This window comes from Synchiropus splendidus, chromosome 6 (genome assembly GCF_027744825.2).
Source record: "Synchiropus splendidus isolate RoL2022-P1 chromosome 6, RoL_Sspl_1.0, whole genome shotgun sequence".
Taxonomy (NCBI): Eukaryota; Metazoa; Chordata; class Actinopteri; order Syngnathiformes; family Callionymidae; genus Synchiropus; species Synchiropus splendidus.
The window spans coordinates 24,605,064-25,181,779 of NC_071339.1; positions in this window are offsets into that span (position 1 = coordinate 24,605,064).

Genomic DNA, 576,716 nt, shown 5'->3' on the forward strand with positions numbered 1-576,716 from the left:
CCTGTGGCGACCCCTGCTGGAAACTGGCGAGTCTGAGGAATAAGAAAAGTTAATGGCAGAATTGAAACTCTCCTGACTTTTGGCTGCAACCGGGATCTGTAGAGAGACGGGAAAGTGATATTTGATGCCTATGCTTCCTATTGTGGCTAATCTGAGGAAAACCACCAAGCTCCAGAAACTTCCCCAGGTACAGTTCTGACGTCAGGGATAACGTGGCAGATAGACCATTACTTTACTGCTCTGTCTCATGAGACGATGTCAAACAAAAACACATTTTTTAAGCCGGAGTTCGGACTGACTGGAACCGGAAGAGATCTTGGCGGGTGATGATCCTTAATTTTAGGCAGAGAAGAAGCGGACCCGATACCAAAGTAATGAATCTTATTTTTTTACAAGTTAGACTTTGGTTTAGATGTATGCTTTTAGATACAAAGCATACAGCAGAGGTGAGAGCAGCCGACTGGTCTCTCCAAGAGAAGCAGCGATGATCAGCGCGGCTATTATACGGTGTTCCCCCCGGGCGGCTGTCTGTGGAGGAGGCGCCGCGAGCAGAGCACCATGCCGATGGACTGTTGAATCTCTGGTGGACTGAGAGAGGTTCTGCGATGGATGAGCCTGTCCACGGAGCTCATAAGGAGTGCGATGATGTTCTCAAGCGCTATGAGCCGGTTGCCGACGGCTGAGACACCATTCTACTGCGCGATGGTGGCTCTGTCACGCTGGGTGTGATGGTCACTCCTCATGTGGGATGTCAAGCTCCAGGGGCGAGGGAATCGCACATTACGGCTGAGTGAGAGCGAGCGTCGTGCCGCAAAATCCAAACCCTCCACCTGGCAGAAAGCTCCGTACCTGACCACGTGCGTTCCGAGTGCCAGTGGAGTGTCAGAACTGCGCCGGGAATAGTCCGGAATGAATTGGACGAGCAGTTGATGTTTACCCAACAGACGGCAGTCCACACTCATTTGGGATTATATACTTTGAGTGTTGCGGGTACTTTAGCATTTCGAATAGTGAACTGCACTTCGGGGGGCAAAAGACTGCCTGCCAGCCTTGAAGTAGCCATGCTTTGAGGGGACGCCCCAGGATCAGAGGTCCGCTCATAATTTCTGCCCCGTGTTAAAGGACTGTTTGGGAGGGAGGCAGGCTCCAGGGACAGCTGGACACAAACATATTCCAGGAATATTACACCAGCCTTTCTACTTCACTGGAAGTGCCAGGGCACTCCACAAAATCTGATTGTGAAATTAAAGAGGCGTGAGTGAGTGACTCTGTAATTGTGAAATTACAGCCGGCGCATCTGGCACATCAAGAGAAGAAGAGGTGCGGAGCGGCTCATCTGAACCACGGAAACTTCATGCAGGACTGAAGTCTCATCGCAGTCAGGGGAGAACGATTGCCGCGCTTCCTGGCAAACCGATCCACTCAAATATTTGTGAAAGTGCTGCACCCCAAAAATGACTGCTAAGCCCTCTTTATCCAACTGTGAATAGTTTTTTTCTGCTGCTGTGGGTGTGCGCGAGGCATAACCCACAGGCTTTTCTGCTCCCCCTTCAGCCTGTGTGCCAAGACTGCCCCCACCCCATAAGGTGAGGTATCATATGACAGCAGTAAGTTTTTGTTCATCATAATGAACCAACACTTGACTGCTTTGTAGTAACTTCTTTGCCTGCTTAAAAGCCTCTTCTTGCTCAACCTCCCACCCTCCGTTTGTCATCTTTCCTCAGTAACTTGTGTAATGGAGCCGGCACAGTAGACAAGTTCGGCAAGTTATAAAAGTTTAGCAGACCTAGAAAAGCTTTAACCCTCGTATTATGCTTAGGGTCAATTTGACCGATATCCGTTTTTGTGTTCATAAAAGTAGTGGTTATCCTGACTTTTTCTTCATAAAATTTTGTGACTTTTCCTCATCAAGGGTAATGAACAGGTGTGTAAAATCTGGACACTTTGATGTCAAGTGGCATGTCTGTACAGAGCTTGTATACAAAGATGATGTTGCGGGTCATTTTGACCCGGATTCTTTAATGTGGGTAAGTGGCTGTTCAGATCCAAAATAAACATGTCTCTTTGATATACCTATTTAGACTGCCCAGCTATGTGTATTTTGATTGATTTGATTGTCTGAATAGCCATTCAGACCCAGCTGTGTGTAGAGGGATAACTTTCTCTCCCTTGTTCTTGTCAGTGTTCTCATGTAGTCTCTTTGACAAACCAAAAATGAGCTACAGAAGGTTTACAGTACATGCCCAACAAGCCCGCCAAGTATGGCATCAAAATATGGGTGGCCTGTGATGCAAAATCTAGCTATGCCTGTAATATGAAAGTATACGCTGGAAAGCTACCTGGAAGAGCACCCGAGAACAATCAGGGGATGCGTGTAGTGATGGACATGAGTGAAGGGCTTACATTCTATCTCCTTGGAGATGAACTTCAGAAGAGAAAGCTGGACAGCGGGAACAGTCAGAAGAAAGAAGCCAGACCTTCCCAAGGAAATTCTGAAGGTGCAGGGCAGACCTCTGCATTGCTCAATATTTGCTTTCAGTGACAAGGCAACAGTTGTTTCATACTGCCCAAAGAGAAACAAGAATGTTCTTGTAATGAGCACAATGCACAGAGATGCATCTCTAAGCACAAGAGAAGACATGCAGCCACACATGATCCTGGACTGAAACTGCACCAAAAAAGGAGTTGACAAAGTCACAGCAACATACAGCTGCCAGCGCAAGACTGCCCATTGGCCCTTGGTGATTTTCTGCAACATCGTTGTTGTGTCTGCTTACAATGCCTATGTCCCGTCACTCCCAAGCTGCAGAGTCAAGCCAGGCCACCTCGATGCCCAGCAACTGCTGCTGTCATTGACAAAGGTCAAGCTCACATCACCCTACCAATCTGCCAAGGATGCATTGGATACAGGTGTGAAGAAACGGAAAAGATGCGAGATCTGACAGTAAAACAAGTACCTGTTTTGTGAAATGCAAGAATTGCATCTACAAAACACACAGTTACAGTCTGTCCATCATGTGGAGAGCATTGAACATATTGAACATTGAAAAATGGGTCAAATTAAATGAAAATAAAAGTGTTTGTGAGGAGGGAAAAACTGAAATTGCTCTTAAATATAGGGTTGAAATTGAAAATGTGTTCTATGTCTGTTTTACAAATTTTTATATAATCTAAAATGAAGATGTTTTGAAGATTGAAGATTGGTTCAATCTGTTTTTTTGACTGTTTTGAGTGGATTTACACAGTGTGTGTCAAAATGACCCCCAACATAATCAATGTAATTTTTTTTCATCATAATACGAGGGTTAAGTTCACTTACAGACCGTGGCACCAGAGCCTCCTGGACTGCTTTGACCTTCGCTGGCATTGGATGCAGGCCTGTCCTGTCCACCTGATGACCCAAGAATGTTACTTTGTTTTCCATGGACTGACGCTTTCTCCGTTACAACTTCAGGCCTTTATCCTCCAACCTCTGCAGCACTTCGTTGAGTGTTTGCAGATGAGAGCTGTCATCTCTTCCTCTCAATAAAATTTCATGTAAATACACTGCCACATTTAACATACCTTGAAGTACATTCTCCATGGTGCGTTGGAAAATAGCAGGACTGGAGTTTACTCCAAAAGGCAGACGTGTATATGTTAAAAGACCTTTGTGAGTGTTGACACTCACAAAATTCCTTGATTCCTTTTCAAGGACTATTTGCTGATATGCTTGGCTCATATCGAGTTTTGTGAACTTCTGTCCCCCTGCAGGCTTGCCATCATATCCTCCATTCTTGGAATCGGATACTGTTCGGTCGTGGAGACTTTGTTCACTGCTAATTTATAATCTCCACAAATCCTCACACTACCATCAGGTTTGAACACAGGCACAATAGGTGCTGCCCATTCAGAGAACATCACAGGTTCCAATATTCTTTCCTCTGCTAGTCTCTGAAGTTCGATTTCCACTTTTCTTTTAATGGCAAATGGAACCGACCTGGGTTTGTAAAATAAGGGCGTGGCATCCTGAGCCACATGAATCTTGGCTGTGGCCCTTAATGACCCTAACTCTTCTTTGAATACCTTCTCATGTCGGGAGAGAACCTCTTGCAGGGAACTGTCCACCTCATCTGTTTTGTGGACAAACTGCCCCTCTATCTGGAATGCTTTCATCCTGCCTCTGCCCAGAAGACTTGCTCCTGAACCTTTCACCAACCTTTCAACAATGACAGGCAGCCATTTGATCTGATCATTGTGTTCAACCTTGACCTTAATTGCCCCCACCACTGGAACCTGATGACCTCCATATGTTTTTAACTTTATCTTGCAGTCCACAAGTTTAGTGTTAGTTCTGTTTTGTCAACCATCTGTTGAGCCATAATAGTGTAACTGCAGCCGGTGTCTACCTCAAAAACCACCTTCTTTCCATTTACCCTCAACGGCTCTACTCTAGGAATGTCCAGTTCCTCACTGCTGCATCTTCTTTTATCTGTCACTGTAAACATCTCTTCATTTTCACTGTCATCCTTCTCCTGCATGAAATTTGTTCGACGGCGTTGTACCTTTCCCCCTTTTTCTTGTTTGTTTTGTCTCCCTCACCTCTGTCATACTTTTACGTACTGTCTTTAAGTGATCCACTTTTCCACAGTTATGACATTTGACCTCAGCAAACCGGCAATCACTGGCCAAGTGAGTCTCTCCACCACATCTATAGCACCTTCTCGACTCCATGGACACTACTGCCCTCGTCTCTTCCACTTTGTTGACCGGTGATGATCCACTTCCTTGGAGTGAGTCCTTCACACCTCGTGGGTTCATCAAGTCTCTATCTGCAGCTTCCATCGCTAAGGCCACTTTGAACGCTCTGTCAAATGTCAGTCCATCCTGCGACAGCAGCTTCCTCTGTATCCTGTCGTCGTTGAACCCACACACCAAGCGGTCTCTCAGCATCACAGTCAGTGTCTCACCATAGTTACAATCATGAGCCAGTTCCTCAACTCCGCCACGTAGTCACAAACGGTCTCTTCAGTCCTTCTATTCTTCTTCCATCGTTGCATAATCTCACTCGGTTTCAGATGGAAATGATTCCTCAAAAGGATGACCAGTTCAGCATACGAACGATCCCCTGGTTTTTCCGGTCTCAACAGGTTCCTCAAATGCTCCGCATATGCCTGGGCCCCGACACTGCTGAGCAACACTGCGCGCTGTATATCCTCATCTTCAATGACGTTTGCAATAAAAAAATGCTCCAAAATTTCACAATAGTCCTCCCATGAATGCGAACTAGCTTCGAAAGGCATCACTGTACCCACAGTAGCCGCCATGATTATCGCTATGATGAACAAACTACACAAAAACGTTGCCGTCAGTTACCACAGTGACCGGTTTGCAAAAAGTCTCGTTCTTTATCCTCGTCGCTAACAGTGATGGCCGAAACTGAAAGGACTCACAGGAGGTATCAACACAGCAGGTTTTATTCACGATTCCAACTTCCAACAAACCGGATGGTGACACGGCAACATAACAAGAGCGCCCCCAAGTTGTGACCCCAAATAATCCCATGACACATCACAACACGTCCATTGAAGAACTTCTTCTCCGGTTTGCTGTGCAGTCTGAATATGAGGCCTGAGGCATTCTGAGGACTCATGCGCTGACTCCTCCGAGAGGCGCACTGGACCCTGGAGCAGAGGATGGTCCGATGTTGGCAGTCAGCTGCACCTGGGTCACCTCATCCCCCGGACAGAGTTGTCTTGAGAGCACAAAAAGGCCAAACTGTTGGCCATCGCTCTGATCTGTGCAGCTCCCTTCCCCCCATGCAGGTCCGGTAGTAGAGGGGAGCCGTCGTACGATCTCCGGACACTGAGAGGGTTCCGTCCCAGCCAGGTTTTGGCCGAACCCCGGCATCAGCGTGGCTCTCATTACGTCGGTGATGGACGTTGCACTTTCTTCTTACCCCTCAAATGCGCCGCCGGAGCCGATGCACCTGGCACATCAAGCGAGGGAGCTTGAGAAATGAAGATGAGCGGAGTGCCTCATCTGGACCACGGAAACTTCAGCTGAGACTGACGTCTCATCACAGTCATGGGAGAACGATTGCCGCACGCCGTGACGCACCGGTATTTCATAGCTCGTGATGCCGACATCCTCCTATTTAAGGGAGCAACGCCGTTTAGCTTCAGCCAAGCACAGAGGCATGTCGGACTTGATCGAGTAAACTGGATGGTCGCCATCTGCCTGTAAATTGTTACCGGTCACATGCGCCGCCAGAATATAGGCACGATTCACACTCTCATCCCACCCCGTTGAAGTAAGATGGAGAGAGAAGTGTTGTGATGGCTTTACAAATCACTCCCAATGTTTCAAAAGAAACTAGCCTCATAACTGTGCTGGATTTGAGATCGTAGAACAACCGATATGCTTATTAACGTTGTCTTTGTTTGGATGAACCGAAGGAGACAAGTGATCCAAACACTAAAGCACAGCATGGCACAAAAAGTGCAAGAAGCAACGCAGTCCTTGGCCACTCCGGGGCCAGGAGGCGATGAGTTAATCTCGTCCATCCTGCAGTGACTGGAATCCGAGTGTAGCCAGGATGAAGGGGGAGCTCAGGTGAGCAATCCGGAACCCATCCGGAACTCTGAATCACCCAAGAGGTCATCTTGACCACAAAGCTTAACCCCCAGCCTTGCAACATGGCCTGACCTGAGAACCATGGGCCGTCCAGACCGGAAGTCTGACTGGCACAGCTGGCTCTTTTGCCAGACTGCTGTCAATGAGATGCACGTTTTGCTGCACTGAACCGCCTGCAATGTCACCGGCGATGTTGCTTCGGTATGACGGACGGAGGTGAGGCCAGAGTCCTGTCGATATCTCGGATGGGCCATCTTATGATAGTCCCTACGCCACCAGCCTGTCTGTCCAGCCTGATTGAATGAATGGGTTGTGAAGATGTAGCATTAACAACCCCTCATACATAGAGTGTAATTTTACACTCAAGGTGGCAGGAGCTGCCGCCTCGCCTTTACCACTGAAAGCTGAAATAGAGGGTGGCGTTAACAACCCCTCATATATGGAGTGTAACTTACACTCTGGATCAGCAGGAACTGCGTTGCCCTCTTTTAGCCACGATACGGCTGAAATAGAATGTGGCATTAACAATCCTCCATACCTGGAGAGAAATCATTTACTGAGCAGCTGCAGTGAGGGTTTTAGTCTCAGCTGAGCAAGAAAGAGGGAGTTTATTCACAAATGAATAGACAGTTATGCAGGAATCCGGTGGATCTTGGGACGCTGCACACCCCACAGCAATGTAATGAAGCAGATACTGGTGTCCCAGAGCCAGTGCTGTCAATGAGGGACTATTCGTCGAAGGGTTCGGCTGCTCCTGAAGACAGAACGACATGAGGGAAGGAGGATGGAGACACATTAGACAAATAGTGGTGAGCAAAAGTCGAGATTGATGACCAAGAAGCTGCCTGGCAGATTTCTGCCAGAGATACTCCCTTGAAAGCAGCCACAGATGTTGCCAGGTCATTTTTCATGATGGCAATTCTAAGCCAATGCGACAACCTGTGAGGGGACAGCGCCTGCCCCATCTTACCATCTGCGACAGCCACCCACAGACTGTCCGTCTTTTATGTAGGGTGGGACTCGACCCAATTAAGATTTTAGCTCTCTCACCGGACACATTTTGTGTAAATGCTCATGCTCCTCGTCTGAATGGGGAGGAGGGCATAAAACCTTTCTTGAAAAGGAGCTGACCTGTGAAGAAGAAGAGAGTCATTTAGGTGCGATGGCAGGGTTGGGTCTAAGTGACACCGCCGAGTCATTGTCACCAAAAGAGATGCAATCAGGGCAGATGGAAAAAGAACTCAGCTCTCCCACTCTCTTTGGTGAAGCTAAGGCTATAAGATGAGCTGCCTTGTAAGCTGCTAGCTCCAGGGAGGCCTCATCGAGTGGCTCGAAAGGAGAGTGAATTGAGTACCAGCGGCAGGACCCAGTAGAGACATAAATGTCTTGAGGTTGGTCTAAGCCTTTTCACTCCTCTCATGAAACGGCTCACTCGACGATGCTCGCCAAAGGGGTGGCCGTCCAGACCATTGTGTAGCATGGAATGGGCTGCTACATAAACCCGTAATGTGGTGCAGCTCCGATCTTCGTTAACCAGATGCTGGAGAAAAGAGAGGATTAGAGAAACAGGCACCGATTCTGGGAAGGCTGACTGGGTTCCACACCATTGGGGAAAAAATGTGCAATTAGCATTGTATGCTCTGAGGGTTGGCAGAGCTTAAACGTTCTGAAGAGTCAATTGGACATCAGGAGGCAAGTGACTAATTCTTAACCCTGGAGAAGCCAAACCTTGAGGGGTTGTCCTATTATTGGCGGAGACCTCAGGGTTTCTGATGCTTGCAGAAGCGCTGACCTCGATGGAGAGAACTCCCAGGGGCCTTTGATCCCCATCTGACACATGTCCGGATACCAGCTGGAGCTGGGGCTGTTTAGATTAAGGCAATGAGGAGGAAAGGCATACAGGAAGAATACAGCATACAGAATCACAGACACACATCCTATCAGACGTTGCACGAGGGAGCTGAGAACCGAGCATGTCTGGCACGCTGCGCCTACTCAGTGTTCCTCTGAAGTGGTGACTTTCGCGGCCCTGTGGCGACCCCTGCTAAAAACTGGCGAGTCTGAGGAATAAGAAGAGTTAATGGCAGAATTGAAACTCTCCTGACTTTTGGCTGGTACCAGGATCTTTTGAGAGACGGGAAAGAGTTATTTGATGTCTGTGCTTCATATTGTGGCGAATCTGAGGAAAAACATAACGTCTTGGCTCCAGAAACTTCCCCAGGGACAGTTCTGGCGTCAGGTATAAGGAGGCAGAGAGCCTGTTACTATACTGCTCGGTCTCCTGAGACGATGTCAAACAAAAACTAATTTTTGAAGCCGGAGTTCGGACTGACTGGAGCCGGAAGAGAATTTGGCGAGTGAGAAACCTTTATTTTGGGCAGAGAAGAAACAGACCCGATACCAAAGTAATGCATCTTTTTTTCCAAGTTCGACTTTGGTTTAGATGCATACTTTTAGATACAAAGTTCTTCCTATGCTTTTGGAGGGAGCAGAGGTGAGAGCAGCCGACTGGTCTCTCCAAGAGGAGCGGCGATGATCAGCGCGGCTATTATACGGCTGTTCCCCAAAGCCGGCGGCTGTGTGTGGAGGAGGCCCCGCGAGCAGAGCACCACGGCGGCGGACTGTTATGTCTCCAAAATCTCTGGTGGACTCCATGGAGCTCTTAAAGAGCGCGATGATGTTCTCAAGCGCTATGAGCCGTTTGACGACAGCATAGACACAATTCTACTGAGCGATGGTGGCTCTGTCAGCGCCGGGTGGGATGGTCACTCCTCATGGGGGAGGTCAAGTTCCAGGGGCGAGGGCATCGCGCATTACGGCTGATTGAGAGGGAACGCTGCGCTGCAAATCCAAGCCCTCCACCTATTAAGCTCCGTACCTGAACACGTGCGGTCCTTCTGTGGAGTGTCAGAACTGCGCCGGGAATAGTCCGGATTGAATTGGACTAGAAGCGGATGTTTACCTAACAGACGGCAGTCCACACTCATTTGGGATTATATACTTTGAGTGTTGCGGGTACTTTAGCATTTCGAATAGTGAACTGCACTTCGGGGGGCAAAAGACTGCCTGCCAGCCTTGAAGTAGCCATGCTTTGAGGGGACGCCCCAGGATCAGAGGTCCGCTCATAATTTCTGCCCCGTGTTAAAGGACTGTTTGGGAGGGAGGCAGGCTCCAGGGACAGCTGGACACAAACATATTCCAGGAATATTACACCAGCCTTTCTACTTCACTGGAAGTGCCAGGGCACTCCACAAAATCTGATTGTGAAATTAAAGAGGCGTGAGTGAGTGACTCTGTAATTGTGAAATTACAGCCGGCGCATCTGGCACATCAAGAGAAGAAGAGGTGCGGAGCGGCTCATCTGAACCACGGAAACTTCATGCAGGACTGAAGTCTCATCGCAGTCAGGGGAGAACGATTGCCGCGCTTCCTGGCAAACCGATCCACTCAAATATTTGTGAAAGTGCTGCACCCCAAAAATGACTGCTAAGCCCTCTTTATCCAACTGTGAATAGTTTTTTTCTGCTGCTGTGGGTGTGCGCGAGGCATAACCCACAGGCTTTTCTGCTCCCCCTTCAGCCTGTGTGCCAAGACTGCCCCCACCCCATAAGGTGAGGTATCATATGACAGCAGTAAGTTTTTGTTCATCATAATGAACCAACACTTGACTGCTTTGTAGTAACTTCTTTGCCTGCTTAAAAGCCTCTTCTTGCTCAACCTCCCACCCTCCGTTTGTCATCTTTCCTCAGTAACTTGTGTAATGGAGCCGGCACAGTAGACAAGTTCGGCAAGTTATAAAAGTTTAGCAGACCTAGAAAAGCTTTAACCCTCGTATTATGCTTAGGGTCAATTTGACCGATATCCGTTTTTGTGTTCATAAAAGTAGTGGTTATCCTGACTTTTTCTTCATAAAATTTTGTGACTTTTCCTCATCAAGGGTAATGAACAGGTGTGTAAAATCTGGACACTTTGATGTCAAGTGGCATGTCTGTACAGAGCTTGTATACAAAGATGATGTTGCGGGTCATTTTGACCCGGATTCTTTAATGTGGGTAAGTGGCTGTTCAGATCCAAAATAAACATGTCTCTTTGATATACCTATTTAGACTGCCCAGCTATGTGTATTTTGATTGATTTGATTGTCTGAATAGCCATTCAGACCCAGCTGTGTGTAGAGGGATAACTTTCTCTCCCTTGTTCTTGTCAGTGTTCTCATGTAGTCTCTTTGACAAACCAAAAATGAGCTACAGAAGGTTTACAGTACATGCCCAACAAGCCCGCCAAGTATGGCATCAAAATATGGGTGGCCTGTGATGCAAAATCTAGCTATGCCTGTAATATGAAAGTATACGCTGGAAAGCTACCTGGAAGAGCACCCGAGAACAATCAGGGGATGCGTGTAGTGATGGACATGAGTGAAGGGCTTACATTCTATCTCCTTGGAGATGAACTTCAGAAGAGAAAGCTGGACAGCGGGAACAGTCAGAAGAAAGAAGCCAGACCTTCCCAAGGAAATTCTGAAGGTGCAGGGCAGACCTCTGCATTGCTCAATATTTGCTTTCAGTGACAAGGCAACAGTTGTTTCATACTGCCCAAAGAGAAACAAGAATGTTCTTGTAATGAGCACAATGCACAGAGATGCATCTCTAAGCACAAGAGAAGACATGCAGCCACACATGATCCTGGACTGAAACTGCACCAAAAAAGGAGTTGACAAAGTCACAGCAACATACAGCTGCCAGCGCAAGACTGCCCATTGGCCCTTGGTGATTTTCTGCAACATCGTTGTTGTGTCTGCTTACAATGCCTATGTCCCGTCACTCCCAAGCTGCAGAGTCAAGCCAGGCCACCTCGATGCCCAGCAACTGCTGCTGTCATTGACAAAGGTCAAGCTCACATCACCCTACCAATCTGCCAAGGATGCATTGGATACAGGTGTGAAGAAACGGAAAAGATGCGAGATCTGACAGTAAAACAAGTACCTGTTTTGTGAAATGCAAGAATTGCATCTACAAAACACACAGTTACAGTCTGTCCATCATGTGGAGAGCATTGAACATATTGAACATTGAAAAATGGGTCAAATTAAATGAAAATAAAAGTGTTTGTGAGGAGGGAAAAACTGAAATTGCTCTTAAATATAGGGTTGAAATTGAAAATGTGTTCTATGTCTGTTTTACAAATTTTTATATAATCTAAAATGAAGATGTTTTGAAGATTGAAGATTGGTTCAATCTGTTTTTTTGACTGTTTTGAGTGGATTTACACAGTGTGTGTCAAAATGACCCCCAACATAATCAATGTAATTTTTTTTCATCATAATACGAGGGTTAAGTTCACTTACAGACCGTGGCACCAGAGCCTCCTGGACTGCTTTGACCTTCGCTGGCATTGGATGCAGGCCTGTCCTGTCCACCTGATGACCCAAGAATGTTACTTTGTTTTCCATGGACTGACGCTTTCTCCGTTACAACTTCAGGCCTTTATCCTCCAACCTCTGCAGCACTTCGTTGAGTGTTTGCAGATGAGAGCTGTCATCTCTTCCTCTCAATAAAATTTCATGTAAATACACTGCCACATTTAACATACCTTGAAGTACATTCTCCATGGTGCGTTGGAAAATAGCAGGACTGGAGTTTACTCCAAAAGGCAGACGTGTATATGTTAAAAGACCTTTGTGAGTGTTGACACTCACAAAATTCCTTGATTCCTTTTCAAGGACTATTTGCTGATATGCTTGGCTCATATCGAGTTTTGTGAACTTCTGTCCCCCTGCAGGCTTGCCATCATATCCTCCATTCTTGGAATCGGATACTGTTCGGTCGTGGAGACTTTGTTCACTGCTAATTTATAATCTCCACAAATCCTCACACTACCATCAGGTTTGAACACAGGCACAATAGGTGCTGCCCATTCAGAGAACATCACAGGTTCCAATATTCTTTCCTCTGCTAGTCTCTGAAGTTCGATTTCCACTTTTCTTTTAATGGCAAATGGAACCGACCTGGGTTTGTAAAATAAGGGCGTGGCATCCTGAGCCACATGAATCTTGGCTGTGGCCCTTAATGACCCTAACTCTTCTTTGAATACCTTCTCATGTCGGGAGAGAACCTCTTGCAGGGAACTGTCCACCTCATCTGTTTTGTGGACAAACTGCCCCTCTATCTGGAATGCTTTCATCCTGCCTCTGCCCAGAAGACTTGCTCCTGAACCTTTCACCAACCTTTCAACAATGACAGGCAGCCATTTGATCTGATCATTGTGTTCAACCTTGACCTTAATTGCCCCCACCACTGGAACCTGATGACCTCCATATGTTTTTAACTTTATCTTGCAGTCCACAAGTTTAGTGTTAGTTCTGTTTTGTCAACCATCTGTTGAGCCATAATAGTGTAACTGCAGCCGGTGTCTACCTCAAAAACCACCTTCTTTCCATTTACCCTCAACGGCTCTACTCTAGGAATGTCCAGTTCCTCACTGCTGCATCTTCTTTTATCTGTCACTGTAAACATCTCTTCATTTTCACTGTCATCCTTCTCCTGCATGAAATTTGTTCGACGGCGTTGTACCTTTCCCCCTTTTTCTTGTTTGTTTTGTCTCCCTCACCTCTGTCATACTTTTACGTACTGTCTTTAAGTGATCCACTTTTCCACAGTTATGACATTTGACCTCAGCAAACCGGCAATCACTGGCCAAGTGAGTCTCTCCACCACATCTATAGCACCTTCTCGACTCCATGGACACTACTGCCCTCGTCTCTTCCACTTTGTTGACCGGTGATGATCCACTTCCTTGGAGTGAGTCCTTCACACCTCGTGGGTTCATCAAGTCTCTATCTGCAGCTTCCATCGCTAAGGCCACTTTGAACGCTCTGTCAAATGTCAGTCCATCCTGCGACAGCAGCTTCCTCTGTATCCTGTCGTCGTTGAACCCACACACCAAGCGGTCTCTCAGCATCACAGTCAGTGTCTCACCATAGTTACAATCATGAGCCAGTTCCTCAACTCCGCCACGTAGTCACAAACGGTCTCTTCAGTCCTTCTATTCTTCTTCCATCGTTGCATAATCTCACTCGGTTTCAGATGGAAATGATTCCTCAAAAGGATGACCAGTTCAGCATACGAACGATCCCCTGGTTTTTCCGGTCTCAACAGGTTCCTCAAATGCTCCGCATATGCCTGGGCCCCGACACTGCTGAGCAACACTGCGCGCTGTATATCCTCATCTTCAATGACGTTTGCAATAAAAAAATGCTCCAAAATTTCACAATAGTCCTCCCATGAATGCGAACTAGCTTCGAAAGGCATCACTGTACCCACAGTAGCCGCCATGATTATCGCTATGATGAACAAACTACACAAAAACGTTGCCGTCAGTTACCACAGTGACCGGTTTGCAAAAAGTCTCGTTCTTTATCCTCGTCGCTAACAGTGATGGCCGAAACTGAAAGGACTCACAGGAGGTATCAACACAGCAGGTTTTATTCACGATTCCAACTTCCAACAAACCGGATGGTGACACGGCAACATAACAAGAGCGCCCCCAAGTTGTGACCCCAAATAATCCCATGACACATCACAACACGTCCATTGAAGAACTTCTTCTCCGGTTTGCTGTGCAGTCTGAATATGAGGCCTGAGGCATTCTGAGGACTCATGCGCTGACTCCTCCGAGAGGCGCACTGGACCCTGGAGCAGAGGATGGTCCGATGTTGGCAGTCAGCTGCACCTGGGTCACCTCATCCCCCGGACAGAGTTGTCTTGAGAGCACAAAAAGGCCAAACTGTTGGCCATCGCTCTGATCTGTGCAGCTCCCTTCCCCCCATGCAGGTCCGGTAGTAGAGGGGAGCCGTCGTACGATCTCCGGACACTGAGAGGGTTCCGTCCCAGCCAGGTTTTGGCCGAACCCCGGCATCAGCGTGGCTCTCATTACGTCGGTGATGGACGTTGCACTTTCTTCTTACCCCTCAAATGCGCCGCCGGAGCCGATGCACCTGGCACATCAAGCGAGGGAGCTTGAGAAATGAAGATGAGCGGAGTGCCTCATCTGGACCACGGAAACTTCAGCTGAGACTGACGTCTCATCACAGTCATGGGAGAACGATTGCCGCACGCCGTGACGCACCGGTATTTCATAGCTCGTGATGCCGACATCCTCCTATTTAAGGGAGCAACGCCGTTTAGCTTCAGCCAAGCACAGAGGCATGTCGGACTTGATCGAGTAAACTGGATGGTCGCCATCTGCCTGTAAATTGTTACCGGTCACATGCGCCGCCAGAATATAGGCACGATTCACACTCTCATCCCACCCCGTTGAAGTAAGATGGAGAGAGAAGTGTTGTGATGGCTTTACAAATCACTCCCAATGTTTCAAAAGAAACTAGCCTCATAACTGTGCTGGATTTGAGATCGTAGAACAACCGATATGCTTATTAACGTTGTCTTTGTTTGGATGAACCGAAGGAGACAAGTGATCCAAACACTAAAGCACAGCATGGCACAAAAAGTGCAAGAAGCAACGCAGTCCTTGGCCACTCCGGGGCCAGGAGGCGATGAGTTAATCTCGTCCATCCTGCAGTGACTGGAATCCGAGTGTAGCCAGGATGAAGGGGGAGCTCAGGTGAGCAATCCGGAACCCATCCGGAACTCTGAATCACCCAAGAGGTCATCTTGACCACAAAGCTTAACCCCCAGCCTTGCAACATGGCCTGACCTGAGAACCATGGGCCGTCCAGACCGGAAGTCTGACTGGCACAGCTGGCTCTTTTGCCAGACTGCTGTCAATGAGATGCACGTTTTGCTGCACTGAACCGCCTGCAATGTCACCGGCGATGTTGCTTCGGTATGACGGACGGAGGTGAGGCCAGAGTCCTGTCGATATCTCGGATGGGCCATCTTATGATAGTCCCTACGCCACCAGCCTGTCTGTCCAGCCTGATTGAATGAATGGGTTGTGAAGATGTAGCATTAACAACCCCTCATACATAGAGTGTAATTTTACACTCAAGGTGGCAGGAGCTGCCGCCTCGCCTTTACCACTGAAAGCTGAAATAGAGGGTGGCGTTAACAACCCCTCATATATGGAGTGTAACTTACACTCTGGATCAGCAGGAACTGCGTTGCCCTCTTTTAGCCACGATACGGCTGAAATAGAATGTGGCATTAACAATCCTCCATACCTGGAGAGAAATCATTTACTGAGCAGCTGCAGTGAGGGTTTTAGTCTCAGCTGAGCAAGAAAGAGGGAGTTTATTCACAAATGAATAGACAGTTATGCAGGAATCCGGTGGATCTTGGGACGCTGCACACCCCACAGCAATGTAATGAAGCAGATACTGGTGTCCCAGAGCCAGTGCTGTCAATGAGGGACTATTCGTCGAAGGGTTCGGCTGCTCCTGAAGACAGAACGACATGAGGGAAGGAGGATGGAGACACATTAGACAAATAGTGGTGAGCAAAAGTCGAGATTGATGACCAAGAAGCTGCCTGGCAGATTTCTGCCAGAGATACTCCCTTGAAAGCAGCCACAGATGTTGCCAGGTCATTTTTCATGATGGCAATTCTAAGCCAATGCGACAACCTGTGAGGGGACAGCGCCTGCCCCATCTTACCATCTGCGACAGCCACCCACAGACTGTCCGTCTTTTATGTAGGGTGGGACTCGACCCAATTAAGATTTTAGCTCTCTCACCGGACACATTTTGTGTAAATGCTCATGCTCCTCGTCTGAATGGGGAGGAGGGCATAAAACCTTTCTTGAAAAGGAGCTGACCTGTGAAGAAGAAGAGAGTCATTTAGGTGCGATGGCAGGGTTGGGTCTAAGTGACACCGCCGAGTCATTGTCACCAAAAGAGATGCAATCAGGGCAGATGGAAAAAGAACTCAGCTCTCCCACTCTCTTTGGTGAAGCTAAGGCTATAAGATGAGCTGCCTTGTAAGCTGCTAGCTCCAGGGAGGCCTCATCGAGTGGCTCGAAAGGAGAGTGAATTGAGTACCAGCGGCAGGACCCAGTAGAGACATAAATGTCTTGAGGTTGGTCTAAGCCTTTTCACTCCTCTCATGAAACGGCTCACTCGACGATGCTCGCCAAAGGGGTGGCCGTCCAGACCATTGTGTAGCATGGAATGGGCTGCTACATAAACCCGTAATGTGGTGCAGCTCCGATCTTCGTTAACCAGATGCTGGAGAAAAGAGAGGATTAGAGAAACAGGCACCGATTCTGGGAAGGCTGACTGGGTTCCACACCATTGGGGAAAAAATGTGCAATTAGCATTGTATGCTCTGAGGGTTGGCAGAGCTTAAACGTTCTGAAGAGTCAATTGGACATCAGGAGGCAAGTGACTAATTCTTAACCCTGGAGAAGCCAAACCTTGAGGGGTTGTCCTATTATTGGCGGAGACCTCAGGGTTTCTGATGCTTGCAGAAGCGCTGACCTCGATGGAGAGAACTCCCAGGGGCCTTTGATCCCCATCTGACACATGTCCGGATACCAGCTGGAGCTGGGGCTGTTTAGATTAAGGCAATGAGGAGGAAAGGCATACAGGAATCCTTCTGGCCACCTTGGATGAGCCAGGGCGTCCACTCCCAGTGGAGGGTCATCGGATCTACGGAAAGAGAACCAGCGAGGACGTTTGTAGTTCTCTCTGCTCGCAAAGAGATCAGCCACTGGGTGGCTGAAAAACTCCAAGATCATATTTGCCGTCTCCTGAGATAAACTCCATTCAACTGGCAGTGGTCTCCGAGATAATCCATCTGGTGCCACATTGTCTCCACCTGGAACATGCAGAGTCCTCAATGAGGCTAATTCTACATCAGCCCAGAGAAAAAATCTTTCTTGCTAGGTTGTGTAACACAGACGACCTCACGCCACCCTGGTGGTTGATATAGGCCACTGTGGTGGAGCTGTCTGATCTCACCATAACGTGGTTCCCACTTAGATGGAGAGAAAGAGCCACCAACACTTTAAAAACTGCGAACAGTTCCAGCAGGTTAGTGGAACGACTTTTGGAACTGCTCCAGATCCCAATGACGCATGTTGATCATGGTGGCCTACCCAGCCTGACAGAGATGCATCTGTAAATACTTTTAAAGAAGTGTTTTGACAATGCAAGGATAAAGTGCGATGGAGGTTTGAAGCAGAGTTCCTAAACCTCACAATTGTCAGAGCTCGTGGAGACACTTTCACCAACCGTCTCTGATCCCGGACAGGTTGAAGATTGAGCGGTCGGAACCCTGACTGCAGACTTCGCATGTTCAGGAGACCCTGGCGGACGACGGAGTGGGCTGCTGACATCATGCCCAGGAGCCTCATAATCCATAAGGCTGGAACCACACGTTTTCAGAGTTATCAACGTTTTTATTTTTGTCGGACTGAAAACCACATTTTCTTGGGCTGAATACACTTTTTCTGCTCTATTCAGTCACTGCTTTGGGGGGACACAGAACATTAAAATTTCACCTGCAACTACAGGAAAAACACTCTTTGTTGTATGTTCAACACTTAATCTACCTTTCTGAACTGTATTTCAAGGGGTTATCAACTTTTTTTCTTTTTCCTGCTCTGAATCTGAGCTTCTCTCGGGCTGAAAACGCGTTTTCTGCACTGTTCACTTACTGCTCGGGGATGCCTCAGAACATGAAAATTCCACCTGAAACTATAGGAAAAAGGGGCGGGGTGAGCCCAGCTGTCCGGATCATAGACGTGCTGATCATCGCTGCTCCTCCTGGAGAGACCAGTCGGCTGCTCTCACCTCTGCTCCCTCCAAAAGCGTAAGAAGAAAACTTTGTATCTAAAAGTATGCATCTAAACCAAAGTCTAAATTGAATAAAAAATAAGAGCCATTACTTTCGAATCGGGTCTGTTTCTTCTCTGCCCAAAATTAGGGTTTATTACCTGCCAAGTTATCTTCCGGTTACAGTTAGTGCGAATTTGAGTGGCAGCTCTCCGGCTTCAAAAATGTGTTTTTGTACATACAGCTCTCTAGTGCCTCGCACCTTGGCCAAGTGTGTGGAGGTGGGGCTCGAACCACTAAGGAGACATGGTCTGCGGATTCTGACGTACTTGGACTACTGGTTGATTCTCACCAGGTCCAAACAAGAGTCATGAGCGCACACCGGCTTGGTGTTGGAGCACATTGTGTTATTGAGGTTCAGAGTAAACCTCCTGATAAGCGCGCTTATTCTCAGTCAGAGCACGACCTTTCTGGGGGTCATGCTGGACTCAGTCTCGGGTCAGGCCCGCCTTCCACCGGCCAGCGTTCTCCCCATCACACAGCACACATTGTTTGTTTTGAAGGCCGCCAAAAGGAGTTACAAATGTCCATGCGCGCGGTGATTGTGGCGTTGCGGAGAGGCAAAACTCAAGTGCTGATGGCTGTCGGAACTGATACCCAGCCTGCTGTGTCGCTCGACCGAAACCTGGGGGATACTGGAGGGACGACGAGACCGACAGCTGCTCATCCCGTTGCCACGGACGCTTCAGGCAGGACTTACATCAGAGGTGTCAAATGGATGTCGAGATAACACAGGTTTCATCCAGAGCTTGCTATGTTCTCCTATGTGGGAAGCTCACTATCCAGCTTATTCTATATGGATCAAAAGGATTCTGAAGGTGGGTTATCCTCTCCAATTCAGCCAGTGCCAACCTCAGTTTAATGGCATTCTGAGAATGCGTCAGATCCGGCAAAAAATGTCTGTCTTCAGAACGAGGTCAGTGTTTGATTGAGGCATGATTGAGTCAGTTACTCCTCAAAAGTCTCCTGAAGTGCATGCGTCATGGAGACTGGCTGACGTCCATCGACCTCACGGACGCTTATTGTCACGTGCCAATTTGGCCTGCTCATAAGCGATATCTCCACTTCGCATTGGACGGCCGACTTTTTCAGTTCCGGAGGCTCCCGTTTGGCTACTCTCTGGCTCAGAGAACCTTCTTTAAGATGGTCGACACATCCCTACAGTCCATGAGGGCAAGGGGCCTCAGGATCTTGTCTTACCTAGACGACTGGTTAATGCTCGCCAGATCGAGGGAAGAGTCGTTAGCTCACACCAGAATGGTGTTGGACCACGAAAGCCACCTTGGCTTTCCGGTGAACCAAGAAAAGAGTCAACTCCAGCCATCTCAGCTTACAGCTTTTCTTGGTGTACTTCTGAACTCTCATGAAGAGTGCGCTCGCTTGACAGACGAGAAGATACTTTCTATTTCAAATCTGTCAGCCCAGGTTCTGGCGGTTCGTCTATGTGTGGTCCCAGCCTAATGGATTATGACGCTCCTGGGCATGATGTCAGCAGCCCACTCCGTCATACGCCTGGGTCTCCTGAACATGCGGAGTCGGCAGTCATGGTTCAGCCGGCTCAATCTTCATCCTGTTCGGGATCAGAGACGGTTGGTGAAAGTGTATCCAAGAGCTTTGAGAGATGTGACTCTGCTTCAAACCTCCATCGCACTTGGATTGTAAGAACTCTTCTTTCTGGAGCAGTTCCGAAGGTCGTCACATTAACGTACTGGAACTGTTGGCAGTTTTTGGCCCTTTCTCTCCATCTTAGTGGGAACCACGTTATGGTGAGATCAGACAGCTCCACCACAGTGGCCAATTTCAACCGCCAGGGTGGCGTGAGGTCGTCTACGTTACACAACCTAGCCAGAAAGATTTTTTCCCTGAGCTGCTGCATTTAGCCTCATTGAGGGCTCTGCAGGTGCCAGGTGGAGACAATGTGGCACCAGATGGATTATCTCGGAGACCACTGCCAGATGAATGGAGTTTATCTCAGGAGATGTCAAATATGATCAGGGAGTTTTTCGGCCACCCAGTGGCTGATGTCTTTGCGAGCAGAGAGAACTTCAAATGTCCTCTCTGGTTCTCTCCCCGCAGATCCGACGACCCTCCACAGGGAGTGGACGCCCTGGCTCATCCAAGGTGGCCAGAAGGCCTCCTGTATGCCTTTCCTCCTCATTGCCTTCTTCATTTTCTTATGAGGAGAATTCAACTGTAGAGAGTGAGAATGATTCTCGTAGCTCCAGACAGCCCCAGCTCCAGCTGGTATCCGGAGATGTGTCAGATGCAGATCTTTTTCGATCAGCCCTGATTGCATCTCTTTTGGTGACGATGACTCGGCGGTATCACTTACACCCAACCCTGCCTTCGCACCTAAATGTCTCTCTTCTTCTTCGCAGGTCAGCTCCTTTTCAGTAATGGCTTTCTGCACTCCTCCACATTCAGACGAAGAGCATGAGCGTTTACTCAAAATATGTCCGGTCAGAGAGCTAAAAGCTTAACTGGATCGAGTCCCACCCTTCAGAAAGTCCGACACTCTGTGGGTGGCTCTCCCTGGTGGAAAGAAGCGGCAGGCACTGTCCCCTCAAAGGTTGTAAAATTGGCTTAGAATTTCCATCATGAAAGCCTATGAGACAGCGGGAAAACAGGCACCGGAATCCCTGAGAGCACAGTCGACGAGATGCCTGGAAACATCTGTTGCTGCTTTCAAGGACTTCTTAAAGAAAACTGCCAGGCAGCTTCTTGGTCATCAATCTCTACTTTTGCTTACCACTATTTGTCTGTTGTGTCTGCATCCTCCTTCCCTCTTGTCTTTCTGTCTTCAGGAGCAGCCAAACCCTGCGACCAGTAGGCCCACAGCACTCGCTCTGGGACACCGGTATCTGCTTCATTACAGTGCAGTGGAGTGTGCAGCGTCTCAATATCCACCAGATTCCTGCATAACTGTCTATTCATTTGTGAATAAACTCCCTCTTCCTTGCTCAGCTCAGACTAGAGCCCTGACTGTTGCTGCTCAGTAAATGATTTCTCTCCAGGAATGGAGGATTGTTAATGCCACATTCTATTTCAGCCATACAGTGGCTAAAAGAGGGCAACACAGTTCCTGCTGATCCAGAGTGTAAGTTACACTCCATATATGAGGGGTTGTTAATGCCACCTTCTATTTCAGCTTACGGTGGCAAAGTTGAGGCGGCAGTCCTGCCACCTGGGGTGTAAAATTACACTCTATGTATGAAGGGATGTTAATGCTACATCTTCACAACCCATTCATTCATTCATTCAGGCTGGATAGACCCCAGGTGTGGCGGTGGCCTCGGAACTGTCATAGGCCGGTCAAGTTTGAGGCCCTGGCCATCCGAGATATCGACAGGAGTCTGGGCACTCCTCCATCAGTCATACCAAAGCAACATCGCCGGTGACAATGCAGGCGGTTCAGTGCAGCCAAACGTGCATCTCATTGATGGCAGTCTGGCAAAGGAGCCAGCTGTGCCAGTCAGACGTCCGGTATGGACGGCCCATGGTTCTCAGGTCAGGCCACGTTGCAAGGCTGGCGGTTAAGCTTTGTGGTCAAGATGACCTCATGGCTGATTCAGAGTTCCGGATGGGTTTCAGATTGCTCACCTGTGCTCCCCCTTAATCCTGGCTACACTCGGATTACGGTCACTGCAGGATGGAGAAGTTGAACACATCGCCCCCTGGCCCCAGAGTGGCCAAGGACTGCATTGCTTCTTGCACTGTTTGTGTCAAGCTCTGCTTTTGTGTTTGGATCACTTGTCTCCTTCGGTTCATTCAAAGACAACGTTAATATGCATATTGTTAGATTGTTCTACTATCTCAAATCCAGCACAGTTATGCAATTATATTCCGGCGGCGCATGTGACCGGAAAGAAGAAAGTGCCACCCCCATCACCGACGTAATGAGAGCCACGCTGAAGCCGGGGTTCGGCCAGGCTGGGATGGAGCCCTCTCAGTGTCCGGAGATCGCAAGGCGGCTCGCCTCTACTTCCGGACCTGCATGGGGGGAAGGGCGGAAGGGAGATGCACAGATCAGAGCAATGGCCAACAGTTTGGCCTATTTGTGCACTCAAGACAACTCTGTCCGGGGATGAGGTGACCCAGGTGCAGCTGACTGCCAACATCAGACCATCCTGTGCTCCAGGGTCCAGTGCGGCTCTCGGAAGAGACAGCGCATGAGGCCTCAAAATGCCTGAGGCTTCATATTCAGCCTGCACAGCAAACCGGAAAAGAAGTTCTTCAATGGACGTTTTGTTATGTGTCATGGGATTATTTGGGATCACAAATTTGGGGCGCTCTTTTTATGTTGCCGTGTCATCATTTGGTTTGTTGAAAGTTGGAACCGTGAATAAAACCTGCTGTGTTGATACCTCCTGTAAGTTTTCCTTTCAGCTTTGGCTATCATAGGGCATGTCTCTTCAACCCACTTGGGAGAACGAATCAAATGTCTGGACCATCATTGAGCAGTGTCGCCAGGTTCGCGGACAGGCCCCCAGGCTACCAGGCCGGAGGAGAGGTTGAGGCCAAGGCGCTGGAAGGAGCGAATTCAATACGAATAATAATAAAAAAAACGCAAATGCGATGCTTCAAGCAATGCTTTTATTTCAAACAAGTTTTCCACACAAACAGAAATTTCCTCCGGTCTGCCGACTGCCCCGGGAAAAGCTGCTGTCAAAGATCCCGATGTCCTCCGGTCTCACGCTGAGTCTCCTCCGGTTAAATCTACTCCTGCGGTGATGTGACAAGTCTCTCCCGTGACTGCGACCAGACCTCAGTCCTGCCTGAAGTTTCCGTGGTCCATATCCAAATTATGAGCGGACCTCCAATCCTGGGGCGTCCCCTCAAAGCATGGCTACTTCAAGGCTAGCAGGCAGTCCCCTGCCCCCCCTAAGTGCAGTTCACCATTTGAAATGCTAAAGCACCCGCAACACTCAAAGCATATAATGCCAAATGGATGTGGACTGCCGTCTGTTGGGTAAACATCCACTGCTAGTCCAATTCAATCCGGACTATTCCCGGCGCATTTCTGACACTCCACTGGCACTAGGACCGCACGTGGTCAGGTACGGAGCTTAATTGGTGGAGGGTTTGGAGTTATGGGCCAGGGTTCCCTCTCACTCAGCCGTCATGCACGATGCTCGATGCCCTCGCCCCTGGAGCTTGACCTCCCCCCTGAGGAGTGACCATCCCACCCGGCACTGACAGAGCCACCATCGCGCAGTAGAATGGTGAATGGTGTCCGCAAACAGCTCATAGCGCTTGAGAACATCATCGCGCTCTTTATGAGCTCCGTGGACTCCACCAGAGATTTTGGAGACACAACAGTCGCCGGCTGGGGGGAACACCGTATAATTGCCGGGCTGATCATCGCCGCTCCTCTCGGAGAGACCAGTCGACTGCTCTCACCTCTGCCCCCTCCAAAAGCGTAGGAAGAACTTTGTATCTAAAAGTATGCATCTAAACCTAGTCTAACTTGGAAAAAAAATAAGATGCATTACTTTGGTATCGGGTCTGTCTCTTCTCTGCCCAAAATTAGGGTTTATCAGCCGCCATGTTCTCTTCCGGTTCCAGTGAGTCCAAACTCCGGCTTCTAAACTTTGTTTTTGTTTGACATCGTCTCAGGAGACCAAGCAGAATAGTAACGGTCTCTCTGCCTCTTTATCCCTGATGCCAGAACTGTCCCTGGGGAAGTTTCTGGAGCCAAGAAGTTATGTCTTTCCCCAGATTCACCATAATAAGAAGCACAGGCGTCAAATAACTCTTTCCCGTCTCACAACAGATCCCGGTTCCAGCCAAAAGTCAGGGAAGTTTCAATTCAGCTATTGACTCTTCTTATTGCTCAGACACGCCAGTTTCCAGCAGGGGTCGCCACAGGACCGTGAAAGCCACCACTTCAGAGGATCACTCAGTAGGTGCTACTTGCCAGACCTGCTCTGTTCTCAGCTCCCTCGTGCGATGTCTGATGTGATGTCTGTCTGTTATTCTGTTCTCTGCAGCCCTCCAATCCTCTCAGAGGCAAGCAGGACATCGTCATCTACAGAGTCATCTCTTTCTGAGGATGATTGGGCCAGTCCCTCGGGTCTCCATCTTAGGAGAATTGCAGTGTCAGATCAAGGTACACTGCAAGTTTGGGGAACCGAATTCCTCTGACGGCTCAGATGACAAAAGCGAGTCTGTTTTTGACAAACCAGACTTGAACTCACCAGAGGAGAGGGCGCAGAGCACCAACGACCCTTTCGTCCTTGACCCGCCCTGGAGGCCAGATCCGCTCCTGTGCTCAGGGCGCCTGTCTCCTCACCTCCACATATGGATTGAGAAAATAAACGGTCATTGACACGCCCTTCAGCTTCACAGTCAACCCCCAGGTTCTGCGTCACCACATGGACCTGAGTGAACTCAGAGAACGAGCGGTCATGTCTGATGGAGGAGGACCGCGATCTCCTGTCAAAGGAAATAATCGAGCTACTGCCAAAGCGATCCTCCTACACTGGGTTTTACTCCGGGTTCTTTCTGGAACCCAAGAAGACAGGAGAGAGGAGACCTGTTCTGGATCTCAGTCTCCTCAACCAATTCATGATCAGACAGCGGTTCCGGACTACCAGCAGATTCCTGGAGTGAATCATAGTGTGAGAGTGTATGACCTCCATAGATCTTGCAGACGTCTACTTCCACAACACGGTCTCTAGTGTCTAGGGCCTCGTTTTTTCGCTAAGTGCATGGAGGAGTGGCTCGAACTACGAAGGAGAGAGAGTCTGCCGATTATGACGTACTTGGACTGCTGGTTGATTCTAGCCAGAGTCCAAACAGGAGTCATGAGCGCACACCAGCTTAGCAGAAGGGGTCTTTCTAGTAGCTCCAGAACAAATTCAATTGCAAATTCAATTTTTATGTTTGTTGGTCTGAAAGCTACAGGTCCCTCGGGCTGAAAACCCATTTTCTGCACTGTTCACTCACTGCTCAGCGAAGCCTCAGAACATGAAAATTTCACCTGCAACTATAGCGAAAAAACTATTTAGAGTATATTCAACAGTAAACCTCTGCAAATAGGGCGCTGCGACTGGCCTACAAGCAGTCGAACCGTTCCACATTTTCTTCTTCCAAGCCATGGGATGAGTTTGACGAGTGCCAGGCGCTGCTATGAGTTGGATCTGTAGACTGTGTTCCCAGACTTGGTTGAGTTCCGTATGGTGGAGTCAGGTTCCTGCTTGATCTTCTCCTGCTCCTCATGTCATCCGCCAAAGTCGTATCGAAGTCAACTTCGATACGACGCTCTCTCTCCACCAGAAGCTCAAAAATCATCCCTCTTCACTAACGGCCAGCTGGCGTTGGATGGCGAGACCACATACAGATCACGACCGCATGTTGTCTGCCCACAACTGGAAGAAATCTGGACTATTCCCGGCGCGGTTCTGACACTCCACTGGCACTAGGACCGCACTTGGTCAGGTACGGAGCTTACTGCCACGTGGAGGGTTTGGATTGGCAGTGCGGCGTTCCGGCTCACTCAGTCGTCATGCACAATGCCTGATGCGTTCGCCCCGGGATCTCGACCTCTCCTCTGAGGAATGACCATCCCAACCACCTCTGACAGAGCCACCATAGCGCAGAGGAATGGTGTTTACGCCGTTGGCAACCAGCTCATAGCGCTTGAGAACATCATCGCGCTCTTTATGAGCTCCGTGGACCGGCTCATCCATCGCAGAACCTCTCTCACTCTCCCAGAAATTTTGGAGTTTCAACAGTCCGTCAGCCTGGTGCTCTGCTCGTGGCGCCTACTCCACACACAGCCGCTGCCCATGGGGGAACACCGTCGCTGTTCGAAGGGGCAGGGTGACCCTAGCAATCCAAATCATAGCCGTGCTGATCATCGTTACACCTCTTGGAGAGACCAGTCGGCTGCTCTCACCTCTGCTCACTCTAAAAGCTTAGGAAGAAAACGTTGTATCAAAAACTTTGCATCTGTAACAGGTCTGAATACTGTGACCTTGTCTACAGTTAAAAAGTGGTGTCTCAATGTGGTTAGTAGAACGCCGTCTGAAACAAAATGCGGACAGAGTCACACAAGGCTTCCACATGTGTCGATGGTGAGAAAAGTAATCCAAGGGATTCTTTTTTTTTCATTGTGGTAACCCAGAATACAATTAGATGTCTTTCTGACACCATCTGATCACTCACAAACATGTCACTTTGTCATACGACAAGTGTTAGACATCATGAACGACATGCATAATTGCTTTTCATCTGAATGTATAATTCTGCCATTAAACCTTTTGGCTAGTGTTGAGAAATAATAAAACCTTACTTTTTACCAAACACCGTTATTCACCACAAGCAAACTGAACTCCACACAACTCAATCACCCGTGCCATGTCAACGTCGGTTGTCAGTATTAGCTTACAAGCGCCACATCCACACAGAGCGAACTCAACGCACGAAGGAAAAACAGTATACTTAAAAATTGAGTCACCATCCTCACACTCAGACCCCAAATCAGTCAATCCGATGTGGAACAAACATTATAAAACAATGGATTTGACTAACCTGAAACTAAATGTAGACAGATTCACACGAGGCTTCCACATTTGGCGATGGGAAGAAAAGTAATGAAAAAAAGTGTCACTTCCTATTTACCCACACATCTTCAATGCCCAACCTCTGTCCTATCCTGCTCTCTACTGACCTAATTATATACCTGCCGGTTAATCAACTCCATGCTGAACAATTAAATGACATCTAACACACAATCTGTGACCACACATAAGTGGGCGTCACACGAGAAAGGCTCTTTTTCCTATAGTTGTGCGTGATATTTTCATGTTCAGAGGCTATTCCGATCAGTGAGTGAAGAGTGCAGAAAATGCCTTTTCAGCCCGTCAAAAGCTGGGTTTCAGACCACAAAAAAAAAAGTTAACCACCAGAAATCCCGTTCAGAAATGTAGGTTTAGTGTTGAATATACAAAAAAAGAGTGTTTATCCTATTGTTGCAGATGAAATTTTCATGTTGTGAGGAATCCCAGAGCAGTGAGTGAAGAGAGGAGAAAAAGTGTATTCAGCCCGAGAGAAGCTGAGTTTCTGACCAAGAAAAAAAAAAAAAAGTTGATAACCCCCTGAAATACAGTTCCGAAAAGTAGGTTTAGTGTTTATTATACAAGAAAGAGTGTTTCTCCTATAGTTGCATGAGAAATTTTCCTGTTCACAGGCATCCCAGAGCAGTGAATAAACAGTGCATAAAATGCATTTTAAGCCAAAGGAAAGGTAGTTTACAGACCGACAAAAATAAAATTATTGACAACCCTCTAAAAACACTTCAGACAGCTTAGATTTGTTCTGTAACTACTAGAAAACCCCTTTCTGCTATAGTGGAATGTGAAAATGTCATATTCTGAAGCGTCCCTGAGAAGTTGTGGCAGAATGCAGAAAACGGGTTTTCAGCCTGAGATAAGGTGGGTCTCGGAACGCCAAACATAAAAATGTTGATAACTTTCGAAAAGCACTTCAGACAGCTTAGATTTGTGCTGCAACTGCTAGAATGACCCTTTCTGCTATAGTGGGAGGTCAAAAGCTTCCCTGAGAAGTTATGGCACAATGCACAAAACGCGTTTTCAGCCTGAGATAAGGAGGGTTTCGGAACACCAAACATAAAAATGTTGATAGCTTTCGAAAAACACTACAGACAGCTTAGATTTGATGTGCAACTACTCAAAAGATCCTTTCTGCTATAATGGTAGGTGAAAATTTCATGTTCTGAAGCTTCCCTGAGAAGTTATGGCACAACGCACAAAACGCTTTTTCAGCCTGAGATAAGGTGCGTTTCGGAACGCCAAACATAAAAATGTTGATAGCTTTGGAAAAACACTTCAGACAGCTTAGATTTGATGTGCAACTACGAGAAAGACCCTTTCTGCGATAGTGGGATGTGAAAATTTCATGTTCTGAAGCTTCCCTGCAAAGTTATGGCACAATGCAGAAAACGCGTTTTCAGCCTGAGATAAGGTGGGTTCCGGAACGCCAAACATAAAAATGCTGATAACTTTGGAAAAACAATTCAGACAGCTTAGATTTGATGTGAAACTACTAGAGAGACCCTTTCTGCTATAGTGGGTGGTGATAATTTCATGTTCTGAAGCTTCCCTGCAAAGTTATGGCACAATGCCTAAAACACGTTTTCAGCCTGAGATAAGGTCGATTCCGGAACGCCAAACATAAAAATGTTGATAACTTTGGAAAAACACTTCAGACAGCTTAGATTTGATGTGCAACTACGAGAAAGACCCTTTCTGCGATAGTGGGATGTGAAAATTTCATGTTCTGAAGCTTCCCTGCAAAGTTATGGCACAATGCAGAAAACGCGTTTTCAGCCTGAGATAAGGTGGGTTCCGGAACGCCTAACACAAAAATATTGATAAGTTTGGAAAAACACTTCAGACAGCTTAGATTTGATGTGCAACTACTAGAAACACCCTTTCTGTTATAGTGGGTGGTGATAATTTAATGTACTGAAGCTTCCCTGCAAAAATATGGCACAATGCAGAATTCGCATTTTCAGACTGAGATAAGGTCGATTCCAGAACGCCAAAAATAAAAAAAGTTGATAACTTAGGAAAAACACTTCAGACAGCTTAGATTTGATGTGCAACTACTAGAAAGACCCGTTCTGCGATAGTGGGAGGTGAAAATTTCATGTTCTGAAGCTTCCCTGCAAAGTTATGGCACAATGCAGAAAACGCGTTTTCAGCGTGAGATAAGGTGGGTTCCGGAATGTCAAACATAAAAATGTTAATAACTTTGGAAAAACAGTTCAGACAGCTTAGATTTGATGTGCAACTACTAGAAACACGCTTTCTGCTATAGTGGGAGGTGAAAATTTCATGTTCTGAAGCTTACCTGCAAAGTTATGGCACAATGCAGAATTCGCGTTTTCAGCCTGAGATAATGTCGATTCCGGAACGCCAAACATAAAAATGTTGATAACTTTTGGAAAACACTTCAGACAGCTTAGATTTGATGTACAATTTCTAGAAAGACCATTTCTGCTATAGTGGGAGGTGAAAATTTCATGTTCTGAAGCTTCCCTGCAAAGTTATGGCACAATGTGTAAAACACGTTTTCAGCCCGAGATAAGGTCGATTCCAGAACGCAAAACATAAAAATGTTGATAACTTTGGAAAAACACTTCTGACAGCTTAGATTTGATGTGCAACTACTAGAAAGACCCTTTCTGCTATAGTGGGATGTGAAAATTTCATGTTCTGAAGCTTCCCTGCAAAGTCATGGCACAACGCAGAAAACGCGTTTTCAGCCTGAGATAAGGTCGATTCCGGAACACCAAACATAAAAAAGTTGATAACTTTGGAAAAACAATTCAGACAGCTTAGATTTGATGTGCAACTACTAGAAAGACCCTTTCTGCGATAGTGAGAGGTGAAATTTTCATGTTCTGAAGCATCCCTGCAAAGTTATGGCACAATGCAGAAAACGCGTTTTCAGCCTGAGATAAGGTGGGTTCCGGAACGCCTAACACAAAAATATTGATAAGTTTGGAAAAACACTTCAGACAGCTTAGATTTTATGTGCAACTACTAGAAACACACTTTCTGCTATAGTGGGAGGTGAAAATTTAATGTTCTGAAGCTTACCTGCAAAGTTATGGCACAATGCAGAAAACGCGTTTTCAGCCTGAGATAAGGTGGGTTCCGGAACGCCTAACACAAAAATATTGATAAGTTTGGAAAAACACTTCAGACAGCTTAGATTTGATGTGCAACTACGAGAAAGACCCTTTCTGCGATAGTGGGATGTGAAAATTTCATGTTCTGAAGCTTCCCTGCAAAGTTATGGCACAATGCAGAAAACGCGTTTTCAGCCTGAGATAAGGTGGGTTCCGGAACGCCAAACATAAAAATGCTGATAACTTTGGAAAAACAATTCAGACAGCTTAGATTTGATGTGAAACTACTAGAGAGACCCTTTCTGCTATAGTGGGTGGTGATAATTTCATGTTCTGAAGCTTCCCTGCAAAGTTATGGCACAATGCCTAAAACACGTTTTCAGCCTGAGATAAGGTCGATTCCGGAACGCCAAACATAAAAATGTTGATAACTTTGGAAAAACACTTCAGACAGCTTAGATTTGATGTGCAACTACGAGAAAGACCCTTTCTGCGATAGTGGGATGTGAAAATTTCATGTTCTGAAGCTTCCCTGCAAAGTTATGGCACAATGCAGAAAACGCGTTTTCAGCCTGAGATAAGGTGGGTTCCGGAACGCCTAACACAAAAATATTGATAAGTTTGGAAAAACACTTCAGACAGCTTAGATTTGATGTGCAACTACTAGAAACACCCTTTCTGTTATAGTGGGTGGTGATAATTTAATGTACTGAAGCTTCCCTGCAAAAATATGGCACAATGCAGAATTCGCATTTTCAGACTGAGATAAGGTCGATTCCAGAACGCCAAAAATAAAAAAAGTTGATAACTTAGGAAAAACACTTCAGACAGCTTAGATTTGATGTGCAACTTCTAGAAAGACCCTTTCTGCTATAGTGGGTGGTGATAATTTCATGTTCTGAAGCTTCCCTGCAAAGTTATGGCACAATGCGTAAAACACGTTTTCAGCCTTAGATAAGGTCGATTCCGGAACGCCAAACATAAAAATGTTGATAACTTTGGAAAAACACTTCAGACAGCTTAGATTTGATGTGCAACTACTAGAAACACGCTTTCTGCTATAGTGGGAGGTGAAAATTTCATGTTCTGAAGCTTACCTGCAAAGTTATGGCACAATGCAGAATTCGCGTTTTCAGCCTGAGATAATGTCGATTCCGGAACGCCAAACATAAAAATGTTGATAACTTTTGGAAAACACTTCAGACAGCTTAGATTTGATGTACAATTTCTAGAAAGACCATTTCTGCTATAGTGGGAGGTGAAAATTTCATGTTCTGAAGCTTCCCTGCAAAGTCATGGCACAATGCTGAAAATGCGTTTTCAGCCTGAGATAAGGTGGGTTCCGGAACGCCAAACATAAAAATGTTGATAACTTTGGAAAAACAATTCAGACAGCTTAGATTTGATGTGCAACTACTAGAAAGACCCTTTCTGCGATAGTGAGAGGTGAAATTTTCATGTTCTGAAGCATCCCTGCAAAGTTATGGCACAATGCAGAAAACGCGTTTTCAGCCTGAGATAAGGTGGGTCCCGGAACGCCTAACACAAAAATATTGATAAGTTTGGAAAAACACTTCAGACAGCTTAGATTTTATGTGCAACTACTAGAAACACACTTTCTGCTATAGTGGGAGGTGAAAATTTCATGTTCTGAAGCTTACCTGCAAAGTTATGGCACAATGCAGAATTCGCGTTTTCAGCCTGAGATAATGTCGATTCCGGAACGCCAAACATAAAAATGTTGATAACTTTTGGAAAACACTTCAGACAGCTTAGATTTGATGTACAATTTCTAGAAAGACCATTTCTGCTATAGTGGGAGGTCAAAATTTCATGTTCTGAAGCTTCACTGCAAAGTTATGGCACAGTGCAGAAAACGTGTTTTCAGCGTGAGATAAGGTGGGTTCCGGAACGCGAAACATGAAAATGTTGATAACTTTGGAAAAGCAATTCAGACAGCTTAGATTTGATGTGCAACTACTAGAAAGACCCTTTCTGCTATAGTGGGTGGTGATAATTTCATGTTCTGAAACTTCCCTGCAAAGTTATGGCACAATGTGTAAAACACGTTTTCAGCCCGAGATAAGGTCGATTCCAGAACGCTAAACATAAAAATGTTGATAACTTTGGAAAAACACTTCAGACAGCTTAGATTTGATGTGCAACTACTAGAAAGACCCTTTCTGCTATAGTGGGAGGTGAAAATTTCATGTTCCAAAGCTTCCCTGCAAAGTCATGGCCCAATGCTGAAAATGCGTTTTCAGCCTGAGATAAGGTGGGTTCCGGAACGCCAAACATAAAAATGTTGATAACTTTGGAAAAACAATTCAGACAGCTTAGATTTGATGTGCAACTACTAGAAAGACCCTTTCTGCTAAAGTGGGTGGTGATAATTTCATGTTCTGAAGCTTACCTGCAAAGTTATGGCACAATGCAGAAAACGCGTTTTCAGCCTGAGATAAGGTTGATTCCAGAACGCCCAACATAAAAATGTTGATGACTTTGGAAAAACACTTCAGACAACTTAGATTTGATGTGCAACTACTAGAAAGACCCTTTCTGCTATTGTGGGATGTGAAAATTTCATGTTCTGAAGCTTCCCTGCAAAGTTATGGCACAATGCAGAAAACACGTTTTCAGCCTGAGATAAGGAGGGTTCCGGTACGCCAAACATAAAAATGTTGATAACTTTGAGAAAACATTTCAGACATCTTAGATTTGATGTGCAATTTCTAGAAAGACCCTTTCTGCTATAGTGGGTGGTGATAATTACATGTTCTGAAGCTTCCCTCCGAAGTTATGGCACAATGCAGAATTCGCGTTTTCAGCCTGAGATAAGGTCGATTCCGGAACGCCAAACATAAAAAAGTTGACAACTTTGGAAAAACACTTCAGACAGTTTACGTTTGATGTGCAACTACTAGAAAGACCCTTTCTGCTATAGTGGGAGGTGAAAATTTCATGTTCTGAAGCTTCCCTGCAAAGTCATGGCACAATGCAGAAAACGCGATTTGAACCTGAGATAAGGTGGGTTCCGGAACACCAAACATAAAAATGTTGACAACTTTGGAAAAACACTTCAGACAGTTTACGTTTGATGTGCAACTACTAGAAAGACCCTTTCTGCTATAGTGGGTGGTGATAATTTCATGTTCTGAAGCTTCCCTGCAAAGTTATGGCACAATGCAGAAAACACGTTTTCAGCCTGAGATAAGGAGGGTTCCGGTACGCCAAACATAAAAATGTTGATAACTTTGGGAAAACACTTCAGACAGCTTAGATTTGATGTGCAATTTCTAGAAAGACCCTTTCTGCTATAGTGGGAGGTGAAACTTTCATGTTCTGAAGCTTCCCTGCAAAGTTATGGCACAATGCAGAAAACGCGTTTTCAGCCTGAGATAAGGTGGGTTCCGGAACACCAAACATAAAAATGTTGATAACTTTGGAAAAACATTTCAGACTGCTTAGAGTTGATCTGCAACTACTAGAAAGACCTTTTCTGCTATAGTGGGAGGTGAAAATTTCATGTTCAGAAGCTTTTTGCAAAGTTATGGCACAATGCGTAAAACGCGTTTTCAGCCTGAGATAAGGTCGATTCCGGAACGCCAAACATAAAAATGTTGATTACTTTGGAAAAACACTTCAGACAGCTTAGATTTGATGTGCAACTATTAGAAAGACCCTTTATGCTATTGTGGGAGGTGAAAATTTAATGTTCTGATGCATCCCTGCAAAGTTATGGCACAAAGCAGAAAAAGCGTTTTCAGCCTGAGATAAGGTTGATTCCGGAACACCAAACATAAAAATGCTGATAACTTTGGAAAGACACTTCAGACAGCGTAGATTTGATGTGCAACTACAAGAAAGACCCTTTCTGCTATCGTGGGAGGTGAAAATTTCATGTTCTGAAGCTTCCTTGCAAAGTTATGGCACAATGCAGAAAACGCATTTTCAGCCTGATATAAGGTGGGTTCAGGAACGCCAAGCGTAAAAATGTTGATAACTTTGGAAAAACACTTCGGACAGCTTAGATTAGATGTGCAACTACTAGAAAGACACTTTCTGATATAGTGGGATGTGAAAATTCGATGTTCTGAAGCTTCCCTGCAAAGTTATGGCACAATGCAGAAAACGCATTTTCAGCCTGAGATAAAGTCGATTCCGGAACGTCAAACATAAAAATGTAGATAACTTTGGAAAAACACTTCGGACAGCTTAGATTAGATGTGCAACTACTAGAAAGACCCTTTCTGCTATAGTGGTGGGGTGAAAATGTGATGTTCTGAAGCTTCCCGGCAAAGTTATGCCAGAATGCTTAAAATGCGTTTTCAGTCTGAGATAAGGTGGGTTCCGGAACGCCAAACATGAAAATGTTGATAACTTTGGAAAAACATTTCAGACAGCTTAGATTTGATCTGCAACTACTAGAAACACTCTTTCTGCTATAGTGGGAGGTGAAAATTCCATGTTCTGAAGCTTCATGCAAAGTTGTGGCACAATGCGTAAAACGCGTTTTCAGCCTTAGATAAGGTCGATTCCGGAACGCCAAACATAAAAATGTTGATAACTTTGGAAAAACACTTCAGACAGCTTAGATTAGATGTGTAACTACTAGAGAGACCCTTTCTGCTATAGTGGGAGGTAAAAATTTCATCTTCTGACGCTTCCCTGCAAAGTCATTGCACAATGCAGAAAACACGTTTTCAGCCTGAGATAAGGTGGGTTCCGGAACGCCAACCATAAAAATGTTGATAACTTTGGAAAAACACTTCAGACAGCTTAGATTTGATGTGCAACTACTAGAAAGAGCCTTTCTGCTATAGTGGGATGTGAAAATTTCATGTTCTGAAGCTTCCCTTAGAAGTTATGGCACAAGGCAGAAAACTCGTTTTCAGCCTGAGATAACGTGGGTTCCGCAACACCAAAAATAAAAATGTTGATAACTTTGGAAAAACGTTTCAGACAGCTTAGATTTCATGTGCAACTGCTAGAAAGACCCTTTCTGCTATAGTGGGTGGTGATAATTTCATGTTCTGAAGCTTCCCTGCAAAGTTATGGCACAATGCAGAAAACACGTTTTGAGCCTGAGATAAGGTGGGTTCCGGAACGCCAAACATAAAAATGTTGATAACTTTGTAAAAACACTTCAGACAGCTTAGATATGATGTGCAACTACTAGAAAGACCATTTCTGCTATTGCGGCAGCTGAAAATTTCATGTTCTGAAGCTTCCCTGCAAAGTTATGGCACAATGCAGAAAACACGTTTTGAGCCTGAGATAAGGTGGGTTCCGGAACGCCAAACATAAAATTGTTGATAACTTTGGAAAAACACTTCAGACAGCTTAGATTTGATGTGCAAGTACTAGAAAGACCCTTTCTGCTATAGTGTGAGGTTAAAATTTCATGTTCGGAAGCTTTCATGCAAAGTTATGGTACAATGCGTGAAACGCGTTTTCAGCCTGAGATAAGGTCGATTCCGGAACGCCAAACATAAAAATGTTGATAACTTTCGAAAAACAGTTCAGACAGCTTAGATTTGATGTGCAACTATTAGAAAGACCCTTTCTGCTATAGTGGGAGGTGAAAATTTAATGTTCTGATGCATCCCTGCAAAGTTATGGCACAAAGCAGAAAAAGCGTTTTCAGCCTGAGATAAGGTTGATTCCGGAACGCCAAACATAAAAATGTTGATAACTTTTGAAAAACACTTCAGACAGCTTAGATTTGATGTGCAACTGCTACAAACACCCTTTTTGTTGTAGTGGGAGTTGAAAATTTCATGTTCTGAAGCTTCTCTGCAAAGTTATGGCACAATGCAGAAAATGCGTTTTCAGCCTGAGATAAGGTCGATTCCGGGACGCCAAACATAAAAGTGTTGATAACTTTGGAAAAACACTTTAGACAGCTTAGATTTGATGTGTAACTGCTAGAAACACCCTTTCTGTTGTAGTGGGAGGTGAAAATTTCATGTTCTGAAGCTTCTCTGCAAAGTTATGGCACAATGCAGAAAACGTGTTTTCAGCCTGAGATGAGGTCGATTCCGGAACGCCAAACATAAAAATGTTGATAACTTTGGAAAAACACGTCAGACAGCTTAGATTTGATGTGCAACTACTCGAAAGACCGTTTCTGCTATAGTGGCAGGTGAAAATTTCATGTTCTGAAGCTTCCCTGCAGAGTTATGGCACAATGCGTAAAACGCGTTTTGAGCCTGAGATAAGGTCGATTCCGGAACGCCAAACATAAAAATGTTGATAACTTTGGAAAAACACTTCGGACAGCTTAGATTTGATGTGCACCTACTAGAAAGACCCTTTCTGCTATAGTGGGAGGTGAACATTTCATGTTCTGAAGCTTCCCTGCAAAGTTATGGCACAATGCGTAAAACGCGTTTTCAGCCTGAGATAAGGTTGATTCCGGAACGCCAAACATAAAAATGTTGATAACTTTGGAAAAACACATCAGACAGCTTAGATTTGTTGTGCAACTACTAGAAAGACCCTTTCTGCTATTGTGGGAGGTCAAAATTTCATGTTCTGAAGCTTCCCTGCAGAGTTATGGCACAATGCGTAAAACGCGTTTTCAGCCTGAGATAAGGTCGATTCCGGAACGCCAAACATAAAAAAGTTGATAACTTTGGTAAACACTTCAGACAGCTTCGATTTGATGTGGAACTACAAGAAAGACCCTTTGTGCTATAGTGGGAGGTTTAAATTTAATGTTCAGATGCTTCTCTGCAAAGTTATGGTATAATGCAGAAAACGCATTTTGAGCCAGAGATAAGGTCGATTCCGGAACGCCAAACATAAAAATGTTGATAACTTTGGAAAAACACTTCAGACAACTTAGATTTGATGTGCAACTGCTAGAAACACCCTTTCTGTTGTCGTGGGAGGTGAAAATTTCATGTTCTGAATCTTCTCTGCAAAGTTATGGCACAATGCAGAAAACACGTTTTCAGCCTGAGATAAGGTGGGTTCCAGAACGCCAAACATAAAAATGTTGATAAGTTTGGAAAAACACTTCAGACAGCTTCGATTTGATGTGCAACTACTAGAAAGGCCCTTTCTGCTATAGTGGGAGGTGAAAATTTCATGTTTTGAAGCTTCCCTCCAAAGTTATGGCACAATGCAGAAAACGGCTTTTCAGCCTGAGATAAGGTCGATTCCGGAACGGCAATATAATAATGTTGATAACGTTGGAAAAACACTTCAGACCGCTTAGATTTGATGTGCAACTACTAGAAAGACGCTTTCTGCTATAGTGGGAGGTGAAAATTTGATGTTCTGAAGCTTCCCTGCAAAGTTATGGCACATTGCAGAAAACGCATTTTCAGCCTGAGATAAGGTCGATTCCGGAACGCCAAACATAAAAATGTTGATAACATTGGAAAAACACTTATGGCAGCTTCGATTTGATGTGCAACTAATAGAAAGGCCCTTTCTACTATAGTGGGAGGTGAAAATTTCATGTTCTGAGGCTTCACTGCAAAGTTATGGCACAATGCAGAAAACACGTTTTCAGCCTGAGATAAAGTGGGTTCCGGAACGCCAAACATAAAAATGTTGATAAGTTTGGAAAAACATTTCAGACAGCTTAGATTTGATGTGCAACTACTCGAAAAACCATTTCAGCTATAGTGGGAGGTGAAAATAAAATTTTATGTTCTGAAGCTTCCCTGCAAAGTTATGGCACAATGCGTAAAACGCGTTTTCAGTCTGAGATGAAGTGGGTTCCGGAACGCCAAACATAAAAATGTTGATAAGTTTGGAAAAACATTTCAGACAGCTTAGATTTGATGTGCAACTACTCGAAAAACCATTTCAGCTACAGTGGGAGGTGAAAATAAAATTTTATGTTCTGAAGCTTCCCTGCAAAGTTATGGCACAATGCAGAAAACGCGTTTTCATCCTCAGATAAGGTCGATTCCGGAACGCCATACATAAAAATGTTGATAACTTAGGAAAAACACTTCAGACAGCTTAGATTTGATGTGCAACTACGAGAAAGTCCCCTTCTGCTGTAGTGGAATGTGAAAATTTCATGTTCTGAAGATTCCCTGCAAAGTTATGACACAATGCAGAAAACACGTTTTCAGCCTGAGATAAGGTCGATTCCGGAACGCCAAACATAAAAATGGTGATAACTTTGGAAAAACACTTCAGACAGCTTAGATTTGATGTGCAACTACTAGAAAGACCCTTTCTGCTACAGTGGGAGGTGAAAATTTCATGTTCTGAAGCTTCTCTGCAAAGTTATGGCACAATGCAGAAAACGCATTTTCAGCCCGAGATAAGGTGGGTTCCGGAACGCCAAACATAAAAATGTTGATAAGTTTGGAAAAAACACTTCAGACAGCTTCGATTTGATGTGCAACTACTAGAAAGGCCCTTTCTGCTATAGTGGGAGGTGAAAATTTCATGTTCTTAAGCTTCCCTCCAAAGTTATGGCACAATGCAGAAAACGGCTTTTCAGCCTGAGATAAGGTCGATTCCGGAACGGCAATATAATAATGTTGATAACGTTGGAAAAACACTTCAGACCGCTTAGATTTGATGTGCAACTACTAGAAAGACCCTTTCTGTTGTAGTGGGAGGTGAAAATTTCATGTTCTGAAGCTTCTCTGCAAAGTTATGGCACAATGCAGAAAACGTGTTTTCAGCCTGAGATGAGGTGGGTTCAGGAACGCCAAAAATAAAAATGTTGATAACTTTGGAAAAACACTTCAGACAGCTTATATTTGATGAGCAACTACGAGAAAGACCCTTTCTGCTATAGTGGGAGGTGAAAATTTTATGTTCTGAAGCTTGCCTGCAAAGTTATGGCACAATGCGTAAAAAGCGTTTTCAGCCTGAGATAAGGTCGATTCCGGAAGGCCAAACATAAAAATGTTGATAACTTTGGAAAGACACTTCAGACAGTTGAGATTTGATGTGCAACAACTAGAAGGACCCTTTCTACTATAGCGGGAGGTGAAAATTTCATGTTAGGAGGCTTCCCTGCAAAGTTATGGCACATTGCAGAAAACACGTTTTCAGACTGAGATAAGGTGGGTTCCAGAACGCCAAACATAAAAATGTTCATTACTTTGGAAAAACACTTCAGGCAGCGTAGATTTGATGTGCAACGACTAGAAAGACACTTTCTGATATAGTGGGATGTGACAATTTCATGTTCTGAAGCTTCCCTGAGAAGTTATGGCACAATGCAGAAAACGCGTTTTCAGCCTGAGATACGGTGGGTTCCGGAACGCCAAGCGTAAAAATGTTGATAACTTTGGAAAAACACTTCAGACAGCTTAGATTTGATGTGCAACTACTAGAAAGACACTTTCTGATATAGTGGGATGTGAAAATTCGATGTTCTGAAGCTTCCCTGCAAAGTTATGGCACAATGCAGAAAACGCATTTTCAGCCTGAGATAAGGTCGATTCCGGAACGTCAAACATAAAAATGTAGATAACTTTGGAAAAACACTTCGGACAGCTTAGATTAGATGTTCAACTTCTAGAAAGACCCTTTCTGCTATAGTGGTGGGGTGAAAATGTCATGTTCTGAAGCTTCCCTTAGAAGATATGGCACAAGGCAGAAAACTCGTTTTCAGCCTGAGATAACGTGGGTTCCGGAACGCCAAACATAAAAATGTTGATAACTTTGTAAAAACACTTCAGACAGCTTAGATATGATGTGCAACTACTAGAAAGACTCTTTCTGCTAACGTGGGAGGTGAAAATTTCATGTTCTGAAGCTTCCCTGCAAAGTTATGGCAGAATGGAGAAAACGCAAGCGTTTTCAGCCTGAAATAAGGTGGGTTCCAGAACGCCAAACATAAAATTGTTGATAACTTTGGAAAAACACTTCAGACAGCTTAGATTTGATGTGCAAGTACTAGAAAGACCCTTTCTGCGATAGTGTGAGGTTAAAATTTCATGTTCGGAAGCTTTCATGCAAAGTTATGGTACAATGCGTGAAACGCGTTTTCAGCCTGAGATAAGGTCGATTCCGGAACGCCAAACATAAAAATGTTGATAACTTTCGAAAAACAGTTCAGACAGCTTAGATTTGATCTGCAACTACTAGAAAGACCCTTTCTGCTATTGTGGGAGGTCAAAATTTTATGTTCTGAAGCTTACCTGCAAAGTTATGGCACAATGCAGAAAACGATTTTTCATCCTGAGATAAGGTCGATTCCGGAACGCTAAACATAAAAATGTTGATATCTTTTGAAAAACACTTCAGACAGCTTAGATTTGTTGCGCAACTACTAAAAAGACCCTTTCTGCTATAGTGGGAGGTTAAAATTTCATGTTCGGAAGCTTTCATGCAAAGTTATGGTACAATGCGTAAAACGCGTTTTCAGCCTGAGATAAGGTCGATTCCGGAACGCCAAACATAAAAATGTTGATAACTTTCGAAAAACAGTTCAGACAGCTTAGATTTGATGTGCAACTATTAGAAAGACCCTTTCTGCTATAGTGGGAGGTCAAAATTTCATGTTCTGAAGCTTACCTGCAAAGTTATGGCACAATGCAGAAAACGATTTTTGGAAAAACACTTCAGACAGCTTAGATTTGTTGTGCAAGTACTAAAAAGACCCTTTCTGCTATAGTGGGAGGTGAACATTTCATGTTCTGAGGCTTCCCTGCAAAGTTATGGCACGATGCAGAAAACGGGTTTTCAGCCTGAGATAAGGTTGGTTCCGGAACGCGAAACATAAAAATGTTGATAACTTTGGAAAAACACTTCAGACAGCTTAGATTTGATGTGCAACTACTAGAAAGACCCTTTCTGCTATAGTGTGAGGTTAAAATTTCATGTTCGGAAGCTTTCATGCAAAGTTATGGTACTATGCGTAAATCGCGTTTTCAGCCCGAGATAAGGTCGATTCCGGAACGCCAAACATAAAAATGTTGATAACTTTGGAAAAACACATCAGACAGCTTAGATTTGATGTGCAACTACCAGAAAGACCCTTTCTGCTATAGTGGGAGGTCAAAATTATATGTTCTGAAGCTTCCCTGCAAAGTTATGGGACAATGCAGATAACGATTTTTCATCCTGAGATAAGGTTGGTTCCGGAACGCCAAACATAAAAATGTTGATAACTTTGGAAATACACTTCAGACAGCTTAGATTTGGTGTGCAACTACTAAAAAGACCCTTTCTGCTATAGTGGGAGGTGCAAATTTCATGTTCGGAAGCATCCATGCAAAGTTATGGCAGAATGCAGAAATCGCGTTTTCATCCTGAGATAAATTTGATTCCGGAACGCCAAACATAAAAATGTTGATAACTTTGGAAAAACACTTCAGACAGCTTGAATTTGATGTGCAACTACTAGAAAGACCCTTTCTGCTATAGTGGGAGGTGAACATTTCATGTTCTGAAGCTTCCCTGTAAAGTTATGGCACAATGCGTAAAACGCGTTTTGAGCCTGAGATAAGGTCGATTCCGGAACGCCAAACATAAAAATGTTGATAACTTTCGAAAAACACTTCAGACAGCTTAGATTTGATGTGCAACTGCTCCAAACACCCTTTTTGTTGTAGTGGGAGGTGAAAATTTCATGTTCTGAAGCTTTCATGCAAAGTTATGGTACAATGCGTAAAACGCGGTTTCAGCCTGAGATAAGGTCGATAAGCTCAGACAGCTTAGATTTGATGTGCAACTACTAGAAAGACCCTTTCTGCTATTGTGGGAGGTGAAAATTTCATGTTCTGAAGCTTCCCTGTAAAGTTATGGCACAATGCGTAAAACGCGTTTTCAGCCTGAGATAAGGTTGATTCCGGAACGCCAAACATAAAAATGTTGATAGCTTTGGAAAAACACTTCAGACAGCTTAAATTTGATGTGCAACTACTAGAAAGACCCGTTCTGCTATAGTGGGAGGTGAACATTTCATGTTCTGAAGCATCCCTGTAAAGTTATGGCACAATGCGTAAAACGCGTTTTGAGCCTGAGATAAGGTCGATTACGGAACGCCAAACATAAAAATGTTGATAACTTTCGAAAAACTCTTCAGACAGCTTAGATTTGATGTGCAACTACTAGAATGACCCTTTCTGCTATAGTGGGAGGTGAACATTTCATGTTCTGAAGCTTCCCTGTAAAGTTATGGCACAATGCAGAAAACGCATTTTGAGCCTGAGATAAGGTCGATTCCCGAACGCCAAACATAAAAATGTTGATCACTTTGGAAAAACAATTCAGACAGCTTAGATTTGATGCGCAACTACTAAAAAGACCCTTTCTGCAACAGTGGGAAGTTAAAATTTCATGTTCGGAAGCTTTCATGCAAAGTTATGGCACAATGCAGACAACGCGTTTTCAGACTGAGATAAGGTCGATTCCGGAACGCCAAACATAAAAATGTTGATAACTTTCGAAAATCAGTTCAGACAGCTTAGATTTGATGTGCAACTCCTAGAAAGAGCCTTTCTGCTATAGTGGGATGTCAAAATTTCATGTTATGAAGCTTCCCTCGAAAGTAATGGGACAATGCAGAAAACTCGTTTTCAGCCTCAGATAAGGTCGATTCCGGAACGCCAAACATAAAAATGTTGATAACTTTCGAAAAACACTTCAGACAGCTTAGATTTGATGTGCAACTGCTACAAACACCCTTTTTGTTGTAGTGGGAGTTGAAAATTTCATGTTCTGAAGCTTCTCTGCAAAGTTATGGCACAATGCAGAAAACGCGTTTTCAGCCTGAGATGAGGTCGATTCCGGAACGCCAAACATAAAAAAGTTGATAAGTTTGGAAAACACTTCAGACAGCTTCGATTTGATGTGCAACTCCTAGAAAGACCCTTTGTGCTATAGTGGGAGGTTAAAATTTAATGTTCAGAAGCTTCTCTGCAAAGTTTTGGCACAATGCAGAAAACGCATTTTGAGCCTGAGATAAGGTCGATTCCGGAACGCCAAACATAAAAGTGTTGATAACTTTGGAAAAACACTTCAGACAGCTTAGATTTGATGTGCAACTACTAAAAAGACCCTTTCTGCTATATTGGGAGGTTAAATTTCATGTTCGGAAGCTTTCATGCAAAGTTATGGCACAATGCAGACAACGCGTTTTCAGACTGAGATAAGGTCGATTCCGGAACGCCAAACATAAAAAATGTTGATAACTTTCGAAAAACACTTCAGACAGCTTAGATTTGATGTGTAACTGCTAGAAACACCCTTTCTGTTGTAGTGGCAGGTGAAAATTTCATGTTCTGAAGCTTCCCTGCAGAGTTATGGCACAATGCGTAAAACGCGTTTTGAGCCTGAGATAAGGTCGATTCCGGAACGCCAAACATAAAAATGTTGATAACTTTGGAAAAACACTTCAGACAGCTTAGATTTGATGTGCAACTACTAGAAAGACCCTTTCTGCTATAGTGGGAGGTGAACATTTCATGTTCTGAAGCTTCCCTGCAAAGTTATGGCACAATGCGTAAAACGCGTTTTCAGCCTGAGATAAGGTTGATTCCGGAACGCCAAACATAAAGATGTTGATAACTTTGGAAAAACACATCAGACAGCTTAGATTTGTTGTGCAACTACTAGAAAGACCATTTCTGCTATTGTGGGAGGTCAAAATTTCATGTTCTGAAGCTTCCCTGCAGAGTTATGGCACAATGCGTAAAAGGCGTTTTCAGCCTGAGATAAGGTCGATTCCGGAACGCCAAACATAAAAAAGTTGATACCTTTGGAAAACACTTCAGACTGCTTCGATTTGATGTGGAACTACAAGAAAGACCCTTTATGTTATAGTGGGAGGTTTAAATTTAATGTTCAGAAGCTTCTCTGCAAAGTTATGGTACAATGCAGAAAACGCATTTTGAGCCAGAGATAAGGTCGATTCCGGAACGCCAAACATAAAAATGTTGATAACTTTGGAAAAACACTTCAGACAACTTAGATTTGATGTGTAACTGCTAGAAACACCCTTTCTGTTGTCGTGGGAGGTGAAAATTTCATGTTCTGAAGCTTCTCTGCAAAGTTATGGCACAATGCAGAAAACGCGTTTTCAGCCTGAGATAAGGTGGGTTCCGGAACGCCAAACATAAAAATGTTGATAAGTTTGGAAAAACACTTCAGACAGCTTCGATTTAATGTGCAACTACTAGAAAGGCCCTTTCTGCTATAGTGGGAGGTGAAAATTTCATGTTTTGAAGCTTCCCTCCAAAGTTATTGCACAATGCAGAAAACGGCTTTTCAGCCTGAGATAAGGTCGATTCCGGAACGGCAATATAATAATGTTGATAACGTTGGAAAAACACTTCAGACCGCTTAGATTTGATGTGCAACTACTAGAAAGACCCTTTCTGCTATAGTGGGAGGTGAAAATGTGATGTTCTGAAGCTTCCCTGCAAAGTTATGGCACAATGCAGAAAACGCGTTTTCAGCCTGAGATAAGGTCGATTCCGGAACGCCAAAAATAAAAATGTTGATAACATTGGAAAAACACTTATGACAGCTTCGATTTGATGTGCAACTAATAGAAAGGCCCTTTCTACTATAGTGGGAGGTGAAAATTTCATGTTCTGAGGCTTCACTGCAAAGTTATGGCACAATGCAGAAAACACGTTTTCAGCCTGAGATAAAGTGGGTTCCGGAACGCCAAACATAAAAATGTTGATAAGTTTGGAAAAACATTTCAGACAGCTTAGATTTGATGTGCAACTACTTGAAAAACCATTTCAGCTATAGTGGGAGGTGAAAATAAAATTTTATGTTCTGAAGCTTCCCTGCAAAGTTATGGCACAATGCGTAAAACGCGTTTTCAGTCTGAGATAAAGTGGGTTCCGGAACGCCAAACATAAAAATGTTGATAAGTTTGGAAAAACATTTCAGACAGCTTAGATTTGATGTGCAACTACTCGAAAAACCATTTCAGCTATAGTGGGAGGTGAAAATAAAATTTTATGTTCTGAAGCTTCCCTGCAAAGTTATGGCACAATGCGTAAAACGCGTTTTCAGCCTGAGATAAGGTCGATTCCGGAACGCCAAACATAAAAATGTTGATAACTTTGGAAAAACACTTCAGACAGCTTAGATTTGATGTGCAACTACGAGAAAGTCCCCTTCTGCTGTAGTGGAATGTGAAAATTTCATGTTCTGAAGATTCCCTGCAAAGTTATGACACAATGCAGAAAACACGTTTTCAGCCTGAGATAAGGTCGATTCCGGAACGCCATACATAAAAATGTTGATAACTTTGGAAAAACACTTCAGACAGCTTAGATTTGATGTGCAACTACTAGAAAGACCCTTTCTGCTACAGTGGGAGGTGAAAATTTCATGTTCTGAAGCTTCTCTGCAAAGTTATGGCACAATGCAGAAAACGCGTTTTCAGCCTGAGATAAGGTGGGTTCCAGAACGCCAAACATAAAAATGTTGATAAGTTTGGAAAAACACTTCAGACAGCTTCGATTTGATGTGCAACTACTAGAAAGGCCCTTTCTGCTATAGTGGGAGGTGAAAATTTCATGTTCTTAAGCTTCCCTCCAAAGTTATGGCACAATGCAGAAAACGGCTTTTCAGCCTGAGATAAGGTCGATTCCGGAACGGCAATATAATAATGTTGATAACGTTGGAAAAACACTTCAGACCGCTTAGATTTGATGTGCAACTACTAGAAAGACCCTTTCTGTTGTAGTGGGAGGTCAAAATTTCATGTTCTGAAGCTTCCCTGCAGAGATATGGCACAATGCGTAAAACGCGTTTTCAGCCTGAGATAAGGTCGATTCCGGAACGCCAAACATAAAAAAGTTGATAACTTTGGAAAACACTTCAGACAGCTTCGATTTGATGTGGAACTACAAGAAAGACCCTTTGTGCTATAGTGGGAGGTGAAAATTTCATGTTCTGAAGCTTCTCTGCAAAGTTATGGCACAATGCAGAAAACGCGTTTTCAGCCTGAGATAAGGTGGGTTCCGGAACGCCAAACATAAAAATGTTGATAAGTTTGGAAAAACACTTCAGACAGCTTCGATTTGATGTGCAACTACTAGAAAGGCCCTTTCTGCTATAGTGGGAGGTGAAAATTTCATGTTTTGAAGCTTCCCTCCAAAGTTATGGCACAATGCAGAAAACGGCTTTTCAGCCTGAAATAAGGTCGATTCCGGAACGGCAATATAATAATGTTGATAACGTTGGAAAAACACTTCAGACCGCTTAGATTTGATGTGCAACTACTAGAAAGACCCTTTCTGCTATAGTGGGAGGTGAAAATTTGATGTTCTGAAGCTTCCCTGCAAAGTTATGGCACAATGCAGAAAACGCGTTTTCAGCCTGAGATAAGGTCGATTCCGGAACGCCAAACATAAAAATGTTGATAACATTGGAAAAACACTTATGACAGCTTCGATTTGATGTGCAACTAATAGAAAGGCCCTTTCTACTATAGTGGGAGGTGAAAATTTCATGTTCTGAGGCTTCACTGCAAAGTTATGGCACAATGCAGAAAACACGTTTTCAGCCTGAGATAAAGTGGGTTCCGGAACGCCAAACATAAAAATGTTGATAAGTTTGGAAAAACATTTCAGACAGCTTAGATTTGATGTGCAACTACTAGAAAAACCATTTCAGCTATAGTGGGAGGTGAAAATACAATTTTATGTTCTGAAGCTTCCCTGCAAAGTTATGGCACAATGCGTAAAACGCGTTTTCAGTCTGAGATTAAGTGGGTTCCGGAACGCCAAACATAAAAATGTTGATAAGTTTGGAAAAACATTTCAGACAGCTTAGATTTGATGTGCAACTACTCGAAAAGCCATTTCAGCTATAGTTAGAGGTGAAAATAAAATTTTATGTTCTTAAGCTTCCCTGCAAAGTTATGGCACAATGCAGAATACGCGTTTTCATCCTCAGATAAGGTCGATTCCGGAACGCCAAACATAAAAATGTTGATAACTTTGGAAAAACACTTCAGACAGCTTAGATTTGATGTGCAACTACGAGAAAGTCCCCTTCTGCTGTAGTGGAATGTGAAAATTTCATGTTCTGAAGATTCCCTGCAAAGTTATGACACAATGCAGAAAACACGTTTTCAGCCTGAGATAAGGTCGATTCCGGAACGCCAAACATAAAAATGTTGATAACTTTGGAAAAACACTTCAGACAGCTTAGATTTGATGTGCAACTACTAGAAAGACCCTTTCTGCTACAGTGGGAGGTGAAAATTTCATGTTCAGAAGCTTCTCTGCAAAGTTATGGCACAATGCAGAAAACGCGTTTTCAGCCTGAGATAAGGTGGGTTCCGGAACGCCAAACATAAAAATGTTGATAAGTTTGGAAAAACACTTCAGACAGCTTCGATTTGATGTGCAACTACTAGAAAGGCCCTTTCTGCTATAGTGGGAGGTGAAAATTTCATGTTCTTAAGCTTCCCTGCAAAGTTATGGCACAATGCAGAAAACGCGTTATCAGCCTGAGATAAGGTCGATTCCGGAACGCCAAACATAAAAATGTTGATAACTTTGGAAAAACACTTCAGACAGCTTCGATTTGATGTGCAACTACTAGAAAGGCCCTTTCTACTATAGTGGGAGGTGAAAATTACATGTTCTGAGGCTTCACTGCAAAGTTATGGCACAATGCAGAAAACGCGTTTTCAGCCTGAGATAAGGTCGATTCAGGAACGCCAAACAAAAAAATATGATAACTTTGGAACAACACTTCAGACAGCTTAGATTTGATGTGCAACGACTAGAAAGACCCTTTCTGCTGTAGTGGGAGTTGAAATTTTCATGTTCTGAAGCTTCCCTGCAAATTTACGGCACAATGCAGAAAACGCGTTTTCAGCCTGAGATAAGGTCGATTCAGGAACGCCAAACATAAAAATGTTGATAACTTTGGAAAAACACTTCAAACAGCTTAGATTTGATGTGCAACTACTAGAAAGACCCTTTCTGCTATAGTGGGAAGTGAACATTTCATGTTCTGAGGCTTCCCTGCAAAGTTATGGCACGCTGCAGAAAACGTGTTTTCAGCCTGAGATAAGGTTGGTTCCGGAACGCGAAACATAAAAATGTTGATAACTTTGGAAAAACACTTCAGACAGCTTAGATTTGATGTGCAATTAGTAGAAAGACCCTTTCTGCTATAGTGTGAGGTTAAAATTTCATGTTCGGAAGCTTTCATGCAAAGTTATGGTACTATGCGTAAAACGCGTTTTCAGCCCGAGATAAGGTCGATTCCGGAACGCCAAACATAAAGATGTTGATAACTTTGGAAAAACACATCAGACAGCTTAGATTTGATGTGCAACTACCAGAAAGACCCTTTCTGCTATAGTGGGAGGTCAAAATTATATGTTCTGAAGCTTCCCTGCAAAGTTATGGGACAATGCAGATAACGATTTTTCATCCTGAGATAAGGTTGGTTCCGGAACGCCAAACATAAAAATGTTGATAACTTTGGAAATACACATCAGACAGCTTAGATTTGGTGTGCAACTACTAAATAGACCCTTTCTGCTATGGTGGGAGGTGCAAATTTTATGTTCGGAAGCATCCATGCAAAGTTATGGCACAATGCAGAAAACGCGTTTTCAGCCTGAGATAAAGTTGATTCCGGAACGCCAAACATAAAAATGTTGATAACTTTGGAAAAACACTTCAGACAGCTTGAATTTGATGTGCAACTACTAGGAAGACCCTTTCTGCTATAGTGGGAGGTGAACATTTCATGTTCTGAAGCTTCCCTGTAAAGTTATGGCACAATGCGTAAAACGCGTTTTGAGCCTGAGATAAGGTCGATTCCGGAACGCCAAACATAAAAATGTTGATAACTTTCGAAAAACACTTCAGACAGCTTAGATTTGATGTGCAACTGCTACAAACACCCTTTTTGTTGTAGTGGGAGGTGAAAATTTCATGTTCTGAAGCTTCCCTGTAAAGTTATGGCACAATGCGTAAAACGCGTTTTCAGCCTGAGATAAGGTTGATTCCGGAACGCCAAACATAAAAATGTTGATAACTTTGGAAAAACACTTCAGACAGCTTAAATTTGATGTGCAACTACTAGAAAGACCCTTTCTGCTATAGTGGGAGGTGAACATTTCATGTTCTGAAGCATCCCTGTAAAGTTATGGCACAATGCGTAAAACGCGTTTTGAGCCTGAGATAAGGTCGATTACGGAACGCCAAACATAAAAATGTTGATAACTTTCGAAAAACTCTTCAGACAGCTTAGATTTGATGTGCAACTGCTACAAACACCCTTTTTGTTGTAGTGGGAGGTGGAAATTTCATGTTCTGAAGCTTCTCTGCAAAGTTATGGCACAATGCAGAAAACGCGTTTTCAGCCTGAGATGAGGTCGATTCCGGAACACCAAACATAAAAATGTTGATAACTTTTGAAAAACACTTCAGACAGCTTAGATTTGATGTGCAACTACTAGAAAGACCATTTCTGCTATAGTGGGAGGTCAAAATTTCATGTTCTGAAGCATCCCTGCAGAGTTATGGCACAATGCGTAAAACGCGTTTTCAGCCTGAGATAAGGTCGATTCCGGAACGCCAAACATAAAAGTGTTGATAACTTTTGAAAAACACTTCAGGCAGCTTAGATTTGATGTGCAACTACTAAAAAGACCCTTTCAGCAACAGTGGGTAGTTAAAATTTCATGTTCGGAAGCTTTCATGCAAAGTTATGGCACAATGCAGACAACGCGTTTTCAGACTGAGATAAGGTCGATTCCGGAACGCCAAACATAAAAATGTTGATAACTTTCGAAAAACAGTTCAGACAGCTTAGATTTGATGTGGAACTACTAGAAAGAACATTTCTGCTATAGTGAGAGGTCAAAATTTCATTTTCTGACGCTTTCCTGCAAAGTTATGGGACAATGCAGAAAACGATTTTTCATCCTGAGATAAGGTCGATTCCGGAACGCCAAACATAAAAATGTTGATAACTTTTGAAAAACACTTCAGACAGCTTAGATTTGATGTGCAACTGCAACAAACACCCTTTTTGTTGTAGTGGGAGTTGAAAATTTCATGTTCTGAAGCTTCTCTGCAAAGTTATGGCACAATGCAGAAAACGCGTTTTCAGCCTGAGATGAGGTCGATTCCGGAACGCCAAACATAAAAAAGTTGATAAGTTTGGAAAACACTTCAGACAGCTTCGATTTGATGTGCAACTACTAGAAAGACCCTTTGTTCTATAGTGGGAGGTTAAAATTTAATGTTCAGAAGCTTCTCTGCAAAGTTTTGGCACAATGCAGAAAACGCATTTTGAGCCTGAGATAAGGTCGATTCCGGAACGCCAAACATAAAAGAGTTGATAACTTTGGAAAAACACTTCAGACAGCTTAGATTTGATGTGCAACTACTAAAAAGACCCTTTCTGCTATAGTGGGAGGTTAAATTTCATGTTCGGAAGCTTTCATGCAAAGTTATGGCACAATGCAGAAAACGCGTTTTCAGACTGAGATAAGGTCGATTCCGGAACGCCAAACATAAAAATGTTGATAACTTTCGAAAAACACTTCAGACAGCTTAGATTTGATGTGTAACTGCTAGAAACACCCTTTCTGTTGTAGTGGGAGGTGAAAATTTCATGTTCTGAAGCTTCTCTGCAAAGTTATGGCACAATGCAGAAAACGTGTTTTCAGCCTGAGATGAGGTCGATTCCGGAACGCCAAACATAAAAATGTTGATAACTTTGGAAAAACACGTCAGACAGCTTAGATTTGATGTGCAACTACTCGAAAGACCGTTTCTGCTATAGTGGCAGGTGAAAATTTCATGTTCTGAAGCTTCCCTGCAGAGTTATGGCACAATGCGTAAAACGCGTTTTGAACCTGAGATAAGGTCGATTCCGGAACGCCAAACATAAAAATGTTGATAACTTTGGAAAAACACTTCAGACAGCTTAGATTTGATGTGCACCTACTAGAAAGACCCTTTCTGCTATAGTGGGAGGAGAACATTTCATGTTCTGAAGTTTCCCTGCAAAGTTATGGCACAATCCGTAAAACGCGTTTTCAGCCTGAGATAAGGTTGATTCCGGAACGCCAAACATAAAAATGTTGATAACTTTGGAAAAACACATCAGACAGCTTAGATTTGATGTGCAACTACTAGAAAGACCATTTCTGCTATTGTGGGACGTCAAAATTTCATGTTCTGAAGCTTCCCTGCAGAGTTATGGCACAATGCGTAAAACGCGTTTTCAGCCTGAGATGAGGTCGATTCCGGAACGCCAAACATAAAAAAGTTGATAAGTTTGGAAAACACTTCAGACAGCTTCGATTTGATGTGCAACTACTAAAAAGACCCTTTCTGCTATAGTGGGAGGTTAAATTTCATGTTCGGAAGCTTTCATGCAAAGTTATGGCACAATGCAGAAAACGCGTTTTCAGACTGAGATAAGGTCGATTCCGGAACGCCAAACATAAAAAATGTTGATAACTTTCGAAAAACACTTCAGACAGCTTAGATTTGATGTGTAACTGCTAGAAACACCCTTTCTGTTGTAGTGGGAGGTGAAAATTTCATGTTCTGAAGCTTCTCTGCAAAGTTATGGCACAATGCAGAAAACGTGTTTTCAGCCTGAGATGAGGTCGATTCCGGAACGCCAAACATAAAAATGTTGATAACTTTGGAAAAACACGTCAGACAGCTTAGATTTGATGTGCAACTACTCGAAAGACCGTTTCTGCTATAGTGGCAGGTGAAAATTTCATGTTCTGAAGCTTCCCTGCAAAGTTATGGCACAATGCGTAAAACGCGTTTTCAGCCTGAGATAAGGTTGATTCCGGAACGCCAAACATAAAAATGTTGTTAACTTTGGAAAAACACATCAGACAGCTTAGATTTGATGTGTAACTACTAGAAAGACCATTTCTGCTATTGTGGGAGGTCAAAATTTCATGTTCTGAAGCTTCCCTGCAGAGTTATGGCACAATGCGTAAAACGCGTTTTCAGCCTGAGATAAGGTCGATTCCGGAACGCCAAACATAAAAAAGTTGATAACTTTGGAAAACACTTCAGACAGCTTCGATTTGATGTGGAACTACAAGAAAGACCCTTTGTGCTATAGTGGGAGGTTTAAATTTAATGTTCAGAAGCTTCTCTGCAAAGTTATGGTACAATGCAGAAAACGCATTTTGAGCCAGAGACAAGGTCGATTCCGGAACGCCAAACATAAAAATGTTGATAACTTTGGAAAAACACTTCAGACAACTTAGATTTGATGTGCAACTACGAGAAATACCCTTTCTGCTATAGTGGGAGGTGAAAATTTCATGTTCTGAAGCTTCTCTGCAAAGTTATGGCACAATGCAGAAAACGCGTTTTCAGCCTGAGATAAGGTGGGTTCCGGAACGCCAAACATAAAAATGTTGATAAGTTTGGAAAAACACTTCAGACAGCTTCGATTTGATGTGCAACTACTAGAAAGGCCCTTTCTGCTATAGTGGGAGGTGAAAATTTCATGTTTTGAAGCTTCCCTCCAAAGTTATGACACAATGCAGAAAACGGCTTTTCAGCCTGAGATAAGGTCGATTCCGGAACGGCAATATAATAATGTTGATAACGTTGGAAAAACACTTCAGACCGCATAGATTTGATGTGCAACTACTAGAAAGACCCTTTCTGCTATAGTGGGAGGTGAAAATTTGATGTTCTGAAGCTTCCCTGCAAAGTTATGGCACAATGCAGAAAACGCGTTTTCAGCCTGAGATAAGGTCGATTCCGGAACGCCAAACATAAAAATGTTGATAACATTGGAAAAACACTTATGACAGCTTCGATTTGATGTGCAACTAATAGAAAGGCCCTTTCTACTATAGTGGGAGGTGAAAATTTCATGTTCTGAGGCTTCACTGCAAAGTTATGGCACAATGCAGAAAACACGTTTTCAGCCTGAGATAAAGTGGGTTCCGGAACGCCAAACATAAAAATGTTGATAAGTTTGGAAAAACATTTCAGACAGCTTAGATTTGATGTGCAACTACTCGAAAAACCATTTCAGCTATAGTGGGAGGTGAAAATAAAATTTTATGTTCTGAAGCTTCCCTGCAAAGTTATGGCCCAATGCGTAAAACGCGTTTTCAGTCTGAGATAAAGTGGGTTCCGGAACGCCAAACATAAAAATGTTGATAAGTTTGGAAAAACATTTCAGACAGCTTAGATTTGATGTGCAACTACTCGAAAAACCATTTCAGCTATAGTGGGAGGTGAAAATAAAATTTTATGTTCTGAAGCTTCCCTGCAAAGTTATGGCACAATGCAGAATACGCGTTTTCATCCTCAGATAAGGTCGATTCCGGAACGCCAAACATAAAAATGTTGATAACTTTGGAAAAACACTTCAGACAGCTTAGATTTGATGTGCAACTACGAGAAAGTCCCCTTCTGCTGTAGTGGAATGTGAAAATTTCATGTTCTGAAGATTCCCTGCAAAGTTATGACACAATGCAGAAAACACGTTTTCAGCCTGAGATAAGGTCGATTCCGGAACGCCATACATAAAAATGTTGATAACTTTGGAAAAACACTTCAGACAGCTTAGATTTGATGTGCAACTACTAGAAAGACCCTTTCTGCTACAGTGGGAGGTGAAAATTTCATGTTCTGAAGCTTCTCTGCAAAGTTATGGCACAATGCAGAAAACGCGTTTTCAGCCTGAGATAAGGTGGGTTCCAGAACGGCAAACATAAAAATGTTGATAAGTTTGGAAAAACACTTCAGACAGCTTCGATTTGATGTGCAACTACTAGAAAGGCCCTTTCTGCTATAGTGGGAGGTGAAAATTTCATGTTCTTAAGCTTCCCTCCAAAGTTATGGCACAATGCAGAAAACGGCTTTTCAGCCTGAGATAAGGTCGATTCCGGAACGGCAATATAATAATGTTGATAACGTTGGAAAAACACTTCAGACCGCTTAGATTTGATGTGAAACTACTAGAAAGACCCTTTCTGTTGTAGTGGGAGGTCAAAATTTCATGTTCTGAAGCTTCCCTGCGGAGATATGGCACAATGCGTAAAACGCGTTTTCAGCCTGAGATAAGGTCGATTCCGGAACGCCAAACATAAAAAAGTTGATAACTTTGGAAAAACACTTCAGACAGCTTAGATTTGATGTGCAACTACTAGAAAGACCCTTTCTGCTACAGTGGGAGGTGAAAATTTCATGTTCTGAAGCTTCTCTGCAAAATTATGGCACAATGCAGAAAACGCGTTTTCAGCCCGAGATAATGTGGGTTCCGGAGCAGCAAACGTAAAAATGTTGATAACTTTGGAAAAACACTTCAGACAGCTTAGATTTAATGTGCAACGACTAGAAAGACCCTTTCTGCTATAGTGGGAGGTGAAAATTTCATGTTCTGAAGCTTCCCTGCAAAGTTATGGCACAATGCAGAAAACGCGTTTTCAGCCTTAGATAAGGTGGGTTCCGGAACGCCAAACTTAAAAATGTTGATAACTTTCAAAAAACACTTCAGACAGCTTAGATTTGATGTGCAACTACTAGAAAAACCCTTTCTGCTATAGTGGGAGGTGAAAATTTCATTTTCTGGAACTTCGCTGCAAAGTTATGGCACAATGCGTAAAACGCTTCTTCAGCCAGAGATAAGGTCGATTCCGGAACGCCAAACATAAAAATGTTGATAACTTTGGAAAAACATTTCAGACAGCTTATATTTGATGTGCAACTACTAGAAAGACCCTTTCTGCTATAGTGGGAGGCGAAACTTTCATGTTCTGAAGCTATCCTTCAAAGTTATGTGACAATGCAGAAAACGCATTTTCAGCCTGAGATAAGGTGGGTTCCGGAACGCCAAACATAAAAATGTTACTAACTTTCGAAAAACACTTCAGACAGATTAGATTTGATGTGCAACTATTAGAAAGACCCTGTTTGTCATAGTAGGAGCTGAAAATTTTATGTTATGATAATTCCCTGCAAAGTTAAGGGACAATGCAGAAAACGCGTTTTCAGCCTGAGATAAGGTGGGTTCCGGAACGCCAAACATAAAAATTTTGATAACTTTGGAAAAACACTTCAGACAGCTTAGATTTGATGTGCAACTACAAGAAAGACCCTTTCTGCTACAGTGGGAGGTGAAAATTTCATGTTCTGAAGCTTCCCTGCAAAGTTATGGCTCAATGCAGAAAACGCGTTTTCAGCCCGAGATAATGTGGGTTCCGAAGCGGCAAACGTAAAAATGTTGATAACTTTGGAAAAACACTTCAGACAGCTTAGATTTAATGTGCAACAACTAGAAAAACCCTTTCTGCTATAGTGGGAGGTAAAAATTGCATGTTCTGAAGCTTCCCTGGAAAGTTATGGGACAATGCAGAAAACAATTTTTCAACCTGACATAAGGTCGATTCCGGGACGCCAAACATAAAAATGTTGATAACTTTCGAAAAACACTTCAGACAGCTTAGATTTGATGTGCAACTACTAGAAAAACCCTTTCTGCTATAGTGGGAGGTGAAAATTTCATTTTCTGGAACTTCCCTGCAAAGTCATGGCACAATGCGTAAAACGCGTCTTCAGCCTGAGATAAGGTCGATTCCGGAACGCCAAACATAAAAATGTTGATAACTTTGGAAAAACATTTCAGACAGCTTATATTTGATGTGCAACTACTAGAAAGACCCTTTCTGCTATAGTGGGAGGTGAAACTTTCATGTTCTGAAGCTTTCCTTCAAAGTTATGGGACAATGCAGAAAACGCGTTTTCAGCCTGAGATAAAGAGGGTTCCGGAACGCCAAACTTAAAAATGTTGATAACTTTCGAAAAACACTTCAGACAGATTAGATTTGATGTGCAACTATTAGAAAGACCCTGTTTGTGATAGTGGGAGCTGAAAATTTTATGTTCTGATGCTTCCCTGCAAAGTTAAGGGACAATGCAGAAAACGCGTTTTCAGCCTGAGATAAGGTGGGTTCTGGAACGCCAAACATAAAAATGTTGATAACTTTGGAAAAACCCTTCAGACAGCTTAGATTTGATGTTCAACTACTAAAAAGACCCTTTCTGCTATAGTGGGAGGCGAAACTTTCATGTTCTGAAGCTATCCTGCAAAGTTAAGGGACAATGCAGAAAACGCGTTTTCAGCCTGAGATAAGGTGGGTTCTGGAACGCCAAACATAAAAATTTTGATAACTTTGGAAAAACACTTCAGACAGCTTAGATTTGATGTGCAACTACAAGAAAGACCCTTTCTGCTACAGTGGGAGGTTAAAATTTCATGTTCTGAAGCTTCCCTGCAAAGTTATGGCTCAATGCAGAAAACGCGTTTTCAGCCCGAGATAATGTGGGTTCCGAAGCGGCAAACGTAAAAATGTTGATAACTTTGGAAAAACACTTCAGACAGCTTAGATTTGATGTGCAACAACTAGAAAAACCCTTTCTGCTACAGTGGGAGGTAAAAATTGCATGTTCTGAAGCTTCCCTGGAAAGTTATGGGACAATGCAGAAAACAATTTTTCAACCTGACATAAGGTCGATTCCGGGACGCCAAACATAAAAATGTTGATAACTTTCGAAAAACACTTCAGACAGCTTAGATTTGATGTGCAACTACTAGAAAAACCCTTTCTGCTATAGTGGGAGGTGAAAATTTCATTTTCTGGAACTTTCCTGCAAAGTTATGGCACAATGCGTAAAACGCGTCTTCAGCCTGAGATAAGGTCGATTCCGGAACGCCGAACATAAAAATGTTGATAACTTTGGAAAAACATTTCAGACAGCTTAGATTTGATGTGCAACTACTAGAAAGACCCTTTCTGCTATAGTGGGAGGTGAAAATTTCATTTTCTGAAGCTTCCCGGCAAAGTTATTGCACAATGCGTAAAACGCGTTTTCAGCCTGAGATAAGGTCGATTCCAGAACGCCAAACAAAAAAATGTTGATAACTTTGGAAAAACACTTCAGACAGCTTAGATTTGATTTGCAACTACTAGAAAGACCCTTTCTGCTATAGTGGGAGGTAAAAATTTCATGTTCTGAAACTTCCCTGGAAAGTTATGGGACAATGCGTAAAACGCGTTTTCAGCCTGAGATAAGGTCGATTCCGGAACGCCAAACATAAAAATGTTGATAACTTTCGAAAAACACTTCAGACAGCTTAGATTTGATGTGCAACTACAAGAAAGACCCTTTCTGCTATAGTGGGAGGTGAAAATTTCATGTTCTGAAGCTTCCCTGCAAAGTTATGGCACAATGCAGAAAACGCGTTTTCAGCCTTAGATAAGGTGGGTTCCGGAACGCCAAACTTAAAAATGTTGATAACTTTCGAAAAATACTTCAGACAGCTTAGATTTGATGTGCAACTACTAGAAAAACCCTTTCTGCTATAGTGGGAGGTGAAAATTTCATTTTCTGGAACTTCCCTGCAAAGTCATGGCACAATGCGTAAAAAGCGTCTTCAGCCTGAGATAAGGTCGATTCCGGAACGCCAAACATAAAAATGTTGATAACTTTGGAAAAACATTTCAGACAGCTTATATTTGATGTGCAACTACTAGAAAGACCCTTTCTGCTATAGTGGGAGGTGAAACTTTCATGTTCTGAAGCTTTCCTTCAAAGTTATGGGACAATGCAGAAAACGCGTTTTCAGCCTGAGATAAAGAGGGTTCCGGAACGCCAAACTTAAAAATGTTGATAACTTTCGAAAAACACTTCAGACAGATTAGATTTGATGTGCAACTATTAGAAAGACCCTGTTTGTGATAGTGGGAGCTGAAAATTTTATGTTCTGATGCTTCCCTGCAAAGTTAAGGGACAATGCAGAAAACGCGTTTTCAGCCTGAGATAAGGTGGGTTCTGGAACGCCAAACATAAAAATGTTGATAACTTTGGAAAAACCCTTCAGACAACTTAGATTTGATGTTCAACTACTAAAAAGACCCTTTCTGCTATAGTGGGAGGCTAAACTTTCATGTTCTGAAGCTATCCTTCAAAGTTATGGCACAATGCGTAAAACGCGTCTTCAGCCTGAGATAAGGTCGATTCCGGAACGCCAAACATAAAAATGTTGATAACTTTGGAAAAACATTTCAGACAGCTTATATTTGATGTGCAACTACTAGAAAGACCCTTTCTGCTATAGTGGGAGGTGAAAATTTCATGTTCTGAAGCTTCCCTACAAAGTTATGGCACAATGCAGAAAACGCGTTTTCAGCCCGAGATAAGGTGGGTTCCGGAACGCCAAACGTAAAAATGTTGATAACTTTGGAACAACACTTCAGACAGCTTAGATTTGATGTGCAACTACTAGAAAGACCCTTTCTGCCATAGTGGGAGGTAAAAATTTCATATTCTGAAGCTTTCCTGGAAAGTTATGGGACAATGCGTAAAACGCGTTTTCAGCGTGAGATAAGGTGGGTTCCGGAACGCCAAACTTAAAAATGTTGATAACTTTCGAAAAACACTTCAGACAGATTAGATTTGATGTGCAACTACTAGAAAGACCCTTTCTGCTATAGTGGGAGGTGAAAATTTCATTTTCTGAATCTTCCCTGAGAATTAATGACACATGCACAAAACGCGTTTTCAGCCTGAGATAAGGTGTGTTCCGGAACGCCAAACATAAAAAAGTTGATAACTTTGGAAAAACACTTCAGACTGCATAGAATTAATGTGCAACTACTAGAAAGACCATTTCTGCTAAAGTGGGAGGTTAAAATACAATTTTATGTTCTGAAGCTTACCTGCAAAGTTATGGCACAATGCGTAAAACGCGTCTTCAGCCTGAGATAAGGTCGATTCCGGAACGCCAAACATAAAAATGTTGATAACTTTGGAAAAACATTTCAGACAGCTTAGATTTGATGTGCAACTACTAGAAAGACACTTTCTGCAATAGTGGGAGGTTAAAATTTCTTGTTCTGAAGCTTCCCTGCAAAGTTATGGCACAATGCAGAAAACGCGTTTTCAGCCTGAGATAAGGTCGATTCCGGAACGCCAAACATTAAAATGTTTATAACTTTGGAAAAACACTTCAGACGGCTTAGATTTGATGTGCAAATACTAGAAAGACCCTATCTGCTATCGTGGGAGGTGAAAATTTCATTTTCTGAAGCTTCCCGGCAAAGTTATTGCACAATGCGTAAAACGCGTTTTCAGCCTGAGATAAGGTCGATTCCAGAACGCCAAACATAAAAATGTTGATAACTTTGAAAAAAGCACTTCAGACAGCTTAGATTTGATGTGCAACTACTAGACAGACCCTTTCTGCTATAGTGGGAGGTAAAAATTTAATGTTCTGAAGCTTCCCTGGAAAGTTATGGGACAATGCGTAAAACGCGTTTTCAGCCTGAGATAAGGTCGATTCCGGAACGCCAAACATAAAAATGTTGATAACTTTCGAAAAACACTTCAGACAGCTTAGATTTGATGTGCAACTACTACAAAGACCCTTTCTGCTATAGTGGGAGCAGAAAATTTCATGTTCTGAAGCTTCCCTGCAAAGTTATGGCACAATGCAGAAAACGCGTTTTCAGCCTGAGATAAGGTGGGTTCCGGAACGCCAAACATAAAAATGTTGATAACTTTGGAAAAAACACTTCAGACAGCTTAGATTTGATGTGCAAATACTAGAAAGACCCTTTCTGCTATAGTGGGAGGTGAACATTTCATGTTCTGAAGCTTCCCTGAGAAGTTATGGCACAATGCAGAAAACGCGTTTTCAGCCTGAGATAAGGTGGTTTCCAAAACGCCAAACATAAAAATGTTGATAACTTTCGAAAAACACTTCAGACCGCTTAGATTTGATGTGCAACTACTAGAAAGACCCTTTCTGCTACAGTGGGAGGTTAAAATTTCATGTTCGGAAGCTTCCATGCAAAGTTATGGCACAATGCAGACAACGCGTTTTCAGCCTGAGATAAGGTCGATTCTGGAACGCCAAACATAAAAATGTTGATAACTTTGGAAAAACACTTCAGACAGCTTAGATTTGATGTGCAACTACAAGAAAGACCCTTTCTGCTATAGTGGGAGGTGAAAATTTCATGTTCTGAAGCTTCCCTGCAAAGTTATGGCACAATGCAGAAAACGCGTTTTCAGCCTTAGATAAGGTGGGTTCCGGAACGCCAAACTTAAAAATGTTGATAACTTTCGAAAAACACATCAGACAGCTTAGATTTGATGTGCAACTACTAGACAGACCCTTTCTGCTATAGTGGGAGGTGAAACTTTCATGTTCTGAAGCTTTCCTTCAAAGTTATGGGACAATGCAGAAAACGCGTTTTCAGCCTGAGATAAAGAGGGTTCCGGAACGCCAAACTTAAAAATGTTGATAACTTTCGAAAAACACATCAGACAGATTAGATTTGATGTGCAACTATTAGAAAGACCCTGTTTGTCATAGTGGGAGCTGAAAATTTTATGTTCTGATGCTTCCCTGCAAAGTTAAGGGACAATGCAGAAAACGCGTTTTCAGCCTGAGATAAGGTGGGTTCCGGAACGCCAAACATAAAAATGTTGATAACTTTGGAAAAACCCTTCAGACAGCTTAGATTTGATGTGTAACTCCTAAAAAGACCCTTTCTGCTATAGTGGGAGGTGAAACTTTCATGTTCTGAAGCTTTCCTTCAAAGTTATGGCACAATGCAGAAAACGCGTTTTCAGCCTGAGACAAGGTGGGTTCCGGAACGCCAAACATAAAAATGTTGATAACTTTCGAAAAACACTTCAGACAGCTTAGATTTGATGTGCAACTACTAGAAAGACCCTTTCTGCTATAGTGGGAGGTGAAACTTTCATGTTCTGAAGCTTTCCTTCAAAGTTATGGGACAATGCAGAAAACGCGTTTTCAGCCTGAGATAAAGAGGGTTCCGGAACGCCAAACTTAAAAATGTTGATAACTTTCGAAAAACCCTTCAGACAGCTTAGATTTGATGTGCAACTACTAGAAAGACCCTTTCTGCTATAGTGGGAGGTGAAAATTTCATGTTCTGAAGCTTCCCTGCAAAGTTATGGCACAATGCAGAAAACGCGTTTTCAGCCTTAGATAAGGTGGGTTCCGGAACGCCAAACTTAAAAATGTTGATAACTTTCAAAAAACACTTCAGACAGCTTAGATTTGATGTGAAACTACTAGAAAAACCCTTTCTGCTATAGTGGGAGGTGAAAATTTCATTTTCTGGAACTTCCCTGCAAAGTTATGGCACAATGCGTAAAACGCGTCTTCAGCCTGAGATAAGGTTGATTCCGGAACGCCAAACATAAAAATGTTGATAACTTTGGAAAAACATTTCAGACAGCTTATATTTGATGTGCAACTACTAGAAAGACCCTTTCTGCTATAGTGGGAGGTGAAACTTTCATGTTCTGAAGCTTTCCTTCAAAGTTATGGGACAATGCAGAAAACGCATTTTCAGCCTGAGATAAGGTGGGTTCCGGAACGCCAAACTTAAAAATGTTGATAACTTTCGAAAAACACTTCAGACAGATTAGATTTGATGTGTAACTACTAAAAAGACCCTTTCTGCTATAGTGGGAGGTGAAACTTTCATGTTCTGAAGCTTTCCTTCAAAGTTATGGCACAATGCAGAAAACGCGTTTTCAGCCTGAGACAAGGTGGGTTCCGGAACGCCAAACATAAAAATGTTGATAACTTTGGAAAAAACATTTCAGACAGCTTAGATTTGATGTGCAACTACTAGAAAGACCCTTTCTGCTTTTGTGGGAGGTGAAAATTTCATGTTCTGAAGCTTCCCTGCAAAGTTATGGCACAATGCAGAAAACGCGTTTTCAGCCTGAAAAAAGGTGGGTTCCGGAACGCCAAACATAAAAATGTTGATAACTTTGGAAAAACACTTCAGACAGCTTAGATTTGATGTGCAACTACAAGAAAGACCCTTTATGCTATTGTGGGAGGTTAAAATTTCGTGTTCTAAAGATTCCCAGCAAAGTTATGGCACAAAGCAGAAAATGCGTTTTCAGCCTGAGATGAGGTGGGTTCCGGAACGCCAAACATAAAAATGTTGATAACTTTGGAAAAGCACTTCAGACAGCTTAGATTTGATGTGCAACGACTAGAAAGACCCTTTCTGCTATAGTGGGAGGTGAAAATTTCATGTTCTGAAACTTCCTTGCAAAGTTATGGCACAATGCAGAAAACGCGTTTTCAGCCTGAGATAAGGTCGATTCCAGAACGCCAAACATAAAAATGTTGATAACTTTGGAAAAAAACTTCAGACAGCCTAGATTTGATGTGCACCTACTAGAAAGACCCTTTGTGCTATAGTGGGAGGTGAACATTTCATGTTCTGAAGCTTCCCTGCAAAGTTATTGCACAATGCGTAAAACACGTTTTCAGCCTAAGATAAGTTTGATTCCGGAACGCCAAACATAAGAATGTTGATAACTTTGGAAAAACACATCAGACAGCTTAGATTTGTTGTGCAACAACTAGAAAGACCCTTTCTGCTATAGTGGGAGGTGAAAATTTCATGTTCGGAAGCTTCCATGCAAAGTTATGGCACAATGCAGAAAACCTGTTTTCAGCCTGAGATAAGGTGGGTTCCGGAACGCCAAACATAAAAATGTTGATAACTTTCGAAAAACACTTCAGACAGCTTAGATTTGTTGTGCAACAACTAGAAAGACCCTTTCTGCTATAGTGGGAGGTGAAACTTTCATGTTCTGAAGCTTTCCTTCAAAGTTATGGGACAATGCAGAAAACGCGTTTTCAGCCTGAGATAAAGAGGGTTCCGGAACGCCAAACTTAAAAATGTTGATAACTTTCGAAAAACACATCAGACAGATTAGATTTGATGTGCAACTATTAGAAAGACCCTGTTTGTCATAGTGGGAGCTGAAAATTTTATGTTCTGATGCTTCCCTGCAAAGTTAAGGGACAATGCAGAAAACGCGTTTTCAGCCTGAGATAAGGTGGGTTCCGGAACGCCAAACATAAAAATGTTGATAACTTTGGAAAAACCCTTCAGACAGCTTAGATTTGATGTGTAACTCCTAAAAAGACCCTTTCTGCTATAGTGGGAGGTGAAACTTTCATGTTCTGAAGCTTTCCTTCAAAGTTATGGCACAATGCAGAAAACGCGTTTTCAGCCTGAGACAAGGTGGGTTCCGGAACGCCAAACATAAAAATGTTGATAACTTTCGAAAAACACTTCAGACAGCTTAGATTTGATGTGCAACTACTAGAAAGACCCTTTCTGCTATAGTGGGAGGTGAAACTTTCATGTTCTGAAGCTTTCCTTCAAAGTTATGGGACAATGCAGAAAACGCGTTTTCAGCCTGAGATAAAGAGGGTTCCGGAACGCCAAACTTAAAAATGTTGATAACTTTCGAAAAACCCTTCAGACAGCTTAGATTTGATGTGCAACTACTAGAAAGACCCTTTCTGCTATAGTGGGAGGTGAAAATTTCATGTTCTGAAGCTTCCCTGCAAAGTTATGGCACAATGCAGAAAACGCGTTTTCAGCCTTAGATAAGGTGGGTTCCGGAACGCCAAACTTAAAAATGTTGATAACTTTCAAAAAACACTTCAGACAGCTTAGATTTGATGTGAAACTACTAGAAAAACCCTTTCTGCTATAGTGGGAGGTGAAAATTTCATTTTCTGGAACTTCCCTGCAAAGTTATGGCACAATGCGTAAAACGCGTCTTCAGCCTGAGATAAGGTTGATTCCGGAACGCCAAACATAAAAATGTTGATAACTTTGGAAAAACATTTCAGACAGCTTATATTTGATGTGCAACTACTAGAAAGACCCTTTCTGCTATAGTGGGAGGTGAAACTTTCATGTTCTGAAGCTTTCCTTCAAAGTTATGGGACAATGCAGAAAACGCATTTTCAGCCTGAGATAAGGTGGGTTCCGGAACGCCAAACTTAAAAATGTTGATAACTTTCGAAAAACACTTCAGACAGATTAGATTTGATGTGTAACTACTAAAAAGACCCTTTCTGCTATAGTGGGAGGTGAAACTTTCATGTTCTGAAGCTTTCCTTCAAAGTTATGGCACAATGCAGAAAACGCGTTTTCAGCCTGAGACAAGGTGGGTTCCGGAACGCCAAACATAAAAATGTTGATAACTTTGGAAAAAACATTTCAGACAGCTTAGATTTGATGTGCAACTACTAGAAAGACCCTTTCTGCTTTTGTGGGAGGTGAAAATTTCATGTTCTGAAGCTTCCCTGCAAAGTTATGGCACAATGCAGAAAACGCGTTTTCAGCCTGAAAAAAGGTGGGTTCCGGAACGCCAAACATAAAAATGTTGATAACTTTGGAAAAACACTTCAGACAGCTTAGATTTGATGTGCAACTACAAGAAAGACCCTTTATGCTATTGTGGGAGGTTAAAATTTCGTGTTCTAAAGATTCCCAGCAAAGTTATGGCACAAAGCAGAAAATGCGTTTTCAGCCTGAGATGAGGTGGGTTCCGGAACGCCAAACATAAAAATGTTGATAACTTTGGAAAAGCACTTCAGACAGCTTAGATTTGATGTGCAACGACTAGAAAGACCCTTTCTGCTATAGTGGGAGGTGAAAATTTCATGTTCTGAAACTTCCTTGCAAAGTTATGGCACAATGCAGAAAACGCGTTTTCAGCCTGAGATAAGGTCGATTCCAGAACGCCAAACATAAAAATGTTGATAACTTTGGAAAAAAACTTCAGACAGCCTAGATTTGATGTGCACCTACTAGAAAGACCCTTTGTGCTATAGTGGGAGGTGAACATTTCATGTTCTGAAGCTTCCCTGCAAAGTTATTGCACAATGCGTAAAACACGTTTTCAGCCTAAGATAAGTTTGATTCCGGAACGCCAAACATAAGAATGTTGATAACTTTGGAAAAACACATCAGACAGCTTAGATTTGTTGTGCAACAACTAGAAAGACCCTTTCTGCTATAGTGGGAGGTGAAAATTTCATGTTCGGAAGCTTCCATGCAAAGTTATGGCACAATGCAGAAAACCTGTTTTCAGCCTGAGATAAGGTGGGTTCCGGAACGCCAAACATAAAAATGTTGATAACTTTCGAAAAACACTTCAGACAGCTTAGATTTGTTGTGCAACAACTAGAAAGACCCTTTCTGCTATAGTGGGAGGTGAAAATTTCATGTTCTGAATCTTCACAGAAAACTTATGGCACAATGCAGAAAACGCGTTTTCTGTCTGAGATAAGGTTGATTCCGGAACGCCAAACATAAAAATGTTGATAACTTTGGAAAAACACTTCAGACAGCTTAGATTTGATGTTCAACTACTAGAAAGACCCTTTCTGCTACAGTGGGAGGTGAAAATTTCATGTTCTGAAGCTTTTCTGCAAAGTTATGGCAAATTGCGTAAAACGCGTTTTCAGCCTGAGATAAGGTTGTTTCTGGAACGCCAAACATAAAAATGGTGTTAACTTCGGAAAAACACTTCAAACAGCTTAGATTTGATGTGCAACTACTAGAAAGACCCTTTCTGCTGTAGTGGGAGGTGAACATTTCATGTTCTGAAGCTTCCCTGCAAAGTTATGGCACATGGCAGAAAACGCGTTTTCAGCTTGAGATAATGTGGGTTCCGGAACGCCAAACATAAGAATGTTGATAACTTTGGAAAAACACTTCAGACAACTTAGATTTGATGTGCAACTACTAGAAAGACCCTTTCTGCTATAGTGGGAGGCGAACATTTCATGTTCTGAAGCTTCCCTGAAAAGTTATGGCACAATGCAGAAAACGCGTTTTCAGCCTGAGATTATTCGGGTTCCAGAACGCCAAACATAAAAATGTTGATAACTATGGAAAAACACTTCGGACAGCTTAGATTTGATGTGCAACTACTAGAAACACCCTTTCTGCTACAGTGGGAGGTGAAAATTTCAAGTACGGAAGCTTGCATGCAAAGTTATGGCACAATGCAGACAACGCGTTTTCAGCCTGAGATAAGGTCGATTCCGGAACGCCAAACATAAAAATGTTGATAACTTTGGAAAAACACTTCAGACAGCTTAGATTTGTTGTGCAACAACTAGAAAGACCTTTCTGCTATACTGGGAGGTGAACATTTCATGTTCTGAAGCTTCCCTGCAAAGTTATGGCACAATGCAGAAATCCTGTTTTCAGCCTGAGATCAGGTGGGTTCCGGAACGCCAAACATAAAAATGTTGATAACTTTCGAAAAACATTTCAGACAGCTTAGATTTGATGTGCAACTACTAGAAAGAACCTTTTTGCTATAGTGGGAGGTGAACATTTCATGTTCTGAAGCTTTCCTGCAAAGTTATGGCAAATTGCGTAAAACGCGTTTTCAGCCTGAGATAATGTTGTTTCTGGAACGCCAAACATAAAAATGGTGTTAACTTCGGAAAAACACTTCAAACAGCTTAGATTTGATGTGCAACTACTAGAAAGACCCTTTCTGCTATAGTGGGAGGAGAAAATTTCATGTTCTGAAGTCTCGCTGCAAAGTTATGGCACAATGCAGAAAACGCGTTTTCAGTCTGAGATAAGGTGGGTTCCAGAACGCCAAACATAAAAATGTTGATAACTTTGGAAAAACACTTCAGACAGCTTAGATTTGATGTGCAACTACAAGAAAGACCCTTTCTGCTATAGTGGGAGGCGAACATTTCATGTTCTGAAGCTTCCCTGAAAAGTTATGGCACAATGCAGAAAACCTGTTTTCAGCCTAAGATAAGGTGGGTTCCAGAACGCCAAACATAAAAATGTTGATAACTATGGAAAAACACTTTGGACAACTTAGATTTGATGTGCAACTACTAGAAACACCCTTTCTGCTACAGTGGGAGGTGAAAATTTCATGTACGGAAGCTTGCATGCAAAGTTATGGCACAATGCAGACAACGCGTTTTCAGCCTGAGATAAGGTCGATTCCGGAACGCCAAACATAAAAATGTTGATAACTTTGGAAAAACACATCAGACAGCTTAGATTTGTTGTGCAACAACTAGAAAGACCTTTCTGCTATACTGGGAGGTGAACATTTCATGTTCTGAAGCTTCCCTGCAAAGTTATGGCACAATGCAGAAATCCTGTTTTCAGACTGAGATAAGGTGGGTTCCGGAACGCCAAACATAAAAATGTTGATAACTTTGGAAAAACACTTCAGACAGCTTAGATTTGATGTGCAACTACTAGAAAGACCCTTTCTGCTACAGTGGGAGGTGAAAATTCCATGTCCTGAAGCTTCTCTGCAAAGTTATGGCACAATGCAGAAAACGCGTTTTCAGCCCGAGATAAGGTCGATTCCGGAACGCCAAACATAAAAATGTTGATAACTTTGGAATAACACTCCAGACAGCTTAGATTTGATGTGCAACTACTAGAAAGACCCTTTCTGGTATAGTGGGAGGTGAACATTTAATGTTCTGAAGCTTCCCTGCAAAGTTATGGCACAATGCAGAAAACCTGTTTTCAGCCTAAGATAAGGTGGGTTCCGGAACGCCAAACATAAAAATGTTGATAACTTTGGAAAAACACTTCAGACAGCTTAGATTTGATGTGCAACTACTAGAAAGACCCTTTCTGCTTTAGTGGGAGGTGAAAATTTCATGTTCTGAAGCTTCCCTGCAAAGTTATGCCACAATGCAGGAAACGCGTTTTCAGCCTGAGTTAAGGTCGATTCCGGAACGCCAAACATAAAAATATTGATAACTTTGGAAAAACACTTCAGACAGCTTAGATTTGATGTGCAACTACTAGAAAGACCCTTTCTGCTATAGTGGGAGTTGGAAATTTCATGTTCTGAAGCTTTCCTGCAAAGTTATGGCACAATGCGTAAAACACGTTTTCAGCCTGAGATAAGGTCGATTCCAGAACGCCAAACATAAGAATGTTGGTAACTTTGGAAAGACACTTCAGACAACTTAGATTTGATGTGCAACTACGAGAAATACCCTTTCTGCTATAGTGGGAGGCAAACATTTCATTTTCTGAAGCTTCCCTGAAAAGTTATGGCACAATGCAGAAAACGCGTTTTCAGTCTGAGATTAGGTGGGTTCCAGAACGCCAAACTTAAAAATGTTGATAACTTTGGAAAAACACTTCAGACAGCTTAGATTTGATGTGCAACTACTAGAGAGACCCTTTCTGCTATAGAGGGAGGTGAAAATTTCATGTTCTGAAGCTTCCCTGCAAAGTTATGCCACAATGCAGGAATCGCGTTTTCAGCCTGAGTTAAGGTCGATTCCGGAACGCCAAACATAAAAATGTTGATAACTTTAGAAAAACACTTCAAGACAGCTTAGATTTGATGTGCAACTACTAGAAGGACCTTTTCTGCTATAGTGGGAGGTTAAAATTTCATGTTCTGAAGCTTCCCTGCAAAGTTATGGCACAATGTTAAAACGCGTTTTCAGCCGGAGATAAGATCGATTGCGAAACGCCAAACATAAAAATGTTGATGACTTTGGAAAAACACTTTCGACAGCTTAGATTTGATGTGCAACTTCTAGAAAAACCCTATCTGCTATAGTGGGAGGTGAACATTTAATGTTCTGAAGCTTCCCTGCAAAGTTATGGCACAATGCAGAAAACCTGTTTTCAGCCTAAGATAAGGTGGGTTCCGGAACGCCAAACATAAAAATGTTGATAACTTTCGAAAAACACTTCAGACAGATTAGATTTGATGTGGAACTATTAGAAAGACCCTGTTTGTCATAGTGGGAGCTGAAAATTTCATGTTCTGATGCTTCCCTGCAAAGTTAAGGAACAATGCACAAAACGCGTTTTCAGCCTGAGATAAGGTGGGTTCCGGAACGCCAAACTTAAAAATGTTGATAACTTTGGAAAAACACTTCAGACAGCTTAGATTTGATGTGCAACTACTAGAAAGACCCTTTCTGCTACAGTGGGAGGTTAAAATTTCATGTTCTGAAGCTTCCCTGCAAAGTTATTGCTCAATGCAGAAAACTCGTTTTCAGCCCGAGATAATGTGTGTTCCGGAGCGGCAAACGTAAAAATGTTGATAACTTTGGAAAAACACTTCAGACAGCTTAGATTTAATGTGCAACAACTAGAAAAACCCTTTCTGCAATAGTGGGAGGTGAAAATTTCATGTTCTGAAGCTTCCCTGCAAAGTTATGGCACAATGCAGAAAACGCGTTTTCAGCCTGAGATAAGGTGGGTTCCGGAACGCCAAACATAAAAATGTTTATGACTTTGGAAAAACACTTCAGACAGCTTAGATTTGATGTGCAACGACTTGAAAGACCCTTTCTGCTACAGTGGGAGTTGAAAATTTCATTTTCTGAAGCTTCCCTGCAAAGTTATTGCACAATGCGTAAAACGCGTTTTCAGCCTGAGATAAGGTCGATTCCAGAACGCCAAACATAAAAATGTTTATAACTTTGGAAAAACACTTCAGACAGCTTCGATTTGATGTGCAACTACAAGAAAGACCCTTTCTGCTATAGTGGGAGGTGAAAATTTCATTTTCTGAATCTTCCCTGAGAATTAATGGCACAATGCACAAAACGTGTCTTCAGCCTGAGATAAGGTTGATTCCGGAACGCCAAACATAAAAATGTTGATAACTTTGGAAAAACACTTCAGACAGCTTAGATTTGATGTGCAACTACAAGAAAGACCCTTTATGCTATAGTGGGAGGTGAAAATTTCATGTTCTAAAGATTCCCAGCAAAGTTATGGCACAAAGCAGAAAATGCGTTTTCAGCCTGAGATGAGGTGGGTTCCGGAACGCCAAACATAAAAATGTTGATAACTTTGGGAAAGCACTTCAGACAGCTTAGATTTGATGTGCAACGACCAGAAAGACCCTTTCTGCTATAGTGGGAGGTGAAAATTTCATGTTCTGAAACTTCCTTGCAAAGTTATGGCACAATGCAGAACACGCGTTTTCAGCCTGAGATAAGGTTGATTCCGGAACGCCAAACATAAAAATGTTGATAACTTTGGAAAAAAACTTCATACAACTTAGATTTGATGTGCAACTACTAGAAAGACCCTTTCTGCTACAGTGGGAGGTTAAAATTTCATGTTCGGAAACTTCCATGCAAAGTTATGGCACAATGCAGACAACGCGTTTTCAGCCTGAGATAAGGTCGATTCTGGAACGCAAAACATAAAAATGTTGATAGCTTTCGAAAAACACTTCAGACAGCTTAGATTTGATGTGCAACTACTAGAAAGACCCTTTCTGCTATAGTGGGAGGTGAAAATTTCATGTTCTGAAGCTTCCCTGCAAAGTTATGGCACAATGCGTAAAACGCGTCTTCAGCCTGAGATAAGGTCGATTCCGGAACGCCAAACATAAAAATGTTGATAACTTTGGAAAAACATTTCAGACAGCTTATATTTGATGTGCAACTACTAGAAAGACCCTTTCTGCTATAGTGGGAGGTGAAAATTTCATGTTCTGAAGCTTCCCTACAAAGTTATGGCACAATGCAGAAAACGCGTTTTCAGCCCGAGATAAGGTGGGTTCCGGAACGCCTAACGTAAAAATGTTGATAACTTTGGAACAACACTTCAGACAGCTTAGATTTGATGTGCAACTACTAGAAAGACCCTTTCTGCCATAGTGGGAGGTAAAAATTTCATATTCTGAAGCTTTCCTGGAAAGTTATGGGACAATGCGTAAAACGCGTTTTCAGCCTGAGATAAGGTCGATTCCGGAACGCCAAACATAAAAATGTTGATAACTTTCGAAAAACACTTCAGACAGCTTAGATTTGATGTCCAACTACAAGAAAGACCCTTTCTGCTATAGTGGAAGGTGAAACTTTCATGTTCTGAAGCTTTCCTTCAAAGTTATGGGACAATGCAGACAACGCATTTTCAGCGTGAGATAAGGTGGGTTCCGGAACGCCAAACTTAAAAATGTTGATAACTTTCGAAAAACACTTCAGACAGATTAGATTTGATGTGCAACTACTAGAAAGACCCTTTCTGCTATAGTGGGAGGTGAAAATTTCATTTTCTGGAACTTCCCTGCAAAGTTATGGCACAATGCGTAAAACGCGTCTTCAGCCTGAGATAAGGTCGATTCCGGAACGCCGAACATAAAAATGTTGATAACTTTGGAAAAACATTTCAGACAGCTTAGATTTGATGTGCAACTACTAGAAAGACACTTTCTGCAATAGTGGGAGGTTAAAATTTCTTGTTCTGAATCTTCCCTGCAAAGTTATGGCACAATGCAGAAAACGCGTTTTCAGCCTGAGATAAGGTCGATTCCGGAACGCCAAACATTAAAATGTTTATAACTTTGGAAAAACACTTCAGACGGCTTAGATTTGATGTGCAAATACTAGAAAGACCCTATCTGCTATCGTGGGAGGTGAAAATTTCATTTTCTGAAGCTTCCCGGCAAAGTTATTGCACAATGCGTAAAACGCGTTTTCAGCCTGAGATAAGGTGGGTTCCGGAACGCCAAACTTAAAAATGTTGATAACTTTCGAAAAACACTTCAGACAGCTTAGATTTGATGTGCAACTACTAGAAATACCCTTTCTGCTATAGTGGGAGGTGAAAATTTCATGTTCTGAAGCTTCCCTGCAAAGTTATGGCACAATGCAGAAAACGCGTTTTCAGCCTTAGATAAGGTGGGTTCCGGAACGCCAAACTTAAAAATGTTGATAACTTTCAAAAAACACTTCAGACAGCTTAGATTTGATGTGCAACTACTAGAAAAACCCTTTCTGCTATAGTGGGAGGTGAAAATTTCATTTTCTGGAACTTCCCTGCAAAGTTATGGCACAATGCGTAAAACGCGTCTTCAGCCTTAGATAAGGTTGATTCCGGAACGCCAAACATAAAAATGTTGATAACTGTGGAAAAACATTTCAGACAGCTTATATTTGATGTGCTACTACTAGAAAGACCCTTTCTGCTATAGTGGGAGGTGAAACTTTCATGTTCTGAAGCTTTCCTTCAAAGTTATGGGACAATGCAGAAAAGGCATTTTCAGCCTGAGATAAGGTGGGTTCCGGAACGCCAAGCTTAAAAATGTTACTAACTTTCGAAAAACACTTCAGACAGATTAGATTTGATGTGCAACTATGAGAAAGACCCTGTTTGTCATAGTGGGAGATGAAAATTTTATGTTCTGATAATTCCCTGCAAAGTTAAGGGACAATGCAGAAAACGCGTTTTCAGCCTGAGATAAGGTGGGTTCCGGAACGCCAAACATAAAAATGTTGATAACTTTGGAAAAACCCTTCAGACAGCTTAGATTTGATGTGTAACTACTAAAAAGACCCTTTCTGATATAGTGGGAGGTGACAATTTTATGTTCTGAAGCTTTATGCAAAGTTATGGCACAATGCCGAAAACGCATTTTCAGCCTGAGATAAGGTCGATTCCGGAACGCCAAACATAAAAATAATGATATCTATGGAAAAACACTTCAGACAGCTTAGATTTGATGTGCAACTGCGAGAAAGACCCTTTCTGCTATAGTGGGAGGTGAAAATTTCATGTTCTGAGGCTTCCCTGCAAAGTTATGGCACAATGCAGAAGACACGTTTTCAGGCTGAGATGAGGTGGGTTCCGGAACGCTAAACATAAAATCTTGATAACTTTGGAAAAACACTTCAGACAGCTTAGATTTGATGTGCAACTACTAGAAAGACCCTTTCTGATATAGTGGGAGGTGAAAATTTCATGTTCTGAACCTTCCCTGCAAAGTTATGGAACAATGCAGAAAACGCTTTTTCAGCCCGAGATAAGGTCGATTCCGGAACGCCAAACATAAAAATGTTGATAACTTTGGAAAAACACTTCAAACAGCTTAGATTTGATGTGCAACGACTAGAAAAATCCCTTTCTGCTAGAGTTGGAGGTGAGAATTTCATGTTCTGAAGCCTCTCTGCAAAGTTATGGCACAATGCAGAAAACGCGTTTTCAACCTGAGATAAGGTCGATTCCGGAACGCCAAACATAAAAATGTTGATAACTTTGGAAAAACAATTCAGACAGGTTAGATTTGATTTGCAACTACTAGAAAGACCCTTTCTGCTATAGTGGGAGGTGAAATTTTCATGTTCTGAAGCTTCCCTGCAAAGTTATGGCACAAACAAGAAAACGCGTTTTAAGCCTGAGATAAGGTGGGTTCCGGAATGCCAAACATAAAAATGTTGATATCTTTGGAAAAACACTTCAGTCAGCTTAGATTTGATGTGCAACTACTAGAAAGACCCTTTCTGCTATAGTGGGAGGTGAAAATTTCATGTTCTGAAGCCTCTCTGCAAAGTTATGGCACAATGCAGAAAACGCATTTTCAGCCTGAGATAAGGTGGGTTCCGGAACGCTAACGATAAACATGTTGATAACTTTGGAAAAACACTTCAGACAGCTTACATTTGATATGCAACTACTAGAAAGACCCTTTCTGCTATAGTGGGAGGTGAAAATTTCATGTTGTGGGGCTTCCCTGCAAACTTATGGCACAATGCAGAAAACACGTTTTCAGCCTGAGATAAGGTGGGTTCAAAAACGCCAAACATAAAAATGTTGATAACTTTTGAAAAAACACTTCAGACAGCTTAGATTTTATGTGCACCTACTAGAAAGACCCTTTCTGCTTTAGTGGGAGGTGAAAATTTCATGTTCTGAAGATTCCCTGCAAAGTTATGAAAAATGCAGAAAACGCGTTTTCAGTCTGAGATAAGGTCGATTCCGGAACGCCAAACATAAAAATGTTGATAACTTTGGAAAAACACTTCAGACAGCTTAGATTTGATGTGCAACTACTAGAAAGATCCTTTCTGCTATAGTGGGAAGTGAAATTTTCATGTTCTGAAGCTTCCCTGCAAAGTTATGGCACAATGCAGAAAACGCGTTATCAGCCAGAGATAAGGTCGATTCCGGTACGCCAACCATAAAAATGTTGATAACCTTGGAAAAACACTTCAGACACCTTAGATTTGATGTGCAACTACTAGAAAGACCCTTTCTGCTATAGTGGGAGGTGAAAAATTAATGTTTTGAAGCTTCCCTGCAAAGTTATGGCACAATGCAGAAAACGCTTTTTCAGCCTCAGATAAGGTCGATTCCGGAACGCCAAACATAAAAATGTTGATAACTTTGGAAAAACACTTCAGACAGCTTAGATTTGATGTGCAACTACTAGAAAGACCCTTTCTGCTATAGGGGGAAGTGAAATTTTCATGTTCTGAAGCTTCCCTGCAAAGTTATGGCACAATGCAGAAAACGCGTTATCAGCCAGAGATAAGGTCGATTCCGGTACGCCAACCATAAAAATGTTGATAACTTTGGAAAAACACTTAAGACACCTTAGATTTGATGTGCAACTACTAGAAAGACCCTTTCTGCTATAGTGGGAGGTGAAAATTTGATGTTCTGAAGCTTCCCTGCAAAGTTATGGCACAATGCAGAAAACGCGTTTTCAGCCTGACATAAGGTCGATTCCGGTACGCCGAACATAAAAATGTTGATAACTTTGGAAAAACACTTCAGACAGCTTAGATTTGATGTGCAACTACTAGAAAGACTCTTTCTGATATAGTGAGAGGTGAAAAATTCATGTTCTGAAACTTCCCTGCAAAATTATGGCACAATGCGTAAAACGCGTTTTCAGCCTGAGATAAGGTCGATTCCGGAACGCGAAGCATAAAAATGTTGATAACTTTGGAAAAAGACTGCAGACAGCTTAGATTTGATGTGCAACTACTAGAAAGACCATTTCTGCTATGGTGGGAGGTGAAAATTTCATGTTCTGAAGCTTCCCTGCAAAGTTATGGCACAATGCAGAAAACGCAATTTCAGCCTGACATAAGGTGGGTTCCGGAACGCCAAACATAAAAATGTTGATAACTTTCTAAATACACTTCAGACAGCTTAGATTTGATGTGCAAATACGAGAAAGACCCTTTCTGCTATAGTGGGTAGTGAAAATTCCATGTTCTGAAGCTTCCCTGCAAAGTTATGGCACAATTCGTAAAACGCGTTTTCAGCCTGAGATAAGGTGGGTTCCGGAACGCCAAACATAAAAATGTTGATAACTTTGGAAAAACACTTCAGACTGCTTAGATTTTATGTGCAACTGCAAGAAAGAACCTTTCTGCTGAAGTGGGAGGTGAAAATTTCATGTTCTGAAGCTTCTCTGCAAAGTTATGGCACAATGCAGAAAACGCATTTTCAGCCTGACATAAGGTGGGTTCCCGAACGCCAAACATAAAAATGTTGATAACTCTCTAAATACACTTCAGACAGCTTAGATTTGATGTGCAACTACTAGAAAGACCCTTTCTGCTATAGTGGGAGGTGAAAATTTCATGTTCTGAGGCTTCCCTGCAAAGTTATGGCACAATGCAGAAAACACGTTTCCAGCCTGAGATAAGGTCGATTCCGGAACGCCAAACATAAAAATGTTATTAACTTTGGAAAAACACTTCAGACAGCTTAGATATGATGTGCAACCACTCAAAAGACCCTTTCTGCTATAGTGGGAGGTGAAAATTTCATGTTCTGAGGCTTCCCTGCAAAGTTATGGCACAATGCAGAAAACACGTTTTCAGCCTGAGATAAGGTGGGTTCCGGAACGCTAAACAAAAAAATGTTGATAACTTTGGAAAAACACTTCAGACAGCGTAGATTTGATCTGCAACTACTAGAAAGACCAGTTCTGCCATCGTGGCAGGTGAAAATTTCATGTTCTGAAGCTTCCCTGCAAAGTTATGGCACAAAGCAGAAAACGCGTTTTCAGCCTGAGATAAGGTGGGTTCCGGAACGCCAAACATAAAATGTTGATAACTTTGGAAAAACACTTCAGACAGCTTAGATTTGATGTGCAACTACTAGAAAGACCCTTTCTGATATAGTGGGAGGTGAAAATTTCATGTTCTGAACCTTCCCTGCAAAGTTATGGCACAATGCGTAATATGCGTTTTCAGGCTGAGATAAGGTCGATTCCGGAACGCTAATCATAAAAATGTTGATAACTTTGGAAAAACATTTCAGACAGCTTAGATTTGATCTGCAACTACTAGAAAGACCCTTTATGATATAGTGGGAAGTTAAAATTTCATGTTCTGAAGCTTCCCTTCAAAGTTATGGCACAATGCGTAAAACGCGTTTTCAGTCTGAGATAATGTCGATTCCGGAACGTCAAACATAAAAATATTGATAACTTTGGAAAAACACTTCAGACAGCTTAGATTTGATGTGCAACTAATAGAAAGACCCGTTCTGCTATAGTGGGAGCTGAAAATTTCATTTTCTGAAGCTTCCCTGCAAAGTTATGCCACAAAGCAGAAAACCAGTTTTCAGCCAGAGATAAGGTGGGTTGCGGAAAGCCAAACATAAAAATGTTGATAACTTTGGAAAAACATTTCAGACAGCTTAGATTTGATCTGCAACTACTAGAAAGACCCTTTCTGATATAGTGGGAGGTGACAATTTTATGTTCTGAAGCTTCCCTGCAAAGTTATGGCACAATGCGTAAAACGCGTTTTCAGCCTGAGATAAGGTGGGTTCCGGAACGCCAAACATAAAAATGTTGATTGTTTTGGAAAAACACTTCAGACAGCTTAGATTTGATGTGTAACTACGAGAAAGACCCTTTCTGATATAGTGGGAGGTGAAAATTTCATGTTCTGAACCTTCCCTGCAAATTTATGGCACAATGCGTAATACGCGTTTTCAGGCTGAGATAAGGTGGGTTCCGGAACGCCAAACATAAAAGTGTTGATAACTTTGGAAAAACACTTCAGACAGCTTAGATTTGATGTGTAACTACTAGAAAGACCCTTTCCGCTAAAGTGGGAGGATAAAATTTCATGTTCTGAAGCTTCCCAGCAAGGTTATGGCACAATGCAGAAAACGCATTTTGAGCCCGAGATAAGGTTGATTCCGGAACGCCAAACATAGTAGTGTTGATAACTTTGGAAAAACACTTCAGACAGCTTAGATTTGAAGTGCAACTACTAGAAAGACCCTTTCTGGTGTAGTGGGATGTGAAAATTTCATGTTCTGAAGCTTCCCTGCAAAGTTATGGCACAATGCAGAAAACACGCTTTCAGCCTGAGATAAGACGGGTTCCGGAACGACAAACATAAAAATGTTGAAAACTTTGGAAAAACAGTTCAGACAGCTTAGATTTGATGAGCAACTACGAGAAAGACCCTTTCTGCTATAGTGGGAGGTTAAAATTTCATGTTCATAAGCTTCCCTGCAAAGTTATGGCACAATGCAGAAAACGCGATTTCAGGCTGAGATAAGGTGGGTTCCGGAACGCCAAACTTAAAAATGTTGATAACTTTGGAAAAACACTTCAAACAGCTTAGATTTGATGTGCAACTACTAGAAAGACCCGTTCTGCTGTAGTGGGAGGTGAAAATGTCATGTGCTGAAGCTTCCCTGCAAAGTTATGGCACAAAGCAGAAAACGCGTTTTCAGCCTGAGATAAGGTGAGTTCCGGAACGCCAAACATTAAAATGTTGATAGCTTTGGAAAAACACTTCAGACAGCTTAGATTTGATGTGCAACTACTAGAAAGACTGTTTCTGGTACAGTGGGATGTGAAAATTTCATGTTCTGAAGCTTCCCTGCAAATTTTTGGCAAAATGCGTAAAACGCGTTTTCAGCCTGAGATAAGGTCGATTCCGCAACGCCAAACATAAAAATGTTGATAACTTTGGAAAAACACTTCAGACAGCTTAGATTTGATGTGCAACTACTAGAAAGACCCTTTCTGCTATTGTGGGAAGTGAAAAGTTCATGTTCTGTAGCTTCCTTGCAAACGTATGGCACAATGCAGAAAACGCGTTATCAGCCAGAGATAAGGTCGATTAAGGTACGCCAAACATAAAAAAGTTGATAACTTCAGAAAAACACTTCAGACAGCTTAGATTTGATGTGACACTGCTGGAAAGAACCTTTATGCTATAGTTGGAGGTGCAAGTTTCATGTTCTGAAGCTTCAATGCAAAGTTATGGCACAATGCAGAAAACGCGTTTTCAGCCTGAGATAAGGTCGATTTCGAAACGCCAAACTTAAAAATGTTGATAACTTTGGAAAAACACTTCAGGCAGCTTAGTTTTGATGTGCAACTACTAGAAAGACCCTTTCTACTATAGTGGGATGTGAAAATTTCATGTTCTGAAGCTTCCCTTCAAAGTTATGGCACAAAGCAGGAAACGTGTTTTCAGCCTGAGATACGGTGGGTTCCGGAACGCCAAACATAAAAATGATGATAACTTTGGAAAAACACACCAGACAGCTTAGAATTGTTGGCAACTACTAGAAAGACCCTTTCTGCTATTGTGGGAATTGAAAATTTCATGTTCTGAAGCTTTTCTGCGAAGTTATGGCACAATGCAAAAACGCGTTTTCAGCCTGAGATAAGGTCGATTTCGGAACGCCAAACATAAAAAGATTGGTAACTTTGGAAAAACACTTCAGACAGCTTAGATTTGATGTGCAACTACTAGAAAGACCATTTCTGCTATAGCGGGAGGTGAAAATTTCATGTTCTAAAGCTTCCCTGCAAATTTATGGCACAATGCAGAAAACGCGTTTTCAGCCTGAGATAAGGTCGATTCCGGAACGCCAAACATAAAAATGTTGATAACTTTGGAAAAACACTTCAGGCAGCTTAGTTTTGATGTGCAACTACTAGAAAGACCCTTTCTACTATAGTGGGATGTGAAAATTTCATGTACTGAGGCTTCCCTGCAAAGTTACGGCACAATGCAGAAAACACGATTTCAGCCTGAGATAAGGTGGGTTCCGAAACGCCAAACATAAAAATGTTGATAACATTGGAAAAACACTTCTGACAGCTTAGATGTGATGAGCTACTACTAGAAAGACCCTTTCTGGTATAGTGGGAGGTGAAAAATTTCATGTTCTGAAGCTTCAATGCAAAGTTATGGCCCAATGCAGAAAACGCGTTTTCAGCCGGAGATCAGGTCGATTCCGGAACGCCAAACATAAAAATGTTAATAGCTTTGGATAAACACTTCAGACAGCTTAGATTTGATGTGCAACTACTAGAAAGACCATTTCTGCAATAGTGGCAGGTGAAAATTTCATGTTCTGAAGCTTCCCTGCAAAGTTATAGCACAATGCGGAAAAAGCGTTTTCAGTCTGAGATAAGGTCGATTCCGGAACGACAAACATAAAAATGTTGATAACTTTGGAAAAACACTTCAGACAGCTTAGATTTGATGTGCAACTACTAGAAAGACCATTTCTGCTATAGTGGCAGGTGAAAATTTCATGTTCTGAAGCTTCCCTGCAAAGTTATGGCACAAAGCAGGAAACGTGTTTTCAGCCTGAGATACGGTGGGTTCCGGAACGCCAAGCATAAAAATGATGATAACTTTGGAAAAACACACCAGACAGCTTAGAATTGTTGTGCAACTACTAGAAAGACCCTTTTTGCTATTGTGGGAATTGAAAATTTCATGTTCTGAAGCTTTTCTGCGAAGTTATGGCACAATGCAGAAAACGCATTTTCAGCCTGAGATAAGGTCGATTTCGAAACGCCAAACTTAAAAATGTTGATAACTTTGGAAAAACACTTCAGGCAGCTTAGTTTTGATGTGCAACTACTAGAAAGACCGTTTCTACTATAGTGGGAGGTGAAAATTTCATGTACTTAGGCTTCCCTGCAAAGTTACGGCACAATGCAGAAAACACGATTTCAGCCTGAGATAAGTTGGGTTCCGAAATGCCAAACATAAAAATGTTGATAACATTGGAAAAACACTTCAGACAGCTTCGATTTGACGTGCAACTACTAGAAAGATCCGTTATATTATAGTGGGATGTGAAAATTTCATGTTCTGAAGCTTCGTTGCAAAGTTATGGCACAATGCAGAAAAAGCGTTTTCAGCCTGAGATAAGGTGCGTTCTAGAAAGGCAAACATAAAAATGTTGGTAACTTTCGAATAACACTTCAGACAGCTTAGATTGGATGTGCAACTACTAGAAAGACCCTTTCTGCTATAGTGGGAGGTAAAAATTTCATTTTCTGAAGCTTCCCTGCAAAGTTATGGCACAATGCAGAAAACGCGTTTTCAGCCTGAGAAAAGGTCGATTCCATTACGCCAAACATAAAAATGTTGATAACTTTTGAAAAACACTTCAGACAGCTTAGATTTGATGTGCAACTACTAGAAAGACCCTTTCTGCTATAGTGGGAGGTGAAAATTTCATGTTCTGAAGCTTCCCTGCAAAGTTATCGCACAATGCGTAAAACGCGTTTTCGGCCTGAGATCAGGACGATTCCGCAACGCCAAACATAGAAATGTTGATAAATTTGGAAAAAAACTTCAGACAGCTTTGATTTGATGTGCAACTACTAGAAAGACCTTTTCTGCTATAGTGGGAGGTGAAAATTTCATGTTCTGAAGCTTCCCTGCAAATTTATGGCACAATGCAGAAAACGCGTTTTCAGCCTGAGATAAGGTCGATTCCGGAACGCCAAACTTAAAAATGTTTTTAAGTTTTGAAAAACACTTCAGACAGCTTAGATTTGATGTGCAACTACTAGAAAGGCCCTTTCTACTATAGTGGGATGTGAAAATTTCATGTACTGAGGCTTCCCTGCAAAGTTACGGCACAATGCAGAAAACACGATTTCAGCCTGAGATAAGGTGGGTTCCGAAACGCCAAACATAAAAATGTTGATAACATTGGAAAAACACTTCTGACAGCTTAGATGTGATGTGCTACTACTAGAAAGACCCTTTCTGCTATAGTGGGAGGTGAAAAATTTCATGTTCTGAAGCTTCAATGCAAAGTTTTGGCCCAATGCAGAAAACGCGTTTTCAGCCGGAGATCAGGTCGATTCCGGAACGCCAAACATAAAAATGTTAATAGCTTTGGATAAACACTTCAGACAGCTTAGATTTGATGTGCAACTACTAGAAAGACCATTTCTGCTATAGTGGGAGGTGAAAATTTCATGTTCTGAAGCTTCCCTGCAAAGTTATGGCACAATACAGAAAAAGCGTTTTCAGCCTGAGATAAGGTGGGTTCCGGAACGCCAAACATAAAAAGATTGATAACTTTGGAAAAAAACTTCAGACAGCTTTGATTTGATGTGCAACTACTAGAAAGACCTTTTCTGCTATAGTGGGAGGTGAAAATTTCATGTTCTGAAGCTTCCCTGCAAATTTATGGCACAATGCAGAAAACGCGTTTTCAGCCAGAGATAAGGTCGATTCCGGAACGCCAAACTTAAAAATGTTTTTAACTTTTGAAAAACACTTCAGACAGCTTAGATTTGATGTGCAACTACTAGAAAGGCCCTTTCTGCTATAGTGGGAGGTGAAAATTTCATTTTCTGAAGCTTCCCTGCAAAGTTATGGCACAATGCAGAAAACGCGTTTTCAGCCTGAGATAAGGTCGATTTCGAAATGCCAAACTTAAAAATGTTGATAACTTTGGAAAAACACTTCAGGCAGCTTAGTTTTGATGTCCAACTACTAGAAAGACCCTTTCTACTATAGTGGGATGTGAAAATTTCATGTACTGAGGCTTCCCTGCAAAGTTACGGCACAATGCAGAAAACACGATTTCAGCCTGAGATAAGGTGGGTTCCGAAACGCCAAACATAAAAATGTTGATAACTTTGGAAAAACACTTCAGACAGCTGAGATTTGATGTGCAACTACAAGACAGACCCTTTCTGCGATAGTGGGAGGTGAAAATTTCATGTTCTGAAGCTTTATGCAAAGTTATGGCACAATGCGTAAAACGCGTTTTCAGCCTGAGATAAGGTGGGTTCCGGAACGCCAAACATAAAAATGTTGATAACTTTCGAAAAACACTTCAGACAGCTTAGATTTGAAGTGCAACAACTAGAAAGACCCTTTCTGCTATGGTGGGAGGTGAAAATTTCATGTTCTGAAGCTTTATGGAAAGTTATGGCACAATGCTTAAAACGCGTTTACAGCCTGAGATAAGGTGGGTTCCGGAACGCCAAACATAAAAATGATGATAACTCTAGAAAAACACTTCAAGACAGTTTAGATTTGATGTGCAACTACTAGAATGACCTTTTCTGCTCTAGTGGCAGGTTAAAATTTCATGCTCTGAAACTTCCCTGCAAATTTATGGCACAATGCAGAAAACGCGTTTTCAGCCTGAGATAAGGTGGGTTCCAGAACGCCAAACATAAAAATGTTGATAACTTCGGAAAAACACTTCAGACAGCTTATATTTGACGTGCAACTACTAGAAAGACCCTTTCTGCTGTAGTGGGAATTGAAAATTTAATGTTCTGAAGCTTCCCTGCAAAGTGATGGCACAATGCAGAAAACCCGTTTTCAGCCTGAGATAAGGTTGATTCCGGAACGCCAAACATAAGGATGTTGATAACTTTGGAAAAACACTTCAGACAGGTTAGATTTGATGTGCAACTACTAGAAGGACCCTTTCTGCTATAGTGGCAGGTTAAAATTTCATGTTCTGAAGCTTCCCTGCAAAGTTATGGCACAATTCCGAAAACGCGTTTTCAGCCTGAGATTAGATCGATTCCAAAACACCAAACAGAAAAATGTTGATAACTTCGGGAAAACACTTCAGACAGCTTAGATTTGACGTGCAACTACTAGAAAGACCCTTTTTGCTACAGTGGGATGTTAAAATTTCATGTTCTGAAGCTTCCCTGCAAAGTTATGGCACAATGCGTAAAACGCGTTTTCAGCCTGAGATAAGGTGGGTTCCAGAACGCCAAACATAAAAATGTTGATAACTTTGGAAAAACACTTCAGACAGCTTAGATTTGATGTGCAACTACTAGAAATACCCTGTCTGCTATAGTGGGAGGCGAATATTTCATGTTCTGAAGCTTCCCTGAAAAGTTATGGCACAATGCAGAAAACGCGTTTTCAGCCTGAGATAAGGTCGATTCCGGAACGCCAAACATAAAAATGTTGATAACTTTGAAAAAACATTTCAGACAGCTTAGATTTGATCTGCAACTACTAGAAAGACCCTTTCTGCTATAGTGGGAGGTGAAAATTTCATGTTCTGAAGCTTTATGCAAAGTTATGGCACAATGCGTAAAACGCGTTTTCAGCCTGAGATAAGGTCGATTCCGGAACGCCAAACATGAAAATGTTGATAACTTTGGAAAAACACTTCAGACAGCTTCAATTTGATGTGCAACTACTAGAAAGACCCTTTCTGCTACAGCGGGAGGTGAAAATTTCATGTTCTGAAGCTTCCCTACAAAGTTATGCCACAATGCAAGAAACGCGTTTTCAGCCTGAGATAAGGTCGATTCCGGAACGCCAAACATAAAAATATTGATGACTTTGGAAAAACACTTCAGACAGCTTAGATTTGATGTGCAACTACGAGAAAGACCCTTTCTGCTATAGTGGGAGCTGAAACTTTCATGTTCTGTAGCTTCCCTGCAAAGTTATGGCACAATGCATAAAACGCGTTTTCAGCCTGAGATAAGGTGGGTTCCAGAACGCCAAACATAAAAATGTTGAAAACTTTCGAAAAACACTTCAGACAGCTTAGATTTGATGTGCAACTACTAGAAAGACCCTTTCTGCTATCGTGGGAGTTGAAAATTTCATGTTCTGAAGCTTCCCTGCAAAGTTATGGCACAATGCGTAAAACGCGTTTTCAGCCTGAGATGAGGTTGATTTCAGAACCCCAAACATAAAAATGTTGATAACTCAGGAAAAACTCTACAGACAGCTTAGATTTGATGTGCAACTACTAGAAAGACCCTTTCTGCTATAGTGGAAGGTGAAAATTTCATGTTCTGAAGCTTTCCTGCAAAGTTATGGCACAATGCAGAAAACGCGTTTTCAGCCTGAGATAAGGTTGATTCCGGAACGCCAAACATAAGAATGTTGATAACTTTGGAAAAACACTTCAGACAGCTTAGATTTGATGTGCAACTACTAGAAAGACCCTTTTTGCTACAGTGGGATGTTAAAATTTCATGTTCTGAAGTCTCCCTGCAAAGTTATGGCACAATGCGTAAAACGCGTTTTCAGCCTGAGATGAGGTTGATTTCAGAACGGCAAACATAAAAATGTTGAGAACTTTGGAAAAACACATCAGACAGCTAAGATTTGATGTGCAACTACTAGAAAGACGCATTCTGCTATAGTGGGAGGTGAAAATTTCATGTTCTGAAGCTTCCCTGCAAAGTTATGGCAGAATGCGTAAATCGTGTTTTCAGCCTGAGATAAGGTCGATTCCGGAACGGCAAACATAAAAGTGTTGCTAACTTTGGAAAAACACTTCAGACAGCTTCGATTTGATGTGCACCTACTAGAAAGACCCTTTCTGCTATAGTGGGAGGTGAAATTTTCATGTTCTGAAGCTTCCCTGCAAAGTTATGGCACAATGCAGAAAACTCGTGTTCAGCCTCACATAAGGTCAATTCCGGAACGCCAAACATAAAAATGTTAATAACTTTGGAAAAACACTTCAGACAGCTTAGATTTGATGTGCAAGTACTAGAAAGACCCTTTCTGGTATAGTGGGAGGTGAAAATTTCATGTTTTGAAGCTTGCCTGCAAAGTTATGGCACAATGCAGAAAACATGTTTTCAGCCTGAGATATGGTTGATTCCGGAACACCAAACATAAAAATGTTGATAACTTTGGAAAAACACTTCAAACAGCTTAGATTTGATGTGCAACTACTAGAAAGACCCTTTCTGCTATAGTGGGAGGTGAAAATTTCATATTCTGCAGCTTTTCATGCAAAGTTATGGCACAATGCAGAAAACGCGTTTTCAGCATGAGATAAGGTCGATTCAGGAACACCAAACATAAAAATGTTGAAAACTTTCGAAAAACACTTCAGACAGCTTAGATTTGATGTGCAACTACTAGAAGGACCCTTTCTGCAATAGTGGCAGGTTAAAATTTCATGTTCTGAAGCTTCAGACAGATACTTTGATGGCGGCGCCTTGTCAGGCAGCGGCTACTGAGGGTCCCGGTAACAAAGCCAAATGTATGTATAATACAATGAAAATGAAACAATCAACGAACGAACGAACAAACAGTGGAAACGGCGCAATGCGTTTATTAGGATATGACCGGCAAACGATTATTAATCTGAGGGATTTCAACGGCTTTTATCCCGTTAGCGCGGAGACACGGACGACGCTACACGACCTCGGTCTGTTCCACCGGTCGGATCCAAGAATCTACAGCATAGCGAAGCCCCGCCAGTCAGATTCAGAGACCTACAGCACAGCGAAGCCCCTCCCCAGCAGCAGGGATCATCATCACGGGGGACATCGGAGGCGGTGCGAGAGGAAGCAGAAGCGCGGTTGCCGCGGCGGAATTAAGGCTAAGCTAAATGCTAACCCGTTCCGCTCGCCGCTCCCGTCGGTCCTGCTCTCTAACGTGCGCTCGCTAGAAAACAAACTGGACTATTTGAAACTGGACTTGAACACCCGAAGGGAGACACGGAACTGTTGCGTGCTGATCCTCACGGAGACGTGGCTCAACTCTTCTGTCCCGGACACCGCTATTAGCCTGGAAGGGCTAACAGCGTTCAGGGCGGACAGGAACCACGTGCTCACAGGTAAAACCCGGGGAGGGGGTGTCTGCATCTACATCAACAACAACTGGTGTATCAACACAACTCTGGTCTCCAGTCACTGCTGTGTGGACATAGAGTTTCTGATTGTGAAATGCAGACCCTTCTACTTGCCACGTGAGTTCACCAGCGTCACAGTGGTGGCCCTGTACATCCCTCCAAGCGCTGACTGCAAACAGGCCCTGAGTGTCCTCCATCAAGCCATCAGCGACGTGCAGTCCACACACCCGGAGAGTGTCTTCATTGTGGCAGGGGACTTTAACCAGGCCAATATGAAGACTGTGCTTCCAGCCTTTCACCAGCATGTGGACTTCGCTACTCGTGGGGAGAACACCCTGGACCTGGTCTACACCAACATCAAGAAGGCGTACAGAGCTGTCCCTCGTCCTCACCTCGGCTCCTCAGATCATCTCTCTGTGTTGCTGGTCCCTGCATACCAGCCCCTGCTCATCAGAGAGAAACCAGCAGTGAGGACAGTGAGAGTGTGGCCAGAGGGAGCCATGTCAGCCCTTCAGGACTGTTTTGAACGTACTGACTGGAGCATGTTCAAGGATGCTGCTACGGACTGTAGTCAGCAAACAGACGTGGAGGAGTATGCGTCAGTGGTGACTGGCTACATCCACTGGTGCATGGAGAGGGTCACAGTCAACAAGACCATCGTCACTCGGGCCAATCAGAAGCCTTGGATGACGAAAGAGGTGCGTGATAGACTGAGGGAGCGAAATGCTGCGTTCAAATCTGGAGATGGAGCGGCACTCAGATCAGCGAGGGCGAATCTGAACCGTGAAATCCGGGCAGCGAAGCGCGCCCACAGTCGGAAGGTCCAAGGCTTCTTTCAGAATGCCAGCAACACCAGGCAACTGTGGCAGGGCATCCAGACGGTCACAGGCTATAAAGCCTCTCCCCCTCCCTGCCGTGACGACATCAGCTTCCTCAATGAGCTGAATAACTTCTTTGGAATGTTTGAAGCTCTCAATACCAACCCTGCGAGGAAAGCTGCCCCCCACTCTGACGAACAGACGCTCAGACTGGACACCGCTACGGTGCAGAGAACTCTGAGGAAGGTGAACGCAAGTAAGGCTGCAGGCCCTGACAACATTCCTGGACGACTGATTAAGGAATGTGCTGACCAGCTGTCCCAAGTGCTCACGGACATCTTCAACACCTCTCTGACCCAGGCGGTCGTCCCTCCATGTTTCAAGTCGGCCATAATTATTCCTGTGCCCAAGAAACCGACCACCACGTGTCTGAACGACTTTCGCCCCGTTGCACTAACATCCACCATCATGAAGTGCTTCGAGAGGGTGGTGAAGGACCACATCGTCTCCATACTCCCCGCCTCATTCGACCCGTTCCAGTTTGCGTACCAGCCGAACCGCTCCACTGAGGACGCCATCTCCACTGCTCTCCACCTGAGCCTGGAGCACCTAGAGAAGAAGAACGCTCTGGTTCGGATGCTGTTCCTGGACTTCAGCTCAGCTTTTAATACCATCATCCCACAGGACCTGGTACATAAATTGGAGCAACTAGGAGTGGAGACCTCCATGTGCAACTGGCTGCTGGACTTTCTCACCAACAGAACCCAGTCTGTCCGAGTAGGAAGTAACACGTCAAGTGTTATCTCCCAGAACATCGGCTCCCCTCAGGGATGTGTCCTCAGCCCACTGCTGTTCACTCTGCTGACCCACGACTGTCGCCCCAAGTATAGCAGCAACCACATCCTGAAGTACGCGGACGACACAATGGTTGTGGGTCTCATCCAGGACAATGATGAACTGGCCTACAGGGAGGAGGTGCAACATCTGGTGGACTGGTGTGAGACAAACAATCTGGCCCTGAATCTCGACAAGACGAAGGAGATTGTCGTGGACTTCGGGAGATCAAGACACAGCCATGCCCCTCTTTACATCAACAACAGGGCTGTGGAAGTGGTGAGTACAACCAAATACCTGGGTGTGCACATCACAGACGATCTTAGCTGGTCACTCCACACCTCCTCCCTGGCAAAGAAGGCACAGCAGCGTCTGCACTTCCTGAGGCGGATGAGAAGAGCTTCCCTGCCCCCCCCCATCCTGACCACCTTCTACAGAGGGACAATCGAGAGCCTGCTGACCAGCTGCATCTCCGTCTGGTCTGGGAGCTGCAGTGCATCAGACTGGAAGTCTCTGCAGAGGGTGGTGAGGACAGCGGAGAAAATCACCGGGACCCCGCTCCCTGCCATCAAGGATATAGCAGATATTCGCTGCTTATCCAGGGCACAAAGGATCATCGCGGACTCTACTCATCCAAACTATGCACTGTTCTCCCTCCTGCCATCTGGCAGACGGTTCCGTAGCATCCGATGCAGAACCACCAGATTCAGGAACAGTTTTGTTCCTGGTGCTGTCAGGTTGCTGAACATGGGACAATAGCTGCAATACTGTTTATTTGTTCAATTGTACATCCTCTGGACTGGCACTTATCTGTTATTATTTTATTATTATTTATCTATCTATTTATTTTTGGACATTTCGTTTGTTTTTGGAAACTGGAGGCCTCAGACCGAAATTTCGTTGCCATCATATAGAAATATGTTTTGTGCAATGACAATAAAGAAAGTCTAAGTCTAAGTCTAAGTCTAAGTCTTCCCTCCAAAGTTATGGCACAATGCAGAAAACGCGTTTACAGCCTGAGATAAGGTGGGTTCCGGAACGCCAAACATAAAAATGTTGATAACTTTGGAAAAACACTTCAGACAGCTTAGATTTGATGTGCAACTGCTGGAAAGAGCCTTTCTGCTATAGTGGAAGTTGAAAATTTCATGTTCTGAAGCTTCCCTGCAAAGTTATGGCACATTGCAGAAAACGCGTTTTCAGCCTGAGATAAGGACGATTCCGGAACGCCAAACATAAAAATGTTGATAACTTTGGAAAAACAAATCAGACAGCTTAGATTTGATGTGCAACTACTAGAAAGACCCTTTCTGCTATATTGGGAGGTGAAAATTTCATGTTCTGAAGCTTCCCTGCAAAGTTGTGGGACAATGCAGAAAATGATTTTTCATCCAGTGATAAGGTCGATTCAGGAACACCAAACATAAAAATGTTGAAAACTTTCGAAAAACACATCAGGCAGCTTAGATTTGATGTGCAACTACGAGAAATACCCTTTCTGCTCTAGTGGGACGTGAAAATTTCATGTTTTAAAGCTTCCCTGCAAAGTTATGGCACAATGCAGAAAACGATTTTTCAGCCTGAGAAAAGGTGGGTTCCACAACGCCAAACATAAAAATGTTGATAACTTTGGAAATACACTTCAGACAGCTTAGATTTGATGCGCAACTACAAGAAAGACCCTTTCTGCTATATTGTTAGGTCAGAATTTCATGTTCTGAAGCTTCCCTGCAAAGTTATGGGACAATGCTGAAAACGATTTTTCACCCTGAGATAAGGTCGATTCCGGAACGCCAAACATAAAAATGTTGATAACTTTCGAAAAACACTTCAGACAGCTTAGATTTGTTGTGCAACTACTAGAAATACCCTTTCTTCTCTAGTGGAAGGTGAAAATTTCATGTTCTGAAGCTTCCCTGCAAAGTTATGGCACAATGCAGAAAACGCGTTTTCAGCGTGAGATAAGGTCGATTCCGGAACGCCAAAGATAAAAATGTTGATAACTTTGGAACAACTCATCAGACAGCTTAGATTTGATGTGCAACTACTGGAAAGACCCTTTCTGCTATAGTGGGAGGTGAAACTTTCATGTTCTGAAGCTTCCCTGCAAAGTTATGGCACAATGCAGAAAACGCGTTTTCGGCCTGAGATAAGGTCGATTCAGGAACACCAAACATAAAAATGTTGAAAACTTTCGAAACACACATCAGGCAGCTTAGATTTGATGTGCAACTACGAGAAAGACCCTTTCTGCTATAGTGGGAGGTGAAAATATCATGTTCTGAGGCTTTCCTGCAAAGTTATGGCAAATTGCGTAAAACGCGTTTTCAGCTTGAGATAAGGTTGATTCCGGAACGCCAAACATGAGAATGTTGATAACTTTGGAAAAACACTTCAGACAACTTAGATTTGATGTGCAACTACTAGAAATACCCCTTCTGATACAGTGGGAGGAGAAAATTTCATGTTCTGAAGTCTCCCTGCAAAGTTATGGCACAATGCAGAAAACGCGTTTTCAGCCTGAGATAAGGTGGGTTCAAGAACGCCAAACATAAAAATGTTGATAACTTTGGAAAAACACTTCAGACAGCTTAGATTTGTTGTGCAACTACTAGAAATACCCTTTCTGCTCTAGTGGGAGGTGAAAATTTCATGTTCTAAAGCTTCCCTGCAAAGTTATGGCACAATGCAGAAAACACGTTTTCTGCCTGAGATAAGGTCGATTCCGGAACGCCAAACATAAAAATGTTGATAACTCAGGAAAAACTCTACAGACAGCTTAGATTTGATGTGCAACTACTAGAAAGACCCTTTCTACTATAGCGGCAAGTGAATATTTCATGTTCTAAAGCTTCCCTGCAAAGTTATGGCACAATGCAGAAAACACGTTTTAAGCGTGAGATAAGGAGAGTTCCGGAACGGCAAACATAAAAATGTTGATAACTTTGGAACAACACATCAGACCGCTTAGATTTGATTTGCAACTACTAGAAAGACCATTTCTGCTATAGTGGGAGGTGAAAATTTCATATTCTGCAGCTTTCCTGCAAAGTGATGACACCATGCAGAAAACGCGTTTTCAGCCTGAGATAAGGTTGTTTCTGGAACGCCAAACATAAAAATGGTGTTAACTCAGGAAAAACTCTACAGACAGCTTAGATTTGATGTGCAACTACTAGAAATATCCTTTCTGCTATAGTGGGAAGTGAAAATTTCATATTCTGAAGCTTCCCTGAAAAGTTTATGCACAATGCAGAAAACGCGTTTTCATCCTGAGATAAGGTCGATTCCGGAACGCCAAACATAAAAATGTTGATAACTTTCGAAAAACACTTCAGACAGCTTAGATTTGTTGTGCAACTACTAGAAAGACCCTTTCTACTATAGCGGCAAGTGAATATTTCATGTTCTTAAGCTTCCCTGCAAAGTTATGGCACAATGCAGAAAACGCGTTTTCATCCTGAGATAAGGTCGATTCCGGAACGCCAAACATAAAAATGTTGATAACTTTGGAACAACACATCAGACCGCTTAGATTTGATGTGCAACTACTAGAAAAACCATTTCTGCTAGAGTGGGAGGTGAAAATTTCATGTTCTGAAGTTTCCCTGCAAAGTTATGGCACAATGCAGAAAATGCGTTTTCAATAAGGTGCGATCCGGAACGCCAAACAAAAAAATGTTGATAACTTTCGAAAAGCACTTCAGACAGCTTAGATTTGTTGTGCAACTACTAGAAAGACCCTTTCTGCTATAGTGGGAGGTGAAAATTTCATATTCTGCAGCTTTCCTGCAAAGTGATGACACCATGCAGAAAACGCGTTTTCAGCCTGAGATAAGGTCATTTCCGGAACGCCAAACATAAGAATGTTGATAACTTTGGAAAAACACTTCAGACAGGTTAGATTTGATGTGCAACTACTAGAAGGACCCTTTCTGCAATAGTGGCAGGTTAAAATTTCATGTTCTGAAGCTTCCCTCCAAAGTTATGGCGCAATGCAGAAAACGCATTTACAGCCTGAGATAAGGTGGGTTCCGGAACGCCAAACATAAAAATGTTGATAACTTTGGAAAAACACTTCAGACAGCTTAGATTTGATGTGCAAGTACGAGAAAGACCCTTTCTGCTATAGTGGGAGGTGAAAACTTCATGTTCTGAAGCTTCCCTGCAAAGTTATTGCACAATGCGTAAAACGCGTTTTCAGCCTGAGATAAGAACGATTCCGGAACGCCAAACATAAAAATGTTGATAACTTTGGAAAAACACATCAGACAGCTTAGATTTGATGTGCAACTACTAGAAAGACCCTTTCTGCTATAGTGGGAGGTGAACATTTCATGTTCTGAAGCTTCCCTGCAAAGTTATGGCACAATGCAGAAAACCTGTTTTCAGCCTAAGATAAGGTGGGTTCCGGAACGCCAAACATAAAAATGTTGATAACTTTCGAAAAACACTTCTGACAGCTTAGATTTGATGTGCAACTACTAGAAAGACCCTTTCTGCTATGGTGGGAGGCGAACATTTCATGTTCTGAAGCTTCCCTGAAAAGTTATGGCACAATGCATAAAACGCGTTTTCAGTCTGAGATTAGGTGGGTTCCGGAACGCCAAACATAAAAATGTTGATAACTTTCGAAAAAAACTCTTCAGACAGCTTAGATTTGATGTGCAACTACTAGAAAGACCCTATCTGCTATAGTGGGAGGCGAACATTTCATGTTCTGAAGCTTCCCTGAAAAGTTATGGCACAATGCAGAAAACGCGTTTTCAGTCTGAGATAAGGTGGATACCAGAACGCCAAACATAAAAATGTTCATAACTTTGGAAAAACACTTCAGGCAGCTTAGATTTGATGTGCAACTACTAGAAAGACCCTTTCTACTATAGAGGCAAGTGAATATTTCATGTTCTAAAGCTTCCCTGCAAAGTTATGGCACAATGCAGAAAACACGTTTTAAGCGTGAGATAAGGAGAGTTCCGGAACGCCAAACATAAAAATGTTGATAACTTTGGAACAACACATCAGACCGCTTAGATTTGATGTGCAACTACTAGAAAGACCATTTCTGCTATAGTGGGAGGTGAAAATTTCATGTTCTGAAGTTTCCCTGGAAAGTTATGGCACAATGCAGAAAATGCGTTTTCAATAAGGTGCGATCCGGAACGCCAAACAAAGAAATGTTGATAACTTTGGAAAAACACTTCAGACAGCTTAGATTTGATGTGCAACTGCTGGAAAGAGCCTTTCTGCTATAGTGGAAGTTGAAAATTTCATGTTCTGAAGCTTCCCTGCAAAGTTATGGCACATTGCAGAAAACGCGTTAACAGCCTGAGATAAGGTGGGTTCCGGAACGCCAAACATAAAAATGTTGAAAACCTCCGAAAAACACTTCAGACAGCTTAGATTTGATGTGCAAGTACGAGAAAGACCGTTTCTGCTATAGTGGGAGGTGAAAATTTCATGTTCTGAAACTTCCCTGCAAAGTTATTGCACAATGCGTAAAACGCGTTTTCAGCCTGAGATGAGGACGATTCCGGAACGCCAAACATAAAAATGTTGATAACATTGGAAAAACACATCAGAGAGCTTAGATTTGATGTGCAACTACTAGAAAGACCCTTTCTGCTATAGTGGGAGGTGAAAATTTCATGTTCTGAAGCTTCCCTGCAAAGTTATGGCACAATGCAGAAAACGCGTTTTCGGCCTGAGATAAGGTCGATTCAGGAACACCAAACATAAAAATGTTGAAAACTTTCGAAAAACACATCAGACAGCTTAGATTTGATGTGCAACTACGAGAAAGACCCTTCATGCTATAGTGGCAGGTGAAAATTTCATGTTCTGAAGCTTCCCTGCAAAGTTATGGCACAATGCAGAAAACGCGTATTCAGACTGAGATAAGGTGGGTTCCAGAACGCCAAACAGAAAAAAGTAGATAACTTTGGAAAAACATATCAGACAGCTTAGATTTGATGTGCAACTACTAGAAAGACCCTTTCTGCTATAGTGGGAGGTGGAAATTTCATGTTCTGAAGCTTCCCTGCCAAGTTATGGCACAATTCCGAAAACGCATTTTCAGCCTGAGATAAGGTCGATTCCGGAACGCCAAACATAAAAAAGTTGATAACTTTTGAAATACACTTCAGACAGCTTAGATTTGATGTGCAAGTACTAGAAATACCCTTTCTGCTATAGTGGGAGGTGAAAATTTCATGTTCTGAAGCTTCCCTGCAAAGTTATGGCACAATGGAGAAAACGCGTTTTCAGCCTGAGATAAGGTGGGTTCCAGAACGCCAAACATAAAAATGTTGATAACTTTGGAAAAACACTTCAGACAGCTTAGATTTGATGTGCAACTACGAGAAAGACCCTTTCTGCTATAGTGGGATGTGAAAATTTCATGTTCCGAAGCTTCCCTGCAAAGTTATGGCACAATTCCGAAAATGCGTTTTCAGCCTGAGATAAGGTCGATTCCGGAACGCCAAACATAAAAATGTTGCTAACTTTGGAAAAACACTTCAGACAGCTTAGATTTGATGTGCAACTACTAGAAAGACCATTTCTGCTATAGTGGGATGTGAAAATTTCATGTTCTGAAGCTTGCCTGCAAAGTTATGGCACAATGCAGAAAACACGTCTTCAGCCTGAGATAAAATAGATTCCGGTACGCCAAACATAAAAATGTTGATAACTTTGGAAAAACACATCAGACTGCTTAGATTTTATGTGCAACTACTAGAAAGACCCTTTCTGATATAGTGGGTGGTGAAAATTCGATGATCTGAAGCTTCCCACCAAAGTTATGGCACAATGCGTAAAACGCGTTTTCAGCCTGAGATAAGGTCGATTCCGGAACGCCAAACATAAAAATGTTGATAACTTTGGAAAAACACTTCAGACAGCTGATATTTGATGTGCAACTTAAAGACAGACCCTTTCTGCTATAGTGGGAGGTGAAAATTTCATGTTCTGAAGCTTCCCTGCAAAGTTATGCCACAATGCAGCAAACGCGTTTTCAGCCTGAGATAAGGTGGGTTCCGGAACGCCAAACATAAAAATGTTGATAACAGTAGAAAAACACTTCAAGACAGCTTAGATTTGATGTGCAACTACGAGAAAGACCCTTTCTGCTATAGTGGGAGGTGAAAATATCATGTTCAGAAGCTTCCCTGCAAAGTTATGGCACAATGCGTAAAACGCGTTTTCAGCGTTAGATGAGGTTGATTTCAGAACACCAAACATAAAAATGTTGAGAACTTTGGACAAACACTTCAGACAGCGTAGATTTGATCTGCAACTACGAGAAAGACCCTTTCAGCTAAAGTCGGAGGTGAACATTTCATGTTCTGAGGCTTTCCTGCAAAGTTATGGCAAATTGCGTAAAACGCATTTTCAGCCTGAGACAAGGTTGTTTCTGGAACGCCAAACATAAAAATGGTGATAACTTTGGAAAAACACTTCAGACAGCTTAGATTTGATGTGCAACTACTAGAAAGACCTTTTCTGCTATAGTGGCAGGTTAAAATTTCATGCTCTGAAACTTCCCTGCAAAGTTATGGCACAATGCAGAAAACGCGTTTTCGGCCTGAGATAAGGTCGATTCAGGAACACCAAACATAAAAATGTTGAAAACTTTGGAAAAACACTTCAGACAGCTTAAATTTGATGTGCAACTACTAGAAAGACCCGTTCTGCTATAGTGGGAGGTGAAAATATCATGTTCTGAAGCTTCCCTGCAAAGTTATGGCACAATGCGTAAAACGCGTTTTCAGCCTGAGATGAGGTTGATTTCAGAACGCCAAACATAAAAATGTTGATAACTCATGAAAAACTCTACAGACAGCTCAGATTTGATCAGCAACTACGAGAAAGACCCTTTCAGCTAAAGTCGGAGGTGAACATTTCATGTTCTGAGGCATTCCTGCAAAGTTATGGCAAATTGCGTAAAACGCGTTTTCAGCCTGAGACAAGGTTGTTTCTGGAACGCCAAACACAAAAATGGTGATAACTTTGGAAAAACACTTCAAACTGCTTAGATTTGACGTGCAACTACTAGAAAGACCCTTTCTGCTATAGTGGGAGGCGAACATTTCATTTTCTGAAGCTTCCCTGCAAAGTTATGGCACAATGCAGAAAACGCGTTTTCGGCCTGAGATAAGGTCGATTCAGGAACACCAAACATAAAAATCTTGAAAACTTTGGAAAAACTCTACAGACAGCTTAGATTTGATGTGCAACTACTAGAAATACCCTTTCTGCTCCGGTGGGAGGTGAAAATTTCATGTTCTAAAGCTTCCCTGCAAAGTTATGGCACAATGCAGAAAACACGTTTTCAGCCTGAGATAAGGTCGATTCCGGAACGCCAAACATAAAAATGTTAATAACTCAGGAAAAACTCTACAGACAGCTTAGATTTGATGTGCAACTACTAGAAATACCCTTTCTGCTCCGGTGGGAGGTGAAAATTTCATGTTCTAAAGCTTCCCTGCAAAGTTATGGCACAATGCAGAAAACACGTTTTCAGCCTGAGATAAGGTCGATTCCGGAACGCCAAACATAAAAATGTTAATAACTCAGGAAAAACTCTACAGACAGCTTAGATTTGATGTGCAACTACTAGATATACCCTTTCTGCTCTAGTGGGAGGTGAAAATTTCATGTTCTAAAGCTTCCCTGCAAAGTTATGGCATAATGCAGAAAACACGTTTTCAGCGTGAGATATGGTCGATTCCGGAACGCCTAACATAAAAATTTTGAAAACTTTGGAAAAACATTTCAGACATCTTAGATTTGATCTGCAACTACTAGAAAGACCCTTTCTGCTATAGTGGGAGGTGAAAATTTCATGTTCTGAAGCTTTATGCTAAGTTATGGCACAATGCGTAAAACGCGTTTTCAGCCTGAGATAAGGTCGATTCCGGAACGCCAAACATGAAAATGTTGACAACTTTGGAAAAACACTTCAGACAGCTTAGATTTCACATGCAACTACTAGAAAGACCCTTTCTGCCATTGTGGGAGGTGAAAATTTCATGTTCTGAAGCTTCACGGCAAAGTTATGGCACCATGCGTAAAACGCGTTTACAGCCTGAGATAAGGTCGATTCCGGAATGCCAAACATAAAACTGTTGATAATTTTGGAAAAACACTTCAGACAGCTTAGATTTGATGTGCAACTACTAGAAAGACCCTTTCTGCCATTGTGGGAGGTGAAAATTTCATGTTCTAAAGCTTTATGCAAAGTTATGGCACAATGCGTAAAACGCGTTTTCAGCCTGAGATAAGGTGGGTTCCCGAAGGCCAAACAAAAAAATTTTGAAAACTTTGGAAAAACACTTCAGACAGCTTAGATTTCATGTGAAACTACTAGAAAAACCCTTTCTGCTGTAGTGGTTGGTGAAAATTTCATGTTCTGAAGCTTCCCTGCAAAGTTATGCCACAATGCAGGAAACGCGTTTTCAGCCTGAGATAAGGTGGGTTCCGGAACGCCAAACATAAAAATGTTGATAACTGTAGAAAAACACTTCAAGACAGCTTAGATTTGATGTGCAACTACGAGAAAGACCCTTTCTGCTATAGTGGGAGGTGAAAATATCATGTTCTGAAGCTTCCCTGCAAAGTTATGGCACAATGCGTCAAACGCGTTTTCAGCCAGAGATGAGGTTGATTTCAGAACACCAAACATAAAAATGTTTAGAACTTTGGAAGAACACTTCAGACAGCTAAGATTTGACGAGCAAGTACTAGAAAGACCCTTTCTGCTACAGTGGGAAATGAAAATTTCATGTTCTGAAGCTTCCCTGCAAAGCTATGGCACCATGCGTAAAAAGCGTTTTCAGCCTGAGATAAGGTCGATTCCGGAACGCCAAACATAAAAATGTAGATAACTTTGGAAAAACACTTCAGACAGCTTAGATGTGATGTGCAACTACTATAAAGACCCTTTCTGCCATTGTGGGAGGTGAAAAATTCATGTTCTGAAGCTTCCTTGCAAAGTTATGGCACCATGCGCAAAACGCGTTTTCAGCCTGAGATAAGGTCGATTCCGGAACGCCAAACATAAGAATGTTGATAACTTTGAAAAGACACTTCAGACAGCTTACATTCGATGTGCAACTACTAGAAAGACCCTTACTGCTATTGCGGGAGGTGAAAATTTCATGTTGTAAAGGTTCCCTGCAAAGTTACGGCACAATGCAGAAAACACATTTTCAGACTTAGATAAGGTGGGTTCCAGAACGCCAAACAAAAAAATGTTGATAACTTTGGAAAAACATTTCAGACAGCTTAGATTTTATTTGCAACTACTAGAAAGACCCTTTCTGCTATAGTGGGAGGTGAAAATTTCATGTTCTGAAGCTTTATGCAAATTTGAGGCACAATGCGTAAAACGAGTTTTCAGGCTGAGATAAGGTCGATTCCAGATCGCCAAACATTAAAATGGGGATAACTTTGGAAAAACACTTCAGACAGCATAAATTTGATGTACAACTACTAGAAAGACCTTTTCTGCTATAGCGCAAGTTTAAAATTTCATGTTCTGAAGCTTCCCTGCAAAGTTATGGCACAATGCAGACAACGCGTTTTCAGCCTGAGATAAGGTCGATTCCGGAACGCCAAACATAAAAATGTTGATAACTTTGGAAAAACACTTCAGACTGCTTAGATTTGATGTGCAACTACTAGAAAGACCCTTTCTGATATAGTGGGTATTGAAAATTCGATGTTCTGAAGCTTCCCTCCAAAGTTATGGCGTAATGCGTAAAATGCGTTTTCAGTCTGAGATAAGGTCGATTCCGGAACGCCAAACATAAACATGTTCATAATTCTGGAAAAACACTTCAGACAGCTTAGATTTGATGTGCAACTACTAGAAAGAGCCTTTCTGCTATAGTGGGAGTTGAAAATTTCATGTTCTGAAGCTCTCCTGCAAAGTTATGGCACAATGCGTAAATCGCGTTTTCAGCCTCAGATAAGGTTGATTCCGGAACACCAAACATAAACATGTTCATAATTCTGGAAAAACACTTCAGACAGCTTAGATTTGATGTGCAACTACTAGAAAGACCATTTCTGCCATTGTGGGAGGTGAAAATTTCATGTTCTGAAGATTCCCTGCAAAGTTATGTCACAATGCAGAAAACGCGTTTTCAGCCTGACATAAGGTCAATTCCGGAACGCCAAACATAAAAATGTTGATAACTTTGGAAAAACACTTCGTACTGCTTAGATTTGATGTGCAGCTACTAGAAAGACCGTTTCTGCTATAGTGGGTGGTGAATATTCGATTATCTGAAGTTTCCCACCAAAGTTATGGCACAATGCGTAAAACGCGTTTTCAGCCTGAGATAAGGTCGATTCCGGAACGCCAAACATAAACATGTTCATAATTCTGGAAAAACACTTCAGACAGCTTAGATTTGATGTGCAACTACTAGAAAGAGCCTTTCTGCTATAGTGGGATGTCAAAATTTCATGTTATGAAGCTTCCCTCGAAAGTAATGGGACAATGCAGAAAACTCGTTTTCAGCCTCAGATAAGGTCGATTCTGGAACGCCAAACTTAAAAATGTTGATAACTTTGGAAAAACACTTTAGACAGCTTAGATTTGATGTGCAACTACTAGAACGACCCTTTCTGCTATAGTGGGAGGTGAACATTTCATGTTCTGAAGCTTCCCTGAGAAGTTATGGCACAATGCAGAAAATGCGTTTTCAGCCTGAGATAAGGTGGGTTCCGAAACACCAAACTTAAAAATGTTGCTAACTTTGGAACAACATTTCAGACAGATTAGATCTGATGTGCAACTACTAGAAAGTCCCTTTCTGCTATAGTGGGAGGTGAAAATTTCATGTTCTAAAGGTTCCCTGCAAAGTTATGGCACAATGCGTAAAACGCGTTTTAAGCCTGAGATAAGGTCGATTCCGGAACGCCAAACATAAAAATGTTGATAACTTTGGAAAAACACTTCAGACAGCTTAGATTTGATGTGCAACTACTAGAAAGACCCTTTCTGCTATAGTGGGATGTCAAAATTTCATGTTATGAAGCTTCCCTCGAAAGTTATGGGACAATGCAGAAAACGCATTTTCATCCTGAGATTAGGTCGATTCCGGAACGCCAAACATAAAAAATGTTGATAACTTTCGAAAAACACTTCAGACAGATTAGATTTGATGTGCAACTACTAGAAAGACCCTTTCTGCTATATTGGGAGGTCAAAATTTCATGTTCTGAAGCTTCCCTGCAAAGTTATGGCACAATGCAGAAAACGCGTTTTCAGCCTGAGATAAGGTGGGTTCCACAACGCCAATCATAAAAATGTTGATAACTTTGGAAATACACTTCAGACAGCTTAGATTTGATGTACAACTGCTGGAAAGAGCCTTTCTGCTGAAGTGGGAGGTGAAAATTTCATGTTCTAAAGCTTCCCTGCAAAGTTATGGCACAATGCAGAAAACGCGTTTTAAGCATGAGATAAGGTGGGTTCCAGAACGCCAAACATAAAAATGTTGATAACTTTGGAAAAACACTTCAGACAGCTTAGATTTGATGTGCAACTACGAGAAAGACCCTTTCTGCTATTGTGGGAGGTGAAAATATCATGTTCTGAAGCTTCCCTGCAAAGTTATGGCACAATGCGTAAAACGTGTTTTCAGCCTCAGATAAGGTCGATTCTGGAACGCCAAACTTAAAAATGTTGATGACTTTGGAAAAACACTTTAGACAGCTTAGATTTGATGTGCAACTACTAGAAAGTCCCTTTCTGCTATAGTGGGAGGTGAAAATTTCATGTTCTAAAGGTTCCTTGCAAAGTTATGGCACAATGCGTAAAACGCGTTTTAAGCCTGAGATAAGGTCGATTCCGGAAAGCCAAACATAAAAATGTTGATAACTTTGGAAAAACACTTCAGACAGCTTAGGTTTGATGTACAACTGCTGGAAAGAGCCTTTCTGCTGAAGTGGGAGGTGAAAATTTCATGTTCTAAAGCTTCCCTGCAAAGTTATGGCACAATGCAGAAAACGCGTTTTAAGCATGAGATAAGGTGGGTTCCAGAACGCCAAACATAAAAATGTTGATAACTTTGGAAAAACACTTCAGACAGCTTAGATTTGATGTGCAACTACGAGAAAGACCCTTTCTGCTATTGTGGGAGGTGAAAATATCATGTTCTGAAGCTTCCCTCGAAAGTTATGGGACAATGCAGGAAACGTATTTTCATCCTGAGATTAGGTCGATTCCGGAACGCCAAACATAAAAATGTTGATAAGTTTCGAAAAACACTTCAGACAGATTAGATTTGATGTGCAACTACTAGAAAGACCCTTTCTGCAATAGTGGGAGGTGAAAATTTCATGTTCTGAAGCTTCCCTGCAAAGTTATGGCACAATGCAGAAAACGCGTTTTCGGCCTGAGATAAGGTCGATTCAGGAACACCAAACAAAAAAATGTTGAAAACTTTCAAAAAACACTTCAGACAGCTTAGATTTGATGTGCAACTACGAGAAAGACCCTTTCTGCTATAGTGGGAGGTGAAAATATCATGTTCTGAAGCTTCCCTGCAAAGTTATGGCACAATCCGTAAAACGCGTTTTCAGCCTGAGATGAGGTAGATTTCAGAACGCCAAACATAAAAATGTAGATAACTTTGGAAAAACACTTCAGACAGCTTAGATTTGATGTGCAACTACTAGAAAGCCACATTCTGCTATGGTGGGAGGTGAAAATTTCATGTTCTGAAGCTTTCCTTCAAAGTTATGGCAAATTGCGTAAAACGCGTATTCACCCTAAGATAAGGTTGTTTCTGGAACGCCAAACATAAAAATGGTGTTAACTTTGGAAAAACACTTCAAACAGCTTAGATTTGATGTCCAACTACTAGAAAGACCCATTCTGCTATAGTGGGAGGTGAAAATTTCATGTTCTGAAGCTTCCCTGCAAAGTTATGGCACAATGCAGAAAACGCGTTTTCAGCCTGAGATAAGGTGGGTTCCAGAACGCCAAACATAACAATGTTGATAACTTTGGAAAAACACTTCAGACAGCTTAGATTTGATGTGCAACTACTAGAAAGACCCTTTCTGCTATAGTGGGAGTTGAAAATTTCATGTTCTGAAGCTTTCCTGCAAAGTTATGGCACAATGCGTAAAACGTGTTTTCAGCCTGAGATAAGGTTGATTCCGGAACGCCAAACATAAAAATGTTGATAACTTTGGAAAAACACTTCAGACAGCTTAGATTTGATGTGCAACTACTAGAAAGACCCTTTCTGCTATAGTTCAGAATCAGAATCAAATTTATTGCCATGGTCAGTGGGGAGCCCATTGACTAGGAAAGTGCCTTGGAATAAAGTGCAACAAAAAACAAATAAAATAGAATAAATAGAATAACATTACAACAAGGCTGTTCATGAATTTAACAGTCTGACGGCCCAGGGAAAGAAGCTGTTCCTGTGACGGGAGGTTCTGGTCTGGATGGACCGTAGCCTCCTGCCAGAGGGAAGAGGAACAAACAGTCCATGTCCAGGGTGAGAAGGGTCGGCTCTGATCCGACCTGCACGTCTCTGGGTCCTAGAGGCATACAGGTCATGAAGAGGTGGCAGGGTGCAACCGATCACCTTCTCAGCAGAACGTACGATGCGCTGCAGTCTGCTCTTGTCCCTGGAGGTGGCACTGTTGTACCAGACGATGATAGAGGAGGTGAGGATGGACTGGATGATGGCCGTGTAGAACACCACCAGCAACTTCGTCGGCAGTCGTAGTTTTCGTAGCTGCCTCAGAAAGGACATTCTCTGCTGGGCCTTCCTGATGAGGGACCTGATGGTTGGCTCCCATTTGAGGTCCTCAGTGATGGTGGTTCCCAGGAAGCAGAAGGAGTCCACAATAGGAATGGGTAAACCAGCCGACATGAGAGGGGACGGAGGAGCTGTTACTCTCCTGAAGTCCATGATCATCTCCACTGTCTTCTGAGCGTTGAGCTCCAGGTTGTTGTTGCTGCACCAGGACACCAGCCGCTCCACCTCTCTCCTGTAAGCCGACTCATCTCCATCTGAGATGAGCCCGATGATGGTGGTGTCGTCCGCAAACTTGATCAGCTTCACGGACTCGTGGCTGGAGGTGCAGCAGTTAGTGTACAGGGAGAAGAGCCATGGAGAGAGAACACAGCCCTGAGGAGACCCAATGTTGAGGGTCCGAGTGTCAGAGACAGTCGTCCCCAGCCGCACACGCTGACTTCGGCTGGTCAGGAAGTCTGTAATCCATCTGCAGAGGGAGTAAGGCACGTCCAGCTGGCCAAGCTTGTCTTCAAGCAGAGTTGGAAGAATTGTATTAAAGGCAGAGCTGAAGTCCACAAACAGGATCCTGGCATAGGTTCCTGGGGAGTCCAGATGCTCCAGAACGAAATGAAGGGCCTGGTTCACTGCATCGTCCACAGATCTGTTGGCTCTGTAGGCAAACTGCAATGAGTCCAGGTGAGAAGCAGTGATAGATTTCAGGTGAGAGAGAACCAGGCGCTCAAAGGACTTCATGACCACAGACGTCAGTGCCACCGGTCTGTAGTCATTCAGTCCTGTGATCCTGGCCTTCTTGGGAACAGGGATGATAGTGGAGGACTTAAAGCAGGCAGGAACATGACAGGACACCAAGGAAGCATTGAAGATGTCCGTGAACACTGGAGCCAGCTCAGCAGCACAATGATTCAGGATGGCAGGGGAAACTCTGTCCGGACCTGCCGCCTTCCGAAGGTTCAGCCTCCTGAACTGAGTGCGCACGTCTTGCTCCATGATGTCAAGAGAAAGAGGGGGGAGGTAAGGGGGTGGCTCATCAAAAGTGACTGTGATCTTTGCTGTCTCAGTGACATCATTGGTCTTAGTTGTGTCACTAAGAGACAGCACAGTCCTTTGTTTTAAAGTGTAACATGGGGCTGGAGAGACCACAGAGGTGTTGGTGCAAAATGGCTGCTCAAAGCGACAATAGAAGTTGTTAAGATCCTGTGCAAGAGCGAGGTTGTTCAGACTGTGGGGGGCACGTGGCTTGTAGTTAGTGATCACCTTGAGCCCTCTCCACACCGCAGCCGAGTCATTGGCTGAGAACTGCTGCGTGAGTTTGTCAGAGTATGCGGCCTTAGCTTTCTTCAGCTCCCTCTGAAACCGATACTTCAGCTCTTTGTAGCAGTTCCTGTCCCCACTCTTGCGAGCTGCCTCCTTCTCCCGTCTAATCTGGCTGAGTTTAGTTGTGAACCAAGGTTTGTCATTTGCATAACACACCTTGGTGCGCGTTGGAACTATGCACTCTTCACAGTAGCTGATCCAAGAAGTCACAGTGTTGGTGGGGAAAATTTCATGTTCTGAAGTTTCCCTGCAAAGTTATGGCACAATGCAGAAAACACGTTTTCAGTCTGAGATAAGGTTGATTCCGGAACGCCAAACATAAGAATGTTGATAACTTTGGAAAAACACATCAGACAGCTTAGATTTGATGTGCAACTACTAGAAAGACACTTTCTGCTATAGTGGGAGGTGAAAATTTCATGTTCTGAAGCTTCACTGCAAAGTTATGCCACAATGCAGGAAACACGTTTTCAGCCTGAGATAAGGTCGATTCCGGAAAGCCAAACATAAAAATGTTGACAACTTTGGAAAAACACTTCAGACAGCTTAGATTTGATGTGCAACTACTAGAAAGACCCTTTCTGCTATTGTGGGAGTTGAAAATTTCATGTTCTCAAGCTTTCCTGCAAAGTTATGGCACAATGCGTAAAACGCGTTTTCAGCCTGAGATAAGGTCGATTCCGGAAAGCCAAACATAAAAATGTTGACAACTTTGGAAAAACACTTCAGACAGCTTAGATTTGATGTGCAACTACTAGAAAGACCCTTTCTGCTATTGTGGGAGTTGAAAATTTCATGTTTTCAAGCTTTCCTGCAAAGTTATGGCACAATGCGTAAAACGCGTTTTCAGCCTGAGATAAGGTTGATTCCGGAACGCCAAACATAAGAATGTTGATAACTTTGGAAAAACACTTAAGACAGCTTAGATTTGATGTGCAACTGCTAGAAAGACCCTTTCTGCTATAGTGGGATGTTAAAATTTCATGTTCTGAAGCTTCCCTGCAAAGTTCTGCCAAAATATGTTAAACGCGTTTTCAGGCTGAGATAAGGTTGTTTCTGGAACGCCAAACATAAAAATGGTGATAACTTTGGAAAAACACTTCAAACAGCTTAGATTTGATGTGCAACTACTAGAAAGAACCTTTCTGCTATAGTTTGAGGTGAAAATTTCATGTTCTGAAGTTTCCCTCCAAAGTTATGGCACAATGCAGAAAACACGTTTTCAGTCTGAGATAAGGTTGATTCCGGAACGCCAAACATAAGAATGTTGATAACTTTGGAAAAACACTTCAGACAACTTAGATTTGAAATGCAACTACTAGAAATACCCTTTCTGCTATAGTGGGAGGAGAAAATTTCATGTTCTGAAGTCTCCCTGCAAAGTTATGGCACAATGCAGAAAATGCGTTTTCAGCCTGAGATAAGCTGGGTTCCAGAACGCCAAACATAAAAATGTTGATAACTTTGGAAAAACACTTCAGACAGCTTAGATTTGATGTGCAACTACTAGAAAGACACTTTCTGCTATAGTGGGAGGTGAAAATTTCATGTTCTGAAGCTTTCCTGCAAAGTTAGGGCAAATTGCGTAAAACGCGTTTTCAGCCTGAGATAAGGTTGTTTCTGGAAAGCCAAACATAAGAATGTTGATAACTTTGGAAAAACACTTCAGACAACTTAGATTTGATGTGCAACTATTGGAAATACCCTTTCTGCTATAGTGGGAGGAAAAAATTTCATTTTCTGAAGTCTCCCTGCAAAGTTACGGCACAATGCAGAAAACGCGTTTTCAGCCTGAGATAAGGTCGATTCCGGAAAGCCAAACATAAAAATGTTGATAACTTTGGAAAAACACTTCAGACAGCTTAGGTTTGATGTACAACTGCTGGAAAGAGCCTTTCTGCTGAAGTGGGAGGTGAAAATTTCATGTTCTAAAGCTTCCCTGCAAAGTTATGGCACAATGCAGAAAACGCGTTTTAAGCATGAGATAAGGTGGGTTCCAGAACGCCAAACATAAAAATGTTGATAACTTTGGAAAAACACTTCAGACAGCTTAGATTTGATGTGCAACTACGAGAAAGACCCTTTCTGCTATTGTGGGAGGTGAAAATATCATGTTCTGAAGCTTCCCTCGAAAGTTATGGGACAATGCAGGAAACGTATTTTCATCCTGAGATTAGGTCGATTCCGGAACGCCAAACATAAAAATGTTGATAAGTTTCGAAAAACACTTCAGACAGATTAGATTTGATGTGCAACTACTAGAAAGACCCTTTCTGCAATAGTGGGAGGTGAAAATTTCATGTTCTGAAGCTTCCCTGCAAAGTTATGGCACAATGCAGAAAACGCGTTTTCGGCCTGAGATAAGGTCGATTCAGGAACACCAAACAAAAAAATGTTGAAAACTTTCAAAAAACACTTCAGACAGCTTAGATTTGATGTGCAACTACGAGAAAGACCCTTTCTGCTATAGTGGGAGGTGAAAATATCATGTTCTGAAGCTTCCCTGCAAAGTTATGGCACAATCCGTAAAACGCGTTTTCAGCCTGAGATGAGGTAGATTTCAGAACGCCAAACATAAAAATGTAGATAACTTTGGAAAAACTCTTCAGACAGCTTAGATTTGATGTGCAACTACTAGAAAGCCACATTCTGCTATGGTGGGAGGTGAAAATTTCATGTTCTGAAGCTTTCCTTCAAAGTTATGGCAAATTGCGTAAAACGCGTATTCACCCTAAGATAAGGTTGTTTCTGGAACGCCAAACATAAAAATGGTGTTAACTTTGGAAAAACACTTCAAACAGCTTAGATTTGATGTCCAACTACTAGAAAGACCCATTCTGCTATAGTGGGAGGTGAAAATTTCATGTTCTGAAGCTTCCCTGCAAAGTTATGGCACAATGCAGAAAACGCGTTTTCAGCCTGAGATAAGGTGGGTTCCAGAACGCCAAACATAACAATGTTGATAACTTTGGAAAAACACTTCAGACAGCTTAGATTTGATGTGCAACTACTAGAAAGACCCTTTCTGCTATAGTGGGAGTTGAAAATTTCATGTTCTGAAGCTTTCCTGCAAAGTTATGGCACAATGCGTAAAACGTGTTTTCAGCCTGAGATAAGGTTGATTCCGGAACGCCAAACATAAAAATGTTGATAACTTTGGAAAAACACTTCAGACAGCTTAGATTTGATGTGCAACTACTAGAAAGACCCTTTCTGCTATAGTTCAGAATCAGAATCAAATTTATTGCCATGGTCAGTGGGGAGCCCATTGACTAGGAAAGTGCCTTGGAATAAAGTGCAACAAAAAACAAATAAAATAGAATAAATAGAATAACATTACAACAAGGCTGTTCATGAATTTAACAGTCTGACGGCCCAGGGAAAGAAGCTGTTCCTGTGACGGGAGGTTCTGGTCTGGATGGACCGTAGCCTCCTGCCAGAGGGAAGAGGAACAAACAGTCCATGTCCAGGGTGAGAAGGGTCGGCTCTGATCCGACCTGCACGTCTCTGGGTCCTAGAGGCATACAGGTCATGAAGAGGTGGCAGGGTGCAACCGATCACCTTCTCAGCAGAACGTACGATGCGCTGCAGTCTGCTCTTGTCCCTGGTGGTGGCACTGTTGTACCAGACGATGATAGAGGAGGTGAGGATGGACTGGATGATGGCCGTGTAGAACACCACCAGCAACTTCGTCGGCAGTCGTAGTTTTCGTAGCTGCCTCAGAAAGGACATTCTCTGCTGGGCCTTCCTGATGAGGGACCTGATGGTTGGCTCCCATTTGAGGTCCTCAGTGATGGTGGTTCCCAGGAAGCAGAAGGAGTCCACAATAGGAATGGGTAAACCAGCCGACATGAGAGGGGACGGAGGAGCTGTTACTCTCCTGAAGTCCATGATCATCTCCACTGTCTTCTGAGCGTTGAGCTCCAGGTTGTTGTTGCTGCACCAGGACACCAGCCGCTCCACCTCTCTCCTGTAAGCCGACTCATCTCCATCTGAGATGAGCCCGATGATGGTGGTGTCGTCCGCAAACTTGATCAGCTTCACGGACTCGTGGCTGGAGGTGCAGCAGTTAGTGTACAGGGAGAAGAGCCATGGAGAGAGAACACAGCCCTGAGGAGACCCAATGTTGAGGGTCCGAGTGTCAGAGACAGTCGTCCCCAGCCGCACACGCTGACTTCGGCTGGTCAGGAAGTCTGTAATCCATCTGCAGAGGGAGTAAGGCACGTCCAGCTGGCCAAGCTTGTCTTCAAGCAGAGTTGGAAGAATTGTATTAAAGGCAGAGCTGAAGTCCACAAACAGGATCCTGGCATAGGTTCCTGGGGAGTCCAGATGCTCCAGAACGAAATGAAGGGGCTGGTTCACTGCATCGTCCACAGATCTGTTGGCTCTGTAGGCAAACTGCAATGAGTCCAGGTGAGAAGCAGTGATAGATTTCAGGTGAGAGAGAACCAGGCGCTCAAAGGACTTCATGACCACAGACGTCAGTGCCACCGGTCTGTAGTCATTCAGTCCTGTGATCCTGGCCTTCTTGGGAACAGGGATGATAGTGGAGGACTTAAAGCAGGCAGGAACATGACAGGACACCAAGGAAGCATTGAAGATGTCCGTGAACACTGGAGCCAGCTCAGCAGCACAATGATTCAGGATGGCAGGGGAAACTCTGTCCGGACCTGCCGCCTTCCGAAGGTTCAGCCTCCTGAACTGAGTGCGCACGTCTTGCTCCATGATGTCAAGAGAAAGAGGGGGGAGGTAAGGGGGTGGCTCATCAAAAGTGACTGTGATCTTTGCTGTCTCAGTGACATCATTGGTCTTAGTTGTGTCACTAAGAGACAGCACAGTCCTTTGTTTTAAAGTGTAACATGGGGCTGGAGAGACCACAGAGGTGTTGGTGCAAAATGGCTGCTCAAAGCGACAATAGAAGTTGTTAAGATCCTGTGCAAGAGCGAGGTTGTTCAGACTGTGGGGGGCACGTGGCTTGTAGTTAGTGATCACCTTGAGCCCTCTCCACACCGCAGCCGAGTCATTGGCTGAGAACTGCTGCGTGAGTTTGTCAGAGTATGCGGCCTTAGCTTTCTTCAGCTCCCTCTGAAACCGATACTTCAGCTCTTTGTAGCAGTTCCTGTCCCCACTCTTGCGAGCTGCCTCCTTCTCCCGTCTAATCTGGCTGAGTTTAGTTGTGAACCAAGGTTTGTCATTTGCATAACACACCTTGGTGCGCGTTGGAACTATGCACTCTTCACAGTAGCTGATCCAAGAAGTCACAGTGTTGGTGGGGAAAATTTCATGTTCTGAAGTTTCCCTGCAAAGTTATGGCACAATGCAGAAAACACGTTTTCAGTCTGAGATAAGGTTGATTCCGGAACGCCAAACATAAGAATGTTGATAACTTTGGAAAAACACATCAGACAGCTTAGATTTGATGTGCAACTACTAGAAAGACACTTTCTGCTATAGTGGGAGGTGAAAATTTCATGTTCTGAAGCTTCACTGCAAAGTTATGCCACAATGCAGGAAACACGTTTTCAGCCTGAGATAAGGTCGATTCCGGAAAGCCAAACATAAAAATGTTGACAACTTTGGAAAAACACTTCAGACAGCTTAGATTTGATGTGCAACTACTAGAAAGACCCTTTCTGCTATAGTGGGATGTTAAAATTTCATGTTCTGAAGCTTCCCTGCAAAGTTCTGCCAAAATATGTTAAACGCGATTTCAGGCTGAGATAAGGTTGTTTATGGAACGCCAAACATAAAAATGGTGATAACTTTGGAAAAACACTTCAAACAGCTTAGATTTGATGTGCAACTACTAGAAAGAACCTTTCTGCTATAGTTTGAGGTGAAAATTTCATGTTCTGAATCTTCCCTGCAAAGTGATGGCACAATGCTGAAAACGCGTTTTCAGCCTGAGATAAGGTTGATTCTGGAACGCCAAACATAAGAATGTTGATAACTTTGGAAAAACACTTCAGACAGCTTAGATTTGATGTGCAACTACTAGAAAGACACTTTCTGCTATAGTGGCAGGTTAAAATTTCATGTTCTGAAGCTTCCCTCCAAAGTTATGGCACAATGCAGAAAACGCTTTTACAGCCTGAGATAAGGTGGGTTCCGGAACGCCAAACATAAAAATGTTGATAACTTTGGAAAAACACTTCAAACAGCTTCGATTTGATGTGCAACTACTGGAAAAAGCCTTTCTGCTATAGTGGGAGTTGAAAATTTCATGTTCTGAAGCTTCCCTGCAAAGTTATGGCACAATGCAGAAAACGCGTTTTCAGCATGAGACAAGGTCAATTACGGAACGCCAAACAGAAAAATATGATAACTTTGGAAAAACACTTCAGACAGCTTAGATTTGATGTGCAACTACTAGAAAGACTATTTCTGCTACAGTGGGAAGTGAAAATTTCATGTTCTGAAGCATCCCTGCAAAGTTATGCCACAATGCAGGAAACGCGTTTTCAGGCTGAGATAATGTCGATTACCGAAAAAGCCAAACATAAAAATGTTGACAACTTTGGAAAAACACTTCAGACAGCTTAGATTTGATGTGCAACTACTAGAAAGACCCTTTCTGCTATTGTGGGAGTTGAAAATTTCATGTTCTGAAGCTTTCCTGCAAGGTTATGGCACAATGCAGAAAACGCGTTTTCAGCATGAGACAAGGTCAATTACGGAACGCCAAACATAAAAATATGATAACTTTGAAAAAACACTTCAGACAGCTTAGATTTGATGTGAAAGTAGGAGAAAAACCCTTTCTGCTTTAGTGGGAATTGAAAATTTCATGTTCTGAAGCTTTCCTGCAAAGTCATGGCACAATGCGTAAAACGCGTTTTCAGCCTGAGATAAGGTTGATTCCGGAACGCCAAACATAAAAATGTTGATAACTTTGGAAAAACACTTCAGACAGCTTAGATTTGATGTGCAACTACTAGAAAGACCCTTTCTGCTATAGTGGGAGGTGAAAATTTCATGTTCTGAAGCTTCCCTGCAAAGTGATGGCACAATGCTGAAAACGCGTTTTCAGCCTGAGATAAGGTGGGTTCCGGAACGCCAAACATAAAAATGTTGATAACTTTGGCAAAACACTTCAGACAGCTTAGATTTCAGGTGAAACTACTAGAAAGACCCGTTCTGCTATAGTGGGAGGTGAAAATTTCATGTTCTGAAGCTTCCCTGCAAAGGTATGGCACAATGCAGAAAACGGGTTTTCAGCCTGAGATAAGATGTGTTCCGGAACGCCAAACATAAAAATGTTGATAAATTTGGAAAAACACTTCAGACAGCTTAGATTTGATGTGCAACTACTAGACTACTTTCTACTATAGTCGGAGATGAAAATTTCATGTTCTGTGGCATCCCTGCAAAGTTATGGCACAATGCAAAAAACACGTTTTCAGACTGAGATCAGGTGGGTTCCAGAACGCCAAACATAAAAATGTTGATAACTTTGGAAAAACAATTCAGACAGCTTAGATTTGATGTGCAACTACTAGAAAGACCCTTTCTACTATAGCGGGAGGTTGAAATTTTCATGTTCTGAGGTTTCCCTGCAAAGTTACGGCACAATGCAGAAAACACGTTTTCAGCCTGAGATAAGATAGATTCTGGTACGCCAAACATAAAAATGTTGATAACTTTGGAAAAACACTTCATACTGCTTAGATTTGATGTGCAACTACTCGAAAGACCCTTTCTGATATAGTGGGTGGTGAATATTCGATGATCTGAAGCTTCCCTGCAAAGTGATGGCACAATGCTGAAAACGCGTTTTCAGCCTGAGATAAGGTGGGTTCCGGAACGCCAAACATAAAAATGTTGATAACTTTGGAAAAACATTTCAGACAGCTTAGATTTGATCTGCAACTACGAGAAAGACCCTTTCTGCTATAGTGGGAGGTGAAAATTTCATTTCTGAAGCTTTATGCAAAGTTATGGCACAATGCGGAAAAAAAGGTTTTCAGCCTGAGATAAAGTCGGTTCCGGAACGCCAAACATAAAAATTTTGATAACTTTGGAAAAACACTTCAGACAGCTTAGATTTCAGGTGAAACTACTAGAAAGACCCGTTCTGCTATAGTGGGAGGTGAAAATTTCATGTTCTGAAGCTTCCCTGCAAAGGTATGGCACAATGCAGAAAACGCGTTTTCAGCCTGAGATAAGATGTGTTCCGCAACGCCAAACATAAAAATGTTGATGAATTTGGAAAAACACTTCAGACAGCTTAGATTTGATGTGCAACTACTAGACTACTTTCTACTATAGTGGGAGGTGAAAATTTCATGTTCTGTGGCATCCCTGCAAAGTTATGGCACAATGCGGAAAAAAAGGTTTTCAGCCTGAGATAAAGTCGGTTCCGGAACGCCAAACATAAAAATGTTGATAACTTTGGAAAAACACTTCAGACAGCTTAGATTTCAGGTGAAACTACTAGAAAGACCCGTTCTGCTATAGTGGGAGGTGAAAATTTCATGTTCTGAAGCTTCCCTGCAAAGGTATGGCACAATGCAGAAAACGCGTTTTCAGCCTGAGATAAGATGTGTTCCGGAACGCCAAACATAAAAATGTTGATAAATTTGGAAAAACACTTCAGACAGCTTAGATTTGATGTGCAACTACTAGACTACTTGCTACTATAGTGGGAGGTGAAAATTTCATGTTCTGTGGCATCCCTGCAAAGTTATGGCACAATGCAAAAAACACGTTTTCAGACTGAGATCAGGTGGGTTCCAGAACGCCAAACATAAAAATGTTGATAACTTTGGAAAAACAATTCAGACAGCTTAGATTTGATGTGCAACTACTAGAAAGACCCTTTCTACTATAGCGGGAGGTTGAAATTTTCATGTTCTGAGGTTTCCCTGCAAAGTTACGGCACAATGCAGAAAACACGTTTTCAGCCTGAGATAAGATAGATTCTGGTACGCCAAACATAAAAATGTTGATAACTTTGGAAAAACACTTCATACTGCTTAGATTTGATGTGCAACTACTAGAAAGACCCTTTCTGATATAGTGGGAGGTGAAAATTCGATGTTCTGAAGCTTCCCTGCAAAGTTATGCCACAATGCAGGAAACGCGTATTCAGCCTGAGATAAGGTTGATTTCGGAACACCAAAAATGAAAGTGTTGATAACTTTGGAAAAACAATTCAAACAGCTTCGATTTGATGTGCAACTACAAGAAAGACCCTTTCTGCTATAGTGGGAGGTTAAAATTTCATGTTCTGAAGCTTCCCTGCAAAGATATGTCACAATGCAGAAAACACGTTTTCAGCCTCACATAAGGTCAATTCCGGAACGCCAAACGTAAAAATATTGATAACTTCGGAAAAACACTTCAGACAGCTTAGATTTGATGTACAAGTACTAGAAAGATCCTTTCTGCTATAGTGGGAGGTGAAAATTTAATGTTCTGAAGATTTCCTGCAAAGTTATGGCACAATGCATAAAACGCGTTTTCAGCCTGAGATAAGGTCGATTCCGGAACGCCAAACATAAAAAGGTTCATAATTCTGGAAAAACACTTCAGACAGCTTAGATTTGATGTGCAACTACTAGAAAGACCATTTCTGCCATTGTGGAAGTGAAAATTCGATGTTCTGAAGCTTCCCTGCAAAGTTATGCCACAATGCAGGAAACGCGTTTTCAGCCTGAGATAAGGTCGATTCCGGAACGCCAAACATAAAAATATCGATAACTTTGTAAAAACTCTTTAGACAGCTTAGATTTGATGTTTAACTACGAGAATGACCCTTTCTGCTATCGTGGGAGCTGAAAATTTCATGTTCTGATGCTTCCCTGCAAAGTTATGGCAGAATGCCGAAAACGCGTTTTCAGCCTGAGATCAGGTGGGTTCCGGAACACCAAACATAAAAATGTTGATAACTTTGGAAAAACACTTCAGACAGCTTAGATTTGATGTGCAACTACTAGAAAGACCCTTTCTGCTATAGTGGGAGGTTAAAATTTCATGTTCTGAAGCTTCCCTGCAAAGTTAAAGAACAATGAAGAAAACGCGTTTTCAGCCTGAGATAAGGTGGGTTCCGGGACGCCAAACATTAAAATGTTGATAACTTTGGAAAAACACTTCAGACAGCTTAGATTTGATGTGCGACTACTAGAAAGACCCTTTCTGCTATTGTGGGAGGTGAAAATTTCATGTTCTGAAGCTTCCCTGCAAAGTAATGGCACAATGCAGAAAACGCGTTTTCAGCCTGAGATAAGGTGGGTTCCGGAACGCCAAACATAAAAATGTTGATAACTTTGGAAAAACACTTCAGACAGCTTATATTTGATGTGCAACTACTAGAAAGACCCTTTCTGCTACAGTGGGAGGTGAAAATTTCATGTTCTGAAGCTTCACTGCAAAGTTATGGCACAATGCAGAAAACGCGTTTTCAGCCTGAGATAAGGTCGATTCCGGAACTCCAAACATAAAAATGTTGATAACTTTGGAAAAATACTTCAGACAGCTTAGATTTGATGTGCAACTACTAGAAAGACCCTTTCTGCTATAGTGGGAAGTGAAAATTTCATGTTCTGAAGCTTCCCTGCAAAGTTATGGGACAATGCAGAAAACGAGTTTTCAACCTGAGATAAGGTGGGTTTCGGAACGCCAAACATAAAAATGTTGATAACTTTGGAAAAACACTTCAGACAGCTTAGATTTGATGTGCAACTACTAGAAAGACCCTTTCTGCTACAGTGGGAGGTTAAAATTTCATGTTCTGAAGCTTCCCTGCAAAGTTATGGCAGAATGCCGAAAACGCGTTTTCAGCCCGAGATAAGGTCGTTTCCGGAAAGTCAAACATAAAAATGTTGATAACTTTGGAAAAACACTTCAGACAGCTTAGATTTGATGTTTAACTACTAGAAAGACCCTTTCTCCTACAGTGGGAGGTTAAAATTTCATGTTCTGAAGCTTCCCTGCAAAGTTAAAGAACAATGAAGAAAACGCGATTTCAGCCTGAGATAAGGTGGGTTCCGGGACGCCAAACATTAAAATGTTGATAACTTTGGAAAAACACTTCAGACAGATTAGATTTGATGTGCAACTTCTAGAAAGACCCTTTCTGCTATAGTCGCATGTGAATATTTCATGTTCTGAAGCTTGCCTGCAAAGTTATGGGACAATGCAGAAAATGCGTTTTCAGCCTCAGATAAGGTGGGTTCCAGAACGCCAAACACAAAAATGTTGGTAAGTTTGGAAAAACACTTCAGACAGCTTAGATTTGATGAGCCATTACGAGAAAGACCCTTTCTGCTGTAGTGGGTGGTGAAAATTCGATGTTCTGAAGCTTGCCTGCAAAGTTATGGCACAATGTGTAAAATGCGTTTTCAGCCTGAGATAAGGTGGGTTCCGGAACGCCAAACATAAAAATGTGGACAACTTTGGAAAAACACTTCAGACAGCTTAGATTTGAAGTGCAACTACGAGAAAGACCCTTTCTGCTATAGTGGGAGGTGAAAATTTCATGTTCTGATGCGTCCCTGTGATGTTATGGCACAATGCACAAAAACTCTTTTTCAGCCTGAGATAAGGTGGGTTTCGGAACGCCAAACATAAAAATGTTGACAACTTTGGAAAAACACTTCAGACAGCATAGATTTGATGTGCAACTACTAGAAAGACCCTTTCTGCTATAGTGGGACGTGAAAAATTCATGTTCTGATGCTTCCCTGCAAAGTTATGGCACAATGCAGAAAACGCATTTTCAGCCTGATATAAGGTGGGTTCAGGAAGGAGAAACATAAAAATGTTGATAACTTTGGAAAAACACCAGACAGCTTAGATTTGATGTGCAACTACTAGAAAGACCCTTTCTGCTATAGTGGGATGTGAAAATTTCATGTTCTGAAGCGTCCCTGCAAAGTTATGGCACAATGCAAAAAACACGTTTTCAGACTGAGATAAGGTGGGTTCCAGAACGCCAAACATAAAAATGTTGTTAACTTTGGAAAAACACTTCAGACAGCTTAGATTTGATCTGCAACTACTAGAAAGACCCTTTCTGCTATAGTGGGTGGTGAAAATTTCATGTGCTGAAGCTTTATGCAAAGTTATGGCACAATGCGTAAAACGCGTTTTCAGCCTGAGATAAGGTCGATTCCGGAACGCCAAACATAAAAATGTTGATAACTTTGTAAAAACACTTCAGACAGCTTAGATTTGATGTGCAACTACAAGACAGACCCTTTCTGCAATAGTGGGAGGTGAAAATTTCATGTTCTGAACCTTCCCTTAGAATATATGGCACAAAGCAGAAAATGCGTTTTCAGCCTGAGATAAAGTGGGTTTCGGAACGCCAAACATAAAAATGTTGACAACTTTGGAAAAACACTTCAGACAACTTAGATATCATGTGCAACTACTAGAAAAACCCGTTCTACTATACTGGGAGGTGAAAATTTCATGTTCTGAAGCTTTATGCAAAGTTATGGCACAATGCGTAAAACGCGTTTGAGATAAGGTCGATTCCGGAACGCCAAACATAAAAATGTTGATAAATTTGGAAAAACACTTCAGACAGCTTAGATTTGATGTGCAACTACTAGAAAGACCCTTTCTGATATAGTGGGTGGCGAACATTCGATGTTCTGAAGCTTCCCTGGAAAGTTATGGCACAATGCAGAAAACGCATCTTCAGCCTGAGATAAGGTGGGTTCCAGAACGCCAAACATAAAAATGTTGATGACTTTGCAAAAACACTTCAGACAGCTTAGATTTGACGTGCAACTACTAGAAAGACCCTTTCTGATACAGTAGGTGGCAAACATTCGATGTTCTGAAGCTTCCCTTGAAAGTTATGGCACAATGCGTAAAACGCGTTTTCAGCCTGAGATAAGGTCGATTCCGGAACGCCAAACATAAAAATGTTGATAACTTTGGAAAAATACTTCAGACAGCTTAGATTTGATGTGCAACTACTAGAAAGACCCATTCTGCTATAGTGGGAGCTGAAAATTTCATGTTCTGAACCTTCCCTTAGAATATATGGCACAATGCAGAAAACGCGTTTTGAGCCTCAGATAAGGTGGGTTTCGGAACGCCAAAAAAAAAATTGTTGACAACTTTGGAAAAACACTTCAGACAGCATAGATTTGATGTGCAACTACTAGAAAGACCCTTTTTGCTATTGTGGGAGGTGAAAATTGTATGTTCTGAAGCTTCCCTGCAAAGTTATGGCACAATGCAGAAAACGCGTTTTCAGCCTGAGATAAGGTCGATTCCGGAACGCCAAACATAAAAATGTTGATAACTTTCGATAAAAACTTCAGACAGCTTTGATATCATGTACAACTACTAGAAAGACCCTTTCTACTATACTGGGAGATGAAAATTTCATATTCTGAAGCTTTATGCAAAGTTATGGCACAATGCGTAAAACGCGTTTTCAGCCTGAGATAAGGTCGATTCCGGAACACCAAACATAAAAATGTTGATAACTTTGGAAAAACATTTCAGACAGCTTAGATTTGATCTGCAACTGCTAGAAAGAACCTTTCTGCTATAGTGGGAGGTGAAAATTTCATGTGCTGAAGCTTCCCTGCAAAGTTATGGAACATTGCAGAAAACGCGTTTTCAGCCTGAGATAAGGTCGATTCCGGAACGCGAAACACAAAAATGTTGATAACTTTCGAAAAAACACTTCAGACAGCTTAGATTTGAAGTGTAACTACTAGAAATACCCTTTCTGCTATAGTGGGAGGTGAAAATTTCATGTTCTGAAGCTTCCCCGCAAAATTATGGCACAATGCAGAAAACGCATTTTCAGCCTGATATAAGGTGGGTTCAGGAACGAGAAACATAAAAATGTTGATAACTTTGGAAAAACACCAGACAGCTTAGATTTGAAGTGTAACTACTAGAAAGACCCTTTCTGCTATAGTGGGTGGCGAAAATTTCATGTTCTGAAGCTTTATGCAAAGTTATGGCACAATGCGTAAAATGCGTTTTCAGCCTGAGATAAGGTCGATTCCGGAACGCCAAACATAAAAATGTTGATAACTTTGTAAAAACACTTCAGACAGCTTAGATTTGATGTGCAACTAGAAGACAGATCCTTTCTGCAATAGTGGGAGGTTAAAATTTCATATTCTGAAGTTTCCTGCACAGTTATGCCACAATGCAGAAAACACGTTTTCAGCCTGAGATAAGGTGGGTTCCCGAACGTCAAACATAAAAATGTTGACAACTTTGGAAAAACACTTCAATTAGCATAGATTTGATGTGCAACTACTAGAAAGACCCTTTCTGCTATAGTGGGTGGTGAAAATTCGATGCTCTTAAGCTTCACTGGAAAGTTATGGTACAATGCGTAAAACGCGTTTTCAGCCTGAGATAAGGTCGATTCCGGAACGCCAAACATAAAAATGTTGATAACTTTGGAAAAACACTTCAAACAGCTTAGATTTGATGTGCAACTACTAGAAGGACCCTTTCTGCTATATTGGGAGGTTAAAATTTCATGTTCTGAAGCTTCCCTGCAAAGATATGGCGCAATGCAGAAAACGCGTTTTCAGCCTGAGGTAAGGTGGGTTCCGGAACGCCAAGCATAAAAATGTTGATAACTTTGGAAAAACACTTCAGACAGCTTAGATTTGATGTGCAACTACGAGAAAGACCCTTTCTGCTATAGTGGGAGGTGAACATTTCATGTTCTGAAGCTTCCCTGCAAAGTTATGGCACAATGCGTAAAACGCGTTTTCAGCCTGAGATAAGGTCGATTCCGGAACTCCAAACATAAAAATGTTGATAACTTTGGAAAAATACTTCAGACAGCTTTGATTTGATGTGCAACTACTAGAAAGACCCTTTCTGCTATAGTGGGAAGTGAAAATTTCATGTTCAGAAGCTTCCCGGCAAAGTTATGGCACAATGCGTAAAACGCGTTTTCAGCCTGAGATAAGGTCGATTCCGGAACGCCAAACATAAAAATGTTGATAACTTTGTAAAAACACTTCAGACAGCTTAGATTTGATGTGCAACTACAAGACAGACCCTTTCTGCAATAGTGGGAGGTGAAAATTTCATGTTCTGAACCTTCCCTTAGAATATATGGCACAAAGCAGAAAATGCGTTTTCAGCCTGAGATAAAGTGGGTTTCGGAACGCCAAACATAAAAATGTTGACAACTTTGGAAAAACACTTCAGACAACTTAGATATCATGTGCAACTACTAGAAAAACCCGTTCTACTATACTGGGAGGTGAAAATTTCATGTTCTGAAGCTTTATGCAAAGTTATGGCACAATGCGTAAAACGCGTTTGAGATAAGGTCGATTCCGGAACGCCAAACATAAAAATGTTGATAAATTTGGAAAAACACTTCAGACAGCTTAGATTTGATGTGCAACTACTAGAAAGACCCTTTCTGATATAGTGGGTGGCGAACATTCGATGTTCTGAAGCTTCCCTGGAAAGTTATGGCACAATGCAGAAAATGCATCTTCAGCCTGAGATAAGGTGGGTTCCAGAACGCCAAACATAAAAATGTTGATGACTTTGCAAAAACACTTCAGACAGCTTAGATTTGACGTGCAACTACTAGAAAGACCCTTTCTGATACAGTAGGTGGCAAACATTCGATGTTCTGAAGCTTCCCTTGAAAGTTATGGCACAATGCGTAAAACGCGTTTTCAGCCTGACATAAGGTCGATTCCGGAACGCTAAACATAAAAATGTTGATAACTTTGGAAAAACACTTCAGATAGCTTAGATTTGATATGCAACTACTAGAAAGACCCTTTATGCTATTGTTGGAGGTGAAAATGTAATGTTCTGAAGCTTTTTGCAAAGTTATGGCACAATGCGTAAAACGCGTTTTCAGCCTGAGATAAGGTCGATTCCGGAACGCCAAACATAAAAATGTTGATAACTTTGGAAAAATACTTCAGACAGCTTAGATTTGATGTGCAACTACTAGAAAGACCCATTCTGCTATAGTGGGAGCTGAAAATTTCATGTTCTGAACCTTCCCTTAGAATATATGGCACAATGCAGAAAACGCGTTTTGAGCCTCAGATAAGGTGGGTTTCGGAACGCCAAAAATAAAATTGTTGACAACTTTGGAAAAACACTTCAGACAGCATAGATTTGATGTGCAACTACTAGAAAGACCCTTTTTGCTATTGTGGGAGGTGAAAATTGTATGTTCTGAAGCTTCCCTGCAAAGTTATGGCACAATGCAGAAAACGCGTTTTCAGCCTGAGATAAGGTCGATTCCGGAACGCCAAACATAAAAATGTTGATAACTTTCGATAAAAACTTCAGACAGCTTTGATATCATGTACAACTACTAGAAAGACCCTTTCTACTATACTGGGAGATGAAAATTTCATATTCTGAAGCTTTATGCAAAGTTATGGCACAATGCGTAAAACGCGTTTTCAGCCTGAGATAAGGTCGATTCCGGAACACCAAACATAAAAATGTTGATAACTTTGGAAAAACATTTCAGACAGCTTAGATTTGATCTGCAACTGCTAGAAAGAACCTTTCTGCTATAGTGGGAGGTGAAAATTTCATGTGCTGAAGCTTCCCTGCAAAGATATGGCGCAATGCAGAAAACGCGTTTTCAGCCTGAGGTAAGGTGGGTTCCGGAACGCCAAGCATGAAAATGTTGATAACTTTGGAAAAACACTTCAGACAGCTTAGATTTGATGTGCAACTACGAGAAAGACCATTTCTGCTATAGTGGGAGGTGAACATTTCATGTTCTGAAGCTTCCCTGCAAAGTTATGGCACAATGCGTAAAACGCGTTTTCAGCCTGAGATAAGGTCGATTCCGGAACGCAAAACGTAAAAATGTTGATCACTTTGGAATAACACTTCAGACAGCTTAGATTTGATGTGCAACTACTAGAAAGACCCTTTCTGCTACAGTGGGAGGTGAAAATTTCATGTTCTGAAGCTTCCTTATAAAGTTATGGCACAATGCAGAAAATGCGTTTTCAGCCTGAGATAAGGTTGATTCCGGAACGCCAAACATAAAAATGTTGATAACTTTGGAAAAACACTTCAGACAGCTTAGATATCATGTGCAACTACTAGAAAAACCCTTTCTGCAATAGTGGGAGGTGAACATTTCATGTTCTGAAGCTTCCCTGAGAAGTTATGGCACAATGCGTAAAACGCGTTTTCAGGCTGAGATATGGTCGATTCCGGAACGCCAAACATTAAAATGTTGATAACTTTGGAAAAACACTTCAGACAGCTTAGATTTGATGTGCAACTACTAGAAAGACCCTTTCTGCTATAGTTGGACGTGAACATTTCATGTTCTGAAGTTTCCCTGCAAAGTTATGGGACAATGCAGAAAACGATTTTTCATCCTGAGATAAGGTCGATTCCGGAACGCCAAACATAAAAATGTTGATAACTTTCGGAAAACATTTCAGACAGCTTAGATTTGATGTGCTACTACTAGAAAGACAATTTCTGCTATAGTGGTAGGTGAAACTTTCGTGTTCTGAAGCTTTCCTTCAAAGTTATGGCACAATGCAGAAAACGCGTTTTCAGCCTGAGATAAGATGTTTTCCGGAACGCCAAACATAAAAATGTTGATAACTTTGGAAAAACACATCAGACAGCTTATATTTGATGTGCAACTACTCGAAAGACCCTTTCTGCTATAGTGGGAGGTGAAACGTTCATGTTCTGAAGCTTTCCTTCAAAGTTATGGCACAATGCAGAAAATGCGGTTTCAGCCTGAGATAAGGTGGGTTCCGGAACGCCAAACATAAAAATGTTGATAACTTTGGAAAAACACTTCAGACAGCTTGGATTTGATGTGCAACTACTACAAGGACCCTGTCTGTTATAGTGGGAGTTTAAAATTTCATGTTCTTAAGCTTCCCTGCAAAGTTAAGGAACAATGCAGAAAACGCGTTTTCAGCCTGAGATAAGGTGGGTTCCGAAACGTCAAACATAAAAATGTTGATAACTTTGGAAAAAACATTTCAGACAGCTTAGATTTGATGTGCAACTACTAGAAAGACCCTTTCTGCTATAGTGGGAGGTGAAAATTTCATGTTCTGAAGATTCCCATCAAAGTTATGGCACAATGCAGAAAACGCGTTTTCAGCCAGAGATAATGTGGGTTCCGGAACGCCAAACATAAAAATGTTGATAACTTTGGAAAAAACATTTCAGACAGCTTAGATTTGATGTGCAACTACTAGAAAGACCCTTTCTGCTACAGTGGGAGGTTAAAATTTCATGTTCTGAAGCTTCCCTGCAAAGTTCAGGAACAATGCAGAAAACGCGTTTTCTGCCTGAGGTAAGGTGGGTTCCGGAGCGCCAAACGTAAAAATGTTGATAACTTTGGGAAAAACATTTCAGACAGCTTAGATTTGAAGTGCAACGACTAGAAAGACCGTTTCTGCTATAGTGGGAGGTGAAAATTTCATGTTCTGAAGGTTCCCTGCAAAGTTATGGCACAATGCAGAAAATGCCTTTTCAGCCTGAGATAAGGAGGGTTCGGGAACGCCAAACATAAAAATGTTTATAACTTTGGAAAAAACATTTCAGACAGCTTAGATTTGATGTGCAACTACTAGAAAGACCCTTTCTGCTACAGTGGGAGGTGAAAATTTCTTGTTCTGAAGCTTCCCTGCAAAGTTATGACACAATGCAGAAAACGCGTTTTCAGCCTGAGATAAGGTGGGTTCCGGGACGCCAAACTTGAAAATGTTGATAACTTTGGAAAAACTCATCAGACAGCTTAGATTTGATGTGCAACTACTAGAAAGACACTTTCTGCAATAGTGGAAGGTGAAAATTTCATGTTCTGAAGCTTCCCTGCAAAGTTATGGCACAATGCAGAAAACGCGTTTTCAGCCTGAGATAAGGTGGGTTCCGGAACGCCAAACTTAAAAATGTTGATAACTTTGGAAAAACACTTCAGACAGCTTAGATTTGATGTGCAACTACTAGAAAGACCCATTCTGCTTCAGTGGGAGGTTAAAATTTCATGTTCTGAAGGTTCCCTGCAAAGTTATGGCACAATGCGGAAAACGCGTTTTCAGCCCGAGATAAGGTCGTTTCCGGAACGCCAAACATAAAAATGTTGATAGCTTTCGAAAAACACTTCAAACAACTTAGATTTGATGTGCAACTACTAGATAGACCCTGTCTGTTATAGTGGGAGTTGAAACTTTCATGTTCTGAAGCTTCCTTGCAAAGTTATGGAACAATGCGGAAAACGCATTTTCAGCCTGAGATAAGGTGGGTTCCGGGACGCGAAACTTGAAAATGTTGATAACTTTGGAAAAACTCATCAGACAGCTTAGATTTGATGTGCAACTACTAGAAATACCCTTTCTGCTCTAGTGGGACGTGAAAATTTCATGTTCTGAAGCTTCCCTGCAAAGTTATGGCACAATGCAGAAAACGCATTTTCAGCCTGAGAAAAGGTCGATTCCGGAACGCCAAACATAAGAATGTTGATAACTTTGGAAAAACACTTCAAACAGCTTAGATTTGATGTGCAACTACTAGAAAGACCCTTTCTGCTATAGTGGGAGGTGAAAATTTCATGTTCTGAAGCTTCCCAGCAAAGTTATGGGACAATGCAGAAAACGATTTTTCATCCTGAGATAAGGTCGATTCCGGAAAGCCAAACATAAAAATGTTGATAACTTTGGAAAAACACTTCAGACAGCTTAGATTTGATGTGCAACTACTAGAAAGACCCTTTCTGCTATAGTGGGAGGTGAACATTTCATGTTCTGAAGCTTCCCTGCAAAGTTATGGCACAATGCGTAAAACGTGTTTTCAGACTGAGATAAGGTCGATTCCGGAACGCCAAACGTAAAAATGTTGATAACTTTGGAACAACACTTCAGACAGCTTAGATTTGATGTGCAACTACTAGAAAGACCCTTTCTGCTATAGTGGGAGGTAAAAATTTCATGTTCGGAAGCTTCCATGCAAAGTTATGGCACAATGCAGAAAACGATTTTTCATCCTCAGATAAGGTCGATTCCGGAACACCAAACATAAAAATGTTGATAACTTTCGAAAAACACTTTGGACAGCTTAGATCTGATGTGCAACTACTAGAAAGACCATTTCTGCTATCGTGGGAGGTGAACATTTCATGTTCTGAAGCTTCCCTGAGAAGTTATGGCACAATGCAGAAAACGCGTTTTCAGCCTGAGATAAGGTGGGTTCCGGAACGCCAAACATAAAGATGTTGATAACTTTGGAAAAACACCTCAGACAGCTTAGATTTGATGTGCAACTGCTGGAAAGAGCCTTTCTGCTATAGTGGAAGTTGAAAATTTCATGTTCTGAAGCTTCCCTGCAAAGTTATGGCACATTGCAGAAAACGCGTTTTTAGCCTGAAATAAGGTCGATTCCGGAACGCCAAACATAAAAACGTTGATAACTCAGGAAAAACTCTACAGACAGCTTAGATTTGATGTGCAACTAGTAGAAATACCCTTTCTGCTGAAGTGGGAGGTGAAAATTTCATGTTCTAAAGCTTCCCTGCAAAGTTATGGCACAATGCAGAAAACGCGTTTTAAGCGTGAGATAAGGTGGGTTCCAGAACGCCAAACATAAAAATGTTGATAACTTTGGAAAAACACTTCAGACAGCTTAGATTTGATGTGCAACTACGAGAAAGACCCTTTCTGCTATTGTGGGAAGTGAAAATATCATGTACTGAAACTTCCCTGCAAAGTTATGGCACAATGCGTAAAACGCGTTTTCAGCGTGAGATGAGGTTGATTTCAGAAGGCCAAACATAAAAATGTTGATAACTCAGGAAAAACTCTACAGACAGCTTATATTTGATGTGCAACTACTAGAAAGACCCTTTCTGCCATATTGGGAGGTCCGAATTCCATGTTCAGAAGCTTCCCTGCAAAGTTATGGGACAATGTAGAAAACGATTTTTCATCCTGAGATAAGGTCGATTCCGGAACGCCAAACATAAAAATGTTGATAACTTTCGAAAAACACTTCAGACAGCTTAGATTTGATGTGCAACTACGAGAAAGACCCTTTCTGCTACAGTGGGAGGTGAAAATTTCATGTTCTGAAGCATCCCTGCAAAGTTATGCCACAATGCAGGAAACGCATTTTCAGCCTGAGATAAGGTCGATTCCGGAACGCCAAACATAAAAATATTGATAACTTTGGAAAAACACTTGAGACAGCTTAGATTTGATGTGCAACTACGAGAAAGACCCTTTCTGCTATAGTGGGAGGTGAAAATATCATGTTCTGAAGCTTCCCTGCAAAGTTATGGCACAATGCGTAAAACGCGTTTTCAGCCTGAGATGAGGTAGATTTCAGAACGCCAAACATAAAAATGTTGATAACTCAGGAAAAACGCTTCAGACAGCTTAGATTTGATGTGCAACTACTAGAAAGCCACATTCTGCTATAGTGGGAGGTGAAAATTTCATGTTCTGAAGCTTTCCTGCAAAGTTATGGCAAATTGCGTAAAACGCGTTTTCAGCCTGAGATAAGGTTGTTTCTGGAACGCCAAACATAAAAATGGTGTAAACTTTGGAAAAACACTTGAAACAGCTTAGATTTGATGTGCAACTACTAGAAAGACCCTTTCTGCTATAGTGGGAGGTGAAAATTTCATGTTCTGAAGCATCCCTGCAAAGTTATGCCACAATGCAGGAAACGCGTTTTCAGCCTGAGATAAGGTCGATTCCGGAACGCCAAACATAAAAATATTGATAACTTTGGAAAAACACTTGAGACAGCTTAGATTTGATGTGCAACTACGAGAAAGACCCTTTCTGCTATAGTTGGTGGTGCAAATTTCATGTTCTGAAGTTTCCCTGCAAAGTTATGGCACAATGCAGAAAACACGTTTTCAGTCTGAGATAAGGTTGATTCCGGAACGCCAAACATAAGAATGTTGATAACTTTGGAAAAACACTTCAGACAGCTTAGATTTGATGTGCAACTACTAGAAAGCCACTTTCTGCTATAGTGGGAGGTGAAAATTTCATGTTCTGAAGCTTTCCTGCAAAGTTATGGCAAATTGCGTAAAACGCGTTTTCAGCCTGAGATAAGGTTGTTTCTGGAAAGCCAAACATAAGAATGTTGATAACTTTGGAAAAACACTTCAGACAACTTAGATTTGATGTGCAACTATTGGAAATACCCTTTCTGCTATAGTGGGAGGAAAAAATTTCATGTTCTGAAGTCTCCCTGCAAAGTTACGGCACAATGCAGAAAACGCATTTTCAGCCTCAGATAAGGTGATTTCCAGAACGCCAAACATAAAAATGTTGATAACTTTGGAAAAACACTTCAGACAGCTTAGATTTGATGTGCAACTACTAGAAAGACCCTTTCCGCTATAGTGGGAGGTGAAAATTTCATGTTCTGAAGCATCCCTGCAAAGTTATGGCACAATGCGTAAAACGCGTTTTCAGCCTGAGATAAGGTCGATTCCGGAAAGCCAAACATAAAAATGTTGACAACTTTGGAAAAACACTTCAGACAGCTTAGATTTGATGTGCAACTACTAGAAAGACCCTTTCTGCTATTGTGGGAGTTGAAAATTTCATGTTCTGAAGCTTCCCTGCAAAGTTATGGCAAAATATGTAAAACGCGTTTTCAGGCTGAGATAAGGTTGTTTCTGGAACGCCAAACATAAAAATGGTGTTAACTTTGGAAAAACACTTCAAACAGCTTAGATTTGATGTGCAACTACTAGAAAGAACCTTTCTGCGATAGTTGGAGGTGAAAATTTCATGTTCTGAAGTTTCCCTCCAAAGTTATGGCACAATGCAGAAAACACATTTTCAGTCTGAGATAAGGTTGATTCCGGAACGCCAAACATAAGAATGTTGATAACTTTGGAAAAACACTTCAGACAACTTAGATTTGATATGCAACTACTAGAAATACCCTTTCTGCTATAGTGGGAGGAGAAAATTTCATGTTCTGAAGTCTCCTTGCAAAGTTATGGCACAATGCAGAAAATGCGTTTTCAGCCTGAGATTAGGTGGGTTCCAGAACGCCAAACATAAAAATGTTGATAACTTCGGAAAAACACTTCAAAAAGCTTAGATTTGATGTGCAACTACTAGAAAGACACTTTCTGCTATAGTGGGAGGTGAAAATTTCATGTTCTGAAGCTTCCCTGCAAAGTGATGGCACAATGCTGAAAACGCGTTTTCAGCCTGAGATAAGGTTGATTCTGGAACGCCAAACATAAGAATGTTGATAACTTTGGAAAAACACTTCAAACAGCTTAGATTTGATGTGCAACTATTAGAAAAACCCTTTCTGCTATAGTGGGAGGTGAAAATTTCATGTTCTGAAGCTTCCCTGCAAAGTTATGGCACAATGCAGAAAATGCGTTTTCAGCATGAGACAAGGTCAATTACGGAACGCCAAACATAAAAATATGATAACTTTGAAAAAACACTTCAGACAGCTTAGATTTGATGTGCAACTACTAGAAAGACCCTTTCCGCTATAGTGGGAGGTGAAAATTTCATGTTCTGAAGTTTCCCTGCAAAGTTATGGCACAATGCAGAAAACGCGTTTTCAGCCAGAGATAAGGTCGATTCTGGAATGCCAAACATAAAAATGTTGATAACTTTGGAAAAACACTTCAGACAGCTTAGATTTGATGTGCAACTACTAGAAATACCCTTTCTGCTGTCGTGGGAGTTGAAAATTTCATGTTCTGAAGCTTCCCTGCAAAGTTATGGCACAATGCAGAAAACGTGTTTTCAGCCTGAGATAAGGTCGATTCTGGAACGCCAAACATAAGAATGTTGATAACTTTGGAAAAACACTTCAGACAGGTTAGATTTTATGTGCAACTACTAGAAGGACCCTTTCTGCTATAGTGGCAGGTTAAAATTTCATGTTCTGAAGCTTCCCTCGAAAGTTATGGCACAATGCAGAAAACGCGTTTTCAGCCTGAGATAAGGTCGATTCCGGAAAGCCAAACATAAAAATGTTGATAACTTTGGAAAAACACTTCAGACAGCTTAGATTTGATGTGTAACTACTGCAAAAAGCCTTTCTGCTATAGTGGGAGTTGAAAATTTCATGTTCTGAAGCTTTCCTGCAAAGTTATGGCACAATGCGTAAAACGTGTTTTCAGCCTGAGATAAGGTTGATTCCGGAACGCCAAACATAAGAATGTTGATAACTATGGAAAAACACATCAGACAGCTTAGATTTGATGAGCAACTACTAGAAAGACCCTTTCTGCTATAGTGGGAGGTGAAAATTTCATGTTCTGAAGCTTTCCTGCAAAGTTATGGCAAATTGCGTAAAACGCGTTTTCAGCCTGAGATAAGGTTGTTTCTGGAAAGCCAAACATAAGAATGTTTATAACTTTGGAAAAACACTTCAGACAACTTAGATTTGATGTGCAACTATTGGAAATACCCTTTCTGCTATAGTGGGAGGAAAAAAATTTCATGTTCTGAAGTTTCCCTGCAAAGTTACGGCACAATGCAGAAAACGCGTTTTCAGCCTCAGATAAGGTGATTTCCAGAACGCCAAACATAAGAATGTTGATAACTTTGGAAAAAAACTTCAGACAGCTTAGATTTGATGTGCAACTACTAGAAGGACCCTTTCTGCTATAGAGGGGTGTTAAAATTTCATGTTCTGAAGCTTCCCTGCAAAGTTATGGCAAAATATGTAAAACGCGTTTTCAGGCTGAGATAAGGTTGTTTCTGGAACGCCAAACATAAAAATGGTGTTAACTTTGGAAAAACACTTCAAACAGCTTAGATTTGATGTGCAACTACTAGAAAGAACCTTTCTGCTATAGTTGGAGGTGAAAATTTCATGTTCTGAAGTTTCCCTCCAAAGTTATGGCACAATGCAGAAAACACGTTTTCAGTCTGAGATAAGGTTGATTCCGGAACGCCAAACATAAGAATGTTGATAACTTTGGAAAGACACTTCAGACAACTTAGATTTGATATGCAACTACTAGAAATACCCTTTCTGCTATAGTGGGAGGAGAAAATTTCATGTTCTGAAGTCTCCTTGCAAAGTTATGGCACAATGCAGAAAATGCGTTTTCAGCCTGAGATAAGGTGGGTTCCAGAACGCCAAACATGAAAATGTTGATAACTTTGGAAAAACACTTCAAAAAGCTTAGATTTGATGTGCAACTACTAGAAAGACACTTTCTGCTATAGTGGGAGGTGAAAATTTCATGTTCTGAAGCTTCCCTGCAAAGTGATGGCACAATGCTGAAAACGCGTTTTCAGCCTGAGATAAGGTTGATTCTGGAACGCCAAACATAAGAATGTTGATAACTTTGGAAAAACACTTCAAACAGCTTAGATTTGATGTGCAACTATTAGAAAAACCCTTTCTGCTATAGTGGGAGATGAAAATTTCATGTTCTGAAGCTTCCCTGCAAAGTTATGGCACAATGCAGAAAACGCGTTTTCAGCCTGAGATAAGGTCGATTCCGGAAAGCCAAACATAAAAATGTTGATAACTTTGGAAATACACTTCAGACAGCTTAGATTTGATGTGCAACTACTGGAAAAAGCCTTTCTGCTATAGTGGGAGTTGAAAATTTCATGTTCTGAAGTTTCCCTGCAAAGTTATGGCACAATGCAGAAAACGCGTTTTCAGCATGAGACAAGGTCAATTACGGAACGCCAAACATAAAAATATGATAACTTTGAAAAAACACTTCAGACAGCTTAGATTTGATGTGCAACTACTAGAAAGACCCTTTCTGCTATAGTGGGAGGTGAAAATTTCATGTTTTGAAACTTCCCTGCAAAGTTATGGCACGTTGCAGAAAACGCATTTTCAGCCTGAGCTAAGGTCGATTCAAGAACGCCAAACATAAAAATGTTGAAAACTTTCAAAAAACACTTCATACAGCTTAGATTTTATGTGCAAGTACGAGAAAGACCCTTTCTGCTATAATGGGAATTGAAAATTTCATGTTCTGAAGCTTCCCTGCAAAGTTATGGCACAATGCCGAAAAAGCGTTTTCAGCCTGAGATAAAGTCGATTCCGGAACGCCAAACATAAAAATGTTGATAACTTTGGAAAAACACTTCAGACAGCTTAGATTTGATTTGCAATTACTAAAAAAACCCTTTCTGCCATTGTGGGAGGTGAAAATTTCATGTTCTGAAGCTTCACGGCAAAGTTATGGCACAATGTGTAAAACGCGTTTTCAGCCTGAGATAAGGTCGATTCCGGAACGCCAAACATAAAAATGTTGATAACTTTGGAAAAACACATCAGACAGCTTAGATTTGATGTGCCAGTACTAGAAAGACCATTTTTGCAATAGTGGGACTTGAAAATTTCATGTTCTGAAGTTTCCCTGAGAAGTTATGGCACAATGCTTAAAAGGCGTTTTCAGGCTGAGATAAGGTCGATTCCGGAACGCCAAACATTAAAATGTTGATAACTTTGGAAAAACACTTCAGACAGCTTAGATTTGATGTGCAACTACTAGAAAGACCCTTTCTGCTATAGTTCGAGGTGAACATTTCATGTTCTGAAGCTTCCCTGAGAAGTTATGGCACAATGCAGAAAACGCGTTTTCAGCCTGAGATAAGGTGGGTTCCGGAACGCCAAACATAAAAATGTTGATAACTTTGGAAAAACACTTCAGACAGCTTAGATTTGATGTGCAAGTACTAGAAAGACCCTTTCTGCTATAGTGGGAGGTGAACATTTCATGTTCTAAAGCTTCCCTGAGAAGTTATGGCACAGTGCAGACCATCCGTCTTCAGCCAGAGATAAGGTCGATTCTGGAACGCCAAACATAAAAATGTTGATAACTTTCGAAAAACACTTCAGACAGCTTAGATTTGATGTGCAACTACTAGAAAGACCCTTTCTGCTATAGTGGGACCTGAAAATGTCATGTTCTGAAGCTTCCCTGCAAAGTTATGGCACAATGCAGAAAACACGTTTTCAGCCTGAGATAAGGTGGGTTCCGGAACGCCAAACATAAAAATGTTGATAATTTTGGAAAAACACTTCAGACAGCTTAGATTTGATGTGCAACTACTAGAAAGACCCTTTCTGCTATAGTGGGAGGTGAACATTTCGTGTTCTGAAGCTTCCCTGAGAAGTTATGGCAGAATGCAGAAAACGCGTTTTCAGCCTGAGATAAGGTGGGTTCCGAAACGCCAAACTTAAAAATGTTGCTAACTTTGGAACAACATTTCAGACAGATTAGATTTGATGTGCAACTACTAGAAAGTCCTTTTCTGCTATAGTGGGAGGTGAAAATTTCATGTTCTAAAGGTTCCCTACAAAGTTATGGCACAATGCGTAAAACGCGTTTTAAGCCTGAGATAAGGTCGATTCCGGAACGCCAAACATAAAAATGTTGATATCTTTGGAAAAACACTTCAGACAGCTTAGATTTGATGTGCAACTGCTCGAAAGACCCTTTCTGCTATAGTGGGACATGAAAATTTCATGTTCTGAAGCTTCCCTGCAAAGTTATGGCACAATGCGTAAAACGCGTTTTCAGCCTGATATAAGGTCGATTCCGGAACGCCATACATAAAAATGTTGATAACTTTGGAAAAACACATCAGACAGCTTAGATTTGATGTGCAACTACTAGAAAGACCCTTTCTGCTATAGTGGGACGTGAAAATTTCATGTTCTGAAGCTTCCCTGCAAAGTTATGGCACAATGCAGAAAACACGTTTTCAGCTTGAGATAAGGTGGGTTCCGGAACGCCAAACATAAAAATGTTGATAACTTTGGAAAAACACTTCAGACAGCTTAGATTAGATGTGCAACTACTAGAAAGACCCTTTCTGCTATAGTGGGACATGAAAATTTCATGTTCTTAAGCTTCCCTGCAAAGTTATGGCACAATGCAGAAAACACGTTTTCAGCCTGAGATAAGGTGTGTTCCGGAACGCCAAACATAAAAATGTTGATAACTTTCGAAAAACACTTCAGAGAGATTAGATTTGATGTGCAGCTATTAGAAAGACCATGTTTGACATAGTGGGAGCTGAAAATTTCATGTTCTGATGCTTCCCTGCAAAGTTAAGGAACAATCCAGAAAACGCGTCTTCAGCCTGAGATAAGGTGGGTTCCTTAACGCCAAACATAAAAATGTTGATAACTTTGGAAAAACACTTCAGACAGCTTAGATTTGATGTGCAACTACTAGAAACAGCCTTTCTGCTACAGTGGGTGGTTAAAATTTCATGTTCTGAAGCTTCCCTGCAAAGTTGTGGCACAATGTAGAAAACGCGTTTTCAGCCTGAGATAAGGTGGGTTCCGGAACGCCAAACATAAAAATGTTGATAACTTTGGAAAAACACTTCAGACAGCTTAGATTTGATGTGCAACGAATACAAAGACCCTGTCTGTTATAGTGGGAGTTGAAAATTTCATGTTCTGAAGCTTCCCTGCAAAGTAAAGGAACAATGCCGAAAACGCGTTTTCAGCCTGACGTAAGGTGTGTTCCGGAACGCCAAACATAAAAATGTTGATAACTTTGGAAAAACACTTCAGACAGCTTAGATTTGATGTGCAACTACTAGAAAGACCCTTTCTGCTACAGTGGGAGGTTAAAATTTCATGTTCTGAAGCTTCCCTGCAAAGTTATGGCACAATGCAGAAAACGCGTTTTCAGCCTGAGTTAAGATGGGTTCCGGAACGCCAAACATAAAAATGTTGATAATTTTGGAAAAAACATTTCAGACAGCTTAGATTTGATGTGCAACTACTAGAAAGACCATTTCTGCTATAGCGGGAAGTGAAAATTTCATGTTCTGAAGCTTCCCTGCAAAGTTATGGCACAATGCGTAAAACGCGTTTTCAGCCTGATATAAGGTCGATTCCGGAACGCCATACATAAAAATGTTGATAACTTTGGAAAAACACTTCAGACAACTTAGATTTGATGTGCAACTACTAGAAAGACCCTTTCTGCTATAGTGGGACGTGAAAATTTCATGTTCTGAAGCTTCCCTGCAAAGTTATGGCACAATGCAGAAAACACGTTTTCAGCCTGAGATAAGGTGTGTTCCGGAACGCCAAACATAAAAATGTTGATAACTTTCGAAAAACACTTCAGAGAGATTAGATTTGATGTGCAGCTATTAGAAAGACCATGTTTGACATAGTGGGAGCTGAAAATTTCATGTTTTGATGCTTCCCTGCAAAGTTAAGGAACAATCCAGAAAACGCGTTTTCAGCCTGAGATAAGGTGGGTTCCTTAACGCCAAACATAAAAATGTTGATAACTTTGGAAAAACACTTCAGACAGCTTAGATTTGATGTGCAACTACTAGAAACAGCCTTTCTGCTACAGTGGGTGGTTAAAATTTCATGTTCTGAAGCTTCCCTGCAAAGTTGTGGCACAATGCAGAAAACGCGTTTTCAGCCTGAGATAAGGTGGGTTCCGGAACGCCAAACATAAAAATGTTGATAACTTTGGAAAAACACTTCAGACAGCTTAGATTTGATGTGCAACGTATACAAAGACCCTGTCTGTTATAGTGGGAGTTGAAAATTTCATGTTCTGAAGCTTCCCTGCAAAGTAAAGGAACAATGCAGACAACGCGTTTTCAGCCTGACGTAAGGTGTGTTCCGGAACGCCAAACATACAAATGTTGATAACTTTGGAAAAACACTTCAGACAGCTTAGATTTGATGTGCAACTACTAGAAAGACCCTTTCTGCTACAGTGGGAGGTTAAAATTTCATGTTCTGAAGCTTCCCAGCAAAGTTATGGCACAATGCAGAAAACGCGTTTTCAGCCTGAGTTAAGATGGGTTCCGGAACGCCAAACATAAAAATGTTGATAATTTTGGAAAAAACATTTCAGACAGCTTAGATTTGATGTGCAACTACTAGAAAGACCATTTCTGCTATAGCGGGAAGTGAAAATTTCATGTTCTGTAGCTTCCCTGAGAATTTATGGCACAATGCAGAAAATGCGTTTTCAGCTTGAGATAAGTTGGGTTCCGGAACGCAAAACATAAAAATGTTGATAACTTTCGAAAAACACTTCAGACAACTTAGATTTGATGTGCAACTACTAGAAAGACCCTTTCTGCTATAGTGGGACCTGAAAATTTCATGTTCTGAAGCTTCCCTACAAAGTTATGGCACAATGCGTAAAACGCGTTTTCAGCCTGATATAAGGTCGATTCCGGAACGCCATACATAAAAATGTTGATAACTTTGGAAAAACACATCAGACAGCTTAGATTTGATGTGCAACTACTAGAAAGACCCTTTCTGCTATAGTGGGACCTGAAAATTTCATGTTCTGAAGCTTCCCTACAAAGTTATGGCACAATGCGTAAAACGCGTTTTCGGCCTGATATAAGGTCGATTCCGGAACGCCATACATAAAAATGTTGATAACTTTGGAAAAACACATCAGACAGCTTAGATTTGATGTGCAACTACTAGAAAGACCCTTTCTGCTATAGTGGGACGTGAAAATTTCATGTTCTGAAGCTTCCCTGCAAAGTTATGGCACAATGCAGAAAACACGTTTTCAGCCTGAGATAAGGTGGGTTCCGGAACGCCAAACATAAAAATGTTGATAATTTTGGAACAACACTTCAGACAGCTTAGATTTGATGTGCAACTAGTAGAAAGACCCTTTCTGCTATAGTGGGAGGTGAAAATTTCATTTTCTGAAGCTTCCCTGCAAAGTTATGGCACAATGCGTAAAACGCGTTTTCAGCCTGAGATAAGGTTGATTCTGGAACGCCAGACATAAAAATGTTGATAACTTTGGAAAAAAACTTCAAACAGCTTAGATTTGATGTGCAACTACTAGAAAGACTCTTTGTGCTATAGTGGGAAGTGAACATTTCATGTTCTGAAGCTTCCCTGCAAAGTTATGGCACGATGCAGAAAACGCATTTTCAGCCTGAGAAAAGGTCGATTCCGAAACGCCAAACGTAAAAATGTTGATAACTTTGGAAAAACACTTCAGACAGCTTAGATTTGATGTGCAACTACTAGAAAGACCCTTTCTGCAATAGTGGGAGGTAAAAATTTCATGTTCTGAAGCTTCCATGCAAAGTTATGGCACAATGTAGACAACGCTTTTTCAGCCTGAGATAAGGTCGATTCTCGAACGCCAAACATAAAAATGTTGATAACTTTCGAAAAACACTTCAGACAGCTTAGATTTGATGTGCAACGACTAGAAAGACCCTTTCTGCTATAGTTGGAGGTCAAAATTTCATGTTCTGAAGTTTCCCTGGAAAGTTATGGGACAATGCAGTAAACGATTTTTCATCCTGAGATAAGGTCGATTCCGGAACGCCAAACATAAAAATGTTGATAACTTTCGAAAAACACTTCGGACAGCTTAGATTTGATGTGCAACTACTAGAAAGACCCTTTCTGCTATAGTGGGAGGTGAAAATTTCATGTTCTGAAGCTTCCTTGCAAAGTTATGGCACAATGCAGAAAATGCGTTTTCATCCTGAGATAAGGTCGATTCCGGAACACCAAACATAAAAATGTTGATAACTTTAGAAAAACACTTCAGACAGCTTAGATTTGATGTGCAACTACTAGAAAGACCCTTTCTCCTATAGTGGGAGGTCAAAATTTCTTGTTCTGAAGCTTCCCTGCAAAGTTATGGCACAATGCGTAAAACGCGTTTTCAGCCTGAGATAAGGTCGATTCCGAAACGCCAAACATAAAAATGTTGATAACTTTGGAAAAACACTTCAGACAGCTTAGATTTGATGTGCAACGACTAGAAAGACCCTTTCTGCTGTAGTGGGAGGTTAAAATTTCATGTTCGGAAGCTTCCATGCAAATTTATGGCACAATGCAGACAACGCGTTGTCAACCTGAGATAAGGTCGATTCCGGAACGCCAAACATAAAAATGTTGATAACTTTGGAAAAACACTTCAGACAGCTTAGAGTTGATGTGCAACAACTAGAAAGAAACTTTCTGCTATAGTGGGAGGAGAAAATTCCATGCACTGAAGCTCCCCTGAAAAGTTAAGGCACAATGCAGAAAACGCGTTTTCAGCCTGAGAAAAGGTTGATTCCGGAACGCCAAACATAAAAATGTTGATAACTTTGGAAAAACACTTCATACAGCTTAGATTTGATGAGCAACTACTAGAAAAACCCTTTCTGCTATAGTGGGAGGTGAACGTTTAATGTTCTGATGCTTCACTGCAAAGTTATGGCACAATGCAGAAAACGCGTTTTCAGGTTGAGATAAGGTGGGTTCCGGAACGCCAAACATAAAAATGTTGATAACTTTGGAAAAACACTTCAGACAGCTTAGATTTGATGTGCAACTACTAAAAAGACCCTTTCTGCTATAGTGGGAGGTGAAAATGTCATGTTCTGATGCTTCCCTGCAAAGTTATGGCAAAATATGTAAAGCGCGTTTTCAGGCTGAGATAAGGTCGATTCCGAAACGCCAAACATGAAAATGTTGATAACTTTGGAAAAACACTTTCGACAGCTTAGATTTGATGTGCAACTACTAGAAAGACGCATTCTGCTATAGTGGGAGGTTAAAATTTCAGGTTCTGAAGCTTCCCTGCAAAGTTATGGCACAATGCCTAAATCGTGTTTTCAGCCTGAGATAAGGTCGATTCCGGAACGGCAAACATAAAAGTGTTGATAACTTTGGAAAAACACTTCAGACAGCTTAGATTTGATGTGCAACTACTAGAAAGACCCTTTCTGCTATCGTGGGAGGTGAAAATTTCATGTTCTGAAGCTTCCCTGCAAAGTTATGGCACAATGCAGAAAACACGTTTTCAGCCTGAGATGAGGTTGATTTCAGAACGCCAAACATAAAAATGTTGAGAACTTTGGAAAAACACTTCAGACAGCTTAGATTTGATGTGCAAGTACTAGAAAGACCCTTTTCTGGTATACTGGGAGGTGAAAATTTCATGTTCTGAAGCTTTCCTGCAAAGTTATGGCACAATGCGTAAAACGCGTTTTCAGCCTGAGATAAGGTCGATTCCGGAACGCCAAACATCAAAATGTTGATAACTTTGGAAAAACACTTCAGACAGCTTAGATTTGATGTGCAACTACTCGAAAGACCCTTTCTGCTTTCGTGGCAGGTGAAAATTTCATGTTCTGAAGCTTCCCTGCAAAGTTATGGCACAATGCAGAAAACGCGTTTTCAGCCTCACATAAGGTCGATTCCGGAACGCCAAACATAAAAATGTTGATAACTTTGGAAAAACACTTCAAACAGCTTAGATTTGATGTGCAACTACTAGAAAAACCCTTTCTGCTATAGTGGGATGTGGAAATTTCATGTTCTGAAGCTTACCTACAAAGTTATGGCACAATGCAGAAAACATGTTTTCAGCCTGAGATATGGTTGATTCCGGAACGCCAAACATAAGAATGTTGATAACTTTGGAAAAACACTTCAGACAGCTTAGATTTGATGTGCAACTACTAGAAAGACCCTTTCTGCTATAGTGGGAAATGAACATTTCATGATCTGAAGGTTACCTGCAAAGTTATGGCACAATGCAGAAAACGCGTTTTCAGCCTAAGAAAAGGTCGATTCAGGAACACCAAACATAAAAATGTTGAAAACTTTCGAAAAACACTTCAGACAGCTTAGATTTGATGTGCAACTACTAGAAAGACCCTTTCTGCTATAGTGGGAGTTGAAAATTTCATGTTCTGAAGCTTTCCTGCAAAGTTATGGCACAATGCGTAAAACGCGTTTTCAGCCTGAGATAAAGTGGGTTCCGGAACGCCAAACATAAGAATGTTGATAACTTTGGAAAAACACTTCAGACAACTTAGATTTGATGTGCAACTACTTGAAATACCCTTTCTGCTATCGTGGGAGGTGAAAATTTCATGTTCTGAAGCTTCCCTGCAAAGTTATGGCACAATGCAGAAAACGCGTTTTCAGCCTGAGATGAGGTTGATTTCAGAACGCCAAACATAAAAATGTTGAGAACTTTGGAAAAACACTTCAGACAGCTTAGATTTGATGTGCAAGTACTAGAAAGACCCTTTCTGGTATAGTGGGAGGTGAAAATTTCATGTTCTGAAGCTTTCCTGCAAAGTTATGGCACAATGCGTAAAACGCGTTTTCAGCCTGAGATAAGGTCGATTCCGGAACGCCAAACATCAAAATGTTGATAACTTTGGAAAAACACTTCAGACAGCTTAGATTTGATGTGCAACTACTCGAAAGACCCTTTCTGCTTTCGTGGCAGGTGAAAATTTCATGTTCTGAAGCTTCCCTGCAAAGTTATGGCACAATGCAGAAAACGCGTTTTCAGCCTCACATAAGGTCGATTCCGGAACGCCAAACATAAAAATGTTGATAACTTTGGAAAAACACTTCAAACAGCTTAGATTTGATGTGCAACTACTAGAAAGACCCTTTCTGCTATAGTGGGATGTGGAAATTTCATGTTCTGAAGCTTACCTACAAAGTTATGGCACAATGCAGAAAACATGTTTTCAGCCTGAGATATGGTTGATTCCGGAACGCCAAACATAAGAATGTTGATAACTTTGGAAAAACACTTCAGACAGCTTAGATTTGATGTGCAACTACTAGAAAGACCCTTTCTGCTATAGTGGGAAATGAACATTTCATGATCTGAAGGTTACCTGCAAAGTTATGGCACAATGCAGAAAACGCGTTTTCAGCCTAAGAAAAGGTCGATTCAGGAACACCAAACATAAAAATGTTGAAAACTTTCGAAAAACACTTCAGACAGCTTAGATTTGATGTGCAACTACTTGAAATACCCTTTCTGCGATAGTGGGAGGTCAAAATTTCATGTTCTGAAGCTTCCCTGCAAAGTTATGGCACAATGCGTAAAACGCGTTTTCAGGCTGAGATAAGGTCGATTCCGAAACGCCAAACATAAAAATGTTGATAACTTTGGAAAAACACTTCAGACAGCTTAGATTTGATGTGCAACGACTAGAAAGACCCTTTCTGCTGTAGTGGGACGTTAAAATTTCATGTTCGGAAGCTTCCCTGCAAAGTTATGGCACAATGCGTAAAACGCGTTTTCAGCCTGAGATAAGGTCGATTCTGGAACGCCAGACATAAAAATGTTCATAACTTTCGAAAAACACTTCAGACAGCTTAGATTTGATGTGCAACTACTAGAAAGACCCTTTCTGTTATAGTGGGAGGTGAAAATTCCATGCACTGAAGCTCCCCTGAAAAGTTAAGGCACAATGCAGAAAACGCGTTTTCAGCCTGAGAAAAGGTTGATTCCGGAACGCCAAACATAAAAATGTTGATAACTTTGGAAAAACACTTCATACAGCTTAGATTTGATGAGCAACTACTAGAAAGACCCTTTCTGCTATAGTGGGAGGTGAACGTTTAATGTTCTGATGCTTCACTGCAAAGTTATGGCACAATGCAGAAAACGCGTTTTCAGCTTGAGATAAGGTGGGTTCCGGAACGCCAAACATAAAAATATTGATAACTTTGGAAAAACACTTCAGACAGCTTAGTGTTGATGTGCAACTACTAGAAAAACCCTTTCTGCTATAGTGGGAGGTGAAATTTACATTTTCTGAAGCTTCCCTGCAAAGTTATGGCACAATGCGTAATACGCGTTTTCAGCCTGAGATAATGTCGATTCCGGAACGCCAAACATAAAAATGTTGATAACTTTCGAAAAACACGTCAGACAGCTTAGATTTGATGTGCAACTACTAGAAAGACCCTTTCTGCTATAGTGGGAGGTGAACATTTCATGTTCTGAAGCTTCCCTGAGAAGTTATGGCACAATGCAGAAAACGCGTTTTCAGCCTGAGATAAGGTCGATTCTGGAACGCCAAACATAAAAATGTTGATAACTTTCGAAAAACTCTTCAGACAGCTTAGATTTGATGTGCAGCTACTAGAAAGACCCTTTCTGCTATAGTGGGAGGTGAAAATTTTAATTTCTGAAGATTCCCTGCAAAGTTATGGCACAATGCGTAAAAAGCGTTTTCAGCCTGAGATAAGGTCGATTCCGAAACGCCAAACATAAAAATGTTGATAACTTTGGAACAACACTTCAGACAGCTTAGATTTGATGTGCAACTACTAGAAAGACCCTTTCTGCTATAGTGGGAGGTCAAAATTTCATGTTCTGAAGCTTCCCTGGAAAGTTATTGGAGAATGCAGAAAACGATTTTTCATCCTGACATAAGGTCGATTCCGGAACGCCAAACATAAAAATGTTGATAACTTTCGAAAAACACTTCGGACAGCTTCGATTTGATGTGCAACTACTAGAAAGACCCTTTCTGCTATAGTGGGAGGTGAAAATTTCATATTCTGAAGCTTCCCTGCAAAGTTATGGCACAATGCAGAAATCGAGTTTTCAGCCTGAGATAAGGTGGGTTCCGGAACGCCAAACATAAAAATGTTGATAACTTTGGAAAAACACTTCAGACAGCTTAGAGTTGATGTGCAACGACTAGAAGGACCCTTTCTGCTATAGTGGGAGGTGAAAATTTCATGTTCTGAAGCTTCCATGAGAAGATATGGCACAATGCAGAAAACGCGTTTTCAGCCTGAGATAAGGTCGATTCTGGAACGCCAGACATAAAAATGTTGATAACTTTGGAAAAACACTTCAGACAGCTGAGATTTGATGTGCAAATACTAGAAAGAGCCTTTCTGCTAGAGTGGGAGGTGAAAATTTCATTTTCTGAAGCTTCCCAGCAAAGTTATGGCAAAATGCGTAAAACGCGTTTTCAGCCTGAGATAAGGTCGATTCTGGAACGCCAGACATAAAAATGTTGATAACTTTGGAAAAACACTTCAGACAGCTTAGAGTTGATGTGCAACAACTAGAAGGACCCTTTCTGTTATAGTGGGAGGTGAAAATTCCATGCACTGAAGCTCCCCTGAAAAGTTAAGGCACAATGCAGAAAACGCGTTTTCAGCCTGAGAAAAGGTTGATTCCGGAACGCCAAACATAAAAATGTTGATAACTTTGGAAAAACACTTCATACAGCTTAGATTTGATGAGCAACTACTAGAAAGACCCTTTCTGCTATAGTGGGAGGTGAAATTTACATTTTCTGAAGCTTCCCTGCAAAGTTATGGCACAATGCGTAATACGCGTTTTCAGCCTGAGATAATGTCGATTCCGGAACGCCAAACATAAAAATGTTGATAACTTTCGAAAAACACGTCAGACAGCTTAGATTTGATGTGCAACTACTAGAAAAACCCTTTCTGCTATAGTGGGAGGTGAAATTTACATTTTCTGAAGCTTCCCTGCAAAGTTATGGCACAATGCGTAATACGCGTTTTCAGCCTGAGATAAGGTGGGTTCCGGAACGCCAAACATAAAAATGTTGATAACTTTGGAAAAACTCTTCAGACAGCTTAGTGTTGATGTGCAACTACTAGAAAAACCCTTTCTGCTATAGTGGGAGGTGAAATTTACATTTTCTGAAGCTTCCCTGCAAAGTTATGGCACAATGCGTAATACGCGTTTTCAGCCTGAGATAATGTCGATTCCGGAACGCCAAACATAAAAATGTTGATAACTTTCGAAAAACACGTCAGACAGCTTAGATATGATGTGCAACTACTAGAAAGACCCTTTCTGCTATAGTGGGAGGTGAACATTTCACGTTCTGAAGCTTCCCTGAGAAGTTATGGCACAATGCAGAAAACGCGTTTTCAGCCTGAGATAAGGTCGATTCTGGAACGCCAAACATAAAAATGTTGATAACTTTCGAAAAACACTTCAGACAGCTTAGATTTGATGTGCAGCTACTAGAAAGACCCTTTCTGCTATAGTGGGAGGTGAAAATTTCATTTCTGAAGATTCCCTGCAAAGTTATGGCACAATGCGTAAAAAGCGTTTTCAGCCTGAGATAAGGTCGATTCCGAAACGCCAAACATAAAAATGTTGATAACTTTGGAAAAACACGTCAGACAGCTTAGATTTGATGTGCAACTACTAGAAAGACCCTTTCTGCTGTAGTGGGAGGTAAAAATTTCGTGTTCGGAAGCTTCCATGCAAATTTATGGCACAATGCAGACAACGCGTCGTCAACCTGAGATAAGGTCGATTCTGGAACGCCAAACATAAAAATGTTGATAACTTTCGAAAAACACTTCAGACAGCTTAGATTTGATGTGCAACTACTAGAAAGACCCTTTCTGCTATAATGGGAGGTCAAAATTTCATGTTCTGAAGCTTCCGTGAGAAGTTATGGCACAATGCAGAAAACACGTTTTCAGCCTGAGATAAGGCGGGTTCCGAAACGCCAAACATAAAAATGTTGATAACTTTCGAAAAACACTTCAGACAGCTTAGATTTGATGTGCAACTACTAGAAAGACCCTTTCTGCTATAGTGGGAGGTGAAAATTTCATATTCTGAAGCGTCCCTGCAAAGTTATGGCACAATGCAGAAATCGAGTTTTCAGCCTGAGATAAGGTGGGTTCCGGAACGCCAAACATAAAAATGTTGATAACTTTGGAAAAACACTTCAGACAGCTTAGAGTTGATGTGCAACGACTAGAAGGACCCTTTCTGCTATAGTGGGAGGTGAAAATTTCATGTTCTGAAGCTTCCCTGAGAAGATATGGCACAATGCAGAAAACGCGTTTTCAGCCTGAGATAAGGTGGGTTCCGGAACGCCAAGCGTAAAAATGTTGATAACTTTGGAACAACACTTCAGACAGCTGAGATTTGATGTGCAAATACTAGAAAGAGCCTTTCTGCTATAGTGGGAGGTGAAAATTTCATTTTCTGAAGCTTCCCAGCAAAGTTATGGCAAAATGCGTAAAACGCGTTTTCAGCCTGAGATAAGGTCGATTCTGGAACGCCAGACATAAAAATGTTGATAACTTTGGAAAAACACTTCAGACAGCTTAGATTTGATGTGCAACTACTAGAAAGACCCTTTCTGCTATAGTGGGAGGTGAACATTTCATGTTCTGAAGCTTCTCAGCAAAGTTATGGCACAATGCAGAAAACGCGTTTTCAGCCTGAGATAAGGTGGGTTCCGAAACGCCAAACGTAAAAATGTTCATAACTTTGGAAAAACACTTCAGACAGCTTAGATTTGATGTGCAACTACTAGACAGACCCTTTCTGCTATAGTGGGAGGTTAAAATTTCATGTTCGGAAGCTTCCATGCAAAGTTATAGCACAATGCAGACAACCCGTTTTCAGCCTGAGATAAGGTCGATTCTGGAACGCCAAACATAAAAATGTTGATAACTTTCGAAAAACACTTCAGACAGCTTAGATTTGATGTGCAACGACTAGAAGGACCCTTTCTGCTATAGTGGGAGGTCAAAATTTCATGTTCTGAAGTTTCCCTGGAAAGTTATGGGACAATGCAGTAAACGATTTTTCATCCTGAGATAAGGTCGATTCCGGAACGCCAAACATAAAAATGTTGATAACTTTCGAAAAACATTTCGGACAGCTTAGATTTGATGTGCAACTACTAGAAAGACCCTTTCTGCTATAGTGGGAGGTGAAAATTTCATGTTCTGAAGCTTCCTTGCAAAGTTATGGCACAATGCAGAAAATGCGTTTTCATCCTGAGATAAGGTCGATTCCGGAACACCAAACATAAAAATGTTGATAACTTTCGAAAAACACTTCAGACAGCTTAGATTTGATGTGCAACTACTAGAAAGACCCTTTCTGCTATAGTGGGATGTCAAAATTTCATGTTATGAAGCTTCCCTCGAAGGTTATGGGACAATGCAGAAAACGCGTTTTCAGCCTCAGATAAGGTCGATTCTGGAACGCCAAACTTAAAAATGTTGATAACTTTGGAAAAACACTTTAGACAGCTTAGATTTGATGTGCAACTACTAGAAAGACCCTTTCTGCTATAGTGGGAGGTGAACATTTCATGTTCTGAAGCTTCCCTGAGAAGTTATGGCACAATGCAGAAAATGCGTTTTCAGCCTGAGATAAGGTGGGTTGCGAAACACCAAACTTAAAAATGTTGCTAACTTTGGAACAACATTTCAGACAGATTAGATTTGATGTGCAACTACTAGAAAGTCCCTTTCTGCTATAGTGGGAGGTGAAAATTTCATGTTCTAAAGGTTCCCTGCAAAGTTATGGCACAATCCGTAAAACGCGTTTTAAGCCTGAGATAAGGTCGATTCCGGAACGCCAAACATAAAAATGTTGATAACTTTGGAAAAACACTTCAGACAGCTTAGATTTGATGTGCAACTACTAGAAAGACCCTTTCTGCTATAGTGGGATGTCAAAATTTCATGTTATGAAGCTTCCCTCGAAAGTTATGGGACAATGCAGAAAACGCATTTTCATCCTGAGATTAGGTCGATTCCGGAACTCCAAACATAAAAAATGTTGATAACTTTCGAAAAACACTTCAGACAGATTAGATTTGATGTGCAACTACTAGAAAGACCCTTTCTGCTATATTGGGAGGTCAAAATTTCATGTTCTGAAGCTTCCCTGCAAAGTTATGGCACAATGCAGAAAACGCGTTTTCAGCCTGAGAAAAGGTCGGTTCCGGAACGCCAAACATAAGAATGTTGATAACTTTGGAAAAACACTTCAAACAGCTTAGATTTGATGAGCAACTACTAGAAAGACCCTTTCTGCTATAGTGGGAGGTGAAAATTTCATGTTCTGAAGCTTCCCTGCAAAGTTATGGCACAATGCAGAAAACGCGTTTTCAGCCTGAGATAAGGTGGGTTCCACAACGCCAATCATAAAAACGTTGATAACTTTGGAAATACACTTCAGACAGCTTAGATTTGATGTGCAACTACTAGAAAGACCCTTTCTGCTATAGTTGGAGGTGAAAATTTCATGTTCTGAAGTTTCCATGCAAAGTTATGGCACAATGCAGAAAACACGTTTTCAGTCTGAGATAAGGTCGATTCCAGAAAGCCAAACATAAAAATGTTGATAACTTTGGAAAAACACTTCAGACAGCTTAGATTTGATGTGCAACTGCTGGAAAGAGCCTTTCTGCTATAGTGGAAGTTCAAATTTCATGTTCTGAAGCTTCCCTGCAAAGTTATGGCACATTACAGAAAACGCGTTTTCAGCCTGAGATAAGGTTGATTCAGGAACACCAAACATAAAAATGTTGAAAATTTTCGAAAAACACTTCAGACAACTTAGATTTGATATGCAACTACTAGAAATACCCTTTCTGCTATAGTGGGAGGAGAAAATTTCATGTTCTGATGTCTCCCTGCAAAGTTATGGCACAATGCAGAAAACGCGTTTTCAGCTTGAGACAAGGTGGGTTCCAGAACGCCAAACATAAAAATGTTGATAACTTTGGAAAAACACTTCAGACAGCTTAGATTTGATGCGCAACTACTAGAAAGACCCTTTCTGCTATATTGGGAGGTCAGAATTTCATGTTCTGAAGGTTCCCTGCAAAGTTTTTGGACAATGCAGAAAATGGTTTTTCATCCTGAGATAAGGTCGAAAACGTGTTATTAGCCTCAGATAAGGTCGATTCTGGAACGCCAAACTTAAAAATGTTGATAACTTTGGAAAAACACTTTAGACAGCTTAGATTTGATGTGCAACTACTAGAAAGACCCTTTCTGCTATAGTGGGAGGTGAACATTTCATGTTCTGAAGCTTCCCTGAGAAGTTATGGCACAATGCAGAAAATGCGTTTTCAGCCTGAGATAAGGTGGGTTCCGAAACGCCAAACTTAAAAATGTTGCTAACTTTGGAACAACATTTCAGACAGATTAGATTTGATGTGCAACTACTAGAAAGTCCCTTTCTGCTATAGTGGGAAGAGAAAATTTCATGTTCTGATGTCTCACTGCAAAGTTATGGCACAATGCAGAAAACGCGTTTTCAGCCTGAGACAAGGTGGGTTCCAGAACGCCAAACATAAAAATGTTGATAACTTTGGAAAAACACTTCAGACAGCTTAGATTTGATGCGCAACTACTAGAAAGACCCTTTCTGCTATATTGGGAGGTCAGAATTTCATGTTCTGAAGGTTCCCTGCAAAGTTGTTGGACAATGCAGAAAATGGTTTTTCATCCTGAGATAAGGTCGATTCCGGAAAGCCAAACATTAAAATGTTGATAACTTTGGAAAAACACTTCAGACAGCTTAAATTTGATGTGCAACTACTGGAAAGACCCTTTCTGCTATAGTGGGAGGTCAAAATTTCATGTTCTGAAGCTTCCCTGGAAAGTTATGGGACAATGCAGGAAATGATTTTTCATCCTGAGATAAGGTCGATTCCGGAACGCCAAACATAAAAATTTTGATAACTTTCGAAAAACACTTCAGACAGCTTAGATCTGATGTGCAACTACTAGAAAGACCCTTTCTGCTATAGTGGGAGGTGAACATTTCATGTTCTGAAGCTTCGCTGAGAAGTTATGGCACAATGCAGAAAACGCGTTTTCAGCCTGAGATAAGGTGGGTTCCGGAACGCCAAGCGTAAAAATGTTGATAACTTTGGAACAACACTTCAGACAGCTGAGATTTGATGTGCAAATACTAGAAAGAGCCTTTCTGCTATAGTGGGAGGTGAAAATTTCATTTTCTGAAGCTTCCCTGCAAAGTTATGGCACAATGCGTAAAACGCGTTTTCAGCCTGAGATAAGGTCGATTCCGGAACGCCAGACATAAAAATGTTGATAACTTTGGAAAAACACTTCAGACAGCTTAGATTTGATGTGCAACTGCTAGAAAGACCCTTTCTGTTATAGTGGGAGGTGAAAATTCCATGTACTGAAGCTCCCCTGAAAAGTTAAGGCACAATGCAGAAAACGCGTTTTCAGCCTGAGATAAGGTGGGTTCCGGAACGCCAAACGTAAAAATGTTGATAACTTTGGAACAACACTTCAGACAGCTGAGATTTGATGTGCAAATACTAGAAAGAGCCTTTCTGCTATAGTGGGAGGTGAACATTTCATGTTCTGAAGCTTCCCTGAGAAGTTATGGCACAATGCAGAAAACGCGTTTTCAGCTAGAGATAAGGTGGGTTCCGAAACGCCAAACGTAAAAATGTTGATAACTTTGGAAAAACACTTCAGACAGCTTAGATTTGATGTGCAACTACTAGAAAGACCCTTTCTGCTACAGTGGGAGGTGAAAATTTCATGTTCTGAAGCTTCCCTGCAAAGTTATGGCACAATGCAGAAATCGAGTTTTCAGCCTGAGATAAGGTGGGTTCCGAAACGCCAAACGTAAAAATGTTGATAACTTTGGAACAACACTTCAGACATCTTAGATTTGATGTGCAACTACTAGAAAGACCCTTTCTGCTATAGTGGGAGGTGAAAATTTCATTTTCTGAAGCTTCCTTACAAAGTTATGGCACAATGCAGAACATGCGTTTTCATCCTGAGATAAGGTCGATTCCGGAACGCCAAACATAAAAATGTTGATAACTTTCGAAAAACACTTCGGACAGCTTAGATCTGATGTGCAACTACTAGAAAGACCCTTTCTGCTATAGTGGGAGGTGAACATTTCATGTTCTCAAGCTTCCCTGAGAAGTTATGGCACTATGCAGAAAACGCGTTTTCAGCCTGAGATAAGGTCGATTCTGGAACGCCAAACATAAAAATGTTGATAACTTTCGAAAAACACTTCAGACAGCTTAGATTTGATGTGCAACTACTAGAAAGACCCTTTCTGCTATAGTGGGAGGTGAACATTTCATGTTCTGAAGCTTCCCTGAGAAGTTATGGCACAATGCAGAAATCGAGTTTTCTGCCTGAGATAAGGTGGGTTCGGAAACGCCAAACGTAAAAATGTTGATAACTTTGGAAAAACACTTCAGACAACTTAGAGTTGATGTGCAACTACTAGAAGGACCCTTTCTGTTATAGTGGGAGGTGAAAATTCCATGTACTGAAGCTCCCCTGAAAAGTTAAGGCACAATGCAGAAAACGCGTTTTCAGCCTGAGATAAGGTGGGTTTCGGAACGCCAAACATAAAAATGTTGATAACTTTGGAAAAACACTTCAGACAGCTTAGAGTTGATGTGCAACGACTAGAAGGACCCTTTCTGTTATAGTGGGAGGTGAACATTTCATGTTCTGAAGCTTCCCTGAGAAGTTATGGCACAATGCAGAAAACGCGTTTTCAGCCTGAGATAAGGTGGGTTCCGGAACGCCAAGCGTAAAAATGTTGATAACTTTGGAACAATACTTCTGACAGCTTAGATTTGATGTGTAACTACTAGAAAGACCCTTTCTGCTATAGTGGGAGGTGAAAATTTCATGTTCTGAAGCTTCCTTGCAAAGTCATGGCACAATGCAGAAAATGCGTTTTCAGCCTGAGATAAGGTCGATTCCGGAACGCCAAACATAAAAATGTTGATAATTTTGGAAAAACACTTCAAACAGCTTATATTTGATGTGCAACTACTAGAAAAACCCTTTCTGCTATAGTGGGAGGTGAAAATTTCATTTTCTGAAGCTTCCCTGCAAAGTTATGGCACAAAGCGTAAAAAGCGTTTTCAGCCTGAGATAAGGTCGATTCCGGAACGCCATACATAAAAATGTTGATAACTTTGGAAAAACACTTCAGACAGCTTCGATTTGATGTGCAACTACTAGAAAGACCCTTTCTGCTATAGTGGGAGGTGAACATTTCATGTTCTGAAGCTTCCCTGAGAAGTTATGGCATAATGCAGAAAACGCGTTTTCAGCCTGAGATAAGGTGGGTTCCGAAACGCAAAACGTAAAAATGTTGATCACTTTGGAATAACACTTCAGACAGCTTAGATTTGATGTGCAACTACTAGAAAGACCCTTTCTGCTATAATGGAAGGTGAAAATTTCATGTTCTAAAGGTTCCCTGCAAAGTTATGGCACAATGCGTAAAACGCGTTTTCAGCCTGAGATAAGGTCGATTCCGGAACGCCAAACATTAAAATGTTGATAACTTTGGAAAAACACTTCAGACAGCTTAGATTTGATGTGCAAGTACCAGAAAGACCCTTTCTGCTATAGTGGGAGGTGAACATTTCATGTTCTGAAGCTTCCCTGAGAAGTTATGGCACAATGCGTAAAACGCGTTTTTAGGCAGAGATAAGGTCGATTCCGGAACGCCAAACATTAAAATGTTGATAACTTTGGAAAAACACTTCAGACGGCTTAGATTTGATGTGCAACTACTAGAAAGACCCTTTCTGCTATAGTGGGAGGTCGAAATTTCATGTTCTGAAGCTTCCCTGGAAAGTTATGGGACAATGCAGAAAACGATTTTTCATCCTGAGATAAGGTCGATTCCGGAACACCAAACATAAAAATGTTGATAACTTTCGAAAAACACTTCGGACAGCTTAGATCTGATGTGCAACTACGAGAAAGACCCTTTCTGCTATCGTGGGAGGTGAACATTTCATGTTCTGAAGCTTCCCTGAGAAGTTATGGCACAATGCAGAAAAGACGTTTCCAGCCTGACATAAGGTGGATTCCAGAACGCTAAACATAAAAATGTAGATAACTTTGGAAAAACACTTCAGACAGCTTATATTTGATGTGCAACTACTAGAAAGACAATTTCTGCTATAGTGGTAGGTGAAACTTTCGTGTTCTGAAGCTTTCCTTCAAAGTTATGGCATAATGCAGAAAACGCGTTTTCAGCCAGAGATAAGTTGGGTTCCGGAATGGCAAACATAAAAATGTTGATAACTTTCGAAAAACACTTCAGACAGCTTAGATTTGATGTGCAGCTACTAGAAAGATCCTTTCTCCTACAGTGGGAGGTTAAAATTTCATGTTCTGAAGCTTCCCTGCAAAGTTATGGCACAATGCAGAAAACGCGTTTTCAGTCTGAGATAAGGTAGTTTCCGGAACGCCAAACATAAAATTGTTGATAACTTTGGAAAAAACATTTCAGACAGCTTAGATTTGATGTGCAACTACTAGAAGGAACCTTTCTGCTACAGTGGGAGGTTAAAATTTCATGTTCTGAAGCTTCTCTGCAAAGTTATGGCACAATGCAGAAAACGCGTTTTCAGCCTGAGATAAGGTGGGTTCCGGAACGGCAAACATAAAAATGTGGATAACTTTGGAAAAACACTTCAGACAGCTTATATTTGATGTGCAACTACTAGAAAGACAATTTCTGCTATAGTGGTAGATGAAACTTTCATGTTCTGAAGCTTTCCTTCAAAGTTATGGCATAATGCAGAAAACATGTTTTCAGCCAGAGGTAAGGTGGGTTCCGGAACGGCAAACATAAAAATGTTGATAACTTTCGAAAAACACTTCAGACAGCTTAGATTTGATGTGCAACTACTAGAATGACCCTTTCTGCTAAAGTGGGACGTGAAAATTTCATGTTCTGAAGCTTCCCTGAGAAGTTATGGCACAATGCGTAAAAGGCGTTTTCAGGCTGAGATAAGGTCGATTCCGGAACGCCAAACATTAAAATGTTGATAACTTTGGAAAAACACTTCAGACAGCTTAGATTTGATGTGCAACTACTAGAAAGACCCTTTCTGCTATAGTTCGAGGAGAACATTTCATGTTCTGAAGCTTCCCTGAGAAGTTATGGCACAATGCAGAAAACGCGTTTTCAGCCTGAGATAAGGTGGGTTCCGAAACGCCAAACGTAAAAATGTTGATCACTTTGGAACAACACTTCAGACAGCTTAGATTTGATGTGCAACTACTAGAAAGACCCTTTCTGCTATAGTGGGAGGTGAACATTTCATGTTCTAAAGCTTCCCTGAGAAGTTATGGCACAATGCAGAAAACGCGTTTTCAGCTTGAGATAAGGTGGGTTCCGGAACGCCAAACATAAAAATGTTGATAACTTTCGAAAAACACTTCAGACAGCTTAGATTGTGTGTGCAACTACTAGAAAGACCATTTCTGCTATAGTGGGAGGTTAAAATTTCATGTTCTGAAGCTTCCCTGCAAAGTTATGGCACAATGCAGAAAACGCATTTTCAGCCTGAGATAAGGTCGATTCTGGAACGCCAAACATAAAAATGTTGATAACTTTGGAAAAACACTTCAGACAGCTTAGATTTGATGTGCAACTACCAGAAAGACCCTTTTTGCTGTAGTGGGATGTGAAAATTTCATGTTCTGAAGCTTCCCTGCAAAGTTATGGCATAACGCAGAAAAGACGTTTCCAGCCTGACATAAGGTGGATTCCAGAACGCTAAACATAAAAATGTAGATAACTTTGGAAAAACACTTCAGACAGCTTATATTTGATGTGCAACTACTAGAAAGACAATTTCTGCTATAGTGGTAGGTGAAACTTTCGTGTTCTGAAGCTTTCCTTCAAAGTTATGGCATAATGCAGAAAACGCGTTTTCAGCCAGAGATAAGTTGGGTTCCGGAATGGCAAACATAAAAATGTTGATAACTTTCGAAAAACACTTCAGACAGCTTAGATTTGATGTGCAACTACTAGAAAGACCCTTTCTGCTACAGTGGGAGGTTAAAATTTCATGTTCTGAAGCTTCCCTGCAAAGTTATGGCACAATGCAGAAAACGCGTTTTCAGTCTGAGATAAGGTAGGTTCCGGAACGCCAAACATAAAATTGTTGATAACTTTGGAAAAAACATTTCAGACAGCTTAGATTTGATGTGCAACTACTAGAAGGAACCTTTCTGCTACAGTGGGAGGTTAAAATTTCATGTTCTGAAGCTTCTCTGCAAAGTTATGGCACAATGCAGAAAACGCGTTTTCAGCCTGAGATAAGATGGGTTCCGGAACGCCAAACATAAAAATGTGGATAACTTTGGAAAAACACTTCAAAATGCTTAGATTTGATGTGCAACTTCTAGAAAGACCCTTTTTGCTATAGTGGTAGATGAAACTTTCGTGTTCTGAAGCTTTCCTTCAAAGTTATGGCATAATGCAGAAAACATGTTTTCAGCCAGAGGTAAGGTGGGTTCCGGAACGGCAAACATAAAAATGTGGATAACTTTGGAAAAACACTTCAGACAGCTTATATTTGATGTGCAACTACTAGAAAGACAATTTCTGCTATAGTGGTAGATGAAACTTTCGTGTTCTGAAGCTTTCCTTCAAAGTTATGGCATAATGCAGAAAACATGTTTTCAGCCAGAGGTAAGGTGGGTTCCGGAACGGCAAACATAAAAATGTTGATAACTTTCGAAAAACACTTCAGACAGCTTAGATTTGATGTGCAACTACTAGAAAGACCCTTTCTGCTATAGTGGGCGGTGAAAATTTGATGTTCTGAAGCTTCCCTGCAAAGTTATGGCACAATGTAGAAAACGCGTTTTCAGCCTGAGATAAGGTGGGTTCCGGAACGCCAAACATGAAAATGTTGATAACTTTGGAAAAACACATCAGACAGCTTATATTTGATGTGCAACTACTAGAAAGACCCTTTATGCTATTGTGGGAGGTTAAAATTTCATGTTCTGAAGATTCCCATCAAAGTTATGGCACAAAGCAGAAAACGCGTTTTCAGCCAGAGATAATGTGGGTTTCGGAACGCCAAACATAAAAATGTTGATAACTTTGGAAAAACACTTCAGAGAGCTTAGATTTGATGTGTAACTCCTAGAAAGACCCTTACTGCTATAGTGGGAGGTGAAACTTTCATGTTCTGAAGCTTTCCTTCAAAGTTATGGCACAATGCAGGAAATGCATTTTCAGCCTGAGATAAGGTGGGTACCGGGACGCCAAACATAAAAATGTTGATAACTTTCGAAAAACACTTCAGACAGCTTAGATTTTAAGTGCAACTACTAGAAAAACCCTTTCTGCTATAGTGGGAGGCGAAAATTTCATGTTTTGATGCTTCCCTGCAAAGTTATGGCACAATGCAGAAAACGCGTTTTCAGCATGAGATAAGGTGGGTTCCGGAACGCCAAACATAAAAATGTTGATAACTTTGGAACAACACTTCAGACAGCTTAGATTTAATGTGCAACTACTAGAAAGACCCTTTCTGCCATAGTGGGAGGTCAAAATTTCATGTTCTGAAGCTTCCCTGGAAAATTATGGGACAATGCAGAAAACAATTTTTCATTCTGAGATAAGGTCGATTCCGGGACGCCAAACATAAAAATGTTGATAACTTTGGAAAAACACTTCAAAATGCTTAGATTTGATGTGCAACTTCTAGAAAAACCCTTTCTGCTATAGTGTGGGGTGAAATTTTCATTTTCTGAACCTTCCCTGCAAAGTCATGGCACAATGCGTAATACGCGTTTTCAGCCTGAGATAAGGTCGATTCCGGAACGCCAAACATAAAAATGTGGATAACTTTGGAAAAACACTTCAGACAGCTTAGATTTGAAGTGCAACTACTAGAAAACCCCTTTCTGCTATAGTGGGAGGTGAAAATTGCATGTTTTGAAGCTTCCCTGCAAAGTTATGGCACAATGCAGAAAACGCGTTTTCAACATGAGATAAGGTGGGTTCGGGAACGCCAAACATAAAAATGTTGATAACTTTGGAAAAACACTTCAGACGGCTTAGTTTTGATGTGCAACTACTAGAAAGACCCATTCTGCTATAGTGGGAGGTGAAAATTTCATTTTCTGAAGCTTCCCTGCAAAGTTATGGCACAATGCGTAAAACGCGTTTTCAGCCTGAGATAAGGTCGATTCCAGAACGCCAAACATAAAAATGTCGATAACTTTGGAAAAACACTTCAGACAGCTTAGATTTGATGTGCAACTACTAGAAAGACCCTTTCTGCTATAGTGGGAGGTGAAAATTTCATTTTCTGAAGCTTCCCTGCAAAGTTATGGCACAATGCGTAAAACGCGTTTTCAGCCTGAGATAAGGTCGATTCCGGAACGCCAAACATAAAAATGTTGATAACTTTCGAAAAACACTTCAGACAGCTTAGATTTGATGTGCAACTACTAGAAAGACCCTTTCTGCTATAGAGGGAGGTGAAAATTTCATGTTTTGAAGCTTCGCTGCAAAGTTATGGCACAATGCAGAAAATGCGTTTTCAGCCTGAGATAAGGTGGGTTCCGGAACGCCAAACATAAAAATGTTGATAACTTTGGAAAAACATATCAGACAGCTTAGATTTGATGTGCAACTACGAGAAAGTCCCGTTCTTCTATAGTGGGAGGTGAAAATTTCATGTTCTGAAGCTTCCCTGCAAAGTTATGGCACAATGCAGAAAACGCGTTTTCAGCATGAGATAAGTTGGGTTCCGGAACGCCAAACATAAAAATGTTGATAACTTTGGAAAAACACTTCAGACGGCTTAGATTTGATGTGCAACTACTAGAAAGACCCATTCTGCTATAGTGGGAGGTGAAAATTTCATTTTCTGAAGCTTCCCTGCAAAGTTATGGCACAATGCGTAAAATGCGTTTTCAGCCTGAGATAAAGTAGATTCCGGAACGCCAAACATAAAAATGTTGATAACTTTGGAAAAACTCATCAGACAGCTTAGATTTGATGTGCAACTACTAGAAAGACACTTTCTGCAATAGTGGGAGGTTAAAATTTCATGTTCTGAAGCTTCCCTGCAAAGTTATGGCACAATGCAGAAAACGCGTTTTCAGCATGAGATAAGGTTGATTCTGGAACGCCAAACATAAAAATGTTGATAACTTTGGAAAAACACTTTAGACAGCTTAGATTTGATGTGCAACTACTAGAAAGACCCTTTCTGCTATCGTGGGAGGTGAAAATTTCATGTTCTAAAGGTTCCCTGCAAAGTTATGGCACAATGCGTAAAACGCGTTTTAAGCCTGAGATAAGGTCGATTCCGGAACGCCATACATAAAAATGTTGATAACTTTGGAAAAACACATCAGACAGCTTAGATTTGATGTGCAACTACTAGAAAGACCCTTTCTGCTATAGTGGGACGTGAAAATTTCATGTTCTGAAGCTTCCCTGCAAAGTTATGGCACAATGCAGAAAAAACGTTTTCAGCTTGAGATAAGGTGGGTTCCGGAACGCCAAACATAAAAATGTTGATGACTTTCGAAAAACACTTCAGACAACTTAGATTTGATGTGCAACTACTAGAAAGACCCTTTCTGCTATAGTGGGAGGTGAAATTTTCATGTTCTGAAGCTTCCCTGCAAAGTTATGGCACAATGCAGAAAACGCGTTTTCAGCCTGAGATAAGGTGGGTTCCGGAACGCCAAACATAAAAATGTTGATAACTTTGGAAAAACACTTCAGACATCTTAGATTAGATGTGCAACTACTAGAAAGACCCTTTCTGCTATAGTGGGACGTGAAAATTTCATGTTCTTAAGCTTCCCTGCAAAGTTATGGCACAATGCAGAAAACACGCTTTCAGCCTGAGATAAGGTGTGTTCCGGAACGCCAAACATAAAAATGTTGATAACTTTCGAAAAACACTTCAGAGAGATTAGATTTGATGTGCAACTATTAGAAAGACCATGTTTGACATAGTGGGAGCTGAAAATTTCATGTTCTGATGCTTCCCTGCAAAGTTAAGGAACAATGCAGAAAACGCGTTTTCAGCCTGAGATAAGGTGGGTTCCTTAACGCCAAACATAAAAATGTTGATAACTTTGGAAAAACACTTTAGACAGCTTAGATTTGATGTGCAACTACTAGAAACAGCCTTTCTGCTACAGTGGGTGGTTAAAATTTCATGTTCTGAAGCTTCCCTGCAAAGTTATGGCACAATGCAGAAAACGCGTTTTCAGCATGAGATAAGGTTGATTCTGGAACGCCAAACATAAAAATGTTGATAACTTTGGAAAAACACTTTAGACAGCTTAGATTTGATGTGCAACAACTAGAAAGACCCTTTCTGCTATCGTGGGAGGTGAAAATTTCATGTTCTAAAGGTTCCCTGCAAAGTTATGGCACAATGCGTAAAACGCGTTTTAAGCCTGAGATAAGGTCGATTCCGGAACGCCATACATAAAAATGTTGATAACTTTGGAAAAACACATCAGACAGCTTAGATTTGATGTGCAACTACTAGAAAGACCCTTTCTGCTATAGTGGGACGTGAAAATTTCATGTTCTGAAGCTTCCCTGCAAAGTTATGGCACAATGCAGAAAACACGTTTTCAGCTTGAGATAAGGTGGGTTCCGGAACGCCAAACATAAAAATGTTGATGACTTTCGAAAAACACTTCAGACAGCTTAGATTTGATGTGCAACTACTAGAAAGACCCTTTCTGCTATAGTGGGAGGTGAAATTTTCATGTTCTGAAGCTTCCCTGCAAAGTTATGGCACAATGCAGAAAACGCGTTTTCAGCCTGAGATAAGGTGGGTTCCGGAACGCCAAACATAAAAATGTTGATAACTTTGGAAAAACACTTCAGACAGCTTAGATTAGATGTGCAACTACTAGAAAGACCCTTTCTGCTATAGTGGGACGTGAAAATTTCATGTTCTTAAGCTTCCCTGCAAAGTTATGGCACAATGCAGAAAACACGTTTTCAGCCTGAGATAAGGTGTGTTCCGGAACGCCAAACATAAAAATGTTGATAACTTTCGAAAAACACTTCAGAGAGATTAGATTTGATGTGCAACTATTAGAAAGACCATGTTTGACATAGTGGGAGCTGAAAATTTCATGTTCTGATGCTTCCCTGCAAAGTTAAGGAACAATGCAGAAAACGCGTTTTCAGCCTGAGATAAGGTGGGTTCCTTAACGCCAAACATAAAAATGTTGATAACTTTGGAAAAACACTTTAGACAGCTTAGATTTGATGTGCAACTACTAGAAACAGCCTTTCTGCTACAGTGGGTGGTTAAAATTTCATGTTCTGAAGCTTCCCTGCAAAGTTGTGGCACAATGCAGAAAACGCGTTTTCAGCCTGAGATAAGGTGGGTTCCGGAACGCCAAACATAAAAATGTTGATAACTTTGGAAAGCCACTTCAGACAGCATAGATTTGATGTGCAACTACAAGAAAGACCCTTTCTGCTATAGTGGGAGGTGAAACTTTCATGTTCTGAAGCTTTCCTTCAAAGTTATGGCACAATGCAGAAAACGCGTTTTCAGCCTGAGACAAGGTGGGTTCCGGAACGCCAAACATAAAAATGTTGATAACTTTCGAAAAACACTTCAGACAGCTTAGATTTGATGTGCAACGACTACAAAGTCCCTGTCAGTTATAGTGGGAGTTGAAAAATTCCTGTTCTGAAGCTTCCCTGCAAAGTTAAGGAACAATGCAGAAAACGCGTTTTCAGCCTGAGATAAGGTGGGTTCCGGAACGCCAAACACAAAAATGTTGATATCTTTGGAAAAACACTTCAGACGGCTGAGATTTGATGTGCAACTACGAGAAAGACCCTTTCTGCGATAGTGGGAGGTGAACATTTCATGTTCTGAAGCTTCCCTGAGAAGTTATTGCACAATGCAGAAAACACGTTTTCAGCCTGAGATAAGGTTGGTTCCGGAACGCCAAACATAAAAATGTTGATAACTTTGGAAAAACACTTCAGACAGCTTAGATTAGATGTGCAACTACTAGAAAGACCCTTTCTGCTATAGTGGGTGGTGAAATTTTCATGTTCTGAAGCTTTCCTTCAAAGTTATGGCACAATGCATAAAACGCGTTTTCAGCCTGAGACAAGGTGGGTTCCGGAACGCCAAACATAAAAATGTTGATAACTTTCGAAAAACACTTCAGACAGCTTAGATTTGATATGCAACTACTAGAAAAACCCTTTCTGCTATAGTGGAAGGTGAAAATTTCATTTTCTGGAACTTCCCTGCAAAGTTATGGCACAATGCGTAAAACGCGTCTTCAGCCTGAGATAAGCTCGATTCCGGAACGCCAAACATGAAAATGTTGATAACTTTCGAAAAACACTTCAGACAGCTTAGATTTGATGTGCAACTACTAGAAAGACACTTTCTGCAATAGTGGGAGGTTAAAATTTCATGTTCTGAAGCTTCCCTGCAAAGTTATGGCACAATGCAGAAAACGCGTTTTCAGCCTGAGATAAGGTGGGTTCCGGAATGCCAAACATAAAAATGTTAATAACTTTGGAAAAACACTTCAGACGGCTTAGATTTTATGTGCAACTACTAGAAAGATCCTTTCTGCTATAGAGGGAGGTGAAAATTTCATTTTCTGAAGCTTCCCTGCAAAGTTATGGCACAATGCGTAAAACGCGTTTTCAGCCTGAGATAAGGTTGATTCCAGAACGCCAAACATAAAAATGTTGATAACTTTGGAAAAACACTTCAGACAGCTAAGATTTGATGTGCAACTACTAGAAAGACCCTTTCTGCTATAGTGGGAGGTGAAAATTTCATTTTCTGAACCTTCCCTGCAAAGTTATGGCACAATGCGTGAAACGCGTTTTCAGCCTGAGATAAGGTCGATTCCGGAACGCAAAACATAAAAATGTTGATAACTTTCGAAAAACACTTCAGACAGCTTAGATTTCATGTGCAACTACTAGAAAGACCCTTTCTGCTATAGTGGGAGGTGAAAATTTCATGTTTTGAAGCTTCCCTGCAAAGTTATGGCACAATGCATAAAACGCGTTTTCAGCCTGAGATAAGGTGGGTTCCGGAACGCCAAACATAAAAATGTTGATAACTTTGGAAAAACATATCAGACAGCTTAGATTTGATGTGCAACTACTAGAAAGTCCCGTTCTTCTATAGTGGGAGGTGAAAATTTCATATTCTGAAGCTTCCCTGCAAAGTTATGGCACAATGCGTAAAATGCGTTTTCAGCCTGAGATAAAGTAGATTCCGGAACGCCAAACATAAAAATGTTGATAACTTTGGAAAAACTCATCAGACAGCTTAGATTTGATGTGCAACTACTAGAAAGACACTTTCTGCTATAGTGGGAGGTTAAAATTTCATGTTCTGAAGCTTCCCTGCAAAGTTATGGCACAATGCAGAAAACGCGTTTTCAGCCTGAGATAAGGTGGGTTCCGGAACGCCAAACATAAAAAATGTTGATAACTTTGGAAAAACACTTCAGACAGCTTAGATTTGATGTGTAACTACTAGAAAGACCCTTTCTGCTATAGAGGGAGGTGAAAATTTCATTTTCTGAAGCTTCCCTGCAAAGTTATGGCACAATGCGTAAAACGCGTTTTCAGCATGAGATAAGGTCGATTCCAGAACGCCAAACATAAAAATGTTGATAACTTTGGAAAAACACTTCAGACAGCTTAGATTTGATGTGCAACTACTAGAAAGACCCTTTCTGCTATAGTGGGAGGTGAAAATTTCATTTTCTGAACCTTCCCTGCAAAGTTATGGCACAATGCGTAAAACGCGTTTTCAGCCTGAGATAAGGTCGATTCCGGAACGCCAAACATAAAAATGTTAACTTTCGAAAAACTCTTCAGACAGCTTAGATTTGATGTGCAACTACTAGAAAGACCCTTTCTGCTATAGTGGGAGGTGAAAATTTCATGTTTTGAAGCTTCCCTGCAAAGTTATGGCACAATGCATAAAACGCGTTTTCAGCCTGAGATAAGGTGGGTTCCGGAACGCCAAACATAAAAATGTTGATAACTTTGGAAAAACATATCAGACAGCTTAGATTTGATGTGCAACTACTAGAAAGACACTTTCTGCTATAGCGGGAGGTTAAAATTTCATGTTCTGAAGCTTCCCTGCTAAGTTATGGCACAATGCAGAAAACGCGTTTTCAGCCTGAGATAAGGTGGGTTCCGGAACGCCAAACATAAAAAATGTTGATAACTTTGGAAAAACACTTCAGACAGCTTAGATTTGATGTGCAACTACTAGAAAGACCCTTTCTGCTATAGTGGGAGGTGAAAATTTCATTTTCTGGAGCTTCCCTCCAAAGTTATGGCAAAATGCGTAAAACGCGTTTTCAGCCTGAGATAAGGTCGATTCCAGAACGACAAACATAAAAGTGTTGATAACTGTGGAAAAACACTTCAGACAGCTTAGATTTGATGTGCAAATACTAGAAAGACCCTTTCTGCTATAGTGGGAGTTGAAAATTTCATTTTCTGGAGCTTCCCTCCAAAGTTATGGCAAAATGCGTAAAACGCGTTTTCAACCTGAGATAAGGTCGATTCTGGAACGCCAAACATAAAAATGTTGATAACTTTGGAAAAACACTTCAGACAGCTTAGATTTGATGTGCAACTACTAGAAGGACCCTTTCTGCTATAGTGGGAGGTGAAAATTTCATGTTCTAAAGGCTCCCTGCAAAGTTATGGCACAATGCGTAAAACGCGTTTTAAGCCTGAGATAAGGTCGATTCCGGAACGCCAAACATAAAAATGTTGATAACTTTGGAAAAACACTTCAGACGGCTTAGATTTGATGTGCAACTACTAGAAAGATCCTTTCTGCTATAGAGGGAGGTGAAAATTTCATTTTCTGAAGCTTCCCTGCAAAGTTATGGCACAATGCGTAAAACGCGTTTTCAGCCTGAGATAAGGTCGATTCCAGAACGCCAAACATAAAAATGTTGATAACTTTGGAAAAACACTTCAGACAGCTAAGATTTGATGTGCAACTACTAGAAAGACCCTTTCTGCTACAGTGGGAGGGCAAAATTTCATGTTCGGAAGCTTCCCTGGAAAGTTATGGGACAATGCGTAAAAAGCGTTTTCAGCCTGAGATAAGGTTGATTCCGGAACGCCAAACATAAAAATGTTGACAACTTTCGAAAAACACTTCAGACAGCTTAGATTTGATGTGCAACTACTAGAAAGATCCTTTCCGCTATAGAGGGAGGTGAAAATTTCATTTTCTGAAGCTTCCCTGCAAAGTTATGGCACAATGCGTAAAACGCGTTTTCAGCCTGAGATAAGGTCGATTCCAGAACGCCAAACATAAAAATGTTGATAACTTTGGAAAAACACTTCAGACAGCTAAGATTTGATGTGCAACTACTAGAAAGACCCTTTCTGCTATAGTGGGAGGTCAAAATTTCATGTTCTGAAGCTTCCCTGGAAAGTTATGGCACAATGCAGAAAACGCGTTTTCAGCCTGAGATAAGGTGGGTTCCGGAATGCCAAACATAAAAATGTTGATAACTTTGGAAAAACACTTCAGACGGCTTAGATTTGATGTGCAACGACTACAAAGACCCTGTCTGTTATAGTGGGAGTTGAAAATTTCATGTTCTGAAGCTTCCCTGCAAAGTAAAGGAACAATGCAGAAAACGCGTTTTCAGCCTGACGTAAGGTGTGTTCCGGAACGCCAAACATAAAAATGTTGATAATTTTGGAAAAAACATTTCAGACAGCTTAGATTTGATGTGCAACTACTAGAAAGACCATTTCTGCTATAGCGGGAAGTGAAAATTTCATGTTCTGAAGCTTCCCTGCAAAGTCATGGGACAATGCAGAAAACGCGTTTTCAGCCTGAGATAAGGTGGGTTCCGGAACGCCAAACATAAAAATATTGATAACTTTGGAAAAAACATATCAGACAGCTTAGATTTGATGTGCAACTACTAGAAAGACCCTTTCTGCTATATTGGGAGCTGAAAATTTCATGTTCTGAAGCTTCCCTGCAAAGATGTGGCACAATGCAGAAAACGCGTTTTCAGCCTGAGATAAGGTGGGTTCCGGAACGCCAAACATAAAAATGTTGATAACTTTGGAAAACCACTTCAGACAGCTTAGATTTGATGAGCAACTACAAGAAAGACCCTTTCTGCTATAGTGGGAGGTGAAACTTTCATGTTCTGAAGCTTTCCTTCAAAGTTATGGCACAATGCAGAAAACGCGTTTTCAGCCTGAGATAAGGTTGATTCCGGAACGCCAAACATAAAAATGTTGATAACTTTCGAAAAGCACTTCAGACAGCTTAGATTTGATGTGTAACGACTACAAAGACCCTGTCTGTTATAGTGGGAGTTGAAAATTTCATGTTCTGAAGCTTCCCTGCAAAGTTAAGGAACAATGCAGAAAACGCGTTTTCAGCCTGACATAAGGTGGGTTCCGGAACGCCAAACATGAAAATGTTGATAACTTTGGAAAAACACTTCAGACAGCTTGGATTTGATGTGCAACTACTACAAAGACCCTTTCTGCTAGAATGGGAGGTTAAAATTTCATGTTCTGAAGCTTCCCTGCAAAGTTTAGGAACAATGCAGAAAACGCGTTTTCAGCCTGACATAAGGTGGGATTCCGGAACGCCAAACATAAAAATGTTGATAACTTTGGAAAAACACTTCAGACAACTTAGATTGGATGTGCAACTACAAGAAAGACCCTTTCTGCTACAGTGGGAGGTGAAACTTTCATGTTCTGATGCTTTCCTTCAAAGTTATGGCACAATGCAGAAAACGCATTTTCAGCCTGAGATAAGGTGGGTTCCGGAACGCCAAACATAAAAATGTTGATAACTTTGGAAAACCACTTCAGACAGCTTAGATTTGATGTGCAACTACTAGAAAGACCCTTTCTGCTATAGTGGGACGTGAAAATTTCATGTTCTTAAGCATCCCTGCAAAGTTATGGCACAATGCAGAAAACACGTTTTCAGCTTGAGATAAGGTGGGTTCCGGAACACCAAACATAAAAATGTTGATAACTTTGGAAAAACACTTCAGATAGCTTGGATTTGATGTTCAACTACTACAAAGACCCTGTCTGTTATAGTTGGATTTGAAAATTTCATGTTCTGAAGCTTCCCTGCAAAGTTAAGGAACATTGCAGAAAACGCGTTTTGAGCCTGAGACAAGGTGGGTTCCGGAACGCCAAACATAAAAATGTTGATAACTTTGGAAAACCACTTCAGACAGCTTAGATTTGTTGTGCAACTACAAGAAAGACCCTTTATGCTATTGTGGTAGGTTAAAATTTCATGTTCTGAAGATTCCCAGCAAAGTTATGGCATAAAGCAGAAAACGCGTTTTCAGCCAGAGACAAGTTGGGTTCCGGAACGCCAAACATAAAAATGTTGATAACTTTGGAAAAACACTTCAGACAGCTTAGATTTGATGTGTAACTACTAGAAAGACCATTTCTGCTATTGTGGGAGGTGGAAATTTCATGTTCTGAAGCTTCCCTACAAAGTTCTGGCACAATGCAGAAAACGCGTTTTCAGGCTGAGATAAGGTGGGTTCCGGAACGCCAAACATAAAAAAGTTGATAACTTTGAAAAAACACTTAACACCGCTGAGACTTGATGTGCAACTACGAGAAAGACCCTTTCTGCTATAGTTGGATGTGAAATTTTCATTTTCTGAAGCATCCCTGCAAAGTTATGGCACAATGGAGAAAACGCGTTTTCAGCCTCAGATAAGGTCGATTCCTGAGCGCCAAAGATAAAATAGTTGATAACTTAGGAAAAACACTTCAGACAGATTAGATTTGATGTGCAAGTACTAGAATGACCCTTTCTGCTATAGTGGGAGGTGAAAATTTCATGTTCTGATGCTTCCCTACAAAGTTATGGCACAATGCAGAAAACGCGTTTTCAGCCTGAGATAAGGTGGGTTCCGGAACGCCAAACAAAAAAATGTTGATAACTTTGGAACAACACTTCAGACAGCTTAGATTTGATGTGCAACTACTAGAAAGACCCTTTCTGCCATAGTGGGAGGTGAAATTTTCATGTTCTGAAGCTTCCCTGTAAAGTTATGGCACAAAACAGAAAACTCGATTTCAGCCTGAGATCAGTAGGGGTCCGGAACGCCAAACATAAAAATGTTGATAACTTTGGAAAAACACTTCAGACAGCTTAGATTTGATGTACAACTACTAGAAAGACCAATTCTGCTATAGTGGGAGGTGAAAATTTCATGTTCTGAAGCTTCCCTGCAAATTCATGGCACAATGCAGAAAACGCGTTTTCAGCCAGAGATAAGGTGGGTTCCGGAACGCCAAACATAAAAAAGTTGATAACTTTGGAAAAACACTTAAGACCGCTTAGACTTGATGTGCGACTACTAGAAAGACCCTTTCTGCTCTAGTGGGATGTGAAAATTTCATGTTCTGAAGCTTCCCTGCAAAGTTATTGCACAATGCAGAAAACGCGTTTTCGAACTGAGATTAGGTCGATTCCGGAATGCCAAACATAAAAATGTTGATAACTTTGGAAAAACACTTCAGACAGATTAGATTTGATATGCAACTACTAGAAAGACCCTTTCTGCTATAGTGGGAAGTGAAAATTTCATGTTCTGAAGCTTCCCTGCAAAGTTATGGCACAATGCAGAAAACGCGTTTTCAGCCTGAGATAAGGTCGATTCCGGAACACCAAACCTAAAAATGGTGATAACTTTGGAAAAACACTTCAGACAGCTTAAATTTAGAGATAAGGTCAATTCCATGTGCTACTAACTACTAGATGCTCTGAACTCAGGGTGAACTTGTAAGCAGACAATGTTTTTAAGCTGAGCTTGCGATTATGGTTAACGCTTAGAAGGTACGTCGTATTAATAGAACATTGCGGTCTTCACTTAGAAGATATGTTACATTTATCAAAACAATGAAAGTAACACTCAGCATGTTCAATAAATCTAAAACATTTGCATAAGACATTATGGGTGTCTCTAATGAAGTTAAAACTTTCCACAAAGGACGACAGCTAGAACACGTGATGAAAATTAAAACTTTCCACTGAAGATGACAAGAACACGTCATCCATTAATGACGCATTGGGGGATTGTTTATTGAAATCAGCAATGTTACTATAAATGTCTCGGATAAACTGACCCCTCTCTCTCTTGCTCTCTCGCTTTTGGCTTCATCCGTTTGCTGTAAGGTCTTGTATCTTAACTTGGGACGGTGCTCTTTCTCTTGCTCTTAGGCAATTTGATTTAACTCATTTTGTTGTTCTCTTATGGTTTTTATTATTGATTGGCTGATTTTTATTATTGATTCTTTTGACTTAATCTCTTTTATTGCATATACTTTGAATATATTTTTATGATCTTTGACTTAATGCTTTTTATTGTTCGCATTTATGATTTTTTGACATTTATGTATGTGCACTAGCGTCTGGCAGTGCCTTTCACTTTGTTGGGTATTAGCGTCTGGCAATACCCTTGAGCTTATTGATGTTTATTGATTTTATTGTTTTTATTATCCTTTTTTGAATTTTACTGTTTTGTTATCCTTTTTATCATTTTTTGAAGAAATACTTTTGATATAAAAACAAAATAAAACTGAGTACGAATTAAGTACTGAAAAGGCACAACGGCATTGATCCCTGACTACTAAAGAATCGACTGGCTCCTGTACTACCATCAACTGGGTTATAGGTGAGTTAATGCTCGATTGAATTAATGTTTGATTTCCTTCCCTGTGCACATGTAGTGAATGTCTCGACTGGTAGCATTATTCCATCCTGAGTTATTATGTCAATGATAAAGTGGTAGTTCAGAAGGCTGAGGTAATATTTCATTTAAGGAATGGATTGAGGATCTAATCATGTGTCCCTAAACGAAGGTAAGTACAGAGACTACGGTAGAAGGTGTAGCATTGTAAGGTCAAGAACCTGTTTCTCAACAGGTCGGGCGAATTAAATAACCCGTTCAGTGAAGCGCCGACACTACTCACTAATATAATCAGATGAAGTTGATACATCTATTATAGTTTTTGAACCGTGTCTGCAACAATAGGCTGACTGAGTTGACCACACGAGGGGGCCCTTTACCAAAAAAGGCAAAGGGAGGTAGTGTACTCGGAACTAGGGACGGCTTATGTTATTGCCAATTGCCCTGTACACAAAACCTTGAAATCCAAACCCGACGACATGGCGCCCGAACAGGGACATGATTGAAAAACGTACAATCTATTTGTGAGTAACTGGACACCAGAGTGAAACTCTGACCGGAAAAGTTCGGTAGTAAATACATAGATCCTACTATCTCTGAGTTTTGAATCAATGATATAGATTCAGACTCTATCACTCGACATAGTACGATTTAGTTGACTCTGTAATTTACCAAATTGTCTAAGGTGACCCTTGACCTCAATCCTCCTGAATCATTGGGGGTTGTCACAAATACGCAATTAGCACGATGGATGACGGCTACTTATGCGACGCTGGCCTCACTGGGTTATTTTGAAACAGTTAAGTGTCTGGTAGGAAACCGACAGCTGGCAAAACCACTCTATGACACAGTATTACTTTTAAAACAGGATAACTTTGCAATGCATCTAGATAATTCTCCTCAGCTGCAGCGTGGCCTAGAGGACGAGGAGCGCAGAGAGCCAGAGGAGCCTCGGGTTTTCTTCCGACCCTCCTCTGCGTCTACACCACGCCCCCCAACTTCTCTACCCAGGTCCCCACGTGACGAACGCCCCTCAACCCCTCTACCCAGGTCCCCACAGGGCGAACGACCATCAACGCCCCCTGTTAACCGCCAGCCCACCCGAATGGTTCGAGCAAAAGACTCTAGAGGGCGTAGGATAACCTGGGGAGAGTACGACGCCACCAAGTGGCCGTGTGACCCCGGCGAGGAAGAATTAAGAGAACACCCTATGGCTCATGAGTATGATCCGCTGGTACACCAGCAGCCTCCGGAGCCAGGGTGGAATAAAGAAATAATTACACCCCAGTGGTTTCCTCATGATAGGAAGGAAAGGGCCCGGAGAATGCGATCTCCCTCAGCAGAGGAAATAGGTGAGTGGCAAGGAGTGTCAAAATCTTTTAAGCAAGGAGTGTCAAAATCTTTTTAGCGGGCGTATCTTGCACAAGGGTATGATGCACACCGAGATTCATTAACTGATATTTACTCTCATATGCCCAGGGCCACTCGCCAGCCGACGGAGCCCTGGGAGGGACAGTCTCCATGTCCCTCTGAACCCGACGATCAGAGTAGCGATGAATCCGGCAGCGATAGTGACTCGCCTCTGGGTCCGCAGCCAGATCCCCCAACTCCCCCAAGACAGGGTGGCAGGATGGCCCCCACAGGTAGGATAGGACGGCAGCGCACCCAGCTGGCAGTGTTGATTCTTGCAGGAGGCCCCCTATCGGAGCCCAGGCAAGACAGTGATGTCAGGGTGTCGAATAAAATTACCCTGGCAGACCTATGCAAAGCACTCCCAAAAAGAAGAGATAAAGAATCCAACTGTGAGTATGTCAGGAGATTGAATAAGGAGTTATCTCCTGCTCAAATGACTGACCCGTTTATTAGCAAATATGTCTCCAGAGAGAATGGATTAGATTTAGTCCAAGGGCAGACATTAATGGATTTGTTAACCTCCAATGTGGCTACTTTACTTACTAGTCAGGTAGAAGCAACCATACGAGATCTGGTTGATAAAGTAAATAGAGGAGAAATGTCTCTTTTTTAGTGGCTTATTCTTTTCTGGCAGAAGAGGGGGCCGATGAGTCACAGGTTAAGAGTTTTCTGATTCAGATTAACTGCCCTGAGCAAGCAAAATTAGTTCTGGAGTTCCTCCAAAGCGAATGGACTCGATGCAAAAACTGAGGTTATCACACGTCACAGCTCCCTCATGGGTGTGAGAAGAGCTCTTAGACAGCAAAAAGAGAAACAGGATGTATCTGAACCTCGACAGCCAAAAAACGAGCAGAGGGGGAAGTCCCTTCCCCCTACCGAATCGAAACTAGCACACCAACAGCGCGCCCCGCCTCGCACTCGATCTTCCTTCCCACCCAGGAAGGATCGAAACCAGCAAGACATCAGACCCGAGAGACAGGGTGGGGCCAAGCGCCCTCCATTCAACAAGAATATGAATAGCTCAGGCATGAATACCCACAGGCAGCCTCGCTGGAGGCAGAATCATGCCGACAATCGACCCCAAACAAAGGGGCAAGATCGCCCCCGTCCGAAACCAGTGTCCGACGAGGACTGGAAAACGATGACCCAAGAGCAAAAAGAAGCGGTAATACTTGCAGCGGCGGGGCGAAATCAGGATCAGGGAAGGGAACTGACCGCAGCCCAGAGGAAAGTGTTAGAGAAATACGAACCCAAGACCCAATAATGAGGCCTTATAAAGTGCAGATATGGGTTAAAGATCAAAAAAGAGATTGCTATTATGATACTGGAACAGATATATCCATATTACCAAGAGAATGGATAGATGAAGAACTCGATCGATATTTAATGGAAAAACTGTGGCAATAGGGCCTAACCCTTTATTTTCTCCGAATGATTCAGAATGGATTATTGATGCCCCTTCATCAAATTGGATGAGAGAACAGGATTACGGCCATAGAAAAATTAGTATGTGCCTCGCACATAAAAGACAAGGCACGCTTAGAAAAGATTCTCTATTCGGCCGAAAGAGCTCGATTTAAAAATGATGTAGGATTAATGAAAACAGAACCATATGTCATTAGGGGTGGTCTCCCCGGTAAACATAAACAATACCCATTAGGAAAATATGAAGATCAATTGCTGGCAGTGTTTAAAGAATTAGAACAATTAGGGGTCATTGAGAAAATTAAAGAACCACCCTGCTTAATGCCAGTGCAGGCAGTACCAAAAAAGGACGGTACCGTTAGGCCTGTCCATATTCTGAAAATGTTAAATGACGTGACAGTGAAAGATACTAGACAAATAATCAATCCCCGACAAACCATGTTAAAAATACGCCCGGGAGAATATAACTCCAGTATTGACCTCGCCAATGGATTCTGGTCAGTGCCACTGGCGGAGGAGAGCAGGCCAAAAACTTGTTTTATGATAAAAGGACAGGGCTACATGTGGACCAGGCTGCCCCAAGGATTTGTAAATTCCCCAAACGCATTTCAGGAAAGAATGGAGAAATTGTTGCATGACTTGCCAGTCACGTGTTATATAGACGATATATTTATCTCCACAGAGACAGAAGAAAAACATCTCGAGCTTTTAGAGGAAGTGATCCGGAGACTGAAAGATCATGGAATGAAGATTGGAATTGCTAAATGTGAGATAGGAGTACCGCAAGTTAAGTATCTGGGTGTTTTGGTTACAAAGCACGCGATAACTTCCACTAACGAATATCTCCAACATGTGCACCCTACTACGCTTAAAGAGCTAGAAAAATGCTTTGGAAAATCGGGGTGGCTGCGAAGCATGATTCCTTATTACTCTACTTTAGCGAGACCTGTTGAGATAATTAAAAATAAGGTCACGTCATTCGACAAGCGGTCCCTAAAATTAATAGAGCACAATAGAATGCTAACGCCGGAAGAAACAGAAACCTGGAACTGTCTTATTCAACACATTCTTACAGATGGGGTGAAGCTCGCTCCGTATCGAGATGGACAGAATATCTCCGTGGTAGTGTTGGAGGAAAAGGAAAATGGGGGATACTCGGCAGTCTACGAGGAAAGTAATGACACACCGATTTGCTACGTATCTGTTAGATATTCACCCACTGAAAGTCGATTTGCCCCAGCAGAAAGAGAACTGAGGTTATTATGGAAAGTCAATACTGAACTGCCTTCTAACTTAGGCCAGGTTTATGTAAAATGTACAGTACAGAATGACCTCACCAAAGAAATGGTCAAGGACACGGTGGAGTTTGTTAAAGCTTATGCCTCTAGATGGGGAAAGTGGAAGCAAATGCTTCTAGATCCAAATTGGTCATTTGTAATGGCTAAGTCTAGGCAGCAGCCTAAAATCCCTACGATGTCTCAACCAGACTATATAGGGATATACACACTTTTTCCCGAGGGATATTGGGGTTTTCTGTTATACAAACGAGACAACCCGATATATCAGGAAAAAGGAAGAATAGGCAAAACAGCACAGGAAGCCGTGCTACAGGCAGTTGTCAGCGGGCTACAATATGTGAAAAAGAAGGGAATAAAATCCATACGGATTGTGAAAGTGTGAAAGATAACCTTAAATACTGGCAGCAACGAGACTTCCAGAATTATAAAGGTAAAGAGCTGGAGCACCGTGACTTATGGACAGTGGTGAACCAGGTGCTGGAACATATAAAATTGTGGGTGACACATGTCAATAGTCACATGGGACTACAAGATTTTGATCACATGGGAAATGATGTGGTCGACAGACTAGTGCAGACGAGAGCAGTTGTAGTGGGCACCTTGATTTTTCCTGATAAATGGAAGAATGATCAAGGGAAGCTTGTCATCCCTCAGGAAGAGAGGCTGGATTATGTCCAGCATATATATTGCGCTTTGCTACATGTTGGTAATGAGAGAACGCGGCGATGGATGGTTGATAACGGGATTGAGGCCGGCCCTCTCAAAGACACAATATCGCTGGTTAGACATAATTGTGAGATATGCATGGAGAAGGGATTGTTACCTCCTATTGCTTATCAAGAAGGCAAAATAGCTGAAGAATTCCCAGGCGTCTATGGACGTAGGTGTCCTGGGGAGTCACTTTGGTCATTATAAAAAATTCCTGGTAATAGCTGATAATGGGGGAGGACACACCCGAGTCTACCCCATCAAAAAAGAAACCACAACGACAGCAAAATAGTGTGTGATGTCATTTATTCAGGGGAACCCAGTCAGAAGCCTCAGATCGGATAATGCCGCCATGTTTACTTCTCAACACTTTCGTTCGTGGTTGGAACAGGAGGGGATACGACATGTCTTATCTATCCCGCACCAATCCAACACTAATGGAGTCGCGGAAGGAGGAGCTGAAAACCTGGTGGGCGGGGTTGAATTAATGAGATCTGCCCCTTTCACGTTCTGCATGTGGTGCTGGGAGTCGTGGGGGGGTCGATACCAAATATTACGTAAAGACACCAACTGCAAGCCATGCATCTGTGGCCGAAGTGCGGGGGACTGGGCCGTGTGTGATACAGGCACCCCCTGGCAGATAAACCCAGCACAATTTTTGGCGCTACGGCATCGTTTTCATTCAAACGATCACCTCATGCAGCTCCCGCTTGCCTTAAGGGCCAGTACTGTTGATTCCTGGAACTGCCCCATCCTGATATATCAGACTATGATGTCTACTAGTGATGATAAATTGTCATCGAAGCTGAAAAGGAAACTTTCATTGATCCCCAAGGATACCACCATGAAATGGGAAGACTTCCTCCCGTGGAAGTGGGAGAATGGCTTACATCTGTCTAGAGACGGAAACCTATCTTTGCCAGGCTTTAGTTGGAGAAATTGGGAATCCACCTCTTTGGGAAGGTGGTGGACCGAACAATTATGGCCCCACAATAAGGAGGTTAAGGGGAAAGTGTACCACCCTGATGTGTACAACTACCCCCATTTATCCAACAATAAAAGGATTTTTACAACTTCTGGGACCTTGCCCAGACATCCTAATGAAGCAAAAGAAGTTAGGGTCTGCACTATTAAGCGTACTCTTATTCTTGTTACTGAAGGTGGCCCTCGAACAGTGTCCGGGGCGGCCCATGTCCTTATTGCGTCCACCCGCATCGCATGGTACCCGTTGGGGGTCTTCATAGAGGTAAAGACTGGGGATTTGATGATTTTGACCAATGTCTCGATCCCGGTTGTGCCCTTAGCAAAAGAAAAATTGACTTGGTGGAGGTCAGCTTGGCTGAGGAAAAAATCTAAGCTAAGTCGTACTGGATTTTCTGAGGCTGTTCTGGATCTGGAGATGCCAGGCAGCACATTTTTCCAGCAGCACCTGAGGCCCCGCCTAGCTGTATATGAGATTGGTCCAGAGGGGGAGAGGAATAATCCCAAAAACAACTCGGCTATTATGAACCAATCAGGAGAAAAAAGGGAGTCCGAGTTGCAAGAATTAATGCCACCGCCCACTTCTCACCCGCAGGATCTCGATAATCCTGGGTCAGAAGAGGGAGGGCCCTTAAAAAACGCGATAAAATTAAAAACAGTACACTGTAAAAACTGCACCATTGTGACTCCAGAAACTAGAGAAATACCCCTACCAATTGCAACAGAGAAAAATGGCACTCAATTTGATCAAGCTTTATGGATGAGACAAGCAGTTGTCTACCTAATATACACGGAGCTGTAAGTGGCACGTGTCAATATGCTGAGCAAAAATCTGCTGAACAGGAAATGACAGGTCGGGCTGTCACCGCAAAACCCAGACAGAGACAGCGCCGGAGTGTGAAAAGCTCTGTGAACAAAATCACAGAAGCAGCTACTATTTGGACAGCTACCATCATGACAATTACCCCCACTATAAATAGTCAGAAACAAAATGCCAATACTACTCAAAACCAAATGACCACTAGCACAGCTACTTCTGAATCTGAAAGCACCACCATGGCGATAACAGACGGACAAAATCAGGAAGTCACGACCACGGCCCCGACAAATCCTGTAGCTACACCTATCTCCACCCTGATCTCTGACCAAATAGAAACCTATGTTTCCCCGCCTGCTATTAATAAGACAATCCCATTATCAAACCACATTGAAATTAATAATGACACTTCAGAATCTGCGAGTCCAGATAAGAAGGACACCGCAGATTGTGATATCCAATTTAAAAGTGCCAACGTGTCAGATTGTGATAAAGGACTCATGAGCTGGCTTCTTCAGGCATCTCAGGCAGCATATGAAAGGCTGTGTAGATACAAGGCTCAGTGTGGTCAGCAGAACGAAACCTTATGTAGTTACAATACCTGGGAGGATATAGTATCTCGTTATGGACCCACATCCAAGGAATTCGTAACAGTAAAAGTAAAGCTAATAAATCATGAGGAGATGAGACTCTCTGGATGGTCCATCGGCATTAGCCCTGTTAAAACCTGCCATTATAGAGTTTTTGCCCAAAAGACGAGACGAGGCTGGACGATGGGAGAAGATAGGTATTATCAGACGAAAACATGTCAGAAGATTAATGCTACCCATATATGGGATGCCCCGATTATCAAAAGAATTGAACCAGACAGCTATGATAATAAGACATGGGAACAAGAACTGTGGGCAACCACGGAAACGCATGGAAATGATGAATGGGATAAATGTAATCAAATAGGACAGCTCCTGTTAGATATAGCCCCCCTGCCTTTTTCGGCCAACCCTGACCCCGATGTGTTAAACACTGATCCGTCTGACCCTGCTCCTAGAAGAGTGAGAAGAGGGCAGGAGTACACACTTGAGAGCCTATGCACTAAAGGAATGTTCCAAAAGGTAGAGGCATAAACCACGTTGTTATCATCTAGTGTTATTTTTGCCTCTATAGTAGCAGCGAATCAAACTAAACACAAAGGAAAGAAGAAACAACAAATTGCGTTCCTTCTCTCCAAACACGAAGACAGACAATTTGAGAATTGTTTTTATTTGATGGCAAATGGTTCCAGACCATGGTCGGACGGCAAGCCTCCCCCTGACACTCATTTCAGAGAAGAGGAGGTTTATCCGAGGTGTCAACCAGGAAAAAATTGCAGAAACAGAGGACCTGAAAATGATGGAGATGATGCCGACGCACGAGACACCGGATTACGCAATGTTTATTGGAGATGGCATTTGCTATCCACCACCAGTGAACTAAATAAGAACAAAATTAACGGGACAGGAAAGGCGTACATTGCAGATCAGCACTCAGATAGTAAATTTTGGAAATTATGGCTAAAATACCCTGTCGTGCAGCGAAGGGTCATGTGGTACAAATTAGGGGCGCTGCAAGAAAATGGTATATTTTGCCATAACATGCAGTTTAATGATAAAGGAATGGAAGAAGGAAATGATTGTCACGAAGAGCCCTGTGAGTGTCGAAGGGATCAGATAGGACTAGCAATTCCCATGATGACTCAACAACCCTGGAGGAATTGGGTCAATAATAATCAGTCGACCTGGTGGGCTGAGGCTAAGCAATGTTTGTCCAAAGTACTAAGGATAAACATTACTCATGTAAGATATGCATATCAGCTCATTAATGAAAAACCTAACAATACAGAAAACAGAATATTTTATCCTATGAGGGGAGAAGATTGGGCAAGAGCAATGGAGGACTGTACCAAAGACCTACCGGTCAATCTATCCTGTCCACTCCCATCTAGAAACTCCATTGGTCGACGACCTAGTGGTCAAGGGCAAGGAGACCATAAGTATACTATTTCTCCGACATGTCTAAATAATGAGGCTGAAAAAGACCCCACGGTTTTCTTTAAAGCATGGGAATGGTCTCAGTTAGCCGGCCTTTTGTTAGGAAAAGGATTAGGATGGAACTCGTTTGACACAGAAAGCTTAGGAATGCTGATATGGCCCCATATTGTGTCATATAAAGAACTAAAAGAAAATACTCTTACTGCTCACCAGAAAGGAAAAAAGAATACTACGATAATACATCAATTTCTGGTGGGCTCCGGACTCCCACATCTAACAAACCCATTGAACAATTTGAGGGAAAGAGCTAAAAAATATGAGATAGAAGTACAGACTGAGCAAGGGATGTGGGGTTACGACTCAGTGTTCCAAGAAAATATTACTGAATGGAAGAGACCATCTACGGAAGGACTCCGAGATAATGACCAAAGGACGTGGTATGCTACACTTAAAGAAGCAACATTATTGTTTAACCCAAGCCAACTGTGGGGAGATATTACACAAATTACAGGAGGTGAAAGAACCTCGGGAATGGCCCTTCAGGATCAATTAGCTAATTATCAGAACTTTCTCAGAAGGAAAGAAGTCTCCTGGAATGATTCCAATGGAGAAGTGTCTATTCGGGCCTGGCCCCATTTTAATAACATGATAATTGTCCCAGGGAAAAATAGTGTACAAAAGGAGGGCATGGGGGTAGAACCTCCCATGAAGTACACAGCGCAGTTTCTGTTGCCCAATCATCTGAAAACAGTCAGACAATATTTTAAATGATACTCGGAATGGCACCGCGTAAGAACAATTCAGTCATCATTCCCGTTTGTCCACACTACTCTAATGACTACGGAGAGGTTTTTAATAGCAGGTCTAGACCTCTTTGAGATCAATAATATGAAGAAGACAAAAAACAAAAGATTTGACAAAACTGAATTTAGGAAAACCTGGTTCCCCATCCTAAGCAACATTCAGTACCCACAGCTCAGATGGCAACCCAATGACCCTGAGTATTTTAATTTAAGTATTACAGGATACCAAAAATGCTTTCGTGCACCTAATTTGAAACCTGAGGCGGTATACAGTCATGATTCTAATCCATGCGATCCACACCTCTGGGGTTATATTCCGTGTAATACCTCCAGATGTTTTAATGGATCTCGAATAGCTAAACAATTAAAAAGAAAACATGAGTCCTATTTTACCACAAGGTGGAGGACACATGGTATACTGTCGAAAAATAGGGAAGAAATGTGTGGACGACTAGGAGTCCATGTAGCCGTACCACACTGGCCAAAAGTAGCAGCTCCATTCGGGTTTCTGGAAAGCATAAACCCGGGATTCTTAATGTACAATCGCTATGAAACATACCGGGATCAGCTATGTGATAAAGACAATGTGCATGCTAAATCACGGACACAGGTATACTCTATAGATGATAGGATTCTTTCAAAAATATCCTATGCCGAAACATCCCCACTAGGAAATAGGAGTTGTGTCTATGAAGATTATAGTGCCCCTAAGATTGATACAACTCAAGATATATTTGCTTGTGAAAAATTGGACGACTATTGGCATATTGTACGTGATTTCCGCACTAAAACCCCGACAGCAGGATGGTTAGGATTCATAGGTATGGTAGCAGAAGCGACGGTGTATGGGGTAGGACAAGGAGTTCTAGACACGGTAGACGCCGTGTGGGAAATAATTGAATTAATGTGGTGGTACATAAAATGGATACTTATTGTGTTAGCAGTCCTCATAGGTCTTGCTGCAATCTCTAAAGTAGTCACCTCATGTCGGTGTTTTAACAGTATATGCTGCTATCCGTGCCGTGCAGCCAGCAGACGAAAAGATAGACAAGAAAGAGAGTTCTTGAAGAAAGCTCTTCGAGACGTTAAGGAAGACATAAGGAAAAAGAAACAAGGAAAATGGAAAAAATCATCGGACGAAGGCTATAGTTAACTATAGCCTTCGTCCGATGATAGTAGTTTAACTCAGGGACCTTGCTTATGTCTTACAGATATGAAGACCAAGGTATCGGCTACAAAAGTACCTGAGGGGGAAGCGAATAAGGAAAACCTCAGGATTAAATTTATGACCTTAATATGGGTGTTCGGCACCATCATAATAATATATGAATCACTTAATTTTAAAATTACCTACTTCTCCAACAGAGAAGATTGGTGTCAGAGAACAAACATTACTCTTTGTAGATCCATAACCACTCAGAGTACTTATAGATCTCTACTGGAATGGAGAAAGGTTGAAACAACCACTATAATAACAGAAAAATACATCCTAATCAGTGCCAAGGCATTGGTTTATGACATCACTGTAGGATTGACTAAATGGCAAAATGATACAATGTTACAGAACGATACACTGAGCTCCATGGCTTATTACCCACGTTACATTAAACACCCAAAAGTGTTTGAACACTGCACGGATCCAGGAGATAGTGTTTGGACTATCATCTGGATGATGCTGACATGGGCATACATTGGAGCAGACATGCTGATGTTCCATCTACGTCAACAGGAAACTGAAGGTAACACCTCCATCTACAAGCACACAGGCAAAGCTGTGCAGGAAGTATCTCACATTTAGTCGCACTGAGCATGGCAAGCAACCAGACGAACAACACCAGGTATGACCCAGCAAATCCTCCTCAGGTAGGGACAGATTTTATTGATCTTATGATACTGTCCATGTTACAAGTAGTATTTGTTCCTCCATTACACAAGCAAAAAACTTGCCTAGGGTGCATCTTCGGATTAGTAGTAGGATGCATTCGTTTTTTAGTTAGGAAAGTAACCCCTTTACACACATCATTCGGCCTCATTGGAGTCGCTGCATTGAATCTTAATCCTCAGAAACCGTGGCTTTGGCCGACCGCGGTCACCGTAGTATACATTCTGGACAGTTTGTACACCGAATTGACTTTACTATTTTGCACAGATTCTCAGTGCACCTATTGCAATATAGCAGGGACAGTGATATATCTTATACTCATAGGTTTATTGCTGACATTAATTTGGTCAACCATGGGGAGGTATAAAAAGGCAGCACTATATCTTACAGGACAATGGATGATTCTGATGATATGGGTCCTGATTAAAAAATTAGCTGGAGGAACTTCCTTGTATGTCTCTATGTTTTATATAGGTTATCTGATGGGGACTTGTTATCCCATGAAACTATGGAAAACTCCTAACGACATTAGGTTGTTTGGAATGGCGTCTGCTGTTAGTAGACCTTCTCAAAATTGACATTTTGTAATGTTTCTGCAGGGCCCAATTGTGATTACGGACGGGAACGACAAGGCGGATCAATGGGATCCATGGGGCACAAAGGAGACGAATGTGCTGTTAGCTCTGGATGTGATCATGGAGCCCCTTGATCCTAAAACCAAAGTCCGCCCTGCAGACATAGGACGCCGTAGGGTTTTTAGTTGGGGACCCTCCACCAAAATGATTGAATATTGGAGGAATAAGCCCCTCATGAGATTTACAGCAAAAGTATCACGCGGCGTCGTCACCCAAGAACAACGAAAGAAGGTCCAAAAGATATGGGTGCCCCTGGAAATCAAACCATCGAGAAAGATCGTGTGGTCATTTGAAAAAGAGACCCCGTTCATCCTCCAGGCATGGCCACGTTTCGTGGTAATGTGCCAGGAGAATGAGCCATTAGTACACTGGCTTCCAGTGGTATGTGCCGAACACTGGGAGTTCACGTTCCCAGGGGATGATAAGCTGCCCCCATTGACCACGTACGCCCTTAGGGTGTACCACTGTACTATAGGACCTGGGCAGACATCCTGGATTGAACAGGGAGGATTTCATCCTCCATATGTGGTGCAGGGAATGTTGTTGAAAACGGAACAGGTGGGAGAAGTGTATGATAAAGATTTGGGGTTCATTAGTCCCGCTAGACCTTGGGGGCCGGGAAACATACAGCCAGGTTACCGACGTCCAGGGGACCAGATTCACCTCTGTGACCCAAACTTACTGATGGTGACTCAGTGGCAAAGAGACGCTGTGAGCGTGTATGAGGACTGGGAGGACTTGATACTCAGTGAACATGGTAGATTATGGCATGGGGGGTATAGTCTACACCATTATCAGGGAGGATTTTGCCCTCGTGTTTACTTCGAGTGGATGAGCGAATTATTGAAAAATAGAACAACAGTGCCCACCGCATTGGGGTGGCATGTTCAAGGACCAGTCTCATGGCAGAATTTTGCCCAACTGGTAATAAGCGGAAATGAGAAAGAAGCTCTGGCTGTGTTGAAGGGAGAACGTGACTGGAAGCGCCCTGCTATGCTCGAGCAGCACAAGCAGAGATTTAGGCGCGGTGGGAGGCCCTTTCCTCGGAGAACAAATCCGGCGAGACGCTGGGTAGAGAGAGCTGCGACATCCAGAAGCGGTTGGGTATTTCAGTTTGCTTCGCCTCCTGGGCAGGGGAACAACTGTCTGCCTGATAAAGGACCATCTGCTAACTCGGATTCGGGAGCTACTCCCGCCCCAAGGGCACCCAGACGTCCAAGGGCCTCCGTGTCCGTACCAACGTACGTACACCTGCAGTCCTTTCCCCGATCACAGCAGAGTGACACCTCGCTAACTGAAGGTGAGACGGATGAAGAAAATCCGAAAGATCAATCAAAATCTCCGGAAGACACCGGTGAAACAAATTGCAACTATTGTGAAGGTAATGTAATGACTCTCAAAAATCTACTCCTATGTAAACATGAGGGCCATGTCCTGAAAAATTGTCATCAATGTGGGTTAAATATGATAAAAAACAAATTTGTCTTCCCAGACTCAAAACAGCTCACAGATGTCCCAGCTAATGTTACCTCCACAGGGTCGGCTGACCCTGTGAACACATCTTCAGGGTCGGCTGATCCTGTGAACACATCATCTCCGGTGCGTCCGAATACCCCCAGAGTTTCGACCCCTGTTACGCCTGAGCGGAACGAATACTCTCCTACCACCCCCCGAGATGAGAGTCCAGATCCCACCATGCCTAATCGTCCGAGCAGAGGAAGCGACCTCACTCCTCCTTCAACGCACGCCGCCGCGACATCTACCGGTAGAGGCAAGGAGTCTGCACAGAAATTGTTCGATTACTATATGAATGTGCTGAGAAGGCTGAAGGAGGAAGATTTGAAGGAGCTTGAGTCCCGAATGAATGAAAGAGATGAAAAAGATGAAGAAGATGAATCAATGGACTTAGACAAATGGTGAAGGAGGATATTTTGGGAGGGGGATGTTGTATATACTGGAAAATCGAAAATATTATAACCATGCTTTGCACTTATTATGAGCACTTATTGAACCTGTATGCTTTGCACTTTTGAACTTACAAGCAGGGCATGCTCTAACCTCAGGGTGAATTTGTAAGCAGAACATGTTTTTAAGCCGAGCTTGCGATTATGGTTAACACTTAGAAGGAACGTTGTATTAATAGAACATTGTGGTCTTCACTTAGAACATAAGTTACATTTATCAAAACAATGAAACTAACACTCAGCATGTTCAATGAATCTAAAACATCTGCATAAGACATAAGGGGTGTCTCTAATGAAGTTAAAACTTTCCACTAAGGACGACAGCAAGAACACGTGATGAAAATTAAAACTTTCCACTGAAGATGACAAGAACACGTCACCCATTAATGACGCACTGGGGGATTGTTTATTGAAATCGGCAATGTTGCTATAAAGGTCTAGGATAAACTGACCTCTCGCTCTCGCTCTTGTTCCACGCTTTTGGCTTCATCCGTTTGCTGTAAGGTCTTGTATCTTAACTTGGGACGGTGCTCTTGCTCTTGCTCTTAGGCCATTTGATTTAACTCTTTTTGTTGTTCTCTTATGGTTTTTTATTATTGATTGGTTGATTTTTATGATTAATTCTTTTGACTAAATCTCTTTTATTGCATATACTTTGAATATATTTTTAGGATCTTTGACTTAATCCTTTTTATTGTGTATGCATTTTGATTATATGATTTTTGACATTTATGTATGTGCACTAGCGTCTGGCAGTGCCTTTGACTTTGTTGGGTATTAGCGTCTGGCAATACCCTTGAGTTCATTGATGTTTATTGATTTTATTGTTTTTATTATCCTTTTTTGAATTTTATAGTTTTATTACCCTTTTATCATTTTTGTATTGAATTTTGTTCTTTATTGATTTTACTGTTTTGTTATCCTTTTTATCAATTTTTTGGAGAAATACTTTTGATATAAAAACAAAATAAAACTGAGTACGAATTAAGTACTGAAAAGGCACAACGGCATTGATCCCTGACTACTAAAGAATCGACTGGCTCCTGTACTACCATCAACTGGGTTATAGGTGAGTTAATGCTGGATTGAATTAATGTTTGATTCCCTTTCCTGTGCACATGTAGTGAATGTCTCGCCTGGTAGCATTATTCCATCCTGAATTATTATGTCAATGATAAAGTGGTAGTTCAGAAGGCTGAGGTAATATTTTATTGAAGGAATGGATTGAGGATCTAATCATGTGTCCCTAAACGAAGCTAAGTAAAGAGACTACGGTAGAAGGTGTAGCATTGTAAGGTCAAGAACCTGTTTCTCAACAGGTCGGGCGAATTAAATAACCCGCTCAGTGAAGCGCCGACACTACTCACTAATATAATAGGTGAAGTTGATACATCTATTATAGTTTTAGAACCGTGTCTGCAACAAGAGGCTGACTGAGTTGACCACACGAGGGGGCCCTTTACCAGAGAGGCAAAGGGAGGTAGTGTACTCGGAACTAGGGACGGCTTGTTACAGCCAATTGCCCTGCACACAAAACCTTGAAATCCAAACCCGAGCGACATGAGATAAGGTGGATTCCGGAACGCCAAACATAAAAAAGTTGATAACTTAGGAAAAACACTTCAGACAGCTCAGATTTGATGTGCAACTACTAGAAAGACCCTTTCTGCTATAGTGGGAGGTGAAAATTTAATGTTCTGAAGCTTCCCTGCAAAGTTATGGCACAATGCAGAAAACGCGTTTTCAGCCTGAGATAAGGTCGATTCCGGAACGCCAAATTTAAAAATGTTGATAACTTTGACAAAACACTTCAGACATCTTAGATTTGATGTGCAACTACTAGAAAGACCCTTTCTGCTATAGTGGGAGGTGAAAATTTCATGTTCTGAAGCTTCCCTGCAAAGTTATTGCACAATACAGAAAACGCGTTTTCAAACTGAGATTACGTCGATTCCGGAACGCCAAACATGAAAATGTTTATAACTTTGAAAAACACTTCAGACAGCTTAGATTTGATGTGCAACTACTAGAAAGACCCTTTCTGCTATAGTGGCAGGTGAAAATTTAATGTTCTGATGTTTCATTGCAAAGTTATGGGACAATGCGTAAAACGCGTGTTCAGCCTGAGACAAGGTCGATTCCGGAATGCCAAACATAAAAAAGTTGATAACTTTGGTAAAACACTTCAGACAGCTTAGATTTGATGTGCAACTACTAGAAAGACCCTTTCTGCTATAGTGGGAGGTGGAAATTTCATGTTCTGAAGCTTCCCTGCAAAGTTATGGCACAATGCAGAAAACGCGTTTTCAGCCTGAGATAAGGTCGATTTCGGACGCAAAATATAAAAACGTTGATAACTTTGACAAAACACTTCAGACAGCTTAGATTTGATGTGCAACTACTAGAAAGACCCTTTCTGCGAAAGTGGGAGGTGAAAATTTCATGTTCTGAAGCTTTATGCAAAGTTATGGCACAATGCGTAAAACACGTTTTCAGCCTGAGATAAGGTCGATTCCGGAACGCCAAACATAAAAATGTTGATGACTTCTGAAAAACAATTCAGACCGCTTAGATTTGATGTGCAACTACGAGAAAGACCCTTTCTGCTATAGAGGAGGTGAACATTTCATGTTCTGAAGCTTCCCAGCAAAGTTATGGCACAATGCAGAAAACGCGTTTTCAGCCTGAGATAAGGTGGGTTCCAAAACTCCAAACGTAAAAATGTTGATAACTTTCGAAAAACACTTCAGACAGCTTAGATTTGATGTGCAACTACTAGAAAGACCCTTTCTGCTATAGTGGGAGGTGAAAATTTCATTTTCTGAAGCTTCCCTGCAAAGTTATGGCACAATGCGTAGAACGCGTTTTCAGCCTGAGATAAGGTCGATTCCGGAACGCCAAACATAAAAATGTTGATAACTTTGGAAAAACACATCAGACAGCTTAGATTTGATGTGCAACTACTAGAAAGACCCTTTCTGCTATAGTGGGAGGTTAAAATTTCATGTTCTGAAGCTTCCCTGCAAAGTTATGGCACAATGCAGAAAACGCGTTTTCAGCCTGAGATAATGTCGATTCCGGAACGCCAAACATAAAAAAGTTGATAACTTTGGAAAAACACTTCAGTACGTTTAGATTTGATGTGCATCGACTAGAAAGACCCTTTCTGCTATAGTGGGTGCTGAAAATTTCATGTTCTGAAGCTTTATGCAAAGTCATGGCACAATGCGTAAAACGCGTTTTCAGCCTGAGATAAGGTCGATTCCGGAACGCCAAACATAAAAATGTTGATAACTTTGGAAAAACACTTCAGACAGCTTAGATTTGAAGTGCAACTACTAGAAAGACCCTTTCTGCTATAGTGGGATGTGAAAATTTCATGTTCTGAAGCTTCCCTGCAAAGTTATGGCTCAATGCAGAAAACGCGTTTTCAGCCTGAGATAAGGTGGGTTCCGGAATGCCAAACATAAAAATGTTAATAACTTTGAAAAAACACTTCAGACAGCTGAGATTTGATGTGCAACTACTAGAAAGACCCTTTCTGCTATAGCGGGAGGTTAAAATTTCATGTTCTGAATCTTCCCCGCAAAGTTATGGCAGAATGCAGAAAACACGTTTTCAGCCTGAGATAAGGTGGGTTCCGGAATGCCAAACATAAAAATGTTGATAACTTTGGAAAAACACTTCAGACAGCTAAGATTTGATGTGAAACTACTAGAAAGACCCTTTCTGCTATAGAGTGAGGTGAAATTTTCATGTTCCAAAGCTTCCCTGCAAAGTTATGGCACAATGCAGAAAACGCGTTTTCAGCCTGAGATAAGGTCGATTCCGGAAAGCCAAACATAAAAATGTTGATAACTTTGGAAAAACACTTCAGACAGCTTAGATTAGATGTGCAACTACTAGAAAGACCTTTTCTGGTATAGAGGTAGGTCAAAATTTCATGTTCTGAAGCTTCCCCGCAAAGTTATGGCAAAATGCGTAAAACGCGTTTTCAGGCTGAGATAACGTCGATTCCGGAACGCGAAGCAAAAAAATGTTGATAATTTTGGAAAAACACTTCAGACAGCTTAAATGTGATGTGCATCTACTAGAAAGACCCGTTCTGCTATCGTGGGAGGTGAAAATTTCATGTTCTGAAGCTTCCCTGCAAAGGTATTGCACAACGCAGAAAACCCGATTCCAAACTGAGATTAGGTCGATTCCGGAACGCCAAACATAAAAATATTGATAACTTTGGAAAAACACTTCAGGCAGCTTAGATTTGATGTGCAACTACGAGAAAGACCATTTCTGCTATAGTGGCAGGTGAAAATTTCATGTTCTGAAGCTTCGCTGCAAAGTTGTGGCACAATGCAGAAAACGCATTTTCAGCCTGAGATAAGGTCGATTCCGGAACAGCAAACATAAAAATGTTGATAACTTTTGAAAAACACTTCAGACAGCTTAGATTTGATGTGCATCGACTAGAAAGACCTTTTCTGCTATAGTGGGAGGTGAAAATTTCATGTTCTGAAGCTTTCCTGCAAAGTTATTGCACAATGCAGAAAACGCGTTTTCAAACTGAGATAAGGTCGATTCCGGAAGGCCAAACATAAAAATGTTGATAACTTTGGAAAAACACTTCAGGCAGCTAAGATTTGAAGTGCAGCTACGAGAAAGACCCTTTCTGATATAGTGGGAGGTGAAAATTTCATGTTCTGAAGCTTCCGGGCAAATTTATGGCACAAAGCAGAAAACGCGTTTTCAGCCTGAGATAAGGTGGGTTTCGGAACGGCAAACATAAAAATGTTGATAACTTTGGAAAAACACTGCAGACAGCTTAGATTTGATGTGCAACTACTAGAAAGACCCTTTCTGCTATAGTGGGAGGTGAAATTTTCATGTTCTGAAGCTTCCCTGCAAAGTCATGGCAAAATGCGTAAAACGTGTTTTCAGCCTGAGATAAGGTCGATTCCGGAACGCCAAACATAAAAATGTTGATAACTTTTGAAAAACACTTCAGACAGCTTAGATTTGATGTGCATCGACAAGAAAGACCTTTTCTGCTATAGTGGGAGGTGAAATTTTCATGTTCTGAAGGTTCCCTGCAAAGTTATGGCACAATGCGTAAAACGCGATTTCAGCCTGAGATAAGGTCGATTCCGGAACGCCAAACATAAAAATTGTGATAACTTTGGTAAAACACTTCAGATAGCTTAGATTTGAAGTGCAAGTACTAGACAGACCCTTTCTGCTATAGTGGGAGGTGAAAGTTTTATGTTCTGAAGCTTCCCTGCTAAGTTATAGCACAATGCAGAAAACGCGTTTTCAGCCTGAGATAAGGTCGATTCCGGAACGCCAAACATAAAAATGGTGATAACTTTGGAAAAACAATTCAGACAGCTTAAAGGTGATGTGCATCTACTAGAAAGACCCGTTCTGCTATCGTGGGAGGTGAAAATTTCATGTTCTGAAGCTTCCCTGCAAAGGTATTGCACAACGCAGAAAACCCGATTCCAAACTGAGATTAGGTCGATTCCGGAACGCCAAACATAAAAATATTGATAACTTTGGAAAAACACTTCAGGCAGCTTAGATTTGATGTGCAACTACGAGAAAGACCATTTCTGCTATAGTGGGAGGTGAAAATTTCATGTTCTGAAGCTTCCCGGCAAAGTTATGGCACAAAGCAGAAAACGCATTTTCAGCCTGAGATAAGGTGGGTTTCGGAACGGCAAACATAAAAATGTTGATAACTTTGGAAAAACACTGCAGACAGCTTAGATTTGATGTGCATCGACTAGAAAGACCTTTTCTGCTATAGTGGGAGGTGAAAATTTCATGTTCTGAAGCTTTATGCAAAGTTATGGCACAATGCGTAAAACACGTTTTCAGCCTGAGATAAGGTCGATTCCGGAACGCCAAACATAAAAATGTTGATGACTTCTGAAAAACAATTCAGACCGCTTAGATTTGATGTGCAACTACGAGAAAGACCCTTTCTGCTATAGAGGAGGTGAACATTTCATGTTCTGAAGCTTCCCAGCAAAGTTATGGCACAATGCAGAAAACGCGTTTTCAGCCTGAGATAATGTCGATTCCGGAACGCCAAACATAAATAAGTTGATAACTTTGGAAAAACACTTCAGTACGTTTAGATTTGATGTGCATCGACTAGAAAGACCCTTTCTGCTATAGTGGGTGCTGAAAATTTCATGTTCTGAAGCTTTATGCAAAGTCATGGCACAATGCGTAAAACGCGTTTTCAGCCTGAGATAAGGTCGATTCCGGAACGCCAAACAAAAAATGTTGATAACTTTGGAAAAACACTTCAGACAGCTTAGATTTGAAGTGCAACTACTAGAAAGACCCTTTCTGCTATAGTGGGATGTGAAAATTTCATGTTCTGAAGCTTCCCTGCAAAGTTATGGCTCAATGCAGAAAACGCGTTTTCAGCCTGAGATAAGGTGGGTACCGGAATGCCAAACATAAAAATGCTAATAACTTTGAAAAAACACTTCAGACAGCTGAGATTTGATGTGCAACTACTAGAAAGACCCTTTCTGCTATAGCGGGAGGTTAAAATTTCATGTTCTGAATCTTCCCCGCAAAGTTATGGCAGAATGCAGAAAACACGTTTTCAGCCTGAGATAAGGTGGGTTCCGGAATGCCAAACATAAAAATGTTGATAACTTTGGAAAAACACTTCAGACAGCTAAGATTTGATGTGAAACTACTAGAAAGACCCTTTCTGCTATAGAGTGAGGTGAAATTTTCATGTTCCAAAGCTTCCCTGCAAAGTTATGGCACAATGCAGAAAACGCGTTTTCAGCCTGAGATAAGGTCGATTCCGGAAAGCCAAACATAAAAATGTTGATAACTTTGGAAAAACACTTCAGACAGCTTAGATTAGATGTGCAACTACTAGAAAGACCTTTTCTGGTATAGTGGTAGGTCAAAATTTCATGTTCTGAAGCTTCCCAGCAAGGCTGAGGCACAATGCAGAAAACGCGTTTTCAGCCTGAGATAAGGTCGATTCCGGAACGCCAAACGTAAAAATGTTGACAACTTTGGAAAAGTACTTCAGACAGCTTAGATTTGATGTGCAACTACTAGAAAGGCCCTTTCTGCTATAGTGGGAAGTGAAAATTTCATGTTCTGAAGCTTTATGCAAAGTTTTGGAACAATGCGTAAAACGCGTTTTCAGCCTGAGATAAGGTGGGTTCCGGAACGCCAAATGTAAAAATGTTGATAACTTTGGAAAAACATTTCAGACAGCTTAGATTTGATGTGCAACTACTAGAGAGACCCTTTCTGCTATAGTGGGAGGTGGAAATTTCATGTTCTGAAGCTTCCCTGCAAAGTTATAGCACAATGCAGAAAACGCGTTTTCAGGCTGAGATAACGTCGATTCCGGAACGCGAAACAAAAAAATGTTGATAATTTTGGAAAAACACTTCAGACAGCTTAAATGTGATGTGCATCTACTAGAAAGACCCGTTCTGCTATCGTGGGAGGTGAAAATTTCATGTTCTGAAGCTTCCCTGCAAAGGTATTGCACAACGCAGAAAACCCGATTCCAAACTGAGATTAGGTCGATTCCGGAACGCCAAACATAAAAATATTGATAACTTTGGAAAAACACTTCAGGCAGCTTAGATTTGATGTGCAACTACGAGAAAGACCATTTCTGCTATAGTGGGAGGTGAAAATTTCATGTTCTGAAGCTTCCCGGCAAAGTTATGGCACAAAGCAGAAAACGCATTTTCAGCCTGAGATAAGGTGGGTTTCGGAACGGCAAACATAAAAATGTTGATAACTTTGGAAAAACACTGCAGACAGCTCAGATTTGATGTGCATCGACTAGAAAGACCTTTTCTGCTATAGTGGGAGGTGAAAATTTCATGTTCTGAAGCTTTCCTGCAAAGTTATTGCACAATGCAGAAAACGCGTTTTCAAACTGAGATAAGGTCGATTCCGGAAGGCCAAACATAAAAATGTTGATAACTTTGGAAAAACACTTCAGGCAGCTTGGATTTGATGTGCAGCTACGAGAAAGACCCTTTCTGATATAGTGGGAGGTGAAAATTTCATGTTCTGAAGCTTCCGGGCAAATTTATGGCACAAAGCAGAAAACGCGTTTTCAGCCTGAGATAAGGTGGGTTTCGGAACGGCAAACATAAAAATGTTGATAACTTTGGAAAAACACTGCAGACAGCTTAGATTTGATGTGCAACTACTAGAAAGACCCTTTCTGCTATAGTGGGAGGTGAAATTTTCATGTTCTGAAGCTTCCCTGCAAAGTCATGGCAAAATGCGTAAAACGCGTTTTCAGCCTGAGATAAGGTCGATTCCGGAACGCCAAACATAAAAATGTTGATAACTTTTGAAAAACACTTCAGACAGCTTAGATTTGATGTGCATCGACTAGAAAGACCTTTTCTGCTATAGTGGGAGGTGAAATTTTCATGTTCTGAAGGTTCCCTGCAAAGTTATGGCACAATGCGTAAAACGCGATTTCAGCCTGAGATAAGGTCGATTCCGGAACGCCAAACATAAAAATTGTGATAACTTTGATAAAACACTTCAGATAGCTTAGATTTGAAGTGCAAGTACTAGACAGACCCTTTCTGCTATAGTGGGAGGTGAAAGTTTTATGTTCTGAAGCTTCCCTGCTAAGTTATAGCACAATGCAGAAAATGCGTTTTCAAACTGAGATTAGGTCGATTCCGGAACGCCAAACATAAAAATGTTGATAACTTTGGAAAAACACTTCAGACAGCTTAGATCTGATGTGCAACTACTAGAAAGATCCTTTCTGCTATAGTGGGAGGTGAAAATTTCATGTTCTGAAGCTTCCCTGCAAAGTTATGGTAAAATGCGTAAAACGCGATTTCAGCCTGAGATAAGGTCGATTCCGGAACGCCAAACATAAAAATGTTGATAACTTAGGAAAAACACTTCAGACAGCTTTTATTTGATGTGCAACGACTAGAAAGACCCTTTCTCATGATGTGGGAGGTGAAAATTTTATGTTCTGAAGCTTCCCTGCAAAGTTATGGCATAATGCAGAAAATACGTTTTCAGAATGAGATAAGGTGATTTCCGGAACGCCAAAAGTAAATATGTTGATAACTTTGGAAAAACAATTCAGACAGCTTAGATTTGATGTGCAACTACTAGAAAGACCCTTTCTGCTTTAGTGGGATGTGAAAATTTCATGTTCTGAAGCTTTATGCAAAGTTATGGCACAATGTGTAAAACACGTTTTCAGCCTGAGATAAGGTGGGTTCCGGAATGCCAAACATAAAAATGTTGATAACTTTCGAAAAACACTTCAGACAGCTTAGATTTGATGTGCAACTACTAGAAAGACACTCTCTACTATAGTGGGACGTGAAAATTTCATGTTCAGAAGCTTCCCTGCAAAGTTATGGCACAATGCCGAAAACGCATTTTCAGCCTGAGATAAGGTGGGTTCCGGAACGGCAAACATAAAAATGTAGTTAACTTAGGAAAAACACTTCAGACAGCTGAGATTTGATGTGCAACTACTAGAAAAATCCTTTCTGATATAGTGGGATGTGAAAAGTCAATGTTCTGAAGCTTCCCTGCAAAGTTATGGCACAATGTAGGAAACGCGTTTTCAGCCTGAGATAAGGTGGATTCCGAAAAGGCAAACATAAAAATGTTGATAACTTTGGAAAAACACTTCAGTCAGCTTAGATTTGATGTGCAACTACTAGAAAGACCATTTCTGCTATAGTGGGAGGTGAAATTTTCATGTTCTGAAGCTTCCCTGCAAGGTTATGGCACAATGCGTAAAACGCGTTTTAAGCCTGAGACAAGGTCGATTCCGGAACGCCAAACATGAAAATTTTGATAACTTTGGAAAAACAATTCAGACAGCTTAAATTTGATGTGCAACTACCAGAAAGACCCTTTCTGATATAGTGGGAGGTGAAAATTCCATGTTCTGAAGCTTCCCTGCAAAGTTATGGCACAATGTAGGAAACGCGTTTTCAGCCTGAGATAAGGTGGATTCCGAAAAGGCAAACATAAAAATGTTGATAACTTTGGAAAAACACTTCAGACAGCTTAGATTTGATGTGCAACTACTAGAAAGACCATTTCTGCTTCAGTGGGAGGTGAAATTTTCATGTTCTGAAGCTTCCCTGCAAAGTCATGGCAAAATGCGTAAAACGCGTTTTCAGCCTGAGATAAGGTCGATTCCGGAACGCCAAACATAAAAATGTTGATAACTTTTGAAAAACACTTCAGACAGCTTAGATTTGATGTGCATCGACTAGAAAGACCTTTTCTGCTATAGTGGGAGGTGAAATTTTCATGTTCTGAAGGTTCCCTGCAAAGTTATGGCACAATGCGTAAAACGCGATTTCAGCCTGAGATAAGTTCGATTCCGGAACGCCAAACATAAAAATTGTGATAACTTTGATAAAACACTTCAGATAGCTTAGATTTGAAGTGCAAGTACTAGACAGACCCTTTCTGCTATAGTGGGAGGTGAAAGTTTTATGTTCTGAAGCTTCCCTGCTAAGTTATAGCACAATGCAGAAAATGCGTTTTCAAACTGAGATTAGGTCGATTCCGGAACGCCAAACATAAAAATGTTGATAACTTTGGAAAAACACTTCAGACAGCTTAGATCTGATGTGCAACTACTAGAACGATCCTTTCTGCTATAGTGGGAGGTGAAATTTTCATGTTCTGAAGCTTCCCTGCAAAGTTATGGTAAAATGCGTAAAACGCGATTTCAGCCTGAGATAAGGTCGATTCCGGAACGCCAAACATAAAAATGTTGATAACGTAGGAAAAACACTTCAGACAGCTTTTATTTGATGTGCAACGACTAGAAAGACCCTTTCTCCTGATGTGGTAGGTGAAAATTTTATGTTCTGAAGCTTCCCTGCAAAGTTATGGCACAATGCAGAAAATACGTTTTCAGAATGAGATAAGGTGATTTCCGGAACGCCAAAAGTAAAAATGTTGATAACTATGGAAAAACACTTCAGACAGCTTAGATTTGATGTGCAACTACTAGAAAGACCCTTTCTGCTTTAGTGGGATGTGAAAATTTCATGTTCTGAAGCTTGATGCAAAGTTATGGCACAATGTGTAAAACACGTTTTCAGCCTGAGATACGGTCGATTCCGGAACGGCAAACATAAAAATGTAGATAACTTAGGAAAAACACTTCAGACAGCTGAGATTTGATGTGCAACTACTCGAAAAATCCTTTCTGATATAGTGGGAGGTGAAAAGTCAATGTTCTGAAGCTTCCCTGCAAAGTTATGGCACAATGTAGGAAACGCGTTTTCAGCCTGAGATAAGGTGGATTCCGAAAAGGCAAACATAAAAATGTTGATAACTTTGGAAAAACACTTCAGACAGCTTACATTTGATTTGCAACTACTAGAAAGACCATTTCTGCTATAGTGGGAGGTGAAATTTTCATGTTCTGAAGCTTCCCTGCAAGGTTATGGCACAATGCGTAAAACGCGTTTTAAGCCTGAGACAAGGTCGATTCCGGAACACCAAACATGAAAATTTTGATAACTTTGGAAAAACAATTCAGACAGCTTAAATTTGATGTGCAACTACCAGAAAGACCCTTTCTGATATAGTGGGAGGTGAAAATTCCATGTTCTGAAGCTTCCCTGCAAAGTTATGGCACAATGTAGGAAACGCGTTTTCAGCCTGTGATAAGGTGGATTCCGAAAAGGCAAACATAAAAATGTTGATAACTTTGGAAAAACACTTCAGACAGCTTAGATTTGATGTGCAACTACTAGAAAGACCATTTCTGCTATAGTGGGAGGTGAAATTTTCATGTTCTGAAGCTTCCCTGCAAAGTCATGGCAAAATGCATAAAACGCGTTTTCAGCCTGAGATAAGGTCGATTCCGGAACGCCAAACATAAAAATGTTGATAACTTTTGAAAAACACTTCAGACAGCTTAGATTTGATGTGCAACTACTAGAAAGACCCTTTCTGCTATAGTGGGAGGTGAAATTTTCATGTTCTGAAGGTTCCCTGCAAAGTTATGGCACAATGCGAAAAACGCGATTTCAGCCTGAGATAAGGTCAATTCCGGAACGCCAAACATAAAAATTGTGATAACTTTGATAAAACACTTCAGATAGCTTAGATTTGAAGTGCAAGTACTAGACAGACCCTTTCTGCTATAGTGGGAGGTGAAAGTTTTGTGTTCTGAAGCGTCCCTGCAAAGTTATAGCACAATGCAGAAAACGCGTTTTCAAACTGAGATTAGGTCGATTCCGGAACGCCAAACATAAAAATGTTGATAACTTTGGAAAAACACTTCAGACAGCTTAGATTTGATGTGCAACTACTAGAAAGACCCTTTCTGCTATAGGGTGAGGAGAAAATTTCATGTTCTTAAGCTTCCCTGCAAAGTTTTGGCACAATGCAGAAAACGCGTTTTCAGCCTGAGATAAGGTTGGTTCCGGAACGCCAAACATAAAGATGTTGATAACTTTGAAAAAACACTTCAGACAGGTTGGATTTGTTGTGCAACTACTAGAAAAACCCTTTCTGCTATAGTGGGAGGTGAAATTTTCATGTTCTGAAGCTTCCCTGCAAAGTTATGGTAAAATGCGTAAAACGCGATTTCAGCCTGAGATAAGGTCGATTCCGGAACGCCAAACATAAAAATGTTGATAACGTAGGAAAAACACTTCAGACAGCTTTTATTTGATGTGCAACGACTAGAAAGACCCTTTCTCCTGATGTGGTAGGTGAAAATTTTATGTTCTGAAGCTTCCCTGCAAAGTTATGGCACAATGCAGAAAATACGTTTTCAGAATGAGATAAGGTGATTTCCGGAACGCCAAAAGTAAAAATGTTGATAACTATGGAAAAACACTTCAGACAGCTTAGATTTGATGTGCAACTACTAGAAAGACCCTTTCTGCTTTAGTGGGATGTGAAAATTTCATGTTCTGAAGCTTGATGCAAAGTTATGGCACAATGTGTAAAACACGTTTTCAGCCTGAGATACGGTCGATTCCGGAACGGCAAACATAAAAATGTAGATAACTTAGGAAAAACACTTCAGACAGCTGAGATTTGATGTGCAACTACTCGAAAAATCCTTTCTGATATAGTGGGAGGTGAAAAGTCAATGTTCTGAAGCTTCCCTGCAAAGTTATGGCACAATGTAGGAAACGCGTTTTCAGCCTGAGATAAGGTGGATTCCGAAAAGGCAAACATAAAAATGTTGATAACTTTGGAAAAACACTTCAGACAGCTTACATTTGATTTGCAACTACTAGAAAGACCATTTCTGCTATAGTGGGAGGTGAAATTTTCATGTTCTGAAGCTTCCCTGCAAGGTTATGGCACAATGCGTAAAACGCGTTTTAAGCCTGAGACAAGGTCGATTCCGGAACGCCAAACATGAAAATTTTGATAACTTTGGAAAAACAATTCAGACAGCTTAAATTTGATGTGCAACTACCAGAAAGACCCTTTCTGATATAGTGGGAGGTGAAAATTCCATGTTCTGAAGCTTCCCTGCAAAGTTATGGCACAATGTAGGAAACGCGTTTTCAGCCTGAGATAAGGTGGATTCCGAAAAGGCAAACATAAAAATGTTGATAACTTTGGAAAAACACTTCAGACAGCTTAGATTTGATGTGCAACTACTAGAAAGACCATTTCTGCTATAGTGGGAGGTGAAATTTTCATGTTCTGAAGCTTCCCTGCAAAGTCATGGCAAAATGCATAAAACGCGTTTTCAGCCTGAGATAAGGTCGATTCCGGAACGCCAAACATAAAAATGTTGATAACTTTTGAAAAACACTTCAGACAGCTTAGATTTGATGTGCAACTACTAGAAAGACCCTTTCTGCTATAGTGGGAGGTGAAATTTTCATGTTCTGAAGGTTCCCTGCAAAGTTATGGCACAATGCGAAAAACGCGATTTCAGCCTGAGATAAGGTCAATTCCGGAACGCCAAACATAAAAATTGTGATAACTTTGATAAAACACTTCAGATAGCTTAGATTTGAAGTGCAAGTACTAGACAGACCCTTTCTGCTATAGTGGGAGGTGAAAGTTTTGTGTTCTGAAGCGTCCCTGCAAAGTTATAGCACAATGCAGAAAACGCGTTTTCAAACTGAGATTAGGTCGATTCCGGAACGCCAAACATAAAAATGTTGATAACTTTGGAAAAACACTTCAGACAGCTTAGATTTGATGTGCAACTACTAGAAAGACCCTTTCTGCTATAGGGTGAGGAGAAAATTTCATGTTCTTAAGCTTCCCTGCAAAGTTTTGGCACAATGCAGAAAACGCGTTTTCAGCCTGAGATAAGGTTGGTTCCGGAACGCCAAACATAAAGATGTTGATAACTTTGAAAAAACACTTCAGACAGGTTGGATTTGTTGTGCAACTACTAGAAAAACCCTTTCTGCTATAGTGGGATCTGAAAAATTCATGTTCTGAAGCTTCCCTGCAAAGTTATTGCACAATGCAGAAAACTCGTTTTCAGCCTGAGAAACGGTGGGTTCCGGAACGCAAAACAAAAAAATGTTGATAACTTAGGAAAAACAGTTCAGTCAGCTTAAATTTCATGTGCAACTACTAGAAAGACCCTTTCTGCTATAGTGGGAGGTGAAATTTTCATTTTCTGAAGCTTCTCTGCAAAGTTATGGCACAATGCAGAAAACGCATTTTCAGCCTGAGATAAGGTGGGTTCCGGAACGCCAAACATAAAAATGTTGATAACTTTGGGAAAACACTTCAAACACCTTAGATTTGATGTGCAACTACGAGAAAGACCCTTTGTGCTATAGTGGGAGGTTAAAATTTAATGTTAAGAAGCTTCTCTGCGAAGTTATAGCACAATGCAGAAAACACATTTTGAGCCTGAGATAAGGTCGATTTCGGAACGGTAAACATAAAAGTGTTGATAACTTTGGAAAAACACTTTAGACAGCTTAGATTTAATGTGCAACTACTAGAAAATCCCTTTCTGCTATAGTGGGAGGTTCAAATTTCATGTTCTGAAGCTTCCCTGCAAAGTTATGGGACAATGCAGAAAACGAGTTTTCAACCTGAGATAAGGTGGGTTTCGGAACGCCAAACATAAACATGCTGCTAACTTTGAAAAAACGCTTCAGACAGATTATATTTGAAGTGCAACTACTAGAAAAACCCTTTCTCCGATAGTGGGATCTGAAAAATTCATCTTCTGAAGCTTCTCTGCAAAGTTATTGCACAATGCAGAAAACGCGTTTTCAGCCTGAGATGAGGCGGGCTCCGGAACGCCAAACATAAAAATGTTGATAACTTTCGAAAAACACTTCAGACAGCTTAGATTTGATGTGCAACTACTAGAAAGACCCTTTCTGCTATAGTGGGAGGTGAAAATGTCATGTTCTGAAGCTTCCCTGCAAAGTTATCGCACGATGCAGAAAACTCGTTTTCAGCCTGAGACAACGTGGGTTCCGGAACGCCAAACATAAAAATGTTGATAACTTTGGAATAAAAACTTTAGACAGCTTAGATTTGATGAGCAACTACTAGTAAGACCCTTTCTGCTATCGTGGGACCTGAAAATTTCATGTTCTGAAGCTTCCCTGCAAAGTTATTGCACAATGCAGAAAACGCGATTTCAAACTGAGATTAGGTCGATTCCGGAACGCCAAACATAAAAATGTTGATAACTTTGGAAAAAAACTTCAGGCAGCTTAGATTTGATGTGCAACAACGAGAAAGACCCTTTCTGCTATAGTGGGAGGTGAAAATTTCATGTTCTGAAGCTTCCCTGCAAAGTTATGGCACAATGCAGAAAACGTGTTTTCAGTCTGAGATAAGGTGGGTTTCGGAACGTCAAACATAAAAATGTTGATAACTTTCGAAAAACACTGCAGACAGCTTAGATTTGATGTGCAACTACTAGAAAGACCCTTTCTGCTATAGTGGGAGGTGAAATTTTCATGTTCTGAAGCTTCCCTGGAAAGTCATGGCAAAATGCGTAAAACGCGTTTTCAGCCTGAGATATGGTCGATTCCGGAACGCCAAACATAAAAATTGTGATAACTTTGACAAAACACTTCAGACAGCTTAGATTTGATGTGCATCTACTAGAAAGACCCTTTCTGCTATAGTGGGAGGTGAAAATTTCATGTTCTGAAGCTTCCCTGCAAAGTTATTGCACAATGCAGAAAACGCGATTTCAAACTGAGATTAGGTCGATTCCGGAACGCCAAAAATAAAAATGTTGATAATTTTGGAAAAACACTTCAGGCAGCTTAGATTTGATGGGCAACTACCAGAAAGACCCTTTCTGCTATAGTGGGAGGTGAAAATTTCATGTTCTGAAGGTTCCCTGCAAAGTTATGGCACAATGCGTAAAACGCGATTTCAGCCTGAGATAAGGTCGATTCCGGAACGCCAAACATAAAAATGTTGATAACTTTGGAAAAACACTTCAGACAGCTTAGATTTGAAGTGCAAGTACTAGAAAGACAGTTTCTGCTATAGTGGGAGGTGAAATTTTCATGTTCTGAAGGTTCCCTCCAAAGTTATAGCACAATGCGTAAAACGCGTTTTCAGCCTGAGATAAGGTCGATTCCGGAACGCCAAACATAAAAATTGTGATAACTTTGACAAAACACTTCAGACAGCTTAGATTTGATGTGCATCTACTAGAAAGACCCTTTCTTCTATAGTGGGAGGTGAAAATTTCATGTTCTGAAGCTTCCCTGCAAAGTTATTGCACACTGCAGAAAACGCGATTTCAAACTGAGATAAGTTCGATTCCGGAACGCCAAACATAAAAATGTTGATAACTTTGGAAAAACACTTCAGACAGCTTAGATTTGATGAGCATCTACGAGAAAGACCCTTTCTGCTATTGTGGGAGGTGAAAATTTCATGATCTGAAGCTTCCCTGCACAGTTATTGCACAATGCAGAAAACGCGTTTTCAAACTGAGATTAGGTCGATTCCGGAACGCCAAACATAAAAATGTTGGTAACTTTGGAAAATCACTTCTTTCAGCTTAGATTTAATCTCCAACTACGAGAAAGACCCTTTCTGATATAGTGGGAGGTGAAAATGTCATGTTCTGAAGCTTCCCTGCAAAGTTATGGGACAATGCGAAAAATGCGTTTTCAGCCTGAGATAAGGTCGATTCCGGAACGCCAAACATAAAAATGTTGATAACTTAGCAAAAACACATCAGACAGCATAGATTTGATATGCAACTGCTTGAAAGACCCTTTCTGCTATAGTGGGAGGTGCAATTTTCATGTTCTGAAGCTTCCCTGCGAAGTTATTGCTCAATGCAGAAAACGCATTTTCAAACTGAGATAAGGTCGATTCCAGAACGCCAAACATAAAAATGTTGATAACTTTGGAAAAACACTTCAGACAGCTTAGATTTGAAGTGCAAGTACTATAAAGACCCTTTCTGCTATAGTGGGAGGTGAAATTTTCATGTTCTGAAGGTTCCCTCCAAAGTTATGGCACAATGCGTAAACCGCGATTTCAGCATGAGATAAGGTCGATTGCGGAACGCCAAACATAAAAATTGTGATAATTTTGACAAAACACTTCAGACAGCTTTGATTTGATGTGTGACAACTAGGAAGACCCTTTCTGCTATAGTGGGAGGTGAAAATCTCATGTTCTGAAGGTTCCCTGCAAAGTTATGGCACAAAGCGTAAAACGCGATTTCAGCCTGAGATAAGGTCGATTCCGGAACGCCAAACATAAAAATTGTGATAACTTTGACAAAACACTCATACAGCTTAGATTTGATGTGCATCGACTAGTAAGATGCTTTCTGCTATAGTGGGAGGTGAAAATTTCATGTTCTGAAGCTTCCCTGTAAAGTTATTGCACAATGCAGAAAACGCGTTTTCAAACTGAGATAAGGTCGATTCCGGAACGCCAAACATAAAAATGTTGATAACTTTGGAAAAACACTTCAGACAGCTTGGATTTGATGTGCAACTACGAGAAAGACCTTTTCTGCTATAGTGGGATGTGAAAATTTCATTTTCCGAAGCTTCCCTGCAAAGTTATGGAACAATGCAGAAAACGCGTTTTCAGCCTGAGATAAGGTCGATTCCGGAACGCCAAACATAAAAATGGTGATAACTCAGGAAAAACACTTCAGACAGCTTAGATTTGATGTGCAACTACTAGAAAGACCCTTTCTGCTATAGTGTGAGGTGAAATTTTCATGTTCTGAAGCTTCCCTGCAAAGTCATGGCAAAATGCCTAAAACGCGTTTTCAGCCTGAGATAAAGTCGATTCCAGAACGCCAAACATAAAAATGTTGATAACTTTTGAAAAACACTTCAGACAGCTTAGATTTGATGTGCAACTACTAGAAAGACCCTTCTTGCTATAGTGGGAGGTGAAATTTTCATGTTCTGAAGGTTCCCTGCAAAGTTATGGCACAATGCGTAAAACGCGATTTCAGCCTGAGATAAGGTCGATTCCGGAAACGCCAAACATAAAAATTGTGATAACTTTGACGAAACACTTCAGACAGCTTAGATTTGATGTGCAACGACTAGAGAGACCCTTTCTCCTGTTGTGGGAGGTGAAAATTTCATGTTCTGAAGCTTCCCTGCAAAGTTATGGCACAATGCAGAAAACACGTTTTCAGACTGAGATAAGGTCGATTCCGGAACGGCAACCATAAAAATGTAGATAACTTAGGAAAAACACTTCAGACAGCTGAGAATTGATGTGCAACTACTAGAAAGATCCTTTCTGATATAGTGGGAGGTGAAAAGTCCATGTTCTGAAGCTTCCCTGCAAAGTTATGGCACGATGCGTAAAACGCGATTTCAGCCTGAGATAAGGTGGGTTCCGGAACTCCAAACATAAAAGTGTTGATAACTTTGGAAAAACACTTCAGACAGCTTAAATTTGATATGCAACTACTAGAAAGACCATTTGTGCTACAGTGGGAGGTTAAAATTTCATGTTCTGAAGCTTCACTGCAGAGTTTTGGCACAATGCAGAAAACGCGTTTTCAGCCTGAGATAAGGTTGGTTCCGGAACGCCAAACACAAAAATGTTGATAACTTTGGAAAAACACTTCAGACAGCATAGATTTGATGTGCAACTACTAGAAAGACCCTTTCTGCTATAGGGTGAGGAGAAAATTTCATGTTCTTAAGCTTCCCTGCAAAGTTTTGGCACAATGCAGAAAACGCGTTTTTCAGCCTGAGATAAGGTTGGTTCCGGAACGCCAAACATAAAAATGTTGATAACTTTGAAAAAACACTTCAGACAGGTTGGATTTGAAGTGCAACTACTAGAAAAACCCTTTCTGCTATAGTGGGATCTGAAAAATTCATGTTCTGAAGCTTCCCAGCAAAGTTATTGCAAAATGCAGAAAACGTGTTTTCAGCCTGAGATAAGGCGGGCTCCGGAACGCCAAACATAAAAATGTTGATGACTTTGGAAAAACAGTTCAGTCAGCTAAAATTTGATGTGCAACTACTAGAAAGACCCTTTCTGCGACAGTGGCAGGTGAAAATTTAATGTTAAGAAGCTTCTGTGCAAAGTTATAGCACAAAGCTGAAAAGGCATTTTGAGCCTGAGATAAGGTCGATTTCGGAACGGCAAACTTGAAAGTGTTGATAACTTTGGAAAAGCTCTTCAGACAGCTTAGATTTGATGTGCAACTACTAGAAAGATCCTTTCTGATATAGTGGGAGGTGAAAAGTCCATGTTCTGAAGCTTCCCTGCAAAGTTTTGGCACAATGCAGAAAACGCGTTTTCAGCCTGAGATAAGGTTGGTTCCGGAACGCCAAACATAAAAATGTTGATAACTTTGGAAAAACACTTCAGACAGGTTGGATTTGAAGTGCAACTACTAGAAAGACCCTTTCTGCTATAGTGGGAAGTAAAAATGTCATGTTCTGAAGCTTCCCTGCAAAGTTATGGCACAATGTAGAAAACACGTTTTCAGCCTGAGATAAGGTGGGTTTCGGAACGGCAAACATAAAAATGTTGATAACTTTGGAAAAACACTTCAGACAGCTTAGATTTGATGTGCAACTACGAGAAAGACCCTTTCTGCTATAGTGGGAAGTAAAAATGTCATGTTCTGAAGCTTCCCTGCAAAGTTATGGCACAATGCAGAAAAGGTGTTTTCAGCCTGAGATAAGGTCGGTGCCGGAAACGCCAAACATAAAAATTGTGATAACTTTGACGAAACACTTCAGACAGCTTAGATTTGATGTGCAACGACTAGAAAGACCCTTTCTGCTATAGTGGGAGGTTAAAATTTCATGTTCTGAAGCTTCCCTGCAAAGTTATGGCACAATGCAGAAAAAAGCTTTTCAGCCTGAGATAAGGTCGATTCCGGAACGCCAAACGTAAAAATGTTGACAACTTTGGAAAAGTACTTCAGACAGCTTAGATTTGATGTGCAACTACTAGAAAGGCCCTTTCTGCTATAGTGGGAGGTGGAAATTTCATGTTCTGAAGCTTCCCTGCAAAGTTATAGCACAATGCAGAAAACGCGTTTTCAGGCTGAGATAACGTCGATTCCGGAACGCGAAACAAAAAAATGTTGATAATTTTGGAAAAACACTTCAGACAGCTTAAATGTGATGTGCATCTACTAGAAAGACCCGTTCTGCTATCGTGGGAGGTGAAAATTTCATGTTCTGAAGCTTCCCTGCAAAGGTATTGCACAACGCAGAAAACCCGATTCCAAACTGAGATTAGGTCGATTCCGGAACGCCAAACATAAAAATATTGATAACTTTGGAAAAACACTTCAGGCAGCTTAGATTTGATGTGCAACTACGAGAAAGACCATTTCTGCTATAGTGGGAGGTGAAAATTTCATGTTCTGAAGCTTCCCGGCAAAGTTATGGCACAAAGCAGAAAACGCATTTTCAGCCTGAGATAAGGTGGGTTTCGGAACGGCAAACATAAAAATGTTGATAACTTTGGAAAAACACTGCAGACAGCTTAGATTTGATGTGCATCGACTAGAAAGACCTTTTCTGCTATAGTGGGAGGTGAAAATTTCATGTTCTGAAGCTTTCCTGCAAAGTTATTGCACAATGCAGAAAACGCGTTTTCAAACTGAGATAAGGTCGATTCCGGAAGGCCAAACATAAAAATGTTGATAACTTTGGAAAAACACTTCAGGCAGCTTGGATTTGATGTGCAGCTACGAGAAAGACCCTTTCTGATATAGTGGGAGGTGAAAATTTCATGTTCTGAAGCTTCCGGGCAAATTTATGGCACAAAGCAGAAAACGCGTTTTCAGCCTGAGATAAGGTGGGTTTCGGAACGGCAAACATAAAAATGTTGATAACTTTGGAAAAACACTGCAGACAGCTTAGATTTGATGTGCAACTACTAGAAAGACCCTTTCTGCTATAGTGGGAGGTGAAATTTTCATGTTCTGAAGCTTCCCTGCAAAGTTATGGCACAATGTGTAAAACACGTTTTCAGCCTGAGATAAGGTGGGTTCCGGAATGCCAAACATAAAAATGTTGATAACTTTCGAAAAACACTTCAGACAGCTTAGATTTGATGTGCAACTACTAGAAAGACACTCTCTACTATAGTGGGACGTGAAAATTTCATGTTCAGAAGCTTCCCTGCAAAGTTATGGCACAATGCCGAAAACGCATTTTCAGCCTGAGATAAGGTGGGTTCCGGAACGGCAAACATAAAAATGTAGTTAACTTAGGAAAAACACTTCAGACAGCTGAGATTTGATGTGCAACTACTAGAAAAATCCTTTCTGATATAGTGGGATGTGAAAAGTCAATGTTCTGAAGCTTCCCTGCAAAGTTATGGCACAATGTAGGAAACGCGTTTTCAGCCTGAGATAAGGTGGATTCCGAAAAGGCAAACATAAAAATGTTGATAACTTTGGAAAAACACTTCAGTCAGCTTAGATTTGATGTGCAACTACTAGAAAGACCATTTCTGCTATAGTGGGAGGTGAAATTTTCATGTTCTGAAGCTTCCCTGCAAGGTTATGGCACAATGCGTAAAACGCGTTTTAAGCCTGAGACAAGGTCGATTCCGGAACGCCAAACATGAAAATTTTGATAACTTTGGAAAAACAATTCAGACAGCTTAAATTTGATGTGCAACTACCAGAAAGACCCTTTCTGATATAGTGGGAGGTGAAAATTCCATGTTCTGAAGCTTCCCTGCAAAGTTATGGCACAATGTAGGAAACGCGTTTTCAGCCTGAGATAAGGTGGATTCCGAAAAGGCAAACATAAAAATGTTGATAACTTTGGAAAAACACTTCAGACAGCTTAGATTTGATGTGCAACTACTAGAAAGACCATTTCTGCTTCAGTGGGAGGTGAAATTTTCATGTTCTGAAGCTTCCCTGCAAATTCATGGCAAAATGCGTAAAACGCGTTTTCAGCCTGAGATAAGGTCGATTCCGGAACGCCAAACATAAAAATGTTGATAACTTTTGAAAAACACTTCAGACAGCTTAGATTTGAAGTGCATCGACTAGAAAGACCTTTTCTGCTATAGTGGGAGGTGAAATTTTCATGTTCTGAAGGTTCCCTGCAAAGTTATGGCACAATGCGTAAAACGCGATTTCAGCCTGAGATAAGTTCGATTCCGGAACGCCAAACATAAAAATTGTGATAACTTTGATAAAACACTTCAGATAGCTTAGATTTGAAGTGCAAGTACTAGACAGACCCTTTCTGCTATAGTGGGAGGTGAAAGTTTTATGTTCTGAAGCTTCCCTGCTAAGTTATAGCACAATGCAGAAAATGCGTTTTCAAACTGAGATTAGGTCGATTCCGGAACGCCAAACATAAAAATGTTGATAACTTTGGAAAAACACTTCAGACAGCTTAGATCTGATGTGCAACTACTAGAACGATCCTTTCTGCTATAGTGGGAGGTGAAATTTTCATGTTCTGAAGCTTCCCTGCAAAGTTATGGTAAAATGCGTAAAACGCGATTTCAGCCTGAGATAAGGTCGATTCCGGAACGCCAAACATAAAAATGTTGATAACGTAGGAAAAACACTTCAGACAGCTTTTATTTGATGTGCAACGACTAGAAAGACCCTTTCTCCTGATGTGGTAGGTGAAAATTTTATGTTCTGAAGCTTCCCTGCAAAGTTATGGCACAATGCAGAAAATACGTTTTCAGAATGAGATAAGGTGATTTCCGGAACGCCAAAAGTAAAAATGTTGATAACTATGGAAAAACACTTCAGACAGCTTAGATTTGATGTGCAACTACTAGAAAGACCCTTTCTGCTTTAGTGGGATGTGAAAATTTCATGTTCTGAAGCTTGATGCAAAGTTATGGCACAATGTGTAAAACACGTTTTCAGCCTGAGATACGGTCGATTCCGGAACGGCAAACATAAAAATGTAGATAACTTAGGAAAAACACTTCAGACAGCTGAGATTTGATGTGCAACTACTCGAAAAATCCTTTCTGATATAGTGGGAGGTGAAAAGTCAATGTTCTGAAGCTTCCCTGCAAAGTTATGGCACAATGTAGGAAACGCGTTTTCAGCCTGAGATAAGGTGGATTCCGAAAAGGCAAACATAAAAATGTTGATAACTTTGGAAAAACACTTCAGACAGCTTACATTTGATTTGCAACTACTAGAAAGACCATTTCTGCTATAGTGGGAGGTGAAATTTTCATGTTCTGAAGCTTCCCTGCAAGGTTATGGCACAATGCGTAAAACGCGTTTTAAGCCTGAGACAAGGTCGATTCCGGAATGCCAAACATGAAAATTTTGATAACTTTGGAAAAACAATTCAGACAGCTTAAATTTGATGTGCAACTACCAGAAAGACCCTTTCTGATATAGTGGGAGGTGAAAATTCCATGTTCTGAAGCTTCCCTGCAAAGTTATGGCACAATGTAGGAAACGCGTTTTCAGCCTGAGATAAGGTGGATTCCGAAAAGGCAAACATAAAAATGTTGATAACTTTGGAAAAACACTTCAGACAGCTTAGATTTGATGTGCAACTACTAGAAAGACCCTTTCTGCTATAGTGGGAGGTGAAATTTTCATGTTCTGAAGGTTCCCTGCAAAGTTATGGCACAATGCGAAAAACGCGATTTCAGCCTGAGATAAGGTCAATTCCGGAACGCCAAACATAAAAATTGTGATAACTTTGATAAAACACTTCAGATAGCTTAGATTTGAAGTGCAAGTACTAGACAGACCCTTTCTGCTATAGTGGGAGGTGAAAGTTTTGTGTTCTGAAGCGTCCCAGCAAAGTTATAGCACAATGCAGAAAACGCGTTTTCAAACTGAGATTAGGTCGATTCCGGAACGCCAAACATAAAAATGTTGATAACTTTGGAAAAACACTTCAGACAGCTTAGATTTGATGTGCAACTACTAGAAAGACCCTTTCTGCTATAGGGTGAGGAGAAAATTTCATGTTCTTAAGCTTCCCTGCAAAGTTTTGGCACAATGCAGAAAACGCGTTTTCAGCCTGAGATAAGGTTGGTTCCGGAACGCCAAACATAAAGATGTTGATAACTTTGAAAAAACACTTCAGACAGGTTGGATTTGTTGTGCAACTACTAGAAAAACCCTTTCTGCTATAGTGGGATCTGAAAAATTCATGTTCTGAAGCTTCCCTGCAAAGTTATTGCACAATGCAGAAAACTCGTTTTCAGCCTGAGAAACGGTGGGTTCCGGAACGCAAAACAAAAAAATGTTGATAACTTAGGAAAAACAGTTCAGTCAGCTTAAATTTCATGTGCAACTACTAGAAAGACCCTTTCTGCTATAGTGGGAGGTGAAATTTTCATTTTCTGAAGCTTCTCTGCAAAGTTATGGCACAATGCAGAAAACGCATTTTCAGCCTGAGATAAGGTGGGTTCCGGAACGCCAAACATAAAAATGTTGATAACTTTGGGAAAACACTTCAAACACCTTAGATTTGATGTGCAACTACGAGAAAGACCCTTTGTGCTATAGTGGGAGGTTAAAATTTAATGTTAAGAAGCTTCTCTGCGAAGTTATAGCACAATGCAGAAAACACATTTTGAGCCTGAGATAAGGTCGATTTCGGAACGGTAAACATAAAAGTGTTGATAACTTTGGAAAAACACTTTAGACAGCTTAGATTTAATGTGCAACTACTAGAAAATCCCTTTCTGCTATAGTGGGAGGTTCAAATTTCATGGTCTGAAGCTTCCCTGCAAAGTTATGGCACAAAGCAGGAAAATCATTTTCAGCCTGAGATAAGGTGGGTTCCGGAACGCCAAACATAAACATGCTGCTAACTTTGAAAAAACGCTTCAGACAGATTATATTTGAAGTGCAACTACTAGAAAAACCCTTTCTCCGATAGTGGGATCTGAAAAATTCATCTTCTGAAGCTTCTCTGCAAAGTTATTGCACAATGCAGAAAACGCGTTTTCAGCCTGAGATGAGGCGGGCTCCGGAACGCCAAACATAAAAATGTTGATAACTTTCGAAAAACACTTCAGACAGCTTAGATTTGATGTACAACTACTAGAAAGACCCTTTCTGCTATAGTGGGTGGTTAAAATTTCATGTTCTGAAGCTTCCCTGCAAAGTTATGGCACAATGCAGAAAACGCGTTTTCAGCCTGAGACCTGGTGGGTTCCGGAACGCCAAACTCAAAAATGTTGATAACTTTGGGAAAACGCTTCAGACAGCTTAGATTTGATGTGCAACTACTAGAAAGACCCTTTCTGCTATAGTGGGAGGTGAAAATGTCATGTTCTGAAGCTTCCCTGCAAAGTTATCGCACGATGCAGAAAACTCGTTTTCAGCCTGAGACAACGTGGGTTCCGGAACGCCAAACATAAAAATGTTGATAACTTTGGAAAAAAAACTTTAGACAGCTTAGATTTGATGAGCAACTACTAGTAAGACCCTTTCTGCTATAGTGGGAGGTGAAAATTTCATGTTCTGAAGCTTCCCTGCAAAGTTATGGCACAATGCAGAAAACGTGTTTTCAGTCTGAGATAAGGTGGGTTTCGGAACGTCAAACATAAAAATGTTGATAACTTTGGAAAAACACTGCAGACAGCTTAGATTTGATGTGCAACTACTAGAAAGACCCTTTCTGCTATAGTGGGAGGTGAAATTTTCATGTTCTGAAGCTTCCCTGGAAAGTCATGGCAAAATGCGTAAAACGCGTTTTCAGCCTGAGATAAGGTCGATTCCGGAACGCCAAACATAAAAATTGTGATAACTTTGACAAAACACTTCAGACAGCTTAGATTTGATGTGCATCTACTAGAAAGACCCTTTCTGCTATAGTGGGAGGTGAAAATTTCATGTTCTGAAGCTTCCCTGCAAAGTTATTGCACAATGCAGAAAACGCGATTTCAAACTGAGATTAGGTCGATTCCGGAACGCCAAAAATAAAAATGTTGATAATTTTGGAAAAACACTTCAGGCAGCTTAGATTTGATGGGCAACTACGAGAAAGACCCTTTCTGCTATAGTGGGAGGTGAAAATTTCATGTTCTGAAGGTTCCCTGCAAAGTTATGGCACAATGCGTAAAACGCGATTTCAGCCTGAGATAAGGTCGATTCCGGAACGCCAAACATAAAAATGTTGATAACTTTGGAAAAACACTTCAGACAGCTTAGATTTGAAGTGCAAGTACTAGAAAGACAGTTTCTGCTATAGTGGGAGGTGAAATTTTCATGTTCTGAAGGTTCCCTCCAAAGTTATAGCACAATGCGTAAAACGCGTTTTCAGCCTGAGATAAGGTCGATTCCGGAACGCCAAACATAAAAATTGTGATAACTTTGACAAAACACTTCAGACAGCTTAGATTTGATGTGCATCTACTAGAAAGACCCTTTCTGCTATAGTGGGAGGTGAAAATTTCATGTTCTGAAGCTTCCCTGCAAAGTTATTGCACACTGCAGAAAACGCGATTTCAAACTGAGATAAGTTCGATTCCGGAACGCCAAACATAAAAATGTTGATAACTTTGGAAAAACACTTCAGACAGCTTAGATTTGATGTGCATCTACTAGAAAGACCCTTTCTGCTATAGTGGGAGGTGAAAATTTCATGATCTGAAGCTTCCCTGCACAGTTATTGCACAATGCAGAAAACGCGTTTTCAAACTGAGATTAGGTCGATTCCGGAACGCCAAACATAAAAATGTTGGTAACTTTGGAAAATCACTTCTTTCAGCTTAGATTTAATCTCCAACTACGAGAAAGACCCTTTCTGATATAGTGGGAGGTGAAAATGTCATGTTCTGAAGCTTCCCTGCAAAGTTATGGGACAATGCGAAAAATGCGTTTTCAGCCTGAGATAAGGTCGATTCCGGAACGCCAAACATAAAAATGTTGATAACTTAGCAAAAACACATCAGACAGCATAGATTTGATATGCAACTGCTTGAAAGACCCTTTCTGCTATAGTGGGAGGTGCAATTTTCATGTTCTGAAGCTTCCCTGCGAAGTTATTGCTCAATGCAGAAAACGCATTTTCAAACTGAGATAAGGTCGATTCCAGAACGCCAAACATAAAAATGTTGATAACTTTGGAAAAACACTTCAGACAGCTTAGATTTGATGTGCAACTACTAGAAAGACCCTTTCTGCTATAGTGGGAGGTGAAATTTTCATGTTCTGAAGGTTCCCTGCAAAGTTATGGCACAATGCGAAAAACGCGATTTCAGCCTGAGATAAGGTCAATTCCGGAACGCCAAACATAAAAATTGTGATAACTTTGATAAAACACTTCAGATAGCTTAGATTTGAAGTGCAAGTACTAGACAGACCCTTTCTGCTATAGTGGGAGGTGAAAGTTTTGTGTTCTGAAGCGTCCCAGCAAAGTTATAGCACAATGCAGAAAACGCGTTTTCAAACTGAGATTAGGTCGATTCCGGAACGCCAAACATAAAAATGTTGATAACTTTGGAAAAACACTTCAGACAGCTTAGATTTGATGTGCAACTACTAGAAAGACCCTTTCTGCTATAGGGTGAGGAGAAAATTTCATGTTCTTAAGCTTCCCTGCAAAGTTTTGGCACAATGCAGAAAACGCGTTTTCAGCCTGAGATAAGGTTGGTTCCGGAACGCCAAACATAAAGATGTTGATAACTTTGAAAAAACACTTCAGACAGGTTGGATTTGTTGTGCAACTACTAGAAAAACCCTTTCTGCTATAGTGGGATCTGAAAAATTCATGTTCTGAAGCTTCCCTGCAAAGTTATTGCACAATGCAGAAAACTCGTTTTCAGCCTGAGAAACGGTGGGTTCCGGAACGCAAAACAAAAAAATGTTGATAACTTAGGAAAAACAGTTCAGTCAGCTTAAATTTCATGTGCAACTACTAGAAAGACCCTTTCTGCTATAGTGGGAGGTGAAATTTTCATTTTCTGAAGCTTCTCTGCAAAGTTATGGCACAATGCAGAAAACGCATTTTCAGCCTGAGATAAGGTGGGTTCCGGAACGCCAAACATAAAAATGTTGATAACTTTGGGAAAACACTTCAAACACCTTAGATTTGATGTGCAACTACGAGAAAGACCCTTTGTGCTATAGTGGGAGGTTAAAATTTAATGTTAAGAAGCTTCTCTGCGAAGTTATAGCACAATGCAGAAAACACATTTTGAGCCTGAGATAAGGTCGATTTCGGAACGGTAAACATAAAAGTGTTGATAACTTTGGAAAAACACTTTAGACAGCTTAGATTTAATGTGCAACTACTAGAAAATCCCTTTCTGCTATAGTGGGAGGTTCAAATTTCATGGTCTGAAGCTTCCCTGCAAAGTTATGGCACAAAGCAGGAAAATCATTTTCAGCCTGAGATAAGGTGGGTTCCGGAACGCCAAACATAAACATGCTGCTAACTTTGAAAAAACGCTTCAGACAGATTATATTTGAAGTGCAACTACTAGAAAAACCCTTTCTCCGATAGTGGGATCTGAAAAATTCATCTTCTGAAGCTTCTCTGCAAAGTTATTGCACAATGCAGAAAACGCGTTTTCAGCCTGAGATGAGGCGGGCTCCGGAACGCCAAACATAAAAATGTTGATAACTTTCGAAAAACACTTCAGACAGCTTAGATTTGATGTACAACTACTAGAAAGACCCTTTCTGCTATAGTGGGTGGTTAAAATTTCATGTTCTGAAGCTTCCCTGCAAAGTTATGGCACAATGCAGAAAACGCGTTTTCAGCCTGAGACCTGGTGGGTTCCGGAACGCCAAACTCAAAAATGTTGATAACTTTGGGAAAACGCTTCAGACAGCTTAGATTTGATGTGCAACTACTAGAAAGACCCTTTCTGCTATAGTGGGAGGTGAAAATGTCATGTTCTGAAGCTTCCCTGCAAAGTTATCGCACGATGCAGAAAACTCGTTTTCAGCCTGAGACAACGTGGGTTCCGGAACGCCAAACATAAAAATGTTGATAACTTTGGAAAAAAAACTTTAGACAGCTTAGATTTGATGAGCAACTACTAGTAAGACCCTTTCTGCTATAGTGGGAGGTGAAAATTTCATGTTCTGAAGCTTCCCTGCAAAGTTATGGCACAATGCAGAAAACGTGTTTTCAGTCTGAGATAAGGTGGGTTTCGGAACGTCAAACATAAAAATGTTGATAACTTTGGAAAAACACTGCAGACAGCTTAGATTTGATGTGCAACTACTAGAAAGACCCTTTCTGCTATAGTGGGAGGTGAAATTTTCATGTTCTGAAGCTTCCCTGGAAAGTCATGGCAAAATGCGTAAAACGCGTTTTCAGCCTGAGATAAGGTCGATTCCGGAACGCCAAACATAAAAATTGTGATAACTTTGACAAAACACTTCAGACAGCTTAGATTTGATGTGCATCTACTAGAAAGACCCTTTCTGCTATAGTGGGAGGTGAAAATTTCATGTTCTGAAGCTTCCCTGCAAAGTTATTGCACAATGCAGAAAACGCGATTTCAAACTGAGATTAGGTCGATTCCGGAACGCCAAAAATAAAAATGTTGATAATTTTGGAAAAACACTTCAGGCAGCTTAGATTTGATGGGCAACTACGAGAAAGACCCTTTCTGCTATAGTGGGAGGTGAAAATTTCATGTTCTGAAGGTTCCCTGCAAAGTTATGGCACAATGCGTAAAACGCGATTTCAGCCTGAGATAAGGTCGATTCCGGAACGCCAAACATAAAAATGTTGATAACTTTGGAAAAACACTTCAGACAGCTTAGATTTGAAGTGCAAGTACTAGAAAGACAGTTTCTGCTATAGTGGGAGGTGAAATTTTCATGTTCTGAAGGTTCCCTCCAAAGTTATAGCACAATGCGTAAAACGCGTTTTCAGCCTGAGATAAGGTCGATTCCGGAACGCCAAACATAAAAATTGTGATAACTTTGACAAAACACTTCAGACAGCTTAGATTTGATGTGCATCTACTAGAAAGACCCTTTCTGCTATAGTGGGAGGTGAAAATTTCATGTTCTGAAGCTTCCCTGCAAAGTTATTGCACACTGCAGAAAACGCGATTTCAAACTGAGATAAGTTCGATTCCGGAACGCCAAACATAAAAATGTTGATAACTTTGGAAAAACACTTCAGACAGCTTAGATTTGATGTGCATCTACTAGAAAGACCCTTTCTGCTATAGTGGGAGGTGAAAATTTCATGATCTGAAGCTTCCCTGCACAGTTATTGCACAATGCAGAAAACGCGTTTTCAAACTGAGATTAGGTCGATTCCGGAACGCCAAACATAAAAATGTTGGTAACTTTGGAAAATCACTTCTTTCAGCTTAGATTTAATCTCCAACTACGAGAAAGACCCTTTCTGATATAGTGGGAGGTGAAAATGTCATGTTCTGAAGCTTCCCTGCAAAGTTATGGGACAATGCGAAAAATGCGTTTTCAGCCTGAGATAAGGTCGATTCCGGAACGCCAAACATAAAAATGTTGATAACTTAGCAAAAACACATCAGACAGCATAGATTTGATATGCAACTGCTTGAAAGACCCTTTCTGCTATAGTGGGAGGTGCAATTTTCATGTTCTGAAGCTTCCCTGCGAAGTTATTGCTCAATGCAGAAAACGCATTTTCAAACTGAGATAAGGTCGATTCCAGAACGCCAAACATAAAAATGTTGATAACTTTGGAAAAACACTTCAGACAGCTTAGATTTGAAGTGCAAGTACTATAAAGACCCTTTCTGCTATAGTGGGAGGTGAAATTTTCATGTTCTGAAGGTTCCCTCCAAAGTTATGGCACAATGCGTAAACCGCGATTTCAGCATGAGATAAGGTCGATTGCGGAACGCCAAACATAAAAATTGTGATAACTTTGACAAAACACTTCAGACAGCTTAGATTTGATGTGTGACAACTAGGAAGACCCTTTCTGCTATAGTGGGAGGTGAAAATCTCATGTTCTGAAGGTTCCCTGCAAAGTTATGGCACAAAGCGTAAAACGCGATTTCAGCCTGAGATAAGGTCGATTCCGGAACGCCAAACATAAAAATTGTGATAACTTTGACAAAACACTCATACAGCTTAGATTTGATGTGCATCGACTAGTAAGATGCTTTCTGCTATAGTGGGAGGTGAAAATTTCATGTTCTGAAGCTTCCCTGTAAAGTTATTGCACAATGCAGAAAACGCGTTTTCAAACTGAGATAAGGTCGATTCCGGAACGCCAAACATAAAAATGTTGATAACTTTTGAAAAACACTTCAGACAGCTTAGATTTGATGTGCAACTACTAGAAAGACCCTTCTTGCTATAGTGGGAGGTGAAATTTTCATGTTCTGAAGGTTCCCTGCAAAGTTATGGCACAATGCGTAAAACGCGATTTCAGCCTGAGATAAGGTCGATTCCGGAAACGCCAAACATAAAAATTGTGATAACTTTGACGAAACACTTCAGACAGCTTAGATTTGATGTGCAACGACTAGAGAGACCCTTTCTCCTGTTGTGGGAGGTGAAAATTTCATGTTCTGAAGCTTCCCTGCAAAGTTATGGCACAATGCAGAAAACACGTTTTCAGACTGAGATAAGGTCGATTCCGGAACGGCAACCATAAAAATGTAGATAACTTAGGAAAAACACTTCAGACAGCTGAGATTTGATGTGCAACTACTAGAAACATCCTTTCTGATATAGTGGGAGGTGAAAAGTCCATGTTCTGAAGCTTCCCTGCAAAGTTATGGCACGATGTGTAAAACGCGATTTCAGCCTGAGATAAGGTGGGTTCCGGAACTCCAAACATAAAAGTGTTGATAACTTTGGAAAAACACTTCAGACAGCTTAAATTTGATATGCAACTACTAGAAAGACCATTTGTGCTACAGTGGGAGGTTAAAATTTCATGTTCTGAAGCTTCACTGCAGAGTTTTGGCACAATGCAGAAAACGCGTTTTCAGCCTGAGATAAGGTTGGTTCCGGAACGCCAAACATAAAAATGTTGATAACTTTGGAAAAACACTTCAGACAGCATAGATTTGATGTGCAACTACTAGAAAGACCCTTTCTGCTATAGGGTGAGGAGAAAATTTCATGTTCTTAAGCTTCCCTGCAAAGTTTTGGCACAATGCAGAAAACGCGTTTTTCAGCCTGAGATAAGGTTGGTTCCGGAACGCCAAACATAAAAATGTTGATAACTTTGAAAAAACACTTCAGACAGGTTGGATTTGAAGTGCAACTACTAGAAAAACCCTTTCTGCTATAGTGGGATCTGAAAAATTCATGTTCTGAAGCTTCCCAGCAAAGTTATTGCAAAATGCAGAAAACGTGTTTTCAGCCTGAGATAAGGCGGGCTCCGGAACGCCAAACATAAAAATGTTGATGACTTTGGAAAAACACTTCAGTCAGCTAAAATTTGATGTGCAACTACTAGAAAGACCCTTTCTGCGACAGTGGCAGGTGAAAATTTAATGTTAAGAAGCTTCTGTGCAAAGTTATAGCACAAAGCTGAAAACGCATTTTGAGCCTGAGATAAGGTCGATTTCGGAACGGCAAACTTGAAAGTGTTGATAACTTTGGAAAAGCTCTTCAGACAGCTTAGATTTGATGTGCAACTACTAGAAAGATCCTTTCTGATATAGTGGGAGGTGAAAAGTCCATGTTCTGAAGCTTCCCTGCAAAGTTTTGGCACAATGCAGAAAACGCGTTTTCAGCCTGAGATAAGGTTGGTTCCGGAACGCCAAACATAAAAATGTTGATAACTTTGGAAAAACACTTCAGACAGGTTGGATTTGAAGTGCAACTACTAGAAAGACCCTTTCTGCTATAGTGGGAAGTAAAAATGTCATGTTCTGAAGCTTCCCTGCAAAGTTATGGCACAATGTAGAAAACACGTTTTCAGCCTGAGATAAGGTGGGTTTCGGAACGGCAAACATAAAAATGTTGATAACTTTGGAAAAACACTTCAGACAGCTTAGATTTGATGTGCAACTACGAGAAAGACCCTTTCTGCTATAGTGGGAAGTAAAAATGTCATGTTCTGAAGCTTCCCTGCAAAGTTATGGCACAATGCAGAAAAGGTGTTTTCAGCCTGAGATAAGGTCGGTGCCGGAAACGCCAAACATAAAAATTGTGATAACTTTGACGAAACACTTCAGACAGCTTAGATTTGATGTGCAACGACTAGAAAGACCCTTTCTGCTATAGTGGGAGGTTAAAATTTCATGTTCTGAAGCTTCCCTGCAAAGTTATGGCACAATGCAGAAAAAAGCTTTTCAGCCTGAGATAAGGTGGGTTTCGGAACGCCAAACATAAAAATGTTGATAACTTTGGAAAAACACTTCAGACAGCTTCGATTTAATGTGCAAATACTAGAAAAAACTCTGTTTGCTATAGTGGAATGTGAAAAATTCATGTTCTGAAGCTTCCAAGCAAATTATGGCACTAAGCAGAAAACGCGATTTCAGCCTTAGATAAGGTTTGTTCCGGAACGCCAAACGTAAAAATGTTGATGACTTTGGAAAAACACTTCAGTCAGCTTAAATTTCATGTGCAACTACTAGAAAGACCCTTTCTGCTATAGTGGGAGGTGAAATTTTCATTTTCTGAAGCTTCTCTGCAAAGTTATATATAGCGGAAGGTTGTTGGAAGTTGGACTCGCGTACTCGTCACGGCCGCCGGCTGTGATCACGTGGTGTGACTGGGCCGTTCCTGAAGGAGGCTCTGGCTTGGCAGACCGCTGTAGGACGAGGGCGACGTGCAACTTTGGAGAAGTTCTCGATCACTCTCACACTTGGATGGGCAGCGAGTGGAATGCTGGCACGGCTTCAAGGGTGGAGGAGAAGCAAGAGTCTTTGCAGGAACTTGAGCAGGAACCGTCGAAGAAGTTGGTTGTAGTTGGTTGTAGGAGGCGAAGGAGCCAGAGGAAGCGGCAGAAGGAGGGCAAAGAGCGCAACCGAGGGCAACAGAGGGACAGAGGGGAGAGGAGCACAGAGGGACACAGAGGGCTGAACAGAGGGGTGAACAGAGGCTGAACCTCTGTAAACTGGGTCTTTTAAACTCTCATGAAGAGTCTCCTTGTCCAGTCTTGATTGGTTGAAGGAGTTCCATCACCTATTGCTGATTGGACGAGGATTTCCAAGCCTGGCCTTCCTCCTCCTCCTCCAACGGGGTCGTAAATTCCAGTCTTGAGATGGGAGATTTTGATCCCCCCAGTACCAGAGTTTTATTTGACAATAAAACATTACCTGAGTTGTAAAGTTGCTCACAATCTGTCAAAACTTTCCCATCTCAATTCAAGCATTCAAACGACACTAAACATGACCATTCTAGCACATTGTCTTCTTATAACGATCAACATAACAATCAACCATTCATGTCAAGTTTAACATCACATGTTCAGGGCATCTGGATTGCTTGAACATCCTGTGGAAACCATGGGTTAAGTGGGAAACAAAAGTCCTTTTTCAGAAATACACATTAAGACACATTCACATACAAGTCTGTCTTTGTTCATCTGGAACCAGGAGAAGGGGGAGCTGTGTGTGTCCCCCACCAAACAGGGTTCACGAGTTGGTCAGGGTTTTTCCTCTTACGGCACAGCATCCTGGACTGTTGCTCTAGTCTCTCCCCCCTTTGACCATTCCAATGATTTATGGTCCTTATCGGAGGGTTCCGAAACCTCTGAGCTGCCAAAGGCATGGTGGGAACCCAAGGAGATGTCTCCGAGTTGAAGTTACACATTCGGGAAAAGTTCACCAGGTCCATGCTTGAATCTCTGGAGAAGGAATCACTACATATCCCCCCTCTTGGCGTCGTGTGGAATTGTCGCAGGTATTCCATCGGGGCCAAGATGAGTTGAGTCCTTCGGGTGGTCGTAGATGCCGCATGGATCCTGGTGATGAGAGTCACTCATACACTGACTGGTGTGTTCTAACATCCCCCACTCCCCTTAGTCAACTGAGAGAGAGTGAGTCAGTAGAATGACCCCCGGGGGTCGCATGCATTTAGCTAATATCACCTAGACCGAGGTTGATGGAAACTAGATTCACGAGGGAAGTGTAGTTAGGTGGGTGAAGGTGAACCCGGTTCACCTAACATTGTTTGTGGCGAAGTTTGGAGTTCGGACTTGAATAAGGGTAAGTTGAGAGGAACTGGTGAGACTACGTGAGGAAAATTGTTAGATTTATCCTTCTCAAGTTCACTTTATTTAATTTCTTGAACTAGGCATAAGACAGCTTCATAGTGAATGGAATAAGTGTGGCTTAACTGATGAGGAAAATGTTTTTTTTCAAAAAGAAGGAGAAGGAGAAGATAGAAGAAGAAGAAGAAACATGCAATAATCAAGATCGACACGCCTATGAACACAACTATCACAGAGACTAGATATGTTTTTTTTTTTGGTGAGAGAGATAATAGTTGACCTTTGAACTTGTATCAAGGTGGAGCCATGTTCTGCTGTTGGAGGAGCGCTTACATCATTAAGTCTTCTTGAGTGTTCTTTAGTTTTGGTTTGAACACCTAACAGCGATTAAACGAGTCCTTGAGATCTTTTATTCTTCTGAGAGAGAATGAAGCTGACGCTGACTATGGAAATTAGCAGGGTATTGGCTCCCGACCAAACACGAGTTAAAGGGGTAACCAGGTTTCTTATGGTGGTGTCGAGGTCTTGAAAGGCAGAATTGATAGGGGCCAGGTAAATGGTTTGTTCATGTTGTGTGTGTTGAACGAAGCGAAACATTAGAATATTTCAGTCTTGACTCCCTAGACAGTGATTTGATGTTAATTTTTAACCGTAAAGCTTATTCTCATGCATTCATCACACATTGGCCACTTCATCTTAACAGTAACAGCAACCAAACAGCAACCAAACAACACGGATATGACACAGGTGTAAATTCAATAACTTATCATTTTTATACAGTCTGTAGTTATGCTTGATGCGGGTTTTCGTATCAGCCTATCCTAGTTATTATCCGGTGTTAGTTTTTTTTTTTGGAGATGTTGGGGTGTGGTGCCCTTTAATTTGGTTTCGGTGAGCCCAGTTGCAAGAAGATTCATTGCTTCTGGTAGATTTGACCAGGGGTCCCACCCAATCGGTTTGCAGGTCTGACTATGGGGAATGTGACTCCCCTGTTTCAGATTAGGTTGAGTCGGCTGGAACTGACAGCATGTTAAGCACCCTTTTATGTAGTCAGCTACATCTTGATGCATGCATGGCCAGTAGGCTACCTGCTGTAGTGCATCAACAGTTGCTTTGACACCCCTGTGACCTGTGCATGGTGCAACATGTGCATATGCTAGCATTACCCCCCTTAGGCTCAGTGGAACTGCAAGTCTTGGCGTGGCATGTTCATCTGAGACATAAACCAGCAAGCCATCAACCATGCGCAGTTTGTTTTTGACCGTGAGCCACTGGGACAGTTCCCTGTCCGGCGGGCCGCTATTGGGATTGGGGACGTCATTGTCATGGTCAGCCGTGACGCTGCGAATGAGAGATGACAGGGTGGGATCTTGGTTCTGCCGATTTACCAGATCTGAGTTTTGAAAAACCTGGTCGCATGCCAAATGTAAAGATGTGTTACATTGTGTGGGAGTACTTCTGGATTGTTGGCGAGTTGCGGCCAACACGGATGGCATGGACTCTGTGTGGATCCGAGCAGGTCGAACGCTCCATGGCTTCCCGTGGGGAGCACCTTCTTTGGCCAAAGTATCTGTGAGGTCATTATACTCTCTGTCTCGGCTGGGAATGTGTGATTGACCCCGTACCTTCTTCCAATGCACTCGCATGTCATGGGTGCTGACTGGGTGATCACAGACAGTGAACAAGTCTTTGTGTTTCACTGGCTTGCGTTTGGCCATGAGGAAACGGTTGCGTTTCTGGCCTGGAAGGTGGTAGAGAACGGTGTCAACATTTGAGTTTGAGGGTGTTCGTGGGTTGCTGCACGGGTCGTGTCTCGCCGAGTCACCCCCATTTGCTACTGTATAGTAAGAAGGGTGTGAGTCATGCTCTAGCGGCAGAGGTTGACGAACTTGGGCCCAGATTTTAAGACGTTGGAAATCTATAATCGGATCAAACCTGTTGAGTAAATCTTTGCCGATAAGCAGAGGGATGTTGTTATGTGGTGACACATAGACCGGGTGGACTACAGTCATGGGTCCAATGGTCCAGTGTATTAGCGTTAAGGGGTTCAACTGTGTGCCAACGGTGGAGAATGCCCAGACATCTAATTTACATTTCTGTAATTTGAGAGTTTTATCTTGGGCGTGGGCAGCTCGCTGTAATTGGTCAAACACCTGTGTCGACATGGTAGTGATGTCTGCTGCCGTGTCAACGAGGGCTTCATAGTGAAGCAGATCTTCGAGAGTCGTGGCAAGGTAAAACTTGCGAGCCACCCCCCTTTCTGTCAACTCACCCAAAAGCTGTTGTGTGGGTTGAGCTGGGTGTTTGACCCATGAGTTTTCACCCAAGGGTGGCGAGTCCTGATCATAGTTGACGACTAGGACTGCTGGGTTTGGTGGGTTTGAGGTTAGGTTCTTGTCTGCCGGTGGTGTGGCTTGACTCTCAGTTGCCTCCAGGCCTAGTCTGGAGGGAGGCTTCTTTGGATTTTGTTCCTTGTACCACTGGGCGAACAGCTTGTACATCTGTTCCTCCTCAGGACTGGGATTTTTCTGATTGTCACTTTTCTTACGACGACGGTTAGCCTGGGAATCTGCTTGAGTGGAGGGGACCGGTTTTACGTGGCCATCTCCATGGTTAGCGTGACGACGCCAAACGTTTCCAGGGTGTGGGGGTTTGTGGAAACCCGTCTGGTTGACCACGGACTGCGGTGGCGCTGTGGAGTCATCTGACCATGCCTTCTGTGAGAAGAATGCCTTACGGGCCTGACGAGGACTCGCTTTGCGCTCTGGTTGTCGGTGTGTCTGTGACAAAGGTTTTACTTCTGGCGGGGATACTGGTGCATCCCCTTCAAGTTCCATGTGGGAACTTTGGACACCCAGTGGCAGCAGTGAGTAAGGTGGTTCACCATATTTCCAGTTGCCCAGCATCTGTTTTGCGAAGCCTTTATCTGCTAGGTCACGCAACTGAAAGCTATTCATAGTGCGGGGGCAGGCTGTCACTCCAAGGTGGTGGCTTGTGCCAGGATGAAGATTTCGGAGGAACAGGGCTTTGAAGTTGAGGTCTTCTTCCATATTTTGCTCATTTTTGTCACCGAAGAATGCTTGTCGGAGTCGGTGATAGTTAAACAGGAGTGATTGCACGGGTTCAATTAGGTGCTACAGCAGTTCAAGATGGGGTATCGATTAGAATACCGGAGGAGGTCGAAGAGAGGAGGAGGATGGTCCTGATTCAGAGGTGTTTATTTGCAGCACTCAGTACAGCATCAATATTAGTTTCTGTAATAAAGGAAATCACAATTCACGTCAGGTTACTAACTACTGAACAAAGATGCAGGCATCTCTAAGTCCACATACAACACAAGCAACACAGATCCATAAACGGCCCAACGGCGACACCTAGTGACCGACATAGAACTACACGCAACTCGGACTCTGTGACGAACGTTACGGGCACACATAAACGACGACCAAACATGTGCATCCGTACAACACTGTGCTTAACATGAGTGAAGCTCAACTTACTTCTGCTCAGTCACTCAAACGCTTGAGTGCTGCTGAACTAGGACCCGACGCGACCACGACCGAACACGAGCTCCACACATAGGGAAAAGGAACGATGGGAAAAGGAACGATGGGAAAAAGGGAACGTGACGTAAATGCAAATGAGCAAAAGGCTCTTAAAGTGACAGACTCATGGTGGGAGCCTTTTATACAGCCGCCCCCAAATGTGTAAGGCACATTTGCTACAATAAATCTTAACCGTTCCTGACCATTGACCCTGAACACGGTGGAGGTTCTTCCTCCCCAGATGGAATAGCAGGTAGCACCACGAGCCGGGCAACTGGTCGAGTGTAGACATGTCCCTTGATGTTCACATCAGCTGACCGGATGCACCCGTCAGTACTGCGATGAACTTTCACCACGCGTCCTACGGACCATTGGGCGCGTGGCAATTGAGGCTCCACCACCATGACGACTACTTCGTTCAGGAGTTCAGGAGGGGAGGAATTCCATTTCTGGCGGACCTGCAGACTGGGTAGATATTCCCTGATGAACCTGGACCAAAACTGATCCGCAAGAACCTGGGAGTGCCTCCATCGTTTACGGCTCAGAATCTCTGTTTCTGGGTAGACTACTTGGGGGAGGGATCCGTCAGGCCGCCCCATGAGTAGGCTATTTGGAGTGATGGGGTCGAGATCTGCAATATCCGCGGACACGTAGCCTAATGGCTTTGAGTTGAGGATGGCTTCGACTTCCAGCAGAACGGTAAGTAGGACCTCTTCTTGGACTGGTTGGGAGCCTAGGCAGGCATAGAGGGCAGCTTTGACCGACCGAATTTCCCTTTCCCACACTCCTCCGAAGTGTGGGGCCGCTGGAGGATTGAAAGAGAACTTGATCTGTTGCTGTGCCAGTTGGATTTGCAAGCTTTGGACCATGCTGCTATAGGCCTCTTGGAGTTCTCTTTCTCCAGCTTTAAAGTTGGTCCCTCTGTCTGACCACACCTCTGCAGGGGTCCCTCTTCTTGCAATGAATCTCCGCAAGGCCATCAGGTAAGCATCAGCATCCAGGCTATTGAGGAGATCCAGGTGCACAGCTCTGGTCGTCATACATTTAAATATGAGCCCCCAGCGTTTCTCATGTCGTCTTCCAACTTTCACCACCATAGGCCCAAAACAATCCACGCCTGTGGAGTAGAATGCTGGCTTGTGCAGTCTGAGGCGGGCAACAGGGAGATCTGCCATCCTAGGAACCGAAGGCCGCGCTCGCCAGCGTTGACAGTCAGGACACGTACGTTGGTATCTTCGAATCAGTTCCCGCCCTCGAAGGATCCAGTATGATCTTCGCAGCTCCGCAAAGACCCGTTCTGAGCCAGGGTGGTGTAGGTCTTTATCGTACTTCTGGACAAGTAGGTGTGTCGTAGGGTGAGAGGCATCCAGGACTATAGGGTGCAATGATGGGTGTTCTTGACCGGCCAAACGTCTGAACCGACCGCCGACCCTGATAAGGTTCAATGACATGTCCATTTCTGGGGAGAGGGTGAGCAAGCGACTCCCCGCTGAGACGGGCTTGCCTGCTGCTAGGAGCTTGTAGTCTTCAGGAAAGGACTGTTGTTGGGCTAGTCTAAGGACCTGATTCTCCGCTTGGTGGTAATGCTCTGCGATCAGGGAAGGACTACATGTCTCTGACTGGTACATGTCTTGTACAGTGGCATCTATGAGCTCCTGCCATGTGTTGTGCACCATGTCACCTGTAAGAGGGGGTGAAGTAGCTGTTAGTCCACAGTGAGTGACCTTTCGGAGCTCGGTTTCCTCTTCGGCTGATGCCAGGGAAGGTTGCTCAGGCCAATGTTCAGGGCTTTGGAGGAGGAAGGTAGGTCCACAAACCCATCTATTTGGCTCTACCAGATATGCTAGGGTCTTCCCCCTAGTCAGGTCATCGGCTGGGTTATTCTCGGACTCAACATAGCGCCAAGTGCACTTCTCAGTTAACTCCTGTATCTCTGCTACTCTCACCCCTACAAAGACCTTGTACCGGCAGGACTGAGATTGTAACCAGGTCAAAACAGTTGTGGAGTCTGACCACAATACAATGCGATCCAGATTCAGGGTGAGTTCTTTCTCAATGAGATAGGCTAATTTGGCACCCACCAGGGCTGCACAGAGTTCTAGGCGTGGAATGGATTGGATACGCTTGGGGGCCACTCTTGATCGAGCCATGATGAATGACAAGCAGGTCCCTACAGAAGGGCTTTGTGTCCTGAGGTAGGCAACTGCTCCGTAGACCTGCTCAGAGGCATCTGCAAAAATGTGGATCTCGTGAGTAGCACCCTCTAGCTGGATGTCCTTAGGCATATATGGTCGTGGGAAGGATAGGTGAGGTAGGGACTGCAGTTCGGCCTCCCAGTTCGACCAGGCCTGTAGGAGCTCGGGAGGTAGATTGGGATCATCCCAGCTGCGCTGCTTGTCCCATAGCTGCCGAATGATGAGCTTGGCCCGAGTAGAGAAGGGCAGTAGGAGGCCTAAAGGGTCATATTGAGAGGCAAGAACTCGATAGATGTTCCTCAAGGTAGGTATCTCATAGGTCACTGGCCGGTGTTTATAACTCAGGGTGTCCGTGCTCCAGTTCCAACTGAGGCCAAGTGTTGACTCGAGGGGGTTTGACTTGTCCTGCACAAGCCACAGGTCAAGGCTCTCTGACCTGGCTTCATGAGGTAGGTGACTCAGGGCATCTGGATTGTTGCAGGCCCATTGTCGCAGATCAAAACCGGCGGGGGCCAGAAGTTCTCTGAGCTGATCAACTAAAAGTTTTGCTTCATCAGGAGTGCGCACACTCTGCAGGCAGTTGTCCACATAGAAACACTTTTCAACTGAAAATCTCAGCTTATCACCTGGCTGGCTGTTGGCTGCAACGTGACTCTGCAGGGTGTAGGTGGCACAGCATGGGCTACATGTGGTGCCAAATGGAAGGACTTGCCACTCATATACCCTGGGAGCTTCATCCCCATTTAGGTCACGCCACAGGAACCGCAACAGTGGTCGATCTTCAGGTAGGAGTCGAACCTGGTGGAACATTCCTTTGATGTCTCCACTAACCGCCACAGGATATTCACGGAACCTTAGCAGGACTCCGAGCAGGGAAGCGCCAAGAGTAGGTCCAGGAAGAAGGTATTGGTTAAGGGTCTGTCCCAAGTATTGGTGTGAACAGTTAAACACAAGGCGATTTTTTCCATTGTGGCTGACAAGGTGGTGAGGAATATACCAACATTCTTTTGGTGGAATGGTTTCAGGAGCCACTTCTTGCACAATGCCAGAGTCGATGAGCCTTTGCATCTCCACCTTATGGGCTTTAGCTTGAATAGGGTTCTTACGGAGACGTCTCTCGGTGCTACGCAACAGCGGCATGACTGAATCAGTTGGAGCACGGAGCTGTGGCATGTTGGGATGGCGCAACAATGGGGTGGCATACCTCGAAATTCCATCCACCTTGGTCCGGGCAGTCTTGGTCTCAAGCACCGCAACAGCCAGCTTATCTTGCTTTGAACGAGTAGCCTCTTTCTCGTTTCGGTAGGGGACTGTATCTATCTCCCAAAGCCTTTTGACGTGCTTGAACAATTCATCGCCAGTCGATGGTGAGGAGATGAAGAGACACTGGGTTTCGTCAGTGAGCCGCCCCGTGCTTCTCACAGGACCCTGGAGGGTCCACCCGAGTCTTGTGTGGATAGCTGCTGGACCCCCAGGCGGTCCAAGTCGGACAGGCTCCACAGGGGTGATAAGATGAGGCTGATCTGATCCAATGAGAAGGGAGGGCTGGGCTCCCTTCAAAGCTGGAATGGGAAGCCCTCTGAGGTGTCGAAACCTCCTCTGCAAGCGATCAACAGGATAGCTGTGCTGAGCCAGGCTGAGACGGCTAGCTGTGAACGCTCCTGCAATGTTGTATCTGTTCTCAGGGTTGGTAGCTGGGGAGACGCTGAAAGACACCTTATGGCCATGGAGCACCTGGATGTCCTGACGTACTGTCCGCAGTGGGAGATCTTCAGGAAGGCCCTTCATATCAAGGAACTTAGCTGCAGCAGGGAGAAGCATAGTTCTCTCTGACCCGTCATCGAGAATGGCAAAGGTCTCCAGAGTTCGCTTCCCATACTGTACGAGCACTGGCACAACTTTCAATAGGACTCTGTTCCCAGTTCCATGACGGTCAAGGTAGAGGGCATCTGAGGTGGAACTAGTTAGGCAGGCTTCTTCTCTAACTGCAGTATTCATGCTCCCACTTGTTGCTCTTGTATTTATTTCGTGAAGGGCCAATAGGTGTTTCTTCTGGCAAATGTTGCAGGCTTTCTTCAATGTGCACTGTGCTGCTTGGTGTTGTCGAGCACATCGCCAGCACCGATTATTAGCCTGGATCCATTCTTTCAGTTGATCTTTGGAAAGCTTGGCGACGTCACTGCATTGACTGAAATAATGCTCCTTGCTCTCACAGTAAGCACAGTAGGCTTTTGTCTTAGTTTGGTTCTTCACTGAACTCTCTTTACCTGGCTGTATGGGGGGCACTGGTGGCTCTTCAGCACCATGCAGGATTGTAGTTGTTTGTTTCTTGGGGCTCTCACTCTTAGCATAGCTTCGATCTCGGCTTCCTCTTCCCCCGAGCTGATTATCGAATCCTTGACACCATGACTCATAACGGAGCCACTCGGATAGCTCATACAATGTATGTCCAGCTCTTGGTTGCTTGCCCTGGTGTCTACGAAAGTCAGCTCGCTGTTCTGGAGGTAGTTTGCTCAGCAATCGAGCTACATGTGAGCCACAGTTCAGTTCAATTTCACCTTCAGGTCCCAGGGTCTGCAACAGGCCTACCAATGACTGGATTTGAAGTGAAAACCTTTGGAATGCTGCGGCATCTCCCCGCCTAACTTCAGGGGCCTCTAATACGCTAGCTATTTTTCGTAGAGCCAGGTGATGAGGTTGGCCAAACTTGTCATGTAGGGCCATCATTGTGTGAGTGTAGGGGGTTGGTGAGTTTAAATAAGCATCCGCTATGAGTTTGGCTTCATCGAACTTTAAATGATCAACCAGTACTTGGTACTTAAAGAGTTCAGTAGCATCGACTGGCAGGAGGTTTTCCAAAGCTATGCGAAGCCTCGCAAACTCACTTGGGTCAGGGTGCAGGAACTTTGGGATGGTCGGCTGTGGGCCTCTATATACCTGCTCAGGCGCATGACGACCCGGGTTGGGTGACGTTGCATAGATTTCTGGAAGCTGATAGGCTGATGTAGACGTGGGGCGTGTGCGGCCTGGGTAGGAGGGAGTAAGCCGTGGCTGTGAGAAAGTTGGTTGTCTTCGGGGAAAGGGTCCCGAAGCATGGGAGTGATCTGGTTGGCCTGGTTTCACCAGCGGTGGAGGGGGAGGAGGGTAGGCAGCAGCGTTGTCCGCGTAGTAGATTGGACCAGCATGTTGTCGTTGATCAAGCTGAAGGTTGTGAATACTGTCATAAAGGTCAGTCTCCGCTGAGGGCCAGGGTGGAGGATCAGGCCAGTTCTCTTCCTCGTCTTCATCTGTTGCACTATAGGTTTGGCCACCAACGAGGACAGGTCTTGGCTCCCGACCTATGCGTGATGGAGCTCGACTAGCAGCTTGACCAATGTCTGCTTTCAAGGAACAGGCCAACTGGAGGAGCTCTTTAATCTCGCACCGCGCCTCGTCCAGTGCTCTCATGCCGGACTGAAAAACTTGTTGTTGGTGCATAAGTCGAGCATTCTCCTCTTGGATGGCTCTCATCTCGGAGTAGTAGGGCTCCTGACTTGAGTAGGAAGGTGAAGGGTTATCGGGACAGTGCCAGTCGCTTCCCTGGAGATGACCGGGGGTTCGTCGAGGGGTCTCTGGTTGAGCCGCATGCCCTGAAAGTCCACTGTAGGGGGCTTGGTCTGAATAGCGGGGCATGGTACGCGATAAATCTTCTCTGGTGGTTGATGATGTTAATCCCTTCTGTCCACTGTGAGGGAGGCCTGCATACTCCACTTCAAAGTCTAGAAGTCTGACAGGAGGACGTGTTCGTCGCCGAGGTCTGACGACAGGGTGGATCTCTCCATCTGAGTCCATCTTGGACGCTGTATCCGGCTCGAAGGACCAAATAAACAGGAGTGATTGCACGGGTTCAATTAGGTGCTACAGCAGTTCAAGATGGGGTATCGATTAGAATACCGGAGGAGGTCGAAGAGAGGAGGAGGATGGTCCTGATTCAGAGGTGTTTATTTGCAGCACTCAGTACAGCATCAATATTAGTTTCTGTAATAAAGGAAATCACAATTCACGTCAGGTTACTAACTACTGAACAAAGATGCAGGCATCTCTAAGTCCACATACAACACAAGCAACACAGATCCATAAACGGCCCAACGGCGACACCTAGTGACCGACATAGAACTACACGCAACTCGGACTCTGTGACGAACGTTACGGGCACACATAAACGACGACCAAACATGTGCATCCGTACAACACTGTGCTTAACATGAGTGAAGCTCAACTTACTTCTGCTCAGTCACTCAAACGCTTGAGTGCTGCTGAACTAGGACCCGACGCGACCACGACCGAACACGAGCTCCACACATAGGGAAAAGGAACGATGGGAAAAGGAACGATGGGAAAAAGGGAACGTGACGTAAATGCAAATGAGCAAAAGGCTCTTAAAGTGACAGACTCATGGTGGGAGCCTTTTATACAATAGTATTGAGCTGGTGGCTCATTTCTCCCTTGTTTGACAGCGATAGCTGACAACAGACCTAGTGAGGGTTCGGGGCTGGAGTATTCCCTCAGCATCATTTTGGTGAGGGTGTCAAAATCATTTTGAACAGCTGGTGGCTGCCTGTCAATGAAGTTGCCTACCTCCCTGCTGGATGTGATTTTGAGGAGGTAGATTTTGTCTGGGGTGGTTGCCTCTGGGAACCGCTGAAGGTGATATTCGATGTCCCTCAGATATGACCTGGTCTCTGTATTACCTCCAGGTTTGTGCTCAAACCGAGGTATGTTGCGAGCCAGTTTGTTTAGTACATTTGTGGTCAGGCCCTGTGTTGGGGCTCTGTCGGGTGGGGCTGCGGCTGCATAACCTCCCTGGTGAGGAGGGTTATTAGGCCAGTGAAGGGAAGCAGAGTCATAGTTTGGTTGTGATCTGCTGCCTTCTGGGTGAGCGGTCCACTGAGAGAAGGGATTGAGAGATTTAAAGGTGATTGGTTGTTCCTTGGAATCTCTGAGCAGAGACCCTGGCTTAGATGGGGGCTTGTGGGCCGCGTCTCTAGCTCTTTGGGTTTGCTCTACTGTGTTTTGCAGCTCATTCTTTGTCCTGCTAAGGTCTTCTTGGAGCTGACTTACATGGTCCTCTAAGGACTTTACGTGGCGGAGGAGGTGGTAGTCCTTTTCTACTTCTTCCTCCTTTTCCGCCGTAATTGAGTCAACCTGACTTTGGAGGGACTGGACCTTTTCATTGGCTTGTTGTAACAACTGCCTGGTTTTATCATGTTCGTCCAGAAGTCGAAGGTAGAGCTCTGTTTGTCGAGGTGCTTGTTTCCTTAATGCTTCTGACAAGGTCTCCACTTCTGCAAGTGCATCAGACAGTTCTTTCTGACAAAAGGATAATCTTGCCTCCACCCGCTTGAGTTCATTCTGAGAGGTCAGTGACTCAGCCAGGGCATCGAGGAGGTCTTGCGTTTGTTGATCTCTGACGGCCTCATGGTCAGTTAGATCTTGTCTCAGTTGAGACACCTCTTGAGTAAGCTCTAGGTTGTCTTGTTTCAGCTTACTAAGTTCTGTGGTGTTTGACTGAGATTCAACCATGTCGAGTCTCTCTGTTAAGAGGGACTCCCTTTGTCTCAGCAGGGCTAGGTCCTGTTGTCCACGCTCCCATTGTCGTTCCCTGTTTTCAATTTCTTTGTCTTTAATTTTTAATTGTGCCACCAAGTTCAGGGTCATGCAACTTAGGGCTTTAACCAGGGATTTATCTTTGGGGTCCGTGGACTCCAATTGGCTCATGAGCTGAGCGATATTATCATTGATAGCGTCAGGTTGATCTGCTGCCAGGGTTGTGCTATAACCTGGGCACATCTTATCAGTGATTGTGGCGAGCAGGTGCTCTAACGAATCCAGGTTTTCGTAGTCGACCGGGGATTCTCTGCTTTCAGCCATTTAATCGTTTGTTTTGTTTTATTGCTGAATTCCTTAATTTACGCTTGTAAGCTAGTTAAAATGTTAAAGGAAAACTTATCAGCGAATTGTTCTTAAGTTATTGAAAACCAACTTAAATTATTGGGATGTTAAAAGTAACGGTTCAAGTAATTGCTATTGTTATTACTCAGGTTGTTGAGATAACCAGGGGATCACTTTAGGTGCGTTACTTTTAGCGGATTTGATTTCTAAAATTTCAATGTTAATTTAAAATTTGTTTGAATCAAATCTCAAATTGTTTAATTGTTTCTACTAATAACTCTTTAAGTTATTTAAGTGAGTAACAAGTTTTTTTTTTTTTTTTTTTTTCAAATTCAATAGTTGGTTTGTCAACTTGGATGCGAGATTTAATTGTGTGGGCTATTTATGGACTGGTTGAATTATTTAATTAATAAGTAATTATTAATTAAAAAGGCAAGGTTTGTTTCTATTGTCGATGTTTCTAATTGAGTAGTGAGACAGCTATTCAATAATAATATTCAAGTGTATCTGTGTATAAATTTGTAATCTTAATTCTTAATTAAAATTATTTTTATACACAAGTGGGGTTGGAATTACTAGGTTTGTAATTTTAAATCCAAACTGTAGTTTGACTTTGGGTTGGTGACAACAGGTGAAGCGTGTAAGCTGGACAGGTAGAGAAAGACTGTGGAGCAAGAATCTGCAAACACTGAAAAAAAAAAAAAAATAGACAAAGCTTTTTTTTTTTTAAAACACACTGCACAATGGACAGGCAGCACCACAAGCATCAGCAATTTGCAGGATGGCAGAAAGCAAACAGCTAATTTGTGTGCAAAGCAAAACAAACAACACAAGCTAATCGTGGCAGATTAGCATTACCAGCTATTGCAGCTGCAGACTGTAACACCGCTAGTGGTGGCCTCGCAAGTAGCACAGCACAAACAAGGCACGGAGGCCCCAACTGTCAACTTAAACAAGTTGGCACTGTAACAAAATAAGCCAAAGACTAAAGTTATCCAACCTCAGTACCTTAGCATCTGACATGGTAACTAAACAATAGCTTTCACCGCAGTTAGGCTATCAGTAGAAGTGAGCATCACACGCCTTAGCATTAGCAACAACAAATAGCCTTCAACAGTGTTAAACCTATTGTCAATGGCAGGCTAGCTGTGAGCCGGCTAGCCTAGCAACAGTTGCTACGCTGACGTCACTTCCTTTAATGAGGCGGGACTTCCTGTCCGCCCTCCAGTGGGGTACAATTACTACAGAGACGTGCGCTTCTTTCACTGGGAAGAAGAAGCTGCGACCACGCATGCGCGAAAGTCTTATGAGATCAAAATCTCTGCTCTACACACAGCAATAAATAAGTGAATGAGGCGGGACTTTCTGTCCGCCCTCCAGTGATGTGGAATGACTCCAGAGGAGCGCGCTTCTTCCACTGGGAAAAAGAAGCTGCGACCACGCATGCGCGAAAGTCTTATGAGATCAAAATCTCTGCTCTATGCACAGCAATACAAGAATAGGTCAATTACGCTCACCACACCCAACACAAGCTCACGTCAATTGATCACTATTGTTCCCGTAGGCAGAAACTCGTGCGCCGGGCAAATGTAAGACTCCCGTCGTGTTGGAACAACGTTTTAATAACTGGTTAGCTACGCCAATTATTAAAGTTGGAGTTGGACGTGAAGGTTCACTGTTGGTTAGACGCTCGTAACTCGGTCGTGAATTCCGTCCGCAGGCCTGATGAATTAATGCTCAGCGTTTGTCACTAGAGCAAACACATGTATATTCTCTCGATAAGACTTGTAGTCTTTTTTTTTTTTTTTTTTTTTTCGAGGCAGTAGGTACCATCAAAGTAATTTCAGTGCTTTTGAAGCACAGACAAAGTGGTTTAAACGCGTTATTAATTTTGTTCTTATTTTTATTTATTTATTTTTCTTAATAATGTCTCAGCGCAGGCTGGGCACACGCTTTGAAGAGAGTGAGAGGGAAGAAACGGGGTGAAGCAAGGGGGGGGAACACTCTACCTTTATGGAATGGTTTACAATCAAAATTTAGCAATTAATCAGCCTCACACGGGGCACCAATAAGGCTGTAGTGAAAGTGAAGGATTGTCGGGTCACGGACGCCTGCGTCTGTGACGTGGATATTATGAAAAATAATATCTCCTCGAAAGTTTGGGGCACCACCTGAAATATAGTTTCCAGGAGACTATTTAGCTCTCTTGATTAACACTTAATTAATTAATTAACCGTGGTAACTTAATTAACTATTAGCGTAATCAATCTATTTATCTGAAGTCACTACTCGTGATGTAATGTCCTTTACTGATCAGAGGCTCAGAAGCAGCGGCTTACTTTGGCGATGAGTGGAGGGATGAATGGGATGGAGGGATGGATGAGAGGGTGATGAGTAGATGCAGAAGGTCGGTCAGGAGGTGAGGGAGGAGGCAGGCGGCTTTGGAAGGAGGCGTCCTGGTTCTCAGCGTGGTGGCTTGGAGGTGATGAGGACACGCAGCTTCAGGCGTCGATGGCACTCTCGGATCGTCTTCCGGACCGCCGTGGATCTTTCGTCGCAGACGGGGTGATCGTAGCTGGCAGAGAGCGGCGTAGGACCGAAGACGTATCTTTCTCTCGTGCCAGGTGATTCACCGGTCTGAACAACCTTCTAGAGTGGTCGCCTTAATGACACACTCCAGGCAGCGGAAGGTTGTTGGAAGTTGGACTCGCGTGCTCGTCACGGCCGCCGGCTGTGATCACATGGTGTGACTGGGCCGTTCCTGAAGGAAGCTCTGGCTTGGCAGACCGCTGGAGGACGAGGGTGATGTGCAACTTTGAAAAAGTTCCTCAATCACTCTCACACTTGGATGGGCAGCGAGTGGAACGCTGGCACGGCTTCAAGGGTGGAGGAGAAGCAAGAGTCTTTGCAGGAAACTTGAGCAGGAACCGTCGAGGAAGTTGGTTGTAGTTGGTTGTAAGAGGTGAAGTATCCAGAGGAAGCGGCAGAAGGAGGGGAAAGAGGGCAACCGAGGGCAACAGAGGGACAGAGGGGAACAGAGCAGAGAGGGGAACAGAGGGCTGAACAGAGGGTCACAGAGGGCTGAACAGAGGGGAACAGAGCGCACAGAGGGCAGAACCTCTGTAGACTGGGTCTTTTGAACTCTCATGAAGAGTCTCCTTGTCCAGTTTTGATTGGTTGAAGGAGTTCCATCACCTATTGCTGATTGGACGAGGGTTTCCAAGCCTGGCCTTCCTCCTCCTCCTCCAACGGGGTCGTAAATTCCAGTCTTGAGATGGGAGATTTTGACCCCCCCCGGTACCAGAGTTTTATTTGACAATAAAACATTACCTGAGTTGTAAAGTTGCTCGCAATCTGTCAAAACTTTCCCATCTCAATTTAAGCATTCAGACGACACCAAACATGACCATTCTAGCACATTCTCCTCTATAATGATCAATATAACAATCGACCATTCATGTCAAGTTTACCATCACATGTTCAGGGCATCTGGATTGCTTGAACATCCTGTGGAAACCATGGGTTAAGTGGGAAACAAAAGTCCTTTTTCAGAAATACACATTAAGACACATTCACATACAAGTCTGTCTTTGTTCATCTGGAACCAGGAGAAGGGGGAGCTGTGTGTGTCCCCCACCAAACAGGGTTCATGAGTTGGTCAGGTTTTTTTTTCTCTTACGGCACAGCATCCTGGACTGTTGCTCTAGTCTCTCCCCCCTTTGACCATTCCAATGATTTATGGTCCTTATCGGAGGGTTCAGAAACCTCTGAGCTGCAACAGGCATGGTGGGCACCCAAGGAGATGTCTCCGAGTTGAAGTTACACATTCCAGAAAAGTCCACGAGGTCCATGCTTGAATCTCTGGAGAAGGAATCACTACAGTGATATAATAGCGATCGACAAACGTCCTATAACTTGTCATGTAACACAATGTAGGAGGGACTGAACATTCATTGAATGAACATTCATTTATACTTGATGCTATCCCTAGTCAGACAAGTAGTGTAGAAATATCCAAAGTATGTCAACCCTTAATTTTATTTTATTTTATTTTATTTTACTTATTTTTTGCCTTACCAGTGGCTTAAATGTGTATATTACAAGCCGTGCTTTTCACTGATTTAAATGTGTCTTTATTCTGTATTTTCAGGTGAAAACAGCCAAATGCGGGAGCAGTACGGTGCAACATGTTCGTTTTGTAGTGTGCATTTTGTGTTTAGCATTTTTTAAAAAGTAACTTGTGACTATTCAAAACCAGGCAACTAGTGTAGAAATAATTGAATGTTTTAACTCTTTAAAAGTTGCACCAAAGGATAAAAATAAATATCACAGTTGTTAGGTATTATCAGGATTAATCAACCAGTTATGCATGCATTACGCAATTACTCCAGCATCATATGTGGTATTTAGATCAGATCCAGAGACTAACCTGCTTCTAGCTGAGGTGAAACTATGAATGTACGAATTGAGAATTATAAAAAAAAAAGTAACCCGAGTCGAAATCGAAATGTGTTGAAATTAAATCTTTCCATTTTAAAAAAACTGTGTTTCTATTGTTCATTTTCACAAAATTTTAATGCTGAAGTAAAGCTTGTGAACAAATTCAGATATTGTATTTTCATATTTCTTCACAAGTTACAGGTGTATTCTAAGTTTTTATTTATCAACTGTGTCTCAAATTTTAAAACTTTTTCAGTGTTTTTAAAAACAAACAACTGGCAATCATTAAACTGGTTGACATTGTAGGTTCGTGAACCTGTTTTTGTCTTGTCTGTTTTGTCTGTGTTCGCAAGTTACCATAAAAGAATAGTTTTGGTAGGCAAGCTGTTCATGCTATAAAATCTAAAAGTACATTTTTCCTTCTAATTCAAACTTTTCTCCATCCATTAGATTCTCAAATATCTGTTTCACTGTAAAAAACTCCTAATTGTCAGTACAATAAATTGAATTGTTTGTAAAAACAACAAATTTCTTTCAGCAGTTTTCTTTCAGCACTCACTCACACACACACACACACACACACACTCGTGCATCAAATTTAAGACTTTCCATTCTCACTATAAGACAACAAGCCATTTTAGCATGTGCGAGCAGCATGTTCCCAATCTTCTTAATCTTTTCATTCACCTGACACTGTCTGCTTACACAAATTGTACTAGTAATCCTGAACTAAAGCCTGACATTTTTGTACAACCATCTACGATATGGTAAATAAATGAATATTATTAGAAATGTTATTAGAAACTAGATATAGTTTTATATAATTTTGACAAACTTTTTTCATTTGTTCAGCCATTTTTCAAATTTGAAAAAAAATAAAAGATGTATAACTTTTGAGATGTCAAGAACTTTTTATTTTTCGCTACCGGTCACAACCCCACTTTTGCATGAAATAGTATGAAATATAATTTTTTTTTTTTTTACAAGTAAAGCTTTTTACTACTCACTGTCAATTCTAACTGACAAACAACAAATCACAGGGTTGACATTGTAGTTTCTGACATACTTTCAGTTTTTTCATTTTTAATCGTCCTAGACCTACATTTTCTTTACATATCTTCAAGCTAAAGAGTATATTATCTTTTATTTGTTTACATTCACAAGGTGTACGAATTGCGTGGAAGCATTTTTTTTTTTTTTTTACATTAGTAGTCTCTCAATGAGGCGCTGAATCCTGCAGAAGGCTTTTATTCCTTTTTATGAACTTGCATCTACCTATCCATCCATCAGTCAGTTAAGTTTTAAAGTGTAACTGCATAAGACGGAATATGCACACAGAAAATATTAGAACAAATAAATACGAGAATATACTTCAAAGAACAACTCTGTTCATTGAGAAGGGAGAGAATAGAAACTCCATAGAAAGAACATCTGAGAAAAACAACAACAACAACAACAACAAGAAAAACAATATAACAAAACTAACAAAGATTTTTGAAAGCAACAGTGTGATTATATCTCATTTTTCACTCAAATTAAATTTTTAACTGAGTGAATGTCTGCAAACACATGAAAGCATGTTTGTGAACATGACAACGCTTGGTGATCCAATATCCAATCCTATGGGAAGATGTCCCGGATCATACTCAGGTCTTCATTCAACATATACAGCCAATGACTAGTTTCTCGCCCCTAAAATCAGCCTCGATGCACTTTTTAAAAACGCAAAATTCGCTGTTCTGCCCATAAGAGGGGGAAAGTGATAGAATGAGATTAAGATTTGTCTTTTTTTTCTTGAACAATTACAGTAATTGTGTGTGTCATTCTCCCTTAAATCGGTTGCTATCATTTAGCGTAAATGTCGCGAGCCGCCCAAAATGTCGAGGGTGACCACGGTGATGAATACAATCTTGAATCTTGAGCACAGAGTGCCCCTTGTTTGTCCCGCAGTGGGGAAATGTTGGACTTGTTGGATCTACGCATACGTAGGTAAATGCGGAATTGATGAACATCTCATAAACATCTCATACGAGAACTTTAAACGGAAGGAAGGAACACATATTGGATATGAAGTTCTATGAAGCTTTTCCACTGGACCTTTGGAGTCAAAGCGTAGACTGACATTCATGTTTGCATGTTACTACAGTACTTTTTGGGTTTTATTTTGTAATTATGTATGTATTGTTTCTGTTGGTTGGGGAGAAACTCTTGAAAGTGCTGCAATTTCTGGGACCACGTTGAAATTTTCAAACGTTACTGTCAACGTTTGCGTCAAAAGGATACTTCTGCAAGGAATCTCAATTAATTCCAAAAGCAAACGGATACCTACAATATCCTTGAACAAAATCTGAAATGTTGAAAGAGTTAAATGTAATGCTGTTGTAATATATTCTCACTATGATGTGGTTTAAACATAAATGATGCAATAGTTATCTCCTGCAAAAGATAATGATGATGATGATAAAAGTTGAAAATTAAAAGTTGAATGCAGGCAAATATTTATGTTGAATGTTTGTGAGTAGCTTGTAAAATCTTCGATGTATGACTTCATTTTACCCTTTCCTCACTAATAGCCATCACAAATTGGCGACCTCCATCTTGATCTGAGATGCACCCTCCTCCTATGAAAACCTGGCCATCAATTCAGACATATGTGACTCTGCTTGTCTGCCTGTGTAGCAGTCTCTAAACCATACATCATGGCAGGTCCTTTGTATTGTATTGTTTGTAAAGAACAAGTACAACAATACGTGGTATCCTCAGTTTAGACAGAACGTGGGTGATTCAACAAGTTACACATGTTCAATGGTGCTCATTCAGAGAACCAATGATTGAGACCTAACAGATATTTCTTGTTGATGCCAGTGAGGAGAGAGTGACTGTACGTCTCGCAGAAGAATATAAACGCATTAATTGATAATCTGAGGATCAAAAAACTTGAACAATGACCCATCTTTCAGGATGGCCTCAAATTTTCATCCACGATCTAACAGTCATGTGTAAAGGGTTCCCGGGTTGTTTGTGGTGACATTGGATGACTTGTTTTGACATAATTCACCTGATGGGCTGCCTGAGACCCGTCAACACAGCATTGTCAGGGATAAAAAGAACATCACTTTAAAAAACAGATCAGTTACTAAAAAAACTCTGGGTCGTGTACACTAAGAGGCGATTGTTTTCAGACGCACAACCAAACCTTTTGGGTTCTGAGTTTTGAGTGGATGAGGGGTCATTATGGAAGAAATTCATTTCGATCCTCGTTTGAAAACACCATTTTCATGTCTAGTGGTGGGACCATCAGGGTCAGGAAAGACCCATTTTGTAAAATGTATACTTGAAAATTGTGAACATGTTATGGATGATGCCAATGTAAATATTGTATGGATTTATACTTCTTTTCAACCGATGTACAGTGAATTGCAAAAGATGAATAAAAATAACAAATTCATTGAAGGTTTACCTGACTCTTTTGAAAATGAAGATGTATTTCCTTCTGATAGAAAACATTTGATTATTCTTGACGATGTTTTTTGTTGATTTTTGAAGCTTCTGAAAACCCTGAGGTTGTTCGCATTTTTACACAGTACAGACATCATAAAAATATGAGTGTTATAATGCTGACGCAAAACTCATTTCATCGTGGTAAATATAGTCGCAGTATTAGTCTGAATAGCAATTACTTTGTACTGTTTAAGAATCCTCGCGATAAAATGCAGGTAAAAGTTCTTGCTCAACAGGTTTACCCGTCTCAGAGAGCTTTCTTTCTAGAAAGCTTTGAAGATGCTACAGCTGACGCACACGGGTACTTAATTGTTGATCTAACACCATCATGTCCAGAACGCTACAGACTAAGGACCGGGATACTTCCTCATCAACGTCACACGGTGTACATACCAAAAACGTCTGCTTAAGTTATGTCAGCGCGTACAAAAAGAAACACGGGTTTACTTAAGGAACTATACCATGCTCCGTCAAAGAAACGTAAAGACATTTTGATGCGTAGTTCTCGGGACTTTATTCAAGCTCTCGGTGAGATCGCCCTGAATGTTTTGAAGGGGAATGTACCATTGTCACAGGCTCAGTTCAAAAAACTGAAAAAACAGAAGAAAAACATCAGACTCTTGGCTAATAAAAAGGCATGCGTGAAGCGTAAACGAAGGATTCTTAAAAAGCAATCGGGAGGATTCATTTTGCCATTGCTAGCGGCTGCCGTTCCAATCATTGGAAATCTAATAGGAGGACTTGTAAAGAAGTAAAACACCATGAAGACTGTCCAGAAAATGTATCTCGTCTCTCCTCAGCAAATTAACCAGTTATCACGTCCAACCTCCGACATCCGTGAAACTGCCGAAGATGAATTAAATGACAAGATGAGGTCCATTCTAAATGATTCTCAGTTAAACCCGTATGAGAAGATTAAAAAGTACGATGCTCTATTGCAAAGATATTTAACCTTTGCAAAACAGGATCAGAGAGACCAAAGGAGAGTAACTCAGACTTTACAACGAGACGGAGTCAGCGATCATCCACACGACTCTGACAGTCGTGTCGAAAGTGTTCTAAAAACACGCGCTGTAACAGATGACTTCGGTAAGGATAATCTAAATAGGCTTCTGGCAAAAGCTCGAAGAAATGCTGAATACATTATCCAGAGGATATCCAAAAACGGTGATGGTTGGAATATGAATGGCGAATTTATGTATGAAGGAAATGCTGTAAAAGGCTCTCATGTGATTGATTTATTCAAGTACCTTTCCCTACCGTATAAGAAAACAAGTTCTTCATTACCTGAGGGCTGGTCCGAGTTTCTCGTCACATTATTAAAGCTAAACATCCCTCTCACACTGCTGTCCAACCCTGAATCGAGGGCTCAATATCAGAGACTTAAATCGAATTCTATCTCGCGAAAGAAAAGTATAGCTGAGAGCTGGTCTCCCGACCCAAAGGATCCTAAAGCGACACCTCGACGACGCTTGACGCGTGTAGTGACCAAAGGGAAGAAATTGTCTCTAACACCTTGATGGGTTTCCTGAATAATTGTCTTGTACACGGTTATTGTCATTTCATCAATAAAATGTTTTATTGAATTATTATGTGATTACAGATTTTTCTTTTAAACACACGTACAAACAAAATAAGATTAGTCACACGTTACAATAGTCTTTAAAATACAGAAGAGAACCGTTTTGTTGTTTCCACGGACAGTGTGCACATCTTTTTAGACATTTTTGATGTCCATTCACAAAGTTGTATACCATGAGGTCGTTTTTTAAGTTATCGTCACTGTATAGACTTAATACTTCTTCCATAGACAGCCCTCTAGCACGATGACAGAGGTAGAAGACGCAATGATGACCACATACAAACGATAGAGCGTGCTGTAGTTGGCCATTGTTGTACTTGATGTCGCTTGAATGTTTCTTGAGAAACTTTAAAATATTTTCAGGGTAATGTGAAAAGTACGGCCCCATTCCAAATGAGTCAAAGAAAGTTGTTCTACCGTCTTCTTTGAGAGTTAAAGCCAACCAGTGCTCTCCTGGTTTATGTGCCAGATGTGTGTTGACGACGAAATATGCAGGCGGTCTGAGGGGTTGAGTGAATTGAGGCAACTCATCCGGCGGCCATACACCGTAAAATGTGTCGCCCAAGAGACCTCTCAGCAGCCTCTGTAACTGGAGACTATCCATAACTTTTTTTAATAATAGTCCACCAGCACTTGTCTTTTTGCATCAATCTCCAGAATGGAATCGTAACAAGCGTACACAATCAGTGTTACGGTGTTCGGTAAGGGTACTATGAATCTCATCTCCAGTCTTAAATTCCCTTTTGAGACAGGGGAGAGAGCGTCGTTGTCGTCGGCTGGATTGAGATTAAACGCAAACAATGAATAACCGCCTTAAAACCTTCGCGGTCAATGCTTAGCGGTAGATCCTTCAAATGTCTTCCTGTAGCTAGAATCATGTTATAAAACTCTCTGACCGCCATACTGTTATTAAACTGAGGTTGAAAAGCTTTAGCGGGGATCTGTCGGCCGTCCTGACAGAGGGCGAGATATTCGGTGTTGTAATGATGAAAATTGAACGGGGAGAGATCTCTCCTACCGGTAAATGCCTCATGATGCACCATCCCTAAAACCACGTATTTAGGTATTGAACCCAGAAATAAATTCTCCTGGGTACATATTCTTGAGTTTTCAGGAATGGAGTATGTTTTTACGTTGACTCGTGAGAGGGGGTAGAGAGCATTTCCTTTTAACAAACCCGCTGCATGACCTATTCTCACAGCTGGCGAAACAGTGACTTTCTTCACAAACAGAGAGGCGCCGAGGATTTTCAGACGAAAGGTGGAGTCGCGGGGTCCGGTCAGGCAGAAGGCATCGTTCGCCCTGGTGAGTTTAATTCTTAAATCGACCGAGTTTAATAACAGTCTCTCGCAGAAAAATATGCCGCTGTGGAGAGGACCGAGAAGGTGTACTTCTCTGGATCTGCTCGTGAACTCTGCCCCTTTATTAAGGCCTGCGTTGGGTCCGTTTACAGTGACGATCGAGTCAACTGACCCGGGTAAAAAAGACCGGCGCTAAACTGTGTTTTAAGAGTGTCGCCGGAAAAGTTGAGAAGTGTTTCAATCATAGCTCTGTACGGGTGAGTGGAACTGGACTGCGAAATCATCCGATCCCCCAGAACCACATCGCACTGATCAAAGATTGTGTTTAGAGGATAATTGATGAGACCGACTGCTGCGTCGTTAGCCAGTGGTGTGCCATCGGCGTTAGTAATTCTTGCACGCACGTGTAGAAGGGTGTCGTTTAGGTCTAGATACTTTTCGCTGTCTCCCGGTATAAAAAACTCAATCGGTCCTCCTTCGCGGATAGCGGCTACTGGAGCAATTTCAGTGTAAATTTTGTCCTCGATGGAAAGCTGCGTCACCGGCGCCGTGAATAAATCCAGTTCTGCTAATGTGCATTCAGCAGATTTCTGGTGTAGGAGCGCCATGTTACTGTATATAAGGTTTTTTAAAATATATCGGAGCTCCCTCTGGACTTCCTCTTGGCCCGTTTGCTTCTGTCAACTGGCTTCTTTCTTTTTTTGTTTGTACGTTTATTAGAGCTCTGTGTTACACGGCGACCTGGAGGGCGTCTCTTTGTCCTTCGTGATAAGACGGCTATACCGCCTGACCCTTCCTGCCTCTGTTGATCGCTCATTCCTCTCACGGTACGGGTGAACATATCCGAGGCTATGTTACCCACCGCTTATTTGAGATGGGGTTTCGCTATGGCAATACCTCTTTTCAACAGAGGTGATACAAACCGAAACATTTTTGAGAAGAGGGAACCGATGCCTCGTCCGTACATAACCGGGGCACCGTAGAACCCGGGTAGATCTCCGCCCACCTGTTTTTCATAATATTGTACAAATCTGTGTGGGTCGTCTCTTAAGCCTGCATGTACCATTGTGTTTGTTTATGACGGGTCTACACAGGGGGTTATCTCTCTCCGGCGTTGTGATGATGAATGGATTTCCAGACGACGATACGAGGGTTATATAATATCCTCTCAAGTAACAGGTCTAAAGTGTAGAGTCACCACACCTAACATGTAAGCTAAAGGCGAGTTAAAAAGCACTAAGTTCTGACCGTCTCCTTGAAGATCAATTTTTTGCCGTGCACCGTCAAACAGGAAGCGTATATTGTTATTGGTTTTTTTAAAGGTTTGCTCCAACTCGGTTGTAATCTGATTAATAGAGCTGTAATATCCACCCTTGAACTTCAGTTTAGAAATATCTGTTCCTGCAGTTTTGAAATGTCGATCAACCCCTCGTGATTCGTCTTTTTTCCTCTGAGGTGAGGCGCTGGCGTCAGGATCCGGAGCCCTAAGTCTCGCCATGGCTCTATGAAATTCATCTTTATGCCGCCTCGACGTGTTAGCATCTGAATCTGATCCTCTTGGGGGAGCCGTGTTTGTGTTGGAATCAGGTCCTCTAGGGTTCGGTTTCCAGTAAAATAACGCCGGATCCTCTGGAATATTATGCCATGTGTGAGGGTATGTAATCTCCGTCAAAGCCACCTCCCATTTCCCGTTTAAATCAATATGTTGTGCTAAATCAACGCGGAAAGTACCGATCGAGTTGTCTTTAAAAACTTTTGCACTGGCGTTTGATGGTAAAGTCACATAGAAGCCAGTGTTCTTTGAGTTGTACATGATGATATGACGTCTGGTGTAAAGAAGGATCGTCTTATATATTTTTTATATCTGAAGCTTTTACCCAACTGTTGAATTTTTCAGGCCAGTTCTTCCACTGGACAAAGACCTGTCTCTCTCCTTTAACGCAGCGTTCCTTGAGAATCTTTTCTACGTGAAATACTTTATCCTTATCGAGTTGTACTTTTTGTAATTCTTGATCATAAAATGACCCCTGGATGGGTTCGCCGTCGAAATCTTTCAATTTATACACAGACGGGTTGCGGTGAATACATTCAGTTATCGTAAATATCTCGTCTGTAAAACTCTGCTCATACTTTTTGTCAAATATACCTCGTAGTTTTGATATCCTAACATGATCGCCCTCCTTAAATTTCGGCTTCTGTCGACCTTTCGACGGTCTAATGTAAAGATTGTCAAACACTTGCAGAGTATTTTCTTTAGTTACTTCCATCGGTGTCATTTTTATACTACTGTGATAGCTGTGATTATAACTCTTTACTAGATCCTGTAAAACTTCGATGTAACGTAGAGTGTTTTTAGCTGTAAAATATCTCCACATCCGATTTTTAAGAGTGCGGTTAAATCTCTCAACCACAGAGGCCTTAAAGTCACTCGCTGTTGAAAAATGAATAATTCTCTTCCTTTCCATCAAAGCCCGGAAACTCTTGCTAAAAAATGCTTTCCCATCATCCGTCTGTAGCTTTGCAGGCGTCCCGCTCTCATCCAGCACTGATTCAAACGCCTTCATTGTCTCAATCGCAGTCTTTCTTTTTAAAACGCGTACATAGGCCTTCTTTGAAAATACATCTATAACGGTCAACAAGTAATTTTGATCGTCGTTATATCTAGCCAACGCCTGCATGTCGCATAGGTCGGCCTGGAATTGTTGAAGCGGCCTGTGAACAAATACTCTGTTTCTCGGAAAGTTTACTCTGGCCGGTTTATGCAGGGTGTAAGCATCCTGTTTTGATAAAAAATCTTTAATAGATTTAGAACTGACTGGTTTTCCAGTCTCAACCTGCACCCCTTGACGAAGGCGATCCGCGCCTCCGTAGCTCCCGGGGTGAAGAGGATTGTAATAAACTCTTTTAATGATGTGTTTCACCGACATGTTAAATGAGAAATGAATGAGCCGAGATCCGAATATGCTTCTTAATGTTTTTTTATTAAACAGGTTATGTCAGGATTCGATCGTAAAGTTATACAAAGACAGTAAAAGCAAAAAAAAAAAAAAAAAAATATCACATACGAGGGTATCTCGTGTTTGTGACATTGCCCAGGACCGGCGTTCTATTCCAGATTCTACTTGCTGATTCCAGACGTTCAATTAGAAGATCCTCTGGTTCGTGTTTGATGTATTCGTTCCAGACGCTTGATTTTGGAGACCTCATTTCGAGCAAGACTGTCTCAGCCGTAGCCTTGGTTCTCATTTTCTCCGGTTGTACGTCATTCAGGGTCAAGTAGTGTTGTATAGCAGGCAGAAAGTTGTTGTTACAGAGTCTCTTCATCAACGGGTAGAAGTTAAGGCTGTAGAAATCATCCTCCATCTCTTCAAGACAGCTGTGTTGTACTTGGCTCGGATGGTCTACTTGGCAGCCGTAGCAGATCTCCCTCCAATATCTGCGCATGATTTTACCTAGTAGATGAAATACAACTGTCTTTACAGCTTTCAGGAAGAAACCGCTTATCCATCCATCCGTTTCATCATTAGCTGCTGGTTCTTGGTCTTGAGAAGCTGAGGATGAAGCAGGCGGATGCACGCAGACAGTTCCGTTCTCGGGACAGGAGGTTGTTGCTCTCCCTACAGGTTCCTCTTCATCGTCCACGTCTTCCATTTCACTTGCATCAGAGTCGTCTGTGTCGTCTTTGATGGTCAATGAAGGACAGGCTCCGTCCGCCATGCCGTTGTTAGAACCCTCGTACTCATGACCATCACCTGTAACGTCTTCTACCACAGGAAGTAGACGGGTCGGCGAGGGATTGTTCATTCCGTACCCAGCACCGCCTGTAGCAGCTCCGAGGAAGATAGTGGCAATACGTCTCGGAACACCTTCGGTCCTCATTGTTTTCCTGGATGCTTGTTCCGCCGGATACGTCTGCAGGGTGTCGCTCTGGAAAACACCCTCTTTATAACAACCACCAGCCAGTAGGCGGTCCAAAGGGCGGGACTAAAAGGTCAGTGCTTTTTTCAACACAAGGGTATCAACCCATAAGCGGCTATGGTAGAAGAGGCCGTCGATTTTTGCAGAAATCTCGCAGATTTTTTCACTCCAAGCATCCAAAGGTATGGTTAACAGAGTACGAAATACACCGCAATCAGAATTAAAATACTCCAGGACGAAATCTTCTTCTTCTTCACCCGTGACTCCTGTTGATACTTTATGGAGGGCTCTGAAGGACCATCGTCCTGATCCTGAGATTTTAGCCAGCCATATAGCCACGAAGGACGGCATCCTCTCCGTTCGATCAGGTTTGTTAGACACAGCTCCAGCCTTCTGACGTTGTTGTTGTTCTTCTTCTTCTTCAGCCCTTGGAAAATTTTCCGGCTTCACCTCTCTCAGCACACCCCAGTCGTTAGACGATAACACGGCCATCTCCGTATAGGCACTCAAGGTTTCGTTGTCATCCAGTTGATAAATGTACAATTCAGCTGTTTCATACTTAAACGCGTACCCCCATCTCCCTCAACGTCCGTAAGGCTCTAGAGACCACTCATCCTGCAAAGATTCCCCGGGCGGCGCCTGCGTACGCCGTAGGTACATTACAGATTTACGGGGAGCCCCAGCACCCATCCACGGGTCCTCAATAACAGTCACAGCTGTCTCGCTGATCACTGGTGATCCACGCGCCGTTGTAGGGATAGACATTGCGAGTTGGTTGTGTTTGCCGGTTCCTTGCTCCTTGCGACGGTCTGAAGGTTACATATATATACACACAGGTTGATGTTTATTCAGCGGTCAGAACCCACCCTTTGTTATTTTCCTTCCTGTTATAAAACAAGGAATGATAGGGTTAATTATTACCCTTCCTGTCATAAAACAAGGGGGAGGGTTATAATTTTAATTCTCTGTTGATATAAAAAAGGGGGAGGGGTATTATTTTAATTTCTTTTTATATAAAAAGGGGAGGGGTTATTATTTTAATTTCTTTTTATATAAAAAAGGGGAGGGGTTATTATTTGAATTTCTTTTTTATATAAAAAGGGGGAGGGGGTGGTTTTATTACCTCCGGAAGGGGAGGTGTTTTATTATCTCCAGGGCCATAAATCAAACAATTTTGACATTTTGGTGTATCCTTCTTCTCTCTCATGACCCTTGATGAGGAAAAGTCACAAGATTTCACGAAGAAAAAGTCAGGATAACCACTACGTTTTTCAACACAAAAACGGATATCGGTCAAATTGACCCTAAGCATAATATGAGGGTTAAAGCTTTTCTAGGTCTGCTAAGCTTTTATAACAAATTCTTGCCAAACTTGTCTACTGTGCTCTCTCCATTACACAAGTTACTGAGGAAAGATGAGAAACGGAGGTGGGAGGTTGAGCAAGAAGAGGCTTTTAAGCAGGCAAAAAAGTTACAACAAAGCGTTTAAGTGTTGGTTCATTATGATGAACAAAAAGAACTGGCACTGTCATGTGATACCTCACCTTATGGGGTGGGGGCAGTCTTGGCACATAGGCTGGAAAAGGGAGCAGAAAAGCCTATTGGATATGCCTCACGCACACTCACAGCAGCACAAAAAAACTATTCGCAGTTGGATAAAGATGGGAGTTATCAGCAGTTATTTTTTGGGTGCAGTACTTCCACAAATATTTGTGTGGATGTAAATTTGTGATTTGTACACAGACCATAAGCCCTTAATCAGTCTGTTTCATGAAGGAAAAGCTGTGCCACACATGAGTTCTCAGAGGATCATGAGATGCGCTATTCTGTTAAGAGCAAATGAATATGCCGTGGTGTACCGACGTGGACAGGACAATGCAAACGCAGATGCTCTCAGTAGACTTCCACTTCCAGAGAAAACTGGGGATCCAGACTCAGAAGACCAGGTATTGATGGTAGAGCAGGATCAGAGTTCAGTGGTCAACTCGGAAGAGCTTCGTAACCATCGTGGACCAGTGAAGACCCCGTACTCGCACCAGTCCGTGAATACATACTCAGAGGGTGGCCCTGTAACCTCGATGTTGCTTTCAGGCCATACACTATGAAGCAACAGGAGCTGAATGTACAAGATGGGTGTGTACTGTGGGGGTGCTGTGTGGTGATTCCGGAAACAGGATGTGGTCTGATGTTGAAGCAGTGGTGGTGATTGATGCACATTCAAAGTGGTTGGAGGTCTACCCTGTTTCATCAGCATCTGCAGTGGCTACTGTGAACTGCTTGAGGGCCAGTTTCAGCACTCATGGTATCCCAGAAATGATAGTGTCAGATAATGCCCAGTGTTTTGTGAGCGAACACACTAAAGAGCTTTTGGCACGCAATGGGATCACTCATGTCACATCAGCACCGTATCATCCTTCTTCTAATGGGATGGCAGAGAGAGCGATACAAACGTTCAAACAGTTGATGAAAAAAACATCCGGTGATCCTCCGGAAACCAAACTGAGTAGAGCTTTATTCAGTTATCAGATGGGGAGGAAGTTGAGGTGCATGTTGGATCTGATATACCCAAATTTGAAGACGAAAGTGGAACTGAAACTGGCAAACCAGAAAGTTCAGCATGATCAACATGCTCGGTTCAGAAGTTTTCAGACAGGTGACCGGATGTTCACAAAAAACTATGGTTATGGGTCTAAGTGGGTTCCAGGGTTAATACAGGAATGCACAGGACCAGTCTCCTACACAATGGTGCTGGGAAATGGGCAAACTGCGTAGACTCGTAGACCAGGTTTTCAGTGGGAAACTGTCCATTTTAACAGGTCAGACATCCTCCGCGCCCACTGTGGAGGATGCCAAAGTGGAGAATCCACTTGGGGATGGGATCTCACTGGAGACTGAGACAAGTGAAGGGAACAGTGAAGAAGTCAGTCTGAAAAAAAAAAAAAAAAAGCAGACCGACAGTGATCTGGTATGCTCACCGTCTCAAGGAAGAGTACGACCACAAAAGAACAGGAATCCCCCAGTGTATCTGAAGGACAATGTTCAAAAAGTGGAATAGGAGATAAAAGTTTTGGACCAAGGTGCTTGCAATTTTCTTATTCTTTAGCGTAAAGAGGCATGTTTTTGTTTTGTTTTGTTTTGGGTTAGTCGTTTAAGTTGCATTCTATTTTATGACTGTTTTATTATTTTATTAAGTTTTAGGCTTACCCAAGTGTTTATGGTGGTTTTGGGGACATGGGTTTTGGGAGTGAAGTTGGAAGACGTGAACAGTTTGGCGAAGAGGTGTTATGATGTGTCATGGGATTATTTGGGGTCACAACTTGGGGGCGCTCTTGTTATGTTGCCGTGTCATCATCCGGTTTGTTGGAAGTTGGAACCGTGAATAAAACCTGCTGTGTTGATACCTCCTGTGTGTTTTCCTTTCCGCTTCGGCTATCACAGGGTGTGTCACTTCAACCCACTTGGGAGAACGAATCAAATGTCCGGACCATCATTGAGCAGTGTCACCAGGTTCGCGGACAGGACCCCAGGCGACAAGGTCCGGATTAGCGCTCGAGGCCGAGGCGCTGGAAGGAGCGAATTCAATACGAATAAAAAAATAAAAATAAAAAAAAACGCAAATACTGTGCTTCAAGCAATTGTTTTATTTAAAGCAAATTTTCCACACAAACAGAAATTTCCTGAGAAGCTGCTGCCGAAGATTCCGACGTCCACGCTCGGAGCATGACAAGCGCTGAGTCACCTGCCTTTAAATCCGCTCCTGCGCTGATGCGACAAGTCTCTGCCGTGACTGCAACGAGACCTCAGTCCTACCAGAAGTTTCCGTGGTCCAGATGAGCCGCTCCGCACCTCTTCAAGTCTCAAGCTTCATCGCTTGATGTGCCAGATTCGCCGACTCCGGGTGTGCATGTGACCGGTAAGAATTTACAGGGAGACGGCGACCCTGCAGTTTACCGCATGAAGTCCGACATGCCTCGGTGCTCGACTGAAGCTAAATGGCGTTGCTCCCGTGAATAGGAGGATGTCGGCATCACTAGCTATGAAAGACCAGCGCGTCACGGCACGCGGCAATCATTCTCCCCTGACTGCGATGAGACCTCAGTCCTGCCTGAAGTTTTCATGGTCCAGACAAGGCACTCCGCTCGTCTTCAGGTCTCAAGCTTCTTCTCTTGTTGTGCCAGATGCGCCAGCTTCGGCTGCAATTTCACAATTACAGAGTCACTCACTCACGCCTCGGTAATTTCACAATCACATTTTGCGGAGTGCCCTGGCACTTCCAGTGAAGTAGAAAGGCTGGTGTAATATTCCTAGCAAAAATTATGAGCGGACCTCCGATCCTGGGGCGTCCCCTCAAAGTGTGGCTACTTCAAGCTTAGCAGGCAGTCCTCTGTCCCCCGAAATGCAGTTCACTATTCGAAATCCTAAAGCAACTGCAACACTCAAAGGATATCATGCCAAATGGAGGTGGACTGCCGTCTGTTGGGTAAACATCCACTGCTAGTCCAATTCAATCCGGACTATTCCTGGTGCAGCTCTGAAACTCCACTGGCACTAGGCCCGCACGTGGTCAGGTACGGAGCCCCCCCTGAGGAGGGACCATCCCACCCGGCGTTGACAGAGCCACTTTCGCACAGTAGAATGGCGTCTACGCTGTCGGCAACCGGCTCATAGCACTTGAGAACATCATTGCGCTCTTTATGAGCTCCATGGACAGGCTCATCCATCACAGAACCTTTCTTACTCCACCTGAGATTTTGGAGATTCAACAGTCCATCGGCGTGGTGCTCTACTCGCAGCGCTTCCTCCACACATAGCTGCTGACCGGGAGGAACAGCCGTATAATAGCCGCGCTGATCATCGCTGCTCCTCTTGGAGAGACCAGTCGGCTGCTCTCACATCTGCTCCCTCCAAAAGCGTAGAAAGAACTTTGTATCTAAAAGTATGCATCTAAACCAAAGTCTAACTTGAATAAAAAATAAGATGCATTACTTTGGTATCGAGTCTGTTTTTTCTCTGCCCAAAATGAGGGTTTATCACCTGCCAAGTTCTCTTCCGGTTCCAGTCAGTGCGAACTCTGGCTTCATTTTTTTTTTTTTTTGTTTGACATTGTCTCAGGAGACCAAGCAGTATAGTAACAGACTCTCTGCCTCCTTATCCCTGACATCCTTTGGAAGTATCTGGAGCCAAGAAGTTATGTTTTTCCTCAGCTTCGGCACAATAAGAAGCGTAGGCGTAAAATAACTCTTTCCCGTCTCTCAACAGATTCCGTTTCCAACCAAAAGTCAGGAGAGTTTCAATTCTGCCATTAACTCTTCTGATTCCACAGACTCGGCAGTTTCCAGCAGGGGTCGCCAGAGGACCGCGAAAGCCACCGCGCTGCGTGCGAGACCTGCTCTGTTCTCAGCTCCCTCGTGCGATGTCTGATGGGATGTCCGTCTGTGACTCTGCAGCCCTCCAAACCTCTCAGAGGCAAGCAGGACGTTGACATCTAGAGAGTCATCTCTTTCTGAGGATGATTGGGCCGGTACCTCGGGGCTCCATCTTAGGAGAATTGCAGTGTCAGATCCAGGTACACTGCAAGTTTGGGGTACTTCCTCTGACGGCTCAGCTGACAAAAGCGAATCTATTTTTGAAGAACCAGCCGGACCTGAAGTCCCCAGAGGAGTATGATCATCGACGACCCTTTCGTCTTGTACCCGCCCTGGAGGCCGGGTCCGCTCCTGTGCTCAGGCCGCCTATCATGACAGAGTATCTTCTGAATTGAAAGCGCCTGTGTCCTCACCTGCCCATATGGATCAAGAATATACTCGATCATTGACACGCCCTTCAGTTTCACAGTCAACCTCCAGGTTCTGCGACACCACGTGGACCTGAGTGAACTCAAAGAAACAACATGTCTGATGGAGGAGGACCACGCTCTCCTGTCAAAGGAAATAATCGAGCTAGTACCAATGCGATCCTCTTACACTGGCTATTACTCCAGGTACTTCCTGGAACCCAAGAAGACAGGAGAGTGGAGACCTGTTCTGGATCTCAGTCTCCTCAACCAATTTATGACCAGACAGCGGTTCCGGACTACCAGCAGACTCCTGGAGTGTGTCAGAGTGTGAGAGTGGATGACCTCCATAGATCTTGCAGACTCCTACTTAAACAACACGGTCTCCATTGTCTTGTGCCTCGTAAATTCGCCAAGTGCGTGGAGGCGTTGCTCGAACCACTTAGAAGACAGCGTCTGCGGATTCTGACATACTTGGACTACTCGTTGATTCTAGCCAGGTCCAAACAGGAGTCATGAGCGCACACCAGCTTAGCAGAAGGGGTCTTTTTTCGTAGCTGCAGAACAAATTCAACGTCTCTGAAGTGGTTTCAGAGAGTTATCAACAATTTTATGTATGTTGTTCTGAAAGACACAGGTCCCTCGTGCTGAAAACGCGTTTTCTGCACTGTTCACTCACTGCTCAGGGCTGTCTCAGAACATAAAAATTTCACCTGGCACTATATCAGAAGCTGTTATTCTAGTAGGTGCCGAACTAATTCAACATGTCTGAAGTGGTTTCAGAGTGATAACATTTTAATGTTTGTCGATTCCGAAAACGACCTTCGCTTGGGTGAAAACCCGTTTACTGCACTGTTCACACAGTGATCAGAATAGTCCCAGAGCATGAAAATATCAGCTGCAACTGTTGGAAAAAGACTCTTTTGAATATATTCCGCACTAAATCCACGTTACTGAACTATTTTCAGGGTGTAATCAACAATTTTATTTTTTTTTTGGTCGGATATCTCGCGCTGAAAACGCGTTTTCTACACCTTCACTCACTGCTCAGGGATGCCTCAGAACAAGAAAATTTCAACTGAATTTCCACCAGAAGTGGTATTTCTAGTAGTTGCAGAACTAATTCAACATGACAGAAGTGATTTCAGAGTGATAATAACATTTTTTTATTTGTCGATTCTGACAACTCGGGCCGAAAACGGGTTTTACATACTGTGCACTCGCTGGTCAACGATTCCTCAGAAGATGAAAATTTCACTTGCCACAATAAAAAAAGGCATTTCTATTGGGTGCAGAACTAATTCAACCTGACTAAAGTGATTTAACAGAGTTATCAACATTTTTATTTTTATCGGTCTTTAAACCACCATTCCTTTGGCTGACAACGTGTTTTATGCACTGTTCACTCACTGCTCAGGGATGCCTGAGAACATGAAAATGTCTCCTGCAACTATAGAAAAAACACTCTTTCTCGTAAAATTAACACTAAAGCTACATTTCTGAACTGTATTTCAGGGAGTTTTGAACTTTTTTTTTTCCTGGTCAGAAACCGAGCCTGGAGAGTTTTCTGCACAGTGCACTCACTTATCAGAATACACTCAGAACAAGAAAATATCACCTGCAACTGTTAGAAAAACACTCTTTCGAGTACATTCAACACTAAACATACATTTCTGAACTGTTTTTAAAGGGTCATAAACAATTTTATTTTTGACGGTCCGAAACCCACTTTCTCTTTGTCTGAAAACACTTTTTACGCACTGTTCACTCACTGCTAAGCGATTCCACAGAAGATGAAAATTGCAACTGCCTCTATAACATAAATGGAATTTCTACTGGGTGATGAACTAATTCAACATGTCTAAAGTGATTTCCGAGAGTTATCAACATTTTTATTTTTGTCGGTCTTTAAACCACCTTTTATTTGGCCGAAAACGCATTTTACGGACTGTTCACTCACTGCTCAGGGATACCTGAGAACATAAAAATTTCTCCTGCAACTATAGGAAAAACACGCTTTCTAATATAATTAACACTAAACCTACATTTCTGAAATATATTTCATGGGGTTATCAACTATTTTTTTCCTGGTCAGAATCCGAGCCTCTCTCGGACTGAAAACACGTTTTCTGCACTGTTCACTCACTGTTCAGGGATGCCTCTGAACATCAAAATTTCACCTGGCACTATAGCGGAAGCAATCTTTCTAGTAGGTGCCGAACAAATTCAACATGTCCGAAGTGTTTTGAGCGAGGTAACATTTTTATTTTTGTTGGTCTGAAAACCACTGTCATTCGGGCTGAAAATGCGTTTTCTGCACTGTTCACTCACTGATCAAAATAGCCTCAGAACATGAAAATATCACGAGCAACTATAGGAAAAAGACTCTTTCTAGTATATACAACCCTAAACTTACATTTCATTCAGGGGGTTATGAACAATTTCATTTTGCCGGTGCGAAACCACTTTCTTTCTTGCTAAAAACTCATACCTAAGATAAAGTTATCAACATTTTTATGTTGTTCTGAAAACCACAGTCCCTCGGGCTGAAAACGTGTTTTCTGCACAAGTCACTCACTGCTTAGAGGGGTTACTCGAATCATGAAAATTTCACCTGCAATTATCGGAAAAACAGTTTTTCTCGTATATTCAACACTAATCCTCTCCGAAAAGGGCACTGCGACAGGCCTACAAACAGCCGAACCGTTCCACAATTTTCTGCTTCCAAGCCATGGGATGAGTTTGACGAAAGCCAGGCGCTGCTCTGACGTGGATCCGGAGACTCTGTTCCCAGAGTTGGATGAGTTCCGTTTGGTGGAGTCAGGCAGGTTCCCGTTTGATCTGCACCTGTGCCTCATGGCATCCGCCGCCCATCGTATCGAAGTTGAGCTCTCTCTCCGATGCCTGTTCAAGAATCATCCCACTTCACTAACGGCGTGCTGGTGTTGCATGGTGAGACAACACACGGTGCACGCCCGCATGTTGTCTGCCCACAACTGGAAGAAATCCGGACTATTCCCGCCACAGTTCTGACACTCCACTGGCACTGGGATCGCACGTGGTGCGGAACAGAGCTTACTGCCAGGTGGAGGTTTTGGATTTGCGGTGCGGCGTTCCCTTTCACTCAGTCATGCGCGATGTGCGATGCATGATGCCCTCGCCCCTGGAGCTCGACCTCTCTCCTGAGGTGTGACCATCCCACCTGTGGACAGGCTCATCCATCGCAGAACCTCTCTCACTCCACCAGAAATTTCGGAGACTCAACACTCCGTCGGCGCGGTGTTCCGCTCGTGGCCCCTCCTACACACAGCCACTGCCCTTGGGGAACACCGTCGCTGGTCGAAGGGGCGGGGTGAGCACAGCCGCCCGGATCATAGGTGCCCTGATCATTGCTGCTTATCTTGGAGAGACCAGTCGGCTGCTCTCACCTCTGCTCCTTTCACAAGCGTAGGAAGAAAAAGGTATCTAAAATTATGCATCTAAAGCAAAGTCTAATTTGAATAAAAAAATAATATGCTTTACTTTGGTATCGGTTCTGTTTTGTCTCTGCCCAAAATTAGGGTTTATCACCTGCCAAGTTCTCTTCCGGTTCCAGTCAGTGCAAACTCGAGTGGCAGCTCTCTGGCTTCAAAAATTTGTTTTTGTTTGACATCGTCTCAAGAGTCCGAGCAGTATAGTAATAGTATAGTCTCTCTGCCTCATTAACCCTGATGCCAGAACTGTCCGTGTGAAGTTTCTTGAGCCAAGAAGTTTTGTTTTTCCTCAGCTTCGCCACAATAAGTAGCATGGGCGTCAAATAACTCTTTCCCATCTCTCAACAGATCCTGGTTCCATCCAAAAGTCGAGAGAGTTTCAATTCTGCCATTAACTCTTCTTATTCCTTAGACTCGCCAGTTTCCAGCAGGGGTCGCCACTGGACAGCGAATGGACCTCTTCAGAGGATCACTTAGTAGGCACTGCATGCCGGCTCTGTTCTCAGCTCCCTCGCGCGATGTCTAATGCTCTGTCTGTCTGTGATTCTGTTCTCTGCCGCCCTCCAAACCTCTCAGAGGCAAGCAGGACATCTTCATCTAAAGACTCATCTCTTTCTGAGGATTGCTTCGCAGAGAGAACTTCAAAAGTCCTCTCTGGTTCTCTCTCTATAGATCCAACGACCCTCCACTTGGAGTGGACGCCCTGGCTCATCCAAGGTGGACAGAAGGCCTCCTATATGCCTTTCCTCCTCCTTGCCTTCTTCTTTCTCTGATGAGGAGAATTCAGCTGGAGAGAGTGAGAATGATTCTCGTGCCTCCAGAAAGCCCCAGCTCCAGCTGGTATCCGGATGTATGTATCAGATGCGGATCAAAGGCCCCTGGGAGTTTCCTCCATCCAGGTCAGGGCATCTGCAAGCATCAGGAACCCCGAGGGCTCCCCCGGCTCCCCCAATACTAGGACGACCCCTCAAGGTTCGGCTTCTCCAGGGTTAACAATTAATCACATGCCCCCTGATGTTCAATTAACTCTTCAGAACGCTAAAGCTCTGTCAACCGTCAGAGCATACAATGCTAATTGGACATTTTTTTCCCGGTGGTGTGGAACCCAGTCAGCTTCCGCAGATTCAGCACCTCTTTCTCTAATCCTCTCTTTTCTCCAGTATCTGGTTAGCGAATGTTGTAGCAGCGCTACATTACGGGTTTTTGTAGCAGCCCTTTCGATGCTACACAATGGTCTGGACAGCCACCCCGTCGGTGAGCATGGTCAAGTGAGCCGTTTCATGAGAGGAGTGAAAAGGCTTAGACCGACCTCAAGACCTTTGTGCCACGACTAGGACCTGCAGCTGGTCCTCAATTCACTCTCCAAAGCCACTTGATCAGGCCTCCCTGGTGCTACCAGCTGGGACACCAGTATCTGCTTCATTACAATGCTGTGGAGTGTGCAGCGACCCAAGATTCATCGGATTCCTGCATAACTTTCTGTTCTTTTGTTAATAAACTCATTCTTTCTTGCTCAGCTCAGACTAGAACCCTGACTGCCTACTTATGGAGGATTGTTAATGCCACTTTCTGTTTCAGCCGTATATTGGCTAAAAGAAGGCAACACAGTTCCTACTGATCCAGAGTGTAAGTTACACTCTATATATGAGGGGTCGTTAATGCCACCTTCTATTTCAGCTTACGGTGGCAAAGGCGAGGCAGTAGCTCCTGCCACCCAGAGTGTAAAATTTAACCCTATGTATTACCTCATAGGTGTTCCAGAGTCCCTGGAGGTGTTCCGGACTGCGTGACTCCGCCACCTGTGCTCACACACACACTCACACAAGGTTGTGCTGCAACCTGTTCAAGTCCTGCAAACAGTCCTGCAGGAGGGGGCAGAAATTATGAGGGGTCCGCCGATCCCGGGCCGTCCCCTCAAAGCATGGCTACTTCAAGGTTAGCAGGCAGTCCTCTGCCCCTCGAGGTGCAGTTCACTATTTGAAATGCTAAAGCACCCTTAACACTCAGCTCATATAATGCTATATGGGTGTGGACTGCTGTGCTTTGGGTAAACATCCACTGCTAGTCCAGTTCATGCAGGGATCTCGAAGACTCAGACACACCTCCAGACACATGTGACCCTATTGGGATTTTCAATTGGTATTAAAGTCTCTCTCTGAAGCTGCCTTCGAGCCACTTGAAGAGGCTCCTTTGGAGCTGGTGGCTTTCAACGGAGCTCTACTCCTGGTCCTGGCCTCCATCAGGAGGGTTTGGAGAAATTTGTGCCTTGTCGAATAGACTCTTTTCCCCAAATCTCTTTGTGTCTCTTCTGAGGTCAGCAATTTTTCAGTGAATGCTTTCTGTCCTACCCCCCACCCGGAATGGCCAAAAATGCATTTTACGCATTGTTCTCTCACTGCTCAGCGATTCCTCAGAAGATGAATATTTCGAAACCCTGATCTCCCTATCACGAGACTGACACTCTACCCACTGAGTAAAGCAGCTAAATCTTTCTTCATTATCCTTCAGGGATTTGAACCCCTCACCCCTGATGACTAGACGGACACTCTATCCACTGAGCTAGCCAGCCACTCAGCTAACCAGCCACTTCTCTCTCCATCGCAGTTCAGGCATTCAAACCCCCGACCTCCTGATCACTAGACGGACGCTCTACCCAATGAGCGACTGAGCTACTTCTTTCTCCATGGCACTACAGGGATTTGAACCCCTCACCTCTGATCACTATACGGACTCTCTGCCTTCTGAGATAATGAGCCACTGAATTAACTAGCCACTGCTGTCTCCATGTCAGTTCAGGGATTCGAACTCCCGACCCCCTGATTACTTGATGGATGCTCAACCTACTGAGGTAACCTGCCACTTCTCATTCCATGGGTCTTCGGTGATTCGAGCGGCTGACCCCCGGATCACTAGACCGATGCTCTACCCACTGACCAAACCAGCCACAACTCTGACCATGGCTCTTTGGGGATTCGAAACGCTGAACCCCAATCACTAGACGGCCACTCTACCGACTTAACTAACCAGCCACTTCTCTATCGATTGCTCTTCAGTAATTCGAACAACTTACCCCCATTGCTAGACGGACGCTCTACCCGCTGATCTAACAAGCCACTTCTGTCGATCACACTTCAGGGATTTAAAGCCCTGACCGTAAAAAGCCCTGAAGCGATGACTACACGGACGCTCTACCCGCTGAGCTAACCAGGCACATCTGTCACCATGGCTCTTCAGGGATTAGCACCCATCAATCCCTGATCACTAGTCTGATACTCTACCCACTGAACTAAGCAGCCACTGAGCTAACCTGCCACTTCTCTCTGCATGGCCCTTCAGTGATTCAATCCCTCGACTCCCCCGATCACTATACTTTCGCTCTACCCACTGAGCAAAGCAGCTCACTCCATGGCACTTCAGGGATTGGAACCCCTGACAACACGATCACGAGACGGATGCACTTCTACCGCTTTGGTTCTTCAGGAATTTGAACATCATGATCACTCGACAGATGCTCTACCCACTGACCTAAACTGCCACTTCTCTCTGCTTGGCTCTTCGGTGATTGGAGGGGCTGACCCCCCGATCACTAGACGGAGGCTCTACCCACTGAGCTAACCAGCCACTTCTCTCCATGGGTCTTCGGGGATTCGAACCGGTAAGCCCCCATACCCGATCACTTGACGGAAGCCCTACCCACTTCTCTCTCCTTGGCACTTCAGGGATTCGAACCCCTGACCAACCAATCACAAGATGGCCGCTCTACCCACTGAGCAGACCTGCCAGTTCTCTGGCCATGGATCTTGGAAACTGGCGAGTCTGAGGAATAGGAAGAGTTAATGGCAGAATTGAAACTCTCTTGACTTTTGGATGGAAGCGGAATCTGTTGAGAGACGGAAAAGAGTTATTTGGGGCCGATGCTTGTTATTGTGTCGAAGCTGAGTAAAAACAGAATTTCTTGCCTCCAGAATCTTCCCCAGGGACAGTTCTGGCGTCAGGGATAAGGAGGCAGAGAGGCCGTTACTATTCTGCTCGGTCCCCTTAGACGATGTCAAACGAAAACAAAATTTTGAAGCCGGAGTTCGCATTGACTGGAACGGGAAGGAGAACTTGGAGAGTAACAAAGCCTAATTTTGGGCAGAGAAGAAATGGACCCGATACCAACGTAATGCATCTTGTTTTTTATTCAAGTTAGACTTTGGTTTCGATGCTTACTTTTAGAAATAAAGTTTTCTTCCTACGCTTTTGGAGGGAGCAGAGGTGAGAGCAGCCGACAGGTCTTTCCATAAGGAACAGCAATGATCACCGCGGCTATGATCCGGACGGCTGGGCTAACTCCGCCCCTTCGACCAGCGACGGTGTTCACCCCGGGCGGTGGCAGTGAGTGGAGGAGGGGCCGCGCACCACGCCGACGAACTGTTGAATCTCCAAAATCTCTCGTCGATTGAGAGAGGTTCTGCGATTGATGAGATTGATGGGTGGCGGATGACATGAGGCACGGGTGGAGATCAAGCGGGAACCTGCCATCCACCTCATAGCAGCGCCTGGGTTTTGTCAAACTCATCCCATGGCTTCGAAGCAGGAAATGTGGAAAGGTTCGGCTGCTAGTAGGCCGGTCGCAGCGCCTTATTCGTAGAGGTTTAGTGTTCAATATACTACAAAGAGTGTTTTTCCAATCGCTGTAGGTGATGTTTTCATGTTCTGAGGCTATTCTGATGAGCGAGTGAACAGTGCACAAAACACGTTTTCAGCCCGAGTGAGGGTGGTTTTCTGATTGACCTGAGCCTTCGGTTTCAGAAGGCCAAACATAAAAATGTGGATAACGTTCAAAAACGAGTTCAGAAATGTCATGTTCTGAAGCTTCCCTGAGAAGTTGTGGCACAATGCAGAAAACGCGTTTTCAACCTGAGATAAGGCGGGTTTCGGAACACCAAACTTAAAAATGTTGACAACGCACAAAAAACACTTCAGACAGCTTAGATTTGATGTGCAACTACTAGGAAGACAATTTCTGCTATAGTAGGAGGTGAAAATGTCATGTTCTGAAGCTTCCCTGACAAGTTATGGCACAATGCAGAAAACGCGTTTTCAGCCTGAGATAAGGTGGGTTTCGGAACGCCAAACAAAAAAATGTTGATAACTTTCAAAAAACACTTCAGACAGCTTAGATTTGATGCACAGCGACGAGAAAGACCCTTTCTTCCATAGTGGGAGGTGAAAATTTCATATTCTGAAGCTTCCCTGAGAAGTTGTGGCACAATGCAGAAAACGCGTTTTCAGCCTGAGATAAGGTGGGTTTCGGAACGCCAAACATAAAAATGTGGATAACTTTCAAAAAACACTTCAGACAGCTTAACAACAGGTATTATGCAGGTATTATGCTTGACTCTTTCTCAGACACTGAAACAGAGTCTGTGATAATCGGTTAATTTGCAGGGGAGACGTGAGTTCTTTCCCACACGATTGAATCTTCAAAAGAGACAATTTGAAGGCAGACCTCATTGTCTTTCAGACAACGTTGTTTAGGCCGAGTTCACACCCAGGCCGCCCCACCTGTAGACCTTCCTTTTCAAATTGTGCCATTTGGTGGAGGGTCAGTTCACACCTCTTAGCTACCTAGCAGACACTGGGCTCTTCCTCCCTATTGTTTTGAAGTATTCAAATCAACAAAGGCGTCACCTAGGCCCTGCCCACACAAACGGAGTATTTAGGTGACCCTGATTCAGACCACATTTTACACCAGTTCAGGGGTAACCTTTGCTGTTGACCAGACCTTCCAGAACCTCAGCCACCTCTCCAAACGACTCCAGACTTGGCATGGACGCCTCTTCCTCTGCACATCGTAGGTGAATATTTATCTGTCTATCTATCTATCTGTCTATCTATCTATCTATCTATATCTATACAGTATACAGTACATATATGTATATACATATATGTATATCTATGTATCTACATTTACATATATAAGTATAATAAAAACGTTACGCCATGTTTATCACGTACCATGTCTCTTTTCATTGACAGATGTCGTCACTCATCTGTGTGACGTTCATTTAACGCAGAGTGATACAGGTAAAAAGATTTCATTATTCGAGCAGCTAATGCGACTAACTTTTGAAGACGGTGGCGTACACGCGGATCCGACGGCGGTGCTCCCTTCAATAGATACCAGTCTAGCCACGGATGCTTATAGGTGAATATAAAAAGCTATTATAAAAACTTTGTCATGTTGGTTTATCATATTCATCTCTACTTTTATAGGAATTATTACCCATCTGGATGATGTTCATTTAACGCAGAGTGATACAGGTAAATATATTTAATCAATTATAAGCTGCTCTTAATATCTCATAATATTATGTACTAGATGCATTGTCTCTTCTAATATTAGATTCGAGTCAGCCGATAACCTTCTGGTGGCGATAGAAGGACCTCTGGAGCTGGAACAAACAGAGATTTTATTATTTTAAAGTTACATGATGCTGTTTCAAGTCAGACGATAAAATATAGAAACATTCTATTTTCATCAGTCGTTGCTTGACTGAGTCATGCTTTTCGAAAAAAATCTCGTCACACTAAAGGTAAAAAAACGACTACTTTTTGTTTGTACTGTACCCTGTAATTTAGGGGTAAAACAATCAAACGTGCAAGCAGTACAAAATTACTTCATCATTAGCTGTGACATTTAGATCAGACCAGACTGAGCAACACAACGTTTGAGCCTTCGAGAAGTTACTACTCAACACTAATACATACATACTGAACACAAGCACAAAATGTACTGTAACACACAACAAAGTTAACACACACACACAGCGACACGCAAACACTGTGGCAAAAATGAGGGAAAGTGAGAATAAGTTACAAGAACTGTTCTTCACTCTGCTTCTTTTCAATCCCTGTATCATGCAAGATGAAATGACTGAATGTGTTCCTGCAATGTAACAATTGTGAAGCAATGCGATATAATAGCTATACAAACGTCCTATAACTTGTCATGTAACACATCTACAATGTAGGAGGGACAGAACATTCATTGAATGAACATTCATTTATACTTGATGCTATCGCTAGTCAGACAAGTAGTGTAGAAATATCCAAAGTATGTTAACCCTTAATTTTATTTTATTTTATTTTTTTTTGCCTTACGAGTGGCTAAAATGTGTATATTACAAGCCATGCTTTTCATTGATTTAAATGTGTCTTTATTCTGTATTTTCAGGTGAAAATAGCCAAATGCGGGAGCAGTACGGTGCAACATGTTAGTTTTGTAGTGTGCATTTTGTGTTCGGGGGTCGGGTCGCGGAGGCAGCATTCGGAGAAGGGAAGCCCAAACTTTCCGGTCCGCACAAACCTCCTCCAGCTCATCCCGGGGGATCCCGAGGCGTTCCCAGGCCAGACCGGAGACATAATATCTCCAGCGAGTCCTGGGTCTTCCCCGGGGTCTCCTCCTGGTAGAACATGCCCGGAACACCTCCCCAGGGAGGCGTCCAGGGGGCATCCGGATCAGATGCCCGAGCCACCTCAACTGGCTCCTCTCCATGTGGAGGAGCAGCGGCTCCACCCCGAGTTCCTCCCGGATGACCGAACTCCTCACCCTATCTCTAAGGGTGCGCCCAGCCGGAGGAAACTCAATGACGCAATTACTCCAACATCATATGTGATATTTAGATCAGATCCAGAGACTAACATGCTTCGAGCTGAGGTGAAACTATGAATGTATGAATTGAGAATTATAAAAAAGTAACCCGAGTCGAAATCGAAATGTGTTTAATTTAAATCTTTCCATTTTAAAAAACAGTGTTTCTGTTGTTCATTTTCACAAAATTTTAATGCTGAAGTAAGGCATGTGAACAAATTCAGATATTGTATTTTCATATTTTTTCACAAGTTACAGGTGTATTCTCAGTTATTATTTATCAACTGTGTCTCAAATTTTAAAACTTTTTTTTTCAGTGTTGTAAAAACAAACAACTGGCAAATTAAACTGGTTGACATTGTAGGTTCGTGAACCTGTTTTTGTCTTGTCTGTTTTGTCTGTGTTCACAAGTTACCATAAAAGAATAGTTTTGGTAGGCTGGTTGTTCATCTTATAAAATCTAACCGACGCACTGAAGCCTGTAAGTACATTTTTCCTTTTACTTCAAGCTTTTCTCCATCCATTAGAATCTCAAATATCTGTTTCACTGTTAAAAACTTCTAATTGTCAGTACCAGAAATTGAATTGTTTGAAAAAACAACAAATAAAGTTTTTTTCAGCACACACACACACACACACACACACACACACACACACACACGTGCATCAAATTTAAGACATACCATTCTCACTATAAGACAACAAGCCATTTTAGTATGTACGAGCATGTTGGCATGTTCCCAATCTTCTTAATCTTTTCATTTACCTGAAACTGTCTGCTTACACAAATTGTATTACTAATCCTGAACTAAAGCCTGACGTTTTTGTACAACCATCTACGATAGGATAAATAGATGAATATTATTAGAAACTAGATATAGTTTATTTAAAAATTTTAACAAACTTTTTTCATTTGTTCAGCCATTTGTCAAATTTGAAAAAATAAAAGATGTATAACTTTTGAGATGTCAAGAGCTTTTTATTTTCGCTACCAGTCACAAACCCCGCTTTTTTCACGAAATAGTATGAAATATATATATAAATATATATATTTTTTTTACAAGTAAAGCTTTTTTACTAATCACTGCCAATTCTAACTGACAAACAACAAATCACAGGGTTGACATTGTAGTTTCTGACATACATTCAGTTTTTCATTTTTAATCGTCCTAGACCTACATTTTCTTTACATATCTTCAAGCTGAATAGTGTTTTATCTTCTATTTGTTTACATTCACAAGGTGTACGGATTGCGCGGAAGCATTTTTTTTTTTTTTTTACGCTAGTAGTCTCTCAATGAGGCACTGAATCCTCCGGTGTTCGGTAAGGGTACTCTGAATCTCATCTCCAGTCTTAAATTCCCATTTGAGAGAGGAGAGAGAGCGTAGTTGTCGTCGGCTGGATTGAGATTAAATGCAAACAACGAATAACCGCTGCTAAAACCTTCGCGGTCAATGCTTAGAGGCAGATCCTTCAAATGTCTTCCTGTAGCTAGAATCATGTTATAAAACTCTCTGACCGCCATACCGTTATTAAACTGAGGTTGAAAAGCTTTAGCGGGGATCTGTTGGCCGTCCTGACAGAGGGCTAGATATTCAGTGTTGTAATGATGAAAATTGAACGGGGAGAGATCTCTCCTACCGGTAAATGCCTCGTGATGTACCAACCCTAAAACCACGTATTTAGGTATTGAACCCAGAAATAAATTCTCCTGGGTGCATATTCTTGAGTTTTCTGGAATGGAGTATGTTTTTACATTGACTCGTGAGAGCGGGAAGAGAGCATTTCCTTTTAACACACCCGCTGCATGACCTATTCTCACAGCTGGCGAAACAGTGACTTTCTTCACAAACAGAGAGGCGCCGAGGATTTTCAGACGAAAGGTGGAGTCGCGGGGTCCCGTCAGGCAGAAGGCATCATTCGCTCTGGTGAGTTTAATTCTTAAATCGACAGAGTTTAATAACAGTCTCTCGCAGAAAAATATGTCGCCGTGGAGAGGACCGAGAAGATGTACTTCTCTGGATCTGCTCGTGAACTCGGCCCTCTTATTAAGACCTGCGTTGGGACCGTTTACAGTGATGATCGAGTCAACTGACCCAGTTGTGTCTTGGTAAAAAAGACCGGCGCTAAACTGTGTTTTAAGAGTGTCGCCTGAAAAGTTGAGAAGTGTTTCAATCATAGCTCTGTACGGATTTGTGGAACTGGATTGTGAAATCATCCGATCGCCCAGAACCACATTGCACTGGTCAAAGATTGTGTTTAGAGGGTAATTGATGAGACCGACCGCTGCGTCGTTAGCCAGCGGTGTGCCATCGGCGTTAGTAATTCTTGCACGCACGTGTAGAAGGGTGTCGTTTAGGTCTAGATACTTTTCACCGTCTCCCGGTATAAAAAACTCAATAGGTCCTCCTTCGCTGATAGCGGCTACTGGTGCAATTTCAGTGTAAATTTTGTCTTTGATGGAAAGTTGCGTCATCGGGGGCGTGAATAAATCCAGTTCTGCCAATGTGCATTCAGCAGATTTCTGGTGTAGGAGTGCCATGTTACTGTATATAAGGTTTTTTAAAATATATCAGAGCTCCCTCTGGACTTCCTCTTGGACCGTTTGCTTCTGTCAACAGACTTCTTTCTTTTTTTGTTTGTACGTTTATTAGAGCTCTGTGTTACACATCGTCCTGGAGGGCGTCTCTTTGTCCTCCGCGATAAGACGGCTGTACCTCCTGACCCTTTCTGTCTCTGTTGATCGCTCATTCCTCTCAAGGTACGGGTGAACATATCCGTAGCTATGTTACCCACCGCTGATTTGAGATGTTGTTTCGCGATGGCAATACCTCTTTTCAAGAGCGGTGAATCAAACCGAAACATTTTCGAGAAGAGGGAACCGATGCCACGTTCGTACATAACAGGGGCACCGTAGAAACCGGGTAGATCTCCGCCCACCTGTTTTTCATAATATTGTACAAATCTGTGAGGGTCGTCTCTTAAGCCTGCATGAACCATTGTGTTTGTTTACGACTTGGCCTGCAAAGACTGGTTATCTCTCTCCGGCGTTGTGATGGTGAATGAATTTCCACATGACGATACAAGGGTTATATAATATCCTCTCAAGTAACAGGTCTAAAGTATAGAGTCACCACGACCTTTCCAAAGATAAAATTGACGGGTTTGTTAAGATTCGATTTAATTTGTATCTGAATATTTTCAATATGGTTCTTGGCCACCGGTAAATAGTAAGCAGGGTTAAAATGTTGTGTGATTATATCTGAGTAGCTACCCTTGATTTCCACAGTTCTTAAAAGCGGTGCATATGCATCCCCTACAAGCTGCGGTCTTACAACGTCGCTGTAACAGTAGAGATGGTAAAACCCCACTTTTAAATCAACTGGATGGGGCGCTCTGTAGTCGCAAAAATGTATCCAATTACCAGGCTCTACACCTAGCATGTAAGCCAAAGGCGAGTTAAAAAGCACTAGGTTCTGCCCGTCTCCTTGAAGATCAATTTTTTGCCGTGCACTGTTAAACAGGAAGCGTATGTCATTATTGTTTTTTTTAAAGGTTTGCTCCAACTCGGTTGTAATCTGATTAATAGAGCTGTAATATCCTCCCTTAAACTTCAGTTTGGAAATATCTGTTCCCGCCGTTTTGAAATGTCAATCAACCCCTCGTGATTCGTCTTTTTTCCTCTGAGCAGAGGCGCTGGCATCGGGATCTGGAGCCCTAAGACGAGCCATGGCTCTATGAAATTCGTCTTTATACCGTCGTGTTGTGTTAGCCTCCGAATCTGATCCTCTAGGGGGAGCCGTGTTTGTGTTGGAATCAAGTACTCTATGGCTCGGTTTCCTGGAAAATGATGCTGTATCCTCTGGAATATTATGCCACGTGTGAGGGTATGTAATCTCCGTCAAAGCGACCTCCCATTTTCCGTTTAAATCGATATGTTGTGCTAAATCAACGCGGAAAGTACCAATGGAGTTGTCTTTAAAAACATTTGCGCTGGCGTTTGATGGTAAAGTCACATAGAAGCCTGCGTTCTTTGAGTCGTACATGGTGATATGATGCCTGGTGTAAAGAAGGACCTTCTTATATATTTTTTATATCCGAAGCTTTTACCCAGCTGTTGAATTTTTCAGGCCAGTTCTTCCACTGGACAAAGACCTGCCTCTCTCCTTTAACGCAGCGTTCCATGAGAATCTTTTCAACGTGAAATACTTTATCCTTTACGAGTTGTACTTTTTGTAATTCTTGATCATAAAATGACCCCTGGATGGTCTCGCCGTCGAAATCTTTCAATTTATACACAGGCGGGGTGCGATGAATACATTCAGTTATCGTAAATATCTCATCTGTAAAACTCTGCTCATACTTTTTGTCAAATACACCTCGTAGTTTTGATATCCTAACATGATCGCCCTCCTTTAATTTTGCCTTTTGCAGATCTTTCGATGGTCTAATGTAAAAATTGCAGAGTATTTTCTTTAGTTACTTCCATCGGTGTCATTTTTATACTACTGTGATAGCTGTGATTATAACTCTTTACTAGATCCTGTAAAACCTCGATGTAACGTAATGTGTTTTTAGCCGCGAAATATCTCCACATCCGATTTTTAAGAGTGCGGTTAAATCTCTCAACCACAGAGGCCTTAACGTCACTCGCTGTTGAAAAATAATTAACACCCTTCCTTTCCATCAAAGCCCTGAAACTCTTGTTAAAAAAATCTTTCCCATCATCCGTCTGTAGCTTTGCAGGCGTCCCGCACTCCTCCAGCACTGTTTTGAACGCCTTCATTCTCTCGATCGGAGTCTTTCTTTTTAAAACGCGTACATATGCCCTCTTTGAAAATACATCTATAACGGTCAACAAGTAATTTTGATCGTCGTTATATCTAGCCAACGCCTGCATGTCGCATAGGTCGGCCTGGAATTGTTGAAGAGGCCTGTGAACAAATACTCTGTATCTCGGAAAGTTTACTCTGGCTGGTTTATGCAGGGTGTAGGCATCCTGTTTTGATAAAAAAATCTTTAATAGATTTAGAACTGACTGGTTTTCCAGTCTCAACCTGCACCCCTGGACGAAGGCGACTCACACCTCCAGAGGTCCCGGGGTGAAGAGGATTGTAATAAACTCTTTTAATGATGTGTTTCACCGTCATGTTAAACGAGAAATGAATGAGCTGAGATCCAAATATACTTCTTAATGTTTTTTATTCCACAGGTTATGTAAGGATTCAAACGTAATGTTATACAAAGACAGGTCCAGGGTGGGGCGGTCCTAAAACACAAGGGCATCATTCCATAAGCGGCTATGGTAGAAGAGACCGTCGATTTTTGGAGAAATCTCCTGGATTGTCTCACTCCAAGCATCCATCGGTATGGTTAACAGAGTACGAAAAACACCACAATCGGAATTAATATACTCCAGGACGAAATCTTCTTCTTCTTCACCTGTGACTCCTGTTGATACTTTATGGATGGCCCTGAAGGACCAACGTCCTGATCCTAACATTTGAATCACATCGTCTTTTGCACCTGCACGTCACTAACATGCTGGTGCTTGACCTCGGCTTGCTTGCACCGTCACTTGAAATTACTGCATTTAATAAAAACAAGAGAAAAGAAACGCCCTTTAAACTTGACTGTAGCTTGCTGAATAAACGCATCCAACATACGCACTGGTGGATGCATTTAGACAATCATCAGCTGGTCATTTGGTCGATGCTGAGCCAGGATAATTAATAATTTAGCGATAACTTCCTTGGAGAAACATCTCACCCGTCCAGCTGGAGTTGCTGTCCTGGCAGCTGCCTCACTGTCCAGCTCATATTTGATGTCACAGCAGTGTTTCTGTGAATGGAGATGCACTGCCAGTGTCCAGCTGAATCAGGTGTAACTGGATCACACGTCACCATCTTTGTATCTGCGGCCAATTTAAGCGCAGAAAAACAAGGCGTTTGACAAATTTTATTGATGGTAAAGGCATAAAGGGAAATTTTAGGCGTGTTTTCCTTCTCCCATAGCTATTAATAGTAATATTGAAATGTTTATTTTTATCTTTGCTGAAGGGGACCCCACATATGACCTTGAAATGAATAAGGATCGGGCATGCGCATGATGTAACTTACTGAAATTCAGTGACCGTTTTCTCCCACCAACTTTCATCTATTTGAAAACCTGATTCCCTGTTGTATGCTCCTCTCGTTTTTGACCTCAATCTCATTAATATATTTCAGAAACAATTCTTTTCTAGGGCTGAGTAGATTGTTGCTGAGTCAGGAGGTAGAGAAGGAAACCTGTGAAAGTTTTTATTTTTTTATTTATTTTAGACAAAATATATGATTTGATATTGTTTTGAGAGACTATTGTACGAGCGTGACAAGCATTTCTCCAAGTAAGAGGGAGGAAACACACGATTCTCTTTTTGGGCCAGAATTCTGAGTGGCTGAATTATATTTACAGCGCTTCTGAAATTGGGAGCAAACTTTAATAGCATGGAACGTAACCTTGGGATTCTTGACATTGGTAGGTCTTTTCATAGGCAGTGAGGAATATACTGGAGCATTAATAGAGGATGAGCATGAAAACATTTCCAGTTTGGACTAAGGTAAACATCAGTAAGACAGCAGATTTTATGAATATAAGAGGCTCAATAATAAAACTGTTTTGAATTTACACTTATGGAGTAACGATCTGCTGACCCGAGGAGACTTCCCACTCCAAACAAAATCACTTGCTGTAGTTTATCAATGATTTTTTTTTTTTTTCTTTTTAAATTTCTCCACCTCTGAAGGTCAGATTTGACTAGAGTCGTGCGTGAAGGTAAAGGTAGAGGATTTATTGTCAATTCTGCCATATGCATTACATATCAAGGATTGAAATGTGCAGCCACATGAACGCAGAGAGATTTAAAACAAGATTCTTTAAATCAAAGTGCAGGTTCTTGAAGCCTACCCCTTTTAATTGGATGACATATGCTTTTCTCATTTTTGACCCTATATCCTGAAAACATGAATAATAATTCACTATTGTTATGCATGATGCCTTTAAACCCTAGAGATGAGCTCTGTGTGACTCTGCTAAAGACTTAATGCCCAAGTGGTTTCCATAATACCTCTTATGAAGACCCTCCAATATTTATAACGTACAGAACATTAAGAATCACCCGTTATAATGTACTTAAATATGTAATAATAATGTATATGTAATAATGTATAATCAAAAAACATGTTTTATTAGTGCATAATTTACATTTTCCCTTTGGTTTCCTTGTTTATACATTCTGTTTATAAATGCTAATGATAATGCTAATAACAGACATATGTAGATCGTAGTTATGAGAACACAGAAGTGTAAGAGCTGTTGCCACGAAAGAGCAATACAAGGGTACTGTGCTATAAAACGGTTATTATTCATGATGCTAATGTCGAATCAGCGTAGCATTTTTGTGTGGTCATCTTTGCTAAGTATGGAAGTCAAAAGTCGTGGGACAACCTGGGAGTAAGTTCAGGTGGTCATGGAAAAGTGGACAGGAAGTTAATATACTGTAGGATTTCACAGCTTCTATTGACTGAATTGACTGATCTGCATCTTGTGACATTTATGAGACATTTATCTGAGAAACTTAAGGGAAATCAAACATATGCAGTGGCAGGAAGTAGCAATGAAAGCAATCGTGAAGCTATTTAGTGAAATCTCGCAGAAAAGCATTTCCTCCTCCCAGAGGCTCTTTGACTGTGTGTGTGATTGCAATGGCAATGATCTTGAATCCACTTCGTGGGGACTGTCTTTCCTTATTTTATACTGAACAACAAGCACGGCTCTATTTACTGTTTCGTTCAAATGAAACACAACATACCAGGGCCCATCACTGTGTTCTGAAACCTCCTTTGAGTTGGGTCTGTTTCAAGGACTGAGTCAATAAGCGTCATGCAATCTTGAGCTGCGTTTTTAATGTGTGCAGTTTTGGCGCGTGTTGCTCGCTCGGTGCCCAGAGAGTACAGAGAGCTGCAGATGGTAACAGGCAGGGAGGTGGGAAACCTTGTCTCTCTTGCACCTCAGACTGTGCTGAAACCTGATTTGTAAACATGCTCACAGGAACCATCTGCCACTGAGTTCATGTTTTCCTCTGCATTTTTTGATTTGGGATTCTATAAATAGACAGAGAGATGAAGGAGACCACTATATGTCAAATCTGTATGATTGATGGTCCCCCGGGAGTAATAAAACCCTCCCCTTCCGGAAGTAATAAACCCCACCCCTTTTTATATCAAAAAGAAATTAAAATAATTACCCTCCCCATTTTTATATCAACAGGAAATTAAAATAATGAAGGTCCAAGGGGTAGCTTCACCCTTGTGTGATGCAGGGGGTGGGGGTCAGCTACATCCTCACAGACGCAAGGGTCAGGCAGGGTCAGCGGGAGGGTGGGTGTGTGATGAGACACCGGGAGGATTACCTTAGGGGTGTGGGTAAAAAAAAAAGGGGTAAAACAAAAAGAAAGAAATACTTTTAGTTTTCAGCATTAGTCAATGTTTGAACTGTTTCTGCATTGCAGGCTAAATAATCAAAACACATTAGTAGCTACAATATTATTTCGGGTTTAAACATTTTAGAAGTTATTTAACATCTTATGAAGAAGTTTTTCATTCTTGAAATATTTCTTAAAGATAAAACAGTAGAAAGAAAACACTTCTTAGTCTTCACTAATAGTTCAAACGACGCAGCTACCCAACTCATGCACCATTTTTCAAAATGCGTTTAAACAGATAATTTGTACTTGTTTGAGAAATACTTTTAGTTTTCAGAATAGAACAAAAGAAAGAAATACTTTTAGTTTTCAGAAAATAAGGTTGAGTGAACAAGGATAAAACAAATGAAAGAAATACTTTTAGTTTTCAGAAAATAAGGTTGAGTGAACAAGGATAAAACAAAAGAAAGAAATACTTTAGTTTTCAGCATTAGTTCAAATAACACAGCTATTCAACTCATATGAGTTTCTGTTGAATCAGTCTATTTAATTTTACACCCTGTGTGAGTTTTAAACGATGCAATTTTACTTACTCAGGAAATACTTAAAAAAGGGGTAAACAGCGGTGTGACAACAGGCATTATGCCTGACTCTTTCTCAGACACCGAAACATAACACATTTTACATCAGTTCCGGGGTAACCTTCGCTGTTGACCAGACCTTCCAGAACTTCATCCTCCTTTCCAAAAGGACTCCAGACTACCCATGGATGCCTCTTCCTCTGCACGTCATAGGTGAATATTTATCTATCTATCCATCTATCTATATCTATACAGTATACATATAGGTATATACATATATGTGTATCTATGTATTTACATTTACATATATAAGTATAATAAAAACGTTACGCCATGTTTATCACGTACCATGTCTCTTTTCATTGACAGACGTCGTCACTCATCTGTGTGACGTTCATTTAACGCAGAGTGATACTGGTAAAAATATTGAATTATTTTATAATTCGTTGTTAATATCTCTATTATGTGTTACAACAGCCGCACTTCTATTTTTCAGATATTATCGCCTCCGCGAATAACTTCCCGGAGACGCTGATCGGCGCTGAGGAGCTTGAGCGGTTAATGCGTGTAACTTTTGAAGACGGAGATGCCCGTGCGGATCTGTCGGCTGTGAATCTGAGAGCGAGTCTTCAAGTCAGCGGCACCGAGGCTCAGAACACGCCGTGTATTATAATAATCGACAGCGAGGACGAGTTCGTCCGGGGCCGAGTACAGGAAATCGATCGAAGGGGAGTAACCAACGCTCTCTGAGCCGTAAGCGACGGTTAATTCGGCACGGAAGACAGGACCGGCGCGAGTCATTGGTGAGAAGGAGACAGCGATTCTAATCATAATTACGATAACTAGGTAAAGAATAGCGGTATTTATGAAGTGTATATAGATGCGCATGTGTGTGTGTGTGTGTGTGTGTGTGTGTGCATGAAAAGGTCACCCGGAACCCGGAAATCAGACACGACCGGGAAGTCATCCGGACCCTGTGGATGCTGATCATTCATTGAACGGGTCGCTCCAACTGTTCAACGGTGAGAGCAAAACATTCAGTTCAATAAAAAAAAAGTATTTTAACCACAGTCTGTCGATGTATTTTATATTTAACTACCTATGTTTTTTGTTTTATTCAACGCCTTTGCGTATGAAAACAGACGATCAGTCAGAGGTCGAAGGAGTAGGGCACCCGCTCGTTGATTCTTTAACTCACCAGACGCCTCAGCTGATAGGAGGTGGGAAAAAACATTTTGGAGTGATAGTTTACGTTTCACTGCTGTATTTATTTATTTATTTTTTCACATGAAAACAGATACAAAGACAACGAGCACGCCACACCTTCTACCTGTCGCTTCAACACCAACACCAACACCAACGTTTGGTAAGATACGAATCTCAATTTTTTTCAACACATCTCTACCGTTCAGTATCAGTTGAATGGTTGTATGTTCGCTATTGTGTGTGTGTGTGTGTGTGTGTGTGTGTGCGCGTACGTGCGTGCGTGCGTGTGTGTGTGTGTGCGTGTGTGTGTGTTTTATCTGTAATGCGGTTTGTCTATGTTCCGGCTATGTGCTTTTAGACGGTGTCATTTTACTATTGAAGGTGTTTGAGTAACTGTTGCTGCTAAGCGTCATTGTGATTTTACTACTATGCTTTAACGACGACGGACACTAGAGGTCGCGATTACTATTTCACACTGTGCCTTAACGACGGCGACCACCAGAGGTCGGGATTTTACTAACTGTAATGTGCTTTAATGACGGCGGCCACTAGAGGTCGTGATTTTACTAACTGTAATGTGCTTTAACGACGGCGGCCACTAGAGGTCGTGATTTTACTAATTGTAATGTGCTTTAACGACGGCGGCCACTAGAGGTCGTGATTTTACTAACTGTAATGTGCTTTAACGACGGCGGCCACTAGAGGTCGTGGTTTTACTAACTGTAATGTGCTTTAACGACGGCGGCCACTAGAGGTCGGGATTTTACTAACTGTAATGTGCTTTAACGACGTCGGCCGCTAGAGGTCGTGATTTTACTAACTGCAATGTGCTTTAACGACGGCGGCCGCTAGAGGTCGTGATTTTACTAACTGTAATGTGCTTTAACGACGGCGGCCACTAGAGGTCGTGATTTTACTAACTGTAATGTGCTTTAACGACGGCGGCCACTAGAGGTCGTGATTTTACTAACTGTAATGTGCTTTAACGACGGCGGCCACTAGAGGTCGTGATTTTACTAATTGTAATGTGCTTTAACGACGGCGGCCGCTAGAGGTCGTGATTTTACTAATTGTAATGTGCTTTAACGACGGCGGCCGCTAGAGGTAGTGATTTTACTAATTGTGATGTGCTTTAACGACGGCGGCCACTAGAGGACGTGATTTTACTAACTGTAATGTGCTTTAACGACGGCGGCCACTAGAGGTCGTGATTTTACTAACTGAAATGTGCTTTAATGAGGGCGGCCACTAGAGGTCGTGATTTTACTAATTGTAATGTGCTTTAACGACGGCGGACGCTAGAGGTCGTGATTTTACTAACTGTAATGTGCTTTAACGACAGCGGCCGCTAGAGGTCGTGATTTTACTAACTGTAATGTGGTTTAACGACGGCGGCCGCTAGAGGTCGTGATTTTACTAATTGTAATGTGCTTTAACGACGGCGGCCACTAGAGGTCGCGATTTTACTAACTGTAATGTGCTTTAACGACGGCGTCCACTAGAGGTCGTGATTTTACTAATTGTAATGTGGTTTAATGACAGTATACACTAGTGATTTACTATTTGTTTTTACGCTTTAAATGTTGATCCTTAGTAGATTCCTACATTTACACTCTGTTTATATTAATATCATATTAACTGCTATCCGAGGTCTTGCTTCTAGATTGTATTTACATTTGTATTGTTGTCGGTATTCTGTTTCAGCTCTCCCCTCTGGGTCTTGGCCTTTGTGGGAGACATCGACGCCGGTTTCCTCAATACCTCTGGATCTACTATCCGGACCGTTCCCTGCTGAAGACTCGACGTCGGCATCTGAGCTAGCCGCACCTCCACAGCCACCGTCGCCGACACCATCAGCACAGCCAGCAACCACAGACAAGCCGCGGACATCGCCCCGGATACCAAAACAAAAAGAAAGAAATACTTGTGTGTGTGTGTGTGTGTGCATGAAAAGATCACCCGGAACCCGGAAATCAGACACGACCGGGAAGTTATCCGGACCCTGTGGATGCTGATCATTCATTGAACGGGTTGCTCCAACTGTTCAACGGTGAGAGCAAAACATTCAGTTCAATAAAAAAAAAGTATTTTAACCACAGTCTGTCGATGTATTTTATATTTAACTACCTATGTTTTTTGTTTTATTCAACGCCTGTGCGTATGAAAACAGACGATCAGTCAGAGGTCGAAGGAGTAGGGCACCCGCTCGTTGATTCTTTAACTCACCAGACGCCTCAGCTGATAGGAGGTGGGAAAAAACATTTTGGAGTGATAGTTTACGTTTCACTGCTGTATTTATTTATTTATTTTTTCACATGAAAACAGATACAAAGACAACGAGCACGCCACACCTTCTACCTGTCGCTTCAACACCAACACCAACACCAACGTTTGGTAAGATACGAATCTCAATTTTTTTCAACACATCTCTACCGTTCAGTATCAGTTGAATGGTTGTATGTTCGCTATTGTGTGTGTGTGTGTGTGTGTGCGCGTACGTGCGTGCGTGCGTGCGTGTGTGTGTGTGTGCGTGTGTGTGTGTTTTATCTGTAATGCGGTTTGTCTATGTTCCGGCTATGTGCTTTTAGACGGTGTCATTTTACTATTGAAGGTGTTTGAGTAACTGTTGCTGCTAAGCGTCATTGTGATTTTAATACTATGCTTTAACGACGGCGGCCGCTAGAGGTCGTGAATTTACTAATTGTAATGTGCTTTAACGACGGCGGCCACTAGAGGTCGTGATTTTACTAACTGTAATGTGCTTTAACGACGGCGGCCACAAGAGATCGTGATTTTACTAATTGTAATGTGCTTTAACGACGGCGGCCACTAGAGGTCGTGATTTTACTAACTGTAATGTGCTTTAACGACGGCGGCCACTAGAGGTCGAGATTTTACTAACTGTAATGTGCTTTAACCACGGCGGCCACTAGAGGTCGTGATTTTACTAACTGTAATGTGCTTTAACGACGGCGGCCACTAGAGGACGTAATTTTACTAATTGTAATGTGCTTTAACGACGGCGGCCGCTAGAGGTCGTGATTTTACTAATTGTAATGTGCTTTAACGATGGCGTCCACTAGAGGTCGTGATTTTACTAACTGTAATGTGGTTAAACGACGGCGTCCACTAGAGGTCGTGATTTTACTAATTGTAATGTGGTTTAATGACAGTATACACTAGTGATTTACTATTTGTTTTTACGCTTTAAATGTTGATCCTTAGTAGATTCCTACATTTACACTCTGTTTATATTAATATCATATTAACTGCTCTCCGAGGTCTTGCTTCTAGATTGTATTTACATTTGTATTGTTGTCGGTAATCTGTTTCAGCTCTCCCCTCTGGGTCTTGGCCTTTGTGGGAGACATCGACGCCGGTTTCCTCAGTACCTCTGGATCTACTATCCGGACCGTTCCCTGCTGAAGACTCGACGTCGGCATCTGGGCTATCCGCACCTCCACAGCCACCGTCGCCGACACCATCAGCACAGCCAGCAACCGCAGACAAGCCGCGGACATCGCCCCGGATACCAAAACAAAAAGAAAGAAATACTTGTGTGTGTGTGTGTGTGTGTGCATGAAAAGATCACCCGGAACCCGGAAATCAGACACGACCGGGAAGTTATCCGGACCCTGTGGATGCTGATCATTCATTGAACGGGTTGCTCCAACTGTTCAACGGTGAGAGCAAAACATTCAGTTCAATAAAAAAAAAGTATTTTAACCACAGTCTGTCGATGTATTTTATATTTAACTACCTATGTTTTTTGTTTTATTCAACGCCTGTGCGTATGAAAACAGACGATCAGTCAGAGGTCGAAGGAGTAGGGCACCCGCTCGTTGATTCTTTAACTCACCAGACGCCTCAGCTGATAGGAGGTGGGAAAAAACATTTTGGAGTGATAGTTTACGTTTCACTGCTGTATTTATTTATTTATTTTTTCACATGAAAACAGATACAAAGACAACGAGCACGCCACATCTTCTACCTGTCGCTTCAACACCAACACCAACACCAACGTAAGATACGAATCTCAATTTTTTTCAACACATCTCTACCGTTCAGTATCAGTTGAATGGTTGTATGTTCGCTATTGTGTGTGTGTGTGTGTGTGTGTGCGCGTACGTGCGTACGTGCGTGCGTGCGTGCGTGCGTGCGTGTGTGTGTGTGTGCGTGTGTGTGTGTTTTATCTGTAATGCGGTTTGTCTATGTTCCGGCTATGTGCTTTTAGACGGTGTCATTTTACTATTGAAGGTGTTTGAGTAACTGTTGCTGCTAAGCGTCATTGTGATTTTACTACTATGCTTTAACGACGACGGACACTAGAGGTCGCGATTACTATTTCACACTGTGCCTTAACGACGGCGACCACTAGAGGTCGGGATTTTACTAACTGTAATGTGCTTTAATGACGGCGGCCACTAGAGGTAATGATTTTACTAACTTTAATGTGCTTTAACGACGGCGGCCACTAGAGGTCGTGATTTTACTAATTGTAATGTGCTTTAACGACGGCGGCCACTAGAGGTCGGGATTTTACTAACTGTAATGTGCTTTAACGACGGCGGCCACTAGAGGACGTGATTTTACTAATTGTAATGTGCTTTAACGACGGCGGCCGCTAGAGGACGTGATTTTACTAACTGTAATGTGCTTTAACGACGTCGGCCGCTAGAGGTCGTGATTTTACTAACTGCAATGTGCTTTAACGACGGCGGCCGCTAGAGGTCGTGATTTTACTAATTGTAATGTGCTTTAACGACGGCGGCCACTAGAGGTCGTGATTTTACTAACTGTAATGTGCTTTAACGACGGCGGCTACTAGAGGTCGTGATTTTACTAATTGTAATGTGCTTTAACGACGGCGGCCACTAGAGGTCGTGATTTTACTAATTGTAATGTGCTTTAACGACGGCGGCCACTAGAGGTCGCGATTTTCCTAACTGTAATGTGGTTTAACGACGGCGTCCACTAGAGGTCGTGATTTTACTTATTGTAAAGTGGTTTAATGAGAGTATACACTAGTGATTTACTATTTGTTTTTACGCTTTAAATGTTGATCCTTAGTAGATTCCTACATTTACACTCTGTTTATATTAATATCATATTAACTGCTCTCCGAGGTCTTGCTTCTAGATTGTATTTACATTTGTATTGTTGTCGGTAATCTGTTTCAGCTCTCCCCTCTGGGTCTTGGCCTTTGTGGGAGACATCGACGCCGGTTTCCTCAGTACCTCTGGATCTACTATCCGGACCGTTCCCTGCTGAAGACTCGACGTCGGCATCTGGGCTATCCGCACCTCCACAGCCACCGTCGCCGACACCATCAGCACAGCCAGCAACCACAGACAAGCCGCGGACATCGCCCCGGATACCAAAACAAAAAGAAAGAAATACTTGTGTGTGTGTGTGTGTGTGTGCATGAAAAGATCACCCGGAACCCGGAAATCAGACACGACCGGGAAGTCATCCGGACCCTGTGGATGCTGATCATTCATTGAACGGGTCGCTCCAACTGTTCAACGGTGAGAGCAAAACATTCAGTTCAATAAAAAAAAAGTATTTTAACCACAGTCTGTCGATGTATTTTATATTTAACTACCTATGTTTTTTGTTTTATTCAACGCCTGTGCGTATGAAAACAGACGATCAGTCAGAGGTCGAAGGAGTAGGGCACCCGCTCGTTGATTCTTTAACTCACCAGACGCCTCAGCTGATAGGAGGTGGGAAAAAACATTTTGGAGTGATAGTTTACGTTTCACTGCTGTATTTATTTATTTATTTTTTCACATGAAAACAGATACAAAGACAACGAGCACGCCACACCTTCTACCTGTCGCTTCAACACCAACACCAACACCAACGTTTGGTAAGATACGAATCTCAATTTTTTTCAACACATCTCTACCGTTCAGTATCAGTTGAATGGTTGTATGTTCGCTATTGTGTGTGTGTGTGTGTGTGTGTGTGTGCGCGTACGTGCGTGCGTGTGTGTGTGTGTGCGTGTGTGTGTGTTTTATCTGTAATGCGGTTTGTCTATGTTCCGGCTATGTGCTTTTAGACGGTGTCATTTTACTATTGAAGGTGTTTGAGTAACTGTTGCTGCTAAGCGTCATTGTGATTTTAATACTATGCTTTAACGACGGCGGCCGCTAGAGGTGGGGATTTTACTAACTGTAATGTGCTTTAACGACGGCGGCCACTAGAGGTCGTGATTTTACTAATTGTAATGTGCTTTAACGACGGCGGCCACTAGAGGTCGTGATTTTACTAATTGTAATGTGCTTTAACGACGGCGGCCACTAGAGGTCGCGATTTTACTAACTGTAATGTGGTTTAACGACGGCGTCCACTAGAGGTCGTGATTTTAGTAATTGTAAAGTGGTTTAATGAGAGTATACACTAGTGATTTACTATTTGTTTTTACGCTTTAAATGTTGATCCTTAGTAGATCCCTACATTTACACTCTGTTTATATTAATATCATATTAACTGCTATCCGAGGTCTTGCTTCTAGATTGTATTTACATTTGTATTGTTGTCGGTATTCTGTTTCAGCTCTCCCCTCTGGGTCTTGGCCTTTGTGGGAGACATCGACGCCGGTTTCCTCAGTACCTCTGGATATACTATCCGGACCGTTCCCTGCTGAAGACTCGACGTCGGCATCTGGGCTATCCGCACCTCCACAGCCACCGTCGCCGACACCATCAGCACAGCCAGCAACCACAGACAAGCCGCGGACATCGCCCCGGATACCAAAACAAAAAGAAAGAAATACTTGTGTGTGTGTGTGTGTGTGCATGAAAAGATCACCCGGAACCCGGAAATCAGACACGACCGGGAAGTTATCCGGACCCTGTGGATGCTGATCATTCATTGAACGGGTTGCTCCAACTGTTCAACGGTGAGAGCAAAACATTCAGTTCAATAAAAAAAAAGTATTTTAACCGCAGTCTGTCGATGTATTTTATATTTAACTACCTATGTTTTTTGTTTTATTCAACGCCTGTGCGTATGAAAACAGACGATCAGTCAGAGGTCGAAGGAGTAGGGCACCCGCTGGTTGATTCTTTAACTCACCAGACGCCTCAGCTGATAGGAGGTGGGAAAAAACATTTTGGAGTGATAGTTTACGTTTCACTGCTGTATTTATTTATTTATTTTTTCACATGAAAACAGATACAAAGACAACGAGCACGCCACACCTTCTACCTGTCGCTTCAACACCAACACCAAGACCAACGTTTGGTAAGATACGAATCTCAATTTTTTTCAACACATCTCTACCGTTCAGTATCAGTTGAATGGTTGTATGTTCGCTATTGTGTGTGTGTGTGTGTGTGTGTGCGCGTACGTGCGTACGTGCGTGCGTGCGTGCGTGTGTGTGTGTGTGCGTGTGTGTGTGTTTTATCTGTAATGCGGTTTGTCTATGTTCCGGCTATGTGCTTTTAGACGGTGTCATTTTACTATTGAAGGTGTTTGAGTAACTGTTGCTGCTAAGCGTCATTGTGATTTCACTACTATGCTTTAACGACGACGGACACTAGAGGTCGCGATTACTATTTCACACTGTGCCTTAACGACGGCGACCACTGGAGGTCGGGATTTTACTAACTGTAATGTGCTTTAATGACGGCGGCCACTAGAGGTCGTGATTTTACTAACTGTAATGTGCTTTAATGACGGCGGCCACTAGAGGTCGTGATTTTACTAATTGTAATGTGCTTTAACGACGGCGGCCACTAGAGGTCGTGATTTTACTAACTGTAATGTGCTTTAACGACGGCGGCCACTAGAGGTCGTGGTTTTACTAACTGTAATGTGCTTTAACGACGGCGGCCACTAGAGGTCGGGATTTTACTAACTGTAATGTGCTTTAACGACGTCGGCCGCTAGAGGTCGTGATTTTACTAACTGCAATGTGCTTTAACGACGGCGGCCGCTAGAGGTCGTGATTTTACTAACTGTAATGTGCTTTAACGACGGCGGCCACTAGAGGTCGTGATTTTACTAACTGTAATGTGCTTTAACGACGGCGGCCACTAGAGGTCGTGATTTTACTAACTGTAATGTGCTTTAACGACGGTGGCCACTAGAGGTCGTGATTTTACTAACTGTAATGTGCTTTAACCACGGCGGCCACTAGAGGTCGTGATTTTACTAATTGTAATGTGCTTTAACGACGGCGGCCGCTAGAGGTAGTGATTTTACTAATTGTAATGTGCTTTAACGACGGCGGCCACTAGAGGACGTGATTTTACTAATTGTAATGTGCTTTAACGACGGCGGCCACTAGAGGTCGTGATTTTACTAACTGTAATGTGCTTTAATGAGGGCGGCCACTAGAGGTCGTGATTTTACTAATTGTAATGTGCTTTAACGACGGCGGCCACTAGAGGTCGTGATTTTACTAATTGTAATGTGCTTTAACGACGGCGGCCACTAGAGGTCTTGATTTTACTAACTGTTATGTGCTTTAACGACAGCGGCCGCTAGAGGTCGTGATTTTACTAACTGTAATGTGCTTTAACGACGGCGGCCACTAGAGGTCGTGATTTTACTAACTGTAATGTGCTTTAACGACGGCGGCCACTAGAGGTCGTGATTTTACGAACTGTAATGTGCTTTAACGACGGCGGTCACTAGAGGTCGTGATTTTACTAATTGTGATGTGCATTAACGACGGCGGCCACGAGAGGTCGCGATTTTACTAACTGTTATGTGCTTTAACGACGGCGGCCACTAGAGGTCGTGATTTTACTAATTGTAATGTGCTTTAACGACGGCGGCCACTAGAGGTCGTGATTTTACTAATTGTAATGTGCTTTAACGACGGCGGCCACTAGAGGTCGTGATTTTACTAATTGTAATGTGGTTTAACGATGGCGACCACTAGAGGTCGGGATTACTAATTTACACTATGCTTTAACGACGGCGGCCACTAGAGGTTGTGATTTTACTAATTGTAATGTGCTTTAACGACGGCGGCCGCTAGAGGTCGTGATTTTACAAACTGTAATGTGCTTTAACGACGCCGGCCGATAGAGGTCGTGATTTTACTAACTGCAATGTGCTTTAACGACGGCGGCTACTAGAGGTCGTGATTTTACTAATTGTAATGTGCTTTAACGACGGCGGCCACTAGAGGTCGTGATTTTACTAACTGTAATGTGTTTTTACGACGGCGGCCACTAGAGGTCGTGATTTTACTAACTGTAATGTGCTTTAACGACGGCGGCCACTAGAGGTCGTGATTTTACTAACTGTAATGTGCTTTAACGACGGCGGCCACTAGAGGTCGTGATTTTACTAATTGTAATGTGCTTTAACGACGGCGGCCACTAGAGGTCGTGATTTTACTAATTGTAATGTGCTTTAACGACGGCGGCCACTAGAGGTCGTGATTTTACTAATTGTAATGTGCTTTAACGACGGCGGCCACTAGAGGTCGCGATTTTACTAACTGTAATGTGGTTTAACGACGGCGTCCACTAGAGGTCGTGATTTTACTTATTGTAAAGTGGTTTAATGAGAGTATACACTAGTGATTTACTATTTGTTTTTACGCTTTAAATGTTGATCCTTAGTAGATCCCTACATTTACACTCTGTTTATATTAATATCATATTAACTGCTATCCGAGGTCTTGCTTCTAGATTGTATTTACATTTGTGTTGTCGGTATTCTGTTTCAGCTCTCCCCTCTGGGTCTTGGCCTTTGTGGGAGACATCGACGCCGGTTTCCTCAGTACCTCTGGATCTACTATCCGGACCGTTCCCTGCTGAAGACTCGACGTCGGCATCTGGGCTATCCGCACCTCCACAGCCACCGTCGCCGACACCATCAGCACAGCCAGCAACCACAGACAAGCCGCGGACATCGCCCCGGATACCAAAACAAAAAGAAAGAAATACTTGTGTTTGTGTGTGTGTGTGTGCATGAAAAGATCACCCGGAACCCGGAAATCAGACACGACCGGGAAGTCATCCGGACCCTGTGGATGCTGATCATTCATTGAACTCCAACTGTTCAACGGTGAGAGCAAAACATTCAGTTCAATTAAAAAAAAGTATTTTAACCACAGTCTGTCGATGTATTTTATATTTAACTACCTATGTTTTTTGTTTTATTCAACGCCTGTGCGTATGAAAACAGACGATCAGTCAGAGGTCGAAGGAGTAGGGCACCCGCTGGTTGATTCTTTAACTCACCAGACGCCTCAGCTGATAGGAGGTGGGAAAAAACATTTTGGAGTGATAGTTTACGTTTCACTGCTGTATTTATTTATTTATTTTTTCACATGAAAACAGATACAAAGACAACGAGCACGCCACACCTTCTACCTGTCGCTTCAACACCAACACCAACACCAACGTTTGGTAAGATACGAATCTCAATTTTTTTCAACACATCTCTACCGTTCAGTATCAGTTGAATGGTTGTATGTTCACTATTGTGTGTGTGTGTGTGTGTGTGTGTGTGCGCGTACGTGCGTACGTGCGTACGTGCGTGCGTGCGTGCGTGTGTGTGTGTGTGCGTGTGTGTGTGTTTTATCTGTAATGCGATTTGTCTATGTTCCGGCTATGTGCTTTTAGACGGTGTCATTTTACTATTGAAGGTGTTTGAGTAACTGTTGCTGCTAAGCGTCATTGTGATTTTAATACTATGCTTTAACGACGGCGGCCACTAGAGGTCGTGATTTTACTAACTGTTATGTGCTTTAACGACAGCGGCCGCTAGAGGTCGTGATTTTACTAACTGTAATGTGCTTTAACGACGGCGGCCACTAGAGGTCGTGATTTTACTAATTGTAATGTGCTTTAACGACGGCGGACGCTAGAGGTCGTGATTTTACTAACTGTAATGTGCTTTAACGAAGGCGGCCACTAGAGGTCGTGATTTTACTAATTGTAATGTGCTTTAACGACGGCGGCCACTAGAGGTCGTGATTTTACTAACTGTTATGTGGTTTAACGACGGCGGCCGCTAGAGGTCGTGATTTTACTAATTGTAATGTGCTTTAACGACGGCGGCCACTAGAGGTCGGGATTTTACTAACTGTAATGTGCTTTAACGACGGCGTCCACTAGAGGTCGTGATTTTACTAACTGTAATGTGGTTAAACGACGGCGTCCACTAGAGGTCGTGATTTTACTAATTGTAATGTGGTTTAATGACAGTATACACTAGTGATTTACTATTTGTTTTTACGCTTTAAATGTTGATCCTTAGTAGATCCCTACATTTACACTCTGTTTATATTAATATCATATTAACTGCTATCCGAGGTCTTGCTTCTAGATTGTATTTACATTTGTATTGTTGTCGGTATTCTGTTTCAGCTCTCCCCTCTGGGTCTTGGCCTTTGTGGGAGACATCGACGCCGGTTTCCTCAGTACCTCTGGATCTACTATCCGGACCGTTCCCTGCTGAAGACTCGACGTCGGCATCTGGGCTATCCGCACCTCCACAGCCACCGTCGCCGACACCATCAGCACAGCCAGCAACCACAGACAAGCCGCGGACATCGCCCCGGATACCAAAACAAAAAGAAAGAAATACTTGTGTGTGTGTGTGTGTGTGCATGAAAAGATCACCCGGCACCCGCTCGTTGATTCTTTAACTCACCAGACGCCTCAGCTGATAGGAGGTGGGAAAAAACATTTTGGAGTGATAGTTTACGTTTCACTGCTGTATTTATTTATTTTTTTTTTCACATGAAAACAGATACAAAGACAACGAGCACGCCACACCTTCTACCTGTCGCTTCAACACCAACACCAACACCAACGTAAGATACGAATCTCAATTTTTTTCAACACATCTCTACCGTTCAGTATCAGTTGAATGGTTGTATGTTCGCTATTGTGTGTGTGTGTGTGTGTGTGTGCGCGTACGTGCGTGCGTGCGTGCGTGTGTGTGTGTGTGCGTGTGTGTGTGTTTTATCTGTAATGCGGTTTGTCTATGTTCCGGCTATGTGCTTTTAGACGGTGTCATTTTACTATTGAAGGTGTTTGAGTAACTGTTGCTGCTAAGCGTCATTGTGATTTTACTACTATGCTTTAACGACGACGGACACTAGAGGTCGCGATTACTATTTCACACTGTGCCTTAACGACGGCGACCACTAGAGGTCGGGATTACTATTTTACACTATGCTTTAACGACGGCGGCCACTAGAGGTCGTGATTTTAATAACTGTAATGTGCTTTAACGACGGCGGCTACTAGAGGTCGTGATTTTACTAACTGTAATGTGGTTTAACGACGGCGTCCACTAGAGGTCGTGATTTTACTTATTGTAAAGTGGTTTAATGAGAGTATACACTAGTGATTTACTATTTGTTTTTACGCTTTAAATGTTGATCCTTAGTAGATCCCTACATTTACACTCTGTTTATATTAATATCATATTAACTGCTATCCGAGGTCTTGCTTCTAGATTGTATTTACATTTGTGTTGTTGTCGGTATTCTGTTTCAGCTCTCCCCTCTGGGTCTTGGCCTTTGTGGGAGACATTGACGCTGGTTTCCTCAGTACCTCTGGATCTACTATCCGGACCGTTCCCTGCTGAAGACTCGACGTCGGCATCTGGGCTATCCGCACCTCCACAGCCACCGTCGCCGACACCATCAGCACCGCCAGCAACCACAGACAAGCCGCGGACATCGCCCCGGATACCAAAACAAAGAGAAAGAAATACTTGTGTGTGTGTGTGTGTGTGTGCGCGTACGTGCGTACGTGCGTCCGTGCGTGTGTTTGTGCGTTTTATCTGTAATGCGGTTTGTCTATGTTCCGGCTTTGTGCTTTTAGACGGTGTCATTTTACTATTGAAGGTGTTTGAGTAACTGTTGCTGCTAAGCGTCATTGTGATTTTACTACTATGCTTTAACGACGACGGACACTAGAGGTCGCGATTACTATTTCACCCTATGCTTTAACGATGGCGACCACTAGAGGTCGGGATTACTAATTTACACCATGCTTTAACGACGGCGGCCACTAGAGGTCGTGATTTTACTAACTGTAATGTGGTTTAACGACGGCGGCCACTAGAGGTCGTGATTTTACTAACTGTAATGTGGTTTAACGACGGCGGCCACTAGAGGTCGTCATTTTACTAACTGTAATGTGCTCTAACGACGGCGGCCACTAGAGGTCGTGATTTTACTAACTGTAATGTGGTTTAACGACGGCGGCCACTAGAGGTCGTGATTTTACTAATTGTAATGTGCTTTAACGACGGCGGCCACTAGAGGTCGTGATTTTACTAATTGTAATGTGCTTTAACGACGGCGGCCACTAGAGGTCGTGATTTTACTAACTGTAATGTGGTTTAACGACGGCGGCCACTAGAGGTCGTCATTTTACTAACTGTAATGTGCTCTAACGACGGCGGCCACTAGAGGTCGTGATTTTACTAACTGTAATGTGGTTTAACGACGGCGGCCACTAGAGGTCGTGATTTTACTAATTGTAATGTGCTTTAACGACGGCGGCCACTAGAGGTCGTGATTTTACTAATTGTAATGTGCTTTAAGGACGGCGGCCACTAGAGGTCGTGATTTTACTAACTGTAATGTGCTTTAACGACGGCGGCCACTAGAGGTCGTGATTTTACTAACTGTAATGTGGTTTAACGACGGCGGCCGCTAGAGGTCGTGGTTTTACTAATTGTAATGTGCTTTAACGACGGCGGCCACTAGAGGTCGTGATTTTACTAACTGTAATGTGCTTTAACGACGGCGGCCACTAGAGGTCGTGATTTTACTAATTGTAATGTGGTTTAACGACGGCGTCCACTAGAGGTCGTGATTTTACTAACTGTAATGTGGTTTAACGACGGCGGCCGCTAGAGGTCGTGATTTTACTAATTGTAATGTGCTTTAACGACGGCGGCCACTAGAGGTCGTGATTTTACTAATTGTAATGTGGTTTAATGACAGTATACACTAGTGATTTACTATTTGTTTTTACGCTTTAAATGTTGATCCTTAGTAGATCCCTACATTTACACTCTGTTTATATTAATATCATATTAACTGCTATCCGAGGTCTTGCTTCTAGATTGTATTTACATTTGTATTGTTGTCGGTATTCTGTTTCAGCTCTCCCCTCTGGGTCTTGGCCTTTGTGGGAGACATCGACGCCGGTTTCCTCAGTACCTCTGGATCTACTATCCGGACCGTTCCCTGCTGAAGACTCGACGTCGGCATCTGGGCTATCCGCAACTCCACAGCCACTGTCGCCGACACCATCAGCACCGCCAGCAACCACAGACAAGCCGCGGACATTGCCCCGGATACCAAAACAAAAAGAAAGAAATACTTTTAGTTTTCAGCATTAGTCAATGTTTGAACTGTTTCTGCATTGTAGGCTAAATAATCAAAACACGTTAGTAGCTACAATATTATTTCGGGTTTAAACATTTTTGAAGTTATTTAACATCTTATGAAGAAGTTTTTCATTCTTGAAATATTTCTTAAAGATAAAACAGTAGAAAGAAAACACTTTTTAGTCTTCACTAATAGTTCAAACGACACAGCTACCCAACTCATGCACCATTTTTTCAAAATGCTTTTAAACAGATAATTTGAACTTGTTTGAGAAATACTTTTAGTTTTCAGAATAGAACAAAAGAAAGAAATACTTTTAGTTTTCAGAAAACAAGGTTGAGTGAACAATGATGAAACAAAAAAGAAAGAAATACTTTAGTTTTCAGCATTAGTTCAAATGACACAGCTATTCAACTCACATGAGTTTCTGTTGAATCAGTCTATTTAATTTTACACCCTGTGTGAGTTTGAAACGATGCATTTTTAGAGTCTGTGATAACCAGTTAATTTGCTGCGGAGACGCGAGTTCTTTCCTGGACGGTTGAATCTTCAAAAGAGACAGTCTGAAGGCGGACCTCATTGTCTTCAGACAACATTGTTTAGGCTGCAGGAAATACACTTCTGTACCTTCCACGTGTTCGTTTTCTCGTGAGAATGACAACCAAAAACACCCCAACTTAAAATCCAAAAGAATTTACACCCTGACAGAGGCGTCTAATTACCCTAACAGAGCTCTGGGCCCGCAACTACACCTGGCTTTGCCTCAGCTCCGATGGTGTAGAGTGACAAAGACTATCTCAGGCCCTGACCCCTTTTATTACACATTTCAGTTCATTTTGGGGGTGCAGTCTCCACTGATTGATCCTGGTCTTCTTACGGTCCAGGTCGTCATGGGTCAAATTCCAGATCTTGTGCCGTCTCCACCACATCTGGAAACACCTTTAGAATATTCATACATCTGTCTTTAATTGGCGACAATGGCAGAGCGGATGACCCAAGCCATTCTTTTTTTGGCATCCTGCTTCTGTCACCATGTCCGTTCTCCATCTGATTATTTGTTTTACGTCGCCGCGGTTCATACCTCTGAGCTACCTAGCAGACATTGATCCTGGTCTTCTTATGGTCCAGGTCGTCATGGGTCAAATTCCAGATCTTGTGCTGTCTCCACCACATCTGGAAACACCTTTAGAATATTTATACATCTGTCTTTAATTGGCGACAATGGCAGAGTGGGTGACCCGATCCAAATCAACAAAGACGTCACCGAGGACCTACCCACACGGACGGAGTATTTAGGTGACCCGATTCAGACCACATTTTACATCAGTTCCGGGGTAACCTTGGCTGTTGACCAGACCTTCCAGAACTTCATCCTCCTTTCCAAAAGGACTCCAGACTATCTATCTATATCTATACAGTATACATATAAGTATATACATATATGTGTATCTATGTATTTACATTTACATATATAAGTATAATAAAAACGTTACGCCATGTTTATCACGTACCATGTCTCTTTTCATTGACAGACGTCGTCACTCATCTGTGTGACGTTCATTTAACGCAGAGTGATACTGGTAAAAATATTGAATTATTTTATAATTCGTTGTTAATATCTCTATTATGTGTTACAACAGCCGCACTTCTATTTTTCAGATATTATCGCCTCCGCGAATAACTTCCCGGAGACGCTGATCGGCGCTGAGGAGCTTGAGCGGTTAATGCGTGTAACTTTTGAAGACGGAGATGCCCGTGCGGATCTGTCGGCTGTGAATCTGAGAGCGAGTCTTCAAGTCAGCGGCACCGAGGCTCAGAACACGCCGTGTATTATAATAATCGACAGCGAGGACGAGTTCGTCCGGGGCCGAGTACAGGAAATCGATCGAAGGGGAGTAACCAACGCTCTCTGAGCCGTAAGCGACGGTTAATTCGGCACGGAAGACAGGACCGGCGCGAGTCATTGGTGAGAAGGAGACAGCGATTCTAATCATAATTACGATAACTAGGTAAAGAATAGCGGTATTTATTAAGTGTATATAGATGCGTATGTGTGTGTGTGTGTGTGTGTGTGTGTGTGTGTGTGTGTGTGTGTGTGTGTGTGTGTGTGCATGAAAAGGTCACCCGGAACCCGGAAATCAGACACGACCGGGAAGTCATCCGGACCCTGTGGATGCTGATCATTCATTGGACGGGTCGCTCCAACTGTTCGACGGTGAGAGCAAAACAAAAAAAGTATTTTAACCACATTCTGTTGATGTGTTTTATATTTAACTACCTATGTTTTTGTTTTATTCAACACCTGTGCGTATGAAAACAGACAGCCAGTCAGAGGTCGAAGGAGTAGGGCGCCCGCTCGTGGATTCTTTCACTCACCAGACGCCTCAGCTGATAGGAGGCGGGAAAAAACATTTGGAGTGATAGTTTACGTTTCACTGCTGTATTTATTTATTTATTTTTTCACATGAAAACAGATACAAAGGCAACGAGCACGCCACACCTTCTGCCTGTCGCTTCAACGCCACCACCACCGTTTGGTAAGATGTAAATCTCCAATTTTTTTTCAACACATCTCTACCGTTCAGTATCAGCTGAATGGCTGTATGTTCGCTATTGTGTGTGTGTGTGTGTGTGTGTGTGTGTGTGTGTGTGTGTGTGTGTGTGTGTGTGTGTGGTTTAATGATGTGTCTGCAATTCGTTGTGTTAGAGCATCAAGGTGCCTGTTATCTGTAATGTGGTTTATCTATGTTCCGGCTTTATGCTTTTAGATAGCGTAATTTTATTATTGAAGGTGTTTGGGTAACTGTTACTGCTAAACAACATTGTGATTTTACTACTATGCTTTAATGGCGCCGGCCACTAGAGGTCGCGATTACTATTTACGCTATGCTTTAACGACGATGACCACTAGAGGTCACGATTACTATTTGCACTATGCTTTAACGTCACTGGTCGCAAGAGGTCGCAATTACTATTAACACTATGCTTTAATGACTGCGGCCACTAGAGGTCGTGATTACTATTTACACTATGCTTTAACGACGTTGACCACTAGAGGTCATGATTACTATTTGCACTATGCTTTAACGTCACCGGTCGCTAGAGGTCGCAATTACTATTAACACTATGCTTTAACGACGGCGGTCACTAGAGGTCGCGATTGCTATTTACACTGTGCTTTAACGATGATGACCACTAGAGGTAATTGTAATGTGCTTTAATACATATACACTATGTATTATACTATATACTATATATATATATATATATATATATATATATATATATATATATATATATATAGTATTCTTATACACTAATGATTCGTGATTTGCTATTTGTTTTTATGCTTTAAATGACGGTCCTGAGTAGGTCCATACATTGAGTTTTTTATTTATTTATTTTTAACGCTCTTTAGGATATGCTTCTGTTGTGATGATGGTTTTCGTGATGCTACACGTGTTGTTGTTTTATTATAGCCTTCGCTAGAAAACAACACGGCTCAACACCGGTTATATGATGACGTAATTTTGTTTTTCCGCAGGTCGTATTTTTTCATATTGTACTAGGGTTATTTTCATACTACTCTGTTTATATTAATATCATATTAACTGCTATCCGAGGTCTTGCTTCTAGATTGTATTTACATTTGTATTGTTGTCAAAATTCTGTTTCAGCTCTCCCTCCTGGGTCTTGGCCTTTGTGGGAGACATCGACGCTGGTTTCCTCATTACCTCTGGATCTACTATCCGGACCGTTCCCTGCTGAAGACTCGACGTCGGCATCTGGGCAATCCGCACCTCCACAGCCACCGTCGCCGCCACCATCAGCACCGCCAGCAACCACAGACAACCCGCGGATAGCACCCCGGACACCAACGTCGACTTGCGCCGCATCACCCCCTGACCAAACCCTGCCTCTACCCCCTGCCCCCGAGCGCTCTGTCACAGCTACCCAAGACAGACCCCACGCTCCAGTGTCGCCGACCCTATTAGCGTTCCATGATGCAACGGCTGTAAAACAACAGCTTGAATTCAGAGTACGTACGCTTGAACGTCGTCTTCATCAGAGTGAAATACAGAGTCGTCGTCTAGCACGTCAAGCGCGTCAAGCACGTAAATACCGCCGTTCTGCGAGAAATATACGTGAAGGTAAGATTAACAACCATTGCAACGAGTAATCAGCAGGGATGCATATGTCTTAAATATTATGATAATCGTTACAGAATTCATCTTTAAGGACGTCACGAATAAAGCGCTGGTGTCTGAAGTTCTGAGACTCCTAAAACAACAGGGACCTGGTGGTAACAGACGTCGTGGACTGATCTGACTGAAGTTCGACCCCAGTAAGGTCCATTTGGATCCTCATTATTTAAAAGCAGTGATGGGTGATTACGGTTTGAGGTTGCTGTTGCACTGCGGGTGATTGTGTTTTGAGGTCGCTGTTGCATCGCGGGTGATTGTGTTTTGAGACTGTTGTTTTGTTTATTAAATGTTTTTTAATTATTATTTTATTGTTATTGTTATTATTGTTATTACGCTATGGCCAACCATGATGGTTTTCCTTCCGGTTCTGACCCTGAATCCACACACAACCAGGACACTACACCACACCTCATTGACCAGAGTGCTTCACCAACACGTATGTTTCTGTCTCACTTGTTTGACAACGTGTCTGAGGAGGATGTAGTGCAGGTCTATGATCCGAGTATAAATGAAAACATGGAGTCAATTTTTTTCGGCGAGAGAGAGGATAACCGAATTTTAAATATGGTTCCTGCATCATCTCGTGAGGGTAGGGCTGATACCTCTTTAGACAATGGCGATCGGTTAGAAAGGTTTGTTGATAATCTGCAGACGACTGATTCAGGGACAACTGCTCTTGACCCTCTGGTAGATGTGTCTGACTCTAACTGTAGCGATGACAATGTTGATGATGACGGTGATTCGCTTCAGGAAGGATGTTGTATTAGAGGTACCGGTATTGAATCAGAAGTCATAGAGCCTTTTAACACCGATAGGATAAGAAGGGTGCTAACACGTCCGGCTGTACCGGACACTCCTGATTTAGCTACTTTCTACAGAGGTTGGATGCAACAGGTCAGGGAGTTGGCTGATGAAGCGCAGAGACTGGCAGATCGAGAGGATGTGGTTCAGCTTGAAGTGGTAGGTGAAGATGTTCAAGAACACGTTAATGTTGTGGTTGAAGGCGACGGTGGAAATATCTACCCTGCTTTTGAGGACCTCCTTAGCAACACAGTGCAATCTGACAGAGTCATCGCTATGGGTAAGAGAATTGAATTAACGGTCCAAATTGTACATATCCCTCGAGGAGGCGCGAAACGCAAGCTCGAGAAGACGCTGGATGCCAAAATTTTTGTTAAAAAAAGACGACATCTCTATGTAGTTGGTGGTGATGGAACCAAGCAGCTTTGCGTCGCAATCAGCCTTTCTTGTCTCCTTAATCCTAACCGTGCGTATCAAGATTGTGTTGAGTTGGGGAGGGAATTATTAAACAAAGCTGGTTTAGATTCTCAAACACCTATCATATTCACAGATATACCCCTGTTTGAACGGATAGTGAGGCGTAAAATTGTTGTGTTTAATAAAACGACAGCAAACCAGCCATTAGCGCATTATGCCACCGGTTTTGCTGATGGTTCGGAGCCCTTATTCTTGTTTCTACTTCAGGGACACTATTACGGGGTGAAGAACCCTAAAGGTTTGTTAGGAACACGTTACTTTTGCGTCAGCTGTCATAAGGGGTATGAAGATAAATCAAAACACATATGCAAAGCTCACTGTAGCGTTTGTCACGATCCTGTTTGCCCTACAGAGGTCCCAGACCCGGTAACTTGTGACGACTGTCGCAGGGTTTGTCACAACCCAGCAAAGAGACAGGTGGCTAAGACTTGTCTTAATAGCCTATGGGGAAAGTTTTGTCAGAGAGTGACCATGTCTCAGGTTTCTGTAGTGTCAGACCCCAACGAGTTTTTCAGTTCCATGTTTTCAGGGAAATACGAGGTCAGCTACTTTAACGTGCTGGATGAGAAAAAAGTTGTGATCCAGTGGCGTTACAATGGTCTCTACCCTCCTGGTAAAAGCAGCAATGTTTTTATCGGAGCTTTTACCACTGCTTATGCTCGTCTGAAGTTGTACAGTTACATGGAGAAATTGCAGGAGAATGTTCTCTACGTTGACCCAGACAGCTTGATATATGTTGTGAAAGACGGCGAGACGCCTTTAAAATTAGGTAACTATCTCGGTGATCTGACTGATGAACTCGACGGGGATAGCATCAAGGACTTTGTTTCGGCGGGTCCTAGGTCGTAAGCTTATAGGAACAAAGGACAGAAGAAGGTTGTGATTAAAATTAAAGGTATCACGCAAACAAAAGAATCTTGTGAGCGGATAAACTTTGACTCCGTCTGTAGAGGGCTATTTGCAGAATTCACCTGATGGGGTGCTTGAGACCTGCCAACACAACATTGAGAGGGATAAAAAGAACATCGCAGTAAAAAACAGATCAGTTATTAAAAAACTCCGGGTCGTGTACGATAAGAGGCGATTATTTTCGGATGGGACAACCAAACCTTTCGGGTTCTGAGTTTTGGGTGGATGAGGGGTCATTATCGAAGAAATTAATTTCGATCCACATTTAAAAACACCATTTTCATGTCTAGTGGTGGGACCATCAGGGCCAGGAAAGACCCATTTTGTAAAATGTATACTTGAAAATTGTGTGAACTTGAAAAAAATGTAATGGATGATGTCAATGTAAATATTGTACGGATTTATACTTCTTTTCAACCTTTGTACAGTGAATTGCAAAAGATGAATAAAAATATCAAATTCATTGAAGGTTTACCTGAATCTTTTGAAAATGAAGATCTATTTCCTTCTGATAGAAAACATTTGATTATTCTTGACAATGTTATTTTTGAAACTTCTGAAAACCCTGAGGCATTTTTACACAGTAGTCATAAAAATATGAGTGTTATAATGCTTACGCAAAACTTATTTCATCGTGGTAAATATAGTCGTACTATTAGTCTGAATATCAATTACTTTGTATTGTTTAAGAATCCTCGCGATAAAATGTAGATAAAAGTTGTTGCTCAACAGGTTTACCCATCTCAAAGAGCTTTCTTTCTAGAAATCTTTGAAGATGTTACAGCTGGCGCTCACGGGTACTTAATTGTTGATCTAACACCCTCATGTCCAGAACGCTACAGACTAAGGACTGGGATACTTCCTCATCAACGTCACACTGTGTCCATACCAAAAACGTCTGCTTAAGTTATGTCAGTGCGTATAAAAAGAAACGCGGGTTTACTTAAGGAACTATAGCATGCTCCTTCAAAGAAACGTAAAGACATTTTGATGCATAGTTCTCGGGACTTTATTCAAGCTCTCGGTGAGATCGCCCTGAATGTTTTGAAGGGGACTGTACCATTGTCGCAGGCTCAGTTCAAAAAACTGAAAAAACAGAAGAAAAACATCAGACTCTTGGCTAATAAAAAAGTGTGCGTGAAGCGTGAAGGATTCTTAAAAAGCTGTTGCCGTTGCTATCGGCAGCTGTTCCAATCATTGGAAATCTAATAGGACGACTTGTAAAGAAGTAAAACACGATGAAGACTGTCCAGAAAATGTATCTCGTCTTTCCTCAGCAAATTATCCAGTTATGACGTCCAACCACCGACATCCGTGAAACTGCCAAAGATGAATTGAATGAGAAGATGAGGACCATTCTAAATGATTCTCAGTCTAACTCGTATGAGAAGATAAAAAAGTATAATGCTCGATTGCAGAGATATTTAACCTTTACTAAAGAGGATCAGAGAGACCAAAGGAGAGTAACTCTGACTTTACAATGAGATGGAGTCAGCGATCATCCCCACGACTCTGACAGTCGTGTTGAAAGTGTTCTAAAAACACCCACTGTAACAGATGACTTGGGTAAGGATATTCTAAATAGCCTTCCGTCAAAAGCTCGAAGAAATGCTGAATACATTATCCAGAGGATATCCAAAGACGGTGGTGGTTGGAATATGAATGGTGAATTTATGTATGAAGGAAGTGCTGTAAAAGGCTCTCATGTGATCGATATATTCAAGTACCTTTCCCTACCGTATAAGAAAACAAGTTCTTCGTTACCTGAGGGATGGTCCGAGTTTCTCGTCACATTATTAAAGCTAAAATGCCTCTCACACTGCTGTCCAATCCTGAATCGAGGGCTCAATATCAGAGACTTAAATTGAATTCTATCTTACGAAAGAAAAGTATAGCTGAGAGCTGGTCTCCCGACCCAAAGGACCCTAAAGTGACACCTCAACGACGCTTGACGCGTGTAGTGACCAAAGGGAAGAAATTGTCTCTAACACCTCGATGGGTTTCCTGAGTAATTGTCTTGTACACAGTTATTGTCTTTTCATCAAAGAAATGTTTTATTGAATTACCATGAGATTACAGATTTTTTTTAAATACACACACGCACAATAAGATTAGTCACACGTTACAATAGTCTTTAAAATACAGAAGAGAACAGTTTTGTTGTTTCCATGGACAGTGTGCACATCTTTTTAGACATTGTTGATGTCCTTTCACAAAGTTGTATAGCATGAGGTCGTTTTTTAAGTTATCGTCACTGTATAGACTTAATACTTCTCCGATAGACAGCCCTCTAGCACGATGACAGAGGTAGAAGACGCAATGATGACCACATACAAACGATAGAGGGTGCTGTAGTTGACCATTGTTGTACTTGATGACCTCTGAATGTTTCTTGAGGAACTTTAAAATATTTTCAGGGTAATGTGCAGTTTACCCTGAAAAAGTAAAAAAAAGTAGGGCCCCATTCCAAACGAGTCAAAGAAAGTTGTTCTACCGTCTTCTTTGAGAGTTAAAGCCAGCCAGTGCACTTCTGGTTTATGTGCCGGATGTGTGTTGACGATGAAATATGCAGGCAGTCTGAGGGGTTGTGTCAATTGAGGCAACTTATCCGACGGCCACACACCGTAAAATGTGTCGCCCATGAGACCTCTCAGCAGCCTCTGTAACTGGAGACTATCCATAACTTTTATAATAATAGTCCACCAGCACTTGTCTTTTTGCATCAATCTCCAGAATGGAATCATAACAAGCGTACACAATCAGTGTTAGGGTGTTTGGTGAAGCAACTCTGAATCTCATCTCCAGTCTTAAATTCCCTTTTGAGACAGCTGAGAGAGCGTCGTTGTCATCGGCTGGATTGAGATTAAATGCAAACAGCGAATATCCGCTGTTAAAACCTTCGCGGTCAATGCTTAGATACTTCAAATGTCTTCCTGTAGCTAGAATCATGTTATAAAACTCTTTGACCGCCATACCGTTGTTAAACTGAGGTTGAAAAGCTTTAGCGGGGATCTGTCGACCGTCCTGACAGAGGGCTAGATATTCATGTTGAATGGGCAGAGATCTTTCCTACCGGAAAATGCCTCATGACGCACCATCCCTAAAACCACGGATTTAGGTCTTGAACCCAGAAATAAACTCTCCTGGGTACATATTCTCGAGTTCTCTGGAATGGAGTATGTTTTTACGTTGACTCGTGAGAGGGGGTAGAGAGCATTTCCTTTTAACAAACCCGCTGCATGACGTATTCTCACAGCTGGCGAAACAGTGACTTTCTTCACAAACAGAGAGGTGCCAAGGATTTTCAGACGAAAGGTGGAGTTGCGAGGTCCGGTCAGGCAGAAGGCATCATTCGCCCTGGTGAGTTTAATTCTTAAATCGACCGAGTTTAATAACAGTCTCTCACAGAAAAATATGTCGCTGTGCAGAGGACTGAGAAGATGTACTTCTCTGGACCTGCTCGTGAACGCAGCCCGTTTATTAAGGCCTGCGTTGGGACCGTTTACAGTGATGATCGAGTCAACCGACCCAGGTGTGTCTTGGTAAAAAAGGCCGGCGCTAAACTGTGTTTTAAGAGTGTCGCCTGAAAAGTTGAGAAGTGTTTCGATCATAGCTCTGTACGGGTGAGTGGAACTGGACTGCGAAATCATCCGATCCCCCAGAACCACATCGCACTGGTCAAAGATTGTGTTTAGAGGATAATTGATGAGACCGACTGCTGCGTCGTTAGCCAGCGGTGTGCCATCGGCGTTAGTAATTCTTGCACGCACGAGTAGAAGGGTGTCGTTTAGGTCTAGATACTTTTCGCCGTCTCCTGGTATAAAAAACTCAATCGCTGATCGCGGCTACTGGAGCAATTTCAGTGTAAATTTTGTCCTCGATGGAAAGCCGTGTCATCGGCGGCGTGAATAAATCCAGTTCTGCCAATGTGCATTCAGCAGATTTCTGGTGTAGGAGTGCCATGTTACTGTATATAAGGTTTTTTAAAGTATATCAGAGCTCCCTCTGGACTTCCTCTTGGCCCGTTTACTTCTGTCAACTGACTTCTTTCTTTTTTTGTTTGTACGTTTATTAGAGCTCTGTGTTACATGTCGTCCTGGAGGGCGTCTCTTTGTTCTTCGTGATAAGACAGCTATACCTCCTGACCCTTCCTGTCTCTGTTGATCGCTCATTCCTCTCATGGTACAGGTGAACATATCTGTGGCTATGTTACCCACTGCTGATTTGAGATGGGGTTTCGCTATGGCGATACCTCTTTTCAACAAAGGTGATATAAACCGAAACATTTTTGAGAAGAGGGAACCGATGCCTCGTCCGTACATAACCGGGGCACCGTCAAAACCGGGTAGCTCTCCGCCCACCTGTTTTTCATAATATTGTACAACTCTGTGCGGGTCGTCTCTTAAGCCTGCATGAACCATTGTGTTTGTTTTTGACTTGGTCTGCAAAGGCTGGTTATCCCTTTGGTGTTGTTGTGATCAATGAATTTCCAGACGTCGATGCAAGGGCTATATAATATCCTCTCAAGTAACAGGTCTAAAGTGTAGAGTCAACACCACCTTTCCAAATGTAAAATTGACTGGTTTGTTAAGATCTGGTTTAATTTGTGCCTGAATATTTTCAATATGGTTCTTGGCAACCGGTAAATAGTAAGCAGGGTTAAAATGCTGTGTGATTATATCTGAGTAACTACCCTTGATTTCCACCGTTCTTAAAAGCGGTGCATATGCATCCTCTACAAGCTGCGGTCTTACAACGTCAGTAGAGATGGTAAAACCCCACTTTTAAATCAACAGGATGGGGCGCTCTGAACTCGCAATAAATGATGCAATTAGCAGGATCTACACCTAACATGTAACCAAAGGCGAGTTAAAAAGCACTAGGTTCTGACTGTCTCCTTGAAGATCAATGTTTTGCCGTGCACGGTCAAACAGGAAGCGTATATTCTCATTGTTTTTTTTTTAAAGTTTGCTCCATCTCGGTTGTAATCTGATTAAGTGAGCTGTAATATCCAACCGTCTTTTTTCCTCTGAGCTGAGGCGCTGGCGTCAGGATCCGGAGCCCAAAGTCTCGCCATGGCTCTATGAAATTCATCTTTATGAAGCCGCGACGTGTTACCATCTGAATCTGATCCTCTCGGAGCAGCCGTGTTGGTGTTGGAGTCAGCTCCTCTATGGTTTGGTTTCCAGTAAAATGACGACGTATCCTCTGGAATATTATGCCACGTGTGAGGGTATGTAATCTCCGTCAAAGCAACCTCCCATTTTCCGTTTAAATCGATATGTTGTGCTAAATGCGGAAAGTACCAATTGAGTTGTCTTTAAAAACTTTTGCACTGGCGTTTGATGGTAAAGTCACATAGAAGCCCCATTCTTTGAGCCCTACATGATGATATGATGCCTGGTGTCAAGGAGGATCGTCTTATATATATTTTACATCTGAAGCTTTTACCCAGCTGTTGAATTTTTCAGGCCAGTTCTTCCACTGGACAAAGACTTGTCTCTCTCCTTTAACGGCGCGTTCCTTGAGAACGAGTTGTACTTTTTGTAATTCTTGATCATAAAATGACCCCTGGATGGGTTTGCCATCGAAATCTTTCAATTTATACACAGGCGGGTTGCGATGAATACATTCAGTTATTGTAAATATCTCATCTGTAAAACTCTGCTCGTACTTTTTGTCAAATACACCTCGTAGTTTTGATATCCTAACATGATCGCCCTCCATAAATTTGGCTTCTGCCGACCTTTTGACGGTCTAATGTAAAGATTGTCAAACACCAATCTAAAGAAATTTCGACAGGAGGCAAAATTTATTTACTTACTTCCATCGGTGTCATTTTTATACGACTGTGATAGCTGTGATTATAACTCTTTACTAGATCCTGTAAAACCTCGATGTAACGTTTGTGTAATGTAATGTTTTTAGCTGTAAAATATCTCCACATCAGATTTTTAAGAGTGCGGTTAAATCTCTTTACCACAGGGGCCTTAACGTCACTCGCTGTTGAAAAATTTCCATCAAAGCCCGGAAACTCTTCTTAAAAAAATTATTTACCGTCATCCGTCTGTAGCTTTGCAGGCGTCTCGCTCTCATCCAGCACTGATTCGAACGCCTTCACTGTCTCAATCGCAGTCTTTCTTTTTAAAACGCGTACATAGGCCTTTTTTGAAAATACATCGATAACGGTCAACAAGTAATTTTGATCATCGTTATATCCAGCCAATGCCTGCATGTCTTCTGTTCATCACTTTTATGGACAGAATTTCTAGGCGTAGCCAGGGGTTGGAGGGGATCCGGTTCGGGAACCACAGAATTTCATCTCTGCTATTTGCGGACGATGTTGTTCTGCTGGCCTCATCGGACCGGGACCTTCAGCATGCACTGGGGGGGTTTGCAGCCGAGTGTGAAGCGGCCGGGATGAGGATCAGCACCTCCAAGTCTGAGGCCATGGTTCTCGACCGGAATAAGGTGGTTTGCTTTCTCCGGGTCGGTGGAGAGTTCTTGCCCCAAGTGGTGGAATTTAAGTATCTCGGGGTCTTGTTCTCGAGTGAGGCAAAAGGGGAGCGTGAGATTGATAAACGGGTCGGTGCAGCGGCAGCAGTGATGCGGTCGCTGTATCGGACCGTCGTGGTGAAGAGGGAGCTGAGTCGCAAGAGGAAGCTCTCGATTTACCGATCGATCTACGTTCCCACCCTCACCTATGGTCACGAGCTTTGGGTAATGACCGAAAGGATGAGATCGCGGATACAACCGGCTGAAATGAGTTTCCTCCGCCCGGTGGCTGGGCGCACCCTTAGAGATAGGGTGAGGAGTTCGGTCATCCGGGAGGAGCTCGGGGTGGAGCCGCTGCTCCTCCACATCGAGAGGAACCAGTTGAGGTGGCTCGGGCATCTGATCCTGGACGCTTCCCTGGGGAGGTGTGTCCTACCGGGAGGCGAAGGCGATCCACCCCTCCATAGCTCCCGGGGTGAAGAGGATTGTAATAAACTCTTTTAATGATGTGTTTCACCGACATGTTAAACGAGAAATGAATGAGCTGAGATCCGAATATGCTTCTTAATGTTTTTTATTCAACAGGTTATGTCAGCATTCGAACGTAATGCTATACGAAGATATAAGATATAAAAAGATATTAAATATATATACATATATACACATAAAAAATATGTATATATATATATATATATATATATATATATATATATATATATATATATATATATATATATATATATATTCTTGCATTTCACAAAACAGGTACTTGTTTTACTGTCAGATCTGGCATCTTTTCCGTTTCTTCACAACTGTATCCAATGCATCCATTGCAGATTGGTTGGGTGATGTGAGCTTGACCTTTTCAATGACGGCAGTTGCTGGGCATCGAGGTGGCCTGGCTCGACTCTGCAGCTTGGTAGTGACAAGTGCTTTGCCAAGTTCTTCCAGGAAAAGCCGACGTATATACATATATATATATATATATTATATATATATATATATATATATATATATATATATATATATATATTTATACACACAGGGTGATATTTATACAGCTGTCCAAACCCCTCCCTTCGTTATTTTCCTTCCAGTTATAAAACAAGGTAGGATAGGGTTAATTATTCCCCTTCCTGTCATAAAACAAGCGGGGTGGTTACTATTTTAATTTCCTTTTGACATAAAAAAGGGAGAGGGGTATTATTTTAATTACTTTTTGATATAAAAAGGGGGAGGGGTTGTTATTTTAATTTCTTTTTTATATAAAAAAGGGGCGGGAGGGGTTTTATTATCTCCGGGGGACCATAAAGCAATACAGGTTTGACATTTTGGTGTATGCTTCTACTCTCTCACACCCTTATTTTACAAACCCAGGTCGGTTTCATTTGCCATTAAAAGAAAAGTGGAAATGGAACTTCAAAGTCTCCACGACCGAACAGCATCCGATTCCAAGAATGGAGGATATGATGTCAAGCCTGGCAGGGGGACAGAAGTTCACAAAACTCAATATGAGCCATGCATATCAGCAAATAGTCCTTGAAGAGGAATCAAGGAAGTTTGTGAGTGTCAGCACTCACAAAGGTCTTTTTACATATACACGTCTGCCTTTTGGAGTAAACTCCAGTCCTGCTATTTTCCAACGCACCATGGAGAATGTACTTCAAGGTATGGCAAATGTGGCAGTGTATTTAGAGGACATTATATTGAGAGGAAGAGATGACAGCATCTGCAAACACTCAACGAAGTGCTGCAGAGGTTGGAGGATAAAGGGCTGTGGTTGAAACGGAGCAAGCGTCAGTTCATGGAAAACAAAGTAACATTCTTGAGTAATCAAGTGGACAGGACAGGCCTGCATCCAATGTCAGCGAAGGTCAAAGCAGTCCAGGATGCTCTGGTACCATATCTGCCCCATTTTTCAATGTTCATCTTGTTCAATGCTCTCCACATAATGGACAGAATGTAACAGATGTTATTCTTGCATTTCACAAAACAGGTACTTGTTTTACTGTCAGATCTGGCATCTTTTCCGTTTCTTCACAATTGTATCCAATGCATCCATTGCAGATTGGTTGGGTGATGTGAGCTTGACCTTTTCAATGACGGCAGTTGCTGGGCATCGAGGTGGCCTGGCTCGACTCTGCAGCTTGGGAGTGACAAGTGCTTTGCTAAGTTCTTCCAGGAAAAGCCGACGTCGGTTCCGTTTGAGCAAATATTGAGCAATGCAGAGGTCTGCCCTGCACCTTCAGAATTTCCTTGGGAAGTTCTGGCTTATTTTTTCTGACTGTTCCCGCTGTTCAGCTTTCTATTCTGCAGTTCATCTCCAAGGCGATAGGATGTAAATGTAAATGTGACGTCACGTGATTTTATGACATTGCAGCCCTTTATTCATCTCCAGCACCACACGCATCCCCTGATTCTTCTCGGCTGCTCCTCCAGGTAGCTTTCCACTGTATACGTGCATATTCCCGGCATAGCTAGATTTTGCTTCACAGGCCACCCATATTTTGATGCCATACTTGGCGGGCTTGTTGGGCATGTACTGTAAACCTTCTGGAGCTCATTTTTGGTGTGTTTGTCAAAGAGACTACATGAGAACACTGACAAGAACAAGGGAGAGAAAGTTTCCCCTCTACACACAGCTGGGTCTGAATGGCTATTCAGACAATCAAATCAATCAAAATACACATAGCTGGGCAGTCTAAATAGGTATATCTGAGAGACATGTTTATTTTGGGTCTGAACAGCCACTTACCCACATTAAAGAATCCGGGTCAAAATGACCTGCAACATCATCTTTGTGTACCAACTCTGTACAGACACTTCACTTGACATCAAATTGTCCAGATTTTACACATCTGTTCATGACCCTTAATGAGGAAAAGTCACAAAATTTCATGAAGAAAAAGTCAGGATAACCACTACTTTTATGAACACAAAAACGGATATGGGTCAAATTGACCCTAAGCATAATACGAGGGTTAAAGCTTTTCTAGGTTTGCTAAACTTTTATAACAAATTCTTGCCGAACTTGTCTACTGTGCCGGCTCCATTACACAAGTTACTGAGGAAAGATGAGAAATGGAGGTGGGCGGTTGAGCAAGAAGAGGCTTTTAAGCAGGCAAAGAAGTTACTACAAAGCAGTCAAGTGTTGGTTCATTACGATGAACAAAAACAACTGGTACTGTCATGTGATACCTCACCTTATGGGGTGGGGGCAGTCTTGGCACACAGACTGGAAGGGGGAGCAGAAAACTCATGGGAGGCACAGCTTTTCCTTCATGAAACAGACTGAATAAGGGCTTATGGTCTGTGTACAAATCACAAATTTAAGTCCACACAAATATTTGTGAAAGTACTGCACCCCAAAAATAACTGCTAAGCCCTCTTTATCCAACTGCAAATAGTTTTTTTCTGCTGCTGTGAGTGTGTGTGACGCATGAGTTCTCAGAGGATCATGAGATGGGATATTCTGTTAAGAGCATATGAATATGCCATGGTGCAGATGCTCTCAGTAGACTTCCACTTCCAGAGAAACTTGGGCATCCAGACTCAGAAGACCAGGTATTATTGGTAGAGCAGGATCAGAGTTCAGTGGTCAACTCGGAAGAGCTTTGTAGGTGGACCAGTAAAGACCCCGTACTCGCCCGAGAGAATAAATACATACTCAGAGGGTGGCCCTGTAACCTGGATGTTGCTTTCAGTCCATACACTATGAAGCAACAGGAGCTGAGTGTACAAGATGGGTGTGTACTGTGGGTGTGCCGTGTGGTGATTCGGGAAAAAGGATGTGGTCTTACGTGGAAGCAGCATCAATTGCACCCTGAAATGAGTTAAATGAAGGGTTTGGCTCGTAGCTATATGTGGTGGCCTAATATAGACAGTGATATTGAAAGTTCGGTCAAATCGTGTTCCACTTGTCAGGAACACCAGAACGCTTCGGCCTGTGCACCGCTACACCCGTGGGAGTGACCTGACCAACGGTGACGACGACTTTATGTTGATTATGCTGGGCCGTTCATGGGAAAGATGTTCTTGGTGGTGATTGATGCACATTCAAAGTGGTTGGAGGTCTACCCTGTTTCGACAGTAGAGTTTTATTCAGTTATCGGATAACTTCATAGTCAACAACAGGACTGTCTCCTGCAGAAATGTTGATGGGGAGGAAGTTGAGGTGCATGTTGGATCTGCTACACCCAAATTTGAAGAAGAAAGTGGAACTGAAACAGTCAAACCAGAAAGTTCAGCATGATCAACATGCTCGGTTCAGAAGTTTTCAGAATAGGCGACCAGGCCCGGAAGAGCGCTCGAGGCCGAGGTGCTGGAAGGAGCGAATTCAATACGAATAATAATAAAAAAAAAGTCAGCCAACTACCCCGGGAGAAGCTGCTGCCGATGATTGTCCACGCACAGAGCGGCACAAGCGCTGAGTCTCCTGCTGTTAAATCTACTCCTGCGGTGATGCGACAAGTCTCTGCCGTCACTGCGATGAGACCTCAGTCCTGCCTGAAGTTTCCGTGGTCCAGATGAGCCGCTCCACACCCCTTCAAGTCTCAAGCTTCTTCTCTTGATGTGCCAGATGCGCCGGCTCCAGCTGTAATTTCACAATTACAGAGTCACTCATTCACGCCTCTGTAATTTCACAATCACATTTTGCGGAGTGCCCTGGCACTTCCAGTGAAGTAGAAAGGCTGGTGTAATATTCCTGGAATATGTTTGTGTCCAGCTGTCCGTGGAGCCTGCCTCCCTCGCAAACAGTCCTTTAGCACGGGGCAGAAATTTTGAGCGGACCTCCAATCCTGGGGCGTCCCCCCAAAGCATGGCTACTTCAAGGCTAGCAGGCAGTCCTCTGCCCCCCTAAGTGCAGTTCACTGTTCGAAATGCTAAAGCACCCGCAACACTCAAAGCAAATAATGCCAAATGGGTGTGGACTGCCGTCTGTTGGGTAAACATCCACTGCTAGTCTCATTCAATCCAGACTATTTCCCGGCGCAGTTCTGACACTCTACTGGCATGAGGACCGCACGTGGTCAGGTACGGAGCTTAATAGGTGGAGGGTTTGGATTTGTGGCGCAGCGTTCCCTCTCACTCAGCGGTCATGCGCGATGCTCTCGCACCTGGAGCTTGACCTCCCCCTTGAGGAGTGACCATCCCACCCGGCGCTGACAGAGCCGCCATCGCGCAGTAGAATGGTGTCTGCACTGTCGGCAACCGGCTCATAGCGCTTGAGAACATCATTGCGCTCTTTATGAGCTCCGTGGACTCCCACAGAGATTTTGGAGACACAATAATCCGTGGTGCTCTGCTCGCGGCGCCTCCTCCACACACAGCCGCCGCCCGGGGGGAACAGCGGTATAATAGCCGAGCTGATCATCGCCACTCCTCTTGGAGAGACCAGTCGTCTGCTCTCACCTCTGCTCCCTCCAAAAGCGTAGGAAGAACTTTGTATCTAAAAGTATGCATCTAAACCTAGTCTAACTTGGAAAAAAAATAAGATGCATTACTTTGGTATCGGGTCTGTTTCTTCTATGCCCAAAATTAGGGTTTATCATCCGCCAAGTTCTCTTCCGGTTCCAGTCAGTCCGAACTCCGGCTTCAAAATTTTTTTTTTGTTTGACATCGTCTCAGGAGACCGAGCAGTATAGTAACGGTCTCTGCCTCCTTATACCTGATGCCAGAACTGTCCCTGGGGAAGTTTATGGAGCCAAGACGTTATGTTTTTCCTCAGTTTCGCCACAATAAGAAGCATAGGCGTCAAATAACTCTTTGCCGTCTCTCAACAGATCCCGGTTCCAGCCAAAAGTCAGGGGAGTTTCAATTCTGCCATTAACTCTTCTGATTACTCAGACTCGCCAGTTTTTAGCAGGGGTCGCCACAGGACCGCGAAAGCCACCACTTCAGAGGATCACTCAGTAGGAACTGCGTGCCAGACCTGCTCTGTTCTCAGCTCCCTCGTGTGATGTCTGAAGCGATGTCTGTCTGTGATTCTGTTCCGAGGCAAGCAGGACATCGTCATCTACAGAGTCATCTCTTTCTGAGGCTGATTGGGCCGGTCCCTCGGGTCTCCATCTTAGGAGAATCTTGATCAGATCTTGATCTTTGTACACTGCAAGTTTGGGGAACCGAATTCCTCTGACGGCTCAGCTGACAAAAGCGAGTGTGTTTTTGAAGAACCAGCGGGACTTGAAGTTCCCAGAGGAGTGGGCACTGTGCACCGATGACCCTTTCGTCCTAGACCCGCCCCGGAGTCCGGGTCCGCTCCTGTGCTCAAGGCTCCTATCTTGAAAGAGTATCTTCCGAATTGAAAGAGCCTGTCTCCTCACCTGCCCATATGGATCGAGAAAATACACGGTCATTGAAACGGCCTTCAGTTACACAGTCAACCCCCAGGTTCTGCGTCACCACATGGACCTGAGTGAACTCAGAGAACCAGCGGTCATGTCTGATGGAGGAGGACAGCGCTCTCCTGACAAAGCAAATAATTGAGCTACTGCCAAAGCAATCCTCCTACACTGGATTTTACTCCAGATACTTTCTGGAACCCAAGAAGACAGGAGAGTGGAGACCTGTTCTGAATCTCAGTCTCCTCAACCAATTCATGACCAGACAGCGGTTCCGGACTACCAGCAGACTCCTGGAGTGTGAGAGTGGATGACCTCCATAGATCTTGCAGAGGCCTACTTCCACAACACGGTCTCTAGTGTCTAGTGCCTCGTTTTTTCACCAAGTGCGTGGAGGAGTGGCTCGAACCACTAAGAAGACAGGGTCTGTGGATTCTGACGTACTTGGACTACTGGTTGATTGAGTCCAAACAGGATTCATGAGCGCCCACCAGCTTAGCTTAAGGGGTGTTTCTCGTAGCTGCAGAACAAATTCAATGTCTCCGAAGGGGTTTCAGAGAGTTATCAACATTTTTATGTTTGTTGGTCTGAAAGGTACAGGTCCCGCGGACTGAAAACACGTTTTCTGCACTGTTTAATCTCTGCTCAGGGCTGTCTCAGAACATGAAAATTTCGCCTGGCACGATAGCTGAAGCGGTCATTCTAGTAGGTGCTGAACTAATTCAACATTTCTGAAGTGGTTGCAGAGTGATAACATTTTTATGTTTGTCAATTCTGAAAACCACCGTCACTCGGGTGAAAACCTGTTTTTCTGAACAGTTCACTCACTGCTCAGAATAGTGCCAGAACATGAAAATATCAGCTGCAACTGTTGGAAAAAGAGTCTTTCGAGTATATTCGGCACTAAATCCACTTTTTTGGACTATTTTCAGGGTGGAATCAACAATTTTTATTCTTCCTGGTCAGAAACCGAACCTCTCTCGGGCTGAAAACGCATTTTTGCACTGTTCACTCACTGCTCAGCGATGCCTCAGAACATGAAAATTTCACCTGACACTGTAGCAGAAGCTGTCTTTCTAGCAGCAGCAGAACTAATTCAACCTCTCTGTGTGGTTTCAGAGAGTTATCAGGATTTTAATGCTTGTTCGTCTGAAAACCACCTTTTCGTGGCCTGAATACGTGTTTTCTGCTCGGTTCACTTACTGCTTAGGCGGGACTCAGAACATGAAAATGTCACCTCAAACTATAGCAGAAGTGGTATTTCTAGTAGTTGCAGAATTTAATCACGATGTCTGAAGTGGTTTCAGAGGTAAGTACATTTTTATGTTTGTAAAAATGTAATTACCACAGTCACTTGCGCTGAAAATGCGTTTTCTGCACTGTTCACTCACTGCTAAGGACTGACTCAGAACATAAAAATTTCACCTACTACTAAAGCAGACCGGGGTCTTATTAGTAGGTGCCGATCTAATTCAACATGTTAAAATGTTGACTCGTTCCTGCCTCCTGTGACTTTCACCACTGCACTTGGGTCCTGCTCCACGTCTTGACCCGTGACAGTCAGAAGTGGTTTCAAAGATGTAACAAAATCTTTATCTTTTTCGGTGTGAAACGCAGCTTCTCTCGGGCAGAAAACGCATTTTTTGCGCTGTTCACTCACTGATCAGAAAAGCCTCGGAGCTTGACAATATCACCTGCAACTATAGGCAAAACGTTTTTAGAGGGTTATCAACTATTGTATTTTTGACAGTCTGAAACCAAGCTTCTCTCAGGCTGAAAATGCATATTCTGCACTGTTCACTGACTGATCAGAATAATCTCAGAACATAAAAATATCACCTGCCTCTATTCCAGAAGGGGTCTTTCTCATCGCTGCAGAACGAATTCAACCTGTCAGAAGAGTTATCAACATTTTTATGTTTGTCGGACAAAAAAACACAATCCCTCGGGCTCAAAACGCGTTTTCTGCACTGTTCACTCACTGCTCAGCGATGCCTCAGAACATGAAAGTTTCGCCTGCAACTACAGAAAAAACACTCTTTCGACTATATTCAACACTAATCCCATACGAATAGGGCGCTGCGACTGGCCTACAAGCAGCCGTTCCACATTTCCTGCTTCCAAGCCATGGGATGAGTTTGACGAGAGCCAGGTGCTGCTATGAGGTGGATCTGGAGACTCTGTTCCCAGAGTTGGCTGAGTTCCGTGTGGTGGAGTCAAGTATGTTCCCGCTTGATCTTCTCCTGCGCCTCATGTCACCCGCCGCCGTCGTATCGAAGTTGAGCTCTCTCTCCGCCGCCAGCTCAAGAATCATCCCACTTCACTAACGGCCTGCTGGCGTTGGATGGCGAGACTACACCAAGGGCACGACCGCATGTTGTCTGACCACAACTGGAAGAAATCTGGACTATTCCCGGCGCGGTTCTTACACTCCACTGGCACTAGGACCGCACTTGGTCAGGTACGGAGCTTACTGCCTGGTGGAGGGTTTGGATTCCCACCGCGGCGTTCCCGCTCATTCAGCCGTCATGCACTATGCATGATGCGTTCGCCCCGGGAGGAGTGACCATCCCACCCATGTTTACACCGTCGGCAACCAGCTCATAGTGCTTGAGAACATCACGCGCTCTTTATGAGCTCCGTGGACAGGCTCATACATCGCAGATCCTCTCTCACTTTACCAGAGATTTTGGAGTTTCAACAGTCTGTCGGCGTGGTGCTACGCTCGTGGCGCCTCCTCCACACACAGCCACTGCCCGGGGGGAAACACCGTCACTGGTCGAAGGGGCGGGGTGACCTCAGCCGTCCAAATCATAGCTGTGCTGATCATCGCTTCTCATCTTGGAGAGACCAGTCCGCTGCTCTCACCTCTGCTCCCTCCAAAAGCGTGAAGAAAACTTTGTATCTGAAACTATGCATCTGTAACAGGTCTGAATACTGTGACCTTCTCTTCAGTTCAAACGTGGCGTCTCAATGTGGTCAGTAGAACGCCGTCTGAAACAAAATGCGGACAGAGCCACACAAAGCTTTCACATTTGTCGATGGTGAGAAAAGTAATCCAAGGGATTCTGTTTTTTCTTTGTGGTAACCCACACCACAATTAGATGTCTTTCTGAAACATCACTCCCAAACATCTCACTTTGTCATACAACAACTGTCATACATCATGAACCACATGCATAATTTATTTTCATCTGAATGTATAACTCTGCCATTAAACCTTTTGGCTAGTGTTGGGAAATAATAAAACTTTACTTTTCACCGTTATTCACCACAAGGAAACCGAACTCCACACAACTCAATCACCCGTGCCATGTCAACGTAGGTTGTCAGTATGAGCTTACAAGTGCCACATCCACACAGAGCGAACTCAAAGTACGAAGGAAAAACAGTATACTTAAAAACCATGTCACCATCCACACACTCAGACCCCCAATCAATCAATCCCAAGTGGAACAAGCATTATAAACAAATGGATTTGACTAACCTGAAACTAAATGAGGACAGAGTCACACTAGGCTTACACATTTGTCGATGGTGAGAAAAGTAATAAAAAAAAGTGTCACTTCCTATTTACCCACACATCTTCAATGCCTAACCTCTGTCCTTTCCTGCCCTCTACTGACCTAATTATATACCTGCCGGTTAATCAACTCCATTAAATTATTTAATTAAAATAATTAAATGACATCTAACACATACTCTGTGACCACACATAAATGGCCGTCACACTAGAAAGGCAGTTTTTTGTCATCAAATTGTCATGTTCTGAGGCCTTCGCTGAGCAGTGACTGAACATTGCAGAAAACGCTTTTTCAGCCCGAGGGACTGTGGTTTTGAGACAGATAGACATGAAAATGTTGTAACCTCTCTGAAACCACTTCAGACAAGTTGAATTAGTTTGGCACTTACTAAAAACACTCCTTCTGCTTATATTGGCACGTGAAATGTTTATGTTCTGAGGCATCCCTGTGCAGTGAGTGAACAGTGCATAAAACATGTTTTCAGGCTGAGAGAAGCTCGGTTTCTGACCAGGAAAAAAGAAGTTGATAACACACTGATAAACAGTTCAGAAAGGTACATTTAGTGCTGAATATACTAGAAAGAGAGTTTTTCCTATTGTTGCAGTTGAAGTTTTCATGTTCTGAGTCACGACTGAGCAGTGTTTGAACAGTGCAGTGAACGCCATTTTCAAAATATAAAATCGCTTTGAATGTGTGAGTGCTGAATATACTAGAAATAGTCTTTTTGCTATATTTACACTTGATATTTTCACTGCTCTCAGGCTATTCTGATTAGTCAGTGAAGAGTGCAGAAAATGCTTTTTCTCCCGAGGGACAGTGGTTTTCAGACCGACAATCATTAAAATGTTGATAACTCATTGAAACCACTTCAGAGAGGTTGAATTAGTTCTGCAGCTACTAGAAAGACTATAGCAGATTCTGCTATAGTATTAGTTGAAATTTTCATGTTCTGAGGCATCGCTGAGAAAAAGTCTAAAAAAAGTTCTGAAATGTACGTTTAGTGTTGAATATACTAGAAAGAGTGCCTTTCCTATAGTGGCAAGTGAAATTTTCATGTTGTGAGGCATCCCTGAGCAGTGAGTAAACAGTGCATAAAACGTGTTTTCAGCCAAAGGAATAATAGTAATAGAGATAGAAGTAAAAATGTTGATAACTCTCTTAAATCACTTTAGACAGGTTGAGTTAGTTCTGCACCTTGTCGAAATACCTTTTCTGCTATAGTGGCAGGTGAAATTTTCATCTTCTGAGGAATCGCTGAGCAGTGAGTGAACAGTGCGTAAAATGCGTTTCCGGCCAAAGAGAATGTAGGTTTCGGAACGGCAAAAATAAAATTGTTGATAACCCTCTAAAAACAGTTCAAAAATGTAGGTTTAGTGTTGAATATATTAGAAAGACTGTTTTTGCAGGTAATATTTTCAGGTTCTTAAAATATTCTGATCAGTGAGTGAACAGTGCAAGAAAACACGTTTTCAGCTCGAGAGAAGCTCGGTTTCTAAAACAGGAAAAAAAATAGTTGATAACCCCCTGAAATACACTTCAGAAATGTAGGTTCAGTGTTTATTTTACGAGAAAGAGTGTTTCTCCTATAGCTGCTCGAGAAATTTTCATGTTATCTGGCATCCCTGAGCAGTGAGTGAACAGTGCATAAAATGCGTTTTCACCCAAAGAAAACGTGGTTTACAGACCGACAAAAATAAAAATGTTAACACTCTTAAAACACTTCAGACAGGTTGAGTTAGTTCTGCACCTTGTAGTAATACCGTTTCTGCTATAGTGGCAGGTGAAAATTTCATTTTCTGGGGCATCGCTCTGCAGTGAGTGAACAGTGCGTAAAACGCGTTTTCGTCTGAAGAGAATGTGGGTTGGGGACCGGCAAAAATAAAATTGTTGATAACCCTCTAAAAACAGTTCAGACAGTGTAGATTTCTGCTGCAACTACAAAAAAGACCCTTTCTGCTGTCGTGGGAGGTGAAAATTTAATCTTCTGAAGCTTCCCTCAGAAGTTGTGGCACAATGCAGAAAACGCGTTTTCAGTCTGAGATAAGGTGGGTTTCGGAACGCCAAACCTAAAATGTTGATAACTTTCGAAAAACACTTCAAACAGCTTAGATTTGATGTGCAACTACTAGAAAGACCCATTCTGCTATACTGGGAGGTCAAAATGTCATGTTCTGAAGATTACCTGAGACGTTATGGCACAATGCAGAAAATGCTTTTTCAGTCTGAGATAAGGTTGGTTTCGGAACGCCAAGCACCTTTATCTGCCCTTTATCTTCTCTTTATCTGCTTTCAATCGTTCCTTATTTCCATCTCTCTTTGACCGTAGTCCGAGTGTAGGAGAAATGGAAGGAATATTGAGGTCAGGAGGCAAAGCCCTTGCTTCGCCTGCTGGTCTCTCCCTCTGGCCAAGAACTTGACCGTGCAGAAGAGGAGACCACATGGCGATGGATGCACCCCCACCAGGAACCTTGTGTGACCCAGCTGGATTGCTCCGTCGCTTCTCCCATCCATCAATGACTGAAGTCCGGGTGTAGCAGAGATGGGAGAACCTTTGGCTAATGTGGAGATGCGCTAGTCGGGGCTCCGCCCGTAACTCCAGGTTCGCCAGGCAGGTCAACTTGACTAGGTGGAGAGAGAATCCTCACCACATAGACTGTCCTGAGATAAACAATGCGGAGTGCAAACAGGAAAGAACTACAACGTCCAGACGCCTTAATGATTGGAGCTGGACCTTGTGTGGGGAGCAACACTGCGGATAAGTCCGCAGGAGAAGCGTCACCAAATTAGGTGAAGATTCACCGGTGGCCTGTCTCTAATCACAGAGGGGTGGCGTGCCAAGAGACCTGCTGCTATCTCCAAACGCCAGGTCTCACGCCAGTCCGGCCTACTCGATGTCTTACGGCAATGACCTCACCCCCAAGGTCGCGCAAAATGTTGTTAGTCCGAATGTAGTGAAGTTTCACGAGTAACCCTCCATACAGCAGGTATGGGTGTCCCCCTGGGGCCCTCTTGTTGCCAAACCAGGTACTTCCCTGCTCCGGCGACTACACAGGGGAACCTGACGCCATCCCATGGCCACAGCACTAGTTTGAGCCCAACGTGGAAGAACTAGGCACTAATAACCATCCATATTTGGAGGGAGAACTCGCCAGTGGAGACACGTTTGGCCCATGACAAAGCGCTGCCAAAGAGAGCGATTCTCTCATCTATTGTCCAGAGCTGCTGGAAGCACCTGTAAACAGGACAACGTGAGGCAAAGAAGAAGGTGCTCCGTCAGACAAATAGAAATCTGCAAAAGATGAGGCAGAAGCCGAGGAGGCTGCTTGGCAGGTTTCTGCCAAGGAAACTCCTCTGATGGCAGCTATGGATGTTGTCCCTTTTTACCACCTGCCAGAGCCACCCACAGCTTATCTGTTTTCCTGAAGGCTCTCACTGCAAGCGCCAGTGATTCTCATCCGGGTGGCGGGTAAGACAGAAAGCCTTCACTGAAAAATTGCTGACCTTGGCACAAAGAAATTTGTGAAAAAAGACTAATCGAGAAGGCACATAGTTCTCCAAACCCTCCTGATGGAGGCCAGGCCCAGGAGGAGAGCTGCTCCAAAGGAGCCTGATCAAGGGGCTTGAAGGGAGCTTCAGAGAGAGTATTATATACCAATTGAAGATCCCAATAGGGGCAGATGCGTCTGGAGATAGGTCTGAGTCTTCGAGATCCCTGCATGAACTGGACTAGCAACGGACAACAGTCCACACCCATTTAGCATTACATGCTTTGAGTGTTGAGGGTGATTTTGCATTTAGGACCACCTGCTAGCCTTGAAGTAGCCCCCTGCTGCAGGACTGTTTGCAGGACATGAACTGGTTGCAGCACACCCTTGTGTGAGTGTGTGTGTGAGCACAGGTGGCAGAGTTACGCAGTCCAGAACACCTCCCGGGACTCTGGAACACCTATGAGGTCATCTTGACCACAAAGCTTAAACCCCAGCCTTGCAATGTGGCCTGACCTGAGAACCATGAGCAATTACCATGGCCATCCATACCGGACGTCTGACTGGCACCGCTGGCTCCTTTGCAGACAGCCTTCAAGGAGATGCACGTTTTACTGCACTGAACCGCCTGTAATGTCACCGGCGATGTTGCTTTGGTATGACGGAAGGTGGTGTGCCCATGGTCCTGTCAATATCTCCGATGGCCAGGGCCTCACACGGGACCGGCCTATGAGACTTCTTATGCAACCGCCACGCCCAGGGTCTATCCAGCATGAATGAATTAATGAATGGGTTGTGAAGATGTAGCATTAACAACCCCTCATACATAGAGTGTAATTTTACACTCTGGGTGGCAGGAGCTGCCGCCTCATCTTTGTCACCTTAAGCTGATATAGAAGGTGGCGTTTACAACCCCTCATATATGGTGTGTACCCTACACTGTGGATCAGCAGGAACTGCGTTGCCCTCGTTTAGCCACTCTGCGGCTGAAATAGAAAGTGGCATTAACAGTCCTCCAAACCTATAGGGAAAACATTTACTGAGCAGCTACAGTCAGGGTTCTAGTCTGAGCTGAGCAAGAAAGAGGGAGTTTATTCACAAATGAATAAACAGTCATGCAGGAATCCGGTGGATCTCGGGACGCTGCACTCTGCACAGCACTGTAATGAAGCAGATACTGGTGTCCCAGAGCCAGTGCTGTGAATGAGGGCCGAAGGTTTGCAGGGTTCGGCTGCTCCTGAAGACAGAATGACATGAGACATGAGATACTCCCTTGAAAGCAGCCACAGATGTTGCCAGGCATCTCGTCAAGTGTGCTCTCAGGGATTCCGGTGCCCGTTTTTTCGCAGTCTCATAGGCTTTCATGATGGCAATTCTAAGCCAATGTGAAAACCTGTGAGTGGACAGCACCTGCCCCTTCTTACCACCAGGGAGAGCCACCCACAGACTGTCCGTCTTTCCGAAGGTTTGGACTCGATCCAGTTAAGCTTTTAGCGCTGCTCGTATGAATGGGGAGGAGGGCAGAAAGTCTTTACTGATAAGGTGCTGACCTGTGAAGAAGAAGAGAGACATTTAGGTGCGATGGCAGGGTTGGGTCTAAGTGATACCGCCGAGTCATCGACACCAAAAGAGATGCAATCAGGGCTGATCGACAAAGAGCTACTAGCTCCTTGGAGGCCTGATCAAGTGGCTCAAAAGGGGCTTCGGAGAGTGAATTGAGTACCAGCTGCAGGTCCCAGTAATGACATAAAGGTCTTGAGGTTGGTCTAAGCCTTTTCACTCATCTCATGAAACGGCTCACTTAACGATGCTTGCCGAAGGGGTGGCCGTCCAGACCATTGTGTAGCATGGAAAGGGCTGCTACATAAACCCGTAATGTAGGGCTGCTCCGACCTTGGTTAACCAGATGCTGCAGAAACAAGAGGATGAGAGAAATAGTTGCCGATAATGGGCAGGCTGACTGGGTTCCACACCACCGGGGAAACATGTCCAATTAGCATTGTATACTCTGAGGGTTGGCAGAGCTTAAACGTTCTGAAAAGTCAATTGGACATCAGGGGGCAAGTGACTGATTGTTAACCCTGGAGAAGCCAAACCTTGCGGGGTGGTTCTAGACCTCAGGGTTCCTGATGTTTGCAGAAGCGCTGACCTCGATGGAGGGAACTCCCAGTGGCCTTTGATCCGCATATGACACATCTCCGGATACCAGCTGGAACTGGGGCTGTTTGGATTAAGGGAAGGAGGGGGAAAGGCATACAGGAGGCCTTTTGGCCACCTTGGATGAGCCAGGGCGTCCACATCCAGTGGAAGGTCATCAGATCTACGGGGAGAGAACCAGAGAGGACATTTGAAGCTCTATCTGCTGGCAAAGACATCAGCCACTGGGTGGCCGAAAAACTCGCTGATCATGTTTGCCATCTCCTGAGATAAACTCCATTAATCTGGCAGAGCCCTCAATGAGGCTAAATGTACATCAGCCCAGAGAAAAAATCTTTGTGGCGAGGTTGTGTGACACAGACGACCTCACGCCACCGGTTGATGTAGGCCACTGTGGTGGCGCTGTCTGATCTCACCATAACGTCGTTCCCAATTAGATGGAGAGAAAGGGCCACCAACACTCTAAAACCGCCAACAGTTCCATCGGGTTCATGTGACGACCTTCGGAACTGCTCCAGATCCCGCTGACGCAGATCTGATCCAGGTGGCCTCCCCCGCCGGACAGAGATGCATCTGTAAAGACTTGTAGGAATTGTTGGATCCTGAAAAGCGCGCTGAGTCCCAGTCAGAGCACAACTTTCCTGGGGGTCATGCTGGACTCAGTCTCCGGTCAGGCCCGACACTCGAGATTTGTCTTCTGGTCTTTGGTCTGGAGTCGGGTGAGGGTGCAGACCGCGAAACCACTTCTGAAGACCTCGCATGTTGAGCAGCCCAAGGCGTGGGCCCCTGCCTCAATCGCGCGATGTGGTCCAACACCAATCTGGTGTGTGCTCATGACTCCTGTTTGGACCCGGCTAGAATCAACCAGTAGTCCAAGTACGTCAGAATCCGCACACCCTGTCTCCTTAGTGGTTCGAGCCCCGCCTTCATGCACTTGGCGAAGGTGCGAGGCACAAGACACTAGAAACTGTGTTGTGGAAGTAGGCGTGTGCAAGATCTATGGAGGTCATCCACTCTCACACTCTGACGCACTCCAGGAGTCTCCTGCTGGTCCGGAACCGCTATCTGGTCATGAATTGGTTGAGGAGACTGAGGTGCAGAACATGTCTCCACTGTGTCTTTTTGGGTCCTAGAAAGTACCTGGAGTAAAACCTAGCGTATCTGGATCGCTTTGCCACTCGTACAATTACTTCCTTTGACAGGAGAGCGCGGTCCTCCTCCATCAGACACGACAGCTGGTTCTCTGAGTTCACCCAGGTCCACGTGGTGTCGCAGAACCTCGGGGTTGACTGTGAATCTGAAAGACGTGTCAATGACCGAATATCTTCTCGATCCATATGGGCAGGTGAGGAGACAGGCGCTTTCAATTCAGAAGATACTCTTTCAAGACTGGCGACCTGACCACAGGAGAGGACTCCGGGTAGGGTCCAGGATGACAGGGTCGTCGGTGCACAGCGCCCACTCCTCTGGGCACTTCAAGTCCCGCTGGTTGTTCAAAAACAGACTTGCTTTTTTCAGCTGAGCCATCAGAGGAAGTAGGGCCACCAAACTTGTATTGTACCTTGATCTGACACAGCAATTCTTCTGAGATGGACACCCGAGGGACCGGCCCAATCTCAGAAAGAGATGACTAGGCAGGACGAAGTCCTGCTTGCCTCTGAGAGGTTTGGAGGGCTGCAGAGAACAGAATCACAGACAGACATCGCATCAGACATCGCATCAGACATCGCGTGAGGGAGCTGAGAACAGAGCAGGTCTGGCACGCAGCGCCTACTGTGAGAGCCTCTCAAGTGGTGGCTTTCACAGTCCTGTGGCGACCCCTGCTAAAAACTGGCGAGTCTGAGGAATAAGAAGAGTTAATGGCAGAATTGAAACTCCCCTGACTTTTGGCTAGAACGAAACGTGAGAGAGTGGAAAGAGTTATCTGACACCTCTGCTTCTAATTGTGGAGAAGCTAAGGAAAAACATAACTTCTTGGCTCCTGAAACCTCCCCGTCTCCTGAGACAACGTCAAACAAAAACACATTTTTGAAGCCGGAGTTCGCACTGACTGGAACCGGAGGTGAACTTGGTGGTGATAAGCCCTAATTTTGGGCAGACAGGAAACAGACCCGATACCAATGTAATGCAGCTTATTTTTTATTTTACATACAATGATTTATTTGTAGGCTTTTGGAGGGAGCGGAGGTGAGAGCAGCCGACTGGTCTCTCCAAGAGGAGCTGCGAGGATCAGTGCAGCTACGATCCAGATGGCTGGGCTCACCCCGCCCCTTCGACCAGCGACAGTGTTCCACCTGGGCGGCGGCTGTGTGTGGAGGAGGCGCCGCGAGCAGAGCACCACGCCAACGGGCTGTTGGATCTCCAAAATCTCTGGTGGAGTGAGAGAGGTTCTGCGATGGATGAGTCTGTCCATGGAGCTCATAAAGAGCGCGATGATCTTCTCAAGCGCTATGTGCTGGTTGCCGACTGCGTTGACACCATTCCACTGCGCGATGCTAGGATGGTCACTCCTCAGGGGAGAAGTCAAGCTCAAGGGGCGGGGGTATCGCGCATCGCAAATCGCGCACGACTTCTGAGTGAGAGGGAACACAGCGCCACAATTCCAAACCCTCCACCTAAGCAGTAAACTCCTTACCTGACCACGTGTAGTGCTAGTGCCACCGGAGTGTCAGAACTGCGCCGGGAATAGTCCGGATATCTTCCAGAATCAGAATCAGAATCAGAATCAGAATCAGAATGAGATTTATTGCCATGGTCAGTGGGGAGCCCACTGACTAGGAAAGTGCCTTGGAATAAAGTGCAACAAAAAACAAATAAAATAAAATAAAATAAAATAAATAGAATAACATAACAACAAGGCTGTTCACAAATTTAACAGTCTGATGGCCGAGGGGAAGAAGCTGTTCCTGTGACGGGAGTTTCTGGTCGGGATGGACCGTAGCCTCCTGCCAGAGGGGAGAGGAACAAACAGTCCATGTCCAGGGTGAGAAGGGTCGGCTCTGATCCGACCTGCACGTCTCTGGGTCCTAGAGGCATACAGGTCCTGAAGAGGTGGCAGGCTGCAACCGATCACCTTCTCAGCAGAACGTACGATGCGCTGCAGTCGGCTCTTGTCCCTGGAGGTGGTGCTGTTGTACCAGACGGTGATAGAGGAGGTGAGGATGGACTGGATGATGGCCGTATAGAACTCCACCAGCAACTTCGTCGGCAGTCGTAGTTTCCGTACCTGCCTCAGAAAGAACATTCTCTGCTGGGCCTTCCTGATGAGGGACCTGATGGTTGGCTCCCATTTGAGGTCCTCATTGATGGTGGTTCCCAGGAAGTAGAAGGAGTCCACAATAGGAATAGGTAAACCAGCCAACATGAGAGGGGACCGAGAAACTGTGACTCTCCTGAAGTCTATGACCATCTCCACTGTCTTCTGGGCATTGAGCTCCAGGTTGTTGTGGCTGCACCAGGACACTAGCCGCTCCACCTCCCTCCTGTAAGCCGACTCATCTCCATCTGAGATGAGCCCAATGATGGTGGTGTCATCCGCAAACTTGATCAGCTTCACGGACTCGTGGCTGGAGGTGCAGCAGTTAGTGTACAGAGAGAAGAGCCATGGTGAGAGAACACAGCCCTGAGGAGACCCGATGTTGAGGGTCCGAGTGTCGGAGACAGTCGTCCCCAGCCTCACACGCTGACTTCGGCTGGTCAGGAAGTCTGTAATCCATCTGCAGAGGGAGTCAGGCACGTCCAGCTGGCCAAGCTTGTCTTCAAGCAGAGCTGGAAGAATTGTGTTAAAGGCAGAGCTGAAGTCCACAAACAGGATCCTGGCATAGGTTCCTGGGCAGTCCAGATGCTCCAGAACGAAATGAAGGGCCTGGTTCACTGCATCGTCCGCAGATCTGTTGGCTCTGTAGCCAAACTGCAATGAGTGCAGGTGAGAAGCAGTGATAGATTTCAGGTGGGACAGAACCAGGCGCTCAAAGGACTTCATGACCACAGACGTCAGTGCCACCGGTCTGTAGTCATTCAGTCCTGTGATCCTGGCCTTCTTGGGAACAGGGATGATAGTGGTGGACTTAAAGCAGGCAGGTACATGACAGGACACCAAGGAAGCATTGAAGATGTCCGTGAACACTGGAGCCAGCTCAGCAGCACAATGCCTCAGGATGGCAGGGGAAACTCTGTCCGGACCCGCCGCCTTCTGAAGGTTCAGCCTCCTGAACTGAGTGCGCACGTCCTGGTCCATGATGTCAAGAGAAAGAGGAAGAGGGGGGAGGTGAGGGGGTGGCTCATCAAAAGTGTCTGTGATCGACTTTGCTGTCTCAGTGACATCGTTCATCTTAGTTGTGTCACTAAGAGACAGCATAGTCCTTTGTTGTAAAGTGGAACATGGGGCTGGAGAGACCGCAGAGGTGTTGGTGCAAAAGGGCTGCTCAAAGCGACAATAGAAGTTGTTCAAGTCCTGTGCAAGAGCGAGGTTGTTCAGAGTGTGGGGGGCACGTGGCTTGTAGTTAGTGGGCACCTTGAGCCCTCTCCACACCGCAGCCGAGTCATTGGCTGAGAACTGCTGCGTGAGTTTGTCAGAGTATGCGGCCTTAGCTTTCTTCAGCTCCCTCTGAAACCGATACTTCATCTCTTTGTAGCAGTTCCTGCCCCCACTCTTGCGAGCTGCCACCTTCTCCTGTCTGATCTGGTTGAGTTTAGTTGTGAACCAAGGTTTGTCATTTGCATAACTCACCTTGGTGCGGGTTGGAACTATGCACTCTTCACAGTAGCTGATCCATGAAGTCACAGTGTCTGTATACTCATCCAGATTGTTGGTGGCAGCCCTGAACACTTCCCAGTCTGTGGTCTCCATGCAAGACTGCAGCTCCTCTTTAGCTTCACTTGTCCAGATCTTCATGCTCCTCACAACAGGCTTTGCCAGCTTCAGCTTCTGCTTGTATGTAGGAACAAGATGAACCATCAAGTGTTCAGAGAGACCCAGTGCAGCTCGAGGGAGGGCGGTATAAGAGTTGCGGAGCGATGAGTAACAGTGATCCAGCACGCTCTGCTCTCTGGTGGAACATTTTACAACCTGCCTGTACCTGGGAAGCTCCTCACTCAGAGTCGCCTTGTTGAAGTCACCAAGCACAATCACAGGAGAGTCCGGGAAAGTTCGCTCCACATGCAGAAGCTGATCCGCGAGCGCACTCTGAGCCTCACGTACATTCGCGCTGGGCGGGATATATATGGGAGCCAGAGTGAATGAAGCGAACTCACGTGGGGAGTAAAACGGCTTACAGTTCACGATCAGACATTCCAGAGAGGGAGAGCAGTGCTGAAAGATCACCGTCACGTCCGTACACCAGCTCCTGAACCCGGTCCGCGCGGTGAAGCTGGAAACCCTCCAGATGAAGCGCAGTGTCCGGGATGAGATCGCTCAACCACGTCTCCGTGAAACACAAAACACAAGAGGAGGAGAAGTCTCTGTTCCGTCTCAACATCAGCGCCAGTTCATCCATCTTATTGCTGAGCGACCGGACGTTGGAGAGGATTATCCCGGGAAGCGGAGTGCGCGATCCTCTTCGACGAAGGCGAACGAGTGCACCGGCACGTTTCCCTCTCCTCCTCAGTTTCTTCCGCCCAGCCAAAAGATGAACTAACTCCGTAACTGACACCACAAATACTGGTAGTAAGTCAGACGGAGTCAGAGCCCTGATGTTCATCAACTGATCTCGTGTGTAAAAACACGCAGATGCTCCATCAAAACACAAAAATAAACAAAATAACATGCACGATAATTCCAGGTCAGCCTTCGTCGGCGCCATCTTGTCAGCATTACCTCTTACCTGCAGTTATGGGCAGACAACACGCGGTCGTGCCCTGTGTGTAGTCTCGCCATTCAACGCCAGCGGGCCGTTAGTGAAGTGGGATGATTCTTGAGATGGCGGTGGAGAGAGAGCTCAACTTCGATACGACGGGCAGCGGATGTGCTTGACTCCACCACACGGAACTCAGCTAACTCTGGGAACAGAGTCTCCAGATCAACCTCATAGCAGCGGCTGGCTCTCGTCAAACTCATCCCATGGCTTGGAAGCAGGAAATGTGGAACGGTTCAGCTGCTTGTAGGCCAGTCGCAGCGCCCTATTCGTCGAGGTTTAGTGTTGAATATACTAGAAAGAGTGTTTCTCCTATAGCTGTAGGTGAAATTCTCATATTCTAAGTCACCCCTCTAAGCAGTGAGTGAACAGCGCAGAAAACATGTTTTCAGCCGGAGGGACTGTGGTTTTCAGACCAACAAAAATAGAAATCTTGATAACTCTCTGAAACCACTTGAATTAGTTCTGAGGTTGAATTAGTCCTGCAGCTACTAGAATGAAGGCTTCTGCTGTGAAGTCAGGATAAATTTTCATGTTCTCAGGCTTCCCTGAGCAGTGACTGAACAGTACAGAATATAATATATATAATATAATAATATAGAGTTTTCAGCAAGAAAGAAAGTGGGTTTCGGACTGGCAAAAATAAAATTGTTGATTACCCTCAAAAAACACACGTTTAGTGTTGTATATACTAGAAAGAATTTTTTTCCTATAGTTGCTGGTGATATTTTCATGTTCTGAGGCACTTTTGATCAGTGAGTGAACAGTGCAGAAAAAGTTTTCAGCCTGAGTGAAGCTGGTTTTCAGACCGACTTAAATAATAAAACAATTAATATAAATAATCTTGATAACTCTCTTAAATCACTTTAGACAGGTTGAATTAGTTCTGCAACCAGTAGAAATACCTTTTCTGCTGTAGTGGCAGGTGAAATTTTAATCTTCTGAGAAATCGCTGGGCAGTGAGTGAACAGTGTGTTCACTCACTGTCACAAATGCGTTGTCAGCCAAAGAAAAAGTGGGTTTCGGACAGTCAAAGATAAAAATGTTAATAACCCTCTAAAAACAGTTCAAAATGTAGGTTTAGTGTTGAATATACTCGAAAGAGTGAAATCAGTAACAGTTGCAGGAGACATTTTTATGTTCGGAGTCTATTCTGATAAGTGAGTGCACGGTGCAGAAAACGCGTTCTCAGCCCGAGTGATTGTGGTTTTCAGACCAACAACGATAAAAATGTTGATAACTCTCTGAAACCACTCTGAGTGGTTGAATTAGTTCTGCAGCTCCAAGAAAGACGCCTTCTGCTATAGAGTCAGGTGAAATTTTCATGTCCTTTGGCATCGATGAGAGTGAACAGAGCAGAAAAAGCCTTTTCAGGCCGAGAGAAGCTCGGTTTCTGACCAGGAAAAAAAAAAAAAAAGTTGATAACTCCCTGAAATTTTGTTCAGAAATGTAGGATTCGTGTTAATTATACTAGATAGAGAGTTTTTCCTATAGTTGCAGGAGAAATTTTCATGATCTCAGGCATCCGTGAGCAGTGAGTGAACGGTGCGTAAAACGCGTTTTCGGCCAAAAAAAGGTGGTTTAAAGACCGACACAAATAAAAATGTTGATTGCTCTCTTCAATCACTTCAGACAGGTTGAATTAGTTCTGCACCCAGGAGAAATACCTTTTCTGCTAAAGTGGCAGGTCAAATTTTCATCTTCTGAGGAATCGCTCAGCAGTAAGTGAACAGTGCGTAAAATGCGTTTTCGGACCGGCAAAAATTTAATTTTTGATAACCCTCTAAAAACATGTCAGAAATGTAGGTTTACTGTTGAATATACCAGGAAGAATGTTTTTCCTATAGTTGCAGGTGATATTTTCATGTTCTGAGACTATTCTGAGCAGTGGGTGAACAGGGCAGAAAACGCGTTTTCAGCCCGAGAGAGGCTGAGCAGGAAAAAAAAAAACTTTATAACCCCCTGAAATACAGTTCAGAAATCTTGGTGTTGGTGGTGGTGTTAATTATACTAGAAAGAGTGTTTTTCCTTTAGTTGCAGGAAAAAAATTTCATTATCTCAAGCATACATGAGCAGTGAGTGAACAGTGCATAAAACGCATTGTCAGCCAAAGAAAAGGTGGTTTACAGATCGTCGAAAATAAGTGTTCATAACTCTGTTAAATCACTTTAGACAGGTTGAATTAGTTCTGCACCCAGTACAAAGACCCTTTCTGCTATAGTGGCAGGTGAAATTTGCATCTTCTGAGGAACACTCTATGTATGAGGGGCTGTTAATGCTACATCTTCACAACCCATTCATTCATTCAGGCTGAATAGACCACGGGCGAGGTGTTCCGGACTGCGCGAATCTGCCACCTGTGCACACACTCACACGAGGGTGTGCTGCAACCTGTTCATGCGAGGGGTTTGTTGGTCGCAGTGTTATCCAGTTTCATATACTGCTGGTGCCTTCGCATATAATTGGAAGCGGATTAGGTGCAATAAAATGCGCATTACCTTGACGGCCATCCGGCAAAGAAGACAGCGCTGCCAGTCAGGACGCCGGTTAAGGATGGCCATGGTTTTGTCCCATGGATTCCTGGTCAGTCCGCAAAGCCATGTGCTCAAGATGACTTCATGGGTGATTCAGAATTCCAGATGGGTTCTTGACATACGGCGACCCTGCAGTTTACCAGATCATGACTACATGCTTTGGTGGTCGGCAGAAGCTAAACGGCGTTGCTCCCGTAACTAGAAGGATGATGGCATCACTAGCTATGAATGACTGGCGCGTCAGGGCCCACGGCAATCCTTCTCCCCTGAGTGTGATGACACCTCAGTCCTGCCTGACGTTTCCGTGGTCCAGAGGAGGCGCTCCGCTCGTCTTCAGATCTCAAGATTCTTCGCTTCATGTGCCAGATCCAGCTGTAATTTCACAATTGTAATTTCACAATTACAGAGTCACTGACTCACTCCTCTCTAATTTCACAATCATATTTTGCAGAGTGCCCTGGCACTTCCAGTGAAGTAGAAAGGCTGGTGTAATATTCCTTGTGACGAGTGGGGTTTGTCATAGGACATGGTGGACATGATTTGGGCCAAGTTTGGGCTCCCACTGGCGGACCTCTTTGCCAACAGTGTTTGTTGCCGGAGGGCCTCCTTCACACCTTCCCTCCACCTCGCCTCCTCCTTCAGTTGATGAGGAGGATTCAGAAGGTGAGAGTGATTCTATTGGCGGCAGATAACCCCAGCTCGATCTGGTACCCAGAGATGTCGCAGATGTGAGCCTGCAGCAGGTAGTAGAAATTATGAGGGGTCCACACCCGTTTAATGCTGAACGGGTGTGGACTGCTGTCTGTTGGGTAAACATCCACTGCTAGTCCAGTTAAAGCAGGGAGACAAGACAAAGACCCACCTCGCATCTGCCCCTATTGGGATCTTCAATTGGTATTAAGTCTGACTCTGAAGCTCTCTTGGAGCCACTTGATCAGACTCCTTTGGAGCTGGTGGCTTACAAAACAGCTCTTCTCCTGGCTCTGGCCTCCATCAGGAGGGTTTGGAGAACTATGTGCCTTCTCGATTAGTCCTGACTGTATTTCATGTATTCCTGTGAGGGCACTGAGAGCTTATCTAAATGCAGTCAAGGCCTTCAGGAAAACAGAGAAGCTGTGGGTGGCACTGGCAGGTGGTAAAATGGGGCAACATCCATAGCAGCCTTCAGAGGAGTTTCTTTGGCAGAAATCTGCCACGCTGCCTCCTGGGCTTCCGTCTCAACTTTTGCAGAATTCTATTTATCTGAAGTAGCTGCTTCTTCTTTGCCTCACTTTGTCCTGTCTTCAGGTGCTTCCAGCAGCTCTGGCCAATAAATGAGAGAATTGTTAGTGTAGTCCGGCCAGCGGGGTACACTTCTCAGGGCGTCGAGTCGGGAGCAGAAGAAACCACAGAAGTAAGTAGTGGGATACAAGCTTTGTTTTATTCCACATCAGCGTAACATAATTTCATCGCTTGACATCGCTCAGTATCAAATTGTTCAAAGTACAAACACATTAGGTAGGGGCTGGATCAAGGGCGTTCCTTGTACCAGATACACATTGTCACAAACATGCATGTCCACCTTTGGCCTCCTGGCTGAATCACAAAAACAAGAGCTTCTGGCAGCTCCAGAGAAAACATACATTCCTGTTTTCACTTCAAGGGTACCATCTCTGGCGTATTTGGAATACAGAGTGGGTGGATATCTGTTCAACATTCCATTGGTACTGAAAAACAAGTTATCATTGTAACCCTAATGACACAGGTCAAATTATTCCACAACATATCTCCCCTTTGTGGGTCTCAGACCCACACACCGAATTTAGCAAACTATCCCATTTTATTTTATTGAAGATTATTTCGTACTGTAACAGAGCAGTGACAATATACTGGATATAAGTATGTAGAAAATGTTAACTAAATGATTCATATAGCTGTAGTTAGTTCAATATGTTTACTGCTGTCTGGTTAAATAAAAATCTCAACCGCGTCGCAGGAAAATGTTAGTCAGTTCGTTTCCGGAAGCATCAAAAGTTTTCCCCAATTGTTTTTTGTTGTCACTTTTCGTCATAGGTGAAATTTTCTTTTTTTTTTTTTTTTTTTTTTTAGTGAAACAATAATCAAGTAATTATACTGGCAAAGAAACATAGGATCATGATTTAAACACATTTGTCATGTAATCATAACAACACCTCATTCTTCAGTCACCTCTGGAGTATGATCAGAGTCCTCCAATTAATCAGGTGATGGCTACAGATGTGGTCTCTCAGTCACCACGAGAGCCAGTTGTTCAGCAGGCATCATGTTCAGCATCTGTGCGTTCCAAAGTCCCGTCGTGACCGCTAACTGCTTCTCAGTCATTCGCAGACACAGTTTCCTCATCATGGGTACGATGCAACATGCCAGAAGAAAAATGACGATGAGTATGATTGCAGTAGTCATCCTCACTTCTGCAAAAAATGCTCCACATTTTCTTCGGTGTCCATGTAACCAATCCCAGGCCCAACTTATAGCTCCTGCATGCTCTTTTATCTCATTTTTTGAATCTCTAAGTTTATCAATTGCAATGGCAAATGTTCCATCAGGCGCGGTGTTGTTGGAATGTAAGTGCAACACTGATCTGCAAACATGTGACACACACCAACCAATCTAACACCTGACGATTTCGTAACACCATTTTACCAGTTTCATGCAGTTGTTCTCCCAGTAGTTTAAATATTTCATAGGTATGGTTTGTGTAAATAGTAAATATAATTAATCGAATAATGTGGTTTTATTACAGAGAGGACTAGTGGTGGTCAAAACTGGACGGTCATCTTCGTTTCCTTTTTTTTGACTGTGGTGTGGTTCCAAGTTTGGCAGACAGTGTTTTACCTAGAGCTCCCTGACCTCTGACATGGATCCCACTTTTACTCCGCCTGTCCTGCACCAATACGCTTAACGTTTTGTGTTTCTGGGCATTTTTCACACAACGGGTGATCGCATCGTACTTAACTGAGTCCCTGTTATGCTCGAGTTTTTTAGCTGGAACTTAGGGTGTCACGGTCTGGACTTTGGTCGGCTGCTGCGGTCTCGCAAGCTGCGCGAGCTCGTCTCCTGGTGACAACCAAACCAGACAACTTATTATCACAGCAAGCCTTGTCATCAACATTTTGACTATCTAAATCATTGACTTCACTGCCTGTTTTATTACCTCTTTGGTTGTGATGGCCTTGGGCCTTTGTGCAATGGCTCAGATGGTACCAAGTGGCGCTGCCTTCGACTTGGACAGCTGTTGGTGTTGCTCGGACCACGGTGTATGGACCTTCACATCTCGGCTGGTGCCACTTCCTTCGGAAGACCTTGATATACTCCTGGTCGCCGGGAACCACCAAATGCCCGGCCTCACGATCGGCCTCAAGCTCCCGTTTTCTCTCCTGCAGATAGATAGTCTTATGGATAGAAGTTAGTTGCTTTGTATAACTTCTAAGTTCAGATTGTAGTTGCTCAAGTGGAGGCCCCTTGTAGGGTCCCCTCAAGTGTGGTGCCGGCATCGGCCATCCCGTCAACATCTTGTGTGGTGTCAAATGCGTGCTTTGATGAGTTTGCATGCGATAACTCATCAGTGCTAATGGTAACGCATCAACCCAGTTTAGCTTCGTGCTAGCACAGATCTTATTCAGTTTCGCTTTCAGGGTTCCATTTATCCCCTCAACCATTCCCTGACTCTGGGTGTGATAAACGGCACCCAATCGTTGTTTGATTCGAAGTTGCTGCAAGATGCCCTTCACAACCTTTTGTACAAATGCAGCACCGTTGTCTGAGCTTATTTCTGACGGAATGCCAACTCGAGGAATGATTTATCTGGTCAGGAATTTGATTACTGTTTCAGCACTCAAGTCTTTAGATGGTGCTGCTTCAACCCAGCAGCTTAACCGATCAATTACCACCAACATGTTGCGTCTCCCTTGAACCGTTTTTATCATGTCAACGTAATCGATCACAAGATGTTTAAATGGACCTTCTGGGACTGGAATATGACCTATTGGTATCTTGATGTTTTTTCGTTGTTTTCTTCACAAATCTCACATTGATTCAGCACTTCATCTGTTGTTGTCTGCAAAAATGGGGACCAATATCCCTGCTGTCTGATTTTCTTCACCACTTCCCCCCTTGCGTGCAGTGCAGATCACTGTGCACCTCCGAAATCAAGATGGTCAAAAGTGCAGTTGGAGCTACGAGCTTGCCTTCATGTGATCGCCAGAGACCCTGATTGTCCACAGTAGCTCCTTTTTGTTTCCACAAAACCTTTTCATTTTCATCTGCATTTTCTTGGATCAAGATTATGTCTTCAGGTGTGACTAAGGGTTCTAATGTCACCATAGGTGACAAAATGGCTATTTTGCATCTTGACACTTCTTTTGCTGCCTCGTCAGAGAGAAGAAGAATACACCAAAATGTCAAACCTGAAAACTGAATTGTACATTTATCAGCTGGATGATGACAAAACCTACGGAGATGGCTGTGTTATCAGTCTAACGACTGTGGTGTGCTAATAGAGGTGAAGCCAGAAAATTTTCCAAGGGCTGAAGAAGAAGAAGAAGAAGAACAACAACAACGTCAGAAGGCTGGAGCCGTGTCTAACAAACCTGATCGAATGGAGAGGAAGCCGTCCTTCGTGGCTATATGGCTGGCTAAAATCTCAGGATCAGGACGATGGTCCTTCATGGCCATCCATAAAGTATCGACAGGAGTCACGGGTGAACAAGAACAAGATTTCGTACTGGAGTATTTTAATTCTGATTGCGGTGTATTTCGTACTCTGTTAACCATACCAATGGATGCTTGGAGTAAGAAAATTCAGGAGTTTCTCCGAAAATCGACGGCCTCTTTTAGCATAGCCGCTGATGGAATGATGCCCTTGTGCCGAAAGAGGCACTGACCTTTTAGTCCTGCCCCCTTTGGACCGCCTACTCACTGATGGCTGCTATAAAGAGGATTTTTTCCAGAGCGACACCCTGCAGACGTACCTGTCGAAACAAGAGCAACTAAGACAACGATGAGGACCGAAGGGAAGAGAGGTATTGGCACTATCTTCCTCGGAGCTGCTACAGGCGGCACTGGGTACGGAATGAACAACTCCTCGACGAGCCCTCTATTTCCTGTGGTAGAACACGTAACTGGTGATGGTCATGAGTACGATGGTTCTAACAACAACACGACAGATGGAGCCTGTCCTTCAGCGACCATCAAAGACGACACAGACGACTTTGATGCAACTGAAATGGAAGATGTGGATGATGAGGAGGAACCTGTAGGGAGAGCACCAACCTCCTACCCCAAGAACGAAACTGTCGGCGTGCATCCGCCTGCTTCATCTTCAGCTTCTCAAGACCAAGAACCAGCAGCTAATGATGACACGGATGGATGGATAAGCGGTTTCTTCTTGAAAGCTTTAAAGACAGTTGTATTTCATCTACCAGGTAAAACCATGCGCAGGTATTGGAGGGAGATCTGCTACGGTTGCCAAGTAGACCATCCCAGCCAACTACAACACAGCTGCCTTGAAGAGATGGAGGATGATTTATACAGTCTTAACTTCCACCCGTTGATGAAGAGACTCTGTAACAAGAACTTTCTGTCTGCTATACAACACTACTTGACCCTGAATGACGTACAACCGGAGAAAATGAGAACCAAGGCTACGGCTGAGACAGTCTTGCTCGAAATGAGGTCTCCAAAATCAAGTGTCTGGAATGAATACATCAAACATGAGCATGAGGATCCTCTAATTGAACGTCTGGATTCAGCAAGTAGAATCTGGAATAGAACGCCGGTCCTGGTCGATGTCACAAACACGAGATTCCCTCGTATGTGATACTTTTTTTATTTTTTTTTACTCTTTTACTCTCTTTGTATAACATTACGTTTGAATCCTTACATAACCTGTGGAATAAAAAACATTAAGAAGTATATTTGGATCTCAGCTCATTCATTTCTCGTTTAACATGACGGTGAAACACATCATTAAAAGAGTTTATTACAATCCTCTTCACCCCGGGACCTCTGGAGGTGTGAGTCGCCTTCGTCCAGGGGTGCAGGATGAGACTGGAAAACCAGTCAGTTCTAAATCTATTGAAGATTTTTCATCAAAACAGGATGCTTACACCGTGCGTAAACCAGCCGAGAAGCAGAGTATTTGTTCACAGGCCTCTTCAACAATTCCAGGCCGACTGATGGGACATGCAGGCATTAGCTAGATATAACGACGATCAAAATTACTTATTGACCGTTATAGATGTATTTTCAAAGAAGGCCTATTTACGCATTTTAAAAAGAAAAACTGCGATTGAGACAATGAAGGCGTTTGAATCAGTGCTGGATGAGAGCGGGACGCCTGCAAAGCTACAGACGGATGATGGGAAAGCATTTTTTAGCAAGAGTTTCCGGGCTTTGATGGAAAGGAAGAGAATTATTCATTTTTCAACAGCGAGTGACTTTAAGGCCTCTGTGGTTGAGAGATTTAACTGCACTCTTAAAAATCGGATGTGGAGATATTTTACAGCTAAAAAGATTACATTACATCGAGGTTTTACAGGATCTAGTAAAGAGTTATAATCACAGCTATCACAGCAGTATAAAAATGACACCGATGGAAGTAACTAAAGAAAATAGTCTGCAAGTGTTTGACAATCTTTACATTAGACCGTCGAAAGGTCGGCAGAAGCCAAAATTTAAGGAGGGCGATCATGTTAGGATATCAAAACTATGAGGTGTATTTCACAAAAAGTATGAGCAGAGTTTTACAGAAGAGATATTCACGATAACTGAATGTATCCACCGCAACCCGCCTGTACATAAATTGAAAGATTTCGACGGTGAACCCATCCAGCGGTCATTTTATGATCAAGAATTACAAAGAGTGCAACTGGTTAAGGAAGTATTTCACGCTGAAAAGATTCTCAAGGAACGCGTCGTTAAAGGAGAAAGACAGGTCTTTGTCCAGTGGAAGAACTGGCCTGAAAAATTCAAAAGGTGGGTAAAAGCTTCAGGTATAAAAAATATATAAGACGATCCTCCTTTACAACAGGCATCATATCATCATGTACGGCTCAAAGAACGCACGCTTCTATGTGACTTTACCATCAAAGGCCAGTGCAAAAGTTTTTAAAGACAACTCGATTGGTACTTTCCGCGTTGATTTAGCACAACATATCGATTTAAACGGAAAATGGGAGGTTGCTTTGACGGAGATTACATACCCTCACACATGGAATAATATTCCGGAGGATGCGGCATCATTTTACTGGAAACCGAACCCTAGAGGACCTGATTCCAACACAAACACGACTCCCCCGAGGGGATCAGAATCAGATGCTAACAGGTTGCGGCGCTATAAAGATGAATTTCACAGAGCCATGAGACGCCAGCGCCTCAGCTCAGAGGACAAAAGACGAATCGTGAGTGGTTGATTGACATTTCAAAATGGCGGGAAGAGATATTTCCAAACTGAAGTTCAAGGGTGGATATTAAAACTCTATTAATCAGATTTCAACCGAGTTGGAGCAAACCTTTAAAAAAACCAATGACGATATACGCTTCCTGTTTGACGGTGCACGGCAAAAAATTGATCTTCAAGGAGACGGTCAGAACCTAATGCTTTTTAAGTGAGTTCAGAGCGCCCCATCCTGATTTAAAAGCGGGGTTTTACCATCGCTACTGTTACAGCGACGCTGTAAGACCGCAGCTTGTAGGGGATGCGTATGCACCGCTCTTAAGAATGGTGGAAATCAAGGGTAGTTACTCAGATATAATCACACAGCATTTTAACCCTGCTTACTATTTACCGGTTGCCAAGAGCCATATTGAAAATATTCAGTTACAAATTAAATCAGATCTTAACAAACCAGTCAATTTTACCTTTGGAAAGGTGGTGGTGACTCTACACTTTAGACCTGTTACTTGAGAGGATATTATATAACCCTTTAATCGTCGTCTGGAAATCCATTCATCATCACAACACCAGAGAGATAACCAGCCTTTGCAGACCAAGTCATAAACAAACACAATGGTCCACACAGGCTTAAGAGACGACCCGCACAGATTTGTACAATATTATGAAAAACAGGTGGGCGGAGATCTACCCGGTTTCTACGGTGACCCGGTTATGTACGGACGAGGCATCCGTTCCCTCTTCTCAAAAATGTTTTGGTTTGTATCATGGATCATCAGGAATTGTCAAAGCGAAACCCCATCTCAAATAAGACGTGGGTAACATAGCCTTGGATATGTTCACCCATACCGTGAGAGGAATGAGCGATCAACAGAGACAGGAAGGGTCAGGCGGTATAGCCGTCTTATCACGAAGGACAAAGAGACGCCCTCCAGGACGACGTGTAAGACAGAGCTCAAATCAACGTCCAAACAAAAAAAGACAGAAGTCAGTTGACAGAAGCAAACGGGCCAAGAGGAAGTCCAGAGGGAGCTCTGATATATTTTAAAAAACCTTATATACAGTAACATGGCACTCCTACACCAGAAATCTGCTGAATGCACATTGGCAGAACTGGATTTATTCACGCCGCCAATTACGCAGCTTTCCAATTTACACTGAAATTGCTCCAGTAGCCGCTATCAGCGAAGGAGGACCGATTGAGTTTTTTTATAGCAGGAGACGGTGAAAAGTATCTAGACCTAAACGACACCCTTCTACACGTGCGTGCAAGAATTACTAACACTGATAGCACACTGCTGGCTAACGACGCAACAGTCGGTCTCATGAATTATCCTCTAAACACCATCTTTGACCAGTGTGATGTGGTCCTGGGGGATCGGAGGATTTCGCAGTCCAGTTCCACTCACCCGTACAGAGCTATGATCAAAACACTTCTCAACTTTTCAGGCGACACTCTTAAAACACAGTTTAGCGCCGGTCTTTTTTACCAAGACACACCTGTGTTGGTTGACTGTAAACATTCCCAACGCAGGCCTGAATAAACGGGCAGAGTTCACGAGCAGATCCAGAGAAGAACATCTTCTCGGTCCTCTCCACGGCGACATATTTTTCTGTGAGACACTGTTATTAAACTCACTAGGGCGAATGATGCCTTCTGCCTGACCGGACCCCGCGACTCCACCTTTCGTCTGAAAATCCTTGGCGCCTCTCTGTTTGTGAAGAAAGTCTGTCACAACCTCTTCCGCTGACGTCACCGCCCAACCCACCTAGTCACATCCATACCTGCCTCCAATCTCCTGAAGGTATAAAGACCCGACCAACCTGCCAGTCCTCGCCTGTTCGTCAACCCTTCATGGTTTGTCTTCAAGCGAGATATTCCGCTATTTGCCACTGCCTGGATATTGCATTATCTGAGTTATTTCAGTCGGTCTTTTCTGCCTTAGAACTTCAGCCTGCCTGCACCTCTACTCCACAACCTTCACCTCCTTCATTGCCATAGCGCAGCCAGCTGGACTCCTGGACCCTCACCAGCCACTTGTCTGGGATCTCCACCACGGCATCAGAAGACTCTTCCTGTTCTGCACAATTAAATACCCATCTTCTGATTCCAATCTGCGTTTGAGTCACCTGCTTAAATCAACGTTACAAAGTCACTGTTTCGCCAGCTGTGAGAATAGGTCATGCAGAGCGTTTCTTTAAAGGAAATGCTCTCTGCCCACTCTCACGAGTCAATGTAAAAACATACTCCATTCCAGAAAACTCATTAATATGTACCCAGGATAATTTATTTCTGGGTTCAATACCTAAATACGTGGTTTTAGGGATGGTGCATCATGAGGCATTTACCGGTATGAGAGATCTCTCCCCGTTCAATTTTCATCATTACAACACTGAATATCTCGCCCTCTGTCAGGACGGCCAACAGATCCCCGCTAAAGCTTTTCAACCTCAGTTTAATCACGGTATTTCAGTCAGTGAGTTTTATACCATGATTTTAGCTACAGGAAGACATTTGAAGGATCTACCTCTAAGCATTGATTGCGAAGGTTTTAACAGCGGTTATTCACTGTTTGCATTTAATCTCAATCCAGCCGACGACAACGACGCTCTCTCCCCTGTCTCAAATGGGAATTTAAGACTGGAGATGAGATTCATAGTACCCTTACCAAACACCGTAATACTGATTGTGTACGCTTGTTATGATTCCATTCTGGAGATTGATGCGAAAAGACAAGTGCTGGTGGACTATTATTAAAAAGTTATGGACAGTCTCCAGTTACAGAGGCTGCTGAGAGGTCTCTTGAGCGACACATTTTACGGTGTATGGCCATCGGATAAGTTGCCTCAATTTACACAACCCCCTCAGACCGCCTGAATATTTAATCGTCAACACACATCCGGCACATAAACCAGGAGAGCACTGGCAGAGTTTAACTCTCGAAGAAGACGGTAGAACAACTTTCTTTGACTCATTTGGAATGGGGCCCTACTTTGCACATTACCCTGAAAGTATTTTAAAGTTTCTCAAGAAACATTCAGGCAACATCAAGTACAAAAATGGTCTACTACAGAACCCTCTATCGTTTGTATGTGGTCATTGTAAGTGCCAAAGTAAGTTTCACTTGATATTGTTTACACTGTTAGGTAGTCGTTTTGTGGTTTAGTGCTTTACATAAATATATGTGGGTTTTAATTTGAAGGCCACTTTTGTCTTTTGAAAAAAACGGCAGATGCGCAAGGTAAGCTCGTGGTTGATTTGTGTTGGGTTGTTAAGAACAACATGGACATATAGGTTTTGACCGTTAAGTTTGGATTTTTGGATGTTCCTGAGACCATTACTTTCAATAAAGGAGGATCAAGTTCCACGGCACAAGCTTCAGTTAGTTTTTTATGTTTTTTTGATTCCCGTCCAGGAGAAGCTCGGGGAAAATATATTCGTACGGATGTACTGGTGAGAACGATGAAAATGGAAACATTCGGGGCAAAGGAGGAACAAGTCAGAAACTAACGTCGTTCACAACAATAGAGGTAGCAAACTATTGGAGTTTGCAATCACAGTCATCATTGCATCTTCTACCTCCATCATCGTGCTAGAGGGCTGTGTATCCAAGAAGTATTAAGTCTATACAGTGACGATACCTTAAAATATGACCTCATGGTATACAACTTTGTGAAAGGACATCAACAATGTCTAAAAAGATGTGCACACTGTCCGTGGAAACAACATACTCTGTTCTCTTCAGTATTTTAAAGACTATTGTGACTAATCCTATTTTGTTTGTTCGTGTGTTAAAAAAAATCTGTAATCAGGAGACCAGCTTTCAGCTATACTTTTCTTTCGCAAGATAGAATTCGATTTAAGTCTCTGATATTGAGCCCTCGCTTCAGGATTGGACAGCAGTGTGAGAGGGATGTTTAGCTTTAATAATGTGACGAGAAACTAGGACCATCCCGCAGGTAATGGAGAACTTCTTTTATTATGCGGTAGGGAAAGGTACTTGAATATATCAATCACATGAGAGCCTTTTACAGCATTTCCTTCATACATAAATTTGCCATTCATATTCCAACCATCACCATTTTTGGATATCCTCTGGATAATGTATTCAGCATTTCTTCGAGCTTTTGACGGAAGGATATTTAGAATATCCTGACCCAAGTCATCTGTTACAAAGGGTGTTTTTAGAACACTTTCGACACGACTGTCAGAGTCGTGGGGGTGATCGCTGACTCTGTCTCGTTGTAAAGTCAGAGTTACTCTCCTTTGGTCTCTCTGATCCTGTTTTGTAAAGGTTAAATATCTCTGCAATAGAGCATCATACTTTTTAATCTTCTCATACGAGTTTAACTGAGAATCATTCAGAATGGTCCTCATCTTCTCATTCAATTCATCTTTGGCAGTTTCACAGATGTCGGAGGTTGGACTTGATAACTGGTTAATTTGCTGAGGAGAGACCAGATACATTTTCTGGACAGTCTTCATCGTGTTTTACTTCTTTACAAGTCCTCCTATTAGATTTCCAATGATTGGAACGGCAGCCGCTAGCAACAGCAACAGGAATCCTCCCGATTGCTTTATAAGAATCCTTCATCTACGCTTCACGCACGCCTTTTTATTAGCCAAGAGTCTGATGTTCTCATGATTCCGCTTTTATTTTGTCATGCGAGTCTTGTTTTGTTTTCTTCCTCCGTTCTTCCTGTTTGTGTGGCACATGGCTGGAGCCAATCAACCCCAGATCACCTGAGTATTAGAGCACCTGGACTCCAGCACCGTGTGCCAGATCGTCCCCTATTATTCCCTGTGATCGACTCCTCTAGTTCCTGCAGATGGAGTCCTTTGTTCCCTGTGATTTCTTCTCTAGTTTCTGTGACGCTCTCCTTTGTTCCCTGTGGTAACTCCTCGTTCTCTTGGCTCTCCTTGTTCGTTCTCTTGTTCTGTGCGCTAGTTAGCTTATTTTGGATTTCTTTGTCTTAAACCCTGGTGCCTGAGTTAGTGTTCGGTTTCTTCCTGTTTCCGCCTTTCCTGGTTTCTTTTGTCTCTATCTCTGTTCATTGTACTTTCGTCTCTCCGTTCCCAAATTTAAGTTGGTTTGATTCTCCCAGTTTGGTGACGCTTTCTGTTTGGTCTCTTATTCTTGTATATGGACTTCGGCTCGTTTGGTTACTCTGTTTTGGACATTTAGACTTTATCTTGTGTCTCCCGGTTCGGTGACGCTTTCTGTCGTGATTTTGTTGTTTAATTATTAAAATATTGTTTTTGACTCGGTCCTGCCTTTTGTGACTTTCACCACTGCGCTTGGGTCCCGCTCCACGTCCTTGACCCGTGACAGATGTTTTTCTTCTGTTTTTTCAGTTTTTTTTAACTGAGCCTGCGACAACAGTACATTCCCCTGAAACGTTCAGGGCGATCTCATCGAGAGCTTGAATAAAGTCCCGAGAACTATGCATCAAAATGTCTTTACGTTTCATTTAAGGAGCATGGTATAGTTCCTTAAGTAAACCTGCGTTTCTTTTTATATGTGCTGACATGACTTAAGCAGACGTTTTTGGTATGGACACAGTGTGACGTTGATGAGGAAGTATCCCAGTCCTTAGTCTGTAGCGTTCTGGACATGAGGGTGTTAGATCAACAATTAAGTACCCGTGAGCGCCAGCTGTAGCATCTTCAAAGCTTTCTTGAAAGAAAACTCTTTGAGACGGGTAAACTTGTTGAGCAAGAACTTTTATATGCGTTTTATTGCGAGGATACAACTATATTTACTACGATGAAATAAGTTTTGCGTCACCATTATAACACTCATATTTTTATGATGTCTGTCAAATGTTTTCTATCAGAAGGAAATACATCTTCATTTTCAAAAGATTTAGGTAAACCTTCAATGAATTTGATATTTTTATTCATCTTTTGCAATTCACTGTACATAGGTTCAAAAGACGTATACATACATACAATCTTTATTTACAATTGACATCATCCATCACAAGTATACATGGGTCTTTCCTAACCCTGATGGTCCCACCACTAGACATGAAAATGATGTTTTCAAGCGCGGATCAAAATGAATTTCTTCCATAATGACCCAGTCATCCACTCAAAACTCAGAACCCAAAAGGTTTGGTTGTGCCGTACAAAAAAAATCGTCTCTTATCGCACATGTCTCTTATCGAGTTTTGTAGGAACTGATCTGTTTTTTAAAGTGATGTTCTTTTTATCCCTCACAATATTGTGTTGATGGGTCTCAAGCACCCCATCAGGTGAATTCTGTAAATAGCCCTCTACACGATCTCTGACGGAGTCAAAGTTTATCTGCTGAAAAGACTCTTTTGTTTGCATGATACCTTTAACTTTCATCACAACCTTCTTCTGTCCTTTGGTCCTATAACCATATGTCTTAGGACCCGCCGAAGCGAAGTCCTCGATGCTATCCCCGTCGAGTTCATCAGTCAGATCACTGAGATAGTTACCTAATTTTAAAGGCGTCTTGCTGTCTTTCACCACATATATCAAGCTGTCTGTGTCAACATAGAGAACATCCTTCTGCAAGTAAAAGCTCCCATAAAAACATTGGTGCTTTTACCAGGAGGGTAGAGACCCTTGTAACGCCACTGGATCACAACTTTTTTCTCATCCAGCATGTTAAAGTAGCTGACCTCGTATTTCCCTGAAAGCAAGAAACTGAAAAACTCGTTGGGGTCTGACACTACAGAAACCTGAGACATGTTCTCTTTCTGACAGAACTTGCCTCAAAGGCTATTAACCAAAGCCTTAGCCACCTGTCTCTTTGCAGGGTTGTGACAAATCTTATCAGCACAAAGCAAAATCCCCCGATGTGCTTGATAATCCTAAATGTATTTGTCGTGGCTTTCCTGATCAACGGCCTCAGCAGGGTAACCAGAAGCCTCCTGCTTGCCCTTCAGGAATGTACGGATGTAACCTGTGAAAATACAATCGCTAGATCTATCAAAATGCCATACTTCGATAATCCTGGCCACCTTGTATCCCTTGTCCAGAGCCTTGTTGAACTCAACCGTGACCCAGACCCCTGTCGAAGCACGCTCATCATCATTATGCGTACAGCCACTGTCTTGGACAATACGACTTGAACAGATACTGCATAACGTGAAGTGTAATTTACCGCCTGGTCCTCTGTAGGGTAAAACGGGTAATATAAAACCCGAGGAGGATAGACAACCGCCTTGATAAGACCAAAGTACTGTCTGGGATCCCCAAAGTCCTTGTGAATTTTTCGGGGGTGACCTAGGAACACGTGCTGTTGACGTAAGGATACAGAGGTGACATCAGCGTAATCAACTTTTTCACCAGGTTGGCCGTGTAACGCAGCTTTAAAGCGCTGGTTCTACCGCCGTAGAGGGCATTACGAGGGTTGAGAGGCTCAGGGGTGTCAAAATCTAAGAGAAAATCTCTGAGATTATCACACGATTGTCGAAGTGAACGCCATTCGTGTTCCCAGATGGTAATAAGATGCACCTCATGATCAGACTTTAACGCCTGCTCTCTCTCCATCGTAGCAGAGTAGAATTCACCATATGGTCTACCTCTTAACAGACAGACTGCATGTGGGTCGACACATGAAGGACAACCGTGGGAGAAACATCCATAAAACTCCCAGACCTGCTTAACACCGTCAACTTTAGCATAACCGTCAACAAAATACTGGCCAAACACCATCTCCCCACGGTTCAAGGCATGTTGTATCAAAATGCCCTGTCTGTGTGATTGCCATAGCTACCAATGGATGGAAGCATGTGAGAACCTCTTGTTACCTTTTATTACATAATTGTTGGGACATGGTATTGCTAATGTGTCTGGTTTTAAAAAGTTGGTCCTGAAAACAGCCATACACACAGAGGTGATTGTTATGGACGAGAGTGCAACACCTGTTTCTTTAAAAAACTCCTCTCTAAATATCACACACCCTCTGGCCAGAATGTCAACATCATTTTTACAATAGTGAATAGCTTCACTCCTGAAATTGAAGGAATCATCACGCACAGTATCATACCAGCTTTAAAAATCTTTCTGTTCAGGGTCTGACATGCCCTCGAAGCCGTAGTCTGATGGAGGAGGATACACCCCTATGTAATGCAGACGATCTTTCAAGCTCAACTTGTGTGGAAAAAAAACCCTTGCACTGCTCGGTGAAACCGAGAGCTTTATGCATGAAGCTGAGTCGCATGGCTAGGAATGAGAGAGAGTCGATAAATTTTAGCTTGTAGTGAGGATCCTCAAGACAAATATCTTACTACCGGTCATGATTATCCTCTTACATATTAACCCTTCGTCAAGCATACCTCTCAAGACAATGACGCTGTCAAAGCCCCTGGCATTATGTGCAACAAAAACACAACTCTAAACCAATTCTTTCTGAAATATAAAAGAAACGCTCGAACACATTCGAGACCATTAAACATCTATTCTTCACCTCTCTGCGTCTTTACACACACTAAAGAAGGGACATGTCTACCTTGGTCGTCTGTAAACGTTTCAAAATCACAACAAAACAGATCAGGATGCTCAGTCTTCCTGGCAATGGGCTGAATGTAGCACTGGTGGACCTCGTTTGTCGATGATAATTCTACATTGCAGATTTTACATTTAAGCACACCGCAACAACTGTTAGGTTTACCCTGTTTTAATGGGATATACCGGCACCTTCCGCATTTTTCACATTTTTTGTATATCTGGCAGAGACTGCTCCCATTAGCGCCAATCTCTTTGTGTCTCACAATGCAGGAAGGTGTTCTACAAACCCGGCAACCATCGCCACAAGTTACAGGCTTTGGGACCTCTGTAGGGCAAACAGGATTGTGACAAACGCTACGGTGACCTTTGCAGATGTGTTGTGATTTATCTTCATACCCCTTATGACAGCTGACGCAAAAGTGACGTCTTCCTAAAAAACCCTTTGGGTTTTTTACCCCGCAATAGTGTCCCTGAAGTAGAAACAAGTATGAAGGATCCGAACCATCAGCAAAACCTGTGGCATAATGCGCTAATGGTTGGTTTGCTGTTGTTTTATGAAACACAACAATTTTACGCCTCACTATCCATTCAAACAGGGGTATATCTGTGAATGTGATAGGTGTTTGAGAATCTAAACCAGCTTTGTTTTGTAATTCCCTCCCCAACTCAACACAATCTTGATACGTACGGTTAGGATTAAGGAGACAAGAAAGGCTGATTGCAAAGCAAAGCTGACCAGTTCCATCACTACCAACTAGAGACTGTAGAGATGTCATCATTTTTTACCAATAATTTTGGCATGCAGTGTCTTCTTGAGTTTGCGTTTAGCGCCACCTCGAGGGTTATGCACAATTTGGACCGTTAATTCAATTATCTTACCCATAACTATGACTCTGTCAGATTGCATGGTGTTGCTCAGGAGGGCCTCAAAAGCAGGGTAGATATTTTCCCCGTCACCTTCAACCACAATATTAACATGTTCTTGAACATCTTCACCAACCACTTCAAGCTGAACCACATCCTCTCGATGTGCTAGTCTCTGCGTTTCATCTGCCAACTCTCTGACCTGTTGCATCAAACCTCTGTAGAAAGTTGCTAAATCAGGAGTGTCGGGTACAGCAGGACGTGTTAGCACCCTTCTCATCCTATCGGTGTTAAAAGGCTCTATGACTTCTGATTCAATACCGGTACCTCTTACACAGCATCCTTCCTGAACCGAATCACCGTCATCATCAACATTGTCATCGCTACAGCTGGAGCCAGACACATCTATCAGAGGGTCAAGAGCTGGTGTCCCTGAATCAGCCGTCTGTTGATTATCAACAAACCTTTCTTACCAATCGCCATTGTCTAAAGAGGTATCAGCCCTACCTTCCCGAGATGATGCAGGAACAATATTTAAAATACGATTATCCTCTCTCTCAGCGAAAAAAAAAATGGACTCCATGTTTTCATTTATACCCGGATCATAGACCAGCTCTACATCCTCCTCAGACATGCCGTCAAACAAGCCAGACAGAAACATGCGTGTCGGTGAAGCACTCTGGTCAATGAGGTGTGGTGTAGTGTCCTGGTTGTGGGTGGATTCAGGGTCAGAACCAGAAGGAAAACCATCATGGTTGGCCACAATTTAATAATAATAACAATAAAATAATAATTTAAAATAATTAATAAACAAAACAGCAACCTCAAAACACAATCACCCACGGTGCTTTTAAAAATTCAGGCTCCAAATGGACCTTACTGTGGTTGAACTTCAGTCAGGTCAGTCCACGACGTCTGTTACCACCAGGTCCTTGTAGTTTTAGGAGCCTCACGACTTCAGACACCAGCACTTTATTCGTTATGTCCTTCCTGACGATTTCTGTAACGTCACCTTACCTTCACCGTCACCTTCTTCTACCGCTTATCCGGGGTCGGGTCGCGGAGGCACTATTCGGAGCACGGAAGCCAAAACTTCCCGGTCCGCACAAACCTCCTCCAGCTCATCCCTGGGGATCCCGAGGCGTTCCCAGGCCAGACCGGAGACATAATCTCTCCAGCGAGTCCTGGGTCTTCCCCGGGGTCTCCTCCCGGTAGGACATGCACGGAACACCTCCCCAGGGAGGCGTCCAGGGGGCATCCGGATCAGATGCCCGAGCCACCTCAACTGGTTCCTCTCGATGTGGAGGAGCAGCGGCTCCACCCCGAGCTCCTCCCGGATGACCGAACTCCTCACCCTATCTCGAAGGGTGCGCCCAGCCACCCTGCGGAGGAAACTCATCTCAGCCGCTTGTATCCGCGATCTCATCCATTCGGTCATTACCCAAAGCTCGTGACCATAGGTGAGGGTGGGAACGTAGATGGGTAAATCGAGAGCTTCGTCTTGTGACTGAGCTCCCTCTTCACCACGATGGTCCGATACAGCGACCGCATCACTGCTGCAGCTGCACCAACCCGTCTAGAAATCTCACGCTCCCCTTTTCCCTCACTCGAGAACAAGACCCTGAGATACTTAAACTCCGCCACTTGGGGCAAGAACTCTCCACCGACCTGGAGAGAGCAAACCACCTTATTCCGGTGAAGAACCATGGCCTCAGACTTGTAGGTGCTGATCAATAGATAAAAGGCCTTTAGGCCAAGTTGGTTGCTATTTTCTTATTCTTTAGCATAAATAGGCATGTTTTTGTTTTGTTTTGTTTTGGTTTCGTCGTTTAAGTTCCACACTATTTTATGACTATTTTATTATTTTATTTTAGACTTAAGTTTTAGACTTATTTGGGGACAAGAGTTTTGGGAGTGAAGTTGGAAGACGTGAACATTTTGAGGGAGACGAGATGTTATGACGTGTCATGGGATTATTTGGGGTCACAACTTGGGGGCGCTCTTGTTATGTTGCCGTGTCACCATCCGGTTTGTTGGAAGTTGGAACCGTGCATAAAACCTGCTGTGTTGATACATCCTGTGTGTATTCCTTTCAGCTTTGGCTACCACAGGGCGTGTCTCTTCAACCCACTTGGGAGAACGAATCAAATGTCCGGACCATCATTGTGCAGTGTCGCCAGGTTCACGGACAGGGCCCCAGGCTACCAGGCCCAGTGGAGCGCTCGAGGCCGAGGCACTGGAAGGAGCGAATTCAATATGAATAATAATAATAATAAAAAAAAAAAAAAAAAAAAAAAAAAAAAAAAAAAACGCAAATACTATGCTCCAAGCAATGCTTTTATTTAAAACAAATTTCCGCACAAACAGAAATTTCCTCCGGTCAGCCGACTGCCCCGGGGGAAGCTGCCGAAGTCCCGATGTCCACGTACGGAGCTCCACAAGCGCCGAGTCTCCTGCGGTTAAATCCACTGCTGTGGTGATGAGACAAGTCTCTCCCGTGACTGCGACGAGACCTCAGTCCTGCCTGAAGTTTCCGTGGTCCAGATGAGCCGCTCCGCACCTCTTCAAGTCTCAAGCTTCTTCTCTTGTTGTGGCAGATGCGCCGGCTCCGGCTGTAATTTCACAATGACAGAGTCAGTAACTCACGCCTCTGTAATTTCACAATCACATTTTGCGGAGTGCCCTGGCACTTCCAGTGAAGTAGAAAGGCTGGTGTAATATCCCTGGAATATGTTTGTGTCCAGCTGTCCCTGGAGCCTGCCTGCCTCCCAAACAGTCCTGTAACACGGGGCAGAAACTACTCTATTAAGAACTCTGATCCTGGGGCATGACTACTTCAAGGCTAGCAGGCAGTCCTCTGTGCAGTTCACTATTCGAAATGCTAAAGCACCCGCAACACTCAAAGCATATAATGCCAAATGGATGTGAACTGCCGTCTGTTAGGTAAACATCCGCTTCTAGTCCAATTCAATCCGGACTATTCCCGGCGCAGTTCTGACACTCCACAGAAGGACCGCACGTGTTCAGGTACGGAGCTTAATAGGTGGAGGGCTTGGATTTGCAGCGCAGCGTTCCCTCTCAATCAGCCGTAATGCGCGATGCCCTCGCCCCTGGAACTTGACCTCCCCCATGAGGAGTGACCATCCCACCCGGCGCTGACAGAGCCACCATCGCTCAGTAGAATTGTGTCTATGCTGTCGTCAAACGGCTCATAGCGCTTGAGAACATCATCGCGCTCTTTAAGAGCTCCATGGAGTCCACCAGAGATTTTGGAGACATAACAGTCCGCCGCCGTGGTGCTCTGCTCGCGGGGCCTCCTCCACACACAGCCGCCGGCTTTGGGGAACAGCCGTATAATAGCCGCGCTGATCATCGCCGCTCCTCTTGGAGAGACCAGTCGGCTGCTCTCACCTCTGCTCCCTCCAAAAGCATAGGAAGAACTTTGTATCTAAAAGTATGCATCTAAACCAAAGTCGAACTTGGAAAAAAAGATGCATTACTTTGGTATCGGGTCTGTTTCTTCTCTGCCCAAAATAAAGGTTTCTCACTCGCCAAATTCTCTTCCGGCTCCAGTCAGTCCGAACTCCGGCTTCAAAAATTAGTTTTTGTTTGACATCGTCTCAGGAGACCGAGCAGTATAGTAACAGGCTCTCTGCCTCCTTATACCTGACGCCAGAACTGTCCCTGGGGAAGTTTCTGGAGCCAAGACGTTATGTTTTTCCTCAGATTCGCCACAATATGAAGCACAGACATCAAATAACTCTTTCCCGTCTCTCAAAAGATCCTGGTACCAGCCAAAAGTCAGGGGAGTTTCAATTCTGCCATTAACTCTTCTTATTCCTCAGACTCGCCAGTTTTTAGCAGGGGTCGCCACAGGGCCGCGAAAGTCACCACTTCAGAGGAACACTGAGTAGGCGCAGCGTGCCAGACATGCTCGGTTCTCAGCTCCCTCGTGCAACGTCTGATAGGATGTGTGTCTGTGATTCTGTTCTCTGCAGCCCTGCAAACCTCTCAGAGGCAGGTAGGACATCGTCATCTACAGAGTCATCTCTTTCTGAGGATGATTGGGCCAGTCCCTCGGGTGTACATCTTAGGAGAATTGCAGTGTCAGATCAAGGTACACTGCAAGTTTGGGGAACTGAATTCCTCTGACGGCTCAGCTGACAAAAGCGAGTCTGTTTTTGAAGAACCAGCGGGACTTGAAGTCCCCAGAGGAGAGGGCGCTGTGCACCGACGACCCTTTCGTCCTAGACCCGCCCCGGAGGCCGGGTCTGTTCTTGTGCTCTGGGCACGTGTCTTGACAGAATATCTTCCGAACTGAAAGCGCCTGTCTCCTCACCTGCCCATATGGATCGAGAAAATACACGGTCATTGACACGTCCTTCAGTTTCACAGTCAACCCCCAGGTTCTGCGTCACCACATGGACCTGAATGAACTCAGAGAACCAGCTGTCATGTCTGATGGAGGAGGACCGCGCTCTCCTGACAATGGGAATAATCGAGTTAGTTCCTAAGCGATCCTCCTACACTGGGTTTTACTCCGGGTACTTTCTGGAACCCAAGAAGACAGGAGAGTGGACACCTGTTCTGGATCTCAGTCTCCTCAACCAATTCATGACCAGACAGCGGTTCCGGACTACCAGGAGACTCCTGGAGTGTGTCAGAGTGTGAGAGTGGATGACCTCCATAGATCTTGCAGAGGCCTACTTCCACAACACGGTCTCTAGTGTCGAGTGCCTCGTTTTTTTGCCAAGTGCGTGGAGGAGTGGCTCAAACCACTAAGGAGACAGGGTCTGCGGATTCTGACGTACTTGGACTCCTTTTTGATTCTAGCCAGAGTCCAAACAGGAGTCATGAGCGCACACCAGCTTAGCAGAAGGGGTCTGTCTCGTAGCTGCAGAACAAATTCAATGTCTCCGAAGTGGTTTCAGAGAGTTATCAACATTTTTATGTTTGTTGGTCTGAAAGGTACAGGTCCCACGGGCTGAAAACGCGTTTTATGCACTGTTTACTCTCTGCTCAGGGCTGTCTCAGAACATTAAAATTTCACCTGGCACTATAGCTAGAGTGGTCATACTAGCAGGTGCTGAACTAATTCAACATTTCTGAAGTGGTTGCAGAGTGATGACATTTTTATGTTTGTCGATTCTGAAAACCATCCTCACTCAGGTGAAAACCCGTTTTCTGCACTGTTCATTCACTGCTCAGAATAGTGCCAGAACATGAAAATATCAGCTGCGACTGTTGGAAAAAGGCTCTTTCGAGTATATTCGGCACTGAATCCACGTTTCTGGACTATTTTCATGGTGTAATCAACAATATTTTTTTTTCCTCGTCAGAAACCAAGCCTCTCTCGGGCTGAAAACGCGTTTTCTGCACAGTTCAGTCACTGCTCAGCGATGCCTCAGAACATGAAAATTTCACCTGACTGTATAGCAGAAGCGTTATTTCTTGTAGCAGCAGAACTAATTAAACCTCTCTGTGTGGTTTCAGAAAGTAATCAACATTTTAATCCTTGTTGGTCTGAAAACCACCTTTTCGTGGGCTGAATACGTGTTTTCTGCTCTGCTTAGGCGGGACTCAGAAGATGAAAATATCACCTGCAACTACAGGCAAAACGTTTTTTCTCCTGCAACTATAGGGAAAACACTCTCTCTAGCATATTCAACACTAAACCTACATTTCTGAACTGTTTTTAGAGGGTTATCAACTATTGTATTTTTGACAGTCCGAAACCCAGCTTCTCTCAGGCTAAAAATGCATATTCTGTACTGGTCACTCACTGATCAGAAAAGCCTCAGAACATGAAAACATCACCTGCAACTATAGCAGAAGGCGTCTTTGTCGTAGCTGAGGACGAATTCAACCTGTCTGAAGTAGTTTCACAGAGTTATCAACATTTTTATGTTTGTCGGACAAAAAAACACAATCCCTCGGGCTGAAAACGCGTTTTCTGCACTGTTCACTCACTGCTCAGCGATGCCTCAGAACATGAACGTTTCACCTGCAACTATAGGAAAAAAAAACTTTCTCGTATATTCAACACTAAACCTCTACGAATAGGGCGCTGCGACTGGGCTACAAGCAGCCAAACCGTTTTCATTCCATCCACATTTCCTGCTTCCAAGCCATGGGATGAGTTTGACGAGAGCCAGGCGCTTCTATGAGGTGCGTCTGGAGACTTCCCAGAGTTGGATGAGTTCCGTGTGGTGGAATCAAGCACGTTCCCGCTTGATCTTCTCCTGCGCCTCATGTCATCCGCCTCCGTCGTATCAAAGTTGAGCTCTCTCTCCACCGGCAGCTCAAGAATCATACCACTTCACTAACGGCCAGCTGGCGTTGGATGGCGAGACTACACCAAGGGCAGGACCGCATGTTGTCTGCCCACAACTGGAAGAAATCCGGACTATTCCCGGCATGGTCCTTACACTCCACTCCCACTAGGACCGCACTTGGTCAGGTACGGAGCTTACTGCCTGGTGGAGGGTTTGGATTGGCGGCTCACCGTTCCCGCTCACTCAGCCGTCATGCGCCATGCCTGATGCGTTCGCCCCGGGAGCTCGACCTCCCCCCTGAGGGGTGACCATCCCACCCACCGCTGACAGAGTCTCCATTGCGCAGTGGAATGGTGTTTTCGCCGTCGGCAACCAGCTCACAGCGCTTGAGAACATCATTGCCCTCTTTTTGTGCTCCGTGGACCGGCTCATCCATCACAGATCCTTTGTCACTCTACAGAGATTTTGAGTTTCAACAGTCCGTCGGCGTGGTTCTCCGCTCGTGGCGCCTCCTCCTCACACAGCCGCTTCCCCGGGGGGGGGAACACCGTCGCTTGTCGAAGGGGCGGGGTTATCCCAGCTGTCCAAATCATAGCCGTGCTGATCATTGCTGCTCATCTTGGAGAGACCAGTCGACTGCTCTCACCTCTGCTCCATCTAAAAGCGTAGGAAGAAAACTTCTATCTAAAACTATGCATCTGTAACAGGTCTGAATACTGTGACCTTGTCCACAGTTAAAAAGTGGTGTCTTAATGTGGTCAGTAGAATGCCGTCTGAAACAAAATGCGGACAGTCACACACGGCTTCCACATTTGTCGATGGTGAGAAAAGTAATCCAAGGGATTATGTTTTTTTATTGTGGTAACCCACACCACAATTAAATGTCTTTCTGAAACATCACTCACAAACATCTCACTTTGTCATACAACAACTGTCAGACATCATGAACCACATGCATAATTGCTTTTCATCTGAATGTATAATTCTGCCATTAAACCTTTTGGCTAGTGTTGAGAAATAATAAAACCTTACTTTTTACCAAACACCGTTATTCACCACAAGCAAACTGAACTCCACACAACTCAATCACCCGTGCCATGTCAACGTCGGTTGTCAGTATTAGCTTACAAGCGCTACACAGAGCGAACTCAACGTACGAAGGAAAAACAGTATACTTAAAAACTGAATCACCATCCTCACACTCAGACTCAGAATCAGTCAATCCCAAGTGGAACAAACATTATAAAAAAATGGATTTGACTAACCTGAAACAGAATGTGGACAGAGTCATACGAGGCTTTTGTCGATGGTGAGAAAAGCAATGAAAAAATGTGTCACCTCCTATTTACCCACACATCTTCAATGCCCAACCTCTGTCCTACCCTTCCCTCTACTGACCGAATTATATACCTGCCGGTTAATCAACTCTTCAAAAACCACCCATGAAACACATCATTTACCGGCTGCTGCATATTGGCCCTTTTAAGCGTCTCTAGTCTGATGACTTGGGAGGCAGCATGGAGATAAACTGCGTTTTTGGGCCCCCGGTGATGAGGCCCCTGACGCAGCCGACCAAGCTTGCATCACAGTGACGTTTGCATATTGGCAATGGAAAACATGAAGCAGTAGTTTGTGGGAGCAGTTTTCATCCGCACTTTTTTCCCTCCGCCGTTTCTACATGTTGATGGATGGAGCTTCATTTGTGTTGGGCGTGGGGTCTGCTGACAGGAAATCCACAGTCCTATAGGCAGGAAATGCTGCTGTAGACCGAGTGAGAAGTAAACAAGACGTGCTAATGACCCTGCTGCTGCAGATCACATCTGCTTAACAAGCTGTCGTTCTGAATCATGTCAATGACGTTTGCACTTCACATTTCCATCTGTTTTTATCAAACAATTCAAATAAAAGTAGAACATGACATGTATTTCGCTCTGATTTTACATTTAAATGATAAAGTTTTTGTACAATGTAAACACTTGATTCTTATGATTGTAAATTACTCTTTTAAACATTTTGCAAAATAATCATTTTACTGCCTTACATCCAGTAAAATCATATTTATCTTGTTTGAAACTCAGTGTCACAGATGTGATGAGTATTTATATAGATGATACATTCGATTTTCTCGTTTGAACGGTTGAACCAGGACCTCAGTGCAATGTAATTATTCGCTTTCATGGAACAAAACACGGTCCTTGCACTCTCCTGAAGCCACTTTGGTCGACAAAACTACTGTACAATGCAATCACAAAAAACTATATTCTGATATGACAACCATATAATCAACTAACCTGAAACAAAATGTGGACAGATTCACGTGAGGCTTCCACATTTTTCGATGGTGAGAAAAGTAATGAAAAAATGTCACTTCCTATTTACCCACGCATCTTCAATGCCCAACCTCTGTCCTATCCTGCCCTCTACTGACCTAATCATATACCTGCCGGTTAATCAACTCCATGCTGAACAATTAAATGACATCTAACACACACTCTGTGACCACACATAAGTGGGCGTCACACTGGAAAGGCTGTTTTTCCTATAGTTGTATGTGATATTTTCATGTTCAGAAGCTTTTCCATTCAGTCAGTGAACAGTGCAGAAAACGCCTTTTCAGCCCGTCAAAAGCTGGTATTCAGACCAGAAAAAAAAAGTTAACCACCTGAAATACCGTTCAGAAATGTAGGTTTAATGTTGAATATATGAGAAAGAGTGTTTATCCTATCGTTGCAGGTGAAATTTTCATGTTGTGAGTAATGCCTGAGCAGTGAGTGAAGAGAGCAGAAAACGCGTATTCAGCTCAAGAAAAGGTGGTTTTCAGACCGACAAAAATAAAAATCTTGATAACTCTCTGAAACCACCTTAGACAGGTTGAATTAGTTCTGCACCCTCTAAAAACACCTTTTCTGCTGATATTGGCAGGTAAAATTGTCATGTTCTGTGGCCTTCGCTGAGCAGTGAGTGAACACTGCAGAAAACGCGTTTTCAGCCCGAGGGACTGTGGTTTTGAGACAGATAGACATGAAAATGTTGTTACCTCTCTGAAACCACTTCAAACAAGTTGAATTAGTTCGGCACTTACTAAAAACACTCCTGCTACTATATTGGCAGGTGAAATGTTCATGTTCTGAGGCATCCCTGAGCAGTGAGTGAACAGTGCATAAAACACGTTTTCAGGCTGAGAGACGCTCGGTTTTTGACCAGGAAAAAAGAAGTTGATAACCCCCTGATAAACAGTTCAGAAAGGTACATTTAGTGCTGAATATACGAGAAAGAGTGTTTTTCCTATTGTTGCAGTTGAAATTTTCATGTTCTCAGTCACGCCAAAGCACTGTGTGACCAGCAGTGAACGCATAAAATAAAATATAAAATTGTCGCTTTGAAAACAGTTCAGAAAGTTTTATTTAGTGCTGAATATACTAGAAATAGTCTTTTTGCTATATTTACACTTGATATTTTCATTGTTCTGAGGCTGTTCTGATCAGTCAGTGAACAGTGCAGAAAACGCGTTTTCTACCGAAGGACTGTGGTTTTCAGACCAACAAACATTAAAATGTTGATGACACATTGAAACCACTTCAGAGAGGTTGAATTAGTTCTGCAGCTACTAGAAAGACTTTAGCAGATTCTGCTATAGTATAGGTGAAATTTTCATGTTCTGAGGCATCGCTGAGAAAAAGTCAAAAAAAAAAAAAAAATCTGAAATGTATGTTTAGTGTTGAATATACTAGAAAGAGTGCTTTTCCTATAGTTGCTGGTGAAATTTTCATGTTGTGAGGCATCACTGAGCAGTGAGTGAACAGTGCAGAAAACGCGTTTTCAGCCTGAGTGATTGTGGTTTTCATACCAGAAAAAAAATAAAAAATAATAATAATTAATCAAATCGTCGCTAACGCGCTGGAATACAGTTCAGAAAGGTAGATTGAGTGCTGTATATACTAGAGAGTGTTTTCCTATAATTGTAGATGATAATTTAATGTTCAGAGGGTATTCTGTCCATAATAAAACGCGTATTCAGCCCGAGGCACTGTGGTTTTCAGACCAACATAAAAATGTTAACTCTCTGAAGCCACTTCAGAGACGTTGAATTATTTCTGCACCTACGAGAAAGACCTTTTCTGCTATTGTGGCAGGTGAAATTTTCATCTTCTGTGGAATCTCTGAGCAGTGAGTGAGCAGTATATAAAAAGTGTGTTTGGCCTAAGACAAAGTGGGTTTTGGACAGACGAAAAAAAATTTGTTGATAACCCTGCAAAAACAGTTCAGAAATGTAGGTTTGGTCTTGAATATATTAGAAAGACTATTTTTCCTATAGTTGCAGGTAATATTTTCAGGATCCGAAACTATTCTGATCAGTGAGTGAACAGTGCAGAAAACTAGTTTTCAGCCGAAGAGAAACTCGGTTTCTAAACAGGAAAAAAAGAAGCAGCAGATAACCTCCTGAAATACATTTCCTAAAGGTAGGCCTAATGTTTATTATACTACAAAGAGTGTTCTTCCTTTACTTGCAGGAGAAATTTTCATGTTCTAAGGCATCGATGAGCAGTGAGTGAACAGTGCAGAAAACACGTTTTCAGCCCGAGATAAGCTGAGTTTCTGTCCAGGAAAAAAAAAAAAAAAGTTGATAACCCCCTGAAATACAGTTCACGAATGTAGGTTTAGTGTTTATTATCCTAGAAAGAGTGTTTCTCCTATAGTTGCACGAGAAATTTTCTTGTTCTCAGGAATCGCTGAGCAGTGAGTAAACTGCATAAAACGCGTTTTCAGCCAAAGCAAAGATAGTTTACAGACCGACACAAATAAAAATGTTGATAACTCTCTTAAATCACTTTAGACAAGTTGAGTTAGTTCTGCACCTTGTAGAAATACCTTTTCTGCTATAGTGGCAGGTGAAAACTTCATCTTCTGGGGCATCGCTGAGCAGTGAGTGATCTGTCCGTAAAACTTGTTTTCGTCCAAAGAGAAAGTGGGTTTTGGACTGACAAAAATAAAATTGTTGATAACCCTCTAAAAACGGTTCAGACAGCTTAGATTTGTTCTGCAACTACTAGAAAGACCCTTTCTGCTTAAGTGGGAGGTGGAAATTTCATGTTCTGAAGCTTCCCTGAGAAGTTATGGCACAATGCAGAAAACACTTTTTCAGCCTGAGATAAGGTGGGTTTTGGAACGGCAAACATTAAAATGTTGATAACCTTTGAAAAACAAGTCAGACAGCTTAGATTTGTGCTTTGACTACTAGAAAGATCCTTTATGCTATAGTGAGAGGTAAAAATTTCATGTTCTGAAGCTTCGTGGAGAAGTTGTGGCCAAATGCAGAAAACGCGTTTTCAGCCTGAGATAAGGTGGGTTTCGAAACGCCAAACATAAAAATGTTGTTAACTTTAAAACACTTCAGACAGCTTAGATTTGATGTGCAACTATTAGTAAGACCCTTTCTGCTATAGTGGGAGGTGAAAATTTCATTTTTTTGAAGTTTCCCTGAGAAGTTGTGGCAGCGTGCAGAAAACGCATTTTTATGGGTTTCGGAACCAAACCATGAAAATGTTAACAACTCTGAAAAAAGTTCAGAAATATAGATTTAGTCCTGAATTCATTAGAATGAGTCTTTCTGCTATGGTTTGACATTTTCAAGTTCTGAGACTTTTCTGGTCACTGAGTGAACAGTGTAGAAAACGTTTGATAAGAGTGAGAGAAATTGGATTTCCGACAGAAAACATTATGTTGACGGATGATATGATGGTGATGGATATACCGCCACCGGTCCCCTACCTATGACCTATCGTGAGAGATTTCAATCGTTCCTTATTTCCATCAATCTTTGACCATAATCCGACTGTAGCAGAAATGGGAGGAAAGTTGAGATCAGGAGTCAAAGCCATCGCTTCGCCTGCTGGTCTCTCCCACGGACCAAGAACTTGACCGTGTAGAAGAGGAGACCACATGGCGAAGGATGCACCACCTCCAGGAACCTCGCGGGACCCAGCTGGCACATAGTTCTCCAAACTCTCCTGATGGAGGCCAGGACCAGGAGGACAGCTGCTCTCTAAGCCACCAGCTCCAAAGGAGCCTGACCAAGTGGCTCGAAGGGAGCTTCACAGAGAGACTTTAATACCAATTGTAGATCCCCATAGGGGCAGATGCGTCTGGAGGTCTGAGTCTTCGAAATCCCTGCATGAACTGGACTAGCAGTGGATGTTTACCCAACGGACAGCAGTCCACACCCATTTAGCATTATATGCTTTGAGTGTTACCGGTGATTTTGCATTTCGAATAGTTAACTCTACCTCGGTGGGCAGAGGACCACCTGCTAGCCTTGAAGTAGCCATGCATTGAGGGGATGCCCCAGGATAGGCGGTCCCCTGACAATTTCTGCCCCCTGCTGCAGGACTTTTTGCAGGACTTGAACAGGTTGCAGCACACCCTTGTGTGAGTGTATGTGTGAGCACAGGTGGCAGAGTTGCTCAGTCCAGAACACCTCCCGGGACTCTGGAACACCTATGAGGTCATCTTGATCACAAAGCTTAACCCCCAGCCTTGCAATGTGGCCTGACCTGAGAACCACGGGCAATTACCATGGCCGCCCATACCGGACGTCTGACTTGCACCGCTGCCTCCTTTGCAAGACGGTCGTCAAGGAGATGCACGTTTTACAGCACTAAAACACCTGCAATGTCACCGGCGATGTTGCTTTGGTATGACGGAAGGTGGTATGCCCAGTGTCCTGTCGCTATCTCGGATGGCCAGGGCCTCATACGGGACCGGCCGATGAGACTTCCTATGCCACCGCCACGCCCGGGGTCTATCCAGCCTGAATGAATTAATGAATGGGTTGCGAAGATGTAGCATTAACAACCCCTCATACGTAGAGTGTAATTTTACACTCGGGGTGGCAGGCCTCGCCTTTGCCACCGTAAGCTGATATAGAAGGTGGCGTTAACAACCCCTCATATATGGTGTGTACCCTACACTGTGGATCAGCAGGAACTGCGTTGTCCACTTTTAACCACTATATGACTGAAATAGAAAGTGGCATTAACAATCCTCCACACCTATAGAGAAAACATTTACTGAGCAGCTACAGCCAGGGTTCTAGTCTGAGCTGAGCAAGGAAGAGGGAGTTTATTCGCAAATGAATAGACAGTTATGTAGGAATACGGTGGATCTTGGGACGCTGCACACTCCACTGCACTGAAATGAAGCTGATACCAGTGTCCCAAAGCTAGTGCTGTGAATGAGGGCCTTCTGGTTGCAGGGTTCGGCTGCTCCTGAAGACAGATTGACATGAGGGAAGGAGGATGCAGACACATTAGACACATAGTGGTCAGCAAAAGTAGACATTGATGATCAAGAAGCTGCCTGGCAGTTTTCTTTAAGAGCTACTCTCTTGAAAGCAGCAACAGCTGTTTCCAGGGATTCCTGTTTTCTCATAGGCTTTCATGATGGAAATTCTAAGCCAATTTTACAACCTGTGAGGGGACAGTGCCTGCCGCTTCTTTCCACCAGGGAGAGCCATCCACAGAGTGTCCGACTTTCTGAAGGGTGGGACTCGATCCAATTAAGCTTTTAGCTTTCTAACCGGACACATTTTGTGTAAACTGTCATGCTCCTCGTCTGAATGTGGAGGAGGTCAGAAAGCCTTTACTGATAAGGTGCTGACCTGTGTAGAAGAAGAGAGACATTTAGGTGCGAAGTCAGTCATAGAACCAGCGTTCTATGAGTTCACCCAGGTCCACGTGGTGTCGCAGAATCTCGGGGTTGACTGTGAAACTGAAGGACGTGTCAATGACGGAGTATCTTCTTGATCTATATGGGCAGGTGAGGAGACAGGCACTTTCAATTCGGAAGATACTCTGTCAAGACAGGCGACCTGAGCACAGGAGAGCACCAGGCCTCCGGAGCGGATCTGGGATAGAAGGGTCATCGTTCTCAGCGCCCACTCCTCAGGGCACTTCAACTCCGGTGGTTCTTCAAAAACAGACTTGCTTTTGTCAGTTGAGCTGTGAGTGGAAGCAGGGCCCCCAAACTTGCAGTGTACTTTGATCTGACAAAAACAAATTTTTGAAGCCAGAGTTCGCACTGACTGGAACCGGAAGAGAACTTGTCCAGTGAGAAACTGTAATTTTGGGCAGAGAGGAAACAGACCCGATACCAAAATAATCCATCTTATATTTTATTCAACTTAGACTTTGGTTTAGATGCATACTTTTAGATACAAAGTTTTCTTCGTACACTTTTGGAGGGAGCAGAGGTGAGAGCAGCCGACTGGTCTCTCCAAGAGGAGCAGCGATGATCTGTGCGGCTATGATCCAGACAGCTGGGCTCTCCGCGCCCCTTCAACCAGCGATGGTGTTCGACCCGGGCGGCGGCTGTCTGTGGAGGAGGCGCCGCGAGCAGAGCACCACACCGACGGACTGTTGAATCTCCAAAATCTCTGGTGGAGTGACAGAGGTTCTGGAATGGATGAGCCTGTCCACGGAGCTCATAAAGACCACAATGATGTCTGCAAGCGCTATGAGCTGGTTGCCGATAGTGTAGACACCATTCCACTGCGTGATGGTGGGATGGTCACTCCTCAGGGGAGAAGTCGAGCTCCAGGGGCGAGGGCATCGCGCATCGCAAATCGGGCATGACTTCTGAGTGAGAGGGAACACAGCGCTGCAAATCCAAACCCTCCACCTGGCAGTAAGCTCTGTACCTGATCACGTGCGGTGCGAGTGCCAGTGGAGTGTCAGAACTGCGACGGGAATAGTCCAGATTTCTTCCAGATGTGGGCAGACAACATGCGGTAGCGCCACGTGTGTAGTCTCGCCAACCACCGCCAGTGGGCCGTCAGTGAAGTGGGATGATTCTTGAGCAGGAGGTGGAGAGAGAGCTCAACTTCGATACGACGGCCGGCGGATGCCATGAGGCACAGGTGAAGATCAAGCGGGAACTTGCCTGACTCCACCACACGGAACTCAGCCAAGTCTGGGAACACAGTCTACAGATCCACCTCATAGCAGTGCCTGGCTCTCGTCAAACTCATCCCATGGCTTGGAAGCAAGCGCCCTATTCGTAGAGGTTTAGTGTTGATCACACTAGAAAGAGTGTTATTCCTATTGCTGTAAGTGAAAATTTCATGTTCTCACTCACCCCTCTAACTGCGGTCCTCCTCCATCAGACATGACCGCTGGAACTCTGAGTTCACTCAGGTCCACATGGTGTGGCAGAACCTGGGGGTTGACTGTGAAACTGAAGGGCGTGTCAAAGACCGTGTATTTTTTCGATCCATATGGGCTGGTGAGGAGACAGGCGCTTTCAATTCGGAAGATACTCTGTCAAGACAGGCGCCCTGAGCACAGGAGCGGACCCGGCCTCCCGGGAGGGCCTAGAATGAAAGGCTCGTCGGTGCTCAGCGCCCACTCCTCTGGGCACTTCAAGTCCCGCTGGTTCTTCAAAAACAGACTCGCTTTTGTCAGTTGAGCCGTCAGAGGAATTCGGTTCCCCAATCTTGCAGTGTACCTTGATCTGACGCTGCAATTCTCCTAAGATGAAGACCCGAGGGACCGGCCCAATCATCCTCAGAAAGAGATGACTCTGTAGATGACGATGTCGTGCTTGCCTCTGAGAGGTTTGGAGGGCTGCAAAGAACAGAATTGCAGACAGACATCGCAGACAGACATCGCAGACAGACATCGCATCAGACATCGCGTGAAGGAGCTGAGAACAGAGCAGGTCTGGCACGCAGCGCCTACTGTGAGATCCTCTGAAGAGGTGGCTTTCGTGGTCCTGTGGCGACCCCTGCTGGAAACTGGCGAGTCTGAGGAATAAGAAAAGTTAATGGCAGAATTGAAACTCTCCTGACTTTTGGCTGCAACCGGGATCTGTAGAGAGACGGGAAAGTGATATTTGATGCCTATGCTTCCTATTGTGGCTAATCTGAGGAAAACCACCAAGCTCCAGAAACTTCCCCAGGTACAGTTCTGACGTCAGGGATAACGTGGCAGATAGACCATTACTTTACTGCTCTGTCTCATGAGACGATGTCAAACAAAAACACATTTTTTAAGCCGGAGTTCGGACTGACTGGAACCGGAAGAGATCTTGGCGGGTGACGATCCTTAATTTTAGGCAGAGAAGAAGCGGACCCGATACCAAAGTAATGAATCTTATTTTTTTACAAGTTAGACTTTGGTTTAGATGTATGCTTTTAGATACAAAGCATACAGCAGAGGTGAGAGCAGCCGACTGGTCTCTCCAAGAGAAGCAGCGATGATCAGCGCGGCTATTATACGGTGTTCCCCCCGGGCGGCTGTGTGTGGAGGAGGCGCCGCGAGCAGAGCACCATGCCGACGGACTGTTGAATCTCTGGTGGACTGAGAGAGGTTCTGCGATGGATGAGCCTGTCCACGGAGCTCATAAGGAGTGCGATGATGTTCTCAAGCGCTATGAGCCGGTTGCCGACGGCTGAGACACCATTCTACTGCGCGATGGTGGCTCTGTCACGCTGGGTGTGATGGTCACTCCTCATGTGGGATGTCAAGCTCCAGGGGCGAGGGAATCGCACATTACGGCTGAGTGAGAGCGAGCGTCGTGCCGCAAAATCCAAACCCTCAGTGGAGTGTCAGAACTGCGCCGGGAATAGTCCGGAATGAATTGGACGAGCAGTTGATGTTTACCCAACAGACGGCAGTCCACACTCATTTGGGATTATATACTTTGAGTGTTGCGGGTACTTTAGCATTTCGAATAGTGAACTGCACTTCGGGGGGCAAAAGACTGCCTGCCAGCCTTGAAGTAGCCATGCTTTGAGGGGACGCCCCAGGATCAGAGGTCCGCTCATAATTTCTGCCCCGTGTTAAAGGAATGTTTGGGAGGGAGGCAGGCTCCAGGGACAGCTGGACACAAACATATTCCAGGAATATTACACCAGCCTTTCTACTTCACTGGAAGTGCCAGGGCACGCCACAAAATCTGATTGTGAAATTAAAGAGGCGTGAGTGAGTGACTCTGTAATTGTGAAATTACAGCCGGCGCATCTGGCACATCAAGAGAAGAAGAGGTGCGGAGCGGCTCATCTGAACCACGGAAACTTCATGCAGGACTGAAGTCTCATCGCAGTCAGGGGAGAACGATTGCCGCGCTTCCTGGCAAACCGATCCACTCAAATATTTGTGAAAGTGCTGCACCCCAAAAATGACTGCTAAGCCCTCTTTATCCAACTGTGAATAGTTTTTTTCTGCTGCTGTGGGTGTGCGCGAGGCATAACCCACAGGCTTTTCTGCTCCCCCTTCCAGCCTGTGTGCCAAGACTGCCCCCACCCCATAAGGTGAGGTATCATATGACAGCAGTAAGTTTTTGTTCATCATAATGAACCAACACTTGACTGCTTTGTAGTAACTTCTTTGCCTGCTTAAAAGCCTCTTCTTGCTCAACCTCCCACCTCCGTTTGTCATCTTTCCTCAGTAACTTGTGTAATGGAGCCGGCACAGTAGACAAGTTCGGCAAGTTATAAAAGTTTAGCAGACCTAGAAAAGCTTTAACCCTCGTATTATGCTTAGGGTCAATTTGACCGATATCCGTTTTTGTGTTCATAAAAGTAGTGGTTATCCTGACTTTTTCTTCATAAAATTTTGTGACTTTTCCTCATCAAGGGTAATGAACAGGTGTGTAAAATCTGGACACTTTGATGTCAAGTGGCATGTCTGTACAGAGCTTGTATACAAAGATGATGTTGCGGGTCATTTTGACCCGGATTCTTTAATGTGGGTAAGTGGCTGTTCAGATCCAAAATAAACATGTCTCTCTGATATACCTATTTAGACTGCCCAGCTATGTGTATTTTGATTGATTTGATTGTCTGAATAGCCATTCAGACCCAGCTGTGTGTAGAGGGATAACTTTCTCTCCCTTGTTCTTGTCAGTGTTCTCATGTAGTCTCTTTGACAAACCAAAAATGAGCTACAGAAGGTTTACAGTACATGCCCAACAAGCCCGCCAAGTATGGTATCAAAATATGGGTGGCCTGTGATGCAAAATCTAGCTATGCCTGTAATATGAAAGTATACGCTGGAAAGCTACCTGGAAGAGCACCCGAGAACAATCAGGGGATGCGTGTAGTGATGGACATGAGTGAAGGGCTTACATTCTATCTCCTTGGAGATGAACTTCAGAAGAGAAAGCTGGACAGCGGGAACAGTCAGAAGAAAGAAGCCAGACCTTCCCAAGGAAATTCTGAAGGTGCAGGGCAGACCTCTGCATTGCTCAATATTTGCTTTCAGTGACAAGGCAACAGTTGTTTCATACTGCCCAAAGAGAAACAAGAATGTTCTTGTAATGAGCACAATGCACAGAGATGCATCTCTAAGCACAAGAGAAGACATGCAGCCACACATGATCCTGGACTGAAACTGCACCAAAAAAGGAGTTGACAAAGTCACAGCAACATACAGCTGCCAGCGCAAGACTGCCCATTGGCCCTTGGTGATTTTCTGCAACATCGTTGTTGTGTCTGCTTACAATGCCTATGTCCCGTCACTCCCAAGCTGCAGAGTCAAGCCAGGCCACCTCGATGCCCAGCAACTGCTGCTGTCATTGACAAAGGTCAAGCTCACATCACCCTACCAATCTGCCAAGGATGCATTGGATACAGGTGTGAAGAAACGGAAAAGATGCGAGATCTGACAGTAAAACAAGTACCTGTTTTGTGAAATGCAAGAATTGCATCTACAAAACACACAGTTACAGTCTGTCCATCATGTGGAGAGCATTGAACATATTGAACATTGAAAAATGGGTCAAGTTAAATGAAAATAAAACTGTTTGTGAGGAGGGAAAAACTGAAATTGCTCTTAAATATAGGGTTGAAATTGAAAATGTGTTCTATGTCTGTTTTACAAATTTTTATATAATCTAAAATGAAGATGTTTTGAAGATTGAAGATTGGTTCAATCTGTTTTTTTGACTGTTTTGAGTGGATTTACACAGTGTGTGTCAAAATGACCCCCAACATAATCAATGTAATTTTTTTTCATCATAATACGAGGGTTAAGTTCACTTACAGACCGTGGCACCAGAGCCTCCTGGACTGCTTTGACCTTCGCTGGCATTGGATGCAGGCCTGTCCTGTCCACCTGATGACCCAAGAATGTTACTTTGTTTTCCATGGACTGACGCTTTCTCCGTTACAACCACAGCCCTTTATCCTCCAACCTCTGCAGCACTGCGTTGAGTGTTTGCAGATGAGAGCTGTCATCTCTTCCTCTCAATAAAATTTCATGTAAATACACTGCCACATTTAACATACCTTGAAGTACATTCTCCATGGTGCGTTGGAAAATAGCAGGACTGGAGTTTACTCCAAAAGGCAGACGTGTATATGTTAAAAGACCTTTGTGAGTGTTGACACTCACAAAATTCCTTGATTCCTTTTCAAGGACTATTTGCTGATATGCTTGGCTCATATCGAGTTTTGTGAACTTCTGTCCCCCTGCAGGCTTGACATCATATCCTCCATTCTTGGAATCGGATACTGTTCGGTCGTGGAGACTTTGTTCACTGTTAATTTATAATCTCCACAAATCCTCACACCACCATCAGGTTTGAACACAGGCACAATAGGTGCTGCCCATTCAGAGAACATCACAGGTTCCAATATTCTTTCCTCTGCTAGTCTCTGAAGTTCGATTTCCACTTTTCTTTTAATGGCAAATGGAACCGACCTGGGTTTGTAAAATAAGGGCGTGGCATCCTGAGCCACATGAATCTTGGCTGTGGCCCTTAATGACCCTAACTCTTCTTTGAATACCTTCTCATGTCGGGAGAGAACCTCTTGCAGGGAACTGTCCACCTCATCTGTTTTGTGGACAAACTGCCCCTCTATCTGGAATGCTTTCATCCTGCCTCTGCCCAGAAGACTTGCTCCTGAACCTTTCACCAACCTTTCAACAATGACAGGCAGCCATTTGATCTGATCATTGTGTTCAACCTTGACCTTAATTGCCCCCACCACTGGAACCTGATGACCTCCATATGTTTTTAACTTTATCTTGCAGTCCACAAGTTTAGTGTTAGTTCTGTTTTGTCAACCATCTGTTGAGCCATAATAGTGTAACTGCAGCCGGTGTCTACCTCAAAAACCACCTTCTTTCCATTTACCCTCAACGGCTCTACTCTAGGAATGTCCAGTTCCTCACTGCTGCATCTTCTTTTATCTGTCACTGTAAACATCTCTTCATTTTCACTGTCATCCTTCTCCTGCATGAAATTTGTTCGACGGCGTTGTACCTTTCCCCCTTTTTCTTGTTTGTTTTGTCTCCCTCACCTCTGTCATACTTTTACGTACTGTCTTTAAGTGATCCACTTTTCCACAGTTATGACATTTGACCTCAGCAAACCGGCAATCACTGGCCAAGTGAGTCTCTCCACCACATCTATAGCACCTTCTCGACTCCATGGACACTACTGCCCTCGTCTCTTCCACTTTGTTGACCGGTGATGATCCACTTCCTTGGAGTGAGTCCTTCACACCTCGTGGGTTCATCAAGTCTCTATCTGCAGCTTCCATCGCTAAGGCCACTTTGAACGCTCTGTCAAATGTCAGTCCATCCTGCGACAGCAGCTTCCTCTGTATCCTGTCGTCGTTGAACCCACACACCAAGCGGTCTCTCAGCATCACAGTCAGTGTCTCACCATAGTTACAATCATGAGCCAGTTCCTCAACTCCGCCACGTAGTCACAAACGGTCTCTTCAGTCCTTCTATTCTTCTTCCATCGTTGCATAATCTCACTCGGTTTCAGATGGAAATGATTCCTCAAAAGGATGACCAGTTCAGCATACGAACGATCCCCTGGTTTTTCCGGTCTCAACAGGTTCCTCAAATGCTCCGCATATGCCTGGGCCCCGACACTGCTGAGCAACACTGCGCGCTGTATATCCTCATCTTCAATGACGTTTGCAATAAAAAAATGTTCCAAAATTTCACAATAGTCCTCCCATGAATGCGAACTAGCTTCGAAAGGCGTCACTGTACCCACAGTAGCCGCCATGATTATCGCTATGATGAACAAACTACACAAAAACGTTGCCGTCAGTTACCACAGTGACCGGTTTGCAAAAAGTCTCGTTCTTTATCCTCGTCGCTAACAGTGATGGCCGAAACTGAAAGGACTCACAGGAGGTATCAACACAGCAGGTTTTATTCACGATTCCAACTTCCAACAAACCGGATGGTGACACGGCAACATAACAAGAGCGCCCCCAAGTTGTGACCCCAAATAATCCCATGACACATCGCAACACGTCCATTGAAGAACTTCTTCTCCGGTTTGCTGTGCAGTCTGAATATGAGGCCTGAGGCATTCTGAGGACTCATGCGCTGACTCCTCCGAGAGGCGCACTGGACCCTGGAGCAGAGGATGGTCCGATGTTGGCAGTCAGCTGCACCTGGGTCACCTCATCCCCCGGACAGAGTTGTCTTGAGAGCACAAAAAGGCCAAACTGTTGGCCATCGCTCTGATCTGTGCAGCTCCCTTCCCCCCATGCAGGTCCGGTAGTAGAGGGGAGCCGTCGTACGATCTCCGGACACTGAGAGGGTTCCGTCCCAGCCAGGTTTTGGCCGAACCCCGGCATCAGCGTGGCTCTCATTACGTCGGTGATGGACGTTGCACTTTCTTCTTACCCCTCAAATGCGCCGCCGGAGCCGATGCACCTGGCACATCAAGCGAGGGAGCTTGAGAAATGAAGATGAGCGGAGTGCCTCATCTGGACCACGGAAACTTCAGCAGAGACTGACGTCTCATCGCAGTCATGGGAGAACGATTGCCGCACGCCGTGACGCACCGGTATTTCATAGCTCGTGATGCCGACATCCTCCTATTTAAGGGAGCAACGCCGTTTAGCTTCAGCCAAGCACAGAGGCATGTCGGACTTGATCGGGTAAACTGGATGGTCGCCATCTGCCTGTAAATTGTTACCGGTCACATGCGCCGCCGGAATATAGGCACGATTCACACTCTCATCCCACCCCGTTGAAGTAAGATGGAGAGAGAAGTGTTGTGATGGCTTTACAAATCACTCCCAATGTTTCAAAAGAAACTAGCCTCATAACTGTGCTGGATTTGAGATCGTAGAACAACCTATATGCTTATTAACGTTGTCTTTGTTTGGATGAACCGAAGGAGACAAGTGATCAAAACACTAAAGCACAGCATGGCACAAAAAGTGCAAGAAGCAACGCAGTCCTTGGCCACTCCGGGGCCAGGAGGCGATGAGTTAATCTCGTCCATCCTGCAGTGACTGGAATCCGAGTGTAGCCAGGATGAAGGGGGAGCTCAGGTGAGCAATCCGGAACCCATCCGGAACTCTGAATCACCCAAGAGGTCATCTTGACCACAAAGCTTAACCGCCAGCCTTGCAACATGGCCTGACCTGAGAACCATGGGCCGTCCAGACCGGAAGTCTGACTGGCACAGCTGGCTCTTTTGCCAGACTGCTGTCAATGAGATGCACGTTTTGCTGCACTGAACCGTCTGCAATGTCACCGGCGATGTTGCTTCGGTATGACGGACGGAGGTGAGGCCAGAGTCCTGTCGATATCTCGGATGGGCCATCTTATGATAGTCCCTACGCCACCAGCCTGTCTGTCCAGCCTGATTGAATGAATGGGTTGTGAAGATGTAGCATTAACAACCCCTCATACGTAGAGTGTAATTTTACACTCAAGGTGGCAGGAGCTGCCGCCTCGCCTTTACCACCGTAAGCTGAAATAGAGGGTGGCGTTAACAACCCCTCATATATAGAGTGAAACTTACACTCTGAATCAGCAGGAACTGCGTTGCCCTCTTTTAGCCACGATACGGCTGAAATAGAATGTGGCATTAACAATCCTCCATACCTGGAGAGAAATCATTTACTGAGCAGCTGCAGTGAGGGTTTTAGTCTCAGCTGAGCAAGAAAGAGGGAGTTTATTCACAAATGAATAGACAGTTATGCAGGAATCCGGTGGATCTTGGTACGCTGCACACCCCACAGCAATGTAATGAAGCAGATACTGGTGTCCCAGAGCCTGTGCTGTCAATGAGGGACTATTCGTCGAAGGGTTCGGCTGCTCCTGAAGACAGAACGACATGAGGGAAGGAGGATGGAGACACATTAGACAAATAGTGGTGAGCAAAAGTCGAGATTGATGACCAAGAAGCTGCCTGGCAGATTTCTGCCAGAGATACTCCCTTGAAAGCAGCCACAGATGTTGCCAGGTCATTTTTCATGATGGCAATTCTAAGCCAATGCGACAACCTGTGAGGGGACAGCGCCTGCCCCATCTTACCATCTGCGACAGCCACCCACAGACTGTCCGTCTTTTATGTAGGGTGGGACTCGACCCAATTAAGATTTTAGCTCTCTCACCGGACACATTTTGTGTAAATGCTCATGCTCCTCGTCTGAATGGGGAGGAGGGCATAAAACCTTTCTTGAAAAGGAGCTGACCTGTGAAGAAGAAGAGAGTCATTTAGGTGCGATGGCAGGGTTGGGTCTAAGTGACACCGCCGAGTCATTGTCACCAAAAGAGATGCAATCAGGGCAGATGGAAAAAGAACTCAGCTCTCCCACTCTCTTTGGTGAAGCTAAGGCTATAAGATGAGCTGCCTTGTAAGCTGCTAGCTCCAGGGAGGCCTCATCGAGTGGCTCGAAAGGAGAGTGAATTGAGTACCAGCGGCAGGACCCAGTAGAGACATAAATGTCTTGAGGTTGGTCTAAGCCTTTTCACTCCTCTCATGAAACGGCTCACTCGACGATGCTCGCCAAAGGGGTGGCCGTCCAGACCATTGTGTAGCATGGAATGGGCTGCTACATAAACCCGTAATGTGGTGCAGCTCCGATCTTCGTTAACCAGATGCTGGAGAAAAGAGAGGATTAGAGAAACAGGCGCCGATTCTGGGAAGGCTGACTGGGTTCCACACCATTGGGGAAAAAATGTGCAATTAGCATTGTATGCTCTGAGGGTTGGCAGAGCTTAAACGTTCTGAAGAGTCAATTGGACATCAGGAGGCAAGTGACTAATTCTTAACCCTGGAGAAGCCAAACCGTGAGGGGTCGTCCTATTATTGGCGGAGACCTCAGGGTTTCTGATGCTTGCAGAAGCGCTGACCTCGATGGAGAGAACTCCCAGGGGCCTTTGATCCCCATCTGACACATGTCCGGATACCAGCTGGAGCTGGGGCTGTTTAGATTAAGGCAATGAGGAGGAAAGGCATACAGGAATCCTTCTGGCCACCTTGGATGAGCCAGGGCGTCCACTCCCAGTGGAGGGTCATCGGATCTACGGAAAGAGAACCAGCGAGGACATTTGTAGTTCTCTCTGCTCGCAAAGAGATCAGCCACTGGGTGGCCGAAAAACTCCAAGATCATATTTGCCGTCTCCTGAGATAAACTCCATTCAACTGGCAGTGGTCTCCGAGATAATCCATCTGCTGCCACATTGTCTCCACCTGGAACATGCAGAGTCCTCAATGAGGCTAATTCTACATCAGCCCAGAGAAAAAATCTTTCTTGCTAGGTTGTGTAACACAGACGACCTCACGCCACCCTGGTGGTTGATATAGGCCACTGTGGTGGAGCTGTCTGATCTCACCATAACGTGGTTCCCACTTAGATGGAGAGAAAGAGCCACCAACACTTTAAAAACTGCGAACAGTTCCAGCAGGTTAGTGGAACGACTTTTGGAACTGCTCCAGATCCCAATGACGCATGTTGATCATGGTGGCCTACCCAGCCTGACAGAGATGCATCTGTAAATACTTTTAAAGAAGTGTTTTGACAATGCAAGGATAAAGTGCGATGGAGGTTTGAAGCAGAGTTCCTAAACCTCACAATTGTCAGAGCTCGTGGAGACACTTTCACCAACCGTCTCTGATCCCGGACAGGTTGAAGATTGAGCGGTCGGAACCCTGACTGCAGACTACGCATGTTCAGGAGACCCTGGCGGACGACGGAGTGGGCTGCTGACATCATGCCCAGGAGCCTCATAATCCATAAGGCTGGAACCACACGTTTTCAGAGTTATCAACGTTTTTATTTTTGTCGGACTGAAAACCACATTTTCTTGGGCTGAATACACTTTTTCTGCTATATTCAGTCACTGCTTTGGGGGGACACAGAACATTAAAATTTCACCTGCAACTACAGGAAAAACACTCTTTGTTGTATGTTCAACACTTAATCTACCTTTCTGAACTGTATTTCAAGGGGTTATCAACTTTTTTTCTTTTTCCTGCTCTGAATCTGAGCTTCTCTCGGGCTGAAAACGCGTTTTCTGCACTGTTCACTTACTGCTCGGGGATGCCTCAGAACATGAAAATTCCACCTGAAACTATAGGAAAAAGGGGCGGGGTGAGCCCAGCTGTCCGGATCATAGACGTGCTGATCATCGCTGCTCCTCCTGGAGAGACCAGTCGGCTGCTCTCACCTCTGCTCCCTCCAAAAGCGTAAGAAGAAAACTTTGTATCTAAAAGTATGCATCTAAACCAAAGTCTAAATTGAATAAAAAATAAGAGCCATTACTTTGGAATCGGGTCTGTTTCTTCTCTGCCCAAAATTAGGGTTTATTACCTGCCAAGTTATCTTCCGGTTACAGTTAGTGCGAATTTGAGTGGCAGCTCTCCGGCTTCAAAAATGTGTTTTTGTACATACAGCTCTCTAGTGCCTTGCACCTTGGCCAAGTGCGTGGAGGTGGGGCTCGAACCACTAAGGAGACATGGTCTGCGGATTCTGACGTACTTGGACTACTGGTTGATTCTCACCAGGTCCAAACAAGAGTCATGAGCGCACACCGGCTTGGTGTTGGAGCACATTGTGTTATTGAGGTTCAGAGTAAACCTCCTGATAAGCGCGCTTATTCTCAGTCAGAGCACGACCTTTCTGGGGGTCATGCTGGACTCAGTCTCGGGTCAGGCCCGCCTTCCACCGGCCAGCGTTCTCCCCATCACACAGCACACATTGTTTGTTTTGAAGGCCGCCAAAAGGAGTTACAAATGTCCATGCGCGCGGTGATTGTGGCGTTGCGGAGAGGCAAAACTCAAGTGCTGATGGCTGTCGGAACTGATACCCAGCCTGCTGTGTCGCTCGACCGAAACCTGGGGGATACTGGAGGGACGAGACCGACAGCTGCTCATCCCGTTGCCACGGACGCTTCAGGCAGGACTTACATCAGAGGTGTCAAATGGATGTCGAGATAACACAGGTTTCATCCAGAGCTTGCTATGTTCTCCTATGTGGGAAGCTCACTATCCAGCTTATTCTATATGGATCAAAAGGATTCTGAAGGTGGGTTATCCTCTCCAATTCAGCCAGTGCCAACCTCAGTTTAATGGCATTCTGAGAATGCGTCAGATCCGGCAAAAAATGTCTTCAGAACGAGGTCAGTGTTTGATTGAGGCATGATTGAGTCAGTTACTCCTCAAAAGTCTCCTGAAGTGCATGCGTCATGGAGACTGGCTGACGTCCATCGACCTCACGGACGCTTATTGTCACGTGCCAATTTGGCCTGCTCATAAGCGATATCTCCACTTCGCATTGGACGGCCGACTTTTTCAGTTCCGGAGGCTCCCGTTTGGCTACTCTCTGGCTCAGAGAACCTTCTTTAAGATGGTCGACACAGCCCTACAGTCCTTGAGGGCAAGGGGCCTCAGGATCTTGTCTTACCTAGACGACTGGTTAATGCTCGCCAGATCGAGGGAAGAGTCGTTAGCTCACACCAGAATGGTGTTGGACCACGAAAGCCACCTTGGCTTTCCGGTGAACCAAGAAAAGAGTCAACTCCAGCCATCTCAGCTTACAGCTTTTCTTGGTGTACTTCTGAACTCTCATGAAGAGTGCGCTCGCTTGACAGACGAGAAGATACTTTCTATTTCAAATCTGTCAGCCCAGGTTCTGGCGGTTCGTCTATGTGTGGTCCCAGCCTAATGGAATATGACGCTCCTGGGCATGATGTCAGCAGCCCACTCCGTCATACGCCTGGGTCTCCTGAACATGCGAAGTCGGCAGTCATGGTTCAGCCGGCTCAATCTTCATCCTGTTTGGGATCAGAGACGGTTGGTGAAAGTGTATCCAAGAGCTTTGAGAGATGTGACTCTGCTTCAAACCTCCATCGCACTTGGATTGTAAGAACTCTTCTTTCTGGAGCAGTTCCGAAGGTCGTCACATTAACGTACTGGAACTGTTGGCAGTTTTTGGCCCTTTCTCTCCATCTTAGTGGGAACCACGTTATGGTGAGATCAGACAGCTCCACCACAGTGGCCAATTTCAACCGCCAGGGTGGCGTGAGGTCGTCTACGTTACACAACCTAGCCAGAAAGATTTTTTCCCTGAGCTGCTACATTTAGCCTCATTGAGGGCTCTGCATGTGCCAGGTGGAGACAATGTGGCACCAGATGGATTATCTCGGAGACCACTGCCAGATGAATGGAGTTTATCTCAGGAGATGTCAAATATGATCTGGGAGTTTTTCGGCCACCCAGTGGCTGATGTCTTTGCGAGCAGAGAGAACTTCAAATGTCCTCTCTGGTTCTCTCCCCGTAGATCCGACGACCCTCCACTGGGAGTGGACGCCCTGGCTCATCCAAGGTGGCCAGAAGGCCTCCTGTATGCCTTTCCTCCTCATTGCCTTCTTCATTTTCTTATGAGGAGAATTCAACTGTGGAGAGTGAGAATGATTCTCGTAGCTCCAGACAGCCCCAGCTCCAGCCGGTATCCGGAGATGTGTCAGATGCAGATCTTTTTCGATCAGCCCTGATTGCATCTCTTTTGGTGACGATGACTCGGCGGTATCACTTACACCCAACCCTGCCTTCGCACCTAAATGTCTCTCTTCTTCTTCGCAGGTCAGCTCCTTTTCAGTAATGGCTTTCTGCACTCCTCCACATTCAGACGAAGAGCATGAGCGTTTACTCAAAATATGTCCGGTCAGAGAGCTAAAAGCTTAACTGGATCGAGTCCCACCCTTCAGAAAGTCCGACACTCTGTGGGTGGCTCTCCCTGGTGGAAAGAAGCGGCAGGCACTGTCCCCTCAAAGGTTGTAAAATTGGCTTAGAATTTCCATCATGAAAGCCTATGAGACAGCGGGAAAACAGGCACCGGAATCCCTGAGAGCACAGTCGACGAGATGCCTGGAAACAGCTGTTGCTGCTTTCAAGGACTTCTTAAAGAAAACTGCCAGGCAGCTTCTTGGTCATCAATCTCTACTTTTGCTCACCACTATTTGTCTGTTGTGTCTGCATCCTCCTTCCCTCTTGTCTTTCTGTCTTCAGGAGCAGCCAAACCCTGCGACCAGTAGGCCCACAGCACTCGCTCTGGGACACCGGTATCTGCTTCATTACAGTGCAGTGGAGTGTGCAGCGTCTCAATATCCACCAGATTCCTGCATAACTGTCTATTCATTTGTGAATAAACTCCCTCTTCCTTGCTCAGCTCAGACTAGAACCCTGACTGTTGCTGCTCAGTAAATGATTTCTCTCCAGGAATGGAGGATTGTTAATGCCACATTCTATTTCAGCCATATAGTGGCTAAAAGAGGGCAACACAGTTCCTGCTGATCCAGAGTGTAAGTTACACTCCATATATGAGGGGTTGTTAATGCCACCTTCTATTTCAGCTTACGGTGGCAAAGTTGAGGCGGCAGTCCTGCCACCTGCGGTGTAAAATTACACTCTATGTATGAAGGGATGTTAATGCTACATCTTCACAACCCATTCATTCATTCATTCAGGCTGGATAGACCCCAGGTGTGGCGGTGGCCTCGGAACTGTCATAGGCCGGTCAAGTTTGAGGCCCTGGCCATCCGAGATATCGACAGGAGTCTGGGCACTCCTCCATCAGTCATACCAAAGCAACATCGCCGGTGACAATGCAGGCGGTTCAGTGCAGCCAAACGTGCATCTCATTGATGGCAGTCTGGCAAAGGAGCCAGCTGTGCCAGTCAGACGTCCGGTATGGACGGCCCATGGTTCTCACGTCAGGCCACGTTGCAAGGCTGGCGGTTAAGCTTTGTGGTCAAGATGACCTCATGGCTGATTCAGAGTTCCGGATGGATTTCAGATTGCTCACCTGTGCTCCCCCTTAATCCTGGCTACACTCGGATTACGGTCACTGCAGGATGGAGAAGTTGAACACATCGCCCCCTGGCCCCAGAGTGGCCAAGGACTGCATTGCTTCTTGCACTGTTTGTGTCAAGCTCTGCTTTTGTGTTTGGATCACTTGTCTCCTTCGGTTCATTCAAAGACAACGTTAATATGCATATTGTTAGATTGTTCTACTATCTCAAATCCAGCACAGTTATGCAATTATATTCCGGCGGCGCATGTGACCGGAAAGAAGAAAGTGCCACCTCCATCACCGACGTAATGAGAGCCACGCTGATGCCGGGGTTCGGCCAGGTTGGGATGGAGCCCTCTCAGTGTCCGGAGATCGCAAGGCGGCTCGCCTCTACTTCCGGACCTGCATGGGGGGAAGGGCGGAAGGGAGGTGCACAGATCAGAGCAATGGCCAACAGTTTGGCCTATTTGTGCACTCAAGACAACTCTGTCCGGGGGATGAGGTGACCCAGGTGCAGCTGACTGCCAACATCAGACCATCCTGTGCTCCAGGGTCCAGTGCGGCTCTCGGAAGAGACAGCGCATGAGGCCTCAAAATGCCTGAGGCTTCATATTCAGCCTGCACAGCAAACCGGAAAAGAAGTTCTTCAATGGACGTTTTGTTATGTGTCATGGGATTATTTGGGATCACAAATTTGGGGCGCTCTTTTTATGTTGCCGTGTCATCATTTGGTTTGTTGAAAGTTGGAACCGTGAATAAAACCTGCTGTGTTGATACCTCCTGTAAGTTTTCCTTTCAGCTTTGGCTATCATAGGGCATGTCTCTTCAACCCACTTGGGAGAACGAATCAAATGTCTGGACCATCATTGAGCAGTGTCGCCAGGTTCGCGGACAGGCCCCCAGGCTACCAGGCCGGAGGAGAGGTTGAGGCCAAGGCGCTGGAAGGAGCGAATTCAATACGAATAATAATAAAAAAAACGCAAATGCGATGCTTCAAGCAATGCTTTTATTTCAAACAAGTTTTCCACACAAACAGAAATTTCCTCCGGTCTGCCGACTGCCCCGGGAAAAGCTGCTGTCAAAGATCCCGATGTCCTCCGGTCTCACGCTGAGTCTCCTCCGGTTAAATCCACTCCTGCGGTGATGTGACAAGTCTCTCCCCTGACTGCGACCAGACCTCAGTCCTGCCTGAAGTTTCCGTGGTCCATATCCAAATTATGAGCGGACCTCCAATCCTGGGGCGTCCCCTCAAAGCATGGCTACTTCAAGGCTAGCAGGCAGTCCCCTGCCCCCCCTAAGTGCAGTTCACTATTTGAAATGCTAAAGCACCCGCAACACTCAAAGCATATAATGCCAAATGGATGTGGACTGCCGTCTGTTGGGTAAACATCCACTGCTAGTCCAATTCAATCCGGACTATTTCCGGCGCATTTCTGACACTCCACTGGCACTAGGACCGCACGTGGTCAGGTACGGAGCTTACTGCCACGTGGAGGGTTTGGATTGGCAGTGCGGCGTTCCGGCTCACTCAGTCGTCATGCACAATGCCTGATGCGTTCGCCCCGGGATCTCGACCTCTCCTCTGAGGAATGACCATCCCAACCACCTCTGACAGAGCCACCATAGCGCAGAGGAATGGTGTTTACGCCGTCGGCAACCAGCTCATAGCGCTTGAGAACATCATCGCGCTCTTTATGAGCTCCGTGGACCGGCTCATCCATCGCAGAACCTCTCTCACTCTCCCAGAAATTTTGGAGTTTCAACAGTCCGTCAGCCTGGTGCTCTGCTCGTGGCGCCTACTCCACACACAGGCGCTGCCCATGGGGGAACACCGTCGCTGTTCGAAGGGGCAGGGTGACCCTAGCAATCCAAATCATAGCCGTGCTGATCATCGTTACACCTCTTGGAGAGACCAGTCGGCTGCTCTCACCTCTGCTCACTCTAAAAGCTTAGGAAGAAAACGTTGTATCAAGAACTTTGCATCTGTAACAGGTCTGAATACTGTGACCTTGTCTACAGTTAAAAAGTGGTGTCTCAATGTGGTTAGTAGAACGCCGTCTGAAACAAAATGCGGACAGAGTCACACAAGGCTTCCACATGTGTCGATGGTGAGAAAAGTAATCCAAGGGATTCTTTTTTTTTCATTGTGGTAACCCAGACCACAATTAGATGTCTTTCTGACACCATCTGATCACTCACAAACATGTCACTTTGTCATACGACAAGTGTTAGACATCATGAACGACATGCATAATTGCTTTTCATCTGAATGTATAATTCTGCCATTAAACCTTTTGGCTAGTGTTGAGAAATAATAAAACGTTACTTTTTACCAAACACCGTTATTCACCACAAGCAAACTGAACTCCACACAACTCAATCACCCGTGCCATGTCAACGTCGGTTGTCAGTATTAGCTTACAAGCGCCACATCCACACAGAGCGAACTCAACGCACGAAGGAAAAACAGTATACTTAAAAATTGAGTCACCATCCTCACACTCAAGACCCCAAATCAGTCAATCCGATGTGGAACAAACATTATAAAACAATGGATTTGACTAACCTGAAACTAAATGTAGACAGATTCACACGAGGCGTCCACATTTGGCGATGGGAAGAAAAGTAATGAAAAAAAGTGTCACTTCCTATTTACCCACACATCTTCAATGCCCAACCTCTGCCCTATCCTGCTCTCTACTGACCTAATTATATACCTGCCGGTTAATCAACTCCATGCTGAACAATTAAATGACATCTAACACACAATCTGTGACCACACATAAGTGGGCGTCACACTAGAAAGGCTCTTTTTCCTATAGTTGTGTGTGATATTTTCATGTTCAGAGGCTATTCCGATCAGTGAGTGAACAGTGCAGAAAATGCCTTTTCAGCCCGTCAAAAGCTGGGTTTCAGACCACAAAAAAAAAGTTAACCACCAGAAATACCGTTCAGAAATGTAGGTTTAGTGTTGAATATACAAAAAAGAGTGTTTATCCTATTGTTGCAGATGAAATTTTCATGTTGTGAGGAATCCCAGAGCAGTGAGTGAAGAGAGGAGAAAAAGTGTATTCAGCCCGAGAGAAGCTGAGTTTCTGACCAAGAAAAAAAAAAAAAAGTTGATAACCCCCTGAAATACAGTTCCGAAAAGTAGGTTTAGTGTTTATTATACAAGAAAGAGTGTTTCTCCTATAGTTGCATGAGAAATTTTCCTGTTCACAGGCATCCCAGAGCAGTGAATAAACAGTGCATAAAATGCATTTTAAGCCAAAGGAAAGGTAGTTTATAGACCGACAAAAATAAAATTATTGACAACCCTCTAAAAACACTTCAGACAGCTTAGATTTGTTCTGTAACTACTAGAAAACCCCTTTCTGCTATAGTGGAATGTGAAAATGTCATATTCTGAAACGTCCCTGAGAAGTTGTGGCAGAATGCAGAAAACGGGTTTTCAGCCTGAGATAAGGTGGGTCTCGGAACGCCAAACATAAAAATGTTGATAACTTTCGAAAAGCACTTCAGACAGCTTAGATTTGTGCTGCAACTGCTAGAATGACCCTTTCTGCTATAGTGGGAGGTCCAAAGCTTCCCTGAGAAGTTATGGCACAATGCACAAAACGCGTTTTAAGCCATAGATAAGGAGGGTTTCGGAACACCAAACATAAAAATGTTGATAGCTTTCGAAAAACACTTCAGACAGCTTAGATTTGATGTGCAACTACTCGAAAGACCCTTTCTGCTATAATGGTAGGTGAAAATTTCATGTTCTGAAGCTTCCCTGAGAAGTTATGGCACAACGCACAAAACGCTTTTTCAGCCTGAGATAAGGTGCGTTTCGGAACGCCAAACATAAAAATGTTGATAGCTTTGGTAAAACACTTCAGACAGCTTAGATTTGATGTGCAATTTATAGAAAGACCCTTTCTGCTACAGTGGGAGGTGAAATTTTCATGTTCTGAAGCTTCCCTGCAAAGTTATGGCACAATGCAGAAAACGCGTTTTCAGAGTGAGAAAAGGTGGGTTCCGGAACGCCAAACATAAAAATGTTGATAACTTTGGAAAAACAATTCAGACAGCTTAGATTTGATGTGAAACTACTAGAGAGACCCTTTCTGCTATAGTGGGATGTGAAAATTTCATGTTCTGAAGCTTCCCTGCAAAGTTATGGCACAATGCGTAAAAAGCGTTTTCAGCCTGAGATAAGGTCGATTCCGGAAGGCCAAACATAAAAATGTTGATAACTTTGGAAAGACACTTCAGACAGTTGAGATTTGATGTGCAACAACTAGAAGGACCCTTTCTACTATAGCGGGAGGTGAAAATTTCATGTTAGGAGGCTTCCCTGCAAAGTTATGGCACATTGCAGAAAACACGTTTTCAGACTGAGATAAGGTGGGTTCCAGAACGCCAAACATAAAAATGTTCATTACTTTGGAAAAACACTTCAGACAGCTTAGATTTGATGTGCAACTACAAGAAAGACCCTTTCTGCTATAGTGGGAGGTGAAAATTTCATGTTCTGAAGCTTTATGTAAAGTTATGGCACAATGCGTAAAACGCGTTTTCAGCCTGATATAAGGTGGGTTCAGGAACGACAAACTTAAAAATGTTGATAACTTTGGAAAAACACCAGAAAACTTAGATTTGATGTGCAACGACTAGAAAGACCCTTTCTGCTATAGTGCTATGTGACAATTTCATGTTCTGAAGCTTCCCTGAGAAGTTATGGCACAATGCAGAAAACGCGTTTTCAGCCTGAGATACGGTGGGTTCCGGAACGCCAAGCGTACAAATGTTGATAACTTTGGAAAAACACTTCAGACAGCTTAGATTTGATGTGCAACTACTAGAAAGACACTTTCTGATATAGTGGGATGTGAAAATTCGATGTACTGAAGCTTCCCTGCAAAGTTATGGCACAATGCAGAAAACGCATTTTTAGCCTGAGATAAGGTCGATTCCGGAACGTCAAACATAAAAATGTAGATAACTTTGGAAAAACACTTCGGACAGCTTAGATTAGATGTGCAACTACTAGAAAGACCCTTTCTGCTATAGTGGTGGGGCGAAAATGTCATGTTCTGAAGCTTCCCTGCAAAGTTATGCCAGAATGCTTAAAATGCGTTTTCAGTCTGAGATAAGGAGGGTTCCGGAACGCCAAACATGAAAATGTTGACAACTTTGGAAAAACATTTCAGACAGCTTAGATTTGATCTGCAACTACTAGAAACACTCTTTCTGCTATAGTGGGAGGTGAAAATTCCATGTTCTGAAGCTTCATGCAAAGTTATGGCACAATGCGTAAAACGCGTTTTCAGCCTTTGATAAGGTCGATTCCGGAACGCCAAACATAAAAATGTTGATAACTTTGTAAAAACACTTCAGACAGCTTAGATTTGATGTGCAACTACTAGAAAGACCCTTTCTGCTATAGTGGGAGGTTAAAATTTCATGTTCTGAAGCTTCCCTGAAAAGTTATGGCACAATGCACAAAAACGCTTTTCAGCCTGAGATAAGGTGAGTTTCGGAACGCCAAACATAAAAGTGTTGATAACTTTGTAAAAACACTTCAGACAGCTTAGATTTGATGTGCAACTACTAGAAAGACACTTTCTGATATGGTGGGTGGTGAAAATTCGATGTTCTGAAGCTTCCCTGAAAAGTTATGGCACAATACGTAAAACGCGTTTTCAGCCTGAGATAAGGTCGATTCCGTAAAGCCAAAAATAAAAAATGTTTATAACTTTGGAAAAACAATTCAGACAGCTTAGATTTGGTGTGCAACTACTAGAAACACCCTTTCTGCTATTGTGGGAGGTGAAAATTTCATGTTCTGAAGCTTCCCTGCAAAGTTATGACACAATGCGTAAAACGCGTTTTCAGCCTGAGATAAGGTGGTTCCCGGAACGCCAAACATAAATATCTTCATATCTTTGGAAAAACACTTCAGACAGCTTAGATTTGATGTGGAACTACTAGAAAGACCCTTTCTGTTATAGTGGGATGTGAAAATTTCATGTTCTGAAGCTTCCCAGCAAATTTATGGCGCAATGCAGAAAACGCGTTTTCAGCCAGAGATAAGGTCGATTCCGGAACGCCAAACATAAAAATGTCGATAACTTTGTAAAAACACTTCAGACAGCTTAGATTTGATGTTCAACTACTAGAAAGACCTTTTCTGCTATAGTGGAAGTTTAAAATTTCATGTTCAGAAGCTTCCCTGCAAAGTTATGGCAGAATGCGTAAAAACGCTTTTCAGCCTGAGATAAGGTGGGTTTCGGAACGCCAAACATAAAAGTGTTAATAACTTTGGAAAAACACTTCAGACAGCTTAGATTTGATGTGCAACTACTAGAAAGACCCTTTCTGCTATAGTGGGAGGTTAAAATTTCATGTTCTGAAGCTTCCCTGAAAAGTTATGGCACTATGCACAAAAACGCTTTTCAGCCTGAGATAAGGTGAGTTTCGGAACGCCAAACATAAAAGTGTTGATAACTTTGGAAAAACACTTCAGACAGCTTAGATTTGATGTGCAACTACTAGAAAGACACTTTCTGATATGGTGGGTGGTGAAAATTCGATGTTCTGAAGCTTCCCTGAAAAGTTATGGCGCAATGCGTAAAACGCGTTTTCAGCCTGAAATAAGGTCGATTCCGGAACGCCAAACATAAAATTGTTAATAACTTTGGAAAAACACTTCAGACAGCTTAGATTTGATGTGCAACTTCTAGAAATACCCTTTCTGCTATAGTGGGAGGTTAAAATTTCATGTTCTGAAGCTTCCCTGAAAAGTTATGGCACAATGCACAAAAACGCTTTTCAGCCTGAGATAAGGTGAGTTTCGGAACGCCAAACATAAAAGTGTTGATAACTTTGTAAAAACACTTCAGACAGCTTAGATTTGATGTGCAACTACTAGAAAGACACTTTCTGATATGGTGGGTGGTGAAAATTCGATGTTCTGAAGCTTCCCTGAAAAGTTATGGCACAATACGTAAAACGCGTTTTCAGCCTGAGATAAGGTCGATTCCGTAAAGCCAAAAATAAAAAATGTTTATAACTTTGGAAAAACAATTCAGACAGCTTAGATTTGGTGTGCAACTACTAGAAACACCCTTTCTGCTATTGTGGGAGGTGAAAATTTCATGTTCTGAAGCTTCCCTGCAAAGTTATGACACAATGCGTAAAACGCGTTTTCAGCCTGAGATAAGGTGGTTCCCGGAACGCCAAACATAAATATCTTCATATCTTTGGAAAAACACTTCAGACAGCTTAGATTTGATGTGGAACTACTAGAAAGACCCTTTCTGTTATAGTGGGATGTGAAAATTTCATGTTCTGAAGCTTCCCAGCAAATTTATGGCGCAATGCAGAAAACGCGTTTTCAGCCAGAGATAAGGTCGATTCCGGAACGCCAAACATAAAAATGTCGATAACTTTGTAAAAACACTTCAGACAGCTTAGATTTGATGTTCAACTACTAGAAAGACCTTTTCTGCTATAGTGGAAGTTTAAAATTTCATGTTCAGAAGCTTCCCTGCAAAGTTATGGCAGAATGCGTAAAAACGCTTTTCAGCCTGAGATAAGGTGGGTTTCGGAACGCCAAACATAAAAGTGTTAATAACTTTGGAAAAACACTTCAGACAGCTTAGATTTGATGTGCAACTACTAGAAAGACCCTTTCTGCTATAGTGGGAGGTTAAAATTTCATGTTCTGAAGCTTCCCTGAAAAGTTATGGCACTATGCACAAAAACGCTTTTCAGCCTGAGATAAGGTGAGTTTCGGAACGCCAAACATAAAAGTGTTGATAACTTTGGAAAAACACTTCAGACAGCTTAGATTTGATGTGCAACTACTAGAAAGACACTTTCTGATATGGTGGGTGGTGAAAATTCGATGTTCTGAAGCTTCCCTGAAAAGTTATGGCGCAATGCGTAAAACGCGTTTTCAGCCTGAAATAAGGTCGATTCCGGAACGCCAAACATAAAATTGTTAATAACTTTGGAAAAACACTTCAGACAGCTTAGATTTGATGTGCAACTTCTAGAAATACCCTTTCTGCTATAGTGGGAGGTGAAAATTTCATGTTCTAAGGCTTTCCTGCAAAGTTATGGCAAATTGCGCAAAACGCGTTTTCAGCCTGAGATAAGGTTGTTTCTGGAAAGCCAAACATAAAAAATGGTGTTTACTTTGGAAAAACACTTCAGACTACTTAGATTTGATGTGCAACTATTAGAAATACCCTTTCTGATATAGTGGGAGGTGAAATTTTCATGTTCTGAAGCTTCCCTGCAAAGTTATGGCACAATGCAGAAAACGCGTTTTCAGCCTCAGATAAGGTCGATTCCGGAACGCCAAACATCAAAATGTAGATAACTTTGGAAAAACACTTCAGACAGCTTAGATTTGATGTGCAACTACTAGAAAGACCCTTTCTACTATAGTGGGAGGTGAAAATTTCATGTTCTGAAGCTTCCCTGCAAAGTTATGGCACAATGCAGAAAACGCGTTTTCAGCCTGAGATAAGCCGAGTTCCGGAATGCCAAACATAAAAATGTTGATAACTTTGGAAAAACACTTCAGACAGCTTAGATTTGGTGTGCAACTACAAGACAGACCCTTTCTGCTATAGTGGGAGGTGAATTTTCATGTTCTGAAGCTTCCCAGCAAAGTTATGCCACAATGGAGAAAACACGTTTTGTGCCTGAGATTAGGTGGGTTCCGGAAAGCCAAACATAAAAATGTTGATAACTTAGGAAAAGCACTTCAGACAGCTTTGATTTGATGTGCAACTAGAAGACAGATCCTTTCAGAAATAGTGGGAGGTTAAAATTTCATATTCTGAAGTTTCCTGCACATTTATGCCACAATGCAGAAAACATGTTTTCAGCCTGAGATAAGGTGGGTTCCCGAACGCCAAACATAAAAATGTTGATAACTTTGAAAAAACACTTCAGACAGCTTAGATTTGATGTGCAACTTCTAGAAAGACCCTTTCTGCTTTAGTGGGAGGTGAAAATTTCATTTCCTGAAGCTTCCCTGCAAAGTTATGGCACAAAGCGAAAAAGCATTTTCAGCCTGAGATAAGGTGGGTTCCGGAACGCCAAACATAAAAATGTTGATAAGTTTTCGAAAAACACTTCAGACAGCTTAGATTTGATGTGCAACTACTAGAAAGACCGTTTCTGCTATAGTGTTAGGTCAAAATTTCATGTTCTGAAGCTTCCCTGGAAAGTTATGGGACAATGCAGAAAACAATTTTTCATACTGAGATACGGTCGATTCTGTAACGCCAAACATTGAAATGTTGATAACTTTGGAAAAACACTTCTGACAGCTTAGATTTGATGTGCAAAAACTAGAAAGACCCTTTCTGCTATAGTGGGAGGTCGAAATTTCATGTTCTGAAGCTTCCCTGAGAAGTTATGGGACAATGCAGAAAATGATTTTTCAGCCTGAGACAAGGTGGGTTCCGAAACGCCAAACATAAAAATGTTGATAACTTTCGAAAAACACTTCAGACAGCTTAGATCTGACGTGCAACTACTAGAAAGACCCTTTCTGCTATAGTGGGAGGTGAAAATTTCATGTTCTGAAGCTTCCTTTCAAAGTTATGGCACAATGCAGAAAATGCGTTTTCAGCCTGAGATAAGGTTGATTCCAGAACGCCAAACATAAAAATGTTGATAACTTTGGAAAAACACTTCAAACAGCTTAGATTTGATGTGCAACTCCGAGAAAGACCCTTTCTGCTATAGTGGGAGGTGAAAAATTCATGTTCTAAAGGTTCCCTGCAAAGTTATGGCACAATGCGTAAAACGCGTTTTCAGCCTGAGATAAGGTTGATTCCGGAACGCCATACATAAAAATGTTGATAACTTTCGAAAAACACTTCAGACAGCTTAGATTTGATGTGCAACTACTAGAAAGACCCTTTCTGCTATAGTGGGAGGTTAAAATTTCATTTTCTGAAGCTTCCCTGCAAAGTTATGGCACAATGCGTTAAACGCGTTTTCAGCCTGAGATGAGGTTGATTTCAGAATGCCAAACATAAAAATGTTGAGAACTTTGAAAAAACACTTCAGACAGCTAAGATTTGATGTGCAACTACTAGACAGACCCTTTTTGCTGTCGTGGGAGGTGAAAATTTCATTTTCTGAAGCTTCCCTGCAAAGTTATGGCACAATGCAGAAAACGTGTTTTCAGTCTGAGATAAGGTGGGTTCCAGAACGCCAAACATAAAAATGTTGATAACTTTGGAAAAACACTTCAGACAGCTTAGATTTGATTTGCAACTACCAGAAAGACCCTATCTGCTATAGTGGGAGGCGAACATTTCATGTTCTGAAGCTTCCCTGCAAAGTTATGGCACAATGCGTAAAACGCGTTTTCAGCCTGAGATAAGGTGGGTTCCGGAACGCCAAACATAAAAATGTTGATAACTTTGGAAAAACACTTCAGACAGCTTAGATTTGATGTGCAACTACAAGAAAGACCCTTTCTGCTATAGTGGGAGGTGAACATTTCATGTTCTGAAGCTTCCCTGAGAAGTTATGGCACAATGCAGAAAACGCGTTTTCAGCCTGAGATAAGGTGGTTTCCAAAACGCCAAACGTAAAAATGTTGATTACTTTGGAACAACACTTCTGACAGCTTAGATTTAATGTGCAAGTACGAGAAAGACCCTTTCTGCTATAGTGGGAGGTGAAAATTTCATTTTCTGAAGCTTTCCTGCAAAGTTATGGCACAATGCGTAAAACGCGTTTTCAGCCTGAGATAAGGTCGATTCCGGAACGCCAAACATAAAAATGTTGATAACTTTGGAAAAACACTTCAGACAGCTTACATTTGATGTGCAACTACTAGAAAGACCCTTTCTGCTATAGTGGGAGGTCAAAATTTCATGTTCTGAAGCTTCCCATGGAAAGTTATGGGACAAAGCAGAAAACGATTTTTCATCCTGAGATAAGGTCGATTACGGAACGCGAAACATAAAAATGTTGATAACTTTGGAAAAACACTTCAGACAGCTTAGATTTGATGTGCAACTACTAGAAAGACCCTTTCTGCTATAGTGGGAGGTGACAATTTCATGTTCTGAAGCTTCCCTGCAAAGTTATGGGACAATGCAGAAAACGATTTTTCATCCTGAGATAAAGTCGATTCCGGAACGCCAAACGTAAAAATGTTGATAACTTTCGAAAAACACTTCAGACAGCTTAGATTTGATGTGAAACTACGAGAAAGACCCTTTCTGTTATAGTGGGAGGTGAAAATTTCATGTTCTGAAGCTTCCATGCAAAGTTATGGCACAATGCAGACAACTCGTTTTCAGCCTGAGATAAGATCGATTCTGGAATGCCAAACATAAAAATGTTGAAAACTTTCGAAAAACACTTCAGACAGCTTAGATTTGATGTGCAACTACTGGAAAGACCCTTTCTGCTACAGTGGGAGGTTAAAATTTCATGTTCTGAAGCTTCCCTGCAAAGTTATGGCACAATGCAGAAAACGCGTTTTCAGCCTGAGATATGGGGGGTTCCGGAACGCCAAACATAAAAATGTTGATAACTTTAGAAAAACACTTCAAGACAGCTTAGATTTGATGTGGAACTACTAGAAAGACCCTTTCTGCGACAGTGGGAGTTGAAAATTTCATGTTCTGAAGCTTCCCTGCAAAGTTATGGCAAAATATGTAAAACGCGTTTTCAGACTGAGATAAGGTGGGTTCCGGAACGCCAAACATAAAAATGTTGATAACTTTAGAAAAACACTTCAAGACAGCTTAGATTTGATGTGCAACTACTAGAATGACCTTTTCTGCCATAGTGGGAGGTTAAAATTTCATGTTCTGAAGCTTCCCTGCAAAGTTATGGCACAATGCAGAAAACGCGTTTTCAGCCGGAGATAAGGTCGATTCCGAAACGCCAAACATAAAAATGTTGATATGTTTGGAAAAACACTTTCGACAGCTTAGATTTGATGTGCAACTACTAGAAAGACCCTTTCTGCTATAGTGGGAGGTTAAAATTTCATTTTCTGAAGCTTCCCTGCAAAGTTATGGCACAATGCGTTAAACGCGTTTTCAGCCTGAGATGAGGTTGATTTCAGAATGCCAAACATAAAAATGTTGAGAACTTTGAAAAAACACTTCAGACAGCAAAGATTTGATGTGCAACAACTAGACAGACCCTTTCTGCTGTAGTGGGAGGTGAAAATTTCATTTTCTGAAGCTTCCCTGCAAAGTTATGGCACAATGCAGAAAACGTGTTTTCAGTCTGAGATAAGGTGGGTTCCAGAACGCCAAACATAAAAATGTTGATAACTTTGGAAAAACACTTCAGACAGCTTAGATTTGATTTGCAACTACCAGAAAGACCCTATCTGCTATAGTGGGAGGCGAACATTTCATGTTCTGAAGCTTCCCTGCAAAGTTATGGCACAATGCGTAAAACGCGTTTTCAGCCTGAGATAAGGTTGATTCCGGAACGCCAAACATAAGAATGTTGATAACTTTGGAAAAACACTTCAGACAGCTTAGATTTGATGTGCAACTACTAGAAAGACCCTTTCTGCTGTAGTGGGATGTTAAAATTTCATGTTCTTAAGCTTCCCTGCAAAGTTATTGCAAAATATGTAAAACGCGTTTTCAGACTGAGATAAGGTGGGTTCCGGAACGCCAAACATAAAAATGTTGATAACTTTGGAAAAACACTTCAGACAGCTTATATTTGATGTGCAACTACTAGAAAGACCCTCTCTGCTATAGTGGGAGGTGAACATTTCATGTTCTGAAGCTTCCCTGAGAAGTTATGGCACAATGCAGAAAACGCGTTTTCAGCCTGAGATAAGGTGGTTTCCGAAACACCAAACGTAAAAATGTTGATAACTTTGGAAGAACACTTCAGACAGCTTAGATTTGATGTGCAACTACTAGAAAGACCCTTTCGGCTATTGTGGGAGGTGAAAATTTTATGTCCTGAAGATTACCTGCAAAGTTATAGCACAATGCAGAAAACGCGTGTTCAGCCTGAGATAAGGTGGGTTCCGGAACACCAAACGTAAAAATGTTGATAACTTTGGAAAAACATTTCAGACAGCTTAGATTTGATGTGCAACTACTAGAAAGACCCTTTCTGCTATAGTGGGAGGTGAATATTTCATGTTCTGAAGCTTCCCTGCAAAGTTATGGCACAATGCCGAAAACGCGTTTTCAGCCTGAGATAAGGTCGATTCCGGAACGCCAAACATAAAAATGTTGATAACTTTCGAAAAGCACTTCAGACAGCTTAGATTTGATGTGCAACTACTACAAAGACCCTTTCTGCTATAGTGGGACGTGAAAATTTCATGTTCTGAAGCTTCCCTGCAAAATTATGGCACAATGCAGAAAACCTGTTTTCAGCCTGAGATATGGTGGGTTCCGGAACGGCAAACAAAAAAATGTTGATAACTTTGGAAAAACACTTCAGACAGCTTAGATTTGATGTGAAACTACTAGAAAGACCCTTTCTGCTATAGTGGGAGGTGAAAATTTCATGTTCTGAAGCTTCCATGCAAAGTTATGGCACAATGCAGACAACTCGTATTCAGCCTGAGATAAGATCGATTCTGGAATGCCAAACATAAAAATGTTGATAACTTTCGAAAAACACTTCAGACAGCTTAGATTTGATGTGCAACTGCTAGAAAGACCCTTTCTGCTATAGTGGGAGGTGAACATTTCATGTTCTGAAGCTTCCCTGCAAAGTTATCGCACAATGCAGAAAACACCTTTTCAGCCTGAGATTAGGTTGATTCCCGAACGATAAATAAAAAAATGTTCATAACTTTGGAAAAACATTTCAGACAGCTCACATTTGATGTGCAATTTCTAGAAAGACCTTTTCTGCTATAGTGGGAGGTGAACATTTCATGTTCTGAAGCTTCCCTGAAAAGTTATGGCACAATGCGTAAAACGCGTTTTCAGCCTGAGATAAGGTCGATTCCGGAACGCCAAACATAAAAATGTTGATAACTTTGGAAAAACACTTCAGATAGCTTAGATTTGATGTGCAACTACTAGAAAGAACCTTTCTGCTATAGTGGGATGTGAACATTTCATGTTCTGAAGCTTCCCTGCAAAGTTATTGCACAATGTGTATAACGCGTTTTCAGCCTAAGATAAGGTCGATTCTGGAACGCCAAACATAAAAATGTTGATAACTTTCGAAAAACACTTCAGACAGCTTAGATTTGATGTGCAACTACTAGAAAGACCCTTTCTGCTATAGTGGGAGGTGAACATTTCATGTTCTGAAGCTTCCCTGCAAAGTTATGGCACAATGCAGACAACTCGTTTTCAGCCTGAGATAAGATCGATTCTGGAATGCCAAACATAAAAATGTTGATAACTTTCGAAAAACACTTCAGACAGCTTAGATTTGATGTGCAACTGCTAGAAAGACCCTTTCTGCTATAGTGGGAGGTGAACATTTCATGTTCTGAAGCTTCCCTGCAAAGTTATGGGACAATGCAGAAAACGCGTTTTCAGCCTGAGATAACGTCGATTCAGGAACACCAAACATAAAAATGTTGAAAACTTTCGAAAAACACTTCACACAGCTTAGATTTGATGTGCAACTACTTGAAAGACCCTTTCTGCTACAGTGGGAGGTTAAAATTTCATGTTCTGAAGCTTCCCTGCAAAGTTATGGCACAATGCAGAAAACGCCTTTTCAGCCTGAGATAAGGGGGGTTCCGGAACGCCAAACATAAAAATGTTGATAACTTTCGAAAAACACTACAGACAGCTTAGATTTGATGTGCAACTACTAGAAAGACCCTTTCTGCTATAGTGGGAGGTGAACATTTCATGTTCTGAAGCTTCCCTGCAAAGTTATGGGACAATGCTGAAAACAATTTTTCATCCTGAGATAAGGTCGATTCCGAAACGCCAAACATAAAAATGTTGATAACTTTCGAAAAACGCTTCAGACAGCTTAGATTTGATATGCAACTACGAGAAAGACCCTTTCTGCTATAGTGGGACGTGAAAATTTCATGTTCTGAAGCTTCCCTGCAAAGTTATGGCAAAATATGTAAAATGCGTTTTCAGACTGAGATAAGGTGGATTCCGGAACGCCAAACATAAAAATGTTGATAACTTTAGAAAAACACTTCAAGACAGCTTTGATTTGATGTGCAACTACTAGAATGACCTTTTCTGCCATAGTGGGAGGTTAAAATTTCATGTTCTGAAGCTTCCCTGCAAAGTTATGGCACAATGCAGAAAACACGTTTTCAGCCGAAGATAAGGTCGATTCCGAAACGCTAAACATAAAAATGTTGATAACTTTGGAAAAACACTTTCGACAGCTTAGATTTGATGTGCAACTCCTAGAAAGACCCTTTCTGCTATAGTGGGAGGTGAAAATTTCATTTTCTGAAGCTTTCCTGCAAAGTTATGGCACAATGCGTAAAACGCGTTTTCAGCCTGAGATAAGGTCGATTCCGGAACGCCAAACATAAAAATGTTGATAACTTTCGAAAAACACTTCAGACAGCTTACATTTGATGTGCAACTACTAGAAAGACCCTTTCTGCTATAGTGGGAGGTGACAATTTCATGTTCTGAAGCTTCCCTGCAAAGTTATGGGACAATGCAGAAAACGATTTTTCATCTTGAGATAAAGTCGATTCCGGAACGCCAAACGTAAAAATGTTGATAACTTTCGAAAAACACATCAGACAGCTTAGATTTGATGTGAAACTACTAGAAAGACCCTTTCTGCTATTGTGGGAGTTGAAAATTTCATGTTCTGAAGCTTTCCTGCAAAAGTATGGCACAATGCAGAAAACGCGTTTTCAGCTTGAGATAAGGTGGGTTCCAGAACGCCAAACATAAAAATGTTGATAACTTTGGAAAAACACTTCAGACAGCTTAGATTTGATGTGGAACTACTAGAAAGACCCTTTCTGCTACAGTGGGAGTTGAAAATTTCATGTTCTGAAGCTTCCCTGCAAAGTTATGCCACAATGCAGGAAACGCGTTTTCAGCCTGAGATAAGGTCGATTCCGGAACACCAAACATAAGAAAGTTGATAACTTTGGAAAAACACTTCAGACAACTTAGATTTGATGTGCAACTACTAGAAATACCCTTTCTGCTATAGTGGGAGGAGAAAATTTCTTGTTCTGAAGTCTCCCTGCAAAGTTATGGCACAATGCAGAAAACGCGTTTTCAGCCTGAGATAAGGTGGGTTCCAGAACGCCAAATATAAAAATGTTGATAACTTTGGAAAAACACTTCAGACAGCTTAGATTTGCTCTGCAACTACTAGACAGACCCTTTCTGCTGTAGTGGGAGGTGAAAATTTCATGTTCTGAAGCTTCCCTGCAAAGTTATGGCACAATGCAGAAAACGTGTTTTCAGCCTGAGATAAGGTGGGTTCCAGAACGCCAAACATAAAAATGTTGATAACTTTGGAAAAACATTTCAGACAACTTAGATTTGATGTGCAAATACTAGAAAGACCCTATCTGCTATAGTGGGAGGCGAACATTTCATATTCAGAACCTTCCCTGAAAAGTTGTGGCACAATGCAGAAAACGCGTTTTCAGCCTGAGATTAGGTGGGTTCCAGAACGCCAAACATAAAAATGTTGATAACTTTGGAAAAACACTTCAGACAGCTTAGATTTGATGTGGAACTACTAGAAAGACCCGTTCTGCTACAGTGGGAGTTGAAAATTTCATGTTCTGAAGCTTCCCTGCAAAGTTATGCCACAATGCAGGAAACGCGTTTTCAGCCTGAGATAAGGTCGATTCCGGAACACCAAACATAAGAAAGTTGATAACTTTGGAAAAACACTTCAGACAACTTAGATTTGATGTGCAACTACTAGAAATACCCTTTCTGCTATAGTGGGAGGAGAAAATTTCATGTTCTGAAGTCTCCCTGCAAAGTTATGGCACAATGCAGAAAACGCGTTTTCAGCCTGAGATAAGGTGGGTTCCAGAACGCCAAACATAAAAATGTTGATAACTTTGGAAAAACACTTCAGACAGCTTAGATTTGCTCTGCAACTACTAGACAGACCCTTTCTGCTGTAGTGGGAGGTGAAAATTTCATGTTCTGAAGCTTCCCTGCAAAGTTATGGCACAATGCAGAAAACGTGTTTTCAGCCTGAGATAAGGTGGGTTCCAGAACGCCAAACATAAAAATGTTGATAACTTTGGAAAAACACTTCAGACAGCTTAGATTTGCTCTGCAACTACTAGACAGACCCTTTCTGCTGTAGTGGGAGGTGAAAATTTCATGTTCTGAAGCTTCCCTGCAAAGTTATGGCACAATGCAGAAAACGTGTTTTCAGCCTGAGATAAGGTGGGTTCCAGAACGCCAAACATAAAAATGTTGATAACTTTGGAAAAACACTTCAGACAGCTTAGATTTGATGTGCAACTACCAGATAGACCCTATCTGCTATAGTGGGAGGCGAACATTTCATGTTCTGATGCTTCCCTGCAAAGTTATGGCACAATGCGTAAAACGCGTTTTCAGCCTGAGATAAGGTTGATTCCGGAACGCCAAACATAAGAATGTTGATAACTTTGGAAAAACACTTCAGACAGCTTAGATTTGATGTGCAACTACTAGAAAGACCATTTCTGCTATAGTGGAATGTTAAAATTTCATGTTCTTAAGCTTCCCTGCAAAGTTATGGCAAAATATGTAAAACGCGTTTTCAGCCTGAGATAAGGTGGGTTCCGGAACGCCAAACATAAAAATGTTGATAACTTTCGAAAAGCACTTCAGACAGCTTAGATTTGATGTGCAACTACTAGAAAGACCCTTTCTGCTATAGTGGGACGTGAAAATTTCATGTTCTGAAGCTTCCCTGCAAAGTTATGGCACAATGCAGAAAACGTGTTTTCAGCCTGAGATAAGGTGGGTTCCAGAACGCCAAACATAAAAATGTTGATAACTTTGGAAAAACACTTCAGACAGCTTAGATTTGATGTGCAACTACCAGATAGACCCTATCTGCTATAGTGGGAGGCGAACATTTCATGATCTGAAGCTTCCCTGCAAAGTTATGGCACAATGCGTAAAACGCGTTTTCAGCCTGAGATAAGGTTGATTCCGGAACGCCAAACATAAGAATGTTGATAACTTTGGAAAAACACTTCAGACAGCTTAGATTTGATGTGCAACTACTAGAATGACCCTTTCTGCTATAGTGGGACGTGAAAATTTCATGTTCTGAAGCTTCCCTGCAAAATTATGGCACAATGCAGAAAACCTGTTTTCAGCCTGAGATATGGTGGGTTCCGGAAAGCCAAACAAAAAAATGTTGATAACTTTGGAAAAACACTTCAGACAGCTTAGATTTGATGTGAAACTACTAGAAAGACCCTTTCTGCTATAGTGGGAGGTTAAAATTTCATTTTCTGAAGCTTCCCTGCAAAGTTATGGCACAATGCGTTAAACGCGTTTTCAGCCTGAGATGAGGTTGATTTCAGAACGCCAAACATAAAAATGTTGAGAACTTTAGAAAAACACTTCAGACAGCTAAGATTTGATGTGCAACTACTAGAAAGACCCATTCTGCTATTGTGGGAGGTTAAAATTTCATGTTCTGAAGCTTCCCTGCAAAGTTATGGCACAATGCAGAAAACGCGTTTTCAGCCTGAGATAAGGTCGATTCCGGAACGCCAAACATAAAAATGTTGATAACTTTGGAAAAACACTTCAGACAGCTTAGATTTGATGTGCATCTACTAGAAAGACCCTTTCTGCTCTAGTGGGAGGTGAAAATTTCATGTTCTGAAGCTTCCCTTCAAAGTTATGGCACAATGAAGAAAACGCGTTTTCAGCTTGAGATAAGGTGGGTTCCAGAACGCCAAACATAAAAATGTTGATAACTTTGGAAAAACACTTCAGACAGCTTAGATTTGATGTGCAAATACTAGAAAGACCCTATCTGCTATAGTGGGAGGCGAACATTTCATGTTCTGAAGCTTCCCTGAATAGTTATGGCACAATGCAGAAAACGCGTTTTCAGCTTGAGCTAAGGTGGGTTCCAGAACGCCAAACATAAAAATGTTGATAACTTTGGAAAAACACTTCAGACAGCTTAGATTTGATGTGCAAATACTAGAAAGACCCTATCTGCTATAGTGGGAGGCGAACATTTCACGTTCTGAACCTTCCCTGAAAAGTTATGGCACAATGCAGAAAACGCGTTTTCAGCCTGAGATAAGGTCAATTCCGGAACGCCAAACATAAAAATGTTGATAACTTTGGAAAAACACTTCAGACAGCTTAGATTTGATGTCCATCTACTAGAAAGACCCTTTCTGCTATAGTGGGAGGTGAAATTTTCATGTTCTGAAGCTTCCCTGCAAAGTTATGGGACAATGCAGAAAACGATTTTTCATCCTGTTATAAGGTCGATTCCGGAACGCCAAACATAAAAATGTTGATAACTTTCGAAAAACGCTTCAGACAGCTTAGATTTCATATGCAACTACTAGAACGACCCTTTCTGCTATAGTGGGACGTGAAAATTTCATGTTCTGAAGCTTCCCTGCAAAGTTATGGCAAAATATGTAAAACGCGTTTTCAGACTGAGATAAGGTGGGTTCCGGAACGCCAAACATAAAAATTTTGATAACTTTGGAAAAACACTTTCGACAGCTTAGATTTGATGTGCAACTACTAGAAAGACCCTTTCTGCTATAGTGGGAGGTTAAAATTTCATGTTCTGAAGCTTCCCTGCAAAGTTATGGCACAATGCAGAAAACCCGTTTTCAGCCTGAGATAAGGTCGATTCCGGAACGCCAAACAGAAAAATGTTGATAACTTTCGAAAAACACTTCAGACAGCTTAGATTTGATGTGCAACTGCGAGAAAGACCCATTCTGCTCTAGTGGGAGGTGAAAATTTCATGTTCTGAAGCTTCCCTGCAAAGTTATGGCACAATGAAGAAAACGCGTTTTCAGCCTGAGATAAGGTGGGTACCAGAACGCCAAACATAAAAATGTTGATAACTTTGGAAATACACTTCAGAAAGCTTAGATTTGATGATCAACTACTAGAAATACCCTTTCTGCTATAGTGGGATGTTAAAATTTCATGTTCTGAAGCTTCCCTCAAAGTTATGGCAAAATATGTAAAACGCGTTTTCAGGCTGAAATAAGGTGGGTTCCGGAACGCCAAACATAAGAATGTTGATAACTTTGGAAAAACACTTCAGACAACTTAGATTTGATGTGCAACTACTAGAAATACCCTTTCTGCTATAGTGGGAGGAGAAAATTTCATGTTCTGAAGTCTACCTGCAAAGTTATGGCACAATGCAGAAAACGCGTTTTCAGCCTGAGATAAGGTGGGTTCCAGAACGCCAAACATAAAAATGTTGATAACTTTGGAAAAACACTTCAGACAGCTTAGATTTGTTCTGCAACTACTAGAAAAACCCTTTCTGCTGTAGTGGGAGGTGAAAATTTCATGTTCTGAAGCTTCCCTGCAAAGTGATGGCACAATGCAGAAAACGTGTTTTCAGCCTGAGATAAGGTGGGTTCCAGAACGCCAAACATAAAAATGTTGATAACTTTGGGAAAACACTTCAGACAGCTTAGATTTGATGTGCAACTACTAGAAAGACCCTGTCTGCTATAGTGGGAGGCGAACATTTTATGTTCTGAAGCTTCCCTGCACAGTTATGGCACAATGCGTAAAACGCGTTTTCAGCCTGAGATAAGGTTGATTCCGGAACGCCAAACATAAGAATGTCGATAACTTTGGAAAAACACTTCAGACAGCTTAGATTTGATGTGCAACTACTAGAAAGACCCTGTCTGCTATAGTGGGAGGCGAACATTTTATGTTCTGAAGCTTCCCTGCACAGTTATGGCACAATGCGTAAAACGCGTTTTCAGCCTGAGATAAGGTGGGTTCCGGAACGCCAAACATAAAAATGTTGATAACTATAGAAAAACACTTCAAGACAGCTTAGATTTGATGTGCAACTACTAGAATGACCTTTTCTGCAATAATGGGAGGTTAAAATTTCATGTTCTGAAGCTTCCCTGCAAAGTTATGGCACAATGCAGAAAACGCGTTTTCAGCCTGAGATAAGGTGGGTTCCGGAACGCCAAACATAAAAATGTTGATAACTTTGGAAAAACACTTTCGACAGCTTAGATTTGATGTGCAACTACTAGAAAGACCCTTTCTGCTATAGTGGGAGGTTAATATTTCATTTTCTGAAGCTTCCCTGCAAAGTTATGGCACAATGCGTTAAACGCGTTTTCAGCCTGAGATGAGGTTGATTTCAGAACGCCAAACATAAAAATGTTGATAACTTTCGAAAAACACTACAGACAGCTTAGATTTGATGTGCAACTACTAGAAAGACCCTTTCTGCTATAGTGGGAGGTGAACATTTCATGTTCTGAAGCTTCCCTGCAAAGTTATGGGACAATGCTGAAAACGATTTTTCATCCTGAGATAAGGTCGATTCCGAAACGCCAAACATAAAAATGTTGATAACTTTCGAAAAACGCTTCAGACAGCTTAGATTTGATATGCAACTACTAGAAAGACCCTTTCTGCTTTAGTGGGACGTGAAAATTTCATGTTCTGAAGCTTCCCTGCAAAGTTATGGCAAAATATGTAAAATGCGTTTTCAGACTGAGATAAGGTGGATTCCGGAACGCCAAACATAAAAATGTTGATAACTTTAGAAAAACACTTCAAGACAGCTTAGATTTGATGTGCAACTACTAGAATGACCTTTTCTGCCATAGTGGGAGGTTAAAATTTCATGTTCTGAAGCTTCCCTGCAAAGTTATGGCACAATGCAGAAAACGCGTTTTCAGCCGGAGATAAGGGCGATTCCGAAACGCCAAACATAAAAATGTTGATATGTTTGGAAAAACACTTTCGACAGCTTAGATTTGATGTGCAACTACTACAAAGACCCTTTCTGCTATAGTGGGAAGTTAAAATTTCATTTTCTGAAGCTTCCCTGCAAAGTTATGGCACAATGTGTTAAACGCGTTTTCAGCCTGAGATGAGGTTGATTTCAGAATGCCAAACATAAAAATGTTGAGAACTTTGGAAAAACACTTCAGACAGCTAAGATTTGATGTGCAACTACTAGAAAGACCCATTCTGCTATAGTGGGAGGTTAAAATTTCATGTTCTGAAGCTTCCCTGCAAAGTTATGGCACAATGCAGAAAACGCGTTTTCAGCCTGAGATAAGGTCGTTTCCGGAACGCCAAACATAAAAATGTTGATAACTTTGGAAAAACACTTCAGACAGCTTAGATTTGATGTGCATCTACTAGAAAGACCCTTTCTGCTATAGTCGGAGGTGAAATTTTCATGTTCTGAAGCTTCCCTGCAAAGTTATGGCACAATGCATAAAAAGCGTTTTCGGCCTGAGATAAGGTCGATTCAGGAACACCAAACATAAAAATGTTGAAAACTTTCGAAAAACACTTCAGACAGCTTAGATTTGATGTGCATCTACTAGAAAGACCCTTTCTGCTCTAGTGGGAGGAGAAAATTTCATGTTCTGAAGTCTCCCTGCAAAGTTATGGCACAATGCAGAAAACGCGTTTTCAGCTTGAGATAAGGTGGGTTCCAGAACGCCAAACATATAAATGTTGATAACTTTGGAAAAACACTTCAGACAGCTTAGATTTGATGTGCAAATACTAGAAAGACCCTATCTGCTATAGTGGGAGGCGAACATTTCATGTTCTGAACCTTCCCTGAAAAGTTGTGGCACAATGCAGAAAACGCGTTTTCAGCCTGAGATTAGGTGGGTTCCAGAACGCCAAACATAAAAATGTTGATAACCTTGGAAAAAAACTTCAGACAGCTTAGATTTGATGTGCAACTACTAGAAATACCCTTTCTGCTATAGTGGGAGGAGAAAATTTCATGTTCTGAAGTCTCCCTGCAAAGTTATGGCACAATGCAGAAAACGCGTTTTCAGCCTGAGATAACGTGGGTTCCAGAACGCCAAACATAAAAATGTTGATAACTTTGGAAAAACACTTCAGACAGCTTAGATTTGCTCTGCAACTACTAGAAAGACCCTTTCTGCTGTAGTGGGATGTTAAAATTTCATGTTCTTAAGCTTCCCTGCAAAGTTATGGCAAAATATGTAAAACGCGTTTTCAGACTGAGATAAGGTGGGTTCCGGAACGCCAAACATAAAAATGTTGATAACTTTAGAAAAACACTTCAAGACAGCTTAGATTTGATGTGCAACTACTAGAATGACCTTTTCTGCTATAATGGGAGGTTAAAATTTCATGTTCTGAAGCTTCCCTGCAAAGTTATGGCACAATGCAGAAAACACGTTTTCAGCCGGAGATAAGGTCGATTCCGAAACGCCAAACATAAAAATGTTGATAACTTTGGAAAAACACTTTCGACAGCTTAGAATTGATGTGCAACTACTAGAAAGACCCTTTCTGTTATAGTGGGAAGTTAAAATTTCATTTTCTGAAGCTTCCCTGCAAAGTTATGGCACAATGCGTTAAACGCGTTTTCAGCCTGAGATGAGGTTGATTTCAGAACGCCAAACATAAAAATGTTGAGAACTTTAGAAAAACACTTCAGACAGCTAAGATTTGATGTGCAACTACTAGAAAGACCCATTCTGCTATTGTGGGAGGTTAAAATTTCATGTTCTGAAGCTTCCCTGCAAAGTTATGGCACAATGCAGAAAACGCGTTTTCAGCCTGAGATAAGGTCGATTCCGGAACGCCAAACATAAAAATGTTGATAACTTTGGAAAAACACTTCAGACAGCTTAGATTTGATGTGCATCTACTAGAAAGACCCTTTCTGCTCTACTGGGAGGTGAAAATTTCATGTTCTGAAGCTTCCCTTCAAAGTTATGGCACAATGAAGAAAACGCGTTTTCAGCTTGAGATAAGGTGGGTTCCAGAACGCCAAACATAAAAATGTTGATAACTTAGGAAAAACACTTCAGACAGCTTAGATTTGATGTCCAAATACTAGAAAGCCCCTATCTGCTATAGTGGGAGGCGAACATTTCATGTTCTGAAGCTTCCCTGAATAGTTATGGCACAATGCAGAAAATGCGTTTTCAGCTTGAGCTAAGGTGGGTTCCAGAACGCCAAACATAAAAATGTTGATAACTTTGGAAAAACACTTCAGACAGCTTAGATTTGATGTGCAAATACTAGAAAGACCCTATCTGCTATAGTGGGAGGCGAACATTTCACGTTCTGAACCTTCCCTGAAAAGTTATGGCACAATGCAGAAAACGCGTTTTCAGCCTGAGATAAGGTCAATTCCGGAACGCCAAACATAAAAATGTTGATAACTTTGGAAAAACACTTCAGACAGCTTAGATTTGATGTGCATCTACTAGAAAGACCCTTTCTGCTATAGTGGGAGGTGAAATTTTCATGTTCTGAAGCTTCCCTGCAAAGTTATGGCACAATGCAGAAAACGCGTTTTCGGCCTGAAATAAGGTCGATTCAGGAACACCAAACATAAAAATGTTGATAACTCAGGAAAACCTCTACAGACAGCTTAGATTTGATGTGAGACTACTAGAAAGACCCTTTCTGCTATAGTGGGTTATGAAAATTTCATGTTCTGAAGATTCCCTGCAAAGTTATGGCAGAATGCGTAAATCGTGTTTTCAGCCTGAGATAAGGTCGATTCCGGAACGCCAAACATAAAAGTGTTGATAACTTTTGAAAAACACTTCAGACAGCTTAGATTTGATGTGCAACTACGAGAAAGACCCTTTCTGCTATAGTGGGAGGTGAAAATTTCATGTTCTGAAGCTTCCCTGCAAAGTTATGGCACAAAGCAGAAAACGCGTTTTCAGCCTGAGATAAGGTGGGTTCCAGAACGCCAAACATATAAACGTTGATAACTTTGGAAAAACACTTCTGACAGCTTAGATTTGATTTGAAACTACTAGAAAGACCCTATCTGCCATAGTGGGAGGCGAATATTTCATGTTCTAAAGGTTCCCAGAAAAGTTATGGCACAATGCAGAAAACGCGTTTTCAGCCTGAGATAAGGTCGATTCCGGGACGCCAAACATAAAAATGTTGATAACTTTGGAAAAACACTTCAGACAGCTTAGATTTGATGTGAGACTACTAGAAAGACCCTTTCTGCTATAGTGGGAGGTGAAAATTTCATTTCCAGAAGCTTCCCTGCAAAGTTAAGGCACAATGCAGACAACGCGTTTTCAGCCTGAGATAAGGTCGATTCTGGAACACCAAACATAAAATGTTGATAACTTTCGAAAAACACTTCAGACAGCTTAGATATGATGTGCAACTACTAGAAAGACCCTTTCGGCTATTATGGGAGGTGAAAATGTCATGTTCTGAAGCTTCCCTGCAAAGTTATGGCACAATGCGTAAAACGCGTTTTCAGCCTGACATAAGGTCGATTCCGGAATGCCAAACAAAAAAATGTTGATAACTTTGGAAAAACACTTCAGACAGCTTAGATTTGATGTGCAACTACTGGAAAGACCCTTTCTGCTACAGTGGGAGGTTAAAATTTCATGTTCTGAAGCTTCCCTGCAAAGTTATGGCACAATGCAGAAAATGCGTTTTCAGCCTGAGATAAGGGGGGTTCCGGAACGCCAAACATAAAAATGTTGATAACTTTCGAAAAACACTACAGACAGCTTAGATTTGATGTGCAACTACTAGAAAGACCCTTTCTGCTATAGTGGGAGATGAACATTTCATGTTCTGAAGCTTCCCTGCAAAGTTATGGCACAATGCAGAAAACGTGTTTTCAGTCTGAGATAAGGTGGGTTCCAGAACGCCAAACATAAAAATGTTGATAACTTTGGAAAAACACTTCAGACAGCTTAGATTTGATTTGCAACTACCAGAAAGACCCTATCTGCTATAGTGGGAGGCGAACATTTCATGTTCTGAAGCTTCCCTGCAAAGTTATGGCACAATGCGTAAAACGCGTTTTCAGCCTGAGATAAGGTTGATTCCGGAACGCCAAACATAAGAATGTTGATAACTTTGGAAAAACACTTCAGACAGCTTAGATTTGATGTGCAACTACTAGAAAGACCCTTTCTGCTGTAGTGGGATGTTAAAATTTCATGTTCTTAAGCTTCCCTGCAAAGTTATTGCAAAATATGTAAAACGCGTTTTCAGACTGAGATAAGGTGGGTTCCGGAACGCCAAACATAAAAATGTTGATAACTTTGGAAAAACACTTCAGACAGCTTATATTTGATGTGCAACTACTAGAAAGACCCTCTCTGCTATAGTGGGAGGTGAACATTTCATGTTCTGAAGCTTCCCTGAGAAGTTATGGCACAATGCAGAAAACGCGTTTTCAGCCTGAGATAAGGTGGTTTCCGAAACACCAAACGTAAAAATGTTGATAACTTTGGAAGAACACTTCAGACAGCTTAGATTTGATGTGCAACTACTAGAAAGACCCTTTCGGCTATTGTGGGAGGTGAAAATTTTATGTCCTGAAGATTACCTGCAAAGTTATAGCACAATGCAGAAAACGCGTGTTCAGCCTGAGATAAGGTGGGTTCCGGAACACCAAACGTAAAAATGTTGATAACTTTGGAAAAACATTTCAGACAGCTTAGATTTGATGTGCAACTACTAGAAAGACCCTTTCTGCTATAGTGGGAGGTGAATATTTCATGTTCTGAAGCTTCCCTGCAAAGTTATGGCACAATGCCGAAAACGCGTTTTCAGCCTGAGATAAGGTCGATTCCGGAACGCCAAACATAAAAATGTTGATAACTTTCGAAAAGCACTTCAGACAGCTTAGATTTGATGTGCAACTACTACAAAGACCCTTTCTGCTATAGTGGGACGTGAAAATTTCATGTTCTGAAGCTTCCCTGCAAAATTATGGCACAATGCAGAAAACCTGTTTTCAGCCTGAGATATGGTGGGTTCCGGAACGGCAAACAAAAAAATGTTGATAACTTTGGAAAAACACTTCAGACAGCTTAGATTTGATGTGAAACTACTAGAAAGACCCTTTCTGCTATAGTGGGAGGTGAAAATTTCATGTTCTGAAGCTTCCATGCAAAGTCATGGCACAATGCAGACAACTCGTTTTCAGCCTGAGATAAGATCGATTCTGGAATGCCAAACATAAAAATGTTGATAACTTTCGAAAAACACTTCAGACAGCTTAGATTTGATGTGCAACTGCTAGAAAGACCCTTTCTGCTATAGTGGGAGGTGAACATTTCATGTTCTGAAGCTTCCCTGCAAAGTTATCGCACAATGCAGAAAACACCTTTTCAGCCTGAGATTAGGTTGATTCCCGAACGATAAATAAAAAAATGTTCATAACTTTGGAAAAACATTTCAGACAGCTCACATTTGATGTGCAATTTCTAGAAAGACCTTTTCTGCTATAGTGGGAGGTGAACATTTCATGTTCTGAAGCTTCCCTGAAAAGTTATGGCACAATGCGTAAAACGCGTTTTCAGCCTGAGATAAGGTCGATTCCGGAACGCCAAACATAAAAATGTTGATAACTTTGGAAAAACACTTCAGATAGCTTAGATTTGATGTGCAACTACTAGAAAGAACCTTTCTGCTATAGTGGGATGTGAACATTTCATGTTCTGAAGCTTCCCTGCAAAGTTATGGCACAATGTGTATAACGCGTTTTCAGCCTAAGATAAGGTCGATTCTGGAACGCCAAACATAAAAATGTTGATAACTTTCGAAAAACACTTCAGACAGCTTAGATTTGATGTGCAACTACTAGAAAGACCCTTTCTGCTATAGTGGGAGGTGAACATTTCATGTTCTGAAGCTTCCCTGCAAAGTTATGGCACAATGCAGACAACTCGTTTTCAGCCTGAGATAAGATCGATTCTGGAATGCCAAACATAAAAATGTTGATAACTTTCGAAAAACACTTCAGGCAGCTTAGATTTGATGTGCAACTGCTAGAAAGACCCTTTCTGCTATAGTGGGAGGTGAACATTTCATGTTCTGAAGCTTCCCTGCAAAGTTATGGGACAATGCAGAAAACGCGTTTTCAGCCTGAGATAACGTCGATTCAGGAACACCAAACATAAAAATGTTGAAAACTTTCGAAAAACACTTCACACAGCTTAGATTTGATGTGCAACTACTTGAAAGACCCTTTCTGCTACAGTGGGAGGTTAAAATTTCATGTTCTGAAGCTTCCCTGCAAAGTTATGGCACAATGCAGAAAACGCCTTTTCAGCCTGAGATAAGGGGGGTTCCGGAACGCCAAACATAAAAATGTTGATAACTTTCGAAAAACACTACAGACAGCTTAGATTTGATGTGCAACTACTAGAAAGACCCTTTCTGCTATAGTGGGAGGTGAACATTTCATGTTCTGAAGCTTCCCTGCAAAGTTATGGGACAATGCTGAAAACAATTTTTCATCCTGAGATAAGGTCGATTCCGAAACGCCAAACATAAAAATGTTGATAACTTTCGAAAAACGCTTCAGACAGCTTAGATTTGATATGCAACTACGAGAAAGACCCTTTCTGCTATAGTGGGACGTGAAAATTTCATGTTCTGAAGCTTCCCTGCAAAGTTATGGCAAAATATGTAAAATGCGTTTTCAGACTGAGATAAGGTGGATTCCGGAACGCCAAACATAAAAATGTTGATAACTTTAGAAAAACACTTCAAGACAGCTTTGATTTGATGTGCAACTACTAGAATGACCTTTTCTGCCATAGTGGGAGGTTAAAATTTCATGTTCTGAAGCTTCCCTGCAAAGTTATGGCACAATGCAGAAAACACGTTTTCAGCCGAAGATAAGGTCGATTCCGAAACGCTAAACATAAAAATGTTGATAACTTTGGAAAAACACTTTCGACAGCTTAGATTTGATGTGCAACTCCTAGAAAGACCCTTTCTGCTATAGTGGGAGGTGAAAATTTCATTTTCTGAAGCTTTCCTGCAAAGTTATGGCACAATGCGTAAAACGCGTTTTCAGCCTGAGATAAGGTCGATTCCGGAACGCCAAACATAAAAATGTTGATAACTTTCGAAAAACACTTCAGACAGCTTACATTTGATGTGCAACTACTAGAAAGACCCTTTCTGCTATAGTGGGAGGTGACAATTTCATGTTCTGAAGCTTCCCTGCAAAGTTATGGGACAATGCAGAAAACGATTTTTCATCTTGAGATAAAGTCGATTCCGGAACGCCAAACGTAAAAATGTTGATAACTTTCGAAAAACACATCAGACAGCTTAGATTTGATGTGAAACTACTAGAAAGACCCTTTCTGCTATTGTGGGAGTTGAAAATTTCATGTTCTGAAGCTTTCCTGCAAAAGTATGGCACAATGCAGAAAACGCGTTTTCAGCTTGAGATAAGGTGGGTTCCAGAACGCCAAACATAAAAATGTTGATAACTTTGGAAAAACACTTCAGACAGCTTAGATTTGATGTGGAACTACTAGAAAGACCCTTTCTGCTACAGTGGGAGTTGAAAATTTCATGTTCTGAAGCTTCCCTGCAAAGTTATGCCACAATGCAGGAAACGCGTTTTCAGCCTGAGATAAGGTCGATTCCGGAACACCAAACATAAGAAAGTTGATAACTTTGGAAAAACACTTCAGACAACTTAGATTTGATGTGCAACTACTAGAAATACCCTTTCTGCTATAGTGGGAGGAGAAAATTTCATGTTCTGAAGTCTCCCTGCAAAGTTATGGCACAATGCAGAAAACGCGTTTTCAGCCTGAGATAAGGTGGGTTCCAGAACGCCAAACATAAAAATGTTGATAACTTTGGAAAAACACTTCAGACAGCTTAGATTTGCTCTGCAACTACTAGACAGACCCTTTCTGCTGTAGTGGGAGGTGAAAATTTCATGTTCTGAAGCTTCCCTGCAAAGTTATGGCACAATGCAGAAAACGTGTTTTCAGCCTGAGATAAGGTGGGTTCCAGAACGCCAAACATAAAAATGTTGATAACTTTGGAAAAACATTTCAGACAACTTAGATTTGATGTGCAAATACTAGAAAGACCCTATCTGCTATAGTGGGAGGCGAACATTTCATATTCAGAACCTTCCCTGAAAAGTTGTGGCACAATGCAGAAAACGCGTTTTCAGCCTGAGATTAGGTGGGTTCCAGAACGCCAAACATAAAAATGTTGATAACTTTGGAAAAACACTTCAGACAGCTTAGATTTGATGTGGAACTACTAGAAAGACCCGTTCTGCTACAGTGGGAGTTGAAAATTTCATGTTCTGAAGCTTCCCTGCAAAGTTATGCCACAATGCAGGAAACGCGTTTTCAGCCTGAGATAAGGTCGATTCCGGAACACCAAACATAAGAAAGTTGATAACTTTGGAAAAACACTTCAGACAACTTAGATTTGATGTGCAACTACTAGAAATACCCTTTCTGCTATAGTGGGAGGAGAAAATTTCATGTTCTGAAGTCTCCCTGCAAAGTTATGGCACAATGCAGAAAACGCGTTTTCAGCCTGAGATAAGGTGGGTTCCAGAACGCCAAACATAAAAATGTTGATAACTTTGGAAAAACACTTCAGACAGCTTAGATTTGCTCTGCAACTACTAGACAGACCCTTTCTGCTGTAGTGGGAGGTGAAAATTTCATGTTCTGAAGCTTCCCTGCAAAGTTATGGCACAATGCAGAAAACGTGTTTTCAGCCTGAGATAAGGTGGGTTCCAGAACGCCAAACATAAAAATGTTGATAACTTTGGAAAAACACTTCAGACAGCTTAGATTTGATGTGCAACTACCAGATAGACCCTATCTGCTATAGTGGGAGGCGAACATTTCATGTTCTGATGCTTCCCTGCAAAGTTATGGCACAATGCGTAAAACGCGTTTTCAGCCTGAGATAAGGTTGATTCCGGAACGCCAAACATAAGAATGTTGATAACTTTGGAAAAACACTTCAGACAGCTTAGATTTGCTCTGCAACTACTAGACAGACCCTTTCTGCTGTAGTGGGAGGTGAAAATTTCATGTTCTGGAGCTTCCCTGCAAAGTTATGGCACAATGCAGAAAACGTGTTTTCAGCCTGAGATAAGGTGGGTTCCAGAACGCCAAACATAAAAATGTTGATAACTTTGGAAAAACACTTCAGACAGCTTAGATTTGATGTGCAACTACCAGATAGACCCTATCTGCTATAGTGGGAGGCGAAAATTTCATGTTCTGATGCTTCCCTGCAAAGTTATGGCACAATGCGTAAAACGCGTTTTCAGCCTGAGATAAGGTTGATTCCGGAACGCCAAACATAAGAATGTTGATAACTTTGGAAAAACACTTCAGACAGCTTAGATTTGATGTGCAACTACTAGAAAGACCATTTCTGCTATAGTGGAATGTTAAAATTTCATGTTCTTAAGCTTCCCTGCAAAGTTATGGCAAAATATGTAAAACGCGTTTTCAGCCTGAGATAAGGTGGGTTCCGGAACGCCAAACATAAAAATGTTGATAACTTTCGAAAAGCACTTCAGACAGCTTAGATTTGATGTGCAACTACTAGAAAGACCCTTTCTGCTATAGTGGGACGTGAAAATTTCATGTTCTGAAGCTTCCCTGCAAAGTTATGGCACAATGCAGAAAACGTGTTTTCAGCCTGAGATAAGGTGGGTTCCAGAACGCCAAACATAAAAATGTTGATAACTTTGGAAAAACACTTCAGACAGCTTAGATTTGATGTGCAACTACCAGATAGACCCTATCTGCTATAGTGGGAGGCGAACATTTCATGATCTGAAGCTTCCCTGCAAAGTTATGGCACAATGCGTAAAACGCGTTTTCAGCCTGAGATAAGGTTGATTCCGGAACGCCAAACATAAGAATGTTGATAACTTTGGAAAAACACTTCAGACAGCTTAGATTTGATGTGCAACTACTAGAATGACCCTTTCTGCTATAGTGGGACGTGAAAATTTCATGTTCTGAAGCTTCCCTGCAAAATTATGGCACAATGCAGAAAACCTGTTTTCAGCCTGAGATATGGTGGGTTCCGGAAAGCCAAACAAAAAAATGTTGATAACTTTGGAAAAACACTTCAGACAGCTTAGATTTGATGTGAAACTACTAGAAAGACCCATTCTGCTATAGTGGGAGGTGAAAATTTCATGTTCTGAAGCTTCCCTGCAAAGTTATCGCACAATGCAGAAAACACCTTTTCAGCCTGAGATAAGGTTGATTCCCGAACGATAAATAAAAAAATGTTCATAACTTTGGAAAAACATTTCAGACAGCTCACATTTGATGTGCAATTTCTAGAAAGACCTTTTCTGCTATAGTGGGAGGTGAACATTTCATGTTCTGAAGCTTCCCTGAAAAGTTATGGCACAATGCGTAAAACGCGTTTTCAGCCTGAGATATGGTGGGTTCCGGAACGCCAAACAAAAAAATGTTGATAACTTTGGAAAAACACTTCAGACAGCTTAGATTTGATGTGCAACTACTAGAAAGACCCTTTCTGCTATAGTGGGAGGTGAAAATTTCATGTTCTGAAGCTTCCATGCAAAGTTATGGCACAATGCAGACAACTCGTTTTCAGCCTGAGATAAGATCGATTCTGGAATGCCAAACATAAAAATGTTGATAACTTTCGAAAAACACTTCAGACAGCTTAGATTTGATGTGCAACTGCTAGAAAGACCCTTTCTGCTATAGTGGGAGGTGAACATTTCATGTTCTGAAGCTTCCCTGCAAAGTTATGGGACAATGCAGAAAACGCGTTTTCAGCCTGAGATAACGTCGATTCAGGAACACCAAACATAAAAATGTTGAAAACTTTCGAAAAACACTTCACACAGCTTAGATTTGATGTGCAACTACTGGAAAGACCCTTTCTGCTACAGTGGGAGGTTAAAATTTCATGTTCTGAAGCTTCCCTGCAAAGTTATGGCACAATGCAGAAAACGCCTTTTCAGCCTGAGATAAGGGGGGTTCCGGAACGCCAAACATAAAAATGTTGATAACTTTCGAAAAACACTACAGACAGCTTAGATTTGATGTGCAACTACTAGAAAGACCCTTTCTGCTATAGTGGGAGGTGAACATTTCATGTTCTGAAGCTTCCCTGCAAAGTTATGGGACAATGCTGAAAACGATTTTTCATCCTGAGATAAGGTCGATTCCGAAACGCCAAACATAAAAATGTTGATAACTTTCGAAAAACGCTTCAGACAGCTTAGATTTGATATGCAACTACTAGAAAGACCCTTTCTGCTATAGTGGGACGTGAGAATTTCATGTTCTGAAGCTTCCCTGCAAAGTTATGGCAAAATATGTAAAATGCGTTTTCAGACTGAGATAAGGTGGATTCCGGAACGCCAAACATAAAAATGTTGATAACTTTAGAAAAACACTTCAAGACAGCTTAGATTTGATGTGCAACTACTAGAATGACCTTTTCTGCCATAGTGGGAGGATAAAATTTCATGTTCTGAAGCTTCCCTGCAAAGTTATGGCACAATGTGTTAAACGCGTTTTCAGCCTGAGATGAGGTTGATTTCAGAATGCCAAACATAAAAATGTTGAGAACTTTGGAAAAACACTTCAGACAGCTAAGATTTGATGTGCAACTACTAGAAAGACCCATTCTGCTATAGTGGGAGGTTAAAATTTCATGTTCTGAAGCTTCCCTGCAAAGTTATGGCACAATGCAGAAAACGCGTTTTCAGCCTGAGATAAGGTCGATTCCGGAACGCCAACCACAAAAATGTTGATAACTTTGGAAAAACACTTCAGACAGCTTAGATTTGATGTGCATCTACTAGAAAGACCCTTTCTGCTATAGTCGGAGGTGAAATTTTCATGTTCTGAAGCTTCCCTGCAAAGTTATGGCACAATGCATAAAACGCGTTTTCGGCCTGAGATAAGGTCGATTCAGGAACACCAAACATAAAAATGTTGAAAACTTTCGAAAAACACTTCAGACAGCTTAGATTTGATGTGCATCTACTAGAAAGACCCTTTCTGCTCTAGTGGGAGGTGAAAATTTCATGTTCTGAAGCTTCCCTGAGAAGTTTTGGCACAATGAAGAAAACGCGTTTTCAGCCTGAGATAAGGTGGGTTCCAGAACGCCAAACATATAAATGTTGATAACTTTGGAAAAACACTTCAGACAGCTTAGATTTGATGTGCAAATACTAGAAAGACCCTATCTGCTATAGTGGGAGGCGAACATTTCATGTTCTGAACCTTCCCTGAAAAGTTGTGGCACAATGCAGAAAACGCGTTTTCAGCCTGAGATTAGGTGGGTTCCAGAACGCCAAACATAAAAATGTTGATAACCTTGGAAAAAAACTTCAGACAGCTTAGATTTGATGTGCAACTACTAGAAAGACCCTTTCGGCTATTGTGGGAGGTGAAAATTTTATGTCCTGAAGATTCCCTGCAAAGTTATAGCACAATGCAGAAAACGCGTGTTCAGCCTGAGATAAGGTGGGTTCCGGAACGCCAAACATAAGAATGTTGATAACTTTGGAAAAACACTTCAGACAACTTAGATTTGATGTGCAACTACTAGAAATACCCTTTCTGCTATAGTGGGAGGAGAAAATTTCATGTTCTGAAGTCTCCCTGCAAAGTTATGGCACAATGCAGAAAACGCGTTTTCAGCCTGAGATAACGTGGGTTCCAGAACGCCAAACATAAAAATGTTGATAACTTTGGAAAAACACTTCAGACAGCTTAGATTTGCTCTGCAACTACTAGAAAGACCCTTTCTGCTGTAGTGGGAGGTGAAAATTTCATGTTCTGAAGCTTCCCTGCAAAGTTATGGCACAATGCGTAAAACGCGTTTTCAGCCTGAGATAAGGTTGATTCCGGAACGCCAAACATAAGAATGTTGATAACTTTGGAAAAACACTTCAGACAGCTTAGATTTGATGTGCAACTACTAGAAAGACCATTTCTGCTATAGTGGGATGTTAAAATTTCATGTTCTTAAGCTTCCCTGCAAAGTTATGGCAAAATATGTAAAACGCGTTTTCAGACTGAGATAAGGTGGGTTCCGGAACGCCAAACATAAAAATGTTGATAACTTTAGAAAAACACTTCAAGACAGCTTAGATTTGATGTGCAACTACTAGAATGACCTTTTCTGCTATAATGGGAGGTTAAAATTTCATGTTCTGAAGCTTCCCTGCAAAGTTATGGCACAATGCAGAAAACACGTTTTCAGCCGGAGATAAGGTCGATTCCGAAACGCCAAACATAAAAATGTTGATAACTTTGGAAAAACACTTTCGACAGCTTAGATTTGATGTGCAACTACTAGAAAGACCCTTTCTGCTATAGTGGGAGGTTAAAATTTCATTTTCTGAAGCTTCCCTGCAAAGTTATGGCACAATGCGTTAAACGCGTTTTCAGCCTGAGATGAGGTTGATTTCAGAACGCCAAACATAAAAATGTTGAGAACTTTAGAAAAACACTTCAGACAGCTAAGATTTGATGTGCAACTACTAGAAAGACCCATTCTGCTATTGTGGGAGGTTAAAATTTCATGTTCTGAAGCTTCCCTGCAAAGTTATGGCACAATGCAGAAAACGCGTTTTCAGCCTGAGATAAGGTCGATTCCGGAACGCCAAACATAAAAATGTTGATAACTTTGGAAAAACACTTCAGACAGCTTAGATTTGATGTGCATCTACTAGAAAGACCCTTTCTGCTCTAGTGGGAGGTGAAAATTTCATGTTCTGAAGCTTCCCTTCAAAGTTATGGCACAATGAAGAAAACGCGTTTTCAGCTTGAGATAAGGTGGGTTCCAGAACGCCAAACATAAAAATGTTGATAACTTTGGAAAAACACTTCAGACAGCTTAGATTTGATGTGCAAATACTAGAAAGACCCTATCTGCTATAGTGGGAGGCGAACATTTCATGTTCTGAAGCTTCCCTGAATAGTTATGGCACAATGCAGAAAACGCGTTTTCAGCTTGAGCTAAGGTGGGTTCCAGAACGCCAAACATAAAAATGTTGATAACTTTGGAAAAACACTTCAGACAGCTTAGATTTGATGTGCAAATACTAGAAAGACCCTATCTGCTATAGTGGGAGGCGAACATTTCACGTTCTGAACATTCCCTGAAAAGTTATGGCACAATGCAGAAAACGCGTTTTCAGCCTGAGATAAGGTCAATTCCGGAACGCCAAACATAAAAATGTTGATAACTTTGGAAAAACACTTCAGACAGCTTAGATTTGATGTGCATCTACTAGAAAGACCCTTTCTGCTATAGTGGGAGGTGAAATTTTCATGTTCTGAAGCTTCCCTGCAAAGTTATGGCACAATGCAGAAAACGCGTTTTCGGCCTGAAATAAGGTCGATTCAGGAACACCAAACATAAAAATGTTGAAAACTTTCGAAAAACACTTCAGACAGCTTAGATTTGATGTGCAACTACGAGAAAGACCCTTTCTGCTATAGTGGGATGTGAAAATTTCATGTTCTGAAGCTTCCCTGCAAAGTTATGGCACAATGCAGAAAACTCGTTTTCAGCCAGAGATAAGGTGGGTTCCGGAACACCAAACATAAAAATGTTGATAACTTTGGAAAAACACTTCAGACAGCTTAGATATGATGTGCAACTACTAGAAAGACCCTTTCGGCTATTGTGGGAGGTGAAAATGTCATGTTCTGAAGCTTCCCTGCAAAGTTATGGCACAATGCGTAAAACGCGTTTTCAGCCTGACATAAGGTCGATTCCGGAATGCCAAACAAAAAAATGTTGATAACTTTGGAAAAACACTTCAGACAGCTTAGATTTGATGTGCAACTACTGGAAAGACCCTTTCTGCTACAGTGGGAGGTTAAAATTTCATGTTCTGAAGCTTCCCTGCAAAGTTATGGCACAATGCAGAAAACGCGTTTTCAGCCTGAGATAAGGGGGGTTCCGGAACGCCAAACATAAAAATGTTGATAACTTTCGAAAAACACTACAGACAGCTTAGATTTGATGTGCAACTACTAGAAAGACCCTTTCTGCTATAGTGGGAGATGAACATTTCATGTTCTGAAGCTTCCCTGCAAAGTTATGGGACAATGCAGAAAACGATTTTTCATCCTGTTATAAGGTCGATTCCGGAACGCCAAACATAAAAATGTTGATAACTTTCGAAAAACGCTTCAGACAGCTTAGATTTCATATGCAACTACTAGAACGACCCTTTCTGCTATAGTGGGACGTGAAAATTTCATGTTCTGAAGCTTCCCTGCAAAGTTATGGCAAAATATGTAAAACGCGTTTTCAGACTGAGATAAGGTGGGTTCCGGAACGCCAAACATAAAAATGTTGATAACTTTAGAAAAACACTTCAAGACAGCTTAGATTTGATGTGCAACTACTAGAATGACCTTTTCTGCCATAGTGGGAGGTTAAAATTTCATGTTCTGAAGCTTCCCTGCAAAGTTATGGCACAATGCAGAAAACGCGTTTTCAGCCGGAGATAAGGTCGATTCCGAAACGCCAAACATAAAAATTTTGATAACTTTGGGAAAACACTTTCGACAGCTTAGATTTGATGTGCAACTACTAGAAAGACCCTTTCTGCTATAGTGGGAGGTAAAAATTTCATGTTCTGAAGCTTCCCTGCAAAGTTATGGCACAATGCAGAAAACGCGTTTTCAGCCTGAGATGAGGTTGATTTCAGAACGCCAAACATAAAAATGTTGAGAACTTTAGAAAAACACTTCAGACAGCTAAGATTTGATGTGCAACTACTAGAAAGACCCTTTCGGCTATTGTGGGAGGTGAAAATGTCATGTTCTGAAGCTTCCCTGCAAAGTTATGGCACAATGCGTAAAACGCGTTTTCAGCCTGACATAAGGTCGATTCCGGAATGCCAAACAAAAAAATGTTGATAACTTTGGAAAAACACTTCAGACAGCTTAGATTTGATGTGCAACTACTGGAAAGACCCTTTCTGCTACAGTGGGAGGTTAAAATTTCATGTTCTGAAGCTTCCCTGCAAAGTTATGGCACAATGCAGAAAACGCGTTTTCAGCCTGAGATAAGGGGGGTTCCGGAACGCCAAACATAAAAATGTTGATAACTTTCGAAAAACACTACAGACAGCTTAGACTTGATGTGCAACTACTAGAAAGACCCTTTCTGCTATAGTGGGAGATGAACATTTCATGTTCTGAAGCTTCCCTGCAAAGTTATGGGACAATGCAGAAAACGATTTTTCATCCTGTTATAAGGTCGATTCCGGAACGCCAAACATAAAAATGTTGATAACTTTCGAAAAACGCTTCAGACAGCTTAGATTTCATATGCAACTACTAGAACGACCCTTTCTGCTATAGTGGGACGTGAAAATTTCATGTTCTGAAGCTTCCCTGCAAAGTTATGGCAAAATATGTAAAACGCGTTTTCAGACTGAGATAAGGTGGGTTCCGGAACGCCAAACATAAAAATGTTGATAACTTTAGAAAAACACTTCAAGACAGCTTAGATTTGATGTGCAACTACTAGAATGACCTTTTCTGCCATAGTGGGAGGTTAAAATTTCATGTTCTGAAGCTTCCCTGCAAAGTTATGGCACAATGCAGAAAACGCGTTTTCAGCCGGAGATAAGGTCGATTCCGAAACGCCAAACATAAAAATTTTGATAACTTTGGGAAAACACTTTCGACAGCTTAGATTTGATGTGCAACTACTAGAAAGACCCTTTCTGCTATAGTGGGAGGTAAAAATTTCATGTTCTGAAGCTTCCCTGCAAAGTTATGGCACAATGCAGAAAACGCGTTTTCAGCCTGAGATAAGGTCGATTCCGGAACGCCAAACATAAAAATGTTGATAACTTTCGAAAAACACTTCAGCCAGCTTAGATTTGATGTGCAACTGCGAGAAAGACCCATTCTGCTCTAGTGGGAGGTGAAATTTCATGTTCTGAAGCTTCCCTGCAAAGTTATGGCACAATGAAGAAAACGCGTTTTCAGCCAGAGATAAGGTGGGTACCAGAACGCCAAACATAAAAATGTTGATAACTTTGGAAATACACTTCAGAAAGCTTAGATTTGATGATCAACTACTAGAAATACCCTTTCTGCTATAGTGGGATGTTAAAATTTCATGTTCTGAAGCTTCCCTCAAAGTTATGGCAAAATATGTAAAACGCGTTTTCAGGCTGAAATAAGGTGGGTTCCGGAACGCCAAACATAAGAATGTTGATAACTTTGGAAAAACACTTCAGACAACTTAGATTTGATGTGCAACTACTAGAAATACCCTTTCTGCTATAGTGGGAGGAGAAAATTTCATGTTCTGAAGTCTACCTGCAAAGTTATGGCACAATGCAGAAAACGCGTTTTCAGCCTGAGATAAGGTGGGTTCCAGAACGCCAAACATAAAAATGTTGATAACTTTGGAAAAACACTTCAGACAGCTTAGATTTGTTCTGCAACTACTAGAAAGACCCTTTCTGCTGTAGTGGGAGGTGAAAATTTCATGTTCTGAAGCTTCCCTGCAAAGTGATGGCACAATGCAGAAAACGTGTTTTCAGCCTGAGATAAGGTGGGTTCCAGAACGCCAAACATAAAAATGTTGATAACTTTGGGAAAACACTTCAGACAGCTTAGATTTGATGTGCAACTACTAGAAAGACCCTGTCTGCTATAGTGGGAGGCGAACATTTTATGTTCTGAAGCTTCCCTGCACAGTTATGGCACAATGCGTAAAACGCGTTTTCAGCCTGAGATAAGGTTGATTCCGGAACGCCAAACATAAGAATGTCGATAACTTTGGAAAAACACTTCAGACAGCTTAGATTTGATGTGCAACTACTAGAAAGACCCTGTCTGCTATAGTGGGAGGCGAACATTTTATGTTCTGAAGCTTCCCTGCACAGTTATGGCACAATGCGTAAAACGCGTTTTCAGCCTGAGATAAGGTGGGTTCCGGAACGCCAAACATAAAAATGTTGATAACTATAGAAAAACACTTCAAGACAGCTTAGATTTGATGTGCAACTACTAGAATGACCTTTTCTGCTATAATGGGAGGTTAAAATTTCATGTTCTGAAGCTTCCCTGCAAAGTTATGGCACAATGCAGAAAACGCGTTTTCAGCCTGAGATAAGGTGGGTTCCGGAACGCCAAACATAAAAATGTTGATAACTTTGGAAAAACACTTTCGACAGCTTAGATTTGATGTGCAACTACTAGAAAGACCCTTTCTGCTATAGTGGGAGGTTAAAATTTCATTTTCTGAAGCTTCCCTGCAAAGTTATGGCACAATGCGTTAAACGCGTTTTCAGCCTGAGATGAGGTTGATTTCAGAACGCCAAACATAAAAATGTTGATAACTTTGGAAAAACACTTCAGACAGCTTAGATTTGATGTGCAACTACTAGAAAGACCATTTCTGCTATAGTGGGATGTTAAAATTTCATGTTATTAAGCTTCCCTGCAAAGTTATGGCAAAATATGTAAAACGCGTTTTCAGACTGAGATAAGGTGGGTTCCGGAACGCCAAACATAAAAATGTTGATAACTTTAGAAAAACACTTCAAGACAGCTTAGATTTGATGTGCAACTACTAGAATGACCTTTTCTGCTATAATGGGAGGTTAAAATTTCATGATCTGAAGCTTCCCTGCAAAGTTATGGCACAATGCAGAAAACGCGTTTTCAGCCGGAGATAAGGTCGATTCCGAAACGCCAAACATAAAAATGTTGATAACTTTGGAAAAACACTTTCGACAGCTTAGATTTGATGTGCAACTACTAGAAAGACCCTTTCTGCTATAGTGGGAGGTGAAACTTTCATGTTCTGAAGCTTCCCTGCAAACTTATGGCACAATGCGTTAAACGCGTTTTCAGCCTAAGATGAGGTTGATTTCAGAACGCCAAACATAAAAATGTTGAGAACTTTGGAAAAACACTTCAGACAGCTTAGATTTGATGTGCAACTACTAGAAATACCCTTTCTGCTAAAGTGGGAGGAGAAAATTTCATGTTCTGAAGTCTCCCTACAAAGTTATGGCACAATGCAGAAAACGCGTTTTCATCCTGAGATAAGGTGGGTTCCAGAACGCCAAACATAAAAATGTTGATAACTTTGCAAAAACACTTCAGACAGCTTAGATTTGTTCTGCAAATACTAGAAAGACCCTTTCTGCTGTAGTGGGAGGTGAAAATTTCATGTTCTGAAGCTTTCCTGCAAAGTTATGGCACAATGCGTAAAACGCGTTTTCAGCTTGAGATAAGGTTGATTCCGGATCGCCAAACATAAGAATGTTGATAACTTTGGAAAAACACTTCAGACAGCTTAGATTTGATGTGCAATTACTAGAAAGACCCTTTCTGCTATAGTGGGATGTCAAAATTTCATGTTCTGAAGCTTCCCTGCAAAGTTATGGCAAAATATGTAAAAGGCATTTTCAGCCTGAGATAAGGTTGTTTCTGGAACGCCAAACATAAGCTTCCCTGCAAAGTTATGGCACAATGCAGAAAACGCGTTTTCAGCCTGAGATAAGGTGGGTTCCAGAACGCCAAACATAAAAATGTTGATAACTTTGGAAAAACACTTCAGACAGCTTAGATTTGATGTGCAACTCCTCGAAAGACCCTTTCTGCTATTGTGGGACTTGAAAATTTCATGTTCTGAAGCTTTCCTGCAAAAGTATGGCACAATGCGTAAAACGCGTTTTCAGCCTCAGATTAGGTTGATTCCGGAACGCCAAACATAAGAATGTTGATAACTTTGGAAAAACACTTCAGACAGCTTAGATTTGATGTGCAACTACTAGAAAGACCCTTTCTGCTATAGTTGGAGGTGAAAATTTCATGTTCTGAAGTTTCCCTGCAAAGTTATGGCACAATGCAGAAAACACGTTTTCAGTCTGAGATAAGGTTGATTCCGGAACGCCAAACATAAGAATGTTGATAACTTTGGAAAAACACTTCAGACAACTTAGATTTTATGTGCAACTACTAGAAAGACCCTTTCTGCTATAGTGGGATGTTAAAAATTCATCTTCTGAAGCTTCCCTGCAAAGTTACGGCAACATATGTAAAACGCGTTTTCAGGCTGAGATAAGGTGGGTTCCTGAACGCCACACATAAAAATGTTGATAACTTTGGAAAAACACTTCAGACAGCTTAGATTTGATGTGCAACTACTAGAAAGACACTTTCTGCTATAGTGGGAGGTGAAAATTTCATGTTCTGAAGCTTCCCTGCAAAGTTATGGCACAATGCAGAAAACGCGTTTTCAGCCTGAGATAAGGTGGGTTCCAGAACGCCAAACATAAAAATGTTGATAACTTAGGAAAAACACTTCAGACAGCTTAGATTTGATGTGCAACTCCTCGAAAGACCCTATCTGCTATAATGGGAGGCGAACATTTCATGTTCTGAAGCATCCCTGCAAAGTTATGCAACAATGCAGGAAACGCGTTTTCAGCCAGAGATTAGGTGGGTTCCAGAACGCCAAACATAAAAATGTTGATAACTTTGGAAAATCACTTCAGACAGCTTAGATTTGATGTGCAACTACTAGAAAGACCCGTTTAGCTACAGTGGGAGGTGAAAATTTCATGTTCTGAAGCTTCCCTGCAAAGTTATGCCACAATGCAGGAAATGCGTTTTCAGCCTGAGATAAGGTCGATTCCGAAACGCCAAACATAAAAATATTGATAACTTTGGAAAAACACTTCAGACAGCTTAGATTTGATGTGCAACTACTAGAAAGACCCTTTCTGCTATAGTGGGAGGTGAAAATGTCATGTTCTGAAGCTTCCCTGCAAAGTTATGGCAAAATGCAGAAAACGCGTTTTCAGCCTGAGATAAGGTCGATTCCGGAATGCCAAACATAAAAATTTTGATAAATTTGGAAAAACACTTCAGACAGCTTAGATTTGATGTGCAACTACTAGAAAGACCCATTCTGCTTTCGTGGGAGTTGAAAATTTCATGTTCTGAAACTTCCCTGCAAAGTTATGGCACATTGCAGAAAACGCATTTTCAGCCTGAGATAAGGTCGATTCAGGAACGCCAAACATAAAAATGTTGAAAACTTTGGAAAAACACTTCAGACAGCTAAGATTTGATGTGCAAGTACGAGAAAGACCCTTTGTGCTATAATGGGAATTGACAATTTCATGTTCTGAAGCTTTCCTCCAAAGTTATGCCACAATGCAGAAAACGCGCTCACAGCCTGAGATAAGGTGGGTTCCGGAACGCCAAACATAAAAATGTTGATAACTTTGGAAAAACACTTCAGACAGCTTAGATTTGATGTGCAACTACTAGAAAAACCCTTTCTGCTGTAGTGGGAGGTGAAAATTTGATGTTCTCAACCTTCCCGGCAAAGTTATGAAACAATGTGTAGAAGGCGTTTTCAGCCTGAGATAAGGTCGATTCCGGAACGCCAAACATAAAAATGTTAATAACTTCGGAAAAACACATCAGTCAGCTTAGATTTGATGTGCAACTACTAGAAAGACCCTTTCTGCTATAGTGGGAGTTGAAAATTTCATGTTCTGAAGCTTTCCTGCAAAGTTATGGCACAATGCGTAAAACGCGTTTTCAGCCTGAGATTAGGTGGGTTCCAGAACGCCAAACATAAAAATGTTGATAACTTTCGAAAAACACTTCAGACAGCTTAGATTTGATGTGCAACTACTAGAAAGAACCTTTCTGCTATAATTGGACGTGAAAATTTCATGTTCTGAAGTTTCCCTGCAAAGTTATGGCACAATGCAGAAAACACGTTTTCAGTCTGCGATAAGGTTGATTCCGGAACGCCAAACATAAAAATATTGATAACTTTGGAAAAACACTTCAGACAGCTTAGATTTGACGTGCAACTACTAGAAAGACCCTTTCTGCTATAGTGGGAGTTGAAAATTTCATGTTTTGAAGCTTCCCTGCAAAGTTATGGCACAATGCAGAAAACGTGTTTTCAGCCTGAGATAAGGTCGATTAAGGAAAGCCAAATATAAAAATGTTGAAAACTATCGAAAAACACTTCAGACAGCTTAGATTTGATGTGCAAGTAGGAGAAAAACCCTTTCTGCTTTAGTGGGAATTGAAAATTTCATGTTCTGAAGCTTTCCTGCAAAGTTATGGCGCAATGCGTAAAACGCGTTTTCAGCCTGAGATAAGGTTGATTCAGGAACGCCAAACATAAAAATGTTTATAACTTTGGAAAAACACTTCAGACAGCTTAGATTTTATGTGCAACTACTAGAAAGACCCTTTCTGCTATAGTGGGAGGTGAAAATTTAATATTCTGCAGCTTTCCTGCAAAGTGATGGCACAATGCTGAAAACGCGTTTTCAGCCTGAGATAAGGTTGATTCCGAAACGCCAAACATAAGAATGTTGATAACTTTGGAAAAACACTTCAGACAGCTTAGATTTGATGTGCAACTATTAGAAAAACCCTTTCAGCTATAGTGGGAGGTGAACATTTCATGTTCTGAAGCTTCCCTGAGAAGTTATGGCACAATGCGTAAAACGCGTTTTCAGCCTGAGATAAGGTCGATTCCGGAAAGCCAAACATAAAAATGTTTATAAGATTGGAAATACACTTCAGACAGCTTAGATTTGATGTGCAACTACTAGAAAGACCCTTTCTGCTATAGTGGGATGTGAAAATGTCATGTTCCGAAGCTTCCCTGCAAAGTTATGCCACAAAGCAGAAAACGCGTTTTCAGCCTGAGATAAGGTGGGTTCCGGAACGCCAAACAAAAAAATGTTGATAACTTTCGAAAAACACATCAGACAGCTTAGTTTGATGTGCAACTACTAGAAAGACCCTTTCTGCTATAGTGGGAGGTGAAAATGTCAAGTTCTGAAGCTTCCCTGCAAAGTTATGCCACAAAGCAGAAAACGCGTTTTCAGCCTGAGATAAGGTGGGTTCCGGAACGCCAAACATAAAAATGTTGATAACTTTGGAAAAACACTTCAGACAGCTTAGATTTGATGTGCAACTACTAGAAAGACCCCTTCTGCTATAGTGGGAGATGAAAATTTCATGTTTTGAAGCTTCCCAGCAAAGTTATGGCACATTGCAGAAAACGCGTTTTCAGCCTGAGATAAGATCAATTCAGGAACGCCAAACATAAAAATGTTGAAAACTTTCAAAAAACTCTTCAGACAGCTTAGATTTGATGTGCAAGTATGAGAAAGACCCTTTCTGTTATAATGGGAATTGAAAATTTTCTTGTTCTGAAGCTTCCCTCCAAAGTTATGAAACAATGTGTAAAAGGCGTTTTCAGCCTGAGATAAGATCGATTCCGGAACGCCAAACATAAAAATGTTGATAACTTCGGAAAAACACATCAGTCAGCTTAGATTTGACGTGCAACTACGAGAAAGACCCTTTCTGCTTTAGTGGGATGTGAAAATGTAATGTTCTGAAGCTTTATGCAAAGTTATGGCACAATGCGTAAAACGCGTTTTCAGCCTGAGATAAGGTCGATTCCGGAACGCCAAACATAAAAATGTTGATAACTTTGGAAAAACACTTCAGACAGCTTAGATTTGATGTGCAACTACTAGAGAGACCCTTTCTGCTATAGTGGGAGGTCAACATTTCATGTTCTGAAGCTTCCCTGCAAAGTTATGGCACAATGCAGAAAACGCGTTTTCAGCCTGAGATAAGGTTGATTCCGGAACGCCAAACATAAAAATGTTGATAACCTTGGAAAAACACTTCAAACAGCTTAGATTTGATGTGCAACTACTAGAAAGACCCTTTCTGCTATACTGGGAGGTGAAAATTTTATATTCTGCAGCTTTCCTGCAAAGTGATGGCCCATTGCAGAAAACGCATTTTCAGCCTGAGATAAGGTCGATTCAGGAACGCCAAACATAAAAATGATCAAAACTTTCAAAAAACACTTCAGACAGCTAAGATTTGATGTGCAAGTACGAGAAAGACCCTTTCTGCTATAATGGGAATTGAAAATTTCATGTTCTGAAGCTTTCCTCCAAAGTTATGCCACAATGCAGAAAACGCGCTCACAGCCTGAGATAAGGTGGGTTCCGGAACGCCAAACATAAAAATGTTGATAACTTTGGAAAAACACTTCAGACAGCTTAGATTTGATGTGCAACTACTAGAAAGACCCTTTCTGCTATAGAGGGAGGTGAAAATTAGATGTTCTCAACCTTCCCGGCAAAGTTATGAAACAATGTGTAAAAGGCGTTTTCAGCCTGAGATACGGTCGATTCCGGAACGCCAAACATAAAAATGTTGATAACTTTCGAAAAACACTTCAGACAGCTTAGATTTGATGTGCAACTACTAGAAAGAACCATTCTGCTATAGTGGGAGTTGAAAATTTCATGTTCTGAAGCTTTCCTGCAAAGTTATGGCACAATGCGTAAAACGCGTTTTCAGCCTCAGATAAGGTTGATTCCGGAACGCCAAACATAAGAATGTTGATAACTTTGGAAAAACACTTCAGACAGCTTAGATTTGATGTGAAACTACTAGAAAGACCCTTTCTGCTATAGTTGGAGGTGAAAATTTCATGTTCTGAAGTTTCCCTGCAAAGTTATGGCACAATGCAGAAAACACGTTTTCAGTCTGAGATAAGGTTGATTCCCGAACGCCAAACATAAGAATGTTGATAACTTTGGAAAAACACTTCAGACAACTTAGATTTTATGTGCAACTACTAGAAAGACCCTTTCTGCTATAGTGGGATGTTAAAATTTCATCTTCTGAAGCTTCCCTGCAAAGTTATGGCAAAATATGTAAAACGCGTTTTCAGGCTGAGATAAGGTGGGTTCCGGAGCGCCACACATAAAAATGTTGATAACTTTGGAAAAACACTTCAGACAGCTTAGATTTGATGTGCAACTACTAGAAAGACACTTTCTGCTATAGTGGGAGGTGAAAATTTCATGTTCTGAAGCTTCCCTGCAAAGTTATGGCACAATGCAGAAAACGCGTTTTCAACCTGAGATAAGGTGGGTTCCAGAACGCCAAACATAAAAATGTTGATAACTTTGGAAAAACACTTCAGACAGCTTAGATTTGATGTGCAACTCCTCGAAAGACCCTATCTGCTATAGTGGGAGGCGAACATTTCATGTTCTGAAGCATCCCTGCAAAGTTATGCAACAATGCAGGAAACGCGTTTTCAGCCAGAGATTAGGTGGGTTCCAGCACGCCAAACTTAAAAATGTTGATAACTTTGGAAAATCACTTCAGACAGCTTAGATTTGATGTGCAACTACTAGAAAGACCCTTTTAGCTACAGTGGGAGGTGAAAATTTCATGTTCTGAAGCTTCCCTGCAAAGTTATGGCACAATGCAGAAAACGCATTTTCAGCCTGAGATAAGGTCGATTCCGGAATGCCAAACATAAAAATTTTGATAAATTTGGAAAAACACTTCAGACAGCTTAGATTTGATGTGCAACTACTAGAAAGACCCATTCTGCTATAGTGGGAGTTGAAAATTTCATGTTCTGAAACTTCCCTGCAAAGTTATGGCACATTGCAGAAAACGCATTTTCAGCCTGAGATAAGGTTGATTCCGGATCGCCAAACATAAGAATGTTGATAACTGTGGAAAAACACTTCAGACAGCTTAGATTTGATGTGCAACTACTAGAAAAACCCTTTCTGTTATAGTGGGAGGTGAAAATTTGATGTTCTCAACCTTCCCGGCAAAGTTATGAAACAATGCGTAAAGCGCGTTTTCAGCCTGAGATAAGGTGGGTTCCGGAACGCCAAACATAAAAATGTTGATAACTTTCGAAAAACACTTCAGACAGCTTAGATTTGATGTGCAACTACTCGAAAGAACCTTTCTGCTTTAGTTGGACGTGAAAATTTCATGTTCTGAAGTTTCCCTGCAAAGTTATGGCACAATGCAGAAAACACGTTTTCAGTCTGCGATAAGGTTGATTCCGGAACGCCAAACATAAGAATGTTGATAACTTTGGAAAAACACTTCAGACAACTTAGATTTGATGTGCAACTATTAGAAATACCCTTTCTGATATAGTGGGAGGTGAAAACTTCATGTTCTGAAGCTTCCCTGCAAAGTTATGGCACAATGCAGAATACGCGTTTTCAGCCTGAGATAAGGTGGGTTCCAGAACGCCAAACATAAAAATGTTGATAACTTTGGAAAAACACTTCAGACAGCTTAGATTTGATGTGCAACTACTAGAAAGACCCTTTCTGCTACAGTGGGAGGCGAACATTTCATGTTCTGAAGCATCCCTGCAAAGTTATGCTACAATGCAGGAAACGCGTTTTCAGCCTGAGATTAGGTCGATTCCGGAACGCCAAACATAAAAATATTGATAACTTTGGAAAAACACTTCAGACAGCTTACATTTGATTTGAAACTACTAGAAAGACCCTTTCTGCTATAGTTGGAGGTGACAATTTCATGGTCTGAAGTTTCCCTGCAAAGTTATGGCACAATGCAGAAAACACGTTTTCAGTCTGAGATAAGGTTGATTCCGGAACGCCAAACATAAGAATGTTGATAACTTTGGAAAAACACTTCAGACAACTTAGATTTTATGTGCAACTACTAGAAAGACCATTTCTGCTATAGTGGGATGTTAAAATTTCATCTTCTGAAGCATCCCTGCAAAGTTATGGCAAAATATGTAAAACGCGTTTTCAGGCTGAGATAAGGTGGGTTCCAGAACGCCACACATAAAAATGTTGATAACTTTGGAAAAACACTTCAGACAGCTTAGATTTGATGTGCAACTACTAGAAAGACACTTTCTGCTATAGTGGGAGGTGAAAATTTCATGTTCTGAAGCTTCCCTGCAAAGTTATGGCACAATGCAGAAAACGTGTTTTCAGCCTGAGATAAGGTTGATTCCGGAACGCCAAACATAAAAATGTTGATAACTTTGGAAAAACACTTCAGACAGCTTAGATTTGATGTGCAACTCCTCGAAAGACCCTATCTGCTATAGTGGGAGGCGAACATTTCATGTTGTGAAGCATCCCTGCAAAGTTATGCAACAATGCAGGAAACGCGTTTTCAGCCCGAGATTAGGTGGGTTCCAGAACGCCAAACATAAAAATGTTGATAACTCTGGAAAAACACTTCAGACAGCTTAGATTTGATGTGCAACTACTAGAAAGACCCTTTTAGCTACAGTGGGAGGTGAAAATTTCATGTTCTAAAGCTTCCCTGCAAAGTTATGCCACAATGCAGAAAATGCGTTTTCAGCCTGAGATAAGGTCGATTCCGAAACGCCAAACATAAAAATATTGATAACTTTGGAAAAACACTTCAGACAGCTTAGATTTGATGTGCAACTACTAGAAAGACCCTTTCTGCTTTAGTGGGATGTGAAAATGTAATGTTCTGAAGCTTTATGCAAAGTTAGGGCACAATGCGTAAAACGCGTTTTCAGCCTGAGATAAGGTCGATTCCGGAACGCCAAACATAAAAATGTTGATAACTTTGGAAAAACACTTCAGACAGCTTAGATTTGATGTGCAACTATTAGAAAGACCCTTTCTGCAATAGTGGGAGGTTAAAATTTCATATTCTGAAGTTTCCTGCAAAGTTATGGCACAATGCGTAAAACGCGTTCTCAGCCTGAGATAAGGTCGATTCCGGAACGCCAAACATAAAAATGTTGAAAAGTTTGGAAAAACACTTCAGACAGCTTAGATTTGATGTGCAACTACCAGAAAGACCTTTTCTGCAATGGTGGAAGTTTAAAATTTCATGTTCTGAAGCTTCCTTGCAAAGTTATGGCACAATGCGGAAAACACGTTTTCAGCCGGAGATAAAGTCGATTCCGGAACGCCAAACATAAAAATGTTGATAACTTTGGAAAAACACTTCAGACAGCTTAGATTTGAAGTGCAACTACTAGAAAGACCGTTTCTGCTATTGTGGGAGGTGAAAATTTGATGTTCTGAATCTTCCCAGCAAAGTTATGGCACCATGCGTAAAACGCGTTTACAGCCTGAGATAAGGTTGATTCCCGAATGCCAAGCATAAAACTGTTGATAACTTTGGAAAAACATTTCAGACAGCTTAGATTTGATGTGCAACTACAAGACAGACCCTTTCTGCAATAGCGGGAGGTTAAAATATCATATTCTGAATCTTCCCTGCAAAGTTATAGCACAATGCAGAAAACGCGTTTTCAGCCTGAGATAAGGTGGGTTCCAGAACGCCAAACATAAAAATGTTGATAACTTTGGAAAAACATTTCAGACAGCTTAGATTTGATGTGCAACTACTAGAAAGACCCTTTCTGCCATTGTGGGAGGTGAAAATTTGATGTTCTGAAGCTTCTCTGCAAAGTTATGGCACCATGCGTAAAACGCGTTTTCAGGCTGAGATAAGGTCGATTCTGGAACGCCAAACATAAAAGTGTTGATAACTTCGAAAAGACACTTAAGACAGCTTAGATTCGATGAGCAACTACTAGAAAGACCCTTTCTACTATAGCGGCAGGTGGAAATTTCATGTTCTGAGGCTTCCCTGCAAAGATATGGCACAATGCAGAAAACACGTTTTCAGCCTGAAATAAGGTCGATTCAGGAACGCCAAACATAAAAAATACGATAACTTTTGAAATACACTTCAGACAGCTTAGATTTGATGTGCAACTACTAGAAAGACCCTTTCTGCTTTAGTGGGATGTGAAAATGTAATGTTCTGAAGCTTTATGCAAAGTTATGGCACAATGCGTAAAACGCGTTTTCAGCCTGAGATAAGGTCGATTCCGGAACGCAAACATAAAAATGTTGATAACTTTGGAAAAACACTTCAGACAGCTTAGATTTGATGTGCAACTATTAGAAAGACCCTATATGCTATAGCGGTAGGTGAAAATTCCATGTTCTGAAGTTTCCCTGCAAAGTTGTGGCACAATGCAGAAAACGCGTTTTCAGCCAGAGATAAGGTCGATTCTGGAATGTCAAACATAAAAATGTTGATAACTTATTAAAGACACTTCAGACAGCTTAGATTAGATGTGCAACTACTAGAAAGGCCCTTTCTACTATAGCGGTAGGTGAAAATTTCTTGTTCTGAGGCTTACCTGCAAAGTTATGGCACAATGCAGAAAACACGTTTTCAGACTGAGATAAGGTGGGTTCCAGAACGGCAAACATAAAAATGTTGATAACTTTGGAAAAACATTTCAGACAGCTTAGATTTGATCTGCAACTACTCGAAAGACCCTTTCTGCTATAGTGGGAGGTGAAAATTTCATGTTCTGAAGCTTTATGCAAAGTTATGGCACAATGCGTAAAACGCGTTTTCAGCCTGAGATAAGGTCGATTCCGGAACGCCAAACATGAAAATGTTGATAACTTTGGAAAAACACATCAGACAGCTTAGATTTGATGTGCAACAACAAGACAGACCCTTTCTGCAATAGTGGGAGGTTAAAATTTCATATTCTGAAGTTTCCTGCAAAGTTATGGCACAATGCAGAAAACGCGTTTTCAGCTTGAGATAAGGTGGGTTCCCGAACGCCAAACATAAAAATGTTGAAAAGTTTGGAAAAACACTTCAGACAGCTTAGATTTGATGTGCAACTACCAGAAAGACCTTTTCTGCAATGGTGGAAGTTTAAAATTTCATGTTCTGAAGCTTCCTTGAAAAGTTATTGCACAATGCGGAAAACACGTTTTCAGCCTGAGATAAAGTCGATTCCGGAACGCCAAACATAAAAATGTTGATAACTTAGGAAAAACACTTCAGACAGCTTAGAATTCACGTGAAACTACTTGAAAGACCCTTTCTGCTATAGAGGGAGGTGAAAATTTCATGTTCTGAAGCTTTATGCAAAGTTGTGGCACAATGCGTAAAACGCGTTTTTAGCCTGAGATAAGGTCGATTCCGGTACGCCAAACATAAAAGTGTTGATAACTTTGGAAAAACACTTCAGACAGCTTACATTTGATTTGCAACTACTAGAAAGTCCCTTTCTGCTATCGTGGGAGGTGAAAATTTCATGTTCTGAAGCTTGATGCAAAGTTATGGGACAATGCGTAAAACGCGTTTTCAGCCTGAGATAAGGTCGATTCCGGAACGCCAAACATTAAAATGTGGATATCTTTGGAAAAACACTTCAGACAGCTTAGATTTGATGTACAACTACTAGAAAGACCTTTTCTGCTATAGCGCAAGTTTAAAATTTCATGTTCTGAAGCTTCCTTGCAAAGTTATGGCACAATGCAGAAAACGCGTTTTCAGCCTGAGATAAGGTCGATTCCGGTTCACCAAACATAAAAATATTGATAACTTTGGAAAAACACTTCAGACAGCTTAGCTTTGATGTGCAACTACTAGAAAGTCCCTTTCTGCTATAGTGGGAGTTGAAAATTCGATGTTCTGAAGCTTCCCTGCAAATTTATGGAACAATGCGTTAAACGCGTTTTCAGCCTGAGATAAGGTTGATTCAGGAACGCCAAACATAAAAAAGTTGATAACTTTTGAAATACACTTCAGACAGCTTAGATTTGATGTGCAAGTACTAGAAAGACCCTTTCTGCTATAGTGGGAGGTGAAAATTTCATGTTCTGAAGCTTCCCTGCAAAGTTATGGCACAATGGAGAAAACGCGTTTTCAGCCTGAGATAAGGTGGGTTCCGGAACGCCAAACATAAAAATGTTGATAACTTTGGAAAAACACTTCAGACAGCTTAGATTTGATGTGCAACTACAAGAAAGACCCTTTCTGCAATAGCGGGAGGTTAAAATATCATATTCTGAAGCTTCCCTGCAAAGTTATGGCACAATGCAGAAAACGCGTTTTCAGCCTGAGATAAGGTGGGTTCCAGAACGCCAAACAAAAAATGTTGATAACTTTGGAAAAACATTTAAGACAGCTTAGATTTGATGTGCAACTATTAGAAAGACCCTTTCTGCCATTGTGGGAGGTGAAAATTTGATGTTCTGAAGCTTCCCTGCAAAGTTATGGCACCATGCGTAAAACGCGTTTTCAGGCTGAGATAAGGTCGATTCTGGAACGCCAAACATAAAAGTGTTGATAACTACGAAAAGACACTTAAGACAGCTTAGATTCGATGAGCAACTACTAGAAAGACCCTTTCTACTATAGCGGCAGGTAGAAATTTCCTGTTCTGAGGCTTCCCTGCAAAGCTATGGCACAATGCAAAAAACACGTTTTCAGACTGAGATAAGGTGGGGTCCAGAACGCCAAACATAAAAATGTTGATAACTTTGGAAAAACATTTCAGACAGCTTAGATTTGATCTGCAACTACTTGAAAGACCCTTTCTGCTATGGTGGGATGTGAAAATGGAATGTTCTGAAGCTTTATGCAAAGTTATGGCACAATGCGTAAAACACGTTTTCTGCCTGAGATAAAGTCGATTCCGGAACTTCAAACATAAAAATGTTGATAACTTTGGAAAAACACTTCAGACAGCTTAGATTTGATTTGCAATTACTAGAAAGACCCTTTCTGCCATTGTGGGAGGTGAAAATTTCATGTTCTGAAGCTTCACGGCAAAGTTATGGAACAATGCGTAAAACGCGTTTTCAGCCTGTGATAAGGTCGATTCAGGAACGTCAAACATAAAAAAGTTGATAACTTTTGAAATACACTTCAGACCGCTTACATTTGATGTGCAACTACTAGAAAGACCCTTTCTGCTATAGTGGGAGGTGAAAATTTCATGTTCTGAAGCTTCCCTGCAAAGGTATCGCACAATGCAGAAAACGCGTTTTCAGCCTGAGATAAGATGGGTTCCGGAACGCCAAACATAAAAATGTTGATAAGTTTGGAAAAACACTTCAGACCTCTTAGCTTTAATGTGCAACTACTAGAAAGACCCTTTCTGCTATAGCGCAATTATAAAATTTCATGTTCTGAAGCTTCCTTGCAAAGTTATGGCACAATGCAGAAAACGCGTTTTCAGCCTGAGATAAGGTGGGTTCCGGAACGCCAAACATAAAAATGTTGATAACTTTGGAAAAACACTTCAGACAGATTAGAATTTTTTTTGCAACTACTAGAAAGACCTTTTCTGCTATAGTGGAAGTTTAAAATGTCATGTTCTGATGCATCCCTGCAAAGTTATGGCACAATGAAGAAAACCGGTGTTCAGCCTGAGATAAGGTTGATTCCGGAACTCCAAACATAAAAATGTTGATAACTTTGGAAAGCCACTTCAGACAGCTTGGATTGGATGTGCAACTACGAGAACGACCCTTTCTACTCCAGCGGCAGCTGAAAATTTCATGTTCTGTGGCATCCCTGCAAAGTTATGGCACAATGCAAAAAACACGTTTTCAGCCTGAGATAAGATGGGTTCCGGAACGCCAAACATAAAAATGTTGATAAGTTTGGAAAAACACTTCAGACCTCTTAGCTTTAATGTGCAACTACTAGAAAGACCGTTTCTGCTACTGTGGGAGGTGAAAATTTGATGTTCTGAAGCTTTCAAGCAAAGTTATGGCACCATGCGTAAAACGCGTTTACAGCCTGAGATAAGGTCGTTTCCGGAATGCCAAACATAAAACTGTTGATAACTTTGGAAAAACATTTCAGACAGCTTTGTTTTGATCTGCAACTACTAGAAAGACCCTTTCTGCTATCGTGGGAGGTGAAAATTTCATGTTCTGAAGCTTTATGCAAAGTTATGGCACAATGCGTAAAACGCGTTTTCAGCCTGAGATAAGGTCGATTCCGGAACGCCAAACATAAACATGTTCATAATTCTGGAAAAACACTTCAGACAGCTTAGATTTGATGTGCAACTACTAGAAAGACCATTTCTGCTATAGTGGGAGGTGTAAATTTCATGTTCTGAAACTTCCCTGCATAGTTATGGCACAATGCAGAAAACGTGTATTCAGCCTGAGATAAGGTCGATTCCGGAACGCCAAACATAAAAATGTTGATAACTTTGGAAAAACACGTCAAACAGCTTAGATTTGATGTGCAACTACTAGAAAGACCCTTTCTGCTATAGTGGGATGTGAAAATGTCATGTTCTGAAGCTTCCCTGCAAAGTTATGGCACAAGGCAAAAAAGTCATTTTCTGCCTGAGATAAGGTGGGTTCCGGAACGCCAAACAAAAAAATGTTGATAACTTTCGAAAAACACTTCAGGCAGCTTAGATTTGATGTGCAACTACTAGAAAGACCCTTTCTGCTATAGTGGGAGGTGTAAATTTCATGTTCTGAAACTTCCCTGCAATGTTATGGCACAATGCAGGAAACGCGTTTTCAGCCTGAAATAAGGTGGGTTTCAGAACGCCAAGCATAAAAATATTGATAACTTTGGAAAAACACTTCAGACAGCTTAGATTTGATTTTCAACTACTAGAAAGACCCTTTCTGCTATAGTGGGAGGTGAAAATTTCTTATTCTGCAGATTTCCTGCAAAGTGATGGCATAATGCAGAAAACGCGTTTTCAGCCTGAGATAAGGTTGATTCCGGAACGCCTAACATAAAAATGTTGATAACTTCGGAAAAACACTTCAGACAGCTTAGATTTGATGTGCAACTACTAGAAAGACCCTTTCTGCTATAGTGGGATGTAGAAATTTCATGTTCTGAAGCTTTCCTGCAAAGTTATGGCACAATGCAGAAAACGAGTTTTCAGCATCACATAAGGTCGATTCCGGAATGCCAAACATAAAAATGTTTATGACTTTGGAAAAACACTTCAGACAGCTTATATTTGATGTGCAACTACTAGAAAGACCGTTTCTGCTATAGTGGGAGGTGAAAATTCGATGTTCTGAAGCTTCCCTGCAAAGTTATGCCACAATGCAGGAAACGCGTTTTCAGCCTGAGATGAGGTCGATTCCGGAACGCCAAACATAAAAATATTGATAACTTTGGAAAAACTCTTTAGACAGCTTAGATTTGATGTGCAACTACTAGAAAGACCCTTTCTGCTATAGTAGGAGTTGAGAATTTCATGTTCTGAAGCTTTCCTGCAAAGTTATGGCACAATGCGTAAAACGCGTTTTCAGCCTAAGATAAGGTTGATTCCGGAAAACCAAACATAAAAGTGTTGATAACTTTGGAAAAACAATTCAAACAGCTTCGATTTGATGTGCAACTACTAGAAAGACCCTTTCTGCTATCGTGGGAAGTTAAAATTTCATGTTCTGAAGCTTCCCTGCAAAGGTATGTCACAATGCAGAAAACGCGTTTTCAGCCTCACATATGGTCAATTCCGGAACGCCAAACATAAAAATGTTGATAACTTCGGAAAAACACTTCAGACAGCTTAGATTTGATGTACAAGTACTAGAAAGACCCTTTCTGCTATAGTGGGAGGTGAAAATTTCATGTTCTGAAGGTTTCCTGCAAAGTTATGGCACAATGCGTAAAATGCGTTTTCAGCCTGATATTAGGTTGATTCCGGAACGCCAAACTTAAAAATGTTGATTACTTTGGAAAAAGACTTCAAACAGCTTAGATTTGATGTGCAACAACTAGAAAGACCCTTTATGCTATAGTGGGAGGTGAAAATGTCATGTTCTGAAGCTTCCCTGCAAAGGTATGGCACAATGCAGAAAACGCGTTTTCAGCCTGAGATAAGGTTGATTCCGGAACGCCAAACATAAAAATGTTGATAACTTTGGAAAAACACTTCAGACAGCTTAGATTTGATGTGCAACTACTAGAAAGACACTTTCTGCTATAGTGGGAGGTGAAAATTTCATATTTTGCAGCTTTCCTGCAAAGTTATGGCACAATGCAGAAAACGCGTTTTCAGCCTGAGATAAGGTTGATTCTGGATCGCCAAACATAAGAATGTTGATAACTTTGGAAAAACACTTCAGACAGCTTAGATTTGATGTGCAACTACTAGAAAGACCCTTACTGCTATAGTGGGAGTTGAAAATTTCATGTTCTGAAAATTCCCTGCAAAGTTATGGCACAATGAAGAAAACGCGTTTTCAGCCTCACATAAGGTCGATTCCGGAACGCCAAATATAAAAATGTTGATAACTTCGGAAAAACACTTCAGACAGCTTAGATTTGATGTGCAACTACTAGAAAGACCCTTTCTGCTATAATGGGAGGTGAAAATTTCATGTTCTGAAGCTTTCCTGCAAAGTTATGGCACAATGCGTAAAATGCGTTTTCAGCCTGAGATAAGGTTGATTCCGGAACGCCAAATATAAAAATGTTGATAACTTTGGACAAACACTTCAGACAGCTTCGATTTGATGTGCTTTTTACGAGAAAGACCCTTTCTGCTATAGTGGGAAATGAACATTTCATGATCTGAAGCTTCCCTGCAAAGTTATGGCACAATGCAGAAAACGCGTTTTCAGCCTGAGATAAGGTCGATTCAGGAACACCAAACATACAAATCTTGAAAACTTTCGAAAAACACTTCAGACAGCTTAGATTTGATGTGTAACTACGAGAAAGACCCTTTCTGCTATAGTGGGAGGTTAAAATTTCATGTTCTGAAGCTTCGCTGCAAAGTTATGGAACAATGCAGAAAACGCGTTTTCAGCCTGACAAAAGGTGGGTTCCGGAACGCCAAACATAAAAATGTTGATAACTTTGGAAAAACACTTCAGACAGGTTAGATTTGATGTGCAACTACTAGAGAGACCCTTTATGCTTATAGTCGGAGGAGAAAATTTCATGTTCTGAAGCTTCCCTGCAAAGTTATGGCACAATGCAGAAAACGCGTTTTTAGCCTGAGAAAAGGTAGATTCCGGAACATCAAACATAAAAATGTTGACAACTTTGGAAAAACACTTCAGACAGCTTAGATTTGATGTGTAACTACTAGAAAGACCATTTCTGCTATAGTGGCAGGTGAAAATTTCATGTTCTGAAGCTTCCCTGCAAATTTATGGCACAATGCAGAAAACGCATTTTCATCCTGACATAAGGTAGGTTCCGAAACGCCAAACATAAAAATGTTGATAACTTTGGAAAGACACTTCAGACTGCTTAGAGTTGATGTGCAAATACTAGTAAGACCCTTTCTGCTATAGTTGGTAGTGAAAATTCCATGTTCTGAAGCTTCCCTGCAAATTTATGCAAAAGGCGTAAAACGCGTTGTCAGCCTGAGATAAGGTCGATTCCGGAACGCCAAACATAAAAATGTTGATAACTTTGGAAAAACACATCAGACAGCTTAGATTTGATGTGCAACTACTGGAAAGACCCTTTCTGCTATAGTGGGAGGTGAAAATGTCATGTTCTGAAGCTGCCCTGCAAAGTTATGGCACACAACAGAAAACGCGTTTTCAGCCTGAGATAAGGTGGGTTCCGGAACGCCAAACATAAAAATGTTGATAACTTTGGAAAAACTATTCAGACAGCTTAGATTTGATGTGCAACTACTAGAAAGGCCCTTTCTGCTATAGTGGGAGGGGAAAATTTCATGTTCTGAAGCTTCCCTGCAAAATTATGGCACAATGCAGAAAACGCGTTTTCAGCCTGAGAAAAGGTGGGTTCCGGAACGCCAATCATAAAAATGTTGATATCTTTGGAAAAACACTTCAGACAGCTTAGATTTGATGTGCAACTACTCGAAAGACCCTGTCTGTTATAGTGGGAGTTGAAAATTTCATGTTCTGAAGCTTCTCTGCAAAGTTAAGGAACAATGCAGAAAACGCGTTTTCAGCCTGAGATAAGGTGAGTTCCGAAACGCCAAACATAAAAATGTTGATAACTTTGGAAAAACACTTCAGACATCTTAGATTTGATGTGCAACTACTAGAAAGACCCTTTCTGCTATAGTGGGAGGTGAACATTTCATGTTCTGAAGCTTCCCTGAGAAGTTATGGCACAATGCACAAAACGCGTTTTCAGCCTGAGATAAGGTGAGTTCCGGAACGCCAAACATAAAAATATTGATAACTTTGGAAAAACACTTCAGACAGCTTAGATTTGATGTGCAACTACTAGAAAGACCCTTTCTGCTATAGTGGGATGTAAAAAATTTCATGTTCTGAAGCTTCCCTGCAAAGTTATGGCAAAATATGTAAAACGCGTTTTCAGGCTGAGATAAGGTGGGTTCCGGAACGCCAAACATAAAAATGTTGATAACTTCAGAAAAACACTTCAAGACAGCTTAGATTTGATGTGCAACTACTAGAATGACCTTTTCTGCTATAGTGGGAGGTTAAAACTTCATGTTCTGAAGCTGCCCTGCAAAGTTATGGCACATTGCAGAAAACGCGTTTTCAGCCTGAGATAAGGTGGGTTCCAGAACGCCAAACATAAAAATGTTGATAACTTTGGAAAAACACTTCAGACAGCTTAGATTTGATGTGCAACTCCTCGAAAGACCCTGTCTGCTACAGTGGGAGGCGAACATTTCATGTTCTGATGCATCCCTGCAAAGTTATGCAACAATGCAGGAAACGCGTTTTCAGCCGGACATAAGGTCGATTCCGAAACGCCAAACATAAAAATGTTGATAACTTTGGGAAAACACTTCAAACAGCTTAGATTTGATGTGCAACTACTAGAATGACCCTTTCTGCTATAGTGGGAGGTTAAAACTTCATGTTCTGAAGCTGCCCTGCAAAGTTATGGCACATTGCAGAAAACGCGTTTTCAGCCTGAGATAAGGTGGGTTCCAGAACGCCAAACATAAAAATGTTGATAACTTTGGAAAAACACTTCAGACAGCTTAGATTTGATGTGCAACTCCTCGAAAGACCCTGTCTGCTACAGTGGGAGGCGAACATTTCATGTTCTGATGCATCCCTGCAAAGTTATGCAACAATGCAGGAAACGCGTTTTCAGCCTGGAATTAGGTGGGTTCCAGAACGCCAAACATAAAAATATTGATAACTTTGGAAAAACACTTCAGACAGCTTAGATTTGATGTGCAACTACTAGAAAGACCCTTTTAGCTACAGTGGGAGGTGAAAATTTCATGTTCTGAAGCTTCCCTGCAAAGTTATGCCACAATGCAGGAAACGCGTTTTCAGCCTGAGATAAGGTCGATTCCGGAACGCCAAACATAAAAATATTGATAACTTTGGAAAAACACTTCAGACAGCTTAGATTTGATGTGCAACTACTAGAAAGACCCTATCTGCTATAGTGGGAGGCGAACATTTCATGTTCTGAAGCTTCCCTGAAAAGTTATGGCACAATGCAGAAAACGCGTTTTCAGCCTGAGATTAGGTGGGTTCCAGAACGCCAAACATAAAAATGTTGTTAACTTTGGAAAAACACTTCAGACAGCTTAGATTTGATGTGCAACTACTAGAAAGACCCTTTCTGCTATAGTGGGATGTAAAAATTTCATGTTCTGAAGCTTCCCTGCAAAGTTATGGCAAAATATGTAAAACGCGTTTTCAGGCTGAGATAAGGTGGGTTCCGGAACGCCAAACATAAAAATGTTGATAACTTCAGAAAAACACTTCAAGACAGCTTAGATTCGATGTGCAACTACTAGAATGACCTTTTCTGGTATCGTGGGAGGTTAAAACTTCATGTTCTGAAGCTTCCCTGCAAAGTTATGGCACATTGCAGAAAACGCGTTTTCAGCCTGAGATAAGGTGGGTTCCAGAACGCCAAACATAAAAATGTTGATAACTTTGGAAAAACACTTCAGACAGCTTAGATTTGATGTGCAACTCCTCGAAATACCCTATCTGCTATAGTGGGAGGCGAACATTTCATGTTCTGATGCATCCCTGCAAAGTTATGCAACAATGCTGGAAACGCGTTTTCAGCCTGAGATTAGGTGGGTTCCAGAACGCCAAACATAAAAATGTTGATAACTTTGGAAAAACACTTCAGACAGCTTAGATTTGATGTGCAACTACTAGAAAGACCCTTTTAGCTACAGTGGGAGGTGAAAATTTCATGTTCTGAAGCTTCCCTGCAAAGTTATGCCACAATGCAGGAAACGCGTTTTCAGCCTGAGATAAGGTCGATTCCGGAACGCCAAACATAAAAATATTGATAACTTTGGAAAAACACTTCAGACAGCTTAGATTTGATGTGCAACTACTAGAAAGACCCTATCTGCTATAGTGGGAGGCGAACATTTCATGTTCTGAAGCTTCCCTGAAAAGTTATGGCACAATGCAGAAAACGCGTTTTCAGCCTGAGATTAGGTGGGTTCCAGAACGCCAAACATAAAAATGTTGTTAACTTTGGAAAAACACTTCAGACAGCTTAGATTTGATGTGCAACTACTAGAAAGACCCTTTCTGCTATAGTGGGATGTAAAAATTTCATGTTCTGAAGCTTCCCTGCAAAGTTATGGCAAAATATGTAAAACGCGTTTTCAGGCTGAGATAAGGTGGGTTCCGGAACGCCAAACATAAAAATGTTGATAACTTCAGAAAAACACTTCAAGACAGCTTAGATTCGATGTGCAACTACTAGAATGACCTTTTCTGCTATCGTGGGAGGTTAAAACTTCATGTTCTGAAGCTTCCCTGCAAAGTTATGGCACATTGCAGAAAACGCGTTTTCAGCCTGAGATAAGGTGGGTTCCAGAACGCCAAACATAAAAATGTTGATAACTTTGGAAAAACACTTCAGACAGCTTAGATTTGATGTGCAACTCCTCGAAATACCCTATCTGCTATAGTGGGAGGCGAACATTTCATGTTCTGATGCATCCCTGCAAAGTTATGCAACAATGCTGGAAACGCGTTTTCAGCCTGAGATTAGGTGGGTTCCAGAACGCCAAACATAAAAATGTTGATAACTTTGGAAAAACACTTCAGACAGCTTAGATTTGATGTGCAACTACTAGAAACACCCTTTCTGCCATAGTGGGATGTTAAAATTTCATGTTCTGAAGCTTCCCTGCAAAGTTATGGCAAAATATGTAAAACGCGTTTTCAGGGTGAGATAAGGTGGGTTCCGGAACGCCAAACATAAAAATGTTGATAACTTCAGAAAAACACTTCAGACAGCTTACATTTGATGTGCAACTACTAGAAAGACCCTATCTGCTATAGTGGGAGGCGAACATTTCATGTTCTGAAGCTTCCCTGAAAAGTTATGGCACAATGCAGAAAACGCGTTTTCAGCCTGAGATTAGATGGGTTCCAGAACGCCAAACATAAAAATGTTGATAACTTTGGAAAAACACTTCAGACAGCTTAGATTTGATGTGCAACTACTAGAAAGACCCTTTCTGCTATAGTGGGATGTAAAAATGTCATGTTCTGAAGCTTCCCTCCAAAGTTATGGCAAAATATGTAAAACGCGTTTTCAGGCTGAGATAAGGTGGGTTCCGGAACGCCAAACATAAAAAAGTTGATAACTTCAGAAAAACACTTCAAGACAGCTTAGATTTGATGTGCAACTGCTAGAATGACCTTTTCTACTATAGTGGGAGGTTAAAACTTCATGTTCTCAAGCTTCCCTGCAAAGTTATGGCACTATGCAGAAAACGCATTTTCAGCCGGAGATAAGGTGGATTCCGAAACGCCAAACATAAAAATGTTGATAACTTCGGAAAAACACTTCAAACAGCTTAGATTGGATGTGCAACTACTAGAAAGACCCTTTCTGCTATAGTGGGAGGTGAAAATTTCATGTTCTGGAGCTTACCTACAAAGTTTTGGCACAATGCAGGAAACGCGTTTCCATCATTAGATAAGGTCGATTCCGAAACGCCAAACATCAAAATGTTGATAACTTTGGAAAAAAAACTTCAGACAGCTTAGATTTGATGTGCAACTACTAGAAAGACCCTTTTTGCTATAGTGGGAGGTGAAAATTTCATGTTCTGAAGCTTCCCTGCAAAGTTAAGGCACAATGCAGAAAACGGGTTTTCAGCCTGAGATAAGGTCGATTCCTGAACGGCAAACATAAAAATGTTGATAAATTTCGAAAATCTTTTCAGACAGCTTAGATTTGATGTGCAAGTAGGAGAAAAACCCTTTCTGCTTTAGTGGGAATTGAAAATTTCATGTTCTGAAGCTTTCCTGCAAAGTTATGGCGCAATGCGTAAAACGCGTTTTCAGCCTGAGATAAGGTTGATTCCGGAACGTCAAACATAAAAATGTTGATAACTTTGGAAAAACACTTCAAACTGCTTAGATTTGATGTGCAACTACTAGAAAGACCCTTTCTGCTATAGTGGGAGGTGAAAATTTCATGTTCTGAAGCTTCCCAGCAAAGTTGTGGCACAATGCAGAAAACGCATTTTCAGCCTGAGAAAAGGTGGGTTCCGGAACGCCAAACATAAAAATGTTGACAACTTTGGAAAAACACTTCAGACAGCTTAGATTTGATGTGCAACTACTAGAGAGACCCTTTCTGCTATAGTGGGAGGTGAACATTTCATGTTCTAAAGCTTCCCTGCAAAGTTGTGGCACAATGCAGAAAACGCGTTTTCAGCATGAGACAAGTTCAATTACGGAACGCCAAACATAAAAATATGATAACTTTGAAAAAACACTTCAGACAGCTTAGATTTGATGTGCAACTACTAGAAAGACCCTTTCTGCTATAGTGGGAGGTGAACATTTCATGTTCTGAAGTTTCCCTGCAAAGTTATGGCACAATGCAGAAAACGCGTTTTCAGCCAGAGATAAGGTCGATTCTGGAATGCCAAACATAAAAATGTTGATAACTTTGGAAAAACACTTCAGACAGCTTAGATTTGACGTGCAACTATTAGAAAGACCCTTTCTGCTGTAGAGGGAGTTGAAAATTTCATGTTCTGAAGCTTTCCTGCAAAGTTATGGCGCAATGCGTAAAACGCGTTTTCAGCCTGAGATAAGGTTGATTCCGGAACGCCAAACATAAAAATGTTGATAACTTTGGAAAAACACTTCAAACTGCTTAGATTTGATGTGCAACTACTAGAAAGTCCCTTTCTGCTATAGTGGGAGGAGAAAATTTCATGTTCTGAAGATTCCCTGCAAAGTTATGACACAATGCAGAAAACGCGTATTCAGCCTGAGATAAGGTTGATTCCGGAACGCCAAACATAAAAATGTTGATAACTTTGAAAAAACACTTCAGACAGATTAGATTTGATGTGCAACTACTAGAAAGACCCTTTCTGCTAAAGTGGGAGGTGAAAATTTAATATTCTGCAGCTTTCCTGCAAAGTGATGGCTCAATGCTGAAAACGCGTTTTCAGCCTGAGATAAGGTTGATTCCGAAACGCCAAACATAAGAATGTTGATAACTTTGGAAAAACACTTAAGACAGCTTAGATTTGATGTGCAACTAATAGAAAGACCCTTTCTGCTATAGTGGGAGGTGAAAATTTCATGTTCTGAAGCTTCCCTGCAAAGTTATGGCACAATGCAGAAAACGCGTTTTCAGCCCAAGATAAGGTCGTGTCCGGAACGGCAACCTAAAAAATGTTGATAGCTTTCGAAAAACACTTCAGACAACTTAGATTTGATGTGCAACTACAAGAAAGACCCTGTCTGTTACAGTGGGAGATGAAAATTTCATGTTCTGAAGCTTGCCTGCAAAGTTATGGCACAATGCAGAAAACGCGTTTTCAGCCTGAGATAAGGTTGATTCCGCAACGCCAAACATAAAAATGTTGATAACTTTGGAAAAACACTTCATACAGCTTAGATTTGATGTGCAAATACTAGAAAGACCCTTTCTGCTATAGTGGGAGGTGAACATTTCATGTTCTGAAGCTTCCCTGCAAAGTTATGGCACAATGCAGAAAACGCGTTTTCAGCTTGAGATAAGGTCGATTCCGGAACGCCATACATAAAAATGTTGATAACTTTCGAAAAACACTTCAGACAGCTTAGATTTGATGTGCAACTACTAAAAAAACCCTTTCTGTTATAGTGGGAGCTGAAAATTTCATGTTCTGATGCTTCCCTGCAAAGTTAAGGAACAATGCAGAAAATGCGTTTTCAGCTTGCGATAAGGTGGGTTTCGGAACGCCAAGCATAAAAATGTTTATAACTTTGGAAAAACGCTTCAGACAGCTTAGATTTGATGTGCAACTACTAGAAAGACCCTTTCTGCTAGAGTGGGAGGATAAAATTTCATGTTCTGAAGCTTCCCTGCAAAGTTATGGCACAATGCAGAAAACACGTTTTCAGCCTGAGATAAGGTGGGTTCCGGAACGCCAAACATAAAAATGTTGATAATTTGGAAAAAACATTTCAGACAACTTAGATTTGATGTGCAACTACTAGAAAGACCCATACTGCTATAGTGGGAGGTGAAAATTTCATGTTCTGAAGCTTCCTGGAAAGTTATGGCACAATGCAGAAAACGCGTTTTCAGCCAGAGATAAGGTGGGTTCCGGAACGCCAAACATAAAAATGTTGATAACTTTGGGAAAAACATTTCAGACAGCTTAGATTTGATGTGCAACTACTAGAAAGACCCTTTCTGCTATATTGGGAGGTGAAAATTTCATGTTCTGAAGCTTCCTGCAAAGTTATGGCACAATGCAGAAAACGCGTTTTCAGCCTGAGACAAGGTGGGTTCCGGAACGCCAAACATAAAAATGTTGATAACTTTGGAAAAAACATTTCAGACAGCTTAGATTTGATGTGCAACTACTAGAAAGACCCTTTCTGCTATAGTGGGAGGTGAAAATTTCAAGTTCTGAAGCTTCCTGCAAAGTTATGGCACAATGCAGAAAACGCGTTTTCAGCCTGAGATAAGGTGGGTTCCGGAACGCCAATCATAAAAATGTTGATAACTTTCGAAAAACACTTCAGACAGATTAGATTTGATGTGCAACTATTAGAAAGACCCTGTTTGTTATAATGGGAGGTGAAAATTTCATGTTCTGAAGCTTCCTGGAAAGTTATGGCACAATGCAGAAAACGCGTTTTCAGCCAGAGATAAGGTGGGTTCCGGAACGCCAAACATAAAAATGTTGATAACTTTGGGAAACCACTTCAGACAGCTTAGATTTGATGTGCAACTACAAGAAAGACCCTTTATGCTATTGTGGTAGGTTAAAATTTCATGTTCTAAAGATTCCCAGCAAAGTTATGGCACAAAGCAGAAAATGCGTTTTCAGTCTGAGATAAGGTGGGGCCCGGAAAGCCAAACATGAAAATGTTGATAACTTTGGAAAAAACATTTCAGACAGCTTAGATTTGATGTGCAACTACTAGAAAGACCCTTTCTGCTACAGTGGGAGGTGAAAATTTCATGTTCTGAAGCTTCCTGGAAAGTTATGGCACAATGCAGAAAACGCGTTTTCAGCCAGAGATAAGGTGGGTTCCGGAACGCCAAACATAAAAATGTTGATAACTTTGGAAAAAACATTTCAGACAGCTTAGATTTGATGTGCAACTACTAAAAAAACCCTTTCTGTTATAGTGGGAGGTGAAAATTTCATTTTCTGGAACTTCCCTGCAAAGTTATGGCACAATGCGTAAAACGCGTCTTCAGCCTGAGATAAGGTCAATTCCGGAATGCCAAACATGAAAATGTTGATAACTTTGGAAAAGCACTTCAGACAGCTTAGATTTGATGTGCAGCTACTAGAAAGACCCTTTCTGCTATAGTGGGAGGTGAAAATTTCATTTTCTGGAACTTCCCTGCAAAGTTATGGCACAATGCGTAAAACGCGTCTTCAGCCTGAGATAAGGTCAATTCCGGAACGCCAAACATAAAAATGTTGATAACTTTCTAAAAAAACTTCATACAGCTTAGATTCGATGTGCAACTGCAAGAAAGACCCTTTATGCTATAGTGGGAAGTGAAAATTTCATGTTCTGAAGTTTCCCTGCAAAGTTATGGGACAATGCAGAAAACGCGTTTTCAGCCTGAGATAAGGTGGGTTCCGGAACGCCAAACATAAAAATGTTGATAAATTTGGAAAAAACATTTCAGAAAGCTTAGATTTGATGTACAACTACTAGAAAGACCTTTTCATCTATAGTGGGAGGAGAAAATTTCATGTTGTGAAGCTTCCTGCAAAGTTATGGCAAAATGCAGAAAACGCGTTTTCAGCCTGAGATAAGGTGGGTTCCGGAATGCTAAACGTGAAAACGTTGATAACTTTGGAAAAACACTCCAGACAGCTTAGATTTGATGTGCAACTGCAAGAAAGACCCTTTATGCTATTGTGGGAGGTTAAAATTTCATGTTCTAAAGATTCCCAGCAAAGTTATGGGACAAAGCAGAAAACGCGTTTTCAGCCTGAGACAAGGTGGGTTCCGGAACTTCAAACATAAAAATGTTGATAACTTTGGAAAAACACTTCAGACAGCTTAGATTTGATGTGCAACTACTAGAAAGACCCTTTCTGCTACAGGTGGAGGATAAAATTTCATGTTCTGAAGCTTTCCTTCAAAGTTATGGCACAATGCAGAAAACGCGTTTTCAGCCTGAGATAAGGTGGGTTCCGGAACGCCAAACATAAAAATGTTGATAACTTTCGAAAAACACTTCAGACAGATTAGATTTGATGTGCAACTATTAGAAAGACCCTGTTTGTCATAGTGGGAGTTGAAAATTTCATGTTCTGATGCTTCCCTGCAAAGTTAAGGAACAATGCAGAAAATGCGTTTTCAGCCTGAGATAACGAGGGTTCCGGAACACCAAACTTAAAAATGTTGATAACTTTGGAAAAACACTTCAGACAGCTTAGATTTGATGTGCAACTACTAGAAAGACCCATTCTGCTACAGGTGGAGGTTAAAATTTCATGTTCTGAAGCTTTCCTTCAAAGTTATGGCACAATGCAAAAAACGCGTTTTCAGCATGAGACAAGGTGGGTTCCGGAACGCCAAACATGAAAATGTTGATAACTTCCGAAAAACACTTCAGACAGCTTAGATTTGATGTGCAACTACTAGAAAGACCCTTTCTGCTAGAGTGGGAGGTTAAAATTTCATGTTCTGAAGCTTCCCTGCAAAGTTATGGCACCATGCAGAAAACGCTTTTTCAGCCTGAGATAAGGAGGGTTCCGGAAGGCCAAACATAAAAATGTTGATAACTTTGGAAAAAACATTTCAGACAGCTTAGATTTGATGTGCAACTACATTAAAGACCCTTTATGCTATTGTGGGAGGTTAAAATTTCATGTTCTAAAGATTCGCAGCAAAGTTATGCCACAAAGCAGAAAATGCGTTTTCAGCCAGAGATAAGGTGGGTTCCGGAACGCCAAACATAAAAATGTTGATAACTTTCGAATAACACTTCAGACAGCTTATATTTGATGTGTAACTACTAGAAAGACCCTTTCTGCTATAGTGGGAGGTGAAACTTTCATGTTCTGAAGCTTTCCTTCAAAGTTATGGCACAATGCAGAAAACGCTTTTTCAGCCTGAGACAAGGTGGGTTGCGGAACGCCAAACATAAAAATGTTGATAATTTTCGAAAAACACTTCAGACAGCTTAGATTTGACGTGCAACTACTAGAAAGACCCTTTCTGCTATAGTGGGAGGTGAAATTTTCATGTTCGAAAGGTTCCCTGCAAAGTTATGGCACAATGCGTAAAACGCGTTTTAAGCCTGAGATAAGGTCGATTCCGGTACGCCAAACATAAAAATGTTGATAACTTTGGAAAAACACTTCAGACAGCTTAGATTTGATGTGCAACTACTGGAAAGACCCTTTCTGCTATAGTGTGAGGTGAACATTTCATGTTCTGAAGCTACCCTGAGAAGTTATGGCACAATGCACAAAACGAGTTTTCAGCCTGAGATAAGTGGGTTCCGGAACGCCAAACGTAAAAATGTTGATAACTTTGGAACAACACTTCAAAAAGCTTAGATTTGATGTACAACGACTAGAAAGACCCTTTCTGCTATAGTGGGAGGTGAAAATTTCATGTTCTAAAGATTCCCAGCAAAGTTATGGCACAAAGCAGAAAACACGTTTTCAGCCAGAGATAAGGTGGGTTCCGGAACGCCAAACATAAAAATGTTGATAACTTTGGAAAAACACTTCAAATAGCTTAGATTTGATGTGTAACTACGAGAAAGACCCTTTCTGCTATAGTGGGAGGTGAAACTTTCATGTTCTGAAGCTTTCCTTCAAAGTTATGGCACAATGCAAAAAACGCGTTTTCAGCATGAGACAAGGTGGGTTCCGGAACGCCAAACATAAAAATGTTGATAACTTCCGAAAATCACTTCAGACAGCTTAGATTTGATGTGCAACTAATAGAAAGACCCTTTCTGCTACAGTGGGAGGTTAAAATTTCATGTTCTGAAGCTTCCCTGCAAAGTTATGACACAATGCAGAAAACGCGTATTCAGCCTGAGGTAATGTGGGTTCCGGAGCGCCAAACGTAAAAATGTTGATAACTTTGGAAAAACACTTCAGACAGCTTAGATTTGATGTGCAACGACTAGAAAGACCCTTTCTGCTATAGTGGGAGGTGAAAATTTGATGTTCTGAAGCTTCCCTGCAAAGTTATGGCACAACGCAGAAAAAGCGTTTTCAGCCCGAGATAAGGTCGTTTCTGGAACGCCAACCTAAAAAATGTTGATAGCTTTTAAAAAACACTTCAGACAACTTAGATTTGATGTGCAACTACTAGAAAGACCCTGTCTGTTATAGTGGGACGTGAAAATTTCATGTTCTGAAGCTTCCCTGCAAAGTTATGGCACAATGCAGAAAACGCGTTTTCAGCCAGAGATATGGTCGTTTCCGTAACGCCAAACATAAAAATGTTGATAGCTTTCGAGAAACACTTCAGACAACTTATATTTGATGTGCAACTACTAGAAAGACCCTTTCTGTTATCGTGGGATGTGAAAATTCCATGTTCTGAAGCTCCCCAGAAAAGTAAAGGCACAATGCAGAAAACGCGTTTTCAGGCAGAGATAAGGTGGGTTCCGGAACGCCAAACATAAAAATGTTGATAACTTTGGAAAAACACTTCAGACAGCTTAGATTTGATGTGCAACTACTAGAAAGACCCGTTCTGCTATAGTGGGAAGTGAACATTTCATGTTCTGAAGCATCCCTGAGAAGTTAAGGCACAATGCAGAAAACGCGTTTTCAGCCTGAGATAAGGTGGGTTCCGAAACGCCAAACTTAAAAATGTTGATAACTTTGGAACAACATTTCAGACAGATTAGATTTGATGTGCAACTACTAGAAAGTCCCTTTCTGCTATAGTGGGAGGTGAAAATTTAATATTCTAAAGGTTCCCTGCAAAGTTTTGCCACAATGCATTAAACGCGTTTTAAGCCTGAGAAAAGGTCGATTACGGAACGCAAAACATAAAAATGTTGATAACTTTGGAAAAACACTTCAGACAGCTTAGATTTGATGTGCAACTACTAGAAAGACCCTTTCTGCTATAGTGGGATGTCAAAATTTCATGTTATGAAGCTTCCCTCGAAAGTTATGGGACAATGCAGAAAACGCATTTTCATGCTGAGATTAGGTCGATTCCGGAACGCCAAACATAAAAATGTTGATAACTTTGGAAAAAACATTACAGACAGCTTAGATTTGATGTGCAACTACTAGAAAGACCGTTTCTGCTATAGTGGGAGGTGAAAATTTCATGTTCGGAAGCTTCCTGCAAAGTTATGGCACAATGCAGAAAAGGCGTTTTCAGCCTGAGATAAGGTGGGTTCCGGAACACCAAACTTAAAAATGTTGATAACTTTCGAAAAACACTTCAGACAGATTAGATTTGATGTGCAACTATTAGAAAGACCCTGTTTGTCATAGTGGGAGTTGAAAATTTCATGTTCTGATGCTTCCCTGCAAAGTTAAGGAACAATGCAGAAAACGCGTTTTCAGCCTGAGATAAGGTGGGTTCCGGAACACCAAACTTAAAAATGTTGATAACTTTGGAAAAACACTTCAGACAGCTTAGATTTGATGTGCAACTAATAGAAAGACCCTTTCTGCTACAGTGGGAGGTTAAAATTTCATGTTCTGAAGCTTCCCTGCAAAGTTATGGCACAATGCAGAAAACGCCTTTTCAGCCTGAAAAAAGGTGGGTTCCGGAACGCCAAACATAAAAATGTTGATAACTTTGGGAAACCACTTCAGACAGCTTAGATTTGATGTGCAACTACAAGAAAGACCCTTTATGCTATTGTCGTAGGTTAAAATTTCATGTTCTAAATATTCCCAGCAAAGTTATGGCACAATGCAAAAAACGCGTTTTCAGCCTGAGATAAGGTGGGTTCCGGAACGCCAAACGTAAAAACGTTGATAACTTTGGAAAAACACTCCAGACAGCGTAGATTTGATGTGCAACTACAAGAAAGACCCTTTATGCTATTGTGGGAGGTGAAACTTTCATGTTCTGAAGCTTTCCTTCAAAGTTATGGCACAATGCAGAAAACGCGTTTTCAGCCTGAGACAAGGTGGGTTCCGGAACTTCAAACATAAAAATGTTGATAACTTTGGAAAAACATTTCAGACAGCTTAGATTTGATTTCCAACTACTAGTAAGACCCTTTCTGCTACAGTGGGAGGTTAAAATTTCATGTTCTGAAGCTTCCCTGCAAAGTTATGGCACAATGCAGAAAACGCGTTTTCAGCCTGAGATAAGGTGGGTTCCGGAACGCCAAACATAAAAATGTTGATAACTTTGGAAAAACACTTCAGACAGATTAGATTTGATGTGCAACTATTAGAAAGACCCTGTTTGTCATAGTGGGAGTTGAAAATTTCATGTTCTGATGCTTCCCTGCAAAGTTAAGGAACAATGCAGAAAATGCGTTTTCAGCCTGAGATAAGGAGGGTTCCGGAACACCAAACTTCAAAATGTTGATAACTTTCGAAAAACACTTCAAACAGCTTAGATTTGATGTGCAACTACAAGAAAGACCCTTTATGCTATTGTGGGAGGTTAAAATTTCATGTTCTGAAGCTTCCCTCCAAAGTTATGGCACAATGCAGAAAACGCGTTTTCAGCCCGAGATATGGTCGTTTCCGTAACGCCAAACATAAAAATGTTGATAGCTTTCGAGAAACACTTCAAACAACTTATATTTGATGTGCAACTACTCAAAAGACCCAGTCTGTTATAGTGGGAGTTGAAAATTTCATGTTCTGAAGCTTCTCTGCAAAGTTAAGGAACAATGCAGAAAACGCGTTTTCAGCCTGAGATAAGGTGAGTTCCGGAACGCCAAACATAAAAATGTTGATAACTTTGGAAAAACACTTCAGACAGCTTAGATTTGATGTGCAACTACTAGAAAGACCCTTTCTGCTACAGTGGGAGGTGAAAATGTCAAGTTCTGAAGCTTCCCTGCAAAGTTATGGCACACAACAGAAAACGCGTTTTCAGCCTGAGATAAGGTGGGTTCCGGAACGCCAAACATAAAAATGTTGATAATTTTGGAAAAAGTATTCAGACAGCTAAGATTTGATGAGCAAATACTAGAAAAACCCTTTCTGCTATAGTGGGAGGTTAAAATTTCGTGATCTGAAGCTTCCCTTGAGAAGTTATGGCACAATGCAGAAAATACACAAATACACAAAACGCGTTTTCAGCCTGAGATAAGGTGGGTTCCGGAACGCCAAACGTAAAAATGTTGATAACTTTGGAACAACACTTCAGACAGCTTCGATTTGATGTGCAACTACTAGAAAGACCCTTTCTGCTATAGTGGGAGGTGAAAATTTCATTTTCTGAAGCTTCCCTCCAAAGTTATGGCAAAATGCGTAAAACGCGTTTTCAGCCAGAGATAAGGTCGATTCTGGAACGCCAAACATAAAAATGTTGATAACTTTGGAAAAACACTTCAGACAGCTTAGATTTGATGTGCAACTACTAGAAAGACCCTTTCTGCTAAGTGGGAGGTGAACATTTCATGTTCTGAAGCTTCCCTGAGAAGTTATGGCACAATGCAGAAAACGCGTTTTCAGCCTGAGATAAGGTGGGTTCCGAAACGCCAAACGTAAAAATGTTGATAACTTTGGGACAACATTTCAGACAGCTTAGATTTGATGTGCAACTACTAGAAACACCCTTTCTGCTATAGTGGGAGGTGAACATTTCATGTTCTAAATTTTCCCTGCAAAGTTATGGCACAATGCGTAAAACGCGTTTTCAGCCTGAGATAAGGTGGGTTCCGGATCGCCAAACGCAAAAATGTTGATAACTTTGGAACAACACTTCAGAGAGCTTAGATTTGATGTGCAACTACTATAAAGACCCTTTCTGCAATAGTGGGAGGTCAAAATTTCATGTTCTGAAGTTTCCCTCCAAAGTTATGGCAAAATGCGTAAAACGCGTTTTGAGCCTCAGATAAGGTCGATTCTGGAACGCCAAACATGAAAATGTTGATAACTTTGGAAAAACACTTCAGACAGCTTAGAATTGACGTGCAACTACTAGAAAGACCCTTTCTGCTATAGTGTGAGGTGAAAATTTCATGTTCTGAAGCTACCCTGAGAAGTTATGGCACAATGCACAAAACGAGTTTTCAGCCTGAGATAAGGTGGGTTCCGGAACGCCAAACGTAAAAATGTTGATAACTTTGGAACAACACTTCAGACAGCTTAGATTTGATGTGCAACTACTAGAAAGACCCTTTCTGCTACAGTAGGAGGTGAAAATTTCAAGTTCTGAAGCTTCCCTGCAAAGTTATGGCACACAACAGAAAACGCGTTTTCAGCCTGAGATAAGGTGGGTTCCGGAACGCCAAACATAAAAATGTTGATAACTTTGGAAAAACACTTCAGACAGCTTAGATTTGATGTGCAACTACTGGAAAGACCCTTTCTGCTATAGTGTGAGGTGAACATTTCATGTTCTGAAGCTACCCTGAGAAGTTATGGCACAATGCAAAAAACGCGTTTTCAGCATGAGACAAGGTGGGTTCCGAAACGCCAAACATAAAAATGTTGATAACTTCCGAAAAACACTTCAGACAGCTTAGATTTGATGTGCAACTACTAGAAAGACCCTTTCTGCTACAGTGGGACGTGAAAATTTCATGTTCTGAAGCTTCCCTGCAAAGTCATGACAGAATGCAGAAAAAGCGGATTCAGCCTGAGGTAATGTGGGTTCCGGAGCGCCAAACGTAAAAATGTTGATAACTTTGGAAAAACACTTCAGACAGCTTAGATTTGATGTGCAATGACTAGAAAGGCCCTTTCTGCTATAGTGGGAGGTGAAAATTTGATGTTCTGAAGCTTCCCTGCAAAGTTATGGCACAATGCAGAAAAAGCGTTTTCAGCCCGAGATAAGGTGGGTTCCGGAACGCCAAACATAAAAATGTTGATAACTTTGGAAAAACACTTCAAACAGCTTAGATTTGATGTACAACGACTAGAAAGACCCTTTCTGCTATAGTGGGAGGTGAAAATTTGATGTTCTGAAGCTTCCCTGCAAAGTTATGGCACAATGCAGAAAACGCGTTTTCAGCCCGAGATATGGTCGTTTCCGTAACGCCAAACATAAAAATGTTGATAGCTTTCGAGAAACACTTTAGACAACTTATATTTGATGTGCAGCTACTCGAAAGACCCAGTCTGTTATAGTGGGAGTTGAAAATTTCATGTTCTGAAGCTTCTCTGCAAAGTTAAGGAACAATGCAGAAAACGCGTTTTCAGCCTGAGATAAGGTGAGTTCCGGAACGCCAAACATAAAAATGTTGATAACTTTGGAAAAACACTTCAGACAGCTTAGATTTGATGTGCAACTACTAGAAAGACCCTTTCTGCGATAGTGGGAGGTGAACATTTCATGTTCTGAAGCTTCACTGCAAAGTTATGGCACAATGCAGAAAATACGTTTTCAGCCTGAGATAAGGTGGGTTCCGGAACGGCAAACGTAAAAATGTTGTTAACTTTGGAACAACACTTCAGACAGCTTAGATTTGATGTGCAACTACTAGAAAGACCCTTTCTGCTACAGTGGGAGGTTAAAATTTCATGTTCTGAAGCTTCCCTGAAAAGTTATGGCACAATGCAGAAAACGCGTTTTCAGCCTGAGATAAGCCGAGTTCCGGAAAGCCAAACATAAAAATGTTGATAACTTTGGAAAAACACTTCAGACAACTTAGATTTGATGTGCAACTACGAGAAAGACCCTTTCTGATATAGTGGGAGGTGAAAATTTCAAGTTCTGAAGCTTCCCTGCAAAGTTATGGCACACAACAGAAAACGCGTTTTCAGCCTGAGATAAGGTGGGTTCCGGAACGCCAAACATAAAAATGTTGATAATTTTGGAAAAAGTATTCAGACAGCTTAGATTTGATGAGCAAATACTAGAAAAAACCCTTTCTGCTATAGTGGGAGGTGAAAATTTCGTGATCTGAAGCTTCCCTGAGAAGTTATGGCACAATGCAGAAAATACGTTTTCAGCCTGAGATAAGGTGGGTTCCGGAACGCCAAACGTAAAAATGTTGATAACTTTGGAACAACACTTCAGACAGCTTAGATTTGATGTGCAACTACTAGAAGGACCCTTTCTGTTATCGTGGGATGTGAAAATTCCATGTTCTGAAGCTCCCCAGAAAAGTAAAGGCACAATGCAGAAAACGCGTTTTCAGCCAGAGATAAGGTGGGTTCCGGAACGCCAAACATAAACATGTTGATAACTTTGGAAAAACACTTCAGACAACTTAGATTTGATGAGCAACTACGAGAAAGACCCTTTCTGCTATAGTGGGAGGTGAAAATTTCAAGTTCTGAAGCTTCCCTGCAAAGTTATGGCACACAACAGAGAACGCGTTTTCAGCCTCAGATAAGGTGGGTTCCGGAACGCCAAGCATAAAAATGTTGATAACTTTGGAAAAACTATTCAGACAGCTTAGATTTGATGTGCAACTACTAGAAAGACCCTTTCTGCTAAGTGGGAGGTGAACATATCATGTTCTGAAGCTTCCCTGAGAAGTTATGGCACAATGCAGAAAACGCGATTTCAGCCTGAGATAAGGTGGGTTCCGAAACGCCAAACGTAAAAATGTTGATAACTTTGGGACAACATTTCAGACAGCTTAGATTTGATGTGCAACTACTAGAAAGACCCTTTCTGCTATAGTGGGAGGTGAACATTTCATGTTCTGAAGCTTCCCTGCAAAGTTATGGCGCAATGCAGAAAACGCGTTTTCAGCCTGAGATAAGGTGGGTTCCGGAACGCCAAACGTAAAAATGTTGATAACTTTGGAACAACACTTCAGAGAGCTTAGATTTGATGTGCAACTACTAGAAAGACCCTTTCTGCAATAGTGGGAGGTCAAAATTTCATGTTCTGAAGCTTCCCTGCAAAGTTATTGCAAAATGCGTAAAACGCGTTTTCAGCCTCAGATAAGGTCGATTCTGGAACGCCAAACATGAAAATGTTGATAACTTTGGAAAAACACTTCAGACAGCTTAGATTTGACGTGCAACTACTAGAAAGACCCTTTCTGCTATAGTGTGAGGTGAAAATTTCATGTTCTGAAGCTACCCTGAGAAGTTATGGCACAATGCACAAAACGAGTTTTCAGCCTGAGATAAGGTGGGTTCCGGAACGCCAAACGTAAAAATGTTGATAACTTTGGAACAACACTTCAGACAGCTTAGATTTGATGTGCAAATACTAGAAAGACCCTTTCTGCTATAGTGGGAGGTGAAAATTTCATGTTCGAAAGGTTCCCTGCAAAGTTATGGCACAATGCGTAAAACGCGTTTTAAGCCTGAGATAAGGTCGATTCCGGTACGCCAAACATAAAAATGTTGATAACTCTGGAAAAAGACTTCAGACAGCTTAGATTTGATGTGCAACTACTGGAAAGACCCTTTCTGCTATAGTGTGAGGTGAACATTTCATGTTCTGAAGCTACCCTGAGAAGTTATGGCACAATGCACAAAACGAGTTTTCAGCCTGAGATAAGGTGGGTTCCGGAACGCCAAACGTAAAAATGTTGATAACTTTGGAACAACACTTCAAAAAGCTTAGATTTGATGTACAACGACTAAAAAGACCCTTTCTGCTATAGTGGGAGGTGAAAATTTGATGTTCTGAAGCTTCCCTGCAAAGTTATGGCACAATGCAGAAAAAGCGTTTTCAGCCCGAGATAAGGTCGTTTCTGGAACGCCAACCTAAAAAATGTTGATAGCTTTTAAATAACACTTCAGACAACTTAGATTTGATGTGCAACTACTAGAAAGACCCTGTCTGTTATAGTGGGAGGTGAAAATTTCATGTTTTGAAGCTTCCCTGCAAAGTTATGGCACAATGCAGAAAACGCGTTTTCAGCCCGAGATATGGTCGTTTCCGTAACGCCAAACATAAAAATGTTGATAGCTTTCGAGAAACACTTCAGACAACTTATATTTGATGTGCAACTACTCGAAAGACCCAGTCTGTTATAGTGGGAGTTGAAAATTTCATGTTCGGAAGCTTCTCTGCAAAGTTAAGGAACAATGCAGAAAACGCGTTTTCAGCCTGAGATAAGGTGGGTTTCAGAACGCCAAACATAAAAATGTTGATATCTTTGGAAAAACACTTCAGACAGCTTAGATTTGATGTGCAACTACTAGAAATACCCTTTCTGATATAGTGGGAGGAGAAAATTTCATGTTCTGAAGTCGCCCTGCAAAGTTATGGCACAATGCAGAAAATGCGTTTTCAGCCTGAGATAAGGTGGGTTCCAGAACGCCAAAAATAAAAATGTTGATAACTTTGGAAAAACACTTCAGACATCTTAGATTTGATGTGCAACTACGAGAAAGACCCTTTCTGCTACAGTGGGAGGTGAAAATTTCATGTTCTGAAGCATCCCTGCAAAGTTATGCCACAATGCAGGAAACGCGTTTTCAGCCTGAGATAAGGTCGATTCCGGATCGCCAAAAATAAAAATGTTGATAACTTTGGAAAAACACTTCAGACAGCTTAGATTTGATGTGCAACTACTACAAATACCCTTTCTGCTATAGTGGGAGGTGAAAATTTCATGTTCTAAGGCTTTCCAGCAAAGTTATGGCAAATTGCGCAAAACGCGTTTTCAGCCTGAGATAAGGTCGATTCCGGAACGCCAAACATAAAAATGTTGATAACTTTGGAAAAAACATTACAGACAGCTTAGATTTGATGTGCAACTACTAGAAAGACCGTTTCTGCTATAGTGGGAGGTGAAAATTTCATGTTCGGACGCTTCCTGCAAAGTTATGGCACAATGCAGAAAAGGCGTTTTCAGCCTGAGATAAGGTGGGTTCCGGAACACCAAACTTAAAAATGTTGATAACTTTCGAAAAACACTTCAGACAGATTAGATTTGATGTGCAACTATTAGAAAGACCCTGTTTGTCATAGTGGGAGTTGAAAATTTCATGTTCTGATGCTTCCCTGCAAAGTTAAGGAACAATGCAGAAAACGCGTTTTCAGCCTGAGATAAGGTGGGTTCCGGAACACCAAACTTAAAAATGTTGATAACTTTGGAAAAACACTTCAGACAGCTTAGATTTGATGTGCAACTAATAGAAAGACCCTTTCTGCTACAGTGGGAGGTTAAAATTTCATGTTCTGAAGCTTCCCTGCAAAGTTATGGCACAATGCAGAAAACGCCTTTTCAGCCTGAAAAAAGGTGGGTTCCGGAACGCCAAACATAAAAATGTTGATAACTTTGGGAAACCACTTCAGACAGCTTAGATTTGATGTGCAACTACAAGAAAGACCCTTTATGCTATTGTCGTAGGTTAAAATTTCATGTTCTAAATATTCCCAGCAAAGTTATGGCACAATGCAAAAAACGCGTTTTCAGCCTGAGATAAGGTGGGTTCCGGAACGCCAAACATAAAAATGTTGATAACTTTGGAAAAAACATTTCAGAAAGCTTAGATTTGATGTACAACTACTAGAAAGACCCTTTCATCTATAGTGGGAGGTGAAAATTTCATGTTGTGAAGCTTCCTGCAAAGTTATGGCAAAATGCAGAAAACGCGTTTTCAGCCTGAGATAAGGTGGGTTCCGGAACGCCAAACGTAAAAACGTTGATAACTTTGGAAAAACACTCCAGACAGCATAGATTTGATGTGCAACTACAAGAAAGACCCTTTATGCTATTGTGGGAGGTGAAACTTTCATGTTCTGAAGCTTTCCTTCAAAGTTATGGCACAATGCAGAAAACGCGTTTTCAGCCTGAGACAAGGTGGGTTCCGGAACTTCAAACATAAAAATGTTGATAACTTTGGAAAAACACTTCAGACAGCTTAGATTTGATTTCCAACTACTAGTAAGACCCTTTCTGCTACAGTGGGAGGTCAAAATTTCATGTTCTGAAGCTTCCCTGCAAAGTTATGGCACAATGCAGAAAACGCGTTTTCAGCCTGAGATAAGGTGGGTTCCGGAACGCCAAACATAAAAATGTTGATAACTTTGGAAAAACACTTCAGACAGATTAGATTTGATGTGCAACTATTAGAAAGACCCTCTTTGTCATAGTGGGAGTTGAAAATTTCATGTTCTGATGCTTCCCTGCAAAGTTAAGGAACAATGCAGAAAATGCGTTTTCAGCCTGAGATAAGGAGGGTTCCGGAACACCAAACTTAAAAATGTTGATAACTTTGGAAAAACACTTCAGACAGCTTAGATTTGATGTGCAACTACTAGAAAGACCCATTCTGCTACAGGTGGAGGTTAAAATTTCATGTTCTGATGCTTCCCTGCAAAGTTAAGGAACAATGCAGAAAATGCGTTTTCAGCCTGAGATAAGGAGGGTTCCGGAACACCAAACTTCAAAATGTTGATAACTTTCGAAAAACACTTCAGACAGCTTAGATTTGATGTGCAACTACAAGAAAGACCCTTTATGCTATTGTGGGAGGTTAAAGTTTCATATTCTAAAGATTCCCAGCAAAGTTATGGCACAAAGCAGAAAACACGTTTTCAGCCAGAGATAAGGTGGGTTCCGGAACGCCAAACATAAAAATGTTGATAACTTTGGAAAAACACTTCAAATAGCTTAGATTTGATGTGTAACAACGAGAATGACCCTTTCTGCTATTATGGGAGGTGAAAATTTCATTTTCTGAAGCTTCCCTCCAAAGTTATGGCACAATGCAGAAAAAGCGTTTTCAGCCCGAGATAAGGTGGGTTCCGGAACGCCAAACATAAAAATGTTGATAACTTTGGAAAAACACTTCAAACAGCTTAGATTTGATGTACAACGACTAGAAAGACCCTTTCTGCTATAGTGGGAGGTGAAAATTTCATGTTCTGAAGCTTCCCTCCAAAGTTATGGCACAATGCAGAAAACGCGTTTTCAGCCCGAGATATGGTCGTTTCCGTAACGCCAAACATAAAAATGTTGATAGCTTTCGAGAAACACTTCAAACAACTTATATTTGATGTGCAACTACTCAAAAGACCCAGTCTGTTATAGTGGGAGTTGAAAATTTCATGTTCTGAAGCTTCTCTGCAAAGTTAAGGAACAATGCAGAAAACGCGTTTTAAGCCTGAGATAAGGTCGATTCCGGTACGCCAAACATAAAAATGTTGATAACTCTGGAAAAAGACTTCAGACAGCTTAGATTTGATGTGCAACTAATGGAAAGACCCTTTCTGCTATAGTGTGAGGTGAACATTTCATGTTCTGAAGCTACCCTGAGAAGTTATGGCACAATGCACAAAACGAGTTTTCAGCCTGAGATAAGGTGGGTTCCGGAACGCCAAACATAAAAATGTTGATAACTTTGGAAAAACACTTCAAATAGCTGAGATTTGATGTGTAACAACGAGAATGACCCTTTCTGCTATTATGGGAGGTGAAAATTTCATTTTCTGAAGCTTCCCTCCAAAGTTATGGCACAATGCAGAAAAAGCGTTTTCAGCCCGAGATAAGGTGGGTTCCGGAACGCCAAACATAAAAATGTTGATAACTTTGGAAAAACACTTCAAACTGCTTAGATTTGATGTACAACGACTAGAAAGACCCTTTCTGCTATAGTGGGAGGTGAAAATTTCATGTTCTGAAGCTTCCCTCCAAAGTTATGGCACAATGCAGAAAACGCGTTTTCAGCCCGAGATATGGTCGTTTCCGTAACGCCAAACATAAAAATGTTGATAGCTTTCGAGAAACACTTCAAACAACTTATATTTGATGTGCAACTACTCAAAAGACCCAGTCTGTTATAGTGGGAGTTGAAAATTTCATGTTCTGAAGCTTCTCTGCAAAGTTAAGGAACAATGCAGAAAACGCGTTTTCAGCCTGAGATAAGGTGAGTTCCGGAACGCCAAACATAAAAATGTTGATAACTTTGGAAAAACACTTCAGACAGGTTAGATTTGATGTGCAACTACTAGAAAGACCCTTTCTGCGATAGTGGGAGGTGAACATTTCATGTTCTAAAGCTTCCCTGCAAAGTTATGGCACAATGCAGAAAATACGTTTTCAGCCTGAGATAAGGTGGGTTCCGGAAAACCAAACGTAAAAATGTTGATAACTTTGGAACAACACTTCAGACAGCTTAGATTTGATGTGCAACTACTAGAAAGACCCTTTCTGCTACAGTGGGAGGTGAAAATTTCAAGTTCTGAAGCTTCCCTGCAAAGTTATGGCACACAACAGAAAACGCGTTTTCAGCCTGAGATAAGGTGGGTTCCGGAACGCCAAACATAAAAATGTTGATAATTTTGGAAAAAGTATTCAGACAGCTAAGATTTGATGAGCAAATACTAGAAAAACCCTTTCTGCTATAGTGGGAGGTGAAAATTTCGTGATCTGAAGCTTCCCTGAGAAGTTATGGCACAATGCAGAAAATACGTTTTCAGCCTGAGATAAGGTGGGTTCCGGAACGCCAAACGTAAAAATGTTGATAACTTTGGAACAACACTTCAGACAGCTTAGATTTGATGTGCAACTACTAGAAGGACCCTTTCTGTTATCGTGGGATGTGAAAATTCCATGTTCTGAAGCTCCCCAGAAAAGTAAAGGCACAATGCAGAAAACGCGTTTTCAGCCAGAGATAAGGTGGGTTCCGGAACGCCAAACATAAACATGTTGATAACTTTGGAAAAACACTTCAGACAACTTAGATGTGATGAGCAACTACGAGAAAGACCCTTTCTGCTATAGTGGGAGGTGAAAATTTCAAGTTCTGAAGCTTCCCTGCAAAGTTATGGCACACAACAGAAAACGCGTTTTCAGCCTCAGATAAGGTGGGTTCCGGAACGCCAAACATAAAAATGTTGATAACTTTGGAAAAACTATTCAGACAGCTTAGATTTGATGTGCAACTACTAGAAAGACCCTTTCTGCTATAGTGGGAGGTGAAAATTTCATGATCTGAAGCTTCCCTGAGAAGTTATGGCACAATGCACAAAACGCGTTTTCAGCCTGAGATAAGGTGGGTTCCGGAACGCCAAACGTAAAAATGTTGATAACTTTGGAACAACACTTCAGACAGCTTCGATTTGATGTGCAACTACTAGAAAGACCCTTTCTGCTATAGTGGGAGGTGAAAATTTCATTTTCTGAAGCTTCCCTCCAAAGTTATGGCAAAATGCATAAAACGCGTTTTCAGCCAGAGATAAGGTCGATTCTGGAACGCCAAACATAAAAATGTTGATAACTTTGGAAAAACACTTCAGACAGCTTAGATTTGATGTGCAACTACTAGAAAGACCCTTTCTGCTAAGTGGGAGGTGAACATTTCATGTTCTGAAGCTTCCCTGAGAAGTTATGGCACAATGCAGAAAACGCGTTTTCAGCCTGAGATAAGGTGGGTTCCGAAACGCCAAACGTAAAAATGTTGATAACTTTGGGACAACATTTCAGACAGCTTAGATTTGATGTGCAACTACTAGAAACACCCTTTCTGCTATTGTGGGAGGTGAACATTTCATGTTCTAAATGTTCCCTGCAAAGTTATGGCACAATGCGTAAAACGCGTTTTCAGCCTGAGATAAGGTGGGTTCCGGATCGCCAAACGCAAAAATGTTGATAACTTTGGAACAACACTTCAGAGAGCTTAGATTTGATGTGCAACTACTATAAAGACCCTTTCTGCAATAGTGGGAGGTCAAAATTTCATGTTCTGAAGCTTCCCTCCAAAGTTATGGCAAAATGCGTAAAACGCGTTTTCAGCCTCAGATAAGGTCGATTCTGGAACGCCAAACATGAAAATGTTGATAACTTTGGAAAAACACTTCAGACAGCTTAGATTTGACGTGCAACTACTAGAAAGACCGTTTCTGCTATAGTGTGAGGTGAAAATTTCATGTTCTGAAGCTACCCTGAGAAGTTATGGCACAATGCACAAAACGAGTTTTCAGCCTGAGATAAGGTGGGTTCCGGAACGCCAAACGTAAAAATGTTGATAACTTTGGAACAACACTTCAGACAGCTTAGATTTGATGTGCAACTACTAGAAAGACCCTTTCTGCTACAGTGGGAGGTGAAAATTTCAAGTTCTGAAGCTTCCCTGCAAAGTTATGGCACACAACAGAAAACGCGTTTTCAGCCTGAGATAAGGTGGGTTCCGGAACGCCAAACATAAAAATGTTGATAACTTTGGAAAAACACTTCAGACAGCTTAGATTTGATGTGCAACTACTGGAAAGACCCTTTCTGCTATAGTGTGAGGTGAACATTTCATGTTCTGAAGCTACCCTGAGAAGTTATGGCACAATGCAAAAAACGCGTTTTCAGCATGAGACAAGGTGGGTTCCGGAACGCCAAACATAAAAATGTTGATAACTTCCGAAAAACACTTCAGACAGCTTAGATTTGATGTGCAACTACTAGAAAGACCCTTTCTGCTACAGTGGGACGTGAAAATTTCATGTTCTGAAGCTTCCCTGCAAAGTCATGACACAATGCAGAAAAAGCGGATTCAGCCTGAGGTAATGTGGGTTCCGGAGCGCCAAACGTAAAAATGTTGATAACTTTGGAAAAACACTTCAGACAGCTTAGATTTGATGTGCAATGACTAGAAAGGCCCTTTCTGCTATAGTGGGAGGTGAAAATTTGATGTTCTGAAGCTTCCCTGCAAAGTTATGGCACAATGCAGAAAAAGCGTTTTCAGCCCGAGATAAGGTGGGTTCCGGAACGCCAAACATAAAAATGTTGATAACTTTGGAAAAACACTTCAAACAGCTTAGATTTGATGTGCAACTACTCGAAAGACCCAGTCTGTTATAGTGGGAGTTGAAAATTTCATGTTCTGAAGCTTCTCTGCAAAGTTAAGGAACAATGCAGAAAACGCGTTTTCAGCCTGAGATAAGGTGAGTTCCGGAACGCCAAACATAAAAATGTTGATAACTTTGGAAAAACACTTCAGACAGCTTAGATTTGATGTGCAACTACTAGAAAGACCCTTTCTGCGATAGTGGGAGGTGAACATTTCATGTTCTGAAGCTTCCCTGCAAAGTTATGGCACAATGCAGAAAATACGTTTTCAGCCTGAGATAAGGTGGGTTCCGGAACGGCAAACGTAAAAATGTTGTTAACTTTGGAACAACACTTCAGACAGCTTAGATTTGATGTGCAACTACTAGAAAGACCCTTTCTGCTACAGTGGGAGGTTAAAATTTCATGTTCTGAAGCTTCCCTGCAAAGTTATGGCACAATGCAGAAAACGCGTTTTCAGCCTGAGATAAGGTGGGTTCCGGAACGCCAAACATAAAAATGTTGATAATTTTGGAAAAAGTATTCAGACAGCTTAGATTTGATGAGCAAATACTAGAAAAACCCTTTCTGCTATAGTGGGAGGTGAAAATTTCGTGATCTGAAGCTTCCCTGAGAAGTTATGGCACAATGCAGAAAATACGTTTTCAGCCTGAGATAAGGTGGGTTCCGGAACGCCAAACGTAAAAATGTTGATAACTTTGGAACAACACTTCAGACAGCTTAGATTTGATGTGCAACTACTAGAAGGACCCTTTCTGTTATCGTGGGATGTGAAAATTCCATGTTCTGAAGCTCCCCAGAAAAGTAAAGGCACAATGCAGAAAACGCGTTTTCAGCCAGAGATAAGGTGGGTTCCGGAACGCCAAACATAAACATGTTGATAACTTTGGAAAAACACTTCAGACAACTTAGATTTGATGAGCAACTACGAGAAAGACCCTTTCTGCTATAGTGGGAGGTGAAAATTTCAAGTTCTGAAGCTTCCCTGCAAAGTTATGGCACACAACAGAGAACGCGTTTTCAGCCTCAGATAAGGTGGGTTCCGGAACGCCAAGCATAAAAATGTTGATAACTTTGGAAAAACTATTCAGACAGCTTAGATTTGATGTGCAACTACTAGAAAGACCCTTTCTACTAAGTGGGAGGTGAACATATCATGTTCTGAAGCTTCCCTGAGAAGTTATGGCACAATGCAGAAAACGCGATTTCAGCCTGAGATAAGGTGGGTTCCGAAACGCCAAACGTAAAAATGTTGATAACTTTGGGACAACATTTCAGACAGCTTAGATTTGATGTGCAACTACTAGAAAGACCCTTTCTGCTATAGTGGGAGGTGAACATTTCATGTTCTGAAGCTTCCCTGCAAAGTTATGGCGCAATGCAGAAAACGCGTTTTCAGCCTGAGATAAGGTGGGTTCCGGAACGCCAAACGTAAAAATGTTGATAACTTTGGAAAAACACTTCAGAGAGCTTAGATTTGATGTGCAACTACTAGAAAGACCCTTTCTGCAATAGTGGGAGGTCAAAATTTCATGTTCTGAAGCTTCCCTGCAAAGTTATTGCAAAATGCGTAAAACGCGTTTTCAGCCTCAGATAAGGTCGATTCTGGAACGCCAAACATGAAAATGTTGATAACTTTGGAAAAACACTTCAGACAGCTTAGATTTGACGTGCAACTACTAGAAAGACCCTTTCTGCTATAGTGTGAGGTGAAAATTTCATGTTCTGAAGCTACCCTGAGAAGTTATGGCACAATGCACAAAACGAGTTTTCAGCCTGAGATAAGGTGGGTTCCGGAACGCCAAACGTAAAAATGTTGATAACTTTGGAACAACACTTCAGACAGCTTAGATTTGATGTGCAAATACTAGAAAGACCCTTTCTGCTATAGTGGGAGGTGAAAATTTCATGTTCGAAAGGTTCCCTGCAAAGTTATGGCACAATGCGTAAAACGCGTTTTAAGCCTGAGATAAGGTCGATTCCGGTACGCCAAACATAAAAATGTTGATAACTCTGGAAAAAGACTTCAGACAGCTTAGATTTGATGTGCAACTACTGGAAAGACCCTTTCTGCTATAGTGTGAGGTGAACATTTCATGTTCTGAAGCTACCCTGAGAAGTTATGGCACAATGCACAAAACGAGTTTTCAGCCTGAGATAAGGTGGGTTCCGGAACGCCAAACGTAAAAATGTTGATAACTTTGGAACAACACTTCAAAAAGCTTAGATTTGATGTACAACGACTAAAAAGACCCTTTCTGCTATAGTGGGAGGTGAAAATTTGATGTTCTGAAGCTTCCCTGCAAAGTTATGGCACAATGCAGAAAAAGCGTTTTCAGCCCGAGATAAGGTCGTTTCTGGAACGCCAACCTAAAAAATGTTGATAGCTTTTAAATAACACTTCAGACAACTTAGATTTGATGTGCAACTACTAGAAAGACCCTGTCTGTTATAGTGGGAGGTGAAAATTTCATGTTCTGAAGCTTCCCTGCAAAGTTATGGCACAATGCAGAAAACGCGTTTTCAGCCCGAGATATGGTCGTTTCCGTAACGCCAAACATAAAAATGTTGATAGCTTTCGAGAAACACTTCAGACAACTTATATTTGATGTGCAACTACTCGAAAGACCCAGTCTGTTATATGGGAGTTGAAAATTTCATGTTCGGAAGCTTCTCTGCAAAGTTAAGGAACAATGCAGAAAACGCGTTTTCAGCCTGAGATAAGGTGGGTTTCAGAACGCCAAACATAAAAATGTTGATATCTTTGGAAAAACACTTCAGACAGCTTAGATTTGATGTGCAACTACTACAAATACCCTTTCTGCTATAGTGGGAGATGAAAATTTCATGTTCTAAGGCTTTCCTGCAAAGTTATGGCAAATTGCGCAAAACGCGTTTTCAGCCTGAGAAAAGGTCGATTCAGGAACACCAAACATAAAAATGTTGATAACTTTGGAAAAACACTTCAGACAGCTTAGATTTGATGAGCAACTACGAGAAAGACCCTTTCTGCTATAGTGGGAGGTGAAAATTTCATGTTCTGAATCTTCCCTGCAAAGTCATGGCACAATGCAGAAAACCTGTTTTCAGCCTGAGATAAGGTGGTTTCCAGAACGTCAAACATAAAAATGTTGATAACTTTGGAAAAACACTTCAGACAGCTTAGATTTGATGTGCAACTACGAGAAAGACCCTTTCTGCTATAGTGGGAGGTGAAAATATCATGTTCTGAAACTTCCCTGCAAAGTTATGGCACAATGCGTAAAACGCGTTTTCGGCCTGAGATAAGGTCGATTCAGGAACACCAAAACATAAAAATGTTGAAAACTTTCGAAAAACACTTCAGACAGCTTAGATTTGATGCGCAACTACAAGAAAGACCCTTTCTGCTATAGTGGGATGTGATAATATCATGTTCTGAACCTTCCTTGCAAAGTTATGGCACAATGCGTAAAATGCGTTTTCAGCCTGAGATAAGGTGGGTTCCAGAACGCCAAAATAAAAATGTTGATAACTTTGGAAAAACACTTCAGACAGCTTAGATTTGATGTGCAACTCCTCGAAAGACCCTATCTGCTATAGTGGGAGGCGAACATTTCATGTTCTGAAGCTTCCCTGCAAAGTTATGCAACAATGCAGGAAACGCGTTTTCAGCCTGAGATAAGGTCGATTCCGGAACGCCAAACATAAAAATATTGATAACTTTGGAAAAACACTTCAGACAGCTTAGATTTGATGTGCAACTACGAGAAAGACCCTTTCTGCTATAGTGGGAGGTAAAAATTTCAAGTTCTGAAGCTTCGCTGCAAAGTTATGACACAATGCGTAAAACTCGTTTTCAGCCTGAGATGAGGTTGATTTCAGAACGCCAAACATAAAAATGTTGATAACTTTGGAAAAACACTTCAGACAGCTTAGATTTGATGCGCAACTACGAGAAAGACCCTTTCTGCTATAGTGGGAGGTGAAAATTTCATGTTCTGAACCTTCCCTGCAAAGTTGTGGCACAATGCAGAAAACACATTTTCAGCCTGAGAAAAGGTGGGTTCCGGAACGCCAAACATAAAAATGTTGATAACTTTGGAAAAACACTTCAGACAGCTTAGATTTTATGTGCAACTACTAGAGAGACCCTTTCTGCTATAGTGGGATTTGAAAATTTCATGTTCAGAAGCTTCCCTGCAAAGTTATGGCAGAATGCGTAAATCGCGTTATCAGCCTGAGATAAGGTCGATTCCGGAACGCCAAACATAAAAATGTTGATAACTTTGGAAAAACACTTCAGACAGCTTAGATTTGATGTGCAACTACTAGAAAGACCCTTTCTGGTATAGTGGGAGGTGAAAATTTCATGTTCTGAAGCAACCCTGCAAAGTTATGCCACAATGCAGGAAACGCGTTTTCAGCCTGAGATAAGGTGGGTTCCGGAACGCCAATCATAAAAATGTTGATAACTTTCGAAAAACACTTCAGACAGCTTAGATTTGATGTGCAACTACTAGAAAGACCCTTTCTGCTATAGTGGGAGGTAAAAATTTCATGTTCTGAAGCTTCCCTGCAAAGTTATGGCACAATGCAGAAAACGCGTTTTCAGCCTGAGACTAGGTGGGTTCCAGAACGCCAAACATAAAAATGTTGATAACTTTCGAAAAACACTTCAGACAGCTTAGATTTGATGTGCAACTACTAGAAAGAACCTTTCTGCTATAGTTGGACGTGAAAATTTCATGTTCTGAAGTTTCCCTGCAAAGTTATGGCACAATGCAGAAAACACGTTTTCAGTCTGCGATAAGGTTGATTCCGGAACGCCAAACATAAGAATGTTGATAACTTTGGAAAAACACTTCAGACAACTTAGATTTGACGTGCAACTATTAGAAATACCCTTTCTGATATAGTGGGAGGTGAAAATTTCATGTTCAGAAGCTTCCCTGCAAAGTTATGGCACAGTGCAGAAAATGCGTTTTCAGCCTGAGATTAGGTGGGTTCCAGAACGCCAAACAAAAAAATGTTGATAACTTTGGAAAAACACTTCAGACAGCTTAGATTTGATGTGCGACTACTAGAAAGACCCTTTCTGCTACAGTGGGAGGTGAAAATTTCATGTTCTGAAGCATCCCTGCAAAGTTATGCCACAATGCAGGAAACGCGTTTTCAGCCTGAGATAAGGTCAATTACGGAACGCCAAACATAAAAATGTTGATGACTTCAGAAAAACACTTCAAGACAGCTTAGATTTGAAGTGCAACTACTAGAATGACCTTTTCTGCTATAGTGGGAGCTTAAAACTTCATGTTCTCAAGCTTCCCTGCAAAGTTATGGCACAATGCAGAAAACGCATTTTCAGCCGGACATAAGGTTGATTCCGGAACGCCAAACATAAGAATGTTGATAACTTTGGAAAAACACTTCAGACAACTTAGATTTGACGTGCAACTATTAGAAATACCCTTTCTGCTATAGTGGGATGTCAAAATTTCATGTTCTGAAGCTTCCCTGCAAAGTTATGGCAAAATATGTAAAACGCATTTTCAGCCTGAGATAAGGTTGTTTCTGGAACGCCAAACATAAGCTTCCCAGCAAAGTTATGGCACAATGCAGAAAACGCGTTTTCAGCCTGAGATAAGTTGGGTTCCAGAACGCCAAACATAAAAATGTTGATAACTTTGGAAAAACACTTCAGACAGCTTAGATTTGATGTGCAACTACTAGAAAGATCCTATCTGCTATAGTGGGAGGCGAACATTTCATGTTCTGAAGGTTTCCTGCAAAGTTATGGCACAATGCGTAAAACGCTTTTTCAGCCTCAGATAAGGTGGATTCCGGAACGCCAAACATAAGAATGTTGATAACTTTGGAAAAACACTTCAGACAGCTTAGATTTGATGTGCAACTACTAGAAAGACCCTTTCTGCTATAGTTGGAGGTGAAAATTTCATGTTCTGAAGTTTCCCTCCAAAGTTATGGCACAATGCAGAAAACACGTTTTCAGTCTGAGATAAGGTTGATTCCGGAACGCCAAACATAAGAATGATGATAACTTTCGAAAAACACTTCAAACAGCTTAGATTTGATGTGCAACTACTAGAAAGACCCTTTCTGCTGTAGTGGGAGTTGAAAATTTCATGTTCTGAAGCTTCCCTGCAAAGTTATGGCACAATGCAGAAAACGCGTTTTCAGCATGAGATAAGGTCAATTACGGAACGCCAAACATAAAAATATGATAACTTTGAAAAAACACTTCAGACAGCTTAGATTTGACGTGCAACTACTAGAAACACCCTTTCTGCTGTAGTGGGAGTTGAAAATTTCATGTTCTGAAGCTTCCCTGCAAAGTTATGGCACAATGCAGAAAACGTGTTTTCAGCCTGAGATAAGGTCGATTCCGGAACGCCAAATATAAAAATGTTGAAAACTATCGAAAAACACTTCAGACAGCTTAGATTTGATGTGGAACTACGAGAAAGACCCTTTCTGCTATAGTGGGATATGAAAATTTCGTGTCCTGAAGATTCCCTCCAAAGTTATGGCAGAATGCGTAAATCGCGTATTCAGCCTTAGATAAGGTCGATTCCGGCACGCCAAACATAAAAATGTTGATAACTTTGAAAAAACACTTCAGACAGCTTAGATTTGATGTGCAACTACTAGAAAGACCCTTTCTGCTATAGTAGGAGGTGAAAATTTTATATTCTGCAGCTTTCCTGCAAAGTGATGGCACAATGCTGAAAACGCGTTTTCAGCCTGAGATAAGGTTGATTCCGAAACGCCAAACATAAGAATGTTGATAACTTTGGAAAAACACTTCAGACAGCTTAGATTTGATGTGCAACTACAGGAAAAAGCCTTTCTGCTATAGTGTGAGTTGAAAATTTCATGTTCTGAAGCTTCCCTGCAAAGTTATGGCACATTGCAGAAAACACGTTTTCAGCCTGAGATAAGGTCGATTCCGGAACGCCAAACATAAAAATATGATAACTTTGAAAAAAACACTTCAGACAGCTTAGATTTGATGTGCAACTACTAGAAAGACCCTTTCTGCTATGGTGGGAGGTGAAAATTTCATGTTCTGAAGTTTCCCTGCAAAGTTGTGGCACAATGCAGAAAAAGCGTTTTCAGCCTGAGATAAGGTCGATTCTGGAATGCCAAACATAAAAATGTTGATAACTTTGGAAAAACACTTCAGACACCTTAGATTTGACGTGCAACTACTAGAAAGACCCTTTCTGCTATAGTGGGAGGTGAAAATTTCATGTTCTGAAGTTTCCCTGCAAAGTTATGGCAAAATGCAGAAAACGCGTATTCAGCCTGAGATAAGGTCGATTCCGGAACGCCAAACATTAAAATGTTTATAACTTTGGAAATACACTTCAGACAGCTTAGATTTGATGTGCAACTACTAGAAAGACCCTTTCTGCTATAGTGGGATGTGAAAATGTCATGTACTGAAGCTTCCCTGCAAAGTTATGGCACAAAGCAGAAAACGCGTTTTCAGCCTGAGATGACGTGGGTTCCGGAACGCCAAACATAAAATTGTTGATAACTTTGGAAAAACACTTCAGACAGCTTAGATTTGATGTGCAACTACTAGAGAGACCCTTTCTGCTAGTGTGGGAGGTGAACATTTCATGTTCTGAAGCTTCCCTGCAAAGTTATGGCACAATGCAGAAAACACGTTTTCAGCCAGAGATAAGGTCGATTCTGGAATGCCAAACATAAAAATGTTGACAAAATTGGAAAAACACTTCAGACAGCTTAGATTTGACGCGCAACTACTAGAAAGACCCTTTCTGCTATAGTGGGAGTTGAAAATTTCATGTTCTGAATCTTCCCTGCAAAGTTATGGCACAATGCAGAAAACGTGTTTTCAGCCTGAGATAAGGTCGATTCAGGAACGACAAATATAAAAATGTTGAAAACTATCGAAAAACACTTCAGACAGCTTAGATTTGATGTGCAAGTAGGAGAAAAACCCTTTCTGCTTTTGTGGGAATTGAAAATTTCATGTTCTGAAGCTTTCCTGCAAAGTTATGGCACAATGCGTCAAACGCGTTTTCAGTCTGAGATAAGGTGGGTTCCGGAACGCCAAACATAAAAATGTTGATAACTTTGGAAAAACACTTCAGACAGCTTAGATTTGATGTGCAACTACTAGAGAGACCCTTTCTGCTATAGTGGGAGGTAAACATTTCATGTTCTGAAGCTTCCTTGCAAAGTTATGGCACAATGCAGAAAACGCGTTTTCAGCCTGAGATAAGGTTGATTCCGGAACGCCAAACATTAAAATGTTGATAACTTTGGAAAAACACTTCAAACAGCTTAGATTTGATGTGCAACTACGAGAAAGACCCATTCTGCTATAGTGGGATGTTGAAATGTCATGTTCTGAAGCTTCCCTGAAAAGTTATGGCACAATGCAGAAAACGCGTTTTCAGCATGAGACAAGGTCAATTACGGAACGCCAAACATAAAAATATGATAACTTTGAAAAAACACTTCAGACAGCTTAGATTTGATGTGCAACTACTAGAAAGACCCTTTCTGCTATAGTGGGAGGTGAAAATTTCATGTTCTGGAGTTTCCCTGCAAAGTTATGGCACAATGCAGAAAACGCGTTTTCAGCCAGAGATAAGGTCGATTCCGGAATGCCAAACATAAAAATGTTGATAACTTTGGAAAAACACTTCAGACAGCTTAGATTTGACGTGCAACTACTAGAAAGACCCTTTCTGCTATAGTGGGATATGAAAATTTTATGTTCTGAAGATTCCCTGCAAAGTTATGGCACATTGCAGAAAACACGTTTTCAGCCTGAGATAAGGTCGATTCCGGAATGCCAAACATAAAAATGTTGATAACTTTGGAAGAACACTTCAGACAGCTTAGATTTGATGTGCAACTACTCGAAAGACCCTTTCTGCTACAGTGGGAGGTGAAAATTTCATGTTCTGAAGCATCCCTGCAAAGTTATGCCACAATGCAGGAAACGCGTTTTCAGCCTGAGATAAGGTCGATTCAGGAACGCCAAACATAAAAATGTTGAAAACTTTCAAAAAACACTTCAGACAGCTAAGATTTGATGTGCAAGTACGAGAAAGAACCTTTCTGCTATAGTTGGACGTGAAAATTTCATGTTCTGAAGTTTCCCTGCAAAGTTATGGCACAATGCAGAAAACACGTTTTCAGTCTGCGATAAGGTTGATTCCGGAACGGCAAACATAAGAATGTTGATAACTTTGGAAAAACACTTCAGACAACTTAGATTTGATGTGCAACTATTAGAAAGACCCTTTCTGCTACAGTGGGAGGTGAAAATTTCATGTTCTGAAGCATCCCTGCAAAGTTATGCCACAATGCAGGAAACGCGTTTTCAGCCTGAGATAAGGTCGATTCCGGAAAGCCAAACATAAAAATATTGATAACTTTGGAAAAACACTTCAGACAGCTTAGATTTGATGTGCAACTACTAGAAAGACCCTTTCTGCTATAGTGGGAGTTGAAAATTTCATGTTCTGAAGCTTTCCTGCAAAGATATGGCACAATGCGTAAAACGCGTTTCCAGCCTGACATAAGGTTGATTCTGGATCGCCAAACATAAGAATGTTGATAACTTTGGAAAAACACTTCAGACAGCTTAGATTTGATGTGCAACTCCTCGAAAGACCCTATCTGCTATAGTGGGATGTCAAAATTTCATGTTCTGAAGCTTCCCTGCAAAGTTATGGCAAAATATGTAAAACGCATTTTCAGCCTGAGATTAGGTGGGTTCCAGAACGCCAAACATAAAAATGTTGATAACTTTGGAAAAACACTTCAGACAGCTTAGATTTGATGTGCAACTCCTCGAAAGACCCTATCTGCTTTAGTGGGAGGCGAACATTTCATGTTCTGAAGCATCCCTGCAAAGTTATGCAACAATGCAGGAAACGCGTTTTCAGCCTGAGATAAGGTCGATTCCGGAACGCCAAACATAAAAATATTGATAACTTTGGAAAAACACTTCAGACAGCTTAGATTTGATGTGCAACTACTAGAAAGACCCTTTCTGCTATAGTTGGAGGTGAAAATTTCATGTTCTGAAGTTTCCCTGCAAAGTTATGGCACAATGCAGAAAATACGTTTTCAGTCTGAGATAAGGTTGATTCCGGAACGCCAAACATAATAATGTTGATAACTTTGGAAAAACACTTCAGACAACTTAGATTTTATGTGCAACTACTAGAAAGACCCTTTCTGCTATAGTGGGATGTTAAAATTTCATCTTCTGAAGCTTCCCTCCAAAGTTATGGCAAAATATGTAAAACGCGTTTTCAGGCTGAGATAAGGTGGGTTCCGGAACGCCACACATAAAAATGTTGATAACTTTGAAAAAACACTTCAGACAGCTTAGATTTGATGTGCAACTACTAGAAAGACCCTTTCTGCTATTGTGGGAGGTGAAAATTTCATGTTCTGAAGTTTCCCTGCAAAGTTGTGGCACAATGCAGAAAAAGCGTTTTCAGCCTGAGATAAGGTCGATTCTGGAATGCCAAACATAAAAATGTTGATAACTTTGGAAAAACACTTCAGACAGCTTAGATTTGACGTGCAACTACTAGAAAGACCCTTTCTGCTATAGTGGGAGGTGAAAATTTCATGTTCTGAAGCTTCCCTGCAAAGTTATGGCACATTGCAGAAAACACGTTTTCAGCCTGAGATAAGGTCGATTCCGGAACGCCAAACATAAAAATATGATAACTTTGAAAAAACACTTCAGACAGCTTAGATTTGATGTGCAACTACTAGAAAGACCCTTTCTGCTATTGTGGGAGGTGAAAATTTCATGTTCTGAAGTTTCCCTGCAAAGTTGTGGCACAATGCAGAAAACGCGTTTTCAGCCTGAGATAAGGTCGATTCAGGAACGCCAAATATAAAAATGTTGAAAACTATCGAAAAACACTTCAGACAGCTTAGATTTGATGTGCAAGTAGGAGAAAAACCCTTTCTGCTTTTGTGGGAATTGAAAATTTCATGTTCTGAAGCTTTCCTGCAAAGTTATGGCACAATGCGTCAAACGCGTTTTCAGCGTGAGATAAGGTTGATTCCGGAACACCAAACATAAAACTGTTGATAATTTTGGAAAAACACTTCAAACAGCTTAGATTTGATGTGCAACTACTAGAAAGACCCTTTCTGCTATAGTGGGAGGTGAAAATTTCATGTTCTGAAGATTCCCTGCAAAGTTATGGCACAATGCAGAAAACGCGTATTCAGCCTGAGATGAGGTGGGTTCCGGAACGCCAAACATAAAATTGTTGATAACTTTGGAAAAACACTTCAGACAGCTTAGATTTGATGTGCAACTACTAGAAAGACCCTTTCTGCCATAGTGGGATGTTAAAATTTCATGTTCTGAAGCTTCCCTGCAAAGTTATGGCACAGTACGTAAAACGCGTTTTCAGCCTGAGATAAGATTGATTTCAGAACGCCAAACATAAAAATGTTCAGAACTTAGGAAAAACACTTCAGACTGCTAAGATTTGATGTGCAACTCCTCGAAAGACCCTATCTGCTATAGTGGGAGCCGAACATTTCATGTTCTGAAGCATCCCTGCAAAGTTATGCAACAATGCAGGAAACGCGTTTTCAGGCTGAGATAAGGTGGGTTCTGGAACGCCAAACATAAAAATGTTGATAACTTCAGAAAAAAACTTCAAGACAGCTTAGATTTTATGTGCAACTTCTCGAATGACCTTTTCTGCTATAGTGGGAGGTTAAAATTTCATGCTCTGAAGCTTCCCTGCAAAGTTATGGCACAATGCAGAAAATGCGTTTTCATCCGGAGATAAGTTCGCTTCCGAAACGCCAAAAATAAAAATGTTGATAACTTTGGAAAAACACTTTCGACAGCTTAGATTTGATGTGCAACTACTAGAAAGACCCTTTCTGCTATAGTGGGAGGTTAAAATTCCATGTTCTGAAGCTTCCCTGCAAAGTTATGGCACAGTACGTAAAACGCGTTTTCAGCCTGAGATAAGATTGATTTCAGAACGCCAAACATAAAAATGTTGATAACTTTGGAAAAACACTTCAGACAGCTTAGATTTGATGTGCAACTACTAGAAAGACCCTTTCTGCCATAGTGGGATGTTAAAATTTCATGTTCTGAAGCTTCCCTGCAAAGTTATGGCAAAATATGTAAAACGCGTTTTCAGGCTGAGATAAGGTGGGTTCCAGAACGCCAAACATAAAAATGTTGATAACTTTGGAAAAACACTTCAGACAGCTTAGATTTGATGTGAAACTACTAGAAAGACCCTTTCTGCTATAGTGGGAGTTGAAAATTTCATGTTCTGAAACTTTCCTGCAAAGTTATGGCACAATGCGTAAAACGCGTTTTCAGCCTGAGATAAGGTTGATTCCGGAACGCCAAACATAAGAATGTTGATAACTTTGGAAAAACACTTCAGACAGCTTAGATTTGATGTGCAACTACTAGAAAGACCCTTTCTGCTATAGTTGGAGGTGAAAATTTCATGTTCTGAAGTTTCCCTGCAAAGTTATGGCACAATGCAGAAAACGCGTTTTCAGCCTGAGATAAGGTGGGTTCCGGAACGCCAAACATAAAAATGTTGATAACTTTGGAAAAACACTTCAGACAGCTGAGATTTGATGTGCAACTCCTCGAAAGACCCTATCTGCTATAGTGGGAGGCGAACATTTCATGTTCTGAAGCATCCCTGCAAAGTTATGCAACAATCCAGGAAACGCGTTTTCAGCCTGAGATAAGGTCGATTCCGGAACGCCAAACATAAAAATATTGATAACTGGAAAAACACTTCAGACAGCTTAGATTTGATGTGAAACTACTAGAAAGACCCTTTCTGCTATAGTGGGAGTTGAAAATTTCATGTTCTGAAGCTTCCCTGCAAAGTTATGGCAAAATATGTAAAACGCGTTTTCAGCCTGAGATAAGATTGATTTCAGAACGCCAAACATAAAAATGTTCAGAACTTTGGAAAAACATTTCAGACAGCTTAGATTTGATGTGCAACTACTCGAAAGACCCTTTCTGCTATCGCGGGAGGTGAAAATTTCAGATTCTGAAGCTTCCCTGCAAAGTTATGGCACAATGCAGAAAACGAGTTTTCAGCATCACATAAGGTCGATTCCGGAACGCCAAACATAAAAATGTTGATATCTTTGGAAAAACACTTCAGACAGCTTAGATTTGTTGTGCAACTACTAGAAAGACCCTTTCTGCTATAGTGGGAGGTGAACATTTCATGTTCTGAAGCTTCCCTGCAAAGTTATGGCACAATGCAGAAAACGCGTTTTCAGCCTGAGATAAGGTTGATTCCGGAACGCCAAACATAAAAATGATGATAACTTTGGAAAAACACTTCAGACAGCTTAGATTTTATGTGCAACTTCTCGAATGACCTTTTCTGCTATAGTGGGAGGTTAAAATTTCATGCTCTGAAGCTTCCCTGCAAAGTTATGGCACAATGCAGAAAATGCGTTTTCATCCGGAGATAAGTTCGCTTCCGAAACGCCAAAAATAAAAATGTTGATAACTTTGGAAAAACACTTTCGACAGCTTAGATTTGATGTGCAACTACTAGAAAGACCCTTTCTGCTATAGTGGGAGGTTAAAATTCCATGTTCTGAAGCTTCCCTGCAAAGTTGTGGCACAATGCAGAAAAAGCGTTTTCAGCCTGAGATAAGGTCGATTCTGGAATGCCAAACATAAAAATGTTGATAACTTTGGAAAAACACTTCAGACACCTTAGATTTGACGTGCAACTACTAGAAAGACCCTTTCTGCTATAGTGGGAGGTGAAAATTTCATGTTCTGAAGCTTCCCTGCAAAGGTATCGCACAATGCAGAAAACAAGTTTTCAGCCTGAGATAAGATGGGTTCCGGAACGCCAAACATAAAAATGTTGATAAGTTTGGAAAAACACTTCAGACCTCTTAGCTTTAATGTGCAACTACTAGAAAGACCGTTTCTGCTATTGTGGGAGGTGAAAATTTGATGTTCTGAAGCTTCCCAGCAAAGTTATGGCACCATGCGTGAAACGCGTTTACAGCCTGAGATAAGGTCGATTCCGGAATGCCAAACATAAAACTGTTGATAACTTTGGAAAAACATTTCAGACAGCTTAGTTTTGATCTGCAACTACTAGAAAGACCCTTTCTGCTATCGTGGGAGGTGAAAATTTCATGTTCTGAAGCTTTATGCAAAGTTATGGCACAATGCGTAAAACGCGTTTTCAGCCTGAGATAAGGTCGATTCCGGAACGCCAAACATAAACATGTTCATAATTCTGGAAAAACACTTCAGACAGCTTAGATTTGATGTGCAACTACTAGAAAGACCATTTCTGCCATTGTGGGAGGTGAAAATTCGATGTTCTGAAGCTTTCCTGCAAAGTTATGGCACAATGCGTAAAACGCGTTTTCAGCCTGAGATAAGGTTGATTCCGGAACACCAAACATAAAAGTGTTGATAACTTTGGAAAAACAATTCAAACAGCTTCGATTTGATGTGCAACTACTAGAAAGACCCTTTCTGCTATCGTGGGTCGTGGAAATTTCATGTTCTGAAGCTTCCCTGCAAAGTTATGTCACAATGCAGAAAACGCGTTTTCAGCCTCACATAAGGTCAATTCCGGAACGCCAAACATAAAAATGTTAATAACTTCCGAAAAACACTTCAGACAGCTTAGATTTGATGTGCAAGTACTAGAAAGACCATTTCTGCTGTAGTGGGAGGTGAAAATTTCATGTTCTGAAGCTTCCCTGCAAAGTTATGGCACAATGCAGAAAACGAGTTTTCAGCATCACATAAGGTCGATTCCGGAATGCCAAACATAAAAATATTGATAACTTTGGAAAAACTCTTTAGACAGCTTAGATTTGATTTGCAATTTCTAGAAAGACCCTTTCTGCCATTGTGGGAGTTGAAAATTTCATGTTCTGAAGCTTCACGGCAAAGTTATGGCACAATGCGTAAAACGCGTTTTCAGCCTGTGATAAGGTCGATTCAGGAACGTCAAACATAAAAATGTTGATAACTTCAGAAAAACACTTCAAGACAGCTTAGATTCGATGTGCAACTACTAGAATGACCTTTTCTGCTATAGTGGGAGGTTAAAACTTCATGTTCTGAAGCTTCCCTGCAAAGTTATGGCACATTGCAGAAAACGCGTTTTCAGCCTGAGATAAGGTGGGTTCCAGAACGCCAAACATAAAAATGTAGATAACTTTGGAAAAACACTTCAGACAGCTTAGATTTGATGTACACCTACTAGAAAGACCTTTTCTGCTATAGCGCAATTTTAAAATTTCATGTTCTGAAGCTTCCTTGCAAAGTTATGGCACAATGCAGAAAACGCGTTTTCAGCCTGAGATAAGGTGGGTTCCGGAACGTCAAACATAAAAATGTTGATAACTTCAGAAAAACACTTCAAGACAGCTTAGATTCGATGTGCAACTACTAGAATGACCTTTTCTGCTATAGTGGGAGGTTAAAACTTCATGTTCTGAAGCTTCCCTGCAAAGTTATGGCACATTGCAGAAAACGCGTTTTCAGCCTGAGATAAGGTGGGTTCCAGAACGCCAAACATAAAAATGTAGATAACTTTGGAAAAACACTTCAGACAGCTTAGATTTGATGTACACCTACTAGAAAGACCTTTTCTGCTATAGCGCAATTTTAAAATTTCATGTTCTGAAGCTTCCTTGCAAAGTTATGGCACAATGCAGAAAACGCGTTTTCAGCCTGAGAAAAGGTGGGTTCCGGAACGCCAAACATTAAAATGTTGATAACTTTGGAACAACACTTCAGACAGCTTAGATTCGATGTGCACCTACTAGAAAGACCCTTTCTATTATAGCGGGAGGTGAAAATTTCATGTTCTGAAACTTCCCTGCAAAGTTAGGGCACAAAGCAGAAAACACATTTTCAGACTGAGATAAGGTGGGTTGCAGATCGCCAAACATAAAAATGTTGATAACTTTGGAAAAAACATTTCAGACAGCTTAGATTTGATCTGCAACTACTTGAAAGACCCTTTCTGCTATAGTGGGAGGTGAACATTTCATGTTCTGAAGCTTTATGCAAAGTTATGGCACAATGCGTAAAACGCGATTTCAGCCTGAGATAAGGTCAATTCCGGAACGCCAAACATTAAAATGTTGATAACGTTGGAAAAACACTTCAGACAGCTTAGATTTGATGTACAACTACTAAAAAGGCCTTTTCTGCTATCGCGCAAGTTTAAAATTTCATGTTCTGAAGCTTCCCTGCAAAGTTATGGCACAATGCAGAAAACGCGTTTTCAGCCTGAGATGAGGTCGATTCCGGTACGCCAAACATAAAAATGTTGATAACTTTGGGAAAACACCTCAGACTGCTTAGATTTGATGTGCAACTACTAGAAAGACCCTTTCTGATAAAGAGGGTGGTGAAAATTCGATGTTCTGAAGCTTCCCTCCAAAGTTATGGCACAATGCGTAAAACGCATTTTCAGCCTGAGATAAGGTCGATTCCGGAACGCCAAACATAAAGATGTTGATAACTTTGGATAAACACTTCAGACAGAGTAGCTTTGATGTGCAACTACTAGAAAGACCCTTTCTGCCATAGTGGGAGGTGAAAATTTCATGTTCCGAAGCTTCCCTGCAAAGTTATGGCACAATTCCGAAAACGCGTTTTCAGCCTGAGATAAGGTCGATTCCGGAACGCCAAACATAAAAATGTTGATAACTTTGGAAAAACACTTCAGACAGCTTAGATTTGATGTGCAACTACTAGAAAGACCATTTCTGCTGTAGTGGGATGTGAAAATTTCATGTTCTGAAGCTTCCCTGCAAAGTTATGGCACAATGCAGAAAACACGTCTTCAGCCTGAGATAAGATAGATTCCGGTACGCCAAACATAAAAATGTTGATAACTTTGGAAAAACACTTCAGACTGCTTAGATTTGATGTGCAACTACTAGAAAGACCCTTTCTGATATAGTGGGTGGTGAAAATTCGATGATCTGAAGCTTCCCACCAAAGTTATGGCACAATGCGTAAAACGCGTTTTCAGCCTGAGATAAGGTCGATTCCGGAACGCCAAACATAAAAATGTTGATAACTTTGGAAAAACACTTCAGACAGCTGAGATTTGATGTGCAACTACAAGACAGACCCTTTCTGCTATAGTGGGAGGTGAAAATTTCATGTTCTGAAGCTTTATGCAAAGTTATGGCACAATGCGTAAAACGCGTTTTCAGCCTGAGATAAGGTGGGTTCCCGAAGGTCAAACATATAAATGTTGAAAGCTTTGGAAAAACACTTCAGACCGCTTAGATTTCATGTGAAACTACTAGAAAGACCCTTTCTGCTATAGTGGGAGGTGAAAATTTCATGTTCTGAAGTTTTATGCAAACTTATGACACAATGCGTAAAACGCGTTTTCAGCCTGAGATAAGGTCGATTCCGGAACGCCAAACATTAAAATGTTGATAACTTTGGAGAAACACTTCAGACAGCTTAGATTTGATGTACAACTACTAGAAAGACCTTCTCTGCTATAGCGCAAGTTTAAAATTTCATGTTCTGAAGCTTCCCTGCAAAGTTATGGCACAATGCAGAAAACTCGTTTTCAGCCTGAGATAAGGTCGATTCCGGTACGCCAAACATAAAAATGTTGATAACTTTGGGAAAACACCTCAGACTGCTTAGATTTGATGTGCAACTACTAGAAAGACCCTTTCTGATATAGTGGGTGGTGAAAATTCGATGTTCTGAAGGTTCCCTCCAAAGTTATGGCACAATGCGTAAAACGCATTTTCAGCCTGAGATAAGGTCGATTGCGGAACGCCAATCATTAAAATGTTGATAACTTTGGATAAACACTTCAGACAGCTTAGCTTTGATGGTGCAACTACTAGAAAGACCCTTTCTGCTATAGTGGGAGGTGAAAATTTCATGTTCCGAAGCTTCCCTGCAAAGTCATGGCACAATTCCGAAAACGCGTTTTCAGCCTGAGATAAGGTCGATTCAGGAACGCCAAACATAAAAAATATGATAACTTTTGAAATACACTTCAGACAGCTTAGATTTGATGTGCAAGTACTAGAAAGACCATTTCTGCTATAATGGGAGGTGAAAATTTCATGTTCTGAAGCTTCCCTGCAAAGTTATGGCACAATGGAGAAAACGCGTTTTCAGCCTGAGACAAGGTGGGTTCCGGAACGCGAAACATAAAAGTGTTAATAACTTTGGAAAAACACTTCAGACAGCTTAGATTTGATGTGCAACTACTATGAAGACCTTTTCTGCTATTGTGGAACTTTAAAATGTCATTTTCTGATGCATTCCTGCAAAGTTATGGCACAATGCAGAAAACGGAGTGTTCAGCCAGAGATAAGGTTGATTCAGGAACGTCAAACATAAAAATGTTGATAACTTTGGAAAGCCACTTCAGACAACTTAGATTTGATGTGCAACTAAAAGAAAGACCCTTTCTACTGTAGTGGGAGGTGAAAATTTCATGTTCTGAAGCTTCCCTGCAAAGTTATGCCACAATGCAGGAAACGCGTTTTCAGGCTGAGATAAGGTGGGTTCCGGAACGCCAAACATAAAAATGTTGATAACTTTCGAAAAACACTTCAGACAGCTTAGATGTGATGTGCAACTACTAGAAAGACCCTTTCTGCTATAGTGGGAGGTGAAAATTTCATGTTCTAAAGCTTTATGCAAAGTTATGGCACAATGCGTAAAACGCGTTTTCAGCCTGAGATAAGGTGGGTTCCCGAAGGCCAAACAAAAAAATGTTGAAAACTTTGGAAAAACACTTCAGACAGCTTAGATTTGAAGTGCAACTACTAGAAAGACCCTTTCTGCTATAGTGGGAGGTGAAAATTTCATGTTCTGAAGTGTTATGCAAAGCTATGGCACAATGCGTAAAACGCGTTTACATCCTGAGATAAGGTGGGTTTCGGAACGCCAAACATAAAAGTGTTGATAACTTTCGAAAAACACCTCAGACAGCTTAGATGTGATGTGCAACTACTAGAAAGACCCTTGCTGCTATAGTGGGATGTTAAAATTTCATGTTCTGAAGCTTCCCTGCAAAGTTATGGCAAAATATGTAAAACGCGTTTTCAGGCTGAGATAAGGTGGGTTCCGGAATGCCAAACATAAAAATGTTGATAACTGCAGAAAAACACTTCAAGACAGCTTAGATTTGATGTGCAACTACTAGAATGACCTTTTCTGCTATAGTGGCAGGTTAAAATGTCATGCTCTGAAGCTTCCCTGCAAAGTTATGGCACAATGCGTAAAACGCGTTTTCAGCCGGAAATAAGGTCGATTCCGGAACGCCAAACATAAACATGTTCATAATTCTGGAAAAACACTTCAGACAGCTTAGATTTGATGTACAACTACTAGAAAGACCTTCTCTGCTATAGCGCAAGTTTAAAATTTCATGTTCTGAAGCTTCCCTGCAAAGTTATGGCACAATGCAGAAAACTCGTTTTCAGCCTGAGATAAGGTCGATTCCGGTACGCCAAACATAAAAATGTTGATAACTTTGGGAAAACACCTCAGACTGCTTAGATTTGATGTGCAACTACTAGAAAGACCCTTTCTGATATAGTGGGTGGTGAAAATTCGATGTTCTGAAGGTTCCCTCCAAAGTTATGGCACAATGCGTAAAACGCATTTTCAGCCTGAGATAAGGTCGATTCAGGAACGCCAAACATAAAAAATATGATAACTTTTGAAATACACTTCAGACAGCTTAGATTTGATGTGCAAGTACTAGAAAGACCATTTCTGCTATAATGGGAGGTGAAAATTTCATGTTCTGAAGCTTCCCTGGAAAGTTATGGCACAATGGAGAAAACGCGTTTTCAGCCTGAGATAAGGTGGGTTCCGGAACGCCAAAGATAAAAATGTTGATGACTTTGGAAAAACACTTCAGACAGCTTAGATTTGATGTGCAACTACTAGAAAGACCGTTTCTGCCATTGTGGGAGGTGAAAATTCGATGTTCTGAAGCTTCCCTGCAAAGTTATGGCACCATGCGTAAAACGCGTTTTCAGCCTGAGATAAGGTCGATTCCGGAAGGCCAAACATAAACATGTTCATAATTCTGGAAAAACACTTCAGACAGCTTAGATTTGATGTGCAACTACTAGAAAGACCATTTCTGCCATTGTGGGAGGTGAAAATTCGATGTTCTGAAGCTTCCCTGCAAAGTTATGCCACAATGCAGGAAACGCGTTTTCAGCCTGAGATAAGGTCGATTCCGGAACGCCAAACATAAAAATATTGATAACTTTGGAAAAACTCTTTAGAAAGCTTAGATTTGATGTGCAACTACTAGAAAGACCCTTTCTGATATAGTGGGTGGTGAATATTCGATGATCTGAAGCTTCCCACCAAAGTTATGGCACAATGCGTAAAACGCGTTTTCAGCCTGAGATAAGGTCGATTCCGGAACGCCAAACATAAACATGTTCATAATTCTGGAAAAACACTTCAGACAGCTTAGATTTGATGTGCAACTACTAGAAAGACAATTTCTGCCATTGTGGGAGGTGAAAATTCGATGTTCTGAAGATTCCCTGCAAAGTTATGCCACAATGCAGGAAACGCGTTTTCAGATTGAGATAAGGTCGATTCCGGAACGCCAAACATAAAAATATTGATAACTTGGGAAAAACTCTTTAGACAGCTTAGATTTGATGTGCAACTACTAGATAGACCCTTTCTGCTATAGTGGGAGGTTAAAATTTTGTGTTCTGAAGCTTCCCTCCAAAGTTATGGCACAATGCAAAAAAAGCGTTTACAGCCTGAGATAAGGTGGGTTCCGAAACGCCTAACATAAAAATGTTGATAACTTTGGAAAAACACTTCAGACAGCCTAGATTTGATGTGCAACTACTAGAAACACCCTTTCTGCTATAGTGGGAGGTGAAAATTCGATGTTCTGAAGCTTCCCTGCAAAGTTATGGCACCATGCGTAAAACGCGTTTTCAACCTGAGATAAGGTCGATTCCGGAACGCCAAAGAGAAAAATGTTCATAAATCTGGAAAAACACTTCAGACAGCTTCGATTTGATGTGCAACTACTAGAAAGACCATTTCTGCCATTGTGGGAGGTGAAAATTCGATGTTCTGAAGCGTCCCTGCAAAGTTATGCCACAATGCAGGAAACGCGTTTTCAGCCTAAGATAAGGTTGATTCCGGAAAACCAAACTTAAAAGTGTTGATAACTTTGGAAAAACAATTCAAACAGCTTCGATTTGATGTGCAACTACTAGAAAGACCCTTTCTGGCATATTGGGAGGTCAGAATTTCATGTTCTGAAGCTTCCCTGCAAAGTTATGGGACAATGCAGAAAACGATTTTTCATCCTGAGATAAGGTCGATTCCGGAACGCCAAACATAAAAATGTTGATAACTTTCGAAAAACACTTCAGACAGCTTAGTTTGTTGTGCAACTACTAGAAATACCCTTTCTGCTCTAGTGGGAGGTGAAAATTTCATGTTCTAAAGCTTCCCTGCAAAGTTATGGCACAATGCAGAAAACGCGTTTTCTGCCTGAGATAAGGTCGATTCCGGAACGCCAAACTTAAAAATATTGATAACTGAGGAAAAACTCTACAGACAGCTTAGATTTGATGTGCAACTACTGAAAAGACCCTTTCTGCTATAGTGGGAGGTGAAAATTTCATGTTCTGAAGCTGCCCTGCAAAGTTATGGCACAATGCAGAAAACGCATTTTAGGCCTGAGATAAGGTCGATTCAGGAACACCAAACAAAAAAATGTTGAAAACTTTCGAAAAACACTTCAGTCAGCTTAGATTTGATGTGCAACTACGAGAAAGACCCTTTCTGCTATAGTGGGAGGTGAAAATATCATGTTCTGAAGCTTCCCTGCAAAGTTATGGCACAATGCGTGAAACGCGTTTTCATCCTGAGATGAGGTTGATTTCAGAACGCCAAACATAAAAATGTTGATAACTCAGGAAAAACTATACAGACAGCTTAGATTTGATGTGCAACTACTAGAAAGACCCTTTCTGCTATAGTGGGAGGTGAAAATTTCATGTTCTGAAGCTTCCTTGCAAAGTTATGGCACAATGAAGAAAATGCGTGTTCAGCCTGAGATAAGGTCAATTCCGGAAAGCCAAACATAAAAATATTGATAACTTTGGAAAAACACTTCAGACAGCTTAGATTTGATGTGCAACTACTAGAAAGACCGTTTCTGCTATAGTGGGAGTTGAAAATTTCTTGTTGTGAAGCTTTCCTGCAAAGTTATGGCACATTGCGTAAAACGCGTTTTCAGCCTGAGATAAGGTTGATTCTGGATCTCCAAACATAAGAATGTTGATAACTTTGGAAAAACACTTCAGACAGCTTAGATTTGATGTGCAACTACTAGAAAGACCCTTTCTGCTATAGTGGGATGTTAAAATTTCATGTTCTGAAGCTTCCCTGCAAAGTTATGGCAAAATATGTAAAACGCGTTTTCAGGCTGAGATAAGGTGGGTTCCGGAACGCCAAACATAAAAATGTTGATAACTTTCGAAAAACACTTCAGACAGCTTAGATTTGATGTGCAACTATTAGAAAGACCCTTTCTGCTATAGTGGGAGGAGAAAATTTCATGTTCTGAAGCTTCCCTGCAAGTTATGCCACAATGCGTAAAACGCGTTTTCAGCCTGAGATAAGGTTGATTCCGGAACGCCAAACATAAGAATGTTGATAACTTTGGAAAAACACTTCAGACAGCTTAGATTTGACGTGCAACTACTAGAAAAACCCATTCTGCTATAGTGGGATGTTAAACTTTCATGTTCTGAAGTCTCCCTGCAAAGTTATAGCACTATCCAGAAAACGCGTTTTCAGCCTGAGATAAGGTGGGTTCCAGAACGCCAAACATAAAAATGTTGATAACTTTGGAAAAACACTTCAGACAGCTTAGAGTTGATGTGCATATACTAGAAAGACCCTTTCTGCTATAGTTGGCAGTGAAAATTCCATGTTCTGAAGCTTCCCTGCAAAGTTATGGCTTACTCCGAAAAACGCGTTTTCAGCCTGAGATAAGGTCGATTCCGGACCTCGATACATAAAAATGTTGCTAACTTTGGAAAAAGACTGCAGACAGCTTAGATTTGATGTGCAACTACTAGAAAGACCATTTCTGCTATAGTGGCAGGTGAAAATTTCATGTTCTGAAGCTTCCCTGCATAGTTATGGCACAATGCGTAAAACGCGTTTTCAGCCTGAGATAAGGTGGGTTCCAGAACGCCAAAATAAAAATGTTGATAACTTTGGAAAAACACATCAGACAGCTTAGATTTGATGTGCAACTACTAGAAAGACCCTTTCTTGCATATTGGGAGGTCAGAATTTCATTTTCTGAAGCTTCCCTGCAAAGTTATGGGACAATGCAGAAAACGATTTTTCATCCTGAGATAAGGTCGATTCCGGAACGCCAAACATAAAAATGTTGATAACTTTCGAAAAACACTTCAGACAGCTTAGTTTGTTGTGCAACTACTAGAAATACCCTTTCTGCTCTAGTGGGAGGTGAAAATTTCATGTTCTAAAGCTTCCCTGCAAAGTTATGGCACAATGCAGAAAACGCGTTTTCTGCCTGAGATAAGGTCGATTCCGGAACGCCAAACTTAAAAATGTTGATAACTGAGGAAAAACTCTACAGACAGCTTAGATTTGATGTGCAACTACTGAAAAGACCCTTTCTGCTATAGTGGGAGGTGAAAATTTCATGTTCTGAAGCTGCCCTGCAAAGTTATGGCACAATGCAGAAAACGCATTTTAGGCCTGAGATAAGGTCGATTCAGGAACACCAAACAAAAAAATGTTGAAAACTTTCGAAAAACACTTCAGTCAGCTTAGATTTGATGTGCAACTACTAGAAAGACCCTATCTGCTATAGTGGGAGGCGAACATTTCATGTTCTGAAGCTTCCCTGCAAAGTTATGGCAAAATATGTAAAACGCGTTTTCAGGCTGAGATAAGGTGGGTTCCGGAACGCCAAACATAAAAATGTTGATAACTTTCGAAAAACACTTCAGACAGCTTAGATTTGATGTGCAACTATTAGAAAGACCCTTTCTGCTATAGTGGGAGGAGAAAATTTCATGTTCTGAAGCTTCCCTGCAAGTTATGCCACAATGCGTAAAACGCGTTTTCAGCCTGAGATAAGGTTGATTCCGGAACGCCAAACATAAGAATGTTGATAACTTTGGAAAAACACTTCAGACAGCTTAGATTTGACGTGCAACTACTAGAAAAACCCATTCTGCTATAGTGGGATGTTAAACTTTCATGTTCTGAAGTCTCCCTGCAAAGTTATGGCACTATCCAGAAAACGCGTTTTTAGCCTGAGATAAGGTGGGTTCCAGAACACCAAACATAAAAATGTTGATAACTTTGGAACAACACTTCAGACAGCTTAGATTTGATGTGCAACTACTAGAAAAACCCTTTCTGCTATAGTGGGAGGTGAAAATGTCATGTTCTGTAGCTTCCCTGCAAAGTTATGGCAAAATATGTAAAGCGCGATTTCAGGCTGAGATAAGGTCGATTCCGAAACGCCAAACATAAAAATGTTGATAACTTTGGAAAAACACATCAGACAGCTAATATTTGATGTGCACCTACTAGAAAGACGCATTCTGCTATAGTGGGAGGTTAAAATTTCATGTTCTTAAGCTTCCCTGCAAAGTTATGGCACAATGCAGAAAACTCGTGTTCAGCCTCACATAAGGTCAATTCCGGAACGCCAAACATAAAAATGTTGATAACTTTGGAAAAACACTTCAGACAGCTTAGATTTGATGTGCAACGACTGGAAAAAGCCTTTCTGCTATAGTGGGAGTTGAAAATTTCATGTTCTGAAGCTTCCCTGCAAAGTTATGGCACAATGCAGAAAACGCGTTTTCAGCCTCACATAAGGTCAATTCCGGAACGCCAAACATAAAAATGTTAATAACTTCGGAAAAACACTTCAGACAGCTTAGATTTGATGTGCAACTACTAGAGAGACCCTTTCTGCTATAGTAGGAGGTGAAAATTTCATGTTCTGAAGTTTCCCTGCAAAGTTATTGCACAATGAAGAAAACGCGTTTTCAGCCAGAGATAAGGTCGATTCTGTAATGCCAAACATAAAAATGTTGATAACTTTGGAAAAACACTTCAGACAGCTTAGATTTGACGTGCAACTACTAGAAAGACCCTTTCTGCTGTAGTGGGAGTTGAAAATTTCATGTTCTGAAGCTTCCCTGCAAAGTTATGGCACAATGCAGAAAACGTGTTTTCAGCCTGAGATAAGGTCGATTCAGGAACGCCAAATATAACAATGTTGATAACTTTCGAAAAACACTACAAACAGCTTAGATTTGATGTGCAACTACTAGAAAAAGCCTTTCTGCTATAGTGGGATGTTTAAATGTCATGTTCTGAAGCTTCCCTGCAAAGTTATGGCACAATGCAGAAAACGCTTTTACAGCCTGAGATAAGGTGGATTCCGGAAAGCCAAACATAAAAATGTTGATAACTTTGGAAAAACACTTCAGACAGCTTAGATTTGATCTGCAACTACTGGAAAAAGCCTTTCTGCTATAGTGGGAGTTGAAAATTTCATGTTCTGAAGCTTCCCTGCAAAGTTATGGCACATTGCAGAAAACGCGTTTTCAGCCTGAGATAAGGTCGATTCCGGTAAGCCAAACATAAAAATGTTGATAACTTTGGAAAAACACTTCAGACAGCTTAGATTTGATGTGCAACTACTGGAAAAAGTCTTTCTGCTATAGTGGGAGTTGAAAATTTCATGTTCGGAAGCTTCCCTGCAAAGTTATGGCACAATGCAGAAAACGCGTTTTCAGCCTCACATAAGGTCAATTCCGGACCGCCAAACATAAAAATGTTAATAACTTCGGAAAAACACTTCAGACAGCTTAGATTTGATGTGCAACTACTAGAGAGACCCTTTATGCTATAGTGGGAGGTGAAAATGTCATGTTCTGAAGTTTCCCTGCAAAGTTATGGCACAATGCAGAAAACGTGTTTTCAGCCTGAGATAAGGTCGATTCAGGAACGCCAAATATAAAAATGTTGATAACTTTCGAAAAACACTTCAAAGAGCTTAGATTTGATGTGCAACTACTAGAAAAACCATTTCTGCTATAGTGGGATGTTTAAATGTCATGTTCTGAAGCTTCCCTGCAAAGTTATGGCACAATGCAGAAAACGCTTTTACAGCCTGAGATAAGGTGGATTCCGGAAAGCCAAACATAAAAATGTTGATAACTTTGGAAAAACACTTCAGACAGCTTAGATTTGATGTGCAACTACTGGAAAAAGCCTTTCTGCCATAGTGGGAGTTGAAAATTTCATGTTCTGAAGCTTCCCTGCAAAGTTATGGCACATTGCAGAAAACGCGTTTTCAGCCTGATATAAGGTCGATTCCGGAAAGCCAAACATAAAAATGTTGATAACTTTGGAAAAACACTTCAGACAGCTTAGATTTGATGTGCAACTACTGGAAAAAGTCTTTCTGCTATAGTGGGAGTTGAAAATTTCATGTTCCGAAGCTTCCCTGCAAAGTTATGGCACAATGCAGAAAACGCGTTTTCAGCCTCACATAAGGTCAATTCCGGACCGCCAAACATAAAAATGTTAATAACTCCGGAAAAACACTTCAGACAGCTTAGATTTGATGTGCAACTACAAGAAAAAGCCTTTCTGCTATAGTGGAAGTTGAAAATTTAATGTTCTGAAGCTTCCCTGCAAAGTTATGGCACATTGCAGAAAACGCATTTTCAGCCTGAGATAAGGTCGATTCCGGAACGCCAAACATAAAAATGTTGATAACTTTGGAAAAACACTTCAAACAGCTTAGATTTGATGTGCAACTACTAGAAAGACCCTTTCTGCTATCGTGGGATGTTTAAATGTCATGTTCTGAAGCTTCCCTGCAAAGTTATGGCACAATGCAGAAAACGCGTTTTCAGCATGAGATAAGGTCGATTCCGGAACGCCAAACATAAAAATGTTGATAACTTTGGAAAAACACTTCAGACAGCTTAGATTTGATGTGCAACTACTAGAAAGACCCTTTCTGCTATAGCGGAATATGAAAATTTCATGTTCTGAAGATTCCCTGCAAAGTTATGGCAGAATGCGTAAATCGCGTTTTCAGCCTGAGATAAGGTCGATTCCTGAAGGCCAAACATAAAAATGTTGATAACTTTGGAAAAACACTTCAAACAGCTTAGATTTGATGTGCAACTACTAGAAAGACCCTTTCTGCTATAGTGGCATGTGAATATTTCATGTTCTGAAGCTTTCCTGCAAAGTTGTGGCACAATGCAGAAAATGCGTTTTCAGCCTGAGATAAGATGGGTTCCAGAACGCCAAACATAAAAATGTAGATAAGTTTGGAAAAACACTTCAGACAGCTTAGCTTTGATGAGCCATTACTAGAAAGACCCTTTCTGCAATAGTGGGTGGTGAAAATTCGATGTTCTGAAGCTTCCCTGCAAAGTTATGGCACAATGCGTAAAACGCGTTTTCAGCCTGAGATAAGGTCAATTCCGGACCGCCAAACATAAAAATGTTAATAACTTCGGAAAAACACTTCAGACAGCTTAGATTTGATGTGCAACTACTAGAGAGACCCTTTATGCTATAGTGGGAGGTGAAAATGTCATGTTCTGAAGTTTCCCTGCAAAGTTATGGCACAATGCAGAAAACGTGTTTTCAGCCTGAGATAAGGTCGATTCAGGAACGCCAAATATAAAAATGTTGATAACTTTCGAAAAACACTTCAAAGAGCTTAGATTTGATGTGCAACTACTAGAAAAACCCTTTCTGCTATAGTGGGATGTTTAAATGTCATGTTCTGAAGCTTCCCTGCAAAGTTATGGCACAATGCAGAAAACGCTTTTACAGCCTGAGATAAGGTGGATTCCAGAAAGCCAAACATAAAAATGTTGATAACTTTGGAAAAACACTTCAGACAGCTTAGATTTGATGTGCAACTACTGGAAAAAGCCTTTCTGCCATAGTGGGAGTTGAAAATTTCATGTTCTGAAGCTTCCCTGCAAAGTTATGGCACATTGCAGAAAACGCGTTTTCAGCCTGAGATAAGGTCGATTCCGGAAAGCCAAACATAAAAATGTTGATAACTTTGGAAAAACACTTCAGACAGCTTAGATTTGATGTGCAACTACTGGAAAAAGTCTTTCTGCTATAGTGGGAGTTGAAAATTTCATGTTCGGAAGCTTCCCTGCAAAGTTATGGCACAATGCAGAAAACGCGTTTTCAGCCTCACATAAGGTCAATTCCGGACCGCCAAACATAAAAATGTTAATAACTTCGGAAAAACACTTCAGACAGCTTAGATTTGATGTGCAACTACAAGAAAAAGCCTTTCTGCTATAGTGGAAGTTGAAAATTTAATGTTCTGAAGCTTCCCTGCAAAGTTATGGCACATTGCAGAAAACGCGTTTTCAGCCTGAGATAAGGTCGATTCCGGAACGCCAAACATAAAAATGTTGATAACTTTGGAAAAACACTTCAAACAGCTTAGATTTGATGTGCAACTACTAGAAAGACCCTTTCTGCTATAGTGGGATGTTTAAATGTCATGTTCTGAAGCTTCCCTGCAAAGTTATGGCACAATGCAGAAAACGCGTTTTCAGCATGAGACAAGGTCGATTCCGGAACGCCAAACATAAAAATGTTGATAACTTTGGAAAAACACTTCAGACAGCTTAGATTTGATGTGCAACTACTAGAAAGACCCTTTCTGCTATAGCGGAATATGAAAATTTCATGTTCTGAAGATTCCCTGCAAAGTTATGGCAGAATGCGTAAATCGCGTTTTCAGCCTGAGATAAGGTCGATTCCTGAACGCCAAACATAAAAATGTTGATAACTTTGGAAAAACACTTCAAACAGCTTAGATTTGATGTGCAACTACTAGAAAGACCATTTCTGCTATAGTGGGTGGTGAAAATTCGATGTTCTGAAGCTTCCCTGCAAAGTTATGGCACAATGCGTAAAACGCGTTTTCAGCTTCAGATAAGGTCGATTCCGGAACGCCAAACATAAAAATGTTGATAACTTTGGAAAAACACTTCAGAAAGCTTAGTTTTGATGTTCAACTACAAGACAGACTCTTTCAGCAATATTGGGAGTTGAAAATTTCATATTCTGATGCTTCCCTGCAAAGTTATGGCACAAAGCAGAAAACGCGTTTTCAGGCTGTGATAAGGTTGATTCCGGAACGCCAAACATAAAAATGTTGATAACTTTGGAAAAACACTTCAGACAGCTTAGACTTGATGTGCAACTACTATAAAGACCCTTTCTACTATAGCGACAGGTGAAAATTTCATGTTCTGAGGCTTCCCTGCAAAGTTATGGCACAATGCACAAAACACGTTTTCAGCTTGAGATAAGGTTGATTCCGGAACGACAAACATAAGAATGTTGATAACTTTGGAAAAACACTTCAGACAACTTAGATTTGATGTGCAACTACTAGAAAGACCCTATCTGCTATAGTGGGAGGCGAACATTTCATGTTCTGAAGTCTCCCTGCAAAGTTATGGCACAATGCAGAAAACGCGTTTTCAGCCTGAGATAAGGTGGGTTCCAGAACGCCAAAAATAAAAATGTTGATAACTTTGGAAAAACACTTCAGACAGCTTAGATTTGATGTGCAACTACTAGAAAGACCCTTTCTGCTATAGTGGGAGGTGAAAATTTCATGTTCTGAGGCTTTCCTGCAAAGTTATGGCAAATTGCGCAAAACGCGTTTTCAGCCTGAGATAAGGTTGTTTCTGGAACGCCAAACATAAAAATGGTGTTAACTTTGGAAAAACACTTCAAACAGCTTAGATTTGATGTGCAACCACTAGAAAGAACATTTCTGCTATAGTTGGACGTGAAAATTTCATGTTCTGAAGTTTCCCTGCAAAGCTAAGGCACAATGCAGAAAACACGTTTTCAGCCTGAGATTAGGTGGGTTCCAGAACGCCAAACATAAAAATGTTGATAACTTTGGAAAAACACTTCAGACAGCTTAGATTTGATGTGCAACTACTAGAAAGACCCTTTCTGCTGCAGTGGGAGGTGAAAATTTCATGTTCTGAAGCATCCCTGCAAAGTTATGCCACAATGCAGGAAACGCGTTTTCAGCCTGAGATAAGGTCAGTTCCGGAAAGCCAAACATAAAAATATTGATAACTTTGGAAAAACACTTCAGACAGCTTAGATTTGATGTGCAACTACTAGAAAGACCCTTTCTGCTATAGTGGGAGTTGAAAATTTCATGTTCTGAAGCTTCCCTGCAAAGTTATGGCAAAATATGTAAAACGCGTTTTCAGGCTGAGATAAGGTGGGTTCCGGAACGCCAAACATAAAAATGTTGATAACTTTTGAAAAACACTTCAGACAGCTTAGATTTGATGTGCAACTACTAGAAAGACCCTTTCTGCTATTGTGGGAGGAGAAAATTTCATGTTCTGAAGTCTCCCTGCAAAGTTATGGCACATTGCAGAAAACACGTTTACAGCCTGAGATAAGGTGGGTTCCAGAACGCCAAACATAAAAATGTTGATAACTTTGGAAAAACACTTCAGACAGCTTAGATTTGATGTGCAACTACTAGAAAGACCCTTTCTGCTATAGTGGGAGGTAAAAATTTCATGTTCTGAAGCATCCCTGCAAAGTTATGCCACAATGCAGGAAACGCGTTTTCAGCCTGAGATAAGGTCAGTTCCGGAAAGCCAAACATAAAAATATTGATAACTTTGGAAAAACACTTCAGACAGCTTAGATTTGATGTGCAACTACTAGAAAGACCCTTTCTGCTATAGTGGGAGTTGAAAATTTCATGTTCTGAAGCTTCCCTGCAAAGTTATGGCAAAATATGTAAAACGCGTTTTCAGGCTGAGATAAGGTGGGTTCCGGAACGCCAAACATAAAAATGTTGATAACTTTTGAAAAACACTTCAGACAGCTTAGATTTGATGTGCAACTACTAGAAAGACCCTTTCTGCTATTGTGGGAGGAGAAAATTTCATGTTCTGAAGTCTCCCTGCAAAGTTATGGCACATTGCAGAAAACACGTTTACAGCCTGAGATAAGGTGGGTTCCAGAACGCCAAACATAAAAATGTTGATAACTTTGGAAAAACACTTCAGACAGCTTAGATTTGATGTGCAACTACTAGAAAGACCCTTTCTGCTATAGTGGGAGGTAAAAATTTCATGTTCTGAAGCTTTCCTGCAAAGTTATTGCAAATTGTATAAAACGCATTTTCAGCCTGAGATAAGGTGGGTTCCGGAACGCCAAACATAAAAATGTTGATAACTTTTGAAAAACACTTCAGACAGCTTAGATTTGATGTGCAACTACTAGAAAGACCCTTTCTGCTATTGTGGGAGGAGAAAATTTCATGTTCTGAAGTCTCCCTGCAAAGTTATGGCACAATGCAGAAAACACGTTTTCAGCCTGAGATAAGGTGGGTTCCAGAACGCCAAACATAAAAATGTTGATAACTTTGGAAAAACACTTCAGACAGCTTAGATTTGATGTGCAACTACTAGAAAGACCCTTTCTGCTATAGTGGGAGGTGAAAATTTCATGTTCTGAGGCTTTCCTGCAAAGTTATGGCAAATTGCGCAAAACGCGTTTTGAGCCTGAGATAAGGTTGTTTCTGGAACGCCAAACATAAAAATGGTGTTAACTTTGGAAAAACACTTCAAACAGCTTAGATTTGATGTGCAACTACTAGAAAGAACCTTTCTGCTATAGTTGGACGTGAAAATTTAATGTTCTGAAGTTTCCCTGCAAAGCTATGGCACAATGCAGAAAACGCGTTTTCAGCCTGAGATTAGGTGGGTTCCAGAACGCCAAACATAAAAATGTTGATAACTTTGGAAAAACACTTCAGACAGCTTAGATTTGATGTGCAACTACTAGAAAGACCCTTTCTGCTATAGTGGGAGTTGAAAATTTCATGTTCTGAAGCTTCCCTGCAAAGTTATGGCAAAATATGTAAAACGCGTTTTCAGGCTGAGATAAGGTGGGTTCCGGAACGCCAAACATAAAAATGTTGATAACTTTTGAAAAACACTTCAGACAGCTTAGATTTGATGTGCAACTACTAGAAAGACCCTTTCTGCTATTGTGGGAGGAGAAAATTTCATGTTCTGAAGTCTCCCTGCAAAGTTATGGCACAATGCAGAAAACGCGTTTTCTGCCTGAGATAAGGTGGGTTCCAGAACACCAAACATAAAAATGTTGATAACTTTGGAAAAACACTTCAGACAGCTTAGATTTGATGTGCAACTACTAGAAAGACCCTTTCTGGTATAGTGGGAGGTAAAAATTTCATGTTCTGAAGCTTTCCTGCAAAGTTATTGCAAATTGTGTAAAACGCATTTTCAGCCTGAGATAAGGTTGTTTCTGGAACGCCAAACATAAGAATGGTGTTAACTTTGGAAAAACACTTCAAACAGCTTAGATTTGATGTGCAACTACTAGAAAGACCCTATCTGCTATAGTGGGTGGCGAACATTTCATGTTCTGAAGCATCCCTGCAAAGTTATGCAACAATGCAGGAAACGCGTTTTCAGCCTGAGATAAGGTCGATTCCGGAACGCCAAACATAAAAATATTGATAACTTTGGAAAAACACTTCAGACAGCTTAGATTTGATGTGCAACTACGAGAAAGACCCTCTCTGCTATAGTGGGAGGTGAAAATTTCAAGTTCTGAAGCTTCGCTGCAAAGTTATGACACAATGCAGGAAACGCGTTTTCAGCCTGAGATGAGGTTGATTTCAGAACGCCAAACATAAAAATGTTGATAACTTTGGAAAAACACTTCAGACAGCTTAGATTTGATGCGTAACTACTAGAAAGACCCTTTCTGCTTTAGTGGGAGGTAAAAATTTCATGTTCTGAAGCTTTCCTGCAAAGTTATGGCAAATTGTGTAAAACGCATTTTCAGCCTGAGATTAGGTGGGTTCCAGAACGCCAAACATAAAAATGTTGATAACTTTGGAAAAACACTTCAGACAGCTTAGATTTGATGTGCAACTACCAGAGAGACCCTTTCTGCTATAGTGGGATTTGAAAATTTCATGTTCAGAAGCTTCCCTGCAAAGTTATGGCCGAATGCGTAAATCGCGTTATCAGCCTGAGATAAGGTCGATTCCGGAACGCCAAACATAAGAATGTTGATAACTTTCGAAAAACACTTCAAACAGCTTAGATTTGATGTGCAACTACTAGAAAGACCCTTTCTGCTATAGTGGGATGTTGAAATGTCATGTTCTGAAACTTCCCTGCAAAGTTATGGCACAATGCAGAAAACGCGTTTTCAGCATGAGACAAGGTCAATTACGGAACGCCAAACATAAAAATATGATAACTTTTAAAAAACACTTCAGACAGCTTAGATTTGATGTGCAACTACTAGAAAGACCCTTTCTGCTCTTGTGGGAGGTGAAAATTTCATGTTCTGAAGTTTCCCTGTAAAGTTGTGGCACAATGCAGAAAACGCGTTTTCAGCCAGAGATAAGGTCGATTCTGGAATGCCAAACATAAAAATGTTGATAACTTTCGAAAAACACTTCAGACAGCTTAGATTTGACGTGCAACTACTAGAAAGACCCTTTCTGCTGTAGTGGGAGGTTAAAATTTCATGTTCTGAAGCTTCCCTGAAAAGTTATGGCACAATGCACAAAAACACTTTTCAGCCTGAGATAAGGTGGGATCCGGAACGCCAAACATAAAATTGTTGATAACTTTGGAACAACACATCAGACCGCTTAGATTTGATGTGCAACTACTAGAAAAACCATTTCTGCTATAGTGGGAGGTGAAAATTTCATGTTCTGAAGCTTCCCTGCAAAGTTATGGCACAATGCAGAAAACGCGTTTTCAGCCTGAGATAAGGTTGATTCCGGAACGCAACACATAAAAATGTTGATAACTTTCGAAAAACACTTCAGACAGCTTAGATTTGATGTACAACTACTAGAAAGACCCTTTCTGCTATAGTGGGATTTGAAAATTTCATGTTCAGAAGCTTCCCTGCAAAGTTATGGCAGAATGCGTAAATCGCGTTATCAGCCTGAGATAAGGTCGATTCCGGAACGCCAAACATAAAAATGTTGATAACTTTCGAACAACACTTCAAACAGCTTAGATTTGATGTGCAACTACTAGAAAGACCCTTTCTGCTATAGTGGGATGTTGAAATGTCATGTTCTGAAGCTTCCCTGCAAAGTTATCGCACAATGCAGAAAACGCGTTTTCAGCATGAGACAAGGTCAATTCCGGAACGCCAAACATAAAAATATGATAACTTTGAAAAAACACTTCAGACAGCTTAGATTTGATGTGCAACTACTAGAAAGACCCTTTCTGCTATAGTGGGAGGTGAAAATTTCATGTTCTGATGTTTCCCTGCAAAGTTGTGGCACAATGCAGAAAACGCGTTTTCAGCCTGAGATGAGGTCGATTCTGGAATGCCAAACATAAAAATGTTGATAACTTTGGAAAAACACTTCAGACAGCTTAGATTTGATCTGCAAGTACGAGAAAGACCATTTCTGCTATAATGGGAATTGAAAATTTCATGTTCTGAAGTTTTCCTCCAAAGTTATGCCACAATGCAGAATACGCGCTCACAGCCTGAGATAAGGTGGGTTCCGGAATGCCAAACATAAAAATGTTGATAACTTTGGAAAAACACTTCAGACAGCTTAGATTTGATGTGCAACTACTAGAAAGACCCTTTCTGCTATAGTGGGAGGTGAAAATTTGATGTTCTCAACCTTCCCGGCAAAGTTATGAAACAATGTGTAAAAGGCGTTTTCAGCCTGAGATAAGGTCGATTCCGGAACGCCAAACATAAAAACGTTAATAACTTCGGAAAAACACATCAGTCAGCTTCGATTTGATGTGCAACTACTCGAAAGACCCTTTCTGCTACAGTGGGAGGTGAAAATTTCATGTTCTGAAGCATCCCTGCAAAGTTATGCCACGATGCAGGAAACGCGTTTTCAGCCTGAGATAAGGTCGATTCCGGAAAGCCAAACATAAAAATATTGATAACTTTGGAAAAACACTTCAGACAGCTTAGATTTGATGTGCAACTACTAGAAAGAACCTTTCTGCTATAGTTGGACGTGAAAATTTCATGTTCTGAAGTTTCCCTGCAAAGTTATGGCACAATGCAGAAAACACGTTTTCAGTCTGCGATAAGGTTGATTCCGGAACGCCAAACATAAGAATGTTGATAACTTTGGAAAAACACTTCAGACAGCTTAGATTTGATGTGCAACTATTAGAAATACCCTTTCTGATATAGTGGGAGGTGAAAATTTCATGTTCTGAAGCTTCCCTGCAAAGTTATGGCACAGTGCAGAAAACGCGTTTTCAGCCTGAGATAAGGTGGGTTCCAGAACGCCAAAAATAAAAATGTTGATAACTTTGGAAAGACACTTCAGACAGCTTAGATTTGATGTGCAACTACTAGAAAGACCCTTTCTGCTATAGTGGGAGTTGAAAATTTCATGTTCTGAAGCTTCCCTGCAAAGTTATGGCAAAATATGTAAAACGCGTTTTCAGGCTGAGATAAGGTGGGTTCCGGAACGCCAAACATAAAAATGTTGATAACTTTTGAAAAACACTTCAGACAGCTTAGATTTGATGTGCAACTACTAGAAAGACCCTTTCTGCTATTGTGGGAGGAGAAAATTTCATGTTCTGAAGTCTCCCTGCAAAGTTATGGCACAATGCAGAAAACACGTTTTCAGCCTGAGATAAGGTGGGTTCCAGAACGCCAAACATAAAAATGTTGATAACTTTGGAAAAACACTTCAGACAGCTTAGATTTGATGTGCAACTACTAGAAAGACCCTTTCTGCTATAATGGGAGGTAAAAATTTCATGTTCTGAAGCTTTCCTGCAAAGTTATTGCAAATTGTATAAAACGCATTTTCAGCCTGAGATAAGGTTGTTTCTGGAACGCCAAACATAAGAATGGTGTTAACTTTGGAAAAACACTTCAAACAGCTTAGATTTGATGTGCAACTACTAGAAAGACACTTTCTGCTATAGTGGGAAGTGAAAATTTCATGTTCTGAAGCTTCCCTGCAAAGTTATGGCACAATGCAGAAAACGCGTTTTCAGCCTGAGATAAGGTCGATTCCGGAAAGCCAAACATAAAAATATTGATAACTTTGGAAAAACACTTCAGACAGCTTAGATTTGATGTGCAACTACTAGAAAGACCCTTTCTGCTATAGTGGGAGTTGAAAATTTCATGTTCTGAAGCTTCCCTGCAAAGTTATGGCAAAATATGTAAAACGCGTTTTCAGGCTGAGATAAGGTGGGTTCCGGAACGCCAAACATAAAAATGTTGATAACTTTTGAAAAACACTTCAGACAGCTTAGATTTGATGTGTAACTACTAGAAAGACCCTTTTTGCTATTGTGGGAGGAGAAAATTTCATGTTCTGAAGTCTCCCTGCAAAGTTATGGCACAATGCAGAAAACGCGTTTTCTGCCTGAGATAAGGTGGGTTCCAGAACACCAAACATAAAAATGTTGATAACTTTGGAAAAACACTTCAGACAGCTTAGATTTGATGTGCAACTACTAGAAAGACCCTTTCTGGTATAGTGGGAGGTAAAAATTTCATGTTCTGAAGCTTTCCTGCAAAGTTATTGCAAATTGTGTAAAACGCATTTTCAGCCTGAGATAAGGTTGTTTCTGGAACGCCAAACATAAGAATGGTGTTAACTTTGGAAAAACACTTCAAACAGCTTAGATTTGATGTGCAACTACTAGAAAGACCCTATCTGCTATAGTGGGTGGCGAACATTTCATGTTCTGAAGCATCCCTGCAAAGTTATGCAACAATGCAGGAAACGCGTTTTCAGCCTGAGATAAGGTCGATTCCGGAACGCCAAACATAAAAATATTGATAACTTTGGAAAAACACTTCAGACAGCTTAGATTTGATGTGCAACTACGAGAAAGACCCTCTCTGCTATAGTGGGAGGTGAAAATTTCAAGTTCTGAAGCTTCGCTGCAAAGTTATGACACAATGCAGGAAACGCGTTTTCAGCCTGAGATGAGGTTGATTTCAGAACGCCAAACATAAAAATGTTGATAACTTTGGAAAAACACTTCAGACAGCTTAGATTTGATGCGTAACTACTAGAAAGACCCTTTCTGCTTTAGTGGGAGGTAAAAATTTCATGTTCTGAAGCTTTCCTGCAAAGTTATGGCAAATTGTGTAAAACGCATTTTCAGCCTGAGATTAGGTGGGTTCCAGAACGCCAAACATAAAAATGTTGATAACTTTGGAAAAACACTTCAGACAGCTTAGATTTGATGTGCAACTACTAGAGAGACCCTTTCTGCTATAGTGGGATTTGAAAATTTCATGTTCAGAAGCTTCCCTGCAAAGTTATGGCCGAATGCGTAAATCGCGTTATCAGCCTGAGATAAGGTCGATTCCGGAACGCCAAACATAAGAATGTTGATAACTTTCGAAAAACACTTCAAACAGCTTAGATTTGATGTGCAACTACTAGAAAGACCCTTTCTGCTATAGTGGGATGTTGAAATGTCATGTTCTGAAACTTCCCTGCAAAGTTATGGCACAATGCAGAAAACGCGTTTTCAGCATGAGACAAGATCAATTACGGAACGCCAAACATAAAAATATGATAACTTTTAAAAAACACTTCAGACAGCTTAGATTTGATGTGCAACTACTAGAAAGACCCTTTCTGCTATAGTGGGAGGTGAAAATTTCATGTTCTGAAGTTTCCCTGTAAAGTTGTGGCACAATGCAGAAAACGCGTTTTCAGCCAGAGATAAGGTCGATTCTGGAATGCCAAACATAAAAATGTTGATAACTTTCGAAAAACACTTCAGACAGCTTAGATTTGACGTGCAACTACTAGAAAGACCCTTTCTGCTGTAGTGGGAGGTTAAAATTTCATGTTCTGAAGCTTCCCTGAAAAGTTATGGCACAATGCACAAAAACACTTTTCAGCCTGAGATAAGGTGGGATCCGGAACGCCAAACATAAAAATGTTGATAACTTTCGAAAAACACTTCAGACAGCTTAGATTTGATGTACAACTACTAGAAAGACCGTTTCTGCTATAGTGGGATTTGAAAATTTCATGTTCAGAAGCTTCCCTGCAAAGTTATGGCAGAATGCGTAAATCGCGTTATCAGCCTGAGATAAGGTCGATTCCGGAACGCCAAACATAAAAATGTTGATAACTTTCGAACAACACTTCAAACAGCTTAGATTTGATGTGCAACTACTAGAAAGACCCTTTCTGCTATAGTGGGATGTTGAAATGTGATGTTCTGAAGCTTCCTTGCAAAGTTATCGCACAATGCAGAAAACGCGTTTTCAGCATGAGACAAGGTCAATTCCGGAACGCCAAACATAAAAATATGATAACTTTGAAAAAACACTTCAGACAGCTTAGATTTGATGTGCAACTACTAGAAAGACCCTTTCTGCTATAGTGGGAGGTGAAAATTTCATGTTCTGATGTTTCCCTGCAAAGTTGTGGCACAATGCAGAAAACGCGTTTTCATCCTGAGATGAGGTCGATTCTGGAATGCCAAACATAAAAATGTTGATAACTTTGGAAAAACACTTCAGACAGCTTAGATTTGACATGCAACTACGAGAAAGACCATTTCTGCTGTAGTGGGAGTTGAAAATTTCATGTTCTGAAGCTTCCCTGCAAAGTTATGGCACATTGCAGAAAACACGTTTTCAGCCTGAGATAAGGTCGATTCCGGAACGCCAAACATAAAAATATGATAACTTTGAAAAAACACTTCAGACAGCTTAGATTTGATGTGCAAGTACGAGAAAGACCATTTCTGCTATAATGGGAATTGAAAATTCCATGTTCTGAAGTTTTCCTCCAAAGTTATGCCACAATGCAGAATACGCGCTCACAGCCTGAGATAAGGTGGGTTCCGGAATGCCAAACATAAAAATGTTGATAACTTTGGAAAAACACTTCAGACAGCTTAGATTTGATGTGCAACTACTAGAAAGACCCTTTCTGCTATAGTGGGAGGTGAAAATTTGATGTTCTCAACCTTTCCGGCAAAGTTATGAAACAATGTGTAAAAGGCGTTTTCAGCCTGAGATAAGGTCGATTCCGGAACGCCAAACATAAAAACGTTAATAACTTCGGAAAAACACATCAGTCAGCTTCGATTTGATGTGCAACTACTCGAAAGACCCTTTCTGCTACAGTGGGAGGTGAAAATTTCATGTTCTGAAGCATCCCTGCAAAGTTATGCCACAATGCAGGAAACGCGTTTTCAGCCTGAGATAAGGTCGATTCCGGAAAGCCAAACATAAAAATATTGATAACTTTGGAAAAACACTTCAGACAGCTTAGATTTGATGTGCAACTACTAGAAAGAACCTTTCTGCTATAGTTGGACGTGAAAATTTCATGTTCTGAAGTTTCCCTGCAAAGTTATGGCACAATGCAGAAAACACGTTTTCAGTCTGCGATAAGGTTGATTCCGGAACGCCAAACATAAGAATGTTGATAACTTTGGAAAAACACTTCAGACAACTTCGATTTGATGTGCAACTATTAGAAATACCCTTTCTGATATAGTGGGAGGTGAAAATTTCATGTTCTGAAGCTTCCCTGCAAAGTTATGGCACAGTGCAGAAAACGCGTTTTCAGCCTGAGATTAGGTGGGTTCCAGAACGCCAAACATAAAAATGTTGATAACTTTGGAAAAACACTTCAGACAGCTTAGATTTGACATGCAACTACTAGAAAGACCCTTTCTGCTGTAGTGGGAGGCGAACATTTCATGTTCGGAAGCATCCCTGCAAAGTTATGCAACAATGCAGGAAACGCGTTTTCAGCCAGAGATTAGGTGGGTTCCAGAACGCCAAAAATAAAAATGTTGATAACTTTGGAAAAACACTTCAGACAGCTTAGATTTGATGTGCAACTACTAGAAAGACCCTTTTAGCTACAGTGGGAGGTGAAAATTTCATGTTCTGAAGCTTCCCTGCAAAGTTATGCCACAATGCAGGAAATCCGTTTTCAGCCTGAGATAAGGTCGATTCCGAAACGCCAAACATAAAAATATTGATAACTTTGGAAAAACACTTCAGACAGCTTAGATTTGATGTGCAACTACTAGAAAGACCCTTTCTGCTATAGTGGGAGGTGAAAATGTCATGTTCTGAAGCTTCCCTGCAAAGTTACGGCACAATGCAGAAAACGCGTTTTCATCCTGAGATAAGGTCGATTCCGGAATGCCAAACATAAAAATTTTGATAAATTTGGAAAAACACTTCAGACAGCTTAGATTTGATGTGCAACTACTAGAAAGACCCATTCTGCTATAGTGGGAGTTGAAAATGTCATGTTCTGAAACTTCCCTGCAAAGTTATGGCACATTGCAGAAAACGCATTTTCAGCCTCAGATAAGGTCGATTCAGGAATGCCAAACATAAAAATGTTGAAAACTTTCAAAAAACACTTCAGACAGCTAAGATTTGATGTGCAAGTACGAGAAAGACCCTTTCTGCTATAATGGGAATTGAAAATTTCATGTTCTGAAGCTTTCCTCCAAAGTTATGCCACATTGCAGAAAACGCGCTCACAGCCTGAGATAAGGTGGGTTCCGGCACGCCAAACATAAAAATGTTGATAACTTTGGAAAAACACTTCAGACAGCTTAGATTTGATATGCAACTACTAGAAAAACCCTTTCTGCTATAGTGGGAGGTGAAAATTTGATGTTCTCAACCTTCCCGGCAAAGTTATGAAACAATGTGTAAAAGGCGTTTTCAGCCTGAGATAAGGTCGATTCCGGAACGCCAAACATAAAAATGTTAATAACTTCGGAAAAACACGTCAGTCAGCTTAGATTTGATGTGTAACTATTAGAAATACCCTTTCTGATATAGTGGGAGGTGAAAATTTCATGTTCTGAAGCTTCCCTGCAAAGTTATGGCACAGTGCAGAAAACGCGTTTTCAGCCTGAGATAAGGTTGATTCCGGAACGCCAAACATAAGAATGATGATAACTTTGGAAAAACACTTCAGACGACTTAGATTTTATGTGCAACTACTAGAAAGACACTTTCTGCTATAGTGGGAGGTGAAAATTTCATGTTCTGAAGCTTCCCTGCAAAGTTATGGCACAATGCAGAAAACGCGTTTTCAGCCTGAGATAAGGTGGGTTCCAGAACGCCAAACATAAAAATGTTGATAACTTTGGAAAAACACTTCAGACAGCTTAGATTTGATGTGCAACTCCTCGAAAGACCCTATCTGCTCTAGTGGGAGGCGAACATTTCATGTTGTGAAGCATCCCTGCAAAGTTATGCAACAATGCAGGAAACGCGTTTTCAGCCCGAGATTAGGTGGGTTCCAGAACGCCAAACATAAAAATGTTGATAACTTTGGAAAAACACTTCAGACAGCTTAGATTTGATGTGCAACTATTAGAAAGACCCTTTTAGCTACAGTGGGAGGTGAAAATTTCATGTTCTGAAGCTTCCCTGCAAAGTTATGCCACAATGTAGGAAATGCGTTTTCAGCCTGAGATAAGGTCGATTCCGAAACGCCAAACATAAAAATATTGATAACTTTGGAAAAACACTTCAGACAGCTTAGATTTGATGTGCAACTACTAGAAAGACCCTTTCTGCCATTGTGGGATGTTAAAATTTCATGTTCTGAAGCTTCCCTGCAAAGTTATGGCAAAATATGTAAAACGCGTTTTCAGGCTGAGATAAGGTGGGTTCCGGAACGCCAAACATAAAAATATTGATAACTTCAGAAAAACACTTCAAGACAGCTTAGATTTTATGTGCAACTTCTCGAATGACCTTTTCTGCTATAGTGGGAAGTTAAAATTTCATGTTCTGAAGCTTCCCTGCAAAGTTATGGCACAATGCAGAAAATGCGTTTTCATCCGGAGATAAGTTCGCTTCCGAAACGCCAAAAATAAAAATGTTGATAACTTTGGAAAAACACTTTCGACAGTTTAGATTTGATGTGCCACTACTAGAAAGACCCTTTCTGCTATAGTGGGAGGTTAAAATTTCATGTTCTGAAGCTTCCCTGCAAAGTTATGGCACAGTACGTAAAACGCGTTTTCAGCCTGAGATAAGATTGATTTCAGAACGCCAAACATAAAAATGTTCAGAACTTTGGAAAAACACTTCAGACTGCTAAGATTTGATGTGCAACTACTAGAAATACCCTTTCTGCTATAGTGGGAAGAGAAAATTTCATGTTCTGAAGTCTCCCTGCAAAGTTACGGCACAATGCAGAAAACGCGTTTTCAGCCTGAGATAAGGTGGGTTACAGAACGCCAAACATAAAAATGTTGATAACTTTGGAAAAACACTTCAGACAGCTTAGATTTGATGTGCAAATACTAGAAAGACCCTTTCTGCCATAGTGGGATGTTAAAATTTCATGTTCTGAAGCTTCCCTGCAAAGTTATGGCAAAATATGTAAAACGCGTTTTCAGGCTGAGATTAGGTGGGTTCCGGAACGCCAAACATAAAAATGTTGATAACTTCAGAAAAACACTTCAAGACAGCTTAGATTTTATGTGCAACTTCTCGAATGACATTTTCTGCTATAGTGGGAGGTTAATATTTCATGTTCTGAAGCTTCCCTGCAAAGTTATGGCACAATGCAGAAAACGCGTTTTCATCCGGAGATAAGTTCGCTTCCGAAACGCCAAAAATAAAAATGTTGATAACTTTGGAAAAACACTTTCGACAGCTTAGATTTGATGTGCAAATACTAGAAAGACCCTTTCTGCTATAGTGGGAGGTTAAAATTTCATGTTCTGAAGCTTCCCTGCAAAGTTATGGCACAGTACGTAAAACGCGTTTTCAGCCTGAGATAAGATTGATTTCAGAACGCCAAACATAAAAATGTTCAGAACTTTGGAAAAACACTTCAGACTGCTAAGATTTGATGTGCAACTACTAGAAATACCCTTTCTGCTATAGTGGGAGGAGAAAATTTCATGTTCTGAAGTCTCCCTGCAAAGTTACGGCACAATGCAGAAAACGCGTTTTCAGCCTGAGATAAGGTGGGTTACAGAACGCCAAACATAAAAATGTTGATAACTTTGGAAAAACACTTCAGACAGCTTAGATTTGATGTGCAACTACTAGAAAGAACCTTTCTGCTATAGTTGGACGTGAAAATTTCATGTTCTGAAGTTTCCCTGCAAAGTTATGGCACAATGCAGAAAACACGTTTTCAGTCTGAGATAAGGTTGATTCCGGAACGCCAAACATAAGAATGTTGATAACTTTGGAAAAACACTTCAGACAGCTTAGATTTGATGTGCAACTACTAGAAAGACCCTTTCTGCTATAGTGGGAGTTGAAAATTTAATGTTCTGAAGCTTCCCTGCAAAGTTATGGCAAAATATGTAAAACGCATTTTCAGCCTGAGATAAGGTGGGTTCCAGAACGCCAAACATAAAAATGTTGATAACTTTGGAAAAACACTTCAGACAGCTTAGATTTGATGTGCAACTCCTCGAAAGACCCTATCTGCTATAGTGGGTGGCGAACATTTCATGTTCTGAAGCATCCCTGCAAAGTAATGCAACAATCCAGGAAACGCGTTTTCAGCCTGAGATAAGGTCGATTCCGGAACGCCAAACATAAAAATATTGATAACTTTGGAAAAACACTTCAGACAGCTTAGATTTGATGTACAACTACTAGAAAGACCTTTTCTGCTATAGCGCAAGTTTAAAATTTCATATTTTGAAGCTTCCTTGCAAAGTTATGGCACAATGCAGAAAACGCGTTTTCAGCCTGAGATAAGGTCGATTCCGGTACACCAAACATAAAAATGTTGATAACTTTGGAAAAACACTTCAGACAGCTTAGCTTTGATGTGCAACTACTAGAAAGTCCCTTTCTGCTATAGTGGGAGTTGAAAATTCAATGTTCTGAAGCTTCCCTGCAAATTTATGGAACAATGCGTTAAACGCATTTCAGCCTGAGATAAGGTTGATTCAGGAACGCCAAACATAAAAAAGTTGATAACTTTTGAAATACACTTCAGACAGCTTAGATTTGATGTGCAACTACTAGAAAGACACTTTCTGCTATAGTGGGAGGTGAAAATTTCATGTTCTGAAGCTTCCCTGCAAAGTTATGGCACAATGCAGAAAACGCGTTTTCAGCCTGAGATAAGGTGGGTTCCAGAACGCCATACATAAAAATGTTGATAACTTTGGAAAAACATTTCAGACAGCTTAGATTTGATGTGCAACTACTAGAAAGACCCTGACTGCCATTGTGGGAGGTGAAAATGTGATGTTTTGAAGCTTCCCTGCAAAGTTATGGCACCATGCGTAAAACGCGTTTTCAGGCTGAGATAAGGTCGATTCTGGAACGCCAAACATAAAAGTGTTGATAACTTCGAAAAGACACTTAAGACAGCTTAGATTCGATGAGCAACTACTAGAAAGACCCTTTCTACTATAGCGGCAGGTGGAAATTTCATGTTCTGAGGCTTCCCTGCAAAGTTATGGCACAATGCAAAAAACACGTTTTCAGACTGAGATAAGGTGGGGTCCAGAACGCCAAACATAAAAATGTTGATAACTTTGGAAAAACATTTCAGACAGCTTAGATTTGATGTGCAACTACTAGAAAGACCCTTTCTGCCATTGTGGGAGGTGAAAATTTCATGTTCTGAAGCTTCCCTGCAAAGTTATGGAACAATGCGTTAAACACGTTTTCAGCCTGAGATAAGGTCGATTCAGGAACGCCAAACATAAAAAATATGATAACTTTTGAAATACACTTCAGACAGCTTAGATTTGATGTGCAACTACTAGAAAGACCCTTTCTGCTTTAGTGGGATGTGAAAATGTAATGTTCTGAAGCTTTATGCAAAGTTATGGCACAATGCGTAAAACGCGTTTTCAGCCTGAGATAAGGTCGATTCCGGAACGCCAAACATAAAAATGTTGATAACTTTGGAAAAACACTTCAGACAGCTTAGATTTGATGTGCAACTATTAGAAACACCCTATATGCTATTGTGGGAGGTGAAAATTTCATGTTCTGAAGTTTCCCTGCAAAGATGTGGCACAATGCAGAAAACGCGTTTTCAGCCAGAGATGAGGTGGGTTCCAGAACGCCAAACATAAAAATGTTGATAACTTATTAAAGACACTTCAGACAGCTTAGATTTGATGTGCAACTACTCGAAAGGCCCTTTCTACTATAGCGGTAGGTGAAAATTTCTTGTTCTGAGGCTTCCCTGCAATGTTATGGCACAATGCAGAATACACGTTTTCAGCCTGAGATAAGGTCGATTCAGGAACGCCAAACATAAAAAATATGATAACTTTTGAAATACACTTCAGACAGCTTAGATTTGATGTGCAACTACTAGAAAGACCCTTTCTGCTTTAGTGGGATGTGAAAATGTAATGTTCTGAAGCTTTATGCAAAGTTATGGCACAATGCGTAAAACGCGTTTTCAGCCTGAGATAAGGTCGATTCCGGAACGCCAAACATAAAAATGTTGATAACTTTGGAAAAACACTTCAGACAGCTTAGAATTCATGTGAAACTACTAGAAAGACCCTTTCTGCTATAGAGGGAGGTGAAAATTTCATGTTCTGAAGCTTTATGCAAAGTTGTGGCACAATGCGTAAAACGCGTTTTCAGCCTGAGATAAGGTCGATTCCGGAACGCCAAACATAAAAGTGTTGATAACTTTGGAAAAACACTTCAGACAGCTTACATTTGATTTGCAACTACTAGAAAGGCCCTTTCTACTATAGCGGTAGGTGAAAATTTCTTGTTCTGAGGCTTCCCTGCAAAGTTATGGCACAATGCAGAAAACACGTTTTCAGACTGAGATAAGGTGGGTTCCAGAACGGCAAACATAAAAATGTTGATAACTTTGGAAAAACATTTCAGACAGCTTAGATTTGATCTGCAACTACTCGAAAGACCCTTTCTGCTATAGTGGGAGGTGAAAATTTCATGTTCTGAAGCTTTATGCAAAGTTATGGCACAATGCGTAAAACGCGTTTTCAGCCTGAGATAAGGTCGATTCCGGAACGCCAAACATGAAAATGTTGATAACTTTGGAAAAACACATCAGACAGCTTAGATTTGATGTGCAACAACAAGACAGACCCTTTCTGCAATAGTGGGAGGTTAAAATTTCATATTCTGAAGTTTCCTGCAAAGTTATGGCACAATGCGTAAAACGCGTTTTCAGCCTGAGATAAGGTCGATTCCGGAACGCCAAACATGAAAATGTTGATAACTTTGGAAAAACACATCAGACAGCTTAGATTTGATGTGCAACAACAAGACAGACCCTTTCTGCAATAGTGGGAGGTTAAAATTTCATATTCTGAAGTTTCCTGCAAAGTTATGGCACAATGCAGAAAACGCGTTTTCAGCTTGAGATAAGGTGGGTTCCCGAACGCCAAACATAAAAATGTTGAAAAGTTTGGAAAAACACTTCAGACAGCTTAGATTTGATGTGCAACTACTAGAAAGACCCTTTCTGCCATTGTGGGAGGTGAAAATTTCATGTTCTGAAGCTTCACGGCAAAGTTATGGCACAATGCGGAAAACACGTTTTCAGCCTGAGATAAAGTCGATTCCGGAACGCCAAACGTAAAAATGTTGATAACTTTGGAAAAACACTTCAGACAGCTTAAAATTCACGTGAAACTACTAGAAAGACCCTTTCTGCTATAGAGGGAGGTGAAAAGTTCATGTTCTGAAGCTTAATGCAAAGTTGTGGCACAATGCGTAAAACGCGTTTTCAGCCTGAGATAAGGTCGATTCCGGAACGCCAAACATAAAAGTTTTGATAACTTTGGAAAAACACTTCAGACAGCTTACATTTGATTTGCAACTACTAGAAAGACCCTTTCTGCCATTGTGGGAGGTGAAAATTTCATGTTCTGAAGCTTCACGGCAAAGTTATCGAACAATGCGTATAACACGTTTTCAGCCTGAGATAAGATGGGTTTCGGAACGCCAAGCATAAAAATGTTGATAAGTTTGGAAAAACACTTCAGACAGCTCAGCTTTAATGTGCAACTACTAGAAAGACCCTTTCTGCTATAGTGGGATGTGAAAATTTCATGTTCTGAAGCTTCCCTACAAAGTTATGGCACAATGCAGAAAACACGTTTTCAGCCTGAGATAAGTTCGATTCCGAAACGCCAAACATAAAAATGTAGATAACTTTGGAAAAACACTTCAGACAGCTTAGATTTGAAGTGCAACTACTAGAAAGACCGTTTCTGCTATTGTGGGAGGTGAAAATTTGATGTTCTGAATCTTCCCAGCAAAGTTATGGCACCATGCGTAAAACGCGTTTACAGCCTGAGATAAGGTCGATTCCGGAATGCCAAGCATAAAACTGTTGATAACTTTGGAAAAACATTTCAGACAGCTTAGTTTTGATCTGCAACTACTAGAAAGACCCTTTCTGCTATAGTGGGAGGTGAAAATTTCATGTTCTGAAGCTTCCCTGCAAAGTTATGGCACAATGGAGAAAACGCGTTTTCAGCCTGAGATAAGGTGGGTTCCGGAACGCCAAACATAAAAATGTTGATAACTTTGGAAAAACACTTCAGACAGCTTAGATTTGATGTGCAACAACAAGACAGACCCTTTCTGCAATAGTGGGAGGTTAAAATTTCATATTCTGAAGTTTCCTGCAAAGTTATGGCACAATGCGTAAAACGCGTTTTCAGCCAGAGATAAGGTCGATTCCGGAACGCCAAACATGAAAATGTTGATAACTTTGGAAAAACACATCAGACAGCTTAGATTTGATGTGCAACAACAAGACAGACCCTTTCTGCAATAGTGGGAGGTTAAAATTTCATATTCTGAAGTTTCCTGCAAAGTTATGGCACAATGCAGAAAACGCGTTTTCAGCTTGAGATAAGGTGGGTTCCCGAACGCCAAACATAAAAATGTTGAAAAGTTTGGAAAAACACTTCAGACAGCTTAGATTTGATGTGCAACTACTAGAAAGACCCTTTCTGCCATTGTGGGAGGTGAAAATTTCATGTTCTGAAGCTTCACGGCAAAGTTATGGCACAATGCGGAAAACACGTTTTCAGCCTGAGATAAAGTCGATTCCGGAACGCCAAACGTAAAAATGTTGATAACTTTGGAAAAACACTTCAGACAGCTTAGAATTCACGTGAAACTACTAGAAAGACCCTTTCTGCTATAGAGGGAGGTGAAAATTTCATGTTCTGAAGCTTAATGCAAAGTTGTGGCACAATGCGTAAAACGCGTTTTCAGCCTGAGATAAGGTCGATTCCGGAACGCCAAACATAAAAGTTTTGATAACTTTGGAAAAACACTTCAGACAGCTTACATTTGATTTGCAACTACTAGAAAGACCCTTTCTGCCATTGTGGGAGGTGAAAATTTCATGTTCTGAAGCTTCACGGCAAAGTTATCGAACAATGCGTAAAACACGTTTTCAGCCTGAGATAAGATGGGTTTCGGAACGCCAAGCATAAAAATGTTGATAAGTTTGGAAAAACACTTCAGACAGCTTAGCTTTAATGTGCAACTACTAGAAAGACCCTTTCTGCTATAGTGGGATGTGAAAATTTCATGTTCTGAAGCTTCCCTACAAAGTTATGGCACAATGCAGAAAACACGTTTTCAGCCTGAGATAAGTTCGATTCCGAAACGCCAAACATAAAAATGTATATAACTTTGGAAAAACACTTCAGACAGCTTAGATTTGAAGTGCAACTACTAGAAAGACCGTTTCTGCTATTGTGGGAGGTGAAAATTTGATGTTCTGAATCTTCCCAGCAAAGTTATGGCACCATGCGTAAAACGCGTTTACAGCCTGAGATAAGGTCGATTCCGGAATGCCAAGCATAAAACTGTTGATAACTTTGGAAAAACATTTCAGACAGCTTAGTTTTGATCTGCAACTACTAGAAAGACCCTTTCTGCTATAGTGGGAGGTGAAAATTTCATGTTCTGAAGCTTCCCTGCAAAGTTATGGCACAATGGAGAAAACGCGTTTTCAGCCTGAGATAAGGTGGGTTCCGGAACGCCAAACATAAAAATGTTGATAACTTTGGAAAAACACTTCAGACAGCTTAGATTTGATGTGCAACTACAAGACAGACCCTTTCTGCAATAGCGGGAGGTTAAAATATCATATTCTGAAGCTTCCCTGCAAAGTTATGGCACCATGCGTAAAACGCGTTTTCAGGCTGAGATAAGGTCGATTCTGGAACGCCAAACATAAAAGTGTTGATAACTTCGAAAAGACACTTAAGACAGCTTAGATTCGATGAGCAACTACTACAAAGACCCTTTCTACTATAGCGGCAGGTGGAAATTTCATGTTCTGAGGCTTCCCTGCAAAGTTATGGCACAATGCAAAAAACACGTTTTCAGACTGAGATAAGGTGGGGTCCAGAACGCCAAACATAAAAATGTTGATAACTTTGGAAAAACATTTCAGACAGCTTAGATTTGATCTGCAACTACTTGAAAGACTCTTTCTGCTATAGTGGGAGTTGAAAATTCGATGTTCTGAAGCTTCCATGCAAAGTTATGGCACAATGCGTAAAACACATTTTCAGCCTGAGATAAGGTCGATTCCGGAACGCCAAATATGAAAATGTTGATAATTTTGCAAAAACTCTTCAGACAGCTTAGATTTGATGTGCAACTACTAGAAAGACCCTTTCTGCCATTGTGGGAGGTGAAAATTTCATGTTCTGAAGCTTCCCTGCAAAGTTATGGAACAATGCGTTAAACACGTTTTCAGCCTGAGATAAGGTCGATTCCGGAACGCCAAACATAAAAATGTTGATAACTTTGGAAAAACACTTCAGACAGCTTCGATTTGATGTGCAACTATTAGAAAGACCCTATATGCTATTGTGGGAGGTGAAAATTTCATGTTCTGAAGTTTCCCTGCAAAGTTGTGGCACAATGCAGAAAACGCGTTTTCAGCCAGAGATAAGGTCGATTCTGGAATGCCAAACATAAAAATGTTGATAACTTATTAAAGACACTTCAGACAGCTTAGATTTGATGTGCAACTACTAGAAAGGCCCTTTCTACTATAGCGGTAGGTGAAAATTTCTTGTTCTGAGGCTTCCCTGCAAAGTTATGGCACAATGCGTAAAACGCGTTTTCAGCTTGAGATAAGGTGGGTTCCCGAACGCCAAACATAAAAATGTTGAAAAGTTGCGAAAAACACTTCAGACAGCTTAGATTTGATGTGCAACTACCAGAAAGACCTTTTCTGCAATGGTGGAAGTTTAAAATTTCATGTTCTGAAGCTTCCTTGAAAAGTTATGGCACAATGCGGAAAACACGTTTTCAGCCTGAGATAAAGTCGATTCCGGAACGCCAAACATAAAAATGTTGATAACTTTGGAAAAACACTTCAGACAGCTTAGAATTCACGTGAAACTACTAGAAAGACACTTTCTGCTATAGAGGGAGGTGAAAATTTCATGTTCTGAAGCTTTATGCAAAGTTGTGGCACAATGCGTAAAACGCGTTTTCAGCCTGAGATAAGGTCGATTCCGGAACGCCAAACATAAAAGTGTTGATAACTTTGGAAAAACACTTCAGACAGCTTACATTTGATTTGCAAATACTAGAAAGACCCTTTCTGCCATTGTGGGAGGTGAAAATTTCATGTTCTGAAGCTTCACGGCAAAGTTATGGAACAATGCGTAAAACGTGTTTTCAGCCTGAGATAAGATGGGTTTCGGAACGCCAAGCATAAAAATGTTGATAAGTTTGGAAAAACACTTCAGACAGCTTAGCTTTAATGTGCAACTACTAGAAAGACCGTTTCTGCTATTGTGGGAGGTGAAAATTTGATGTTCTGAATCTTCCCAGCAAAGTTATGGCACCATGCGTAAAACACGTTTTCAGCCTGAGATAAGTTCGATTCCGAAACGCCAAACATAAAAATGTAGATAACTTTGGAAAAACATTTCAGACAGCTTAGTTTTGATCTGCAACTACTAGAAAGACCCTTTCTGCTATCGTGGGAGGTGAAAATTTCATGTTCTGAAGCTTGATGCAAAGTTATGGGACAATGCGTAAAACGCGTTTTCAGCCTGAGATAAGGTGGGTTCCGGAACGCCAAACATAAAAATGTTGATAACTTTGGAAAAACATTTAAGACAGCTTAGATTTGATGTGCAACTACAAGACAGACCCTTTCTGCAATAGCGGGAGGTTAAAATATCACATTCTGAAGCTTCCCTGCAAAGTTATGGCACAATGCAGAAAACGCGTTTTCAGCCTGAGATAAGGTGGGTTCCAGAACGCCAAACATAAAAATGTTGATAACTTTGGAAAAACATTTAAGACAGCTTAGATTTGATGTGCAACTATTAGAAAGACCCTTTCTGCCATTGTGGGAGGTGAAAATTTGATGTTCTGAAGCTTCCCTGCAAAGTTATGGCACCATGCGTAAAACGCGTTTTCAGGCTGAGATAAGGTCGATTCTGGAACGCCAAAAATAAAAGTGTTGATAATTTTGGAAAAACACTTCAGACAGCTTAGATTTGATGTGCAACTACTAGAAAGACCCTTTCTGCTATAGTGGGAGGTGAAAATTTCATGTTCTAAAGCTTTATGCAAAGTTATGGCACAATGCGTAAAACGCGTTTTCAGCCTGAGATAAGGTGGGTTCCCGAAGGCCAAACAAAAAAATGTTGAAAACTTTGGAAAAACATTTCAGACAGCTTAGATTTCATGTGAAACTGCTAGAAAGACCCTTTCTGCTGTAGTGGGAGGTGAAAATTTCATGTTCTGAAGCTTCCCTGCAAAGTTATGCCACAATGCAGGAAACGCGTTTTCAGCCTGAGATGAGGTTGATTTCAGAACGCCAAACATAAAAATGTTGAGAACTTTGGAAGAACACTTCAGACAGCTAAGATTTGATGTGCAACTACTAGAAAGACATATTCTGCTATACTGGGATCTGGAAACTTCATGTTCTGAAGCTTCCCTGCAAAGTTATGGCACAATGCAGAAAACACGTTTTCAGCCTGAGATATGGTTGATTCCGGAACGCCAAACATAAGAATGTTGATAACTTCGGACAAACACTTCAGACAGCGTAGATTTGATCTGCAACTATGAGAAAGACCCTTTCAGCTATGGTGGGAGGAGAACATTTCATGTTCTGAAGCTTCCCTGCAATGTTATGGCACAATGCAGAAAACGCGTTTTCAGCCTGAGATAAGGTGGATTCCGGAACGCCAAACATAAAAATGTTGATAACTTTGGAAAAACACTTCAGACAGCTTAGATTTGATGTGCAACTACGAGAAAGACCCTTTCTGCCATAGTGGGATATGAAAATTTCATGTTCTGAAGCTTCCCTGCAAAGTTATGGCACAATGCAGAAAACGGGTGTTCAGCCTGAGATAAGGTGGGTTCCGGAACGCCAAACATAAAAATGTTGAAAAGTTTGGAAAAACACTTCAGACAGCTTAGATTTGATGTGCAACTACTAGAAAGACCCTTTCTGCTATAGTGGGAGGTGAAAATTTCATGTTCTAAAGCTTTATGCAAAGTTATGGCACAATGCGTAAAACGCGTTTTCAGCCTGAGATAAGGTGGGTTCCCGAAGGCCAAACAAAAAAATGTTGAAAACTTTGGAAAAACACTTCAGACATTTTAGATTTCATGTGAAACTACTAGAAAGACCCTTTCTGCTACAGTGGGATGTTAAAATTTCATGCTCTGAAGCTTCCCTGCAATGTTATGGCACAATGCAGAAAACGCATTTTCAGCCTGAGATGAGGTTGATTTCAGAACGCCAAACATAAAAATGTTGAGAACTTTGGAAGAACACTTCAGACAGCTAAGATTTGATGTGCAACTACTAGAAAGACATATTCTGCTATACTGGGATGTGGAAATTTCATGTTCTGAAGCTTCCCTGCAAAGTTATGGCACAATGCAGAAAACACGTTTTCAGCCTGAGATAAGGTGGATTCCGGAACGCTAAACATAAAAATGTTGATAACTTTGGAAAAACACTTCAGACAGCTTATATTTGATGTGCAACTACGAGAAAGACCCTTTCTGCTATAGTGGGATATGAAAATTTCATGTTCTGAAGCTTCCCTGCAAAGTTATGGCACAATGCAGAAAACAGGTGTTCAGCCTGAGATAAGGTGGGTTCCGGAACGCCAAACATAAAAGTGTTAATAACTTTGGAAAAACACTTCAGGCAGCTTAGATTTGATATGCAACTACTATAAAGACCTTTTCTGCTATTGTGGAACTTTAAAATGTCATTTTCTGATGCATCCCTGCAAAGTTATGGCACAATGCAGAAAACGCGTTTTCAGCCTCACATAAGGTCAATTCCGGAACGCCAAACATAAAAATGTTGATAACTTCGGAAAAACACTTCAGACAGCATATATTTGACGTGCAACTACTAGAAAGACCCTTTCTGCTGTAGTGGGAGTTGAAAATTTCATGTTCTGAAGCTTCCCTGCAAAGTTATGGCACAATGCAAAAAAGGCGTTTTCAATAAGGTGCGATCCGGAACGCCAAACATAAAAATGTTGATAACTTTCGAAAAACACTTCAGACAGCTTAGATTTGTTGTGCAACTACTAGAAAGACCCTTTCTGCTATAGTGAGAGGTGAAAATTTCATATTCTGCATCTTTCCTGCAAAATGATGACACAATGCAGAAAACGCGTTTTCAGCCTGAGATAAGGTTGATTCCGGTACGCCAAACATAAGAATGTTGATTAATTTGGAAAAACACTTCAGACAGGTTAGATTTGATGTGCAACTACTAGAAGGACCTTTTCTGCTATAGTGGCAGGTTAAAATTTCATGTTCTGAAGCTTCCCTGCAAAGTTATATCACAATGCAGAAAACGCGTTTTCAGCCAGAGATAAGGTCGATTCTGGAATGCCAAACATAAAAAATGTTGATAACTTTGGAAAAACACATCAGACAGCTTAGATTTGACATGCAACTACTCGAAAGACCCTTTCTGCTATAGTCGGAGTTGAAAATTTCATGTTCTGAAGCTTCCCTGCAAAGTTATGGCACAATGCAGAAAACGCCTTTTCAGCCTGAGATAAGATGGGTTCCAGAACGCCAAACAAAAAAATATGATAACTTTGGAAAAACACTTCAGACAGATTAGATTTGATGTGCAACTATGAGAAAGACCCTTTCTGCTATAGTGGGAGGTGAAAATTTCATGTTCTGAAGCTTTATGCAAAGTTATGGCACAATGAGTAAAACGCGTTTTCAGCCAGAGATAAGGTCGATTCTGGAATGCCAAACATAAAAAATGTTGATAACTTTGGAAAAACACATCAGACAGCTTAGATTTGATGTGCAATTACTAGAAAGACCTTTTCTGCTATAGTGGGATTTGAAAATGTCATGTTCTGAAGCTTTCCTCCAAAGGTATGGCACAATGCAGAAAACATGTTTACAGAGTGAGATAAGGTGGGTTCCGGAACGCCAAACATAAAAATGTTGATAACTTCGGAAAAACACTTCAGACAGCATATATTTGACGTGCAACTACTAGAAAGACCCTTTCTGCTGTAGTGGGAGTTGAAAATTTCATGTTCTGAAGCTTCCCTGCAAAGTTATGGCACAATGCAAAAAAGGCGTTTTCAGCCTGATATAAGGTCGATTCCGGAACGCCAAACATAAAAATGTTGATAACTTCGGAAAAACACATCTGTCAGCTTAGATTTGGCGTGCAACTACGAGAAAGACCCTTTCTGCTATAGTGGGATGTGAAAATGTAATGTTCTGAAGCTTTATGCAAAGTTATGGCACAATGCGTAAAACACGTTTTCAGCCTGAGATAAAGTCGATTCCGGAACGCCAAACATAAAAATGTTGATAACTTTGGAAAAACACTTCAGACAGCTTAGATTTGATTTGCAATTACTAGAAAGACCCTTTCTGCCATTGTGGGAGGTGAAAATTTCATGTTCTGAAGCTTCACGGCAAAGTTATGGCACAATGCGTAAAACGCGTTTTCAGCCTGTGATAAGGTCGATTCAGGAACGTCAAACATAAAAAAGTTGATAACTTTTGAAATACACTTCAGACCGCTTACATTTGATGTGCAACTACTGGAAAGACCCTTTCTGCTATAGTGGGAGGTGAAAATTTCATGTTCTGAAGCTTCCCTGCAAAGGTATCGCACAATGCAGAAAACGCGTTTTCAGCCTGAGATAAGATGGGTTCCGGAACGCCAAACATAAAAATGTTGATAAGTTTGGAAAAACACTTCAGACCTCTTAGCTTTAATGTGCAACTACTAGAAAGACCCTTTCTGCTATAGTGGGATGTGGAAATTTCATGTTCTGAAGCTTCCCTGCAAAGCTATGGCACAATGCAGAAAACACGTTTTCAGCCTGAGATAAGTTCGATTCCGGAACACCAAACATAAAAATGTAGATAACTTTGGAAAAACACTTCAGACAGCTTAGATTTGATGTGCAACTACTAGAAAGACCGTTTCTGCTATTGTGGGAGGTGAAAATTTGATGTTCTGAAGCTTCCCAGCAAAGTTATGGCACCATTCGTAAAACGCGTTTACAGCCTGAGATAAGGTCGATTCCGGAATGCCAAACATAAAACTGTTGATAACTTTGGAAAAACATTTCAGACAGCTTAGTTTTGATCTGCAACTACTAGAAAGACCCTTTCTGCTATCGTGGGAGGTGAACATTTCATGTTCTGAAGCTTTATGCAAAGTTATGGCACAATGCGTAAAACGCGTTTTCAGCCTGAGATAAGGTCGATTCCGGAACGCCAAACATTAAAATGTGGATAACTTTGGAAAAACACTTCAGAGACCTTAGATTTTATGTACACCTACTAGAAAGACCTTTTCTGCTATAGCGCAATTATAAAATTTCATGTTCTGAAGCTTCCTTGCAAAGTTATGGCACAATGCAGAAAACGCGTTTTCAGCCTGAGATAAGGTTGATTCCGGAACGCCAAACATAAAAATGTTGATAACTTTGGAAAAACACTTCAGACAGCTTAGATTTGATGTGCAACTACTAGAAAGACCCTTTCTGCTATAGTGGAAGTTTAAAATGTCATGTTCTGATGCATCCCTGCAAAGTTATGGCACAATGAAGAAAACGGGTGTTCAGCCTGAGATAAGGTTGATTCCGGAACTCCAAACATAAAAATGTTGATAACTTTGGAAAGCCACTTCAGACAGCTTGGATTTGATGTGCAACTACTAAAACGACCCTTTCTACTACAGCGGCAGGTGAAAATTTCGTGTTATGTGGCATCCCTGCAAAGTTATGGCACAATGCAAAAAACACGTTTTCAGACTGAGATAAGGTGGGTTCCAGAACGCCAAACATAAAAATGTTGATAACTTTGGAAAAACATTTCAGACAGCTTAGATTCGATGTGCAACTACTAGAAAGACCCTCTCTATTATAGCGGGAGGTGAAAATTTCATGTTCTGAAACTTCCCTGCAAAGATAGGGCACAATGCAGAAAACACATTTTCAGACTGAGATAAGGTGGGTTCCAGAACGCCAAACATAAAAATGTTGATAACTTTGGAAAAAACATTTCAGACAGCTTAGATTTGATCTGCAACTACTTGAAAGACCCTTTCTGCTATAGTGGGAGGTGAACATTTCATGTTCTGAAGCTTTATGCAAAGTTATGGCACAATGCGTAAAACGCGATTTCAGACTGAGATAAGGTCAATTCCGGAACGCCAAACATAAACATGTTCATAATTCTGGAAAAACACTTCAGACAGCTTAGATTTGATGTGCAACTACTAGAAAGACCATTTCTGCCATTGTGGGAGGTGAAAATTCGATGTTCTGAAGCTTTCCTGCAAAGTTATGGCACAATGCAGAAAACGCGTTTTCAGCCTGAGATAAGGTTGGTTCCAGAACGCCAAACATAAAAATGTTGATAACTTTGGAAAAACAATTCAAACAGCTTCGATTTGATGTGCAACTACTAGAAAGACCCTTTCTACTATCGTGGGTCGTGGAAATTTCATGTTCTGAAGCTTCCCTGCAAAGTTATGTCACAATGCAGAAAACGCGTTTTCAGCCTCACATAAGGTCAATTCCGGAACGCCAAACATAAAAATGTTAATAACTTCCGAAAAACACTTCAGACAGCTTAGATTTGATGTGCAAGTACTAGAAAGACCATTTCTGCTGTAGTGGGAGGTGAAAATTTCATGTTCTGAAGCTTCCCTGCAAAGTTATGGCACAATGCAGAAAACGAGTTTTCAGCATCACATAAGGTCGATTCCGGAATGCCAAACTTAAAAATTTTGATAACTTTGGAAAAACTCTTTAGACAGCTTAGATTTGATGTGCAACTACTAGAAAGACCCTTTCTGATATAGTGGGTGGTGAATATTCGATGATATGAAGCTTCCCACCAAAGTTATGGCACAATGCGTAAAACGCGTTTTCAGCCTGAGATAAGGTCGATTCCGGAACGCCAAACATAAACATGTTAATAATTCTGGAAAAACACTTCAGACAGCTTAGATTTGATGTGCAACTACTAGAAAGACCATTTCTGCCATTGTGGGAGTTGAAAAGTCGATGTTCTGAAGCTTCCCTGCAAAGTTATGCCACAATGCAGGAAAATGGTTTTCAGATTGAGATAAGGTCGATTCCGGAATGCCAAACATAAAAATATTGAAAATTTGGGAAAAACTCTTTAGACAGCTTAGATTTGATGTGCAACTACTAGAAAGACCCTTTCTGCTATAGTGGGAGTTGAAAATTTCATGTTCTGAAGCTTTCCTGCAAAGTTATGGCACAATGCGTAAAACGCGTTTTCAACCTAAGATAAGGTTGATTCCGGAACACCAAACATAAAAGTGTTGATAACTTTGGAAAAACAATTCAAACAGCTTCGATTTGATGTGCAACTACTAGAAAGACCCTTTCTGCTATATTGGGATGTAGAAATTTCATGTTCTGAAGCTTCCCTGCAAATTTATGGCACAATGCAGAAAACGCGTTTTCAGCCTGAGATAAGGTGGGTTCCAGAACGCCAAACATAAAAATGTTGATAACTTTGGAAAAACAATTCAAACAGTTTCGATTTGATGTGCAACTACTAGAAAGACCCTTTCTGCTATCGTGGGTCGTGAAAATTTCATGTTCTGAAGCTTCCCTGCAAAGTTATGTCACAATGCAGAAAACGCGTTTTCAGCTTCACATAAGGTCAATTCCGGAACGCCAAACATAAAAATGTTAATAACTTCGGAAAAACACTTCAGACAGCTTAGATTTGATGTGCAAGTACTAGAAAGACCATTTCTGCTATAGTGGGAGGTGAAAATTTCATGTTCTGAAGCTTTCCTGCAAAGTTATGGCACAATGCGTAAAACGCGTTTTTAGCCTGAGATAAGGTTGATTCCGGAACGCCAAACATAAAAATGTTGATAACTTTGGAAAAACACTTCAGACAGCTTAGATTTGATGTGCAACTACTAGAAAGACCCTTTCTGCTATAGTGGGATGTGGAAATTTCATGTTCTGAAGCTTCCCTGCAAAGTTATGGCACAATGCAGAAAACGCGTTTTGAGCTTGAGATAAGGTGGGTTCCGGAACGCCAAACAAAAAAATATGATAACTTTGGAGAAACACTTCAGACAGCTTAGATTTGATGTGCAACTACTAGAAAGACCCTTTCTGGTATAGTGGGAGGTGAAAATTTCATGTTCTGAAGTTTCCCTGCAAAGTTATGGCACAATGCAGAAAAGGCGTTTTCAATAAGGTGCGATCCGGAACGCCAAACATAAAAATGTTGATAACATTCGAAAAACACTTCAGACAGCTTAGATTTGTTGTGCAACTACTAGAAAGACCCTTTCTGCTATAGTGGCAGTTTAAAATTTCAAGTTCTGAAGCTTCCCTGCAAAGTTATATCACAATGCAGAAAACGAGTTTTCAGCCTGAGATGAGGTGGGTTCCGGAACGCCAAACAAAAAAATATGATAACTTTGGGAAAACACTTCAGACAGCTTCGATTTGATGTGCAACTACTAGAAAGACCCTTTCTGCTATAGTGGGAGGTGAAAAATTCATGTTCTGAGGCTTCCCTGCAAAGTTATGGCACAATGCAGAAAAGGCGTTTTCAATAAGGTGGGTTCCGGAACGCCAAACATAAAAATGTTGATAGCTTTGGAAAAACACTTCAAACAGCTTAGATTTGATGTGCAACTACTAGAAAGACCCTTTCTGCTATAGTGGGAGGTGAAAATTTCATGTTCTGAAGCTTCTCTGCAAAGGTATGGCACACTGCAGAAAATGCGTTTTCAGCCTGAGATAAGGTGGGTTTCGGAACGCCAAGCATAAAAATGTTGATAACTTTGGAAAAACACTTCAAACAGCTTAGATTTGATGTGCAACTACTAGAAAGACCGTTTCTGCGATAGTGGGACGTGAAAATTTCATGTTCTGAGGATCCCCAGCAAAGTTATGGCACAATGCAGAAAACGCGTATTCAGCCTGAGATAAGGTCGATTCCGGAACGCCAAACATAAAAATGTTGATAACTTTGGAAAAACACGTCCAACAGCTTAGATTTGATGTGCAACTACTAGAAAGTCCCTTTCTGCTAGAGTGGGATGTGAAAATGTCATGGTCTGAAGCTTCCCTGCAAAGTTATGGCACAAGGCAGAAAAAGCGTTTTCAGCCTGTGATAAGGTGGTTTCCGGAACATAAAACAAAAAAATGTTGATAACTTTCGAAAACCCCATCAGACAGCTTACATTTGATGTGCAACTACTAGAAAGACCCTTTCTGCTATAGTGGGAGGTGAAAATTTTATGTTCTGAAGCTTCCCTACAAAGTTATGGCACAATGCAGAAAACGCGTTTTCAGCCTGAGATAAGGTGGGTTTCGGAACGCCAACCATAATAATGTTGATAACTTTGGAAAAACACTTCAGACAGCTTAGATTTGATGTGCAACTACTAGAAAGACCATTTCTGCTATAGTGGGAGGTGTAAATTTCATGTTCTGAAACTTCCCTGCAAAGTTATGGCACAAAGCAGAAAATACGTTTTCAGCATGAGACAAGGTCAATTCTGGAACGCCAAACATAGAAATATGATAACTTTGGAAAAACACTTCAGACAGCTTAGATTTGATGTGCAACTACTAGAAAGACCCTTTCTGCTACAGTGGGAGGTGAAAATTTCATGTTCTGAAGCTTCCCTGCATAGTTATGGCACAATGCAGAAAACGTGTATTCAGCCTGAGATAAGGTCGATTCCGGAACGCCAAACATAAAAATGTTGATAACTTTGGAAAAACACGTCAAACAGCTTAGATTTGATGTGCAACTACTAGAAAGACCCTTTCTGCTATAGTGGGATGTGAAAATGTCATGTTCTGAAGCTTTCCTGCAAAGTTATGGCACAATGCGTAAAATGCGTTTTCAGCCTGAGATAACGTTGATTCCGGAACGCCAAACATAAAAATGTTGATAACTTTGGACAAACACTTCAGACAGCTTCGATTTGATGTGCTTTTTACGTGAAAGACCCTTTCTGCTATAGTGGGAAATGAACATTTCATGATCTGAAGCTTCCCTGCAAAGTTATGGCACAATGCAGAAAACGCGTTTTCAGCCTGAGATAAGGTCGATTCAGGAACACCAAACATAAAAATCTTGAAAACTTTCGAAAAACACTTCAGACAGCTTAGATTTGATGTGCAACTACGAGAAAGACCCTTTCTGCTATAGTGGGAGGTTAAAATTTCATGTTCTGAAGCTTCGCTGCAAAGTTATGGAACAATGCAGAAAACGCGTTTTCAGCCTGACAAAAGGTGGGTTCCGGAACGCCAAACATAAAAATGTTGATAACTTTGGAAAAACACTTCAGACAGCTTAGATTTGATGTGCAACTACTAGAAAGACCCTTTTTGCTATTGTGGGAGGTTAAAATTTCATGTTCTTAAGCTTCCCTGCAAAGTTGTGGCACAATGCAGAAAACGCATTTTCAGCCTGACAAAAGGTGGGTTCCGGAACGCCAAACATAAAAATGTTGATAACTTTGGAAAAACATTTCAGACAGGTTAGATTTGATGTGCAACTACTAGAGAGACCCTTTATGCTTATAGTCGGAGGAGAAAATTTCATGTTCTGAAGCTTCCCTGCAAAGTTATGGCACAATGCAGAAAACGCGTTTTTAGCCTGAGAAAAGGTAGATTCCGGAACATCAAACATAAAAATGTAGGCAACTTTGGAAAAACACTTCAGACAGCTTAGATTTGATGTGTAACTACTAGAAAGACCATTTCTGCTATAGTGGCAGGTTAAAATTTCATGTTCTGAAGCTTCCCTGCAAATTTATGGCACAATGCAGAAAACGCATTTTCATCCTGACATAAGGTGGGTTCCGAAACGCCAAACATAAAAATGTTGATAACTTTGGAAAGACACTTCAGATAGCTTAGAGTTGATGTGCAAATACTAGGAAGACCCTTTCTGCTATAGTTGGTAGTGAAAATTCCATGTTCTGAAGCGTCCCTGCAAATTTACGCAAAAGGCGTAAAACGCGTTTTCAGCCTGAGATAAGGTCGATTCCGGAACGCCAAACATAAAAATGTTGATAACTTTGGAAAAACACATCAGACAGCTTAGATTTGATGTGCAACTACTGGAAAGACACTTTCTGCTATAGTGGGAGGTGAAAATGTCATGTTCTGAAGCTGCCCTGCAAAGTTATGGCACTCAACAGAAAACGCGTTTTCAGCCTGAGATTAGGTGGGTTCCGGAACGCCAATCATAAAAATGTTGATATCTTTGGAAAAACACTTCAGACAGCTTAGATTTGATGTGCAACTACTCGAAAGACCCTGTCTGTTATAGTGGGAGTTGAAAATTTCATGTTCTGAAGCTTCTCTGCAAAGTTAAGGAACAATGCAGAAAACGCGTTTTCAGCCTGAGATAAGGTGAGTTCCGAAACGCCAAACATAAAAATGTTGATAACTTTGGAAAAACACTTCAGACAGCTTAGATTTGATGTGCAACGACTAGAAAGACCCTTTCTGCTATAGTGGGAGGTGAACATTTCATGTTCTGAAGCTTCCCTGAGAAGTTATGGCACAATGCACAAAACGCGTTTTCAGCCTGAGATAAGGTGAGTTCCGAAACGCCAAACATAAAAATGTTGATAACTTTGGAAAAACACTTCAGACAGCTTAGATTTGATGTGCAACTACGAGAAAGACCCTTTCTGCTATAGTGGGATGTAAAAATTTCATGTTCTGAAGCTTCCCTGCAAAGTTATGGCAAAATATGTAAAACGCGTTTTCAGGCTGAGATAAGGTGGGTTCCGGAACGCCAAACATAAAAATGTTGATAACTTCAGAAAAACACTTCAAGACAGCTTAGATTTGATGTGCAACTACTAGAATGACCTTTTCTGCTATAGTGGGAGGTTAAAACTTCATGTTCTCAAGCTTCCCTGCAAAGTTATGGCACAATGCAGAAAACGCATTTTCAGCCGGACATAAGGTCGATTCCGAAACGCCAAACATAAAAATGTTGATAACTTTGGGAAAACACTTCAAACAGCTTATATTTGATGTGCAACTACTAGAATGACCTTTTCTGCTATAGTGGGAGGTTAAAACTTCATGTTCTGAAGCTGCCCTGCAAAGTTATGGCACATTGCAGAAAACGCGTTTTCAGCCTGAGATAAGGTGGGTTCCAGAACGCCAAACATAAAAATGTTGATAACTTTGGAAAAACACTTCAGACAGCTTAGATTTGATGTGCAACTCCTCGAAAGACCCTATCTGCTATAGTGGGAGGCGAACATTTCATGTTCTGATGCATCCCTGCAAAGTTATGCAACAATGCAGGAAATGCGTTTTCAGCCTGGAATTAGGTGGGTTCCAGAACGCCAAACATAAAAATATTGATGACTTTGGAAAAACACTTCAGACAGCTTAGATTTGATGTGCAACTACAAGAAAGACCCTTTTAGCTACAGTGGGAGGTGAAAATTTCATGTTCTGAAGCTTCCCTGCAAAGTTATGCCACAATGCAGGAAACGCGTTTTCAGCCTGAGATAAGGTCGATTCCGGAACGCCAAACATAAAAATATTGATAACTTTGGAAAAACACTTCAGACAGCTTAGATTTGATGTGCAACTACTAGAAAGACCCTATCTGCTATAGTGGGAGGCGAACATTTCATGTTCTGAAGCTTCCCTGAAAAGTTATGGCACAATGCAGAAAACGCGTTTTCAGCCTGAGATTAGGTGGGTTCCAGAACGCCAAACATAAAAATGTTGATAACTTTGGAAAAACACTTCAGACAGCTTAGATGTGATGTGCAACTCCTCGAAAGACCCTATCTGCTATAGTGGGAGGCGAACATTTCATGTTCTGATGCATCCCTGCAAAGTTATGCAACAATGCAGGAAACGCGTTTTCAGCCCGAGATTAGGTGGGTTCCAGAACGCCAAACATAAAAATGTTGATAACTTTGGAAAAACACTTCAGACAGCTTAGATTTGATGTGCAACTACTAGAAAGACCCTTTCTGCCATAGTGGGATGTTAAAATTTCATGTTCTGAAGCTTCCCTGCAAAGTTATGGCAAAATATGTAAAACGCGTTTTCAGGGTGAGATAAGGTGGGTTCCGGAACGCGAAACATAAAAATGTTGATAACTTCAGAAAAACACTTCAGACAGCTTACATTTGATGTGCAACTACTAGAAAGACCCTATCTGCTACAGTGGGAGGCGGACATTTCATGTTCTGAAGCTTCCCTGCAAAGTTATGCCACAATGCAGGAAACGCGTTTTCAGCCTGAGATAAGGTCGATTCCGGAACGCCAAACATGAAAATATTGATAACTTTGGAAAAACACTTCAGACAGCTTAGATTTGATGTGCAACTACTTGAAAGACCCTTTCTGCTATAGTGGGATGTAAAAATGTCATGTTCTGAAGCTTCCCTCCAAAGTTATGGCAAAATATGTAAAACGCGTTTTCAGGCTGAGATAAGGTGGGTTCCGGAACGCCAAACATAAAAATGTTGATAACTTCAGAAAAACACTTCAAGACAGCTTAGATTTGATGTGCAACTACTAGAAAGACCCTTTCTGCTATAGTGGGAGGTGAAAATTTCATGTTCTGGAGCTTACCTACAAAGTTTTGGCACAATGCAGGAATCGCGTTTTCATCATTAGATAAGGTCGATTCCGAAACGCCAAACATCAAAATGTTGATAACTTTGGAAAAAAAACTTCAGACAGCTTAGATTTGATGTGCAACTACTAGAAAGACCCTTTTTGCTATAGTGGGAGGTGAAAATTTCATGTTCTGAAGCTTCCCTGCAAAGTTAAGGCACAATGCAGAAAACGGGTTTTCAGCCTGAGATAAGGTCGATTCCTGAACGGCAAACATAAAAATGTTGATAAATTTCGAAAATCATTTCAGACAGCTTAGATTTGATGTGCAAATAGGAGAAAAACCCTTTCTGCTTTAGTGGGAATTGAAAATTTCATGTTCTGAAGCATTCCTGCAAAGTTATGGCGCAATGCGTAAAACGCGTTTTCAGCCTGAGATAAGGTTGATTCCGGAACGTCAAACATAAAAATGTTGATAACTTTGGAAAAACACTTCAAACTGCTTAGATTTGATGTGCAACTACTAGAAAGACCCTTTCTGCTAGAGTGGGAGGTCAAAATTTCATGTTCTGAAGCTTCCCTGGAAAGTGATGGGACAATGCGTGAAACGCGCTTTCAGCCTGAGATAAGGTCGATTCCGGAACGCCAAACATAGAAATATTGATAACTTTGGAAAAACACTTCAGACAGCTTAGATTTGATGTGTAACTACTAAAAAGACTCTTTCTGCTATAGTGGGAGGTGAAACTTTCATGTTCTGAAGCTTTCCGTCAAAGTTATGGCACAATGCATAAAACGCGTTTTCAACCTGAGACAAGGTGGGTTCCGGAACGCCAAACAGAAAAATGTTGATTACTTTCGAAAAACACTTCAGACAGATTAGATTTGATGTGCAACTATTAGAAAGACCCTGTTTGTCATAGTGGTAGCTGAAAATTTCATGTTCTGATGCTTCCCTGCAAAGTTAAGGAACAATGCAGAAAACACGTTTTCAGCCTGCGATAAGGTGGGTTCCGGAACGCCAAACTTAAAAATGTTGATAACTTTGGAAAAACACTTCAGACAGCTTAGATTTGATGTGCAACTACTAGAAAGACCCTTTCTGCTACAGTGGGAGGTTAAAATTTCATGTTCTGAAGCTTCCCTGCAAAGTTATGGCACAATGCAGAAAACGCGTTTTCAGCCCGAGATAATGTGGGTTCCGGAGCGGCAAACATAAAAATGTTGATAACTTTGGAAAAACATATCAGAAAGCTTAGATTTGATGTGCAACTAATAGAAAGAACCTTTCTGCTATAGTGGGAGCTCAAAATTTCATGTTCTGAAGCTTCCCTGGAAAGTTATGGGACAATGCAGAAAATGCATTTTCATCCTGAGATAAGGTCGATTCCTGAATGCCAAACATAAAAATGTTGATAACTTTGGAAAAAACATTTCAGACAGCTTAGATTTGATGTGCAACTACTAGAAAGACCCTTTCTGCTATAGTGGGAGGTGAAAATTTCATGTTCTGAAGCTTCCTGCAAAGTTATGGCACAATGCAGAAAACGCGTTTTTAGCCTGAGATAAGGTGGGTTCCGGAACGCCAAACATAAAAATGTTGATAACTTTGGAAAAAACATTTCAGACAGCTTAGATTTGATGTGCAACTACTAGAAAGACCCTTTCTGCTATAGTGGGAGGTGAAAATTTCATGTTCTGAAGCTTCCTGCAAAGTTATGGCACAATGCAGAAAACGCGTTTTCAGCCTGAGATAAGGTGGGTTCCGGAACGCCAAACATAAAAATGTTGATAACTTTCGAAAAACACTTCAGACAGCTTATATTTCATGTGCAACTACGAGAAATACCCTTTCTGCTATAGTGGGAGGTGAAAATTTCATGTTCTGAAGCTTCCCTGCAAAGTTATGGCACAATGCAGAAAAGGCGTTTTCAGCCTGAGATAAGCTGGGTTCCGGAACGCCAAACATAAAATTGTTGATAACTTTCGAAAAACACTTCAGACAGATTAGATTTGATGTGCAACTATTAGAAAGACCCTGTTTGTCATAGTGGGAGTTGAAAATTTCATGTTCTGATGCTTCCCTGCAAAGTTAAGGAACAATGCAGAAAACGCGTTTTCAGCCTGAAAAAAGGTGGGTTCCGGAACGCCAAACATAAAAATGTTGATCACTTTGGGAAACCACTTCAGACAGCTTAGATTTGATGTGCAACTACAAGAAAGACCCTTTATGCTATTGTGGGAGGTTAAAATTTCATGATCTAAAGATTCCCAGCAAAGTTATGGCACAATGCAGAAAACGCGTTTTCAGCCAGAGGTAATGTGGGTTCCGGAGCGCCAAATGTAAAAATGTTGATAACTTTGGAAAAACACTTCAGACAGCTTAGATTTGATGTGCAACGACAAGAAAGACCCTTTATGCTATTGTGGGAGCTTAAAATTTCATGTTCTGAATATTCCCAGCAAAGTTATGGCACAAAGCAGAAAACGCTTTTTCAGCGAGAGATGAGGTGGGTTCCGGAACGCCAAACATAAAAATGTTGATAACTTTGGAAAAACACTTCAGATAGCTTAGATTTGATGTGCAAATACAAGAAAGACCCTTTATGCTATTGTGGGAGGTAAAAATTTCATGTTCTAAAGATTCCCAGCAAAGTTATGGCACAATGCAGAAAACGCCTTTTCATCCTGAAAAAAGGTGGGTTCCGGAACGCCAAACATAAAAATGTTGATAACTTTGGGAAACCACTTCAGATAGCTTAGATTTGATGTGCAACTACAAGAAAGACCCTTTATGCTATTGTGGGAGGTTAAAATTTCATGTTCTAAAGATTCCCAGCAAAGTTATGGCACAAAGCAGAAAATGCGTTTTCAGCCAGAGATAAGGTGGGTTCCGGAACGCCAAACATAAAAATGTTGATAACTTTGGAAAAAACATTTCAGACAGCTTAGATTTGATGTGCAACTACTCGAAAGACCCTTTCTGCTGTAGTGGGAGGTGAAAATTTCATGTTCTGAAGCTTCCAGCAAAGTTATGGCACAATGCAAAAAACGCGTTTTCAGCCTGAGTTAAGGTGGGTTCCGGAACGCCAAACATAAAAATGTTGATAACTTTGGAAAAAACATTTCAGACAGCTTAGATTTGATGTACAACTACTAGAAAGACCCTTTCATCTATAGTGGGACGTGAAAATTTCATGTTGTGAAGCTTCCTGCAAAGTTATGGCAAAATGCAGAAAACGCGTTTTCAGCCTGAGATAAGGTGGGTTCCGGAACGCCAAACGTAAAAACGTTGATAACTTTGGAAAAACACTCCAGACAGCTTCGATTTGATGTGCAACTACAAGAAAGACCCTTTATGCTATTGTGGGAGGTCAAACTTTCATGTTCTGAAGCTTTCCTTCAAAGTTATCGCACAATGCTGAAAACGCGTTTTCAGCCTGAGACAAGGTGGGTTCCGGAACTTCAAACATAAAAATGTTGATAACTTTGGAAAAACACTTCAGACAGCTTAGATTTGATTTCCAACTACTAGTAAGACCCTTTCTGCTACAGTGGGAGCTGAAAATGTCATGTTCTGAAGCTTCCCAGCAAAGTTATGGCACAATGCAGAAAACGCGTTTTCAGCCTGACATAAGGTGGGTTCCGGAACGCCAAACAAAAAAATGTTGATAACTTTGGAAAAACACTTTAGACAGCTTATATTTCATGTGCAACTACGAGAAAGACCCTTTCTGCTACAGTGGGAGCTGAAAATTTCATGTTCTGAAGCTTCCCTGCAAAGTTATGGCACAATGCAGAAAACGCGTTTTCAGCCTGAGATAAGGTGTGTTCCGGAACGCCAAACATAAAAATGTAGATAACTTTCGAAAAACACTTCAGACAGCTTAGATTTGATGTGCAACTCCTCGAAAGACCCTATCTGCTATAGTGGGAGGCGAACATTTCAAGTTGTGAAGCATCCCTGCAAAGTTATGCAACAATGCAGGAAACGCGTTTTCAGCCCGAGATTAGGTGGGTTCCCGAACGCCAAACATAAAAATGTTGATAACTTTGGAAAAACACTTCAGACAGCTTAGATTTGATGTGCAACTACGATAAAAGACCCTTTTAGCTACAGTGGGAGGTGAAAATTTCATGTTCTGAAGAACCCCTGCAAAGTTATGCCACAATGCAGGAAATGCGTTTTCAGCCTTAGATAAGGTCGATTCCGAAACGCCAAACATAAAAATATTGATAACTTTGGAAAAACACTTCAGACAGCTTAGATTTGATGTGCAACTACTAGAAAGACCCTTTCTGCCATAGTGGGATGTTAAAATTTCATGTTCTGAAGCTTCCCTGCAAAGTTATGGCACAATGCAGAAAACGCGTTTTCAGCCTGAGATAAGGTGGGTTCCAGAACGCAAAACATAAAAATGTTGATAACTTTGGAAAAACACTTCAGACAGCTTAGATTTGATGTGCAACTCCTCGAATGACCCTATCTGCTATAGTGGGAGGCGAACATTTCATGTTCTGAAGCATCCCTGCAAAGTTATGCAACAATGCAGGAAACGCGATTTCAGCCTGAGATTAGGTGGGTTCCAGAACGCCAAACATAAAAATGTTGATAACTTTGGAAAAACACTTCAGACAGCTTAGATTTGATGTGAAACTACTAGAAAGACCCTTTTAGCTACAGTGGGAGGTGAAAATTTCATGTTCTGAAGCTTCCCTGCAAAGTTATGCCACAATGCAGGAAATGCGTTTTCAGCCTGAGATAAGGTCGATTCCGAAACGCCAAACATAAAAATATTGATAACTTTGGAAAAACACTTCAGACAGCTTAGATTTGATGTGCAACTACTAGAAAGACCCTTTCTGCCATAGTGGGATGTTAAAATTTCATGTTCTGAAGCTTCCCTGCAAAGTTATGGCAAAATATGTAAAACGCGTTTTCAAGCTTAGATAAGGTGGGTTCCGGAACGCCAAACATAAAAATGTTGATAACTTCAGAAAAACACTTCAAGACAGCTTAGATTTTATGTGCAACTTCTCGAATGACCTTTTCTGCTATAGTGGGAGGTTAATATTTCATGTTCTGAAGCTTCCCTGCAAAGTTACGGCACAATGCAGAAAACGCGTTTTCATCCGGAGATAAGTTCGCTTCCGAAACGCCAAAAATAAAAATGTTGATAACTTTGGAAAAACACTTTCGACAGCTTAGATTTGATGTGCAAATACTAGAAAGACCCTTTCTGCTATAGTGGGAGGTTAAAATTTCATGTTCTGAAGCTTCCCTGCAAAGTTATGGCACAGTACGTAAAACGCGTTTTCAGCCTGAGATAAGATTGATTTCAGAACGCCAAACATAAAAATGTTCAGAACTTTGGACAAACACTTCAGACTGCTAAGATTTGATGTGCAACTACTAGAAATACCCTTTCTGCTATAGTGGGAGGAGAAAATTTCATGTTCTGAAGTCTCCCTGCAAAGTTACGGCACAATGCAGAAAACGCGTTTTCAGCCTGAGATAAGGTCAATTCCGGAAAGCCAAACATAAAAATATTGATAACTTTGGAAAAACACTTCAGACAGCTTAGATTTGATGTGCAACTACTAGAAAGACCCTTTCTGCTATAGTGGGAGTTGAAAATTTAATGTTCTGAAGCTTTCCTGCAAAGTTATGGCACCATGCGTAAAACGCGTTTACAGCCTGAGATAAGGTCGATTCCGGAACGCCAAACATTAAAATGTGGATAACTTTGGAAAAACACTTCAAACAGCTTAGATTTGATGTACAACTACTAGAAAGACCTTTTCTGCTATAGCGCAAGTTTAAAATTTCATGTTCTGAAGCTTCCTTGCAAAGTTATGGCACAATGCAGAAAACGCGTTTTCAGCCTGAGATAAGGTCGATTCCGGTACACCAAACATAAAAATGTTGATAACTTTGGAAAAACACTTCAGACAGCTTAGCTTTGATGTGCAACTACTAGAAAGTCCCTTTCTGCTATAGTGGGAGTTGAAAATTCGATGTTCTGAAGCTTCCCTGCAAATTTATGGAACAATGCGTTAAACGCGTTTTCAGCCTGAGATAAGGTTGATTCAGGAACGCCAAACATAAAAAAGTTGATAACTTTTGAAATACACTTCAGACAGCTTAGATTTGATGTGCAAGTACTAGAAAGACCCTTTCTGCTATAGTGGGAGGTGAAAATTTCATGTTCTGAAGCTTCCCTGCAAAGTTATGGCACAATGGAGGAAACGCGATTTCAGCCTGAGATAAGGTGGGTTCCGGAACGCCAAACATAAAAATGTTGATAACTTTGGAAAAACACTTCAGACAGCTTAGATTTGATGTGCAACTACAAGACAGACCCTTTCTGCAATAGCGGGAGGTTAAAATATCATATTCTGAAGCTTCCCAGTAAAGTTATGGCACAATGCAGAAAACGCGTTTTCAGCCTGAGATAAGGGGGGTTCCAGAACGCCAAACATAAAAATGTTGATAACTTTGGAAAAACATTTAAGACAGCTTAGATTTGATGTGCAACTATTAGAAAGACCCTTTCTGCCATTGTGGGAGGTGAAAATTTGATGTTCTGAAGCTTCCCTGCAAAGTTATGGCACCATGCGTAAAACGCGTTTTCAGGCTGAGATAAGGTCGATTCTGGAACGCCAAACATAAATGTGTTGATAACTTCGAAAAGACACTTAAGACAGCTTAGATTCGATGAGCAACTACTAGAAAGACCCTTTCTACTATAGCGGCAGGTAGAAATTTCATGTTCTGAGGCATCCCTGCAAAGTTATGGCACAATGCAAAAAACACGTTTTCAGACTGAGATAAGGTGGGGTCCAGAGCGCCAAACATAAAAATGTTGATAATTTTGGAAAAACACTTCAGACAGCTTAGATTTGATCTGCAACTACTAGAAAGACCTTTTCTGCCATTGTGGGAGGTGAAAATTTCATGTTCTGAAGCTTCCCTGCAAAGTTATGGAACAATGCGTTAAGCACGTTTTCAGCCTGAGATGAGGTTGATTTCAGAACGCCAAACATAAAAATGTTGAGAACTTTGGAAGAACACTTCAGACAGCTAAGATTTGATGTGCAACTACTAGAAAGACCCTTTCTGCTATAGTGGGAGGTGAAAATTTCATGTTCTAAAGCTTTATGCAAAGTTATGGCACAATGCGTAAAACGCGTTTTCAGCCTGAGATAAGGTGGGTTCCCGAAGGCCAAACAAAAAAATGTTGAAAACTTTGGAAAAACACTTCAGACATTTTAGATTTCATGTGAAACTACTAGAAAGACCCTTTCTGCTGTAGTGGGAGGTGAAAATTTCATGTTCTGAAGCTTCCCTGCAAAGTTATGCCACAATGCAGGAAACGCGTTTTCAGCCTGAGATAAGGTGGGTTCCGGAACGCCAAACATAAAAATGTTGATAACTTTCGAAAAACACTTCAGACAGCTTAGATTTGAAGTGCAACTACTAGAAAGACCCTTTCTGCTATAGTGGGAGGTGAAATTTTCATGTTCTGAAGCTTTATGCAAAGTTATGGCAAAATGCGTAAAACGCGTTTTCAGCCTGAGATAAGGTGGGTTTCGGAACGCCAAACATAAAGGTGTTGATAACTTTCGAAAAACAGTTCAGACAGCTTAGATTGAATGTGCAACTACTAGAAAGACCCTTCCTGCTACAGTGGGATGTTAAAATTTCATGCTCTGAAGCTTCCCTGCAATGTTATGGCACAATGCAGAAAACGCGTTTTCAGCCTGAGATGAGGTTGATTTCAGAACGCCAAACATAAAAATGTTGAGAACTTTGGAAGAACACTTCAGACAGCTAAGATTTGATGTGCAACTACTAGAAAGACATATTCTGCTATACTGGGATGTGGAAATTTCATGTTCTGAAGCTTCCCTGCAAAGTTATGGCACAATGCAGAAAACACGTTTTCAGCCTGAGATATGGTTGATTCTGGAACGCCAAACATAAGAATGTTGATAACTTTGGACAAACACTTCAGACAGCGTAGATTTGATCTGCAACTATGAGAAAGACCCTTTCAGCTATAGTGGGAGGTGAACATTTCATGTTCTGATGCTTCCCTGCAATGTTATGGCACAATGCAGAAAACACGTTTTCAGCCTGAGATAAGGTGGATTCCGGAACGCTAAACATAAAAATGTTGATAACTTTGGAAAAACACTTCAGACAGCTTATATTTGATGTGCAACTACGAGAAAGACCCTTTCTGCTATAGTGGGATATGAAAATTTCATGTTCTGAAGCTTCCCTGCAAAGTTATGGCACAATGCAGAAAACAGGTGTTCAGCCTGAGATAAGGTGGGTTCCGGAACGCCAAACATAAAAGTGTTAATAACTTTGGAAAAACACTTCAGGCAGCTTAGATTTGATATGCAACTACTATAAAGACCTTTTCTGCTATTGTGGAACTTTAAAATGTCATTTTCTGATGCCTCCCTGCAAAGTTATGGCACAATGCAGAAAACGGATGTTCAGCCTGAGATAAGGTGTATTCCGGAACGTCAAAAATAAAAATGTTGATAACTTTGGAAAGCCACTTCAGACAGCTTAGATTTGATGTGCAACTACTAGAAAGACCCTTTCTGCTATAGTGGGAGGTGAAAATTTCATGTTCTAAAGCTTTATGCAAAGTTATGGCACAATGCGTAAAACGCGTTTTCAGCCTGAGATAAGGTGGGTTCCCGAAGGCCAAACAAAAAAATGTTGATAACTTTCGAAAAACACTTCAGACAGCTTAGATTTGAAGTGCAACTACTAGAAAGACCCTTTCTGCTATAGTGGTAGGTGAAAATTTCATGTTCTGAAGCTTTATGCAAAGTTATGGCACAATGCGTAAAACGCGTTTTCAGCCTGAGATAAGGTGGGTTTCGGAACGCCAAACATAAAAGTGTTGATAACTTTCGAAAAACACTTCAGAGAGCTTAGATTTAATGTGCAACTACTAGAAAGACCCTTTCTGCTATAGTGGGATGTTAAAATTTCATGCTCTGAAGCTTCCCTGCAATGTTATAGCACAATGCAGAAAACGCGTTTTCAACCTGAGATGAGGTTGATTTCCGAACGCCAAACATAAAAATGTTGAGAACTTTGGAAGAACACTTCAGACAGCTAAGATTTGATGTGCAACTACTAGAAAGACATATTCTGATATACTGTGATGTGGAAATTTCATGATCTGAAGTTTCCCTGCAAAGTTATGGCAGAATGCGTAAATCGTGTTTTCAGCCTGAGTTAAGGTCGACTCCGGAACGCCAAACATAAAAGTGTTCATAACTTTGGAAAAACACTTCAAACAGCTTCGATCTGATGTGCAACTACTAGAAAGACACTTTATGCTGTAGTGGGAGGCGAAAATTTCATGTTCTGAAGCTTCCCTGCAAAGTTATGGCACAATGCAGAAAACGCGTTTTCAGCCTCACATAAGGTCAATTCCGGAACGCCAAACATAAAAATGTTGTTAACTTCGGAAAAACACTTCAGACAGCATATATTTGACGTGCAACTACTAGAAAGACCCTTTCTGCTGTAGTGGGAGTTGAAAATTTCATGTTCTGAAGCTTCCCTGCAAAGTTATGGCACAATGCAAAAAAGGCGTTTTCAATAAGGTGCGATCCGGAACGCCAAACATAAAAATGTTGATAACTTTTGAAAAACACTTCAGACAGCTTAGATTTGTTGTGCAACTACTAGAAAGACCCTTTCTGCTATAGTGAGAGGTGAAAATTTCATATTCTGCATCTTTCCTGCAAAGTGATGACACAATGCAGAAAACGCGTTTTCAGCCTGAGATAAGGTTGATTCCGGAACGCCAAACATAAGAATGTTGATTAATTTGGAAAAACACTTCAGACAGGTTAGATTTGAAAAAACACGCTTACAGAGTGAGATAAGGTGGGTTCCGGAACGCCAAACATAAAAATGTTGATAACTTCGGAAAAACACTTCAGACAGCATATATTTGACGTGCAACTATTAGAAAGACCCTTTCTGCTGTAGTGGGAGTTGAAAATTTCATGTTCTGAAGCTTCCCTGCAAAGTTATGGCACAATGCAAAAAAGGCGTTTTCAGCCTGATATAAGGTCGATTCCGGAACGCCAAACATAAAAATGTTGATAACTTCGGAAAATCACATCTGTCAGCTTAGATTTGGCGTGCAACTACGAGAAAGACCCTTTCTGCTATAGTGGGATGTGAAAATGTAATGTTCTGAAGCTTTATGCAAAGTTATGGCACAATGCGTAAAACACGTTTTCAGCCTGAGATAAAGTCGATTCCGGAACGCCAAACATAAAAATGTTGATAACTTTGGAAAAAAACTTCAGACAGCTTAGATTTGATTTGCAATTACTAGAAAGACCCTTTCTGCCATTGTGGGAGGTGAAAATTTCATGTTCTGAAGCTTCACGGCAAAGTTATGGCACAATGCGTAAAACGCGTTTTCAGCCTGAGATAAGATGGGTTCCGGAACGCCAAACATAAAAATGTTGATAAGTTTGGAAAAACACTTCAGACCTCTTAGCTTTAATGTGCAACTACTAGAAAGACCCTTTCTGCTATCGTGGGAGGTGAAAATTTCATGTTCTGAAGCTTCCCTGCAAAGCTATGGCACAATGCAGAAAACACGTTTTCAGCCTGAGATAAGTTCGATTCCGGAACACCAAACATAAAAATGTAGATAACTTTGGAAAAACACTTCAGACAGCTTAGATTTGATGTGCAACTACTAGAAAGACTGTTTCTGCTATTGTGGGAGGTGAAAATTTGATGTTCTGAAGCTTCCCAGCAAAGTTATGGCACCATTCGTAAAACGCGTTTACAGCCTGAGATAAGGCCGATTCCGGAATGCCAAACATAAAACTGTTGATAACTTTGGAAAAACATTTCAGACAGCTTAGTTTTGATCTGCAACTACTAGAAAGACCCTTTCTGCTATCGTGGGAGGTGAAAATTTCATGTTCTGAAGCTTTATGCAAAGTTATGGCACAATGCGTAAAACGCGTTTTCAGCCTGAGATAAGGTCGATTCCGGAACGCCAAACATTAAAATGTGGATAACTTTGGAAAAACACTTCATAGAGCTTAGATTTGATGTACACCTACTAGAAAGACCTTTTCTGCTATAGCGCAATTATAAAATTTCATGTTCTGATGCTTCCTTGCAAAGTTATGGCACAATGCAGAAAACACGTTTTCAGCCTGAGATAAGGTGGGTTCCGGAACGCCAAACATAAAAATGTTGATAACTTTGGAAAAACACTTCAGACAGATTAGAATTTTTTTGTGCAACTACTAGAAAGACCTTTTCTGCTATAGTGGAAGTTTAAAATGTCATGTTCTGATGCATCCCTGCAAAGTTATGGCACAATGAAGAAAACGGGTGTTCAGCCTGAGATAAGGTTGATTCCGGAACTCCAAACATAAAAATGTTGATAACTTTGGAAAGCCACTTCAGACAGCTTGGATTTGATGTGCAACTACTAGAACGACCCTTTTTACTACAGCGGCAGGTGAAAATTTCATGTTCTGTGGCATCCCTGCAAAGTTATGGCACAATGCAAAAAACACGTTTTCAGACTGAGATAAGGTGGGTTCCAGAACGCCAAACATAAAAATGTTGATAACTTTGGAAAAACATTTCAGACAGCTTAGATTCGATGTGCAACTACTAGAAAGACCCTCTCTATTATAGCGGGAGGTGAAAATTTCATGTTCTGAAACTTCCCTGCAAAGATAGGGCACAATGCAGAAAACACATTTTCAGACTGAGATAAGGTGGGTTCCAGAACGCCAAACATAAAAATGTTGATAACTTTCGAAAAAACATTTCAGACAGCTTAGATTTGATCTGCAACTACTTGAAAGACCCTTTCTGCTATAGTGGGAGGTGAACATTTCATGTTCTGAAGCTTTATGCAAAGTTATGGCACAATGCGTAAAACGCGATTTCAGCCTGAGATAAGGTCAATTCCGGAACGCCAAACATAAACATGTTCATAATTCTGGAAAAACACTTCAGAAAGCTTAGATTTGATGTGCAACTACTAGAAAGACCATTTCTGCAATTGTGGGAGGTGAAAATTCGATGTTCTGAAGCTTTCCTGCAAAGTTATGGCACAATGCGTAAAACGCGTTTTCAGCCTGAGATAAGGTTGATTCCGGAACACCAAACATAAAAGTGTTGATAACTTTGGAAAAACAATTCAAACAGCTTCGATTTGATGTGCAACTACTAGAAAGACCCTTTCTGCTATAGTGGGATGTAGAAATTTCATGTTCTGAAGCTTCCCTGCAAAGTTATGGCACAACGCAGAAAACGCGTTTTCAGCCTGAGATAAGGTGGGTTCCAGAACGCCAAACAGAAAAATGTTGATAACTTTGGAAAAACAATTCAAACAGCTTCGATTTGATGTGCAACTACTAGAAAGACCCTTTCTGCTATAGTGGGATGTAGAAATTTCATGTTCTGAAGCTTCCCTGCAAAGTTATGGCACAACGCAGAAAACGCGTTTTCAGCCTGAGATAAGGTGGGTTCCAGAACGCCAAACAGAAAAATGTTGATAACTTTGGAAAAACAATTCAAACAGCTTCGATTTGATGTGCAACTACTAGAAAGACCCTTTCTGCTATCGTGGGTCGTGGAAATTTCATGTTCTGAAGCTTCCCTGCAAAGTTATGTCACAATGCAGAAAACGCCTTTTCAGCCTCACATAAGGTCAATTCTGGAACGCCAAACATAAAAATGTTAATAACTTCCGAAAAACACTTCAGACAGCTTAGATTTGATGTGCAAGTACTAGAAAGACCATTTCTGCTGTAGTGGGAGGTGAAAATTTCATGTTCTGAAGCTTCCCTGCAAAGTTATGCCACAATGCAGGAAAAGGGTTTTCAGATTGAGATAAGGTCGATTCCGGAACACCAAACATAAAAGTGTTGATAACTTTGGAAAAACAATTCAAACAGCTTCGATTTGATGTGCAACTACTAGAAAGACCCTTTCTGCTATATTGGGATGTAGAAATTTCATGTTCTGAAGCTTCCCTGCAAAGTTATGGCACAATGCAAAAAAGGCGTTTTCAGCCTGATATAAGGTCGATTCCGGAACGCCAAACATAAAAATGTTGATAACTTCGGAAAAACACATCTGTCAGCTTAGATTTGGCGTGCAACTACGAGAAAGACCCTTTCTGCTATAGTGGGATGTGAAAATGTAATGTTCTGAAGCTTTATGCAAAGTTATGGCACAATGCGTAAAACAGGTTTTCAGCCTGAGATAAAGTCGATTCTGGAACGCCAAACATAAAAATATTAATAACTTTGGAAAAACACTTCAGACAGCTTAGATTTGATTTGCAATTACTAGAAAGACCCTTTCTGCCATTGTGGGAGGTGAAAATTTCATGTTCTGAAGCTTCACGGCAAAGTTATGGCACAATGCGTAAAACGCGTTTTCAGCCTGTGATAAGGTCGATTCAGGAACGTCAAACATAAAAAAGTTGATAACTTTTGAAATACACTTCAGACCGCTTACATTTGATGTGCAACTACTGGAAAGACCCTTTCTGCTATAGTGGGAGGTGAAAATTTCATGTTCTGAAGCTTCCCTGCAAAGCTATGGCACAATGCAGAAAACACGTTTTCAGCCTGAGATAAGTTCGATTCCGGAACGCCAAACATAAAAATGTAGATAACTTTGGAAAAACACTTCAGACAGCTTAGATTTGATGTGCAACTACTAGAAAGACCGTTTCTGCTATTGTGGGAGGTGAAAATTTGATGTTCTGAAGCTTCCCAGCAAAGTTATGGCACCATGCGTAAAACGCGTTTACAGCCTGAGATAAGGTCGATTCCGGAATGCCAAACATAAAACTGTTGATAACTTTGGAAAAACATTTCAGACAGCTTAGATTTCATGTGAAACTGCTAGAAAGACCCTTTCTGCTGTAGTGGGAGGTGAAAATTTCATGTTCTGAAGCTTCCCTGCAAAGTTATGCCACAATGCAGGAAACGCGTTTTCAGCCTGAGATGAGGTTGATTTCAGAACGCCAAACATAAAAATGTTGAGAACTTTGGAAGAACACTTCAGACAGCTAAGATTTGATGTGCAACTACTAGAAAGACATATTCTGCTATACTGGGATCTGGAAACTTCATGTTCTGAAGCTTCCCTGCAAAGTTATGGCACAATGCAGAAAACACGTTTTCAGCCTGAGATATGGTTGATTCCGGAACGCCAAACATAAGAATGTTGATAACTTTGGACAAACACTTCAGACAGCGTAGATTTGATCTGCAACTATGAGAAAGACCCTTTCAGCTATGGTGGGAGGTGAACATTTCATGTTCTGAAGCTTCCCTGCAATGTTATGGCACAATGCAGAAAACGCGTTTTCAGCCTGAGATAAGGTGGATTCCGGAACGCCAAACATAAAAATGTTGATAACTTTGGAAAAACACTTCAGACAGCTTAGATTTGATGTGCAACTACGAGAAAGACCCTTTCTGCGATAGTGGGATATGAAAATTTCATGTTCTGAAGCTTCCCTGCAAAGTTATGCCACAATGCAGGAAACGCGTTTTCAGCCTGAGATAAGGTGGGTTCCGGAACGCCAAACATAAAAATGTTGATAACTTTCGAAAAACACTTCAGACAGCTTAGATTTGAAGTGCAACTACTTGAAAGACCCTTTCTGCTATAGTGGGAGGTGAAAATTTCATGTTCTGAAGCTTCCCTGCAAAGTTATGCCACAATGCGTAAAACGCGTTTTCAGCCTGAGATAAGGTGGGTTTCGGAACGCCAAACATAAAGGTGTTGATAACTTTCGAAAAACAGTTCAGACAGCTTAGATTGAATGTGCAACTACTAGAAAGACTCTTTCTGCTACAGTGGGATGTTAAAATTTCATGCTCTGAAGCTTCCCTGCAATGTTATGGCACAATGCAGAAAACGCGTTTTCAGCTTGAGATGAGGTTGATTTCAGAACGCCAAACATAAAAATGTTGAGAATTTTGGAAGAACACTTCAGACAGCTAAGATTTGATGTGCAACTACTAGAAAGACATATTCTGCTATACTGCGATGTGGAAATTTCATGTTCTGAAGCTTCCCCGCAAAGTTATGGCAAAATGCGTAAAACGCGTTTTCATCCTGACATAAGGTCGATTCCGGAATGCCAAACATAAAAATGTTGATAACTGCAGAAAAACACTTCAAGACAGCTTAGATTTGATGTGCAACTACTAGAATGACCTTTTCTGCTATAGTGGCAGGTTAAAATGTCATGTTCTGAAGCTTCCCTGCAAAGCTATGGCACAATGCAGAAAACACGTTTTCAGCCTGAGATAAGTTCGATTCCGGAACGCCAAACATAAAAATGTAGATAACTTTGGGAAAACACCTCAGACTGCTTAGATTTGATGTGCAACTACTAGAAAGACCCTTTCTGATATAGTGGGTGGTGAAAATTCGATGTTCTGAAGGTTCCCTCCAAAGTTATGGCACAATGCGTAAAACGCATTTTCAGCCTGAGATAAGGTCGATTGCGGAACGCCAAACATTAAAATGTTGATAACTTTGGCTAAACACTTCAGACAGCTTAGCTTTGATGGTGCAACTACTAGAAAGACCCTTTCTGCTATAGTGGGAGGTGAAAATTTCATGTTCCGAAGCTTCCCTGCAAAGTCATGGCACAATTCCGAAAACGCGTTTTCAGCCTGAGATAAGGTCGATTCAGGAACGCCAAACATAAAAAATATGATAACTTTTGAAATACACTTCAGACAGCTTAGATTTGATGTGCAAGTACTAGAAAGACCATTTCTGCTATAATGGGAGGTGAAAATTTCATGTTCTGAAGCTTCCCTGCAAAGTTTTGGCACAATGGAGAAAACGCGTTTTCAGCCTGAGATAAGGTGGGTTCCGGAACGCCAAAGATAAAAATGTTGATGACTTTGGAAAAACACTTCAGACAGCTTAGATTTGATGTGCAACTACGAGAAAGACCGTTTCTGCCATTGTGGGAGGTGAAAATTCGATGTTCTGAAGCTTCCCTGCAAAGTTATGGCACCATGCGTAAAACGCGTTTTCAGCCTGAGATAAGGTAGATTCCGGAAGGCCAAACATAAACATGTTCATAATTCTGGAAAAACACTTCAGACAGCTTAGATTTGATGTGCAACTACTAGAAAGACCATTTCTGCCATTGTGGGAGGTGAAAATTCGATGTTCTGAAGCTTCCCTGCAAAGTTATGCCACAATGCAGGAAACGCGTTTTCAGCCTGAGATAAGGTCGATTCCGGAACGCCAAACATAAAAATATTGATAACTTTGGAAAAACTCTTTAGACAGCTTAGATTTGATGTGCAACTACTAGAAAGACCCTTTCTGATATAGTGGGTGGTGAATATTCGATGATCTGAAGCTTCCCACCAAAGTTATGGCACAATGCGTAAAACGCGTTTTCAGCCTGAGATAAGGTCGATTCCGGAACGCCAAACATAAACATGTTCATAATTCTGGAAAAACACTTCAGACAGCTTAGATTTGATGTGCGACTACTAGAAAGACAATTTCTGCCATTGTGGGAGGTGAAAATTCGATGTTCTGAAGATTCCCTGCAAAGTTATGCCACAATGCAGGAAACGCGTTTTCAGATTGAGATAAGGTCGATTCCGGAACGCCAAACATAAAAATATTGATAACTTGGGAAAAACTCTTTAGACAGCTTAGATTTGATGTGCAACTACGAGATAGACCCTTTCTGCTATAGTGGGAGGTTAAAATTTCGTGTTCTGAAGCTTCCCTCCAAAGTTATGGCACAATGCAAAAAAAGCGTTTACAGCCTGAGATAAGGTGGGTTCCGAAACGCCTAACATAAAAATGTTGATAACTTTGGAAAAACACTTCAGACAGCCTAGATTTGATGTGCAACTACTAGAAACACCCTTTCTGCTATAGTGGGAGGTGAAAATTCGATGTTCTGAAGCTTCCCTGCAAAGTTATGGCACCATGCGTAAAACGCGTTTTCAACCTGAGATAAGGTCGATTCCGGAACGCCAAAGATAAAAATGTTCATAAATCTGGAAAAACACTTCAGACAGCTTCGATTTGATGTGCAACTACTAGAAAGACCATTTCTGCCATTGTGGGAGGTGAAAATTCGATGTTCTGAAGCTTCCCAGCAAAGTTATGCCACAATGCAGGAAACACGTTTTCAGCCTGAGATAAAGTCGATTCCGGAATGCCAAACATAAAAATGTTGATAACTTTGGAAAAACACTTCAGACAGCTTAGATTTTATGTTGAAGAATGAGAAAGACCCTTTCTGCTATAATGGGAATTGAAAATTCGATGTTCTGAAGCGTCCCTGCAAAGTTATGCCACAATGCAGGAAACGCGTTTTCAGCCTAAGATAAGGTTGATTCCGGAAAACCAAACATAAAAGTGTTGATAACTTTGGAAAAACAATTCAAACAGCTTCGATTTGATGTGCAACTACTAGAAATACCCTTTCTGCTCTAATGGGAGGTGAAAATTTCATGTTCTGAAGCTTCCCTGCAAAGTTATGTCACAATGCAGAAAACGCGTTTTCAGCCTCACATATGGTCAATTCCGGAACGCCAAACATAAAAATGTTGATAACTTTGGAAAGACACTTCAGACAGCTTAGAGTTGATGTGCAAATACTAGAAAGACCCTTTCTGCTATAGTTGGTAGTGAAAATTCCATGTTCTGAAGCTTCCATGCAAATTTATGCAAAAGGCGTAAAACGCGTTTTCAGCCTGAGATAAGGTCGATTCCGGAACGCCAAACATAAAAATGTTGCTAACTTTGGAAAAAGACTGGAGACAGCTTAGATTTGATGTGCAACTACTAGAAAGACCATTTCTGCTATAGTGGCAGGTGAAAATTTCATGTTCTGAAGCTTACCTGCAAAGTTTTGGCACAATGCGTAAAACGCGTTTTCAGCCTGAGATAATGTCGATTCCGGAACGCCAAACATAAAAATGTTGATAACTTTGGAAAAACACTTCAGACAGCTTAGATTTGATGTGCAACTACTAGAAAGACCGTTTCTGCTATTGTGGGAGGTGAAAATTTGATGTTCTGAAGCTTCCCAGCAAAGTTATGGCACCATGCGTAAAACGCGTTTACAGCCTGAGATAAGGTCGATTCCGGAATGCCAAACATAAAACTGTTGATAACTTTGGAAAAACATTTCAGACAGCTTAGATTTCATGTGAAACTGCTAGAAAGACCCTTTCTGCTGTAGTGGGAGGTGAAAATTTCATGTTCTGAAGCTTCCCTGCAAAGTTATGCCACAATGCAGGAAACGCGTTTTCAGCCTGAGATGAGGTTGATTTCAGAACGCCAAACATAAAAATGTTGAGAACTTTGGAAGAACACTTCAGACAGCTAAGATTTGATGTGCAACTACTAGAAAGACATATTCTGCTATACTGGGATCTGGAAACTTCATGTTCTGAAGCTTCCCTGCAAAGTTATGGCACAATGCAGAAAACACGTTTTCAGCCTGAGATATGGTTGATTCCGGAACGCCAAACATAAGAATGTTGATAACTTTGGACAAACACTTCAGACAGCGTAGATTTGATCTGCAACTATGAGAAAGACCCTTTCAGCTATGGTGGGAGGTGAACATTTCATGTTCTGAAGCTTCCCTGCAATGTTATGGCACAATGCAGAAAACGCGTTTTCAGCCTGAGATAAGGTGGATTCCGGAACGCCAAACATAAAAATGTTGATAACTTTGGAAAAACACTTCAGACAGCTTAGATTTGATGTGCAACTACGAGAAAGACCCTTTCTGCGATAGTGGGATATGAAAATTTCATGTTCTGAAGCTTCCCTGCAAAGTTATGCCACAATGCAGGAAACGCGTTTTCAGCCTGAGATAAGGTGGGTTCCGGAACGCCAAACATAAAAATGTTGATAACTTTCGAAAAACACTTCAGACAGCTTAGATTTGAAGTGCAACTACTTGAAAGACCCTTTCTGCTATAGTGGGAGGTGAAAATTTCATGTTCTGAAGCTTCCCTGCAAAGTTATGCCACAATGCGTAAAACGCGTTTTCAGCCTGAGATAAGGTGGGTTTCGGAACGCCAAACATAAAGGTGTTGATAACTTTCGAAAAACAGTTCAGACAGCTTAGATTGAATGTGCAACTACTAGAAAGACTCTTTCTGCTACAGTGGGATGTTAAAATTTCATGCTCTGAAGCTTCCCTGCAATGTTATGGCACAATGCAGAAAACGCGTTTTCAGCTTGAGATGAGGTTGATTTCAGAACGCCAAACATAAAAATGTTGAGAATTTTGGAAGAACACTTCAGACAGCTAAGATTTGATGTGCAACTACTAGAAAGACATATTCTGCTATACTGCGATGTGGAAATTTCATGTTCTGAAGCTTCCCCGCAAAGTTATGGCAAAATGCGTAAAACGCGTTTTCATCCTGACATAAGGTCGATTCCGGAATGCCAAACATAAAAATGTTGATAACTGCAGAAAAACACTTCAAGACAGCTTAGATTTGATGTGCAACTACTAGAATGACCTTTTCTGCTATAGTGGCAGGTTAAAATGTCATGTTCTGAAGCTTCCCTGCAAAGCTATGGCACAATGCAGAAAACACGTTTTCAGCCTGAGATAAGTTCGATTCCGGAACGCCAAACATAAAAATGTAGATAACTTTGGGAAAACACCTCAGACTGCTTAGATTTGATGTGCAACTACTAGAAAGACCCTTTCTGATATAGTGGGTGGTGAAAATTCGATGTTCTGAAGGTTCCCTCCAAAGTTATGGCACAATGCGTAAAACGCATTTTCAGCCTGAGATAAGGTCGATTGCGGAACGCCAAACATTAAAATGTTGATAACTTTGGATAAACACTTCAGACAGCTTAGCTTTGATGGTGCAACTACTAGAAAGACCCTTTCTGCTATAGTGGGAGGTGAAAATTTCATGTTCCGAAGCTTCCCTGCAAAGTCATGGCACAATTCCGAAAACGCGTTTTCAGCCTGAGATAAGGTCGATTCAGGAACGCCAAACATAAAAAATATGATAACTTTTGAAATACACTTCAGACAGCTTAGATTTGATGTGCAAGTACTAGAAAGACCATTTCTGCTATAATGGGAGGTGAAAATTTCATGTTCTGAAGCTTCCCTGCAAAGTTTTGGCACAATGGAGAAAACGCGTTTTCAGCCTGAGATAAGGTGGGTTCCGGAACGCCAAAGATAAAAATGTTGATGACTTTGGAAAAACACTTCAGACAGCTTAGATTTGATGTGCAACTACGAGAAAGACCGTTTCTGCCATTGTGGGAGGTGAAAATTCGATGTTCTGAAGCTTCCCTGCAAAGTTATGGCACCATGCGTAAAACGCGTTTTCAGCCTGAGATAAGGTAGATTCCGGAAGGCCAAACATAAACATGTTCATAATTCTGGAAAAACACTTCAGACAGCTTAGATTTGATGTGCAACTACTAGAAAGACCATTTCTGCCATTGTGGGAGGTGAAAATTCGATGTTCTGAAGCTTCCCTGCAAAGTTATGCCACAATGCAGGAAACGCGTTTTCAGCCTGAGATAAGGTCGATTCCGGAACGCCAAACATAAAAATATTGATAACTTTGGAAAAACTCTTTAGACAGCTTAGATTTGATGTGCAACTACTAGAAAGACCCTTTCTGATATAGTGGGTGGTGAATATTCGATGATCTGAAGCTTCCCACCAAAGTTATGGCACAATGCGTAAAACGCGTTTTCAGCCTGAGATAAGGTCGATTCCGGAACGCCAAACATAAACATGTTCATAATTCTGGAAAAACACTTCAGACAGCTTAGATTTGATGTGCGACTACTAGAAAGACAATTTCTGCCATTGTGGGAGGTGAAAATTCGATGTTCTGAAGATTCCCTGCAAAGTTATGCCACAATGCAGGAAACGCGTTTTCAGATTGAGATAAGGTCGATTCCGGAACGCCAAACATAAAAATATTGATAACTTGGGAAAAACTCTTTAGACAGCTTAGATTTGATGTGCAACTACGAGATAGACCCTTTCTGCTATAGTGGGAGGTTAAAATTTCGTGTTCTGAAGCTTCCCTCCAAAGTTATGGCACAATGCAAAAAAAGCGTTTACAGCCTGAGATAAGGTGGGTTCCGAAACGCCTAACATAAAAATGTTGATAACTTTGGAAAAACACTTCAGACAGCCTAGATTTGATGTGCAACTACTAGAAACACCCTTTCTGCTATAGTGGGAGGTGAAAATTCGATGTTCTGAAGCTTCCCTGCAAAGTTATGGCACCATGCGTAAAACGCGTTTTCAACCTGAGATAAGGTCGATTCCGGAACGCCAAAGATAAAAATGTTCATAAATCTGGAAAAACACTTCAGACAGCTTCGATTTGATGTGCAACTACTAGAAAGACCATTTCTGCCATTGTGGGAGGTGAAAATTCGATGTTCTGAAGCTTCCCAGCAAAGTTATGCCACAATGCAGGAAACACGTTTTCAGCCTGAGATAAAGTCGATTCCGGAATGCCAAACATAAAAATGTTGATAACTTTGGAAAAACACTTCAGACAGCTTAGATTTTATGTTGAAGAATGAGAAAGACCCTTTCTGCTATAATGGGAATTGAAAATTCGATGTTCTGAAGCGTCCCTGCAAAGTTATGCCACAATGCAGGAAACGCGTTTTCAGCCTAAGATAAGGTTGATTCCGGAAAACCAAACATAAAAGTGTTGATAACTTTGGAAAAACAATTCAAACAGCTTCGATTTGATGTGCAACTACTAGAAATACCCTTTCTGCTCTAATGGGAGGTGAAAATTTCATGTTCTGAAGCTTCCCTGCAAAGTTATGTCACAATGCAGAAAACGCGTTTTCAGCCTCACATATGGTCAATTCCGGAACGCCAAACATAAAAATGTTGATAACTTTGGAAAGACACTTCAGACAGCTTAGAGTTGATGTGCAAATACTAGAAAGACCCTTTCTGCTATAGTTGGTAGTGAAAATTCCATGTTCTGAAGCTTCCATGCAAATTTATGCAAAAGGCGTAAAACGCGTTTTCAGCCTGAGATAAGGTCGATTCCGGAACGCCAAACATAAAAATGTTGCTAACTTTGGAAAAAGACTGGAGACAGCTTAGATTTGATGTGCAACTACTAGAAAGACCATTTCTGCTATAGTGGCAGGTGAAAATTTCATGTTCTGAAGCTTACCTGCAAAGTTTTGGCACAATGCGTAAAACGCGTTTTCAGCCTGAGATAATGTCGATTCCGGAACGCCAAACATAAAAATGTTGATAACTTTGGAAAGACACTTCAGACAGCTTAGAGTTGATGTGCAAATACTAGAAAGACCCTTTCTGCTATAGTTGGTAGTGAAAATTCCATGTTCTGAAGCTTCCCTGCAAATTTATGCAAAAGGCGTAAAACGCGTTTTCATCCTGAGATGAGGTTGATTTCAGAACGCCAAACATAAAAATGTTGATAACTCAGGAAAAACTATACAGACAGCTTAGATTTGATGTGCAACTCCTAGAAAGACCCTTTCTGCTATAGTGGGAGGTGAAAATTTCATGTTCTGAAGCTTCCCTGCAAAGTTATGGCACAATGCAGAAAACGCGTTTTCTGCCTGAGATAAGGTCGATTCCGGAACGCCAAACTTAAAAATGTTGATAACTGAGGAAAAACTCTACAGACAGCTTAGATTTGATGTGCAACTACTGAAAAGACCCTTTCTGCTATAGTGGGAGGTGAAAATTTCATGTTCTGAAGCTGCCCTGCAAAGTTATGGCACAATGCAGAAAACGCATTTTAGGCCTGAGATAAGGTCGATTCAGGAACACCAAACAAAAAAATGTTGAAAACTTTCGAAAAACACTTCAGTCAGCTTAGATTTGATGTGCAACTACGAGAAAGACCCTTTCTGCTATAGTGGGAGGTGAAAATATCATGTTCTGAAGCTTCCCTGCAAAGTTATGGCACAATGCGTAAAACGCGTTTTCAACCTGAGATGAGGTTGATTTCAGAACGCCAAACATAAAAATGTTGATAACTCAGGAAAAACTATACAGACAGCTTAGATTTGATGTGCAACTACTAGAAAGACCCTTTCTGCTATAGTGGGAGGTGAAAATTTCATGTTCTGAAGCTTCCTTGCAAAGTTATGGCACAATGAAGAAAATGCGTGTTCAGCCTGAGATAAGGTCGATTCCGGAAAGCCAAACATAAAAATATTGATAACTTTGGAAAAACACTTCAGACAGCTTAGATTTGATGTGCAACTACTAGAAAGACCGTTTCTGCTATAGTGGGAGGTGAAAATTTCTTGTTGTGAAGCTTTCCTGCAAAGTTATGGCACAATGCGTAAAACGCGTTTTCAGCCTGAGATAAGGTTGATTCTGGATCTCCAAACATAAGAATGTTGATAACTTTGGAAAAACACTTCAGACAGCTTAGATTTGATGTGCAACTACTAGAAAGACCCTTTCTGCTATAGTGGGATGTTAAAATTTCATGTTCTGAAGCTTCCCTGCAAAGTTATGGCAAAATATGTAAAACGCGTTTTCAGGCTGAGATAAGGTGGGTTCCGGAACGCCAAACATAAAAATGTTGATAACTTTCGAAAAACACTTCAGACAGCTTAGATTTGATGTGCAACTATTAGAAAGACCCTTTCTGCTATAGTGGGAGGAGAAAATTTCATGTTCTGAAGCTTCCCTGCAAGTTATGCCACAATGCGTAAAACGCGTTTTCAGCCTGAGATAAGGTTGATTCCGGAACGCCAAACATAAGAATGTTGATAACTTTGGAAAAACACTTCAGACAGCTTAGATTTGACGTGCAACTACTAGAAAAAGCCATTCTGCTATATTGGGATGTTAAACTTTCATGTTCTGAAGCTTCCCTGCAAAGTTATGGCACAATGCAGAAAACGCGTTTTCAGCCTCACATAAGGTCAATTCCGGACCGCCAAACATAAAAATGTTAATAACTTCGGAAAAACACTTCAGACAGCTTAGATTTGATGTGCAACTACTAGAGAGACCCTTTATGCTATAGTGGGAGGTGAAAATTTCATGTTCTGAAGTGTTATGCAAAGCTATGGCACAATGCGTAAAACGCGTTTTCAGCCTGAGATAAGGTCGATTCAGGAACGCCAAATATAAAAATGTTGATAACTTTCGAAAAACACTTCAAAGAGCTTAGATTTGATGTGCAACTACTAGAAAAACCATTTCTGCTATAGTGGGATGTTTAAATGTCATGTTCTGAAGCTTCACTGCAAAGTTATGGCACAATGCAGAAAACGCTTTTACAGCCTGAGATAAGGTGGATTCCGGAAAGCCAAACATAAAAATGTTGATAACTTTGGAAAAACACTTCAGACAGCTTAGATTTGATGTGCAACTACTGGAAAAAGCCTTTCTGCCATAGTGGGAGTTGAAAATTTCATGTTCTGAAGCTTCCCTGCAAAGTTATGGCACATTGCAGAAAACGCGTTTTCAGCCTGAGATAAGGTCGATTCCGGAAAGCCAAACATAAAAATGTTGATAACTTTGGAAAAACACTTCAGACAGCTTAGATTTGATGTGCAACTACTGGAAAAAGTCTTTCTGCTATAGTGGGAGTTGAAAATTTCATGTTCCGAAGCTTCCCTGCAAAGTTATGGCACAATGCAGAAAACGCGTTTTCAGCCTCACATAAGGTCAATTCCGGACCGCCAAACATAAAAATGTTAATAACTTCGGAAAAACACTTCAGACAGCTTAGATTTGATGTGCAACTAAAAGAAAAAGCCTTTCTGCTATAGTGGAAGTTGAAAATTTAATGTTCTGAAGCTTCCCTGCAAAGTTATGGCACATTGCAGAAAACGCGTTTTCAGCCTGAGATAAGGTCGATTCCGGAACGCCAAACATAAAAATGTTGATAACTTTGGAAAAACACTTCAAACAGCTTAGATTTGATGTGCAACTACTAGAAAGACCCTTTCTGCTCTCGTGGGATGTTTAAATGTCATGTTCTGAAGCTTCCCTGCAAAGTTATGGCACAATGCAGAAAACGCGTTTTCAGCATGAGACAAGGTCGATTCCGGAACGCCAAACATAAAAATGTTGATAACTTTGGAAAAACACTTCAGACAGCTTAGATTTGATGTGCAACTACTAGAAAGACCCTTTCTGCTATAGCGGAATATGAAAATTTCATGTTCTGAAGATTCCCTGCAAAGTTATGGCAGAATGCATAAATCGCGTTTTCAGCCTGAGATAAGGTCGATTCCTGAACGCCAAACATAAAAATGTTGATAACTTTGGAAAAACACTTCAAACAGCTTAGATTTGATGTGCAACTACTAGAAAGATCCTTTCTGCTATAGTGGGAGGTGAAAATTTCATGTTCTGAGGCTTCCCTGCAAAGATATGACACAATGCAAAAAACCCGTTTTCAGACTGAGATAAGGTGGGTTCAGTAACGCCAAACATAAAAATGTTGATAACTTTGGAAAAACACCAGACAGCTTAGATTTGATGTGCAACTACTAGAAAGACCATTTCTGCTATAAGGGGTGGTGAAAATTCGATGTTCTGAAGTTTCCCTGCAAAGTTATGGCACAATGCGTAAAACGCGTTTTCAGCTTCAGATAAGGTCGATTCCGGAACGCCAAACATAAAAATGTTGATAACTTTGGAAAAACACTTCAGAAAGCTTAGTTTTGATGTTCAACTACAAGACAGACTCTTTCTGCAATATTGGGAGTTGAAAATTTCATATTCTGATGCTTCCCTGCAAAGTTATGGCACAAAGCAGAAAACGCGTTTTCAGGCTGTGATAAGGTTGATTCCGGAACGCCAAACATAAAAATGTTGATAACTTTGGAAAAACACTTCGGACAGCTTAGACTTGATGTGCAACTACTATAAAGACCCTTTCTACTATAGCGACAGGTGAAAATTTCATGTTCTGAGGCTTCCCTGCAAAGTTATGGCACAATGCACAAAACACGTTTTCAGACTGAGATAAGGTGGGTTCCAGAACGCCAAACATAAAAATGTTGATAACTTTGGAAAAACATTTCAGACAGCTTAGATTTGATCTGCAACTACTAGAAAGACCCTTTTTGCTATAGTGGGTGGTGAAAATGTCATGTGCTGAAGCTTTATGCAAAGTTATGGCACAATGCGTAAAACGCGTTTTCAGCCTGAGATAAGTTCGATTCCGGGACGCCAAATATAAAAATGTTGATAACTTTGGAAAAACACTTCAGACAGCTTAGATTTGATCTGCAACTACTACAAAGACCCTTTCTGCTATAGTGGGTTGTGAAAATTTCATGTTCTGGAGCTTACCTACAAAGTTTTGGCACAATGCAGAAAACGCGTTTTCATCCTCAGATAAGGTCGATTCCGGAACGCCAAACATCAAAATGTAGATAACTTTGGAAAAACACTTCAGACAGCTTAGATTTGATGTGCAACTACTAGAAAGACCCTTTCTGCTATAGTGGGAGGTGAAAATTTCATGTTCTGAAGCTTCCCTGCAAAGTTATGGCACAATGCAGAAAACGCGTTTTCAGCGTCAGATAAGGTCGATTCCGGAACGCCAAAGATCAAAATGTAGATAACTTTGGAAAAACACTTCAGACAGCTTAGATTTGATGTGCAACTACTAGAAAGAACCTTTCTGCTATAGTGGGAGGTGAAAATTTCATGTTCTGAAGCTTTCCTGCAAAGGTATGGCACAATGTGTAAAATGCGTTTTCAGCCTGAGAAAAGGTCGATTCAGGAACACCAAACATAAAAATGTTGAAAACTTTCGAAAAACACTTCAGACAGCTTAGATTTGATGTGCAACTACGAGAAAGACCCTTTCTGCTATAGTGGGAGGTGAAAATTTCATGTTCTGAAGCTTCGCTGCAAAGTTATGGCACAATGCGTAAAACTCGTTTTCAGCCTGAGATGAGGTTGATTTCAGAACGCCGAGCATAAAAATGTTGATAACTTTGGAAAAACACTTCAGACAGCTTAGATTTGATGTGCAACTACGAGAAAGACCCTTTCTGCTATTGTGGGAGGTGAAAATTTCATGTTCTGAAGCCTCCCTGCAAAGTCATGGCACAATGCAGAAAACCTGTTTTCAGCCTGAGATAAGGTGGTTTCCAGAACGCCAAACATAAAAATGTTGATAACTTTGGAAAAACACTTCAGACAGTTTAGATTTGATGTGCAACTACGAGAAACACCCATTCTGCTTCAGTGGGAGGTGAAAATATCATGTTCTGAAACTTCCCTGCAAAGTTATGGCACAATGTGTAAAACACGTTTTCAGCCTGAGATGAGGTTGATTTCAGAACGCCAAACATAAAAATGTTGATAACTCAGGAAAAACTCTACAGACAGCTTAGATTTGATGTGCAACTACGAAAAAGACCCTTTCTGCTATAGTGGGAGGTGAAAATATCATGTTCTGAAGGTTCCCTGCAAAGTTATGGCTCAATGCGTAAAATGCGTTTTCAGCCTGAGATAAGGTGGGTTCCAGAACGCCAAAATAAAAATGTTGATAACTTTGGAAAAACACTTCAGACAGCTTAGATTTGATGTGCAACTACTAGAAAGACCCTTTCTGCTATAGTTGGAGGTGAAAATTTCATGTTCTGAAGTTTCCCTGCAAAGTTATGGCACAATGCAGAAAACACGTTTTCATCCTGAGATAAGGTCGATTCCGGAACGCCAAACATAAAAATGTTGATAACTTTCGAAAAACACTTCACACAGCTTAGTTTGTTGTACAACTACTAGAAAGACACTTTCTGCTCTAGTGGGAGGAGAAAATTTCATGTTCTAAAGCTTCCCTGCAAAGTTATGGCACAATACAGAAAACGCGTTTTCTGCCTGACATAAGGTCGATTCCGGAACGCCAAACATAAAAATGTTGATAACTCCGGAAAAACTCTACAGACAGCTTAGATTTGATGTGCAACTACTAGAAAGACCCTTTCTGCTGAAGTGGGAGGTGAAAATTTCATGTTCTAAAGCTTCCCTGCAAAGTTATGGCACAATGCAGAAAACGCGTTTTAAGCGTGAGATAAGGTGAGTTCCGGAACGCCAAACATAAAAATGTTGATAACTTTGGAACAACACATCAGACAGCTTAGATTTGATGTGCAACTACTGGAAAGACCCTTTCTGCTATAGTGGGAGGTGAAAATTTCATGTTCTGAAGCTGCCCTGCAAAGTTATGGCACAATGCAGAAAACGCGTTTTCGGCCTGAGATAAGGTCGATTCAGGAAAACCAAACATAAAAATGTTGAAAACTTTCGAAAAACACTTCAGACAGCTAAGATTTGATGTGCAACTACGAGAAGGACCCTTTCTGCTATAGTGGGAGGTGAAAATATCATGTTCTGAACCTTCCCTGCAAAGTTATGGCACAATGTGTAAAACGCGTTTTCAGCCTGAGATGAGGTTGATTTCAGAACGCCAAACAAAAAAATGATGATAACTCAGGAAAAACTCTACAGACAGCTTAGATTTGATGTGCAACTACTAGAAAGACCCTTTCTGCTGAAGTGGGAGATGAAAATTTCATGTTCTAAAGCTTCCCTGCAAAGTTATGGCACAATGCAGAAAACGCGTTTTCTGCCTGACATAAGGTCGATTCCGGAACGCCAAACATAAAAATGTTGATAACTCCGGAAAAACTCTACAGACAGCTTAGATTTGATGTGCAACTACTAGAAAGACCCTTTCTGCTGAAGTGGGAGGTGAAAATTTCATGTTCTAAAGCTTCCCTGCAAAGTTATGGCACAATGCAGAAAACGCGTTTTAAGCGTGAGATAAGGTGAGTTCCGGAACGCCAAACATAAAAATGTTGATAACTTTGGAACAACACATCAGACAGCTTAGATTTTATGTGCAACTACTGGAAAGACCCTTTCTGCTATAGTGGGAGGTGAAAATTTCATGTTCTGAAGCTGCCCTGCAAAGTTATGGCACAATGCAGAAAACGCGTTTTCGGCCTGAGATAAGGTTGATTCAGGAAAACCAAACATAAAAATGTTGAAAACTTTCGAAAAACACTTCAGACAGCTAAGATTTGATGTGCAACTACGAGAAAGACCCTTTCTGCTATAGTGGGAGGTGAAAATATCATGTTCTGAACCTTCCCTGCAAAGTTATGGCACAATGTGTAAAACGCGTTTTCAGCCTGAGATGAGGTTGATTTCAGAACGCCAAACAAAAAAATGATGATAACTCAGGAAAAACTCTACAGACAGCTTAGATTTGATGTGCAACTATTAGAAATACCCTTTCTGCTATAGTGGGAGGTGAAAATTTCATGTTCTGAGGCTTTCCTGCAAAGTTATGGCAAATTGCGTATAACGCGTTTTCAGCTTGAGATAAGGTTGATTCCGGAACGCCAAACATAAGAATGTTGATAACTTTGGAAAAACACTTCAGACAACTTAGATTTGACGTGCAACTATTAGAAATACCCTTTCTGCTATAGTGGGATGTCAAAATTTCATGTTCTGAAGCTTCCCTGCAAAGTTATGGCAAAATATGTAAAACGCATTTTCAGCCTGAGATAAGGTTGTTTCTGGAACGCCAAACATAAGCTTCCCAGCAAAGTTATGGCACAATGCAGAAAACGCGTTTTCAGCCTGAGATAAGTTGGGTTCCAGAACGCCAAACATAAAAATGTTGATAACTTTGGAAAAACACTTCAGACAACTTAGATTTGATGTGCAACTACTAGAAAGACCCTATCTGCTATAGTGCGAGGCGAACATTTCATGTTCTGAAGCTTCCCTGAAAAGTTATGGCACAATGCAGAAAACGCGTTTTCAGCCTGAGATTAGGTGGGTTCCAGAACGCCAAACATAAAAATGTTGATAACTTTGGAAAAACACTTCAGACATCTTAGATTTGATGTGCAACTACTAGAAAGACCCTTTCTACTATAGTGGGATGTTAAAATTTCATGTTCTGAAGCTTCCCTGCAAAGTTATGGCAAAATATGTAAAACACGTTTTCAGGCTGAGATAAGGTGGGTTCCGGAACGCCAAACATAAAAATATTGATAACTTTGGAAAAACACTTCAGACAGCTTAGATTTGATGTGCAAATACGAGAAAGACCCTTTCTGCTATAGTGGGAGGTAAAAATTTCATGTTCTGAAGCTTTCCTGCAAAGTTATGGCAAATTGTGTAAAACGCGTTTTCAGCCTGAGATAAGGTTGTTTCTGGAACGCCAAACATAAGAATGGTGTTAACTTTGGAAAAACACTTCAAACAGCTTAGATTTGATGTGCAACTACTAGAAATATCCTTTCTGATATAGTGGGAGGAGAAAATTTCATGTTCTGAAGTCGCCCTGCAAAGTTATGGCACAATGCAGAAAACGCGTTTTCAGCCGGAGATAAGGTGGGTTCCAGAACGCCAAAAATAAAAATGTTGATAACTTTGGAAAAACACTTCAGACAGCTTATATTTGATGTGCAACTAATAGAAAGACCCTTTCTGCTATAGTGGGAGTTGAAAATTTCATGTTCTGAGGCTTTCCTGCAAAGATATGGCAAATTGCGCAAAACACGTTTTCAGCCTGAGATAAGGTTGTTTCTGGAACTTTGGAAAAACACTTCAAACAGCTTAGATTTGATGTGCAACTACTAGAAAGAACCTTTCTGCTATAGTTGGACGTGAAAATTTCATGTTCTGAAGTTTCCCTGCAAAGTTATGGCACAATGCAGAAAACACGTTTTCAGACTGAGATAAGGTTGATTCCGGAACGCCAAACATAAGAATGTTGATAACTTTGGAAAAACACTTCAGACTACTTAGATTTGATGTGCAACTATTAGAAATACCCTTTCTGATATAGTGGGAGGTGAAAATTTCATGTTCTGAAGCTTCCCTGCAAAGTTATGACACAATGCAGAAAACGCGTTTTCAGCCTCAGATAAGGTCGATTCCGGAACGCCAAACATCAAAATGTAGATAACTTTGGAAAAACACTTCAGACAGCTTAGATTTGATGTGCAACTACTAGAAAGACCCTTTCTGCTATAGTGGGAGGTGAAAAATTCATGTTCTGAAGCTTTCCTGCAAAGTTATGGCACAATGTGTAAAATGTGTTTTCAGCCTGAGAAAAGGTCGATTCCGGAACGCCAAACATAAAAATGTTGATAACTTTCGAAAAACACTTCAGACAGCTTAGATTTGATGTGCAACTACTAGAAAGACCCTTTCTGCTATAGTGGGAGGTAAAAATTTCATGTTCTGAAGCTTTCCTGCAAAGTTATGGCAAATTGTGTAAAACGCGTTTTCAGCCTGAGATAAGGTTGTTTCTGGAACGCCAAACATAAGAATGGTGTTAAATTTGGAAAAACACTTCAAACAGCTTAAATTTGATGTGCAACTACTAGAAATACCCTTTCTGATATAGTGGGAGGAGAAAATTTCATGTTCTGAAGTCGCCCTGCAAAGTTATGGCACAATGCAGAAAATGCGTTTTCAGCCTGAGATAAGGTGGGTTCCAGAACGCCAAAAATAAAAATGTTGATAACTTTGGAAAAACACTTCAGACAGCTTAGATTTGATGTGCAACTACTAGAAAGACCCTTTCTGCTATAGTGGGAGGTGAAAATTTCATGTTCTGAGGCTTTCCTGCAAAGTTATGGCAAATTGCGCAAAACGCGTTTTCAGCCTGAGATAAGGTTGTTTCTGGAACGCCAAACATAAAAATGGTGTTAACTTTGGAAAAACACTTCAAACAGCTTAGATTTGATGTGCAACTACTAGAAAGAACATTTCTGCTATAGTTGGACGTGAAAATTTCATGTTCTGAAGTTTCCCTGCAAAGCTAAGGCACAATGCAGAAAACACGTTTTCAGCCTGAGATTAGGTGGGTTCCAGAACGCCAAACATAAAAATGTTGATAACTTTGGAAAAACACTTCAGACAGCTTAGATTTGATGTGCAACTACTAGAAAGACCCTTTCTGCTGCAGTGGGAGGTGAAAATTTCATGTTCTGAAGCATCCCTGCAAAGTTATGCCACAATGCAGGAAACGCGTTTTCAGCCTGAGATAAGGTCAGTTCCGGAAAGCCAAACATAAAAATATTGATAACTTTGGAAAAACACTTCAGACAGCTTAGATTTGATGTGCAACTACTAGAAAGACCCTTTCTGCTATAGTGGGAGTTGAAAATTTCATGTTCTGAAGCTTCCCTGCAAAGTTATGGCAAAATATGTAAAACGCGTTTTCAGGCTGAGATAAGGTGGGTTCCGGAACGCCAAACATAAAAATGTTGATAACTTTTGAAAAACACTTCAGACAGCTTAGATTTGATGTGCAACTACTAGAAAGACCCTTTCTGCTATTGTGGGAGGAGAAAATTTCATGTTCTGAAGTCTCCCTGCAAAGTTATGGCACAATGCAGAAAACGCGTTTTCTGCCTGAGATAAGGTGGGTTCCAGAACACCAAACATAAAAATGTTGATAACTTTGGAAAAACACTTCAGACAGCTTAGATTTGATGTGCAACTACTAGAAAGACCCTTTCTGGTATAGTGGGAGGTAAAAATTTCATGTTCTGAAGCTTTCCTGCAAAGTTATTGCAAATTGTGTAAAACGCATTTTCAGCCTGAGATAAGGTTGTTTCTGGAACGCCAAACATAAGAATGGTGTTAACTTTGGAAAAACACTTCAAACAGCTTAGATTTGATGTGCAACTACTAGAAAGACCATATCTGCTATAGTGGGTGGCGAACATTTCATGTTCTGAAGCATCCCTGCAAAGTTATGCAACAATGCAGGAAACGCGTCTTCAGCCTGAGATAAGGTCGATTCCGGAACGCCAAACATAAAAATATTGATAACTTTGGAAAAACACTTCAGACAGCTTAGATTTGATGTGCAACTACGAGAAAAACCCTTTCTGCTATAGTGGGAGGTGAAAATTTCAAGTTCTGAAGCTTCGCTGCAAAGTTATGACACAATGCAGGAAACGCGTTTTCAGCCTGAGATGAGGTTGATTTCAGAACGCCAAACATAAAAATGTTGATAACTTTGGAAAAACACTTCAGACAGCTTAGATTTGATGCGTAACTACTAGAAAGACCCTTTCTGCTTTAGTGGGAGGTAAAAATTTCATGTTCTGAAGCTTTCCTGCAAAGTTATGGCAAATTGTGTAAAACGCATTTTCAGCCTGAGATTAGGTGGGTTCCAGAACGCCAAACATAAAAATGTTGATAACTTTGGAAAAACACTTCAGACAGCTTAGATTTGATGTGCAACTACTAGAGAGACCCTTTCTGCTATAGAGGGATTTGAAAATTTCATGTTCAGAAGCTTCCCTTCAAAGTTATGGCCGAATGCGTAAATCGCGTTATCAGCCTGAGATAAGGTCGATTCCGGAACGCCAAACATAAAAATGTTGATAACTTTCGAAAAACACTTCAAACAGCTTAGATTTGATGTGCAACTACTAGAAAGACCCTTTCTGCTATAGTGGGATGTTGAAATGTCATGTTCTGAAACTTCCCTGCAAAGTTATGGCACAATGCAGAAAACGCGTTTTCAGCATGAGACAAGGTCAATTACGGAACGCCAAACATAAAAATGTTGATAACTTTGGAAAAACACTTCAGACAGCTTAGCTTTGATGTGCAACTACTAGAAAGTCCCTTTCTGCTATAGTGGGAGTTGAAAATTCAATGTTCTGAAGCTTCTCTGCAAATTTATGGAACAATGCGTTAAACGCATTTCAGCCTGAGATAAGGTTGATTCAGGAACGCCAAACATAAAAAAGTTGATAACTTTTGAAATACACTTCAGACAGCTTAGATTTGATGTGCAACTACTAGAAAGACCCTTTCTGCTATAGTGGGAGGTGAAAATTTCATGTTCTGAAGTTTCCCTGTAAAGTTGTGGCACAATGCAGAAAACGCGTTTTCAGCCAGAGATAAGGTGGATTCTGGAATGCCAAACATAAAAATGTTGATAACTTTCGAAAAACACTTCAGACAGCTTAGATTTGACGTGCAACTACTAGAAAGACCCTTTCTGCTGTAGTGGGAGGTTAAAATTTCATGTTCTGAAACTTCCCTGAAAAGTTATGGCACAATGCACAAAAACACTTTTCAGCCTGAGATAAGGTGGGATCCGGAACGCCAAACATAAAATTGTTGATAACTTTGGAAAAACACTTCAGACAGCTTAGATTTGATGTGCAACTACGAGAGAGACCCTTTCTGCTAAAGTGGGAGGTGAACATTTCATGTTCTGAAGCTTCCCTGCAAAGTTATGGCACAATGCAGAAAACGCGTTTTCAGCCTGAGATAAGGTTGATTCCGGAACGCAACACATAAAAATGTTGATAACTTTCGAAAAACACTTCAGACAGCTTAGATTTGAAATGCAACTACTAGAAAGACCCTTTCTGCTGTAGTGGGAGTTGAAAATTTCATGTTCTGAAGCTTCCCTGCAAAGTTATGGCACATTGCAGAAAACACGTTTTCAGCCTGAGATAAGGTCGATTCCGGAACGCCAAACATAAAAATATGATAACTTTGAAAAAACACTTCAGACAGCTTAGATTTGATGTGCAAGTATGAGAAAGACCCTTTCTGTAATAATGGGAATTGAAAATTTCATATTCTGAAGCTTCCCTCCATAGTTATGGCACAATGCAAAAAAAGCGTTTACAGCCTGAGATAAGGTCGATTCCCGAATGCCAAACATAAAAATGTTGATAACTTTGGAAGAACACTTCAGACAGCTTAGATTTGATGTGCAACTATTAGAAAGACCCATTCTGCTATAGTGGGAGTTGAAAATTTCATGTTCTGAAACTTGCCTGCAAAGTTATGGCACATTGCAGAAAACGCATTTTCAGCCTGAGATAAGGTCGATTCAGGAACGCCAAACATAAAAATGTTGAAAACTTACAAAAAACATTTCAGACAGCTAAGATTTGATGTGCAAGTACGAGAAAGACCCTTTCTGCTATAATGGGAATTGAAAATTTCATGTTCTGAAGTTTTCCTCCAAAGTTATGCCACAATGCAGAATACGCGCTCACAGCCTGAGATAAGGTGGGTTCCGGAATGCCAAACATAAAAATGTTGATAACTTTGGAAAAACACTTCAGACAGCTTAGATTTGATGTGCAACTACTAGAAAGACCCTTTCTGCTATAGTGGGAGGTGAAAATTTGATGTTCTCAACCTTCCCGGCAAAGTTATGAAACAATGTGTAAAAGGCGTTTTCAGCCTGAGATAAGGTCGATTCCGGAACGCCAAACATAAAAACGTTAATAACTTCGGAAAAACACATCAGTCAGCTTCGATTTGATGTGCAACTACTCGAAAGACCCTTTCTGCTACAGTGGGAGGTGAAAATTTCATGTTCTGAAGCATCCCTGCAAAGTTATGCCACAATGCAGGAAACGCTTTTTCAGCCTGAGATAAGGTCGATTCCGGAAAGCCAAACATAAAAATATTGATAACTTTGGAAAAACACTTCAGACAGCTTAGATTTGATGTGCAACTACTAGAAAGAACCTTTCTGCTATAGTTGGACGTGAAAATTTCATGTTCTGAAGTTTCCCTGCAAAGTTATGGCACAATGCAGAAAACACGTTTTCAGTCTGCGATAAGGTTGATTCCGGAACGCCAAACATAAGAATGTTGATAACTTTGGAAAAACACTTCAGACAACTTAGATTTGATGTGCAACTACTAGAAAGACCCTTTCTGCTACAGTGGGAGGTGAAAATTCCATGTTCTGAAGCATCCCTGCAAAGTTATGCCACAATGCAGGAAACGCGTTTTCAGCCTGAGATAAGGTCGATTCCGGAACGCCAAACATAAGAATGTTGATAACTTTGGAAAAACACTTCAGACAGCTTAGATTTGATGTGCAACTACTAGAAAGACCCTTTCTGCTATAGTTGGAGGTGAAAATTTCATGTTCTGAAGTTTCCCTGCAAAGTTATGGCACAATGCAGAAAACACGTTTTCAGTCTGAGATAAGGTTGATTCCGAAACTCAAACATAAGAATGTTGATAACTTTGGAAAAACACTTCAGACAACTTAGATTTTTTGTGCAACTACTAGAAAGACCCTTTCTGCTATAGTGGGATGTTAAAATTTCATCTTCTGAAGCTTCCCTGCAAAGTTATGGCAAAATATGTAAAACGCGTTTTCAGCCTGAGATAAGGTGGGTTCCGGAACGCCAAACATAAAAATGTTGATAACTTTGGAAAAACACATCAGACAGCTTAGATTTGATGTGCAACTCCTCGAAAGACACTTTCTGCTATAGTGGGAGGCGAACATTTCATGTTCGGAAGCATCCCTGCAAAGTTATGCAACAATGCAGGAAACGCGTTTTCAGCCAGAGATTAGGTGGGTTCCAGAACGCCAAAAATAAAAATGTTGATAACTTTGGAAAAACACTTCAGACAGCTTAGATTTGATGTGCAACTACTAGAAAGACCCTTTTAGCTACAATGGGAGGTGAAAATTTCATGTTCTGAAGCTTCCCTGCAAAGTTATGCCACAATGCAGGAAATGCGTTTTCAGCCTGAGATAAGGTCGATTCCGAAACGCCAAACATAAAAATATTGATAACTTTGGAAAAACACTTCAGACAGCTTAGATTTGATGTGCAACTACTAGAAAGACCCTTTCTGCTATAGTGGGAGGTGAAAATGTCATGTTCTGAAGCTTCCCTGCAAAGTTACGGCACAATGCAGAAAACGCGTTTTCATCCTGAGATAAGGTCGATTCCGGAATGCCAAGCATAAAAATTTTGATAAATTTGGAAAAACACTTCAGACAGCTTAGATTTGATGTGCAACTACTAGAAAGACCCATTCTGCTATAGTGGGAGTTGAAAATGTCATGTTCTGAAACTTCCCTGCAAAGTTATGGCACATTGCAGAAAACGCATTTTCAGCCTCAGATAAGGTCGATTCAGGAACGCCAAACATAAAAATGTTGAAAACTTTCAAAAAACACTTCAGACAGCTAAGATTTGATGTGCAAGTACGAGAAAGACCCTTTCTGCTATAATGGGAATTGAAAATTTCATGTTCTGAAGCTTTCCTCCAAAGTTATGCCACATTGCAGAAAACGCGCTCACAGCCTGAGATAAGGTGGGTTCCGGCACGCCAAACATAAAAATGTTGATAACTTTGGAAAAACACTTCAGACAGCTTAGATTTGATATGCAACTACTAGAAAAACCCTTTCTGCTATAGTGGGAGGTGAAAATTTGATGTTCTCAACCTTCCCGGCAAAGTTATGAAACAATGTGTAAAAGGCGTTTTCAGCCTGAGATAAGGTCGATTCCGGAACGCCAAACATAAAAATGTTAATAACTTCGGAAAAACACGTCAGTCAGCTTAGATTTGATGTGTAACTATTAGAAATACCCTTTCTGATATAGTGGGAGGAGAAAATTTCATGTTCTGAAGCTTCCCTGCAAAGTTATGGCACAGTGCAGAAAACGCGTTTTCAGCCTGAGATTAGGTGGGTTCCAGAACGCCAAACATAAAAATGTTGATAACTTTGGAAAAACACTTCAGACAGCTTAGATTTGATGTGCAACTACTAGAAAGACCCTTTCTGCTACAGTGGGAGTGTAAAATTTCATGTTCTGAAGCATCCCTGCAAAGTTATGCCACAATGCAGGAAACGCGTTTTCAGCCTGAGATAAGGTCGATTCCGGAAAGCCAAACATAAAAATATTGATAACTTTGGAAAAACACTTCAGACAAGCTTAGATTTGATGTGCAACTACTAGAAAGACCCTTTCTGCTATAGTGGGAGTTGAAAATTTCATGTTCTGAAGCTTTCCTCCAAAGTTATGCCACATTGCAGAAAACGCGCTCACAGCCTGAGATAAGGTGGGTTCCGGAACGCCAAACATAAAAATGTTGATAACTTTGGAAAAACACTTCAGACAGCTTAGATTTGATATGCAACTACTAGAAAAACCCTTTCTGCTATAGTGGGAGGTGAAAATTTGATGTTCTCAACCTTCCCGGCAAAGTTATGAAACAATGTGTAAAAGGCGTTTTCAGCCTGAGATAAGGTCGATTCCGGAACGCCAAACATAAAAATGTTAATAACTTCGGAAAAACACATCAGTCAGCTTAGATTTGATGTGTAACTATTAGAAATACCCTTTCTGATATAGTGGGAGGTGAAAATTTCATGTTCTGAAGCTTCCCTGCAAAGTTATGGCACAGTGCAGAAAACGCGTTTTCAGCCTGAGATTAGGTGGGTTCCAGAACGCCAAACATAAAAGTGTTGATAACTTTGGAAAAACACTTCAGACAGCTTAGATTTGATGTGCAACTACTAGAAAGACCCTTTCTGCTACAGTGGGAGGTGAAAATTTCATGTTCTGAAGCATCCCTGCAAAGTTATGCCACAATGCAGGAAACGCGTTTTCAGCCTGAGATAAGGTCGATTCCGGAAAGCCAAACATAAAAATATTGCTAACTTTGGAAAAACACTTCAGACAAGCTTAGATTTGATGTGCAACTACTAGAAAGACCCTTTCTGCTATAGTGGGAGTTGAAAATTTCATGTTCTGAAGCTTTCCTGCAAAGTTATGGCACAATGCGTAAAACGCGTTTTCAGCCTGAGATAAGGTTGATTCCGGATCGCCAAACATAAGAATGTTGATAACTTTGGAAAAACACTTCAGACAGCTTAGATTTGATGTGCAACTACTAGAAAGACCCTTTCTGCTATAGTGGGATGTCAAAATTTCATGTTGTGAAGCTTCCCTGCAAAGTTATGGCAAAATATGTAAAACGCATTTTCAGCCTGAGAAAAGGTTGTTTCTGGAACGCCAAACATAAGCTTCCCTGCAAAGTTATGGCACAATGCAGAAAACGCGTTTTCAGCCTGAAAAAAGGTGGGTTCCAGAACGCCAAACATAAAAATGTTGATAACTTTGGAAAAACACTTCAGACAGCTTAGATTTGATGTGCAACTCCTCGAAAGACCCTATCTGCTATAGTGGGAGGCGAACATTTCATGTTCTGAAGCATCCCTGCAAAGTTATGCAACAATGCAGGAAACGCGTTTTCAGCCTGAGATTAGGTCGATTCCGGAACGCCAAACATAAAAACATTGATAACTTTGGAAAAACACTTCAGACAGCTTAGATTTGATGTGAAACTACTAGAAAGACCCTTTCTGCTATAGTTGGAGGTGAAAATTTCATGTTCTGAAGTTTCCCTGCAAAGTTATGGCACAATGCAGAAAACACGTTTTCAGTCTGAGATAAGGTTGATTCCGGAACGCCAAACATAAGAATGTTGATAACTTTGGAAAAACACTTCAGACAAGTTAGATTTTATGTGCAACTACTAGAAAGACCCTTTCTGCTATAGTGGGAGGTGAAAATTTCATGTTCTGAAGCTTCCCTGCAAAGTTATGGCACAATGCAGAAAACGCGTTTTCAGCCTGAGATAAGGTGGGTTCCAGAACGCCAAACATAAAAATGTTGATAACTTTGGAAAAACACTTCAGACAGCTTAGATTTGATGTGCAACTCCTCGAAAGACCCTATCTGCTATAGTGGGAGGCGAACATTTCATGTTGTGAAGCACCCCTGCAAAGTTATGCAACAATGCAGGAAACGCGTTTTCAGCCCGAGATTAGGTGGGTTCCAGAACGCCAAACATAAAAATGTTGATAACTTTGGAAAAACACTTCAGACAGCTTAGATTTGATGTGCAACTATTAGAAAGACCCTTTTAGCTACAGTGGTAGGTGAAAATTTCATGTTCTGAAGCTTCCCTGCAAAGTTATGCCACAATGTAGGAAATGCGTTTTCAGCCTGAGATAAGGTCGATTCCGAAACGCCAAACATAAAAATATTGATAACTTTGGAAAAACACTTCAGACAGCTTAGATTTGATGTGCAACTACTAGAAAGACCCTTTCTGCCATGGTGGGATGTTAAAATCTCATGTTCTGAAGCTTCCCTGCAAAGTTATGGCAAAATATGTAAAACGCGTTTTCAGGCTGAGATAAGGTGGGTTCCGGAACGCCAAACATAAAAATGTTGATAACTTCAGAAAAACACTTCGAGACAGCTTAGATTTTATGTGCAACTTCTCGAAAGACCCTATCTGCTATAGTGGGTGGCGAACATTTCATGTTCTGAAGCATCCCTGATAAGTAATGCAACAATCCAGGAAACGCGTTTTCAGCCTGAGATAAGGTCGATTCCGGAACGCCAAACATAAAAATATTGATAACTTTGGAAAAACACTTTAGACAGCTTAGATTTGATGTGAAACTACTCGAAAGACCCTTTCTGCTATAGTGGGATTTGAAAATTTCATGTTCAGAAGCTTCCCTGCAAAGTTATGGGACAATGCGTAAAACGCGTTTTCAGCCTGAGATAAGGTCGATTCCGGAACGCCAAACATTAAAATGTGGATAACTTTGGAAAAACACTTCAGACAGCTTAGCTTTGATGTGCAACTACTAGAAAGTCCCTTTCTGCTATAGTGGGAGTTGAAAATTCAATGTTCTGAAGCTTCTCTGCAAATTTATGGAACAATGCGTTAAACGCATTTCAGCCTGAGATAAGGTTGATTCAGGAACGCCAAACATAAAAAAGTTGATAACTTTTGAAATACACTTCAGACAGCTTAGATTTGATGTGCAACTACTAGAAAGACCCTTTCTGCCATTGTGGGAGGTGAAAATTTGATGTTCTGAAGCTTCCCTGCAAAGTTATGGCACCATGCGTAAAACGCGTTTTCAGGCTGAGATAAGGTCGATTCTGGAACGCCAAACATAAAAGTGTTGATAACTTCGAAAAGACACTTAAGACAGCTTAGATTCGATGAGCAACTACTAGAAAGACCCTTTCTACTATAGCGGCAGGTGGAAATTTCATGTTCTGAGGCTTCCCTGCAAAGTTATGGCACAATGCAAAAAACACGTTTTCAGACTGAGATAAGGTGGGGTCCAGAACGCCAAACATAAAAATGTTGATAACTTTGGAAAAACATTTCAGACAGCTTAGATTTGATCTGCAACTACTTGAAAGACCCTTTCTGCTATAGTGGGAGTTGAAAATTCGATGTTCAGAAGCTTCCATGCAAAGTTATGGCACAATGCGGAAAACACATTTTCAGCCTGAGATAAGGTCGATTCCGGAACGCCAAATATGAAAATGTTGATAATTTTGCAAAAACTCTTCAGACAGCTTAGATTTGATGTGCAACTACTAGAAAGACCCTTTCTGCCATTGTGGGAGGTGAAAATTTCATGTTCTGAAGCTTCCCTGCAAAGTTATGGAACAATGCGTTAAACACGTTTTCAGCCTGAGATAAGGTCGATTCAGGAACGCCAAACATAAAAAATATGATAACTTTTGAAATACACTTCAGACAGCTTAGATTTGATGTGCAACTACTAGAAAGACCCTTTCTGCTTTAGTGGGATGTGAAAATGTAATGTTCTGAAGCTTTATGCAAAGTTATGGCACAATGCGTAAAACGCGTTTTCAGCCTGAGATAAGGTCGATTCCGGAACGCCAAACATAAAAATGTTGATAACTTTGGAAAAACACTTCAGACAGCTTAGATTTTATGTGCAACTTCTCGAAAGACCCTATCTGCTATAGTGGGTGGCGAACATTTCATGTTCTGAAGCATCCCTGATAAGTAATGCAACAATCCAGGAAACGCGTTTTCAGCCTGAGATAAGGTCGATTCCGGAACGCCAAACATAAAAATATTGATAACTTTGGAAAAACACTTTAGACAGCTTAGATTTGATGTGAAACTACTCGAAAGACCCTTTCTGCTATAGTGGGATTTGAAAATTTCATGTTCAGAAGCTTCCCTGCAAAGTTATGGGACAATGCGTAAAACGCGTTTTCAGCCTGAGATAAGGTCGATTCCGGAACGCCAAACATTAAAATGTGGATAACTTTGGAAAAACACTTCAGACAGCTTAGCTTTGATGTGCAACTACTAGAAAGTCCCTTTCTGCTATAGTGGGAGTTGAAAATTCAATGTTCTGAAGCTTCTCTGCAAATTTATGGAACAATGCGTTAAACGCATTTCAGCCTGAGATAAGGTTGATTCAGGAACGCCAAACATAAAAAAGTTGATAACTTTTGAAATACACTTCAGACAGCTTAGATTTGATGTGCAACTACTAGAAAGACCCTTTCTGCCATTGTGGGAGGTGAAAATTTGATGTTCTGAAGCTTCCCTGCAAAGTTATGGCACCATGCGTAAAACGCGTTTTCAGGCTGAGATAAGGTCGATTCTGGAACGCCAAACATAAAAGTGTTGATAACTTCGAAAAGACACTTAAGACAGCTTAGATTCGATGAGCAACTACTAGAAAGACCCTTTCTACTATAGCGGCAGGTGGAAATTTCATGTTCTGAGGCTTCCCTGCAAAGTTATGGCACAATGCAAAAAACACGTTTTCAGACTGAGATAAGGTGGGGTCCAGAACGCCAAACATAAAAATGTTGATAACTTTGGAAAAACATTTCAGACAGCTTAGATTTGATCTGCAACTACTTGAAAGACCCTTTCTGCTATAGTGGGAGTTGAAAATTCGATGTTCAGAAGCTTCCATGCAAAGTTATGGCACAATGCGGAAAACACATTTTCAGCCTGAGATAAGGTCGATTCCGGAACGCCAAATATGAAAATGTTGATAATTTTGCAAAAACTCTTCAGACAGCTTAGATTTGATGTGCAACTACTAGAAAGACCCTTTCTGCCATTGTGGGAGGTGAAAATTTCATGTTCTGAAGCTTCCCTGCAAAGTTATGGAACAATGCGTTAAACACGTTTTCAGCCTGAGATAAGGTCGATTCAGGAACGCCAAACATAAAAAATATGATAACTTTTGAAATACACTTCAGACAGCTTAGATTTGATGTGCAACTACTAGAAAGACCCTTTCTGCTTTAGTGGGATGTGAAAATGTAATGTTCTGAAGCTTTATGCAAAGTTATGGCACAATGCGTAAAACGCGTTTTCAGCCTGAGATAAGGTCGATTCCGGAACGCCAAACATAAAAATGTTGATAACTTTGGAAAAACACTTCAGACAGCTTAGATTTGATGTGCAACTATTAGAAAGACCCTATATGCTACTGTGGGAGGTGAAAATTTCATGTTCTGAAGTTTCCCTGCAAAGTTGTGGCACAATGCAGAAAACGCGTTTTCAGCCAGAGATAAGGTCGATTCTGGAATGCCAAACATAAAAATGTTGATAACTTATTAAAGACACTTCAGACAGCTTAGATTTGATGTGCAACTACTAGAAAGACCCTTTCTGCTATTGTGGGAGGTTAAAATTTCATGTTCTTAAGCTTCCCTGCAAAGTTGTGGCACAATGCAGAAAACGCATTTTCAGCCTGACAAAAGGTGGGTTCCGGAACGCCAAACATAAAAATGTTGATAACTTTGGAAAAACACTTCAGACAGCTTAGATTTGATGTGCAACTACGAGAAAGACCCTTTCTGCTATAGTGGGATGTAAAAATTTCATGTTCTGAAGCTTCCCTGCAAAGTTATGGCAAAATATGTAAAACGCGTTTTCAGGCTGAGATAAGGTGGGTTCCGGAACGCCAAACATAAAAATGTTGATAACTTCAGAAAAACACTTCAAGACAGCTTAGATTTAATGTGCAACTACTAGAATGACCTTTTCTGCTATAGTGGGAGGTTAAAACTTCATGTTCTCAAGCTTCCCTGCAAAGTTATGGCACAATGCAGAAAACGCATTTTCAGCCGGACATAAGGTCGATTCCGAAACGCCAAACATAAAAATGTTGATAACTTTGGGAAAACACTTCAAACAGCTTATATTTGATGTGCAACTACTAGAATGACCTTTTCTGCTATAGTGGGAGGTTAAAACTTCATGTTCTGAAGCTGCCCTGCAAAGTTATGGCACATTGCAGAAAACGCGTTTTCAGCCTGAGATAAGGTGGGTTCCAGAACGCCAAACATAAAAATGTTGATAACTTTGGAAAAACACTTCAGACAGCTTAGATTTGATGTGCAACTCCTCGAAAGACCCTATCTGCTATAGTGGGAGGCGAACATTTCATGTTCTGATGCATCCCTGCAAAGTTATGCAACAATGCAGGAAATGCGTTTTCAGCCTGGAATTAGGTGGGTTCCAGAACGCCAAACATAAAAATATTGATAACTTTGGAAAAACACTTCAGACAGCTTAGATTTGATGTGCAACTACTAGAAAGACCCTTTTAGCTACAGTGGGAGGTGAAAATTTCATGTTCTGAAGCTTCCCTGCAAAGTTATGCCACAATGCAGGAAACGCGTTTTCAGCCTGAGATAAGGTCGATTCCGGAACGCCAAACATAAAAATATTGATAACTTTGGAAAAACACTTCAGACAGCTTAGATTTGATGTGCAACTACTAGAAAGACCCTATCTGCTATAGTGGGAGGCGAACATTTCATGTTCTGAAGCTTCCCTGAAAAGTTATGGCACAATGCAGAAAACGCGTTTTCAGCCTGAGATTAGGTGGGTTCCAGAACGCCAAACATAAAAATGTTGTTAACTTTGGAAAAACACTTCAAACAGCTTAGATTCGATGTGCAACTACTAGAATGATCTTTTCTGCTATAGTGGGAGGTTAAAACTTCATGTTCTGAAGCTTCCCTGCAAAGTTATGGCACATTGCAGAAAACGCGTTTTCAGCCTGAGATAAGGTGGGTTCCAGAACGCCAAACATAAAAATGTTGATAACTTTGGAAAAACACTTCAGACAGCTTAGATGTGATGTGCAACTCCTCGAAAGACCCTATCTGCTATAGTGGGAGGCGAACATTTCATGTTCTGATGCATCCCTGCAAAGTTATGCAACAATGCAGGAAACGCGTTTTCAGCCCGAGATTAGGTGGGTTCCAGAACGCCAAACATAAAAATGTTGATAACTTTGGAAAAACACTTCAGACAGCTTAGATTTGATGTGCAACTACTAGAAAGACCCTTTCTGCCATAGTGGGATGTTAAAATTTCATGTTCTGAAGCTTCCCTGCAAAGTTATGGCAAAATATGTAAAACGCGTTTTCAGGGTGAGATAAGGTGGGTTCCGGAACGCCAAACATAAAAATGTTGATAACTTCAGAAAAACACTTCAGACAGCTTACATTTGATGTGCAACTACTAGAAAGACCCTATCTGCTACAGTGGGAGGCGAACATTTCATGTTCTGAAGCTTCCCTGAAAAGTTATGGCACAATGCAGAAAACGCGTTTTCAGCCTGAGATTAGGTGGGTTCCAGAACGCCAAACATAAAAATGTTGATAACTTTGGAAAAACACTTCAGACAGCTGAGATTTGATGTGCAACTACTAGAAAGACCCTTTCTGCTGCAGTGGGAGTAGAAAATTTCATGTTCTGAAGCTTCCCTGCAAAGTTATGCCACAATGCAGGAAACGCGTTTTCAGCCTGAGATAAGGTCGATTCCGGAACGCCAAACATAAAAATATTGATAACTTTGGAAAAACACTTCAGACAGCTTAGATTTGATGTGCAACTACTAGAAAGACCCTTTCTGCCATAGTGGGAGGTGAACATTTCATGTTCCGAAGCTTCCCTGCAAAGTAATGCCACAATGCAGAAAACGCGTTTTCAGCCTGTGATAAGGTGGGTTCCGGAACGCCAAACATAAAAATGTTGATAATTTTCAAAAAACACTTCAGACAGCTTAGATTTGATGTGCAACTACTAGAAAGACCCTTTCTGCTAGAGTGGGAGGTCAAAATTTCATGTTCTGAAGCTTCCCTGGAAAGTGATGGGACAATGCGTGAAACGCGCTTTCAGCCTGAGATAAGGTCGATTCCGGAACGCCAAACATAGAAATATTGATAACTTTGGAAAAACACTTCAGACAGCTTAGATTTGATGTGCAACTACTAGAAAGACCCTTTCTGCCATAGTGGGAGGTGAACATTTCATGTTCCGAAGCTTCCCTGCAAAGTAATGCCACAATGCAGAAAACGCGTTTTCAGCCTGTGATAAGGTGGGTTCCGGAACGCCAAACATAAAAATGTTGATAATTTTCAAAAAACACTTCAGACAGCTTAGATTTGATGTGCAACTACTAGAAAGACCCTTTCTGCTAGAGTGGGAGGTCAAAATTTCATGTTCTGAAGCTTTCCGTCAAAGTTATGGCACAATGCATAAAACGCGTTTTCAACCTGAGACAAGGTGGGTTCCGGAACGCCAAACAGAAAAATGTTGATAACTTTCGAAAAACACTTCAGACAGATTAGATTTGATGTGCAACTATTAGAAAGACCCTGTTTGTCATAGTGGGAGCTGAAAATTTCATGTTCTGATGCTTCCCTGCAAAGTTAAGGAACAATGCAGAAAACGCGTTTTCAGCCTGCGATGAGGTGGGTTCCGGAACGCCAAACTTAAAAACGTTGATAACTTTGGAAAAACACTTCAGACAGCTTAGATTTGATGTGCAACTACTAGAAAGACCCTTTCTGCTACAGTGGGAGGTTAAAATTTCATGTTCTGAAGCTTCCCTGCAAAGTTATGGCACAATGCAGAAAACGCGTTTTCAGCCCGAGATAATGTGGGTTCCGGAGCGGCAAACGTAAAAATGTTGATAACTTTGGAAAAACATATCAGAAAGCTTAGATTTGATGTGCAACTAATAGAAAGAACCTTTCTGCTATCGTGGGAGCTCAAAATTTCATGTTCTGAAGCTTCCCTGGAAAGTTATGGGACAATGCAGAAAATGCATTTTCATCCTGAGATAAGGTCGATTCCTGAATGCCAAACATAAAAATGTTGATAACTTTGGAAAAAACATTTCAGACAGCTTAGATTTGATGTGCAACTACTAGAAAGACCCTTTCTGCTATAGTGGGAGGTGAAAATTTCATGTTCTGAAGCTTCCTGCAAAGTTATGGCACAATGCAGAAAACGCGTTTTCAGCCTGAGATAAGGTGGGTTCCGGAACGCCAAACATAAAAATGTTGATAACTTTGGAAAAAACATTTCAGACAGCTTAGATTTGATGTGCAACTACTAGAAAGACCCTTTCTGCTATAGTGGGAGGTGAAAATTTCATGTTCTGAAGCTTCCTGCAAAGTTATGGCACAATGCAGAAAACGCGTTTTCAGCCTGAGATAAGGTGGGTTCCGGAACGCCAAACATAAAAATGTTGATAACTTTCGAAAAACACTTCAGACAGCTTATATTTCATGTGCAACTACGAGAAATACCCTTTCTGCTATAGTGGGAGGTGAAAATTTCATGTTCTGAAGCTTCCATGCAAAGTTATGGCACAATGCAGAAAAGGCGTTTTCAGCCTGAGATAAGGTGGGTTCCGGAACGCCAAACATAAAATTGTTGATAACTTTCGAAAAACACTTCAGACAGATTAGATTTGATGTGCAACTATTAGAAAGACCCTGTTTGTCATAGTGGGAGTTGAAAATTTCATGTTCTGATGCTTCCCTGCAAAGTTAAGGAACAATGCAGAAAACGCGTTTTCAGCCTGAAAAAAGGTGGGTTCCGGAACGCCAAACATAAAAATGTTGATCACTTTGGGAAACCACTTCAGACAGCTTAGATTTGATGTGCAACTACAAGAAAGACCCTTTATGCTATTGTGGGAGGTTAAAATTTCATGATATAAAGATTCCCAGCAAAGTTATGGCACAATGCAGAAAACGCGTTTTCAGCCAGAGGTAATGTGGGTTCCGGAGCGCCAAATGTAAAAATGTTGATAACTTTGGAAAAACACTTCAGAGAGCTTAGATTTGATGTGCAACGACAAGAAAGACCCTTTATGCCATTGTGGGAGGTTAAAATTTCATGTTCTAAATATTCCCAGCAAAGTTATGGCACAAAGCAGAAAACGCGTTTTCAGCCAGAGATGAGGTGGGTTCCGGAACGCCAAACATAAAAATGTTGATAACTTTGGAAAAACACTTCAGATAGCTTAGATTTGATGTGCAAATACAAGAAAGACCCTTTATGCTATTGTGGGAGGTAAAAATTTCATGTTCTAAAGATTCCCAGCAAAGTTATGGCACAATGCAGAAAACACGTTTTCAGCCTGAGATAAGGTGGGTTCCGGAATGCCAAACATAAAAATGTTGATAACTTTGGAAAAACACTTCAGACAGCTTATATTTCATGTGCAACTACGAGAAAGACCCTTTCTGCTATAGTGGGAGGTGAAAATTTCATGTTCTGAAGCTTCCCTGCAAAGTTATGGCACAATGCAGAAAAAGCCTTTTCAGCCTGAAAAAAGGTGGGTTCCGGAACGCCAAACATAAAAATGTTGATAACTTTGGAAAAAACATTTCAGACAGCTTAGATTTGATGTGCAACTACTCGAAAGACCCTTTCTGCTGTAGTGGGAGGTGAAAATTTCATGTTCTGAAGCTTCCTGCAAAGTTATGGCACAATGCAAAAAACGCGTTTTCAGCCTGAGTTAAGGTGGGTTCCGGAACGCCAAACATAAAAATGTTGATAACTTTGGAAAAAACATTTCAGACAGCTTAGATTTGATGTACAACTACTAGAAAGACCCTTTCATCTATAGTGGGACGTGAAAATTTCATGTTGTGAAGCTTCCTGCAAAGTTATGGCAAAATGCAGAAAACGCGTTTTCAGCCTCAGATAAGGTGGGTTCCGGAACGCCAAACGTAAAAACGTTGATAACTTTGGAAAAACACTCCAGACAGCTTCGATTTGATGTGCAACTACAAGAAAGACCCTTTATGCTATTGTGGGAGGTCAAACTTTCATGTTCTGAAGCTTTCCTTCAAAGTTATGGCACAATGCTGAAAACGCGTTTTCAGCCTGAGACAAGGTGGGTTCCGGAACTTCAAACATAAAAATGTTGATAACTTTGGAAAAACACTTCAGACAGCTTAGATTTGATTTCCAACTACTAGTAAGACCCTTTCTGCTACAGTGGGAGGTTAAAATTTCATGTTCTGAAGCTTCCCTGCAAAGTTATGGCACAATGCAGAAAACGCGTTTTCAGCCTGACATAAGGTGGGTTCCGGAACGCCAAACATAAAAATGTTGATAACTTTGGAAAAACACTTTAGACAGCTTATATTTCATGTGCAACTACGAGAAAGACCCTATCTGCTACAGTGGGAGCTGAAAATTTCATGTTCTGAAGCTTCCCTGCAAAGTTATGGCACAATGCAGGAAACGCGTTTTCAGCCCGAGATTAGGTGGGTTCCAGAACGCCAAACATAAAAATGTTGATAACTTTGGAAAAACACTTCAGATAGCTTAGATTTGATGTGCAAATACAAGAAAGACCCTTTATGCTATTGTGGGAGGTAAAAATTTCATGTTCTAAAGATTCCCAGCAAAGTTATGGCACAATGCAGAAAACACGTTTTCAGCCTGAGATAAGGTGGGTTCCGGAATGCCAAACATAAAAATGTTGATAACTTTGGAAAAACACTTCAGACAGCTTATATTTCATGTGCAACTACGAGAAAGACCCTTTCTGCTATAGTGGGAGGTGAAAATTTCATGTTCTGAAGCTTCCCTGCAAAGTTATGGCACAATGCAGAAAAAGCCTTTTCAGCCTGAAAAAAGGTGGGTTCCGGAACGCCAAACATAAAAATGTTGATAACTTTGGAAAAAACATTTCAGACAGCTTAGATTTGATGTGCAACTACTCGAAAGACCCTTTCTGCTGTAGTGGGAGGTGAAAATTTCATGTTCTGAAGCTTCCTGCAAAGTTATGGCACAATGCAAAAAACGCGTTTTCAGCCTGAGTTAAGGTGGGTTCCGGAACGCCAAACATAAAAATGTTGATAACTTTGGAAAAAACATTTCAGACAGCTTAGATTTGATGTACAACTACTAGAAAGACCCTTTCATCTATAGTGGGACGTGAAAATTTCATGTTGTGAAGCTTCCTGCAAAGTTATGGCAAAATGCAGAAAACGCGTTTTCAGCCTCAGATAAGGTGGGTTCCGGAACGCCAAACGTAAAAACGTTGATAACTTTGGAAAAACACTCCAGACAGCTTCGATTTGATGTGCAACTACAAGAAAGACCCTTTATGCTATTGTGGGAGGTCAAACTTTCATGTTCTGAAGCTTTCCTTCAAAGTTATGGCACAATGCTGAAAACGCGTTTTCAGCCTGAGACAAGGTGGGTTCCGGAACTTCAAACATAAAAATGTTGATAACTTTGGAAAAACACTTCAGACAGCTTAGATTTGATTTCCAACTACTAGTAAGACCCTTTCTGCTATAGTGGGAGGCGAACATTTCATGTTCTGAAGCATCCCTGCAAAGTTATGCAACAATGCAGGAAACGCGTTTTCAGCCTGAGATTAGGTGGGTTCCAGAACGCCAAACATAAAAATGTTGATAACTTTGGAAAAACACTTCAGACAGCTTAGATTTGATGTGAAACTACTAGAAAGACCCTTTTAGCTACAGTGGGAGGTGAAAATTTCATGTTCTGAAGCTTCCCTGCAAAGTTATGCCACAATGCAGGAAATGCGTTTTCAGCCTGAGATAAGGTCGATTCCGAAACGCCAAACATAAAAATATTGATAACTTTGGAAAAACACTTCAGACAGCTTAGATTTGATGTGCAACTACTAGAAAGACCCTTTCTGCCATGGTGGGATGTTAAAATTTCATGTTCTGAAGCTTCCCTGCAAAGTTATGGCAAAATATGTAAAACGCGTTTTCAGGCTGAGATAAGGTGGGTTCCGGAACGCCAAACATAATAATGTTGATAACTTCAGAAAAACACTTCAAGACAGCTTAGATTTTATGTGCAACTTCTCGAATGACCTTTTCTGCTATAGTGGGAAGTTAAAATTTCATGTTCTGAAGCTTCCCTGCAAAGTTATGGCACAATGCAGAAAATGCGTTTTCATCCGGAGATAAGTTCGCTTCCGAAACGCCAAAAATAAAAATGTTGATAACTTTGGAAAAACACTTTCGACAGTTTAGATTTGATGTGCAACTACTAGAAAGACCCTTTCTGCTATAGTGGGAGGTTAAAATTTCATGTTCTGAAGCTTCCCTGCAAAGTTACGGCACAATGCAGAAAACGCGTTTTCAGCCTGAGATAAGGTGGGTTACAGAACGCCAAACATAAAAATGTTGATAACTTTGGAAAAACACTTCAGACAGCTTAGATTTGATGTGCAACTACTAGAAAGACCCTTTCTGCCATAGTGGGATGTTAAAATTTCATGTTCTGAAGCTTTCCTGCAAAGTTATGGCACCATGCGTAAAACGCGTTTACAGCCTGAGATAAGGTCGATTCCGGAACGCCAAACATTAAAATGTGGATAACTTTGGAAAAACACTTCAGACAGCTTAGATTTGATGTACAACTACTAGAAAGACCTTTTCTGCTATAGTGCAAGTTTAAAATTTCATGTTCTGAAGCTTCTTTGCAAAGTTATGGCACAATGCAGAAAACGCGTTTTCAGCCTGAGATAAGGTCGATTCCGGTACACCAAACATAAAAATATTGATAACTTTGGAAAAACACTTCAGACAGCTTAGCTTTGATGTGCAACTACTAGAAAGTCCCTTTCTGCTATAGTGGGAGTTGAAAATTCGATGTTCTGAAGCTTCCCTGCAAATTTATGGAACAATGCGTTAAACGCGTTTTCAGCCTGAGATAAGGTTGATTCAGGAACGCCAAACATAAAAAAGTTGATAACTTTTGAAATACACTTCAGACAGCTTAGATTTGATGTGCAAGTACTAGAAAGACCCTTTCTGCTATAGTGGGAGGTGAAAATTTCATGTTCTGAAGCTTCCCTGCAAAGTTATGGCACAATGGAGGAAACGCGATTTCAGCCTGAGATAAGGTGGGTTCCGGAACGCCAAACATAAAAATGTTGATAACTTTGGAAAAACACTTCAGACAGCTTAGATTTGATGTGCAACTACAAGACAGACCCTTTCTGCAATAGCGGGAGGTTAAAATATCATATTCTGAAGCTTCCCTGCAAAGTTATGGCACAATGCAGAAAACGCGTTTTCAGCCTGAGATAAGGGGGGTTCCAGAACGCCAAATATAAAAATGTTGATAACTTTGGAAAAACATTTAAGACAGCTTAGATTTGATGTGCAACTATTAGAAAGACCCTTTCTGCCATTGTGGGAGGTGAAAATTTGATGTTCTGAAGCTTCCCTGCAAAGTTATGGCACAATGTGTAAAATGCGTTTTCAGCCTGAGAAAAGGTCGATTCAGGAACACCAAACATAAAAATGTTGAAAACTTTCGAAAAACACTTCAGACAGCTTAGATTTGATGTGCAACTACGAGAAAGACCCTTTCTACTATAGCGGCAGGTAGAAATTTCATGTTCTGAGGCATCCCTGCAAAGTTATGGCACAATGCAAAAAATACGTTTTCAGACTGAGATAAGGTGGGGTCCAGAACGCCAAACATAAAAATGTTGATAATTTTGGAAAAACACTTCAGACAGCTTAGATTTGATCTGCAACTACTAGAAAGACCCTTTCTGCCATTGTGGGAGGTGAAAATTTCATGTTCTGAAGCTTCCCTGCAAAGTTATGGCACAATGGAGAAAACGCGTTTTCAGCCTGAGATGAGGTTGATTTCAGAACGCCAAACATAAAAATGTTGAGAACTTTGGAAGAACACTTCAGACAGCTAAGATTTGATGTGCAACTACTAGAAAGACATATTCTGCTATACTGGGATGTGGAAACTTCATGTTCTGAAGCTTCCCTGCAAAGTTATGGCACAATGCAGAAAACACGTTTTCAGCCTGAGATATGGTTGATTCCGGAACGCCAAACATAAGAATGTTGATAACTTTGGACAAACACTTCAGACAGCGTAGATTTGATCTGCAACTATGAGAAAGACCCTTTCAGCTATGGTGGGAGGTGAACATTTCATGTTCTGAAGCTTCCCTGCAATGTTATGGCACAATGCAGAAAACACGTTTTCAGCCTGAGATAAGGTGGATTCCGGAACGCCAAACATAAAAATGTTGATAACTTTGGAAAAACACTTCAGACAGCTTAGATTTGATGTGCAACTACGAGAAAGACCCTTTCTGCTATAGTGGGATATGAAAATTTCATGTTCTGAAGCTTCCCTGCAAAGTTATGGCACAATGCAGAAAACGGGTGTTCAGCCTGAGATAAGGTGGGTTCCGGAACGCCAAACATAAAAGTGTTAATAACTTTGGAAAAACACTTCAGACAGCTTAGATTTGATATGCAACTACTATAAAGACCTTTTCTGTTGTTGTGGAACTTTAAAATGTCATTTTCTGATGCATCCCTGCAAAGTTATGGCACAATGCAGAAAACGGATGTTCAGCCTGAGATAGGGTTGATTCCGGAACGTAAAACATAAAAATGTTGATGACTTTGGAAAGCCACTTCAGACAGCTTAGATTTGATGTGCAACTACTAGAAAGACCCTTTCTGCTATAGTGGGATGTTAAAATTTCATGCTCTGAAGCTTCCATGCAATGTTATGGCACAATGCAGAAAACGCGTTTTCAGCCTGAGATGAGGTTGATTTCAGAACACCAAACATAAAAATGTTGAGAACTTTGGAAATACACTTCAGACAGCTAAGATTTGATGTGCAACTACTAGAAAGACATATTCTGCTATACTGTGATGTGGAAATTTCATGTTCTGAAGCTTCCCTGCAAAGTTATGGCACAATGCAGAAAACACGTTTTCAGCCTGAGATATGGTTGATTCCGGAACGCCAAACATAAGAATGTTGATAACTTTGGACAAACACTTCAGACAGTGAAGATTTGATCTGCAACTACGAGAAAGACCCTTTCTGCTATAGTAGGATATGAAAATTTCATGTTCTGAAGTTTCCCTGCAAAGTTATGGCAGAATGCGTAAATCGTGTTTTCAGCCTGAGTTAAGGTCGACTCCGGAACGCCAAACATAAAAGTGTTGATAACTTTGGAAAAACACTTCAAACAGCTTCGATCTGATGTGCAACTACTAGAAAGACACTTTATGCTGCAGTGGGAGGCGAAAATTTCATGTTCTGAAGCTTCCCTGCAAAGTTATGGCACAATGCAGAAAACACGTTTTCAGCCTCACATAAGGTCAATTCCGGAACGCCAAACATAAAAATGTTGATAACTTCGGAAAAACACTTCAGACAGCTGAGATTTGATGTGTAAGTACTAGAAAGACCCTTTCAGCTATAGTGGGAGGAGAACATTTCATGTTCTGAGGCTTCCCTGCAAAGTTATGGCACAATGCAGAAAACGCGTTTTCAGCATGAGACAAGGTCAATTCCGGAACGCCAAACATAAAAATATGATAACTTTGGAAATACACTTCAGACAGCTTAGATTTGTTTTGCAACTACTAGAAAGACCCTGTTTTGCTATAGTGGGAGTTGAAAATTTAATATTCTGCTTTTTTCCTGCAAAGTTATGGCACAATGCAGAGTACGCCTTTTTCAGCCTGAGATAAGGTTGATTCCGGAATGCCAAACATAAGAATGTTCATAACTTTGGAAAAACACTTCAAACAGCTTAGATTTGATGTGCAACTATTAGAAAGACCCTTTCTGCTATAGTGGGATGTTAAAATTTCATGTTCTGAAGCTTCCCTGCAAAGTTATGGCACATTGCAGAAAACGCGTTTTCAGCCTGAGATAAGGTCGATTCAGGAACGCCAAACATAAAAATGTTGATAACTTTGGAAAAACACTTCAGACAGCTTAGATTTGACGTGCAAGTACTAGAAAGACCTTTTCTGCTATAGTGGGATTTGAAAATGTCATGTTCTGAAGCTTTCCTCCAAAGGTATGGCACAAAGCAGAAAACACGCTTACAGAGTGAGATAAGGTGGGTTCCGGAACGCCAAACATAAAAATGTTGATAACTTTGGAAAAACACTTCAGACAGCTTAGATTTGATGTGCAGCTGCTAGAAAGACCCTTTCTGCTATAGTGGGAGGTTAAAATTTCATGTTCTGAAGCTTCCCTGCAAAGTTATGGCACAATGCAGAAAAGGTGTTTTCAGCCTGAGGTAATGTGGGTTCCGGAGCGCCAAACATAAAAATGTTGATAACTTTCGAAAAACACTTCAGACAGCTTAGATTTGATGTGCAACTACAAGAAAGACCCTTTATGCTATTGTGGGAGGTTAAAATTTCATGTTCTAAAGATTCCCATCAAAGTTATGGCACAAAGCAGAAAACACGTTTTCAGCCAGAGATAAGGTGGGTTCCGGAACGCCAAACATAAAAATGTTGATAACTTTGGAAAAACACTTCAAATAGCTTAGATTTTGTGACCAGCAATGACAGGCAGTGGTCGGCATTCACAGATCACAACCAGTTCAGCCATTCATAATCGGTGGCCGATTGATTGGAATATCCCTGTAAAAATCAATATATTATCCGCATCGTTTTACAAGCCGCAGGGTTCAGACCGCGAGAAAAAAGTAGCGGCTTATAGTCCGGAAATTACGGTATATTTCATGTGCAGCTACGAGAAAGACCCTTTCTGCTATAGTGGGAGGTGAAAATTTCATGTTCTGAAGCTTCCCTGCAAAGTTATGGCACAATGCAGAAAACGCGTTTTCAGCCTGAGATAAGGTGGGTTCCGGAACGCCAAACATAAAAATGTTGATAACTTTCGAAAAAAACTTCAGACAGATTAGATTTGATGAGCAACTATTAGAAAGACCATGTTTGTCATAGTGGGAGTTGAAAATTTCATGTTCTGATGCTTCCCTGCAAAGTTAAGGAACAATGCAGAAAACGCGTTTTCAGCCTGAGATAAGGTGGGTTCCGGAACACCAAACTTAAAAATGTTGATAACTTTGGAAAAACACTTCAGACAGCTTAGATTTGATGTGCAAGTAATAGAAAGACCCTTTCTGCTACAGTGGGAGGTTAAAATTTCATGTTCTGAAGCTTCCCTGCAAAGTTGTGGCACAATGCAGAAAACGCCTTTTCAGCCTGAGAAAAGGTGGGTTCCGGAACGCCAAACATAAAAATGTTGATAACTTTGGGAAACCACTTCAGACAGCGTAGATTTGATGTGCAACTACAAGAAAGACCCTTTATGCTATTGTGGGAGGTTAAAATTTCATGTTCTAAAGATTCCCAGCAAAGTTATGGCACAAAGCAGAAAATGCGTTTTCTGCCAGAGATAAGGTGGGTTCCGGAACGCCAAACATAAAAATGTTGATAACTTTGGAAAAAACATTTCAGACAGATTAGATTTGATGTGCAACTACTCGAAAGACCCTTTCTGCTGTAGTGGGAGGTGAAAATTTCATGTTCTGAAGCTTCCTGCAAAGTTATGGCACAATGCAAAAAACGCGTTTTCAGCCTGAGATAAGGTGAGTTCCGGAACGCCAGACATAAAAATGTTGATAACTTTGGAAAAACACTTCAGACAGCTTAGATTTGATGTGCAACTACTAGAAAGACCCTTTCTGCGATAGTGGGAGGTGAACATTTCATGTTCTGAAGCTTCCCTGCAAAGTTATGGCACACAACAGAAAACGCGTTTTCAGCCTGAGATAAGGTGGGTTCCGGAACGCCAAACATAAAAATGTTGATAACTTTGGAAAAACACTTCAAATAGCTTAGATTTTGTGACCAGCAATGACAGGCAGTGGTCGGCATTCACAGATCACAACCAGTTCAGCCATTCATAATCGGTGGCCGATTGATTGGAATATCCCTGTAAAAATCAATATATTAGCCGCATCGTTTTATAAGCCGCAGGGTTCAGACCGCGAGAAAAAAGTAGCAGCTTATAGTGCGGAAATTACGGTATATTTCATGTGCAGCTACGAGAAAGACCCTTTCTGCTATAGTGGGAGGTGAAAATTTCATGTTCTGAAGCTTCCCTGCAAAGTTATGGCACAATGCAGAAAACGCGTTTTCAGCCTGAGATAAGGTGGGTTCCGGAACGCCAAACATAAAAATGTTGATAACTTTCGAAAAACACTTCAGACAGATTAGATTTGATGAGCAACTATTAGAAAGACCCTGTTTGTCATAGTGGGAGTTGAAAATTTCATGTTCTGATGCTTCCCTGCAAAGTTAAGGAACAATGCAGAAAACGCGTTTTCAGCCTGAGATAAGGTGGGTTCCGGAACACCAAACTTAAAAATGTTGATAACTTTGGAAAAACACTTCAGACAGCTTAGATTTGATGTGCAAGTAATAGAAAGACCCTTTCTGCTACAGTGGGAGGTTAAAATTTCATGTTCTGAAGCTTCCCTGCAAAGTTATGGCACAATGCAGAAAACGCCTTTTCAGCCTGAAAAAAGGTGGGTTCCGGAACGCCAAACATAAAAATGTTGATAACTTTGGGAAACCACTTCAGACAGCGTAGATTTGATGTGCAACTACAAGAAAGACCCTTTATGCTATTGTGGGAGGTTAAAATTTCATGTTCTAAAGATTCCCAGCAAAGTTATGGCACAAAGCAGAAAATGCGTTTTCAGCCAGAGATAAGGTGGGTTCCGGAACGCCAAACATAAAAATGTTGATAACTTTGGAAAAAACATTTCAGACAGCTTAGATTTGATGTGCAACTACTCGAAAGACCCTTTCTGCTGTAGTGGGAGGTGAAAATTTCATGTTCTGAAGCTTCCTGCAAAGTTATGGCACAATGCAAAAAACGCGTTTTCAGCCTGAGATAAGGTGAGTTCCGGAACGCCAAACATAAAAATGTTGATAACTTTCGAAAAACACTTCAGACAACTTAGATTTGATGAGCAACTACGAGAAAGACCCTTTCTGCTATAGTGGGAGGTTAAAACTTCATGTTCTCAAGCTTCCCTGCAAAGTTATGGCAAAATATGTAAAACGCGTTTTCAGGCTGAGATAAGGTGGGTTCCGGAACGCCAAACATAAAAATGTTGATAACTTCAGAAAAACACTTCAAGACAGCTTAGATTTGATGTGCAACTACTAGAATGACCTTTTCTGCTATAGTGGGAGGTTAAAACTTCATGTTCTCAAGCTTCCCTGCAAAGTTATGGCACAATGCAGAAAACGCATTTTCAGCAGGACATAATGTCGATTCTGGAATGCCAAACATAAAAATGTTGATAACTTTGGAAAAACACTTCAGACAGCTTAGATTTGACATGCAACTACTAGAAAGACCCTTTCTGCTGTAGTGGGAGTTGAAAATTTCATGTTCTGAAGCTTCCCTGCAAAGTTATGGCACAATGCAGAAAAAGTCTTTTCAGCCAGAGATAAGGTCGATTCAGGAACGCCAAATATAAAAATGTTGAAAACTATCGAAAAACACTTCAGACAGCTTAGATTTGATGTGCAACTACTAGAAAGACCCTTTCTGCTATAGTGGGATTTGAAAATTTCATGTTCAGAAGCTTCCCTGCAAAGTTATGGCAGAATGCGTAAATCGCGTTATCAGCCTAAGATAAGGTCGATTTCGGAACGCCAAACATAAAAATGTTGATAACTTTCGTAAAACACTTCAAACAGCTTAGATTTGATGTGCAACTACTAGAAAGACCCTTTCTGCTATAGTGGGAGGTGAAAATTTTATATTCTGCAGCTTTCCTGCAAAGTGATGGCACAATGCTGAAAACGCGTTTTCAGCCAGAGATAAGGTTGATTCCGAAACGCCAAACATAAGAATGTTGATAACTTTGGAAAAACACTTCAGACAGCTTAGATTTGATGTGCAACTACTGGAAAAAGCCTTTCTGCTATAGTGGGAGTTGAAAATGTCATGTTCTGAAGCTTCCCTGCAAAGTTATGGCACATTGCAGAAAACACGTTTTCAGCCTGAGATAAGGTCGATTCCGGAACGCCAAACATAAAAATATGATAACTTTGAAAAAACACTTCAGACAGCTTAGATTTGATGTGCAAGTATGAGAAAGACCCATTCTGCTATAGTGGGAGTTGAAAATGTCATGTTCTGAAACTTCCCTGCAAAGTTATGGCACATTGCAGAAAACGCATTTTCAGCCAGAGATAAGGTCGATTCAGGAACGCCAAACATAAAAATGTTGAAAACTTTCAAAAAACACTTCAGACAGCTAAGATTTGATGTGCAAGTACGAGAAAGACCCTTTCTGCTATAATGGGAATTGAAAATTTCATGTTCTGAAGCTTTCCTCCAAAGTTATGCCACAATGCAGAAAACGCGCTCACAGCCTGAGATAAGGTGGGTTCCGGAACGCCAAACATAAAAATGTTGATAACTTTGGAAAAACACTTCAGACAGCTTAGATTTGATGTGCAACTACTAGAAAAACCCTTTCTGCTATAGTGGGAGGTGAAAATTTGATGTTCTCAACCTTCCCGGCAAAGTTATGAAACAATGTGTAAAAGGCGTTTTCAGCCTGAGATAAGGTCGATTCCGGAACGCCAAACATAAGAATGTTTATAACTTTGGAAAAACACTTCAGACAGCTTAGATTTGATGTGCAACTACTAGAAAGACCCTTTCTGCTATAGTGGGATGTCAAAATTTCATGTTGTGAAGCTTTCCTGCAAAGTTATGGCACAATGCGTAAAACGCGTTTTCAGCCTGAGATAAGATGGTTCCGGAACGCCAAATATAAAAATGTTGATAACTTTCGAAAAACACTTCAGACAGCTTAGATTTGATGTGCAACTACTAGAAAGACCCTTTCTGCTATAGTGGGAGGTAAAAATTTCATGTTCTGAAGCTTCCCTGCAAAGTTATGGCACAATGCAGAAAACGCGTTTTCAGCCTGAGATTAGGTGGGTTCCAGAACGCCAAACATAAAAATGTTGATAACTTTCGAAAAACACTTCAGACAGCTTAGATTTGATGTGCAACTACTAGAAAGAACCTTTCTGCTATAGTTGGACGTGAAAATTTCATGTTCTGAAGTTTCCCTGCAAAGTTATGGCACAATGCAGAAAACACGTTTTCAGTCTGCGATAAGGTTGATTCCGGAACGCCAAACATAAGAATGTTGATAACTTTGGAAAAACACTTCAGACAACTTAGATTTGATGTGCAACTATTAGAAATACCCTTTCTGATATAGTGGGAGGTGGAATTTTCATGTTCTGAAGCTTCCCTGCAAAGTTATGGCACAGTGCAGAAAACGCGTTTTCAGCCTGAGATTAGGTGGGTTCCAGAACGCCAAACATAAAAATGTTGATATCTTTGGAAAAACACTTCAGACAGCTTAGATTTGATGTGCAACTACTAGAAAGACCCTTTCTGCTATAGTGGGATGTCAAAATTTCATGTTGTGAAGCTTCCCTGCAAAGTTATGGCAAAATATGTAAAACGCATTTTCAGCCTGAGATAAGGTTGTTTCTGGAACGCCAAACATAAGCTTCCCTGCAAAGTTATGGCACAATGCAGAAAACGCGTTTTCATACTGAGATAAGGTGGGTTCCAGAACGCCAAACATAAAAATGTTGATAACTTTGGAAAAACACTTCAGACAGCACAGATTTGATGTGCAACTCCTCGAAAGACCCTATCTGCTATAGTGGGAGGCGAACATTTCATGTTCTGAAGCATCCCTGCAAAGTTATGCAACAATGCAGGAAACGCGTTTTCAGCCTGAGATTAGGTCGATTCGGGAACGCCAAACATAAAAATATTGATAACTTTGGAAAAACACTTCAGACAGCTTAGATTTGATGTGAAACTACTAGAAAGACCCTTTCTGCTATAGTGGGAGTTGAAAATTTCATGTTCTGAAGCTTTCCTGCAAAGTTATGGCACAATGCGTAAAACGCGTTTTCAGCCTCAGATAAGGTTGATTCCGGAACGCCAAACATAAGAATGTTGATAACTTTGGAAAAACACTTCAGACAGCTTAGATTTGATGTGCAACTACTAGAAAGACCCTTTCTGCCATAGTGGGATGTTAAAATTTCATGTTCTGAAGCTTCCCTGCAAAGTTATGGCAAAATATGTAAAACGCGTTTTCAGGCTGAGATAAGGTGGGTTCCGGAACGCCAAACATAAAAATGTTAATAACTTCAGAAAAACACTTCAAGACAGCTTAGATTTTATGAGCAACTTCTCGAATGACCTTTTCTGCTATAGTGGGAGGTTAAAATTTCATGTTCTGAAGCTTCCCTGCAAAGTTATGGCACAATGCAGAAAACGCGTTTTCATCCGGAGATAAGTTCGCTTCCGAAACGCCAAAAATAAAAATGTTGATAACTTTGGAAAAACACTTTCGACAGCTTAGATTTGATGTGCAACTACTAGAAAGACACTTTCTGCTATAGTGGGAGGTGAAAATTTCATGTTCTGAAGCTTCCCTGCAAAGTTATGGCACAATGCAGAAAACGCGTTTTCATCCGGAGATAAGTTCGCTTCCGAAACGCCAAAAATAAAAATGTTGATAACTTTCGAAAAACACTTCAGACAGCTTAGATTTGATGTGCAACTACTAGAAAGAACCTTTCTGCTATAGTTGGACGTGAAAATTTCATGTTCTGAAGTTTCCCTGCAAAGTTATGGCACAATGCAGAAAACACGTTTTCAGTCTGCGATAAGGTTGATTCCGGAACGCCAAACATAAGAATGTTGATAACTTTGGAAAAACACTTCAGACAACTTAGATTTGATGTGCAACTATTAGAAATACCCTTTCTGATATAGTGGGAGGTGGAATTTTCATGTTCTGAAGCTTCCCTGCAAAGTTATGGCACAGTGCAGAAAACGCGTTTTCAGCCTGAGATTAGGTGGGTTCCAGAACGCCAAACATAAAAATGTTGATATCTTTGGAAAAACACTTCAGACAGCTTAGATTTGATGTGCAACTACTAGAAAGACCCTTTCTGCTATAGTGGGATGTCAAAATTTCATGTTGTGAAGCTTCCCTGCAAAGTTATGGCAAAATATGTAAAACGCATTTTCAGCCTGAGATAAGGTTGTTTCTGGAACGCCAAACATAAGCTTCCCTGCAAAGTTATGGCACAATGCAGAAAACGCGTTTTCATCCTGAGATAAGGTGGGTTCCAGAACGCCAAACATAAAAATGTTGATAACTTTGGAAAAACACTTCAGACAGCACAGATTTGATGTGCAACTCCTCGAAAGACCCTATCTGCTATAGTGGGAGGCGAACATTTCATGTTCTGAAGCATCCCTGCAAAGTTATGCAACAATGCAGGAAACGCGTTTTCAGCCTGAGATTAGGTCGATTCCGGAACGCCAAACATAAAAATATTGATAACTTTGGAAAAACACTTCAGACAGCTTAGATTTGATGTGAAACTACTAGAAAGACCCTTTCTGCTATAGTGGGAGTTGAAAATTTCATGTTCTGAAGCTTTCCTGCAAAGTTATGGCACAATGCGTAAAACGCGTTTTCAGCCTCAGATAAGGTTGATTCCGGAACGCCAAACATAAGAATGTTGATAACTTTGGAAAAACACTTCAGACAGCTTAGATTTGATGTGCAACTACTAGAAAGACCCTTTCTGCCATAGTGGGATGTTAAAATTTCATGTTCTGAAGCTTCCCTGCAAAGTTATGGCAAAATATGTAAAACGCGTTTTCAGGCTGAGATAAGGTGGGTTCCGGAACGCCAAACATAAAAATGTTAATAACTTCAGAAAAACACTTCAAGACAGCTTAGATTTTATGAGCAACTTCTCGAATGACCTTTTCTGCTATAGTGGGAGGTTAAAATTTCATGTTCTGAAGCTTCCCTGCAAAGTTATGGCACAATGCAGAAAACGCGTTTTCATCCGGAGATAAGTTCGCTTCCGAAACGCCAAAAATAAAAATGTTGATAACTTTGGAAAAACACTTTCGACAGCTTAGATATGATGTTCAACTACTAGAAAGACACTTTCTGCTATAGTGGGAGGTGAAAATTTCATGTTCTGAAGCTTCCCTGCAAAGTTATGGCACAATGCAGAAAACGCGTTTTCAGCCTGAGATAAGGTGGGTTCCAGAACGCCAAACATAAAAATGTTGATAACTTTGGAAAAACACTTCAGACAGCTTAGATTTGATGTGCAACTCCTCGAATGACCCTATCTGCTATAGTGGGAGGCGAACATTTCATGTTCTGAAGCTTCCCTCCAAAGTTATGGCACAGTACGTAAAACGCGTTTTCAGCCTGAGATAAGATTGATTTCAGAACGCCAAGCATAAAAATGTTCAGAACTTTGGAAAAACACTTCAGACTGCTAAGATTTGATGTGCAACTACTAGAAATACCCTTTCTGCTATAGTGGGAAGAGAAAATTTCATGTTCTGAAGTCTCCCTGCAAAGTTACGGCACAATGGAGAAAACGCGTTTTCAGCCTGAGATAAGGTGGGTTACAGAACGCCAAACATAAAAATGTTGATAACTTTGGAAAAACACTTCAGACAGCTTAGAATTTATGTGCAACTACTAGAAAGACCCTTTCTGCCATAGTGGGATGTTAAAATTTCATGTTCTGAAGCTTCCCTGCAAAGTTATGGCAAAATATGTAAAACGCGTTTTCAGGCTGAGATAAGGTGGGTTCCGGAACGCCAAACATAAAAATGTTGATAACTTCAGAAAAACACTTCAAGACAGCTTAGATTTTATGTGCAACTTCTCGAATGACCTTTTCTGCTATAGTGGGAGGTTAATATTTCATGTTCTGAAGCTTCCCT